Source organism: Amblyomma maculatum, chromosome 11 (genome assembly GCF_055883805.1).
Source record: "Amblyomma maculatum isolate TAMU_Amacu chromosome 11, ASM5588380v1, whole genome shotgun sequence".
NCBI lineage: Eukaryota > Metazoa > Arthropoda > Arachnida > Ixodida > Ixodidae > Amblyomma > Amblyomma maculatum.
Genome location: NC_139354.1, coordinates 104560353 through 105137068, shown reverse-complemented (window position 1 = coordinate 105137068; position 576716 = coordinate 104560353). Strand labels below are relative to the sequence as shown.

The following is a 576716-nucleotide window of genomic DNA, read 5'->3' as shown; positions in this document are numbered from 1 at the left end:
AACGAAATGCACACTTCTAGCTCAGCTACTTCTCCAGTGCATTGTGCACTTAGAGAATGCTGGTATATTTGTTGATGGGGTTGTGTGCGACGGTGCCTCAAACAACCGAGCAATGTGGAGACAACTTGGAGTCAATGGTGCACTGGGACATGTTGTGAATGCATTTGAGCATCCTATAGGGACCGGGCGCCCGTTGTATGGCGCCACCGTCGCCTCGGTGGAACAGCGCCACCCGCGGCGGAGTGCCGAAACAGCGGAATGCCGAGGCTGCTGAGCGGCGCAGTCGTTTCCGTTCTGCGAGGCATTTTTGAGCCTGTTCCCACCCGTCGTTTTGCGGTGTGGCTTTGAGAGCTTTGAGCTGCGTTGAGTAATCGCAAGGAGTATTTTTTGACCGGGAAATCTTGAAAAAGAAAAGGGCCGTTCTCGGCAGGTCGTGCGTTTTTTTTTTTTTTTAAACCGCCCGGTAATGGTTCTTCTGTTATATACTCGAAAATTCCGCGCGCGTGATTTCACCATGCGCTAGGAAGACCTTCGTTAGGCACTTGTTAAGGCGACTTCGATGACGGGAATTGCGCCTGCACTGCGCGTTCATCTTATATTAGGTCTATTCGAAACCTGCCTGAAGATCAAATACCGCCGAGCCGTGTAGCTGTGGCGCCGTAGTAGTGGTAGTTGTAATGGTCAGCGTTCATGTAAAATGAAAAAGATGCTGCACCTGTCCTTTTTTGGTAATAGCTAGGCTCAAACGATTCAGAGTAGAATAATAGCGAATGATATTCCAGTTTCGACCTTTCAACGAGAGCTGTAAAAGGAGAACACTAAACAAGCAAGACAAAAGTAGGATCCTATTTATGGTTGGAATAGCAAACACACATATACTTCCAGGACTTCCTGCACAATTACGCTACAATAGCTCACTGAACCCGGCCTTGAGACTATCAAGCCTAATGAGTAATACCACCTCAGCATCATTTTTACATATACGACAATGCTCTTGTTGAGCACGTCGGAGCTGCTACATATAATTGACTTAGAAAATATTATACTATACATGCCTTTCTCCCGACATGCTGCCGAGGTTGTGAAAAGAAAAAATATTAAATTTCCTGCTAGCGTTCTCTCAGCGCAGGAAGTTCAATGCGATTGAGCGCACCTGCCTTGAACATCTGAAGGCAATAGTCCAATACTGTCAAACTGTTAAATACAATCGAAAAAAAAAAACACAGTGTTATGTGTTGTAAGATAAGCCACCGACAACTAAGAAAGCGTTCTATTGTTAAATGAATCCCTCTGATGGCTCGTTCGCTAAGGTGGTCTACTTTCTCAGCGTACCACGAACTTGCGGGGCCGATACCTAGCAGACCTCGATACCTGATGAGTGTGAGGGGACACGACCATGTATGTAGTTTTCTATTTGCACGTCAAGAAATCCGAAAGCCATTGAAGGCCATTCCTTTTACAACTTTGTCACTGCAGCTTGCCGGACTGCTGCTAAATTTGTTTACATTGGCCATAGAAGCAATTTCTTAGAGACGTAAAACGGTCTTGTCATACTACGCCACAATCAGGAAATCTCACTTTCACTAAAACTTCGACGAGAAACGTGTATTTAGGCGGGCCAGGAAATGGACGCTGCTGAGAAAATACGTAAAGCCGTGTCAGGTGCAACGTGAATGCGAAAAAAAAAACAAAAGCTGCTACACGGCCTTCGAAATTAAAAAAAAAAATAATGCTACGTTTATGCTCGTTTCCACACATTAAATTGTATTTTTTTTTCTTGAAAGACTTTTATATGAAGCCGATAGCAATTTTGTGACCTTGCGGTATTGATTGAGCTGTGAAATGAGTGATATTATTAGGCAAAATGGACATGCCACAAACAAATGTTAACAAATTCTAAGAGTATAAACGCAGAGCTCTCAGCGCATTTTTATTGGTTGACAAACGAAAAGAGGAAAAATGACAAGATCATGGTAATAGGAATTGTTCATGTCTCCTATCAGCTATTTCTGTTAAGAGAAAAAAGTAAATTATCTTTGACTATGTCAGCGAAAGTATCTGCTCAAACATTGTCTCTGCCCATCACTGAAGATCGTAACGCAGCCCGAACGACGATGGTGCAGCTGCCTTTTCTTTTTCCGTGCTGGGGTTTTCTTGTACACAGGCGGGGAAATGCTAGTGTTATAACTTACGTTGTTGGGTTACTTCGATTTCCAATTGTCAATAAAGTGACTACAGATGAAGGAGTGCGGCTTCGACTCCGAGACTCTCGTGCCGTCACTCCTGGGGAACAGAAGGCACAGAGCATCCGCGGTAGCAAGCGGAATTTTAAAAATTCGGCTCTTTCCATGACCACACAGTAACCAAATACGTAGATTCGTGCCTTTGCCTTTCAAAGAACCATGCTTAGGTCACCCGCCTCTCATGCTTCTTTGGAAACCGGTAGAAATGAATCAACTTAAAAACGTCCGACGAGTTTGCGTACCTGCCAGTGGAGCCAACAACGCACCACGTTTCGCTAGCCTTGTTTGGCCAGGCTTCATTTCACTGGAGATATTCACACAACTAGCCCAACTTTCTGTTCTCTTGAGGATAGTATATTCACGAACAACGTCATCTAAATCTTAGGATTTCCAATTTTCACACAAACCAACGACAAATAGTACGCTCCAATGCGCTGGCAATGCGCCGGCCGCGGCCGGCGCATTCCGGCGTTTGAGCGATGCGCCGGGAGGCGGCGCCACCCGTACAGCTGTCCGGTCCCTATAGATACCTCTAGAAAAGTGTATGTCTTGTCAGATGCCCCTCACCTTTTTAAATGTATTCGCAATCAGCTGTATGAAAAGAAGGTTCTGAGAAGACAAGGCCGATTTATAAAATGGTCCCACTATGATGCCCTGTACGTGGCAGACACAAAACATGCTGCAGAACTGAGAGTTTGCCCTAAGCTAACTTATAACCACGTCAACCCCTCCAACATGCTGAAAATGAGGGTGAAACTCGCGACCCAGCTTTTCAGCAACTCTGTAGCTAAAGGGATACAGTTTTGCACGAAGAGAGGTGCGCCTCGGCTCTACAACACGGAGCCAACTGTTGAATTTACCTTTTTTCTTAACAACTTATTTGATGTCCTCAACCGCCGCATCCCTGCAGAAGGACTCACTCTTGGATGCAAGGACTTGCTGATTATTGACAGTGCATCCAGGTGGCTCGACGAGTGGGAACAAGAGGTTGTGGATGGAGTCATTCCTAAAGACCTTTTTTTGACTCAGTTTACTTCGGAGGGATTGCGAGCGACATTAAAGTCTGTTCGAGAGTTGTCAGCTTGCCTGTTGACGGAGTGCGGATTCAAGTACGTCTTTTCAGCTAAGATGAACCAAGAGACTTGGAATGCTTTTTTGGCATAATAAGGCAAGCAGGGGGACAAAATGAGTATCCTACTTTTCCAACGTTTTTGCAACTTTATCGTATGCTTTTCCTTTATTCGTTGCTCAAGCCACCACAGTTTGGGAACTGTATGGCCCCCGAAAACAGCCAGTCTGCTTTTGTGACATTGGCTGACCTCAGACACATATACAAGTGTTCAGCAGTGGAGCGCACGAAAAAAGTGGAAGATCTCAAACACAAGCTGGACGGCCTAATCAACGAGGGAAGCTGGGAGTGTGAAGACGTATTTGAACACGATTACTGCAGTGCAACCATTGTTGACTGCATTATCTATTATGTCACCGGATTTTTCACAAGAAAGCTGGTGAATCGGACGTCATGCACCATTTGCAAACAAGCCCTTGTGGGACGCAAAGGCTTATCAAGAGCCCCTGAAGCAGACCTTGTGAACTGCAAAACGAGAGGGAGACTAACGCATCCAAACGCTCATCTTTTCCAGCTCTTTAAGCAGACTGAACAAGAGTTCATGAAGTATGCAAGCCAGAGGGATGCATATGACAAGACAACTATCGCTGTATTGGGGGATTATCATTTTACCTTCCCTTGCGAGTTGCACAAAGATATATTGGCCAGGTTAATTCACTACTATGTTTGTATGCGCATGCGACAGTACTGCCGGCAATTAAAAAATAGGAATGAGAAGAAAAGCCAGGACTTGCGAAAAATGTCGAAGCTTGTGTGAGCAGATGCATCTGGGACGAGCGCACTATTTAAACCCTGAATGTTTTCAACTTTGCTTTGTATTTGTCAGATATTTGAAACCTGTGTGAACGTGTGCTTCTGATGTTTCAAAAAATAAATGAATTAGATTGCTTTCTAAACTTTTGTGTTATTGTCAGCACAGTCTATTTTAGCAAAAAAAAAAAAAAAAGTGGTTGCTTGCGGGTTTGGAATCAAGTAAATACAACCTTGCAGTACTTGTATGCAGAATCAGGAAAAAGGGCCGTCATCGAGATGGTTTGTCCAAGTTTGTTTATGCTTCATGTGTGCATGCAATCACTGGAGTCATACTAGGTGGCCTTGGCAGGGAAAAAAAGCTGCGTGAGCGTACTTAATTAAACACGGGCACGGACGATAAGGCATTAGAGGCTTTCGCCTCAAAACATACGGAGTCTCGGTTGGATGGGCTTTGTTGTGGGCAGTACCCACACTGAGTGGACCGACTCGCCTGGCGCGAGTCGCGCTCTGGTGTGTCACGCTGGCTGATAAAACCTGTCCTGTTCTCCAACTCGTCATCCGTGCATGCTTCTTATTGTTATTCTCTTAGCAATGAAAAATATACAATCTCTAAAGCTACTCATCGTCGTAGTAGCTATATAAAAGGGCGGCGAGAAATTATAACTAAACCACCCACGGAATTCAACAAATTGAATCGGTGAGAGCGGCAAGAGAAAAACATATTTCTCACAGGTTTGCATTCTTTGCTAAGTGCGATTCTAGCAGTCGCCCAGGATAACATTTTTGATGCGCGGAATGAGGGCCGGTAGAAGTTGATCGGTGAAATTCGGCAGGAAGGCGACGAGTTCAACAATATAATCGAGCGCTCAAGCAGGCGCAACAGCAGAACCTCAGCCGATCGGCGATCGCAGCGGGTGGAAGTTCGTTGCGCCGTCTGTCGCGCGCTATGGAAACAGAGCATTGGCGCTCGGCGGCTGGCGGCGGCCGTTCGCTCACCTAAAATATTCTTCCACCGTGGTCTAAGAATTCTATGTCGCTGCAGTCGACTGAAAATTCGCAGAATCGTGTCCATCGGTTGAGGGCATAAACTTTCCTGCAACATGCTCTCAATGCCGCCCAGGTTTTTCTGGCATTGGTCAGCCTGACGGTGTCGGTCGCTAAAACGGTAGCCATGGTGTTTCACCAGCGTCCTTTGGCAAGAAGCCTCAATGCTCCCCTGCAATTCAATAGAGAGGCCATCTCGTGGAGGCGGACTGCCAAATACCTTGGCCTAACCTTGGACTTTCAACTCACTTGGTAACCAGCTGTCAGTCGACTCAGAAAGGAGGCCAAACAAGTAGAGTCTGCAGCTAGCAAGCTCATGGCCTAGGGCGACGGCTGCTCCCGTCCTTGGCCTGCACTTCTATGAAGGCATTGCAGTCACTAGATTTCTCTATGCGCTCCCGTGCCTAAACACCCGAAGATCTGTAAACAAATTTTTCAGAGCTTTTTCAGCTATTTCAGTTACGAGGCATTCTTGTCAGCAGATAACAAAACATACCTACTTTAGCTTTTTATTTTCACATTTGGAAAAATACAGCTGTACTAGACACCAAAAAACGAATAAAGGTTATGTTTCCAGGGCTTGCCGAGAAGCTGCTGTTACAGTCGCGAGTCTAAATGATTAAATTAGCCAAAGTGAGTCATTAGTCGAGATGAGCGAGTGCGGTCAAACGAGTTGAGTCAAAGTGAGTCGACATGAGTATGCCCAGATGAGCCACGAGTCGAAGTATTCGTGAGCAGCAACGAATGGTTGGCTATGCATGAGTTCTTGGAGTGAGTGGAGAGTCTAAACGAACTTGAGTTCAAGTTCAGTGAGCCTGAACTTGTGTGAGTCTGAGTCCGAGCCCGTGGGTTGATCAAAATTTTGCGAGTGAGCACTCATGATTTTGCCAAGGTATAGTTCTGGGTGATGCCATTGTAATGATGATGATAGAGGTGTTCAGGAGAGACATTATTTCCAGTATGTATACATATGTAAGCGTGGTTTTTCTGTGCATGTGCGGCGGTTCACGGGTCCCAAAAGAGGGACTATTTATTGATGTTTGTGTGCATCAACTGAGAAACAAAAGCTTAAGTTATGCAATGAGTACAGTAAATTTGCATACAATTAAACCTCTATGTAACGAACCTCCATGTAGTAAATTCCAAAATATTACTAAATATTTTGATGTATTTCAATTCCCCGAACACAACCCCCCCCCCCCTTCTAAAGTGCATAATTTAAAAACTGAACATGTAGCGGTGGTGGACCTTGATATAACAAACTCGCGGCTATCTCTTCGCCAATACTGAATAATTGGCACAACTCCACAAGTTTCATGACGATAAAACACTAACTGACGTGAGAGGAACGTCTATGATAGCAATGAGCGACTGCAGTGCCATTACCTCTTTAGAACACTGAAAGCTTTAGATGGATTCCTCAAACTGTTTTTGTGTGGCATGAATGCGAGCTTTTTATGAAAAGTCAAGCCTAAAAATCTATTCTTGTTTTAATGGTAGTTGGATTTCACTTAGAAATAAAGTGAGGTCAATACCCTCTCTTAAGTGAGAAAAGAACAGCCACAGTTTTCTACATAAATAATTTAAATCCATTCTTGTTTGTGTAAGTTTATTTAATGTTATTTGTATTTACTTCTCAGACGCTGGTATGCAAGATGTATAGGCTACCTTGTAGATCATCAACGTGCAGTGAATACATAATGAACTTTGAGATTATTTTAACTACAGAATTCATTGTTACAAAAATATAGTGGTTAAAAAATCTCTCCAACACCCCATTCTCTTGATAAAGTTCTTGTCATAGTTGTAAATAAAGGGACATTGAGCAGTCAAAGAGGAAGTTTCTCATAGTGTTCAGCATCCTGCCACAGATGCCAAGGTCTGCCAGGTCATGCAAGATTCCAAACATCCAGATTGTGTTGAAAACCTCCTCGAGATTAAAGAGTCCAAAACAGTGTCGCCTGCGTAAGATTCCTTCACTGAGAGTACCTTCCAGAGGAACAAAATGCTCAGTTGCAACGCATGCTTTCTTGATGGATTCAAGGACATGCATTACAGGATGTTATCAAGATTTAGAAAATCTGCATTACAGGATGTTATCAAGATTCAGAAAATCTGCTCATCAAGGCCAAAAACTGCTTGACGAGGTTGCTGACTACCCAGGTTTCAGAGAAAGACACAGCTTTTTTTCACTCAAGTGTTTTACCTAATACCCATATGTTGAAAGGTTCTTAAAAGTGCTTCTGCAGATGGCTTAGAGAGGTGGGAGAGTGTTTCGCAGAGTATTTTGTCGGGGCCTAGTGGCAATAAGCATTAAAAATGTTGTGTAGCTGCGACCGGTTGACTGGCTAATTAGCTCAATGGGGCTTAAGTGTGTGCGGCTGATAGCAGGCTGGAGCAAACGGTGCGAAGTCTAAAGCACCCGTCAGAGGTGCGTTTCAACTCCCTAGCCTGCAGTTCAAGTTTGAGGAGTGCTTTTTGACGACTGCTTATCGTACCTGGACACAGTCACACTGGTGCAATCTTTAGTCCTCGCGTATCTGTTCCTCCGAACTGCAAGTCCAGTGACAGTCACAAGTCACCTGCTCAGTGCCCTACTGCGTGTGCTGCTGCCTGTGCCACACGGTTCTTCCTTTACCAACGTGGCCTAAAATATGCGATTTCCAGACTCCGTCGAAAACCATCAAAAGGGGTAACTGCGAAACAATCACTGCAGCATATGCGATTTGTTATTTCACCTCCTCTTAACGTCAGCACTGCTTTGGTTTGCTACAGTCAATTTAGTAACACCGAACAAAGCAAGAGGGTGCTTATCTTTTGCCATTTCCACAAAATTCCATATCTCCAAGCACAATCACCATTCATGCCACTCACTGCACATGTGCTATGTATTACGATACTATGCTGGCTGTGCATGCAAGGACATGCATAGCAGCAGCTCTGCCTCTAAGCTACTGGCTGCTGATACATAAAGTCACTACTATCTATTTAGTGACACTAATAAAGAAAGTTTGCAAGCTGTGATCAGCCAAGCCACAGCCAACTGAGCATTCGTAAATAAACAGAAACCGAACCTGACTGCTTCTTTTTTTTAGCCACAAAGTTTCTGGCGCAAATGAATTATTCAAGCCCAATTTGGCAGTGATTGCAATTCCAATTATTTATTTATGTATAATTTTTTATTTATTGTTTGTTCAAACTGAATCTCAGACAAATTAGAGATGATGGGATTCCTCACTAAGGCCAAACAGTACCAGAGAAAGTGACTGGGCAAATAAGATAAAATACAGAACAAAAGCAACAATACAGCAATTAAATAAAAAAACATCTCTGCTATGATGTACTTCCCTTTGTATCATTGGCTATCCAGGTTTCATGCACTGTGCTAAGTTAAGTAGACTGCCTGAATTAGCCCAGCAATCATCCTGATTAGATATGCTAGTCTCCTCAACAAAAAAGTAAAGGCCTCTGAATTAACACCAAATTCATGTAACTCTCTTTTCGGAAAGAAGCTACGAGCTTACTGCTCAATTGTGCACTGTGCTTTCAATTTAATTCCATAATGCATTAAAAAAATATTGAACTTGCAACCTTACGAAAATTGTGAACTGTAGCAACTAATTTGACTTTGCTCCTATAGGCACCGTGCAGAAACCCAGGGGGCAGCACTCGCGGCGAACAGGCAGCGCCACGAGTGAGAGCCGGAACAGTTTGACAGGGAGACGCGCGGCCGCCTGGGCAGGGCGCGCGCTTGAAAAAGGCGGCCTACACAGCGAAATGGTAGCAGTTTCAGCCAGCTCGAGCGACGTAGCGAAGCACAAACAATGCGAGAGCCACACGACACAAGACGCAGAGACAGGGACGAGCCCTGGCCGTCCGCTGAGCGTTTATTTCTAGGCTGGAAACACACGAAACGAAAGACGACAGGAGAAGCGCGCGCAGTTGGAAAAGGCCGAGCAAAAAACGAACAAAAACGGTGGGAGGGTGGGGGGTGTAAAAAACACGATAAAAATGCAGAAAACTACAAAAAACATTTGTGGCGAACGCCCTTCCTCCCAAGTATGGTACAGCTTCACAAAGGCCAGCTCGAACGCCCCAAGCTGGAGGGCTGAGAAAAAAAAAAAAGAAAGCTGCGGGGAATCGAGCGGCCGAGAAGGATGGAATGAGTGTGGGAGAAGAATAGGAACGAATGAAGCTGTAGTCGGAGAAGAGAAAAAAGGCCTAAAAAAAAAGCCACAAGCCTGAAAACTGTCACATGTCAGAATTGTAGCATGCTTAATTTTCTTTTTCGTTGAAAGAACGTCCTGCCTCATCCCGACTTGAATGCTAGTTTTCTTTCGTTTTTTTTTTTAACGATCCTTAATGCCTCTTTAACGGTACTTTCAAGTCCTCTGCCACAAAATTAGGTTTTGACAGGGGAAGGTAACAGGGCAGCCAGCCGCTCGACAACTTGTTTGGCGCAGGATGGCATGTAATGAATGCAAGTTCTGTTCAGAGCGCCCACGAATAAATATAAAAAAATAACATTGATTTCTTTTACTTATTTTTTACTATATTCTCGATTGAGCAGTATCGCATGAGAAACAGCTTATCATTCGAGGTTCAACAGCTCAGTAGACATCGAAATGTCATTAACACAACTAAATGAATAAAGCATATGGAATGGCAGACAGGGGCTTTATGAATCATATCTACAGAGGAGGGCGAAGCGGACAGCGAAGGATGGCGAGGAAAAAAAACCAAAAACGCCAGGCTGCAGGGAGGCAGCCGCCCAAGAGGAGAAGGAAAGTAGCAGCATAAGCGTGAAAGGAAAAAAGTTGCCAAGGTAAATTTGCGAAACTAATGCGCAAGACATAGTAAATGCGCCATTAAAACTCTTCATTCCTGTTGATTACTCTGCATTGTACTGGTGCTTATGCAAGCTATCGTAGACAGAGAAATATAAACGACAGGACAGCATAAATAAAAATTATGCAATGAACAACTGCATTCACGAGCGCGGCCCACTGGGCGCGCACGGCGGTCACAGTAGCGCTGATATGCCTATGAGTTGCCCAATTTCTTTAAATATTATTTTTTTTTTTGCAGGTTGAGAAAGGATGCTAATGCAGGTGAAGGTATAGTGTGTCCTCTTTCGGGAAAAATGCTTAGCGGTAAATCTGGACGCGGCAATACCCGGGCATGATTGCCAGCTTACTGCTCGTTGGAAGGCAGCGATTCGCACTTAGCGTCGCTTCACTTCGTAAAGCTTATTCGGGGACGCGAAAAATATTTTATCAGTCCAGTGAAAATGTGTGCAACAGCAGCAATTCAAGGACTGCAACCTAGCAATTCATTTGTGACCATAGAATGCCGCGAATTGAAAGAACGAACGGCGAATGCGCCCCACGCACAGCAGATGAGCCGCGTCTCTGCTGCACGGCCGGGCGCACATCTCCCTACCAAACCGTTCTTCCCGCCGCGAGGGGCGCGCGCGTCGCACCGCGAGTTACTCCTGCACGGTGCCTATAACCTCCCTTCTATGATACTTTACACTAATATCACAGGCATTACAAATCTGCACAAAAAATATCACCATATTAACGTTTCTTTTGTTCTAATTATCACTCCTTCAGGACGCCCAAGCACACTGCCACTGTATCCAAATGGTCTTCCATGCCGTATTTCCGCCACACAAGGCACATGCCAAAGATGTTGCCGTTCGCTGCTCAGGCAAAAGAGATCATTCAGATAACCATGAGGCCAATTTCTTCATCAGCTTCAAACAGAGTATATGCAGTCACATCAACTCTGGACATGGTATAGGGCAAATTATGGTAGTCTGCTCCTGATCTAAGCTTTCCATAGAGCTAAACTACCAGCTACTGAATAAAACACCATTAGAGTGGACCTTTCATTTATTTATGTATCCGCAGCGTCTGAAGGCACCATGAAAGGGGTGGGATATCTTGAAAACAAAAAAGATGGTATAAAACTTTGAAACAAAAAAAGCAACCTGGCAAGCCATTGCAGGTTTCACAACAGAATCCGAAACGACACTGCAGTTTGGCATTCAGTGGGTTTCTGCCGCGCGAGGCAGACTTATGGTTGTCCGATGGCGGAACGAATCACTAGCCCATCGGAGCAACTATTTGGGCCATGACCCTTTTCCCAAGTATTTCACCCTATAAGAGCCGAGCACCAGGCCGGGGGATAGCTTGTACACATTGAAAACCAGTGGGTACATGGCGGCACCAGGGATCGAACCTGGTACCTCCTGAAAACAAGGCAGATGCTCTACCACAAGGCCAACTTCCTCGTGAGATCTAAACCCAACCCAACAGCACAGCCATTGTTTGGCTGCTGAAACCAAACTGCGAACTAAAGAGGCGGAGAAATTCAACTACAAATTACTCACTTGGCAGATGTCGATGCCAGATGGTCGTCCATGACGCAGTGGGAGCCCACATCCTCATTTTCACTGAGCAAGGCATGCCGTCAAGGTCGTCCCCTACACAAGTATAAACAAGGCAAGAAGCCCACAGGTCTCGGATGTTCATGCAAGCAGCCCCAGTAAAGTCCACACTACACAGCCACAGGCGCACCACAGTTCTGAAATGGACAACCTCCTGTTATGGAGAAAATGCACTTAAAATACCATAGGTTGCGGCAACTTATTTGGTGATACAAGCTTTGAGCGCCAAGCACAGCAGCGAATACTTCAGAGCTGTTCTGCAACAAAGATTCCTATAGACATATAAAGTAGATTATGTTCGTGATATTATGATATGACAATGAAATGATGGATATTATATTTTCACAATTGTATGATGTACACCTTCGAAGTGTTGCCATACACAGAGTATGTGTAAAGCATAAGGCACAAAAAACAACTGTGTTTTAAAGTCATAATGACAACTGGTCAAATTGGGTGGACTTGCTGTAACTATAAACCATTCTTGCCGTCCTCACAAAAGTGTGCAGGAAACATTTCATTGCAGACCCAACACAAATCATCAATACAGTGCCGCCAAGCTAAGCCCACAAGTTTATGACGATTTAGGAAATATGCCTGCCTGGCAGTTAAGGAAAACCATCCCAATAGTGAGGTCTTTCACTGCTTAATCAAAAAGATCTAACTTGAACAACACTTTGTGGATGTCATTCTAGGGCCCATGCACAAAGTGGGAGGTATGACATTTACCTTTCCTTGACTGGTAAAAGAAGCTGCATTTCATTTGCTTCAGATATCCAACGTTATGCTGTCAGCAATTTGGTGATGGTTGCAGCTCTGCTATAGTGATAGCTTTATCAATAAAAGCCTAAACCACACATTAATTGCACATTATCCTGCCTAAAGAGTGGGTCAGAGAAATAACTCAGGTTACCGACATACTAGTGGAAATTAAGAAGAAGAATTGGGCATGGGCAGGACATGTAGTGCGAAGAGAGGATAACCGATGGTCGCTTAGGGTAACAAACTGGATTCCAAGGGAAGGAAAGCGTAGCAGGGGGCGGCAGAAAGTTAGGTGGGCAGATGAGGTTAAGAAGTTTGCAGGGATCAAGTGGATGCAGCTAGCAGAGAACCGGGTTAAGTGGAGAAATATGGGAGAGGCCTTCACCTTGCAGTGGATATAGTCAGGCTGATGATGATGATCCTACCTATAGCAATTTGTTTTCTAATTATTTAATGTCGGGCATTATACTAGATGACTTTAGCCCTTTCTGTACCAGCGGCCACACTAGTCTAGCTGTATGAGCAAATAACATGTCAAAGACAGTGTGCATGCTACATCTCTGCATTTTATTTCATAGTTTCATTTCTGTTGTGTCACCAGTTCTCTGGAGTTATTTGGTGGCCAACACTTGGGGCTGCTAACGATGCACAGCATTAAGGAGAACCTACAGATTAATTTTATTTGCAGGCAGGAAGGGAACTAAGCAGAGCAAACACACCAAATGCAGAAAAAGTAAACAAAGTAGAAACAGAAATCACAAGCAAAATGTATATGCAAAGCACCAATTCACAGTTTCCATCTCCCTGCGAGACACCTGTGCTGAACCTCAACGTGAATATACCCAGTGAGAGGAAGCATGGAGATGGGGACCCCTAAGGGGAGAAAAAACTCAATTTACAGACTGCTCAAGACTGCCAGCTCTCAGCCTCATGCTGGCATCCCAACTCCATACACACCCCATACTCAAAGCTACCCCGCAGCAAACTTTCGTAAATAGAGCGAGTTGAAGAAATGCGTTCCTACCGGAATGGCACACGAAGGAGATTGATAGCATGGACAAACCGCAAAAGAACACCGACACAAGGCCTCGGTCAATATGCAACGAGAGGCACAAAGAGACATGGTGGTCAAGCACTTGGGGCAGAAATGCTGTTCGTAGCGAAAACAAGCACCTACAAGACAAAAGTATATTAAAAACGGTCAATTTAGTCAACACTCCTATATCCATGCAAACCTTTCTAAGGTGAAATGATTTATGTTCACAAAGACCTAACAACGAGCTCCAGTAATTGAGAACAATCATTTTCTAGTTTCACAAACCTAGATAGAATGGCTTTTTTTATTTATTTTTGTTTGCATCGCTGGGAACCCACATGATCATTTTTCCAGTTCATGATCCTACAAATCGGCAGCATCGTTTTCAACAGTGCATTGTTCTCGGTTTAAACCTGTGAAAAAGCAAGTGAATATTAGGCAGCAGTTCCGCTTACACCGATGCACTGCCCGTTATTTGATAAAACGCACTCTTTAAAAGCTATCTGACAGGCTAAAGTGACCTGCAAACTATCATAATACAGACCAATGTCGAGGTGGCTACTCACGTTGAAACAAAGCGCAGGCGAAACCATAAAAGGGAGTGCTGACTCGACGTGGACAGGCAATAAATCGGGGCCAGGACGAGACATCTAAGCCACTGTCATTCGGGTTCTCTTCTTACGGTTAACTTTTTTCTCTTGTCGAAGTTCTCACCGCGCTGCTTCCCGAGAGCATGCAGGCCATTTTTGAAGACCGCTGTCAACCTCTCACGTTGTAGTTCTGCCGCTCATACAATACGACAAGTTTTCACTCTGCTTCATGCTTCAGGCCACTCTGTCAAAGTCTCTAGCTCATGACTCTAAGAGCCAAAATTTCTCCAAATGCAAAATGAAGAAACAACCATCTCGCTCTGATCGCGCCAAAATACTTTTCAACTGAGGCCCAAGGCCACCTTGAAGAACTTGCCTGCAACGTCTCCTCAATTTGCGCCAACTAGCCGCTACGTGGCGCTAAAAGACACCCAGTCAAAAGGTGGAATGTTGGTGGCTGAAAAGTATAGTGAACTAGAATAGTTTCTAGTGGCGCGAACGACGACGCTCGAGCACGGCCGGTCTCGAGGGAGAGAGCGCGCGCTCTTTCTTACGGCCTTCTCAATCGCCGCGTGAACAATGGGAACTTTTCTCCTTGAGTCACGCTCTCCGCCGCCGCAAGGGGCGCGACCTGCTCACTGTTCGCTCCGCATCTGCTTCAGTGGCGGCGGGTGGATTTTGCCTGGTTTCGCGCTGTCGCCGGCTGGTTTTGTGGTGAGTGCAGCCCCTAAATGAAAGATTACAGAAGGTAGATGCTGCAGCGGCATCCTGTAAGCGTGCTACGCACGTGAATGGAGTCTTTATATTAAAAAACACTGTCGCTCAACAAACGCTCGACAAGCATATGACATGTATTGCGGCCTGGTATCTACTTTTGTTCATTTTAACCTTAATTTTTTCCCAAGCTTGTACAAGAAGATGAATAAAAAAGTGAATGAGCAGTGATCACATCGAAGCTTCTTCAAGGCAAACATAACAGCAACAATGGCAAAACCGTCTTTCAGCGCTAGATGAGAAACCATCGTGGTAACACCGAAGATGAAAATAATTTTATAAAAATGTAATGTAAGTTGCACAATGCTTACATGACATAAAGTATTAGTATAACGTCAGAGTAAACGCTTTTAAGTTTTGTTTTCAATTTTGCTATAATTTATAGACCAGCAAATGTTATATGTTGTATTATAAACATTATTTTAATTTTGCAAATAAACGTTGGTTTAATGAAATGTTTACATGATATCATGATTATTTCATGAAAACAACAGGAAATCTATTTCAAGCACTAATTCCTAGCAATATTTTCATTCTTTTTCTAGTATGTTTTTGAACTAATCATCATCATCATCATCAGCCTGATTATACCCACTGCAGGGCGAAGGCCTCTCCCATATTTCTCCACTTAACCCGGTCCTGTGCTAGCTACATCCACTTGACCCCTGCGAACTTCTTAATCTCATCCTCCCACCTAACTTTCTGCCGCCCCCTGCTACGCTTTCCTTCCCTTGGAATCCAATTTGTTACTCTCAGTGACCATCGGTTATCCTCTCTTCGCACTACATGTCCTGCCCATGTCCATTTCTTCTTCTTAATTTCCACTAGAATGTCGGTAACTTGAGTTATTTCTCTGATCCACTCTGCACGCTTTCTATCTCTTAATGTTACCCCTACCATTTTTCGTTCCATAGCCCTCTGGGTTGTCCTCAACTTAAGTAGAATTAGATTAGATGGATTTATTGATAGGAAAAGGCAGAGAGGTCGGCCCGAATAATTCAAATCTGGCCTGCTACTCTGCACTGGGGAAGGGGAAGGAGAGATGAAAGAAGGTCATGATGAGTGACGATGTGGGAGAAGGCATATGAAATATATATACAGACACAGCAGCTTGCTTTACAAACGTGAATCAAGTCCGCTGGCGCTCAAATAACGGCAAAGAGCGCGCACTGCCTGGATGCCCTTCCCCTTGTCCTGCCATGCGCCCAGCAGCAGTTCCTCCGACAGAGGCCTCTTGTCTAAACGCTTCAAGGAAGCAGCTAGCACATTTCTTTCGTTCGCATACTCTGGGCACACCAATAATACATGGTCCACAGTCTCTGGGATGCCACAAGTTAAACATTCCGGTGGGTCCATCTGTCCAATTAAATGTAAGTACTTGCGCGTGAAAGCCACGTTTAAACGAAGTCGATGTATCAAGCATGTCTGATGACGCGGAATATCACGCGGAACATTAAATTTAAATATTCGATCAAGCCTTCTTAGACGGATGTGTCGGGCGTCTGGTCGAGCCCAGTAAGCTGCTGTAGCAATATTCATATAACTCTTTAGAAGACACGTCGTATCCGCTCTTGAAAAAGGCACAGCTGTTTGGAAGCCATTGATGAGAGCGCTTTTCGCTTCAACATCGGCCTGCTCATAATTCCCATGGAGGCCGCAGTGGGCAGGAATCCATTGAAACATTATCATGTGGCCTTGCAGCTGGGCAGATGTGATGAGCTCCGTAATGTTTAGTGCCAGGGACTGATAGGCAGTGTGGCGTAAGAAGTTTTCCAAAATTTGTAATGCAGTCTTCGAGTCCGTGAATATACACCATTTTTGAGGTGGTTCCCCACATATATAGCGAATAGATTCCCGAATGGCTACAAGTTCGGCAGCGGTTGATGTAGAGGTATGTCCCAAAAGGAAATGCAGAGTCGTTTTCTGAGCTGGTATGACCACAGCTGCAGCGGATGCCTGTGCTGACACAGATCCATCGGTGTATACGTGAATATAACTGGGATACTCTGACCAGATGTGTGCCAGAGTAAGTTGTTTGAGTCCACTAATTGGTACCATAGATTTCTTTAATATTCCGGGAACACGAAGGTGCACCAAAGGTTTATCCATCATCCATGGTGGTTGGGTGGGACGATATGGGAGGGCATATCCTGTCGGTACTTGCGACTGATGGCAGCGGAGTGCAGTTGTAAAACTGCAGTCCGGCCTCTCATCCAGAACCTTGCTGAGTGGGTGAAAACGGTGTCTTGTAAGTGCTCGTAAATATACACGAAGTGGTTCGTGTGACAAGTATATGGACATTGGGCGAGCGTGTGCCTCTTCAATTGTGCCTTTGTTAGAGGTGCATCTGGGCAGTCCAAGGCATATTTTCAGTGCCTGCGCTTGCACGCTCTCTAAAGTCCGCAAGCAGGAAATGCTCATACTAGAGAGTACTGGGAGACTGTACCGGATGTAGCCAACAAACAGAGCCTCGTAAAGCCGTATTAAGGAGCGCTCAGTTGGACCCCATTTGATGCCAGCTATGTAACGAAGTACATGGCAAAAATTAATTAGCCTCTTCTTCACCATAGCAATATGTTTCGACCAAGATAGTCGGTGGTCAATAATTACTCCCAGGAATCTGTGCCTGGAGACGTATGGTATTACGACTCCATGAAGGGTAATCGGGTAGCGGCTGACACATTTTCCCGTAAACGCGATTACTGCGCACTTTTCTGCCGCTAAAAATAAACCTTGACGCCGTAAGTACATCGATGTTGATAACACAGCTCTCGCACGTAGTTGTGGGCGCGTCGAACCAGAGGCCCAGATGCAGATATGTCGTCAGCATATGCACTTATGTGGATGTTAGTTGGCAGTTCACTCACCAGGTCAATTAGCGCAACGTTAAATAAAGTTGGGCTGAGAACTCCTCCCTGTGGAACTCCACGACCGACCTGAAAGTGGGTAGTATCTCCTTCAGGCGTAGTCATGTAAACAGAGCGGCCGCTGAGATAGCTTACAATCCACAAGTACAGTCGGCCACCAACTCCCACGTCGTCAAGTCCATCAAGAATAGCTTCATGGAGGACGTTGTCGTAAGCTCCCTTTATATCTAAAAATGCAGCAGCTACTAGTCGACGGTAACGCTTTTCGTGTTCTACTGTCGCCACAAGGTCGATGACGCTGTCAATGGAAGAGCGTCCGCGCCGAAATCCAGTCATCATATTCGGATAAAGATCATTACTCTCTAGATACCACTCAAGTCTTGCCAGCACCATGCGCTCCATAACTTTTCCAACACAGCTTGCTAGGGCAACTGGCCGGTATGAGGTAAGTTCGAGAGGAGGCTTTCCAGGCTTCAAAAGAGCAACCAGGTGGCTAATTTTCCAGTGTTCAGGAACAGTACTAGAAGCCCATAAGTAGAACTCTCTTGGTTAGCCTCCACGTTTCAGCCCCATAAGTGAGTACGGGCAAGATGCAACTGTTTTATACTTTCCTCTTGAGCGATACCGGTAAGCAAGGAACTAATAGTTCCTTGTAACTATCTGTGCAGTAATGCCTGCCTTAGAGAGCAATCGCTGCCCCATTATTTTGGTAGAATGCTTTGCTTATTACACATGCGCCACTGTTACTCAAGCGACACCCAGCCGAAAAAGTTCATTGGTTCCTATTGGAATTTTTCCAATTGGTACCAGTTAGGTTTTCGGACACCCATTGGTAAATTCCAGCTGGTTCCAATTGGGCGATTCCAGCTGGTTCTAATTGGACGATTCCAGCTGGTTCCAATTGGACGATTCCAGCTGGTTCTAACTGGACAACTCCAATAGGTTTTAACTGGGCGATTCCAACTAGTACCCATTATAACATAATGGAATCAATGCTGCCCCATTATAGCTGGGAAGTTCCTACTCCAATGAATATTAACCAGGGAACTAATACTAGACCCATACTCTCATCATTTGGTGCATGTTGATGCTTGCAGGACTAATTTCTGTGTTTGGAGTGGGCCAGAAGAAGATCTGCATGAATTACTTGAAATGAAGACAACAAAGCTCTATTCAATAACACACTTTCACATTTATTACTTTAATGTACTTGCAATGCAAAGCGCTTCTCTACTTGAAACAAATAAGATCCTTTTAAACTAGCTACCCATAAAACAGCGCAGCTGAATGGTGAAAGATCCAAATTCAAAAAATTTCTTGAAAGTGCCTTTGTGCATTCTTCAGCAATCGCCATCTGCCGTAGCTGCTTGTGTGGTTGCTCCCTGCAGTGCTCCATTGGCAGCTTGTTCCCTAAAGTAATAAAGGCAAGCATAAGTAATCACAGAGCTGACAAGCTTAGATGCTTTTTGAATGTCACACACAAAATGGTATAAAATTATTCAATTACCTCTTCGCTTGCCTTCTGAAATATGCAATCTTTTCGTTGATGAGGCCCGTCACGTCTTTCATGGCAGCCTCCTGAGCCATTTGCAGTGGCATGCCCATGTCCTGCAGCCGCTTCCTGTAGCCGTGTAGATAAAAAAAAGTGCATTTAGCAAAGCTTAGTTTAGTTAGAAAGTACAAGTCATCGAGTGCAAGTTTTTGCTCTGGAACGAGTAAAATGCAAAAACACATGTGGCGAGAATCCTCCCAGGGACAAGTGAAGTGTTGTACAAGCATGTGGTCTCTAAATATTTTCCTTGAATGGTGCTTCCAGATGGAACAAGTGAAAGGTGAGTGAGGTACATGCTGAGTGAGCATATGAACATTGCACCAAAGACCACATACACCCACTATGTTTCAACCATTCAAAAACGAAAAAGCCATTCCTAGGAGCAGTGTGAGTGCATGGTCTTAGATCAATGCCTCGTAAAGGTTGCACGTAAAATGTGCGAGCGAGGCTTGGCTTTGGCTGCTTTGTGACACACACTTTTGTCTTAGCTGGGATGCTACTTGAGACACACCCACCTGCAGTAGTTATAGTAAAAAGCCCCCCCCCCCCCCCCCCCTGCCCAAAATGAATGAGTCCTGAAAGCCAGCCTACTCATGGTAGTTTTGGCAGTGAAAAGGTAGTGCAGTCAGTAACCATGCAATAAAGTAGGCATCTTGATGATACTGCAGCACGGTCACAAGGATTACATTTGTTGGCTCCGAGAAAAGTCCCACATAGACTGAAGGGCATGGAATGAACTAACCAAATGCCAATGCTGCACAGTGCATGCCTTCAAAATTATGATGCGGATTATTGTAAGGACAGCATGAGAGCATGCAGTCGCCACAAGCAAGTTGATAATGGCCTCTTCCTTCAAGGGTTTTACGAGTGTTGTCACAGGAGCCATGATGGAGTCCAAGACATAGCTTACACAAATCGGTCCAAAGCTGGCAGCGCTAAGCAAATTAAAAGCACGTTCTTATACCTTGAACGGCTGTTACCATGATTTGTCCCCAAATCTGCCATATCACCCAGTTAGCAAAAAAAATATCTGATTAAGGGCTTTCACAAAGTTAGAGTGCGCGCAGTTTAATATGACGACAAAACAAAAACAGCAAAGCTCTCATCAACCCAAGTTGCCCTAACTGCAATTAACTGCAACACATGAAAAAAATGCGCAAGAATTTTTGGATTCTTTTCAAATGTGCTACAGTGTGCTAACACAGTAGTATTCACAGAAATGATTCTGCCATGCAGCCTCATGCCAAACCAAGTGATGAAAAAATGTTTTGCATTAATGATCAGGTATCATACTGCACAATCTACTTCCAGCTAAACTGCTGGCGAAAGTAACCTTCCTATTAGCAAGCAGATATTTTTTTTTCTCCAGCGACTACATTGCTAAGTAGTCTCTCGAACTATAGCTACCTTTTGTAAAGGCAAGCTTAACGGGAGTTCAAAAAAAAAAAAAAACTGCGCCCGACTTCGGCGGCGGGGGGGGGGGGGGGGGGGGGGGGGGCAGCATCTCACACAATCGCATCATGGATAAACCTAGTCGCAATAGGTATAGACTGAATCATTCAGCCACCGGTCTTTGGCTGTTCACACATTTTTGGCCTAGTTTTCTAGTTTTAAAGCTAACTACCAGCGCTTCACGTCATCACAGTGAAGTCACCGGGATATGCAGTGACGGTTCTGAGGCGGCAACAATCGGATAATGAAGTTGGTTTTTTGCTGGTCGCAGGTAAATCCAAACGTAGTTCGACAAGCTAATACAATAAATCTACGGAAATCAATCACGGAGAACAAAAGTTATCACCTCACTTGGACAGTTCGCTCGAATGAGATCAGCAGCGGTCATCGTAGCCATCGGGCCCGTTTCAGTCAATGTTGGTCTTTGTCAGTGCCTTAAATACGCTCAAAATTTAGCTGAACTCCAATGCAACCTTACAACACTTACACAGGGTGGGATTACCACAAGAGAAGAAACTTTTTACTTACCGAAGAGTAGCATGTCGTAGGCCTTGTAGAAGTCGCTTCACATTTTTAAGTCTTGCCAGAAGTTGTGATACCACTTAGTGCGTCAGATGAAATGCCGAAAAATCATTCATAATGACGGCTACGTTTAAATTATGGTAACAGATAATTAGCGCAGGATTCTAGCCGCACAGAACATTTGCAAACACGCGTTTGCACGAACATGCCGTCATGCTTGCCATTGTCACCGCCATGTTGTCCCTCGCTAGTCGTCTAGTCTAGACTTCGGAACGGCTATTTTTGGCTTCTGAAGGCTAAAGCCGTAGGCACGACAGCGATGTCGCTCACTGTGCGGAAAACACAAGGAAAACATGCATTAGTCAAATTATATAGCAAGTGATAAGTGACATATTTAAAATTACTTTTGTTAAAATTATTTTTAAGTTTTTGCAAATAATTGTTTTCGCTGCACTTTGCTTCGATTGATGTAGGCGATCATCGGAACTCGCGTCGTCTGCTACGCTAGCAGACAGCAGCTGAAAGAATGTCGTACATATAGAATATACATACCCGTGGGATATATCGTATATATGCCGGTAGATATGCACCTGTATATGTGCACATGTTCTGGTCTCATCCAAAGCATTGAGTTTGCTTATCTTTCACCAGTACTTTTGCCATAAAGTGTCTTAGGTTTTTCACTCGATTATTAGCAGGGTTTCAATTCTGTACTCAATTAAGAAATATCAGTTCACAATAGTTGCAAGAATTGTGTTCTATGGAAATCTTGAAAATATTTTGTTTCCCTTTAAACTAGAACTTAAAATTTGTTTAAAATATTTCATGTATTCAAAGGATTATTTAAAGAAGCAGATGTCTATAATTATATATAACATCAGTAATTTTGACTGTCTTGGCAATGCCATTCTTTTATGAGTCAAACAGATTAAACTATGCCAAAAATAGCATTCCCTTTATGTACACTGCAACATGGTCATGCACATAAATTAAATTTTCATTAACTGCTTAAATCCATGCTGGATGAACAAAGGAAAGAAAGTGTGACATTTTAAACTTATTTCCTTGTTTTTAATAAGAAACCACCTCATTTTCATTTGGAACCAGTGGAATATTGAAGGGGGACTGGTAAATTAAAACAGTTGGATGCCCAATTGGAATCGGCCTAGTTTCCTACTGGAACCCATTGGACCTATAATTGGAACCAATTAAGTTTCTAACTAGTGACAAGCATGACAACTACGTCCTTGCCATATTCTGTTACCATTAAGAATTCCAATGGGAGAACATTTTGCCAGCTAGCAAAACCAATTGGGCAAGCTGTGGCCAATTGTAACCCACAAATTCCATTTGACTCCAGTTAAAACCAGCTGGAATTCCAACTGGAACCAATGAACTTTTTCAGCTGGGCACTCCTCAGTAATGGATATAAAAGCTTTTCTCTGTGCCATTTGGAGCATGTATATCGCGCTGTATTGCGCGCCTAGGCACCTAGTGTCGACACCGACGAAATCGTTTCAGCTCTGCCGCAATCAGTAACCGAGGAACTGAAAGAAGTGATGGTATCTCCTGTCATCCCATTACCCACTGTCACGTATTCTGGTTTAGCTTACGTCGCTGGATACATTGTGAAGTTAATCAGTGACTTCAGGTGTGACGCTTGTGCTATCCTTGAAACCAGCGAAAGAAGCAGCCCATGTACACTATTCTGCGAGGACAAGATTCTAGCGGACCGCATTATCCAAAACCAGAGTTTGTAGCCCTCTTGAACAAGGCTGTGTCTCTTTGAAAAAGCTGTCGTGCACCTACCATACACAAATGTCCTTGAAGTCCTACAAATCTTAATCCAGCCAGCACTTGAGGACTCACCTCGGCTGAGTTGTCCGGAAGGCATTGACAATAGCCATGCTATAAGGTCCGCTTCTTTAATATGTGAGAAATTTCTCAGAATACTTCTTGTCAATTATGATAAGAAGGTGACGGACAGGAACGAAAGGCCAGCTCCTTATGCGCACAAACCGTCCAGAAAGATTTTGAGACTTTAAGTTTCTAGCCGCATGTACCGTTTTGATGAATGAGTGCAATGTGTTAACTTTGAAGGACATTTTTTTTTATTGCTTGCTGCTCTTTTCAATTATGCATATCTGCTTACGCCCATTTCCTTGATTAAATGTCGTTTTTTTTATCACTGTATAATTACTATGACTGTCTACGTGTGCGTCATTCGCGAGACTACGTATACATCTGTTGTCTTTCAACCTACTGATTTGTTTTAAACGAAGCTAGAACAGCCCACTTCACTGGACAACTGAAATTTTAACTGTATGCGTAAATGTTTGATCCTTACTCTGAATCTGAGACGTGCTATGAATTTTCGTCAGTGCCTCTTTTGCTCTAAACGAAAACGGCAGCGGTTGACAGAATATCCACCGAACAGTTTGCCATGCACTAGCGTCAGGTCGCGTTATACAGCTTACAGCTTTCAAAGGCACACTGCATAAAATGGTACATATAGTTTTGTGAAAAATTTAGGGGCAAAAAGTGTTGATGTAAGTGCACCCGAAACTTCATTCGACCGTGCGCGACAGCACTGACGAAGGCGCGCGCGCTCTCGCGCGCACGCGCATTATTGACTATTTTATTGCTCATACACGATAAATCAGACGCTGATTACGGCTTCTTCCTATAAGCCATAAGGGGTGAAATATCAGAACCTGCCGGTTGCAACCGATGCGGGTGGAGCGAAGAGCGAGCGCGCGTTTCCCTTGCGCGTGAACGGCTGTAGCGGGGCGGTGGCGACCCCACCTAGGCGCGGCGGGCGGTGGAAACAGACCCCATTGGAGAGGCCGTAAGAGAAGAGAGAAACGCGCTCTCCCTCGAGACCGGCCATGGCTCGAGCACGCCACTTTTTATTGACGCCGCCAGATGACGCTACTGCAACATCTTCTAGAAAAATGAGCATGATAGCTACTGCTACCACCCTGTTTCAAAGGGGACGCTCCTATATTCCATCCATCCATCTAGTCAACTTTTCAATGCTTTCTTGCAATCGTGCGACATAGTAACGATGCTTTTATGCGCCTATTCAGTAAATGTGCTGATTTTTTTCCCTATGTCGACGTATGTGGACCTCCACCCATGATAGCAGGCGTTTCATTCGACATTCGGGTTTTCGCCGTTGCACTAGGATGAAAGCGCTCTTATTTCGCTGGCGTCTGCTACAGCTCATGCGGGGCGAGTTATCGCGCACTGTAAATCATTACATCACATTCATTTGTACGGGACAGGTATTTTTCTGAGCCCTGCAGAGCCCGCTTTATTACAGAGCCAACTCAACTGTCAGCAGCAGACTGGTAGCAGAGTGGGCAGGCATCGTGCGCACGCGCGGGTTCTCGCATCCCTCCAACCCCGCCGCGGTAACTTTCCTTTAGCCAATAATGATGATTATATTACACTGCGCTATTCGGTGTCCACTGGTAACCAGGAATGCTCATTTTAGCTTGATATCTGCTTAGCGTTAGGAAATTTGCTAACTGGTAAGTGAGGAGCGAGCAGCTTCAGGCTGTTACATTTTTTTTTTTTTTTGACGAAGTGGTCATGAAAAAAAAAAAAATATTTCTACGCTTTGAAACGAATCATCCAGTGATATTCTGTGGCGTCGACATCACCTGCCCTTTATCGTTTGCTAGCAATCTAAACAACATTTTTTGTACATGATCACATATTGCATTGTCTTGTACCTTTTCTGCTCATCCCACCCCTTATGTAATACCCCGCGAGGGGTCTTTAAGGTGATAAAATGTAATGAAATATCTGTTATAAATCATCGCTGTAAGCCAGGTGCTAAAATCCTTTCATCATCTCATATACACAACATATATATGCCAAAAACACATACATGAGGAGGGCAGGGTAGTTTTGTTTAGGTACTTCACAAGGCTTCTCCTGCTGCTGTTTTATTTTATTTGAGTGCATGAGACAATTAAAAGTCATCAACAATGAGTTGTTTTGTGAAATTATTGGCTACACAAACAGTCCTAATTCCATCTGCTCATCTTCAGGTGCTTTGAAGCTGGACATTGCGCTGGTTAGTGCAATTGGGAAAAAGTGCATGCGGGTAGTTAAGCAGCGATTTCAGCTGCACCAATTTAACTGTGGTCAGAGCACCCAAGTTAGCAGGTTTTCTTGGCCAGTAGCATACTGAGTACAAGCTAGCTGTCTGCTTGAATTTAGGCTGAAGTAGGTTGTAAACACATTCTCAAGGTGAGCCACAAACTGGTATCACTCGAAGGGTACAGAAGGCCTCTGTTAGTAAAATTAGCCAAGTTTAATGCATGAGACTTATCTTTTTTTTTTTTTTTTTTTCAGAAAAGGATTAAAGCTTTTCTCACAGTTAGTTTCAGGTAGGATAGAGAGACCACAATTGTATACAGCTGCCAGCCAACTGGCTCACCCCAGGCAATTTTTTATTTGGAAGTTAAGCAATTAGTAATTATTTTTTCTAATTTAGTAACTATTGCCTTTAGACAATAACTGGGTTTGCAGAATTCTAGAGCTCCTTCTAAAACCTCCATTCCGTTTATTTCCGATAAAGAAAACGTAATCGTTTTTCCAAGCTCTAAAGAAAGCCCGCGAAATACAAAAATTATCATGCAGCCTGTATAGCGCTGAGACTGGGCTGTTGAGTTACGGCCGCAGCTAATTTCTGTCAATTAAACCATGCACGGTTGACAGCACCACAATATCGTAGCGCATGAATGCGTCAGTCACGTGATATTGTTTTGTTTTTTTTTTTTTTTTCGCGGGCTTTCTACAGAGGTGGGAAAAACTATGCACGTGGTTTTCTTTATCGGGAATAAATGAAATGGGGGGTTTCAGAAGGTCCTCCCCAACTTTGCAAATCACATTTATTTTAAAGAAATACTTACTAAATTAGAATTGCAAAATGAAAAATTACCTGCATCGTTTTTTTTATCGATATTTATTGTCCTAGGGTATGATATGAAGGATGAATAAATGATTAAATAAATGTGCCAGCTAGAGATCCAAGGACATATACCATGACTACGCGGAATTGAATTTAATTTAATCTCAGCTGTCTACTTTATTGAGCCAGTGGTAGTATTCGAGATCACGCAAACAGCCGAAGCTTTCTTCCCCGAAGTCTTCCTTTTGTTTAGACCTGGTGTGCCAGGTGGCCGTCAGCAAGTGGTTTCTCTGGCCTATCTCAAATGGTTTATTTTTAACCCTTGGCGGAAGTTAGCTTGGACACGCGGTATAAAATATGTCAGCTATCGTTTGGTGCCACAGCTTAATAGCAAGAATCTGCACTGAGCACAACTCTCTGCAACATCAATATTGCCCACATCCAGCCTTGGCTTCACGGGTTTGACGGTAATATATGCCGGACAACCCGGCAAGAGTGTATTATATAGGCACCGCATCAGGTGCCAGTGATGGCTTTTCACGCGGTATATCTTCACTTCTGCCGTTGATTATATATGTGCGTAGTCACGCAGCAGGATGAGATGCGGCACAAATGATACTCACACACTGCCGATGTTTATGTGAGAGGCTTTTCCTGCTTTCACAAGCTTTGTTTCAACTTTCTGCGATGTTTGTTGTCCCTCGGGGCAGCAAACAAAGGTGACTGGAGCACCGCGGATAGCCGCGCTTCGGCATCTCGGAGCAAAACAGTGCGAGTTGGCCTTTTTCCTGGCCATTTCGAACTGCGCATGGTGCATTTGAAGAGCTGAGATGTCTTAGTTGCTGTGATGAAAGGCAGAACTGAAAGTTCCAGTGCAAAATCGCAAGAATGTGCAGACTGCACGGTGCGCCAAGCATTGACTTCCCTTTGCGGACGCGCACGCGGTCCTAGCAAACGTAACTGCAGCGCCACCAGCGGTGGTCAGTGAGAGCGCGCGCTCTTTCTTACGGCCTTCTCAATCGCCGCGGGAACAATGGGAATGTTTCTCCTTGAGTTGCGCTCTCCGCCACCGCAAGGGGCGCGACCTGCTCACTGTTCGCTCCGCGTCTGCTTCAGCGGCGGCGGGTGGCTTTTGCCTGGTTTCGCGCTGTCGCTCGCGAGTTTCGTGGTTAGTGCAGCCCCGATATTAAAGAACACAGAACGTAGATGATGCAGCGGCATGTCGTCAACGTACTACACACGTGAACGGATATAAAAAACACTGTCGTTCAGCAAACGTTCGACAAGCATGGCATACATTGCGGCATGGTAGCTACTTTTGTCCATTTTAGTCCGAATTTTTCCCAAGCCTGTACAGGAATAGGAACAAAAAAAAAAAAAAGCTGAATGAGAAGTGATCACATCGAAGCTTCTTCAAGGCTAACATGACAGCAACTCGTCTGCTACAGGAAAACCGTCTTTAGCGCTAGATATGCGAATTAAACCATTCATGTAACACCGAAGATGAAAATAATTTCATAAAAATGTAAATTGCAAAATGCTTGCATGATATAAAAGGTTAGTATAACAGTCAAAGTAAACGTTGTAGGGTTGAGTTTTAAATGTTATTACAATTCATATATTAGCCAATGTGTGGTATTATACACATTATTTTAATTTTGCAAATAAACATTAATTGTTTTAATGAAATTTTTACATCATAATAAGCTTTTTATGAAAGCACTAAAAATGGTTTGATATTCATGACACCACTTGTGCTCGAAGTGGTAAAAAGAGGCCAATAAATGACGAAGGTGATACTCGATGTAATGACTTACAAATGAGGTCACCTGCTATATCGAAAGTATGCAAGAAAGTTTAAAGCGTTAAAGAAGGACACTCTCACTGAAGACTCATTTCAAGCCCTATATAGCAACCCATTGAGGCTCTCTTCGGGAAAGTAAGGTTAATGTGCAGAAGGGAATGAATATTCTAGATGCGAGGGCCGTAACAGCTAGCGGCACATGACTACATTGTCAAAGCAGACGTTTCATCTGAGAGCAAAATCAAGGCACTGAAGGAAGTGATGACATTTCCTACCATCCCATTTCCCACTGTCACATATTCCGGTTTACCTTACGCCGCTGGATATATTGTTTAGTTAATCAACTTCGGGTGTGACGCTTGCTCTATTCCTCTTGAAACTAGCAATAGAAGCAGCCCCATGTACGCTCTTCTACGAGGACAATATTCTAGTGGACTGCATATTATCCGAAACCTGAGCTTGTTGCCCTATTGGACAAACTTTTTTTTTTTTTTTTTTTTAGAAAAAGCTGCCGTGCACCTACTATACACACAAATGTTCTCGAAGTACTTAAGATCCTGATTCAGTCAGCATTTCAGAATTCAACACTGAGTTGCCCGAAAGGAATTGACAACAGCTATGTTATTAGGTCCGCTTCTTTGATATTTGAAACATTTCTCAGAATTCTTCTTCTCAATTAATTATACCAGGAAAGCGACAGAGAAGACCGAGAGGCCAACTCGATCCTTATGTGCACAAGCCGTGCAGGAAGATTTTGAGACTGAATTTTCTAGACGCAGGTCGCGTTTTGATGAATTGATGAACATATAGTTCAATGTGTAACTTTTAAGGACAATTTTTTTATTGTTTGCTGCTCTTTTCGATTCTGCTTAACTGCTTATGCCGATTTCCTTGATTAAAAGTAGTCGCGAGACTACATATACATCTTGGGTCTTTCAACTGACTGATGCGTTTTGAACGAAGCCAGAACAGCCCACTCCACTACACAAGTGGCATTTTTACTATATGAGTAAATTTTGTTCTTTACTCTGAATCTGAGACGCGCCATGAATTTTCGCCGGTGCCTCTTTTGATCTAAATTAACGAAAACGGTAGCGGCCGGTTGACAGAATCTCCCCTCAACAGTTAACCATGCACTCACGTCAGGTCGCGCACCTGCTTAAAACATTCAAAGGCACATTGCATAGCCTGGTAAATTTATTTTTGTACAAAATTTTGGGGCAAAAAATTTTGAAGTGTACTTGAAGCTTCATTCGACCGTGCACGGCCGAATTGACGAAGGCGCGCGCGCGTGAGCGGATTGTTGACTGTATTTTATTGATCGTACACGATAAATATTCGATGTTGATTACGGATTTTGTATAAACCATAAGGGGCGAAATGTCAGGACCTGCCGGTTGCGACTGACGGGGGCGAAGCTAAAAGCGAGCGCGCGTTTCCCTTGCGCGTGAACGGCTGTAGCGGAGGAGCAGCAGTGGGGCGGTGGCGACCCCACCGAGGCGCGGCGGGCGGTAGAAACAGACTCCATTGGAGAAGCCGTAAGATACGTAAGAGAAGAGAAGCGCTCTCTCCCCAGGGTTGCCAGGTTGGGCTATAAATAGCCAAATTGGGCTACTTTATGTTGTGGTTGGCGGGAAATATTGTTGGTTGGCTATTTGGCTATCTTTGGGCTATTGTGCATTTTCGCTTGAAAGGTCCAAACCATTTCAAAAGCCTTTTCTCCAGAAAGGTTTAGCAGTGGGCCGCGATGCTGTGTGTACAGTAATAGCAACCAGCGCACTTTTCTTTCCTAGAAGATACTGCCAGTGTACATTCTAGGCCCACACTTTGGTCTCACAAGCTGTTTGCAGCACTGCGAAAGGCAGCTAGGGTAACCTTGTCCAACCCGGATCATGTGCACAATAGGTAATTTGCTTCTGTGCATCTCTCGCCCTGCGAATTGGTGTTGGTCCCACAAGCTGTTTGCAGCACTGCGAAAGGCAGAGGTAACCTTGTCCAACCCAGATCATGTGCACAATAGGTAATTTGCTTCTGTGCATCTCTCGCCCTGCGAATTGGTGGGGGTAATAGTAGGAGCACAAATTATCTATTATAGTGCGCCGAGCACAATTGCCTATTCTAATGCACGAGATCCTAAATGGGCCAGGGCTTCCCTGCCTCACAGTGCTGCAAAATTCTTGTGAGACGAAGTATATATTTCGACTGTCAGAAAGACGGGCCTTCGCAGCCTGTGGTTCGATGAATGTTCGGCATAGGGGATTAGGGTACAGATGAGTGAATGGGGGACTTCGCACATGACGGGGTTGGTAGTGAGGTGTGCCTGGACAAAAGCTCGAAGCTCTTTTCCTTCCCTTTCCTGCTTCCCGGCGTTGCCGATGGTGTTAAAGTGGTCTATTGAATGGACAATTTGCAGAACTCAGCTTCTCTGTAAGGCTTGTTTTCCAACAGAAATTTCTCGTTCCAAGATGCGCCACTCATTATTCGAAGAAACGAGCAGACGGAAGTCTAGCTCCTTTCTAAGTAAACCCTTCAAGATCACTAGGGGAAAGGGGGTCGGATGGGAAAATTGTTTGAATACCCTTTCTATGTGAAATAAAGAATGAGGATTGTCCAGCAGCCAATTGGTTCTCGAGCATGACTGAATACCATTCGTCGCACTTCCGCCCTGCGAAACGTTCGCGACTTATTGTGAGTGCCCCCTTAAGAGGTGCCTGCTTCTTTTCATTTCACCAAAGACTGGGAGTGAACGAGACTTTTCGATTAGAAAAGAATTCCGCAAGTTGTGCATTCGGTTCGTTCGCTGAAACCGTCAACATACCCCCCATTCAAACACACGAAAAGCAAGTACTGGTGACAATTCAAGGCAGTCCTGTCCATCTTACATTCGGCCATCTATCACCCCCGCAGTTTTAATTTCCCCTGCACCACTGGCAACCACTGATTCCGCAGCAAGAACTTTGAGCACAGCGGTGGAGGTTTAACAGTCCGCATATAGTGAAACGTGCTTCTCGACGCCACTATGGGCAAATGGGCGAAGTACGCGCGGACGTACAGAAAAGAATGGGAAAAAGATCCTGCATTCAAAGGTACGTTGACCATCTTTAATGTTTTAGTGCTTGTTTGTACCAGTCCAAAAATTATGTTCCGCTTTTCGGAGTGCATTCCATGTGACCATGCCAGTCTCGATCATTAGCGCGTGACAAATTTTTCTTTTTGATTACAGATTGGCTTACGCGCTCACCCTCAGGGGATATGGCCTTTTGCACAGCCTGCAAAACAGAGCTACGTGCACACGTGCAAGATCTGAAGGCACATAGAAAAACCGAAAAGCATGCTAGAAGCATGCAGTCGTCGACTGCACCCGAACAAAGGCAAATGGATAGATTTGTCACCTCGCAGCCAAGGGCCGCCAGCAACAGACATGAAGCGAAGATTGCGGAGCTGCGTTTGGCGGCGTATGTCGCCGTACATGGTTCGCTTGCTACCGCTGACCACCTGACGCCGCTCATCAGCGACTGTTTCAGAGATTCGACCACTGCGTCGTCGCTATCCATGGGAAGAACCAAGTGTACGGCGTTAGTGAACAAGGTACTTGGACCAACCTTCAAACAGATGCTTTTGGATGAGCTGAAGGGAAGAAAATTTTCGTTGATCCTGGACGAAAGCACAGACGTGTCTTCGGCAAAAGAGCTTGCCATTGTGGCAAGGTTCTACTCGAGCGAGAGCAGCGCAATTGTAACTGCGTTCCTTGGACTAGTTCCAGTTCTGGACGCATCATCTGGAGGACTTTTCTGTGAGTTGAAAAACTTCCTCGACAAGTGTAATCTCTCTGTCAGTGACTGTGTGGGTATAGGAACTGATGGAGCCAGTGTGATGTGCGGGCAGCACAATAGTCTGTACACAAGAATGAGGGAAGTTAACGCAAACATCGTGTTGGTAAAATGCGTATGTCACTCCCTTCACCTTGCTTGTAACGAGGCAGTGGATGTACTACCCACACAGATTGACTACCTTGTTCGGGAAACCTTTAACTGGTTTTCCCACTCTCCAAAGCGTCAAGAGTTTTATAAAAGCATTTATGCTGCGATTAACTCTGGATCAACCCCCAAAAAGTTGGTTGGTGTGTGTGCGACGCGTTGGCTTAGCATTGCTGGTGCTCTCCGTGCAATTCTTGACCAGTGGCTGGAACTGAAGGCGCACTTCGATGTCGCAAAAACAGCTGAGCGTTGTTACTTAGCTAAAATGTTGAGTGAGATGTACAATGATGACCAGAACTTTTTGTATGTGCAGTTCTTGAGCCCCATTGTTAACGAATTTGACAAACTCAACAAAGTATTTCAGAGTGAGGACCCTGATCCATCAAAACTTTTCGAAGACTTAAGCTCGTTTGTGAAGTGTTTGCTTAGGCGGATCGTACTTCCCGATCATGCATCTCCCGATTCAGCTTGGGAAAGCCATTTGATGCATGTTCGAGCCTGTCAGCTGGGAAGCGTCTTTCGCGACTCCTTAGAGAAGTCTTCCCTCGGCGACGACAAGAAAATCGCCATTCTTGAGCGTTGCCGAAACTTTTTGGTCGCTTGCATCAAAAGCACATTAAAGCGCCTTCCAACAAATTTTAAGGTATTAAGTGAACTTCACCTCTTGCACTGCAACAATATTGCCAAGTTTTCTTTTGATGCATTCTACAAGGCCTTTGCAAAATTCATAGATCCATCAGTTGTTTCTGCAATGGAATCCGAATACTGCCTTTTGCAATGTAAGCTTAGTGAACTCCGAGACGACTCCGTGACAGTATTTTGGAAAAACGTTCTGCGTTCCAAAAACAGTGCTGGAGTCAGCCTATTTCCGTTGCTGTCGGAGCTAGCCATTTCTCTACTCACGCTGCCTGTATCCAATGCTGCTGTGGAACGAGTGTTTAGCCATGTCACTCTAACAAAAACCGACTTGCGGAACAGAATGTCTTTGGAAACCTTGGAAAATATTTTGCATGTGAAATTTGCACTGCTGAAAAATGGTAAATGCTGCAAAGACTTTGTGCCGTCAGATATTTTTTTGGAGCGCTTCAATACCGCCGCAATGTACAGTGAGTGATGTTTGGATACTCTTTTTTACATTCATTTGGAAATGAATTCAAAACTTCACAGCAGACATGTTAATAAATGTTTGAAATAAACTGTGTACTGTAACTATGAAGTTTTCTGTTTTGGCTATTTGGGCTATTTTTATGGTTCGACGTTTGGCTATTTTTGGGCTACATCGAGCAAAAAATTTGGCGGGTCACGCTGTGAGTACCTGGCAACCCTGTCTCTCCCTCGAGACCGGGGGCCCGATCCTCGATATTCGCCTTCCCCTGGCGGCGCCATATTGTCTTTCTGATTGGCTCTGAAAAGAGTCACGTGCTTCAAACTTGTGGCGCGAAACCATCAGTTGAGGCAAGCACTTTTAGCGGTTACGTCAAAATGACGTAGCCGTGAAAATTGATTTCAACCGGAGCTATCCTTGTTGCCTGGATGACAAATACGAATGATTTTGGAGTGGAAGCAAAGTTACTGATGGTGGTTTGGAGAACACTTACGCTCGATTAACCAATGTGATGAAAATAATGGCATACTGGGAAGGAGCGGATGCTCAAATTTGATTGGCTGGAGCTATGTCACGTGAAACACGTGATACGCAGGCATATTTAGATTACGTCAAATTGACGCGTCATGACGTAACTGATGTGCCGCCATTACCGAAAATGCTGACGTTTGGCCGCCATAATTTCGCCGAGTGGCGAGGTGCCCGAATTATGCTAATGAGACTATGGCGACAGGCAAGCTGATTTATGCAGCCGTTAGCCTACCGTAGTTTCTTAGCTTGTTATTAAAAGTAAAAGGATAACTTTATATACACCTTGCATGGCTTTTAAACGCAATAGAAAGGCAAATAATGAGCGCGTATGAAATAAAGGACGCTTGAGACAATCTGTAATGGGGGCAGAAGCTTGCGGCCGCGTGACGGCGCTAACTGCTTTCTTATTTCAAACCCTTTCTTCCCATGGTAAGAAATCATTGGTCTGTGCGGTTATGATAACCCAGCAATGGCGGCGGCCATGGAGGGAGGCATGAAGGGAGGTACGCTTTCATTATAGTGAACTAGAATATATATTCTAGTTCACTATAGCTTACATGGAGGAAAGAAAGAACTTGTACGCTTATGAGTGGTCTTCGTGCCGTTCGTCGTCTGCAAGTAGTGATCGAGGATTTGCTGCAGCACAGCAATGCTGTCAAATTGTCTTGAAAGATAGCTCGTCAGTACAGTCAGATCAATCATCTGACGAGGAGTGTAGTGTGGCGGCTTTGCAAGCTCCGAGGCGAGAATTGTCCTGCGCTCGGAATGTTGAACTGTTGAGCTACTGGTGCTTCGGGTGTGATCGCCAGTGGTGAACGCCTCTGATGTTGGATGGCACGAAATGTATTCGTTCGGCCGAGCGACAAGCTCCCGCAATGTGTCGGGCTTCTCGATGGGTGTCGACCAGCAGGGCAACGCAGTCAATCTGCTGGAAATGGTGCAGCACGTCGAGCATCACAGAGGTAAGTGCAATAAGAAAACCTGTAAAGGTGACTGTTCATACAGCGTCATTCGCATTCAAGTTGTACGCAGGCGGGAAATGACTGAAGATTAAAGGAATACTCACAGGACGCATGCGGCGAATCCGATATTTTTAATCAGCACTTTGCGTTGCTTTTAGCTGCATATTTCTACGACGCATTATAATTTTCTTCAACTTCTCTACACTGCACGAACTTAAAAAAAAAAAAAAAAAAAAAAAAAAAAACTGAGTGTGCTTGTAGTTGTCAAGATTTCTTGGTTAATGGTTTCGACGACCGAGGAAGGAAAAACAAGTGAAATCGCCTGATATAAGTCGTTCCCTTAATTGCAAAAAAAGAAAGAAAAAGTTAGCCACAATACAATTTCCGCCACCAAGCCGTCTTTACCTGTTACGGAAATGGTTCACTTAGGTTTAGGTTTTGCACTGACCATTTCTTGCATTCATAGATTACACTTTACCGCAGCCTAGCTTGTAGCTTTGATGATTTTGAATGTTCCTGTGCCATGCGTGTTTGATATTTTATTTGCATATAATTTAGGCACTAAACATTTGCAGGTGATCGTGTGGACCTTGTGCAGCCGTTGCAGCACTTCCAATCCGAGTCATCATGTGGTCGAGAAGTCCTGGGGCCATATTCAACATCATTAACCTCTCTGCTAGGCTTGTATAATCTGGGAGGCCACGCCTTGTCCCTGGACGGCCACATCAGATGTGAAGTGCTATGCAGATGGACAGCTCTTTTTGAAGATCGTTACAGCTTGTAGTGTGTGCAGATCACATGACATTGACGCCACCTGCAAATGGTAATCGCAGCAGGAACATCAACAAGTACAAGGAAGAGGACGTGCAACATTTATATTAACTCGGACAGGAACAACTTGATCACCTGCACTTGAGATTTTCACTCGCTGTCATGATTTTGATATATGCCACAAGTGATCAATGTGCACATTCTTACTGCTTCATGTTCGATAGCATACTGCTGAAAAGCCGTCCAAGTCTTAATTTTTTCTGTGGTTTTGAGATATAACCATCTCTTTGGTGTACATTTTGTTGATAGCATGTGCAAGAACCAAGTTCAGCTTTGGGGTGGCGCAGTGGTTACGGCGCTCGACTATTGTTCCCAAAGACGCGGGATCGAATCCCGGCCTCGGCGGCCGCTTTTCGATGGAGGTGAAAAGCAAGGCGCCCATGTGCTGTGCGATGTTAGTGCACATTAGTGCGATGTTAGAACCCCAGGTGGTCGAAATTTCCGGAGCCCTCCACTACGACGTCTCTCATAGTCTGAGTCGCTTTGGGACGTTAAACCCCACAAACCAAACCAAACCTTTCCTTGGTGCTATAATTTTTTGTCTACCATCTGTAGACATACTGAGTGTATTCTACAAGTGCTGTGGCCCTTGCTGAGAGCTGTCATTCTTTGTTGTATACTTTGCTTTTTTGTGTTCTGCTTAAACTCAGTGTGCATTTTATTAAGTGCTTCATGTCAATGAAACACAGGAAGGTACAAAAACGTTCTCCTTCTACCTCCAGAAGTGCCATTCTGAGTAGGACATGCGGGCAGCAACAGTTCACAATTCACTTTGGTGTTTGTGGCAAGCAGGCAGCCTGCGATGTACTACTTCAGTGAGAATATTTGACATACGTGCACCCTGGTGGATGTGTCTGCAGTCGTTTACCATAGCAGAGTCCATTTCGTTACACCTATCTTGTGTGCTACTAGGGTGAAATGTGAGGTGCCCACTGTGTTTTTCCACAAACTGCAGAGTGAAGCGAGCTGTGCTTCTTTGTATTTGGTTGCCTTTATGCTTGTTTTCTATTGCTTCCTTCATATGCTGAATGTAGATGAACAGCAATCAACTAGTTTTCCCAAGGATAATTTGTGCATCTATTTGGTGGTCATTGTCTTTCATTGTTGTATGCACGGAAAATGAGGCCCCCGCCAACTTGTCAACCCATTTTGGCAATTTTAGATTCCACTTTTGCAAAATTTGCCAGTTTCATTTTGCACTGCAATTACTGATGCTTTGTAGTGATGTTAATCAAGATCCCAGATAACCTGTTTAACCTCTGCATCATTTGTGTGGCTCGGCGATCAATGAACATTTTTGTATTCTTCAGTTTTTTCACAAAGGCAACTATTGACTTCTCTGTTTTGTAACTAGGTGATATTGATGTGCATGTGCACCCACTGGCAAAAGTTCTTGAAGGTGGCTTCGCAGGGGAAAGAATGCATTCATTTGTGTACGGGATAAATTGCTTGACATTTCATGTTTCACTATATAACTCATAGTCACAATAATGATGCACAAGCGCAGGAGTGAAATAAAAACTTTTTGATAAGATTGTCCTTCATAAATTTTTGACTGCAGCTCTACAAAATGCTTTGCTCCTTTTGTGCATTGCTACATATCTTGTTCCATAAAATACCTCCCTCCATGATAGCGCTGTGTGTAGTCCTTCCATACCTCTATTATGAGGCTGCTATCTGGGCCATTTGCTTCTTGACACATTCTTGCTGCTGCCACATGCCCTCCGGCACTCACATATGTTAAAAGAGGGTTGGTAAAGCTCACATATTCATGCTCTAAGCCACTGGAGACTGGCTTCATCACTCGAGATGTTTATCGAATGATTGCAGCTGTGTATAACTGCTTCATTACTTTTTTTCTGTTAGTTGCTTTTGTAGCCTTCATTGTTCTTTGTGAGCTTTAAATTGAGAATTTTAAGGAAGGGGCACAAATTTTATGCCAATCACTTTCATTTCATTTATGTAGAAGCACTTTCAAGGAAACTTGTGTTTCATCATCACTTTTCAACATTTTGTACCATTGTGCTAGTACTGAGTTGTATAACTTTTTGCTCTCATAAGTGACAGCTGCGCTAGTTTCACTTACACCTATCCTATTGTCGCATGTGTTTTCTATGTTATCTAGTATCCCTATGCTTTCCTATTATATCAGCTTCAGCAATCCTCTCTGCATTTAACCCTCAGAATGTGCTGCATATTTTGCACGTCTGCTATGTGTACAGCCTAAATTGAACACCACAATATATTCTTAAGATTGCATTCAAAAGATAACTTCCTGAAGGTACAATCCTATTGAACACAGTAGACATCATACTATCCATAAGTGAGCCATTCTTTTTCGTGATGTATTGAAGAATTTGTGAACAAAGCGATTTCATTTTATCTTGACCACATTCATCTGTTGTTTCTGTGGTACAGCCTCTGCCACAGCTGCATCTATAACTCGGCTGTTGACACTGTGGTCAAATGTCTTGCGAGCCAGCAGAGCCTAATGTAGCGTTGATGTTCAGCTATTGGCTTCTTGCTTTTTTTTTTTTTTGATGCAGCAACGTTAAAGCCTCTTTTCTGCACAAAACGCGACGTTGTGAGTGGAAAATCTTGGGCACATTTCAGACAGGTGACATGGCCGAGTACTCAGTGTGATGTCTCTGGCTTCACCTTTGAGATGAATGTGTGAGGTGATAAACCTTGCAGGATCTTTGGGTAATAAGACAGGCAACCCTTAGGCCATGGAAACGCATCCGTACAGCTTGGTTAGAGTGGGCTTTATAGGTATCTAGACAAGTGGTCTTCCACATAATTGGATAACTTACAGGTATATGCTACTGATATGTATCATAGAATAAATACTAGATGTTAGCAGTAGCAAAGTCGATTCACACGAATGAGAGTCTGCAGACAGGAGCCATAAAAGCTGTTGTGTCATAGGGGTAAATGCTGAGCTTGCGTGTCCCCACAATTGTTTTTAGAGCATGAAGTTTTCAAGTGCTGTGCTGGTTTGCCTGATAGCCGTCACACTGAGTGACTTGCTGAAATAATGCTTAAGGCTTGTCTTCCTGAGCCAAACATTTCTCCTTTTTGGTAGACTGCATAAAGGGAACATTCTAGGTGTGGCAGGCATTTATGCACAGATAAAATCATTCTTACACACACTATAACTACCTTTGCCCTGTCCATAACAGAATCAGGGAATACTTGCTCTGTCCCAGGTGCCGACTACCATTTAAATGACGTTGAGTTCCATAATCTTTGATACTGGTAATACTGCGGAACGCATAGCATCCCTTGACTGCAGTTGCAGCCTAGTGGTTTGAGCATTTGGGGACCAATCCTCAGTGGTGTTGGGTACTCATTGGTAAAACAGTGGGTGCTTGCTTTGCTGGTGCTATCTTGGGCCAAACACTTGGAGAATGGGTTTTTGACCCTATCTTGTGTTCCCTTGCTTTGTATAACTAATTTCTCTTCTTTGGTCTCCAAGGCCGTGCCACCTTTCAGATATGGCGATGAGCTGTACAAGTACAACAATACTGTAATTACTTGAATGTGTGACAGCCTTTCATTTTAGGCTGTGTATTGTAGAGTGTGCAGTGCTGTAAATAAATTTTGTATTGTTTTGTATATTGTAATTTTCAGTTTTCTTATAAGCAAGGCTTCATGTCAGGTGCATGTAAAAAAAAATGCCAAAAAGTACCGAAAGCAAATGATACACCAATTGTTAGTCAACGACGAGCTGTTTAAAGCTACAGGGAATGTGTTACGTGAGTAGCAGGTCTCTTAAAGTGTGCATGTTTTACCAAAATAAAGGACAGAAGCTATACTGCAACCTGTTGGAAGAACCATGCATACAAGACGCACTAGCTGCAAATCATACGCTCATTTAAATCACGTTTAGTTTTCCAATGATATGCAATCAGAATGTCGAAAAAGTAAATTTCATGCTTTATTCCCATATTTATGCCCGTATTCAGGTGAGGTTCATTTGAGCATGTTTTTGAGTCAGAGTGTAGAGAGTGGATGTTAGACAGTTGCACGTTGGACATTATGCATTGCTGGAAGAGCACACAGGGGATGGCACAGCCAATACAAATCATACAGTATTATCACCTGGCATTAATGAACCTTTGCCAAAAAATCCAGAACACCACCCTGATGTGCTGCAGGCCACATTGCTGCAGGCCTTGCAATTCATGCCTCTTTTTGTCGAATATTGTTCCTGTGCATGCTTCTGTTTTTCTTTTTTGTTGCTGTTACTTTTTTACTTACGGTGTCTTTAAAGTCACGCTTGCTTTCCCCTTTGGCTCCCTTGCTTCACTCAGAAACAGGTTCGGGCTTTGTGTATATAGCATGTGCACTGGTTAATGTGTGCATGAATGCTACATTCAATTGACAATTGCTTCAAGAAAATGGTTTCCGTACTGCATCTAGCTCATTGTAATTAGGCATCATATATCATATTCACTCTTCATGTCTGTTCCTTCACTTCCTGATCGTCAAATAGTATATGTGAAGGCATATCTCTAGCCGACCTCATCACCCTTCTCTCCTCTGAGGAATCATGCTGCACTGAAAGAAAGTGCCGGATGCTATTGCAAGTGCAAAACTGGTAAACAGTAGCAAAGGAACTAGGCTGTACCTGACAAATTTTGTTTCTCTTGTGACATTGTGGTGTGATGTGCACCTGCATCAGACGAGCAGTGTTGCTACTTTTATAAAATGTTTTTATGCAACATGCTCAGAAACCAAGCAGAATAATACCGACAGCTTTTTTTTATTATTATTATTATTTTAACGAGGCATCTGCCACAACAGAGTGACACACTCTGCATGCGGTGAAATGTGCATACAGCGTGCTATGTCTAATTCAGGGCACATTAAATGCCATCAGCGTGAAAGCTAACCTGTTGCTGCCAGTGGGCATCTGGATACACTTTTCATTGCATTTTCATTGCTGCCAGAAAATCTTATCTGCTTATTTTTGCGGCTGCGTGAAAACGTCCCCGCCTCGATGGCTCAGTAATGATTATAGACGCTCGGCTCTCTGACCCGCAATATGTGCGTAGCCCAGCTACGACGATCGCATTTCGATGGAATTAACACGCTAAAGGTGGTCCGATGTCAGCGCATGCTAAGATCGCCAGATATATGGCCTAATCGAGCTCTCCACTATGCGTGTTTTCACTACGCCGCTCCAGTCGGGCCGATATCCGCACGCTACGCCACAGAAGCCGACACGTATACCCGGCCGTAGCAGACTTGCTAACATGATGGAAACGGTGGGCTGCCGCAGGCAGTTTCCAACGACAGTGATACCCTGAGAAGGCCAGCGTTGTCGTCGGATAGGTGCGTCTCTTCTCTAGAGGCAACTGCAGCCCGAAAATCTGTTGGGCGCTTCCAATTCTCAGTCGTAAACAAATTCTTTAATCCTGATACTCGCCGATTTCTCTGCGCGACTAAGTCCATAAATGAAACACGGACAGCTAGCAACATGCAGGCATCTCAAGTGAGGCATCGCTCACACTTGACGACCGGCTGTTTGTGGGGTTTGCGTCGAGTACCGCCGTTCGCTCAGCCTAGCTGCTGGTGGACGTCCGACAGCGTGTGTACTATGATGCACTGTGGTCGCAACTACCGTTACTATAATAGTACAGTACAGCCGCAATGTATACGTAAGTATCTCACTATCTCCTCAGCCTTGCCCTGCCGCGCGACGCGTGTATGCAGCGTAAACACTGTTCGCACCGACCCTTCAGCTTCTTGGCATCGCAGCGTTGGCATTTTTGTAATCGGCGCCAAGTAGCAGACGACGGCGTTATTTTTTGTAACTTTTTTTCTTGTTTTTTAAATTTCGTCATCAATTTCTGTTTATACGCGTTTTAGCGCCGCCTCAATATTTACGTCACGGGTACGTCACAACATGGCCGAAAAGGCGAATATCGAGGATCGGGCCCCGGGGGCCCGATCCTCGATATTCGCCTTCCCCTGGCGGCGCCATATTGTCTTTCTGATTGGCTCTGAAAAGAGTCACGTGCTTCAAACTTGTGGCGCGAAACCATCAGTTGAGGCAAGCACTTTTAGCGGTTACGTCAAAATGACGTAGCCGTGAAAATTGATTTCAACCGGAGCTATCCTTGTTGCCTGGATGACAAATACGAATGATTTTGGAGTGGAAGCAAAGTTACTGATGGTGGTTTGGAGAACACTTACGCTCGATTAACCAATGTGATGAAAATAATGGCATACTGGGAAGGAGCGGATGCTCAAATTTGATTGGCTGGAGCTATGTCACGTGAAACACGTGATACGCAGGCATATTTAGATTACGTCAAATTGACGCGTCATGACGTAACTGATGTGCCGCCATTACCGAAAATGCTGACGTTTGGCCGCCATAATTTCGCCGAGTGGCGAGGTGCCCGAATTATGCTAATGAGACTATGGCGACAGGCAAGCTGATTTATGCAGCCGTTAGCCTACCGTAGTTTCTTAGCTTGTTATTAAAAGTAAAAGGATAACTTTATATACACCTTGCATGGCTTTTAAACGCAATAGAAAGGCAAATAATGAGCGCGTATGAAATAAAGGACGCTTGAGACAATCTGTAATGGGGGCAGAAGCTTGCGGCCGCGTGACGGCGCTAACTGCTTTCTTATTTCAAACCCTTTCTTCCCATGGTAAGAAATCATTGGTCTGTGCGGTTATGATAACCCAGCAATGGCGGCGGCCATGGAGGGAGGCATGAAGGGAGGTACGCTTTCATTATAGTGAACTAGAATATATATTCTAGTTCACTATAGCTTACATGGAGGAAAGAAAGAACTTGTACGCTTATGAGTGGTCTTCGTGCCGTTCGTCGTCTGCAAGTAGTGATCGAGGATTTGCTGCAGCACAGCAATGCTGTCAAATTGTCTTGAAAGATAGCTCGTCAGTACAGTCAGATCAATCATCTGACGAGGAGTGTAGTGTGGCGGCTTTGCAAGCTCCGAGGCGAGAATTGTCCTGCGCTCGGAATGTTGAACTGTTGAGCTACTGGTGCTTCGGGTGTGATCGCCAGTGGTGAACGCCTCTGATGTTGGATGGCACGAAATGTATTCGTTCGGCCGAGCGACAAGCTCCCGCAATGTGTCGGGCTTCTCGATGGGTGTCGACCAGCAGGGCAACGCAGTCAATCTGCTGGAAATGGTGCAGCACGTCGAGCATCACAGAGGTAAGTGCAATAAGAAAACCTGTAAAGGTGACTGTTCATACAGCGTCATTCGCATTCAAGTTGTACGCAGGCGGGAAATGACTGAAGATTAAAGGAATACTCACAGGACGCATGCGGCGAATCCGATATTTTTAATCAGCACTTTGCGTTGCTTTTAGCTGCATATTTCTACGACGCATTATAATTTTCTTCAACTTCTCTACACTGCACGAACTTAAAAAAAAAAAAAAAAAAAAAAAAAAAAAACTGAGTGTGCTTGTAGTTGTCAAGATTTCTTGGTTAATGGTTTCGACGACCGAGGAAGGAAAAACAAGTGAAATCGCCTGATATAAGTCGTTCCCTTAATTGCAAAAAAAGAAAGAAAAAGTTAGCCACAATACAATTTCCGCCACCAAGCCGTCTTTACCTGTTACGGAAATGGTTCACTTAGGTTTAGGTTTTGCACTGACCATTTCTTGCATTCATAGATTACACTTTACCGCAGCCTAGCTTGTAGCTTTGATGATTTTGAATGTTCCTGTGCCATGCGTGTTTGATATTTTATTTGCATATAATTTAGGCACTAAACATTTGCAGGTGATCGTGTGGACCTTGTGCAGCCGTTGCAGCACTTCCAATCCGAGTCATCATGTGGTCGAGAAGTCCTGGGGCCATATTCAACATCATTAACCTCTCTGCTAGGCTTGTATAATCTGGGAGGCCACGCCTTGTCCCTGGACGGCCACATCAGATGTGAAGTGCTATGCAGATGGACAGCTCTTTTTGAAGATCGTTACAGCTTGTAGTGTGTGCAGATCACATGACATTGACGCCACCTGCAAATGGTAATCGCAGCAGGAACATCAACAAGTACAAGGAAGAGGACGTGCAACATTTATATTAACTCGGACAGGAACAACTTGATCACCTGCACTTGAGATTTTCACTCGCTGTCATGATTTTGATATATGCCACAAGTGATCAATGTGCACATTCTTACTGCTTCATGTTCGATAGCATACTGCTGAAAAGCCGTCCAAGTCTTAATTTTTTCTGTGGTTTTGAGATATAACCATCTCTTTGGTGTACATTTTGTTGATAGCATGTGCAAGAACCAAGTTCAGCTTTGGGGTGGCGCAGTGGTTACGGCGCTCGACTATTGTTCCCAAAGACGCGGGATCGAATCCCGGCCTCGGCGGCCGCTTTTCGATGGAGGTGAAAAGCAAGGCGCCCATGTGCTGTGCGATGTTAGTGCACATTAGTGCGATGTTAGAACCCCAGGTGGTCGAAATTTCCGGAGCCCTCCACTACGACGTCTCTCATAGTCTGAGTCGCTTTGGGACGTTAAACCCCACAAACCAAACCAAACCTTTCCTTGGTGCTATAATTTTTTGTCTACCATCTGTAGACATACTGAGTGTATTCTACAAGTGCTGTGGCCCTTGCTGAGAGCTGTCATTCTTTGTTGTATACTTTGCTTTTTTGTGTTCTGCTTAAACTCAGTGTGCATTTTATTAAGTGCTTCATGTCAATGAAACACAGGAAGGTACAAAAACGTTCTCCTTCTACCTCCAGAAGTGCCATTCTGAGTAGGACATGCGGGCAGCAACAGTTCACAATTCACTTTGGTGTTTGTGGCAAGCAGGCAGCCTGCGATGTACTACTTCAGTGAGAATATTTGACATACGTGCACCCTGGTGGATGTGTCTGCAGTCGTTTACCATAGCAGAGTCCATTTCGTTACACCTATCTTGTGTGCTACTAGGGTGAAATGTGAGGTGCCCACTGTGTTTTTCCACAAACTGCAGAGTGAAGCGAGCTGTGCTTCTTTGTATTTGGTTGCCTTTATGCTTGTTTTCTATTGCTTCCTTCATATGCTGAATGTAGATGAACAGCAATCAACTAGTTTTCCCAAGGATAATTTGTGCATCTATTTGGTGGTCATTGTCTTTCATTGTTGTATGCACGGAAAATGAGGCCCCCGCCAACTTGTCAACCCATTTTGGCAATTTTAGATTCCACTTTTGCAAAATTTGCCAGTTTCATTTTGCACTGCAATTACTGATGCTTTGTAGTGATGTTAATCAAGATCCCAGATAACCTGTTTAACCTCTGCATCATTTGTGTGGCTCGGCGATCAATGAACATTTTTGTATTCTTCAGTTTTTTCACAAAGGCAACTATTGACTTCTCTGTTTTGTAACTAGGTGATATTGATGTGCATGTGCACCCACTGGCAAAAGTTCTTGAAGGTGGCTTCGCAGGGGAAAGAATGCATTCATTTGTGTACGGGATAAATTGCTTGACATTTCATGTTTCACTATATAACTCATAGTCACAATAATGATGCACAAGCGCAGGAGTGAAATAAAAACTTTTTGATAAGATTGTCCTTCATAAATTTTTGACTGCAGCTCTACAAAATGCTTTGCTCCTTTTGTGCATTGCTACATATCTTGTTCCATAAAATACCTCCCTCCATGATAGCGCTGTGTGTAGTCCTTCCATACCTCTATTATGAGGCTGCTATCTGGGCCATTTGCTTCTTGACACATTCTTGCTGCTGCCACATGCCCTCCGGCACTCACATATGTTAAAAGAGGGTTGGTAAAGCTCACATATTCATGCTCTAAGCCACTGGAGACTGGCTTCATCACTCGAGATGTTTATCGAATGATTGCAGCTGTGTATAACTGCTTCATTACTTTTTTTCTGTTAGTTGCTTTTGTAGCCTTCATTGTTCTTTGTGAGCTTTAAATTGAGAATTTTAAGGAAGGGGCACAAATTTTATGCCAATCACTTTCATTTCATTTATGTAGAAGCACTTTCAAGGAAACTTGTGTTTCATCATCACTTTTCAACATTTTGTACCATTGTGCTAGTACTGAGTTGTATAACTTTTTGCTCTCATAAGTGACAGCTGCGCTAGTTTCACTTACACCTATCCTATTGTCGCATGTGTTTTCTATGTTATCTAGTATCCCTATGCTTTCCTATTATATCAGCTTCAGCAATCCTCTCTGCATTTAACCCTCAGAATGTGCTGCATATTTTGCACGTCTGCTATGTGTACAGCCTAAATTGAACACCACAATATATTCTTAAGATTGCATTCAAAAGATAACTTCCTGAAGGTACAATCCTATTGAACACAGTAGACGTCATACTATCCATAAGTGAGCCATTCTTTTTCGTGATGTATTGAAGAATTTGTGAACAAAGCGATTTCATTTTATCTTGACCACATTCATCTGTTGTTTCTGTGGTACAGCCTCTGCCACAGCTGCATCTATAACTCGGCTGTTGACACTGTGGTCAAATGTCTTGCGAGCCAGCAGAGCCTAATGTAGCGTTGATGTTCAGCTATTGGCTTCTTGCTTTTTTTTTTTTTTTGATGCAGCAACGTTAAAGCCTCTTTTCTGCACAAAACGCGACGTTGTGAGTGGAAAATCTTGGGCACATTTCAGACAGGTGACATGGCCGAGTACTCAGTGTGATGTCTCTGGCTTCACCTTTGAGATGAATGTGTGAGGTGATAAACCTTGCAGGATCTTTGGGTAATAAGACAGGCAACCCTTAGGCCATGGAAACGCATCCGTACAGCTTGGTTAGAGTGGGCTTTATAGGTATCTAGACAAGTGGTCTTCCACATAATTGGATAACTTACAGGTATATGCTACTGATATGTATCATAGAATAAATACTAGATGTTAGCAGTAGCAAAGTCGATTCACACGAATGAGAGTCTGCAGACAGGAGCCATAAAAGCTGTTGTGTCATAGGGGTAAATGCTGAGCTTGCGTGTCCCCACAATTGTTTTTAGAGCATGAAGTTTTCAAGTGCTGTGCTGGTTTGCCTGATAGCCGTCACACTGAGTGACTTGCTGAAATAATGCTTAAGGCTTGTCTTCCTGAGCCAAACATTTCTCCTTTTTGGTAGACTGCATAAAGGGAACATTCTAGGTGTGGCAGGCATTTATGCACAGATAAAATCATTCTTACACACACTATAACTACCTTTGCCCTGTCCATAACAGAATCAGGGAATACTTGCTCTGTCCCAGGTGCCGACTACCATTTAAATGACGTTGAGTTCCATAATCTTTGATACTGGTAATACTGCGGAACGCATAGCATCCCTTGACTGCAGTTGCAGCCTAGTGGTTTGAGCATTTGGGGACCAATCCTCAGTGGTGTTGGGTACTCATTGGTAAAACAGTGGGTGCTTGCTTTGCTGGTGCTATCTTGGGCCAAACACTTGGAGAATGGGTTTTTGACCCTATCTTGTGTTCCCTTGCTTTGTATAACTAATTTCTCTTCTTTGGTCTCCAAGGCCGTGCCACCTTTCAGATATGGCGATGAGCTGTACAAGTACAACAATACTGTAATTACTTGAATGTGTGACAGCCTTTCATTTTAGGCTGTGTATTGTAGAGTGTGCAGTGCTGTAAATAAATTTTGTATTGTTTTGTATATTGTAATTTTCAGTTTTCTTATAAGCAAGGCTTCATGTCAGGTGCATGTAAAAAAAAATGCCAAAAAGTACCGAAAGCAAATGATACACCAATTGTTAGTCAACGACGAGCTGTTTAAAGCTACAGGGAATGTGTTACGTGAGTAGCAGGTCTCTTAAAGTGTGCATGTTTTACCAAAATAAAGGACAGAAGCTATACTGCAACCTGTTGGAAGAACCATGCATACAAGACGCACTAGCTGCAAATCATACGCTCATTTAAATCACGTTTAGTTTTCCAATGATATGCAATCAGAATGTCGAAAAAGTAAATTTCATGCTTTATTCCCATATTTATGCCCGTATTCAGGTGAGGTTCATTTGAGCATGTTTTTGAGTCAGAGTGTAGAGAGTGGATGTTAGACAGTTGCACGTTGGACATTATGCATTGCTGGAAGAGCACACAGGGGATGGCACAGCCAATACAAATCATACAGTATTATCACCTGGCATTAATGAACCTTTGCCAAAAAATCCAGAACACCACCCTGATGTGCTGCAGGCCACATTGCTGCAGGCCTTGCAATTCATGCCTCTTTTTGTCGAATATTGTTCCTGTGCATGCTTCTGTTTTTCTTTTTTGTTGCTGTTACTTTTTTACTTACGGTGTCTTTAAAGTCACGCTTGCTTTCCCCTTTGGCTCCCTTGCTTCACTCAGAAACAGGTTCGGGCTTTGTGTATATAGCATGTGCACTGGTTAATGTGTGCATGAATGCTACATTCAATTGACAATTGCTTCAAGAAAATGGTTTCCGTACTGCATCTAGCTCATTGTAATTAGGCATCATATATCATATTCACTCTTCATGTCTGTTCCTTCACTTCCTGATCGTCAAATAGTATATGTGAAGGCATATCTCTAGCCGACCTCATCACCCTTCTCTCCTCTGAGGAATCATGCTGCACTGAAAGAAAGTGCCGGATGCTATTGCAAGTGCAAAACTGGTAAACAGTAGCAAAGGAACTAGGCTGTACCTGACAAATTTTGTTTCTCTTGTGACATTGTGGTGTGATGTGCACCTGCATCAGACGAGCAGTGTTGCTACTTTTATAAAATGTTTTTATGCAACATGCTCAGAAACCAAGCAGAATAATACCGACAGCTTTTTTTTATTATTATTATTATTTTAACGAGGCATCTGCCACAACAGAGTGACACACTCTGCATGCGGTGAAATGTGCATACAGCGTGCTATGTCTAATTCAGGGCACATTAAATGCCATCAGCGTGAAAGCTAACCTGTTGCTGCCAGTGGGCATCTGGATACACTTTTCATTGCATTTTCATTGCTGCCAGAAAATCTTATCTGCTTATTTTTGCGGCTGCGTGAAAACGTCCCCGCCTCGATGGCTCAGTAATGATTATAGACGCTCGGCTCTCTGACCCGCAATATGTGCGTAGCCCAGCTACGACGATCGCATTTCGATGGAATTAACACGCTAAAGGTGGTCCGATGTCAGCGCATGCTAAGATCGCCAGATATATGGCCTAATCGAGCTCTCCACTATGCGTGTTTTCACTACGCCGCTCCAGTCGGGCCGATATCCGCACGCTACGCCACAGAAGCCGACACGTATACCCGGCCGTAGCAGACTTGCTAACATGATGGAAACGGTGGGCTGCCGCAGGCAGTTTCCAACGACAGTGATACCCTGAGAAGGCCAGCGTTGTCGTCGGATAGGTGCGTCTCTTCTCTAGAGGCAACTGCAGCCCGAAAATCTGTTGGGCGCTTCCAATTCTCAGTCGTAAACAAATTCTTTAATCCTGATACTCGCCGATTTCTCTGCGCGACTAAGTCCATAAATGAAACACGGACAGCTAGCAACATGCAGGCATCTCAAGTGAGGCATCGCTCACACTTGACGACCGGCTGTTTGTGGGGTTTGCGTCGAGTACCGCCGTTCGCTCAGCCTAGCTGCTGGTGGACGTCCGACAGCGTGTGTACTATGATGCACTGTGGTCGCAACTACCGTTACTATAATAGTACAGTACAGCCGCAATGTATACGTAAGTATCTCACTATCTCCTCAGCCTTGCCCTGCCGCGCGACGCGTGTATGCAGCGTAAACACTGTTCGCACCGACCCTTCAGCTTCTTGGCATCGCAGCGTTGGCATTTTTGTAATCGGCGCCAAGTAGCAGACGACGGCGTTATTTTTTGTAACTTTTTTTCTTGTTTTTTAAATTTCGTCATCAATTTCTGTTTATACGCGTTTTAGCGCCGCCCCAATATTTACGTCACGGGTACGTCACAACATGGCCGAAAAGGCGAATATCGAGGATCGGGCCCCGGCCGTGGCGCAACGCAGAGCTGTAGTGCCTAGAGTATATTCTAGGCACTATAGCAGAACCCATTGAAATCGAGGAGACGTAGCAGGCAAGTTTTTCAACTTTCAAGGGTTCTAAAAGTATTTTGGCGGGATCATGGCGGGGATGGCGAGATTGTTGCTGTTTCTTTATTTTGCATTTGGAGAAATTTTGGCTCTTTGCGCTATGAGCTAGAGACTGACAGAATGGCCTGAAGCAGATTGAAAACTTGTGGCAGAACTACAACACGAGAGGCTGACAGCGGTCTTCAAAAATGGTTGCTCCCGGGAAGCGGCGCGGAGAGAACTTCGACGAGAGAAAAAAGTTGACCGTAAGAGTGGCGCCCGAATGGCAGTGGCGTAGATGTCTCGTCCTGGCCCCGACGTATCCCCTGTGTCCACGTTGAGACAGCACTGCGACTGCATGTCTCGGCCGTCAAGCCAGCTGGTTATGCCTTTCATGGTTTTGCGTGCGCTTTGTTTCATCGTGAGTAGCCACCTCGACATTGGTCTGTATTATGATAGTTTTCAGGTCACTTAAGCCTGTCAGATAGCTCTTAACGAGTGCGTTTTGTCAAAGAGCGGGCAGCGCATGGGCGTAAGCGGCACTGCTGCCTAATATTCACTTGACTTTTCACAGATTTAAACCAAGAATAATGCACTGTTGAAAGCGATGCTGCCGATGTGTAGGTTCACGAACTGGAAAAAAAAAAAAAAAGGTTGCCATTCATTATTGTCAACATCTTTGCGTTCTGCGTGTCTAGGCCTGTGAAACTAGAAAATGATTGTTCTCAATGGCTGGAGGTCGTTGTCAGGTCTTTGTGGGTATAAATAATTCTACCCTGGAAAGGTTTACAGAGATAAGAGAGTGTTGACTAAATTCGCCATTTTTAAAATAATTCTGTCTTGCAAGTGCTTGCTTTCGCTAGCAGCATATGTTCCGCCCCAAGTGCTTGATCACTGTCTCCTCATAGAGAAACATACTTACCTCGTTGCATATTGACCGAGGCCTTGTGTTGGCGCATCTTTGCGAGGTTTCCATGTTATCAAGCTCCCGTGAGTGCCGTTCTGGTGAGAACACATCTTTTCAGCTAGCTCTGTGTATGTATCGAAGGTTGCTGCTCATGCATTGTGTTGCCTTATGTGAGCTACAGAAAACAAAAAAGAATGTGTGAGCTAGCTAGCTACCAGTGTGCCTGATGCCCTCCGCAATTGTTGTGAAGAGGAAAGCCTGTTATCCTTTGTCTAGCCGCACACTGTGTGAGTGGACTTGAGGTGCCCCTTTTGCATTTGCTTCATGGGGCAGCTTTGATGGTGAGCATGGGGCTAAGAGCTGCCACTGCCAACCAGTGACTAAATTTTATTTCTGCCATTAGTGGGATTCGTCACCACCCTCCCTCTGTTTAGGTTCAGCACATGTCTCCCATTGAAAGAGGGGAACACTGTATCGATGCTTTGCATGTGAATTTTGCTTGTGAGTTCTTCCATGTGTGTCTTTTCTATGTCTGGTCTATTTGCTCGGCGTAATTACTATTCTTCCCGCAAATAAATAAATCTTTAAGCTCTGTTTAATGTTGTGTTTAGAAAGGTCTTTTTTCTTTTGGCAGCGTGAGGCAGCAACCATCGGCAGTCCTCTGAAGCCTTCTCATTTGTTTGAGTAGTGATTCCGCCACAGAACCAATTATCGAAAGTGAAAAGTCGGCCCGCTCTAAGCGTTCAACCTGAGGTGAAAGCGGAATTTGACCTTGTGCGCGCACAACTTGCAAAGGGCTGATCCTAAGCAAGAAGACGCAATGCCACGTTTAACGAGCTTGGAATGAAAAGAGTCATATGGCAACAAAGTTTTCTTTGAACGTGGCATGTAAGCCCAACATAGGTGTTTTTCATTAGTAAAAAACAGTTTAAGGTCTAAAAATTGTAGACAGTTCTGTGGTGGTAGTTCAAAGGTAAAATTCAGAGCCTTGGAGCAAGCAAAACAATACAGATTTCCTGGAGTATACATTCTGTTTCTACTGATGCTTTTAACTACCAGACCGAAGCTTTTTCCCTAGATCACGTAGCATCTTATAAATACCTATTTGTTTACATAACTAGCAATCTGTCCCGGCTAATACATATAAACTTCATTTTCCAGCAATGCCTATCGCATGCTTGGGTGTTTTAAGGCGTAATTTCTCTATGGCACCTTCCTCCTTAAAACTGTTGCTCTTTAAATCACTTGTATGTCCAAAATTGGAATAATCATGGTGCGAGATCCCAGTCTTGAATGTCTCACCCAAACATTGCAGTCTGTGCAGAATTGCAGCGCACAATTGATACTTCATAACTACTCGCGTTTATCCAGTGCCTCAAATGCGAAAAGTACCTTGAACCTTCCACTTCTTTCCCTATGAAGAAAAGTCTATTGCTTTATCTCTCCTTCACAAAGTTTATCACGACAACCACCATCTTAAAGAAGCACTTCTCTCGGAACCTACATACATGTCATCCCGTAGAGGGCACCCTTATTAAGTAGACAGCTCACCCTTTCAGTTGCTGCACTTACCGACACTGTTTTGTTCAGATCTGCTATTGAAGAACATATATATTCTCAGAAATCTGTTCTCCTGCCTTTTTGTTGTTGTTTACACTTTTTCTGTATTGCTGCTCTTCTTGTGTTGATAATTTTTCTCATGCATTTCACTCCCTTCTGTAATGCCTCCACGGGTCCTGAAGGCGTTCAAATAATTAAATAAAGAAACTTGCTACACTTGTGTGGCCATTGGGATTGAAAGAGCCAAGGTTGTCTTAATCATTAAAGATTAATTAATAAGAAAATAAATTAGTGCAATTCTTGTGTGGGTTAGGCTTTTATTGATGAAGCTGTCATCAGTGCAGAGATGATACGATCACCAAATTGTTGACAGCTGTAACTTTTAGTATGTGAAGCATATGCAATGCAGTTTCTTTTACTAGTCAAGGACGGGTAAATTTCACACTTTTCATTTTGTGTTTGCGCCCTGGAATGACATCCACAGTCTTTTTCATGTCTGGTCTGTTTGATTAAGCAATGAGAGACCTCATTTTTGGGGCTGTTTATTTCCTAAATAATGAACTTGTGGGCTTGGCTTGTCTGCACCGTATTGATTTGCGTTGGGTCTGCAGTGAAATTTTTTATACATCCACACTTTTGTGAGCACCGGGCAAGAATGGTTCCTTGTTGAAGCAAGTCCACCCAATTTGCCCAGTTGTGTTTGACTTTGAAACATGGTTAATTGTTTTTTTGTTTCTTATGCTTTACACATACTTTGTGTATAACAACACTTTAAAAGTGTATATCATACGGTTGTGAAGATATCACAATATGCATCATATCATATCACGAACACAATTTACTTTATATGTCTAAGAATCTTTGTCGCAGAGTAGCTTTAAGTATTAATTGCTGTCCTTGTCACTCTAAGGTTGCTTCATCAGATCTAGTTGGTGCAGACTGTCGTATTCTGAATGCATTTGCATCGTAACAGGAGGTTGTCTATTTCAGAAATCTGTGGTACGCTTGTGTAGTGCAGATTTTACTGGGGCTGTTGGCATGCATATCAGAGACCTGTGGGCTTCTTGCATTGCAGGGGATGAGCTTGGCGGCATCTCTTGGTTAGTGCAGATGAGGAGGGGAGCTCCCGCTGCGTCATGGACGACCACCTGGCATCGGCCTCTGCCAAGTAATTTACTGTCGGATTTCTTCTCCACTGTTGCTCACGGTTTGGTTTCAACAGCCAAGCAATGACTCTGCTGTTGTGTTGGGTTCAGTTGCGGTAACTGCGGTAACATTGTGGTAACTGCAGAATGTGATTACAAGCCAAACGGAAACATTGTTCCAGTCTTTGTTGTGAAACTTGCAATGGTTTGACAGGTTGCCGTTTTTTAGTCATACCATCTTTTTTGTTATTCTTTTTAATGTCATCCAAATGGAAATAAGTGATTCCTCCCCTTCTCCCTATTTTCTAGGAAACCTTCAGACATTGTAGGTATTCTAAATCCTTAAATAAAGGATGCGCTCCAATGGAGTTTTGCTCAGTGGCTGGCAATCTAGCTCTATGGAAAACAAGCTTAGATAAGGAGCATACTGTCATAATTGGCCAGCATACTGTGTCCGGAGGTGATGTGACCACATATACCATAAATACCTGCTTATAATGGGAGGATTTTTTTTTTCTGATTTTATCAGGTCAGATTCCACCTCATATTATATGCAGATTCTAACATATTTAAGACTAAATTGGCAGTTCGGGCGTTGTTATTAATGAGTGCCATCAGCATCAGGCCTCCAGCAAAAGAAGGCGCTATCTAGTAATGGTGTTGGGCCTGACTGTTTCGACAGTTTTGGTTTTACTACGATCATCTCACGATCCCTGTGACAACGATGCCCGTGATGCACATGCGACCATAAGAAGGTCGTTTGCAACCCCACATTGCGGGGATGACTAAAAGATCACTCAGCATGCTTGGATCTCTCATGGGTCTCTCCAGTCATCCCAAGGATAGTGTTGGTCATTCTTTTGAGAAATGTGGGATGCCGAACGCGTCTAGCGGTACCGAAAAAGTTTCTGTAAAAAGATCTCTAGCAAGGGACTCGTGGTGCACAATACACATACCTGGACAACGAAGATTGCAAAAAACCCCAAATCTGCAAACATTTCCTGGGCTAAACATGCTAAACATTGCTAGACGTGCACAGCTGCGAGCATGGTGCACGATGGCTGTCAGCTCGCTTGCTGTCGTCCCGCGTCCGAACTGGAAGCGGCCTACTGGTTTTACAAATTACAATGTGGCTTCTGTGGTTGCAGGAGCGAGTGTGAGCTGCCCTTCTCTTCATGGTGCGAGAAATTCTCCGATCAAGCGGGTCTGCGCGAGAAGCCGAAGCCATGGTTCCAACATAATAGCTGGAGTGAACCAGCACCAGATTTCAGATGAAGGTTGGCGGTGCTATTCGATGCCTGGTGTGTAGTTGCTTTGGATGCAAAACCTCAAGTGCTTACAATTCACGGAGTGGCTCCGCGAAATGCAGTGCATATAAATACTTTTGCTGATCTTTCCTCGCTCTCGGTATATTTGGATGAAAACTTTTTTCGTTTTTGCTATCCTGAAATTACACCTTGTATTATGTGCGGGTTCATATTGTACGTGAGTTTTTACGGCACTCCGTGAGAGGTTGATGAAGGAATCGGTCTCACGATTATCCAAGTGATCCCTTTTGCCAGAGTAGTTAATGACAACATCTTTGGCATTTGCCTTGTGTGGGGGAAATGCGGCATAGAAGACCAATCGGGTACAGTGGCAGTGTGCTTGGGTGTCCTGATGTGGTGATATATTAGAGCATAGTTAGGAATGTTAACCTGGTAGTGATATTTTTTGTGCAGATTTGTAATGCTTGTGATATTAGTGGGAATGCTAATAAAATGCCATGAAAGAGAGGTTACAGTTGCCCGTAGCAAAGACAGATTAGTTGCTATCAATAACAATATTCATATGGTTGTAACTGTGTTGTTAAGAAGGAAAAACTTTAACCCATTATTTAGTTGGTGTTCGTTTCGTTTTACGCGCTTTACTGTTGGTTCTGTTCTGTCTTATATCTTATTCGCCCAGTCACCTTCTCTGGTACTGTTTGGTCAGAGTAGGGGATCTATCTTCTCTGATTGTCTGGCATCCTGTTTGAGTTGAAAATACATCATTTTTGCTCTTGGTTTTCAGTGGGATAAAATGCTGGACTCAAATCTAAGCCACTTTTTAAGAAAAATGGTAAACTTTGCATTGCTAACAAGTTGCGTGGAGACCTAAGAGTTAATAATAAGTGTGTTAGACAGGAAAGATTGCGGACTCAGAGTGGGCCTTATGGAATGCACTATTATTGTGATGAGAAGTGTCTTCATTTTTCCATTTAACGTCAGTGGGTCAATGCACTAGGCAAAATTAGTGAATTCTTTTGCTGCTTGCTTCCAATTTTCATGGTATGCCTTTGCAGCTGACAGTAACAGCAGTGCTGAATTAAGGGACACTACGACTGGTAGGCAGGCTTTGCTTGCCTACGGCGACAGCCTGAGAGATGAGGCAGTTTAATAGATGAGAACTGTCATCATATGGATTGTGGAAAATTGATAAATTAGAATGGCCAGTCAGGGATTTCAGCTACTCTTACTATTGTTGGGTAAATACCAGATTGCCAGGGAAGGAAGTGTGTCTCATGAAGGGAGTTAGAAGTCAAGAATGGAGTGCCCCCTCAGAGGAAGCTTTCCAGCCAAAGGCTTGAGTTCTGAACATTGGCTTCCTTCAAAAGGGAGGGAAACAAGATTTTGTCCATGTGTCTGTGGGCTGAGCAGTTTGTTCCTTTCCTTTCTTCTAGATGCCAATACAATGACCATTCCCACCCACTGGCATGAGGGGGAAATATTGTTTTTTGCATCATTGCTCTTTGTTGATGCCATTTGTCGAAGGGCTTGCTTTGAGGAATTTTGTCGCTGCAATCTTGACTTGTAACTTAGCATAGGAGTTTTCAAACATGATTAAGATATACTGCTGGGTGGGGTGAAGTTAGCAGTTGGTCATCTGCTTGACAGCTTGCAAAGAAGGCCATTACTTTCTTGAGGCTGAAGTTGGATGATTCAAGCGATAGTACTTGGGTTGGGGTCATTGATATTCTGGCCATCAAAGTTCACACAATGTAACTTTGGGAAAATAAATTTTGTTAGTTTTTTCTTATCCAGGGTGCTTTGCATTAAGTTTGTTTTTTGGTTCACTGCATAAACTGCAAGCCTGCAATTAGGCTGCAAACACTAAGTGAACCTTTTTGTTTGCTATATCGGCTTACGGTGACATTTACTGCAATGGTAGATTACACATTCAGATTGCCTGATGGTTAACAGTATGCACCATGCATAGAATTTTTGGCACTCTGTCTCATTTTATGAACTGAACCCATTCTGAATATATTGGTTTTGTATCCTTTTGTCAAATTACTCCTATTTGAGACATTTGCCTTGGTACGAATGGCAGAAGTTTCAGTCTAATCTCACATTTGCCCAAAGCACTTCTCGAAACGTGGCATCAGGGAGCAGCATCCTAAGATGGAAAGCAAAAACATTCCCGATTGCATGTGTGCCAAGTGGAAAGGAAACTGGCTTGTTTGCTTCGTTGCTGCTTCTGAACGTCCAGCTGGTAACTTGTATTGCTTGCCCAGTTACATTTTTCTAGTGCGGGGTCACGAACTGCAGGAAACGAGTGTGCATGGCAGTTGTGGTCACCACGAAAGGTGGCGGACTGTTTCAACTTATTTTCAGACGGCATTCTTAGCGCAGAAAAACACACACGCACACGAGAGAAAAGGAAGGACCGGGACAGGAGCTACTAGATCTGGTTTATTGCATTGAAAAGACCTGCAATATATAGCAATGACCACACATGCGTAGATCAACCAACCACGCCCCCTTTCAGCGAAACTGCTCAAGAAATCGCATTTCTGCCCCCAACAGAGCTACAGACGTGTCACTAACACACCCCTCCCCCCTCTTTCTTATATGAAATGCTTTGTACCAAGGAACTTCCATTCGTACCAAGGCAAATGTCTCAAATAGGAGTAATTTGACAAAAGGATACAAAACCAATATATTCAGAATGGGTTCAGTTCATAAAATGAGACAGAGTGCCAAAAATTCTATGCATGGTGCATACTGTTAACCATCAGGCAATCTGAATGTGTAATCTACCATTGCAGTAAATGTCACCGTAAGCCGATATAGCAAACAAAAAGGTTCACTTAGTGTTTGCAGCCTAATTGCAGGCTTGCAGTTTATGCAGTGAACCAAAAAACAAACTTAATGCAAAGCACCCTGGATAAGAAAAAACAAACAAAATTTATTTTCCCAAAGTTACATTGTGTGAACTTTGATGGCCAGAATATCAATGACTCCAACCCAAGTACTATCGCTTGAATCATCCAACTTCAGCCTCAAGAAAGTAATGGCCTTCTTTGCAAGCTGTCAAGCAGATGACCAACTGCTAACTTCACCCCACCCAGCAGTATATCTTAATCATGTTTGAAAACTCCTATGCTAAGTTACAAGTCAAGATTGCAGCGACAAAATTCCTCAAAGCAAGCCCTTCGACAAATGGCATCAACAAAGAGCAATGATGCAAAAAACAATCTTCCCCCCTCATGCCAGTGGGTGGGAATGGTCATTGTATTGGCATCTAGAAGAAAGGAAAGGAACAAACTGCTCAGCCCACAGACACATGGACAAAATCTTGTTTCCCTCCCTTTTGAAGGAAGCCAATGTTCAGAACTCAAGCCTTTGGCTGGAAAGCTTCCTCTGAGGGGGCACTCCATTCTTGACTTCTAACTCCCTTCATGAAACACACTTCCTTCCCTGGCAATCTGATATTTACCCAACAATAGTAAGAGTAGCTGAAATCCCTGACTGGCCATTCTAATTTATCAATTTTCCACAATCCATATGATGACAGTTCTCATCTATTAAACTGCCTCATCTCTCAAGCTGTCGCCGTAGGCAAGCAAAGCCTGCCTACCAGTCGTAGTGTCCCTTAATTCAGCACTGCTGTTACTGTCAGCTGCAAAGGCATACCATGAAAATTGGAAGCGAGCAGCAAAAGAATTCACTAATTTTGCCTAGTGCATTGACCCACTGAGGTTAAATGGAAAAATGAAGACACTTCTCATCACAATAATAGTGCATTCCATAAGGCCCACTCTGAGTCCGCAATCTTTCCTGTCTAACACACTTATTATTAACTCTTCAGACGGCTAAGAATGCCGTCTGAAGCTGAAAACCATCTAGCCCGCCTACAAGTTCTTTTAAACCATTTGTTTCAACCTATGATCAAGTGGTCTTCCAACAAAGCATATGCATCACAAGGGCTCAATCCTAATGGGGGTCATTGGAATGTGGTGGTACCAGGCATTTTGGAGACCTCCAGAGGGGAGAGACCTCGAATTCGAAGTTGGATGGCTCCTGACGTGTGTTCTGCTGTTGTGAATGTCTTCCATCCTGTGGTCTTCCCGAGCGGCAGTCAGTTCTGAGCCAGGCTTACTTCTTTGCAGGACTGCAAGTGGCTCATTCTGCACAGGAGTTGTGCGACATTCCTGGCCGGGATTGGACTGCGTCGGTCGGTACTTCACGACTTTGTGCATCTCAGGTGAGGGGACTTCCTTGAAACGACCCTGTCACCAGGTAAGTGTGCAGCCTCAGTACAAGTCTTGGCTACACTTGGATTGTGCCATGCCAGCCCATGCCTTGTTGCCAGACCGTGCACACTTGAGGTACTCTCGGGGTAATTCAGCAGCGAGGATCAAACATGGACACAGATGGAGGGAACAAAAAGCAGGCCAGTGCTGCCATTGTTCCTCTTTGGTGTGTGCACTGTTGCCTGGGTTATCCTGGGTTTCCTGATTTGTCACTCACAGAGCTCTGGGAGATGCTACCAGTCTTGTATCAGGAACCCTTCTAGATGTTTCAAATGCAGATAAGTTCGAGTTTTGCCTTTGTAACTCTTGCAGGGCTGATGCGGAACATAAAAAAAAGACTTTTAGGAGACGATGGAGTTCCACAACAGTGTACTGGTGTGGACATAACTGGAGTAAACCCTCGTTAACTCGAAGTTGTAAAATCCGGGAAAAATTTCAAAATAAGTGGAGTTACCAGTTAAGCAAAATGCCGAAAATGTCTGGCGACAATCCTTGGCGATCTGTCGTGCGCCGCCGCCGCCAATGCCTGTTGTTGGCGCTGGTACATACAGTACGGAGCAACGGGTCTCTGCGACAGAGAGGTGCGCTTTCAGTGTTGCTTTGTTACAGCCCCGTAGTCGTTCGGTCAAGGGGAGTACAGTTTCGCTATATCCCGTTTCTGACACTACACAGCTTGAAATACAATAACCGGTGAAATTTTTGTAACACATCGCGTTTAAGAAAAAAAAAAAGGTTGCAATGCAGCAGTGTGCTGCTACAGTTGAACCCGGTTACAGTTGAACCCCGCAATAACGAAAACCGCAAGTACGAATTTCTCGATGGAACGAAATAGTTTAGTGGCCCCGGCCAACGTTCATAAGATTCAATGCATTTCATCTCTCTCAACAACGAAACGCTTTCAGGCTTCAATCCCGCAACAACAAAGGTTTCTCAAGTAGCAGTCCACACATTTTTTTCGTGCGTAAGCCATTGCAGGAAATTAAATCACTGGAATGCGTTTTAGTACACCAGTTTTAACATTTTTGGCGCTTCCACGCTACCAACAAGCACATTTACGCACGCGGCCATGTTTGTTTACAAGTTGCTGATGATGATGACTGCGCGCTTGTCGTTTGAAAAACAAAAAAACTAATTTGGCGGGCTATGATTTGTTGGCAACCAGTTCAAATGGGCATGTCCGTGATGAGCTATTTTTTTGTTGCCAAAATTTTTCTGTACAGTGCGATGACGGGCAATGGTTTTTGTTTCTTTAAATTTTTTATTCTCTTATGTTTAACTTGTGGCTTTGCCGTGCCAGAGGGCAGCGCCACCATCACCATCATCGTATCGCCATCATGGATGTTTGTTGTTTTCTCCATGCCAGCAGGCTGCAGGCCACGCATTCACTGTTTCTTTGTCTGGCGAGCAGACGTTGCCGTACCGACATGCTGACAAGATGCCTCCTCTGACCAAAAAGCGGAAGTTCTTGACGCTTCAGGAGAAGGCTGAACTCATCGCACAAGCTGCCAAAGGAAGGAAGAAGATGGATATTGTGGAAGAGTTTGGAATTCCGTGCAGTTCGCTGTCTACCATACTGAAGTGCAAAGACAGCATCTTGGCTGCCCTGAAGAATGGAGCACGTGCGCAGCACAAGACGGTAACAACAGCGACTTTTGAAGATGTCGACAAGGCTGTGTATGCCTGGTTTTTAGAACAGAGAGCCAACAAGGTGCCGCTATCCGGGGCCTTAGTGCAGCAAAAAGCCCTCGGCTTCGCTTGCCTATTAGGGCACGACAATTTCAAGGCGAGTGCCGGTTGGCTGAGCCATTTCAAGGCGAGGCATAATATTGTTGCTAAAGTGCTTTCGGGTGAATCTGCAAGCGTCGATGCGGAATCGGCATCAACTTGGATGCGAAAGACTTACGAAGGCATCGAAGCCGAATACAAGCCCTGCGACATTTACAACGCCGATGAAACTGGCCTGTTCTATGAAATGCTGCCATCAAAAACATTGGAACTAAAAGGGCAGCGATGTCATGGTGGAAAGCAAAGCAAAAAACGCATCACGATTTTGTTGTGTTCCAACATGGACGGCTCCGATAAGCGTCCGCTCCTCGTCATCGGCCGCAGTAAAAAGCCGCGTTGCTTTAAAGGGGGTCGCAGGCTGTCCATGCAATACACAGCCAACCATAAATCCTGGATGACCCGCGCCATCTTTGGGAGTTGGCTGGCCGCCTTCGATGGAGATATGCGAAAGGGAGGAAGGTTTGTGTGCCTGTTCTTGGATAATTGCAGTGCACATCACGTTGATGACACAGCTTTGACCAACATCCGTCTGATATTTTTCCCCCGAACTGTACCTCCGTGATTCAGCCCTTGGACCAAGGTGTGATACGAAGTTCGCGTACCGAGGGAGGCTTCTTTAACGGCTGCTCTTGAACATTGAGATGAAGCGCCCGTTGGAAGTTGATTTGTTCATGGCCCTGGAAATGGTGGCCGCGGCGTGGACGGCAACAAGAGCAACTATTGTTCAAAACTCGTTCCAGCATGCGGGGTTCGCTACTGAGCAGCTTGCACCCGCCGCATCGCCAGGGTCGCAGCTGCCAGAAGAAAGGGCCGCACTGGTTAGCGCATGGCAGGAGCTGCACGGTGTCGACGAGACTGTGCCAGAGGCGTTGGACGACTTCCTCTTTGTGGATGAAAATGTAATTGTCCATGAGGAATTGACAGATGACACCATCATCAAGAATGTGTGCAGCATAACTGAGGAGAGTGACGACGAAGGCGACGACGATCAGCTCGAGAAAAAGGAGGCAAGTCCGCGGGATGTGCTCGATGCTCTCGACACCTTACGTTGCATTTGCGGTTATCGTTTCCCGCGCGCCAGCACATGACGTTTGCAAGCCATGTGCGTGAATGAACCAGAGAGAACCGGTGGGAACGAGAAGGGGAAAACGTGACAGAGTGAAGCGCAAGGGTGTGCCCATTCTTTTGCCGAGCTGTCTCTCTTCTTCCTCTTTCCCGGCCTTCGTTCGCAGTAGCACGCGCTACGCATGCGCCAGGTCAACTCAGCCCGTTTTAAGACAGAACGTCGGACGCTTTCTCCAGCATGGAAGTTAAGCAGCGGCAGATTTTTTTTTTTTACGAGAGTCGTCTATTTTTATCGCGCTGTACGCGCGGCGTAGCGTTAGATATGGCGTTGCAAAGCGGCATTTTTTTTTTTTTTTTTTTTTTTCGGGAGTCGTTTATTCTTGCACGTATGAATCAATCAAAGCACGCGGTCAGCTGCAATCATGACACCGGCTTTTAGCATTTTTCGCTTCAAACAGCATTTGCAACTACTGTATCACGCTTTCCAATGATGTTGTGGCAGTGGACTACGCCCGCCCCAAGCGCGGCGTGATAAATCGAACCAGGCTTGTGCAATCAAGCCATCACGGGCAGTCTGCCAAGTTCTCTCCTCGCCGCCGCAGGAGCTATCAAAAGATAAACAGGCGACGTTATCGCTGCGCAGCATCTTGGCACGCTGCCAAGAAATGAGCTGTGGATGAGATGACCGAAACGGAGTGCGACATGCAAGCGAAAACGCTGGCGATTTCTGCCGCGGCGACACAGAAACCTTGTTTTGAGCTGCCGCGGTGGCTCGAACGGCAGAGGGACGCAGTTCCAACAAGTTGGAAATGTTTCGCTCTGTCGCTGCCGCTCGTCGCTGAAATCGCTTAATCGCTTGCATGTGAGCGAGCTGGCTTTAACGCTTTTTTTTCCAAATTCTCGAGTGCAAAAGTGGAGGTTGGGTTCATTATGCGAGTGAGTTATTACGCGACCAATACGGTGTTGTTTTTTCGCATCGTAAATGCCGTCCCGAGCCGATTCCTGTATATCGAATTATCGATATATCGAACTATTTCGCGATCCCCTTCGAGATCGATATATCCGGGTTCGACTGTATACTGCGATGCATACTTGCATTCCAAGCAGCGACTTTTTCCTGCTCATTTTGAAAATTAACAATATCTAGCCAAACTAGACTTGTTATTTTCCTTTACTACCCTACCAAGCTTTTACCGAATTGTCTTGATGCACTCATATATACACGGATGAGACGAAGTGAACGTCTGCAAAAAAAAAAAAAAAAGCCAAGACGGAAATCGAGCAGCCCAAAGCCTTCTGCGATTGGCCGCCTCGCGAGCTTCTTGCAGGTGACTCGCAAAATTTTCTAAAAACCCAGAACCTGAGCGCAACGGCAACGAGCGAAAATGCTTTGGCGGCCCTCGGCCTGTCGCGCCTGTTGACGCTCCACTGCACAAGGGGAGCTTTTGTAATAAACAAAAAAAAAAAAAAAATTCTCAGGAAAAACTGACATTTATTATTTTGGAAGGAAGAAGTGGGGGGGGGGGATAATGCTTGCTTGCTTCGCGCTGGCATTCAGCCTGACAAAAGCGTCCTCGAGCTGCCGGACGCATTGCATAAGCCGTTGGTCGCTGCCGCTGCATTCAATTTTGTTGCGGAGCAAGCGTTGTGGACACCGCATGCACAACAAAAATCGAAGCCAACACTTCGTGCACATAGCGCGACGAAACAGAACCACACAATCACTAAATCACTTTTGCTGGTATGCACGTGCGAAGGGCAGCTGACCGAACCACACTGAACCGACGGCCCGATAAGACCCATCAGCCCTCGCGCGTGAGTGGCTCTCACGTGACTGCTCCCAAGGCGAAAAACTGCTGCGTCCGCGGGAATTTCGTATTTTCTCTTCAAACATGACCGCGTTCGGCACTCAGTACAGTAGAACCCCGCTGTTGTGTTCCCGGCTGCTATGTTCTTATGATCGAGTCCTGGCATGACTCACATAGTGTTCTATGCATTAGAAACCCCGCTGTTACGTCGTAACTTCGGGCACGTTCCCGCATCATACATCGCGAACTGGCAGGCCTGAATAACAAGCAGCGATGGCCATGCTTACTTTTAAGGCCAATGGACTTGGCCTGACTTGATCTGACTTGGCCTGGCTTGGTCTGTTGTTGCTGGCATGGCTACAGAAGGCGCTCAGGGAGGCGGCATCGTCATCAGCAGTCTCAGTACCAGTCCAATCCTATCCAGTTTTGCATCTTTTTTACTTATCGTGCGACGCGCCATTTTTCGTTCTATGCTGTTTCCTTTGTGTGGTTGGTGCTTGCGCGGCTGACTTCGTGCTTCGGACTCCTTCCACATATCATTGCACCGTTTCGCGCCTCTGGCTAGGAATCATTCGCGTGTATTTTCCTGCTGTGGGATACGCAAGAAGTGAATTCGTACCATGGTTGTGTGCACACGCGTCTAGCGCGCTCAATCGCCCACCTGACGCCGACCCTTTCACGCTGCAACGTAAATCGCTTTGGGTTAGCGGCTGCCTCGTTTCGCCGCAGCGCGGGAACTTGTTACAGTGATGGAATCAAGTAAGCGCAATGCGCTCTCCTTGGAGGAAAAGCTGCACATTCTTCGCACCATGGATGCAAACCCGACGCGGAAACGGCTGTGCATCGTAAAAGATCTTGGACTCGCGCCATCCACCTTGAACTCCATTGTTTCGAAAAGAAACGAGATCGAAAGAAACGACCGGTCATTCGGCATCAAAAGCAAGCAAGCCCGCAGTGCGGGGCACGTGCAGCTTGATGAGGCTGTTTACACATGGTTCAAGCAAGCCAGAGCTGCAGGTGTGAATTTTGATGGCACCATTTTGCGCGAAAAAGCGCTGGAGATAGCAGACAAGCTTGGGATCGACGATTTCAGTGCGTCAAACGGTTGGATCGACCGCTTTAAGAGCAGGCACGAAACTTGCTATCGAACCGTGAGCCGGGAGGCTGCAAGCATGGACACTGCTATCGTAGACAACTGGAAAGAGTCTATGGCGGGCATTATCGAGGGCTACGAACCCAGGGATATCTTCAGTGCCGATGAAGCGGGCCTCTTTTATAAGGTACAGCCATCAAAGACGCTGAGCTTTAAAGGCGAGGCTTGCCATGGCGGAAAAAGCAGCAAAGAACGCCTCACCGTGTTGTTGTGTTGCAACTCGGATGGCTCCGAGATGATGAAGCCGTGGGTCATTGGATAATTTCGAAGCCCACGGTGCCTGAAAAACATCCGGTACCTGCCCTGCCACTACAAGAACAACAGGAAAGCCTGGATGACGTGAGCAATTTTTGAGGAGTTGTTATCCTACATGGACTCAAGAATGGGCAGTCAGGGAAGAAAGGTTGTTCTTTTTTAGACAACTGCTCCGCGCACCCTAAGGACACTACGTCGCTGCGGAACGTCAAGGTGGTGTACCTTCCGGCCAGCACAACAAGCCACCTTCAACCCTTGGATGCTGGCATCATAAAAAATGTCAAGCATTTTTACAAAAAGTGCATAGTGAAGCGATCTTTGGCCTCAGTGGATTGCGGGCAGTAGCCGACCGGCATTACAGTTCTTGATGCCATGCACTATTTGGCTACGGCATGGAGCTCTGTCACTGCTGCAACGGTCAAAAACTTTTTTGCAAAGTGTTTCGGCAACGCAGACTGCGCAGCGGAGCCTGTAAGCACCGAGGACTGCGAACTCGACACGGCCATGGAAGCAGTTGGCGCCTACGGGATCGTGTACAGCGATTATGTTTCTGTAGACGACGTCGTTGTCACCTCCGAGATGATGACCATTGGCCAGATCGTGGCTGTGTGTGTCTACGCGCACAACAGTGGCGACAAAGAGGAGGAGGTTGAGCCGCTGCCTGAACCCACCTTCACTTCGGCTGTAGCGGCATTAGACCTTCTCAGAAGGTATGTTTGCGACGACCGCGAGAGCCACACGGCGCTGCAAGTATTGGAAAAATGAGTCGTGCTCGAACAACAATTTATTAATGCAGCATCCCGTCTTCCCAATATACCGGGCTCCGCAGGAGAGTTTAATTCTGTAAACAACCCCTTTGCGACAGGCGACGAACTTGTCCCTGTGCGCAATGCCACACCCGTTCCTTTTTTCCAACCGTTCCCTCTCCTTTTGGATTGTCGGACATATCTGTTTAAGTCTGATGGGTGCTGATATAGCTACATTCACTTCGTACCGGCCTGCCACATTTTTCAGCCCATGGGTGATGCGATGCAGGTATGGAAGAACAGCAACCTTCTTTCTTCTTTCCCCTCGATGGTCGAGTACAGTATAATCTCATTATAACAGACCTCGATAGTGTCCAGGGTTTTGGTCTGTTGTCAGAGAAGTCTGTAGAATCCAAATACTGTTACAACAGACTTTGGTCTATAACTACGCATGAGTCTGTTATAAACAAAAGAATCTACAAGCAATGCCTGCCGATAACATATGCTTTAATCATTACTCAGCACTTCTGAAAGAAGTTAGTCAACTTTGACTGAACTGAGTAGGTAATGGCTTTTGACACTATTTGTGCCTCCGATAGCACAAGGCGATTTACTTCTTCAGGGGCAGCATTTTGCTCGAAGTATGATTTCAGGCCTTGGATGTGCTCGAGTGCTTCAGAGGTGGTAACGTTTTTAGGGATAGTGTCACCTTCGTCCTCTTCATCATCCTGCTCTTGGTCAATGGCAGACATTTTTCTGACTTGGGTAACAATCTCATCATCTGTGAGCTGTTCTGTGCTGATCAATTCAGCATCCACGTCCGCATACTCTGTGAAGTCTTGTGTGCCAAATGCTTCTTGCACAGCTGCCCATAGTGCTGGGTCCGGCAGGTCTGGATCCTCTGTTAAAGGTGCTAGTGGCTCATTGTTGCTCAAAATAAATCCAGCTTTACGGAAGCAATTCTTTATAACATTTGCATCCATTTGGTCCCACAATGCTGAAATTACCTGTACGGCAAATTTCAAGTTTATCACAGACTCCCTCTTCCTCTGCATGTCACAGAGCAGGCGCTCTGCGAGCCGAGTGCGGTACCTTGCCTTCAGAGAATGAACAACACCCTGGTCTATTGGCTGTGCTTTGGAAGTTGTGCCAGGAGGAAAATATAACACTTTGGTGGCCTGCAGATCTGGTACTTGCATATGGCTCGAGCAGTTATCAAGGAACAGCAGCACATTCCTCTTCTCTTTCCTCATCTTGCTATCAAAATTGAGCAGCCACTTGTTGAAGATGCCCTTTGTCATCCAGGTGCTCTTATTTGACTCCCAGTCTACAGGAATGTGCACTTTGCGCAAGCACAATAGCCTTTTAGATTTTTCTATGACGAGGAGCTTTACTTTTTCGCTCCCATCCATGTTGCAGCAAAGAAGAATGCTCACACGTTCTTTGGATTGCTTCCCTCCGTGACACGAATCTGCAGAGAAAGCGAGCGTCTTTCCCGGTCTCAACTTGTAGAAAAGTCCGCTTTCATCAGTGTTGAAAATGTCCCGCGGAGCGTAGCCTTCAAGCAGACCCGGCAGCGAATGGTCTTTCCAGTCCGCCACCACACTGTCGTCAACGCTCTCCGACTCGCCAGAAATGCACTTAAAGGTGATTCCGTGCCGTGATTTGAACCGGTTTAGCCATCCTTCACTGCATTTGAACTCCTTGTAGTCTAGAACGACGGCTAGTTGTTCCGCCCGTTTCCGTAGCAGAAAACCATTCACTGGAATGTTTCAAGAACGGGCGTCCCGTAGCCATACCAGCAAGGACTCTTCGACGTCCGGATACGAAGCCTCGCGGAATTGAAACCGCTTTGGTTGCAGATCGCCGGTCACTTGCTTGGTCAGGATCGCATCCTTGTTCTTGACGATCGTGTGGACGGTCTGTTTCGATAGGCCAAAAGCCTCTGCGACGTCCGACTGCTTCTTCCCCTTTTCAACTTGTTCGATAATTTGAAGCTTTTCTTTTAGAGATATTTGCTTCCGTTTTGTTGACTTAGAAGGCCCTGCGCTCACCGAATCGTCCGTATACATTCTGTCCACGCGCGTTAGCCAAGGTAGATGTAGATCCTTGCGTTAGCCTTCACACACGTGGGCACTGGGCAGGTAAGGCTAAACAGAAAAAAACCGCTGCAAAAGTCTACGGCACGTTTGCGTGATACGAAACTAATACGAAACGACCCTGTTTATGGGCTCTCTGCTAAAATAAAATAACTGCGATTGTGATTCGAATTATTTGCTGTACTCTGTCCAGAAAGCAGAATTTAATCTCTAAAAGCTCGTCAAAAAGCTCTATGGAAAAATCTACTCCGTTTCTGGTTTTCCGAACTGCGCAACAACGCTGGACGGCTGGATGGTGGCATGGGCAGTGGCTAGCACGGGCTAGGGCGCAAAGCGTAGTTAGTAAAGCTCCTCAATAAAGTCTCTGTTCGGTTTACTGTTTACCGAGTAGTTATTTCGGAAGTTGGAGCATGTGGGTGTGCAGATACGCTGTTTTATCATCTTGAACCTCCTTCCAGCAGTTGGCCTCGCGAGGCCGTCTCCTATGTGCGCATGCCGCGATGTCAATCTGCCACGGACCAGTGATGGGCCCCAGTGATGCGATAAAAGTAATTGTGAACAGCGTAGCGCTTAAGAGCTCCGCTGCTCAAATTATTATCTTTCTTGTACGCCTAATTCGTCGTCCATCATTGCGTCATGGATGATTCTAGCATCGTTCCTTCTCATTACCACCCGGTCGCAAACGCGACGAACGAAATTTCAAGCAGCGGAGCGCAAGTATGCCGTGCAGCTTGAATTTCTTTTCATCGCCCTTGTACGTCGAAAAAGTGCTCTGAGAAAAGTTTGCTTGTGCTCCAGAGGTCCATAAAAAGGTGAGTGAGCACTGGATCGCGAAAAAGTACGTTCGCAGCAAGCTTGGCCAGTCTGGCTGAAAACAGAGGGCTGGTTGTCAATTATGTTTAAATTCGGTCTCTGATTTTTTTTTTTTTTTTCTTTTTCCCCCCGGTGAGCCGTGGCTGCGAGTTGAGCATCGGCAGATTTACGTTCGGAGTTTATTGGTACACAACAGCTGTAGACGGCGATGGCAAAATGGCACCTGCCATCATTGCTGTTGCCGTCAGTCGCCGCGATCCGAGGACCATTTGAAAATAAATCGCATTTGCTGCCAAAAAGTCCGCTGTAATGAATTGCGGATCCAAATTATCTTCAAAATTTCGTCCGTTCTAACCGAATGTCCGTTGTAGCCGAATCCGCAGTAAGCGAAGTTCAGTCAACGGAAGATATTGGAAAACCGACCAAACATTGCAAATCGGTATGTTATATCCAAATATCCGTAGTAAACGGATCTGTTGTAACGAGATTATACTGTATCGTGCTGTTTCACCCGCTTGAGCAAACGAGAGCAGGCCTCTGTGACTGTAAACATTGGGTACCCCGCAAGCCTTATCCTGGAGAGTTGTGAATGGGAACTATCGTGTTGGCAGGATTTTGTCAAAGAATTCCAAAGGCAAGAACCTACAATGCCGTTTTTAACAATTTTTGAATGACCTGAGTGGGGACTAAGGAGTGCTTTTGTTGATCTTGGGTTATATTTCCAGCAAATATGCCCGGGACCGAATCGTAACCGTAGGTCCAAGAATTGCAACTCGTCTTTGGATGGTGCCTCGAAGGTGAATTCAAGGCCTGAACCGCAAAGTCTAAAGACCTTCAACATGTCATCCATGCGCGCTGCCAAACCACAACGGTTGATAAAATCCTGCCAACACGGTTAAGGGGGGACACTGGTCTTAGAGCTATTTTCATTATTTTAAAGCCAATCCTGATAAAATCATACCCTCTTGTTCAGATTTTTATGCTGATTTCAAAAATGTAACTTGTTTTTCTCTATGTCAGTTAATTCCCGAGATAATATTAATTATTCATTTAATTAGTACTTCCGCGCAAAAAAAACGCCTCTATAAAACATCATTTTTAATGCATGGCGGTACAGTACAATGACCAAAGAGTGCAATGATCAAAGCAGTTTTTCCATTTTACCCTTATTAGCAATTTTGCTGCACTTTGAAAGTTGTCCTTCAAGACGTGCCTATCATGCTTCAATTAACTTGGCAAAATAAAAAATTTTTGAAGCTTGAATAAAGAATTCTGTTTCGATCATTGCATTCACTGCACCTTCAGCTTTATGTAGAAAAAGGAATTACATCTCTATCTGTCCTAGATGCAGAGATATCGACGAACTAAACCAGCCAAGTGTCCAAAATTTGAGTTTTGAGAAAATGGGAAAAAACAAACTAGGCACAATTTATTCAAAATTTCGAAAAGATATATGCATATTTACACTTGCAGACAGCTAATATGCACCAGGCATGTAATCTGACTGCTTGGGCTGACTAGAATGCCGCTTTTTCAGTGCCCGATGCATGTTTTCCGCAGAGGCACGCTTGCGTACTGATTCGGCTGTTCGGCGCCTGTCCTTCTCAGCCATCCTCCTGATATTCTGGACGCCAGGGTTCATATTTAGCTCACTCAGTATTTTTGAGCATGCTTGTAGGTTTCCTGCATTGAAGCGGACAACAGCCTCTGCAACAGCTGCTTGAACGGAGAACAGTGACGCATGGCGCTCCTTTGGTGCGAGTGACCATATTAGGGAGTGCAAGCTTTCATTACTGTTCTGGGTTTTTCCCTGCTGGCACCGCTCCAGCAGCTTTGGGTCTGCCAAACGCTCATAAATAGTGCTTTGCACACATGTGGTGGCAAACTGTATCTGTGCTTGGGAGCAGGCTCTCCCTTGGCTGCAGCAGCATTCTGGCGGCACCACGAGTTTGCGCCTGTCGGGCAGAGGGTGTGATTTGACATGGTATCATTGGAGGTTACGTGATGATAGGTAGCCATCACTGCCTTATGCATTGCCCCAACATCTCCAGCATGGGACTTCAGGGCCCAGCTGTAATACGATGTCAACTTGGTGACAAGGTCGCCTGTCAGCTTTCCTTTGCCACTCAAGCTCTCTTTTGCATCACCTTTATGCTTGGCAATTGCATTGCGTAGGGCCGTTCCCATCCGCTTCTGCACATGGTTTGTGCAATCTTCTTTGCTGATTTCGATGTAGCCGTACACAGCTGATTCTTGCAATGCAAGAAATGTGCGGCTATCGCCGTCTGAGAGCATGGTCGTGTACCTAAGGCCATGTTTCTCCAGTGACCTTTCGAACAAAACAAGTCCGGCCTGAACTTCCATTTCACCGGACTTTTTGTCCGTGTTCTTTTGGCACAAGTGGCTTTCTTTCCACGCCTCATAGGACGGGTCACCTTCTTTGGGCCCACGCTCACACCCAGCACAAAAGTTACTGAAAACTACATAGTCAAGTACCAGTCCAGTAAAAAGTTCTACTACGGCGCCGACACCGATGTGGGATGAATGACCCCGGGTCATCCATGAACCATCGAAAGAGACAGAAATGTTCCCGGGGTTGTCAAGGTTCAACTCGTTATAGAGTTGCCGAACAGAACGGGCGCTGTCTTTCAACACTCCTTCGGCTGCGCGTGTTGCTGCGGGCGTCAGCTTACTCTTTACGTAGTCCTGCCACGTTTTCGTGTGCAGGCCACGATGAGATATGTTCATCGCCGCAAACACATCATTCAGCGCCGTTTGCCTATGTCCGGTACTTTGCATCGCGCGTGCAGCAAGGATATTCACGGCAAACGGATTTATCTTCTGGCTGCCTTGCACGCGCGGCGAACTCCATGCCGATGAAATGTCCCCGCAAATCACGCACGCGAGAGAGAGTTTAACGGCTAGACCATATTCACGATTTCCTTTTGAAATATGGACATCCCCGCCACACACTTTACATTTCACAGCAGACAACAGTTCGTTCAGCGACTCCAAACTCACAACAGTGAACGTCGTATCGTCCGCACGGCAACCGCCGGTCGCGTCAAGAAGACGGGCGTCAGAAGTGGCGATGAAATCCGCTTTCCTCTTCGTCGCTGCGGTTGAACCCAGCTCCTGCAGCATTCCTTCGGCTTTTCTTTTCTTTTCAATCAAGTCCGAAGGCTGCAGCATCGTCGTGTCGTGGCGGACGCGTCCGCTGGGCGTAGGCGCCGCCGAGCTCGCTAGGCCTATTTCGGCCGCGGGGACTTCTTGACTTGCCGCTGGCTCCTGCACATCCTCGGAGCTTTCGGGTGCCGCAGGACGGTTCCGAAAGTTGTCGCCGCGCGCACTCTTCTTCTTTTTGCCGAATTTGTGGCGCGAGCGGAATTTACTGAGGGGCATCGTCTCGCCTCGGTCTCGACTCAGAACAAAATGGCGTCTCGGACGCTTTCAACGGCTGCTGGCCCGCCGCAAGCAGACGACGTGCGATAGAATCAGCCAATCGGATGGCTCAGTTGCAGTCACGTGCGCTCAGCAGCGAATCAGATGCCGCGTTTTCGTTTTTCTTTGTGGTTATTTTTCTCAGTGGCCATTGAGGGCAGACAAGCGCTAGCGGCGGGAAATTGAAACCCAGAAAGCGCTCTTTCAAACGAGCCTAACATGGCCGAGATCGGTCCGGCGGAACGGCAGTTGCGCGCAACGAAAAATGTGCCGTTTTATCGTCTGCTGCTGCGCAAATTCAGCCCGCGCGATGATTTCAATTCGTTATTATGCTGAAAATACTGACTTCTGGAAGAAGAAAATTGGTGAACTTGTAGATTAATAGCCACAGATTCCAAAAATGCCATTTTCAGAAAATCGGTTTTTTGGTCATTTTTTGGTCCCAAAGACCCGTGTCCCCCCTTAAGGCTTGCCAGGATAAGGCTTGCCGGGTGCCCAATATTTACGATCACAGAGGCCTGCTCTCGTTTGCTCAAGTGGGTGAAACAGCAGGATACTCAGCAAACTCTTGACCATCGAGGGGAAAGAAGAAAAAAGGCTGCTGTTCTGCCATACCTGCATCGCATCGCCCATGGGCTGAAAAATGGGGCAGGCAAATGTGGTACGAAGTGAATGTAGCTATATCAGCAGAAGAAGGCAAATACGGGCTGGTTGGTACAGCGCTGTTTTACTCGATTCTTAAGCTATATCAGCACCCATCAACCTAAAACAGATATGTCTGGCAATCCAAAAAAAGAGGGAACGGTCGGAAAAAAGGACGGTGTGGCATCGCGCACAGGGACAAGTTCGTCGCCTGTCGCAAAGGGGTTGTTTACAGAATTCCACTTTCCTGCGGAGCTCGGTACATTGGACATACGGGACGCTGCATAAATAAAAGGTTGCTCGAGCACAATAATAATCTAGAGAGTAACAAGGAACTTTCTTACCTGGTAAGCCGCTGCAAGAAGTGTGAAGCAATGAAAAAGAAGGGAATTTGCACCGCCTTATGGCAGAGCACAGATTAGAGGTGCGTACGGGCCGAAATATTGTGCCTGAGTCCGGCCCGGGCCCGACGCGACAGACCCGAGTCTGGTTCGGCCAGACTCTGATAGGGAGTGAGCTCGGCCCGGCCCGACCCAGCGCTTAAATTTAAGGCCCGGGCCCGGCCCGGCCTGTTGTGCTATAATCGCAGTCGAAGCGATGGGAAAGAAAATTTTAGGATGATAGGTTTACCCAAGATCTTAAAATCTTGAGTTCTCGCGTTTGAAATGACAAATTTGCTGAGTATATAGGTGCACAGTACGTACGTGTAATTAACTTATTGCTCAAAAACAAGTCATCCATTGAATTGAGACATTAGCGGCGCTCCTGGATAATGAACCCGCGGTAGTGCTGAAGTTCATTTTGGTGCTATAACTTGTGGCTGGAAAGACTAACACATTCTCCGATAGGAAAGCAAGTTTTCTGTAATCAGGCTGTTTGCTTCTCCCAAAGTACACTATCTTTAAACCTAAACAAGCGGTTTATTTTGTGGCCAAGTACTCAGTGAGCTCGCCTGCCTCAAAATTTTCACAACACTAGAAACAAGAGCAAATTTACTCCGCAGATGCTGATGTGATGTGATAGGCAACAGCGTGGCGTGAATTTTGATACGGATACCTAAACATTAGCGCCCATATTACCAAAGCGGAGATGCGAAACTCAAACTAAATAGCCCACAAGTGGCCCCTCTGCTCTGTCACTGACGGCTATTAAATATTCGTTTGCGCCGAGGAGGAAAGGCGGGTCGATGTGGTCGACGCAGGTGGTGGTGGTAAAACTTTAATCTCCAGCAGATACAGAATAGGCGTCAACCTATCCGCCTACACGACGGCCTGGAGCCCTTGGACCCGGCGGCGTGTTCAGCCAGCCGGATTACACCTAGCCGAGTCTCAGGGTGTGAGCTCAACGCCAGTCTCCCAAAATTATTTCGTTTTTGTCTGTTCATTTATATTTTTTCTTTCTGGACACATCCATATTACAGTGAAATCTCGTTGATACGATTCGGCTAAATACGCTTTTCGGCATAATAAGTTTTTTTTTTTTTCGTCCCCGGCCGATGCCCTATAGAGGTAATGCATTTTTGTACGGCTAATACGATCGTATTTCCACGTCGGTTTGGATAATACGATCGTGGAAACGTCTTCCGTAAATCTCGCGCAGTTTCGATTTTCGCGCCAGGAGGCAGCAAAAGTGTCCTAGCGGGATCTGACAGTAGCTGCAGTGGTCGTAACTCCCCTAGCGCTCGTGGCCGATTTTCGGTGTTGGACATGACCTTTGCTAGATACGTGTAGGAATCACATCTCTCCAACTATGATGATGACATCAGAGCCAGTCCTTTGCAGAGGGTGGGCAGAGCTACTGAAATTATCGCATCGAGCGAAACTACAGGCACGGCGGACTGAACACGCGACGACATGCGCTTCGTATGCTCGAGGCTTGGCCTGGCTCGGCTCGGCTCGAGTCCGGCCGTGCCTCAGCACAGCGTCTGCAGCAGTGTGGCGGCCTCTGGGAGCCATTTTCCCAAGCTCGCACAACAAAAGCGCCGAAGCGCACCGAAGGTTTTTAGCGCCATCTATCCTAAGACATAGTAATCACGGTAAAATCACGTGACCAAGAAGCAGTGATTGGCGCATGCATTGACGATGCTGTCAATGCATGCGCTGCCAATGCTGTTTGCCATTTCTCGTTGCCATTTTGGTTTTCCGAGCGTTCAGCTTGCACTTCGCACTTATCGTTTTTGTTTTGGTGCCGCGTTTCACCCGTGCGCTTCACCATGTCTAGGAAGCGTAAAGCGTTATCGCTGAAAGAAAAACTTGATATTCTCGTAAAAGTCGACGACAGTCCGCAGAAGAAACGTGTCGACCTGGCACGCGAACTTTGTTTGCCTGTCTCCACACTGAACACGATCGTCGGCAAGCGAGAAGAAATTCGGAAAAACATTCAAGTCTTCGGCGCCGGCGTGAAGCAAACAAGGGGCGCCCAGCATGGCAAGATGGAAGAGGTTCTACTGGCGTGGTTCAGGGAAGTAAGGGCGGCGGGCGTGAACGTGGACGGGACAGTTGTTCGCGAGAAAGCTGATGAGATTGCACTCTCGTTGGGCATTGAAGATTTTAAAGCTTTGGGCGGGTGGCTCCATCGTTTTAAAACACGACATGGCCTGTCGTATAAAACCGTTTCCGGCGAAGGGAAGTCTGCCGACCAAGATCAGGTCTCCAACTGGCTTTCGACTCTGCCGGCGGTGATTGCTCAATACCAGCCAAGGGACGTGTTCAACGCAGATGAAGCTGGGTTGTTCATCAACCTCCAGCCCGAGAAAAGCCTCAGTATGAAAGGTGAGACGTGTCAAGGTGGAAAAAAAAGCAAAGAAAGAGTCACCGTATTGTTGTGCTGCAATGCTGATGGAACCGAGAAGCTCAAGCCTACTGTCATTGGCAAGTTCTGGAAGCCACGCTGCTTCTCGCGTAACCCACGCCTTCCTGTCGTTTACAAAGCGAATAGGAAGGCATGGATGACCGGAGCCCTTTTCACAGAGCATCCTCACCCATCTGGATGCCCGGATGCGTGCCGAGAACCGTAGAATTCTTCTATTTCTCGACAATTGTGCCGCGCACCCTGTCGATACTTCGTGGCTGCAAAACGTCAGAGTAATTTTCCTGCCGCCCAACTGCACCAGCCACTTGCAGCCCCTAGATGCAGGAATCATTAGAAACGTGAAATTTCACTTTAGGAGCTTGTTGGTCAGACGCTTTTTGGCCAAGATTGACCGGAAAGATGCCAGCTTGAAGGTGGATCTTCTTGATGCCATTCATTTTCTAGTGATGTCATGGGATCGCGTCAAACCCGACACCATCGCCAACTGCTTCAAGAAGTGTGGCTTTTTTTGTGCATCTGGCGATACGGAGGAACATGGAGCTGACAGCGCAGAGATTGACATTCCGGACTGGGGTGACCTCGATGTCGGCATGTCTCCGGAAGAGTTTGTATCGGCGGACGACCAACTGGCGACATGCGAATTGCGCACCGTCCAAGACATCATTGCAGATGTTACCGCTGAAGAGGAGAGCGACGACGATGACAACCAAGACGCCGGAGATTGCAGCGGCGATCGTCGGCCATTAAATACTGACGGTGCACTCCAAGCTTTGGACGGGCTTCGTGGCTTTGTCGCGTCTGCGGAGCTGAGTGAGGAAACTGTTACTCGTTTCTACGAGTTCCAAAAAAGCTTTCTTCAGGACCTCGAAAAGCAAAAAGTGCGACGCAAAGTGACGGATTATTTTAACGTGCTTTAATAAAAGCAAGTTCTGTGGCAAGTATGTATTATTCGCGATCTTTTGGAGTTCGTTTTGGATAATACGATTTTCGGATAATACGCTTTTATTGTCGGAGCCCGTGGGAATCGTATCAACGAGATTCTACTGTATATGTACCAGATCCACCTTATCCTGGCATAGTTTGCACCTATCTGAGAATTGCTCCTGGTACCACTGACTTGGGGTAGCTGGGTGTGGAAAAGTCCTTGTTTGTAAGCGCCTCCAAATGCTTTCTTGGATCTTATTTAATGTCCTATCTGCCAGTGGGTATTCTATTCTGTTTAGCCGATAGTGCTCAGTAATCTGTTGTAGCTTACTAGCCTGTCCCTGCTAGGGGTGTACTGAGGATCAGAGCCAATCCGGAAGGTGAGACCGCGGGCAAGCTTATGAGCTTCCTCATTTCCCTGAAACTGGGAGTAGGCTGGTGCCCATATTAGCTGGATTATCCTATCATCCTGACATGTTCTCAGTATCCTTTTTGCCTGTGGAGATACCCTTCCCTTGTGAAAACTGTATATTGTTGTTTTCGAATTACTTATAACTGTAGTAGCTATTGTCCCTGCTATTGCAAGGGCAATCGCCATCTCTTCAGCCTTGTGAGCTAAGCTCATCGTAACCGAGCCGCTTATTCTTAGATTTTGTTCGTCTGACACTACCGCAACCATAACATGCCTGTCCTCATACTTGGCGGTGTTGACATACAACTCGTATTCAGATATGTGGCGCAAACAAACACAAACACAGGAGAAGATACACAACACACGCGCACACTACCAACTGTAAGAAGAACCGGAAAACACTTCCTCTTCTACACTCAGGCACGTCTCAACTTCCTCTTCTTCTCATCTTCCTCTTCTGTGCCAAAGGGGAAAATGGCACTCTCTTCCTCGCAGACCATAACCTTGTCCAAACATGGCGGTGACCAATCTCTTCTTCCTCTTCTTCTATTCTTCCTCTTCTTTACCAAGGGGATAGTGACACTTTCTTCCTCTCAGCCCAAAAACATCGACCAAACATGACAGTCACAAATTCTATACTGTCTTGTAAATCCACACCTCTGCATTGCCCAGTAACTCCTACCACGCTGGACAGGCAAATATCACCACATAGTCACAAGTCATACACTAAAAACACCACCACACAAATACAGTAGGACATGTCCATCTACACCCCATAACTTAAGTAGTCCCTATGTATTGAGAAACTTTATCTTGCCAACATCTAAGAAGCCACGAGGCCCATGTACTTGAGGGGAAAAAATTCTGTAAACTCCCATGCCCCCAAAAACGTAAGATGAGTCCAAGAATAACAACTTTAGGCCAAGAATAACAGCTTGAGGCCCGATAATAATCTCGTTCTTTGCATAACTCAAGAGGATTGTCAATAAAATTAAATTATTTTCTACGTAAACTCAATGAAGCTTCACTAATGCATCTCTCATCTTTCTTCTGTATCCAATACGCCTCTAAAATTTCGCGTGCCATCTTATCCCGACTCTTGCCTAATATGTTTAGCCTGCTAAACAATGGCTCACACTTGCACTTTTGGCAGTGCAAGGCTAAATTTGACCCTTTCCCATTTTCTATGGACTTCTCATGTTCCCTCATTTTATCATTAAAACATCTTCCTGTTTGCCCAATATATAGATTACCGCACGTCAGAGGAACCTCATAAATTACCCCCACCCGACATCCAATAAAACTCTTAACATGCTTCTTATCGCATTGCCCTTTGTTTTTTCTCCCTATTATTGCACATAACCCACCCAGTTTATTGGGGTGCGTTATTTTGACATACAGCTCGGCAGCTCTTGCTTGGAGACGACGAGGGAAAATGGTGTGCATTCTAGACTCTTATCGCAGTACGGCCGTATTCGAGCTTTTGCAAATGTTGCATGTGTTCGTGATGGGGGTGTCCGGCCCGGCCCGCCTGATACAAATATACCTTGGCCCGGACCCGGCCCGAGCCCGAGCGAAACGGCTTTCGATCGGCCCAAGCCCGTGCACAGCTAAACTTTATAAGCACTGCAATCAGACTATGCGGGGAAATAATGGAAGCCTTCCATATCAATCAAGACCCAAAATGTATAAGCAAACTTCTGTCACTCTAAATGACAAAGAGATAGCTTTTCTTGGTGGCGTCTGAGTGTCGCACGTGTGTCTGCCTTTTGTTTTTATCGACTTCAGTGCGACATAGAATGTTCATTGTGTCTTTCCTTTATAAGCGCCAAGTGATGGCATTAAAAACTTATTTGAGAGTCAGCGCTCGGCCCGTGTCTTTTTCGTTCTTGTCCACCATTGTTCGCCCTGTTTTACAATTATGAATGTTTACCAACTAGCTGAAATGAACATTCTACTGAACGTAGGAATAAATTTTTGTACACAAATCCATATACTGCAAACACTGTAAAATGACTGCAAATTTCGTAGTCTGGTCCTGACGGCACTCACTGACTCTGTGGACTTTCGTATCTAGACTACTGCCAGCTTTACCAACAAAAACAAATATCTAAACTGTGGCCGTCTAATTAGATCCCTCCGCGTCCGGCGTTCACATGCAGCCCAACAGTCGGTCTCTGCGTATCTTGACGCCGTGCGGAGAGGGAGACCCACTGCAGGGTTCAAGCACCGAGTTGAAAGGGGTTCGGTCTGCTCTCGCCGCGTCAGGGCACTCTCACCCGGAGGGAATCAGCGACATTCACGGCACAGACATTTAATCGTCGAGGGCTACGATACAAAAACACTGTGCGGTAACACACTCCTTGCAACTCTTCCCAGGCGTCCACCACAGCCCGAAAATGGACCACCGCGGCAGCGCGCCCCGACAACGGTTGGGGAATGCGGGCTGGTGCGGCGGGAAAACCCCGTCGCCGGGCAACACGGCAGATATGAGGGAAGGAACCAGCCCGATAAGGCACGCGAATGTTCGTCGGCACAGGCCTTTGGAACAGCGGAAATGGTCGCTCACGTACCTTGTCGTTGTGGCTGGCCCCTGTTACCTGTGACCCGCACTCATCGCCTCCGCATCCCAACTCTCCCCGCGCCCCGCAACTCGGTCTCCAGGATGCAACTCCGTGCCTATGTCACATTCATGGTGCTCAATGAGAGGGCTGGCACAGAGCGGCACCCCGGAGAGCGTACTGGGCAGTCGGGTAGACAAAGTACTCCTGCACCTCACAGAAGAGGGTTCGCGTGTGTCGCAGGGACAGCACAGGCTGCGCCTGCAGACGCCGCGTAACCCTGCATCCCTCTCTCCTTAGGGGGGGCAGGGGTCTTAAAACGTTTTTCTTTACCTTTGGGCGAAATGCAATGAAAATTTAGTGTTAATCAGTTTCTTATGATGATTTCAAATATGTAACCATTTTTCTAATATGTTGATTAGTTTTTAAGACATTGGACATTTTCACTCCATTGTTTGCAAAAACAATAGGAAAAGAACCCACTGATCAGAAAACTGTTTTTAATGTGTGGCTAAATAGTATACAGTACAAGTTATACAATATAGGAAGTACTTTTTTGATTAAGCCAAGATTAGTTATTTTAGAGCTTGCTGAAATTCAATGTAGGGAGTACTGGTTGACGAGCAGTATAAATTAGTGGATGCAATAAAATTAGCAAGCACAAATTGTGAAATCCTTCGAACATTGTATGCTTTAATCATTTAGCAGCATGCTGCAATAAAACGTACAGCTGTATCTGCTCTAGATGCCAAGATATCCTTCTTGTAAATTTGCAAACAGTAAAGAAATGGTATTTTGAGAAAACAAGGAAAAACAGGCTGAGATGAAATTTATTGAAAAACACTGAAAAATATTTAAATATTCACAACGAAAATTGACTAGTATGCTCCAGGCATGTAATCTGTCTGGCTGTTAGCCCCCAAGTGCCTCTTTTTGCATGCCTGCTGAACATTTTCTGCACATGCGCGCTTGTTTACAGATGCAGTTCTTTTCCCTCCATGCGCTTCGTATTGCATGCGCTAGAAGCTACTCTAAGCTCTTTCAAAATGCTGGCTGAGGCCCTCTCATTTCCTGCATTGAACTTGATTACAGCTTCAGCCACAGCTGCCTCAATACTGAACAAAGCGTGGCGCTCCTTGGGTGCCAGTGCCCATATCATTGCATGCAGGCTTTCGTTGTTGTTCTGAGTCTTTCTCCTCTGGCGCCTCTGAAGGAGCTTCCTGTCAGACAAACGCTGGTAAATGGGAAGGAGAGCCTTGCTGACGTGGGGAGGAAGATTGTAACGGTGTTTCGGGGAGGGCAGGCTTCTTGCCTCTGCTGCATTATGTCGACACCAGGAATCTGGGCCCGTTGGGCAAAGGTTATGGTTTGATGCCGAGTCGGATGTGACATGATGGTATTTCGCCATCACAGCCTTCTGCTTAGCCTCTATATTCCCTGAATGTGACCTCATTGCCCAGCCATAATATGAGGTCAACTTTTTTATGAGATCAGCAGTTAGCCACCGATTCTGTCAGCACTGTCTCTGTGCTTGGCAACCAGGTTGTGTAAAGCTGTGCCCATGCGCTTTTGCACGTGATTAATGCATTTTTCCTTAGTGATAGGAATGAAGCCATACACCCTAGCTTCTTGAAGAGCTAAGAATGTACAGCTGTCGCCATCTGAAAGAACAGTGGTATAGCACAGGTTGTTTTGCTGGAGTGACCTTTAGAACAATATGAGGGCAGCTTCTACCTTCATCTCTCCAGCTTTCTTTTCAGTATTTTTTTGACGCGTGATTTTCCTTCCATGTCGAGTAGACAGGGTCACTCTTTTTTGGCCCTCGCTCACATGCGGCACAAAAATTCGACAGTACAACAAAGTCTTATACAAAACCCGAAAAAAGTTCAATCACGATGCCCACACAGATAAGAGAAGAATGACCGCGCGTCATCCATGTTCCGTCATATGAGACCGCAATGTTGTCCAGATTTCCTATGTTTAAGTCCGTGTACATGTTCCGAACGGAGCTCGCACATTCCGCAGTCACTTTTTTTGCTGCACGCACCGCCGATGGCGTCAGCTTCGTTTTCACGTACTGCTGCCATGTCTTCGTGTGAAGGCATATTCATGACTGAAAATATATCATTAAGAGCTGTCTGGCGATTGCCGGTACTCAGCATAGCATGCGCAACAAGAATGTTCACTGTGAACGGATTCACGTTCTGATCGCCGTTCACGCGCGGCGAGCTCCACACCGACGCAATGTCGCCGCACATCTCGCACACAAGAACAAGATTTACAGCGAGTCCATATTCACGCGCTCACTGCGACATCACCGCCGCATGATTTGCACTTGAGATGGTGCAGAAGTGCGTTCACTGATTCCAAGTTCACAATCACGAACCTCGTATCGTCGGGCGGGGCAGCTGCGGCGTCACTCACATGTTTGAGAAAACTCGATTTCCGGTCCTTAGCATAAACAGATGCGATCTCGCATAGTCTAGCTTCGGCCTTGGTCTTAATCTTTTCGAGATCTGAGGGCGTCAGCATAGTTGTGTCGCGACGAACGCGGCCGCTGTTCGGAGCATTGGGTGGCGCATCTGAGACGGGTAGGCTTATCTCGTTCTCGGAGGCCCCGTCACAGGTCGTAGGAGCAGGCATGTCGTCGCTGCTTTCTGGCGCCGCAGAACACCTCTTGAATTTGCCCGCGAGCGATTTTTTTTTCTGCCGAACTTATGGCGCATACTAAATTTGGCCCGTGGTTGCGACATCGTTCAGAAACTTCGGTGCCGACGCTGATATGACAAAATGGTGCATCGCGTGCGGTGTGCCGAGGAGACGAGACGGGCCGAGATCCTCCAATCAGAGGAGTTGATTTTAGTCACGTGGGTTCAGCAACGAATTGAATGCTCGCTGTGGCCCTTTTTGGCGCCGAATTTCTTGTCAACCAATGCGCGAAAAGCAAGGAACGTGGCGGGTAATTGAAAACCAGAAATCACTCTTTCAAATGAGACCAAAATGGCCTTGCTCATGGCCGCGAAATGGACGCTGCGTTTATTTGAGAAACGTAGTTTTTGCCCGGTTTGATGCATGAATTTAGAGCGTTTACACTTTATAAAGCGCAATTACAGCAAGAATACTGACCCAGAAAATGAATAACCTCGCAGATATGTAGAAGATGGGTGTAGATTTCGAAAATGATCTCCACCCATTTGGTAAAATGGTCGACCACTACCAAGAGGTGCTGAAAGCCCTGCTTAGTTCTCGGGAAAGGTCCCATTAAATCGCAGGCAGCGTATTGCCACAGCCGCTCACTTTCAACCGGCGGGTGGCCATCGCGAGATTTCACTGTCTGACAAACGTGACATGTTCGGCAGTAGCAGAATATGTCTTGCTTCATGCCAGGCCAGGTGACAGTGCGGCCAAGGCGTGGAAAGACCTATGAGCCGCTCAAATGTCCGGCCAGTGGCTTGTCGTGAGCGTACCGCAAAAGTGCGCACCTCAGACCTTTTGGTACCACCACCTTAAATGAGTCGGTGGATTCATCCTCGACAGCTATATAGCTCAGCACGATCCCATCGGCGTTTAGCAGGAACGAATCTTCAGGACAACCAGCAAAGCAAGCTGGCTGGGGCCCTTTCGCGGCCGTTGCTCTATCAACAACGTTACGGCGCTCTACTTTCTGCATATGACTTAGATCACCCTACAGAATTGATCGGCCTGCTGGGCTCTCAGGAGCTCTTGCCAGCTGAATATGATAGCGGCATTCCCAATGGAGGAGCGGTTCTCATTGCGATTAGTTGAAGAGGAAGCAAAGGCATGGTTCTCCGTCGCGTTGCGGGGCTGGCCTACAATGGAACACCTTAGGCACTCGCGAGGCGGCTTTGTCCTTACAGAGGGGGACAGCCTGTCCACCTCTTCGTGGGCCGTTAATGCTTGACCCACTTACTTCCTCCGTACAGCGCGACTGGCACTCGCGTGCCACCTCCGGCGCACAGTCACCATCGGCCCTTCCCAGGGGGAAGGCAGCCCCCGTGCAGCTCTCTTCCCATACTACACTGCCTCCACCCTCTCTCGCCACTCGTTCGAGGTCACCCGTCGCCGAGGGGGAACCCATGTCATTACTTTCACGGCAAACGGCAGACGAGCAAAGCGACCGCGAAGGGGGCTCTCTCTCCCCGTCTATTCCCTCGACGCTCACGCTGGGAAGTGGCATTGCCTCCCCCTCCTGTCGCTCGTCCCCAGCAATAGCGGTGGCGAGCAGAGGGGCGCGCGAAAGCGCGTCTGCGACGATGTTGGCACTCCCTTTGCGGTATTGCACCGAAAAGTCATAGTGTTGCACGAGAAGCGGCCAGCGCGCCAGCCAACCCACAGGTTCGCGAAGGCGCATGAGCCAGCTGAATGCGCTGTGATCGGTCTGCGCCACGAACCTCGTGCCTTCCAGATAGATGTCGAACTTTCGAAGCGCAAACACGATCGCCAAGCACTCCTTTTCAGGAACAGAATAATTCTTCTCCGCGGGGAGTAAAGACCGGCTAGCAAAGGCCAGTGGGTGCGTGACGCCATCGAACTGGAGGAGGACAGCCCCCAATCCCAAATCGCTCGCGTCCGTCTAGACAACAAATTCTCTGGCCAGGTCGGGCAACCTAAGCTGCGCCATCTCGGCGATGGCGCGCGACAAGCCGCGGAATGCTTCTTGTTCAGGGTCTCATTGCCACTCGACTGACTTTCCCAACAGCTTGGTGAGTGGAGCCTGGAGTCTGGCACACGACGGAATGAATGATCGATAAAAATTGACCATTCCAAGGAAGCGGTGAAGGTCACGCACGTCTTTGGGCCTGGGAAAATTTAGGATCGCTTGCGGTTTCTCAGAGTTTGGTTCTATGGAACCTCCACTCAGTGTGAATCCCAGTAACTGAATTTGAGTTTGAGCCACCTGTGCTTTCACTGGGTTAAGGGTTATGCCCGCTGCCTTGATTCGGTGCAGAATGTCCTCTACGTGGTGGGCATGCTCCTTGAACGTGCGCGAGTATATCACAATGTCATCAAGGTAGCACATGGCATGAGAACATTTTGCTTCGCCAAGGACCTTGTCCATTAGCCTCTGAAAAGTGGCCGGCGCGTTGCGCAATTCGAAAGGCATTCTCGCAAACTGAAATAGGCCTCGATGGCAGGTAAAGACAGTCTTGGCTTGGTCCTCAGGCTCCATCTGCACCTGCAGGTAGCCCTTGGCGGTGTCAAGCGTGGTGAAATACCGTGACGAACCCAAGTTTACTCACAATCAACTCAATGGTGGGCAGCGGATAAGCGTCCTTCCTGGTTACGGCGTTCAATCGATGGTAGTCGACACACAGGTGAACGCTACCATCTTTTTTTGGGATCAGGACGACTGGGGATGCCCAGGGGCTATCGGAACGCCTGACTATACTGGTAGAGAGCATCTCGTCCAGCACGCTGTCAATAGCCCGCCTTTTGCATGGACTAACTGGTCTGGGATTGCTCTTCAGAGGAAGCACGTCTCCGGTCACAATCCTATGACGCACCTTATCAGTGCCACCTGGCCTTTCGGTGAACAGCACGGCATAATGACAAAGCACATCTGACATGCGAGCCTTTTGTTCCCGTTCCAGCCCGGAAGCACCGATCATCAAAGGGTGTAACGCCTCACCTCACGCAGTCGCACGCCCCTGCCTTGTCCCGAGCGCGACTGTCGGTTCCGTCATAGCGGCCGCCCCCTCGCCCACAGCCCCGCTTGAAAGAGGCGCCCCCTCCGAAGGGGCCAGAACACAAGTGGGAGGGGGGCTTGCAAAAGGCTTTAGGGGGGACAGCGGTCCGATACTGCAGTCACTGCTTGCAATGTCCACGATTATCCTTGCCCTACGCAGAAAGTCGCGCCCAAGAATGATGGGGATCGTTAGCCCAGGGAGGTGAATAAATCGAAAGCGCATCGCTCGACTCTCCCATCGGACTTTCAACCTTGCAGCGCCAGCCGCGTGTACGGTGCCGTTTTCAAGGTTAAAAACAGCCTGACATTCTCAGGCGAACGGAATGCCGTTGAAGTAGGGCGAAAACATCGTCTTCAAAAAGGGAGGCACTGGCCCCCATGTCCACAAGTGCTGGCACTTCATGACTCGCGATGGTGACAGTGATGTACGGGGCTGGCATGTCAGAGCGCAGGCCCGCATGGCACATGGAGGGGGCTACCATTATCTCGTTCGAACGTGTGCTCACGCCCGAGACCCCCGACCCCGTTTCCCTGCTGGATGGGCCGACTTGCGCACTGACGAGAAATATGGCCTAAGCCGCCGCACTCAAAACACCACACCCCACGCGTATTTCCACTTCTTGGAACGGCCTCGGGCCGGGTACTCCCCGCTGAGCGGGCTTCCGGTCGCTTGGGAAGTGTCTCTTCCTCCTCCCTGCTCTGTCTCGGGCGGCGCTTTTTATCAGAGTGGCAAACTGCAACTGGAGTGCTACTGTTTACACGTCGGTGGAAAGAAAATGGGTCCAGAGCGCGTTCGCTTAGCTGCCATTCTGGCGGCTCTCCATGCTGACTGCGCACACAGCTTGGGAGGGGAAATAATGACGCAACTGAGAGAAGGACCCTCCCCCACCTCCCGTCCACGTGCACCGTGGCTCCAACGCTTCCCTGGAAGGCGGTGGAGGGCGATAAGCGCGCATGGCTCGAAACCGACCGCCACGAAAGTAGGCCGCAAAGGTAGGATGTGCCTGTCTAACAACTCTTTCGAGCGCTCCTCGTTTGAGGCGGTCGGCTATGCAATTTGGAACAGCTCCTCCATCGTTTGCACATATTCCAACAAGGAACAAGGTGCCTACGTCTGCAACTCTAGCTCTCGCTGCATCCTACGATAATAATCTACAGGTAAGAACTCCCGACGGAGAGCCTCCCTGAACTCATCGAGCGTCGGTGCGTGATTACTGCAAAGCATGTACCACTGCGCTGCTCGCTCCGTAAGGGCGACACCTACAATATGTGCGAGCATATCGCGGTCATCGAGCCCTGTCGCTGCCTGGTAATGCCTCACTTTCAATGAAGTCAGTTGCATCGCCGCGGTACGTTGGGACAGCCACTTTTATTGCCGGGCGCGAGTTCTTGGATGCCTCCAGGGAAGCCTGGAGAGCATTCGACAGCGACTGGATGACCTTCGCAGCATCTGGCAGCAACGACGACGCGTCTGGCGCGGCCGCTTCGCCGAGAGTTCCCGCCTCTTGGATCCTTAGCTATTCGGGATCCGTAAGCAGCCGCATTGTTTCCACCAGCCCTGCGGTCCCAGGAGCATCCGACGCGACTATTTCATGGCTCCGCCTGAGTGGGCTCCCAGCTGCCTGCGCGTTGGCGTGCCCTTCACAGTGGTCACTGTTAACAAGCGGTGTGCTTAGCAGTCTGCCCTCCTCCATCAGGGACTGCAGTCCACCATTATCCGTTGCCAACTCGCGCGAGCCCGAACTGGAAAGAATGGGCGTCGGGGTGGTGCTTTCCGCCTGCTGCCCTACAGCCGCCAGTGCCGTTTGTTCCACCGCTGATTCCACTTTCCTAGACATTAAAACATCCCCAGTGACGACTGAGCTGTCCCATTCAGCGACGTTTGCGAGAAACATTAAAGGTGATGCCTCTCGAAAACTGGAATACATGACGTGGCAAGATAACGCCGGTCTTCAGCACGTAGTGCATGACAGCAATTGCACAAGCAGTCACTGCCAGAAATGTGGGCGTCTAATTAGATCCCTCCGCGTCCGGCGTTCGCATGCAGCCCAACAGTGGGTCTCTGCGTATCGCGACACCGTATGGAGAGGGAGACCCACCGCAGGGTTCAAGCACCGAGCTGAAAGAGGTTCGGTCTGCTCTCGCCGCGCCAGGGCACTCTCACCCTGAGGGAATCAGTGACACTCACGGCACAGGCATTTAATCGCCAAGGGCTACGGTACAAAAACACTGTGCTGTAACACACTCCTATGCAACTCTTCCCAGGCGTCCACCACAGACTGAAAACGGACCACCGCGGCAGTGCGCCCTGACAACGGTTGGGCTGATGTGGCAAGAAATCCCCGTCGCCGGGCCACACGGCAGATATATTAGAGAAGGAACCAGCCCGATAAGGCACGCGAATGTCCATCGGCACAGGCCTTTGGAACAGCGGAAATGGTCGCTCACATACCTTGTTGCTGCGGCTGGCTCCTGTTACCTGTGACCCGCACTCGTCGCCTCCGCATCCCAACTCTCACCGTGCCCCGCAACCCGGCCTCCAGGACGCAACTCTGTGCCTACACCACGTTCATGATGCCCAATGAGAGGGCTGGCACAGAGCGGCACCCCGGAGAGTGCACAGGGCAGCGGGGTAGAGACAAAGTACTCCCGCGCCTCACTGAAAAGGGTTCTGGTGTGTCGCAGGGACAGCACAGGCTGCGCCTGCAGATGCCGCGTAACTCCACAAAACTTACCATACAGTGAACTGGATCTTGGCCATGAAAACCAACACATGTGTAATGAAAAATCTCAGAGGATGAAAAATATGGCTCGAGAAACTTGACTCACTATGTTAGTTGCTTTTATATTTGCAACCTTGCAATGAATTACAGTGAAACCCGGATAATTCGAATTTTGGTTATGTCGTACTCGCAGAATATCCCTTCGAAAATCCCATGTAAATGTATAGGAAGGCTGCATCGTATATCGAACTGCAATTTCACCGGTCGTTCGATATATCGAACTTGGTACCACGTACTGGAAAAGTGCGCCTTCCCGTTTGCCGCGTAACATTTTTAAGCCATGCACGGAAGGAATGGGAGGGAACAGGCGGCTAGTCCATGGGCTGGTCTAGGGCAATGCTGCGTCCTTTTCCCAAAGGTGCGCGTGCACCTGCAGTAATCCGTTGCCACACGTCAGCATGTGACGCTTACAAGCCATGTGCATGAAGGAACAAGGGGGGGGACCGGAGCAGAAGGAGAGGCAGCCAATGCAGCGGGATGGGAAAAACATGATAGAGTGAAGCACAAGGGTGTGTACATTCTTCTGCGAGCTTTCTCTCTCCCCTTCCTCTTTCTTTCCTGGTCTTCGTTCGCAGCTGCACGCACTACGCATGCGCGGACAAGCCAGCTCAGCCTCTGGCAGACAGAACGTTGGACTTTCTTCAGTGCGTGTTGTGAACCCCCCTGCGCGCTGCGGCTGACATGCAATGCGTGTCTCATGTCGTGCTGAACGCGTGTAAGCTATGGTGGCTGCAGACATTAAGAAACGGCACATCTTTTTTTTTTCTTGCGAGAGTCTTCTATTCTTGTCGTTGTGCTGAACGTACAGCGTAGCATAAGCTACGGCGGCTGCGGACCTTAAGAATCGGCAATTATTATTTTTGCGAGAGCTGTCCATCCTTGTATTTATGAACCAACAAAAGCATTCAGTCAGCTACGATCATGGCACTAGCTTTTAGCATTGTTTACTTCAAACGGCATTTGCAGCTATCACGGTTTTCAATGTTGGTAGATCATGAAACGACGACCTTTGTTGATTTCTTGGTGATTTTCTGAAGGTTTTTATTGTTTTGAGACGTTGCAGGGCATTCAGAATGAGCAAGGTCCTAAGCGCTTACCTTGCCTTGTTTAAAGTGCCCTAACCACTCGAAAACTTGTGTGCAGCTCATAGCATCCTCTTTAAAAAGTCTGTTCCAACATTTAGTAAGCTTCCTTGGCCAATTTTTCATGCAGGAAACAAAATTTCAAGCGCATTCTTTGTTCTTTTCAACTTGCCATAACTTCTCAGGTGAAACAAAATAACCGTAAGCGAAACACAGCACTGCACTCAAATGGGCACTAACTGACACCGTCTGCTCAGCCGTTTTGTGAAGGTCTCCACTAACCCATCTAGTAGAACTCTCTGCTACGTCTAGCAGTGGCAAGGTGCTCTCTGTTTGGCTTTTTTTTCTTAGTGGGTCTCTGTTCATAGTTTATTCGTTGACAGCAAGCGAACTTCTGTCTTCAGCAGGCGTGTTCTTTGCTTTACAGTGGCAAGTCGCCAATCACCTACACTGCAAGTGTCTATGGAAATTATATTAGCTGTTGGCATCAGCGGTGGCCAAGATGGGCCAGTGACTTTCAAGCGAAAGAAATATTAAGATTGTTCATGGCTGGAAGCCACATTGCTAGCAGTTACTGCATGGTACAGCATCATAATTTCCAGTGCCCCAGGAGCAGAGACTACAGCAAGGTGGTTTTGCACTCGGCTGTCAGTAGTAGGCCAGAAGGAGGGAGGGAAGGAATGCAGCATGACAGGCAAACTGATGTCACAGCTATAAATGAGCATGCTTACAAAAAGAAGATAGCATGTCACCCTGGAGCCCATGAATGTGAAAATGGAGACATATAAAACCAGTATAGGTTGGGGCTTCCCCAGGGCCTCATTTTCTGTTCATGGACTTGCAGTAGTCCTTTCCTGAGTGCTGGCATGAGTGGCCAGCTCTGCCTCTCTGCTGATGTATGCAGATGGCCTGAGAGCACGCAGTTTTTCAAGCAATTCTTTTTATCTGCTCTATGGAATCAGTCCACCGCATATGCTTGGCATGAATAAGGACTGGCTTGGAGTTCTTGGCTCTCCTTGGCTCGGGACAGCATACCATATATCACACACAATGGCTGCAAGCTTTCTGCTACGTCTTGAAATGCAGGACGAGCCAGCTTCCTCAGGCAGGGCTGAAAGCCATGCTGTTGTTGGTGGGGCATTTTTTTAGCTGTTAATTGTTAGGGAGACTTTAAAAATATGTGCCCTTCGGTGAGAGCGTAGGTGACAGAAAGATTAGTGCACGTTGGCTGACCCGAGGAAGCGGTGCAATTTCTGCAGCAGCTTTCTCCTAAAGGTGATGGACCACACTGTCAGCTCATGGCCTGCGCAGGTTACAGGCCAGCTTTTGGGTGGCCCAGACCTTTCTGCTGGTGTAGCAGATTGGGTGCTTCTCATTGTCGTCTCTGATATGACTTGATACAATTTCTATTCCCATCACTTGCATCACACTGAGCAATGAATTCCTTGGTTTGGTACACGCAGCTGGGCCGTGAGGTCAACATGCTTTTTCTCTTTAGTCACATCCCAATTCCTTTGGTTCTTCTCAGCAAAATGCATTCATTTTAAAGGACCTGCTAACTGGGAAATGTTTGGTGTGTACCTTTTGTAGTATCCAACAGCACCCAAAAATGAACATAGTGGTGGTCGCTATGAGGTTTGAGGAGAGCAGGAGAGGATTCCTGGTCACAGCTTATATAAGGGGAGATGCTCCTCGAAGATACTTTTTTCTTAATATTCAACCTATGATTATGAAACTTATATCATTGATAAGGATTTTAATGCAGATTCCAAATATGGTCTTAGTTTTTATGTAGCATGCATAGTTTTTGTGTAATAGAGTCTTCAAAAGTAAAATATAGGGCTTTTTGTGCACACTTTTTTGAGGATTAAATTTATGTTTAGAGTAGCTTGCAATAGCTCATTTTGCATCTTAGGTTTAGTAGTATGAGCAAAACTACTTGAAATTTGATTACAATATCCTGTATTTGCAAAAAAATTCACTAACATCAAAAGTGTACATTCTGGGTGCTGCTAGTCAACATTTTGAATTTTTGCCAAAAAATGTAGAAGAGATATTGACAATCCAGATAGATATGCCCATTCTGCATACTTTGAAGAAGCTGTGTGCAAAATTTCATCCAAATCTGAGAATTCTATGCACTTGAAAGTGTGCACAAAATGTAAAAAATGCTGAAAATTAGAATTGGAGAAAAACGCATCTGAAAGTTTGAAACATCTGCATTCTTGAAAAACATGACAAAAGCACATGAAATTTATTCACAAAATACAAAAATAAGTCTCAGACACAGTCATGTTTATCAGAATTCTCCTGCCCCATACATTGGGCCCTCATGATCTTCGCGAACCGAGTCTGTCAGACGTGCCCTCTTTGCCATGTTACGGCGATGTGCTCGGGCTTCAGCTGTTTGGCGGACTGACATCATCTTCATTCTTCTCTGGTCACGAGAGGTTCCCAGCACAACAAGCTCTTCCGATGGTAGCACACCAAGCTTCTCGAGAACTTGCTGAAAGCTACTGTGTCCCCTGTTATACCATAATACAGCAATGGCAGTTGCTGTCTCCACAGCAGTTCTTGAAGCAAACCTAGTTTTTGGGCATAGCAGCCAGATCTTACTATTCAGGGACTCTGCTGCGTTTTGAGTCTTTCCCTGTAGGCACCGGGTAAGCAACTTTTCATCAGTCAGCCGTTTGTAGATGGGTAGCACTGCCAGCCCTTGCGCCTTGGTGAGAAGCGGAGTGTGGTCTGGTGCGGGCTCTCCTAGTCCTTTGGCTCGCTGGTGCTTGCACCAAGATTCCGTTCCTTCAGGGCAGTATTTATGGCTGTGAGCAGCATCTGTTGAGCAGGAGTGAAAGTATGATGACCAAATGGCACGGTACATTTTCTGGATGCTGCCCCAGTTGCTGGTAATAGCTATGCGGTAGTAGTTTTGTAACTTTTGGATTGCTCCATCCTTCAACTTCTCGCCACGTGGAAGAGGTGTTTTTAGTTTCCGGAGTGCAGTGCCGAGACGCTTGGCTACATGATTTGTGCAGTCTTCTTTCTCGACTGGGGTTCCACCATACACCTTTGCATCGGAAACAGCAGTAAAAGCTTTGCTGTCCTCATCACTGAGGAACTTGGTGAAGCGCAATGGTGTCTTCTGTGAGGATGTCCTCGTCCATATACGTATTGCTGCCTCTGTTTCCATTGCATGAGAGGAACAAACTGGGCCATGGTGCGCCTGCCATATTTCATCCTCGCTTCCGAGGTCCTGGTGTCGACTGCACGCAAGGCAGAAGTTCGAGAGAACCTCAAAATCTAGGCACAAACCAGTGTCTACCGACACAGCTGTGCCAACGCCGTTATGGCTTTTGTGGCCCCGCTTTTGCCAGGTGCCGTCAAACATAACGGCAACATCGGTGTCGCCCACCTTCTATTTTGTGAGGGCTCTAGCTGTCTCCAGATTTTCAGCCACAGCTTTCATGGCCGCAGCATGAACTTCCTTGCCGATAGCCACGAAGTTCTTGTGACTCAACGGCGTCGGCAAGCCGAGAATCGCACAAAAACGGGACAGCTGCTCGTGCCCGATGCCTATCGCGCGCGCAGCCACGGCGACCTTGACATTCACGGCGAAGCTGTCGCGGGAGCTCCCGCTCTGAAAGCTCCGGCTTCCACTGGCACCATTCGCGAGTCCACCAGGCACAGCACGGCTCGACGTGTATGTAGAAGAAAGTAGCGATGCAGGGCACTCGCTATTTTTGCAGTGAAGTTCAAGAAATGCCGAGAGGCCCTTGCGTTTTTCGGCCAGTTCACGCACCGCAAGGTTGTAAGTACGGCACGTTGGGCAAACAGCCCCGCTTACCAATAACGTAAGCGAGCTGATGTCGCATATCGCGGCACTCGTGGAATGACTGCTCACAGCTGTATCGCTTTCGAAGAGTCCAATCTTCATCTCCGAGGCACTCACAATTTCGCCGAAGTGGCCGTTGCCCTGATTAGGGCTAGCTGGCGTCGGGCGAATGTCTTCCGCTGTCGCTTTCTGTCGCGGCTTGCGACGGCGTCCTCGGTACGCTTTTTTCGTGTGAGATTTCCGGGCTCGGAAATCGCGCTTCGTCGTCTCGTCGTTCATTTCGAACCAATTGAAAAAACAAACGCCGGAGGGATCGATGTAGAAGCAGCACAGAGCAAAAGCAGGGATAGCAAAAGAGGGGGCTTCACCGCAGTTGCGCATCGGTCTCGGCCAATGGCGGCTACGCTACAGCACCACGTGATTTAAAGGTCCAGTAGAAACGCTTGAAATAGGCGCCGTAAACGTGTTTTTTTTATTATTTACAGCCCGAGTACGAAATTGCAGGAGATGCTGTCGGAGAGAAGAAGGCTTACTCTTACTCGTCACCTTGGCTCAATAAAATGGATTTTTTATTAACTTCGCGTTCGAATTTTGCCTTGATTTTTGGGGGGATTGTAGCTGAATGCCCAAAGATAATTTTGCAGTAAAAAACCGAAAATTGAAAAATGTCGCGAAAAACTCGCTTTTTCGACGTGCATCTCCCCTTATTCCGGCCTGTAACTTCGGCGGCACTTTTGGCAACCAGAGGGTGTGGGGATAAGGGAAGTGCTGGGAAAGGGAAGCTCAGTTTAATAATATTCATTGGTGATATTTTTAAATTAAAAAAAAACTGCCCCCCCCCCCCCCCCCCCCCTTTCCTTAAGCTTTCTGTTGTCCACACAGTGGTATATCTTTGTTATCTAAGGAGAAGTGTAATCGTTCTGCTGGCTCTATGACAGAGAGTTCAAGCATGTGTTTTATCTCTGCCTCGATTGTCTCCTTCTGCCGAGGCTTTTGACCTTACTGGCTGTGCCGATGTCAACCCGTGTCTTGTGTGATGAGGTTGGTTCTTACAGGTCGACCATTAAACCTCTCCTGAAATTCGTTTTGTAGTTGCTTTAGTTCATGCACATTTCTGTCTGCAGATTAAGCCATGATTTTGCCTATACTGCAAGTTGTGTTTTGCTGTTTTCTTTCTGCCCGGGAATTTCAGCTGATTGCTCTTTGGGGTTATTCACTGTCATGTTTGCGACCCCGCTCCTTTTGACGTGGGGCTTCACTAAACTACAATGGTAGATCTCCACCTGCTGGTCTCTTCCTGCCGTTTTAAAGGCATAATTGGTTTCCAAAAGCCGATCCAATGCTTCTACAGGCCAATCCCACTGGATTTCCAGTTTGTTTCTCTGCGAGGAACTGAGAATCAATACGCCATCGCCTGCCTTGAAGGCTTATTCCTCTGTCCATGCAATGATTGGGGCGTGGAAAGAGGGCAAGGGCTACGGCACAACACGGCACCAAAATTGCTTTCACGATGGCTGAGAGTACGGCTTCGTTTAAGAATGTGAGTTCAGCTAGTTTGCTGTGCTTCATCATTGTACAGCACTGCAGAGTTGCATTAAGGGTGGACCCTTGTCTTAAGACAATATTTTTTATTTACTGGTAGATTTTGATGAAAGTTCCTCCATTTATGCAGTTTTTTGTGCTAATTTCAAATATGCAGAAACATTTTCTGTAAGCCATTTAGTTTTGAATATATTGAGCACTTTTTGTTCTCTGTTTGGAGGTGAGCTGTTGGTAAAACTACAGGACTGGCAATGAAAATTGACCTATCAAATCAATTTAGAACACACAGAGAATGCAAAAATTAAGTTTGAACGTCCTGGTCCCATTTTAACCAAAGTTACAGCTTGTCAAAGTTCAGAGACCAAAAAGCCACCTGGACACTCCAGAAAACATGCAATTTTTGAAAACCTTCTTCATTAAATACCACAAATTCATTGATATTTTTGCACTGTACATGAGCTTACCTTTCTGGTGCAAAGGAATATAGCAATATCATAAGTAGAACCAGAGATATCGTACCTCCAAACTTTGTCGTCATCAATATTTTGATTTTGAGAAAACGAAGAAAAACGTTTTATAACATGTTTACTCACTGGAAAGTCAAAAAGACAGTCAAAACCACTCAATATGCCCTGGAGAATAATCTGGGTGCATTGAGCCCTGGTGTCCGTGCTTCACTCTCTTTTTCAGGAGGTGTGAAGCGAGTTTCTTGCTGGACATGCGGCTGCGGCGTACATCTCTCTCTCGACTCCTCTTGAGGCCAGTTTTTGGCACGTTTGTGCTTAGTTTGCCTAAGATTGCTGCCACTGCATGTTGGCTCCCTGTATTAAAGCGCTACACTGCCTCAGCAACAGCTGCTTCAACAGCAAAAAGCGAAGAGTGTCGTGCTTTGAGCACAAGACTCCAAATGACCGAGTGCAAACTCTCATTGGAGTTCTGAGTTTTACCTCGAGAACACCTTTCAAGCAGCTTTCTTTCAGAAAGCCGCTGATAAACTGGCAACAGGACCATGGAAACATCCTTTGGCAAATTGTATTTGTGCTTAGGGATGGGCTCTTCCTTTGCTTTCGCAGTATTATGCTGGCACCACGACTCTTGGCCAGCTGGGCACAGTGAATGATTAGGCTCCTCATCAGTAGAAGTAGCATGGGAATAAGTAGCCATTACTGCCCTCTTCATGGCTTCCACATCACCTTCATTGGATTTGAGCGCACGGTCATAATATGCACTCAGCTTTGTGATGAGGTCCACTGTCAAATGGCCTTTTCCTCCCAGGCTTCGTCCATGTTCAGTCCTGTGCTTTTGCAGCAGGTTTCTGAGTGCCGTCCCCATCCTTTTTTGACAGTCACTTTTTTAACTTGCACAAAACCATACACTTCAGCCTGGGTAATGGCATCATAAGTCCGGCTGTTCCCATCACAAAGGATAGTTGTGTACCGGAAGCTGTGCTTCTCAATCGACCTTTGAAATAAAACCAGGCCTGCCTCCACCTCCATTTGTCCTGACTTACTGTCAGTGTTTTTTTGGCCTTGGTGCTCAGTTTTTCATTCCTCATAGTATTCTGTGGCATGTTTCGGGCCAACTTCGAGTCCCAAACAAAAATTGCTCAGAACTACGTAGTCGAGCACATAGCCTGTAAATAACTCGATGACGGCACCGGCACCAATGTTTGAAGAGGGGCCACTGTCATCCAACTTCTGTCGTAACACGCGGTGATGTTGTTGTGGTGCCAAAGCACAGTTCCTCATAGAGCTTAGTTACTTCGCGTGCGCTCTGCTCCATAGCGGCCTTGGCCACTCACACTGCAGCAGGCCTAAGCATGTTTTTGATGTTGCCCTGAAACGTCGTCTTATGCATGCTGCGGCCGGACAATTTCATAGTGGAAAATGTACCGTTCATGGCTGTTTGGTCATTGCTAGTCGAGAGCATTGCTCGTCCTGCGAGTATATTAACTTCGAAGGTGTTGCACCGCTTCTCGGTCTCCACCCTTCGCAAGCTCCATTCTGAGGCAACTTCACCGCAGGTCTTGCAAACCAATGTCAACTTAGTAGCGAGGCCGTAGTCACGGTCGCCCTGCACTAACCTCAAGCCACTACGGCACACTTTGCACGCCGCGACACGAAAGAGCACGTTATGTAATCATATACTGTAATCATATACGTTATGTGACAGTATACTAAGCTGACACGACTGACGCTTCAGCGGTAGTAGCCTGATAGCACTGGAGCTTCCTTTCTGCAGCAGGGATGCCAGGATAGCTCAGGGATGCCAATTGCACGTGTGCGCATGAAGTTTGTTTCCCAGACAGTTGTGAGCAATGTGCATGTTTTCATGGCTCTGTGGCACTGGGGCCTCATTTTGCCTGAACTCCCCGGCAGCTCTTCCTCCGGCTACGCAATGATTGGGGCGTGGGAATCGGGTCAAGGGCCACGGCACAGCATAGCACCAAAACTGCGCAAGATGGCCGAGAGTGGGGGCTTCTTTTAAGGATGTGTGTTAAGCTAGTTTGCAGTGCTCACTTCAGCGTTGCATGGCACTGTTGAGTTGCATGAAAGGTGGTTTTGTAGGCCCTTTTTCATCGACAAAAATGGACAAGCATTCTTTTTACGGGCAATGGCAGGGAAGACCCACTGGATTGGCGCTGTTTCTGCAACAGCCGATAAGTGGCGCCACTTGGGCACATATTTTTGATAGCATCAAACCGCAGTTCATCGACAAAAATGGACAAGCATTCTTTTTACGGGCAATGGCAGGAAAGACCCACTGGATCGGTGCTGTTTCTGCAACAGCCGATAAGTGGCGCCACTTGGGTACATATTTTTGATAGCATCAAACCGCAGTTCATCGACAAAAATGGACAAGCATTCTTTTTACGGGCAATGGCAGGTAGTAGGCCGAGTTCTCTGTATTTGCTGTAATGCAGATGTGCACAGTCATTGCAGCTGTGCACACACAGAGTACGTGTTCGGCATTTTCCTTTTTGTTGCAGTCGCAGCATAGGCCATCTTAACGTATCCTGTGTAAATATGTAGCAGAAGGGCCAGGGCTTCACGGCCGAAGAGAAGGAATGGAATGACTGTGGTGGCCTTCCTGAGATGATGCGGGGTTTGGGGAGGCAAGCAGTCACTTTGTAGTATATGATGTGGCAAGCTGCACCACAGCGGAAAATGTTGTTACACAATAGGGCTGCTCAGTTCATGTGAGCAGTCTTGGCAAGGCAGTCAATGGCTTTATTGGCAGGCTCTTGCATGCTAGATGCAATTCACTCCAGAATTAGATCACAGCCACGTTCACTGAGTGCCACAGCTTCTGATGGAACCGCTTGACACAAATAGCGTTGCGCTAGGGATGCGGCAGTTGTATGAGCGCATATCACAAGTCGCATGGGATTGCGACATGCGTGAGTTGGGGCAGTTCACCAATGGCTGCAACCAGGCGTAGAGCGATGATCTCAGCAGTAGTTGAGGAATAGCGTACACCGTGCTACCTTTCTGTGGGCCTGGTGCACTGGTGTCAAGGCACCACTGATCCAGAACAAGGGGCGCCACTTTCGAGGTGGCACTCTTGCAAAGCGGATGCTTGCTTGTCAGAGAGAGAGGCAGTGGAGAACATTAAATGTACACTTCTCGGCAGCAAGCATATTAGAACGGAACTTTTTTCTCCCACTTCGTGTCTTGTGCCTTCCAAGCATTAACAGATGCACGCTACCTTTCTTCCGGTCTGGTAGAAAGCTAGCAACGCTTTAGGCGCAGCGCATTGTCCACGTGGAACCGCTTCTGCTGGGGGCCTCTTGTTTGTTTGCTTTATTTTAAGTTTGGTTCGACACCCAAGAAATATGACACTCTAATGTAAGGTGATATACAACATGAAGTAAACAAATGCACAATGCAGCACTGGCTTTTCCTCTCGGTGGCACTGCAGATGGCAGACACTCCAGAAGTTAGTGCAGAGGGCAGGTGGGCACTATGGGTCAATCTAACAAGAATGCCCAGTGGACATTACTACACTCCCGTCTTTGTTTTTGTCTTTGTCTGCTAACAGGGTTCATAAATGGTTTGCCAATACTTTGATCCAAAAAAAAATAACCTGCCATGTACTCATTTGAGTAGAATGGACTTTCCGTTAAACAGAAGTTAGAGCATAAGGCACTATTCAGTATAGTAGACAAAAGTAATTTCAGTGAATTTATGCTGTCTATTCAGTGCAGTCGTGTCCCATACAGATAGTAAATACGAGCAAGCTTACAAGCTATGTGAGCACATGAGCTTACCCAGTCTATTTGTGCACATAAGAGAGAATATTGCCTTTCCTCACCTCACCTGAGCATCCCTTTTGCTTCAGGTAGTGCCAGAAGAGATCTGCAGAAAGGGTAATGTGTGTAAAAGTTTCCTCCCCAGGCTAATAACTCTCGGAACAAAGCTTCACCTATTGGTGCATAACATTATACTTAAGATGCGCCCAGCAACGCAACAGAGAGACAAAGAAAAGCCCTTTATGGAATAACAGAACTTAGATGGTGCTTGAAGCCCATTGACTTGCTACTATGCATCTGGGAGCTGAGTAAATAGCGATGGAGAGGAGCTTAAAATTGCACATGTTAAAGACAACTTTCAAAAAATATGCAGCCCCTGAATTTCATTGAACTCTCATCAAAGTTGGGACAAATGGGATGAAAAGCTCATCACAGGCATAGTGTGCTTGGAGAATGAGCAAGTTTTAGTGTGTCTACAACACTGACATTGTATAAATAGGCAACTAAATTCACTGCGTGTCTTCTGTCCTTAAAGAGGTTAACTGCCAAATTCCTCCACAGTCATGTTCACAGAATAATAACTTGCCAGAAATTTCGAGTCAAACGGACTGAGGCCATGACTCAGCTGATGCTTTGGCACGTGGTTCCCTGTATCCGCAATGCATATGCATGTTTGTAAAAGCTTTCTTTATGATAATAGAGTTCAACGTTGAGCTAGTTGGTCACACATCGCTTAGAAGAAAGAAGCAGAGCAGGTAAAAACACAAAACATAACACACGAACACAAGGATAGCGCTGCACTGATAACTATATTGATCAGAACTGCACATCCTCACTTCACGTTTGCAGCCAACTTCTTCCTTATCTTTAATGTCCTGCCGGGTTCTGATCAATATAGTTGTCAATGCAGCGTTGTCCTTGTGTTTGTGTGTGCTTCTTATATTTTGTGTTGTTACCTGCACTGCTGCCTTCTTCCAAGAGCTTTGTTTATGAGTTGAACAAAATCCACACTGCTAGCAAGTTATCTATGTTCAGCATATCTACAGGCAAACCGTTGGTCAAGATAGTGTGGGGACTACCTCAAAGCTGTCGATGAAAGCGTGGCATTTTTCCATAACTTGCAGGGCTTCGAACGGAGGCTGGTTTCGGAAACTCAAAAGCCTGAAGAGCTGCTTGGAGTCGAAATTAGAGTAGTGATGTGTTTACAAAATCAGTGGCATGGGGCTTAATACACAAAGCAGTGAACCACATTGTAAACTAAACAAGAAGTATAGGACACTTGATGAGAACTGCTGATGAAATGCATGCAGCTGAAAGCAGATTTACTGCAATACACTTTACACTGCAGGATAGGCTAAATGTTTTGGCTTACCTGACACAGAAGCCACCTTCAAGGGTGTGAGTGCCGGGTATGTTTTTGTGACCCCCTTGGAAATGGCATTGTTGGACAGGGACACTTCTCTCTGCCAGCACCTCACTGCAGGAGGTCGAGTCGATCAGAGACCCTTGCAGCCACTCCCAAGTGCCACTACTGGCATAGTTCCCATGACTAGCATGGATCTGAAGGAGAGATATGAGCACAGTACAAATGGTTTGTACACATTTACACGCTTGTAAGTCAGCTCGAATGTAAGTTGACCCCTCCCACCCCTTAAATCGGATGTCTGTAAAAAGAAAAAAAAAACGCTGGGTACATTCCACAACAAATATTTATTGTGGGTAGCTGCGTTACTCATCAGCCCCACTGGTGTCGTCTTCACTTGTGGTGCTATCGTCGTCGCTGCTGCGGTCCCGCAACACATCATCTTCAACTGAAATTCCGCACTTCCAAAAGACCGCATCGCGATGTCGCGTGGTACAGCTGCCCATGCGAAAATACCCACCCGCACACAGTCGCCAGGGAGGTTCTTTTCACACGCTCTGTTTACATAAGTTCGCGGCCATCGGCTGCCAGTCACTTGTATTCATGGCATAGCAAGCCCTTGAACGGACTTTCTTTTTGCAGACTGGCTGAGGCTGCCTTTCATCTGAGCTGCTCTCAAAGGTTGTGCAACACATAAGCAGCACGGACCACATCATTCACACTGTGGACGTTACACCTAAGGCCCTTGAGCAACATTCTAAAGTGTGCCCTGATATGTCCAAATTCATTTTTCGCTACACATCTGGCTCTAGGCAACCGGTAGTTAAAGGTCTCTAGGCGGATCCAGAGGTGCCAGGTAGGGGGAACGGCTTGATTAAATGACCCTGCAAGGGGGAATGCTTGGTCAGCAAGGATAATTGGGCCAACTTCCACGCTTTCAATGACTTTGTTTTCCCATCTGAGCAGTGCACCAGCCAGAACACCTGGCAGTCGAGCCTTTTGAAACACAGCAGAGTCATTGTTTCTACCAGGGCTCCCAACACTGGTGTACAGGACGTAGGCATGGTTGGCGACAGCAAGTAGGATGACACTATACCACCCCTTGTAGTTATAGCAGTCTAGCTTCTTGCTTTGGAGGGCACACCTCTATATGGCAGCCATCCAGTGCATAGACACCTTGTGGGAAGCCGCAGACTGCTGCAAATTCACCCTTGTGCTCATGCAGCTCATTCAGTGTTGGAAACTGCACAAATCGTGCTTCCAATTTCACAATTGATATGACTGATGCCAGACGTGAACGACGAACAAAGAACGTTTATTGGAAAGCACGCATGAGTATATATATAGGCCTGAGCGGCGTGATAACGCAGCACGGAACCATGGTTGATAACGTACTACACAATCATGACTCTTCCAAGAGCACGATGGCGTCATAACGCGGTGTTGCGCTGTCACAACAATCGCACTGCAAAATTTGTAAAAAAATTAAGTTCACTGACACGGGGCTCACGCCAAAAAAGTTGGCAACAGTCCGCTCTTCGGCTAATATTGCGAGGCGGTACAGGCAAATCGCCACACGCTTCTCCACCGTAATTGCTTTCCTCATGTTTGTGTCCTGCCAGTGCATGCTTCTACAAATTGCCGCCACATAATGGATTGTACCGCTGTTGACCCGAATGTTTTCACGGAAGCCGCTGTTCGGAAGATGCGGCAGCATTGTTCTGTATCACGAGTCTGGGCGCGGGTACGCTCACAAACTTCGCTCACGGGCGGACAGGTGTGCCACCGCCAACAAAAGGAACTTCAACCGCCTCCGCTGACGATTGCTTTTTTCTTCAAGTACATCAACTTCAGTGCTGAGCACCAGCTTCTGTACACGCAGGCATTGTAGTGCTGCCTCATGCACCACGAACGCGGCCAAAAATTTAGCGTTGCCGTCATTCGCGACATACGCCACAGGTCTGCTGAGGGCCATCACAGGCTTGAAGACAAAAAATGTGCAGTACACGGTAAACGACGTTGTACACACAGTGAAAAAGACGCGGAAATAGCGATAGCAGTGATGCATCACAGTACGCAGTCACGGTAAGAGAGGCAAAAGTTGACAGTGCAGTCGGCTACCAAGTTGATTGTGATCATTGTTTAAGGCTACTTTTTAGCTTTCCGCTAACGTTAGCCACATATACTAGCAAAAAGTTTTCAAGCAGGTCTTAGCATAGAACACAGTTTTTTCTTTTATTCTTTTAAAAATAGCTTTATTTAATAATGCACCTGGATAGGTGAATTTATAACTTCACTCGGGCGAGTATTGCATGATCTTTTCCGTCGCACTAACCGAGATGCATAAACTGTGTGTTGACAAGATTTAGGAAAAATTTGGAAACGGTCTAACGCATGCACTCAAAATTTTCATCAGGGCAATATCTATGACATTAACAAAGAAATGAAAACTTCATAAACAAAGATGTCACGCAGTGTCGTACATAGTACTCCAATCGAATGAGTGATTCTTTTAGACTGCTATGTAAAAGTGCATCTGTACGTCAGTAGTAGTACAATACAATGTTTGCACAGCTGCAGTACAAACCGTTCATCAGACACCTTAATTTTGATTGCATGGCTTTGCAATTTTAGGAGACGCATTAGTCTAGTGTAGTGAACAGTCTGCTTCTAAAACATACACAAAATTTTCCTTACTGTCCCGTGAACTGAGTGAGTTTTCTGAACACTTGCCGCACCTGTGTGCTTTGCAGGTTCTGTGTTGCCTGCCTAAATGGAACAAGCGTATGTTGAGGTAGCTCTCAGCGACACTCCGCACATGATCAATATAATGGTTCTCGAAGGGTTAATTGTCAAATGCGCTCAGAGCTCTTCAAGGAGATTTGCTGGGTGAAAAGAATCCAGGACTTAGTCAGAAAATTGTGCAACAAAGTTTTTGAATCCAATCTTTTCAAGTGAATTGCCAGTCGAATAAGCGACTCACATTTTCGACATATCTTGAGCACACATTGCAAGGGGTACAGCAGCCCTCCTAGTGTTTTTGTCCAAATGAAAAACTTCTGCTGCTGACTCCACCTGCCAGACGAGCAGCAGAGCACTGCTCGCAGGTCAACTTGGAAGATAGCTTGTGTGCTACATAACTAGCCTAGTAGGCAACAATACTGCCACATCTTCATATTCATGGCCATTTATAGAGCTCTTATTTATGGCTTGCTCATCTAACAGCTTTCTTCTCTCCGTAGATGCATTAATGAAATCAGTGGGCAATAATCTTTCTGCACTGCATGTTAGAATCTGCATGCAGTTCCCTGTTGAAACACTGATAGCTCATTGTGCACAATTACTTTCTTAAAAGCGGCACATAATTGATGGGTTGTTGGATTGTCGTTGTGACCACCATGTGCCCCTATGAAACCAAAAAATAGTTCTGAATGGTCTTGGCAAACTTTATGCGCAGGTATATACTTAGAAGCTGCTTCTCAACGACAAGAAAGTTGAAAAGCGCAAGCAAGCTCTTCATGCAAGTAATAAAACCTAAAGAAACCTGTATTTTGAGGACTGTCAATTAGTTTTCTTCGTGTGTTAGGCTCTCTCAAGGACAGGTCGTGAATTGATCTTTAAAATTTGTTTTTGACATCATTGGTATTTCTTTAATTTAGCAGTTTTTTTCCAGCCTTTTTGATACACGTTTCTTGAGTTCAGTGTGTCAAATATGTTGTTAATTGTCTTCAAGAATTCGGTTGGGTGTCAGAAAACCCATCTAGTTTTAGTTCTCTGCACTCGGCTACAGCTGTGGCCACAGGAGTGCTCATCACTTACACACGTAATCTAACCTTCGTCGGCTGCCTCTGCCACTCTATATGAGCTCTGCGTAGCTTATTTGCAAAGTGCAAGCCCTCTTTCTGTTGCAAGGCTTGCAGCTCTCCAATGCGTTTCCAAGCCACCATCCTGCCATTGCGGTCAGTGAAAGGCCCTTTGTGTGCAGAGGTTCCTAATCAGCTTCATGTGAGACAGTTCTAAAATTGCTGCCTGTGGTTTTTGTGTGGGGGAAAAGGAGGGGAAAAATGCACACATGACCAAGGCAGAGCCGAAGACAAAGTCACTGCGCTCAAAAGCACTTACATCAAGTAGACAGGCGTGACAGATGCACTGTTTGGCGGCCACACATCTGTTGGTGGTGAATACGAGTGTAGCGAGTGATGATCAGTCTCGCTGAATTGTAGTATGAAGCTGATAGAGGGGCACGGAGAGTTGGTGCGCCTGCTTAGCTATCTGGTCGGCGGTCTCGTTGCCGTGGATGCCTACATGTTCCGGTACCGCTCGCAGGCGTCCAGGGAGCCTGATGTCACCCTAAGGAGCAGGGGTTAGTAGACGAAGCGGTTCGCCGCTTTGGTTGCCAGACGGACAATGTTGGCCTGTGTCGCCGGGTCTTTGCTATGAAGCGCGGTCAAGGTCAATGTACAACTGGTCGCGCAACTTGGAAGAAAACGCGTGCAGCTGCCTACTGCCAGCGGCATCAACTCGATGATGAGGGCTCCTGCGAACTGTGAGGCAAATTACTAGCGCACAGAAAATAAGATCTGCCAGAACTCCAAAGAACTAGAAAGTAAACATAATATTCGTGCTCAGGAATGAATGCAGTTTTTGTTTCTTGCGTAAGAAAAAACGTCACATTTTTAATAATTTTTTAACTTGTTTCTAACGGCCTCTCTCGGCCACTTATTATCCGCTGCGTAGTTGCCCAAAGCTCGGATATGGCTCAGACCAAAGCTTTTTTCATCCGCGGAATGGTTGCGTCATCGGCCCCGGTTCAACCGTTGCGTGCTGCGTACAGAGTGGGTTATCTGTAACAAACAGTCAGTATTTCATTCTGCTGGTTGTGGTAGAGCTCTACAGCAAGGAGAAGACTGTCTGTGCTCGATGAGAAACTGATTGCCGCTGCATGTGCGCATATCCGGACGATGGGACAGTGCTGCGTCACAGCTCGGCGGCTCGGCTCGGCCTCCCAGGCACGTCGCAAAAGTGGTGGCTTGTTTTACAGATACACATCTGCATGAGCGGCGTATCGCTGCATGTTTTAATTGAGCGGTGAAGGTGAGATTTTATTGCCCCCAAGACGCGTGTCGCATTGACCTAAGCCTTCCGTTCCGCTCCCTTTGCTGCGTGTTTTGCTTACTGCGTCGTATTACCGCACCAAAGTTCGCTGAACGTGCTTTAGCTGTTATTACAGTGATGTTCCTATTGTCAATGGGATATTTCTCATGAACATGTTAAATGCTTAAGTTGTAAATTTGTAACCTCACATTGACTCCTTTCAGTGGCAAGTGAAGTACGAGTAAAATATGGGAATCATGATCAGGGTGAGATTTATTGGAGCGAAGCTATATCGTAGATATTTTCACTTTTCAGACGCATTAACTTCTAAATACTAGCAATCCCAATTTGAATTGCTTACCTAAGCTCTTACAGGTTGGCGTTCTAGCGCTATCGTTAGTTATTCCGTTTGTTTTTGTTGTTCCTTTACGCTGATATGTCTTTTGCCCTTTTATAATCTCACCGCGTCTCATTTGGAGACCTACGCTCAGGTCATTTTGTTATCACGAGGATTTCATGAAGACCGTGACGAATGAGCGGTGGTCGCTTTCCTACACTTAAAGATTTCATTGTCGTTAAGCGTCTACGTAAGTAATCGTGAATTAATAAAGCCTGGCTTTCTATGCAACACAGTTTCACTCATTTATGCCCTTAGTAAAATGCCTCAAGCCATGTGATTCTATCCATGTGCTTGCCGAATTCACTTGAAGGCCCTTGTTCACAAACGTGCCCGAAAAAATAAGCCCCAGAATACGTTTACATGACGCGCGACGAAAGACTAGGCTAACGACGACGGAGGCAGAACGGTGCTATGATAAGGTGGTTAAAGATGCCGTAACATTTCAGTTAACGTAAAACTTGACAGAAATCCATGTCAAGTAAAGTTGGCTGAACAGTTACGGTGTCCATTTTTCTGCCTTATCCGAGCATCGTTCTGCCTCCGTCGTTGTTGGCCTTGTTTTTCGTTCATAAGTGAAAAAACAATCAAATTCCCCGCCAAAAGTACGTCACTGTGACGTCACAAGCAACGTCACATGTTTGTTGTGCCTCACAGTTCGCAGGGGGCGCCGAGAAACTAAAGCCTCGTTCAGAGTCGACACGCAGGCTTCTATGGGAGTTACGCTACCATTTGTTCTTCTACCATGGCGCGGTCTCCCATGCTTCTGCGTCCTTGAATAAATTGTAACCCGGGGAGTGGCTGCACTCCCAGAAAATATTTTTTAGAGTTCCTATATCTTTACAGAATTTGCAGAATTGGTCCTCCGGATTTCCAGTTTCTCCTGTTGGTCTTAATGGCATTTCCCTTAGGAGCTGGGTTTGTTCGTGCAGCAGCTCACGTCGTGAAGCATGTTGATCTCTGGACAGCTCCGCTGGGGACGTGTTGGTCTCGAACCTTTAGGTGCGGCGGCTTTCCGTATTTGGCCTGCACCAGAGACCACGAGTTTGCTGCATTTGCTTGTGAAAAATTTCACATGAGAGAGACGTAGTCGTTATCTCTTTCACACCATCTACTCTTGCAGTCAAGAAAGTGGCTGGTTCCCTTTCATGAGCACAAAAGCAAACGATGTTTTTCCTGCACCAGAGACCACGAGTTTGCTGCATTTGCTTGTGAAAAATTTCACATGAGAGAGACGTAGTCGTTATCTCTTTCACACCATCTACTCTTGCAGTCAAGAAAGTGGCTGGTTCCCTTTCATGAGCACAAAAACAAATGATGTTTTTCTGGCTCAGATTTTGTGCAACACCAGTCGACTTCAGAATTCATAAGCCTAGATATGTGTGAACAATTGCAACTAGTTCTCATATTGCACAAAAAAAAAGGTTTTTTACTCATACAACTTTCTTTATACGTACCTTCAGGCAATTGCTGCAACATGCTGCCATCCAGGGCTCTGCATATAAAACACAGACACACCATTAGAACCATACTAAGCCAGATAGTTCACATTCCTTGCGCCTATAACAAAAGGGCTTGAATTCTTGCAGGTTTTCAGGCTACGCATGGTTCTAAGATCTTGCAGAGACCATCTTCAATGCCGTATCTAAGCACTACACTTGTTTCTATAAATTGTCCAACCCATGGTCAGTAGCTCTTTAACTTAATATTGTTACAGCTCTCAAATGCAAATGTGTTTATGCATGAGATTCCTGACATTGATGCCTTTCTGTCACCTAATTGTTGAAGCACAACAATGAAGTAGCAAGGCAGAAATCTGCACATTACGAAAAGTTCAAAGATAAACAGCAAAGTTTGTGCACCTAGAACTGTACCAGTAAAACTCAGACATGAGGGCTTATGTAAGGTGCGATGCTTCCAAGAATTTAGTTTGTGTCCAGATTTCGTTTTCCTAAAACTGCACATTAACATAGCACTGCAATACAGCACATGTCCACATTGGATGAAGCCACTCACATCTATACAAGTGCTTGCATACTGCAATCGGCACACAGCCCCATCTTGATATTGCAAGTTTATCCCTCGCCGAATTTGTTCCAAAAGACATCTTCAACCCGATCATGGCGGGCTTGCAGCTCTGCTTTTTCCCTCCATACTTGCTTCAGCTTCTGTAGGAGGGTAGTGCTTTTCCTTTGGTCCTCCATCAGCAACTTTTTTAGGAACAACATCGTCTTCGGAGCTTGAGTCCTAGGACATCATCTCCTGTAATTTCAGCCTCTTGGCCTTTACAATTTTTTTCCTGTGTCTTTTGCTGATACAGCCTGCAATAGCATGTCCCACATCATGTGCTTATATGTTGCAGCATGAAAACAAGGCAAAACATAACAGAACAGAGACCAAGCTTGATTTCAAAATTCTCTGAAGAAACTACATATAGTACTAAGCATAGCTGTAAAGGTGCACTAAACATGGTTTATTCAGTATATATTTACTTCAAATAACTGTTATTAAAGCCATCATATAAAATTGGTCATAATATTGATGCTATTTCAAATCTAAAAGGTCATACAACACAAATATAGATTATGCATGCAGTACTTTATCACTGCTCACAGTGAAAACCATGAGTCATTAAGCTACAAAGTTCATGAATAATGGTTTTTCAAAATGACATTAAAAATTATATTCTGGTTGCAGTTAAAGGGGTCATGCAATGCCTAAAACGGGGTAAAGCAAATCGTTTGAGAGATAGGTACTCCCTCACAGGTCAATTCACCGCAAGAATTTTTTAGCTAGCTTCATTAACACCAGAGATATCGACGATTAAAAATGGCACTCCTCCTCGCTCCCCTCAACTCAACACTCCGAGACACCAGAAAAAAAAACGAAGAAAACAGCTCGGCGACTCCGCCCCGCTAGCCCCGCCCACGAAGCGTCATTGGATGACGCTCGGTTCTCAGACTTCCGGTCGTCGCGCCGTCCTCGCTTGCACACGCCTGAGGAGTTCGCCAGTTCGCGCAGCGACGGTTAGTGTAACCGCGAACCCGTGGTTATCCTATGTTACACGGCGGACCAAACCATGGTTGCACCACTAACCGCGGTTACCGCAAACCGAGCTTGACGACCTCGGTTTGCGTCGTTAACCGAGGTTATGACGGCGTCTGTTGACGGAAGCTACTCGTCGGCGCCCGAGTGCGCGAAACGTACGAGCGGGTCTGCTTCACAGTTATTCATTTGCCCACTGTATCACGTTTAAAGATCGATGTATATATTATGGTGCCGCCCGACGTCTTCGATTACGGCCGACAGCGCAGCGACTGCGTACTGAAGCCTTGTCGTGCCTACAGTATCGTTTGAACGGCTTGTTGCTGAGCAGAGCGCCAAAAAATACGCAGCCTTAGCTATGAAAGTACACGAGTTTGCAACGCTTGCAGCACGGGATGCCGCGAGCAGGCTGAGGTACGTTACACAATTACCGCGGGGGTGGAACGTGCGAGCGCGGCGAACGCCGGCGCCGTGCGTGACCGTCCCTAGTCGTCGCTAGGCCTATTGTTTCGCTTCGAAGCCGCGGCAGTCGATGCTTTGGAACATGATCAACGCTGTCATAAATCGTCTACTTATGAAACTGCCTTATAGTGATTCCTATCCTGCCATAGTAAAATAATTATAGGATTAACTCTGCCGACGCATTAATCGCAGAGCTAGTACGAGCAGATCGGATCAGCCGAAATGCACCAGCGGCAGCTGGCTTGAGCAGAAACTAGCTTGTATCACGGCTATCGCTCTTACCAGCAATTTGCTGCTGGTCAGCGATCCTCACGAGGGCTTCATACTTGATATCCGGCTCAATATTCTGGACGCCAACAAATTTTAGCACGCTTTATTTCGGACATCGGTGCTAACGATCCGCCGTGTGGTTCGCGAACGGTATGCAGGAGGAGTGGCCACAGCGGTGATGTTTACGGCGGTCAAGGAGGTGCTGCCATCGTGCGGTGCTTGACCGTGCTGTTGACGCCTCGTCGGACGACACTCCGATACTCCTGAAACCACGTTATATAAATAAGATATTTGTAAATGCAGCTTCGTTCTGCCGATCCCTGCGTCGCTTCGGTTGTTGCACTTAATGGGCAATGGCCACCTAACCGATAAGGGCGGCGAGCTGTAACAGCCCGCACAGAGTTCGAGCAGCGCAGGAGCAGACGACTTTCGCAGCTACCGGAAGTGTGTTCGTGACGTCTTGGTTGCAGTGACCGCAGCGAATGGCAGCTTCTAGCAAGCCTTGCCAGTCAACCGACCCGTGACGTCACGGGATTAGGAAATAGTTCCATGCGACACCACCAAGCGACATTCCCTCTGCCCGCGAATTTCAAAAAACGCTGTTTTTAAAAATTAATAATAAATCGCTGGCTTTGTTCCAAGGAGTTATACTTTGCGTTAATGCTCAAAAGGATGTGTTCTACACACTGAACACGTTTATCAGTGGTTTCTTGGGGGCCGTTTCCGTGGACCTTTAAGGTCCCCGCTGTGATAGCAGGCCGAACACAGGGAAACCTGACCTTCTTTGGACCTCGGATGTCCTGAAGGACAACTGTAACTTTAAAGGGCTTCATATTGACACTGTTATGGTACGCCCAGAAACCTCGCAAATAATCGGTGGTCTGCTCCACGTGTCTATGAACTCTTGCTCGCTGAGGTGACGCTGCTCACAGCTTAGGTGAAACCAGACCTCCCTGCGGACTTGTGCGAGCACCTCATGAAGGCCCGGAACACTGTGCGAAAATGCAGCGGCGCACCTGGCAGACCAGACTTGGTACATGCACTCAACGAGCAAGATCACAAACTGTTTCACAGCATGCCTGGGTAACGGGTTGAGGTACCTGACAGTTTGATATGGCACTCCTGGAACGCTAAACAAGGTAGCCACTCGTCGAAGGAGGGCTGCTGGGAGAAGACATTGTGTAAAGATGTGCACAATGTCTTCACGACCACCACAGAACAGGCAAACGATGCAAGCTCGCTCGTGTGAATGCCTTGCTGCGGATGGGGAGCCGTCCGTGTGCAAAGCAATACATGAACGTTGCTCTGCTTGCATCCAAAAAGTCTGCCAGTATCAGATTCCAGCTTGGACGCATATTGGACAGATCTGTTTGAATATACCTAGGGGGGAGCTTCGGCGTCAAAAGATTGGCTAGATCTTTTAACGGTACTGCCAGAATATCTATATCGGCCTTGGAGGCCTCTGAGTCGCTCCAAGCAGTTAGCTGCTTGGGCGTAAAAGGGCGAAGGAGAGCCAGAACGGGGAACACAGTGGGAAAACTTGCTTTGCGAAGAAAGACGAAGGCGGGTGCTCAGGTAGAACGAGGTCAAGCTTCGAGTCAGGGACATGTCTGAATTCAGGGCTGTCTGGGTCCATCTGACGTGTAGCACTGCGGTCACTATGCCCAGGTCGGGGAGGCCAAGGCCTCCCTTGTCCCGAGGCTGTTTCACCACAGGCCTCCCGATTTGATCTATCATTCCGTTCCACAGGAAACGGAAGAGGATTCTCTCAAGCTGCAGCTTGGTACGTGCCGGCAGAGGTGTTATGCAGGCAACATACATCAAGAACGAGAACAGAATTGACCGAACGACAGTAACCCGCGCCGTGAGAGGGCACGCCAACGTCCCATATTCTCTAACTCTCTTCTCAAGCTTCTCTTTAGCAAGAGGCCAGTTGGTCTCTGATAACCCGTCGGAGCGGAAGTGGAATCCTAGTATACGAACTTCATCCCTCACAGGAAGGCCATGAGAGGTGTTTGGACTGGACGGTGCTTGCCTGATATACAGGGTGGCACTCTTGGATTTATTCAGCCTAGCTCCACTAGTCCTGCAGTACCCTTCTATGACGTTAAGGACGGAGCACACAGATGACAATAGTCAGGTCGTCTGCATAGGCAAACATGGGGATAGGCGGAGAGCCTGGCGGTAACGGGAACCTGCCTATCTGGGATTCTTTTGCTAGTCTTTGGAGGAGAGGTTCGATTGCAAGCACATAGAGAGCAGGTGATAGGGGACATCCCTGTCGAACTCGACGGCCTACATCGGAAGCCTGCGAAACCATACCTTGAACTGTTACCGCAGAGGTAGGCTTTGAGTACAAGACTCTCACCATCCTCTGAAAATCAGAGTGGAGGCCAGCCTCCTCTAACACTCTGAACAAGTAGGCATGACTAATGATGTCGAATGCCTTTTCTTGGTCAAAAGAACAAAGAATGCCTGATACATTACGCGCCTGCGCCCAAAGAAAGAGTTCTCTAAGGGCCAAGCCATGAAGCTGGGTGGAGCAGCCTGGAACGCAACAAGCCTGTCGCTAATGAACAATGTTAACCGTTTGGACAGGCATCTCGCGATGAGCTTGTAGTCACAGTTCAGGAGCGTGATGGGACGCCAGGCTCTCAGGTCAGTGCGTCTCGACTCGTCTTTACACAAAAGAGTGATCAGCCCCTCCCTTTGAGTATCTGACAAAGCCCCCTCGCTAAGGAGCCTATTCACTAATGAGGTGAAAGGACCCGCCAGTTGCCCCCAAAATTTGACGTAAAACTCAACGAGGAGGCCGTCCGTCCCTGGACTACGATTCCGATTGGAAGCCTTAATGGCTGCTAAAATTTCCTCTGCCTCTAAAGGACCACCTGGGACATCTACCATTTTTGACGGCCTCTCAAAAGGAAAGGTCGTTGACGGAGGAGGAGCTGTGTACAAATTAACATAAAACTGTCTTGCCAATTGTAAAATGCCCTCAGGTGTTTTTTCAATGGAACCTGTATCGGGGTCATTTACAGCTGAAAGGGTGGACTCTGTGCGTGCTAAGTGGCGCCGGAGCAGATGCCTACTGCACCACGTCTCCCTTTCCCACTTTTCAGCGCGCAGTGTGGCCCTCAAACGATTTCATCTGCGCTGGAGGAGAGCGCGATATTCTTTTCGAAGTGACTGCAGTGCAGCGGTCACCCCCGGTCCCCCGGAGAGAGACGCGGAAACCAGGAAGGTCTCATCAGAGACTATTTTAATCTCCTCGCGCTCCTCACGTGCCCTCCGCATTCCCCAGGACCGGCAGCAATCGCGTACACTAGATTCCCAAACAAAAGTCTCTTGCAAAACCAGTATATCTATGTTCTTAGCTCATGCGAGTTCAATAACCTCTGCTTGTTTCGGACGGTGAGAAATGCCGCGGCAATTTAATGTGGCAATGGTGAGAGCGGCAGCCATGGCGGTTTATTTATTTTAAAAGGAACACTGCAACCAATTAATAGTAGAACAACACTCGGAAAGGAAAGAGCGCTAGCTGGAGAACACAGCAGAGGGGAGCAAGAGACTTTCTAAGGGGGGTTTCCGTACTCGAGGCGTCAGATGCCACCTCGGGCGAGGAGGGGTAAGTGGTTGACGATAGCTCAGAACAATCGCAGCGAAGACTTACAATGGACACAAGGGGTTGAAGAATCCTTCTCACCACTTTCGTCCATCTCCGTGTCCGAGCCGCTGTCGTCCGAGATAACCGCGAACCGACCACCGGTGATCTCAACCTCCGGCCTTTTGGCAAGGGGCTGTTCCAAGGGTGACGCGGTGGAATTCCCATCCGAGTCCTGCTCCGAGCCCTCCTTCTTGCGGTTGGCGACACCGCCGCGCAAGCGGCGTTTCCTGGCTGTCCGCACGGGCAGATAGTCAGTCTCAGCCGCCGCTGCATCGGCTGAGGCAACCGGTTCCTCCGGTGCCGGTCGCACTCCGTCCGGCATGACTGCGTGGTCACGTGGCTCCGCAGGAGGAGGGGGAGGAGCAGCTGTACCCTCTCCACTGCTGGCGCCCGCGCCAGCGGGGACCTCAGGCACGTCGGCGCGAGCGCCGCTTTCAGCCTTCGCGTGGTGTGAAGCATCTTCGGCGCCACCCGGCACGGTGGCTGCTACGAGGTCTCCCTCGTCCTGGCCTGCCTCCACGTGGGTGATGACGACCTCGGACGATAGACCTGGGGAAGACACATTCTCCGGAAGTGCCTCTGGCTCCTCCGGGATCGCTGCCACCGTCGAGTACGTCCGCTTAGTGCAGTCGGCGTACCGGTGGTCACCGCCGCACTTGGGACATGCTGCGTTGCACGTCTCGTGCCCAAACTTAGCGCACCGCGAGCACTGCGGCGTCGTGCATGCTGCGGACAGATGTCCCCCGCCGCCGCACTTTCGGCACACGCACCACACCGTCATACTCACACTTTACTGTTTTCTTGCCTATTCTCAAGAGGTTTGGAAGCTCCTTGGCATGGACCCTGACATTTCCTGATGGAACATCGGGGAACCCAAGCACATGTTCCATCACTCTCCCTACAACCTTCCCATAGGCCTCCAGTTCTCTGGTCAGGAGAACTTCGGGCTGATCAAGCTCGAAACAGTGCACGTGCACCGTTTTGGTATGCACCCCTCTATACTCAAACGGAATATCATGACCCTTTGCGCGGACAACAGGTTCGGCTAAAAAGCGATCAACTGCTGCCCGTGTATTGAAGTGAACTTCAAAACGACCCGCCCCAAAATCCTGCACACCGCCTAACTCATGTTTGGAAAACCTCTTCACGAGGTCTTTGCAAAGGTCGGTGTTCAAAAGACTTTTCGGCACGCGCGCGTAGAAGGTAAAAGGTCGCAGCCTGGAGTGGCCTACCATCGCGGCTTAAGCCACGTGGCAGCCGGCTGGCGCCTCTAAGCTCCCAAAAAAATGCTACGCTCCAATATTCCGCGCTACACACTGAAACCAAGCAATCCCGCACTTACCGGCGTAGAACAAACGACGCGGTAATCCACTCCCAGGAAACGGATGATTCCTCAGGTGTGCTGGCGGGAATCTGTTTCCCCCCGAGCCTGTTTTCCCCTGAGCGTCGCCCATGCATTCACGGTCTCTGCCTTTCCCATCCCGTCTGCGTTTGCATAGCTTTCAACCTTGTCTGCTGTCTTCCTCGGCCGCTGGTGTCTTCAGTTTCTTGACCTCTCGGAATTGTGTGCGACAGCAGCCCGAACGACTCGGGTCGTTCGCGAGCGCATATCTGCAGGTGGGAGTCCGTACATACCGGCGGCCGCTGCGGAGGGAGCACTTTCCTTCATATCCCTGTCCCATTCAGCGCAAATTAGCGTGCACTCCTGCCGAGCACGGCTTTCTACAAGACCGCTTTCTTCTCTTGCGCTGCCTGGGTCAGTCTCTTTGGTACCGTCGTCTGCGGTTTGACCAACGGCGGCCGGTGGCCCCTTGCGGAGTTGACGCGATAGCATCGACTCTGCATGGATGCTGGCACATAATCGAGCGTGCGAGTTGCCTGCGTGCAAACATGTTGTCGTCGCTTTTATTCCGGAGCTGCTTTCATTATGGTTGGCGAGAGGCATCTCTTGTGCATAACGAATGGAATGTATACGCGTACGTGTCACCGACGAGAGCATGGACTGATGATCGCTACAGAGTTTGGATATCGGATGACAGGTGAGCACGAATTATTTGTCCGCGAATCTTAAAATTGAGATTAACAAAAAGGATAGTGTAGTGTTTTTTTCTTTTTTGACGTCCTATAGCACATCGTTTAGGAAGTGCCAATGCACAACATGCACGCGTGTTTTATCTCATGTGTACACATCGGCTAATCCAGAAACAACGGCGCAAAACATGAGCAAAGCAGCTCGCCACATGCAGTTCGGCAGTGCAGGTTGTCACTGTTTTCCGAAGCTACATGCAAGAATCGTGCACAGGAGTACGCTAGCGACTACACTAGAGACGCAGCAAGGCGGACGATTCTAAAATGCCGTCCGCCGTGGCTGTGATGCAAAAGAAACAAGGCCTCATGGCCTTTTCAATTATATTTGCCGTTTTTTGCTGATACAGCCTGCAGTAGCATTTCTCGCATCATGTGCTTATATTTGCAGCATGAAAACAAGGCATAACAGAACAGAGACCAAGCTTGATTGCAAAAATGCTCTAATGAAACTATATATATAGTACTAAGCATAGCGGTAAAAATACACTAAACGTGGTTTATTCAGTATACATTTACTTTAAATAACTTCAGCATATATATACGCAGGAACCAAACAAGGGTTCAGGGGCAGCCTCAGTTCGCAAACCAAGGCAGCATTCTGACAATTCCTCTTGTCGAAACATTGGCTTCACTTGCGACTGAGGCTCCCGCTACCCTTGTTCAGTTCTTTCTTATTCCGTATCCATACTTTCCCCTTCACTCTATCCTGGATCTTGAGCACTTCTAGAAACTGTAAACAAGGCAAACAGTCACTGAAACTGAAAAAGCATAAATTTTTTTTTATTCGGAGTGTTTATTGGGAAATTAGTAGCGTAAACATTTACCTCAATATAAACAAAAAGCAGAAGAAATAACTGCTACATGGCATCTATGGGATCCAAACTCATGACCTCCACTCAAGTGCGGCGCTCTACAACTAAGCTACGGCGGAAGATATTGTCTAGATGTTTTGAGTATTTATCTCACATGTAACCTAACTTTCAGTTTTCATCCATGCCACCCTCAACCACAGCAATGTACGAAGGAACATTCTGACGTGCCTTTATGCTGACTTTAAAAATGTCCACACGTGGTAAACATGTATGCACACATCTTGTCCCCAGAGCACACGGCCCACTATTGTGACAACAGCCGATAAAGACATAAAGAAGTGTTGTATGTACAGTCAATGACAAATTAAGTTAACCTGCAGTGTTGGAGTAATAAGCCTGGGGTGATCACGCATGTTAAAGACATTTGCAAAACTAGTGACAACACGATCAAAACTGATTTTTGTGATAGCCAAAAGCATATAGGCACACACTGGAAGTACATGCTGCAGGACGAAACGAAGAGAACGTTCCTTGGCACACTTAACACCAATATTATCTCAAGGTGCACCTCTGCGCCCTTTTGTGCCTGCGTCCTTTTGTGTCTGTGTATTTCTGGTTATCGTCTAGAACCTTTAGCACCTGCATGATGCTAACTTTAGCTTGCATATGCCATCCTCAGTCTGAAAACAGCTTGTTCATGACAGTACAATAACAAGCATTTGCTGCAGCATGTCGTCAGAGAACACTAACACAATTTGGAGCCTAAATTATATAGGCGTGAAAAAGTTCCTAAGATTTGACAAAAAGAATTGCCCTATGCACTTCTCAAATTCAATACAAACTTCACTGTTGTGATAGGCAGCAGCAAGACAAGGCAAAATTTATCTCTGTACATTTGTTTTTTCAATTGTTTGCTGCTGATGTACCTCGTCGAAAATAATTCCGGAACGGGCATTTTTTTTTTGTCCATTCGCTGAATGAGATCTGTCTTTGCTACTGGAACACAATGAATGAGAGAAGAAATAATGAAATGTCATTTAAACGACAGCAAAGCCAAGACAAGCTATGAAAATGTAAGAAAATGTATGTTCCTAAGGAAGCGGTAATATCAGCATTCCGAACCTGTTCGGAGTAGTCCAGCAGTACTTCACAAAGGTAATTAACAAAGGTTAGGTTTTGCTTATGAGGCTTAACGTCCCAAAGCAACTCGGGCTATGGGAGATGCCGTAGTGGAGGGCTCTGTATCATTTTGATCTCCTGCGATCTCTTAATGCGCACTGACATGCACTTTTTTTTCTTCTTTATTGCCGACTCTATTTCACAGCTGAAAAGAAAAGCATATACAGACATTCTAAAAACAACCACACTTTGGCTGTTGTTACATTACAAAAAGTGCTTGAGAATATCCAACTCGTCTAACACAGAACACCATGATGGTTGCTCTTTTCGAGCCTTGAGAACTTCTCGAACATATATGACATCTAACAGACTGAATGTCAACATCAGCGTTGTGTGCAGCCACTCATTTTTCCACATGGTCCATGACATGACCTCAAGGCCATAAACATGGTGCAAGGCACGCGCGCCAATCGTTATCCAGAGCCAGGTTGTTAACGCACCACGGCGATGTAAACATTACAAATTTGGCACGCTGCTGAAATATGACAGACCGCATAGCGAAGTAATAAAAAAACTCGCCTCCAAGTTCCATTACTTGTGGGGGATAAAATCACTCTTCTTTTCCCCCGCCGCAGAAGTAAGCATATTTTTCTTTGAAATGTCCGTTACTGAGGACGGGCAATAGTCGCATATTAAAGACACAAATTTGACGTACACGTGTGAAGGAAGCGACATGCTCATGGCGCATTAAAGTAAGCAGAGCACATGACACTGCTGAAACTATGCGACGGAAGATGGAGCAGCGAAAGGGTTACAGCATAAACAGTCCGTGCAGTTGGGTTAGCAATCAATTACGATTGGCTTGGCAGCGCAGACTGCTAGCAAGCCAATGGGAACGGCTCAGCGATGAAGTGCCACAACAATAAAGATTAACTAGCAGAACACACTGCACCAGAGAAATATCTAAATAGGAAGCAAGGGGTCATCTTAAGGCAATTCCATATCAACTGCGTTTAACCACCCCACATTTCCCAACTACGTACAATCCGCACTGAGCCTTCTGTGCAGTAGTGGAAGCCAGCTGAAATAAAATCAGTTTCTGCCATGCAGCTAAGCATGAATTATGAGATGAATATGACATTATTTGCAGCCGCACAAGGCCTACATACAGTTGTGCTTGTTAACTTTAAGCATAAGTATTAAAAGAACCTGTTTCAAAATAATATTTTATTCCATCTTTATATAGCTATCATAGTGAGCACAGATAGCTACCATTATACTAGCACAGCAAGACATTGTTTCATGGGCTAGCTACGTCACGAAGCAGTGTCGCGACATGCTTGTTTAAAGCTTTCAGCCGTTTGACCTGCGTTGCTTTTGGGTGGGTGGTTCTTGACACATAGTCCCCATAAGCACTGCACAAAGAGGTCAAAGGCAAAAGAATCCAGGCAATATTACAGAAGCCTCACATGCAGCTGATAGCAGTTGAACATGTTAGTCCCAAAGGCAAACTGCATATCTAGCTTCACTTAAGGGAGCAATTACACATGCACACCCCATTAAAAGTTCTCGTGAAGAAGTAGGAGTAGCAATTGAGCATAAAGCCTCAAAAGGGAGACTGTAAAAGTCATTCAATTTAAAACCTGTAGATGCAGACTGTGCCATTGCCCATGGCCCAAACTTATCAATATTTGCATGGTTTCTAAAATTATAAAAGTGCTGTTATTTCAACCATCATATGAAATTGGTCATAATAATGACGATGCTATTTCAAGTCTATAAAGCTCATAAAACGCAAATATAGATTATGCATGCAGTACTATATCACTGCTCACAGTGAAAACCATGAGTCATTAAGCTACAAAGTTCATGAATAATGGTTTTTCAAAATGACTTGAAAAATTATATTCTGGTTTCAGTTAAGTAAGAATTCAGTCTAGTTCGAAAGATAGCATAAAACCTGGCTAATCTGCACTTCCTATTTGTAATTGGAGTCCATGACATGCAAGCACCATCCTTTATATCACAAAAGCATAAACTATTGTTATAAACAGCACTGGCTTGAATAGACGTGCACTGTTAAATTAAGCAGCTCTATAGGTGCACAGTTAAATTTTTTAACGCAGAAGCAATACTACCCACATTCGTGGATTTTATCAGGGCATGCTGTTCTCTGAGCAACTGTTAGAGAAGAAGCACCCCACCAGTGGGTTTCAAACCAGTGCCACCTAGAACTAGTTTCAGGCCTGTTCACTGCCGCCGTGACGTCACGCGTCTTGACCGAGCCGCGCGGAAGCGGGAGGCCGTGAAGCGCAAATCATCGCTTCTGCGGAAAGGAGTGGTCGCGGTTTAGTGCCACACGTATAATAGTTTTATTTTGCCTTTGCATTTTGATTGGCGCTAATGTTAGCAGTGCATATTGCTTTAAAATCCGTGCTCATTTATCTGGAAGGCAATTTATTATTCCACTAAATATAAGATTGTGCGCCATGGAACATGTGGCCCAGCAAAGTAATGAAATAAAAAAGGTACATTTAATGAGTCTTTATTAACTCGCACGCTTGCCACATACACACTATGTCCAGAGAACGCATATGGAAACATTTATTGCTCATTTTGCTAACTTTTGCAATTTCCTCTGTTGAGTCTGCGCTTTTATAGCCTTCACAACATCAGTCTTCATAGAAACGTAGTTCTTCAGAAGTGTGTTTGCTGCTGCCACAAGTATGTTTGTCAGCACAGTGTCAGGATGGTGACCATTGTTACAGACATCAAAATCCTCTGTTTCACAGAGATGTCTCGTGACAGCCACAAGCAGCTCCCTCTGTTTAGGTGTTGCATGAAAACGTGCAGCATTCACTTTGCTGGTAAGCTGTTCTAAGACAATGTGGGCGTGTAAAACCACATTAATGACAGCCGGTTGCAGAAACTTCACAGCGCCTCTCGAGAGGTTTTCGATTAGGAGATTCCTTTCAAGGTGAACTTCCTGTCCTCAGACGTAATATTCATGGCACAATACTGACAGGGCAGCTTCTTTAACGCGGCGTGGGCGCAAAAGCCTGCGATGTATGTTATAACGGACAGAATGGACTCTTTATTTCTTATATCACAATCCGACACCTTTATACCATACTCCTCTGTCAACTGAGCTCCGTCAAGTGTTTCAGCACATGGCTTCTGCAGTTCCTGCATATCTGGCAAAACCAAACTGTCTTGTAGCCTCAGTTTTTTCTCTGACTCAAAGACTTGCTTATTGAAATGTGATAATTTGTTCCAGACAGCCGACGGTACTGTCCGAACCTTTCCTCTAGACTGTCGGTCTGAAATTTGTCCAGCAACACAGTCGAAATTCAATTCTTCAAGGCAGTACCGGCACAGTTCGACAAGCGAGTAACAAGTCAGCCGCAGCGCTGCGTGGGTTTGAGTGGCTAGTGCACCTGTATCCATCCGGATGTCTCGCCATGTGTCCAACCGGTCCACAAATTTATTAAGAAATTCTATCTGCTTGTCAGTCAAACTCCTTACTGGATTCTGAAGCGGATCTCTTAGGCGCTGGCCCTTGGAGGGGCTTTTCACGTTGGCTATATGCCACCACTTCAGTATTAGGTCAATGAAATGCGCTGTCCCTGCGGCGTAGTTCAAATTAAGGTCGTTTCCGCGCATATTTAGAGCCTCCACCACAAATGAACTAAAAGCTTTTAAATCCAGCTTCACATTCTGGCGCTCAATGTTGGATGGATGCAGTGCTTTGTAGCTCAATCCATAACCAAACTTTGCGACGCTGTGTTGCTCCGAAGCGTGCAAGTCTCGAAGAGCTTTGAAAGAGGCTTCATTAACCCGAACTAACGGAGATCCACTAGGAAATTCAGGGTAGAAGATGCACGTTCCTGGATTTTTCTGGTTCAACCAGTTGTTTCGTATGCACTACAGAAGGTGGACTGGGTCTACTACATAAAAAAGGGGTCTTGAATCGTCCACTGGGTGAGGGTACACGATGTCAACTGTTCGTGTTTTAGAAAACAAGGACATCACTTTTCTGTTTATGGAATTGTTATCTGTTATTACTGCTATGACAGTAAGCCCTGCATTCTCGAGCTCCAATATTGTCTTTCTTAGGACTGTGTGCAATTGGACTGCTTCAATGTTCGATACTGGCAGAATGCGTGCGACATCCTTGTGTGATGATAGCAAGGACTGCGTCATAAAAACATGCGCAGTTTTGGCTGCTTCGGAAGAATTAGAAGCTGCCCCGGTCACCGATCCACCTTCGTACTCGAAGTACGGCTGAATATGGATCTCGTCCATCATTATAGTGACAATCGTTTCATGCGGTTTCAGGAGGCTTGATCGCTTCTTCACATAACGTAAAAACCCTTCGTCGTCCTGGTCATTCGCTGGGTTGAGGTATTGCGAACAGATACGCATGAGTGTAGATCAATGGGGCAGTGCTAACTTGCCAGCACTGCAAATGAATCGGTAGGCGTGTGGGGAAACAGTGTATAGAATACTGGAGAATATTAAAAGCTCAGCAGAGTACCGTGCTGAATCATCCTTCTTGTGCAATAGGTCAAGTTGCTCTTTTATAAAGCCGAGTGCTTCTGTTTTCTCTTGCGGCAAAAGATCATCACACCTGAGGCTGTCCAGCAAAGAGAAAAGCAAGCTGAAACTCGCTTTGACTTTTTCATCCTTGTCGCAAATGTCTGGAGCCTTGAAACTTCTCATACTGTCTAGTGCAGTCTGAAGGCAGCGCGGATCGTCCAGCTTACACGGGATGAGCAGGTCCTTTACAGGTACTTTCACTTTCCTCCAGAAGGCCGTTACCTCCATGTTCTTGCTAACAATCACAGATCGTTCGACCTCTGGTGGATCTTCACCCTCTATGTGAACAATGAGAACAGCATGCTCTGCTTTTACTGACATCCAGTAGGTGGAGAGATCGAGGCTTCGTAGGCACGATACAAAGTCTTCATATGACTGAAGCTTATTTTGGCGCTCTTGTTCTTCGTGCGATAAGATGGACTGCCGAATAGCTTCTTCTAGATGTGATGCCTCGCGGCGTTTCCTCTTTGCCTCTGGCTCCTGGCGCACTGGTGCGCATTCGCTCAAATAAGCAGGGGCACTGCGTCCTGAGTAAGCCGAGTAGCGCCCATGGGAGCTTCTATTGCCCTGCCGGTTCTTGGATCGGTGTACGTAGTAGTCGTCCTTAAGTACTCGGCCTTGAAATGGAGCTCACACACCTGCAAACCATTCACAAAAAATAAACGGTATATTACAGGCCTTTTTTGCTTCACATCCACCTCACTTACTAAGCTATAAAAAAGAGGCTATTTGAGGTGTCTACATGGATAAAAATGCGGCTGAAGTAAAGCCATACATATTTCTAAGAAATAATGAGGGGGACTGTGTAAACATGAAAAGACACTGATTTTATGGCACTTTTTATCCTTCGACAGTCATTTTTTTTTTTTAGCCCACGCTGGTTCTTTATCGACGAAGCGCGCTTACTAGCAAATAGATTCCAGAACAATCTACAAATTACTTCGAGCGTGTGCGTGAACTGATAATACATCCTGGCACCCCTGGAAAAAAACGACACCACTCAAGACTTGAGCGATTTTATAGCGATAGCGCGTCTCATCACAATAAAGCGCCGCAGTCAAAGCGAACGTTACAGAAGAGAAATAAACACCCGTGACAATGTCAAGTCTTACTGACTGGCAAGTAAAAAACACACAAGAGATCATTATATTCGCTTCAGGAAAAAACATCTCTCAAGGCATGCGCGCGGCATTATGAAGATATCGTGTCTCATTACAGCAAAGTGCCGCAGTTGAAGCGAACATTTCTGGAAAGAAATAAACAGGCGTTACAATGTGAAGGCTTATGCTGGCTGGCAAGTCAAAAGCGCACTCGTTATTATATCGTTATAGTAGAGCAAGAACCGGACATGTTGGAGGTGGTGCTCTTAATATGACTTAAAAGTAGTATAGACGTACACATACCTTCGGATCATGGAGAGAACGGATATCGACGTCATCTCGACGAACAGCACGCTCCCACTTTCCTCTTCGGTCGTCCTTTGGGAACGAGAACACTCGAACCTTCGGCCCATTGTCGTAATTGCCGCGACAGTTGGGCACGCAGCATCGCCCCATTACGACAGTTTGCAGGGGTACACTACGCGAATATTCAGCGAACGAAACTTTTCACATCACCACACACCACTTCACAAACGCAGACAAACACGTCTTCTCCAGTCGCAAACAGAACCAGTTCAAAAAGACACCGGCATGCCACGATAGGCCGCGTCAGGCTTAGCAAATCTTGCTCTCGAGAACGGCGTGGGCATGTTCGCGCGAGAGGAGGCGTTGGTCAAAACTGAGTGACGTCAGAGGCCACGACCAGAGAAGTGAGCAGGCCTGATAATATTCTAGAGGGCGCTGTTCAAACCCAGGTCTAGGCCAAGAGATCAGCTTCAGTGGTCACTACATTAGGCCACTGTGACACTTTATTAGCCAATTTTTATTTTATTAGGCCTCCATCCTAACAACAGTCTAAAGCAACCATTAGATATTTAGCTTAACATGGCAAGTCGGGGCAAAGCTAAATGAAGCAAAACTTAGCTAGACGAGTGCTAAATTTTACTCCTGCGCTTATAGTCATGCTTAGAAAAACTAAGCTGTCATTTAATTTTTCTGGTAAGTCTGATGGGAACACCACAGCAAACATGCACTCTTACTCTGAACAGGATCAAGCTTTTCAGGCGTGAGTGGCAGTTTGGCTTCAGCTCCAAGCTTGATTTTTCTCATACAGGCTTTGCCAGTCACACTCCTATTTTTGGTACTGTGACTGACCATAGGCAGCGGAGAAGTTCCCTGGCAAACATACTGTTGCTTCGTGAAGCATTTATCCAGGTCCACCTCTCCGCAGACAGCATGCATCCACTCCCGATGTGGACCTGTAAGAAAGAATTCACTCGATTATTGCAAAATAGTTTAGTTAAATGCATTTCACTCGTGAAAAGAATGACAAAATGATAGACTGCCCTCAGATTGAATAAAGTGGATTAATTACCTTGTCATCCACCACAGTGAGCAGTGGAACATCTAGGTGCTGCGCAGAAATTACCGCAGCAGGTTCCTGAAATTAGCAGTAACACATGTCAGTAAAGCATGTCACTGGCAACTTTCCTGCAAATGCCACTTCACAAATCGGCCACACCATCATCCCCTTCTGCTTGCAATTCCTCTTCTACTGGTCATTCATGGGATGAGCCACTACTTGTCACCCACCCAATATCACAACTTTGCTGTCATTTAGAACTTTCTCGAATTTTTTTTTTTTGAGAACTGGTCCCTAGCCATACAACAGTTGTCACCCATTGTATAAACACAAAGTGGCACAACTTTGATTCAGAGACAGTCATAAAGCACATTAAGTGCAGAAATGATGGCCATTACATGCAATGCTAACACAGCCAAACATTGTTGAACTCAAGTTCACTGGCACCACCAGCAGTCTTCAACAAAAAAAAAAAGTTGGTAGGCAGTGTTTCTTAATCTAAACTCTTTCCTAAATAGACAATACATTCTACTGCATAGTTACTCCATTTACTCCATGACTGCATAGCTACTCCGTTTACAGTCAGACTGCTGTGGATGACCTGGACCACAAAAATACCTCATTCATTACAACATAACATAATCCCTGTACAAGTTTACCATAGCTATAATCACTAGCATATGAATTGTTCAAGTCTGCACAATATATGTACTGTCACTGGCTTTTAAATTCACATTTGTTGCTGAATGTTATTTTTGAGCCTGTTGTCTAGTGATGCATTATTGACTATTGAAGCATAAAGAACTTCGACACATTTTAGTCGGGCTGCAGGTCTCATTTGTTTAAAAGAAAGAGCAATGGGACACCATGTGGCCTACCTTTCAATACTAACTAGTACAGTACCAAAATAGAGCAGCAGTGTAAAAGTTGAGAGTGTGACCTAACGCAGGGATTGGATGGGAGGGCATGCCGACAGACATGAAGTGATATGCCATCAATGTTGATTGAAAACAGCCAATTAAAAAAATTCCCCCCCTCCCCCCCACAGGAACCGTCCCCGCAGCTTTTGACCCGACGCTAACAAAATTTCAAAAAATGTGCACTCCACATGAACACATGAATGCTCAATTCAGTAGTCAACATGTCTTAAGAAAAAGATTTTTGTTTCGCCCCCTCCAATAGAAAGCATCTATTGTGAAGTAGAAATAAACGAAAAGAATCAATCAACAACTATCTTACTCCATTTGATGGGCCAGGCTGCATGCATCGGGCTGCAGTCTCTGTCAGGTTGGGAGCAGGCTGCTGTCTAAAGGCTCTGGTGTGTTAAGTCGAGTGCTCAGAAAAAATGAAGTCAGGCTTTGAATTAGAGGCATGTCCGAGTTCAGTGCCACTTGAGTCCATCTGACGTGCAAAGCTGAGGATACAATGCCCTGGTCAGATTCCAAGGCCTCCCCTGTCCCTATGCAGCTTCACAACAAGTATTTTGACCTTGTCCGAAGCTCCACTCCACAAGAAACGGAAAAGGATCTGCTCCAGGCAGAACTTCGTCTGTGCCGACAGAGGTGTTACGCCGGCAACATAGGTCAGCCCCGAGAACAGGAGGGACCGTGTTATAGTGACCCGAGCCGTGAGCGGACACAAAAGCTTCTCATACTCTCTTTACCTAGATTCAATTTTCTCTGGATTAGAGGACCAATTCCTTTCTGAAGCACCTTCCGAAATAAAGTAAAAACCAAGGAGGCAGACTTTAGCCTTCACGGGAAGACCATGAGCAAGCTGAGGACTGGATGGTGCACAACCAGAATAGAGGGTGGCACTCTTCAACCTGTTAACTCTAACCCCACTCGCTTTACAGTACACCTCCATGACATCCAGAACGGAGGAGACTGAAGCCTCATCTCGGACGACAATGCTTATGTCATCTGCATAGGCGGAGAACCTGGTGGTAAAGGAAAACGAGCTATTCGACTATCACGAGGGAGCCTTTGTAAGAGGGGTTCAAATGCGAGCACATAGAGAGCAGGAGATAGAGGAAATCCCTGCTGAACTCCATGGCCCACATCAAAAGCTTCCGAGGTGCAACCTTGCACAGTGACTGCTGAAACTGGCCTGAAATACAAAACAGTGGCGGTCGCGGCATCGGTACCTCTGGAGGCGGCAGCACTTGTGTTGATGCAAATTTTTCTGAAGTTGGTGGTTGCAGTCGTGAATGCAGTTCGTGTCGGCACACCATCGTATCGTAACTCCTGCCTGTGTGTGCTGCTTGCACTGCCTGCTTTCGCTTCTCCGAGCGTTCGAGCCACTGCGTCTGCGCTTCTTGAGCACCATGAAAATTGCTCGAATGAAAGTTATCTTTGAAATTCACAAGATCGTTCCTGACACTGGAGCCGGAGTGAGAACGCACGCTGGAGTGGCTGGTAGGCCGTCCGCACACATGCGACGATTTGTGCTTCTGCTGCATGTCGCCGTGCACAGAAGTGTGATGCTGGAAAGTTTCCATGCTTTGAGACGGCCGCCCTAAACTCAGCAGGCGCAGCTGCAGTGTCAGCGTCTCTGGAGGCTGCAAGTGTGGTATGTACAACTGTGACTGTGGTTCCGTCTTCAGCTGCACCTCTGCCTGGCGCTGTTGTGCTGAGCCACCGAGCACCGAAAGTGGCGCCATCTCTGCCACTGCCTCGTTGTACACCGGCTGGGGACGTGCTGGTCTCGAACCTCTAGGCGCAGCTGCTTTTACTTTCTGGCCTGCACCAGAGACCACGAGTTTGCCACGTTTGCTTGTAAAAATTTCACACGAGAGAGGCGCAGTCATCTCTTTCACACCATCTACTTTTGCCGTCAAGAAAATAGTTGGCTCCCTTTCATGAGCACAAAAGCAAACATTTTTCTGGTTGAGGTTTTGTGTGACACCAGTCGACTTCAGAATTCACAAGCCTAGATATGTGTGAGCAATTGCAACATCTAGTTCTCATCTTGCACAAAAATGTTTTGTTACTCATCAGTTCAGTTCAGTCGTGTCCGACTCTTCGTGACCCTATGGAGCATGTCACTCCACGCTTTCCGGTCTCTCACTATCTTCCTAACATCACATAACTTCATCTGCAGTGCCTCGAGGATGCCATCTAACCATCGCGTTCGCTGCCTACCCCTTTTCCGGCGACCCTCAACCTTTCCCAACATCAAATCTTTCTCCAGCGACTCCTCTCTTCTCATCAGATGACCAAAGTAGCTGAGCTTTAACTTTAGAATTTGACCTTCCAACAACTCATACTCATACAACTCATACAACTTTGTTACTCATACAACTTTCTTTATATGTACCTTGGGCAATTACTGCAACATGCTGCCATCCAGGGCCCTGCATATATAACACAGACACACCATTAGAACCATAATAAGCCAGGTATTTCACATTTCTTGCGCTTATAATAAAATTGGGCTTGAATTCTTACACATTTTCAGGCTACGCTTCTTTCTAATATCTTGCAGAGACCATCTTGAATGCTGGATCTAAGCACTACACTTGTTTCTATAAATTGTACAACGAATTGACAATTTATATTGTCCAATAAATTGTCCAATTGCCCCATCTTGATAATGCAAGCTTATCCCTCACCTAATTGGTTCCAAAAGACATCTTCGAGCCCATCATGGCGGGCTTGCAGCTGTGCCTTTTCCCTCCGTACTTGCTTGAACTTCTGCATGAGGGTAGCGCTTTTTTTCTGCTCCTCAGTCAACAACTATAAAGTCAACCTCGTCTTCAGAACTTGAGTCCTCTGACATCGCCTGTAAATTCATCCTCATGGCCTTTTGAATTATATTTGCCGTTTTTTTGCTGATACAGCCTGCAGTAGCATGTCTCACATCATGTGCTTATACAGTACAACCTCGTTAATTCGAAGTCATCGGGACCGCGAGAAATCTTCGAATTAAGCGGGTTTTCGAATTAACCGAACACACCAAGAAATAAGACTTAGGCAAAAAAATTCGTTGCAGGAACGTGTTACCTTTATTCGGCATATTTTGAATTACTACTGAAAGTAATCAGAGATGCTGGTTTGCCGCGTCCGGTAGTTTGCGGCTCCTAAGGTCATGTTCTCGAGTTGGTCAAATAGCCGAAACATCTCTGAACTTCCACCGCGGCACTCAACAAATTTGCGGATAACGTTCAGCGATCCGATAACTTCACCAAGAGCAGATGCTCGGGGAGGCTCGTCGGTGTCATCACTGTCATCGCGCATGTTCGTGATCTCACTCTCCAAGTCAGAGTAGCCAGTCTGCTCTTCGCTCTCAATGTTGATATACTCGGCAAAGCCGACTGCGTTGGACTCATCCTCTGCGCAGAGCGCATTGATGCGGTTGCAATACTCTGCTCCTTCTTCGTAAAGAGTAGTAGTACATGGGTGGTCTGCATCGGCATCAACAGTGCTTTCACTCGAAAAACCAGCGTGTTCAAAACACCGCCTGATCAATGTGGGCTCCACTTGTTTCCAAGCGTACACCATGAGGCATATGGCTCCGAGGAGGTCGCTGGAGTACTCCTTGCCATTGTCGTAGCAAAAGAGCATGCGCTTGAGCAGGTGGTACCGATAAATCTTCTTAGTGTGGTGAATGATGCCTTGGTCCATTGGCTGTGAGATCGAAGTGGTGTTCGGACTGCACTGCTACGGTCACTGCACTGCTACGGTCACAAAGCTAGCACTTCTGCACAGTCCCGCCCAAAAAAACTGCACAGTAGCCGACCCCTAACCACAGCGCACAACACAAAGAAATGGCACAGGCGAGAGCGGCGCGGCGGTGGTGGTGGCGTACTTGCAGCGTCGGAGGCACGGGGGAAGAGTGGGCGAAGCACACCAAGGGATGGAGTGGGGGCGAGGTCACGTGATAAAAACCGGTATGCCCGCCGTGTTGCAGTGAAGCACGTCTTCTCTGCAGGCGCGTGTTTCGGCGGTGCGCGAGGCGCACTGTGGACCGATTTTTGTGCAGAGAGTGCTCCGGCTGGGGCGCTTCGCCTATAAATCATCACCATTACTATGTGGCTTTGCCTCGCGGCTCCGTAGGGCCGTCGTTTCGCCGGGTTTGCGGCGAAACATGGATCAGGCATTGCCGCATAGCAGTCCAAATTTTCGAATTAACCGGGCTGGCGCAGGCCGCCTGTTCGAATTATCCGGCCAAATTTACATTGGAAAATACGAGACCGCAGAAAACCTTTGAATTATCCGAGATTTCGAATTAACCGAGTTCGAATTATCGAGGTTGTACTGTATTTGCAGCATGAAAACAAGGCATAACAGAACAGAGACCAAGCTTGATTGCAGAAATGCTCTAATGAAACAATATATATATAGTACTAAGCATAGCGGTAAAGGTACACTAAACATGGTTTATTCAGTATGCATTTACTTTAAATAACTTCAGCACGCAGGAACCAAACAAGGGTTCAGGGGCAGCCTCAGTTCGCAAACCAAGGCAACATTCTGACAATTCCCCTTGTCGTAATATTGGCTTCACTTGCGACTGAGGCTCCCGCTACCCTTTTCAGTTCTTTCTTATTCTGTATCCATACTTTCCCCTTCATTCTATTCTGGATCTTGAGCACATCTGGAAACTGTAAACAAGGCAGTCACTGAAACTGAAAAAAGCATATATTTTTTTTATTCGGTGTGTTTATTGGGAAATTAGTAGTGTAAACATTTACCTGAATGTAAACAAAAAGCAGAAGAAATAACTGCTACATGACATCTATGGGATCCAAACTCATGACCTCCACTCAAGTGCGGCGCTCAACAACTAAGCTACGGCGGCAGATATTGTCTAGATTTTTTGAGTATTTATCTCACAAGTAACCTAACTTTCAGTTTTCATCCATGCCACCCTCAACCACAGCAATGTACGAAGGAACATTCTGACGTGCCTTTATGCTCACTTTAAAAATGTCCAGGAATGCTATGAGGTTCCCTTTCAGGTAATAAAAGAATGCCATGACATTTCAGTTTTCTACACGTGGTAAACATGTATGCACATATTATCTTGTCCCCAAAGCACACGGCCCACTATTGTGACAACAGCCGATAAAGACATAAAGAAGTGTTGTATGTACAGTCATGGACAAATTAACCTGCAGTGTTGGAGCAACAAGCCTGGGGTGATCACGCATGTTAAAGACATTTTCAAAACTAGTGAAAACACGATCAAAACTAATTTTTGTGATAGCCAAAAGCATACTGGCACACACTAGAAGTACAGCTGCAGGACGAAACGAAGAGAACGTTCCTTGGCACACTTAACATCAATATTATCTCAACGTGCACCTCTGCGCCCTTTTGTGTCTATGTATTTCTGGTTATCGTCTAGAACCTTTAGCACCTGCATGATGCTAACTTTAGCTTGCATATGCCATCCTCAGTCTGAAAACAGCTTGTCCATGACAGTACAATAACAAGCATTTGCTGCAGCATGTCGTCAGAGAACACTAACACAATTTGGAGCTTAAATTATATAATCGTGAAAAAGTTCCTAAGATTTGACAAAAAGAATTGCCCTATGCACTTCTCAAATTCAATACAAAATTCACTGTTGCGATAGGCAGCAGCAATACAAGGCCAAATTTATCTCTGTACATACATTTGTTTTTTCAATTGTTTGCTACTGATGTACCTCGTCGAAAATAATTCCGGAACGGGCATTTTTTTTTGTCCATTCGCTGAATGAGATCTGTCTTTGCTACTGGAACACAATGAATGAGAGAAGAAATAATGAAATGTCATTTAAACGACAGCAAAGCCAAGACAAGCTATGAAAATGTAAGAAAATGTATGTTCCTAAGGAAGCGGTAATATCAGCATTCCGAACCTGTTCGGAGTAGTCCAGCAGTACTTCACAAAGGTAATTAACAAAGGTTAGGTTTTGCTTATGAGGCTTAACGTCCCAAAGCAACTCGGGCTATGGGAGATGCCGTAGTGGAGGGCTCTGTATTATTTTGATCTCCTGCGATCTCTTAATGCGCACTGACATGCACTTTTTTTTCTTCTTGCCGACTCAATTTCACAGCTGAAAAAAAAAGCATAAACAGACATTCTAAAAACAACCACACTTTGGCTGTTGTTACATTACAAAAAGTGCTTGACAATATCCAACTCGTCTAACACAGAACACCATGATGGTTGCTCTTTTTGCCCCGCAGGGGGCACCTGTTAAAGCAGGTGTTTGTGTGTTTTGTGCGACACCACGGACCCCGAGCACCCACGCTTAGCCGTGCGTGGCATCGTCGTGTCTGGGGAAAAGGGGATCCTGGTGGTTGAGCCAATGCCGAGTGTTTGGACCCTTAAGGCCCCTCGGTGGAGGCAACACACCACTTTGGCCCACGCTTCCCATAGACGGCACCTTCGGGCTGACCCACCCGGGGGAAATCGGCAGTCGCCTTTTCCTATCCTCCCCTCCATCTTTCACTTTCCTATCCTCTTTCTCAGAACTTTCCTGTCTTCTCCTCCCTTCTCGCTTTTTCCTTTTTCCTGGCGGCGAGGGTTAACCTTGTGTGGCTAACCACCCTGCGTTACGCCGTATTTGGTTATAGTCAGAGTGTACAGCTGACGTGGCCAGGACTCTTTGTACAAGCTCCTTTCCCGTCCCCTTGTTGGGCTCCATGGTGGGTGGCTGCCACTTTGGCCGAAAAATATCACATTTTATGGCTGCTTCTCTTTCTGGAACTGATCGCCCTCTCAAAAGAGGGCGGACCGATGTAACCCATGAATTTTTTCAAAAAAACAAAGAAGTTTTCCCAAAGTACTATGTGATACATAGTGAAGAAGAGCAAAAATCAGCGAGAATTATCTCCCCATTCATAGTTGAGAAATCACTGACAAGTGCACTAGGTGCAGGTTACAAGGTGAAAAAACTGGCAAGTGGAGACCTACTGCTTGAATTGAAAGACTACATGCAATACTTGAAACTGTCCAACATTGAGTGTATCGGGGACATACCTGTCTCGATCACTGCTCATCGATCACTGAACACTGTCCGAGGTGTGATTTCAGAAAATGATTTCATACACTTGACAGAAAAAGAACTGTTAGAAGGACTTGCTGATCAGAACGTTGTAAATGTCCAGAGGATTAAGATAAGAAAAGAAAACAAAGAAATCCCGACAAAGCACATTGTCCTTACATTTGCTTCCAGTGCTCTCCCTGACACCATTGAAGTAGGCTACCTGAAGATAAGTGTAAGACATTATATACCGAACCCTAGACGATGCTTTAACTGCCAGAAATTCGGACACGGCTCACAGAGTTGTCGCGGTCGCCGAACTTGTGCGAAATGCGCTTCAAAAGAACACTCAACTGATGAATGCACCGAAACCACATTGCAGTGTGCTAACTGTGAAGGAGAACACCCTGCTTATTCAAGGTCTTGCCCCACGTGGAAAACTGAAAAAGAAGTAATCACTATCAAAACAAAAGAAAACTTGTCATATAAAGAAGCGCGACAAAAACTGGCCACTACTCCTGCTTTTCAGTTCACTGCAAAACCAAGTTATTCTGGTATGGCACAACAGCGCGGGGTGCCACACCAACATATAGCACCTGCCCAGGCCACACAGAGTGAGCCTCGGGCAGGGCTACCCGCGCCCCAGGTGGAAGTGGCTCATGCTGCTCCCCCACCTCCATCTCAAAAGAAGGCTATGCAGCCCTCCGGGTTGACAAGCCTGAAGGTCTCTCCTCATGAGGCGAGGCCTAACACGAAAGAACACTTATCTGGGGCGCGCTCCTCCGCTGCCTCTGAAGAGGAGGCAATGGACACGAGCCCCGGTAGGGCTGTGCCTTCGACGTCAGACGGACGACGGCACAGCTTAGACCGTCAAAAAAAAGACAGGCCCCGAGTCGTTGGGCCAAAAAAAAACCTAAGCTAGTTTTTCACATTTTTCATAAAATAAGATAGCTTGTATAATACATTGGAATTGTAGAGGACTACTAAATAATTACAGCGACATAAAGGACATCCTGGCTACATTCTCCCCATTGGCTTTGTGTCTCCAGGAAACCAACTTAGGTCCTCAGAACAAAAATTTCCTTAAAAATTATAAAATCATCCGCCGGCACCGGGAGCTGTCCAGCAGACTCTCGGGTGGTGTAGCCATCGTCGTGAAAACTGGAATCGCTGCTCAGGAGCTGACTCTTAATACCAGACTTGAAGCGGTAGCAGCCACATTATTAACACATAAAACCATCACAGTATGTTCAGTATACCTCCAACCACACATCAAGATAACACTAGATGATTTAGAAGACCTTTTACAACAGCTTCCCGAGCCGTATCTTTTAGTTGGTGATTTTAATGCTCATTCGTGTCTTTGGGGCAGCGAGCAAACAGATACTCGTGGTCAGCTTATAGAAGATTTTATTTTATGCAGCAATGTGTGTCTCCTAAACTCTGGCAATCCAACATACTACTCCCCAGCCACAGGCAAAGCGAGTTGTTTAGATCTGTCTTTTAGTTCACCTTCTATTTTTACAGATTTTAAATGGGAAGTTTTAAATAATCCGTACGGAAGCGACCATCTTCCTGTCATGATCAGCTTATCATCCTCACCATCAGTCATCCCGACAAAACCCAGGCGGTGGAAACTGCATTTAGCTGACTGGTCTTTGTGCAGGCAAGAAGCCAGTCTAAATGAAATTTATTCAGAGAAAATTGATATAGACAAAATGAATGAAATATTTACAGCATGCATTCTTGCGGCAGCACGTCTATCCATTCCCCAATCCACAGGAGTAGTGCACCAAAACCACAAAGTCTGGTGGACACAGGACTGTAAAGAAGCCAAAAAAGAACAAAATAAAGCCTGGGGTATTTTTCGGAGATACCCAACATATGAAAATCTGACAGTTTTTAAAAAAGCAAGAGCCAAAGCTCGATATATTCGTCGTAATGCCGAAAAAAAAATCATGGCAGAAGTATGTTACATCTATAAACAGCTCCACAACATCAAAAAAAATGTGGGAACAAATTCATAAACTAAATGGCAGCTTCTCCCCATTCACAATTCCAATCCTCACAGCTCCTAATACACAGACAAGCATCGAAGAACAAGCTAATATATTAGGTGTGCATTTCCACAAAATTTCGAGTTCTGCACACTATACAAAAACATTCTTAAAGTACAAGGACAGGATTGAAAAATATAGACTTCCTACGAGGGGCAGCACGAACACACCTTACAATAGGCTGATTACGCTGCAAGAACTGAAAGATGTTCTCGCTTGCGGTAAAAAAACTGCACCTGGTCCTGATGAGATTCATTATGAGATGCTCGCCCATCTATCAGAAGCATCTGTAGAAGCGCTTCTAAAGTTTTTTAACAAAATCTGGGTACTAGCTAAAATACCGGAGACTTGGAAAAGAGCCATAATTGTGCCGTTCCTAAAACCCGGCAAGCCGCCGACCTGTCCTGGGAGTTACAGGCCTATAGCCCTAACTAGTTGTTTAGCAAAATCTTTTGAAAGTATTTTAAACACTAGATTAACCTATATTTTAGAATCAAGTAAACTTCTTAATATTCATCAGTGCGGTTTTAAGAAAGGATGCTCAACTACGGACCACCTAGTACGCCTCGAAAACACTGTCCGCGAGGCGTTTATACATAGACAGCACTGTCTCGCTGTTTTCTTCGATCTAGAAAAAGCATATGATACAACTTGGAGATTCGGCATCCTACGTGATCTAGCAGCTTTGGGCATCCGTGGTCGAATGCTCAGTGTTTTAAAAGACTTTCTTTCACATCGTTCATTCCAAGTGCGCCTCGGTACCACCTTGTCGAGAAGCTTCATTCAGGAGAATGGGGTACCTCAGGGGTGCATTCTAAGCACAACGCTTTTTGTTGTAAAAATCAATTCCATTACCAATGAAATCCCAAATTCCATTATGTGTTCGCTCTACGTAGATGACCCCCAGATAGCCTGCACCTCTTCCAATATATCAACGTGTGAGAGACAAATACAAATAACAATAAATAAACTAGTGGCATGGGCCGACAAAAATGGGTTTCAGTTTTCCCCCCAAAAGACGGTGGCAGTTATGTTTTCACTCAAACGGGGTATTCAGAACAACCCTGTCTTGCACTTAAATAGAACCGAATTACCAGTTAAAGAAGAGCACAAATTCCTAGGCATTACTTTCGATAAAAAACTCACATTTCTACCTCACATAAACACACTAAAAAAGAAAGCCTCAAAATCTCTTAACATACTGAAAGTTCTTTCGCGGAAACATTGGGGTTCCGACAGGGCATGTCTTTTACATGTATACCGTTCTGTTGTACGCTCCCGCGTGGACTATGGGAGTATAGTGTACGGTTCAGCTAGGCCTTCATATCTAAAAAAACTGGACCCTGTACATAACTTAGGTCTGCGCCTTGCATGCGGTGCATACAGAACATCCCCTATAAGCAGCCTGTATGTAGAAACAAATGAGCCTTCACTGGAAGACAGACGAATAGCCCTCACGTGTGCTTACATTCTAAGAATAAGGTCACAGAAAAAACACCTCTGTTATCCAGTTGTCACAACTTGCCCCTCTCGATTAATTTTCACAAATAAACCCAAAGCAACAAGGCCACTGATCATGCGATTCGAAAGCATGTGCAGTGAGTTGCAGGTCCTGGACACCTTGCCTGATGTCGCACAAAACAACAGCCCTCTACCTCCATGGTACAGTCTTCCTGAAATCTGTGACCTCACTCTCACACAGTTTCCAAAAACCAAAACCCCACAAGAGCACATTATTCAGGAATTCCTAAATTTGCAGGAAAAGTACAAAAACTTCACAGACTTTTATACCGATGGATCTAAAACTGCTGTGTACACTGGAAGTGCAGTTGTGCAAGGAGATTCTGTGGAAATCATAAGACTTCCACACTGTGCGTCTATTTTCACTGCTGAATCCTATGCCATTTCTGTTGCCGTAGAGAAAATATTAAAAGAGAATGTCATAAACAGCATTATATTTACAGACTCTCTAAGTGTTCTCACAGCTCTAAATTCCAGAAATGCAGCTGCTCCTTTACTTGGAAACATAATACACAATATAACAACAGCCATAGCTCGAGGATACAACGTAAAATTCTGCTGGGTCCCGAGTCACGTGGGCATTAAAGGCAATGACAGAGCAGACACATGTGCTGCTGAAGCCCGCGACAAGCAAATAAAGAGCATAAGCATACCTTACAAAGACTGTACGAAACTTGTACATCTCAAATTAAAAGAAAAATGGCAGTCTGCCTGGGACAGTGAAGTGGGAAATAAACTACACTTGGTAAAGCCCATTTTGGGAGAATGGATGTCGTGCCGGCATAAGGAGCGTTTTATAGAAGTGATCCTATGCCATCTCCGCATTGGACACACGCACCTGACACACAATTTTTTGTTGAAAAAAGAAGAGAAACCACGATGCGAAAAATGCGGAGAGGAACTAACTATTAACCACATTTTTTTCACATGCGCAAGTCTTGAAAGGATAAGAAAAAAATTTTTTGCAAAGTTTTACAAAGAATACATTCCTTTTCACCCTAAACTGATTTTAGATGATGATGGACTTGTTGATTTATCTTGTGTTTTTAGTTTCATAAGGGAAGCAAATGTTTTACACAAACTGTAGGAAAAAATGAAACATACGTCACTAAGAGAAACTGAAACCTTGTGCTAAGCACATCATGGTGTTGGCAGCTTAAGCGCCATTGGATCTAAAACAACCCAAGCTTTTAAAAGGAGATTTTTAAACAAATTAGTTTTTAACACACTCATTTTCCCATTTCTTGCAAAACAAAACTTTCACCTTGCTCGTGGCGCATGATAGCCTTAGTTGCTTATGCGCCAAAAAACCCAACACAACACAACACACGTTGCTCTTTTTGAGCCTTGAGAACTTCTCGAACATATATGACATCTAACAGATTGAATGTCAACATCAGCGTGGTGAGCAGCCATACTCATTTTTCCACATGGTCCATGACATGACCTCAAGGCCATAAACATGGTGCAGGGCACGCACGCCAATCGTCATCCACAGCCAGGTTGTTAACGCACCACAGCGGTGTAAACATTACAAATTTGGCACGCTGCTGAAATATGACAGACCGCATAGCGAAGTAATAAAAAAACTCGCCTCCAAGTTCCATTACTTGTGCAGGATAAAATCACTCTTCTTTTCCTTCGCCGCAGAAGTAAGCATGTTTTTCTTTGCAATGTCCATTACTGAGGACGGGCAATAGTCGCATATTAAAGACACAATTTTGACGTACACGTGTGAAGGAAGCGACATGCTCATGGCGCATTAAAGTAAGTAGAGCACATGACACTGCTGAAACTATGCGACGGAAGATGGAGCAGCGGAAGGGTTACAGCATAAACAGTCCGTGCAGTTGGGTTAGCAATTAATTACGATTGGCTTGGCAGCGCAGACTGCTAGCAAGCCAATGGGAACGGCTCAGCGATAAAGTGCCACAACAATAAAGATTAACTAGCAGAACACACTGCACCAGAGAAATATCTAAATAGGAAGCAAGGGGTCATCTTAAGGCAATTCCATATCAACTGCGTTTAACCACCCCACATTTCCCAACTGTGTACAATCCGCACTGAGCCTTCTGTGCAGTAGTGGAAGCCAGCTGAAAGAAAATCAGTTTCTGCCATGAATTATGAGATGAATATGACATTATTTCCAGCTGCACAAGGCCTACATACAGTTGTGCTTGTTAACTTAAGCATAAGTATTAAAAGAACCTGTTTCGAAATATTTTATTCCATCTTTATATAGCCATCATAGTGAGCACAGATAGCTACCATCATACTAGCACATCAAGACATTGTTTCATGGGCCAGCTACGTCACGAAGCAGTGCCGCGGCATGCTTGTTTAAAGTGCCAGCTACGTCACGAAGCAGTGTTGTGACATGCTTGTTTAAAGCTTTCAGCCGTTCGACCTGCGTTGCTTTTGGGTGGGTGGTTCTTGACACATAGTCCCCATAAGCACTGCACAAAGAGGGCAATGGCAAAAGAATCCAGTCAATTTTACAGAAGCCTCACATGCAGCTGATAGCAGTTGAACATGTTAGTCCCAAAGGCGAACTGTATATCTAGCTTCACTTAAGGGAGCAATTACACATGCACACCCCATTAAAAGTTCTCGTGAAGAAGCAGAAGTAGCAATTGAGGATATAAGCCTCAAAAGGGAGACTGTAAAAGTCATTAAATTTAAAACCTGTAGATGCAGACTGTGCCATTGCCCATAGCCCGAACTTATCAATATTTGCATGGTTTCTAAAATTATAAAAGTGCTGTTATTTCAGCCATCATATAAAATTGGTCATAATAATGACGATGCTATTTCAAGTCTATAAAGCTCATAAAACGCAAATATAGATTATGCATGGAGTACTTTATCACTGCTCACAGTGAAAACCATGAGTCATTAAGCTACAAAGTTCATGAATAATGGTTTTTTAAAATGACTTTAAAAATTATATTCTGGTTTCAGTTAAGCAAGAATTCAGTCTAGTTGGAAAGATAGCATAACACCTGGCTAATCTGCACTTCCTATTTATAATTAGACTCCATGACATGCAAGAACCATCCTTTATATCACAAAAGCATAAACTATTGTTATAAACAGCACTGGTTTGAATAGACGTGCACTGCTAAATGAAGCAGCTCTATAGGTGCATAGTTAAATTTTTTAACGCAGAAGCAATACTACCCACATTCGTGGGTTTTACCAGGGCGTGTTGTTCTTTGAGCAACTGCTAGAGAAAAAGCACCCCACCAGTGGGTTTCAAACCCAAGTCGAGGCCAAGAGATCAGCTTCAGTGGTCACTACATTAGGCCACTGTGACACTTTATTAGCCAATTTTTATTTTATTAGGCCTCCATCCTAACAACAGTCTAAAGCAACCATTAGATATTTAGCTTAACATGGCAAGTCGGGGCAAAGCTAAATGAAGCAAAACTTAGCTAGACGAGTGCTAAATTTTACTCCTGCGCTTATAGTAATGCTTAGAAAAACTAAGCTGTCATTTAATTTTTCTGGTAAGTCTGACGGGAACACCACAGCAAACATGCACTCTTACTCTGAACAGGATCAAGCTTTTCAGGCGTGAGTGGCAGTTTGGCTTCAGCTCCAAGCTTGATTTTTCTTATACAGGCTTTGCCAGTCACACTCCTATTTTTGGTACTGTGACTGACCATAGGCAGCGGAGAAGTTCCCTGGCAAACATACTGTTGCTTCGTGAAGCATTTATCCAGGTCCACCTCTCCGCAGACAGCATGCATCCACTCCCGATGTGGACCTGTAAGAAAGAATTCACTCGATTATTGCAAAATAGTTTAGTTAAATGCATTTCACTCGTGAAAAGAATGACAAAATGATAGACTGCCCTCAGATTGAATAAAGTGGATTAATTACCTTGTCATCCACCACAGTGAGCAGTGGAACATCTAGGTGCTGCGCAGAAATTACCGCAGCAGGTTCCTGAAATTAGCAGTAACACATGTCAGTAAAGCATGTCACTGGCAACTTTCCTGCAAATGCCACTTCACAAATCGGCCACACCATCATCCCCTTCTGCTTGCAATTCCTCTTCTACTGGTCATTCATGGGATGAGCCACTACTTGTCACCCACCCAATATCACAACTTTGCTGTCATTTAGAACTTTCTCGAATTTTTTTTTTTGAGAACTGGTCCCTAGCCATACAACAGTTGTCACCCATTGTATAAACACAAAGTGGCACAACTTTGATTCAGAGACAGTCATAAAGCACATTAAGTGCAGAAATGATGGCCATTACATGCAATGCTAACACAGCCAAACATTGTTGAACTCAAGTTCACTGGCACCACCAGCAGTCTTCAACAAAAAAAAAAAAGTTGGTAGGCAGTGTTTCTTAATCTAAACTCTTTCCTAAATAGACAATACATTCTACTGCATAGTTACTCCATTTACTCCATGACTGCATAGCTACTCCGTTTACAGTCAGACTGCTGTGGATGACCTGGACCACAAAAATACCTCATTCATTACAACATAACATAATCCCTGTACAAGTTTACCATAGCTATAATCACTAGCATATGAATTGTTCAAGTCTGCACAATATATGTACTGTCACTGGCTTTTAAATTCACATTTGTTGCTGAATGTTATTTTTGAGCCTGTTGTGTAGTGATGCATTATTGACTATTGAAGCATAAAGAACTTCGACACATTTTAGTCGGGCTGCAGGTCTCATTTGTTTAAAAGAAAGAGCAATGGGACACCATGTGGCCTACCTTTCAATACTAACTAGTACAGTACCAAAATAGAGCAGCAGTGTAAAAGTTGAGAGTGTGACCTAACGCAGGGATTGGACGGGAGGGCATGCCGACAGACATGAAGTGATATGCCATCAATGTTGATTGAAAACAGCCAATTAAAAAAATTCCCCCCCTCCCCCCCACAGGAACCGTCCCCGCAGCTTTTGACCCGACGCTAACAAAATTTCAAAAAATGTGCACTCCACATGAACACATGAATGCTCAATTCAGTAGTCAACATGTCTTAAGAAAAAGATTTTTGTTTCGCCCCCTCCAGTAGAAAGCATCTATTGTGAAGTAGAAATAAACGAAAAGAATCAATCAACAACTATCTTACTCCATTTGATGGGCCAGGCTGCATGCATCGGGCTGCAGTCTCTGTCAGGTTGGGAGCAGGCTGCTGTCTAAAGGCTCTGGTGTGTTAAGTCGAGTGCTCAGAAAAAATGAAGTCAGGCTTTGAATTAGAGGCATGTCCGAGTTCAGTGCCACTTGAGTCCACCTGACGTGCAAAGCTGAGGATACAATGCCCTGGTCAGATTCCAAGGCCTCCCCTGTCCCTATGCAGCTTCACAACAAGTATTTTGACCTTGTCCGAAGCTCCACTCCACAAGAAACGGAAAAGGATCTGCTCCAGGCAGAACTTCGTCTGTGCCGACAGAGGTGTTACGCCGGCAACATAGGTCAGCCCCGAGAACAGGAGGGACCGTGTTATAGTGACCCGAGCCGTGAGCGGACACAAAAGCTTCTCATACTCTCTTTACCTAGATTCAATTTTCTCTGGATTAGAGGACCAATTCCTTTCTGAAGCACCTTCCGAAATAAAGTAAAAACCAAGGAGGCAGACTTTAGCCTTCACGGGAAGACCATGAGCAAGCTGAGGACTGGATGGTGCACAACCAGAATAGAGGGTGGCACTCTTCAACCTATTAACTCTAACCCCACTCGCTTTACAGTACACCTCCATGACATCCAGAACGGAGGAGACTGAAGCCTCATCTCGGACGACAATGCTTATGTCATCTGCATAGGCGGAGAACCTGGTGGTAAAGGAAAACGAGCTATTCGACTATCACGAGGGAGCCTTTGTAAGAGGGGTTCAAATGCGAGCACATAGAGAGCAGGAGATAGAGGAAATCCCTGCTGAACTCCATGGCCCACATCAAAAGCTTCCGAGGTGCAACCTTGCACAGTGACTGCTGAAACTGGCCTGAAATACAAAACAGTGGCGGTCGCGGCATCGGTACCTCTGGAGGCGGCAGCACTTGTGTTGATGCAAATTTTTCTGAAGCTGGTGGTTGCAGTCGTGAATGCAGTTCGTGTCGGCACACCATCGTATCGTAACTCCTGCCTGTGTGTGCTGCTTGCACTGCCTGCTTTCGCTTCTCCGAGCGTTCGAGCCACTGCGTCTGCGCTTCTTGAGCACCATGAAAATTGCTCGAATGAAAGTTATCTTTGAAATTCACAAGATCGTTCCTGACACTGGAGCCGGAGTGAGAACGCACGCTGGAGTGGCTGGTAGGCCGTCCGCACACATGCGACGATTTGTGCTTCTGCTGCATGTCGCCGTGCACAGAAGTGTGATGCTGGAAAGTTTCCATGCTTTGAGACGGCCGCCCTAAACTCAGCAGGCGCAGCTGCAGTGTCAGCGTCTCTGGAGGCTGCAAGTGTGGTATGTACAACTGTGACTGTGGTTCCGTCTTCAGCTGCACCTCTGCCTGGCGCTGTTGTGCTGAGCCACCGAGCACCGAAAGTGGCGCCATCTCTGCCACTGCCTCGTTGTACACCGGCTGGGGACGTGCTGGTCTCGAACCTCTAGGCGCAGCTGCTTTTACTTTCTGGCCTGCACCAGAGACCACGAGTTTGCCACGTTTGCTTGTAAAAATTTCACACGAGAGAGACGCAGTCATCTCTTTCACACCATCTACTTTTGCCGTCAAGAAAATAGTTGGCTCCCTTTCATGAGCACAAAAGCAAACATTTTTCTGGTTGAGGTTTTGTGCGACACCAGTCGACTTCAGAATTCACAAGCCTAGATATGTGTGAGCAATTGCAACATCTAGTTCTCATCTTGCACAAAAATGTTTTGTTACTCATCAGTTCAGTTCAGTCGTGTCCGACTCTTCGTGACCCTATGGACCATGTCACTCCACGCTTTCCGGTCTCTCACTATCTTCCTAACATCACATAACTTCATCTGCAGTGCCTCGAGGATGCCATCTAACCATCGCGTTCGCTGCCTACCCCTTTTCCGGCGACCCTCAACCTTTCCCAACATCAAATCTTTCTCCAGCGACTCCTCTCTTCTCATCAGATGACCAAAGTAGCTGAGCTTTAACTTTAGAATTTGACCTTCCAACAACTCATACTCATACAACTCATACAACTTTGTTACTCATACAACTTTCTTTATATGTACCTTGGGCAATTACTGCAACATGCTGCCATCCAGGGCCCTGCATATATAACACAGACACACCATTAGAACCATAATAAGCCAGGTATTTCACATTTCTTGCGCTTATAATAAAATTGGGCTTGAATTCTTACACATTTTCAGGCTACGCTTCTTTCTAATATCTTGCAGAGACCATCTTGAATGCTGGATCTAAGCACTACACTTGTTTCTATAAATTGTACAACGAATTGACAATTTATATTGTCCAATAAATTGTCCAATTGCCCCATCTTGATAATGCAAGCTTATCCCTCACCTAATTGGTTCCAAAAGACATCTTCGAGCCCATCATGGCGGGCTTGCAGCTGTGCCTTTTCCCTCCGTACTTGCTTGAACTTCTGCATGAGGGTAGCGCTTTTTTTCTGCTCCTCAGTCAACAACTATAAAGTCAACCTCGTCTTCAGAACTTGAGTCCTCTGACATCGCCTGTAAATTCATCCTCATGGCCTTTTGAATTATATTTGCCGTTTTTTTGCTGATACAGCCTGCAGTAGCATGTCTCACATCATGTGCTTATACAGTACAACCTCGTTAATTCGAAGTCATCGGGACCGCGAGAAATCTTCGAATTAAGCGGGTTTTCGAATTAACCGAACACACCAAGAAATAAGACTTAGGCAAAAAAATTCGTTGCAGGAACGTGTTACCTTTATTCGGCATATTTTGAATTACTACTGAAAGTAATCAGAGATGCTGGTTTGCCGCGTCCGGTAGTTTGCGGCTCCTAAGGTCATGTTCTCGAGTTGGTCAAATAGCCGAAACATCTCTGAACTTCCACCGCGGCACTCAACAAATTTGCGGATAACGTTCAGCGATCCGATAACTTCACCAAGAGCAGATGCTCGGGGAGGCTCGTCGGTGTCATCACTGTCATCGCGCATGTTCGTGATCTCACTCTCCAAGTCAGAGTAGCCAGTCTGCTCTTCGCTCTCAATGTTGATATACTCGGCAAAGCCGACTGCGTTGGACTCATCCTCTGCGCAGAGCGCATTGATGCGGTTGCAATACTCTGCTCCTTCTTCGTAAAGAGTAGTAGTACATGGGTGGTCTGCATCGGCATCAACAGTGCTTTCACTCGAAAAACCAGCGTGTTCAAAACACCGCCTGATCAATTTGGGCTCCACTTGTTTCCAAGCGTACACCATGAGGCATATGGCTCCGAGGAGGTCGCTGGAGTACTCCTTGCCATTGTCGTAGCAAAAGAGCATGCGCTTGAGCAGGTGGTACCGATAAATCTTCTTAGTGTGGGGAATGATGCCTTGGTCCATTGGCTGTGAGATCGAAGTGGTGTTCGGACTGCACTGCTACGGTCACTGCACTGCTACGGTCACAAAGCTAGCACTTCTGCACAGTCCCGCCCAAAAAAACTGCACAGTAGCCGACCCCTAACCACAGCGCACAACACAAAGAAATGGCACAGGCGAGAGCGGCGCGGCGGTGGTGGTGGCGTACTTGCAGCGTCGGAGGCACGGGGGAAGAGTGGGCGAAGCACACCAAGGGATGGAGTGGGGGCGAGGTCACGTGATAAAAACCGGTATGCCCGCCGTGTTGCAGTGAAGCACGTCTTCTCTGCAGGCGCGTGTTTCGGCGGTGCGCGAGGCGCACTGTGGACCGATTTTTGTGCAGAGAGTGCTCCGGCTGGGGCGCTTCGCCTATAAATCATCACCATTACTATGTGGCTTTGCCTCGCGGCTCCGTAGGGCCGTCGTTTCGCCGGGTTTGCGGCGAAACATGGATCAGGCATTGCCGCATAGCAGTCCAAATTTTCGAATTAACCGGGCTGGCGCAGGCCGCCTGTTCGAATTATCCGGCCAAATTTACATTGGAAAATACGAGACCGCAGAAAACCTTTGAATTATCCGAGATTTCGAATTAACCGAGTTCGAATTATCGAGGTTGTACTGTATTTGCAGCATGAAAACAAGACATAACAGAACAGAGACCAAGCTTGATTGCAGAAATGCTCTAATGAAACAATATATATATAGTACTAAGCATAGCGGTAAAGGTACACTAAACATGGTTTATTCAGTATGCATTTACTTTAAATAACTTCAGCACGCAGGAACCAAACAAGGGTTCAGGGGCAGCCTCAGTTCGCAAACCAAGGCAACATTCTGACAATTCCCCTTGTCGTAATATTGGCTTCACTTGCGACTGAGGCTCCCGCTACCCTTTTCAGTTCTTTCTTATTCTGTATCCATACTTTCCCCTTCATTCTATCCTGGATCTTGAGCACATCTGGAAACTGTAAACAAGGCAGTCACTGAAACTGAAAAAAGCATATATTTTTTTTATTCGGTGTGTTTATTGGGAAATTAGTAGTGTAAACATTTACCTGAATGTAAACAAAAAGCAGAAGAAATAACTGCTACATGACATCTATGGGATCCAAACTCATGACCTCCACTCAAGTGCGGCGCTCAACAACTAAGCTACGGCGGCAGATATTGTCTAGATTTTTTGAGTATTTATCTCACAAGTAACCTAACTTTCAGTTTTCATCCATGCCACCCTCAACCACAGCAATGTACGAAGGAACATTCTGACGTGCCTTTATGCTCACTTTAAAAATGTCCAGGAATGCTATGAGGTTCCCTTTCAGGTAATAAAAGAATGCCATGACATTTCAGTTTTCTACACGTGGTAAACATGTATGCACATATTATCTTGTCCCCAAAGCACACGGCCCACTATTGTGACAACAGCCGATAAAGACATAAAGAAGTGTTGTATGTACAGTCATGGACAAATTAACCTGCAGTGTTGGAGCAACAAGCCTGGGGTGATCACGCATGTTAAAGACATTTTCAAAACTAGTGAAAACACGATCAAAACTAATTTTTGTGATAGCCAAAAGCATACTGGCACACACTAGAAGTACAGCTGCAGGACGAAACGAAGAGAACGTTCCTTGGCACACTTAACATCAATATTATCTCAACGTGCACCTCTGCGCCCTTTTGTGTCTATGTATTTCTGGTTATCGTCTAGAACCTTTAGCACCTGCATGATGCTAACTTTAGCTTGCATATGCCATCCTCAGTCTGAAAACAGCTTGTCCATGACAGTACAATAACAAGCATTTGCTGCAGCATGTCGTCAGAGAACACTAACACAATTTGGAGCTTAAATTATATAATCGTGAAAAAGTTCCTAAGATTTGACAAAAAGAATTGCCCTATGCACTTCTCAAATTCAATACAAAATTCACTGTTGCGATAGGCAGCAGCAATACAAGGCCAAATTTATCTCTGTACATACATTTGTTTTTTCAATTGTTTGCTACTGATGTACCTCGTCGAAAATAATTCCGGAACGGGCATTTTTTTTGTCCATTCGCTGAATGAGATCTGTCTTTGCTACTGGAACACAATGAATGAGAGAAGAAATAATGAAATGTCATTTAAACGACAGCAAAGCCAAGACAAGCTATGAAAATGTAAGAAAATGTATGTTCCTAAGGAAGCGGTAATATCAGCATTCCGAACCTGTTCGGAGTAGTCCAGCAGTACTTCACAAAGGTAATTAACAAAGGTTAGGTTTTGCTTATGAGGCTTAACGTCCCAAAGCAACTCGGGCTATGGGAGATGCCGTAGTGGAGGGCTCTGTATTATTTTGATCTCCTGCGATCTCTTAATGCGCACTGACATGCACTTTTTTTTCTTCTTGCCGACTCAATTTCACAGCTGAAAAGAAAAGCATAAACAGACATTCTAAAAACAACCACACTTTGGCTGTTGTTACATTACAAAAAGTGCTTGACAATATCCAACTCGTCTAACACAGAACACCATGATGGTTGCTCTTTTTGAGCCTTGAGAACTTCTCGAACATATATGACATCTAACAGATTGAATGTCAACATCAGCGTGGTGAGCAGCCATACTCATTTTTCCACATGGTCCATGACATGACCTCAAGGCCATAAACATGGTGCTGGGCACGCGCGCCAATCGTCATCCACAGCCAGGTTGTTAACGCACCACAGCGGTGTAAACATTACAAATTTGGCACGCTGCTGAAATATGACAGACCGCATAGCGAAGTAATAAAAAAACTCGCCTCCAAGTTCCATTACTTGTGCGGGATAAAATCACTCTTCTTTTCCTTCGCCGCAGAAGTAAGCATGTTTTTCTTTGCAATGTCCATTACTGAGGACGGGCAATAGTCGCATATTAAAGACACAATTTTGACGTACACGTGTGAAGGAAGCGACATGCTCATGGCGCATTAAAGTAAGTAGAGCACATGACACTGCTGAAACTATGCGACGGAAGATGGAGCAGCGGAAGGGTTACAGCATAAACAGTCCGTGCAGTTGGGTTAGCAATTAATTACGATTGGCTTGGCAGCGCAGACTGCTAGCAAGCCAATGGGAACGGCTCAGCGATAAAGTGCCACAACAATAAAGATTAACTAGCAGAACACACTGCACCAGAGAAATATCTAAATAGGAAGCAAGGGGTCATCTTAAGGCAATTCCATATCAACTGCGTTTAACCACCCCACATTTCCCAACTGTGTACAATCCGCACTGAGCCTTCTGTGCAGTAGTGGAAGCCAGCTGAAAGAAAATCAGTTTCTGCCATGAATTATGAGATGAATATGACATTATTTCCAGCTGCACAAGGCCTACATACAGTTGTGCTTGTTAACTTAAGCATAAGTATTAAAAGAACCTGTTTCGAAATATTTTATTCCATCTTTATATAGCCATCATAGTGAGCACAGATAGCTACCATCATACTAGCACATCAAGACATTGTTTCATGGGCCAGCTACGTCACGAAGCAGTGCCGCGGCATGCTTGTTTAAAGTGCCAGCTACGTCACGAAGCAGTGTTGTGACATGCTTGTTTAAAGCTTTCAGCCGTTCGACCTGCGTTGCTTTTGGGTGGGTGGTTCTTGACACATAGTCCCCATAAGCACTGCACAAAGAGGGCAATGGCAAAAGAATCCAGTCAATTTTACAGAAGCCTCACATGCAGCTGATAGCAGTTGAACATGTTAGTCCCAAAGGCGAACTGTATATCTAGCTTCACTTAAGGGAGCAATTACACATGCACACCCCATTAAAAGTTCTCGTGAAGAAGCAGAAGTAGCAATTGAGGATATAAGCCTCAAAAGGGAGACTGTAAAAGTCATTAAATTTAAAACCTGTAGATGCAGACTGTGCCATTGCCCATAGCCCGAACTTATCAATATTTGCATGGTTTCTAAAATTATAAAAGTGCTGTTATTTCAGCCATCATATAAAATTGGTCATAATAATGACGATGCTATTTCAAGTCTATAAAGCTCATAAAACGCAAATATAGATTATGCATGGAGTACTTTATCACTGCTCACAGTGAAAACCATGAGTCATTAAGCTACAAAGTTCATGAATAATGGTTTTTTAAAATGACTTTAAAAATTATATTCTGGTTTCAGTTAAGCAAGAATTCAGTCTAGTTGGAAAGATAGCATAACACCTGGCTAATCTGCACTTCCTATTTATAATTAGACTCCATGACATGCAAGAACCATCCTTTATATCACAAAAGCATAAACTATTGTTATAAACAGCACTGGTTTGAATAGACGTGCACTGCTAAATGAAGCAGCTCTATAGGTGCATAGTTAAATTTTTTAACGCAGAAGCAATACTACCCACATTCGTGGGTTTTACCAGGGCGTGTTGTTCTTTGAGCAACTGCTAGAGAAAAAGCACCCCACCAGTGGGTTTCAAACCCAAGTCGAGGCCAAGAGATCAGCTTCAGTGGTCACTACACTAGGCCACTGTGACACTTTATTAGCCAATTTTTATTTTATTAGGCCTCCATCCTAACAACAGTCTAAAGCAACCATTAGATATTTAGCTTAACATGGCAAGTCGGGGCAAAGCTAAATGAAGCAAAACTTAGCTAGACGAGTGCTAAATTTTACTCCTGCACTTATAGTCATGCTTAGAAAAACTAAGCTGTCATTTAATTTTTCTGGTAAGTCTGATGGGAACACCACAGCAAACATGCACTCTTACTCTGAACGGCATCAAGCTTTTCAGGCGTGAGTGGCAGTTTGGCTTCAGCTCCAAGCTTGATTTTTCTTATACAGGCTTTGCCAGTCACACTCCTATTTTTGGTACTGTGACTGACCATAGGCAGCGGAGAAGTTCCCTGGCAAACATACTGTCGCTTCGTGAAGCATTTATCCAGGTCCACCTCTCCGCAGACAGCATGCATCCACTCCCGATGTGGACCTGTAAGATAGAATTCACTCGATTATTGCAAAATAGTTTAGTTAATTGCATTTCACTCTTGAAAAGAATGACAAAATGATAGACTGCCCTCAGATTGAAAAGTGGAATTATTACCTTGTCATCCACCACAGTGAACAGTGGAACATCTAGGTGCTGTGCAGAGATTACCGCAGCAGGTTCCTGAAATTAGCAGTAACACATGTCAGTAAAGCATGTCACTGGCAACAAACATTTATAACATATCATATCAGGACCTCACCCCGCAGGGGGCACCTGTAATGCAGGTGTTTGTGTGTTTTGTGCGACACCACGGGCCCCGAGCACCCACGTTTAGCCGTACGTGGCATCGCCGTGTCTGGGGAAAAGGGGATCCTGGTGGTTGAGCCGATGCCGAGTGTTCGGACCTTAAAGGCCCCTCGGCGGAGGCAACACACCACTTTGTCCCACGCTTCCCATAGACGGCACCTCCGTCCTGACCCGACCGGGAGAAATCGGCAGCCGCCTTTCCTATCCTTCCCTCCATCTTTCAGTCTCCTATCTTCTATCCTACAGCTGTCCTGTCTTCTCTCTTCTTGGATTCTTCCAGGTGGCTAGGGTTAACCGTGTGTGGTGTAACTACCCAAAGTTACCCATATTAAGTTATAGTTACTGTGTACAGCTGTCGAGAGTAGGACTTATTTAACTCCTGCCCCGTACCCTTCTTGGGCTCGATTGTGGGTGGCTGGCACTGTGACCGAACAGCATACTTACTTTATGGCTTCTGCAAGACAAAATGATCCCCAAACAAAGAAAAGGCGGACCGAAGTAACTTCTCCATTCTTTATTGAAAAACTAGAAGTATTCCCCAAGTTCCACGTTATCCACTGTGAAAAACCAGAAAAGCCAGCCCGCATGGTGTCTCCCTTCCTCGTGTCCAAGTCTCACACAAGCACTGGGTCCAGGATACAAAGTATCCAAGCTGGGCAGCGGGGACCTCCTGCTTGAAGTCAGACAAAACTCAATATGACAACATTCCAAAGCTTGAGTTGTTTGGGGACATCACAATTGTAGTATCTATGCACACATCAATAAATAGTCCGTGGCGTAATACCTGAGAGCGACTTCTTGAACCTCACAGAAGAAGAAATGCTTGAGGGTTTTAAAGAACAGCATGTAACCAATGTCCACAGAATAAAAATAAGAAAAGATGACAAAGAAATACCTACTAAGCACCTTGTCCTAACTTTTGCCACCTCCACACTCCCCGAATCTATCGAAGTAGGATAGATCAAAGTGACTGTGCGACATTATTTCCCCAACCCCAGACGCTGTTTCAACTGTCAACGCTTCGGTCATGGCTCACAGAACTGCCGTGGCCATCCAAAATGTGCAAGATGTGCTGGAAATGACCACACCTCTGAAAACTGTGCAGCTGTGCCACATTGCGACAACTGCGATGGGGAGCACCTCCAGATCATGTCCAACTTGGAAAAATGAAAAGGAAATCATAGCCATAAAAACAACAGAAAACATCAGCTTCAAAGAAGCGCGCGTAAAAGTGAAAAAGAAAAACCCATTTGTTTTTACAGCGAAGGCAGACTACTCCAGGGTGGCGCATGGGGGCGACATGCCACGCTTAAATCTGGCTCCTGTCCAGGAAGTGCCCCAGACAGGACCACCCCCGCCCCAGGCAGGGACAGCTAAAGCTTCCTTGCCATCTGCAAAACAGGGCCTACCGGCCTCTCAACCGCCAACCCAAAAGGCTTCCTTCCAGAAGAAGCCGGAAACGCAAGCACCCGCAGCTGACCTGCGGACGTCCAGCGCCTCCGAGGAAGCGATGGACACTAGTCTTAGTTCGCCGCCGCTTCTGCGCCGGCGCAACTGCCTTGAAAAGAAAAAAAGGGAGAAACCCCGAATAACGGGCCCTGAGAGACCTGAAACCTAAACTTTTAATTCTCAACAAAACCCACCCAATATGGCGTTCCTCATTCACTGGAACTGTCGAGGTCTAATTAACTATAGTGATGTAAAAGATCTCTTAAACACATTCTCTCCATTCGTCATCTGTTTACAAGAAACAAACCTAGGACCTGAACATAAAAACATTCTAAAAAATTATAAAGTCTTTCGGTGTGACCGGGAGCAGTCTGGTAGATTATCAAGAGGTGTCGCTATTGTTATCCAGAGTAGAGCTCAAAACTAAATACGAAGCCGTAGCTGTTACCACTTGCTTTTTAAAACAATAACGATATGCTGCATATATCTTCAACCACATTTACCTGTAAACCTCCATGACTATGTCAAAAACATTTATCCAAGAGAATGGCGTACCACAGGGATGTATTTTAAGCACTACATTGTTGTAAAAATGAATAGTATAAGTAAAGCAATCCCAGAGTCCTTTATGTATTCACTTTACGTTGATTACTTGCAAATTGCCTGTACATCATCCAACATACCATCCTGGGAGAGGCAAATACAGATAATATTGAATAAGTTAGCTACATGGGCATATAGGAATGGGTTTAAATTCTCCCCTCAAAAAACAGTAGCTGTTCTTTTTTCACTTAAGAGAGGCCTACAGGCAGATCAGACTTTATACCTAAATGAAGCTGAACTGCCAGTAAAAAATGAACATAAATTTTTAGGTATAACTTTTGATAAAAAATTAACATTCCTGCCTCACATAACTAACCTTAAAAAGAAAGCTTCTAAGTCCCTCAACATACTCAAAGTTCTCTCAAAGAAGCACTGGGGATGGTTTGTAAATGTGTAAAAGCACATGCCTTTTACACATTTACCGCTCTGTTGTACGCTGCAGTTTAGATTACGGTTGTATTGTGTATGGCTCTGTGAGGTCATCATATCTAAAGCGATTAGACCCAATACATAACCTCGGCTTACGTCCTTCTAGTGGTGCATACAGAACATTCCCCATTAAAAGCATCTATGTAGAAACAAATGAACCACCCCTTGCCGACAGGAGGAGCATGCTTACATGTGAATACATACTCAGGATAAGATCTTTACCAAAACATTTGTTTCCCCTTAGTTACAAAGTGCTCTTCCAGAACACTGTTCATAAACAAACCCCATTCTATCAGGCCTTTACTACTCCGCTTCGAAGAAATATGCCAAGATTTAGGAATACTGGATGCACTTCCAACTGTAGCCCAGAGACTATCCATTTCCGCCCTGGTACAGCCTTCCCTCTACATGTGACCTCACACTGACAGCCTTCCGAAAAAATCAAACGGCAGACGAACACGTATTACAAGAATACCTAGCACTACGAGAGAAGTATATGAACTTCACCGAATTTTTTACAGATGGATCAAAAACAGCAAATTATGTTGGATGTGCTGTTGTGCAAGGCAACAGAGAAAAAGTAGTAAGGCTACCTAACAGTGCCTCAATATTTACTGCAGAATGTTACGCTGTCTATGTAGCTGCAGATAAAATTATGCGACAGAACTGTGAAAAGAGCATAATCTATACCGATTCTCTAAGTGTGCTTATGGCATTACATTCTAAAAATGTAGTTGAGCCTATAGTAGGGAACATCATTCACAGCATAGAAAAAATCACAACGCATGGCCAAACCATAATCTTTTGCTGGGTTCCTAGCCATGTCGGGATAGATGGTAACGAAGTAGCCGAATCATGTGCTGCAGAAGCTCGAACTAAGGAAATAACGAAAATACCAATTCCCTACAAGGATTGTATTAAGTTAGTAAAAAGAAGCCTGATAGATAAATGGCAGAAAAAATGTAATAACGAAGAGCAAAATAAACTACACACAGTAAAACCCATAGTAGGAGAATGGAAATCATGTAGACAGAACAAACGCTTCAATGAGGTGATTTTGTGCCGTCTTCGAATCGGACATACACACTTGACACACAATTTCTTACTGAGAAAAGAGCAAAAACCATTATGCGAAGAATGTGGAGGTGAGTTCACCGTGACCCACATTTTGATCTCGTGCACAGAACTTGAACAGTTAAGGAAAAAATATTTTGCTCCATTCTGTAATGAATGCATCTCATTCCACCCGTTTACTATTAGGAGACAACCCGCTTGTTGAAATTTCATCTGTTTTTAGTTTTCTCAAAGAGTTAGGGATTCTAAATCAGCTGTAATTTTCTAAACTTTTCATTCTCACTCATAAAGAAGCTCAGCAACCTAGTGTTTGGCGCATGATGGCCATAGTTGCCTATGTACCAAAAAACCCAACCTATATCAGGACCTCAAGCCACACATCAAAAACATGATTCGACAAGAATGGCAAGAGCAATGGGACGCAGCAACAGAAAATAAACTACACACAGTAAACCCAAGGATAGGCAGGTACACCACAGAAAAACAAGACAGATTTAAAGAAGTAGCCCTGTGCAGGCTGAGAATTGGTCACATACACAACACATACATATCTTTTAACCAACTCTCCTGCACCACTCTGCTCAAGATGTGGTGATCGGCTTACTGTCATTCATGTTTTAATCATATGTGCACAACTGGAAGAAGAGAGGAGACATCATTTTCCCTCCTTGTTCACTCATCAAATACCTGCACACCCATCCATTTTTATTGGCGACAACCCAATGTTTCCTTCAAAACAGGTGCTTAAATTTTTATCACAAGTAGGCTTTTTACGTGGAATTTCTTATCGAAGTGGGTCTCAGCCCGCTCCTCCTTGAGGGGACGGATGAGATCTTTTAAAGCATCTACATATACATCGTGCATCCATTATATATTGAAAATTAATTTTAGGCCCTATACACTATTGTTTTTAGCGATATTACAGAGCAAATACATTTTAGGCCCTATACACCGCTGTTTTTTATCCCTTCATGAAACATCACAACTATCCCATTACATAAACTTGAGTACACTGTTAACCTTGAGTTTGGTGCTCTTTGGCCTGAGTCGCCTTGCGCCATTAAAATCCATCATCATCAACAGAAAAGCTCCTGAGGCGCTGTTGAAATAAATCGAAAAATAGAGTGTGGTTGAACTGGGATTACTGTTCCCGTTTCCAGAAATATTCTTTGAGCGCATTCCTCACATCTTGGCTTTCACCTGTTGAAGCATCAGTGTTGTGTGAGGGCTGCTCATACAGTGCATTGTATGTGTGCACTTCCTGCACCCACTGGTCGTCCACATTATCTCTAAGCATTTCACATACGCTATGCAAAACACAGGACGTCTTGATGGCTTGCTTTGCATTTGGCAGTTTGCATTCCATTCTCTTCATGATAAATCTAAAACGTGCCTTCACTGTAACGAACGCATTCTCCACAATTCGTCTTGACTTCGACAGGTTGTAATTGAAGAGTGCTTGCTTAGAACCACTTGGAGCATTCGGGTATGGCTTCAGTAGATGTGATGTCAGCGGGAAAGCCTGATCACAGATTATGATTCGTGCTACAGGCATTCCTTCGATCACTGACACTGGAGAGTTGAAGTAGTCACTTTCCACTTATTTCTTCAATTGCGACCGGCCGTAGACGTGGCCGTTTTTGGAACCTGCCCAGGCTGCCCACGTTCACGTACAGGAAACGGTACCGATGGTCCACGATTGCCAGCAGTATGGCACTGTACCTACGTGCATGAAGTGTGAGGTGAATTAAAACAAATGTTCTGTCGACATTAATCTTAAATATACTAAGAGATGTATGCACAGCCTTTATCAAAAGTTTACAGCCCAAAGGGTCTGCTTCTGAGCTGTGGCTTGTAATGCATTCCCAGATTTCCATACTTGCTGAAGGCAAGAGTTTTTGTCCTAGCCTTTCCAATGGCTGGGACCTCCACAACTATTACACAAGTCATATTATATGGGTTAAAAGCAAACCTTCTGGGCTGTAAACTTTCGATAAACGCTGTACACAAATATCTACTTACAGGGATTTGTAGGCCACGAATTTTGCGACCTAATATTAAGTTCATGACACTTTGGGGTAATCTGCTTTTTTATGAGCATAATTTATAATTCAAGCAGCCAACATTCACAGCCGGCCACTCAAGTTTTCTTCACATGCTTGCTGCAATAGTGTGAAGAAAGAAATATGAGACACAGATGCTAGCTTTTGCATGTTATTCCCTGTTCAAGAAAAAAATAAAAAGGTGCCGTGTTCCACCTTTCATCTACAAAGGAAACAATGCCTACAACTGCGAATAAATATATCAATACAACACCGTGCACTGGGGTGGACAAGCTGCATATGACTCAATACCCCAAATCGATGTTTTTTTAATGGCAATTGTATGCCACTTGCTAGCTACTATTGATAAGTGCAATAAAGAATAGCTATTTCGTATAGTTCAAAGCACAGCTTTTTTTTGTTCACGCAGTTTTTGAGCGTCGCGTTTACTTTTGCCGTGCACTCCTATTCACAAATTAAAAGGCAACATAAAAGAAAGCCTACGGCTCTTTGTAATTATTGTAGTCTGCAGCATCTTTCTTTGGGGGGGGGGGGGGGGTATTGCAAAATGGCAGCTGTCCAGTGCGCCGATGGCCTGCGGGAAACCAGTGAAGGCGTAGTACTCCCGCATGTGCTCGGCCATCTCCTCTTCTCGTGGCATGTGCAGCCAAGCGGCTTCAAGAACTTCTACAACTGCTTGGCAAAACTCTGTGCACAATGTTCACTGTAGAACGGCCGATGCCGAACAGGTGGGCGATCGTTCGGTCCTCGGCGCTCGAACACAAGCGGTATAACCAACGGCCATGCACTTCTCCGCAGAAATTGGCTTGCGCATGTTGGTGACTTGACGCTCCAAAACACACTGAAGAGACTCCACCTGAATGTGGCAGGACAAGCACGGAACGCCTGCTTGAAATGGCATTCACCTAGGTTAGGCAAAATGTCCTCGAACCAATTTTCGCTTCTTGGGAAGATCCATCGCTCACGGATTATCCCCGGTGCAGTGGAAGCCCAAACAGCGGCTGACGTGAAAGCGTTGGCCAAGAGACGCAGCTCCAAATCTCTTGTCCACGCGTCACATTCCTCAATAGCAATTTTCAGTTGCCTCAGCCGGTGTCGGCACTTTATTTTCAACAATTGCAAAACAAGCAATGTTCTTTTAAACTTCCTCACTAGCGATTTCAAAACCTTCCATACTGTTGACAATAGGAGGCATGCACGCATGCACCAGGTAATGGAGGAATCGTGAACGGCTTTGAACTTGCCTTCTTTTGGATATGTGAATGGATCTGCTGTCCTCGGTATTGTACAGCAAGAATTTTTTTCAGTGGCGTACTAAAGTTTAACGTTGTATTACTAACAAAGAGAACAAAATGTGTATGTAAAAACATGAATCGCAATTTTTTTAGTATAGCATTTCGCCGATGGGCATCGCACCAATTGTAAATGCCATTTTGCGTGCCCATCTAGACTGGGAACGCCAGATATCAATAACATTCACTGTAAATGTCATTTCCTGCGAATGACATTAAACGTGCTGTGTGACAGCGGTATAAGTTTTGTTAGCAGTTTAAGGGCTCTTGCACCCAACTTTGCTTGTTTTATTCTAAGCAGGTGCTCAATCAGACAAAACATGCGCTTCAATGCTGGCGCATACTCAATGCTATATGCCCAATACATACAGAAAACTGCACAAAATCCCTCGAGTTGGTCTGACATATCTAGTGAAGCAGCGCAACGGCACAAAGCCAGAGGAAGGAAGGGACAAACACTGCGCTGATTCAGCGCAGTGTTTGTCCCTTTCTTCCTCTGGCCTTGTGCCGTTGCGCTGCTTTACTAGATACCCTCTGTCAGGTCAAGAACGTTAATGTAAATGTCTTCAAATGCCTTCAAATGCCACGTGCATTGCTTCTGGTGTAAGCGGGCTACTCCCATCGTATATCACTGTTGGGTACGAACACTGCTTGCCAGGTACCTGCCAAATGAAAGTGTATTACACTGTGAGTGAAATAAATTGCTTTGGGTCAGGTAAAATGAGAAGGGGTAAACATTGTGTTCCATGCACATTGACATCAACTTGTTAAGCTGGTGCCTTTTGAGCCGTTCATTCTTGCAAAAAAATTAAGTGAGAAGAATAAACAGAACTTGTAGTACAAGCACACCAGTTAAGCTCTTTACACACCCAAAATTGCTACAATATAAGAACTGCTGTGGATGTTAGCAGCCTGCAGAGGCCTTCACTAAGTGTTGAAAAATAGCTAGCCAGCATTACCACTTGAGATGAGTAATCTGATCAGGAGCATTTAATGACAGTGTGAGATGAATTTCAGTAGTCATCATGCTCATGTTATATTTTCTGCTGCAGCTACAATGTGACCTTTTTCTGCTGGTCACATCATGTAAATAGACTTGACACTTCAAGCTTCCAACCCTTAACTCTGTCGCATTAGTCTCCAAAACAGGTGCAAATGCTTTGGGGTACATTTTGGCCATGGTACCTATGGCAGCTAGATATATTTCTCAAACGACTATTTACTGTACAGCTATGTAAGAGTATTCACTCTGAAAAAGAAGAAATGAAAGACAATGATGAAAAACGAATTGTCAAAATACCTAGACAATATTTCACCAAATAGTTCCCTATTTCTTTTTGACTATTGTGGCATTAGTGCAAGGACAAATATAGGTACTTTTCTTGTCATAAAAGTAATACACAAAACATTTTAAAGATTTTTTTTTACATAACTGTACTTACAAATAATATTTCCCCCAAAGAAGTTATAGAGGTCATGTGAACTTATAGCACTATGCGTAGCTCGAAGTTATGTAAAAACACTTTCCGACTCTAAATTGTCTGCAGGTAACCAATACAGTACACTGTACATTCTCTTACCAGTGGCGAGAATAGATTTTCTCATTCGTTCAACAAAAGTGGCAGCAAATGAGGGCACCAATTTCTGGCATCTAAAATGAAAAAAATAATATGCTTGCTGTAGCTAACCTTGTCTATGACTGCATTATAATGACCATAAAAGTCATCAGTCGTTAAACGATTAAGCATCCATGTTACCAGAGAGGATTAGAACTGGGAAGATCAAAGCTAGAACGAGAATGAAGTCCGTAAAAATGCAGAGCTCATTGCCCGATTATTATACATAAGGCAGCACATGAGACAGGCAATCAAGGAACAACAAGCAGATGATTGTTATTGGCCTGAAAACACCTGTGCACTATGGGAGAAAAAAAAAGAGGTCAAGGCAGAAAGATGGAGAAAAAAGAAGGCTGGCTGTAAAGCCGACAGCGCCACAAAGGCTACCAATATAATCCAATGTGACAAACAAAAAATTGCAGGATTGTTCTTAGCTAGTCTTAACAGCTGAACAGTGGAAGCCTATTCAGTGCATTGATTCGACATCTCATTTGAATCTGCTCATTAAAGGCACTGCCAACCTCTCTCATTCACTATCACTGGCAACCTTCATATATATCACTATCAGTTACCATCAAAATCAACTTTAGCAGTCACTGCCTATTACTATAAACTTTTATCAGTCACTATCATCAACCTTTATCAGTCACTATCACTATAAACATTATTATTCACTATCAGTCTTAATTATTAATTGTCAATCATTAATCCCTATCATCCTCTATCAATCACTATTAACCTTCATTCATCATTATAATCAATATAAATCACTATGAACCTTTATCAATCACTTAACCTCTATCAATCTCTATCAATAATTTTAACCTCTACCAATCACTATCACCATTTCCTTTCTTTAATCTGTCACCATGCGGCGAACGCATCCGGCAGACGGACACTCCCGCAAACACAAACTTCACCATGAGTCTTGAAAGACTCGCCTTAAAAGTTACACTTTACTCTAGAAAAGGAAGATACAGAACGTTTAGTAAAAATTTTTTTAATATGCAAAATGGCAGAGGAGAGCTTTGTAGTCCTTGCAAACATGTCATTGAACACATTTTGCAGAATGCAGGTTCGCGTAAAATTTTTTTCTGTGCAGCCGGGTGAAACAGGCCAGTAAATTAAACTGAATCATAAAAAGACACGCTTGCTCCAGTTAGAGAAAAAAATCAGCAGGTTGACTAGCAAGGCAATGCAGAAATAATTTTGTTTTTGCAAATCCACATCCCGCAGTTTTGTCCATGGCTGTACAGGCAGTTAAGAATCAAATTTGAAACTTTATATGCTGTGCACATTAAAAGAACAGACATCAACAGTGCATGCATTCTCCTCCCTAAAGCAATGTATAAAGCATAAAAAATAATGGAGCAATGCATGAATTACAAAGCCAGGGCATTTGCTGAATTTTTCAACAATAATATTTCACTGTTTTGAGCTAGTGTTAGTTGTGTGTCACTTTTTTGTCCAAATGCTGCACTTACTAGCAGTTTGCTGTTTTACATACAAGCTCCATCATGAACAAACTACCGTATTTTCCGGTGTATAAGTCGCACCCCCCTCCAAACGGCAGTTTTTCCGAAAAAAAAAACATATATAAGTCGCACCGGTGTATAAGACGCACCTGTTCACTCAGTAGAAAACTCGTTGAGGATCGTGCTGTTAGAAAGTGCGACGAAAATAAACGATTGCGGCGGCCGCCGCATATGCACATACCGTATCTCGTGATGGGCAGTGCTGACACACGTGCATATACCGTCCAAAGTCCAGACAATACTTTTTCAAAAATGTTTTATTTTCATACATATATATGGTATGTATGGTACGCGTATGGTACTCACAGACGGCGTTTAGGCAAACCCATCAAAGCCTTCTTCCTCCGAATCGCTGACAAATAATTCAGCAACTGCAGGTGGGAGTTCCTCCGCAGGCGCATCGCTGTCTTCAAACTCGCTGGTGTCCACTTCGCCGTCAGCATCGTCACCACTCGCGAACGGGATCAGCCCAGCCTTTGTGAACCCGAATACTACTGTTTTTTTGGGAAACGGAGTCCCAAGCATCGGCGACCCATTTGGCTACCTCTCCAAACGTCGCGCGTCTCATACGTCCTGTTTTAGTAAAGCTGTGGTCCCCCTCGGACATCCACGACTCCCACAAGCGTCGCAGAACCGCTTTAAAGCTGCGGTTCACAGAAATGTCAAGTGGCTGCAGCATCTTCGTCATGCCGCCGGGTATGCCTACTGGGACGCAGTTCTTCGCACTGATTTTTTTTAAAATGATATCTGTGATGTGCGCCCGCATGCTGTCCATCACAAGCATTCCTTTGCTCATGTGAAAAAATCCGTCAGGTCGGCGCGAAAAACACTGATCAAGCCACACACTCATCATGTCTTCGTCCATCCAACCTTTAGCATTGGCCTGTATCACCACAGCAGGAGGAAAGCAGTCTTTTGGTGGCGTCTTGCGCTTAAAAATGAGCATGGGAGGCAGCTTCATACCGTCCGCGCAACAGGCGAGAACAACGGTGAAGTGCGATTTTTCATGGCCAGTTGTTCTCACCGTTATTGTTTTTTCCCCTTTCTCGGCGACGCTTCTCCCAAGGGGAATATCGAACGTAAGCGGGACTTCGTCCATGTTGACAATGTGGCTCGCGCTGATGTTCTCGTTCACAATTTCTTCCTTTACAAACGCACTGAAGTTATCCAGTTGTTCTTGAAAGTCGTCGGGGAGCTTCTGGCACACTGTCGTCCGCGCTCGCATCACCAACTTGTTCCGCCGCATAAAGCGGAAGCACCACGACGGATTTCCCTTAAATCCAACAGTATTCATCTCTGTTGCAAGGGTCTTTGCATTGAGACGCAGCTGCACTGTCGATAGCCCCCTGCCTTCGGCTCGTTGCTCTAGGACCCATGCACGCAGACAATGCTCAAGCTCCGGCCAGCGCACCTTCTTGCCACGGTTGGCCTTCTTGGTCGACTTCATTGTCCGGAGCACGCTGGTGGCTTTGCGCCAGTCCCGGATCATTTTCTCACTTAACGTCAAACTGCCTTCCTGCAGCCCGGTTCCCATGCCGCTGTGCGAATTCAACTGCACGCAGCTTGAATTTCGCGTCGTAACTTTTTCGCCTCGTAGGCGGCGTCATGGTTAGCGAGAAATCAGACACGACAGATGCACAGCACGCCGTACACGCCGGAACGATCAGTGCAATGAAAATGCCGAGGAAGATGCCATGGCGGACGGAAGTGACGCAGCGGAAGCAGCTCAAAAATTGAAATTTGTATTTTTGTATTGGCGAGCTACCATTTTAAAATAAACAACACATTTTCCTCCTTCAGACAAAAACTGCCTATTAGAATGTGCCACATTTTGTTTTGCAAGTCAATTTTGAGTTTCTTCCGAAATGTAGTTACTGTGCGCGGCAGAAGGTGGCGTGCGATCATCATCATCATCATCATCATTTTTCTGGCTAGGGCGCATGCCTGCGCCCACCATGTAATTTTTTTTAATTGTTGTGTTTAACGTCCCGCAGTGACATCGGCTATGAAGGACGCCGTAGTGGTGGGCTCCAAATTAAATTATGCTACCTGGGTCTCTTAGCGTGTGCTGATGTCACGAAGTACACAGGCACCTTTCGCCCGCCGCGGCCCGGATTTATTCCATACATAAGTCGCACCGGTGGATAAGACGCACCGACGAATATTTTAGAAAAAAACCGCGACTTATACACCGGAAAATACGGTAGTGTTCACATCTGTCGCTGAAGCCACCATCCTAAATTTCAACCCTATTGTAAAGAAGTGCATTTACATTCCTTGCAACTGCTTGTATCCTCTGGAGCAGAACAGCAGTTGCTGCAAAGCTAGATATTGCTTAGTATCGCTTTGTCATTGCATGTTGATGCAAAATAAAAAAAAAAGCACTTTTAAGCTAGACATTCCGGTTTTTGCGCACACCCCTGGTACCTTAATTTCTTTGATGACAAAACATTACTTGCATTTTTCATTGAAATATGAGGCTGTTACAGTTCTTGGCAATCCCCTCTGCGTTTCTGACTTCTGACATCACGTCGCAGTATACAGACAATGGTCTTGCTGCATGAAAAGTGTCATCACTGTGTTCTCTCAGTGTTTCCAGCAATTTCACATCCACAGAAATGCCCGTGAGATGATAGCATTCATTGCAGATCTAGCAGAAAGGCAAAAAAAATATATTGTTAACATCTATGGTGCACAAAAGGGGTTTATCCATATTAAACAGTGTCTTGAATAAGACCTGGCTAAACTGGTTACATGAGAATTGCACTTAAGGAGCAACACAAATTTTATTATTCGTAACTTAGTTTGCACCGTGATATTATGCAGTTGTACATATCCTGCTTCTTGTTAGAGTTAAATGTACGCTCAGCAGCTGCATATTGATATATTCTGTCAACATATCCAAAAAATACATGCCCAGTTTCTTTGACGAATGACATTCAGGTGTAAATAAACAAACATATTTTATGCAAAATACATTCAGAGCAAAGTACCTAAATCTGGATGCAAAGCTTGTAGTCAGAACGTGAATCTGCAAGATGTTCCTTACCACAGCCCCCTCGTTAACTAAATTGACAGGCATACATTTATTTCCAACTAAAACATTGTGCAGCCTCACTATATTGCACTGTGCAGCAACAGACACCTCAGCACAGCTGACTTCCATTTTTTGTCTTCAATACGAACGTGGTAATTCAAGTTCACATTGATGCCATTAACACATTGCAATTTTTTGCATTGTCCCCTCATCCTAAGCCCGTTATACTTAGTGGTATGGGCAGAGGCATTTTATTTTTTTTTACTTCTGGGCGGCCTCACCTTAATATATGCCCCCTCTTCCTACGCAGTGTTCCTAACAATGCTCACAAAGTCCTTAAAAGGAGGGTTATACGCATAGGATGGTAGCATTTATCCACAAATATACACAGAAGCCTGTGCTCTAAAATATAAAACGAACCAAGGAGCCATAAAATTGCCCATTTTGCTTAAACAAAATATTCGTGCACTGCTGCTTTAGAAACGTCACCTCTTTGTCAACCTTCAACGCTGGATACACTTCTAAGAACTCATTCAGGTTCATCTTAATTTCGAGGGCTCGGCGTCTTGCCGGTGCAGTCCTATCCATGGCGTCCTTTATCAATCCCATAGTTTTTTTTTTCATGAAGTTTACGGTTTCATTCACAAAAATGGGATCCATTTCAACTGTGGGTTCCACCGCAGTCTGAAAGTAAAAGCATCATGATGCAACGCGTTGCCTAATGTTCTGTCGAAAAGCAGAAAGGCACTCCATGAAAATGCGCATACTGAGACAAGCACTAGTTCAGCATGCAAATAATTTTCCTGCATTTCAGAATAAAGTTTTCAATGGTGCAACAAGAGCTGTAGGATGCCAGAGTGTGGAAGCCTATGCTTCATGCAACAGAAATCAGGCCTGGAATACATAGCTGTGTAAGCCAGATTGAAAATCAGACAAAAAGTTTTGAGTACAGAGTAATGAACGAAAAGAAGCCATTCATTCACCCAAAAGATTGAACATGCTGTTGTGCACTTATTACCTCTTGGCGGAATAAGTTCTCACACTGATGGCGATTTCCACTGGTCGATCGGAGCTGGGCGCCCGGATCGACCTGAAGCGCTACAGAGCGAATGAGCCTTGGTCGACCAGCGGAACATGTTGCGAGCGCGTAGCGGAAGTCATGCCAAACCGGTTCCGGAAGTTGAGGTCGCTTCCTGGCGCCAAATTTTGCTCGTCTTGAATAGGGACAGGCACGATCGCGCGGCACCGGCGGCGCTCTTTATCTTACGTTCGCACCGTTCGCATGCTGTCAAGTCTTCTGCAACGTCACAACGCAATGGAATCAGCCAATCGCCTCTTGCATGTATCACCAGAAGTGCATCGCATCTTGGTGAATCTAGTAAGCGACGAAAGCTGCAGTTCTACTTTCGGTAAGCTCACGTAGTATATGCATATCGCATGTATTGCTGCACTCAGTGCTTGCTACCGTGCTGAGTACGATGTCAGCCGAGCGGTCGTTTTCTGTGTTTATCGATAAGTATGCGACAACGTATAAGATAAGCCCGTTTCGTTAAAAGTCCGCCGCCGTCGTATCTATAGGGAAAAAAGGTACCGAAATTCGCATAGTGTTTTATCATTTTGTAATGATGCGACATTACTATCCAAAGATCACCACACTATATTTGCATACGACCGCTTAATAATTTATAATTTAATCTTTTTTCTCAGCAGTTTCGGCAGCCGAGAGATGGCTGTGACGTTAGTCATATATATGTATTGCCGTGCTGTATTAAACAGCGATACAATCGCTAATTCTTTACTTGCAGTGATTCCTGTCCTTGAGGTAGGTTGGCTTTACTTTTGTAGTGAATTCAAACGAAACAGGAATTATTATGTCGCTATTCCTTCATTTCTCACGTGACCTAGATTTGACTCAGTCATCACTCAGCTGTTGAAACCAAAACAGGTGAGAAAAAATGGTCTTCTGTATTACTTAATGGTTGTAGGCAAAAAACAAAACAATGGGGTGGTCCATATATAGTGATGTCTTATGCATCATTAACAAGAAAAATGTAACTCAAATTTGGTGCCTATATGCATTTAGAGGAGTATAGACACCAAATTTTGGTGGCATTCTTCTTGTTAATGATGCATACGACATTCCTGTGTATCGATCTGTATGCACTTTTCGCCTACGTCCGCTAAATAATTTATAATTGCTTTTTTTTTTCTCTCAGCAGTTTCGGTTTCAGCAGCCAAGAGATGGCTGTGACGTTACAGTCATGTATGTATTGCCGCGCGGCATTAAATAACAGCGATGCAATCGCTAATTCTTCACTTGAAGTGATTCCTGTCCTTGAGGTAGGTTGGCTTTACTTTTGTAGTGAATTCAAACGAAACAGGAATGATTATGTCGCTATTTCTTCATTCCTCACGCGACCTAGACTTGCAGTCACAGCCATCGCTCGGCTGTTGAAACCGAAACCTAAACAAGTGTGGAAAGACGGTTATAAATTATTCAGCAGTCGTAGGAAAATATGACGTAGTGATCAGAGCACAGTCATGTCTTGTCTTAGCCTGAGTACAAATGATAAACACAAACCTAAAATTTAGATGTCTATACTGGCAAAACTTAAGCACCCTCCTAATTTCCTTTTCTAAAAATTTTCTTGGGGTATTAGCTCACAGGCAAATTTGCAGTTGCTAATTTTCATATGCACCAGAAAAAAAGAAAAATAACAGATTGACGAGACAAATAGCACTACATGCTGTTTTGGGTGTGCAGGGCTGCGGAATAATTTCGACCACCTGGGGATCTTTAACGTGCACTGACATCGCACAGCACACGGACGCCACGACGCCACTTCGTTTCGCCTCCATCGAAGCGCAGCCGCCGTGGTCGGGTTCGAACCCAGGAACTGCGGACTGTAGTCGGGCGTCTTACCACTGCACCACCCCGGCGGGGCATGTGCACCAATCTTATTACAAAAACTAGAGCAGCGACTGGGAGAAGCAGTAACTGTAGGGGAGACCTGTGCGGCAACTGGACGGGCCAGCCGCCAGTCACTCGTTGCGCCTCTGTCGCTTGATTTGTGAACACCGTTCGGGACTGACCGACACACAGCATTATTTGAATCACTGCAATATGTGATGGTTAATTTGATTGCAGCAGATTCAAAATACTATATAGCTTAAGCATTTAACCTCTTCATCACATGCAAAATAAACTTTATTTGGAGTGTACTGCATAGCTGCTTCACCTTTGTGCGCATATATTGCAGATGCAGGAGCTGATCTCGGAAACCAGGGGATTCGTTCCTCACCAGTTCGTAAGTGTATTCTAACCTTCTGTTGAAAGATGCAAAATGGATGCCCTGACTACTTGGCATAAGAGCTGCAACGACAATGATGGTTCATAATGAAATAAATTCACAACAAGTACAAACAGGTCGTTTTATTTCACGGTTCTTTACAGGCGTCCAAACATTGGGGATCCGCTATAGTGTAGCACACCAAGAAACATATTAGTCTCTAAGCAAACAGAAAGAAAATATCTTTAAAGGAGTATGAAAACTGCATAAGCATGCTCAGGTTCCAACACTGTACACTCACATGGTTAAAAAGCAATAACACACGTATATGCTCTGCCGAGTAACCACTAAGGAACCTTTGCATTGTTATTTCGAAGTGCAAACTCTAAATACATATGGCTGCAAGCATGCATGTCAATGGGATTAAAACAACAGGTTGAAATAAATATATATTTAAGAGCCTAGCCTCAAATAACATTTGCTGTGCTGCTTTGTAGGATCCATGCCATATTGCACAGCAGTGGAGAAAGCTTTTTTGCACTGTTGCAGTTCCCTGTCCAGAGGTGCAGCCTGGCCCCTCACATGGCCACATCTATAGCCCAGGTACCAGCAAAGGAACACGTGGTATGTAAGCATCGTGCATTTTTTCTCTTTCCTCCATTCTTTTCTTATTTTATTTCTGAATAGTTTCTGTCTTTCCAGCTCCAGTCTGCGAGTGGACAGGAGGGGAGACAAAGCTGCTGCTAGACCTGTACTCAACGTATTTTGCACAGGTCGGGCCTTTGAAGAAATTCAGAAACAAAAAGGCTATGTTTGAAAAAATCGCTGCCGAGCTTGAGAAAAGGCTCGGTGTTTTAAGAACTGGTGAGCAGTGCTGCACAAGATACAAAACAGTGTGCAAAAGAAAACGCACAGCTGTTGCAGACAACAACAGATCAGGGAACTCACCGCAAGAGGTTCCCTACGAGGATGAGTTAGAAAAGATTAGGTGGCTGGATGACAGCATTGAGCCAGAGGCAGTACGAGACTCCAATGGCATTGTTTCAAGGAAGGTTCGTCCTGAATTGACATCAAGCTCTGCAGAGCCAGACAAGCATGAGGACCTAAATTCAGCTCAAGAAGACAGTGGGAGTGAGCAGCGCAGAAACCGGCCAAGTACAGCCAGGATGAGATATGGCCCTATTTTTTCAAAAGATAGAAGAACTAGAAGAACAGAAGGCAACAAGACGTGCAGAGAGGGAAGCAGCAAGAAAAGCAGAAAGGGAGCAGGAGAGGGTGTTTAAGGAAGAAAGAAGAGAGCGAATGCACAAAGAAAAACTGCAGCTCCTTCGCCAGGCATTTGGTCTTGATGAGGAGCAGTAAATTTAACATGTTTCATACTGAACTTGCCTGTACTTTCTGGAATTGGCAAAAAGCTGCAGTCAACTGCAGCGGAACTTTTTGTCGAGGCAAATGGAGCAGGTGTTTCAAGAGGCTGCGCCATCTGGTGAATTACAAGGCCTGCCCCTGCCTTAATCGAGATGCTGGTAGCCTCACAGTATAACAAATGGCACAGCCTGTTGTATCGGCTGCTCCACTCACCCTGACGAACCGTTCTGCCGCAAGTTTTTTGCACATTACAAAAAAATGCAGGCAAGTTCAGATTACTTATCAAAAACGTACACCATCACAAGCTATCTTATAACTGGGGGTTGAGTCCAAAAAAAATAGTCTTGTAGTTTTCAGAGGAGAACTGCTTACAAGAAAAATTTGGAACATGCTGCACGAGCTTTGGCAAAGGACGCATGAGGAGTGTTTTTTTCCCCACTCTTCACAGGTTCATGGCTCGCATCACTGCCTCTCGCTTGAGCTCTCCTTGACGGCGAAGTTCAGTTTCTGTGGCTGTTAGTGGGTTGCAGCCCTCACTTTCATCAAGTGGAAGGCTCTCCCATTCATGATGAGCCATCATCTGGCACAGGTGGCACAGTGGTATCACCTGACTTAATGCACAGGTTATGCAAGACAGCATGCAATAATGAACCGGTTCATCTTATCCACAACAAAGAAGTCGACATGATGCAATTGGCGAAACCTACCCTTTAAATCAGCAAAAGCATTCTCAATTCGGACTCGTGTTGCAGAAAACTTCATGTTAAAGAGGTTCTGCCTCTGGCTCAAGTTTCCGTAGTTACGGAAAGGTGTAAGGAGAAAATCTCTGAGTGGATAGGCAGCATCTCCTAGTACATGAAAGTTCCCTTGTGCACACATCTCGGGAAGCTTTCCTGAAAGTCCTGATTTCCTGAAGATTCGGGAGTCATGAATCTTACTTGGGTTTCCTGTTAGCACATCTAGAAATTTTTTGTTATTATCACACACTGCTTGCAAGGTAAGTGAGATGGAATTGTGCCTGTTGACGTAGGTGGAACGAATTTTTTTGGCTGGACAGCGAATGTTGATGTATGATCCATCAATGCATCCGATGGTGCCGGGCACACCAGAAACCTGTGTTAAAGAACAAAAGTATTAAACGGAGCTTACTTCATCTGCTTACTAACCAATAAGCTTAATTGCGTAAATTCTATTTGATTCAATACATATAAATATGGACGTGCACCTCTTCAAGGTTTCAAATGTTAATCACTTATGAAAACTATTGTTTGATTTGCTTGGTCTACTTGTGGGGTTAATGTTTCCAAGCACCTAAAGCTATGAAGTACTAATCTGTGAAGATATATTTACCTCATATTTTTAAAGCTAGTACATATTTAACAACTTGAATAAGTGATATTTGTGATTCAAAGTACAAGTTTTTGCATTCATTGATGGTTGGCTCAGTGCAATATTTCTTTTGTTGTCCTCACTTCATTAACCTGCATATGTTACATTTTTTACTCACAGTACATATTTTTGTGCTTACGATCATTTGTTTTGTGCAATATTTTTATACTATTGGAAGAACTGCATGACATATCTGTGATTCAGAGTACAAGTTTTTGCATTCATTGCTGGTTGGTTCAGTGCAATATTTCTGTTGTTGTCCTCACTTCATTAACCAGCATATATTAACATTTTTTTTACTCACAGTACATATGTCTGTGCTTACTCACGAGCATTTGTTTTGTGCAATATTTTTATACCATTTGAAGAACTGCATGACAATTTGGAGAAACTGCCTATTTATTTAAGCAGATTACTGCTTGTGGCTCACCGTGTTGTGCACTTAGAAAACAAAGCCAACCAAGAATAAGCTTTGAAAGACACAACATTTTGAGAACATACTCAATTCCTTCATCGCATATGACAGTGAGTGAGCTGCAGCGTGCCTTTTGAAGCCCTCATTCAGACATCCACAAAGTCACCGAGGGGAGTATCGAAAAAGTTGTTAGCATTCCCCAGTGTCTGCTATATATATATATATACTGCTATATATATATATATATATATATATATATATATATATATTCAGCACACATGCAGGAATGTTAACTGCTTTCTAGGAGCCTTTCTGCCCCTCTCACATCCACAGTCTATGGTCAGTGACTGCAGTGACACCTGATGAAGGAACTGAGTAGCTGTAAAATTTTCAACACTGAAGATTTAGTCAGGAAAGTGCTATTCCACTATGTATTTTTTAACCTAGTCTTTCTATCTGCAGCTGATTCCAGCTAGCAGACGTGTAACCTGTTGTTCTCTTTGTGTTATTAACGGGTATTTTTGATTCCACTAGCATTCAGTGTGTGTTTTTTTTTCCTTTCACGATGAGCATCTGCTGGTACAAGTTGTATGTGCAATAAAGTATTCAAACGAGATGAAGGAGAGTGGTCTTACTTTCTCAAAGTCCGCTGCTAACTGTTCCAGGTCAGGTGGAAATGCAATGGCTGTTTTAGCTACCTCCTCGAGGTAGTCTAGCATACGGTCTATGACCCTGAAGACTGTGGTCTCGCCGAGCCCAAAACGGCCTGCAACATCTCTTATGCAGGCCTTATTAGCTGCATACCTGAAAATAATATTGTACCATGTAGTACCATGTACCTGCTTGAACGTTGTTTGAACTGCGTGGAGAAACTTTCCTTTCTTTTTTTTTTTTCTTCAAATATTGTACCATGTATAGTCGGCCAAATCTGTACCCACTTCCAAGGTTACATATAATTTTCGCAATTTCAAAAGAAGTGTCTAGCTCGAATAGCCCAATTTAGAGAGTTGGAACAGTGCTGTGCAGTATTTATGGCATATATGCACCAAGCTTCGATTAACTATGCCTGTGACCGCGCATAAATGCCCAGACGGGATTGCAACGCTAGTCTCCTGCTTCGAACGTTGTTTGAACTGCGTGAAAAAGCTTTCCTTTCTTTTTTCATATATTATACTAGAGAAAATTTAATACTCCTGGCTTAGGCTTTTCGAGACGGCGGACAGATCGTTGGCTCAGCTAGGTCACCGCCAAGCTACTTGAATTACCTAGTAACTGAGGCACTCACCACAGGAAAGCCAGAACATGCTCTTCAGCTGTTTTTGAAGCCGAACCCCCGTTGTCAGAACGAGGGTACATGGGGGACGCCTCGAACCCGGCAATAAGTTGGGTCGCCACACTCCTTGACACACGAAAGTTCCTGCGGAACTGTGCAGAAGTACATATGAATTGCTGCACGAGCAAGAAGCGCATACAAACTTAAGCTTCGTTTTTGTTTTTCTCCACGTACGCGAATACGCATATAATACGCACCTCTTCATCGGAGTACTTGTGTACCACATCCTCTACGTAGCCGATAACTTTCGGGCGTTTCGTAGGTGACTGCAAAATATTGCTGAAAGAAGGCTTTGTACAAATGAAAATCGTCGTCGCTACTGCTGTCTGAATACTCGGATTCAGACTCCGAACTTTCATCAGACACTGCGAGCGCCAAACCAATTGCAGACGACGCCATATTGTGCGCGCGAAAAAAAACGGCGATGCCCAGTGTGTCCTGCCAATATTTCTGAAACCACTTAAAACCACCGAAAAAAAATCCTGCAACCTCCGGAAGTGACGACATTATAAATGAACTTCCGGTGAGATCCGCCTTTCGTCGGCAGATCGAGCTGGAGCTCTCCGCGGCGAGCGGGGTTGCTCCAAACGACCAGCGGAATACGCGCAACCTATCCGGGTTGACCAGCGGAATTCGGAATCGCTATCTCGGAGCAAGAAAGCCTGCCCAGGAGCGACCAGTGGAAATCGCCATGAGTGCGTTCAGCGAGCACTAGCACTCAGTTTTTCAATGGAAGATACCTTATTCTGAAATATATTAATGAGTAATTAACAGATGATAGCACCGATAGATCGAAAACAGCTGTGTACACGGGAAGTGCAGTCGTGCGAGGAGATCCCGAGGAAATAATAAAACCCTTCGTCACACACATCCACAAACAAATGATGTGAAAAAAAAAAAACTCTGAAAGTCCACAGGATCACTGAGTTCAGCTTGGTGTGCACGTTTCAAGTCCAATGACTCAAATTTGTTTGCACACCGTTACCTGGCTGGCCCACTGTCCCCAGCAATCACTGCAAGATGTCAGTTCTAATGTTCACCATGGCACTGATAACGGCTTCCCAACAGCAGAGTTTGTCTCTGAGCACAGGATGCGTGGTTTGCTCGTCGTGGGTGGACACGCGTGCCATTAGCTTATCCTCGCGTGGTGGATTATCTCGCTTGTCAGCTGGGTTTTGATCACTGTATGGGCAGCCTCCAGCTCTCTTGTCAGAAACAGCCACTTGACCGCGATGCCTTTTTCTTTTCTCCTGTCCTGACAGCAGTTCTCTCCCCTCGCTCCGACTAAATTTTGCAAAGGTGCGGAAACGGTTCTCGCCCTTGGGAACGTTTCGGGGGCCTTAAAGCTGTCGGCTTTCCTCTGAGCCTTTCCGACGGCGTCCTGATATGTTTGTAGCAGCGTGGCAATCATTCGCATTCAGCCATTTCTGTCCTTTGCGCAACTTAAAATATTTTTGGCTTCCTCTGACAGCCCCGTCTTGAGCTGATCGGCTACCAATAGCCTTAGAAGTTTATCGAAAGATGACATGCATCTAGACTAAATAAAAATTTTGATAACTAAGGAGACGGGTGACAAATGTCTTTCAGGTTTCTTTGCGGCGCTTGGTGGCCCCAAAAAACCGCGTTTTGGGCTCTGCGGCTGACAGGTTCAATTCTAGCACCACTGCTTTCAGCTTGTCAGAGTCCCGATGCTGCTCGGCTGGGAACTGAGTTGACAAGTAGGTCACCCATGAAGCCACCATCGGAAACACGAGCTGCGCCCAGTGTTCCTTCAGAATGCTGTAAGCTTCGAGCAAGGATTCCACTGACTTAAACCAGACCGCCACTTTGCAATGTCGGAGCTGTGTGGAAGCATGTAGCATGGGCTCCGCAGTTCTTTCAATTTTGTGGGTGATCCCTTTTGCGCCACAGTTCTGAAACCGGTACCGAAAGATTTGTGAAGTGGCACCTGCGGATACCACTTTCGGATTTTGCGAGCGAATGTGGGCAATTTCAGCTTTCTCTCGACCGCGCCGACATGACCATGGCGCAGCCGGCGCCGCCACCGGCCTCTCCGCCCATGGCTAGGGCTAACGCCGACGCATTGCCGACCCACATGGATCTCTCCGGCTCTGGAGCAGGCCTTGTAGTCGAAGAAACCTGCGCCCTCTGGAGCACAATCAGTTTTGAACACGTCAGCCTGCAAAGGTGGTTCATGATTCATTTGAGATTGATGATGAGATGTTGATGATCAAGTGTTGTCGATACGACGTTGACCCCGATAATGTAAAGAAAAGAGAAGGGCCATATAATGGGCTTTTGCCCCGCGAGGCGGACGTATTGTTGTCCGATGGCGAAACGAATCACTTTCACATCGGCGCAACTATTTGGGCTGTGACCCCTTCTCCCAAGCATTTCAGCCCAGAAGAGCCGAGCACCAGGTCGGGGGAAAGCTTGTACCCACTGAACACCAGTGGGTACCCGGCAGCACAGGGGATCAAACCCAATACCTCCCGAATGCAAGGCGGATGCTCTACCACAAGGCCACCAAGGAAATATGTCTCCAGCACAGCCCTGCCACTTGCTCTTGTTGGTGTTGCAGCTGCTGTCTCCTGTTGCAATGAGAATGCTGGACGTGAATTGTGTCTTTCTCGTCCTAATGGCATTTCCCTTAGGAGCTTGGTTTGTTCTTCTTGCACCAGCTCACATCGTGAAGCGTGTTGATCTCTGGACGACAGCCGCATTTCCCTTAGGAGCTTGGTTTGTTCTTGCACCAGCTCACATCGTGAAGCGTGTTGATGATCTCTGGACGACAGCCGTTCTTTAGGCGGCGCCAGGCCTCCCCGGGTTGCAGGGGCGATCGCGGCTTCGGTACCTCTGGAGGCGGCAGCACTTGTGTTGACGCGAATTTTTCTGAAGCCGGTGGTTGCAGTCGTGAATGCAGTTCGTGTTGGCACAGCAGTGGTTCCTGTCTGGGGAGCGTCGTATCGTAACTCCCGCCTGTGTGTGCTGTTTGCACTGCCTGCTTTCGCTTCTCCGAGCGTTCGAGCCACTGCGTCTGCGCTTCTTGAGCACCATGAAAATTGCTCCAATGAAAGTTATCTTTGAAATTCACAAGATCGTTCCTGACACTGGAGCCGGAGTGAGAACGCACGCTGGAGTGGCTGGTAGGCCGTCCGCACACATGCGACAATTTGTGCTTCTGCTGCATGTCGCCGTGCACAGAAGTGTGATGCTGGAAAGTTTCCACGCTCTGAGATGGCCGCCCTAAACTCGGCAGGCCCAGCTGCAGCGTCAGCGTCTCTGGAAGCTGCATGTGTGGCATGTACAGCTGTGGCTGTGGCTCCGTCTTCAGCTGCACCTCTGCCTGGCGCTGTTCGGCCGAGCCACCGAGCACCGAAAGTGGCGCCATCTCTGCCACTGCCTCGTACACCGGCTGGGGACGTGTTGGTCTCGAACCTCTAGGCGCGGCTGCTTTTACTTTCTGGCCTGCACCAGAGACCACGAGTTTGCCACGTTTGGTTGTAAAAATTTCACACAAGAGAGACGCAGTCGTTATCTGTTTCACATCATCTACTCTTGCAGTCAAGAAAATAGTTGGTTCCCTTTCATGAGCACAAAAGCAAACGTTTTTCTGGTGAAATTTTGTGCGACACCAGTTGACTTCAGAATTCACAAGCCTAGATATGTGTGAGCAATTGCAACATCTAGTTCTCATCCTGCACAAAAAGCTTTTTACTGATACAACTTTCTTTATACGTACCTTGGGCAATTACTGCAACATGCTGCCATCCAGGGCCCTGCATATAAAACACAGACACCATTAGAACCATAATAAGCCAGGTATTTCACATTTCTTGTGCTTATAATAAAAGGGCTTGAATTCTTACACATTTTCAGGCTACGCATGGTTCTAATATCTTGCAGAGACCATCTTCAATGTTGGATCTAAGCACTACACTTGTTTCTATAAATTGGGGAAAAGGGGATCCTGGTGGTTGAGCCGATGCCGAGCGTTGGACCTTTAAGGCCCCTCGGCGGAGGCAACACACCACTTTGGCCCACGCTTCCCACAGACGGCACCTTCGGGCTGACCCACCCGGGGGAAATCGGCAGTCGCCTTTTCCTATCCTCCCCTTCATCTTTCACGTTCCTATCTTCTATCCTACAACTCTCCTGTCCTCTACTTGCTTCCGGTTTTTCCTTACTTCCAGGTGGCGAGGGTTAACCTTGTGTGGCTGACTACCCTGAGTTACGCCATATTAGGTTATAGTTACGGTGTACAGCTGACGTGGACAGGACTTGCCTGCCAATTCCTGCCCCGTCCCCTCGTTGGGCTCCATGGTGGGTGGCTGGCGCCGCGGCCGAACATCATACATTATTTATGGCTTCTTCCTCCAAACAAACTGATCGCCTTTCCAAGAAAAGGCGGACCGATGTATCAGCCCAGTTCTTTTCAGCAAAGCATGACACTTTCCCTAAATATCATGTGATCCACAGTGAAAGCCCTGCCAAACAAGCTCGGCTAATATCCCCCTTTGCAGTATCTAGGTCTCTCACAACCATACTAGGCCCAGGATACAAAGTTAGTAAACTGGCTAGCGGGGATCTCCTGCTTGAGCTGCAAAGCAAACTCCAGTACAGCAACCTTCAGCAACTTACAACATTTGGGGATATCCCAATAACGGTCAGTGCTCACAGATCCTTGAACACAGTCCAAGGCGTGATATCAGAGAATGACTTCCTGTCACTCACCGAAGAAGAACTTCTAGAAGGTCTTTCTGAGCAAAATGTAATCGGTGTACACAGGATCAAAATCCGGAAGAACAACCAAGAAATACCAACAAAGCACATAGTTCTGACTTTCAACTCCAGCAAACTCCCTGAATCCATTGAAGTCGGTTACATCAAAGTAGACATCCGGCCCTACATTCCAAACCCTAGACGTTGTTTCAACTGCCAAAGATTCGGTCATGGCTCCCAGAGCTGCCGTGGCCGACAAACATGTGCAAAATGTGCCTCAAATGAACACAAATCTGACGAGTGTGAAGCTGCGCCACACTGCGCAAACTGTGCAGGTGAACACGCCGCGTACTCACGGTCATGTCCTTCTTGGAAGAAGGAGAAGGACATCATTACCATAAAAGTCAAGGAAAACATAACGTTTAAAGAGGCACGACAGCGATATCTTGTTAAACAGGGCACTTTTTTGTTCACAGCCAAACCGAACTATTCCAATGTGGTGGAGCATGGGGGCAGCACACCACAACAGGATTTGGTCTCCGCCGAGGGTAAGCCTCAGGCAGGGCCATCCTTGCCCCAGGCAGAAGCAGCGAAAGCTGCCCTGCCATCGCAGAAACAGGGCACACTGGCCCCAGAGCCAACAGCCCAAAAGGCTTCTCCCCCAGAAGGGAAGCCTGCAACCAACACTCCTAACTCTCCCCAAACGTCCAAAGCCCCTGAGGCAATGGACACAACCCCTTCCTCGTCCACGCTGCAGCGGCGGCATAACTCTCTAGAAAGAAAACGGAGAGAAAAACCTCGTATAACAGGACCAGAAAAACCTGAAACCTAACTTCAGGTACATTCCAAAAAAAAAAAAAAAAAAATGGCGTTCCTCATACACTGGAACTGCCGAGGTCTCATAAACAACTACAACGATATAAAAGACATTTTACATTCATTCTCTCCTGTAGCCCTTTGCCTACAGGAAACTAACTTAGGACCACACCAAAACATTTTAAAAGGACACAACGTTTTTCGCTGCGACCGAAAAGAAGCAAATAGGTTATCTGGAGGTGTCGCTATTGTAGTGCGGAATGGAGTAGCAACACGTGAAATTAGCCTCAAAACCAAGTTCGAAGCTGTTGCTGTCTCTATCATTCATTATAAAACAATAACTATATGCTCACTGTATCTCCAACCGCACCTAACTGTAACCCTTCATGATCTGGAAGAGCTTTTAGAACAACTGCCAGAACCATATCTGGTTGTTGGAGATTTTAATGCGCACTCCACTTTTTGGAGAAGCGATCAGACAGACACTAGAGGTCGTATATTAGAGGATTTTATATTATACAATGATGTCTGCCTGCTAAATACAGGAAAGCATACATACTGCTCCCCAAGCACGGGGAAAATGAGCATTTTAGATTTATCATTTAGCTCCCCATCAATTTTTACTGATTTTAAATGGGACGTCTTTGACAATCCTCTAGGAAGTGATCATTTGCCTGTCATTATCAGCCTAACACCCTCACCCTCCATCACTCTAAACAAACCCAAGCGGTGGAAGCTGCACCTTGCGAACTGGGCTCTATTCCAGTCTGAAGCCAGCCTGGAAAAGGTCTTTTCCGAAAAACTCAGTGTTGACGAGATAAATGAAAAATTTACGGCCTGCATCATTGACGCAGCACTTGTAGCTATACCACAGTCTTCAGGAGTGGTACTGAAAAATCGCAAAGTCTGGTATTCTCAGGAGTGCAGAGATGCAAAGAAGAAACAAAACAAAGCTTGGGGAACCTTTCGCAGGTACCCTACAAACGAAAACCTCGTAAAATTCAAACAGGCGAAAGCTAGGGCACGGTACATCCGCCGAAACGCTGAGAAGGCTTCTTGGCAAAAATACATATCATCAATAAATAGCTCAATCACATCAAAAAAAATGTGGGAGCTTGTTCACAAACTGGATGGCAACTTCTCCCCGTACACAGTCCCCTTTCTAACATCTCCTGGCACCCAAACAAACTTACAGGAACAGGCAGATATTCTAGGCGATCATTTTTCTGCAATTTCAAGCTCACTACACTACCCAAAATCTTTTATAACATACAAAAACAAGGCCGAAAAACAAAAACTGCCAACAAGCGGAAGTACTAATGAAACATATAACAAGTTAATAACACTACAAGAAATAAACACTGTTCTATCTGCCGGCAAGAAGACTGCACCTGGCCCAGATCAAATTCACTATCAGATGCTAGCACATCTTTCTACACCTGCATTAGAAGCACTTCTGAAATTTTTCAACAAAGTATGGGTATCCGGGAGTATTCCTGAGGCCTGGAAAAAAGCTATTATTGTGCCTTTCCTGAAACCAGGAAAGCCACCAACGGCCCCCAGCAGTTATAGACCCATAGCTCTCACAAGTTGCCTAGCAAAGTCTTTTGAAAGTGTTCTTAATACCAGATTAGCCTTTGTCCTTCATTCCCAAGAACTTCTAGACATACACCAATGTGGGTTCAAAACAGCATGTTCTACCACGGACCATCTAGTCCGCCTTGAAAACACTGTTCGTGAAGCATTTATTCACAAACAGCACTGCCTTGCCGTCTTCTTTGATATGGAAAAGGCGTATGATACTACATGGAGGTTTGGCATCCTCCGTGACCTAGCATATTTAGGCATACGTGGTAGGATGTTAAACTGTCTAAAGGACTTCTTGTCAAATCGCTCATTCCGTGTGCGTTTGGGCTCAACTTTTTCAAAGAACTTTGTACAGGAGAATGGCGTACCACAGGGATGCGTCTTAAGCACAACTCTCTTTATAGTAAAAATGAATTCCATAAGCACAGTTATCCCGAAATCCGTAATGTATTCAGCTTATGTTGACGATCTACAGATTGCATACACATCCTCTAACGTATCTACATGTGAGAGACAGGTGCAGTTGACCATAAATAAACTAGCAGCATGGGCAGACACAAACGGATTTCAGTTTTCTCCTCAAAAAACAGTGGCTCTCCTATTCTCTCTCAAACGAGGCTTACAAACAGATCCTACACTACACCTGAACAAAACGAAATTACCGGTGAAAAACGAACACAAATTTCTAGGCGTAACTTTTGACAAAAAACTCACCTTTCTTCCTCATATAAATGTCCTGAAGAAAAAGGCTTCCAAATCTCTAAACATACTAAAAGTTCTTTCCCGTAAACACTGGGGCGCTGACAGGACATGCCTTAAACACATTTACAGATCTGTCGTACGCTCCACCTTAGACTATGGCTGCATAGTGTATGGGTCAGCTAGACCATCATATTTAAAAAAACTAGACCCGGTACATAACACAGGACTTCGACTCTCATGTGGAGCATACCGAACTTCTCCTATATCCAGTCTGCTTGTGGAAACAAATGAACCTCCTCTTGAAATCAGAAGAACTTCACTTACATGTGCCTATATATTTAAAATCAGATCTCTGCCAAAGCATATTTGCTATTCTCTAGTAACTAAATGCCCTTCTAGAACACTATTCACCAACAAACCCAATGAAGTGAGACCACTGCTCCTAAGATTTGAGCAAATGTGTCAAGAGGTTGAGCTACCGGATTGTTTACCTAGCATTGCCAAAAGACCTAACCCTCTGCCTCCTTGGTACCTGGTCCCTGAAGTTTGCGACCTCTCTCTTACACAGTTCCAAAAAACAATAACCCCACAAGAGCACTTCATACAAGAATTCCTTCAGCTGAAAGAAAAATACAGTAACTTCACAGACTTTTACACGGATGGCTCGAAAACAGATCATTATGTCGGAAGCGCAGTTGTTCAAGGCGAATGGGAGGAAATAATGAGACTTCCACAGTGCGCGTCCATCTTTACTGCTGAATGCTATGCTGTCTCTGTTGCCATAGAGAAAATAATGAAAGAAAACCTCAGGAGAAGTATTATTTACACAGATTCCCTAAGTGTAGTCACAGCCCTTCACACAAGAAATGCAGTTATACCAATACTTGGAAACATCATACACAGCATAGCAACACTTACAGATGAAGGACGAAGCATAAAAATTTGCTGGGTACCCAGTCATGTAGGAATCCGAGGTAATGAAAAAGCAGATATGTGCGCTGCCAAAGCTCGAGACAAGAAAATAAAACAAGTGCAGATACCATCTCAAGACTGCATGAAATTGGTACAGAGTAGACTGATACAAAAATGGCAGTCCACTTGGAACACTGAAACAAATAACAAGCTACACCTCATAAAGCCTGTAATAGAAGAGTGGAAATCGAGCACCCATCTTGAACGTTCCAAAGAAGTGGCTCTATGCCGTCTTCGCATAGGACACACACATTTAACACATAGTTTCATTTTAACTAAACAGGATAAGCCCCTGTGTGATTCATGCGGACACGAGCTAACAGTCATCCACATTTTAATCTCATGCAGACAACTTGAACAACTGAGGAAAAAACATTTTACACAGTTTTACAAACAACACATTCCTCTTCATCCAGCTTTGCTTTTAGGTGAAAATGCGCTTGTTGATTTGCCCTGTGTTTTCAGGTTTTTAATAGAAGCAAACGTCCTAAACAGAATGTAAGATTAAATTACATAAATACAACACTCTTAACCATGAAATTGGCGCATGATAGCCTAAGTTGCTTATGCGCCACTAAACCCAACACAACACAACACACAACACAACCGATGGTCAGCAGCTCTTTAAACTTAATATTGTTACAGCTCTCAAATTGAAAAGTGCTTATGCATGAGATTCCTGACATTGATGCCTTTCTGTCACCAAGCATTTGCTGCAGCATGTCATGAGAGAACACTAACACAAGTTAGAGCTTAAATTATATAGCCATGAAAAAGTTCCCAAGATATAACAAAAAGAATTGCCCTATGCCCTTTTGAAATTCACTATTGCAATAGGAAGCAGCAAGACAAGGCAAAATTTTTCTCAGTACATAAATTGTGGAAGTACCTTGTCGAAAATAAGTTCCAGTACAGCAATTTTTTTTTACCCATTCTATGAATGAGATCTGTCTTTGTTACTGGAGCACAATGAATGGGAAGGAAATAATGAAATGTCATTATTTAAACGACAGGAAAGCCAAGGCAAGCTACGAAAATGTAATTGGATTGGTAAAATGCTTATTCGGGGCCTGCAGTAGAACGCGCGCACGCGCTCCTGACGGGGCCTACGTCGTCCTCTGTGCACCGGCCACGCGGCCTGGATCCCCGCTCGCCGTGGCTGGCTCGCTGGTCCCCTGCCGGGCCAGCGCCTTGATGACCGTCTGGATGGCCCAGAGTTGCTCCTCTTGATTGTCGCTCCCTGCGGCTGCTTCCAGTCGCGGCGGGGTCCTCCCAGACTTAGCTTCTTCCTGGTACTTGGTACAATTCCACAGCATGTGTGCGAAGCCGGCCGTCTCCATTCGGCAGACTCTGCATTTGTCTGTCGGGTGCGTCTCGGGATACATTCTATGCATCAGCGACGGACTGGGGAGTGAGCCTGTCTGTAGCTGTCTGAATAAAACGGCTTGCCCTCGACTGAGCCCCGAGCAAGGGGGTAAAAGAGTTCTGCGAGCTAGGCGGAACACCTTGGCTATTTCCTTGTAGTCGGTCATTCGGTCTTTGGTGCTGAACCACAGCGGCCAGTCGACCGAGGCACGGTCGGTTAGCGCGCGCGCCTCGGCGTGTACCGTCTCGTTGTGGTTGGCGTTGCGATCTGACTCCTCGCCCGCGTGCGCCGGGAACCACTTGATTCTCACTTGTCTGCTGGCATCGTCGTTTTTGGTTGCCTGCAGTATGCGCACAGCTTCTTTCGCTATCCTGCCTTTGGCGTAATTTCTCACCGCCTGCATCGAGTCGCATAGAACTGTGTGGCAGTAGCGGTCAGCGATGGCCAGGGTGATGGCCACCTCCTCCGCTTGCTATGCCTTGGTGCATCTCGTGCTGGTGGTCCTGCGAACGGTGCCGGTCGCGTCGACGACGACCGTCGTGAAGCCGTGTATCTTGGCATACTCGGCCGCGTCAACGTAGCGTGCGTGTGTGTCGGCCGCGTGCTGGCCTATCAGCGCCTCTCTCTGCTCTCCTCCCTTTGTTATACTCTGGGTGCATGTTCTTTGGTACCGAGTCCACTCTGATGTTGCGCCTGATCTCATCGGGGAGGGAGAGCTGCGTCTGCTCCCTGCCTTGATATCCAATTCCCAGGTTGTCGAGGATTTTCCGGCCGGCCTTGGTCGTAGACAGTCTTTCGAGCTGTGCGGCATGTTGGGCCTCCGCTATCTTCTCCAGCGTGTTGTGCACCCCTAGCTGCAGGAGGCGTTTGGGGCTCATTGTTTCCAACAGTCCCAGTGCCGTCTTGTAGGCTCTGCGGATGAGTATATCTATCTTGTTTTTCTCGCTCTTGTTCCACTTGTGGTAGGCCACCACGTACGCTACGTGACATGACGAACGAATGGATCAGTCTGATCAGGCTCTCTTCCTTCATTCCACTTTTCTTGTTTGTGACTCGTTTGAGTAGTCTCGTGGCGTTCGCCACTTTCGCAATGAGCCGGGTGACGGTCTCGCCGTTTTTGCCGTGCGTCTTAGAGGAAGCAGTAATATCAGTATTCTGCAACTGCTCGCAGCAGTCCAGCAGTACTTCACAAATGTTATTAACAAAGGTTAGGTTTTGTTTATGAGGTTTAACGTCTCAAAGCGACTCAGGCTATGGGAGGTGCCGTAATGGAAGGCTCTGTATTTGGATCTGCTGCGCTCTCTTAATGTGCACTGACATGCACTTTTTTCTTCTTTATTGCCGACTCAGTTTCACAGCTGAAAAGAAAAGCATAAACAAACATTCTAAAAACAACCACGCTTCGGTTACATTACTAAAAGCGCTTGAGAATAGCCAACTCGTCGAACACAGAACACCATGATGGGGGATCTTTTTGAGCCTTGAGAACTTCTTGAACATACGTGACACTTTCAATGAAGTTAAATCTCACAGACTGACTGTCGAGCATGGTACGCAGCCATACACATTTTTCCACATGGCTTGTGACCTCAAGGCCATAAACATGGTGCAGGGCACGCATGCCAATCGTCATCCACAGCCAGGAAACATACTATGTGGCATTATGGGCAGTTAAAATACACTTAAGGATGTCCCAGTGAAAAGGGGCATCCCAGCAGTTGAGAAAAATAAGATCGGCTGTTCCTGGACTCCGACAAAGAGTTTACAATTGAAGCAACAAAATCCTTTTATCCTGGAGCCAAGGTTTGACTGGGAGCATGTCAATATGTTATTAGTGGTGTATGCACAGTATCTTAGCGATAGATAGGGATTGGCAGCAGGAATTTGAAACCTCTCTGTTGCCTCCCCAATTGGACGGTTCCATGAGCTTATGAGGGTGCACCGAGATGACCTAGCGGAACTGGCAAGTGATGACACTCGAAAATTTGAAGTGTGTCAGGTCAGTGAAGGATTAGTGAGAAGAAACATTGTTCTGAAGGAGCGGGCAAGAATAATCTTCAGGCAATAAAAAGATGCCAAACGCGTGCACTACGACCAGCTAGTGGTGTCACAAAAATATAGGACAAGTATCCTAAAGCTGTGTCACGGAAGCGGCTGGTCCGGTCATCTCGCCATCAAGAAAACAAAGGCTCTGCTGTTGAGAGAATTTTATTGGCAGGGTGTTTTAAGGATGTTGAGGGGTTTGTACTGATGTCTGACAATTTTCAAAGGGTGGGAAAATCGCAGGGTAAACAGAAGGCACCTCTGAAACTTGTGCCACTGATCAGCGAGCCATTCCAGCGCCTTGTGGTGGATGTTGTCAGTCCACTACCTGGGACCGCTTCGGGGAGAGAGGGCAACCCAAAGTAAACTTGATATGCAGTGGGAGGGACCAGCAGAGGTTGTGGAGAAAATTTCGGAAACCCACTGTGCAGTAAAGATGCCCGGTTGACAAAAAGAGGAAAAAATGTAGCACTGCAACCTCATGAAGCCCTATCGCCAAAGGGAGGCAGTCGTCCAGCTAGCCCTGAATGCACCCGAAGAGGTAAAGACCGATTTTGTTTCCCTGTAGGGGTACACCATCTTTCACTGGTGTTATTGAGAGGATATGTGGCGATTCAGATTTTGCCCAGCAGGGGCATAATTTTGAAGTGCGCTACCGTAGGGTAAAGGAAAATTGGTATGCTGACTGTCTCAGCCAAGGCTTTTTCCGCTAGGCAAAGTGACAGCTTCCAAGCGCTCCTCTGAGTGTACCCTTGTATGCTCAACAGAATTTAATTTTCTCGCCCATTTCACTTTCAGAATTTTTATTTCTATCACAGCACCTGATCGTTTGAGGTTAGTATATGCCTAGTGTAGTTTCATGATATAGGTTTATCTCTCGACATTCATGTTTTCAACCGTTGTCCAGAGGTCGCGATAGCAGCTGTGCTATTACTTAATACCAAAATTTGATTCAAAATTGCAAAGAGTGGCGTGAATAAATCACCCGCATAGGTTTGGTCAGCAGCTCTCCACCGGAGGCCCGTAGAGTGAGCAGAAAAAGGGGAGCTCTTGCGGACTATAGTTTAAGGCTTTGCCTGGTACAGCTCAGGAGATGGTGGTGCTCTTGCGTTGCCGGGGTGGGGGTACTGTGCAGACACTAATGCCCTCCTTGAGACTTTTGGCCTGCAGGCATCTCACTTCTGGACAAAAGAGGGAACCGGAGACCAGCCCAGCCGATGCAGCCTCTTCGAAGGTCACCGATGAGGTGTACGAGGCCTCTACCTGGCAGGGGACGAGATATTGTAATTGTACGAGTGGAGGAGACCACCGCGTCTGGTGTTAAGACTGGCAACAAGATCAAGACGGAAAGCAGGTTCTAATGACCCCTCCCAAGCGAGAGCAGGGGGGTGATAGTCTATTATGAGCTCCCAACATCAGCGCCGGTGAGATGCCACTGCACTGGCACCAGCCGGCCGAAGGGTATTGTTCGTGACGCGGCGACAATTACCAGGGTCCAGCCAGCACGTCCACGACAGGAAGAAAGGAGGGGAACGAACGAATTCCGCTCGCTTCAAGTGTCGAGCCTCGCTACTGAGAGCGGGCATGCATTCTTACCTTTCGTCCCGTGGCGAGCCACAGGGACAGCTTTTGGCTAAGTGGCCTCTGAATTCAGCCCGGTGAGAACGGGACCGATGTGTCAGCCCAGGTGCAATCCTGCACAGAGACAAGCGGCTGACGCTATCTACGCTGTCTAGACGGCCACCTCCTCACCATCAAGCCATAACCTTAAAGGGGCGTGTCAAAGAGTGCAAGCAGTGTTGGTTCGTGTGTGTGAGAGTGCGGGAAAGTGAGGTGGCAGCGACACTCCCTCATAAACTGGCCTGCTTTTCATCTAGAGAACATAGTGATTTCAACCCTATAAAAACGGACAAGTGTGTCGGAGGTCGTAAAACGGGGACTGTTCCTCTAGTCAGTCTCCGCACGAAAAACGCTACCATGTAAATTTTGTACATAAAAGTTTTCCCATCTCACTTCAAAGTCCGGTTACCAGCGCCTCCTCCTTGTTCCTGCTCCGACAAACAACCGGGCCTAGAACACGCAACCTGGGTCACGGCATTACTAATCTGTTTTGTTTCCTTTTCAGATTTAGACTAATTCGAGACCTTACCATCTTGTGGTCACTGCATCGCACCTTCCCGATTACCTCTACGTCCTGCACAATGGAGGGGTTAGAACACATTATGAAGTCAATTTCATTTTTAGTCTCCCCGTGAGGGCTTTTCCATGTTCACTTCCAGTTCTTCCGTTTGCTGAAGAAGGGGAAGTGCCTAATGCATCATTGCACAAAAGAAAAAAAAAGCATTCAACCAAACTTAGGTGCCCATACTCTTTAATAGAATGCCTGGCTATTGTACTTCGTGTTTTTGAAGAAATATTACAATGAAAGGCACAGGGTGCTAATGTAATAGCAAACTCGTGGGTCTCACCCTATGCTGGAGCTTCGGACGCAGTGGCGATCAGCGGCGGCAGCCATGACTGATGCCTCATAGTCTCGTGAACAGCAGTGTAGGACTCCTGAGAGACCCCTTAATGTTACCGTTACATTCCCTACACGCTGTTCACGAGACTATGAGGCATCAGTCATGGCTGCTGCCGCTGATCGCCACTGCGTCTGAAGCTCCAGCATAGGGTGAGACCCACGAGTTTGCCCCCCGGCCTCAAGAAGAGTGCTAACGAGCTCCTCGAGAGACCAACCGCAGCGCCGCATCCTGTCCGCCATATAATCTCTATATTTTTCTTGCGCTAGATGATTAGGTGCAAACCAAGACTATGAATGTATATAATCATTTCAGGTAGCATGGTTGCTATAGTTGCTACCCTCTACTTGCACTCTGGTACACTCTTACAGGCATGCCCTATCAGACCCACAGCATTTCCGCTACAAAAGTTGAGTGCATTAAGGGCTTAGGAAGCTTTCTGCTTAGAGTGTTTATATGTGATAAAAAGTGCTTTTATTCAAAAGTGACATTTAAATATTTATATTCTTGTTGATAATGTAGTGGAGACTAGTTCAGGCAAAGCATTGGGTCTGTTTGCAAGACTCGTTTGAGCGAAAATAGAACAGTTACTGCTTTCAGTGAAGAGAACTTAACTGTGTTTTTTGTCTGCCCAAGCGGACATTTTCTTTCTAGACATCTGTATTTGCCTCTCATAACTTGACAAAAATGAGGTTGTGCAAGCTATTTGGAGAACATCTATATAAAGTGCCCAGGTAGCACAGGAACATTATAACATTAAATATTTGTTTGAACCTAACGTTATAAAAATGTAGTTGTCATTTTTTTTGTAGTGTTTCTATAATGTTACTAATAAACGTTCTTATAATATTTGTCTAGCAACTCAAATAGTTTTACTGCGTTATATGTAAACATGAGGAAAACATGCTAAAACAATGAATAAATGCTTAAAAAACAGTAACAACATTCGCACTACTTGCCCGAAACCTCTGAAGTTTTGTCTAAACACTTGAAATGTTAGTAAAATGCTTAAAAACAGTCAGTCACACTACTTATCTGAAACTTCTATGAAATTTTCTCTAACAGTTAAGAAAATATTAGTGAAACGCTTAACTGGGAAAAGTTAAAAATCGTTCAAGATTGTTGTAAGCATATACTATACCTTAGTACCTTACCAACAATTGGAGGACTTCCATACTGATACCTATTTGCAGCATATATCAAGGCACTAGCAGACCCTGTTCACAATACCAGAACATTAATAAGCACACCAAACTGCATGCAATTATTTCAAGTATATTCAGTCGATTCTGTAGGGAATACTGTGAAAACTTTTATTGATGAATCATTTGCAAATGAAAAACTAGGTGTAGTATGCTGTTTTACTGAACTAAAGAGTGCAAAAATGCTTACGAGTAAGTAGACATGTGAACTGATACACTGCAGGCTATGATAATATTGTAAGGCAGCGCGAAGGTCGGACTTGGGGAATCAGGCTTTATTGCAGACCTGAAGCCTTGGTCGCGCACTGCAGCCAAACACACTCCGCGATGGCGATGGGTATCTACAAGAGGGAGCAGGATGAAGATGAAGCAGCACGTTCAGCCGTGTGGAAGATGAGGCGCCACACAGTGCTCACAATATAATAGATTTTCTGTAAGTTATACAAACAACAGCATATAGCCCTTGAAGCCGCTGGCTGGCACGTATCTCGGCCTCCTCATCGAAGGGGCGGCGGCTCAGACTTGGGGGCGGGCTCAGAGTAGCGGGTGTGGATGGGCTGTGCTGCATTCACCCCACACCTCCACCAGAATGTCACGGGTTTTATCGCTACCTGGACGGCAGTCCAGAAGGACAGGGTCAAAGGATGGGGCTGGGGCGCTGAGGCACAGGAGTCAGAGAGCAGGCGCTTGACCAGGTAAAAGCAGCGGCGGCTCAGAACCACGCGCACTCCGCACGATCTTCGTCTTCTTCCCCCTCCAGAACTGATACGGTTAGCACGGGTTACAATATATAGACGGACAATATGTGTAAACCAATTATGAACTACATAGGACAAATGTTTCTTTTTGTCACTGCTATCATGCTCCCATTTAAGCAATCTACTGTACTTCAATTTTTGGCAAGTATTAATTTATGTAAGCAATTAACATTCCCTAATTTTACTCTTCTGTCTGCATGATAATCTAATTTTGGTGACCTGAATAAAAACAAAAATTATATGGTTTCCTGTGCTTATCATGAAGGCACTAAGTAGAGAAAAATAAATAAATCATTTAGTATTAGTACAATGCACTGACCTTGGAATACTTCAAGAAGTGACCTTTAGGAATACTTGCAGTATTGCAAGAAATCATGCACATGCTGTTATATAGAAACATAGCTGTACAGCTGCCGTTTTAGTAAAGTGGAAACATGTATGGTTTTGTTCACTGCTAACTAGACTGCCAGTTGTTCTGAGTGAAAACAAATTAAGTAAGAATAACAGAAAAGTGCAATGCATATGAAAACAAAATCCCTGCTTGCGTTTCAAACTGTATCTTGTTACTTAAATAGAAAAGAAGAGTCTACTTACCTGTCTCGCATGGATGACAGCCTTCAACTTTATTAATTGCAACCGTGTTCTAAATGTACAGGATACTAGCTGCATTTGTAAAATTATTAACGAACTTCATTTATGTCTCAGTAATGCATTTCTGTCTAAGTATTTACTCGAATGTAACGCGACCGCGAATATAATGCGAGGGGTGACTGCATACTGCTTAATGAGGAAAAACAATGTGAGATAAGCGCTTAAAAAGGTACCCTCAATACAAATTATGGCCCAATTGTCGTTCTCTGAATAGATGGTCCTTCTCTCATCAAAAACGTTCATTCGTCGACGGAGGCCGAGTTCTCGAAAACTTTTTCTCGTGTACTGGAGGCACTTTTTCGACCAAACGAATCACAGTATTCGAATATAATGCGAGGGTAGACTGAAAGCAAAAAAATCATGAGAAAAACTCAATAATTACATTCGAGTAAAAATGGTACTTTGTCATTCAGGCATTGCTGTGAACAGTTTGTTTCATGTGCAGACCTGCAACTGAAAATATGTTCGTTCTCTGCTTTCAATCTGATCAAATTATAATTGACTGTCACCTGAAATCAAATCAAAATTCCCGCGATAACTAGTCATCATCATCATCAGCAGCCTGACTATACCCACTGCAGGGCGAAGGCCTCCCCCATATTTCTCCACTTAACCCGGTTCTGTGCTAGCTGCATCCACTTGACCCCTGCGAACTTCTTAACCTCATCCGCCCACCTAACTTTCTGCCGCCCCCTGCTACGCTTTCCTTCCCTTGGAATCCAGTTTGTTACCCTCAGCGACCATCGGTTATCCTCTCTTCGCACTACATGTCCTGCCCATGTTCATTTCTTCTTAATTTCCACGAGAATGTCGGTAACTTGAGTTATTTCTCTGACCCACTCTGCACGCTTTCTATCTCTTAATGTTACCCCTACCATTTTTTGTTCCATAGCCCTCAGAGTTGTCCTCAACTTAAGTAGAACTCTCTTGGTTAGCCTCCACGTTTCAGCCCCAGAGGTGAGTACAGGTAAGATGCAACTGTTATATCCTTTCCTCTTAGCGATACCGGTAAGCTGCTAGTCATAATTGGCGAGTGCTTGCCAAATGCGCTCCATCCCAATCATATTCTTCTTGTCATTTCCTTTTCATGGTCCGGATCTGCGGTTACTACCTGTCCTAAATAGACATATTTGCCTACTACTTGCAGTACTTCGCTACCTAATGTAAACTGCTGTTCCTTTCCGAGGCTGTTGGACATTACCTTAGTTTTCTGCATATTGATTTTCAAGCCTACATTTCTACTTTTCCTGTCTAGGTCACCAATCATTATTTGCAGTTCATCCCCCGAGTTGCTTAGCAAGGCAATGTCATCAGCAAATCACAGATTACTGAGGTATTCTCCATCCAGCGATAACTAGTACTGAAACTGAAACCAGTTTTGTTGACGTAGCTCAGGAAAACGAAAAGACAGGCTGTACTTTACTCCATAAATGACTGTGCAAATATTATAAATGTTTCAGTGGCTGAACCATGCAGCAGTTGTTGCAGTCTAGCTGTGCTCCAAATGATCCAATCTAATGCAATACGAGCCACGACATGGTGGGGCTGGCCAAAAGAGCTGATTTAAGAGCTGTGGTAAAACTTAGGCGTGGACTAGGGTTGTGGACAATAATGATAACCGCGTTTATGCTGCCCCGCATGCAAGGTGAGAAAGCGCTGAGAAAAGGAGGCAAGCACTACACTGCCAAAAAATTGCCATAAATGTGAGGAATGCATCTAGCAGCATATGTCCTGGAACGTGTGACGCCTAACTTTCATGGCATATGCTAGCACTTTGGCGACAAATTAAATGGGAACTGTTGTATGTTCTTTTTATATGGACAAGAACCTGGCAGTACAGTACTCACGGATTGAAATAATAGACTCGGAGCGCGTGGCCGTCGCTGCATGCAGCGCCGCCCGTGGATGCTCATGGAACCAAGGTGCTGCATTGTGGTATAGCGTGAGGGGGAGGACATGTAAAAAGCAGAACTGCTCCTTCCGGTCGCCAATAAGCCGACCTGTTGTTTACCACACTGCCTGCGTGGCGCTGCAAGGCTTGCGCGCCCTCGTGTGCCGGTGCGCACTGCCCGTTTTGCGGCGTCGTCTGCTTGCGCATCAGCGCGAGCAGACGACGCTCTCGTTACACGCCTTTTGGCGATGTGGCACGCATGCTGTGCAATTAAGACACGCGATTCAGCCGCGAGATAGCGCCTTACGTGCCTTCGTAGACATGCACAAAAGAAAAACTATTTCGTCCGTTTTGTAACGAAAAAAAAAGAAAAGCAGTCACAGGCCTGTACTCGTGCAACATTTAAAAGAAGTCTCAGTATTTTGTTGCTTCGCCCCTAGCAGCGAGTACGGCGCCCATTCTGCGTGGCAAGGTTTTGTAGAGGCTATCGGCCAAGGAAGAACGCGCTAGCTTCTCCCATTCTTCTTGAACAGCCGCCCACAGGCTGTCCGAAGAACACCTGTGGAGCGGCCAACGAGACAAGGCCCTCTTTATTTCAGCCCATACATTCTCAATAATATTCATGTCCGCACCTTGCGGAGGCCAGTTCAACCCCATCACACACCTGTCTTCCAGCAGGCGAGTCACGGGTGCTGCGGTGTGAACTGGGCTCCGGTCGTGCTGGAAGTAAAACAAGCCGTCCTTGAATGGGCCATCCAGGGCGTACGGCATGAGGACGGTGTCGAGGAGGTCTAAATATGCTGCGGCATTAAAGTGGCCGTCCAGGCGTACAAGCGGAGCCAAGCCGTCTTTTGAAATACACCCCCACACGTTGACGCTACATTGACCGCTGCTTGCAACACGATGCAGATTGGGCGCGTCGAACCTGGGTGAAGAAAGCGGAAAGAATACAACATTTTACTTCGCTGCGATTGATAATCGCGACGATAGGGGGTTCTGCTCTTGAATGTTGGCAGAATGCACTGCCTTTAGTGACCATTTGTACGAACTGCTTGCGTTCAATGCACGAAACAAGGCGCTGGTGAAACGTTTTGGGCTATGCGCTCTCTCCTCGCTGTAGCGGAGTGCACGGAATATAAAACGTAGTTTTTGATGAAAACGCATACCTAGCCCCCACATACCATCTATCCCATCTGTCATGCGCTACGGGAATGTAGAGAAATGCAAACGGCAGATTTTTTTGCACAAGCTGTGTAACCCCCGAATTTGTGAAGGAGCCCACCTACCTCGTGTTTCGTGTCCTCCACGCTCGCTGCCGCTGGTCCCATTTTGATGTAAACGTGCTCTCGTCTGTAAAAATGACATTCTGCCACACTCCCACTGTCCAGGACCGATGCTCCTGTGCAAACAGCAGCCTTTTGATCCTGTTTTCTGAAGACAGGAAGGGCTTAATCGCCGCCACACAACAACGAAGGCCACCCATGTGAAGGCGCTCACTGCGAGCTCGAGGTAGTTTCGTATTTCTTTCGCCGTCACCTTCGGGTTCCGTCTCGCTGCTCCAACTATACGCTAGTCATCAGAGTCGGTCGTCACCTTCGGTCGGTGTCCTCTGGGCAGATTTTCCAAGCGAGCATCCGTCCGGAAAGCCCGCACAATCCTGCTCACCGATGAGCGGGGGCGTCCAGTCAAATCGGCGATTTTTTGCTGCGGTAAACCTGCTGCAGACAGAGTCACAATCTGCATCTGTTCCGAGATGGGTATGCCTGGCATTGCTGCTCGTGTCTGAAACGGAGGTGCGACTTGTGTTCGCCATATATAGCTACCTGTGGCTTGGTTTCTGCTGATGTCAGTACGACCAACAATGCCGGGAGTTATTTCGAGGCTGAAACAAAGAAGGCGGTTTCTCGTCGGCTACTCCACAGGTGTTCGCACGAAATATGCTAGTCTTTTGTGCAGATGTTTATCATATCTACGAACGCACATAAGGCGCTATCTCGTGGCTGAATCGTGTCTTAATTGCACAGCATGCGTTCCGCATCGCCAAAAGGCGTGTAACGAGAGCGTCGTCTGCTCGCGCTAATGCGCAAGCAGACGACGCCGCAAAACGGGCAGAGCGCACCGCCGAAGCATTTCGCTCGGCACACGAAAGCGCGCAAGCAATGCAGTGAGACCAGTGCTCCTAAGATTTGAGCAAATGTGTCAAGAGGTTGAGCTACCCGATTGTTTACCTAGTATTGCCAAAAGACCTAACCCTCTGCCTCCTTGGTACCTGGTCCCTGTTGCGACCTCTCACACAGTTCCAAAAAACAATAACCTCACAAGAGCACATATATACAAGAATTCCTCCAGCTGAAAGAAAAATACAGTAGCTTCACGGACTTTTACACTGATGGCTCGAAAACAGATCATTACGTCGGAAGCGCAGTTGTTCAAGGCGAATGGGAGGAAATGATAAGACTTCCACAGTGCGCGTCCATCTTTACTGCTGAATGCTATGCTGTCTCTGTTGCCATAGAGAAAATAATAAAAGAAAACCTCAGGATATGTATTATTTACACAGATTCCTTTAGTATAGTCACAGCCCTTCACACAAGAAACGCAGTTATACCAATACTGGGAAACATCATACACAGCATAGCAACACTTACAGATGAAGGACGAAACAAAAATTTGCTGGGTCCCCAGTCATGTAGGAATCCAAGGTAATGAAAAAGCAGATATGTGCGCTGCCAAAGCTCGAGACAAGAAAATAAAAGAAGTGCAGATACCATCTCAAGACTGCGCGAGATTGATACAAAGTAAACGGATGCAAAAATGGCAGTCCACTTGGAACACTGAAACAAATAACAAACTACACCTCATAAAGCCTGTAATAGGAGTGGAAATCGAGCACCTACCTTGAACGTTCCAAAGAAGTGGCTCTATGCAGTCTTCGCATAGGACACACACATTTAACACATATCTTCATTTTAACTAAATAGGATAAGCCCCTGTGTGATTCATGCGGACAGGAGCTAACAGTCACCCACATTTTAATCTCATGCAGACAACTTGAACAACTAAGAAAAAAAAATATTTTACGCAGTTTTACAAACAACACATTCCTCTTCATCCAGCGTTGCTTTGAGGTGAAAATGCGCTTGTTGATTTGCCCTGTGTTTTCAGGTTTTTAATAGAAGCAAACGTTCTAAACAGAATGTAAGCTTAAATTACATAAATACAACACTCTTAACCTTGAAGTTGGCGCATGATAGCCTAAGTTGCTTATGCGCCACTAAACCCAACACAACACAACGACGCAGAATAACGATCCGTTAGCATTTCTAAAAACAAGTTTTGCTTATCTTATACAAGAACGTAGGATGGGTGGAGTTTATTAGCGAATCAACTGAGAAAGGATTCAGCGGGAATGGACATAAGCAGAGCAAAATCAAATAACTGAACAGACACGAGTCCCTCTCTCTAAAAAGAAAAAAAAAACATTTATAGCAAGTCATCACAGGTAATTGCGATTTTATTTGCACAATGGCCTTGAGATGTCCCCCCTCCCCCCCCCCCCCACGCACAGAGAAAACAAAAGAAGTAACGACACTATTTTATTGCTTGTAGATGTAATTGTAATGAAATTCAACTGGTAACGCAACTAAAGAAAAATGAGCAAAATGCAGTAATTAACAACAGTAATGTGCAGATGAAGTGTAGCAAATAACAAGAACTTGATTTCCGCTACGTTGATAAAAATTGCAAGAATCGACAGCAATTCAAAGAACAACACTGCTTCTTCTTTGGCATTTGACTATACAGCACAACCTATCATTTTTTGAGGGAGAATGAGCATTTAGACATAGATTAATTCGGCAGTGATACAGCGAATACGATTGCACACATTCTTATTTATATATAAACATCACAATTCACGTATATTGACAGTAAGCACAACTGCAGAGAGCGAGAATTCTATCAGAGCAGCTCGGCCTTTTTCCTTGCTACTCTGACTTTTTCTGCCAACTCCACGCCGCTCTAAATCTTCTTCTGAGTTCTTTTCGAGGTTTTCTTTTAACTGCACTATTTCTTCTTTCTTTTTCTTGTTTGTTGCTGAAGCTCGCAGAAGTGCTTTTCTTAGCAGTCATGTCTTCAGTTGTTGAAGTCGTTTTCTTTTTTTGACCCTCTTGCTTGCCGAATTTTTCTGCGCAGCCTTTGCGCGAATTGTTAGCACAGATCAGTTTTTATGGTGCATTCGCTCTTCGCATAAGCTCTGAACTGCGGCCCCCTCATACAATTTCATTTCACTCGCTTGCTTAAGATCTACCTATCCAACCCTTTGCACATTATATAAGAACTTTTTGTGCACTTTACCGGTGTACGCGTTCATTACACATGACAACCGCTCGTCGATCACAAAAGTCTTTTCAACTAGGAAGTTTCCTCGAACTAGACGACGAGTGTAAAACAGCCCGCAGGTTGAAGTTGAAGTTCGAGGTTGAAGTTCGAGTCCGTTTGTTCAGTGCTGCTGTCCTGTTCGTGCTGCTCCGATACGGAGTCTTGTAGGTTCACTTCCGACACCACTGTCGAAACACATGTGGAAGCGCGATCCTTTGGTGACTTTCTTTTCGGTATAGAATGCTTCGGTTTGGAAATGTGTGCTGGCAATGAAAGAAAAACCCTTGGTAGAGCGCCTGGTGCCAACATCCATTTCCCTCTGTCCAAAATTACTTCCTTACCTCGAATTATATGCCGATAGGTCTTTCGGACGTCTTCCTCTTCGAAGTGCAGATCACAAACCTTGCATTTCCAAGTTTTTGATCTTTTCTGTGAAGGGCTTGCCCCCATTTTTTAAATTCGGTAGGGTCTTTCGGTGGCGCGAAGAAATGACGGCCTTTCGAGTTTTCATTTTGATACCCACTTTTGCACCCTGGGGCAAAGCAGGTCGGCATGGAAAGTACTGATGTCGCAAAATAAAAATAAAGAATTAAGCCAAAAGCAGCCGACGCGCACTGACTGGCGCGGGCACGTGTTTCAGACGACCGCTGCAGCCGCCGACGCTGGCAGCCGCGGGGCTGAGAGTGGCGGCGAGGGAGCAAGAGTAGTTATAATTTTACTACAGCCATGTAAGTGCAACGGCAACACGTCGACGGGTTATGTGATAGCTTGAGGCGCGGAGCCTTATGCAACCAAACTGACCAAACTTCCCCCCATCTGACAACGCCATGGCAACACGTAACAGCTACGTGTGTGCCGGCCGCTCTATGCTTCCGCGCCGCGTGTAGCAGACGACGCGCCCGGCAAGGAGCAAGAGTAAGGCTCCTCAATTTGAGCTTTAAGCAAGAGTAGCAAGAGTCGACTGCAGCGCCGCTAGTTCTCGCGACCGCTACTTGGGACACCTCTCCGGGCGGAGCTGTGAAACTGAGTTTGTTCTAGTAACGTTGACTGTGGCATTAACGTTTGCCGAGGATTCGGGACTAATGAGGCGGAGCCACGCTAAAAGTCGCTGGTAATCGGACGATTTCGTATTTCGTCACGATTGACGTCTCAAGGCTGCGTCACGGCTTCTTAATTTTGACGTCACGCTCACAAACTTGTGAGCGGAGTCCGTAATTCGGCCCCTGGCCCTGTGTGTTTCAGTAATGAGTCAGGAACAGCTTTCCATGACGGCGAACTAGGCGAACAAACGGCGTTAATGCGGTAGGTTAAAGGCCCCTTCTTTTCGAAAATCCGGTGTCGGCGTCGTCCGCCGGCGTTGTGAGCGAAAAATCATGAGCATCGCGCTGGCAGGCGGTAGCTGGTAAGGGAGCTTGCACGAAACGCTGAGAGCGCCCTTTTCCTGTACAGTGCAGCAGTCGACCGTGGAGCGGGCCGCGCATAGCGTCAAAGCGAGGGTCTATTGTGCGCTCGTGGGCTGTAATAGCCGAACGCACACTAAAGCGCAAAAGGTGAAGTCCGGACGAGACGACTGCGGGTTTTTCAAAATACCAAAGGTACGCTTGCACGAATGCGCAAGACCGGGATCGTTCAAAACGTCGCAGACGAGAGTGGCTTGCGAGCATCAACAGACGTTGCATTCATGTCAATTAGTGCCTGGGTTTTGTTATTGCTTATTACTGGGTGTTTGCAAGCAGCAAGCGGAAGGTGGGAGGAAGTGCATCCACTCATCTAACAGCCTTAGCCACGCGCATTTCGCACGCGAATTCACTGCCAGCACACGCTAGACTGCACTGATTGTACAGTGCGACATGCTCTGCCGTGTTCAGGCTTATAAATTTTATGAGTACCTAGGACACGCAGGCACGTTCATACAGTCTGGTTTATAGGGGGCTTTATATGTGGGCTGGTAGCCTACACTATCGCTTCATACCCTTAAATGCAGAGCTTAAGTGCCCCCCCCCCCAATTTTTTTTTCAAACTACACGCAGTACCTGCTACTAGCTTTGACTTGTGTGCTGCTGAATAGAAAGCGGTCTGCAAGGTAGCATTTTTACAAAATGTAGCTCGTTCTCAAAGTAAGCAGTTAGAATCTTGTGTGCAACATATCACCCTATCACAGCAACATCCGCCTAGTGCTGGCCATTTAGCTGCATTTCAAAGCTTGAAATGCTGGCCAAAAGGAAAGTAAATCCTGTGTAACGAAGAAATAATTTTTTATCCATATGCTGTGTAAAACAAACACAGCTTTGTTAGCAAGGGAGCGAAAAATTTGTTTACAAAGACAATTGGTGGTGGGATTTGTGCTGGCATAGCAAACAAGGCACTGCGAACATGAGAGGTTTGTAGTCTTTGCAGATATTTCAAACAGGTGCAAAGGATTTGCCTGGATCTTTACTCGGGCTGCATACTTTTGGGAAGGCCAGAGCCGCTTGAGATTTCAAGGTAACTGCAACAGGGATTCCTGATGTTCCCTCATCTATCAAAGTGGTGGTTGAGTTCCTATGATGCTTGGCTGCCGGGAGATCAAACCCTAACCATAGCAGCCGTTTTTCTCTAGAAGTGATAATACCTTAGTGCTTTGCGATGTCACCATAAAAACAACTCTAAATGGTTGAAATCCTCACCCTGGGGCACTGTTATCAGGCAATCCTCTTCATGCTTATTATATGTGGAACAGTGCCCCAACTCTCATAAAGATGATTAGCTGTATAGACCGTGGCATTACCTGAGAAAACAATTCAAAGGGCTAACACACACCCGGAAATGACAGCACAGCACGTGTGCACTTCCCCACTCCATCTATACTTTGCACTGTTTCCAAGGCGTTGAATCAATGTATTGTGTATGTGACAAAAAATATCGCCAATATGTGAAAGTAGCCAATGCTCAGTTATACTGATGCTATCCTACAGACAAAAATGGGAAAGCTGCAATGCATTCCAAGTATGTGCACCTCTTTGGGCAAAGCATTTAGCTTGCAGTTTAATCCTGTATGCTCCACTTCTAAGCTTTGCTACAGCAAGAACTGTGGGCAGATCTGCAAACTGTGCATTATATAGGGGCTAGCTTTATGCTATGCAAGCACACACTATGAAGTATTTCTGGGTGCAGATCATACAGGCCTGCTAAATGCTTGATAAGGTGCTCCTGTCCAGTGACTTCAGGCTGGCCACTGTTGGTGTTGTAATTCTTGTACACTTACAACTGCTTAGAGGTCACTTGGACTTTTTGAAGTTAGTGGTGCTACTGAGCCTGTCCTTCAACTACTCATTTATCTGACAGCCCCTTCATATATTAAGAGTGGTTGGACTTGCAGTGCTCAAAGTACATAATAGTCTCCAGAGCAAGGCAATGCTAATGCAGCTTCGTTAGTCTTAAAATCACTCGACAACCATAAGCAGACTCAAGTGCAAAAGATAGCTATGTAACTTATGGTTTAATCATTCGGCACGTGAGTTATTACTGTAAGTCAACTTAAAGTGTATGAATGTTGATTAGGTGTTATCAGTTAACTACCTTGGAATGATGCCAAATGTGAGGATTAGCAATAAGGCAGATGCCTTATGGCTAATCCTGCATACACCATTTTGAATGTTCCGAAACATGCCACATTCGGAAGCCGACAAATTCGACTTCCTTATATCTCTGTGAATATGTCAAAATGCTTAACTGCTTACTGCCATGCAAATGGAGTAGAATTTCTGTTCGTTTTGTCAACATGATTATCTAATGCATCTATTATGCTTGAGGAAGCTAACCGTCCCAACTGAAAGCTCAAGGTTGTCTATTATTGGAAGTAATTGTTTAACAACATATCTTTATCTCTTGTTCCCAAAATTATGTGGATTGGTTGTTGATAACTGCAGAACACTTCACCAAAGTGCATGGCCTGCTTCATATTTGAAATGCAGTAGGAGTATTCTGTATAACTGATACTGGAGTATTCTGTATAACTGATAGGTTACAAAATTAAAATTTTAACTCCTCAAATCTGGTCGGTGACAAAATTTGTAGCAAAAGATGATATGTGGACTTTATAACAAAAATAAACCAGGCCATAAAGTTGAGGCCTGAAAGACTGTAGGCATCTATTTTATTTGAGTGCTTTCTTCTTTCAAATGATGCATTTGAAATTAGAATATATGGTTCACTGCATTGTGTTCGTCTTCAACTGCTAAATAAGTTAGAATACATTTTGTTAGACTTAGAGATTCTTTTAAGTTTGGTTTTGTCAACAGAACTATGGCTGAGATATGCAGTTGGTGTTAAGCTGCAATACTTAAGCTGGCCTGCTTCAAGTGGTAGAGTGAAAGCAAACATGTTTAATCATACTGCCATTTTTTCATGCCTCACAGAACCTAAGCATCAATTGCATGCCATGCCATCATTCGATTGGTGAAGGAAGGCATATTTTTGCATCACCAGGAAGAAAATTGATTATAAATTTAGGGCTGTTAGTAAATATAGCAGAGTGATTCCTGTATGCTAGTGTTTGATGCACCAATTTAAACAAGGAAACATGCATTCAAAACTGACATGTCCATAGACCGTTAAAGGAACATTTTATAGAAGCAAAGTGCTCTGTATCAATTGCAGTTTATTTAAAGTAAGTTTACATCCCCATTCCAAAGAAAGGCAGTGCCAAAGATTGTTCCAAATACCGCACGATCGCGCTTATTTCGCATGCTAGCAAGGTGATGTTGAAAATCCTCCAAGGTAGGCTGCAGCAGTATGTGGATCGGGAGCTTCCGGACGTGCAAGCTGGTTTCGCAAGGGCAAAGGAACCAGAGACCAAATTGCCAACCTTCGCTGGATCATGGAAAAGGCAAGAGAGTTCCAGAAACCCATCTACTTCTGCTTTATTGATTATGCGAAAGCGTTTGACTGCGTAGATCACAGCAGATTGTGGCAAGATCTCCAAGAGATGGGAGTTCCAATTCACCTCATCTGTCTCCTCAGGAACCAGTATGAAGGGCAAGAGGCCACAGTCAGAACTGGGCATGGTCTTACTGATTGGTTTCCGATTGAGAAAGGAGTGAGGCAAGGCTGCATACTGTCGCTCTGCCTATTTAACCTATATGCAGAGTGCATCATGAGGAAGGCCGGCCTGGACGAGTCTTCAGCTGGAGTGAAGATTGCTGGAAAACGTATCAAAAACCTTAGATATGCGGTTGATACCACTTTAATGGCAGAAAGTGAAGTGGAACTCAAGAGACTTCTGACGCGCGTACAAGAAGAGAGTGAGAAGTTTGGGCTTAAACTGAACGTTAAAAAGACAAAGATCATGGCGTCTTGCCCTATCAAGTCCTGGAGCATCAATAGACAAGAAGTGGAAGCTGTGACAGATTTTCTCTTCTTGGGCTCCAAGATTACCTCGGAAGGAGACTGCAGCCATGAAATTAGAAGACGCCTGCTTCTTGGAAAGAGAGCAATTAGCCTTGACCGCCTAGTAAAGAGCAGAGACATTAGTCTGCCAACCAAGATCCGTATAACTCGTGCTATGGTCTTTCCAGTTGTGATGTATGGATGCGAGAGTTGGACTGTGAAAAAGGCTGACCGCCGAAGAATTGACGCGTTTGAATTGTGGTGCTGGCGAAGACTATTGAGAGTTCCTTGGACTGCCAGAAGATCAATTCAGTCAATATTGTCGACTATAAATCCTGACTGCTCATTGGAGGGTCAAATTCTAAAGTTAAAGCTCAGCTACTTTGGTCATCTGATGAGAAAAGAGGAGTCGCTGGAGAAAGATTTGATGTTGGGAAAGGTTAAGGGTCGCCGGAGAAGGGGTAGGCAGCGAACGCGATGGTTAGATGGCATCCTCGAGGCACTGCAGATGAAGTTATGTGATGTTAGGAAGATAGTGAGAGACCGGAAATCGTGGCGTGACATGGTCCATAGGGTCACGAAGAGTCGGACACGACTGAACTGAACTGTCAGCATTTGACTCAGTAGAAACCTCGGCGGGGATGCAGGCATTGCGAAATCAGGGAGTAGACGAGCCGTACGTGAAAGTGCTGGAAGATATATATAGTGGCTGCACAACAACCATAGTTCTGCATAAAGAAAGTAACAAAATTCTCATAAAGAAAGGTGTTAGGCAAGGAGACACGATCTCTCCAACAATATTCACAGATTGCTTAGAAGTATTCAGACCTGGAATGGGAGCAGTTCGGGATAAGTGTAGATGGAGAATACCTCAGTAATCTGCGATTTGCTGATGACATTGCCTTACTAAGTAACTCGGGGTATGAACTGCAAATAATGATTGATGACCTAGACAGCAAAAGTAGAAAGGCAGTCTTAAAAATCAATATGCAGAAGATAGGTAATGTTCAATAGCCTCGGGAAGGTACAGCAGTTTACATTAGGTAGAGAAGCACTGGAAGTAGTAGGCGAATATGTCTACTTAGGACAGGTAGTAACTGCAGATCTGGACCATGAAAGGGAAATAAGAATAAGATTGGGATGGAGCGCATTTGGCAGGCACTCGCAGATTATGACTAGCAGCTTACCAGTATCGCTCAAGAGGAAAGTATACAACAGTTGCATGTTACCTGTACTCACCTATGGGTTGAAACCTGGAGGCTAACCAAGAGGGTTCTACTTTAGTTGAGGACAACCCAGAGGGCTATGGAGCAAAAAATGGTAGAGGTAACATTAAGAGATAGGAAGCATGCAGATTGGGCCAGAGAAATAACTCAAGTTACTGACTTTCTAGTGGAAATCAAGAAGAAATGGGCATGGGCAGGACATGTAGTGCGCAGAGAGGATAACCGATGGTCACTTAGGGTAACAAACTGGACTCTAAGGGAAGGAAAGTGTAGCAGGGGGCGGCAGAAAGTTAGGTGGGCGGATGAAGTTAAGAAGTTTGCAGGGGTCAAGTGGATGCAGCTAGCACAGAACCGGGTTAATTGAGAAATATGGGAGAGGCCTTCGCCCTGCAGTGGGTATAGTCAGGCTGATGATGATGATGAATGTGTAAAAGCTTGACTGCAACTCGAGAGAATCGGGAGTCTAATCATTCTGTTTCTTTTTCAAAGTGTTGACAGCCAGGGGGAAGACAGACCTTGTGCTCACTACATGCCACAAGCCAAGGGTGTGGATTCCGATCTCACTGACTACATGGCTAGCTTGCATCGCATGATGGTGCAGGCAGGGCATTTCGTTTTACAGAGCCCAAACATTGTTAACACAACTATTACGTTATATGTTAAATTTTAATGATTTAACTATGTTCATAAATAACATTAACATTAGTGTAACATGTGCAACGTATATGGAATGTTATAATGTGTCCTACTTGGGTGAATATGTTATGAGGCTTGTGATTCCTTTTGAATGTCATACTTTGGAAAAATTCCTGCTCTCTGTAAAGAAGTCAGTCATTCATTAGGTCTGGCCATGGAGTAAGAATAATTTAGGTGAGAGGACGGCGCGGAAGCGACGCTTCCCGGGGAGAGGAGAGTTGAGCTCTGGTTAGAAGAGCCCTCGAGAGGTGGCGCGCGAAACTAGCGGCCGCGCATTCATGTGGGTTCTCCACTCTGCGCCTGCTCTTTGTTCGCAACGCACGTGTGTGCGCTTCGATCTGTTTGGTTGTTTTACGTATTGGTATGCTACGCGATGGGGAAGTGCTTTGTACCGTACTGCAGCACGGGTTATAAGTCCTGTAAAGAGAAGTTATCGCTTTTTAGGCCGCCGCAAGACCAAGCAAGGCTCGACGCATGGAGACGGGCGATCCCTCGCAAAGACCGAGTACTGCAGCGCACAGACCGTGTTTGTGAAAAACATTTCGCTCCTCACTTCATATTGAAAACGTGGTCCGCTGCTATTGATGGCAGCGTTTTGATGTCGGGCAGCAGGAGAGCGGGACTTGCCAAGGATGTTCTGCCAACTATTTTCGAGGGAGCGCCGAGCTACCTGTCAAAGAAGGTAAGAAGTCCTCGCAAGAATTCAAGGCGGCAGGCTTATCGTGCACCTTCCTTCGCGTGTACGCGCGGGCCCAACAGTGCAGGTACCGGACTTCAAACCTTGCCAGCAACACCATCAGCTCAAAGCATAGACGGCGAAGTCAGCGAGAGCAGCAATGTTGTCGGTGCAAGTGACCTCTGCACTTCATCGCCGTTCGAAGAAATGTTCAACACAGCATCAACTTTCTGCCTACCGACACCGTCCTGGGCGGTGCATCGCATCGACGCAGAATGGTTCCGTGACCTCGTGTTCCACGACGCCTCCTTGCTACGCACAAGTGACGGCGCATGTGTGCTTTTTAACCGAAAGTCTGTGCATGTGAAAAGTGACATGGCTTTGCAAGTGTACATATTCGACAAGCCGGTTGAATGCAGTGCTGTAGGCATAAGTAATTTTGCTGTGTCGACATGTGAAGTTGAGGATGTTCTAAAAGCCATTCACAACTTACACATTTGCAGTGGAGGACCTAATATGAAGGACTTTCCTTCTGTGGCTCCTGAATGTGCTTTTGTTGACTGCCAGCGTAAATAGAGGCATAAACGATGCCCACTGCTGTTACCGGGGGGAGATATATGTCGTGCATGCAGTAGCCTATCGGATACTCTCAGAATCCATGCCGACCGGCAAGCTGCTCGAGCAAAACAGCGGCAACCCCTGAAGCGCATCAGGCTGTGTCACCTGCCAAAAAAAAAAAAACAGAAAATTGATGCCTTGCGTCGTGCTAGGGCTGTCTTGAAAAAGTCACGGGCATGGCTACTGAAGCGCAACCGACTCATAACTAAACAACTCGAAGAGAGCAAAGGTGAAGTAATGAAATCGCAAGAGGAAGACGTCGAAAAGAAACTGCAAGCTCTTAACATTTCACCGATGCAGCTCCTTCTTGTGCAGGAATGTATGTCCGCAGCTAAGTGCACAACAAATAATAATAGGCGCTACACCGACGACTGGCTACTCCTATGCCTATTGCTGAACATCAGGATCCCCACCACTTACTCATTCCTTCGGAGTAATAACATACTGCCCATGCCATTCATATCGACCATAAGAAAGTATATAAACATTGTTGGGCTCAAATGTGGTTTTGATGAGAATTTTTTAAAGCTCTCAAAATCAAACTGGCAAGAAAGACACCCTTTCAGCGCAGAGGGATGGTGATTTTAGACGAGATACAGGTCAGGAAAGAATGGCTGTAAACTCAAAGACTATGACGTGTTCTGGACTTGTTGACTATGGAGACCAAGGAAGGCAAAGCAATGAGCTGGCAGACCATGGTCTAGTGTTTGCCTTTGCACCTTTTGCTGAGTTATTTACAACCTGTAGCAGTATTTGCTTCGAAAGGAGCAAAAAAGGGGACAGTGCTTGCCCAGCTGTTGCTGCAGTGCATTGTGCACTTAGAGCAGGCAGGAATATTTGTTGACGGTGTAGTCTACGATGGTGCATCTACTAATTGGGCCATGTTAATGGTTTTGAACATCCACTATATGCCTCAAGAAAAGTCTATGTCGTGGCAGACACACCGCATTTATTCAAATGCATCAGGAATCGTCTCTATGACAAAAAGACTTTGAAAGTAAATGGGCGGGTAGTGAAATGGTCGTGCTACGATGCACTTTTTGGGGCACATACCAAACAATGCCGCTGAACTGAGGCTGTGTCCAAATCTGACGTATTGTCATGTCAATCCTTCACATATGCTCAAAGTGAGGGTGAAGCTAGCCACGCAAGTTTTCAACCATTCATTTGCTAAGGGAATATATTTCTATGCACGAAGAGGCGCACCTCGGCTTGAAAATGTCGAGCCAACTGTGGAGTTTACTCTCTTGATGAATGACCTTTTTGGCGCCCTCACTCGTCGCTTTCCCGCAGAAGGCCTCACACTTGGATGCAAAGATTTTCATGTTCTCGAGACTGCGTGTAAGTGGCTAGATAGCTGGGAAGTTGTGGGAGCAGGAAGTTGTGAAGGGTGATATTCACAAAGATCTTTTCCTAACACAATCTACAGCCGAAGGTTTACGTGTTACCCTTAAGTGTGTTCAGGAACTGTCAGTGTTTCTTCTGAAGGAGTGCGACTTCAAGTATGTCCCGAGAGCGAAAATGAATCAGGACTCTTGGAGTGTTTTTTCGGTATTATAAGAGAAGCGGGTGCACGGCCAAAATGAGCATCCCACATTCCCGACATTCCTACAGCTTTACCGCATGCTATCTCTTTATTCATTATTGAGGCCACCACAGTTCGGCAACTCTCATGCTCAGTGACTTTAGAGAGGTATTTAAATCCGGAGCTATTCAGCACATCGATAAAATGCATGACCTCAAGCAGAAGCTGGATGGCCTTATCAGTGAGGAAACCTGGGACTGCGATGATGTGTTTGAACATGACTATTCAAATGCTGCAGTTATTGACTGCATTGTGTACTATGTCACAGGATGTGTGTCACGAAAGCTTGGTACTCATACATCCTGTACAGTTTGTAAGGAGGCCCTGGTCGGACAGAAGAGTATTTCAGTTACCTGAAGCTGACTTGGTAAATTGTAAAACGAAAGGAGGGCTCATGCATCCGAATGTGCACCTGTTTCTTCTTTTTAAAGAGGCCGAGGAGCACTTCGCAAAACATGCCGGCGAAAGGGATGTATATGATCGCACGACTGACGCTGTGCTAGAAAACTTCAACTTCAGATTTCCATGTGTTGCTCATAAAGAAGAAATGCTTGCTAAGCTCTTACACTATTATGTGTGCCTGCGAATGCGACAGTATTGCCGACAGTTGAAGAACAAGCATGTAAAGAAAAGCCACTACTTGCGTAAATTGTCTAAACTTGTATGATTTCGTAGTTTAGAAGAACTTCTTGTTGGGCGAGTTGGTGCATACTATTGTAGAAACAAGTTGCGCACAGAAGGACACACACAGGAAAAATAAACACAGGTAGGCAGAAAGAGCGCTCCCTTTGCGCTCTTTCTGCCTACCTGTGTTTATTTTTCCTGTGTGTGTCCTTCTGTGCGCAACTTGTTTCTACAATTGTATGATTTCCTTTGTCCAGGACGAGCACAATGTGTAATATAGTGCTTGTGTGTACTGCATATATATATAAACTTTGTTTTGTGTGTGGGTGTGGTGTGATGTACGCTGTCACACTTACTAATGTAGTTTTTCTCTTTTGTAAATAAATGAAATTTATGAGGTCAATACACACAAATGTATGCATTCTTCTCATGAACAAGACTATAAACTGTATGTATCTTAAGGTAGAAATACAAACTTATACAGAGAGTATCGAATCTGCAGTTGCCAATGACACGCCGACACATTATTAGACACGGAAGAATAAGGCTGCAAGGGTTATCACAGTTTATTAGCCATTTTCTGAGCTAGGATGTTGGGACTGCTTCCTGAGAATTCCGTTTCCTTTCACGCTTATCGCCAACTTACGACTTTATTGCTATAACGGGCCACACGTGAGTGGTCCAATATAAACTCGATGTATAACTGTAGGTACGCTTGACCGCTTACGACGGGTGACTGGGGTAAGCGTAAACATTGCAGATGTTTATTCGTGCGATAGCCGGTATCAGAGCAACTTCCTAACGCATTCTCTGGCATCGACCGGACGCACGGGACTTAGCCCCCAACTAGCTTTTTCGCCTTCGCTGCAGATAAAACCGAACGTTAGGGGCTAACATGAAGGCGGTAAGGTCATGCTATTTATTTTACTGGACGATTTACTTGGGCCTCGCAACGATGACGTTGCGAGACCAAATTGGCTTCTTGTTAACTTGGCCCACCTATTCTTGCACCTTGACTTCGCCCACACAGCGACCGGGCCCTACCGGGCCTTAAAACCCCTCAATAATTTGAAAGTAGCAACACTCTCCTCCACTCCGGCGTTTTCCTCCTCGAATATCCTCGCCCGCCGGCTGCGCGCGCTGCACACGGCACGCGTTTTTGGGCATTGCTCGCTCGCCGTCCGAGCAGTTGGCTGGCACATGCGCGCGCTCTTAAGTTCAGGTCCACGGAAACGGCCCCCAAGAAACCACTGATAAACGTGATCAGTGTGTAGAACGCATCCTTTTGAGCATTAACGCAAAGTATAACTCCTTGGAACAAAGCCAGCAATTTATTATTAATTTTTAAAAACAGCGTTTTTTGAAATTCGCGGGCAGAGGAAATGTCGGTTGGCGGTGTCGCATGGAACTATTTCCTAATCCCATGACGTCACGGGTCGGTTGACTGGCAAGGCTTGCTAGAGGCTGCCATTCGCTGCGGTCACTGCAACCATGACGTCACGAACACACTTCCGGTAGCTGCGAAAGTCGTCTGCTCGTGCGCTGCTCGAACTCTGTGCGGGCTGTTACAGCTCGCCGCCCTTATCGGTTAGGTGGCCATTGCCCATTAAGTGCAACAACCGAAGCGACGCAGGGATCGGCAGAACGAAGCTGCATTTACAAATATCTTATTTATATAACGTGGTTTCAGGAGTATCGGAGTGTCGTCCGACGAGGCGTCAACAGCACGGTCTAGCACCGCACGATGGCAGCACCTCCTTGACCGCCGTAAACATCGCCGCTGTGGCCCCTCCTCCCGCATACCGTTCGCGAACCACACGGCGGATCGTTAGCACCGATGTCCGAAATAAAGCGTGCTAAAATTTGTTGGCGTCTGGAATACTGAGCCGAATATCAAGTATGAAGCCCTCGTGAGGATCGCTGACCAGCAGCAAATTGCTGGTAAGAGCGATAGCCGTGATACAAGCTAGTTTCTGCTCAAGCCAGCTGCCGCTGGTGCATTTCGGCTGATCCGATCTGCTCGTACTAGCTCTGCGATTAATGCGTCGGCAGAGTTAATCCTATAATTATTTTACTATGGCAGGATAGGAATCACTATAAGGCAGTTTCATAAGTAGACGATTTACGACAGCGTTGATCATGTTCCAAAGCGTCGACCGCCGCGGCTTCGAAGCGAAACAATAGGCCTAGCGACGACTAGGGACGGTCAAGCACGGCGTTCGCCGCGCTCGCACGTTCCACCCCCGCGGTAATTGTGTAACGTACCTCAGCCTGCTCGCGGCATCCCGTGCTGCAAGCGTTGCAAACTCGTGTACTTTCATAGCTAAGGCCGCGTATTTTTTGGCGTTCTGCTCAGCAACAAGCCGTTCAAACGATACTGTAGGCACGACAAGGTTTCAGTACGCAGTCGCTGCGCTGTCGGCCGTAATCGAAGACGTCGGGCGGCACCATAATCTATACATCGATCTTTAAACGTGATACAGTGGGCAAATGAATAACTTTGTGAAGCAGACCCGCTCGTACGTTTCGCGCACTCGGGCGCCGACGAGTAGCTTCCGTCAACAGACGCCGTCATAACCTCGGTTAACGACGCAAACCGAGGTCGTCAAGCTCGGTTTGCGGTAACCGCGGTTAGTGGTGCAACCATGGTTTGGTCCGCCGTGTAACATAGGATAACCACGGGTTCGCGGTTACACTAACCGTCGCTGCGCGAACTGGCGAACTCCTCAGGCGTGTGCGAGCGAGGACGGGTTGGCGCGAGTACGCCAGCGAGCGAGCGCGCGGCAACCGGAAGTTCGTCGAAGTGACGTATGTCTGGGCAGAGCTTTGAACTTGCTTGCATTCTTTGTTTTTTTATGGCTCCCTTCGGCGTACGAGTTGAGGGGGAAAATTGGAAGGGTCATTTTTAATCGCCGATATCTCTGGTGTTGCGGAAGCTAGATCGAAAATTTTTGCGGGAGAATGATGGGTGGTTCAATAACTATCAGTGTTATGGCGTTGTTTACCCTTCTTGGTGACCCCTTTCTGGGGACCTTTAAGTTCGCGCTTTTTCCACACTCTGTTATTGAATAAAATCACGAGACATGCGACACGCTTGACTACCACGCGCCACATAAATTAGCGTCAGGTACGCGCAATGAAAGTGGCAATTAAGAGCGCTTGCGGCACGAACAAAACCACTTGCTGCATACATCTCACATTCCTTTTGACTTTTCAGTACCGTCTGTCTCAACACGGCATAGTATATGAAGTTTAATATTTACAATATATTTGAACATTCTAGAATATTTCCAGCATACCAATTGTTAGTTAAATTTAGGTTCACCTCGAACTAATTTTCTCGGAAGTACAGTTTATGAAGTTGCTCACGAGTGGAGTTTTAGTAGTGGGATGTTTGCTGAGAACAAGCTGGGAGATTTGCTTTGGTGGCCGTCCTAAAATGTTTCATTTAAGCCGCGTTCAGACTACGTGCGCAACGCACGTATCGTTCGTAAGGATCGTAAGCGTAAGCGCAAAAAAACGTGTCTGTTCAGACTGCTGTCGTATTGAGCGTAAAATGCGCAACGTACGCAACCAGCGTGGGCGTAAATGTCGGAGGACCCGCGACTTTTACGACTAGCACAGATACGTCTGTTACGCGCGACCAATGCGCATAGCCGTTTCGGTTTTCCCTTTCCGGTCACGGGGCTTCCGGTCCTCCCAGATTTCGCGCGCAAACCACTAGTAGGCGACATCATCCAACGCTCCTACTCTGCTGCAGTGTCTCGGCTCGCCGGTGTTATTGGTGTTGTGTCGGTGATTGTGTCTGTCCGCAGCTTGATCATGTGCAGTGCGGAATCTTCGCTGTGGAATTATCAGCCTCTCATAAAAAAAGTTCGGCAGAGGCCGGCTCTCTACCACGAGTAGCTGAAATCGCACAGAGAGAATTGCCAGTGCGCTGAGTCAAAGTAGTAAGTGGTTTATCAATCCGTTTTTTTCATGCGCGAACAAGCTCTCAACAAGCAAATGTTTCCTCTAGTTTAGAAAAGCGAGGTTATGGAGGCGGGGGATGCCCGCTTCATCCCCGTGCATTCTCGCAGCCCATCGGCTCCGTTGACAAGTGTGGAAACAGTTGGCCTTCAGCGAAAGGCCGATGCGGGGCGACGTTGCGGTCGGGCCGCAGAACGGAGCTGGTGCGGATTCGTCGAAGTTCGAAAGAAGCTCACCGTAAAGGAGAAAAATAAAACAGCATTTTCTGAGGGGGGACGAGGTTCCGCGGACGTTTCCGTGTCTGCCGCGCGCCCCGGCTCATTGTTTGGAGTCAGTAGTACGGCCTTTGAGTCACCGCCCCGGCCCGTCTCCAAGATCGCTCCGGGGCACTGGTAAAATCGCAAGCAGGGATGCAGGCGGACCGTACGCCTGGTTTGGTGCGAGAGAGTGTGATCACGGGACACCGAGCAGGAGTGCGCGATACGTCGACAATGAGAACGGGCGCGTGAAGAAATGTGCGAAGGAGTGAGCGGTGCGTCAGCACGGTGAGCGGACGTTTGAAAACTGTGTGCGAACGTGCCTGTGTGAAACGAAGTGTATTTATAATCGAGTTGTTAATTGTTAATATACCCATTGTTCTTTTTCGTATTATATTTGTGTGTCCAGTCTTTTCTTTCACATCTCATTTTGAGCTTGAAGAGCCCAGACCTCCGCTACACTAGAGCACTGTACCTCCGCTATCAGCCGCTTCCTAACCGGCGCCATGTTGAGAGCGCTGATTGGCCGGTGGTAAAGAACGCATCTTACCGAACGGCCCAGTGTGAACATGCGCGGTCGCAAGCAACGTAAACGGGAGTTCCAGCCACTATGCGCACTGCGATAAATACGATACTTACGACGGATGCGCACGTAGTCTGAACGCGGCTTAAGGTTCAGTCTGAGTTTGGCACCGCGCAGTGCACATGCAACGGCTTAATCGTTTTTGTAGTTGAGAATTTTCGCGGCGGTTTGACAACGAATATGAACTTTTTTTCTATTAAGCATGAATCGTCTTTAGCTCTTGCTGTCAGCGACCTTGAGGTGATGTCGAGCCGAAACCGAGAGCCAAAGATCCGTGCACCGATTTCCCGTCATCCACGGAAAGTGCCCGCACCCCAAAATTTGGCCCTCTTGACCACCGAAACAATAACACGCATAACGACGCAAAATGATCAGTGAATTAAGTGAGATTGCCAGATAAGTGATGCGCTTGCATGCAGTTTCAGTATACACAGTCGCTTGGAAGAAATACACAGTACCTTGCAGAGATGGGCAGTCTTCATCGCCGTAAAGTTCTTGCGGCCGATGTGCAGCCACTTTTTTCTTCTAACGGTGTCTTTCTTGCCGCTCGGAATCGCGAAAAAAGAAAGCCTTTCTCACACCGGTTTGTGCACTGAAATGCGCAGAAACTGGTTATAGTGCTGCATTAAAGGAGCGCAAACAACGCGAAGTGCAAGCGCGCAATGTCAGGGAGCTCGGTCGTAGCAGAGGCGGCTGCCCAAAAAATGTCGTCGGCGAAAAATGAAAACAAAAAGAGCGAACTTATCGCGCGCTTTTCCCGAAGACCGCTCGCGGAGCTAATCACCGTCCGATGGTAAAGTCCCTTAGGAACCTTCAACGAGGGCGGACCTCCGTCGCTCGCTCCCTTCGATTTCGTGCGCTCCTCTCGTCGCCGCATTTCGCCTCCAGCTCTCGGCGCGTTCGGACGCGTGCGCGGCTCGCTCCGACGAGTACGCGCGCGCTCGCCGGGCCGCTCGCTCCCCGGCCGTGCTCCTCAACTCCGCGCTGCCTCGGAAGCATCCCCCGTGCTTGTGGCGCTTGCGCGTGTGTTGTGTGAGTGCCGCGGGGCCCCTGTGTGCCCCCTCTGTGGATTTCCACCTGGAATAATCACCGAGAATTCCACCACTCGGATTTTCACCGTGGTCCACTGAGGAAGCGCATCGCCGCCGCCGGCCCCTTCGGGGTCGTGCCGGGCTTTCGGCTGCATGGTCCCGCCTTGCCGCTGGGACCAACTCATCGTCCCACCTGGTTCTCATCGGACCACACTCCTGTCCTACCGTCGCTATCAAGGTGAGCCTATAGCGAACTAACTTGCGGTTTCGGCCGCTTTTCTCGCTTGAAGTTTTTCAGGTTTTGGCTGATATGGAGCAACGTACAGTCGAGCGCGATTTGAAGGTTATCACGCGAGCATCGACCGGGAACATGAACAGCGCCATGGCCCAGAATTCTCTGCCGAGGCGAGGGAGGTATAAAGCCAGCTTCCCTCACTCTTTTTGCTGTTCCTTCAGCAGCCATCACTCCCTGTTTGGACTTCACTTCCTTTTCTTTTTTTTTTAGTTCTGCAAACAAGCAGTGATCGTTGTGCACATGACGTATTCTTCGGTATTATCTAAAATCGGACAATTTATCGCAACAAATGGAAAGCTTAAAATAGAGAGAAAGGGTGGTGAGTTTGTCGCGGGGTTGATGGCTGTTGTATGGAACAGCGAAGAGGGAGAGAAGATTACGAAATCATGATTTTTTCTGTTCCAAACCTGGCCGCCAGTTGCCTGGAGTGCTAGGCTGGTCGACGCTCGCGCGATAACCTTCAAATGGCGCTCGACTGTACCGCTCCCCGCGGCGGTCCCCAACCGGAACGCCGCCGTACTCGCAGCCTCGGCCGAGATCCGGCATCCTTTCGTGCCGATATCGAATGCCATGTCCGGGGACAACTTGAGGACTTCTATGACAGCCTTCGGTTGCTGACAACCCCCTCCACTGAGGAGTCCCGTCGCCACCCTGTCCCCCCTCCTGCCTCAGGGCCTCCACCGCCCCTCGTCTCTTCATGTCCGACTGGTAGCCGCAGCCCATCTCCCCCTGTGACCCGGTTCAGAGCAGCGCAATTCCTCAAGGATCCTGCCGAGAACAACCCACCTCTCAAGCCTCAGCGCAAGGGAAAGGCCAAGCGCCAACAGCGCAAGGTCACTGACGATGCCGCTGCGACCAACGTTTTTAGGGATCTGAAAACGTTGGCTGCGACATGTTGGCGACAGCTGAGTTGTCCGACTCGTGTCGATCACCTTCCGTTTCGCTCCCTAGCGGACAGCCAGAGGCGTCTCTCCAGGCTCTCGAAGCCGTCATATCTGGTGAGAGCAACACTTCATCTACTACCTTCTTCCCAGCTGGAAAAGAAGACCTTGCTACCCACATCAAGGCTCTGGACGATGTGCTCGCAACTGCGAACCGTCTTCGCAAGCCTCGTTCCTCTTGACCCTCGCAGGAGCTCACTTCCCAAGGTGAAGTAACTGTGCATAACTTTTGCAGCCTTAGCTGAGGATCTTGAACATCAAGATCATGACAAGACCGCTGCCCTACCACCCTCCGATTCGCCTCCTGAGGTTCCCTGGTTCATCTCCTCTGATTTATCTCAGGATCAGGCTAACATCTCCACCTCGGCACAATAGCCTTCTCACTCTAACCATCCGGCTCCTGATCACGATCGGGATACCGGTGGTTGGACTAAGGTCACTCCTCGAATCAACCGCCTCAAGTTGACTCGTGTGTCCACGGTGCTGTTCACTCCTCGAGAGAACACTTATTTCAGGGCAACCATCAAGGAACACATGAGTGCCTACCTGTATGACCAGCCAGGGGTCATCGAGGTCCGGCTCAACCGGAAACGAAGCATCGTGGCTGCTGATGTTTCATCGCATGAAGCCCGCGATCACCTCCTGACCCTCAAGTCCCTTCTCGATATTCCCGTTCGAGGTTTCCCGCATGGACTTCCATGTGGTTACCATCTTCGGCGTCGATCGTGAGGTCCGAGAACAGGACATTGCCGAGGGCATTGAGGCTGATGTAGAGATACTCCGCGTCCGTCTTCGAGGCCACCCTGTCTCCGTCCGCTTCGCTGCCCTCCCACCTATGTCTACATCAATGGGATGAAGTTTGCTGTTCGTCCACTCAAATCCCGTCCCCTCCAGTGCACCCGCTGCGGAGCCTTTAATCATGCTTCCGCCGCTTGCACCAGGCCTGATCGCTGCTCCATCTGCGGCGGATCACACCACACTCGGAAGTGCACTTCTAGCACTCCCAAGTGCTTCTGTTGCGGAGATCGGCACCGGGATGCTGATCCCTCGTGTCCCAAGTGGCGACACCAACAGCAGCTGACCACGGCACTCCGCAAGACAACAACACCAGAAGATCGGCGGCAAGTTCTCAACAAGCTCTGCCCTCTTCAGCCCACTGGGTCTGCCCAGTTTGAATCCTAATCAAAGACCCTCCAGTCACGGGGTCCCAAGCACCCCAGCGAACCAGCTCGGGAGCCCCCTCAGGAACCCGTGGCAGTGGATATCCAAGCCACACTTCTGTAACCGAAGCGCTGCGACTTGCGATCCAAGCACTCATGACCCAGCTCCCACCCAACTCTGGCGCTCGCCGATTGGGAGAAGCTCTCATTACTGGGAGCCCTACTACTCGCCATCATGGCCAGATGTAGGTACAGACGCAACCCTGTTCCCAGGAGACCGCGTGTCTTGCAGTGGAATACAATTCTCTGCGAGTACGACACGCGGACCTCGAAGATCTAATCCTCCAGAAATCTCTGGAATTTGATGTCTGCTTTACAGGAGACCCGAGTCCCAGCGGAGAACCTCCGTCTACCAGGATTCACCGGGTACTCTGGCCACTCATGCTGCTCCAACCAGGACTGCAATGATGCCCCCTGCCTGGATCCCTCGCTTCCACAACACAGGCCCCGCACAGCCATCTATGTGAGGAGTGACATACCCCACACACTGATGAATGTTGCCCAACCTGACCTAGGACAACTGGAGATCTGTGCCGTGCGCGTCCGTATGGGTGACACGGACACTACCGTCGCTTCAGTATATGTCCCTCCAGGAGTTCCTTGGGACCCCTCCTGCCTCATTGCCTTCCATTCCCGTCTAGGTAAGGATGTTCTTATCTGCGGTGATTTCAACTCCCACCACAGGGCTTGGGGCAACCAGTCCAGCACCACCCGAGGCAAAAAGCTCTTGGACGCCATCAATGCGAGCGAAAAATATTAAATGCCTTGCCTGCAGACTTGTTGTATGATACATTGGTTATGAACATGAATAATGCGTTTATTGGGTGACGCACTGTCACTTTCATGAGATCTTTGGCAACTCTACCACAAAATTAGCGCGGAGTAGCACGCCTTTTTTTTTTCTTTCATGGCGTCCGCGGCGTTCGTCTCGTTCCCTTCCCTGCCTCCGCTGCGCAGCCACTGCAACACAATAACATAATGCACGTGTTGCCCCTGCGAGCGAGAAGACGCGGCCAATTTAAGTGCAACGCGGATGTTTGTCCACAGATGACTCATGCCGTAGTACATGCCTATTGCAATACACTCAGCAGTCGCGAGTGGCGTCGTCGTATTTTGGGAACGTCTGCTTCCGAGTATTGCAGCTCGCGCTTGGTGTAATAGTTATGCACCCTACCAGTACATTCCTGTACAACCGGAAGCGATCCCCGGAAGCCGGAAGTGTCATTGTGCCTGGCATGCATATGTTGCATGGCTGACACAAGCTCACATCGCCTCAACCGCTCTCCGAGTTGCTGGCAGCCGCATATTGTCGCACGCGCGTCACATGGCCACATCTTCGCTGACGAAGTTGACAGCAGCAGTCATTTCAAGTTGTTAATCGCCCTGTGCATTGCCTTGTTGGTGAAGTACACCTCTTCAAAGGTACGTACGTTTCAGCATCACCTAAGAGCACGACTTTTTCTGCTATGCCTAAAGCAAGAGCGAAGACATGGGCAGCACGCGCAGCTGCGAGGAATACTCGTGCCACGTTTTCTGCTGTTGGTGAACCCGACGAGTGTGCAGAAGTGCATAAACCAGAAATGGTAGTTGCAGAGCTAGCCCGCAATGACAGCCCGGAGCCCACCTCTGCCATGTTTGACCCAGAGTTTATTCCCGCCGCGCAAGGATCACCTGCGTCATCGGAACCTCTAGCTTTTTCTTTAAGCGGCGAGCCATTTTGCGCGCGTCCAACGCCTAGCAAATGTGCGAGTGACATTGCTGATATTGACATAAAGTGCATTTTGCGGGAGTGGATACTAGAAGAGAACATTACGCAGAAAGCCGCGACCTCCCTGCTTAAAAAGCTGTCAAAGCATAGCTGCTTTGCAGATTTGCCGCGCGACTGCAGAAGCCTCCTAAACACGCCCAGGTCAACAGCACTTGCTGCGAACATCACTTTTTGCATGCCTTCATCGCAAAATGGGTTGCTGCTTTGCCATTGTTTGTTCGTTTTTTTTAGAAAAGCTAGACTGGCTTTTATTAGCTCACTTACGAGAATAAGATTGTTGTCTTGCCATTCGTGCGGTGCTAGCTTGTTCACACTGTATATTTTTCTGGATATTATGAAGAGTGTATGAAACTCTCTTTTCCTTTCTTGCTGTCATTACGCTCTACTTGTCCTTGTTTTCCTATCCCTGTTCCTTTATTTCCACGGGCTGCAGCTCAGTACTCAGGTGCTTAAGTTATTAAATAGCAATTGCAGCGGCTGGCAACAATTTTCCCTTCTGTTTGGTATTTTAATAATGAACCACAGCTGCTATACTGCTGTATTTGTTTCAGTGGCTGCAAGGTCAAACATGCGGTATGTTGCAACAATGGATGATGTGCAAGCAGTTATAAAGAAATGGCTCCAACATGCTCCATGCCGTCTTAAACAGCAAAAGGAAAGGCTTACAAAACAAGGTATGAAAATTTAGCCACTATTTTGTACAAAACTGTGTGTGTACATACCAGTTAGATGCCTGTTTAAGCATGGTTTGAACAAATTTAAATGAGCGGAAGCTCAAGCATGATTTTGCATGGTTTACCAAGGCTGTACACGGTTTGAATCAGGGGGGTGCTCAAGCTTCTCATTAACAGTAGATGCGAGAGTGCCTTAACACCACCTTTTCATTCCGCTATTTTTCAAATTTTTGTTAGTTGGTTTTTGGGGAAAGGAAGGCACAGTATGGTCTCAGTTTTTAGTGGACACCTATGCTTAATTAGGTTGAAGTCATTCAGTCCCAGCGAGGTGAAATCTGAAGTTGCAGCCTAAATAGTGCAGCTTACACTCTAAAACAACTTCCAACCTTAATTGAAAAAGAAGTGAACACAAATTGTTAACTATCCTTGTTACAGAGACAACAGGTTGTGAATTTTTTACATTCATTTAACTACGGGCATGTTAATAGGCTTATTTTCTTCGCATGTAAAGGTTTTACATCCATTTTTTTTTCGCTGTTATATAGCTGTAAGTTCTGTTGCCAGCCTTCAGACAAGTTTGTTTTGTGCATGCGGCCTTTTTTTTGTGACTATTTATTTTCTGTTACCTGTAAATTTCTTAATGCCCCACTTTATTGTTCACTTCATCTTTCATATTTTCCAGGAGGCACAAGCACGGACGCAAACTGAAACCCATGAAGAGGAGAAGTTGTTTGAAAGCTTGCAGTCCTTTTGTGAATAAAACTATAATTCACGCTATGTGTTTTGCTCAACAGCTATCCCTAGCTCCGTTGAAAGTGCATGCTTGTACATCTTGGCAATGTCCATGCAATGTCCAGAGACTGATTTGGCAATGTCCTCTAGACATCATAATGAATGTCTATGTGGACGTCCACTGTGAGGCAATAGGGACATCTCTGGAATATCCACTGGACCAATTGTGGGTATTTGTGGAGATCCTCTGAATATTAAATATTTTGAGGGGTGCATTTTATGGACATCTCCTGGATCTGATATGGTTGTCTGGGTAAAGCCTAATGTCGAAGGGATGTCCTGTGTGTTTAAAATCATCACGCTCAAATAACTTCAACACTGACAATCATGATTCAATATTAATAATATAGATAATGATACAATACTCACTTTTAGCCATACCAAAGAAATGAGAATGCAAAGGGATGTTGCTGTTTTTTCCCCGTGGATGACAGTCTTCCATGCTCAAAGTGCTGCTTCCTGTTGGCCTACGAAATCGGCTACAGCAAATGGCATCTGAAAAATTTTGGGAAGCCTCATGCTAGTCTTCAACGAGAAAAGCATTGCCATACAGAAGCAGAACACAAATACTTTTACAACACACTAAAAGCACCAACTGCGGTGCTGTTTTTAGGATGACTAGGTACAGGTTTCGCTGTAATTCAAGCCAAATGTTAGCCTTCAATAAGGAAAGCATTCCCATACAGAAACAGAACACAAAAACTCTTACAACACATTAAAAGCATCAATTGCACAAATGCTTGTAAGATGACCAGGTACAGGTTTCTGCTATAGCCCACATCATGTGACCAGCGGTTATCAGAAGCCTTGTATGTGAGCATGATGCCCTAGATTCAATTTATGGCTATCACTGTATTAACAAGCATGGGTTTAAAGCTACTTTAATATGATGATCTAAGAACATGGTAAGAGCTATCAGTGCAAGACATAACCTCAGTATCATGCACTATAAGGTGCTGCATGGCTCTAGTGTAGCTTTGGCATTATCTCGCTGTCAGTAATGCAGTGAAGTTCTGAGGAGCCTTTGAATATCTTTAAGGACAAAGCAACAACAATTTTGTTTTCATCTCACTTTTGCTCAGCTCGTGTTTTTTTTTTTTTTTGAGCCCGCGGCTTGCATGGCCTCCCAGTATGCCTGTTTTGCATAAAAGAAGGCGTTGCAGGCACCAGAGCTCACAGCCCAACTGTATCGCGGCGGCGGTATGTCAAATTCGTGCCAGAACAGCGCAGAACAACGGGTCAAGAAAAAGACAAGTGCTGACTTTTTTTTTCTCTCATCTCCTTATCCGGTTGTTCTGCACGGTTCGGTTCCACATGCATACCAACATGCGCAAGGTGCTGTCCTGGTTTGTCAAAGCTGAAGGAGAGTACTAAACCTTTAGTTATTTAGTAGCTACAGCCGTTCCTTCTAGAAACTGTAGTTGCCGTAAAGCTCGAGAGATAAGGATCAGCGGCTGTCCATAAAAAAAAAAAAAAAAAACGCGCGACGTTTTCACAAGTCTAGGCATGCCGCACGATAGGCTCGAGGAGTGCAAAGGTTTTCTCGTATAGTTTTACAACTCAGCACGTTGCGCATGGTTAACAAATTAACTCCTTTAAAGCTCGGGCAGGCACTCCTTTATCAGAGACAGAGAAGTTGCGCAGCTTACTGGCGCAGCGTCCAGTAATGCCGAGAAAGATGGCCCTCAGACTTGAGGCTGCACTTTAGTTAGTCGGCGCGGAGCCATCCTGTCAGTCTCGCCTAAAACACTCGACCGTTCGGCTGCTGTACAGAGCTGTTTCCTTACCCAAAAGCTCAGCACCATCGGTGCATCGAAAAGTTCCACTAAAGAAACAAAAGTTCGGTGAAATACTTACTTTGGAATCGGCGGGTGAACAAAGTGTGCCAGCCGCACCAAGCCACAGCAAAAACAATGCTAGCAGTGCATTACAACCGTATGTATTTGTAACTGCGCCAAAATGCAGAACACGGAAACGTGAAGCCATCTTCCATGACTAAACTTCAACTTGTCAGGTGGATTGGATTGGCTCATTTCAGATTTTTTTGAGGATAGGTTCGGTTTCGTTCTTTTTGAGCTTGCTGCGTTTATTCAGCCACTGATTAAAATTTCACCAAAGCATCATGATAGAAAAATGTTTAATGGTCATTTAACTTTTAATCAAAAATTTTTGATGGAAGAATTCAACGATGAAACATGCGGAAAATAAAAAGAACTGTTTAATGGAAACGCTTTCTATCGCATCGATTCGCTCTGGCATCATATAATGCAGACTTGACGGCATTACTAATTTATACGCAGTTCAGACGAGCATGACGACTACAAACTATATCATAGCTGTGTAAAAGCAAATCTAGTGGCGGACGTACGGCGGCTGTCCGCTGGGCGAACGGGTTCGACCATCCGCTTTCGTACGTACGACGAAATTCCGGCGGACGTCCGAAATCGGCCGCCGAGTTGCGGCCGAGTTCGGTTGGCCGTCGGACGTCAGTGGCTGTCTGGGCGGTGTTGTCGGAGCTTAGAGACCTGAGACGATTGATTTGCTCATCCACTACAGCCATATCGTCGTCTGGTAGATCAGTAGACTGCTTGCTGCATTGGCTGCTGTCGACGTCGTATCTTGAGCAATGTATCGTTTGACTTTGTCTTAGCTGGAGGTGCATTCGAAGCGGGCTCAGGAAGCTCTGGCCACTCTTCATCATCCCACTGGAGAGCTGAAAAGCGATTGGATGTCTGCACCGGTGGCATGTCTTCTATGGGCCAACGCTTAGTGTTCCGAAGACGAGCCTTCTGCGTTGCCTTTTGCTTTGTCGGACAACTTGGAGATGTTATCTCGTGGTCGTCCGATTTGCAGAGGCCGCATCGGTACGTAACGTTTCCTTCAGACGCACCTTCATCGGCAGGAGCAAAGGGGCAAGATTTGCGCATGTGCCCTGCCCGAAAACAGTTGTAACAGTAAGCGACACTCGGTTTATACGGCCGCGGCCTTAATATGCAGCCGTAGTAGTACAGACAGGCTGGGAGTGTCGGAGGGCCTTGCAAGGTGATCATGCAGGAACGCCCCTTTCCTATGTGTCGGGCCTGTATGACTCGGTGCGTTGGGCAGTACAGCTCACGTTGAAGGGTGGTTTGATCTTCGTTTATGTCGACTTTGTAAACGACGCAACGCTGCAAGTCGGAGCCTTCAACTAGATACACTTACTTGCACAGGCACTGAGATCTCACTTGTGACTGAAATATAACTAAGCGTTTGGATACGTTCCACCGCAGTAAGTGTCGGGAGCCACAGCTATAGTGTTTGACTTCTTCCTTGCCGTGAAGCCCCGAAAACCTCTGGTTCCCAGACACGCGTCCAAGTTGGCCTGGATGATCCTGTTTGGTATATCGGTGAGGCTTTTGTTGGCTAGAGATTTAATCGCCACTTTGTAAGATGACGATCCAGGTGTAGGTGCAACCTGGTTTTCGGTATTTAAACAGGAGCGCTTTCTTTAATAGCCACCACTTGCCGAGGACGAATTCGGTTGATTATCTTCCGAAGGACGCTTGTGAGGGGCACGGGTGCTCGTTGACACGGATGGTGGAGCCGATAAGTCAATTGGAGAGCATGTCTGCTCAGGTCGCACTGTTAGATGTGCATCTCGTCGTGTTAGCTGGGTGGCCATAGCCGTGCTCCGCCCAGAGAACAGTTCACTTACGGGCTGTTGTGGAATTTGGGAAGGCTGAATGGGCACTGGTGCTGAAGAACCGGGAGCACCAAGCTTGACCTGAGGCCGATGGTCAGGTTGAAGTGTCGACGGCAGGGCAGGAGTTGCGGCGAGCAACTCCGGCGAAGTATACCTCTGCCAGCATGGCAACGGCAGCACTAGGCCTAGCCTCCTTGCCGACCTGAGCTGCATGGGTAGCATGCGCCGGAGTTTTCGCAACCTGACGCCGAGAGGACGTCTGGAGCTTCCTCGGAAGTAGAGGATCCACTTCTCTGGTGACGGGACAGGTGCTTACAAGGACGGCACGAATTTTCAGAGGAGCGATGAAGCCCCCTTAGCAGGAAGGCACTTCTTCTGTCTTTATAGCGTGACTGGAGACGCTCACCCTGGCACTCGGAACGCGTCGACAAATTCATGTACGATGACGGACGGCGCGGCTCCAACTCCTTCACCGCCCGCAACAAAAGCAGCGGCCGTCGCAGCCCAACGCAGCAAACAACTCCTATCACTTCCTCCAGAAGCGCTTCGTGCGATTTTCCGCCCACGCGGTGAGCTTCAATTAGATCGGATGCCGGGCATCAAAGTATGAAACGCTATCCAGGAACAGCTGAAGACTCTGCTTCCATCAGATGCCTTCCTCTGGGTCCACCCTACAACACTTTCAGGGTGGCCACCTCGCAGACAGAACTTGCTCTGCGTCTCTCTCAGATCACCTCCCTCAATATAGACGGCAAAGAACATTCCTGTGTGGCGTACGCAGCCCCGCCTTCTGGAGCCACCCGTGGTGTCGTCTCACAAGCTTACTGTCAAGAAACGCCTGCGGAAGTTACCATCACATCGTGCAAGGCAACCCCAACTGCAAGATCTTGGCCGCTAGGGGAAGACTAGCTCTATATGACGAAGGTTACGTCCTTTATTCCAACTACATGAGCACAATATACCGCTGCATGCCCTACAGAGGCAGCCCGGACGCCTGTACCAACTACAGGCAACCTGGATACAGATATGATGTCTGCCATCTGCCTAAGGCGAACCTCTGCCCGCGATGCGGAAAAATCTCCGTCCAAGACCCCCCCCCCCCCTGCATTCCCAAATGCATCTTGTGTGAAGGCCCACATCTCACTGGCACCGGCTCATGCAAGGCACGTAAACTTTCTACATCCCACTGACCGGCTCATGAAAACAAAGTGCAACCCAAAGTGTGCACAGGACTGGCCCGCACTACCTCCCCCGCAAGGCGCTAACTTACAATTACAAACCTGGGCCAATGCAGCTGATCAATCCAACGCATGCCCTTTGTCACCATCCGCCCACTTTGTTCCAGTTCCGCCACGCCAAGACAACCTCAGCACAGAAAACGCCTTACTACGCCAGCGCACTGCGCAGTTGGAAGCCCAGATAAGTGCCACCTCTGGTGTAACCTCTCCTTCCCAACCCACCATCTCCACACTACCCAGCACAGCTAACACACCAAATGACCCCCCCTTCACTTAGCCCATCTGTTTCTTCTGATTCTGCTTGCATGGAAACCGAAATAGATTCACCACAATCTCACTGTTCGGTTAAAACAGCTCGCCCAAACTCACCTTTAACTGAAGCTGACCTGCAAATCCTTGCTGAACCCCGCCGGGGTGCGCAGTGGTTACGGCGCTCGACTACTGTTCCCAGGGACTCGGGATCGAATCCCGGCCTCGGCGGCCGCTTTTCGGTGGAGGCGAAAAGCAAGGCACCCGTGTGCTGTGCGATGTCAGTGCAGGTTAAAGAACCCCAGGTGGTCCAACTTTCTGGAGTCCTCCACTACAGCGTCTCTCATAGCCCGAGTTGCTTTGGGACGTTAAGCCCCACAAAAAACAAACAAAATCCTTGTTGAAAAGTTAGAAGTTACAATTACAGAGAGGTTAGAAAGATAATCGAACGGTTTGAGACTAAGCTGGTAGAGCGCTTAGAAGCTGTCTTATTCCAACGCATGGAGGGCATGCTAACACATGTAGTCAATGAATTCAGCAGGCGCCTCGACGCCACAGTAGAACAAAAAACGCGACGCTTTTAGAATCTAGAGGAGCGTATTACTACCCTCGACAGTCATCAGTACAGACGTCGAAAGAGAAAACCTCCGGAGCATCACAACACACCTCCCACTCCTGCTGCACAAGAACACCCCATTCCCACTCAAGACATACTCCATATTCCCACTGTACATGACCATCCTCCTCCTGTTGCAGGTTCCATTATGCCTATAATCCATGATGGCGAAACCTAGTTCAATGATAACTGGGAGTGGAACTGCCGGGGTTCTGGCCAAAGACACAAAGTACTTCAACTTCATTGCGCAACCGGCCCTGACGTCCTGGCTCTGCAGGAACCCACCAATTCTATAACACTCCCAGGTTATCTCCCATTACTTCCTCAATCAGCCACGCTATCGAAAGTTGCCTTTCTAATTAGACGCTCACTCCCTACTATAACTCGTACATTAACCCGACCAGACCTCGACCATCTCCTCCTGGAATTGGTCCCTCAGCATACACAGGCCAACAGCCTTTTCATTCGCAATGTGTATAGTCGCCCAAAACATCTACATGCCAACTTCGAGCATCTCTTCACGCTGGCCAAAAGAACTGCCAACAAGTGTCTTCTCCTGATTGTGGGTGATCTTGGCAGGGCTGTCTCTTATCACTGATCCGACTTACCCCACACGTATCGGCTATAGTGTGTGTAAAGACACCACACCAGATCTTACCTTCACTTACTGGCTCCCAGCAGCTACTTGGTGCAACACCAAAGAGTGCTTAGGCAGTGATTACTGCATCCTTGAAATCCTTCTTAACATTCACCTTCCTCACCATCCACCTAGGGGATCCATATTTAAGGAACAGCGAAAAGGATGGGACACAGAGACACAAGAAAGCACAAACACAAGACACTGTGTTTGTGCTTTCTTGTGTCTCTGTGTTCCGTCCTCTGCGCTGTTCCTTAAATATGCAAAACCAACTAGCCCGCCAACTCGCTCTTATTAATAGGGGATCCACTATCACAAAGTGGGATTCATTTCGGAAATGCAGAACTACCAGGACAGCTGCTCCAATCACCGACATCACCATTTGGACTACACAATTAAAGAAGGATGTCCAGGCAGTCACACGAAAACTTCCAATTGACTGCCCCAATCCAAAGTCCCATTCCTTACACTGTTGGAGAATAAAGTCAAAAATAAAGCGGAATGAGAAAATGCCTGCACCTGCGGAGCATTAACAGGCTTAAGGCAATGAAAACAAAATGAATAGGGCCCTGTCGGCCAAAAAATTTTAATTTAGTGGAAAAAGCCAATTGAAAAAATAAAAATGGGCACGGTAACGCATCTGTATCCTAAGGGCTCAACGAGCACAGAGGGTGGGCAACCCTCGCAGAGCTGGTTTATTTGAAATCTATATATATGAGATTCAATAGAAGTGCCCTATAGGCAAGGAATCACACACACACAAGGGGGGAAGGAAAATTAATCAATAAATGATATAATAAAATGGGGGAGATAGTAGAAAGTTTATTTAAGAGAGAGAGAAAAAAATGACAAAGTAAGTGAGGTTCGTGCAGGAAGAAATGGTAGAAAATAGCAATAGAACAAAAACAAATAATATTAAAAGTGAAAATAAAGAATGAGAAATCAACAAATAATAAAATTTGAAAATAATAAATGAAGGTTCATCTTGAGGCCAGGCCGGAATCTGTGAACCTGCGAAAAGAAAAAACACAGAAAGGAAAGACAAAGACAATGAAGCAGGGCAAAGGCAGGGCAAAGGGAGAAATTGGTAGAAATAACTATTGTTTAAGTAAAGTAATGAAGCAAATATTTACAAAAGGGCTTAAGAAGAATTATAGAACTGTACATATGTACAAGATTTGAAATGCACAGATATGGGCAAAGGGAGAAATTGGTAGAAATAACTATTGTTTAAGTAAAGTAATGAAGCAAATATTTACAAAAGGGCTTAAGAAGAATTATAGAACTGTACATATGTACAAGATTTGAAATGCACAGATATGTACAAAGAAACAAACAAACAAAAAATGCGCTGCATATTTCAATACTTGAGAGGGCTGACATAGTGAATGCCCACCTCAGTTGGTCAGAATGGCCCTCCCAAGGAAAGAAAAGTATGCAGGATGGTGCTTTTTAAATGCTGTGTGTTCGTCTGTAGTCTGGCAGGTGAGAGCTGATTGATGATACCACAGGCAAGAGCAATGCGCAATGACGTTTATTATCGAGCCAACTGCGCCAATGTACAGTTGGCTGGTCAGTATTTCGGGTAGACGGTAATTGTGAGATAATTGAGGATGTGATGGGACAATTTGTTAGGTAATGGGAGACGTCTCCATCTGGATGTCCGCAAGGACACCGTGATGAAGGCGCCAGCCCAAATCGGTGAAAGTAGGCCGGAAAACGGCCATGACCTGTGAGTAAAGTTGTCAATGGTTTCGCGGAGGAAATTTTTGAGGAGTGTTGTAAATATTCGGTATCCAGTTATATATTGTGGTTCCCTCATACTGCTCCCATTGTCCGAGCGAAGCAAGAACTAGGGGATGCCAAACGCTGTCGAACGCTCCACGGAAGTCGATAGATATTAGTAGTGCGTGTAGTCCTTCTGCCCTTATTTCTCTCATTTTAGTAACTAATGCGTGGAAAGCGTGAACTGCTGCGCGCTGTTTGGTAAATCCGAATTGGGTTGTATGCAAGAAACCCTTACTCGCCATGAAATGGTACAACCGGCCATACAAGAGACGCTCCAACACTTTGCCCAGTGTCGAATTCATAACAATGGGTCGATACGAAGATGTCGCCTCTGGTGGTCTACCTGGCTTAGGGAGAAAAATTATTCTACCTTTCTTCCAATAAAGGGGGAAATATCCCAAGCGCAAGGCGGAAGAAAATATAAATAAGAGGAAGTCTGGTATTAGCTTCCACAACTCCCGGACAATTCTCGGAGTAATTCCGTCGAGTCCCGATGCTGTTCCCTCCTTCACCCGAGAAACGGCCAAATCAACCTCGCCATAGGTGAAAGGAACATCATCGGGACCTCCCAAATTCGGATCCGTTGCAAGAGCTCGTTGCTCTTTATGCAATTGCGTGTCAATGCTATAGTCGTCCGATGCAACTTGTGTGTCCAATAGTAATTGAGCTGTTTCTAGTGTAGACATAGTCATTGATCCGTCTTCCGTCCTAATGGGAGGGAGGACTACAGGAGCCTGTAATTTAGAAAATGCAACTTTAAACGCATGTCCGAAAATGTTGGACTTTAGAGAATCTTTAGCGATAATTTTCATTTCGGGGTTTCGAGCTCATGCAGCGTTATTTCGGTAAACTCGTAATGAATCGTAATATTCTTTACCGAATGGTTGACGTAAGAAGTAATCCTTCGTCCTTTGATATCTCCTTCTCATTGTTCTGATTTTTGATTTCTCTGTTGTCAATTCTTCTGTCCACCAATTGCACGGGCACTTAGGTTTTGAATTTTGAATAATTGTCCGGGAGGATAAGTTCTTCCGCCTTAATCGGTCGAATATGTCGTAAAATTTCATTATTATCAATTCCAGTGACTCCGACGAACCCAAATGTGCGGCAACCACTGCTTTGAAAAAGTTTAATTTTGATATTGCTGTGAGAATTCTTTTGATGCCTAGGTTCGTTAGTCGTTTTTGTTTACTGATACGCTCACTTCCAATTTTAAGAACAATGTATTTGTGTTCTGAGAATGTGTGTGTGTATGTGACGTGCCATGTTGTGTCCATTGATATGAGGCGAAACGGAGTGGCGTCCGTGTGCTGTGCGATGTCAGTGCACGTTAAAGAACCCCGGGTGGTCGAAATTTCCGGAGTCCTCCACTACGGCGTCTCTCATAGCCTTAGTCGCTTTGGGACGTTAAACCCCACAAACCAACCAACCAACATTGAAGGTGATGCTAGTGTAACGTCAATCCAGCTGTCTGTGTATGGTGTTGTGTATGTAGGAGGGGATGCAGGATCGTTCAGTACGATGAGCCGGGAAGCCATGGCGAATTTGAGGAGTTCGCCGCGCGCATGGCTTTGTTCCGGGCCCCATACTACATGTTTAGCGTTAAAATCGCCGGCGAGTATGACCTGCATTCCCTCCGTGAGTGTAAGTGCATGTTTAATGTCATGTGTAGGTGACATGGGGAAGTGAGGTGGGGCATAAGCTGATATTAACAAGAATTTAGCAGTGGTTGATGAACATATGACAGCTACTGCTCTTGGTGTGGTTAAAATTGTAAACATGTCATAGGTGGAATGTGTTGCTACTATGGCACAGTGAGGATTAGAGGTAGCAGAAAAAATTATCCAGTCGGGGGGAAATCCAGTAATATTTTCAGTTTTAACGTAAGGGTCAGATACTAGTGCAAAATCGTGTCTGTGAATAATTAATGTATCTACTAATACGGGGGTCGCGTTCCTACAGTGGTCGAAGTTTACCTGAATTAATGATAATTGTAACTGATTAGCCATTTTTAATTGTTAGAATCCCCATGAATGTAAAGAAAAACGCGAAGGAACTTCTTGACGATCCCCGCATTCGGAATGAAAATCCGTAAAATAAGTCGTTTCTTGGTGAAACGATATGGAAAGCATAAAGTAACCTATAAAGCGTCGCAGGGGGCGGCAGAAAGTTAGGTGGGCGGATGAGATTAAGAAGTTCGCAGGGGTCAGGTGGATGCAGCTAGCACAGAACCGGGTTAAGTGGAGAAATATGGGAGAGGCCTTCGCCCTGCAGTGGGTAAAGTCATGCTGATGATGATGATGGAAGTAACCTATGACAGAACCTCGCTGTGCCATGTAGCTTGCATGCTATGACAAAATACCATTGTGCGTGGTTAATACGCATGATTTCAGACGCACCGCGGGGCGCGCACCTCGAGCGGGGGAACCGCGCAAAACAAGAACCTAGTGAGCAGCGAGCGAAAAGTAAAATAGACGAAAGCAGGAAGGACAGAGATTGAGCGCTCAAGACCTGATCATTAAGGAAAGTTAAGGCTGAGGAGAAATAAATTAAATAGGGTAGTGTGTACTGGAATATAGGAAAGCATTGAAAGAGAAAAAATAATGGGAGCGCCTTCTTGCGGTGCCAGCGGTAGAGGTAAAAGAAGAAAAGAAATAAAAATAAGGCACGCTCTAGAACATGCGATGTAAAGAAGAAGAGGGTTTGAAAAAATGTGGAGCTGGCGTGCGCACCGCTTTGCGCCGCGCCAGGTGTTACTAAGTAGAAAAAAAAATTGCACGGTCCCCCGCCCCCTCTTTCTGTGTGCACTGCTCCTAAGAAGGGCCATAATCAGTTCTTTGGCGTATTCGAGCTATTCTTGCCGCAAGTATCGGGCACTCACGAGATCCAGCCCTATGCTGCGGACCCTCCCATCCCGCGCGGCGACATACTGCACACGCGACGGAGGCGTCGCCGTCCGAGACCGCGCATTCTGCCACAGTGTGAGCTCCCGCGCAACGAGTGCAGGTCGCTCTGCCTCCGTCAGCAGTAGCTCGGCAATTACGTCGTGAGTGCCCGTATGTTGCGCAAAAACGTGTAAGTCCTCACATAGCTGTGATGACGACCACCCGATGTTTATGCGGCCTTTTTGTATTGTGCTTTTAAACGCATCTGGTGCTACGGCTAAAACGTGAGTTTTATAGCCGTCGCGCGATCTAAATGTATATCGCCGCTCGGTGGTTTGAGGGTCGATATTGAGGTCGGGGTTTTTAGTTACGATGTTATTTACGACGGCGTCGTCCGCTACATCGGGATCAGCGCCCCAGATCCGGATGTGCGGCCGACGGCGTTCGGCTACCCTTATGGTCATGACGTTTTTCGTTATTGGGTTTCTTTCTACCGCCGTACGCAAGTTTTCTACCGTAACGCGATCGGGCGCTAATACGGTTACTCCATTTGATGTTTTTTCTGATAGTGACGGGGCCTATGCCCTCATCCTCGGGTACAATGTTTGCCTTGAGGGTTTGGATAACTTGTGCGGCAGTAGTCGTGGATGGCGACGTCGCGGTTAGAAACGCGACGTGGTGATTGACTTGCCGTGATACCGATGGAGTCCGGATGTCGGTGTGTTGAGATGTTGACTCTTGGCCGTTTGCTGAGCCGCACAGGACCTCGGCGAACGTAGGTGGCGCAGGATCCGAAGTGAGCGCCCGCAGTCTCTCCGCCGCCGCCGCCCGTGCGCGAGCCTCCGAGGACTCCTTTCTCTCGGATGCCCACATCTCGCGGAGTACGGCGGGACGACCTCGCGCATCCCATGCCAGGGATTTGTACTCGGCACAACGTGCCACGAGTACACCGAAGAGGCCCGCAACAGAGGTGCGGAGCTGGAAGCTCATTTTGCTCTCCGGAGCATTAATGAGCCTGACGAGGTCGTCCTAGACTGTCGCCACCTCCGCGAAGTCGGGCATCGCGGTAAAACCCATGTTTAGGTGCTCCGTGAGCGGCGCCCCGTCCGCGAATGGATGATGGAACGCCGTGAGTTCCGGCTGAGCCGGATCCTCAGCGCGTGACTCGCTTTGCGATCCGCCCTGCGGAGACGGTGCGCGCCGAGGTCGCTCACCGGACCGCGGGTCGTCGGTGTCAGCGTCGGCCCGCGGCGGCGTTGCAGAAGTTGAAGGCTGTGCTCTAACCGCGGCGATAGCATTATCCCCCGTGTCCGAGAACGGGGACTCGCCCGCAGCCTGCGGCGCAATCCGGAACTGTGTCTCCGACGAAGTTGACGGAGCGGGAGACACAGGATGAGTAGTCCGAGCTCGAACCCACAGGTGAACCGGACGGCGGCGGTCGCTTTGCAGGCATGGGTGTGGCCGCAGGGGACCGCGCGCCTTGCCACCAGCAGGATAAGGCCAGGCCGTGCTAAGCCCCGGTAGGCTTACCGAGGCCCAGCGGGGCGAAGTCCCGAAAGCAGGAGAAGCGACCGAAAATTCTCCGGCGCACCACTATGAGCGCCTATGAGGACTGGTTTCGCAGGCGAGATGGAGGGTCCCCGTCAAGCCAAAGGCGCGACAGAGGGACGAGGAGTCCCCGCAGAGCCGCCGACTGTCCTGGAACCGCCACCGAAACCGGGAATCAGCAGCTGCAGCAGAAATATGCCCAGGTAAAGGCGAAATAAAAAATCTTAGTCGCTGGAAGCCAGCGACACTTTTGATACTCGCCTCCTGCATCTCTGAGAAGCTACAGCCAGTCTTGAAAGACGCTGGCAATGTCAAAGATGGAACAGGACCCTCCGCTGCAGGCTGGGCCGACTAAACAAGGATATAGAAACACGCCGCTACGCTTTCGAGGCAAAACTGGGAATCCCTATGCAATCGTCTTGAGGGTAACATGAGCCCGCTTCAACGGTAACATGAGCCTACACCACAGACATAACCTCACAAAACTGATTCACAGTTCCCCCATACCGCCATCACAGTTACTTAAGGACCTCAAGGATACATACTTACCAACCAATGTCCCATCCGGAATATAAAGGGCTCCCTTTAACCTTTTAAGTCTGCCTATCACTAAAGCAGAAGCAATGGCAGAACTTCATAACCTAAATACCTCCTCAGCTCCCGGGTTAGATGGTATAACTAATAAAACTCTGTGCAACTTAGACACCCCCTCCGTAACCGCCTTAACCAATTACTTTAATGGATGCTGGCAGCAAGGCACTTTGCCGGCCGAGTGGAAGGAGGCAAAAGTGGTATTTATACCAATACCAGGCAAACCGTTTCTCCCCACCAATCTTTGACATATTTCCCTCACTTCTCATGTCAGAAAGTTATTGGAGCATGTCATTCATACACGACTAAGCAGCTTTCTGGAGGAAATAGAGCTCCTGCCCAACTACATGTTTGGTTTCCGTCCGGGTCTGTTCTTACAGCTAAAGCACCATATCCTTGATTCAAAAACTCCCGATAAAAGCGCCATTCTCGGAGTGGACCTCACCAGCATTTGATAATGTAACACACTCTGCCATTTCTAATAATCTACAAACGTTACAAGTAGGCAGCCACATGTATAACTACATAAGGGCCTTCCTCAGCAACCGAACAGCGACTCTAACACTGGGCCCTCATACGATTCTAAACATCAAGCTTGGTGTTCGGGGAACACCTCAAGGAGCAGTATTTTCACCGATACTCTTTAATATTGCCCTTACGTATCTCCCAAAACCACTTTGAGATTCCAGACATACATTTTGCATTGAAGTAGGATGGACAGTTGGGCGAGTTGGTACAATTGCATAGTGGCCGTGGAACATCGCGAAAACACGAAACACAGGAAGAGACGCACAACAGACGAGCACAGCACAACAGCGCTCGTCTGTTGTGCGTCTATTCATGTGTGTTTCGTCTTTTCGCGCTGTTCCACCTACTATACATTTCGCCTTTTATGCTGATGACATTACTGTCTGGGCATGTCGAGGCAGTGACGCCACCATAGAGACTCACCTCCAAACAGCCCTCAAGATTATTGACAACTACGTAAAGGAGAGAGGCCTATCATGCTCACCTTCTAAATCTCAACTCTTCCACTCAACTTCTATTATCGACCACCCTGCCGGGGTGGTGCAGTGGTAAGACGCCCGATTACTGTCCCGAGTTCCCGGGTTCTAACCCGACCACGGCGGCTGCGTTTCGATGGAGGCGAAACGAAGTGGCGTCCGTGTGCTGTGCGATGTCAGCGCACGTTAAAGATCCCCAGGTGATCGAAATTACTCCGTAGCTATCCACTACGGCTCCCCTTTCTCTCCTTCCACTTTCACTCTCACCTTCATCCCTTCCCTTACGGCGCGGTTCAGGTGTCCACATAGCAAGAGTGACAGATACTGCACCTTTCCCTTCCTATGAATCAATTATTTATTATTATTATCATTATTTACCGACCCAAATCCACATATTGATAGCCCACCTATCACTCCGACAGTCGGAACACAACCGATTCCCTTAGTAACTCAAATCACAGTACTAGGAATGACTCTCTACTCCCATGGAGCACACGGAGATGTAACCAAAGCAGTCCAGACTCATGCTCACCAAACTACTCGACTCATCCGTAGTGTAGCACCTCGGAAAACAGGCCTTCATGAAAGAAATACCCTTCGCTCATACAAGCATACGTTACCAGCAGAGTCGCATACGCTCTTCCATACTTACCCCTCACTGGCAAGGAACGCGATCGAGTGAATGCTTTACTCCGCAGTTGTACAAAACCAGCTCTGCACCTTCCTCCCAGCACCTCAACACTCAGTTTACTCAAACTTGGGGCCCATAATACATATGAAGAACTCTGTGAAACCACGCTGACAGCCTAGACGGCCCACCTTTCGCGTACATCAGCAGGTCGCGCACTGCTCTCTTTTCTACACATATCTGTAGTAGGACTCCCATCTAAAGGCACCCCATTACCTCCTGCAATTCGATCCAAAATTTTGGTGCCCCCCTTCCCAAAAACATGAACCCAGAACGGGATGGGAAACGTAGAACAACCAGGGCCCAAGCCTTACAAAGACAATATGGAGAAGACCCCAATGTAGCATATGTAGATGCAGCCACCTATGCAAATACCCATCGTAAGGTACTAGCAGTAACCAACAATCATAAAAAACTTCTCTCCTTGCTGAATTCTCACCGATTCTCCAACAGAGGCTGAGGAGGCAGTCAACAGAGGCTGAGGAGGCAGGCTGAGGATGATTGAAATTATTGAAACAACAGATATGAAATCTCCAGGCTGTTTAAAAGGCCGCGCAAATGTTTATTAACAAAATTTCGCAGCATAAAAGATTACTTGAAAAATAAATATGAGCAATAAACCTGTTTTTATGCATCAATGTATCAAACATCAATCAACAATACAACAGGTCAGAAATGCCACTTATAAAAGACTGTCAAGTTGAAAATGTTACTGGCCCATGTAGTGTTAAATCAAATTATTTATTTCCAACATTGTATGCATTGATAGACCCCTTGACACAAAGCCATCAGCACAGCTTAAGGTCACCACTTCAGCAGCAGCAGTGTAAGGAAAATGGTAACATACAGTGCCCTACGAACAAAAGAATTACTATATTAAACTATTATTATCAACCTGCGTGCCTTACAGGTTCTGTGTTCCTGCCTAGACGGAAAAGGGGCATGTAGAGGTAGCTCTCAGCGACACTCCGCATATTATGAATATAATGGTTCTCGGTGGATGCTTTGTCAAATGTACTCAGAGCTCTTCAAAAAGATTTGCTTGGTGAAGAGAATCCAGGACTTAGAGCAGAAAATTGTGCAACAAAGTGTTTGAGGCCAATCTTTTCAAGTGAGTTGCCAGTCGAATAAGTGACTCACATTTTCGGCATATCTTGAGCACCCTTTACGAAGGGTACTGCAGCCCTCGGGGTTTTCTCTGAATGAAAGAGCAAACTTCTGCTGCTGGCTCCACTGCCAAAAGAGCAGCAGAGCACTGCTCGGAGGTCAACTTCGAAGATAGCTTGTGTGCTACATAACCAGCCAAGTAGGCAACAATTCTTCCGCCACATTCACCGATGTATTCTGGGGCAGGGATGTAATCATGGCCATCTATAGGTTCATTTCACGTGACGTCATCGCACGAGCGCCGTCCGCCATGTTTTGGTCACGTGCGTGACGCTACCCGGTCGTTGCATGCCAAAGTTGACGTGTGGTGGAGTTACACGACGGACCAAATCGTAAAGCGCTATCGCGATCTGACATTGCGTGACTATATTAAGCTAGAATATTCTAGCATACTGTAGACGTGACCCTTAAGTCAGCGATTTCCGCCGCTTTCCTTCCGTCTGCGAGCAGCGTTTTCGCAGTGCAGATTCATGCACGAACGACACTTTCCTTTTGCTTTTATTTTTTGTAACGGAAAGCATTCCAGCCACACCATGGTGCCAAAGCATGTACAGTGTAACATGTATTCTAATAAAACGCCGGAGGAAAGCGGGCTTTGAGGGACCGACTAGTACGGCCGCAAAGCAGGCACGAACGGGCGTCGCACTGTTCTGTATCCCGATCATCTTAGCCTGACGCTTGTAGGGCGCGCAGCGGTATGTCTGGTCAGCACCTGGTCTGGTACCCACAGTTACAGGGAAAAGCTAGCAAGAGCTAATTAATAACGTGCAACGGCTTGAAGGTATTCCTCGCTTTCCTCTGCGCTTTAGTGCGCTTGCAGTTACGCTGCATACACGTACCGGGAGGCGTATTTACAAACCATATCCCGTAGGAGCACTCGAGCAGACGACGCTCTGACGCGCAAGCACGTGACACGGCGTCAGTTCCTTTAGTTGTTTTTTGCTTGTTTTTATTTATTTTTTTGCCAAAGAAAGATGGTGGCGCTCATGCGCGCGCGTTAAGCGCTTCGCCGACGCTGGCGTTGGGACGTTGGCAAGCGCGTATCCTTCTACCATGGCTTAGACGTAGTGCCTCTGGCTTAAGGGGTGCTGCGGCCAGTTTTGAGGCTTTATAAAAGCAGTGGCCCAAGCCGTGCCATTTGGATGCTGAATACTGTGATTCTTGCAGTTTGAAACAAGTGTTTTGGCCATCATCTCGAAGTCTGGTGTTTGCCTCTGACAGCAAGCGATTTTGTGAAGCCACTACTGCTGAACTTTTGCTCTCTAAGCATGCTGGATACCGACTGTGCTGGTGCTGGATGTGCAAGTGCGTCGATTCCAAGAAAGCTGCGCAGCGCCGTTGGATGCTCGCCTTGGAGCCACTAGTTGCTGAAAGTGCTGCCTTGGTTAGTAGCACTGCAATGTTTGGATAAGCACCGCTGTAATATGGGGATAAAAAGGGGGGAGGGAGAAGAGTAAAAAAAAACGTGGTTACGTGGTGCAATTGTGAAACATTTGCTGTGATGCTGCATCGCAGCTCGAGGGGGTCCTCGCTAAGGATGCTAAAGCTACTGGCCTACCCAAGGGCATATCTAGACTACTATCGATGCTAAATTACATCTCAAAGGCCGTCGCTCATTTTATGCTACCTTGTGAGCAGCTGTTCGCACTCAGGATTTTTTTTTTCAGTTTCCGGCATTTAAATACGGAAATGTTTTTATATGGCAACATGCTGGGACAGCGAAGCGTTTTCTGAAATTAGCGGTAATAATTCTTGAAATGAAAACATGTTCTTGCTTTGTGAACGCACGCATGATTATGGCGCCCTGTTCATAGCGGCAACCGGCCTTTTCTGAAGCCTATAATCTGGCGACGTCAAACTATTTATTCTGAAAGTAGCGAGATATTAAGAGAACTCGATAACCAAGTACTCACGCTTGTGTGGCTAAAAACAGCACTGACTCGAGACGAAGCAGAGGGGACACGATGCTGTTTCGTCTGCTTCGTCTCGTGTTAGCGCTGTTTTTAGCCACAGATCATGCACCAACCAGCCAGAATTTCCACCCTCTTAAAGTACTCACGCTTGTTTGAGAGCACTGCGTTGAATAGGCATTCATTGAGCGCAGTAGCTAACTTAACTGCACTTGTTAAGCAGATGCAGTGGCATAGCATGCTGTGTAATTTGTTTTTTGTAACTCTTCATGTATGTGATTGGTATTCTGCTCAAGTGTCATGGCAAGAAGAAAGAAGAGTGTTTATTTTTGAAGTCGTGGGCACCTCATAACATTCTTACACAGGATGGTGCAGTTGAATATTGAGTCAAATAAATACGTGCTGGCTTTCACAACAACTTTTATTCCTTGTATACATCTCAAAGTGACCTTGGCTAACTTAATTCGAAACTATCTTACAACCGCTTCGAAAGCTTCTGAATTAGGTGACATGTTGTACTTGCACCATTATGCCTACCAATCTTTTTGAAGAAGGAAGCATTGCTACAAAATTAAAGGATTAAGCTCACAAATTATAGCAACACTTGAAGAGGGGAGAACCAGAGTATTTTGACATCACTCCGTTATGGTTTGCACACTGGTCAGCTAGCAATCCAACATTTCAAGAAACGCTTGTTAATGTCATCATCATGTGCCACAAGTGTGTTTATAGTAAATTAGGTACAAGGACTTGTGGCTACAGTAAATCAGGTACTACAAGGCTACCCCGATGAAAGTCGTATAGGAAATAGTATTAAACAACCAGTTTTAGGCATTTAAATTTGAGGAACCAGAGTTCAATCCCAGCCATAGCGACCATGCTTTGATAGAGAAAATGTAAGGCACCCATTTACAGTGTGATGTCAGTGCATGTTAAAAAAAATCATTGGTCAAAAATAAGCCGGAGATCTACACTACAGAATCCAGCAGAGCCTAGGTCAATTTGGGACACTATACAAAACAAAACTGAAATGCACTGCTTCAAAATTTGGGTGAAACAATGCCTTTTCTGTTTAGTAAATGCATGGCAAGCAATGCATTGTAAACCATTTATGCAGAAGCAGTTTGTTTTACTGCAAATGCCTTCAACTTTTTGGCAGGAAAATGTGGCAGATGTGACTTCAGTTCTACAAATGACACTGGGCAGTCATCACAATGACCATACAGTCATCAAAGAACCTACTTTGAATTGCAAATAGCCACAGCCTCGCGCGGCGCACCAGAAACAGAAAAGGCACAACCAGACACTGTAGTTCCCACTTCAGTGCGCAACATGGCGTCCCAAGACGAAGACGCAGGTTCCGCAATGGATACTTCCGTGTTGCGCAAGAGGCGGCGTTCGCCCAGCCCCAGACGAAGCGACACGAGTCTAGAGGCAGCAGGTGGCAAGAAGGAGGCCCACCGGCCCCCTGATTCTGGCTCCTTCTCCCGCTTTACCCCACCGGAGGGAATTGCAGGCCCAGTAGAAGCCGCTCCAGTCATGGGCATATCCAGCACCCTGCCTGCTGAAGCGATGCCTTTGGTGCAGCAGGAGCGACCGGCAACCTCCAGCACCTGCTCCACGGCGGAGACCAGCACAGAACGGCAGCTGCCTAGCGCGTGTGTCCAGGCAGCAGTGGACCCCACCAACCTGGTGCCTTGGACAATCAAGACAACCAAGGCCCAGCGGCGCCGTCAGGCGGCCCTCCGTAGGGCTGCGTCGGCTGTGGTGGCCCCCACCGCGCTGCCACACAAGACGGTGCTTTTCCGCCCTGCAGTCCGGGGTACTGGGTTCACCAGAGAACAAGGCTGGGACCTGGCGGAGGAGCTTCATCCACGTCCTGGCGTGCTAGCAGTGCGCGTGAACACGCGTCGCAACGTAGTGGCCGTGGACGTGGCCGACGAGGGCAATTTCAATGCCCTCTTGGCCACAACGGTCATCCGTGGCCTGCCCGTGCGGGCCAAGGAACCAGCCCCGCTCAACGAGTGCAGCGGGCTGGTATTTGGTGTCGACACCCGCCGCACGGTCGAACAGCTCCTTGCAGCGGTGGACTCTGCTGTGACAGTGAAAGCGGCCTCATTGGACGGCAGCACCCTGAGGCTCAGGTTCGCCGCTACTGCCGCGCCGCCACATATATCCATCCACGGCCGGGTCTTGCCGGTCCGACCATGTCGTCCTCGCCCACTACAGTGTGCTCGGTGTTTTAGCCTGGCCCACGCAACCGAAGCCTGTCTCGCCATGGAGCGTTGTGCCCGTTGCGGCGGGCCACATCCAAGTGCGGAATGTGCCAGAGCCAAGCCACGGTGCTCAAACTGTGGAGGCCGCCATGCTGCCACGAATCCAGTCTGCCCTGCGTGGCAGAGAGAGAGGCACGTGGCCACTATCCTCGCGACGTCAGAAGTGCCCCTCTCCCGGCGGGCCGTTCGCGCGGTTGTCTGTGAGGGAACTACTCCTTCGGGTGGCCAGCAGCACCAGCGTGCTCCCAGCTATGCGCAAATGGCCTCCCGTGGCGTGCACCAGCGCCCGCCCCAGCAGCCCCGACAGGACCAGGGACCGCGCCAGCAGCAGGGGCGTCAGCAGCGGCCATGTCAGCAGCAACGCCAGCAGCACCCCGGGGGCTCCCAGACCACAGCTCGCACCGCACAACCCATTTTCGGTGCGGGCAACATCCACACCACCTCTCCGGACGAGCGAGATAAAAAGATCGAGCAGCTGATGGCTGCAATTCGCGTCCTCGCCCGGTATATCCCGGAGGACTCTCCCGACAGGCGCGTCTGCTTAGAAGCAGCAGGCGCCTCCTTACAGGATGTCCAACATCATGGCTAGTCGCCGGACACCTCCCCGAATTCCTTCCATTCTGCAGTGGAACGTACGTTCTCTTGCCGCGCGCTATTCAGAGCTGCGCTTACGAGTGTCTAACGAGTCTCCTGAGGTTGTAGCGCTGCAGGAGACGTACGTTCGTGCACAAGATGGGGACCCTCAAATGCGGCTGCCCGGCTACGTCGGATACCACTCCCCGACAACCTGTGAGGAGGTTACATGTGCTGCAGTGCCGTGCAGTGATCCCCAGCACAAACCAGGGAAATCTCGGTGCGCGGTTTATGTGCGGCGCGATGTCCAACATGTCCTCGTTGACTCGGCGGCGGCGACGAGTGATGTGCAGGAGTGTGTTGTTGTTACAGTCCGCATACGTGGTGTGGACACGTCTGTGGCTAGTGTTTACGTGCGTCCAGCTGTGCAGTGGAATGCCCAGTGCTTCAGTGCAGTCTCTTCGTGTTGTGCCACCCGACAAATCATCCTCGGAGATTTCAATGCCCATCATTGTGCGTGGGGAAGTGCCCGAAACACCGCGCGAGGAGACGACCTACACGCCATGGTAACACAGCTGGGACTCACACCGCTGAACACCGGCGAGCCCACCTTCCGGCGACGCGGCACACCCGGCTCCTGCATAGACGTCGCGTTCGCGTCCAGCGGCATCGAGGCGACCTGGAATCGCGCACCATCACTTTGGGGCTCTGATCACTTCTCTATCCTCATTGAGCCCACTGCCAAGGAAGCTCGCGCCACGCGCACTTACTCCATTGTCAACTGGAACCGCTTCCGCAGCGAAGTAGAAGCCGCAGCTACGTCCGGCGCGGATTTCTTCTCCAGTCTCGTCCGTAGCGCGTTCGCAGCCACTCGCCGCGTAGAGGTTCGGGCAGGGCAACCAACGCCCGACAACAAGCTGCTCGACCTGAGACAAAAACGCGACAAAGCTGAGCGACGAGCACGGCGGACGGACCGACCAACCGACTGGACAGCATACAATCGGCTGGACGCAGCAGCGAGGCGGCATTCCAACAAACTTTACCGCCGGCAGTGGGCATCGCTCTGCAGGAAGATGGAGGAGGACTGTAGCTCGCGGCGGCTCTTTACCACCCTGCGACGCATCACAACGCCACAAGCGAACCCGCAGCCGCTGGCCGCTCTCGCCATCTCTAGCGGCCTTAGCTACGAGGAGCTAGCTGAGCGGTTTGCGGACCGCTTTGCGCCGCAAAGCCCCGTGAACGCAGGCAGCCAAACTTCACCTCTGAGTTCCGGAGACAGAGCCAGCGCTCCTACCCCTGGTGACCCATGTGATGCCCTCTTCACAGTGACAGAGCTCAACAATGCGCTACAGCGCTGCCACCGTCGCTCGGCGCCAGGGCCGGATGGGGTGACCTACCAGATGCTGCGCAACCTGGACGCAGATCAACGGCTGGTTCTCCTGCAGCAGATCAACCTAGTGTGGGAACGCGGGACCCTCCCGGAGGACTGGCGCACGGCAGTCGTCTGCCCCATCCTCAAGCCAGGACGCCCACCAACCCAGCTCGAGGGATACCGTCCAGTGGCGCTAACATCTGCGGCTGGTAAGCTCATGGAACACATGGCTTTACATCGCCTTAACGAGCAGGCTGCGGCGGCGGATTTGTTTGATGAGCGGCAGACGGGCTTTCGCGGAATGCGGTGCACTGCGGATTCCATCTCCGATGTTGTCAGCGCGCTCGAGCACGCGAAGGCAGTGAGGCAGGTTGCGTTGCTTCTACTGCTGGACGTGTCGGGCGCGTTTGATAACGTCTGCCGCGCTCCCATTCTCGCGACGCTTGAGAGGGCTGGCGTGGGCGGACGCTTGCTACAATACATTCGGAGCTTTTTCCAGGCGCGCTCCATGCGCGTTCGCGTGGGGGGTGCTCTCTCGGCGCCTCGCCCGGTCGGGCTAGGCGTGCCGCAGGGCTCTGTCCTGTCACCTTTTCTGTTCAATGTGGCGATGTCGGTGGTGCCGGGCTGCCTGCCTGCAGGCTGCCGGCATCATGTGCACATCTCCATATACGCAGATGACATTGCTCTGTGGTGCCTGGGACCGCCGGGCGAGGCAGCACGGGTGCGCGCGTGCCTGCAGGCAGCTCTGACGGCGGTGAGCGACTGTTTGCGCGGCCTAGGTCTCTCGCTCAGCGCGGACAAATCCGTCGCAATGGCCTGTGTTCCGAGCTCGCGCAAACGACCACCGCCGCTCACACTGGACGGGACCCTCTTGCCGTGGCGACGTTCGGTGCGGTACCTGGGGTTGGACATAGACCAGCGCCTTTCCTTCCGACCCGCGGCGATCAAGGCCTGCCTGCAGATGAAGAGAACCACCGCCGCCGTACACAGGCTCACTGCTCGAGGCCAGGGCATCTCCCAGCAAGCAGCGTTACGGCTGTACAACTCCGCGGCTCTGGGGGCAATACTCTACGCGCTACCGCTCGTCACACTGCGCAAACCATGCTGGAAGAAGCTAGAGGTCGAGCATCGCAAGGCGCTCCGCATTTGCCTCGGCCTTCCTCAGAACTCTCAATGCGCAGCTACTTTGGCCGAGGCAGGTGCGTGGCCTTTACAACTTCAGGCCACGCGGCGGGCGCTCCGACACATCGATCGCCTACAGCGCGCAAAGGACGGCGGCCCGCTATTACATCGGTTGCGACATCATCGCCACTCACGCATGGGAGCGGCGCTGCTCGAGTACGAGCAGCTCACCAATGCAACGCCCCCCTACGACCTCTTCTCGCCCTGGCCCGCTGCTACGGAGGTTCAGCGAGAGATTGTCGGAATCGCGGGGAAACGCACCACACCGCCCTGTGCAGTGCAGCAGCTGACCAGAGCCGTCATCTACGAGGAACTCCAACACCACCTCCTCGTTTACACCGACGGCTCCGTGGCCAGAGACAGTTGCTCGCTAGCAGCGGCGGCTACCATCCCCGCCCTGCAACTGCACAGACAGCTGCACCTGTCATACCTGGGTTCTTCCACCACGGCGGAGCTGCTGGGCCTACGCCTAGGCCTGGATCTACTGCTTGAACTGACTCCGCCGCCACCCAGGTGTGCCGTGCTATGTGACTCCCGCGCTGCCCTCAGCCGCCTTCGAACCACCGGCCGGGGAACTCCGCTGCTGTGCCAGATTCGCGCACGTCTCAAGCACTTGGCGGAGCGTGGCTGCGCTATACGGGCACAGTGGATTCCCGGGCACTGCGGCATAGAGGGCAACGAACGTGCCGACGAGCTCGCGACCGCAGCACATGAACTCCCTCCTAGCGACGAGCAACTCGCTTTGGAGGATGTGCGTGCGGTAATCGACGATCACCTCCGGACGCAGCACCCCGACCCACGCATCGCAAGAGGTGAGCGCATTCACAGTGTCAGCGGCCGCTCGCTGACTCGGCTGCAACGCGCAATGATCCTCCGTGCACGCATTGGATGTGTGTGGCCTGGGGAACGACGGATGCGCCACGGACTTGCCAATAGTGACGTGTGTGACGACTGTGGCGAGGTAGAAACTCTCGAACATCTTCTACTGCGCTGCACCGCGCTAGCCGAACCACGACGTGAGTTGCTGGCGGCTTACAGAGCGCAGGGGGTAATCCCGGACAGCGTAGCTGTGCTCCTGTGGCCGCCGGGCTGTGCGCGCGCCCGCGAGCGAGCTCACGTGAGCTTATGTGAGTACATCGAACAGGCGGGCTTGATGACCCGCCTATTTCACCTCGCCAGATAGTGCGCGCTGGGACTGAACGCTCCACGTGTGCTATTTCCCACAATAACGGCTGATCGCCCACGACAGCCGTCAGTGTTTTGTACAGTGTGCAAGTGCGTGCGTAGTGAACAGTTGCCTGGACGTGGAGCTATTGCGGAGGCCCGCCCGTCGTGCCGAGTACTCAGTGACCTAATACGTTTGCGGGTGGGCCTCATGCAAACTACTGTATACTGTACCATAGTGTATATATTTCTTTTATTTTTACCTACTCTTTTCTTTCTCCCTATCACTCACCTCTTTGATTTCCTCTACCTTCTCCTCGCTATCCCTTTATTTCCGCCGCCCCAGTTCAGGTGCTTCAGATATAAGATAGCAGATACCGGGGCTGGCAAACATCTTTTCTTTCCTTTTGCACATACAATAAATAACCACTACAACAACAACACTTGTTTGCAAGGAGGCCCAAACACAGTGAATAAGCAAGATAGCGATGAAAATAATTCAATGAAGAGAAAGATAGAGAGTACGGCCAGCAGCAATATGACCCTAGCGTGCTGCTCCACACTAGATAAGGAGGAAAGGGGAAATAAAAGGAGAATGAGGATACAAATGGTTGATGACAATGTTGTAGTGCAGTGAATTGGTTCGAGTTATAGAGGAGACCACGCGCACAGTGGATTGCACTCGTCTCGCATAGTCGACGTATAGCACATCAAGTGCATGTTCTCCGCATGCACCAGTTGTGATTGTACACATACACCGCGCAGCTACACACTTTCACTCTCATATTCTGGTCCAAATGCATACACAAGCTCACCGCGCACTGATTCTGAAAAAGCTCAAACTAGACAGAAACATGATTGATCGCACTGTAAGCAGCTGTATAGGCATGCGAAGCACAGCACTAACAATTTGTGATGTGTCACATATGGAATGATTTGACTGTTAAATTGACAGGGTACAATGCCATCAACTAATGTGTAAAAGCTGAGATGATGGTTTTGGCTGGAAATAATCCAAGCCCTTCGCGATGCAACTACACAAACGTAATGGACACTAAATGCAGCAATTAGTTAGGCCTTGACTTGAATTGGCTTTCAATTTTCTTCTTCGTCTTCTTCCCAATGTCTTGTCATTCCACCGGTTGGGTTGTGCGCGAGCTTTTCGTAAGGAGTCTTCGTTGTTTTCTTCTGATCAATAAACATTCAGTTGATAGTCCAGCCTTGTCCTGTCCTCCTCTTTGCTGTGACTCGTCTTTTGGCTGGTTAAGTATGAATCTTAGCTTGCACTTGGGCACGTGTAACGCTTGATGTCCATATGCAGATACTTTGAATAGGCCGATGAGCACTAGATGAAAATAACAACTAACTAGGCACTCCTCCCGAGACACCACAAGTGGCAGCTTGATCTGTCGTGTCACCTTCATCAGTCACCATGTAGACTTGCTAGTTCTTCAAATAGCTTGCAGTCTATTGATGCAGGTGCCCTCCAGTTCTACGGTCACTGAGTGTCTGACTGCATCGCGCTGAGCATTGTCGAAGCAACCTTTGACGTCGAGGAAGGTGGCAGTGATCAGCCTGTGGCAGCTTTTGTCATGTCTTATTATCGATACCAGATCGATAATGCTGTGGAACGCAGAGCACCCTTTGTAAAATCCTCTCATTGTGTTGTAGTATAGGCTGCATTTTTAAGGCTTATTAATATCATTTGCTCCATTGCTTTCCCATTTTAGGTTGAGATGAGAGCTGGAGATCTGTAGGATGTCATGTCACAGGGAAATTGTCCTTGTCTTGAGCAAAGCCACAATGCGGCTCCTTCTTCATTGATAAAAAACATATGCAGTGAGTGACTCAAGCATGATTAAACCAGGCTAAGAGCTCTTATTCTGCTTTTGGCCTCTAGTGGTGAAGTGCGCTGTAGGCAATTCTATTGGTTCCTGGGGAAGAAGAGTGTTTACATGCAGCAACTGTAGCTTTAAGTTCTTGTAGCATTAGTGGGATGATAAGAGGAACACATTGATGCTGCAGGACTACAGGTGTGCACCCAGCTATTGTCAGGTAGAAATCCTGCACAACTTCAAGATCTTTTCGGCGCTGAAAAAGTGCCAATGCACATAAAGTGGTATTCACACTGGGGATTCTGGCGAGCGTGGATGTGGAAAGGAGGTGCACGACGTCACGGACCAGGAAAACTCTAGCATGCTCCCGCATTCACACGGACGATGGAGACTGTTTCAAGCCGCACGCACAACGACAGGAACTGAGAAGTACACAAGACAGCCATTTCTGACCTACTAACGTTTCTTTGCCAGTCACAGAAACTATGAAGGCAGCAAGCTCAGGAGGAAAAAAAGCATCCAAAATAAAATAAAAAAAACTCATCCGAAAGGAAAGGGGCCCACAGAAGAAGGGTCGAAAGCAGAAGGCCCGGTGGGGTAGATCTTATCTGCTCGCACCCTGCCGCACATGTTTTTTTTCTTCTTGGGGTCTCTTGGGCAGTCGGGCGGTGCCGGCCGGCTGAGATCTTTCACTGCCCGGAGACGGCGGCCGGCGGCAAAAAAATGGGAGCTGCAACGCCCAGCAGCCTCTGAGAAGGCATGACGTGAGTACTGTCACCCTCACTTAAAGAGGGATTCCAGCACCGGTGTGAGTATCGTTTAAAGAAGGCTGCTGCTGTGGAAGGGACAGCGGTGCTCAAATGACATGCCAGATTCTGGATGCTAGTTTCCAAGGGATCCAGCTAGCTGCAGAATGACCACCACTGCTGTTTATCGAGTTTCTCTAAAGCACCTGCTTTTGTGCACGTTGAGAAGCCCGGAGATCCAAGACATCTTTCCTTCTGTGGTATTTTCTTGCTGCACATAGCTCTGCATAGAGAACACCCACTGGTGCTGTGGAATTTGGAGCCAAGATACTACACGTTTCTTGTAGTGCCATAATCATGTGCTGCTCCATGTCTGCTGGGGTAGTGAGGCCCTCACAGCTTGCTTTTAAAACGCTGGTATATGCTTGTGATACCTCGAAGACAACCATCTTCTACCACACACAATGTCCAGCTTCCGCCCTCATTTAGCGGCCTCGGACCAAATGCTTCTTCTTCATCATCAGGTAGTCATAAAACGCACACTAGACACGAAAGTCATTGTCGGCCTCGATGTTGTCGCATTCGACAACGTTCTCCATGCAGCGATTCTTCAACAACTTCAGGCTCTCAGGGTCGGACATCACACGTACGTATGCGTACATCCGAGACTTCCTCACCTACTGCACAGTGCAACTTAAAGCCGGCCCGGGAGATCCTTCTATCATCTCTCCAGGAAACCATTGCACGACGCAAAACTCCACACTTTTGCCGATGCTTTTTAACATTGCACTGATAGGCCTGCCCAAGCTACTTGCCGACACCCCCCACCTGCATCACAGCATTTATGCTGACGACCTCACGCATTGGATCACGCGTGGCAGTGACGGCCAGATTGAAGGCTCTCCAGACCGCCACCGAACGGATTGGAGATTATCTCAGTACAGTTGGCCTCACCTGCTCGGCGACAAAGTCAGAGTATATCATCATCCCGTCTCTGGGACGATGTCCTCCAAAGATACTTCCTGACATCAGCCTCCAGATGCAAGGCGACCCAATCCCTCGCACAGATTACATCAGGATCTTGGGCTTACACCTACAGGCCAACGGCAGCAACACCGCGCTCCAACGCATCGACCAGTCGGTGGTACAGATCGGACACCTCCTTAAGCGAGTCTCGAACAAGCATCATGACATGCGGGAGTCCAACCTCCTGTGCCTCGTTCAAGCTTTCATCTGCTCCCACATCACCCACTCTTCACCCTACCTACGTCTCACTCATGCCGAAAGCGAACGGCTAGCGGCGTCACTTAGAAAAGCGTACAAGACGGCCCTGGGTCTTCCCAAATCCACAGCTACTCATAAGCTCATGGCTCTCGGAATCTCCAACACCAAGAGCGAATTGATCGAAGCAACCCTCACCGCCCAATACGAGTGGCTCTCACTCACGAGCGCTGGCTGAGCGGTACTGCAGAAAGTTAAAATCTCTTCTCCCCCCCCCCCCCCCCCCGAGAGCGGCCCCAAGTTATGCTGTATCCAAGAGTGCACTGCTTTTGATCGCAACAAAATAACAGCAGCTTGGAAGCATAGTTGAGACCAGTAAAACCTTGCTGTAACCTGCAAAATATAGTTGTTCAGGTGACTATCTGATGCTGACATCCTCAGTGCAGTTTTGCTCCTGGAACGTTGTCTCGCACACTGCTCTGAAGAGAGAGGTGTCTTTTCCTTGGCCTTTTGGAAGCCGGTTGGCTTGGCGGGCATCCAGCTGGCACTCTCTTTGACCTTTTTGTCCGACCCGGTCGGCGTCTTGCAATGCTTGTGGGTTGAACACGGATTTGACACCCTCGGCGCCTTCGTGCTGCTGCCGTTGTTTTGAAGGCCATCATGAGCCCTGTGGCATCACTTCCATTGTGCACATGGCTCAGCTCATGCCCAAGGTTCCTTATGATTTCCAGATACGCTGGATTGTGCACATTTATAGCATGCAGACGCCGCAGCTGAGACTCCAAGCTCTGGTACACCTCTTCTTCAGCCTGCGTAAAAGATGTTTTTAAAACTGGTTGGCTAGATTCGGCCACATCTAAACCTGAATGCCCACAGCTCTATAGCCATCATGTGATGAAGGTTCATATTTGCAGGGTAGGCTATGGGATTTGCTTATTGCTTTTTTCGTATTAGCGTGCACACTTCTCTGCAATTGCTACGAGTGCTCACCTATGACTGTGGCATGCATTACTGTCATGATGTTGTGATCACGGATAAATTAGCAGCATAGAGATACTGATATTCATTTGTTGGAAATTAAACTTCACTCTGGCAACAAATATCTCTTACTCAATGTGTAGTGTCTGGCTTAATATATCTCTTAATATATCTGTTATGCTGATGCAACAGAAGGTCTGGTCATAGAACAGACTGTCGAAACTAAACTCGCTTGAGATAGATATTTTGTCAGCAAACACTTAGAGGCAAAACTAGGTAATACATTGTTCCTTGCTTGGTACTTTCTTTCATATGATTGGAATGCTGCCGACTTGAAGGTGCAACTCAGATCATTGAGGCTTTAATTGTATAGCAGAAAATCCTCAGCATTGTGCTTGTGCATATGTTCTCTTCCTATGGGTATGCTAAGAGCAACCAGCTAAAAGATTTGTTTGGTGAGGAAGGAAGGAACTATGAGGAGGAAGAGCTATGGGAAATATGTACCTGGGCAAGTTCGGGCTCATCTGCATCTTTCACATCAGGTGGCGACAGTCTTGATGTAGAAGCCTGAGGGTCTTCATGCAACCCACTTGCTTCAGAAGCCAGTGGGCCTTCATAGTTGCAGATTTCCTCAACGGGTTCTTCTGGGTGCTCCTGTCCTTCAAGGAAAGGCATGAAGAACTCTCGAGGTGGGCACTTGTCACCCAGGGCCAGCTTTCCCAAATGGTACCTGTCATCTGTGTCCAGCGCGGGAGCATTTGGAAATAGTCCTCCAAAAGTCTCATGCACTAGCGCCTGGTGCTTGCAAAAGGCGCCTTGTTTCCCAGCTGCACACTCCAAAGTCTGCGGACACCTCATACACTATACCTTGGTGTGTGGCACTGGGCAGAGCATAAAGGTTGTGGCCAATCGATTTTATGGCTTCGGCAGCGCCTGACGGCATCCTGGAAAGCAGTTGTTTATACACAAGCTGATGATTGGCAACACGGCTGTTGGCATGGCGGAGGATGCGGCTCTCAAAGTACTTCTCCCACACCACAGCCACTGCATCCACTAGTGCTACAGCATTAAAAGCCTCTGCCCTGTTCAGCACAATGTCTTTGCGAACACGGATAGTGGTCTCGGAGAAATTGTTTGTATTGTGTCCACGTGTGATAATACTGGCCCGGAACAGGAGCACTCACTCCTCTTCTCGTTTGAGGAAGGCCTCCACCCGCTCAACGAAGCCCTGGTATGGTTGTGACCGAAGCCTGTTTTTTGCAGCTTCCAGCTTCTCCTCCGTATCAGCATACATGACCTGAAATCGGAGTTCGAAATCGTTCAGACAAATGCAGCAGCGCCTACATATTTGCCTGTTTATGCTCTGTTTAGAATTTCATGCAAATTGCCACTTTGAAAAAGACACTGCATTTGGATAAAACTTGCCTCCTGGATTGCTGACATAAGTTGACGTCCATTGGTCTTGTCAACATTGTTGTGAGAAGCCATCAGCCAGCGTCACTCGGCCTGTGCCACATGAAAATGGCACAGGAGCTGCTTAGCCGAAGGCCATGCTTCCCGCAATGCAGCCTTCTCTGCACTGGAGTTGTCAGTCATGAACACACTGGGTGCCTGCACGAAAAACAGTAGCATAAGCCTGTCATGCCAAGAAGAATAGATAGACTTTATTGGTGTCCCTTGGAGTTCATGCTCGAACTTGTTTTTTGTGTACTGCTGATATTATAGCAGACATTCATCTTTAAATCGGACTTTACATAAATGGTTATGCCTTTTATTTAGAAGGAAAGAATGCCTGAGATGAGCTGTTGCTAAACATCTTCACATAGCATGAATCCTAGCAGATATCTGCCAACTTTCAGACAACTGTGTTTACCAACAAACTTTTCTCACATAGCAAAGGCAGTTTTGTGCTGTCAGCATTAAATAACCGATAGACGAATACTCTGGACTGAACTTAATAGTAACTTTGGGTGGAATAGGCATGTTCATTCTGATTTATCAAGCAGCTTGTGCAGGATGCTCTTGTTTAGATAAGCACATTGACTGTCTTCCTTAGAATATATATCATTGTATCTATGTATGAACAATACATATGGACGGCCGCTCGATGGAAGCGCACTAGGAGCGGCCTGCTACATCGCCCGAAACCGGCGGGAGGCGCCTACTTCCAGTCGCCACCGCCGCGGCACCACCGTTCGGGGATAGCCGCGCGCGGAGTGCTGCGCCTGGCTGCGCTTTGAGGGAGGCGTAGGCGTGGTAGAAGCGCTTTATTTTAAGGATATAAGAGCTCCGCTTCACACAATTTGGCAACAAGAATTAGTATATACTGTCATGTCTAGTGTGACCATGTCAGCACTTAGCGCTTGCTCAGCAAGGATGTACACTGGAGTGTACCCCGAAAAACTTAGTCACGGTGGTTGAAGGCCACTGGAAAGGAGAGCTCGCATTACCGTGATGTTGCATCGGATCCAGTTGTTCGTCACATTAAAATGTGATTCGGCTGTAAACAATTCGAAGGTGTTCATCTGCCATGGTAGCCTAATGCATAACCACTTGACTGTGTCGCGAATTCCGTGTGTCATTTTAATACCATTTACTTATTCCTGCATACAGCTTTTATACACAAATTGATGTCAACCTGTTCTAAGCTGCCAGCGCTATCCAATAAAAAATGTCCTACTATGAGCAACCTCTGTGAAAATGCGACATGTAACCAACCTTTCTATCTCATTGTGACAAATTTTAAGGTGCAAATATAAAGATGTTTATTAGGTTAAATCTAGATGATAACCTGGGATCTTCGACTCAGTTGGAGACCTTAAACTTTGTACGCCAGAACGCTATACGTCATGGCTTCCCGCATTTTGCATGACCGGACAAAGTAAGCGCGCTTGATAGAGCCGGTCTGCCTCAAGGTGCTACATATATGCGCCGAAAGTTTTTAATAATATTTTTATTGGCTGCTCGCAAACCCATACAATTTTGCTGGTTCGTAATTTTCAATGGAAGAACGTTCATCGAGTGTTGCTGTTGTGAAACTATTAGCTGTGATCACAAGAATGTTGACGCGTCAGAGCGCAACTGCAGCCGAGATTCCACAAGCAGCCAAGTACGCTTATTTAATGGCCACACAAAAAAAGGAAGAAAATTACCGATCGCAGACGGAAAACCTTTCTTGAGAGAGGTTTATGCCATAGCCATACACATCGCTCCACTGTTGAGTTGACATTTCCAGCCCAGCTCGCTATCAGTGGGGGATATCTTGCATAGCGCCTTAGCATGGGTACGATCATTGTTTTTATAGATTAGCTGCAGGTACTGTATACAGTGAGAAAACAATGATGAAACCAAAAGTTTACACAGCTTGCTACTTCACCGGACCTCTTCAGACTTCGTCATCCTGTTAATGAAGGTGCGCGTAAGCTGACAAAGCTTGATTACTTCCTTTGCGGGGTATATCAAGCCTCCATTGTCCTTGGTTTTCATTAACCTGTAACTGGTCAAGTTGACTCATATTTCCTGCAACAGGCTCTTGCACGACTGACATATCGCCTCAAAATCGTTACCAAATATCGCATAAATTAAGCAACAATCTGGTAGTGATAAACAAATCTTGGGGTTCTTAAGTCTCCTTGAGGAGCCTCGTTAGAGTGCCCGCACTTTGCTACCTGCTTATTCACCGTATCCCGTAACTGCTGCCTCTGTCTCATATCATTAGAATGCAGCCTTAAGCCACCCCAATATGTGAAATAGCACCCTACAGATAGCTATATAAAGCCCCTCTTTACCGCAGCCGTACGAACGTGCCCTATAGGAGTATAGTGTGCCTGACTTGGGATCTAAGGGTCCTCCCGCTTTTAATAATTCCCATTTCACCCTTACATCTTATTGACTCTCTCTGGTTTGGCAGCTCCTGCCACATTGAACATGTCATGTGTTCTCATTGCGCCAAAGGTATCTGGCCATATCACCAACTAAAGTGGTGGTGGTGGTGGTGAAAACATTTATTATTATAATACATATAGGTATGTACACTAGGTGGGATGCCTCTTACCACAGAGGTTATTTTTTCAACTGTCCGCCGACAGAGCGGGCGCCGGATTTTCTGTGGAACGTGGCTTTTCGTTTTATCGCATCGGCTCAAACAGTCTCAACAGTATAAACAAATGTTGTATGCACAGGCTCCCTTACTTGCAAGGCCACTCAGACTAGCGCGGCAAGATTTAGAACAAATTGCATGCTTATATATAAAAAAACCTTCGGAGCTTTTTCTGATATGTCCTCGCAATATAACCTGCAAGAAAAGCTTCTGGTGCTAACTCATCGTGTTCATCTGCTTCCCAACGCATAGTTAAAGATCCTAGTTCACTGGCCAGCTCCCTGGTAACTAAATAGGTTAAACAACGTGACGGGAACACAGGAAAAGAGGACGACACAACTAGCGCGGTTATGCCGTCTTCTTCTCCTGTGTTCCCGTCGCGTTGTTCGCACGGTTAACCTATAATTAATCACCAACAAGTCCAATCTGCTGTCCCTTGTAGCAAATTCAATGGCAGCTGATAGGGCATTACGCTTCAGCATCTGGACTTTTTAACCGCAACGCCGCTTTCATTTCAAAGGAAGCGAGTGCATTTCCACTCCTCGCTGCTGTCTGCCTGAAGCGAGCTCAGCAGATAAAATTAGAGGGTCTCATAGAAGTCTCTTAAGCGCAGGAAAAGCCTACCCTTCTCCTATCATTTGCCTCTCATCGTTTGCCGCAGTTTGTCATTTCAAGTCGTCGTTTGATATATTGGTCGTTTCTCAGTCATGATGAGTCTGCCTGTGTAGTCATTGTAGCCCTTGGTGGTGGTAAAAACTTTTATTGTCCGGAAGATTGTAGCCCTTATCACTCATAACTAAGCAGGTTACTCATTTAGAATCAGCAATGGTCATTACATGTCATTTCACATATTGATCATTTCGTTGTCATTAACCGTAATGATGAGTAATGCCTAGCTATTATAGTCATTACCACACATTGCTAAGCACTTTTACTCATTTCGAATCAGTTGCGGTCATTACATGTCATAGTTGATATACTGGTCATTACAAATCATTTTAATCATTATTAACCATTATTAGTTATTAGCATTAGTCATTATCTCTATCAATGTCTATAACTTTTATTACCTATCACTATCAATCATTTTCATTCCTAATCTCCCTACTTGGACGTCCGCTTTTGCGACTGACACACCAGTGCACAGATGCGATCCACAGATTAAAGGCACAGCTTTTGCGCACAGATTTTCGCTCCATGAGCCTAGAATAACCTTCGCCTTAAAAAACAAGCGCATCCCGTCTCAACTTTAACGTGGTTGCACACGCGCACACAAAAAAAGTTTGCGTTTATCACGCAGACGCGAGGCGAACGCGCCCAGAAAGGAAGCAAACCGCGCGCTCAGAGCCGGCGACCCCGGCGGCGACGTGTCCCCGAACAGTGGCGCCCTCAGCAGAAATAGCGGGCGCAACTGTAAACTCCCCAAGGACGCGCTTGCCCATTGACGGCGGCGCGACGCAGCAGGCCGCACCCAGTGCGCTTCCATCGAGCGGCCGTGACATATGTATCAGATGTAAAATTCTAATATGTATCATTCTGTCGTTCCATGTGTCAGGCTCGGGACACTTGGCAGCACACTGTAAACATTGTGAGGATAATTGTGCTCCGATATACAATCAGGAATGGGTCATTTTTTCAAGTTCAGACCGGAAGGAGCGTGAAATACTGGAAGCCTTTGTCATTTACAAGGAAGGGCAGTCGTGCGTAAGCAAGTCATTCTTATCTTTATCATCCAAAGAATTACATTTTTCGAACCAGAAGGTGCCATTACACATGCGCTTTAGGGTGTGATTTTTTGTACATGGTTTCCCTATATATTGAATACATCTGTCTGGATTAAAACCAAGTTGATGTCTAGTGTTCATGATGTCCGTCTCTCTTCTGTCCTTGTCTTTAGCGCTAGTTACCATATGCCTTGGATCTAGAAAGGTCTGCTGAATTCATATCAAATAACTTCCGATATGTATTACTTTATATCTTTTTTTAGCTGGCCTAATTATAAATCGTACTTCCTGACTAGACTTCACAGAGTAGTAACAGGGCACTGCGGAATAGAACTTTCCAATTTATGTTCCTTGTTAATTGCGTATGCAACTAGACAACAACACCAAGTTGATCGTCAGGTTGATCATCTTTCTGTTAACAGCTCTTGTGTGCACATTTTTCTCAGAATTCTTGTGTTCAGTTTTCTTTTGTGAAAGCTTATTTCTTTTTTCTACTCATCTGTAACTTCAATTGTAGGGTTGGATTATCATTTAAAAAAAGATATCTTACAGTCAGTGTGCCTAGTGAAGTGAACTATTTAGCACTTCTGCTTTTTATATTATGGGCTGAAAAAGCTGCTTCTGTCTTCTTTATAGTTCGTCGCAAGATTTTACGCCTGCTTTAGACAAGTGTCACATAGTATGTTAAACTAGGACGGCTAATTGGGTTAATTGGTAAGGATTCATTTATAGGAACAGCACAAAAAGACGATGAACAAGGAAAGGATTCACAAGGTGCTGACTATTATGTTTATTTTTAGTATGACTAGTATGTTTATTTGTTCATGGCAGTTTTATGGGGAACTAACATTGTTCCATTTCATGACACAACATGTTACTAAACTTGAACAGTTTGTTCCATTCTTTTGTTCACTCAAGCTTGACGATATGCAGTACTGGCAATTGCATTTTTGCAAAGTGCATCTTGCTGTGCTACTTTTTGTTTAACAGTGGGGAAACATCACTATTACATTTCGTTTATGGAATGCTTTCAGGGATGAGGTCGTAGCCTAAAATTGAATCTCAAAAAATGCCTCGAAACTCTTGCAATTCTTGTTGGCCAATGATATTTTATGTTGAGTAAATAATGAGGTAGAATGCATGCATGAACGTTACTTTTCTTTTTCAAAATTCAATTACGCATGCACAGAAATGCTGTAGTTTCAAGTTCTTTCCTTACACCCTGACCTCCAAAGCAGAAAGGATGAGTGTCGCTCAGAAGCTTGAATGCAGTCAGGTATCCTGTGCTCTGCTCGTTATGAATGAGCACTGCTAATGGAACAGCACCAGCCATTGTTGCCACCAGCACCACTGTGACACTGCACTTTGTAGAGTCACAAGAAGCTGTTGAGTCTGTGAAGACAATGTCTCTTGCAGTCTAATGCCTGGGCCCTCTTCATGATGGGGGTTACTACGAGAGCAGCCCAGCAGGTACCAGTGTCACTCCGGCACACTGTCACAGCTGTGCCTGGAAACTGGTGAGAGGACACTGTTACTTTCTGAGAGAAGACTAAGGGTGCATTCTATTCCCTAAGAATCTCTGAACTTGGCTTCATACACTGAAGGACACCTGCACTGACCATGCTGAGTTATTGTCAAAATGCAAGCTTCTATATTTATCACCAAATTTGCCCCAAGCATTGGCTACATTGGCAAGTTACAGTTATGCAGACACTTTTCACAAAGTGAACAGACACTATTTGGATGCACATGCATCTCAAACTGAGCCATGGTGTTGTGACAAGTTTTCTCATACCTTCAGCTGCATAGAGGGCTGCTTTCTCCTCCAGTTTCAATAGGGGGTCGATGGTTCCACCGCCAAAGAATGCAGACCTCCAGACACTGTGCCAGTGTTGTACTGTTCTTGCAAGAGGGTTAATGCAATGCACCATTGGCCAGCAACACCGGTCCATTTTATTCCATACACAGCTTGCTTTCACGAAGCCTGCGTGCTTCACCAACACATCCCGTCACTAAAATACTGGATGAATGTTTCTCGCGTAGTGCGGGTGCCACGAAGAAGGCGCAGAGCATCTGCTGACTGCGTACTGTGTGTGTGTCTGCAATCAATTTTAATGACTGCAACCAAGGGCACGTCTCTCCGCAGGTATCCATCATATCTCTTAGTGGGTTTTGTCACTTTTTTAATCTTGATGTCCAGCCTCGCCATGCAGTCATTGTTGCGCCGTCCGGATAATTTGTTCCTTTTGCTGTGTTGGCAGCGCCAAACCCTGTGCAAGACCATTCTGAAAATCGTACAGATGAAGTAATTAAGAATGACAATATATGTTACTGCATGGTGCTCAACCTAAATTATGCTATAAGATAATGGTTTTATGAGCGACAGTGAAGGCGAAGCTGCAAAAATGGAAAATTTTCCCACCAGTCGAGGCAGGAAAATTTTCCAAGACGGTTCCGATAAAGTTGCAGAACATTGTATAAGTGACACATATGTAAAAATGTAAACACACACACCTGCACATACATAGACATTATATATATATATATATATATATATATATATATATATATATATATATATATATATATATATATATATATATATATATATATATACATACATAAATATATAAACCAGTAGCCCTGCTGGTCCCATTGGATAGCCTACTATATTGTGCAGGAAACCTCTAACAAACGAAACGCAAGGTTTAGATTGGCCAGTGCATTGCTGCTTATAGGTGGCAGCCGGTTTGCATTTATGGTATCAATCTTTACACCAATTTCGTACACCAAAAAATTTGGTTTTTTTTTCAAGTGCTAGCCACAGTGAGCTAGCTGCTGCTATGAGGCATTGGAAGCATCATGGAAGAGAGAAATTATCATTTTGCCACAGCATAGTAGGGTGCGAGACTTTTCTATCTGCTGTCTGCTAGTGTGTAGCAGACGACATCAATGACCAATGACGTGTCTCCTGACGATCGGCTACAACGCTCTAAGTAAGAAGTGTATAAAATGATATGTTATCTGGATTACGTAGCGTACTTTTTGCTGTACAATTTAAAAAATGCAGGTTTTCAGTGCCTACGAGCGCATTGACGTTTCTCGGCGCGAGCCGTTAAGAGCCAAAAGTAGCCGTTCCGAAGTCTAGACAAGAGCAAGGAGGCGCTGAGCAGAGCAACGCAACCACAGAACGCAACGCCTACTAGAGTGACCGCGGTTGGTGGCGACGGTATTTCGTGAACGTGGTAGATCTACGGCTAGTATTTTGCGTTTTTGACATGATTTAAACGTCATTGTCAGTATGAGTGATTTGAGGGCGTTACTTCCGAAGCGTCTGTGTAAATTTGAACAGACTAAGCGGTCTTCTCTACAAGGTCGAGTCTGGTGATTATTGGGTAAGTAAAAAGTATCTCTCGCTCCTTTTGTGGTAATCTAGTTGTGTATGGTGTGGTAAGGTTGGTCTGAAGTCCAGCAGGTTTGTGAGAACTAATTTAAATCACAAAGACGAACCGTGACGCAAGCTGGCACAACGGCTACCAGTGCAGATGGGCAGTGATGACCGCCGCTGTATTATTCTGCTCAGGTGTGTTTGGCTTTATGTGTTACTGCCTCGAATTTTTCACCGCATTCCGGTGATCACGGTTTATTCTACCATACTGCGATCCCATGAGGTGCTGGTAGTTGCGGTTAAAGCTAGAAAGCTAGCCCGTAATATGTAAACAGGCAAAAGTCCGATGGCTTATAAAAAATGTGATCCGTCCGAACTACTGCGGTCCGTAGCAGTCGAGAACGATGTTCGCTTTTAAAACTTTACGAAGAGAGCTTATAGTTCGAAAAGCTACATCGCAGTGGCGCCTTTCGAGGGAAAAGCTCTTCATGCTCAGAGAAAGGTTACTTTCGCCTACAGTTTTGCGGGAGGCAGATTGCGCATTCCCCGCAGGGGGCACCTGTTAAAGCAGGTGTTTGTGTGTTTTGTGCGACACCACGGACCCCGAGCACCCACGCTTAGCCGTGCGTGGCATCGTCGTGTCTGGGGAAAAGGGGATCCTGGTGGTTGAGCCGATGCCGAGTGTTTGGACCTTTAAGGCCCCTCGGCGGAGGCAACACACCACTTTGGCCCACGCTTCCCATAGACGGCACCTCCGGGCTGACCCACCCGGGGGAAATCGGCAGTCGCCTTTTCCTGTCCTCCTCTCCATCTTTCACTTTCCTGTCATCTATCCTACAACTCTCCTGTCCTCTACTCTCTTCTTGGTTTTTTCCTTACTTCCCGGCGGCGAGGGTTAACCTTGTGTGGCTGACTACCCTGAGTTGAGCCATATTAGGTTATAGTTAAGGTATACAGCTGGCGTGGGCAGGGCTTTTTTTTAGGCACCTGTCCCGTCCCCTTGTTGGACTCCATGGTGGGTGGCTGGTACCATAACCGAACAACAAAATAAATTTTATGGCTTCTTCCCTTTCCGCAACTGATCGCCCTCCCGCCAAGAGAGGGCGCACCGATGTGACGAACAAGTTTTTCACTAAAAATGTAAACAGCTTCCCCCGCTTTCATGTCATTCACTCCGAACAAGCAGAAAAAACTGCCCGTCAAGTCTCACCGTTCCTTGTGACAAAGACTCTCACAGACACAATAGGTCCAGGCTACAAAGTCAAAAAGCTACCAAATGGTGACCTCCTCTTAGAAGTGCTGTACAACCACCAGTGCGAAAAGCTAGCAGCTGTTACATCATTCGGTGATGTCCCTGTCACAATCTCACCACACCGCTCACTCAATACAGTTCGTGGGGTCATTTCAGATAATGACCTCAAGTTTCTGACCGAAGAAGAATTGCTCGAAGGACTCAAGGACCAAAATGTCATCAACGTTTACCGAATCAAGATCAGGCGAGACAACAAAGAGATCCAAACTAAGCACATCGTCTTGACATTTGCGCTGAGCACCCTTCCAGACTCCGTTGAAGTAGGATACACAAAGCTGCAACTCAGACTGTACATACCTAACCCACGTCGCTGTTATAACTGCCAGAGATATGGCCACAGCTCCCAGAGCTGCCGAGGCCGACTCACCTGCGCAAAATGTGCTTCAAATGAACATGCCACTGACAACTGCCAAACTGAACCAAACCTTTGCGTAAACTGTGAGGGCAACCACCCAGCATACTCAAGATCCTGCCCAACATGGAAGAAAGAAAAAGAAATTGTAACCTTAAAAGTCACTGAGAACATTACATTCGGAGAGGCGAGAAAGCGGCTTTCATTGGTCCAAAGCCCAACTTACTCCGTTGTGACGCAACAGGGCGCAGCGTCACAGCGTGCTTCGGCACCCGCCCAGGTCACGGGTAGTGACCCTGGTGTGGAGCCATCCGCGCCCACGGTGGCTGCAGCTGGCGCTGCTCCACCACCCCCAAAGCAGGCTTCGCGACCTTCCAGGTCTGCGGGGCCCAAGGCCTCTTCTCACACGGGGAGGCCTACTTCAAGCGTTCCGGTGTGTTGTCCGCGGTCATCCAGCGTGTCTGAAGACGCGATGGACACGACAACACAGGGTAGTCCTGTGCCGTCAAGACGGCGGGACTCCTTAGAGCGTGCAAAAAAGGACAAGCCCCGAATCACGGGGCCAAAAACAACGTAGTCTCTATTTTACTCATATAGCTTAAGATGGCTTTTGTAATAAACTGGAATTGCAGGGGACTGCTTAATAACTTAAGCGACATAAAAGACATTTTAGCAACATATTCACCTGTGGCCTTATGTCTGCAGGAAACAAACCTGAGTCCTCTACATGTGAATATTCTTAAAAAATACAAAGTCTTCCGCCGTGATCGAGAGCAGGCATGCAGGCTCTCGGGCGGTGTTGCCATCATAGTTAAAAACAATATTGCATCTCGTGAACATAGGCTCAAAACTCGGCTAGAAGCAGTAGCTGCCACACTTATCACGTATAAAACAATCACAATTTGCAGTATTTATATAGAGCCACACTTAAAAATAGCACTCCATGATATCGAAGACCTTTTCAGCCAACTGCCAGATCCATGCGTAGTAGTTGGCGATTTTAACGCCCACTCTTCTTTCTGGGGCAGTGAAAAAACTGACACGAGGGGCCAAATTTTAGAAGACTTTATTCTGTGCAATAATATCTGCTTACTTAACACCAAAAAACCCACTTACTGCTCCCCGAGCTCCGGTAAACTGAGTTTTATTGATTTATCTTTCTGCTCATCATCGGTTCTTAGCGATTTTAAATGGGATGTCTTAGATAATCCGCATGGAAGTGATCACCTACCTACAACAATCAGTCTAACATCATCACCATCTATAATTCAAACCAAACCAAGATGTTGGAAGCTGCATTTAGCAGACTGGAAGCTTTTTAAAGAGAAAGCCGACTTGAGAAAACTATTTGCCGAAGATTTTAATGTCGACGAGTTAAATGAAAGATTTACCTCTTGTATTTTAGCCGCCGCACGCCAAGCCATCCCTCAATCATCTGGAGTTGTGAGACAGAACTGTAAAGTGTGGTGGACAAAAGACTGCAGGGAGGCAAAGAAAAAACAAAATAAGGCGTGGAGTATATTTCGCAGGTACCCCACACAAGAAAATCTCCTAATTTTCAAAAAGGCTAGAGCTAAAGCCCGCTATGTGCATCGTACTGCTGAAAAAGCTTCATGGCAGCATTACATCTCTTCTATAAACAGTCATATAACATCCAAGGATATGTGGGCACAAGTAAATAAATTAAATGGCAAGTACTCCCCGTTTACAGTTCCTCTCCTTACAGACCCAAATACCCAGACAAGCATTCAAGAGCAAGCGGACATTTTAGGTGAACATTTTTTCATGGTATCTAGCTCATCACATTATTCAGAATCATTTTTAAAGTATAAAAGCCAAGCAGAAAGACAGAAATTACCTACTACTGGCAGCGTTCACGAATCATACAACAGTCCCCTTACACTACAAGAAATAAACACAGTTCTCTCTTCCGGCAAACGTACAGCACCAGGCCCAGATGAAATACACTATCAAATGCTAGCCCATCTTTCTGAATCCTCAGTTGAAGCACTCTTAAAATTTTTTAACAAGGTATGGATGTCAGGAGAAATACCGCAGGCCTGGAAGAAAGCCATTATTGTTCCGTTACTGAAACATGGAAAGCCACCAACATCCCCAAGCAGTTATAGGCCCATAGCACTAACGAGTTGTATCGCTAAATCGTTTGAAAGTGTTCTAAATATCAGGCTCATGTTTACACTTGAATCTCGCAAACTTCTCGACACACGCCAATGTGGATTTAGAAAAGGATGTTCGACAACTGATCATCTTGTGCGCTTGGAAAATACGGTACGAGAAGCATTTATACGCAGACAACACTGCCTTGCCGTATTTTTTGATTTAGAAAAAGCTTATGACACGACGTGGAGGTATGGAATCCTACGTGACCTGGGAGACCTTGGCATCCGCGGCAGAATGTTAAAATGCTTGAAAGAGTTTTTGTCCGACCGTTCTTTCCAAGTTCGTCTCGGTGCTACTCTGTCAAAACGTTTCACTCAGGAGAATGGTGTCCCTCAGGGGTGCATCTTGAGTACCACGCTGTTTATAGTAAAAATGAACTCCATAGTAAAAATAATCCCAACGACCATCATGCATTCAGTCTATGTCGATGACCTACAAATAGCATGTACATCCTCTAATGTATCAACGTGTGAGAGACAAATTCAATTAACAGTGAATAAACTAGCGACATGGGCAGATAGAAATGGTTTCAGGTTCTCTGCACAGAAATCAATAGCCGTTTTATTCTCACTTAGACGAGGTTTGCAAGTGGACCCTACAGTTTACCTCAATGACATTGCTCTCCCAGTAAAACACGAACATAATTTTCTAGGCATTACTTTCGACAGAAAGCTTACTTTCCTCCCCCACATAAACACCCTTAAAAAGAAAGCCTCCCAAATCTTTAAATATACTCAAAGTGCTGTCACGTAAACGCTGGGGAGCCGACAGGACATGCCTTCTGCAGATTTATCGTTCAGTTGTACGTTCGAGCTTGGACTACGGTTGCATAGTCTACGGTTCCGCAAGACCCTCATACCTAAAACGACTAGACCCAGTCCACAACCTAGGTCTGCGTCTTTCGACCGGGGCATACAGGACGTCGCCTGTGCGAAGTCTGTATGTAGAAACCAACGAACCATCTCTTGAGGACAGAAGAACCATGCTAACTTGTTCATACATTCTTAAGATCCGTTCGCTACCAACACACCTCTGCTACCCCATAGTAACAAAGTGCCCGTCCAGAACCCTGTTCAACAACAAACCGCAAGCAGTCAGACCCCTCCTCCTCCGCTTCGAACAGATGTGCGAAGAAATAAAAATACTCGATACACTCCCCGACATTGCACAATGCCCTGATCCATTACCCCCTTGGTATAAATTTCCCTGTGTATGCGACCTTCCTTTAACACAGTTTGACAAACAACAAACTCCACACGAACACATATTACAAGAATTCCTGACATTAGAGGAAAAATACAAAGACCACAATACATTTTATACCGACGGTTCTAAAACTACCTCATATATTGGTAGTGGTGTCGTAGAAAACAATCGCCAGAAAACAGTTAGGTTGCCCAATTGTGCATCAGTGTTCACTGCAGAAAGTTATGCCATATCCATAGCTGTGGAAAAAATAATAAAATGCAATATTGAAAAGAGTATAATCTACACTGACTCCCTCAGCTTAATCACAGCATTACACTCTAAAAATGCAACAGAACCTGTAGTGGGAAAAATAATACATTGCATAACATCAGCCGAAACACGAGGTTACAAAATTAAATTCTGCTGGGTACCTAGCCATGTCGGAATCGTAGGTAACGAGACAGCTGACGAATGTGCAGCAGCTGCCCGAAAAGCAAAAATAGAAAAAGTAAATGTACCACGCAAAGATGTTTTGAAATTCATACAAAAAAAGCTCAGGGAAAAATGGCAAGCCTCATGGAAAAATGAAATAAACAACAAACTACACGTCGTGAAACCAGTTGTCGAAGAATGGAAGTCATGCAGTCACCAGAAACGCTTCATGGAGGTAATATTATGTCGCCTTCGAATAGGACACACGCATCTTACTCATAGTTACATTCTCAAAAAAGAAGATGAACCCATATGTGAAGACTGTGGACATGGACTGACGATAAACCACATTTTAATTTCATGTAAAAAACTCGAAAAGCTACGGAAAAAGCATTTCACTCTATTTTACACCAAACAGATACCATTCCATCCATCACTTCTCCTAGGAGAGAATGAAATTGTAGACATTTCATGTGTTTTTAGTTTCTTAGAAGAAACATCCTTCCTGAACAAACTATGATATCTTAACACTTCATTCCTTTTAAAAAAAACCATAATATACCTTGTGCTTGGCGCATGATAGCCTGAGTTGCTTATGCGCCATAAAACACAACACAACAACAACAACAAGATTGCACATTACTGATATCCGACTGTTAATGCTACAAGTGTTACGTTTATCCTAATGACTTTTTCTCACTTAATAGCCTAGCCTGATGCTGTATGGCAAAAACGATTTTTTGAATATCTTTGTAGCACATTTGAAAAGAATTCAGAAATGCTTGCACATTTTGTTCACAGTTGCTGTGCAGCATCAGAGCACCCTGTGATGATGGGGATATTGGTGTCTTTTGTTGTGTTGTCACTAGGGGTGAAAGTGCTGTTCCATTTGCTCTATTCTGCTCCAAACTTCTTTCCCTGCTCCAAACGGGCTGCTGTGGTGTTCTTTAATCAAATTTTGTGGAGCATGGTTTTGCCTTCTCAGTGAGTCAGTAATGGTATTGCTTACGAAAAATGTGCTCCGATGATGTTTTATTAAGAGACTGTGAGAAGCACAGCAGGGCAATGGCATGTTGTGAGTTGCGCATACACAGTATAGGGGCCGCCCTCGTAAAAAAGATGGCAGAATACCAGTGGCAGCAGTATCTCTCGCTGAGCCTACGTTTTTCACAATGTAGAAGAGCATGAAGCATAAATGTTTCTTCTCGAGTAAATTTTAAATGAAGTGATTGGAGGGAATTGATTGCTAAATAATACCCTGCGCATGTGACATAGCACTTTTCCTTGGCCACCACCAGCCGTTAAGAAACTTGCGTGGCTGCAAAGAACTACACAAGTGTTCTCTCTTTCACTCACTTGGGGTGGAGTTAAGCCACTGCCACAATGACATGATGAGGTAATTAAAGAAAAGGTTTATTATGGTTGCAGTTACAGAACAAACATGAACACTATCACCACCACGTCCACCACCTGCTGTGCGAATGCCGAGTGCTGAAGCAGACGCGGATCCGGGACCTGGTGGCAGCTGACCTCTCCCCCCATAATCAGTCGTCATATGCCGCTTGGACGCAGGAACCGCATCATCGTTCGCTCCTAGACTTCACCACAACAGCCAACCTTTTTTGATGTATTACATGAACACATCATGTTCTGCATTCAGTTTGCACAACATGCGCACAGACGCATTCGTGTTCAAGCAGTTGCTCTGTAGTTCGCACACACCACAAATTATCAATGATGGTGATAGTTATTTTGATGCTTCACCGCACAAAATCTGTGCCCTCTAACATTGGAGAAGAACAGGAAGTCACTCATAGGAAAGTAAATATAGATAGCTAGCACTCTGTAGCTAACACTTGGTTATCCTGACATTTCTTAACATCCTTGTTAAGCAGAGAAAAAACAGCACACACACACAAACAAAAACGTACGATGACTGTTTCATAAAACACTGTCACTGTCCCGTAAGCAGGCACTACTTGCTGCCAACGTGGGCAAAAGGATAGTCATTTTCATGCCAAAACCAGATACAACCTGCCACTCTTGCATGCATGATGTAAGGAATTCAACAAGTGTATCCGCAGACTGGGCTCTGTCTGGTGCAACAAGGATTGGGACATCCTTTGCCAAAATACTGTTAATACGCAAGTCCTCGTTGCATCTTCCAATACTCTTGGCTGAAGGCACAGTGCTATTTCCAAAAACATATAGGTCCGTTACCTCAGGTACAATTTATATGCTACACCTTGCTGCTGCCGAGGCACACAAAAGACAACCAGTTACCTGTGTCAATGAGAGTGAAGTTGCCATTCAGACATTCTTTGGTAAAGCAGCTGCGCTCTTGATTTGACATACTGGCTAACTCACTGTGTTTGCTTCATTTTGTTACCAAATTTGCTTGCAGTAATGCTGCATGTGGTGTTCCGTTGCAGCGAAGACATTGCATCGGTCATTTCGGTTGCTCTCGGGCTATATTGTAACTGTTGTTACGCAGATGTACAGTACAGAACAGAACTACTGCAGCCGCTGAATGAGGGCATCCAGAACGGGCCTACACTTCTCCGTCCTCCATCTCTACTTGTCTTTCTTCTACACTTATAATATAATATATATTAAAGGCACAGCTTTTGCGCACAGATTTTCGCTTCATGAGCCTAGAATAACCTTCGCCTTAAAAAACAAGCGCATCCCGTCTCAACGTTAACGTGGTTGCACACGCGCACACAAAAAAAGTTTGCGTTTACCACGCAGACGCGAGGCGAACGCGCCCAGAAAGGAAGCAAACCGCGCGCTCAGAGCCGGCGGCGACGTGTCCCCGAACAGTGGCGCCCTCAGCAGAAATAGCGGGCGCAACTGTAAACTCCCCAAGGACGCGCTTGCCCATTGACGGCGGCGCGACGCAGCAGGCCGCACCCAGTGCGCTTCCATCGAGCGGCCGTGACATATGTATCAGATGTATCATTCTAATATGTATCATTCTGTCGTTCCATGTGTCAGGCTTGGGACACTTGGCAGCACACTGTAAATATTGTGAGGGTAATTGTGTTCCGATATACAATCAGGCATGGGTCATTTTTTCACGTTCAGACCGGAAGGAGCGTGAAATACTGGAAGCCTTTGTCATTTACAAGGAAGGGCAGTCGTGCGTAAGCAAGTCATTCTTATCTTTATCATCCAAAGAATTACAATTTTCTAACCGGAAGGTGCCGTTGCACATGCGCTTTAGGGTGTGACTTTTGTATATGGTTTCCCTATATATTGAATACATCTGTCTGGATTAAAACCAAGTTGATGTCTAGTGTTCATGATGTCCGTCTCTCTTCTGTCCTTGTCTTTAGCGCTAGTTACCATATGCCTTGGATCTAGAAAGGTCTGCTGAATTCATATCAAATAACTTCCGATATGTATTACTTTATATCTTTTTTTAGCTGGCCTAATTATAAATCGTATTCCTGACTAGACTTCACACAGTAGTAACAGGGCACTGCGGAATAGAACTTTCCAATTTATGTTCCTTGTTAATTGTGCATGCAACTAGACAACACCAAGTTGATCGTCAGGTCGATCATCTTTCTGTTAACAGCTCTTGTGTGCACATTTTTCTCAGAATTCTTGTGTTCAGTTTCCTTTTGTGAAAGCTTATTTCTTTTTTCTACCCATCTGTAACTTCAATTGTAGGGTTGGATTATCATTTAAAAAAAGATTCTTTACAGTCAGTGTGCTTAGTGAAGTGAACTATTTAGCACTTCTGCTTTTTATATTATGGGCTGAAAAAGCTGCTTCTGTCTTCTTTATAGTTCGTCGCAAGATTTTACGCCTGCTTTAAACAAGTGTCACATAGTATGTTAAACTAGGATGGCTAATTGGGTTAGTTGGTAAGGATTCATTTATAGGAACGGCACAAAAAGACGAAGGACAAGGAAAGGACGCACAAGGTGCTGACTATTATGTTTATTTTTAGTATGACTAGTATGTTTATTTGTCCATGGCAGTTTTATGGGGAACTAACATTGTTCCATTTCATGACACAAACATGTTGCTAAACTTGAACAGTTTGTTCCATTCTTTTGTTCGCTCAAGCTTGACGATATGCAGTACTGGCAATTGCATTTTTGCAAAGTGCATCTTGCTGTCCTATCTTTTTGTTTAACAGTGGGGAAACATCACTATTACATTTCGTTTATGGAATGCTTTCAGGGATGAGGTCATAGCCTAAAACTGAATCTCAAAAAATGCCTCGAAACTCTTGCAATTCTTGTTGGCCAAGGATATTTTATGTTGAGTAAATAATGAGGTAGAATGCATGCATGAACGTTACTTTTCTTTTTCAAAATTCAATTACGCATGCACAGAAATGCTGTAGTTTCAAGTTCTTTCCTTACACCCTGACCTCCAAAGCAGAAAGGATGAGTGTCGCTCAGAAGCTTGAATGCAGTCAGGTATCCTGTGCTCTGCTCGTTATGAATGAGCACTGCTAATGGAACAGCACCAGCCATTGTTGCCACCAGCACCACTGTGACACTGCACTTTGTAGAGTCACAAGAAGCTGTTGAGTCTATGAAGACAATGTCTCTTGCAAAGTCTAATGCCTGGGCCCTCTTCATGATGGGGGTTACTACGAGAGCAGCCCAGCAGGTACCAGTGTCACTCCGGCACACTGTCACAGCTGTGCCTGGAAACTGGTGAGAGGACACTGTTACTTTCTGAGAGAAGACTAAGGGTGCATTCTATTCCCTAAGAATCTCTGAACTTGGCTTCATACACTGAAGGACACCTGCACTGACCATGCTGAGTTATTGTCAAAATGCAAGCTTCTATATTTATCACCAAATTTGTCCCAAGCATTGGCTACAGTGGCAAGTTAGTTATGCAGACATTTCTCGCAAAGTGAACAGACACTATTTGGATGGACATGCATCTCAAACTGAGCCATGGTGTTGTGAAGTTTTCTCATACCTTCAGCTGCATAGAGGGCTGCTTTTTCCTCCAGTTTCAATAGGGGGTCGATGGTTCCACCGCCAAAGCATGCAGACCTCCAGACACTGTGCCAGTGTTGTACTGTTCTTGCAAGAGGGTTAATGCAATGCACCATTGGCCAGCAACACCGGTCCATTTCCTTCCATACACAGCTTGCTTTCATGAAGCCTGCGTGCTTCACCAACACAACCCGTCACTAAAATACTGGATGAATATTTCTCGCGTAGTGCGGGTGCCACGAAGAAGGCGCAGGCATCTGCTGACTGCGTACTGTGTGTGTGTCGGCAATCAATTTTAATGACTGCAACCAAGGGCACGTCTCTCCGCAGGTATTCATCATTTCTCTTAGTGGGTTTTGTCACTTTTTTAATCTTGATGTCCAGCCTCGCCATGCAGTCATTGTTGCGCCGTCCGGATACTTTGTTCCTTTTGCTGTGTTTCCAGCGCTAAACCTTGTGGAAGACCATTCTGAAAATCGTACAGATGAAGTAATTAAGAATGACAATATATGTTACTGCATGGTGCTCAACCTAAATTATGCTATAACAATGGTTTTATGAGCGACAGTTAAGGCGAAGCTGCAAAAATGGAAAATTCTCCCATCAGTCGAGGCAGGAAAATTTTCCAAGACGGTTCCGATAAAGTTGCAGAACATTGTATAAGTGACACATATGTAAAAATGTAAACACACACACCTGCACATACATAGACATTATATATATATATATATATATATATATATATATATATATATATATATATATATATATATATATATATATATATATATATATATATATATATATATATAAACCAGTAGCCCTGCTGGTCCCATTGGATAGCCTACTATATTGTGCAGGAAACCTCTAACAAACGAAACGCAAGGTTTAGATTGGCCAGTGCATTGCTGCTTATAGGTGGCAGCCGGTTTGCATTTATGGTATCAATCTTTACACCAATTTCGTACACCAAAAAATTTGGTTTTTTTTTCAAGTGCTAGCCACAGTGAGCTAGCTGCTGCTATGAGGTATTGGAAGCATCATGGAAGAGAGAAATTATCATTTTGCCACAGCATAGTAGGGTGCGAGACTTTTCTATCTGCTGTCTGCTAGTGTGTAGCAGACGACATCAATGACCAATGACGTGTCTCCTGACGATCGGCTACAACGCTCTAAGTAAGAAGTGTATAAAATGATATGTTATCTGGATTACGTAGCGTACTTTTTGCTGTACAATTTAAAAAATGCAGGTTTTCAGTGCCTACGAGCGCATTGACGTTTCTCGGCGCGAGCCGTTAAGAGCCAAAAGTAGCCGTTCCGAAGTGTAGACAAGAGCAAGGAGGCGCTGAGCAGAGCAACGCAACTACAGAACGCAACGCCTACTAGAGTGACCGCGGTTGGTGGCGACGGTATTTCGTGAATGTGGTAGATCTACGGCTAGTATTTTACGTTTTTGACATGATTTAAACGTCATTGTCAGTATGAGTGATTTGAGGGCGTTACTTCCGAAGCGTCTGTGTAAATTTGAACAGACTAAGCGGTCTTCTCTACAAGGTCGAGTCCGGTGATTATTGGGTAAGTAAAAAGTGTCTCTCGCTCCTTTTGTGGTAATCTAGTTGTGTATGGTGTGGTAAGGTTGGTCTGAAGTCCAGCAGGTTTGTGAGAACTAATTTAAATCACAAAGACGAACCGTGACGCAAGCTGGCACAATGGCTACCAGTGCAGATCGGCAGTGATGACCGCCGCTGTATTATTCTGCTCAGGTGTGTTTGGCTTTATGTGTTACTGCCTCGAATTTTTCACCGCATTCCGGTGATCACGGTTTATTCTACCATACTGCGATCCCATGAGGTGCTGGTAGTTGCGGTTAAAGCTAGAAAGCTAGCCCGTAATATGTAAACAGGCAAAAGTCCGATGGCTTATAAAAAATGTGATCCGTCTGAACTACTGCGGTCCGTAGCAGTCGAGAACGATGTTCGCTTTTAAAACTTTACGAAGAGAGCTTATAGTTCGAAAAGCTACATCGCAGTGGCGCCTTTCGAGGGAAAAGCTCTTCATGCTCAGAGAAAGGTTACTTTCGCCTACAGTTTTGCGGGAGGCAGATTGCGCATTACTGATATCCGACTGTTAATGCTACAAGTGTTACGTTTATCCTAATGACTTTTTCTCACTTAATAGCCTAGCCTGATGCTGTATGGCAAAAACGATTTTTTGAATATCTTTGTAGCACATTTGAAAAGAATTCAGAAATGCTTGCACATTTTGTTCACAGTTGCTGTGCAGCATCAGAGCACCCTGTGATGATGGGGATATTGGTGTCTTTTGTTGTGTTGTCACTAGGGGTGAAAGTGCTGTTACATTTGCTCTATTCTGCTCCAAACTTCTTTCCCTGCTCCAAACGGGCTGCTGTGGTGTTCTTTAATCAAATTTTGTGGAGCATGGTTTTGCCTCTCAGTGAGTCAGTAATGGTATTGCTTACGAAAAATGTGCTCCGATGATGTTTTATTAAGAGACTGTGAGAAGCACAGCAGGGCAATGGCATGTTGTGAGTTGCGCATACACAGTATAGGGGCCGCCCTCGTAAAAAAGATGGCAGCATACCAGTGGCAGCAGTATCTCTCGCTGAGCCTACGTTTTTCACAATGTAGAAGAGCATGAAGCATAAATGTTTCTTCTCGAGTAAATTTTAAATGAAGTGATTGGAGGGAATTGATTGCTAAATAATAATCTGCGCATGTGACATAGCACTTTTCCTTGGCCACCACCAGCCGTTAAGAAACTTGCGTGGCTGCAAAGAACTACACAAGTGTTCTCTCTTTCACTCACTTGGGGTGGAGTTAAGCCACTGCCACAATGACATGATGAGGTAATTAAAGAAAAGGTTTATTATGGTTGCAGTTACAGAACAAACTTGAACACTATCACCACCACGTCCACCACCTGCTGTGCGAATGCCGAGTGCTGAAGCAGACGCGGATCCGGGACCTGGTGGCAGCTGACCTCTCCCCCCATAATCAGTCGTCATATGCCGCTTGGACGCAGGAACCGCATCATCGTTCGCTCCTAGACTTCATCACAACAGCCAACCTTTTTTGATGTATTACATGAACACATCATGTTCTGCATTCAGTTTGCACAACATGCGCACAGACGCATTCGTGTTCAAGCAGTTGCTCTGTAGTTCGCACACACCACAAATTATCAATGATGGTGATAGTTATTTTGATGCGTCACCGCACAAAATCTGTGCCCTCTAACATTGGAGAAGGACAGGAAGTCACTCATAGGAAAGTAAATATAGATAGCTAGCACTCTGTAGCTAACACTTGGTTATCCTGACATTTCTTAACATCCTTGTTAAGCAGAGAAAAAACAGCACACACACACAAACAAAAACGTACGATGACTGTTTCATAAAACACTGTCACTGTCCCGTAAGCAGGCACTACTTGCTGCCTACGTGGGCAAAAGGATAGTCATTTTCATGCCAAAACCAGATACAACCTGCCACTCTTGCATGCATGATGTAAGGAATTCAACAAGTGTATCCGCAGACTGGGCTCTGTCTGGTGCAACAAGGATTGGGACATCCTTTGCCAAAATACTGTTAATACGCAAGTCCTCGTTGCATCTTCCAATACTCTTGGCTGAAGGCACAGTGCTATTTCCAAAAACATATAGGTCCGTTACCTCAGGTACAATTTATATGCTACACCTTGCTGCTGCCGAGGCACACAAAAGACAACCAGTTACCTGTGTCAATGAGAGTGAAGTTGCCATTCAGACATTCTTTGGTAAAGCAGCTGCGCTCTTGATTTGACATACTGGCTAACTCACTGTGTTTGCTTCATTTTGTTACCAAATTTGCTTGCAGTAATGCTGCATGTGGTGTTCCGTTGCAGCGAAGACATTGCATCGGTCATTTCGGTTGCTCTCGGGCTATATTGTAACTGTTGTTACGCAGATGTACAGTACAGAACAGAACTACTGCAGCCGCTGAATGAGGGCATCCAGAACGGGCCTACACTTCTCCGTCCTCCATCTCTACTTGTCTTTCTTCTACACTTATAATATAATATATATTAAAGGCACAGCTTTTGCGCACAGATTTTCGCTTCATGAGCCTAGAATAACCTTCGCCTTAAAAAACAAGCGCATCCCGTCTCAACGTTAACGTGGTTGCACACGCGCACACAAAAAAAAGTTTGCGTTTACCACGCAGACGCGAGGCGAACGCGCCCAGAAAGGAAGCAAACCGCGCGCTCAGAGCCGGCGATCCCGGCGGCGACGTGTCCCCGAACAGTGGCGCCCTCAGCAGAAATAGCGAGCGCAACTGTAAACTCCCCAAGGACGCGCTTGCCCATTGACGGCGGCGCGATGCAGCAGGCCGCACCCAGTGCGCTTCCATCGAGCGGCCGTGACATATGTATCAGATGTATCATTCTAATATGTATCATTCTGTCGTTCCATGTGTCAGGCTTGGGACACTTGGCAGCACACTGTAAATATTGTGAGGGTAATTGTGTTCCGATATACAATCAGGCATGGGTCATTTTTTCACGTTCAGACCGGAAGGAGCGTGAAATACTGGAAGCCTTTGTCATTTACAAGGAAGGGCAGTCGTGCGTAAGCAAGTCATTCTTATCTTTATCATCCAAAGAATTACAATTTTCTAACCGGAAGGTGCCGTTGCACATGCGCTTTAGGGTGTGACTTTTGTATATGGTTTCCCTATATATTGAATACATCTGTCTGGATTAAAACCAAGTTGATGTCTAGTGTTCATGATGTCCGTCTCTCTTCTGTCCTTGTCTTTAGCGCTAGTTACCATATGCCTTGGATCTAGAAAGGTCTGCTGAATTCATATCAAATAACTTCCGATATGTATTACTTTATATCTTTTTTTAGCTGGCCTAATTTTAAATCGTACTTCCTAACTAGACTTCACACAGTAGTAACAGGGCACTGCGGAATAGAACTTTCCAATTTATGTTCCTTGTTAATTGCGTATGCAACTAGACAACAACACCAAGTTGATCGTCAGGTTGATCATCTTTCTGTTAACAGCTCTTGTGTGCACATTTTTCTCAGAATTCTTGTGTTCAGTTTTCTTTTGTGAAAGCTTATTTCTTTTTTCTACTCATCTGTAACTTCAATTGTAGGGTTGGATTATCATTTAAAAAAAGATATCTTACAGTCAGTGTGCCTAGTGAAGTGAACTATTTAGCACTTCTGCTTTTTATATTATGGGCTGAAAAAGCTGCTTCTGTCTTCTTTATAGTTCGTCGCAAGATTTTACGCCTGCTTTAGACAAGTGTCACATAGTATGTTAAACTAGGACGGCTAATTGGGTTAATTGGTAAGGATTCATTTATAGGAACAGCACAAAAAGACGATGAACAAGGAAAGGATTCACAAGGTGCTGACTATTATGTTTATTTTTAGTATGACTAGTATGTTTATTTGTTCATGGCAGTTTTATGGGGAACTAACATTGTTCCATTTCATGACACAACATGTTACTAAACTTGAACAGTTTGTTCCATTCTTTTGTTCACTCAAGCTTGACGATATGCAGTACTGGCAATTGCATTTTTGCAAAGTGCATCTTGCTGTGCTACTTTTTGTTTAACAGTGGGGAAACATCACTATTACATTTCGTTTATGGAATGCTTTCAGGGATGAGGTCGTAGCCTAAAATTGAATCTCAAAAAATGCCTCGAAACTCTTGCAATTCTTGTTGGCCAATGATATTTTATGTTGAGTAAATAATGAGGTAGAATGCATGCATGAACGTTACTTTTCTTTTTCAAAATTCAATTACGCATGCACAGAAATGCTGTAGTTTCAAGTTCTTTCCTTACACCCTGACCTCCAAAGCAGAAAGGATGAGTGTCGCTCAGAAGCTTGAATGCAGTCAGGTATCCTGTGCTCTGCTCGTTATGAATGAGCACTGCTAATGGAACAGCACCAGCCATTGTTGCCACCAGCACCACTGTGACACTGCACTTTGTAGAGTCACAAGAAGCTGTTGAGTCTGTGAAGACAATGTCTCTTGCAGTCTAATGCCTGGGCCCTCTTCATGATGGGGGTTACTACGAGAGCAGCCCAGCAGGTACCAGTGTCACTCCGGCACACTGTCACAGCTGTGCCTGGAAACTGGTGAGAGGACACTGTTACTTTCTGAGAGAAGACTAAGGGTGCATTCTATTCCCTAAGAATCTCTGAACTTGGCTTCATACACTGAAGGACACCTGCACTGACCATGCTGAGTTATTGTCAAAATGCAAGCTTCTATATTTATCACCAAATCTGCCCCAAGCATTGGCTACATTGGCAAGTTACAGTTATGCAGACACTTCTCACAAAGTGAACAGACACTATTTGGATGCACATGCATCTCAAACTGAGCCATGGTGTTGTGACAAGTTTTCTCATACCTTCAGCTGCATAGAGGGCTGCTTTCTCCTCCAGTTTCAATAGGGGGTCGATGGTTCCACCGCCAAAGAATGCAGACCTCCAGACACTGTGGCAGTGTTGTACTGTTCTTGCAAGAGGGTTAATGCAATGCACCATTGGCCAGCAACACCGGTCCATTTTATTCCATACACAGCTTGCTTTCACGAAGCCTGCGTGCTTCACCAACACATCCCGTCACTAAAATACTGGATGAATGTTTCTCGCGTAGTGCGGGTGCCACGAAGAAGGCGCAGAGCATCTGCTGACTGCGTACTGTGTGTGTGTCTGCAATCAATTTTAATGACTGCAACCAAGGGCACGTCTCTCCGCAGGTATCCATCATATCTCTTAGTGGGTTTTGTCACTTTTTTAATCTTGATGTCCAGCCTCGCCATGCAGTCATTGTTGCGCCGTCCGGATAATTTGTTCCTTTTGCTGTGTTGGCAGCGCCAAACCCTGTGCAAGACCATTCTGAAAATCGTACAGATGAAGTAATTAAGAATGACAATATATGTTACTGCATGGTGCTCAACCTAAATTATGCTATAAGATAATGGTTTTATGAGCGACAGTGAAGGCGAAGCTGCAAAAATGGAAAATTTTCCCACCAGTCGAGGCAGGAAAATTTTCCAAGACGGTTCCGATAAAGTTGCAGAACATTGTATAAGTGACACATATGTAAAAATGTAAACACACACACCTGCACATACATAGACATTATATATATATATATATATATATATATATATATATATATATACATACATAAATATATAAACCAGTAGCCCTGCTGGTCCCATTGGATAGCCTACTATATTGTGCAGGAAACCTCTAACAAACGAAACGCAAGGTTTAGATTGGCCAGTGCATTGCTGCTTATAGGTGGCAGCCGGTTTGCATTTATGGTATCAATCTTTACACCAATTTCGTACACCAAAAAATTTGGTTTTTTTTTCAAGTGCTAGCCACAGTGAGCTAGCTGCTGCTATGAGGCATTGGAAGCATCATGGAAGAGAGAAATTATCATTTTGCCACAGCATAGTAGGGTGCGAGACTTTTCTATCTGCTGTCTGCTAGTGTGTAGCAGACGACATCAATGACCAATGACGTCTCTCCTGACGATCGGCTACAACGCTCTAAGTAAGAAGTGTATAAAATGATATGTTATCTGGATTACGTAGCGTACTTTTTGCTGTACAATTTAAAAAATGCAGGTTTTCAGTGCCTACGAGCGCATTGACGTTTCTCGGCGCGAGCCGTTAAGAGCCAAAAGTAGCCGTTCCGAAGTCTAGACAAGAGCAAGGAGGCGCTGAGCAGAGCAACGCAACCACAGAACGCAACGCCTACTAGAGTGACCGCGGTTGGTGGCGACGGTATTTCGTGAACGTGGTAGATCTACGGCTAGTATTTTGCGTTTTTGACATGATTTAAACGTCATTGTCAGTATGAGTGATTTGAGGGCGTTACTTCCGAAGCGTCTGTGTAAATTTGAACAGACTAAGCGGTCTTCTCTACAAGGTCGAGTCTGGTGATTATTGGGTAAGTAAAAAGTGTCTCTCGCTCCTTTTGTGGTAATCTAGTTGTGTATGGTGTGGTAAGGTTGGTCTGAAGTCCAGCAGGTTTGTGAGAACTAATTTAAATCACAAAGACGAACCGTGACGCAAGCTGGCACAACGGCTACCAGTGCAGATGGGCAGTGATGACCGCCGCTGTATTATTCTGCTCAGGTGTGTTTGGCTTTATGTGTTACTGCCTCGAATTTTTCACCGCATTCCGGTGATCACGGTTTATTCTACCATACTGCGATCCCATGAGGTGCTGGTAGTTGCGGTTAAAGCTAGAAAGCTAGCCCGTAATATGTAAACAGGCAAAAGTCCGATGGCTTATAAAAAATGTGATCCGTCCGAACTACTGCGGTCCGTAGCAGTCGAGAACGATGTTCGCTTTTAAAACTTTACGAAGAGAGCTTATAGTTCGAAAAGCTACATCGCAGTGGCGCCTTTCGAGGGAAAAGCTCTTCATGCTCAGAGAAAGGTTACTTTCGCCTACAGTTTTGCGGGAGGCAGATTGCGCATTCCCCGCAGGGGGCACCTGTTAAAGCAGGTGTTTGTGTGTTTTGTGCGACACCACGGACCCCGAGCACCCACGCTTAGCCGTGCGTGGCATCGTCGTGTCTGGGGAAAAGGGGATCCTGGTGGTTGAGCCGATGCCGAGTGTTTGGACCTTTAAGGCCCCTCGGCGGAGGCAACACACCACTTTGGCCCACGCTTCCCATAGACGGCACCTCCGGGCTGACCCACCCGGGGGAAATCGGCAGTCGCCTTTTCCTGTCCTCCTCTCCATCTTTCACTTTCCTGTCATCTATCCTACAACTCTCCTGTCCTCTACTCTCTTCTTGGTTTTTTCCTTACTTCCCGGCGGCGAGGGTTAACCTTGTGTGGCTGACTACCCTGAGTTGAGCCATATTAGGTTATAGTTAAGGTATACAGCTGGCGTGGGCAGGGCTTTTTTTTAGGCACCTGTCCCGTCCCCTTGTTGGACTCCATGGTGGGTGGCTGGTACCATAACCGAACAACAAAATAAATTTTATGGCTTCTTCCCTTTCCGCAACTGATCGCCCTCCCGCCAAGAGAGGGCGCACCGATGTGACGAACAAGTTTTTCACTAAAAATGTAAACAGCTTCCCCCGCTTTCATGTCATTCACTCCGAACAAGCAGAAAAAACTGCCCGTCAAGTCTCACCGTTCCTTGTGACAAAGACTCTCACAGACACAATAGGTCCAGGCTACAAAGTCAAAAAGCTACCAAATGGTGACCTCCTCTTAGAAGTGCTGTACAACCACCAGTGCGAAAAGCTAGCAGCTGTTACATCATTCGGTGATGTCCCTGTCACAATCTCACCACACCGCTCACTCAATACAGTTCGTGGGGTCATTTCAGATAATGACCTCAAGTTTCTGACCGAAGAAGAATTGCTCGAAGGACTCAAGGACCAAAATGTCATCAACGTTTACCGAATCAAGATCAGGCGAGACAACAAAGAGATCCAAACTAAGCACATCGTCTTGACATTTGCGCTGAGCACCCTTCCAGACTCCGTTGAAGTAGGATACACAAAGCTGCAACTCAGACTGTACATACCTAACCCACGTCGCTGTTATAACTGCCAGAGATATGGCCACAGCTCCCAGAGCTGCCGAGGCCGACTCACCTGCGCAAAATGTGCTTCAAATGAACATGCCACTGACAACTGCCAAACTGAACCAAACCTTTGCGTAAACTGTGAGGGCAACCACCCAGCATACTCAAGATCCTGCCCAACATGGAAGAAAGAAAAAGAAATTGTAACCTTAAAAGTCACTGAGAACATTACATTCGGAGAGGCGAGAAAGCGGCTTTCATTGGTCCAAAGCCCAACTTACTCCGTTGTGACGCAACAGGGCGCAGCGTCACAGCGTGCTTCGGCACCCGCCCAGGTCACGGGTAGTGACCCTGGTGTGGAGCCATCCGCGCCCACGGTGGCTGCAGCTGGCGCTGCTCCACCACCCCCAAAGCAGGCTTCGCGACCTTCCAGGTCTGCGGGGCCCAAGGCCTCTTCTCACACGGGGAGGCCTACTTCAAGCGTTCCGGTGTGTTGTCCGCGGTCATCCAGCGTGTCTGAAGACGCGATGGACACGACAACACAGGGTAGTCCTGTGCCGTCAAGACGGCGGGACTCCTTAGAGCGTGCAAAAAAGGACAAGCCCCGAATCACGGGGCCAAAAACAACGTAGTCTCTATTTTACTCATATAGCTTAAGATGGCTTTTGTAATAAACTGGAATTGCAGGGGACTGCTTAATAACTTAAGCGACATAAAAGACATTTTAGCAACATATTCACCTGTGGCCTTATGTCTGCAGGAAACAAACCTGAGTCCTCTACATGTGAATATTCTTAAAAAATACAAAGTCTTCCGCCGTGATCGAGAGCAGGCATGCAGGCTCTCGGGCGGTGTTGCCATCATAGTTAAAAACAATATTGCATCTCGTGAACATAGGCTCAAAACTCGGCTAGAAGCAGTAGCTGCCACACTTATCACGTATAAAACAATCACAATTTGCAGTATTTATATAGAGCCACACTTAAAAATAGCACTCCATGATATCGAAGACCTTTTCAGCCAACTGCCAGATCCATGCGTAGTAGTTGGCGATTTTAACGCCCACTCTTCTTTCTGGGGCAGTGAAAAAACTGACACGAGGGGCCAAATTTTAGAAGACTTTATTCTGTGCAATAATATCTGCTTACTTAACACCAAAAAACCCACTTACTGCTCCCCGAGCTCCGGTAAACTGAGTTTTATTGATTTATCTTTCTGCTCATCATCGGTTCTTAGCGATTTTAAATGGGATGTCTTAGATAATCCGCATGGAAGTGATCACCTACCTACAACAATCAGTCTAACATCATCACCATCTATAATTCAAACCAAACCAAGATGTTGGAAGCTGCATTTAGCAGACTGGAAGCTTTTTAAAGAGAAAGCCGACTTGAGAAAACTATTTGCCGAAGATTTTAATGTCGACGAGTTAAATGAAAGATTTACCTCTTGTATTTTAGCCGCCGCACGCCAAGCCATCCCTCAATCATCTGGAGTTGTGAGACAGAACTGTAAAGTGTGGTGGACAAAAGACTGCAGGGAGGCAAAGAAAAAACAAAATAAGGCGTGGAGTATATTTCGCAGGTACCCCACACAAGAAAATCTCCTAATTTTCAAAAAGGCTAGAGCTAAAGCCCGCTATGTGCATCGTACTGCTGAAAAAGCTTCATGGCAGCATTACATCTCTTCTATAAACAGTCATATAACATCCAAGGATATGTGGGCACAAGTAAATAAATTAAATGGCAAGTACTCCCCGTTTACAGTTCCTCTCCTTACAGACCCAAATACCCAGACAAGCATTCAAGAGCAAGCGGACATTTTAGGTGAACATTTTTTCATGGTATCTAGCTCATCACATTATTCAGAATCATTTTTAAAGTATAAAAGCCAAGCAGAAAGACAGAAATTACCTACTACTGGCAGCGTTCACGAATCATACAACAGTCCCCTTACACTACAAGAAATAAACACAGTTCTCTCTTCCGGCAAACGTACAGCACCAGGCCCAGATGAAATACACTATCAAATGCTAGCCCATCTTTCTGAATCCTCAGTTGAAGCACTCTTAAAATTTTTTAACAAGGTATGGATGTCAGGAGAAATACCGCAGGCCTGGAAGAAAGCCATTATTGTTCCGTTACTGAAACATGGAAAGCCACCAACATCCCCAAGCAGTTATAGGCCCATAGCACTAACGAGTTGTATCGCTAAATCGTTTGAAAGTGTTCTAAATATCAGGCTCATGTTTACACTTGAATCTCGCAAACTTCTCGACACACGCCAATGTGGATTTAGAAAAGGATGTTCGACAACTGATCATCTTGTGCGCTTGGAAAATACGGTACGAGAAGCATTTATACGCAGACAACACTGCCTTGCCGTATTTTTTGATTTAGAAAAAGCTTATGACACGACGTGGAGGTATGGAATCCTACGTGACCTGGGAGACCTTGGCATCCGCGGCAGAATGTTAAAATGCTTGAAAGAGTTTTTGTCCGACCGTTCTTTCCAAGTTCGTCTCGGTGCTACTCTGTCAAAACGTTTCACTCAGGAGAATGGTGTCCCTCAGGGGTGCATCTTGAGTACCACGCTGTTTATAGTAAAAATGAACTCCATAGTAAAAATAATCCCAACGACCATCATGCATTCAGTCTATGTCGATGACCTACAAATAGCATGTACATCCTCTAATGTATCAACGTGTGAGAGACAAATTCAATTAACAGTGAATAAACTAGCGACATGGGCAGATAGAAATGGTTTCAGGTTCTCTGCACAGAAATCAATAGCCGTTTTATTCTCACTTAGACGAGGTTTGCAAGTGGACCCTACAGTTTACCTCAATGACATTGCTCTCCCAGTAAAACACGAACATAATTTTCTAGGCATTACTTTCGACAGAAAGCTTACTTTCCTCCCCCACATAAACACCCTTAAAAAGAAAGCCTCCCAAATCTTTAAATATACTCAAAGTGCTGTCACGTAAACGCTGGGGAGCCGACAGGACATGCCTTCTGCAGATTTATCGTTCAGTTGTACGTTCGAGCTTGGACTACGGTTGCATAGTCTACGGTTCCGCAAGACCCTCATACCTAAAACGACTAGACCCAGTCCACAACCTAGGTCTGCGTCTTTCGACCGGGGCATACAGGACGTCGCCTGTGCGAAGTCTGTATGTAGAAACCAACGAACCATCTCTTGAGGACAGAAGAACCATGCTAACTTGTTCATACATTCTTAAGATCCGTTCGCTACCAACACACCTCTGCTACCCCATAGTAACAAAGTGCCCGTCCAGAACCCTGTTCAACAACAAACCGCAAGCAGTCAGACCCCTCCTCCTCCGCTTCGAACAGATGTGCGAAGAAATAAAAATACTCGATACACTCCCCGACATTGCACAATGCCCTGATCCATTACCCCCTTGGTATAAATTTCCCTGTGTATGCGACCTTCCTTTAACACAGTTTGACAAACAACAAACTCCACACGAACACATATTACAAGAATTCCTGACATTAGAGGAAAAATACAAAGACCACAATACATTTTATACCGACGGTTCTAAAACTACCTCATATATTGGTAGTGGTGTCGTAGAAAACAATCGCCAGAAAACAGTTAGGTTGCCCAATTGTGCATCAGTGTTCACTGCAGAAAGTTATGCCATATCCATAGCTGTGGAAAAAATAATAAAATGCAATATTGAAAAGAGTATAATCTACACTGACTCCCTCAGCTTAATCACAGCATTACACTCTAAAAATGCAACAGAACCTGTAGTGGGAAAAATAATACATTGCATAACATCAGCCGAAACACGAGGTTACAAAATTAAATTCTGCTGGGTACCTAGCCATGTCGGAATCGTAGGTAACGAGACAGCTGACGAATGTGCAGCAGCTGCCCGAAAAGCAAAAATAGAAAAAGTAAATGTACCACGCAAAGATGTTTTGAAATTCATACAAAAAAAGCTCAGGGAAAAATGGCAAGCCTCATGGAAAAATGAAATAAACAACAAACTACACGTCGTGAAACCAGTTGTCGAAGAATGGAAGTCATGCAGTCACCAGAAACGCTTCATGGAGGTAATATTATGTCGCCTTCGAATAGGACACACGCATCTTACTCATAGTTACATTCTCAAAAAAGAAGATGAACCCATATGTGAAGACTGTGGACATGGACTGACGATAAACCACATTTTAATTTCATGTAAAAAACTCGAAAAGCTACGGAAAAAGCATTTCACTCTATTTTACACCAAACAGATACCATTCCATCCATCACTTCTCCTAGGAGAGAATGAAATTGTAGACATTTCATGTGTTTTTAGTTTCTTAGAAGAAACATCCTTCCTGAACAAACTATGATATCTTAACACTTCATTCCTTTTAAAAAAAACCATAATATACCTTGTGCTTGGCGCATGATAGCCTGAGTTGCTTATGCGCCATAAAACACAACACAACAACAACAACAAGATTGCACATTACTGATATCCGACTGTTAATGCTACAAGTGTTACGTTTATCCTAATGACTTTTTCTCACTTAATAGCCTAGCCTGATGCTGTATGGCAAAAACGATTTTTTGAATATCTTTGTAGCACATTTGAAAAGAATTCAGAAATGCTTGCACATTTTGTTCACAGTTGCTGTGCAGCATCAGAGCACCCTGTGATGATGGGGATATTGGTGTCTTTTGTTGTGTTGTCACTAGGGGTGAAAGTGCTGTTACATTTGCTCTATTCTGCTCCAAACTTCTTTCCCTGCTCCAAACGGGCTGCTGTGGTGTTCTTTAATCAAATTTTGTGGAGCATGGTTTTGCCTCTCAGTGAGTCAGTAATGGTATTGCTTACGAAAAATGTGCTCCGATGATGTTTTATTAAGAGACTGTGAGAAGCACAGCAGGGCAATGGCATGTTGTGAGTTGCGCATACACAGTATAGGGGCCGCCCTCGTAAAAAAGATGGCAGCATACCAGTGGCAGCAGTATCTCTCGCTGAGCCTACGTTTTTCACAATGTAGAAGAGCATGAAGCATAAATGTTTCTTCTCGAGTAAATTTTAAATGAAGTGATTGGAGGGAATTGATTGCTAAATAATACTCTGCGCATGTGACATAGCACTTTTCCTTGGCCACCACCAGCCGTTAAGAAACTTGCGTGGCTGCAAAGAACTACACAAGTGTTCTCTCTTTCACTCACTTGGGGTGGAGTTAAGCCACTGCCACAATGACATGATGAGGTAATTAAAGAAAAGGTTTATTATGGTTGCAGTTACAGAACAAACTTGAACACTATCACCACCACGTCCACCACCTGCTGTGCGAATGCCGAGTGCTGAAGCAGACGCGGATCCGGGACCTGGTGGCAGCTGACCTCTCCCCCCATAATCAGTCGTCATATGCCGCTTGGACGCAGGAACCGCATCATCGTTCGCTCCTAGACTTCATCACAACAGCCAACCTTTTTTGATGTATTACATGAACACATCATGTTCTGCATTCAGTTTGCACAACATGCGCACAGACGCATTCGTGTTCAAGCAGTTGCTCTGTAGTTCGCACACACCACAAATTATCAATGATGGTGATAGTTATTTTGATGCGTCACCGCACAAAATCTGTGCCCTCTAACATTGGAGAAGGACAGGAAGTCACTCATAGGAAAGTAAATATAGATAGCTAGCACTCTGTAGCTAACACTTGGTTATCCTGACATTTCTTAACATCCTTGTTAAGCAGAGAAAAAACAGCACACACACACAAACAAAAACGTACGATGACTGTTTCATAAAACACTGTCACTGTCCCGTAAGCAGGCACTACTTGCTGCCTACGTGGGCAAAAGGATAGTCATTTTCATGCCAAAACCAGATACAACCTGCCACTCTTGCATGCATGATGTAAGGAATTCAACAAGTGTATCCGCAGACTGGGCTCTGTCTGGTGCAACAAGGATTGGGACATCCTTTGCCAAAATACTGTTAATACGCAAGTCCTCGTTGCATCTTCCAATACTCTTGGCTGAAGGCACAGTGCTATTTCCAAAAACATATAGGTCCGTTACCTCAGGTACAATTTATATGCTACACCTTGCTGCTGCCGAGGCACACAAAAGACAACCAGTTACCTGTGTCAATGAGAGTGAAGTTGCCATTCAGACATTCTTTGGTAAAGCAGCTGCGCTCTTGATTTGACATACTGGCTAACTCACTGTGTTTGCTTCATTTTGTTACCAAATTTGCTTGCAGTAATGCTGCATGTGGTGTTCCGTTGCAGCGAAGACATTGCATCGGTCATTTCGGTTGCTCTCGGGCTATATTGTAACTGTTGTTACGCAGATGTACAGTACAGAACAGAACTACTGCAGCCGCTGAATGAGGGCATCCAGAACGGGCCTACACTTCTCCGTCCTCCATCTCTACTTGTCTTTCTTCTACACTTATAATATAATATATATTAAAGGCACAGCTTTTGCGCACAGATTTTCGCTTCATGAGCCTAGAATAACCTTCGCCTTAAAAAACAAGCGCATCCCGTCTCAACGTTAACGTGGTTGCACACGCGCACACAAAAAAAAGTTTGCGTTTACCACGCAGACGCGAGGCGAACGCGCCCAGAAAGGAAGCAAACCGCGCGCTCAGAGCCGGCGATCCCGGCGGCGACGTGTCCCCGAACAGTGGCGCCCTCAGCAGAAATAGCGAGCGCAACTGTAAACTCCCCAAGGACGCGCTTGCCCATTGACGGCGGCGCGATGCAGCAGGCCGCACCCAGTGCGCTTCCATCGAGCGGCCGTGACATATGTATCAGATGTATCATTCTAATATGTATCATTCTGTCGTTCCATGTGTCAGGCTTGGGACACTTGGCAGCACACTGTAAATATTGTGAGGGTAATTGTGTTCCGATATACAATCAGGCATGGGTCATTTTTTCACGTTCAGACCGGAAGGAGCGTGAAATACTGGAAGCCTTTGTCATTTACAAGGAAGGGCAGTCGTGCGTAAGCAAGTCATTCTTATCTTTATCATCCAAAGAATTACAATTTTCTAACCGGAAGGTGCCGTTGCACATGCGCTTTAGGGTGTGACTTTTGTATATGGTTTCCCTATATATTGAATACATCTGTCTGGATTAAAACCAAGTTGATGTCTAGTGTTCATGATGTCCGTCTCTCTTCTGTCCTTGTCTTTAGCGCTAGTTACCATATGCCTTGGATCTAGAAAGGTCTGCTGAATTCATATCAAATAACTTCCGATATGTATTACTTTATATCTTTTTTTAGCTGGCCTAATTTTAAATCGTACTTCCTAACTAGACTTCACACAGTAGTAACAGGGCACTGCGGAATAGAACTTTCCAATTTATGTTCCTTGTTAATTGCGTATGCAACTAGACAACAACACCAAGTTGATCGTCAGGTTGATCATCTTTCTGTTAACAGCTCTTGTGTGCACATTTTTCTCAGAATTCTTGTGTTCAGTTTTCTTTTGTGAAAGCTTATTTCTTTTTTCTACTCATCTGTAACTTCAATTGTAGGGTTGGATTATCATTTAAAAAAAGATATCTTACAGTCAGTGTGCCTAGTGAAGTGAACTATTTAGCACTTCTGCTTTTTATATTATGGGCTGAAAAAGCTGCTTCTGTCTTCTTTATAGTTCGTCGCAAGATTTTACGCCTGCTTTAGACAAGTGTCACATAGTATGTTAAACTAGGATGGCTAATTGGGTTAATTGGTAAGGATTCATTTATAGGAACAGCACAAAAAGACGATGAACAAGGAAAGGATTCACAAGGTGCTGACTATTATGTTTATTTTTAGTATGACTAGTATGTTTATTTGTTCATGGCAGTTTTATGGGGAACTAACATTGTTCCATTTCATGACACAACATGTTACTAAACTTGAACAGTTTGTTCCATTCTTTTGTTCACTCAAGCTTGACGATATGCAGTACTGGCAATTGCATTTTTGCAAAGTGCATCTTGCTGTGCTACTTTTTGTTTAACAGTGGGGAAACATCACTATTACATTTCGTTTATGGAATGCTTTCAGGGATGAGGTCGTAGCCTAAAATTGAATCTCAAAAAATGCCTCGAAACTCTTGCAATTCTTGTTGGCCAATGATATTTTATGTTGAGTAAATAATGAGGTAGAATGCATGCATGAACGTTACTTTTCTTTTTCAAAATTCAATTACGCATGCACAGAAATGCTGTAGTTTCAAGTTCTTTCCTTACACCCTGACCTCCAAAGCAGAAAGGATGAGTGTCGCTCAGAAGCTTGAATGCAGTCAGGTATCCTGTGCTCTGCTCGTTATGAATGAGCACTGCTAATGGAACAGCACCAGCCATTGTTGCCACCAGCACCACTGTGACACTGCACTTTGTAGAGTCACAAGAAGCTGTTGAGTCTGTGAAGACAATGTCTCTTGCAGTCTAATGCCTGGGCCCTCTTCATGATGGGGGTTACTACGAGAGCAGCCCAGCAGGTACCAGTGTCACTCCGGCACACTGTCACAGCTGTGCCTGGAAACTGGTGAGAGGACACTGTTACTTTCTGAGAGAAGACTAAGGGTGCATTCTATTCCCTAAGAATCTCTGAACTTGGCTTCATACACTGAAGGACACCTGCACTGACCATGCTGAGTTATTGTCAAAATGCAAGCTTCTATATTTATCACCAAATCTGCCCCAAGCATTGGCTACATTGGCAAGTTACAGTTATGCAGACACTTCTCACAAAGTGAACAGACACTATTTGGATGCACATGCATCTCAAACTGAGCCATGGTGTTGTGACAAGTTTTCTCATACCTTCAGCTGCATAGAGGGCTGCTTTCTCCTCCAGTTTCAATAGGGGGTCGATGGTTCCACCGCCAAAGAATGCAGACCTCCAGACACTGTGGCAGTGTTGTACTGTTCTTGCAAGAGGGTTAATGCAATGCACCATTGGCCAGCAACACCGGTCCATTTTATTCCATACACAGCTTGCTTTCACGAAGCCTGCGTGCTTCACCAACACATCCCGTCACTAAAATACTGGATGAATGTTTCTCGCGTAGTGCGGGTGCCACGAAGAAGGCGCAGAGCATCTGCTGACTGCGTACTGTGTGTGTGTCTGCAATCAATTTTAATGACTGCAACCAAGGGCACGTCTCTCCGCAGGTATCCATCATATCTCTTAGTGGGTTTTGTCACTTTTTTAATCTTGATGTCCAGCCTCGCCATGCAGTCATTGTTGCGCCGTCCGGATAATTTGTTCCTTTTGCTGTGTTGGCAGCGCCAAACCCTGTGCAAGACCATTCTGAAAATCGTACAGATGAAGTAATTAAGAATGACAATATATGTTACTGCATGGTGCTCAACCTAAATTATGCTATAAGATAATGGTTTTATGAGCGACAGTGAAGGCGAAGCTGCAAAAATGGAAAATTTTCCCACCAGTCGAGGCAGGAAAATTTTCCAAGACGGTTCCGATAAAGTTGCAGAACATTGTATAAGTGACACATATGTAAAAATGTAAACACACACACCTGCACATACATAGACATTATATATATATATATATATATATATATATATATATATATATATATATATATACATACATACATAAATATATAAACCAGTAGCCCTGCTGGTCCCATTGGATAGCCTACTATATTGTGCAGGAAACCTCTAACAAACGAAACGCAAGGTTTAGATTGGCCAGTGCATTGCTGCTTATAGGTGGCAGCCGGTTCGCATTTATGGTATCAATCTTTACACCAATTTCGTACACCAAAAAATTTGGTTTTTTTTTCAAGTGCTAGCCACAGTGAGCTAGCTGCTGCTATGAGGCATTGGAAGCATCATGGAAGAGAGAAATTATCATTTTGCCACAGCATAGTAGGGTGCGAGACTTTTCTATCTGCTGTCTGCTAGTGTGTAGCAGACGACATCAATGACCAATGACGTGTCTCCTGACGATCGGCTACAACGCTCTAAGTAAGAAGTGTATAAAATGATATGTTATCTGGATTACGTAGCGTACTTTTTGCTGTACAATTTAAAAAATGCAGGTTTTCAGTGCCTACGAGCGCATTGACGTTTCTCGGCGCGAGCCGTTAAGAGCCAAAAGTAGCCGTTCCGAAGTCTAGACAAGAGCAAGGAGGCGCTGAGCAGAGCAACGCAACCACAGAACGCAACGCCTACTAGAGTGACCGCGGTTGGTGGCGACGGTATTTCGTGAACGTGGTAGATCTACGGCTAGTATTTTGCGTTTTTGACATGATTTAAACGTCATTGTCAGTATGAGTGATTTGAGGGCGTTACTTCCGAAGCGTCTGTGTAAATTTGAACAGACTAAGCGGTCTTCTCTACAAGGTCGAGTCTGGTGATTATTGGGTAAGTAAAAAGTGTCTCTCGCTCCTTTTGTGGTAATCTAGTTGTGTATGGTGTGGTAAGGTTGGTCTGAAGTCCAGCAGGTTTGTGAGAACTAATTTAAATCACAAAGACGAACCGTGACGCAAGCTGGCACAACGGCTACCAGTGCAGATGGGCAGTGATGACCGCCGCTGTATTATTCTGCTCAGGTGTGTTTGGCTTTATGTGTTACTGCCTCGAATTTTTCACCGCATTCCGTTGATCACGGTTTATTCTACCATACTGCGATCCCATGAGGTGCTGGTAGTTGCGGTTAAAGCTAGAAAGCTAGCCCGTAATATGTAAACAGGCAAAAGTCCGATGGCTTATAAAAAATGTGATCCGTCCGAACTACTGCGGTCCGTAGCAGTCGAGAACGATGTTCGCTTTTAAAACTTTACGAAGAGAGCTTATAGTTCGAAAAGCTACATCGCAGTGGCGCCTTTCGAGGGAAAAGCTCTTCATGCTCAGAGAAAGGTTACTTTCGCCTACAGTTTTGCGGGAGGCAGATTGCGCATTCCCCGCAGGGGGCACCTGTTAAAGCAGGTGTTTGTGTGTTTTGTGCGACACCACGGACCCCGAGCACCCACGCTTAGCCGTGCGTGGCATCGTCGTGTCTGGGGAAAAGGGGATCCTGGTGGTTGAGCCGATGCCGAGTGTTTGGACCTTTAAGGCCCCTCGGCGGAGGCAACACACCACTTTGGCCCACGCTTCCCATAGACGGCACCTCCGGGCTGACCCACCCGGGGGAAATCGGCAGTCGCCTTTTCCTGTCCTCCTCTCCATCTTTCACTTTCCTGTCATCTATCCTACAACTCTCCTGTCCTCTACTCTCTTCTTGGTTTTTTCCTTACTTCCCGGCGGCGAGGGTTAACCTTGTGTGGCTGACTACCCTGAGTTGAGCCATATTAGGTTATAGTTAAGGTATACAGCTGGCGTGGGCAGGGCTTTTTTTTAGGCACCTGTCCCGTCCCCTTGTTGGACTCCATGGTGGGTGGCTGGTACCATAACCGAACAATAAAATAAATTTTATGGCTTCTTCCCTTTCCGCAACTGATCGCCCTCCCGCCAAGAGAGGGCGCACCGATGTGACGAACAAGTTTTTCACTAAAAATGTAAACAGCTTCCCCCGCTTTCATGTCATTCACTCCGAACAAGCAGAAAAAACTGCCCGTCAAGTCTCACCGTTCCTTGTGACAAAGACTCTCACAGACACAATAGGTCCAGGCTACAAAGTCAAAAAGCTACCAAATGGTGACCTCCTCTTAGAAGTGCTGTACAACCACCAGTGCGAAAAGCTAGCAGCTGTTACATCATTCGGTGATGTCCCTGTCACAATCTCACCACACCGCTCACTCAATACAGTTCGTGGGGTCATTTCAGATAATGACCTCAAGTTTCTGACCGAAGAAGAATTGCTCGAAGGACTCAAGGACCAAAATGTCATCAACGTTTACCGAATCAAGATCAGGCGAGACAACAAAGAGATCCAAACTAAGCACATCGTCTTGACATTTGCGCTGAGCACCCTTCCAGACTCCGTTGAAGTAGGATACACAAAGCTGCAACTCAGACTGTACATACCTAACCCACGTCGCTGTTATAACTGCCAGAGATATGGCCACAGCTCCCAGAGCTGCCGAGGCCGACTCACCTGCGCAAAATGTGCTTCAAATGAACATGCCACTGACAACTGCCAAACTGAACCAAACCTTTGCGTAAACTGTGAGGGCAACCACCCAGCATACTCAAGATCCTGCCCAACATGGAAGAAAGAAAAAGAAATTGTAACCTTAAAAGTCACTGAGAACATTACATTCGGAGAGGCGAGAAAGCGGCTTTCAGTGGTCCAAAGCCCAACTTACTCCGTTGTGACGCAACAGGGCGCAGCGTCACAGCGTGCTTCGGCACCCGCCCAGGTCACGGGTAGTGACCCTGGTGTGGAGCCATCCGCGCCCACGGTGGCTGCAGCTGGCGCTGCTCCACCACCCCCAAAGCAGGCTTCGCGACCTTCCAGGTCTGCGGGGCCCAAGGCCTCTTCTCACACGGGGAGGCCTACTTCAAGCGTTCCGGTGTGTTGTCCGCGGTCATCCAGCGTGTCTGAAGACGCGATGGACACGACAACACAGGGTAGTCCTGTGCCGTCAAGACGGCGGGACTCCTTAGAGCGTGCAAAAAAGGACAAGCCCCGAATCACGGGGCCAAAAACAACGTAGTCTCTATTTTACTCATATAGCTTAAGATGGCTTTTGTAATAAACTGGAATTGCAGGGGACTGCTTAATAACTTAAGCGACATAAAAGACATTTTAGCAACATATTCACCTGTGGCCTTATGTCTGCAGGAAACAAACCTGAGTCCTCTACATGTGAATATTCTTAAAAAATACAAAGTCTTCCGCCGTGATCGAGAGCAGGCATGCAGGCTCTCGGGCGGTGTTGCCATCATAGTTAAAAACAATATTGCATCTCGTGAACATAGGCTCAAAACTCGGCTAGAAGCAGTAGCTGCCACACTTATCACGTATAAAACAATCACAATTTGCAGTATTTATATAGAGCCACACTTAAAAATAACACTCCATGATATCGAAGACCTTTTCAGCCAACTGCCAGATCCATGCGTAGTAGTTGGCGATTTTAACGCCCACTCTTCTTTCTGGGGCAGTGAAAAAACTGACACGAGGGGCCAAATTTTAGAAGACTTTATTCTGTGCAATAATATCTGCTTACTTAACACCGCAAAACCCACTTACTGCTCCCCGAGCTCCGGTAAACTGAGTTTTATTGATTTATCTTTCTGCTCATCATCGGTTCTTAGCGATTTTAAATGGGATGTCTTAGATAATCCGCATGGAAGTGATCACCTACCTACAACAATCAGTCTAACATCATCACCATCTATAATTCAAACCAAACCAAGATGTTGGAAGCTGCATTTAGCAGACTGGAAGCTTTTTAAAGAGAAAGCCGACTTGAGAAAACTATTTGCCGAAGATTTTAATGTCGACGAGTTAAATGAAAGATTTACCTCTTGTATTTTAGCCGCCGCACGCCAAGCCATCCCTCAATCATCTGGAGTTGTGAGACAGAACTGTAAAGTGTGGTGGACAAAAGACTGCAGGGAGGCAAAGAAAAAACAAAATAAGGCGTGGAGTATATTTCGCAGGTACCCCACACAAGAAAATCTCCTAATTTTCAAAAAGGCTAGAGCTAAAGCCCGCTATGTGCGTCGTACTGCTGAAAAAGCTTCATGGCAGCATTACATCTCTTCTATAAACAGTCATATAACATCCAAGGATATGTGGGCACAAGTAAATAAATTAAATGGCAAGTACTCCCCGTTTACAGTTCCTCTCCTTACAGACCCAAATACCCAGACAAGCATTCAAGAGCAAGCGGACATTTTAGGTGAACATTTTTTCATGGTATCTAGCTCATCACATCATTCAGAATCATTTTTAAAGTATAAAAGCCAAGCAGAAAGACAGAAATTACCTACTACTGGCAGCGTTCACGAATCATACAACAGTCCCCTTACACTACAAGAAATAAACACAGTTCTCTCTTCCGGCAAACGTACAGCACCAGGCCCAGATGAAATACACTATCAAATGCTAGCCCATCTTTCTGAATCCTCAGTTGAAGCACTCTTAAAATTTTTTAACAAGGTATGGATGTCAGGAGAAATACCGCAGGCCTGGAAGAAAGCCATTATTGTTCCGTTACTGAAACATGGAAAGCCACCAACATCCCCAAGCAGTTATAGGCCCATAGCACTAACGAGTTGTATCGCTAAATCGTTTGAAAGTGTTCTAAATATGAGGCTCATGTTTACACTTGAATCTCGCAAACTTCTCGACACACGCCAATGTGGATTTAGAAAAGGATGTTCGACAACTGATCATCTTGTGCGCTTGGAAAATACGGTACGAGAAGCATTTATACGCAGACAACACTGCTATGCCGTATTTTTTTATTTAGAAAAAGCTTATGACACGACGTGGAGGTATGGAATCCTACGTGACCTGGGAGACCTTGGCATCCGCGGCAGAATGTTAAAATGCTTGAAAGAGTTTTTGTCCGACCGTTCTTTCCAAGTTCGTCTCGGTGCTACTCTGTCAAAACGTTTCACTCAGGAGAATGGTGTCCCTCAGGGGTGCATCTTGAGTACCACGCTGTTTATAGTAAAAATGAACTCCATAGTAAAAATAATCCCAACGACCATCATGCATTCAGTCTATGTCGATGACCTACAAATAGCATGTACATCCTCTAATGTATCAACGTGTGAGAGACAAATTCAATTAACAGTGAATAAACTAGTGACATGGGCAGATAGAAATGGTTTCAGGTTCTCTGCACAGAAATCAATAGCCGTTTTATTCTCACTTAGACGAGGTTTGCAAGTGGACCCTACAGTTTACCTCAATGACATTGCTCTCCCAGTAAAACACGAACATAATTTTCTAGGCATTACTTTCGACAGAAAGCTTACTTTCCTCCCCCACATAAACACCCTTAAAAAGAAAGCCTCCCAAATCTTTAAATATACTCAAAGTGCTGTCACGTAAACGCTGGGGAGCCGACAGGACATGCCTTCTGCAGATTTATCGTTCAGTTGTACGTTCGAGCTTGGACTACGGTTGCATAGTCTACGGTTCCGCAAGACCCTCATACCTAAAACGACTAGACCCAGTCCACAACCTAGGTCTGCGTCTTTCGACCGGGGCATACAGGACGTCGCCTGTGCGAAGTCTGTATGTAGAAACCAACGAACCATCTCTTGAGGACAGAAGAACCATGCTAACTTGTTCATACATTCTTAAGATCCGTTCGCTACCAACACACCTCTGCTACCCCATAGTAACAAAGTGCCCGTCCAGAACCCTGTTCAACAACAAACCGCAAGCAGTCAGACCCCTCCTCCTCCGCTTCGAACAGATGTGCGAAGAAATAAAAATACTCGATACACTCCCCGACATTGCACAATGCCCTGATCCATTACCCCCTTGGTATAAATTTCCCTGTGTATGCGACCTTACTTTAACACAGTTTGACAAACAACAAACTCCACACGAACACATATTACAAGAATTCCTGACATTAGAGGAAAAATACAAAGACCACAATACATTTTATACCGACGGTTCTAAAACTACCTCATATATTGGTAGTGGTGTCGTAGAAAACAATCGCCAGAAAACAGTTAGGTTGCCCAATTGTGCATCAGTGTTCACTGCAGAAAGTTATGCCATATCCATAGCTGTGGAAAAAATAATAAAATGCAATATTGAAAAGAGTATAATCTACACTGACTCCCTCAGCTTAATCACAGCATTACACTCTAAAAATGCAACAGAACCTGTAGTGGGAAAAATAATACATTGTATAACATCAGCCGAAACACGAGGTTACAAAATTAAATTCTGCTGGGTACCTAGCCATGTCGGAATCGTAGGTAACGAGACAGCTGACGAATGTGCAGCAGCTGCCCGAAAAGCAAAAATAGAAAAAGTAAATGTACCACGTAAAGATGTTTTGAAATTCATACAAAAAAGCTCAGGGAAAAATGGCAAGCCTCATGGAAAAATGAAATAAACAACAAACTACACGTCGTGAAACCAGTTGTCGAAGAATGGAAGTCATGCAGTCACCAGAAACGCTTCATGGAGGTAATATTATGTCGCCTTCGAATAGGACACACGCATCTTACTCATAGTTACATTCTCAAAAAAGAAGATGAACCCATATGTGAAGACTGTGGACATGGACTGACGATAAACCACATTTTAATTTCATGTAAAAAACTCGAAAAGCTATGGAAAAAGCATTTCACTCTATTTTACACCAAACAGATACCATTCCATCCATCACTTCTCCTAGGAGAGAATGAAATTGTAGACATTTCATGTGTTTTTAGTTTCTTAGAAGAAACATCCTTCCTGAACAAACTATGATATCTTAACACTTCATTCCTTTTAAAAAAAACCATAATATACCTTGTGCTTGGCGCATGATAGCCTGAGTTGCTTATGCGCCATAAAACACAACACAACAACAACAACAAGATTGCGCATTACTGATATCCGACTGTTAATGCTACAAGTGTTACGTTTATCCTAATGACTTTTTCTCACTTAATAGCCTAGCCTGATGCTGTATGGCAAAAACGATTTTTTGAATATCTTTGTAGCACATTTGAAAAGAATTCAGAAATGCTTGCACATTTTGTTCACAGTTGCTGTGCAGCATCAGAGCACCCTGTGATGATGGGGATATTGGTGTCTTTTGTTGTGTTGTCACTAGGGGTGAAAGTGCTGTTCCATTTGCTCTATTCTGCTCCAAACTTCTTTCCCTGCTCCAAACGGGCTGCTGTGGTGTTCTTTAATCAAATTTTGTGGAGCATGGTTTTGCCTCTCAGTGAGTCAGTAATGGTATTGCTTACGAAAAATGTGCTCCGATGATGTTTTATTAAGAGACTGTGAGAAGCACAGCAGGGCAATGGCATGTTGTGAGTTGCGCATACACAGTATAGGGGCCGCCCTCGTAAAAAAGATGGCAGAATACCAGTGGCAGCAGTATCTCTCGCTGAGCCTACGTTTTTCACAATGTAGAAGAGCATGAAGCATAAATGTTTCTTCTCGAGTAAATTTTAAATGCAGTGATTGGAGGGAATTGATTGCTAAATAATACTCTGCGCATGTGACATAGCACTTTTCCTTGGCCACCACCAGCCGTTAAGAAACTTGCGTGGCTGCAAAGAACTACACAAGTGTTCTCTCTTTCACTCACTTGGGGTGGAGTTAAGCCACTGCCACAATGACATGATGAGGTAATTAAAGAAAAGGTTTATTATGGTTGCAGTTACAGAACAAACATGAACACTATCACCACCACGTCCACCACCTGCTGTGCGAATGCCGAGTGCTGAAGCAGACGCGGATCCGGGACCTGGTGGCAGCTGACCTCTCCCCCCATAATCAGTCGTCATATGCCGCTTGGACGCAGGAACCGCATCATCGTTCGCTCCTAGACTTCACCACAACAGCCAACCTTTTTTGATGTATTACATGAACACATCATGTTCTGCATTCAGTTTGCACAACATGCGCACAGACGCATTCGTGTTCAAGCAGTTGCTCTGTAGTTCGCACACACCACAAATTATCAATGATGGTGATAGTTATTTTGATGCGTCACCGCACAAAATCTGTGCCCTCTAACATTGGAGAAGAACAGGAAGTCACTCATAGGAAAGTAAATATAGATAGCTAGCACTCTGTAGCTAACACTTGGTTATCCTGACATTTCTTAACATCCTTGTTAAGCAGAGAAAAAACAGCACACACACACAAACAAAAACGTACGATGACTGTTTCATAAAACACTGTCACTGTCCCGTAAGCAGGCACTACTTGCTGCCAACGTGGGCAAAAGGATAGTCATTTTCATGCCAAAACCAGATACAACCTGCCACTCTTGCATGCATGATGTAAGGAATTCAACAAGTGTATCCGCAGACTGGGCTCTGTCTGGTGCAACAAGGATTGGGACATCCTTTGCCAAAATACTGTTAATACGCAAGTCCTCGTTGCATCTTCCAATACTCTTGGCTGAAGGCACAGTGCTATTTCCAAAAACATATAGGTCCGTTACCTCAGGTACAATTTATATGCTACACCTTGCTGCTGCCGAGGCACACAAAAGACAACCAGTTACCTGTGTCAATGAGAGTGAAGTTGCCATTCAGACATTCTTTGGTAAAGCAGCTGCGCTCTTGATTTGACATACTGGCTAACTCACTGTGTTTGCTTCATTTTGTTACCAAATTTGCTTGCAGTAATGCTGCATGTGGTGTTCCGTTGCAGCGAAGACATTGCATCGGTCATTTCGGTTGCTCTCGGGCTATATTGTAACTGTTGTTACGCAGATGTACAGTACAGAACAGAACTACTGCAGCCGCTGAATGAGGGCATCCAGAACGGGCCTACACTTCTCCGTCCTCCATCTCTACTTGTCTTTCTTCTACACTTATAATATAATATATATTAAAGGCACAGCTTTTGCGCACAGATTTTCGCTTCATGAGCCTAGAATAACCTTCGCCTTAAAAAACAAGCGCATCCCGTCTCAACGTTAACGTGGTTGCACACGCGCACACAAAAAAAGTTTGCGTTTACCACGCAGACGCGAGGCGAACGCGCCCAGAAAGGAAGCAAACCGCGCGCTCAGAGCCGGCGATCCCGGCGGCGACGTGTCCCCGAACAGTGGCGCCCTCAGCAGAAATAGCGGGCGCAACTGTAAACTCCCCAAGGACGCGCTTGCCCATTGACGGCGGCGCGACGCAGCAGGCCGCACCCAGTGCGCTTCCATCGAGCGGCCGTGACATATGTATCAGATGTATCATTCTAATATGTATCATTCTGTCGTTCCATGTGTCAGGCTTGGGACACTTGGCAGCACACTGTAAATATTGTGAGGGTAATTGTGTTCCGATATACAATCAGGCATGGGTCATTTTTTCACGTTCAGACCGGAAGGAGCGTGAAATACTGGAAGCCTTTGTCATTTACAAGGAAGGGCAGTCGTGCGTAAGCAAGTCATTCTTATCTTTATCATCCAAAGAATTACAATTTTCTAACCGGAAGGTGCCGTTGCACATGCGCTTTAGGGTGTGACTTTTGTATATGGTTTCCCTATATATTGAATACATCTGTCTGGATTAAAACCAAGTTGATGTCTAGTGTTCATGATGTCCGTCTCTCTTCTGTCCTTGTCTTTAGCGCTAGTTACCATATGCCTTGGATCTAGAAAGGTCTGCTGAATTCATATCAAATAACTTCCGATATGTATTACTTTATATCTTTTTTTAGCTGGCCTAATTATAAATCGTATTCCTGACTAGACTTCACACAGTAGTAACAGGGCACTGCGGAATAGAACTTTCCAATTTATGTTCCTTGTTAATTGTGCATGCAACTAGACAACACCAAATTGATCGTCAGGTCGATCATCTTTCTGTTAACAGCTCTTGTGTGCACATTTTTCTCAGAATTCTTGTGTTCAGTTTCCTTTTGTGAAAGCTTGTTTCTTTTTTCTACCCATCTGTAACTTCAATTGTAGGGTTGGATTATCATTTAAAAAAAGATTCTTTACAGTCAGTGTGCTTAGTGAAGTGAACTATTTAGCACTTCTGCTTTTTATATTATGGGCTGAAAAAGCTGCTTCTGTCTTCTTTATAGTTCGTCGCAAGATTTTACGCCTGCTTTAAACAAGTGTCACATAGTATGTTAAACTAGGACGGCTAATTGGGTTAGTTGGTAAGGATTCATTTATAGGAACGGCACAAAAAGACGAAGGACAAGGAAAGGACGCACAAGGTGCTGACTATTATGTTTATTTTTAGTATGACTAGTATGTTTATTTGTCCATGGCAGTTTTATGGGGAACTAACATTGTTCCATTTCATGACACAAACATGTTGCTAAACTTGAACAGTTTGTTCCATTCTTTTGTTCGCTCAAGCTTGACGATATGCAGTACTGGCAATTGCATTTTTGCAAAGTGCATCTTGCTGTCCTATCTTTTTGTTTAACAGTGGGGAAACATCACTATTACATTTCGTTTATGGAATGCTTTCAGGGATGAGGTCATAGCCTAAAATTGAATCTCAAAAAATGCCTCGAAACTCTTGCAATTCTTGTTGGCCAAGGATATTTTATGTTGAGTAAATAATGAGGTAGAATGCATGCATGAACGTTACTTTTCTTTTTCAAAATTCAATTACGCATGCACAGAAATGCTGTAGTTTCAAGTTCTTTCCTTACACCCTGACCTCCAAAGCAGAAAGGATGAGTGTCGCTCAGAAGCTTGAATGCAGTCAGGTATCCTGTGCTCTGCTCGTTATGAATGAGCACTGCTAATGGAACAGCACCAGCCATTGTTGCCACCAGCACCACTGTGACACTGCACTTTGTAGAGTCACAAGAAGCTGTTGAGTCTATGAAGACAATGTCTCTTGCAAAGTCTAATGCCTGGGCCCTCTTCATGATGGGGGTTACTACGAGAGCAGCCCAGCAGGTACCAGTGTCACTCCGGCACACTGTCACAGCTGTGCCTGGAAACTGGTGAGAGGACACTGTTACTTTCTGAGAGAAGACTAAGGGTGCATTCTATTCCCTAAGAATCTCTGAACTTGGCTTCATACACTGAAGGACACCTGCACTGACCATGCTGAGTTATTGTCAAAATGCAAGCTTCTATATTTATCACCAAATTTGTCCCAAGCATTGGCTACAGTGGCAAGTTAGTTATGCAGACATTTCTCACAAAGTGAACAGACACTATTTGGATGCACATGCATCTCAAACTGAGCCATGGTGTTGTGAAGTTTTCTCATACCTTCAGCTGCATAGAGGGCTGCTTTCTCCTCCAGTTTCAATAGGGGGTCGATGGTTCCACCGCCAAAGCATGCAGACCTCCAGACACTGTGCCTGTGTTGTACTGTTCTTGCAAGAGGGTTAATGCAATGCACCATTGGCCAGCAACACCGGTCCATTTCCTTCCATACACAGCTTGCTTTCATGAAGCCTGCGTGCTTCACCAACACAACCCGTCACTAAAATACTGGATGAATATTTCTCGCGTAGTGCGGGTGCCACGAAGAAGGCGCAGGGCATCTGCTAACTGCGTACTGTGTGTGTGTCGGCAATCAATTTTAATGACTGCAACCAAGGGCACGTCTCTCCGCAGGTATTCATCATTTCTCTTAGTGGGTTTTGTCACTTTTTTAATCTTGATGTCCAGCCTCGCCATGCAGTCATTGTTGCGCCGTCCGGATACTTTGTTCCTTTTGCTGTGTTTCCAGCGCTAAACCTTGTGGAAGACCATTCTGAAAATCGTACAGATGAAGTAATTAAGAATGACAATATATGTTACTGCATGGTGCTCAACCTAAATTATGCTATAACAATGGTTTTATGAGCGACAGTGAAGGCGAAGCTGCAAAAATGGAAAATTCTCCCATCAGTCGAGGCAGGAAAATTTTCGAAGACGGTTCCGATAAAGTTGCAGAACATTGTATAAGTGACACATATGTAAAAATGTAAACACACACACCTGCACATACATAGACATTATATATATATATATATATATATATATATATATAATATATATATATATATACATACATACATAAATATATAAACCAGTAGCCCTGCTGGTCCCATTGGATAGCCTACTATATTGTGCAGGAAACCTCTAACAAACGAAACGCAAGGTTTAGATTGGCCAGTGCATTGCTGCTTATAGGTGGCAGCCGGTTTGCATTTATGGTATCAATCTTTACACCAATTTCGTACACCAAAAAATTTGGTTTTTTTTTCAAGTGCTAGCCACAGTGAGCTAGCTGCTGCTATGAGGTATTGGAAGCATCATGGAAGAGAGAAATTATCATTTTGCCACAGCATAGTAGGGTGCGAGACTTTTCTATCTGCTGTCTGCTAGTGTGTAGCAGACGACATCAATGACCAATGACGTGTCTCCTGACGATCGGCTACAACGCTCTAAGTAAGAAGTGTATAAAATGATATGTTATCTGGATTACGTAGCGTACTTTTTGCTGTACAATTTAAAAAATGCAGGTTTTCAGTGCCTACGAGCGCATTGACGTTTCTCGGCGCGAGCCTCTAAGAGCCAAAAGTAGCCGTTCCGAAGTCTAGACAAGAGCAAGGAGGCGCTGAGCAGAGCAACGCAACCACAGAACGCAACGCCGGTTGGTGGCGACGGTATTTCGTGAACGTGGTAGATCTACGGCTAGTATTTTGCGTTTTTGACATGATTTAAACGTCATTGTCAGTATGAGTGATTTGAGGGCATTACTTCCGAAGCGTCTGTGTAAATTTGAACAGACTAAGCGGTCTTCTCTACGAGGTCGAGTCCGGTGATTATTGGGTAAGTAAAAAGTGTCTCTCGCTCCTTTTGTGGTAATCTAGTTGTGTATGGTGTGGTAAGGTTGGTCTGAAGTCCAGCAGGTTTGTGAGAACTAATTTATATCACAAAGACGAACCATGACGCAAGCTGGCACAACGGCTACCAGTGCAGATCGGCAGTGATGACCGCCGCTGTATTATTCTGCTCAGGTGTGTTTGGCTTTATGTGTTACTACCTCGAATATTTCACCGCATTCCGGTGATCACGGTTTATTCTACCATACTGCGATCCCATGAGGTGCTGGTAGTTGCGGTTAAAGCTAGAAAGCTAGCCCGTAATATGTAAACAGGCAAAAGTCCGATGGCTTATAAAAAATGTGATCCGTCCGAACTACTGCGGTCCGTAGCAGTCGAGAACGATGTTCGCTTTTAAAACTTTACGAAGAGAGCTTATAGTTCGAAAAGCTACATCGCAGTGGCGCCTTTCGAGGAAAAAGCTCTTCATGCTCAGAGAAAGGTTACTTTCGCCTACAGTTTTGCAGAGGCAGATTGCACATTACTGATATCCGACTGTTAATGCTACAAGTGTTACGTTTATCCTAATGACTTTTTCTCACTTAATAGCCTAGCCTGATGCTGTATGGCAAAAACGATTTTTTGAATATCTTTGTAGCACATTTGAAAAGAATTCAGAAATGCTTGCACATTTTGTTCACAGTTGCTGTGCAGCATCAGAGCACCCTGTGATGATGGGGATATTGGTGTCTTGTTGTGTTGTCACTAGGGGTGAAAGTGCTGTTCCATTTGCTCTATTCTGCTCCAAACTTCTTTCCCTGCTCCAAACGGGCTGCTGTGGTGTTCTTTAATCAAATTTTGTGGAGCATGGTTTTGCCTCTCAGTGAGTCAGTAATGGTATTGCTTACGAAAAATGTGCTCCGATGATGTTTTATTAAGAGACTGTGAGAAGCACAGCAGGGCAATGGCATGTTGTGAGTTGCGCATACACAGTATAGGGGCCGCCCTCGTAAAAAAGATGGCAGCATACCAGTGGCAGCAGTATCTCTCGCTGAGCCTACGTTTTTCACAATGTAGAAGAGCATGAAGCATAAATGTTCGTTCACGAGTAAATTTTAAATGAAGTGATTGGAGGGAATTGATTGCGAAATATATACTCTGCGCATGTGACATAGCACTTTTCCTTGGCCACCACCAGCCGTTAAGAAGCTTGCGTGGCTGCAAAGAACTACACAAGTGTTCTCTCTTTCACTCACTTGGGGTGGAGTTAAGCCACTGCCACAATGACATGATGAGGTAATTAAAGAAAAGGTTTATTATGGTTGCAGTTACAGAACAAACATGAACACTATCACCACCATGTCCACCACCTGCTGTGCGAATGCCGAGTGCTGAAGCAGACGCGGATCCAGGACCTGGTGGCAGCTGACCTCTCCCCCCATAATCAGTCGTCATATGCCGCTTGGACGCAGGAACCGCATCATCAAATGGAGGAAGGTCGACGCCTGCTGCCGCCGACAAGCCAACCGACGGGGTCGAGAAGGCTGGGCCAGCCTCTGCCACAAGTTTGAAACCGCCCGACAGTCAGCGAGAGCATGGCGTCTCTTCCGATCTCTCCTGCAGGTGACCGTCAACCGCCATCCAGTCCTGGGCGCCGCCATTGCCAGAGGGGTGTCATACCAAGTGTTAGCCGAGGAGCTGGCCGCCCACCTGTCCAAGGCCGCCCGTCCTGCAGTCGGCCCTCTTCCAAGCCCCCTACTACGTGAGCCTCAGACTCGCCACCCCATTCCTCCCTCAGCAGCCTCCATGGTCGCTGCTCACTGCTCGGATCCCATCACCACCCACGAGCTTCTTCGGGCCCTCAACCGGTCCAAGAAAAAGACGGCTCCAGGTGCAGATGGGATCACCCTCCAAATGCTGCGCAACCTAGACTCCCCAGAAAAGGCCCGCCTCCTGCAGGTGTTCAACGGGATCTGGGAAAGCGGCATCCTTCCCGAGAGTTGGACTACGGCCATCGTGGTCCACATCCTCAAGGGGAAGAAGCCCCCCCCCCAGCAGCTCTCGTCCTACCGCACCGTGTCCCTGACATCTGCAGCCTGCGAGGCCATGGAGTCCGTGGTCCTGCAGCGCCTCTCTTGGATCGCACGGGTGAAGAACTTTCTCCCTGAAAGCCAGTCCGGGTTCCGGAGACACAGGTGCACAGCGGACTCCATCGCGGATGTGGTGTCCACCCTGGAAGAGGCACAGTACATGGGCGACGTCGCCTTTCTCGCCCTTCTGGACGTCGAGTCTGCCTTCGACCATTTACCACACCAGGCCATCCAACAGGCTCTGGATGACCTGGGAGTCACAGGTAACCTGCGGCGTTTCATAACAGCCTTCCTTTCCAATCGTACCCTGCAGCTCCGGGTTGGACAGACCCTGAGCTCGCCTCGCGCCTTCAACACCGGAGTGCCCCAGGGGCCTGTTCTCAGCCCCTTCCTGTTCAACCTGGTGCTGGCCAGTCTCCTGAGCGCCATCAAACAGGGTCGGGACCACAGAGTGCTGACCTCGATCTATGCTGATGACGTGGCGCTCTGGGTCCGGGCCCCAAGGAGGAGGATCATCTCTGCCAGGAAAGCCCTTCAACGAGCCCTCGACTCCGTGCAGCAGTTCCTTCGCGACAGGGGGCTCAAGCTCTCTGCCGCAAAGTCGGAGGCCCTCATGGCGCATCCTTTGGGAGCACGAGCGTCAGCGCATGCAACCACCCTGATGATCGACGGCACCAGCCTGCCCTGGAGACGCCAGGTCAAGTACCTGGGGCTAGTGATCGATCACCGCCTCACATGGATCCCTGCAGACAAGGCATAGCTGGGTCATTTGAACCGGATTGGCCGAGCAGCCCAACGTCTTCTTGCAGGGGGCAACGGCTGCTCCACATCCTGGGTAATCCGGCTGTTTGAGGCGGCCGCCACCTCTTCCATACTTTATGCCCTCCCTTTTGTTTCCTTCAGGCCCACCTGAGTGAACATCCTGGACGGAGCACGCAGGAAATGAATCCGACGCCTGCTGGGAGCAACGCAGTGCTCTAGGATTGCGGCAACACTGGCGGAAGCCGGTGTCTACCCCCTGACCCTGCAGCTCCTCCAGAGAGGCCTCACTCACGTTGACCGCCTTCACCGTGCCCCTGACGGAGCTTCCCTCCTGGCACGGCTGTGCAGCGCCCCCCATTCACAGATGGGACAACTGACGGCTGTATACAGGGACTTCATCGGAGATGCCCCAGGGTATTCCATCCTCCCTCCTCCACCAACACGTCCTCCTTTACAGGTCACCCTTGACCTGGAGGGGGTAAGCAAGCGCCACGCCCCAGTTGCTGCCCTGGGCCAGGCTGCCGCAGCCGATTGAAGAGTGCAAAGGGAGCACCCTCCTCTTCACTGATGGCTCGGTCCTGCCTTCCTCGGGCCAGGCTGCAGCAGCTGACGGCCCCACAGGTGGGGGTGTCCAGCTCTTGCAGGCTCTCCTTTCCAGGTAGCTCTACTGCAGCCGAGCTGGCGGGCCTCCACCTAGCAGCGGACTTCCTGGACACTGGTCAGCCCCCAGGCTTCTACACCATCCTGTGCGACTCGAGGCCGGCACTGCAGCTCCTGCGCAAGCCGTCCTGCTTCCAGCTATCGGCTTGCCATCTACGAGCGCGCCTCCAGGCCCTGGAGGATGCCGGCTTCGTCATCTCGCTGCACTGGATCCCGGGCCATGCGGGCATCCAGGCCAACGATGAGGCCGACGCACTTGCCAAGGCGGCCCACTCCGACCAGGCAAGTATGACTAATCATGTATCTGCCTTTGACTTTTCCAGGCTCCCCCTCAAGAAGGCCGTGAGGACCCTGCACCCCGATCGGCGGATCGCCGAGGGAAGGACATTCCACCGCCTGTCCGACAAGCTCGCCCGCAGGGAGCGAGCTCTCCTCCTACGCCTCCGCACCGGAGGTTCCTGGACGCCCACGGAGCTGTATGTCCGTGGCCGGGCCCCCTCCCCAGCATGCCCCTCCTGCGGTGATGCAGGTACGCTGGGGCACCTCTGTGTGTGCCCGGCACACGCCCACCACCGTCGGAAGATGGAGGCAGGCTACCGGGCCCTCGGACTTCCTGCTGCCACCGAGGACCACCTGCTCTTCCCAGCCAGGAGCCCCCTGGCAGCCCACCGGCTCCTGCTGGCCTTCCTGGAGGAGTCCGGCCTGGCTGCACGACTGTAGTCCACCACCGGGCCTGCTGACCTGCTGGCCACAGCACTGGCGACGGAGCCGATGACAAGGACGACGACGAGAGCGACTCCACGATAATGACCCCCCCTCCCCCCCAAACATCCCATCTCCCCTTCCCCCGGACACCAAGAGTGCCGCCGCAAATTAAGGCCGGCATAACCCGTGTCTGGTATCCCCCCTCCCGAGAATAACCCAAAGACCCCAACCAACCGCATCATCGTTCGCTCCTAGACTTCATCACATCAGCCAACCTTTTTTGATGTATTACATGAACACATCATGTTCTGCATTCAGTTTGCACAACATGCGCACAGACGCATTCGTGTTCAAGCAGATGCTCTGTATTTCGCACACACCACAAATTATCAATGATGGTGATAGTTATTTTGATGCATCACCGCACATAATCTGTGCCCTTTAACATTGGAGAAGCACAGGAAGTCACTCATAGGAAACTAAATATAGATAGCTAGCACTCTGTAGCTAACACTTGGTTATCCTGACATTTCTTAACATCCTTGTTAAGCAGAGAAAAAACAGCACACACACACAAACAAAAACGTACGATGACTGTTTCATAAAACACTGTCACTGTCCTGTAGTCTAGCAGGCACTAGTTGCTGCCTACGTGGGCAAAAGGATAGTCATTTTGATGCCAAAACCAGAGACAACCTGCCACTCTTGCATGCATGATGTAAGGAATTCAACAAGTGTATCCGCAGACTGGGCTCTGTCTGGTGCAACAAGGATTGGGACATCCTTTGCCAAAATACTGTTAATACGCAAGTCCTCGTTGCATCTTCCAATACTCTTGGTTGAAGGCACAGTGCTATTTCCAAAAACATATAGGTCCGTTACCTCAGGTACAATTTATATGCTACACCTTGCTGCTGCCGAGGCACACAAAAGACAACCAGAGTTACCTGTGTCAATGAGAGTGAAGTTGCCATTCAGACTTTCTTTGGTAAAACAGCTGCGCTCTTGATTTGACATACTGGCTAACTCACTGTGTTTGCTTCATTTTGTTGCCAAACTTGCTTGCAGTGATGCTGCATGTGGTCTGTTCCGTTGCAGCGAAGACATTGCATCGGTCATTTCGGTTGCTCTCGGGCAATATTGTAACTGTTGTTACGCAGATGTACAGTACAGAACAGTACAGAACTACTGCAGCCGCTGAATGAGGGCACCCAGAACGGGCCTACACTTCTCCGTCCTCCATCTCTACTTGTCTTTCTTCTACACTTATAATATACGTGTCACTGCCCCCCTCCTCCTGCAGCATCGCCCCGACGCGGTGTTACCGCCGGACAAAACAGAGAGAAAGAGCCTACACGGAGCTAAAACACTGGTCACACATCACACAAAAGCCGCAGTCAGCCGAAGTCAGCTGGGAGGTCACTGGTAGTAAGGTTTCATTCGCACAACATGCACAATGTCGCTGTGATGGTTGGTATGCGATGAGCCGGCTGATGAGGTTGGGGAAATTTGGTATGTTTCGTCGCTTAGGCGGCAGACAACAAGGGCAAAAGTAGTGGTGCAGTAATTTTTCAGACACCCACGACGAATGGGTGTCCAGACCCACACATAGTCGGTGTGTAGGTAACGAAACAGTGTCCAACGTTGCAATGTTGTAGTATCTGCATCGATCTGCTACTGACGGTGTATTTGTTGTCTGGCTAGATGCCGCGCTGAACATAAGTGGCGACGTCGAGGTCAAGTTCAGTCTCACTGTCAGTGTCAACGGACAGCATAGCATCCAGCGGAGTGGTAATCTGGCAGCGGGCCGTAAATGCGGTTCCACGGTTGGTAATAGCTGCAGGAGCGCCGTGGCGTGGGACGATGTTGTGCACAAAGAATGTGGCGATTTCAGCAGCAGTACCGCTTGAAAGTGTCTTCCTGCTAAGGTGGCTTCATCGCTCCTCTGAAAATTCTTGCCGTCCTTGTAAGCACCTGTCCTGTCCCCAGAAAAGTGGATCTTCTATTTCCGAGGAAGCTCCAGACGTCCTCTCCGCGTCAGGTTGCGAGACCTCCGACGCATGCTACTGATGCATGATTGCAGCTCAGGTCGGCACGGAGTCTAGGCCTAGTGCTGCGGCTGCCACGCTGGCAGAGGTCGCTTCGCCGGAGTAGCTCGCTGCCACTCCTGCCCTGCCGTCGACACCTCAACTTGACCATCGGCCTCAGGTCCAGCTTGGAGCTCCCGGTTCTTCAGCACCAGCGCCCATTCAGCCTTCCCAAAATGGACAACAGCCCGTAAGTGAACTGTTCTCTGGGCGGAGCACGGCTATGGCCACTCAGCTAACATGACGAGATGCACATCCAACAGTGCGACCTGAGGAGACAAGCTCTCGAATGGACCTACCCACGAAACACAAAAAGAGCTAATTGACATCTAGAATATGTATAGGCCAAGAAATGACCACTTCTAAAAGAAGACTCATTTGAGACGTTCTGTAGACCCAAGAGCTACAAGCCTTCCTGTAGCTCCGATTTAGCTCTGCTAATGCTACGCCAGTAGAAGTCTTGAAAACTTCTCGCCTAGAAAATTTTTATACTTGTTCTAGACATTGCTTCTAGCAGTAGCTCTGCTATAGCTGTGCTAGTAGACATCTTTAAACCCTCTTGGTTAGAACGTTTCTATTCTTGTTTTAGATGTGTAACGATTTGCATTTTGTGCTCATTGTCCTCAATTCTGCATGTGAGGTCACAGTGCTCTGCTTTGAGAGCATTTTTTCTAAATTTAATAAAATGTCACAGTTAACTGGGGAGAAGGCGAATTGATGAAGGCTTGCACTTTGTGCAACACAATAAGACACAGCTAGAGATGGCGCAAAATCAGTTGGGCTAAGGAGAATTGAAATTTTAATTTTTTAATAGAATTTTCAATTTTACTCCTTTACCACCCCACCGATTATGTGCCATCTCTAGCTGTTTCTTATAGTGCTGTAGAAAATGCAAGCCTTCGACAATTCACCTTCTCCCCAGTTAACTGTAATTTAAAATTTAGAAAAAAATGCTCTCAAAGCAGACTATTGTGCGATCTCACATGCAGAATTGAGGACAATGAGCACAAACTACAAGTCGCTACACTCAATAGTGAATGCACATGCTGAATATATGAAGAACACATGCTTCTCCAGTCTGAATTTTTATTGCACTCTATCTACAAAAGTAAAAGCAATCAGCAAATAAACTTGTTGACAATATGGATTTGAGAAGCCTTTTTTGAAGGTTCTTCTGCAAAAGTAAATTCCAAACAACCTAAACTGGCAAGAACAGTTAACTTACAGGCATGCATGCAAATGCACTGGCGTAAACTCACTGGAACCATCCGCCCAGAAAGTTCTGTATAAAAATATTTTTTTTTATAGCTTGCATAGATATACAAAATCAAAATGCACACTGAAGGCATTGGCTGATGAGCTAAATTCAATGGCTTATCGTAAGCTCCAGGTTCTGCCTTTTCCAGGGGTCTTTAAGGCAGACAAGATTCCAGCAACCTGCAAAGACACAAAAAAGCTCCAAATAATCAAACGAGCCAAAGCCAGTGGCAGTTGAGCTACGTGCCTGCGTTTTGGGGGTTTTTAAGAAAAACATGCACGGAGAAAGGAAACACCAAAATACAGTGATACCACTAGCATCTATTTAAAATGCCCGGACCTACCATGAACGCCATTGAAATTATTCACCTAGTAGGCCATGCATAAAAAAAAATCCCTTATAGCTCGCACCACAAAACGAGGTCGAAGCAGAAAGTTTTATTCACCCTGTACATACACAGGAATCCTTAAAGTGAGCTGAGGTTACTAATTTGAAAACGCTACGGTGCAAAGATGACAACAAAAACGAATAGGACACCATATGCGCACAACTACCAACTCTTTGTTGGAAGAAAACACGAATATTCTACACCTGACGCCAGTGAAGTGCCGGAATTTTTCAAACAGACTCGTATAATTCCACATCTTCAACACGACCATTAGCAACAAAATAACTCTTCCCAAGATATATTACTTCAGTTCTACATTTGCTACCGCACGTACTAGCACGCATCACTGAAGTTAACAAAGCCAATACAATACAGCTAAGTTGCTTGTTGGGCAGTACGTTGAAACAGTGCTAGAAACATGGACAGATAGAAAGACAAACACGCATTGCTGTCTACCCGTGTTTCTAGCGCGCTAGTCAGACGCATATCTGCGGTTTAACTTCGGCGCGCAGCATTCACCATACAAGAGAAGTGAAAAGTTACTGTTGAGAAATATAAGCTCCATATCACAGCACAGCAGTGGTTGTAAAATACAGCGCGGGAAAGCTGCAAAATCAGCGTAAATGTCCAAGCGCGGGAAACAAAGACAGCACACCGAACACACACCATCGAGCGCACGTTGAGCAACCGTTGAGCATGTCGAAAGACGAGAAACGATGAGTTGAACGATCGGTGCGCGCGGGTAGCAAGCAGTCGCTAGCGACTGCAATGCCAAAATGCTAATAAAGCAATGACTGCCTACAAAACCCAACTATTACAAAAACAATTATAGGTTATTTTATTTTGTTTTTCAATTTAACCTTGTCCTTAGCAAAGACACAAGAAAAAAAAAACTAAAATAATAAAGAAATGTTGACAAATCGTAAATTGCATCGGCATCGAGCAGAGCGCCATCACGCAGCAGGCTTCAGCGTGCGGAACGATGTTTGAGCGTACAATCGGCTCTCCTGCTGACTGTTCTCTTGCCCAAGCAACAAACAACATTATTTGCTATGCATGTTTCGGCAGTGTGGTCGTTTTCACGTGCTCCCAAGCAAGCCGGAGTAGAAGCATGTCATTCGCGTGCCTCCCGTCTTCTTTCAGGACCCGTATGCTACCCCAGTGCGGCCTTACGAGCGGCAATACGGTGGTTTTCTGGTGTTGGGCAGGCAAGCTGGAATGAAGAGGCATTCGTAGCATAAAAAAGTGTTGTCATTCGCGTGCCTCCCCTCGTCTTTCAGGACCGGTGTGCAATCCAGGTGCAGCCTTACGAGCGGTAGGTTAGCTGGACCGTAAATGACGGGGCTTTGGTTCCCGCTAGAACGAACCGCAGTTTCAAAGTTCGAGGTCATTTTAAAGCGGTCTCTTACCTTCTGTTCTGATTATCAAATAATCATGTTGAGACATTGGAGTAATGCAAAGCTGTCTAACAATTTATGTGCCGTAATTATTGCTTAATTCCGTGGCTGCAAAAAACCATGCAATAAATCATGTGTTTCATAAACATTCTTTGAAAGAGATTCAACATTCTGAACAGGGGAAACATGAAGTATTCTTTTGCGGACTTTTTGAAGTTAGTAAACCCTTTCTACAATAGTATTTGTGAAACGTTTTTGAATAAACATCGCTGAGAGGTCTTTGGAAAATATATCTAATTGATGTCTCCAAAAAACATATCTGAGACGTCTTTGAAAAGGCGTCTTAGTATAGACGTGCTAACGAAGTTTACCATGAAACTTCTTTCCGTCGACGTCTGTGAAATGTTTTGTTCTAGAACAAGATGTTTGTAGCCTTTCAGAGCTGTTTACAGAAGTTTATTAGACGTTATGTGTTTCGTGGGTATCGGCTCCACCATCCGTATCAACAAGCACCCGTGCCCCTCACAAGCGTCCTTCGGAAGATAATCAACCGAATTCGTCCTCGGCAAGTGGTGGCTATCAAGGAGAGCGCTCCTGTTTAACTATCGAAAACCAGGTTGCACCTACACCGGGATCGTGCTCTTATAAAGTGGCGAAATCTCTAGCCAACAAAAACCTCACCGATATACCAATCAGGATCATCCAGGCCAACTTGGACGCGTGTCTCGGAACCAGAGGTTTTCGGGGCTTCACGGCAAGGAAGAAGTCGAACACTATAGCTGTGTGGCTCCCGACACTTACTGCGGTGGAACGTGTCCAAACGCTTAGTTATATTTCAGTGACAAGTGAGATCTCAGTGCCTGTACAAGTGTATCTAGTTGAAGGCTCCGACTTGCAGCGTTGCGTCGTTTACAACGTTGACATAAACGAAGATCAAACCACCCTTCAACGTGAGCTGTACTGCCCAACGCACCGAGTCATACAGGCCCGAAACATAGGAAAGGGGCGTTCCTGCATGATCACCTTGCAAGGCCCTCCAACACTCCCAGCCTGTCTGTACTACTACGGCTGCATATTAAGGCCACGGCCGTATAAACCGAGTGTGGTTTACTGTTATAACTGCTTTCGGGCAGGGCACATGCGCAAATCTTGCCCCTTTGCTACTGCCGATGAAGGTACGTCTGAAGGAAAAGTTACGTACCGATGCGGCCTCTGCAAATCGGACGACCACGAGATAACATCTCCAAGTTGTCCGACAAAGCAGAAGGCAACGCAGAAGGCTCGTCTTCGGAACACCAAGCGTTGGCCAATAGAAGACATGACACCGGTGCAGACATCCAATCGCTTTGCAGCTCTTCAGTGGGATGATGAGTGGCCAGAGCTTCCTGAGCCCGCTTCGAATGCATCTCCAGCTAAGACAAAGTCTAATGATACGGTGCTCAAGAAACGCCGTCGACAACAGCCAATACAGCAGCGTACTGATCTACCAGACGACGATATGGCTGTAGTGGATGAGCAAATCAATCGTCTCTTAGCAGAGGTTTCTAAGCTCCGACAACACCGCGAAATGCTTGCTCGACGTCGGCGAGCTGCAGAAGTAACCGCCAAATCTAGTAATTGCCCAACACAACCGCCTTCATCCCACGCAACAGGGCTATTTGCTGCCTCGTCCCAGTGTACCACAACGCCGAATGATAACTCCAACATCGCTGCTCCACTATATGGTCAACCAGTTGTCCAACCTGACATCTGTGATGCTACAGCGCTTGGACTAGCACACAAAAATGGCGAAATCCGGTCGTCCTGGTGTACTACAGTGGAACTGTAGAGGCATTTCCACGAAGGTGGCCGAGCTCAAGACCCGACTGCAATTTAACAAGCTTCGGGTGTGGGCTATGTTACTTCAGCAAACGAACGCCTTGCCATCTATTCCGGGCTTCAGCGGCTACGTGTCTCCTTCAATGACCGACCGTCGCGTGCAGACTGCTTCTCCCCCGGGAAAGGCGGCGGTATACGTTGAAACGCATATTCCTCATGTACGCCTTTCTCTCGAAAAATGGTGCACATCATACCAAGGAGTAGTAGCAGTTGCGAAATTTCTGAAAGGAACCGTTGTTCTTGTTTCTTATTACGTTCGACGAGCTGGAGGCGCCTCTTCCTATATTAATCTTGGCTGGTTATTAAGTGTTCGTCGACAATACCCCGGGTGTCCAATTTTAGTCGGAGGCGACTTTAACGCCCCTCACCCAGATTGGGGGTATCCGACTGCAAGCCCTCGTGGTAGGCGTGTGCGGGACGCCTTCACTGATGCCCTGTTTGTTCTGCTTAATCACCCTGGGACAGCAACACGGCCTGTGCGTCACATACGTAGTGCTGCTTATGCTCCAGACTTGACGTGGTGGTTGGGCGCAGGAACTCCCTCATGGCACATGGAGCCGGACTGCTGGGGAAGTGATCACCACCCTATCCTCATCGGTCTCCATCCCTCCCGTCTCCGCCCTTTACGCTGCAAATATTCTGTGATAAACTTGGACAGCTTTCGCTCATGTCTCGACAGTATGTCTTCAGATTCGCCGTAACTCCTTGTTGACTGGATACAGAGAGCACTAAACAGCGCTACGACTACTACGTGGATTGATGTAGATCGACCGGCACCAGATCTCGGCCTGCTTAACTTGTGGGCAGCCCGCCGTCAAGCTGAGCTGGCTGCTACGCGAGACCCTACTTCGGGGCAGGCACGTACACGACTGAATTATCTTACCGCGAAGGCTCGGAGATATGAACGCGATCTCTCGCGACGCCAGTGGCATGCATGGTGTGAACAATTTTCTGATAAATCATCGAATGCCTCACTATGGCGAACGTTTCGTGCAATGAAACACGGTCGTCGTTCTACTGATGCAGCAGCAACAGCATGCTTTGCGGCTAATCTGTCGCCGGGCGATTTCGCCAAAGAAGCTGCTCGAAAATTTTTTCCCAAAATACGATATACCGCCTCCTTCAGCTGTAAACTTTAATTTGGCAGGTATCCCTGCAGACGCATGGAAACTACCATCTGCTGCCGACGCAGATGGAATTGCGACCCCGTTTTCGATGTGCGAGCTGCTGGCTGCAATTGACGATCCGAAACGGAAAACAGCGCCCGGCCTGGACAAAATTCAGTATGAGGTTTACAAGATTCACAGTACTGCTGCACTTCCTCAACTACTAGACACCATAAACAAAGTGCGGCTTGATGGTGTCGTACCCGAGAGCTGGAAAACCGCTGTCGTGATCCCTATTCCCAAACCTAGGAAGCCTCCAACGGACCTCGCCAACTTACGACCAATCTCCTTAACATCAACGCTTTGCAAGCTCGCAGAGAAAATGCTAGCCACACGACTTTCTTGGTGGCTTGAACAGCACAGTTTTTATCACCCAGCTCAAATTGGATTTCGTCCATACATAGGTACAGAGGACGGGTTGGCTGTCTTGGCATCAGAAGTTCTACCATCTACCCGCAGCCGCAATGTACGTACCATATTAGCAATGGATGTTGAAAAGGCATATGACAACATCAGTCATGCTGCAATCCTGAATGCTATTGACATGCTTCATCTCCCTCCGAGTACGCACTTTTGTCACATCATTTTTGGACGGAAGAAAATTTGCAATACGCCTCAGCGGTGACACTGTTGGTTCATTCACCCCGCCGGGGTGGCGCAGTGGTTACGGCACTCGACCACTGTTCCCAAGGACGCGGGATCGAATCCCGGCCTCGGCGGCCGCTTTTCGATGGAGGCGAAAAGCAAGGTGCCCGTGTTCTGTGCGATGACAGTGCACGTTAAAGAACCCCAGGTGGTCGAAATTTCCGGAGTCCTCCACTACGGCGTCTCTCATAGCCTGAGTTGCTTTGGGACGTTAAACCCCACAAACCAAACCAAACCTGTTGGTTCATTCGTTTCACTACGTGGCGTGCCCCAGGGATCAGTATTGTCTCCGACGTTGTTCAATATTACTTTCATCCCATTGGCGTGGCGCTTACATGATATCCCTGAAACCAAGTTTTTGCAATACGCAGATGATATCACGGTATGGAGCACTCACCATGATTGTCTCACTCAAGAGGCCGCCCTTCAGTCAGCATTAGACGTAACCTCTGATTACGCATCCTCCATTGGCCTTCAACTTTCTGTGTGTAAAACTTCATACACGTCAGTCGCCAACCGCCGGGGACGCCGTAAACTTGCCTCAAATCCAATTCGTCTCTCTCTATCAGGCACCCCAATACAAGAAAGTTCGAGCCTGAAAATTCTGGGCTTAACAATTCACCAATCAGGATCAGCGACTGCTTGGCTCTCTCAGGCAAAAAAGCAAGCACTTCAAACTATAAGTTTAATAAGAAGAATTGCACCTAAAACGGGTGGCGCCGGCTCGTCTGTTGCACGCCAGTTAGTGAGGGCGGTTCTGCAGCCCCGTATTGTTTACCAGGCCCAGTTCCAGCATCTTACAAGGGCACAATGGGATCGCCTTGAAGCCATAAATCGAGAAGCTATGAGGACCATAACATGCCTTCCACGAATCACACCGGTCGTAGCGTTACAGGAGAATGCGCAGCTCAACACCATCGATGAACTGGTGCAGCAGCGCCGTGATGCTCGCAGACTCAAGGCCACTTTGTCACATTCCACGCAAGCACTGAGGGCGTATGCAATGTCACACATTATTCTGCGCCAGTTCTCCCTCCCTGGAAATTTATACAGTTAGGAGACAACAAGCCAACTGACATCCGCAGACCGACGTCTGCCAACTCTGCATCGTTGCTACGCCAGAGATTTGAAGAGCAAGATACTAACCTGCCTCAAGATTCCATAGTAGTGTACGTAGATGGAAGCCTGCAAGGCTGTGAAGCCAAAACGGCAATCTACTGTCCACGGAGACCTGGCCTGAATCAGACAACTACGTTTCAGCTTTCGGAACCACTTACATCTTTCTGCGCTGAGCTTGTGGCAGTTCAGGAGGCACTCTGCTCCGTGACTTCTATAACCATGCTCCCTACAGCCCACGTTGTCCTCCACACTGACGCACTTCAGGCAGTACGTCTGCTCCGACGTGTCAGCCGCTGCCCTAAAATTTGCCAGGACATCCACCAGCTTGCGGCGCGCATCCCACAATCAATACGCATTGAGTGGGTCCCACGGGATCTGCTGCCTTCCCAAAGTCAAGCTGATTTTGCAACCCGCCTCGTGAACCAAGACGCATCAATCCCACGGCTTCTCGAAGTCGACGACGCTACCCTCCTTTTGTCAAGAAAGGAGCACCTCCGGCGCCGCACACGTGCACTTATCCCTCCGTGTGCGATATCCCTTCCCCACGGTCTCACCCGTGCAGAGGAGGTTGCGCTTAGGAGGATCCGGGTCGGTGTTGCCCTTACACAAGCTGTAACTAGGACGTGGTCATGCTTCCAACACATATCCTCGCCCAGGATGCCCGATCTGTAACAACGAAGATGTCGAGGCCGACGTCCACCACTTGCTGTGGGACTGCCCAGCACTTAAGCCAACACGAATCCGGCACCTGAGCATCGCTGGCCTTTCAGCAACCAATCCTGCCTCATGCGTCACTTGGACGCAGGGATCTCATCATCGCTCACTTCTGGACTTCATAAAATCAGCCAACCTTTTTCCATTCATTTAATCATTTATTCATCCTTCATCTCACCATGTACTGATGCCCTGAGGCAATAAATATCGACTAAAAGAAAGTGGCATCACGACCACAATCCATCGTTTTCTAGTGAACGACTTCGGAAAGGGGCCGAGGTCTATGCCAACTTGCTGGAAAGGGGTCTTTGGTGGCGCTATGGGTTGCAGAAAGCCAGCTCGTTTCAGAGGAGGAGACTTGTGTCCTTGGCAATCATGGCATGTTTTAATGTAATTACGCTGTGATGGTAGTAATCTGGGCCAATAATACTTCAGCCGAACCTTTGCCAGTGTATGACTGACCCGAAAGTAGATGGTGGATGGTTCATTATGATAAACACTCAAGATTTGAGAGCATAACTACGATGGTACAACAAGCAGAGACGTCTTTTTGCTGTGAAAGTTGCGTTTGTAGAGGACTCTATGCCGCAGAATGAAGGACTGCAGCCGACGGCGAAACGCGCGTGGTACACAAATGTTAAAGCCCTCCAGGTACTTAATGAGTGACACCAACTCGGAGTCTGTCCGTTGAAGTTGCGCCATATGGGACACACTAATGGCACAAAGAAAAGGGCAGTCTTCGGTGATCTCTTGCGAAGCCGGTTCAAGGGGCGCACGTGATAAACAGTCCGCATCATGGTGCTGCTGTCTGGACTTGTAGACGACTGTCATTTCGTAAATCTGCAACCGGAGGCTCCATCTAGCCAACCGACCAAAAAGGTTTAATATGCTGGCTAGCCAGCATTGCGAGTGGTGATCGCTGACCATGCGAAACGGTGATCCGTAGATGTATGGTCAGAAGTAAGATGTGTTGTCGGCCTAGTTGGTGCAGAACTTCAGACATCTTATAGTAGCGCGAAAAAACGCACACAAGACAGGGTACAGGACGAGCGCAAACTGCCAACTGTTTATTGGAAGGAAAGAGGAACGTATATTTAAACCCTCGGCCACTCAGGTGTTCATAGCCCCAATTGCACTCACCCCAACCGGTATCAAAATTCATCAATGACAAGCCTAGGCATGTGTAAATAAACACAAGGAAGCGATGAATAAACGATACAGATCTTAACAACAGTCAAACGTAGCAACTCTCTTGCCCGCTTGCTTGTGCTTTCTTCAGCGCTCATCCTCAGAGCATACTTCACTCAAGACTGCCTCACACATCTCAAAAGGTCAGAGCTGAGAGGCACCTTACTTGCATCATCGTAGCGCTGAAGGTAACCTTGAATATCGCTAGTGTTAACGGAATGTGCCACATTAAGAAAGCTCCGTCCATCTAAAAGGTACGTATTTTCACTGAAGCCTCGTTCTAGGTCAGCATTTCCGTGCGGCAGAGAAAGCAGTGCTTTTACAAGTTTCGAAAGCATGGGATACCTTGTTTCACCTGTTATTGTCTTCATGCAAAATATCTTTGCCCAGCAGTCATCTAGCCTTCCTTCCAGGGTGCCTTTGCTCTGATCGCACTTCAGCATGAGCCATTCATCGAGAGATGACACCTGACCATCACCCAAAACCTGAGGAAGTTCCACACAATGTAGTGTAAGGATCGCACTTCCTGCTCAGCATTCTCATACTGTAAACCCAGAAACCTTGCATGCATGACCACCTTATTTGTGAGGGGGAGCTTCTGAAGCAATGCTTTCGAGCAAGCAAGGTAAAATGCCCGAGCTCCGAGGCGGAACATTTTTTTCTCCGAAGGGTCCCAGTCTTCCATAGCTTTTTCTGTGTCCAGGCCAACTTCCGGTAGTGCCTTCCAAAAGGCAGCATCATCCAGGTTAAGCTTGGTTAACTCCTCTGCACTCTTGCTGCAAAATATTTTGCTTCTTAAGAACCGACTCAGAACTCGTCGCACTAATCCTAGAATTTCTTCATGAAGGACATGCAGAAGTGGCTCCCGCCTTTGGAAGAATTTCTGGAACCCAGTGAAAAGCTCTGCAGCATTCCTCAGAATAAGTACCTTTGCATAAAGGTCCTTGCTGCCAAAAGCTGCAGCAAGTCTGCTGTGTTCGGTCTGGGCACCTGGTCGCAGTCTACCACAATTCTAAAAAAAAGGACTCCAAGGCAGTGAATTGCTCCTTCCACGCGGACTAGAGAATCTTGCAATGCCAGCCAGCGATTAGAGACGTGTCGCAGGAAGACATGAGGCTCTATCCCCAAAATTTCTTGTTCTTTCAGACCCTCGGCACGCACCAGGGTGCCTAAAATAATAATAAACATCCCTGACAAGTTCTTCAACATCAGAACAAAATGCATCCACTCCAAGGCAGTGAATTGCTCCTTCCACGCGGACTAGAGAATCTTGCAATGCCAGCCAGCGATTAGAGACGTGTCGCAGGAAGACATGAGGCTCTATCCCCAAAATTTCTTGTTCTTTCAGACCCTCGGCACGCACCAGGGTGCCTAAAATAATAATAAACATCCCTGACAAGTTCTTCAACATCAGAACAAAATGCATCCAAGCCCTTCGAAAATGCACTGTGCACTTTGTGCAAAGTGCACTCCCTAACATCAACAAGATTCGGGTTTAACTTTTGTTTCAGCTTAGATTTCACACTCTTCATGACATTAGGGCCATCACTGAAAAAGCAAAGAAACCCTTGTTTTGGCAACTCAGTTAGGGCATCCTCTATGCCCCCTACAATTATATCCCCAGTGGCACGACCGAGGTTAAAAGAGTTCAAGTGCTCGACAACAACAGGCTTTGCACTTTCGGAGGAATATCTCACCAGCAAATCCAACTGCTGCACACGCTGTTCAGGCTTTGGAGTTTTGTCTATCATTAATGAAAAGAAAACATTTGGCCGACACAACTCTGTCAAAAGCTTTGATTTGAAGTAAGGCCCCAGACCATCTGAGATGACATAAGAAAGTTTTGCCCTTCCACAGGTAAAACTTTGCCACGTCACTGTCGGGAAACATCCTTTTATAGATGTGTGTTGCTGTGTCACCCCATGAGTAGGGAATGCCTTTTGAAACAACAGACATTGCAAATATGGTTTCAGCCTCACACACTTGGTCTTGCAACGAGGAACGAGGCCTCCCCCGTGAAAAATCTATCGTAGCTTGCAGTCTTCGGCACCAGTAGCACACCACTAGAATCTCTATGCTTTGCCGCAACCTCCACATGCTTCTTCATGTTTGCATGGCGCTTGACAGCAGGAGTACCATGCTGAGCACTGCAAATTGTCACATTGCGCAAGATACAAAAAGCATCCGTGTCCTTGATGCCTGCCCTGCACCGACCACTGATCCCATCATTCAGTACCGAGGCGTTGAATTTCGTGCACCGCCCTGTGAAGAAAGGAAAAAAGTTCATTTTATAACAGGCAAAATGTTCACTACTATTACAAGCAAACTACAGCCGGAAACTGATATTTTTTAGCCTCCGAAGGGACCAAGAACGTACAAATAATCGGGCATTTAGAAATAAAATTTATCGAACGAATCGTTTGAATGTACTCACCTTTACTCATGATGAACGCCTATCAACACTGTAGCGGTGCGACCAGCTGGGGAAACCAATCCGAGGTAAGCGTCCAAGACCGTCTCTCGGCGTCGACAAGCGGCGCACACGAGCTACGGTACCATACACATGCTCACCAACTTGTGTTCACCACGCACGTGTTTTCTTTTCATTGCTAGCGTTCCATGCATAGTTTCAAGCCACCAAGCCTCCGACTGGATTGGCCGCCGGCACAACTGCATGTTGCCAACGCAGCTCCAATTTTTCGCCAAATCTAGGAAGACTACAAACGTTCGCGGCTAATCTGGATATTTGGCGCAGTATGGCGCAATTTTAACAAATGTCACACTTTTGGCGCAGCTTGGTGCAGAAATATGCAGCTGTATCAAATTGGCGCAACTGTTGCACCCCTGCCGACGGCAATTTGCGTGACTTTTACGTGAACTTCAGCTGACAGCCGTGCGGAAATACGAGCCCTGCCCGAAAACGACACCCAAACATGCGTACCTTGGACAAACACCAGTGGGGGAAAAACGTAAATGCGAGCCCTGCGCGAAACGAAACTCAAACCATGAGGAGTCTCGTCATAAGGCGCACCTGAAGTTTTAGCCGACGGCAATTCGCGTTATTTTTACGTCAACTTCAGCGGACAGCCGTGCGAAAGTATGGGCGCTGCGCGAAAACAACACCGAAACATGAGTACCTTTGACAAACACCAGCGGGAAAAAAACGTAAATAGCCCTGCGTGAAACGAAACTGAAACCATGAGAAGTCTCCTCGCAAGGCGATAGGGGGAAACAGCGTCGCTGCTACTCGCGGAAGTGACGTGTCACGTGCTTGCGCGTCAGAGCGTCATCTGCTCGAGTGCTCCTACGGGATATGGTTTGCCAATACACTACCGGGAGCACAAGGGCAGCAGGCCGAAAGGTTCTCTCCAAGGGTTGAAAGTAGCATGCTTATGAAGTTGTCACTGAGTAAGCGCGATCACTTGCACATACACAACCACGTTTCTATCACATCGAGCGGAACAGTCAGCACGGCAATGCTTTAGCAAAACGACGCAGCAAAAGCACTGCAAACCCCGCAACAGCAGGCGTTGCTCAACAGACAGCTACTCTTTACAACAGCGCGCCCGCGCTGCCGCGCGAGCTCGCGCAGTGCTGTGGGAGCGAGAGTAACTCCGCGCTGTCGTCTGCTATTTTCTCCTGGCTGGCCGCGGACGTGCGGGCCGTGCTCCAAAGGCGACAGGTTTTCTAATGCAGTATGAGCCACGAGCACCCATTTCGTCTCTGCGCTTACGCGGAAGGCCTGGATATTACAGCGAAAAATCGCTACAAAGAAAAAATCAACTTGTGCGGTGGCATCGATCTCTTTGTACTTAAAAGCAAAGAAATGTGCTTCGATGAAGAGCTTGTTCCGAACGTTGAAATATCGGACATCAAGGATTATCTGGTCCACGCTACCAGCTATGTCACTCACGTGCAACTAAAGGCGAGGAAGTCGCTCGAAGCCCACAATTATTTGACGAGCGGCTTCGTTCAGGAGAAGTAAGGATCGCTCTTCATTGAAACTGCAACTTTTGAAAATTTCGATCATCGCGCCGTTTTCCCTAAGATGCGGTGGAATGCAAACGGAGAAATATGTTTTTCTGAGGCTGCGTATGAATGAAATAATCGAACGGTGGTATGCCTAATTCGCGATACCCGCGAAAAAGTCGGTGTAACTCAAGTGTGGCTTTTTCAAAATCTTATGAATTTCATCTGCGAAGCATATTGCGAACATAAGTGTGTGGCATTTCGATACTTCGATCGAAGGTCACTAGTTTCATGTTTCTATGCATGATACGATAAGATGGTTGTGCAATTCTGAGAGATGCCTCCGGCGCTGTTGTACACTTCTCTTTTTTTAGTCCTTGAGATATAGAGATAGCAGCCCGTTCGGTGCCAGTCGTTGTCCACACAGATTCGTGCATTTTCTTTCTGAAATTCCTTTGTACAGCCACTGACGAAAACCTACATAAGGGTCACCACTCAGCGACCTCGTGTTTTTACATTATGATTGTGCACGTTTCCAAGTTCAATAATTTGATATCTGTGCATTATATATTAGAAAATCACTTTTCCCTATTCACAGGTTAACCCCTCACAAGCCTTGTCGACACAGCCTCTTGAGGCATAGATCCTCCTAAAGGAAGATGGAATGATGCAAACTGCCCACTGCACATGCATGGCAGGTCTTGGAGAGGCATGCTCTCATATTGGTGCCATACTTTTTTATTTAGAAGCCGTAGCCTCCCATCGTGACAGCCAGGCTTGCACAGAAAAAGAAAACAAATGGTTGTCACCCTATTTGAAGAATGTAAACTGTCGCCCCATCTCAGATAGACTTTTCATCCGCTGATGCCAAACAGTGCCAGATGGCTGAAGGCAAGAAAGTGACTTCAAAGAAGGGCAAAGAAGTACCTAAGCCAACACAGCAAGAATGGGCTACTTTTCACAGCAGTGTGAAAAGCACAGGAATACAATCTGCAGTTCTCTCCATTGTAAAAGGCTATTCTGACGACTTTGTACCAGTGCCAGTACGTCACTCAACAGCTGTTCTGGGACAGCTGACCCGGAATAACAGACCATCAACTTTGGAGGAGGTTCAAGAAGAGTGCCTGATGTTTGCACAAGCCTTTATTGTGGAATCTAAGGTAAATAATTTTCCTCTCAGATGACCAGACTGGAGAGTAAAATAACAGTAAAGGCTAGCAGTGCTTGACAAGTTGAAACTAAGCAATGTATTGTCCTGGCATATGCCAGATATTAGGCACAGTTTAAAGCAAGTAAAGTTCATTGGGAACTATTAGGAAGCTCTTACCAAGCAAACTACAATGAATGAATAAATATGCATTTTGTTGGTGCTCTTAAATAGAGGAAGTTTACTGACAAAGCCTCACACTTGTTGCCAAATTACAAACTATGAGTGGACACCTGAACGGTTGTTTAGAATTTTTTTACAGCACATTCATTTAACTGTTTCCTTAAGAGGGCTATATTCAAAATGCAGGTCTGTCAAGATGTGCAGTCGGCAACTAAAGGACAGTCAGCATCATCTGCGTGGTTTACATTCCGAGCAGGAAGGATTTCGTCATTAACCATTTATGAAGTGTGCCGAACTTCCTTAAATAAGCCATCAGTAAGTCTCATCAAGAAGATATTCTACCCTGAAGAACAAAGGTTCTCCTCAGCTGCTACAGATTGGGGGCGGCGGAAGGAAGAAGTAGCCAGGAAGAGCTACATTGTAGCAGTCTCAGAGAAACACAAGAAGTTCACATGCCATGCATCTGGCCTGCACATATCCTCCAAGGACCCCTACCTTGCAGCAAGCCCAGATGGCCTGACTTCATGCAAATGCTGCCAAGATGGTGTGCTCGAAATAAAATGCCCATATTCAGCAGGCTGTGTGAGTGATGTGCTGAAGGGTAAGAATGGTTGCTTGGAGCAGTCTGCCGATGGGCCGATACTGAAGAGAAGCCATGCATACTTCTACCAGGTGCAGCTGCAGCTTTTTGTCTGTGAGCGAAAATACTGCGATTTCGTCTTGTGGACGTCAAGTGACCAACATATTGAACACATTGAGATTGACATGCCTTTTTGCACAGAGATAGTGCAAAAGGGCAGAGCATTTTTTCAGCATGTTTTGCTTCCAGAGCTTTTGTTTAAACACTGGACATTGCCTCAGGAAGCGATCCAAGTTGATGAAGGTGCATCCTTGCTTCTGAAAGCGATCCAAGTTGTTGAAGATGCATCCTTGCCTCAGGAAGCGATCCAAGTTGATGAAGGTTCACCCAACGTCGAATGTTACTGTTACTGTGGTGGTGCAGTTTGGAGAAATGGTCGAGTGCACCGGGCAAAACTGTGAGGGTAAATGGTTTCACTTGAATGTGCGAATCTGAAAAGGCCACCAAGCCAAGAAATGGTTTTGTAGAAATTGTAAATTTTGCAAGGAAAGCAAACAACAAAGTGTTTTTCTAACGTTCTGCTAACATGTTGCATCTGTTTCTGCTATTAAATGTGTTTAACAAGCTTCAGACTGTGCACTCTGCATACAAGCCTGTATTTAGAAGATCTCTTATTTTGAAGACTGCGAAAACTTCGTGCCCCCTGGAAGTGGAAAATGCATATGCTTACGAACTTCATTTTTTTAACATGTTGCAGTGGCTCTAGCATATGAAACGAAAGTGGAGATGAAAGGCCTTATTTTTTAAATTTTAATACCAAACCACTATGTAAAATTTGGTGCGGTCTGCAAAGTATGCTCTTGAGAAGTTTTCAAAAGGACTGCTTTTGTGAGCAGACCCTGGTACAAGCACAAAATACTCTTTCACGGCAGTGATGTTTTATTTGTACAATAGTTTTAAAAAACCACCTCTGCAATGTTTTTCAAAGCCTTTTCCAATTTTGACCCTGGTATTCAGCCACTTATCCCTCTAAGTTTCACATCTGCGACAATCAACAGTTGAGGAGTTTTTCAAAATTTCAAGAGTTTATTTCATTTAACAATACTACCAATCTCGCAGGAGATTATATAGCAGAAAGGACACACAAGTAATACATACAAACTCGAACGAAAAGCTTAAAGAGAAAAAAAGATACCGGATACAAGCTCGTGTTATTTAAAACGGCTTATTTTAGTTTAACAGTAATATTACAAACATGACGAAGGGCCAGAATTGCACAGCTTGTAAGGACTGAGCAGTTTGCAAATCATTACATATGCTTTCTTATTAGGGACTAAGCTTTCTCGAGTGAAATGCTTAGGAAAGGTACCATCAGGTATCTGGCCTTAGTTGGAGACTGCATTTTTTCTCATTGCCTTTTGTCACTCCTATCCACAACCAATCCTGTATTTCATGTCCTAATGTCTTACTGAAATCAATTTCCTTCCCACAAAATTGATTTCATAATACATGGTGTTCCCTTTATGTTGCACTCATCACTCACCCAGTTTAATTTTTTCAGCTGTTTTGCTATCATCCACATTTCTGCCTCAAGGGTACTATGAAGCATGGCAAAGGATGACTTGAAAAGGCAGGAAGTTGCATTGCACATTAAATCCATACCAGGGCAAAACACTGCATCATCAATCAAATGGCACAACAGACCTACTCAGGTTTGTAAGGGCTGAGCATACGGTCACAATTTTGTCAAGCTGTGCAACTGTGTCCCTTGGTTTAGTCATCACAAGTTCGATGGGAACGACTGATGACAAAATTGCATAATTTCGCCGTAACAGACCAATCACACGCTCAACATGTATTCGAACGTTTGCTATTTTCCGGGCCTTCTCTACCTCCCAGGCTGACAGCTGTGGTTTGCCTCTAGTAAATGCTGGCAATTCCAGCCGTGCACAATGAACCCCTACAGCATCAGCAATAGTGAAGCCTCCGTCAGCTAGCACACTGGCTCCAGGTACAAGATTGTTCAAAATTCTGCGACTGTCAGTTGTTTATCACTAGTTCAACCTCCCCAACCTTCAGAGATAAAGACAAAAAAAGAAGGAAACACACACTTCCTTGTCTTTGCGCTACGTTTCCTAAAATGCGAATGCACCAACTTGCCCAATTTAGCATTCTTTTTCAGAGATAAAGGTGATGGCACCCTGTGGAGCAACTCCTATCAAATATTTTACAGAATTGTGGTGCTTATACCGTGACCATGTCAGAGCACGAGGAAGAACAGAGAAAGGCCGCTCAAGAAATACTCTAAAACAATCAATTACTACAGCAACATCTGTACCAAATGCTTTCCGAAAAGACATGGGCATGGTTTGTTGCAACTCCCGTTCTGGCCATTGCACTAGCTGACATAACCGCATTTGCATGACATTCAGCCAGCGATCCACAATCTGTGTGCATTAACGAGATTTAAGATGTCTAATTACCTCAACATTTTCTGCTACTCGAATGATCAGCTTCAAACATAGCTTCTAGCACCTAGGATAAAACTATCCTTTTTAGGCTGTCAGGTTTTCAACAACATGCAGCCTTACACACAATCAATTTCTTGCTGACCACTGTTACATAACAGAACAGCATTTAGTGAATGACATGTTCTGATATTTTTCCCTCCACCATACCTTTCTTCCGCGAGGGCTGTCGAGTTTGTGTCGTAACCCAACCGAAGGATCGGTGCCCAGTCAGGGTTCTTCTCATTCATCAAATAAGATGGCCTCCCTGTAGTGTAAAGAGCAATAAATAATGTTAGCTAAATTGCAAACATGCATAACGCCGCAGTTCGAAACAAAACAGCTCGCAATACAAGCGGAGTTCGAAAAAAACTGCGTCGAAGAAAAATCTGTACGGAGGTGCGGCACAGTTAACAGAAACAACCCCATTGCATTGACGAAAACGATAATGCGCATAATACCGCTGACATTTTACGAACTGTACTACAAACATCCGGCGTCAGACCTAAACCACCCGGTTATGCCGCTATCATGCCTTTAGGTACATACACGACGATCAAAAATCTGAAAACGCTGCACCTGAGCTCCGCTGCTCGAATTTATTCTCCTCACGCTTGTGAACACCTTCGAGGTAACAAAAATGCGTTAGTTGCTTCATACGTGACTCTAGCGTTTTTTGGTTACCACCCAGTTACAAGCGCGAGGAAAACATTTTCGAACAGCAGTGAGCACAGGCACCACGTTCGCAATCTTTTTGTCTGAGTCTTCTTGCTATCGCTATATAACAACACAAGTTTTAATGCAAAACAAGCACGAATCTACAATTAATAGGGAAAATGACCTCACCCGAAATGAAATGCTCGCTGCACACTTTGTAATGCGTGGCATTCACGTCCATGTCTGGCCAACGAAGAAACCGTTCGGTACATTTCGTTAGCAGCTCCTGCGTCCGGCTGCATTGGTTTCGGATAGCTTTTGGTATCCCAAAAAACTTGACAGCTGTCCTGTTCTTGGCGTTTTTAGACCAAGATCTATTGCTAAATCCATAGACAGCGCAATTGCCCATTATTGTTACAAATTACAGAGTTCACAACACCTTGGATCTTCTGCACTACCCACACACCAACACAAAACTACTTCAGCAGACGACGACTACGACCAAGGTTATGGTGGACGGGAAGCGGAAAGGCTTCACTTTTCCCGTCGTCCCCCACGCAGCAGCAAATAGTGAATACAACCTATAGAGCTCTTGTTTATCGCTTTCTCATCTAACTGCTTTCTTCTCTACGTAGTTGCATTATTTACATAAATGGGCGATAATCTTTGAGTACTGCATGTTAAAATGTTATCTGCATGCAGTTCCCCGTTGAAACACTGGATAGCTCATTGTGCATTGTTATAGCATCATGTTGTATTGCGAGGGTGCTCGCTATGTATTGTCATGGCTTATCGCGTTCGTCATGTCTGTCTACGCATGCGCCGGCAGCTCACGCAGGTATAAGACAACACGCATTCTCCATGTACGATGGTTGGATTGAGGCTGCGAGCATGCACCTCGTAATAAAGTGTCCTGTTCGTTGGCCTGGCGTCAGGATGAGAAGTGGCGACAAGGATGGCATAATTGGCCAGGCTGCTAGGATGACCAACACCGTCGGGAGGCTACCGGAGTTCTAGCCAGACAGCGGCAACTTCGAAGTGCACCTGGAACGCTCCGAGTTATTCGCTGCTGCCAACGACATCACAGATGACATGAAATTGCAAGTTTTCTTAACGGCTATAGGCAAAAAGACCGTTTTCACGCTCCGGAGCCTACTGCTGCCACAGACGCCGGCGAAGTCTTCATTCAAGAAAGTAGTAAGTGCGCTTAAGAAGCACTACGCACCCAGATGCGCCCCCTCATGGCCCGACCCTTGCAGTGTCCCCTTTGCGGCGGATACCATACCAGGTATGCCTGCACCCTCTACCATATTGCACCTCTTGCAGTGGGTCCCACCTCCGGAAGGACTGTACGACCTAAGTACTTCCACTGCAGTGCACGCCACAAGGCCTCGGACCAGTCTATTCCCAGGTGGAAGCAGCAGAGCAAGCTGACCACCGCTCTATGGAGGAACCCCAACCCAGAGACAAGGCGGTCAATCCTCACCAAGCTGTGCTCACAGCAACCGAGCCAACGCCGCCTTGGACCCACAGCTCACCTGGCAGGAAATATGCAGTCCTAAAGGCGCGAAGCACCAGACTACCTCGTCCTGCAGCCCAAGCCCCTGCCACAGTGGAAGCAGTGCAAGCAGGCGTGACCGCTGCCATCCGACAGGCGGTCCAGACTCACCTCTCCCTGCTTCCCTTCAACTCGGAGGCACGTAAGCTGTTCGAGGCAGCTCTCGCTGCAGAGCCATTCTTTTTTTCTTCCTTTATTTGTTTCTTAGACATTTGTCTAAAAGGAGGTTGAGGCTAAAGCCGCGGTCACCTGACGTGGCCTCAGCTCCCTGCCACATGATCAGCAAGCATTGAAAATACAATATGCGCAGACTGGCACACAACACTATCCTTGATCAGTACATAAAATGAAGGAAACAATAATGACATTTGTATGCAGTGTGTGCAAAATAAATATGTTGTGGAAGAAGGCCAGGTTGAGACGGCAAGGCAAGGGATGCCATGTCTGGCGTTTATTCCGATGGACAAAACCCAAGCGCGTGCCGGAGCCGCGGGATGATGATGATGGTATGTACAAGAGGAAGATCATGGTATGTACAAATGAAAGATCCGTGGAGGGCTCACACAATCTGCCCGGGGGGTCGGAAGCGGCCAGCCTGGCCGCTCCTAATCAACCGATGTACCGCGGCACACAAACGGCTTCAAGCGAGATACATGAACAATTTCAGTTCCATGGTGGCGTCGGTCGGCTGGGGTATCAACAGGTGTGACTTGGTAGTTTACTGGGGACGTTTGGTTGATGACCTTGTAGGGACCAACATAGCGGCGCTGAAATTTATCACTAAGGCCAGGGGTGCGCACTGTTGTATAGAGCAGTACTTCGTCACCAGGACGAAAAGAGACCGCGCGATGCTTCAAATCGTAGCGACTCTTGCGATCTTGCTGGCACGCTTTTGTGTTGAGGCGGGCAAGATGACGGGATCAGGCCACACGGGATAAGAACTGGGCTGATAACGATGAGAAGTAAGCGGGTGTAGAGAAGAAGGAAGTGTCGAGGATTGTAGTGGCAGGATGGCCGAAAACGAGGAAAAATGGGGAGTAACTGGTAGTCCGCTATACTGCAGTATTATAGGCGAATGTGACGAATGGTAGAACAGTATCCCAATTTCGATGATCCGGTGTGATGTATATGGATATCATATCCGATAGGGTGCGATGAAATCGCTCAGTCAGTCTGTCAGTCTGGGGATGGTAGCTTGAGGTTGTCTTATGGAGGGTGGATGACGCACGAAGAACTTCGGATACGACTGTCGATAAGAAGGCCGTCCCGCAGTCACTTATAAGCACCCGTGGAGCGCCATGACGCAATACAATTGACCGCAAAAAGAAATTTGCTACTTCAGCGGAACCAGTCGGTACAGGGGCCGTCTCAGCATAGCGTGTAAGATGGTCGACAGCTGTTGTAATCCAATGGTTACTGCCATCGGAGAGAGGTAGGGGACCATATAAGCCGATGCCGACTACGTCGAATGGCGTGGCGGGACATGGAAGAGGCTGTAGGAGGCCAGCGGGCGAAGAAGTCGGCCGCTTGCGACGTTGGCACAGATGGCAGGAAGCGGAGTATTTAGCTACGGTAGAAGATAGACCAGGCCAAAAGAATCGTCTTTTCACGCGGTCATGTTTCGTCAAAACCAAGGTGACCGGCAGTAGTGTCATCGTGGAAAGCCGCCAGTAAACGTGGGCGAAGCGCACGCGGCACGACTGGGAGCCAACAGGTTCCATCAGGGCAATACACGTAGTGGTGTAGTATGCCATCTTCGAGCTTGAAATTGCGAAGCTGTCGGCAAAGCCTAGCGTTGGGCGGGTTCGAAGCGCCAATAAGGCGGTCGGTGATGGCCCGGCAGTAGGCATCAGCTAATTGCTGGGAGCGGAGTGTGTGTTTGTGCTCAAAATCGTCAAAAGAAACTTGTGATATGCGTCGGGGGAAGAGATGGTCGGCTGTGGTCAGACGTAGAAATGTGTTGCGAAGAAAAACAGCAGGCTGATTCCGTAAGTGGGCAGCGAGAAAGAGCGTCGGCTTCTTGGTGTTGGCGACCCGATTTACAAAGACGTCGAAATTGTATTCTTGCAGGAGTAGAATCCAGCGGCCAAGTCGGCCTGTCAAATTTTTCAGTGAAGACAACCAGCAAAGAGCATGGTGATCGGTCACAACTGTGAAGTGCCGACCATAGAGGTAGGGGCGAAACTTTTGAACAGCCCAGACGACAGCAAGACATTCCCGCTCGGTAATGGTGTAGTTTTCCTCAGCTGGAGTCAAGGTCCGACTGGCGAAGGCAATGACTTTCTCACGCAAAGTTGCATCACGCTGAAGGACAGCGCCAAGACCGTGACCACTGGCATCAGTGTGCAGGATGGTAGGAGCGCTGTCGCTGAAGTGGCCAAGAACGGGATCTGATGTGAGAGCGTGCTTTAGGTCGGTAAAAGCAGTGTTGCACTGTTCAGTCCACACGAAAGAGCTGCGTGCTTTAAGTAGTTCATGAAGTGGCGCCACAATAGTTGCGAAATGCCTTATGAAACTTCGGAAATATGACGCCAGGCCGAGGAAAGTTCAAGACCGCGTTGATTTTAGCAGGGTCTGGACGAATGCCGTCATGGCTAACCAGATGTCCCAATATTTTAATTTCTTTCTGTACAAAGTGGCACTTCTTGGTGTTGAGCTGAAGGCCCGCTGAAGAAAGACATCATTCAGGAGCGTGAGATGGTCGTTAAAAGTTGTCGAAAAGATAACAATGTCGTCCAAGTAACATAAACAGGTTCTCCATTTTAGGCCACGAAGTACCGTATCAATCATTCTTTCAAATGTCGCTGGTGCGTTACACAGGCCGAAGGGCATAACATTAAACTCGTAAAGTCCATCCGGAGTTGCGAAAGCAGTTTTTTCTTTCTCGCCCTCATGCATAGGTATTTGCCAATAACCTGAGCGGCGATTCAAGGTCGAGAAATATTCGGCGCCTTGGAGAGTCAAGGGCGTCATCTATTCGCAGCATCGGGTAGACATGTTTACGGGGAATTTTGCTGAGTGCGCGATAATCAGCACAAGATCGTACCGATCTGTTCTTTTTTTAACTAATACTACTGGGGAGAACCATGGGCTTGTTGATGGACGAATAATATCGCGACGGAGCATGTCATTCACATTTTCTTCGATTACTTTTCGTTCCGAGAAACTTCATAAGGTTGTCGGCGTACGATCGAGTTACCTTCAGTAATGATGCGGTGGTGTGCAACAGTAGTCCGTCCCAGTGGTGGGGAAGTGGCTTCAAAAATGGCTTGATGGGCTTGAAGCAATTCCAGCAATTCTCTGCGTTGGTGCGGCATGAGGTCCGGACTGATTGTCTTCGACAGCATGAGAAGAGAGACATGCGATGAATCACGTTGCTGAGGTAGCGGGGCGGTGAGCACCATCATGGACATAGGGTGAGCATCCACTATGCATGGCAGGGAAGTTCCTTTAGTCAGCACGAGGGATTCACGGGATGTGTTCGTGGCAGCTCTTATCGCTGAGCCGCTGCGGAACTGTACAAGACTTGATGGGAAGGCAATTCCACGTGCAAGATGATGATGAGATGGTGCGATCAGTACATCCCCCTCAGTGATGTGCTCCGAAACAACGGTAACAAGCTTTTCGCACTGTGGAGGCAATACAGTATCAACTGCGGCAATGAGGGAATGACGTCCTTCAGAAATGTCAGATGAAAAATCACTGTCTGTCATATGAATGACACGGTCGCCACAAGAAATTAACGCTGAAGCGGTCGACAAACAATCCCATCCAAAAATCATTGGATGCGCACACGGTGAAAGCACAGCAAACTGAACATGGTGGCGGACGGCGTCTATAACAATTCGAACTGCACACTTTGCTGAAGGATGTAGAAGGACGTCATTTGCTCCACGAAGTTCAGGTCCATCATACGGTGTCGTTACTTTCCGCAAACGGTGCACAAATCAGTGCGAATAACAGAAATTGCAGCCCCTGTGTCAATCAAAGCTTCGACCGGTAATCCTTCAGCTAAAACGGAAATCATATTGTACGGGCGATGAGGAGGACTTTTGGCAAGTTCGCAGAGTGCAGTTTCACCTCCGGAAACTGCATCGCTTAGTTTTCCGAATGACGGACAGGAACAGTTTTTGCTGGTCGAAGTGGAGAAACAGAGCGGTGGTATGGGAAAAGGGACCGGCCTCGGGATACATGGGCACCACTTCGTTCAGACGAGGATACCGGCGGTGGTGAGGATCGACGAGGTGAGCTGGGAATAGGTCGTCGCTGATAATATAAGGGTATGTCACTTTCGAAGCCGTCGTAACCACGCCGCTCGTTCTGAATGCGTCGACGACAGAAGCGGGATATATGTCCTCGTATTCCACAGTAGTAGCATACTGGGCGAGAGGGGCGCCAAGGTGCGTAATAGGGTGGCGTAGGCTGAGCCGTCGTCACGGCATTGATGTGTTTGTAGGGCGATGCCAGTTGGGGCGGCGGAACAAAAGGAGGGGGTGATGCTGCGACGTGCGCGTAAGTCGATGCTGGGCAGGGTGCAGGAGGGTCGGACGCCATAGGTCGGGTGATGGTTGCCAGCTCATCTTTATGATGTTGCGGAGACCGGCGTCATTAGAAGGTACGGAAGAATGATCGTACCCCTGTCGACAGACAGGCTTGAGGGCTTGGAGCTCCTCCCGGATGATGGCTCGAATCAGTGCCCGCAGATCCAGGTCAGCAGAGGTCGGGCCAGTAGCAATGCCGGGCTGCAATCAGGAGGACTGCAGCTGGTCGATGCGCTGGCAGGTCGCAATAATGGAGTCAACAGTACAAGGATTCTGGGCAATCAGGGTATTATAAGCCACAGAATTCCTTTCAAGATGCGGTGTACGTATTCAGGTTCCGACACGGTGGGACTAATACGCCGGCAAAGTGCAAGTATAGCCTCTATGTAAGACGCGTACGACTCATCGGGACCTTGGAGGCGAGAGGCGAGCTTGTGAACTGCTGGGTCCGTGAAATATTGGCAGAACTGCTGCTTGAATGTGGTCCAGTTAGTGGTGTGGGGTTCGCGGTTAATAAACCAGGTTCTGGCGACCTCAATGAGGTAGAAAGAAACATTCAGAAATTTTAGAGCATCGTCCCACCGGTTGTAGTTACTGCAGCGTTCATAGGTGTCCAGCCAGTCATCGACATCTTCATCGCGACGACCAGTGAACAGCGGCGGGTCGCGTTGTCGTGTGGGCACAGTCAGAGGGGGTGGTGCAGCCGAGGTAGTGTCCTGCCGATTCGTGGGTACTCTCGGTAGACATAACGATGGTGGCAGGCGGTAAACAGCGACCGGAACGTAGCTCCAGCGAGAGGCAGGGCACAAATCGGCAAGGGGATAAAGTCTCACCTCCACCACTTGTGGAAGAAGGCCAGGTCGAGACGGCAAGGCAAAGGATGCCGTGTCTGGCATTTATTCCGATGGACAAAACCCAAGCGTGTGCCGGAGCCGCGGGACGATGATGATGGTATGTACAAGAGGAAGAAGACCACAGTATGTACAAATGAAAGATCCGTGAAGGGCTCACAATATGTAGGTACAATATGGTTATAGGCATCTTTATTTTAGAATCCCTGATTGTGTACAAGCTTAATCTGTCTGTAGGAGTGTCGTGTAAACAATTTATATGTATCTTGTGCAGCAGCTTAAAGTAGTAAACCTTGTCTGCCTTCAGTTTATTGTATTTCAGAAAGAGTGGGTGAGTTCTTAGTTTGTTTCTCATCATGATAATTTTCACATATACGTAATCGTTTGTAATGTAATTTTATTTTTGTAATTATGATCAGTAGTGTCCCAGACTAATGTACAACAGGTTATTCTTGAGTAGAAAAGAGAGTAATACAGAGCTTGTTTCAACCAAGATGGGATTAAGTGTTGACTTCTGTAAAGACCTGTAACTCGTGACAAATCAGACTTGAGGCTATGTGGGTGTTCCATGAAAGATCACTGCTAAACCAAACCCACAGAAATTTCTTCTCAGGGACCTCCTCCAGCAGGGTACCTGCATATTTGATGCTAATGAGGTGAGGTCTCGCTTACTGACGGGCTTAAAAATTACATATTTAGATTTTGTTACATTTAGGCCTATACAATTGGCTTGCAACCACGTGGAGTTTTAATAAGTAATCATTAGCCATTTTTTCTAGACACCCTTTTGTTGCTCCAATAAAAAATATGTATCATCTGCATACATGACTAGCTGAGGGAATCCTCTTATCACAGTTATGTCTCAACGTATACTAGAAATAGTAAAGGGCCCAGAATTGATCCTCGAGGGACTCCGCCTTGGATCTCCAATTTTCTCGATATATGATTGTTAATAATTACATATTGGGCTCTGCCCTTTAGGTATGTCTCAGTTACCGTAAGCACAACGCCCCGGATTTCACACATCTATAGCTTTTCTATCTCTCCTTAGTCATGGTGAGCCAGAGAAACCACAGAGGCCATGCGTCATCCAGTGGAATGTGAATTTCCTACTTGCTCGACTAGCTGAGGGAATCCTCTTATCACAGTTATGTCTCAACGTATACTAGAAATAGTAAAGGGCCCAGAATTGATCCTCGAGGGACTCCGCCTTGGATCTCCAATTTTCTCGATATATGATTGTTAATAATTACATATTGGGCTCTGCCCTTTAGGTATGTCTCAGTTACCGTAAGCACAACGCCCCGGATTTCACACATCTATAGCTTTTCTATCTCTCCTTAGTCATGGTGAGCCAGAGAAACCACAGAGGCCATGCGTCATCCAGTGGAATGTGAATTTCCTACTTGCTCGCCTGGCTGATTTACGAGATCTGATTTTACAGGGAACACTGGACTTCGACATCCTGGCACTTCAGGAGACCAAGATACCTGCTCACCTGCCAGGCTACACTGGTTATTGTGGCCTGTTCTGCTGTGCCCTCGAGACATGCGCAGACGCCCAATGTCTGGACCCAACCCTTCCTCAGCACCGACCCCGCACAGCCATCTATGTGCGCAACTCCATCCTGCACACGGCTGCCGCTGCCAAGGACCTGGGAAACCTCGACATCTGTGCCATTCGAGTCCGTCTTCAACATACGGACACCTCGATGGCCTCGATCTACGTCCCCCCGACATGCCATGAGACTCTTCCTGCCTCACAGCCCTGCATGAAGTAATGATGCTGTAATCTGTGGCGATTTCAACTCACACCACAGGGCCTGAGGCAGCCGGACATCCTCAGCCAGGGGCAAGAAGCTGCTGGATGCCATCTCAGCTGCTGGCCAGCGGTTCCTAAAGCCCACGGCCCCAGCCTTCATCAGACCTCGACGCTCGTCCATCCTTGACCTGGCCCTGCAGACGGAGGCCTGCTTCTTCAACTGGGAGCGAGCAGCTGACTTCCTGGGCACCGACCACTTCCCCATCTACCTGACACCTACCAAGCAGGGTCGACAGAGAGAGAGGGTGTATCACGTAACGAGGTTCAGGGAGCTGACCAAAGGCATTCCACATGCAGGCGACTTCCTGGCCCTCCTGGGAGAATGTGCCGAGTGCCACCGTGCCCGGTCATGCCCCAGACTGACCCCGGTGCATGACCTCAGGCTTCTGGGCCTTCAGCAGCAAGGCAAAGGGCGGAACGCGCGGTCAAGCGGACAGGGCTTCTACAGGACTGGACCAAATGGCAGAAGGTCGATGCCTGCTGCCGCCGACAGGCCTACCGACGTGCACGGGAAGGCTGGGCCAGCATCTGCCACAAGCTGCAGATCGCCCGGCAGTCAGCGACAGCATGGCGACTCCTTCAATCTCTCCTCCAGGTGACTGTTAACCGTCACCCTGTCCTAGGAGCAGCCATTTCCAGAGGGGTGTCTGACCAGGTGTTAGCCGAAGAGCTGGCAGACCACCTGTCCAAGGCCGCCCACCCAGTCCTCGACCCTCAACCCAGACCTCAGATACTAGAGCATTAGAGCCGTCACTCCCACCCTGCTGCAGTAATCTCCAAGATCGCTTTCCAGTGCTCAGATCTCATTACCACCGAGCTGCTTCTGGCCTTCAACCGCCCAAGGAAGACAGCCCCAGGAGTAGATGGGGTCACCCTCCAGATGCTATGCAACCTGGACACCAGGCCCGCCTCCTGCAAGTGTTCAATGAGATCTGGGAAAGCAATACTCCTCCCAAGAGCTGAACCACGGCAATCGTGGTCCCCATCCACAAAGCAAAAAAGCCCAGTGTCCCTGACGTCCGCTGCCTGCAAGGCCATAGAGTCCGTGGCCTTGGAGTGTCTCTTCGATTGCCTGGGTGAAAAACTCCCTGAAAGCCAGTCCGGGTTCCGGAGACACAGGTGCACCGCAGACTCCATTGCAGATGTGTCCACCCGGGAGGAGCAAAGCACGTGGGAGATGTCGCCCTGCTCGCCCTCCTGGACGTTCAGTCCGCCTTTGACCACCTAACACATCAGGTGATCCAAACGGGCACTCGACGAGCTGGTGGTCACAGGTAACCTGCGGCATTTCATAACGGCCTTTCTTCCCAATCATTCTTTGCAGGTCCGGGTTGGACAGACCCTCAGCTTGCCTCGCCCCATGAACACCGGAGTACTCTGTTCTCAGCCCCTTCCTGTTCAACCTGCTCCTGGCTGGCCTCCCGAGTGCCATCAAACACGGTCGTCATCAGGGTGCTGACCTTTGTCCATGCCGATGACGGGGCGCTCTGGGTCCGGGTCCCAAGGAGACAGCTAGGGCCGTATCCAGCGGAGGTTCCTTTCGGGAACCGTTCTCTTTCAAGATGACGTCAATTTGACGTCAGCAAGACACCGGCGCCACCTCACGGCGAAGACGGGAAAGACAGCGGCCAATCAGCGATGGCCCCAGATCGTAGGCGTGTCCATCACGAGCATGTGGCTTTTTCTGGTACCAAAGTGGTGTTAAGCACGAAATAAATCTAATAATTCCATGGTAATGCAAACTAGTGAATAATAGACTGAAATATTCTCAGAAGCATCCTGTTAACAACTGCCAAGCAATTATCTTGGCTCATGAGTACCTTTCTTCGCCGCTAGATGGTGCTGCGCGCGTGGCGGCGTCGTCTGCTTTCTCGCTCGCTGTGAAGTTTTTGTAAGTTCTGCCTTCCGCACAGAGTGGCAAATATCCTAATAACGATGTCTACAACGCCCGTAGTATGCAGTCCGAATCACGATAGCTCTTTGACGGAGGAGTTGCTGCCGCCGTTGCGAGTACGAACGAGCTGCTTGATACCGGCACCGCGCCGGCGCGTCCGCGCCTGCCTATGTAGCGGGGCAGCGTCCATAGCCTTATCGGCCGCTCAAGCGTCGTGAGTATGCGCAACCTTTCCGTGAATAGCTGTCAATGTAGGACGCAGCCGATGACACATGGAATCCGACTGCACTCGACCCAGTCAGCCACCGTCTGCTCCTCTTCCGCTGATGTAGAAGGAGGGAAAACTCAGTCCGCACTTAGGGACGCGAATTATTTGTCTCTACGACTGTCGGATTCAAATGGTCGCACTGCTGTTGGCCGAGCTCCCGATCGCTAAGTAGCGATCGAAGCGCGTAGAGCACCTTTGCTTCTGACGGCAGCCCGGCATACCCCTTCGTCCCCACTTCGCTTCGCGATCGGCACGCAGCCTTAGCCAGTGTTGCCGCAAAACCTCCTGCGACATGTAGAAGGCGTTGTCTCGTTTTTCTTTTTTTTTACTGCGTCAGTTTACTAAACCTGCAAAGCGCTGCCCAAAAAAGACACACAAAAAAAAAATGATACCACGGCCGTACTCAAGCAGCTGCGCGGCGCGCACCGTCGCTTGACTACGGCCATGAGGCGCCACAGCGAGCGCAGAGCGGTTCCATCTCGAAGCAGACCAACTCGTCGCGGTTCCTGCGCCGGCCGGCAAAACGGTTCCTTTCGGAGCGGTGGCCCCGCCCCGTGCCGCTCCGTGACGTAGGCGAAAAACGTGGAGCCGCCTCCAGAAGTTTTGGGGGTCACGCCGGATGTAACGCAGCAGCCAATTAGGAGCGGCGAAAGGAACCAGTTCCCGAACGGAACCGTCGCGAGATCTGGCCCCTGGTCTCAGGCAGGCTAGCCCTGCAATGAGCCCTCGACTCAGTGCAGCAGTTCCTCCTCGACAAGGGGCTCGAGCTCTCCGCCTCAGTCAGAGGCCCTAATGGTCGACCCATTGGGAGCGCGAGCCTCAGCAGGGGGGACAGGAAGTAGCAGGGGGGACAGCGACCGATGTAGCTCAGTTGGAAGAGCACCGGACGCGATATTCGGAGGTAGTGGGTTCGGTCCCCACCATCGGCACGTTGTTTTTTCTTCTACTTTGTGTTTAAATATCTTTCCCCTAAACAGATTATATTACTAATTTCTGTGATTATCCAAGTAAACATTAAAAAAAAATACATAAAGTACCATCCCCACCGCTTTCCTTGGCCCCGCCGACTGTTGGCTTCTTTCCCTCATGTATTATAACGAGTACCCCCATTTCCCCTTAATTTATCTGCTTGTAGCCTACGGGAGTCTCGGTTCTGGCAGTCTTGAAGCCATAGGTAGCGTAAGAGGGTTTTAGCAGCTTCGCCCTCGCTCATGATCACGTTCTACGTGACGCTGGCGGTAACAAAGGACATTCCACGTCCGCCGTTATGGTTGAGGGTGGCGCTGGTGAACTCTCAAGGTTCGTATACAGACAACATAAATACCCAAGCAAGTAGCAGGGGGGACAGCGACCGATGTAGCTCAGTTGGAAGAGCACTGGACGCGATATTCGGAGGTAGTGGGTTTGGTCCCCACCATCGGCACGTTTTTTTTTCTACTTTGTGTTTAATTATCTTTCCCCTAAACAGATTATATTACCAATTTCTGTGATTATCCAAGTAAACATTTTAAAAAAATACATAAAGTACCATCCCCACCACTTTTCTTGGCCTCGCCGACTGTTGGCTTCTTTCCTTCATAACTCAGGGTGGTTATACCACATAAGGTTAACCCTTGCCGCCTGGAAGTGAAGGTAGAAGACATGACAGTTGTAAGAAAAGAAATAGGAAAGTGAAAGATGGAGGGGAGAACAGGAAAAGGCAACTGCCAATTTCATCCGGATGGGTCAACCCGGAGATACTGTCTATGGGAAGCGTGGGCCAAAGTGTTGTGGTGCATTCACAGAGGGGTGTCAATGGTCCAAACGGTCGGCATCGGCTCAGCCACATGCATCCCCTTTTCCCCATACACAACGATGCCACGCACAGCTAAAGGCCACTGTATGTTTGCTTTTCGACCGATTCCGCAAGCCTGCAGTCTGCACGATTTCTGTCCGCTTGAGGACGTGGTACAGAAGAGGTGTACAATCGTTTTGCAGACACCCGGACGGTTCTAGCGTCCCGATTGGCATGCCCAGGCATCGCATTGTCCAGCAGCATGCTCCCTCAAATGACATTCAAAGCTGGCGCGCAACCCGTGCTGCGGCCGGGCTGCTAGATTTCGCTTTAGTTTTTGAGTGCTTACATGGCCACCATCGTAAATATGAACTGGCTCGCACGGTTCGTAGCTGCCGCCGCAACGTCTGTTCAATTTTTTTCTACTTTTCCAGTATGCCTTCGCTGAGATATGCAGATGTTTCTGCGCCAAAGTTAAATTGAGCACTGTCGAATGAACGTACATTCATAGTTCGACGATCGATAAGCATGATTTGCAGGTCTATATCTGTTTTCCGACCTACCTTCGCTGCTGCAATGCCTTAAAGTCCTGTGGTTTTATGTTTGAGTTGGCAACAGATGAAATCTTGGTATTGTAAACCTGACAAGTATCTATATATGACATATTTATTTATTCACGCTTCGTGCAATGATTGAAATTATTTTATTGAAACAACAGATATGAAATCTTCAGGCTGTTTAAAAGGCCGCGCAAATGTTGATTACCAAAATTTTGCAGCACAAAAGATGGCACGAAAAATAAATATGTGCAATAAACCAGTTTGCACGCACAATGTATCAGTTTTGCATTCGACAGTTGAGACATCAATCAACAATACAAGTCAGAAATGCCACTTATAGAACACTCAAGTTGAAAATGTTACTGGCTCATGTAGTGTCAAATCAAATTATTTCCAACATTGTTTACTATGATAGCCTCCCTGACAAAAAGCTATCAGCTCAGCTCGAGGTTATCACTTCAGGAGCAGTAATGTGAGAAAACTAACAACAGTGCCCTACAAACAAAACAATTACTGTATCAAATTATTACTGACAAGATTTAGGAAAAATTTGGAAATGGTCTAACACATGCACTCAAAATTTTCATCAGTGTGGGTACCCCGGTGGCACCAGGGATCAAACCCAGTACCTCCCGAATGCGAGGCGAATGTTCTGCCACAAGGCCACCAAAGAAATGTCTCCAGCGCAGCCCTGGCGAATGCTCTTGGTGCTGCAGCTGCTCCTGCTGTGATAGCATTGCCTGCCATGATGGGGGCAATGTCTCTTGCTGCGATAAGAATGCTGGGTGTGAACTGTGTCTTTCTGATCTTAACGGCATTTCACTTAGGAGCTGGGTTTGGTCTTGCAGCAGCTCACGTCGTGAAGCGTGTTGATCTCTGGACAGCCATTCTTTAGGCGGTGCCAGGCCTCCCCGCGGTTGCAGTGGCGGTCGCGGCATCGGTACCTCTGGAGGCGGCAGCACTTGTGTTGACGCAAATTTTTCTAAAGCTGGTGGTTGCAGTCTTGTATGCAGTTCGTGTGGGCACAGCAGTGGTTGCTGTCTGGGGGGCATCGTTTCGAAACTTCCGCCTGTGTGTGCTGCTTGCACTGCCTGCTTTCCCCTCCCCGAGCGCTCGATGAGCCGCTGCATCTGCGCTTCTTGAGCAGCGTGAAAATTGCTCGAATGAGTTATGGTAGGCAGCGATTTGTGCTTCTGCTGCATGTCGCTTGCACAGAAGTGTGATGCCGGAAATTTTCCACCCTCGAGAGACGGCCGCCCTAAACTCAGCAGGCCCAGCTGCGGCGTCTCTGGAGGCTGCATGTGTTGAATGTACAGCTGTGGCTGTGGTTCAGTCTCCAGCTGCACCTCTGCCCAGCACTGTTCTGCCGAGCATCGAAAGCGGCGCCATCTCTGCCACTGCCTCGTTGTACACGCCCGGCTGGGGGGTGTTGCTCCCGAACCTTTAGGCGCGGCGGCTTTCCCTTTTTGTCCTGCACCAGAGACCACGAGTTTGCCTCGTTTGCTTGTGAAAAATTTCACACGAGACGCAGTCGTTATCTCTTTCATACCACCTACTCTTGTAATCAAGAAAATGGTTGGCTCCCTTTTATGAGCACAAAAGCAAACGTTCTGGTTCATACTTTGTGCGACATGAGTAGACTTCAGAATTCAGAAGACTAGATATGTGTGTGCAATTGCAACATCTAGTTCTCATCTTCCACAAAAAAGTTTTTTTATACTCATACAACTTCCTTTATACGTACCTTGGGCAATTACTGCAACATGCTGCCATCCAGGGCCCTGCATATAAAACACAGACACACCATTAGAACCATACTATGCCAAATATTTCACATTTCTTGCGCTTATAACAAAAGGGCTTGAATTCTTATACATTTTCAGGCTACGCATGGTTCTAAGATCTTGCAGAGACCATCTTGAATGCGGGATCTAAGCACTACACTTGTTTCTATAAATTGTTCAACCGATAGTCAGTAGCTCTTTAAACTTAAAATTATTACAGCTCTCAAATTCAAGTGTTTATGCATGAGATACCTGACACTGATGCCTTTCTGTCACCCAATTGTTGAAGTACAACAATGAAGTAGCAGGGCAGAACATTTACAAGTACAAAGACAAACAGCAAAGTTTGTGCACCTAGAACTGTACCAGTAAAACTTAGAGTGCGATGCTAACAAGAATTAAGTTTGTGTCCAAGTTTCGTTTTCTTAAAACTGCATCCTAACATAGCACTGCAATACAGCATATGTCCACATTGGATGAAGCCACTCATGCCTATACAAGTGCTTGCATACTGCAATCAGCCCAGACAGCCCCATCTTGATAATGCAAGCTTATCCCTCACCTAATTTGTTCCAAAAGACATTTTCGAGCCGATCATGGCGGCCTTGCAGCTTTACGTTTTCCCCCTGTACTTGCTTGAGGTTCTGCATGAGGGTAACGCTTTTCTTCTGCTCTTCAATCAACAACTATTTAGATCAACATCATCTCCTGTAAATTCATCCTCATGGCCTTTTGAATTATATTTCGTGTTTTTGCTGATGCAGCCTGCAGTAACATGTCTCACATCATATGCTTATATGTTGCAGCATGAAAACAAGGCAAAACATAACAGAGACCAAGCTTGATTGCAAAAATTCTCTAATGAAACAGTATATATAGTACTAAGCATAGCGGTAAAGGTACACTAAACATGGTTTATTCACTATGCATTTACTTCAAATAACTTCAGCATATATATACGCAGGAACCACACAAGGTTTGAGGGGCAGCCACAGTTCGCAAGCCAAGGCAACATTCTGACAATTCCCCTTGTCGAAACATTGGCTTCAGTTGCAACTGAGGCTCCCGCTACCCTTGTTCAGTTCTCCTTACTCTGCATCCATACTTTCCCCTTTATTCTATCCTGGACCTTCAGCCCATCTAGAAACTATAAACAAGGCAGTCACTGAAAGTGAAAACAAAAACATATTTCATTTATTTGGAGTGTTTATTATTGAAAAATTAGCGTAAACATTTATTTGAAATATAAACAATTGAAAAGCAGAAGAAATCACTGCTACATGGCATGTATGGGATCCGAACCCAAGACCTCCACTCAAATGCACTGCTCTACAACTAAGCTACGGTGGCAGATATTCAATCACAAAGTTTTTTAGGTATTTATATCACAAGTAGCCTAACCTTTAGTTTTCATCCATGCCACCCTCAACCATAGAAATATACAAAGGAACATTCTGTCATGCACTTGTGTTCACTTAAATGATGCCCAGGAATGCTACGGATTCACTGTAAGGTATTAAAAGAATGCCATGAAATTTCAGTTTTCTACACGTGATAAACATGTATGCACACATTTTATTATCCCCAGAGCACAAAGCCCACTACTGTTGCGACCAGTCATGTTGTGTAAAGTCATGGACAAACTAAGTTAACCTGAAATGTTGCAGCAAAGCCTGAGGGGATGCATTAAGAAACATTTGCAAAGCTAGTGACAACACGATGAAAATTTATTTTTGTGCCAGCCAAAAGTATACAAGCACATTGCTACAGGACGAAACGAGGAGAACGTCCCTTGGCGCACTTAACACCAATATCACTCCAGGTGCACCTCTGCGCCCTTTTGTGTTTGTATTCTGGTTATCGTCTAGAACCTTTAGCCCCCGTATGATGCTAAATGTAGTTTGCATATGCCATCCTGTCTGAAAATAGCTTGTACATGACTGTACAACTATACGCATTTGCTGCAGCATGTCATGAGAGAACACTAACACAATTTGGAGTTTAAATTATATAGCATGAAAACGTTCCCAAGATAGAACAAAAAGAATTGCTCTATGCACTTCTGAAATCCACTACAAAACTCAATGTTGCAACAGGAAGCAGCGAGACAAGGCAAAATTTCTCTCAGTACATAAATTTGTCTTTTTAACTGCTTCTTGTGGAAGTACCTCATGTAAAATAAATTCAGGAAAAGGAATTTTCTTTTTGCCCATTCTCTGAATAAGATCTGTCTTTGTTACTGGAGCACAATGAATAAGAAAACAATGAAATGTCATTATTTAAGCGACAGCAAAGCCAAGACAAGCAACGAAAATGTAAGAAAATGTATGTTCCTTAGAAGAAGCGGTAATATTGTGGAAGAAGGCTAGGTCAAGATGGCGAGGTCGTGGCGGCAAGGACAGCGAAGCCTTGTCTAGCGTTTTTAATCCGATCACCAGCCCAGGCACGCGCCGGAGCCGGCACTGCGGGACGATGATGATGGTATGTACAAATGGAAAAAGATGATGGCATGTACAAATAAAAGAAGGTCCACAGAAGGCTCACACAATCTGCTCCGGGGGTCGGAAGCGGCCAGCTTGGCCGCTCCTAACTAACCGATGTACCGCAGCGCGCAAACGGTTGCAAGCGAGAAACATGGACAATTTCAGTTCCACGGTGGCGTCAATCGGCCGGGGGATCAACAGGCGTGACTTTGTAGTTAACTGGAGAAGTTTGGCTGATGATCTTGTAGGGACCAAGGTAGCGGTGGTGGAATTTGTCACTAAGGCCAGGGGTGCGCAGTGGAGTATAAAGCAGTACTTCGTCACCGGGACGATAAGAGATCACGCGATGCGTAGAATCGTAGCGACTCTTGCGGTCTTCCTGGCACGCTGCTGTGTTGAGGCGGGCAAGATGACGGCATCTGGCCACACGAGATAAGAACTAGGTAGGTACCGATGTGGAGTAGTCGGGCGTAGAGAAGAAGGAGGCGTCGAGAATTGTAGTGGGAGGACGGCCATAAACGACAAAAATGGAGAATAACCGGTAGTCCGCTGTACTGCTGTGTTGTAGGCGAAAGTGACGAATGGTAGAATAGTGTCCCAATTTCGATGATCCAGTGTGATGTACATGGAGATCATATCCGATAAGGTGCGGTGAAATCGCTCAGTCAGCCGTTAGTCTGGGGATGGTAGCTCGAGGTTGTCTTATGAAGGGTGGATGACGCGTAAAGAACTTTGGCAACGACTGTCGATAAGAAGGCCGTCCTGCGGTCACTTAGGAGCACCCGAGGAGCGCCATGACGCAATACAATTGACCGCAAAAAGAAATTTGCTACTTCTTGAGTGGAACCGGTCGGTACAGGTGCTGTCTCAGCGTAGCGTGTAAGGTGGTCGACAGCTGTTATAATCCAATGGTTACCCCCATCGGAGAGAGGTAGGGGACCATATAAATCGATGCCGACTACGTCGAATGGCGTGGCGGGACAGGGAACAGGTTGTAGAAGGCCAGCGGGTGAAGAAGTCGGCCGTTTGTGACGGCATAAAGGGCAGGATGCGACGTATTTGGCAACGCTGGAAGATAGGCCAGGCCAAAAGAATCGTTTTTTCACGCGGTCGTAGGTTTTGTCAACACCAAGGTGACCTGCAGTAGCGTCATCGTGGAGAGCCGCCAGTTATACGTGGGTGAAGCACACGCGGCACGACTGGGATCCAGCGAGTTCCATCAGGGCAATACACGAAGCGGAGTAGGATGCCATCTTCGAGCTTGAAATTGCGAAGTTGTCCGTGAAGCCGAGCATTGGGTGGGTCCGAAGCGCCAATAAGGCGGTCGATGATGGGACGGCAGTAGGCATCGGCTAATTGCTGTGAGCGGAGAGCGTTTGTTCTCAGAGTCGTCAAATGAAACTGTTGTGATATACGTCGGGGAAAGAGATGGTCGGCTGTGGTCATAGGTGGAAATGCATTGGGGAAGAAAAACAGCAAGCCGATTCCGAAAGTGGACAGCGAGAAAGAGCGTCGGCGTCTGGGTGTTGGCGACCCGATTTATAAGGGACGTCGAAATTGTATTCTTGCAGGCGTAGAATCCAACGGCCAAGTCGGCCTGTCAAATTTTTGAGCGAAGACAACCAGCAAAGAGCATGGTGACGGTCACAACTGTGAAGTGCCGACCGTATAGGTAAGGGCGAAACTTTTGGACAGCCCAGACGACGGCAAGGCACTCCTGCTCGGTAATAGTGTAGTTCTTCTCAGCTGGAGTCATAGTCCGACTGGCAAAGGCAATCACTTTCTCACGCGAAGTTGCATCGCGCTGCAGAAGTACAGCGCCAAGACCGAGACCACTGGCATCAGTGTGCAGGATGGTTGGAGCGCTGTCACTGAAGTGGCCAAGAACAAGGTCTGATGTGAGGGCGTGCTTCAGGTTATTAAAAGCAGCTTCGCACTGTTCAGTCCACACGAAAGGGCTGCGTGCTTTAAGTAGTTGATGAAGTGGAGCAGCAATACTTGCAAAATGCTTTATAAAATGCCGGAAATAAGACGCCAGGCCGAGAAAACTGCGCAATTCTGTAGTCAGTTGTGGACGAGCAAATTTCAAGACCGCAATGATTTTTTCAGGGTCTGCACGAATGCCGTCATGACTGACTAGATGGCCCAATATTTTAATTTCCTTCTGTGCAAAGTGATACTTCTTGGTGTTGAGCTGAAGGCCCGCTGAAGCGAGACACGTGAGGACCTCATTCAGGCGCGTGAGATGGTTGTTAAAAGTTGACGAAAAGATGACAATATCATTAAAGTAACATAAACAGGTTCTCCATTTTAGGCCATGAAGCACAGTATCGATCATCCTTTCAAATGTCGCTGGTGCGTTACAAAGTCCGAAAGGCATAACATTAAATTCGTAAAGGCCATCGGGAGTTGCGAGAGCGGTTTTTTCTTTATCGTCCTCGTGCATAGGTATTTGCCAATAACCTGAGCGGAGGTCCAAAGTCGAGAAATATTCGGTGCCTTGGAGAGAGTCAAGGGCGTCATCAATTCTTGGCATTGGGTATACATCTTTGCGGGTAATTTTGTTGAGTGCGCGGTAATCAACACAAAAGCGTACCGAGCCGTCCTTTTTTTAACTAACACTACTGGGGAGGACCATGGACTTGTCGAGGGACGAATAATATTGCGATGGAGCATGTCATTTACTTTTCGTTCTGAGAGGGAAACCCGATAAGGCCGTCGGCGAACGATAGAGTTACCTTCAGTAATGATGCGATGGTGCGCAACACTAGTCCGTCCCAGTGGTGGGGAAGTGGCATCAAAAATGGCTTGGTGTTGTCGAAGCAATGTCAGCAGTTGTTGGAGTTGGTTCGGCGTGAGGTTAGGATTAATAGTCTGTGAGAACAGGAAGAGAGACGTCTGTCGAAGCACGGTGCTGAGGCTGAGGGGCGGTGAGCTCCATCAAGGACAAAGGTTGAACATCCACCATGCAGGGGAGAGAAGTTCCTTTTCGGAGCACAAGGGATTCACGTGAAGTGTTAGTGGCCGCTACTGTCGCTGAGCCGTTGCAGAACCTCACAAGACTAGACGGGAAGGCGATACCGCGTGCAAGATGACGATAAGATGGTGTGATGAGTACGTCCCCGTCAGCAATGTGGTCAGAAACAACGGTAAGCAGTTTTTCGCACTGAGGAGGCAGAACAGTATCAGCGGCGGCAATGAGGGGATGATGGCGTTCGGAAACTTCAGATGAAAAATCGCTGTCTGTCATATGGATAACACGGTCGCCACAAGAAATTAACGCCGAAGCGGTTGACAAAAAATCCCATCCAAAAATCATCAGATGCGCACATGGTGAGAGCACAGCAAACTGCACATGATGGCGGACGCCGTCAATAACAACTCGTACGGTGCACTTTGCTAAAGGGCGCAAAGGGACGTCATTGGCTCCACGGACTTCAGGCCCATCATATGGTGTCGTAACTTTTCGCAAACGGTAGCACAGATCAGCGTGAATGACAGAAATTGCAGCCCCTGTATCAATCAATGCTTCGACCGGTAATCCTTCAGCGAAAACAGAAATCACATTATACGGGCGATCTGGAGGACTTTAGGTAAGTTCGCAGACTGCAGTTTGACCTCCGGAAACTGCAACACTTTTCCGGATGGCGGACAGGGAGAGTTGTTGCGGGTCGGAGAGGGGAAACTGAGCGGCGGTATGGGAATAGGGACCGACGTCGGGATGCATGGGTTCCACAAGGCTCAGACGAGGATTCTGGAGGTGGGGATGATCTTCGAGGTTGGCTGGAAATAGGTCGTCGCTGATAATATGAGAGTACGTCACTTTCTAAGGCGTCATAACCACGCCGCTCGTTCTGAATACGTCGACGGCAGAAGCGGGATATATGTCCTCGTATTCCACAGTAGTAGCACACTGGGCGAGAGGGACTCCAGGGTGCGTAATAGGGTGGCGTAGGCTGAGCCGTCGTCACGGCATTGATGTGATTGTAGGGCGATGCCAGTTGGGGCGGCGGAACAAAAGGAGGGGGTGATGCTGCGACGTGCGCATAAGTCGATGCTGGGCGGGGTGCAGGAGGGTCGGACGCCATAGGTCGCGTGATTGTTGCCAGCTCATCTTTAATGATGTTGCGGAGACCGGCGTCATTAGAAGGTACGGAAGAATGATCGCACCCGTGTCGACAGACAGGCTTGAGGGCTTGGAGCTCCTCCCGGATGATGGCTCGAATCAGTGCCCGTAGATCCAGGTCAGCATAGGTCGGGCCAGTAGCAATGCCGGGCTGCAATCAGGAGGACTGCAGCTGGTCGATGCGTTGGCAGGTCGCAATAATGGCGTCAACAGTAGAAGGATTCTGGGCAATCAGGGTATTATAAGCCACAGAATTAATTCCTTTTAAGATGTGGTGTACGCGTTCAGGTTCCGGCATGGTGGGACTAACACGCCGGCAGAGTGCAAGTATGGCCTCTATGTAAGACGCGTACGACTCATCGGGACCTTGGAGGCGAGAGGCGAGCTTGTTCTTCGCAACCTCAGTCTGAACTGCTGGGTCGGCGAAATATTGGCGGAACTGCTGCTTGAATGTTGTCCAGTTAGTGGTGTGAGGTTCGCGGTTAATAAACCAGGTTCTGGCGACCTCAATGAGACAGAAAGAAACATTCAGAAATTTTAGAGCATTGTCCCACCGATTGTAGTTACTGCAGCGTTCATAGGTGTCCAGCCAGTCATCGACGTCTTCGTCGCGACGACCAGCGAACAGCGGCGGGTCGCGTTGTCGTGTGGGCACAGTCGGAGGGGGTGGTGCAGCCGAGGTAGAGGGTCCTGCCGATTCGTGGGTGCTCTCGGTAGACATAACGATGGTGGCAGGCGGTAAACAGCGACCGGAACGTAGCTCCAGCGAGAGGCAGGGCACAAAACAGCAAGGGGATCAATTCTCACCTCCACCACTTGTGGAAGAAGGCTAGGTCAAGACGGCGAGGTCGTGGCAGCAAGGACAGCGAAGCCTTGTCTAGCGTTTTTAATCCGATCACCAGCCCAGGCACGCGCCGGAGCCGCGGGACGATGATGATGGTATGTACAAATGAGAGAAGATGATGGCATGTGCAAATGAAAGAAGGTCCACAGAAGGCTCACAATATCAGCATTCTGCACCTGCTCGCAGCAGTCCAACAGTACTTCACAAACATTATTAACAAAGGTTAGGTTTTGTTTATGAGGTTTAACGTCCCAAAGCAACTCGGGCTATGGGAGATGCCGTAGTGGAGGGCTCTGTATTATTTTGATCTCCTGCGATCTCTTAATGTGCACTGACATGCACGTTTTTTTCTTCTTTATTGCCGACTCAATTTCACAGCCGAAAAGAAAAGCATAAACAGACATTCTAAAAACAACCACACTTTGGTTGTTGCATTACTAAAAGCGCTTGAGAATAGCCAACTCGTTGAACACAGAACACATGATGGTGGCTCTTTTTGAGCCTTGAGAACATCTCGAACATATATGACACTTTCAATAAAGTTAAATCTAACATAGTGAATGCCAACATCAGCGTGGTGCGCAGCCATACGCATTTTTCCACATGGAATATGACCTCAAGGCCATAAACATGGTGCAGGGCACGCACTCCAATAGTCATCCACAGCCAGGAAACATATACTATATGGCATTATGGGCAGTTAAAGTACACTTAAGAATGTCCCAGTGAAAAACGGCATCCCAGCAGTTGAGAAAAATATGATCGGCTGTTTCTGGATTCCGACAAAGAAGAGAGTTCACCATTGAAGCAACGAAATCCTTTTATCCTGGAGCCAAGGTTTCACTGGGAGCGTGTCAGTACGTCATTAGTGGTGTACGCACAGTATCTTGAGCGATAGATAGGGACTGGCAACAGGAATTTGAAACCTCTCTGTTGTCTCCCCAATTGGACGGCTCCATGAGCTTATGAGAGTGCACCGAGATGACATAGCGACTGAACAGGCAAGCGATGACACTCGAAGTGTCAGGTCAGTGAAGGATTCCAAGAAACATTGTTCTGAAGGAGCGGGCGGGAATAATCTACAGGCAATAAAAACATGCCAAAGGCTTGCACTACTACCAGCTAGCGGTGTCACAAAAATATAGGACAAGTATCCTCAAGTTGTGTCACGGAAGCGGCTGGTCTGGTCATCTCGCCATCAAGAAAACAAAGGTTCTGCTGTTGAGAGAATTTTATTGGCCAGGGTGTTTTAAAGATATTGAGAGGATTGTAGATGTGTGACAATTGTCAAAGGATGGGAAAATCGCAGGGTAAACAGAAGGTACCTCTGAGACTTGTACCACTCATCAGCAAGCCGTTCCGGCGCCTTGTGGTGGATGTTGTCGGTCCACTACCTGTGACCGCTTCGGGGAGAGGGTAATCCAAAGCAAACAAACGATGTGCAGTGGGAGGAACCAGCAGAGATTGTGGATAAAATTTCGAAAACACACTATGTGGTACAGATGCCCGGCAGACAAAAAGAGGAAAAAATTTAGCACTACAACCTCGTGAAGCCCTATCGACAAAGGGAGGCGGTCGTCCAGCTAGCCCTGAATGCACCCGAACAGGTAAAGACCGATTTTGTTTCCCGGTGGGGGTATACCATCTTTCACTGGAGTTATCGAGAGGATACGTGGAGATTCAGATTTCGTCCTGCAGAGGCATAATTTTGAAGTGCGCTACAGTAGGGTAAAGAAAAATTGGTATGCTGATGGTCTCAGCCGAGGCTTTTTCTGCTAGGCAAAGTGCCAGCTTCCAAGCGCTCTCCTCTGAGTGTACCCTTTTATGCTCAAAGGGATCTAATTTTCTTGCCCATTTTACTTTCAGAATTTTTATTTCTTTTACAGCACCTGATCGTTTGAGGTTAGCATATGCCTAGTGTAGTTTCATGATGTAGGTTTACCTCTCGACGTTCGTTTTCAGCCGTTGTCCGGAGGTCGCGATGATAGCTGCGGTCCTTATTTATTACCAAAATTTGATTCAAAATTGCAGAGTGGCATGAATAATTCAGCCGCGTAAGTTTCTTCAGCAGCTCTCCACCGGACGCCCACAGTGACCAGAAAGAGGGGGGGAACTCTTGCGGCATATAGTTTAAGGCTTTGCCTGGTACAGCTCAGGAGATGGCAGTGCTCTTGCGTTTCAGGGGTGGGGGTACTGTGCAGACATCACTAATGCCCTACTTGAAACCTTCGGCCTGCAGGCATCTCACTTCTGGATAAAAGAGGGAACCGGAGACCAGCCCAGCTGATACGGCCTCTTCGGAGGACATGATGAGGTGTACGAGGCCTCTACCTGCCAGGGGACAAGATATTGTAATCGGACGAGCGGAGAACACCGCGTCTGATGTTAAGACCGGCGACAAGATCGAGACGGGAAGCAGGTTCCAATGACCCCTCCCATGCCAAAGCAAGGGGGGGGGGGGGGGGGGGGCTGATCGTCTAGTATGAGCTCCCAGCATTGGCGCCAGTGAGACGCCACTGCACCTGGCACCAGCAGGCCGAAGGGTATTGTTCGTCACGCGGCGGCAATTATCAGGGTCCAGCCAACACGTCGACGACAGGAACAAAGGAGGGGAAATGGGAAACGACCAAATTCCGGTCCCTTCAAGTGCCGAGCCTCGCTACTGAGAGCGGGTGTGCATTTTTTCCTTTCTTCCCGCGGCGAGCCACGGGGACAGCTTTTGGCTAAGTGGCCTCTGAATTCAGCCCGATGAGAACGGGACCGATGTGTCAGCCCAGATGCAATCCTGCATGGAGACAAGCAGTTGACACCATCTACGCTGTCTAAACGGCCACCTCACCATCAAGCCAGCAAGCCAGAACCTTACAGAGGGGAGTGTCAACGAGTGCAAGCAGTGTTGTTGCATGTGTGTGAGAGTGCGGGAAAGTGAAGTGACAGAGACTCCCTCATAAACTGGCCTGCCTTTCATCTAGGGAACATAGGGATTTCAACCCTATAAAAACGGACGAGTGTCGGGGGTCGTACAACGGGGACTGCTGCTCTAGTCAGTCTCCCCACGGAAAACGCTACCATGTAAATTTTGTACAGAAGAGTTTTCCCATCTCACTTCAAAGTCCGGTTACCAACGCCTCGTTCTTGTTCTTGCTCTGACAACCAACCGGGCCCAGAACACGCAACTTGGCTAACCATTACATTCCCTTTAAGGGAAGGTAACGGTAATATTAAGGGGTCTCTCAGGAGTCCTACACTGCTGTTCACTAGACTGCGCAGTTGGGGCAACTTCAGGTCCTCAATAGACATGCAAAATTGCTGCCATCTATCGGACCTTCAGCGAACTGTGCTACGCGACGCCATGTTCAATTTAGTGCGTCGGCAGCACTTACAACTGCTGCCGTCGCGTTAGCTGCGTCTGCTTTGTGCTGTGATTTTTGTGCATTTGTTCGCATTCAAAGCAAAAAATGTTAGATTAATAGACTATTGACTTGTCCACGCTGCCTACATTCGAATTTTACATCGTGAAGCGATACTGCACTGCCAAAACTTCTTGCGAACGGTGGTAACAGCGTAGCTACAAATGGCAAAACCTTCGTTGTTGCTCCAGGGCATTCCTTGATATGCTACTCAAATATGCGTCCATGAAAGTGCAAAACAGATATTACTTCTGGGTGTGAAACACTTCTGTGATGTCATTACGCGTACATGAAGAAGCTTAATGTTGTTTCTTTGATGCAGCAAAAATTAAGCAATCTTAGTCAATTAAAAAGCCTCTTCCAACACTGCATTCTTAATCTGATGGGCTACCTAGCCATGTGTCAAGATGAAACTATCTAATTTTTCACAATTAAGACTGAATGTAATGCTAATTAATTCCCAAATATCTCAAGCTGATTTATGCAAGAACTAGATGTATATTTATACCAGAGTGAAAGCAGCGTGTGTAATGTTTGGAGAAACACATAAGAAAGCAAAAAAGAAAAGATCTCAGAACTAGGCACCCCCACTAAAACATTGATTACCACGACTATTCAAATAAATAACTCGTGATCGATGCTTTAAATCGCCGATTTCAACATGTTGGAATCATTCTCGTGCACCTAGCCCACATAGTGATTAGTCCAGGCATTGCATTTGTAGAACAAGTTTAAATTTTCTCCTTCTGGTGAGATTCTCACTTTTGATGGACCTTTCTGAGAACTAATCTCCGTGTGTTGTTGCGGCATAGCGGCTACGCTTGAAAAAGAAAAAGACCGCCACTCATGGCAATGCATCATTAACATCAAACTTTTTGCAGCGTAAAGATACAGTACACGGGTCAGAGTAGTTTCGCATGAATCTGTGCCACCCGTTATGTGCATGCGCAAGAGCCGCCAAATTCGAAGCGACCAACCAGAAGTCTCATGCCCAATCACCATTGAATCGATGCTTAAAAAAAAAATAAACCTTGTCTTCTACTGGGGAATTGAACCTCCATCCCTTGGATCCCCATCCCAGTGCTTTACCACTGCGCCATGCCCTGGATCATGAAATGCTCTTCATAATTCCCCTTGTCTACAGTGAGAATGATAGCGGGATTCTGCGAGTGACAGACACTGCACTTTTCGTTTCCTGCAGATGAATTATAGAATGCCGGTACGTTCAATGAAATGCTGGTTGTGTTCGACAAGGGGCGCGCGATGTACTGTCCCGACAAGACACTTTTCCAGAGCAGCCGCGAGAGGCCCGGAAGACGGAATCTTCCGAGAGCGCACTGCAGCGGGCGCTTTACGCTACATATATCCAGGCATAGCAGAGCTAAGCCTCTGCCAATATTTCTATCAAAAGACTTCTAGCAAGCCAAATATGGATTTGCATTGTCGGCTTTATATGACGGTGATGAGTGGTGATAACTACCCAAAAATGGCACAAGCTGTTCACTAGTGAGCTTTGACTGAGCCGGGGTGGTTTTATTCCATGAAAACGCATACTTAATGGTCCGTCGCATGTCCAACATGTAGTCAGCGACCGAATTTTCGGACATACCCGATATTCCGGACATCTTCGCGGCACCGCCCCGAGCCCCATAGAATGAATGTATACGAGCATCTGAAATTTTGGACGCTCAAACCCCCCTGCTACCTAATATTTCGGACGTTTTGACGTGAAAGAAGGTCTGAAACCGCAACTAAGTCATACAAAGTCGCCATTTTGGCTATCTCCCAGTCTGCGTACCATATCACAGCTTTGAACAACTAGCCGTACCTGGCCATCACACACCGATTTGGTCTGGCCACTCTGGCTATGTTCACCAGCGCCTCTTCCAGAGTTTCCGGAAGCGCCGTCGACGCCGCGTACGTTTTGCCTTTTCATTGCTCAGACTAATCGCAGACCACATGGTGTTTCGCTAAGCTGGTGCATAGCTTTGCTACGTGCTACATATTGTGTCAAGTGTGCTCTGTGACGCTAGGCCTAGGTACTTCGACACTTCGCAACAAGAGGATTTTGCTTGACCGCGATAGCCCCCACACCGTCCTCGTCGATGGCATCGAAGCCCGGAAAACAATACTGTCGGTTAACGATGGAGAAGAAAGCCACCATTACTAAACAAGTAATGAGCGATGATCGCAGGCTGACGTGGGTAAGGAGTTCGGCATTTCCAAGCAGTCTCGGATTTTCTGAAGAACAAGGGCAAGGTCCTCGAAGCGGCCGAAAAACCATCTGGTGCCAAAAAAAAAAAAGAATGTAAGCCAAGGTGTTCACCCAAAGCTTGAGGAAGCCCTCATCGTTTAGCTTAATTCAATGACTGCAAAGCGGTTGCCGGTCTCGGGCGGCGTCTTGAAAGAAAAAGAGGAAACTCTCACGCTTCAAATGGGCATTGACGATTTCAAGTTTAGAGATGGGTGGCTGAGAAACTTCAAACATCGGAATGACCTCAAGTTCAAGAAGGTGTGCCGTGAGAGCGGCACCGTCGACAATGCAGTTATTAGCAGTACCGCAACGGAAAACTGCAGTCTTTGTTGCAGCAGTTCTCTGCTGACAATGTTTTCAACTGCGACGAAACTGGCTTATAAGATGTTGCCAGAAAGAACACTTGCTTTTGCTGGCGACCCATGCCACGGTGGCAAGCACAGTTAAGAGCAGCTGACCGTTCTCGTCGGCAGCAACATGTCTGGCAGCGAGAAGCTTCCCTTGCTTGCAATCGGGAAGTCGAAGAACCCGAGGTGCTTTAAGGGGAAACGCGGGTCTTAGAACGGCCGAAAATGGTCAAAAAATCGATTTTGAGAAACACTCATTTTCTGAAAGTTTAACCTTTCGAGCACCTGCACTCAAATGATTAACGCTGAAGTCAGTCAGAAAATGCGATAAAATCGGTTTTCAAAACATCACGGCAGCTGGTAAATCCCCCCCGAGAAGAGAAAATTTGTTTGAAATTCCCACGCGCGCTGCGGGCGTTCCAGCCGGCCAATCACCGCCATCTTAGACTTGGTTTGAAGCCGTTTTCTTTGTGCGCAATTTGCACTATCTCAAAATGGCGTCACTCAAGCGGTATAGCTGCGAGCGCCAGTTTTCCGAAGGCCATTTATGGTCTCTGAATGGCTGTCAAGCGGAAAAGCGCGCCGTTCCGCATCTGCTATTGGCTGGCATGACCAGCGCGTCATTTTTTTCTTTCTGTTTTGCATTCGCTGCCGTGGCTGCCTCTTTGCGTGCGTCTGCGTTTGCGCTTGCGTTTCTCAAAGCACCATTTTGTGCCGATCGTTTTTTCTTTTTTTCCCCTTGCGGTCGAAACAAGCGTGGAACAAAAGCCAAAAGGCACTGGTCGCAAGCGTGCTGTCGGTACTTGCGTTAGGACAACACCGCGGGTTCAAATTACAGTACGAACTGCATCCCGGATCACGATACACTGATGCCGCCGCTGCGTACTACTCTACGGCGGAGCCGACATACTGTGTTGAGCGGTCGGTGCAAAGTTCGTTTTGTCAGGAAAGTCTGCGACCGAACGAGAGTTTCACCACGGCCTCAGCACGGAATGCGATGCCAGTACAAAGTTTGGGATTGTGGACATGAAAGCGTTAACAACTTTATTGTGCACACGAAGCGTGAAGCCTGCGGCGAGATCGCGAAGATGCGAGCGGTGAATCGTATGAGCGTCACAACAGGGCTTTTCAGGGCCACCCATCTGTTTACCACAGGCCCCCTTGGCACGGGACCGCTAGTTCCCTCAAGAAACCGTTTGCAGGGCTCAAAATATTATCCTTGGAGCTGGACATCCTAGCCCCGCGCTCTCGTCGGCTCTAAAAAAAAAGTAAACCCATAACTTTTTTTTTTTACAATTTCGTCATATACGCATCTTCAAAATTTTTAGGAAATGTTTCGTTGGATGGAATAAGACACTTTTTGTTTTGTTTTGCAGGGGGACAAATAGGGAACACTGAAATAAAATCTGCACTTGAAGATTCCTTCCAAAATTTTCTGCAGTCAGAGTTAAAAACTTCAAATGTGATTTTCTCAACTTCATATTTTTTGCCAACATGACTAGCCTTTCGGTACTTTTCATTACGTTCTTGTGGTACAATTTTAATAAGTCTTACCCCATTGCATTCAGGAAGAACTGAACTGTGGAGCTATGCTACTTTTATGTTGCTAGGTTGAACATATCAAATTTGGGGGAGAGCAATGTCAGCTAACTATATTTAAAAATTATGGGGCGTCGGCATAATTGGACATTTTTATATGGTAATGCACCTATATTAAATAGCATAGCTCCACATGGCAGGTCTTTGGCTACAGCTACATTTTAATCGGAACCAAATAATACTGAGGGAAAGTGTCTTAATCACCTGTAAGAAATGACCTAATTAGGCATCAGTTATGTTTCCATAGTATGAGAACTAATTGAGACATAGTGCAACAAATACTTTTGAAAACAGCAGGAAGAAATATATATACACACCGAATTTCCATTGTGATATCTCTAATAATAAAAAAATTTGATTTGAGACAAGTGTCTCCCTTTAAAGGGGCATCGCTGCCAGTGTTGTACGAAGCCAACAAAAGGGCATGGGTCACTCAGCAGTTGTTTGAGAATTACGTCCGTCCGCAGCTTGGACAGGAAGTTTAAACTTCAGAACAGACGTGTCGTGCTCTTCGTTGACAACTGCGTCGCTCATGGTCACATCAAGAATTTGAAGGCTGTACAGCTGGAGTTCATGCTGCCCAACACAACTGCAATTCTCCAACCGATGCACCAAGGCGTCATCCGCAACCTGAAACATTTGTACCATTCACGGGTACTAAACCGCATGGTGTTGTGTGCGGAAAGCGGCAAAGGCGACAATATTGACCTTCGGTCTGCTGTCAGAATGCTTGCGGACGCATGGAAGACAGTGAAGGAAGGCACGATTCGCAACTGTTTTCACCACGCTTCGCACTCCCCACAGAGGCAGCAGACTTGCCTGAATGTGACGTGATTGACATGTGCCCGCCCATGGACGACGCGACCAACGACCTCTGCTCTGCTGGGATTTCCATACCGACGGAAGTAACTTTTGAACAGTTTGTCGACGCTGACAACGAGCTCCACTTCTGTGCAGAAATGACCGATGAGGCGCTGGAGGATTCGAAAGACTCCAATGTTGAGAATGAGGAGCCAACGTTTGTGCTGCCTACGAGTGCCGAGTTGACGCGAGCATTACTCACGCTTTAATCGGTGTACAGCGCTGACATGACTCTTGCTCAGATTGAGGCGAATATGATCGCATGCAAGCGGAATGCCGTCCAAACAAGGATCGACAAGTTCTTTAAACACCGCAGCAATAACACCGGCTGCCGTGACAACGCATGCATAATAAACAGGCTGTCGGCTGCATGGGGTTTTCGAATGGCTGTTTTTCTTTTTTTGCGAAGTTTATTGCCTCGGGGCGTAAAAGGAATGTTATGATGGATGAAGGGTGTGGTCAAATAAATGAAAAAAGGTTGGCTGATGTGATGAAATCGAGGAGTGAACGATGATGCGGTCCCAGTGTCCAAACAGCATAGGACTGCGGATTTTGTAAAATTTGTAAAACGATGTCTTTTTCATGCATTCATTTTTTCGGACTGCCTGAATTTTCGGACATTTTTGCGTTCCCTAGAGGGTCCGAAAAATCGGTCATTGACTGTATACCGGGCCTCTACAGCCAGTTTGCAGCAGCTTTGGTTTTGTTTCTAAAAAAAGAAACAGCAAATGCTTCACTGCATGGCACAAGAAATCAGAATGTTTCCACCTGTAGCTTTTTTTATGTACCTAAAGAGTGGCGCTGTACAGATAGTTTATTTTTTTACTCAGTGTTCCTGGGTCACTGATCTTCAAAACGTACATTCTAAATTTTCCTTGTTAGTAATGTGTCTGTAGCTATTATCTTTATTAACGCACCACAAATTTCAGATTTTTTATGTGTTCCCCAATAATTGTTTTTGCCTTGTAACTTGTCCATTCCATTATGTGCAATTTTGTACGCTGCAATGTATGCTGCAGTATTATTTGTACTGGCAAAAAATATCTTTCAAGACCTATGAAAAAGGGTCATTTTCTCAAGGTAACGAAAAAGTGGGGAGGCTACCCTTAAACACCAAGTTTTTTTATTTCTTGAGATGTCTGAATCAATGCAAAGTCCTTTTTCTAAGGTTCCCTGTTTCCTAAGTGGCAAAAGGGGAAGGGAACGCAGGAAGCACAGAGAGCCAACAATGAGACCAAAGAGCTGAAACAAACGACATGTGGGGGCAGCCAAAGGAGACCATCGTGCCAGCGTGCACAGCAGCCAATAGCAGTCACACGATCTCCCGCGTTCACCGCACTGCCGTTGCCTCCGAGGGCGGCAAAAAAAAGTGCTAGAATTCACAAACAAAACAAGACCAAGGTGGCGGCACTCAGTGGGGTGGAAGAAGAATGGCAGGCATGCGAAGTTTAGGCATTTTCGGCACTTGCAGCTTCACAGCTGCCACCACTTGTTACATAATTTTCAGTAGTTCTACAAGTTCTGCATTGATATTTACAGAAAGGGCAGTTTATAAGACATACTATTCAGAATGTATAATCTTTTCAGAAGTAGACTGTTTTGCTGTTCTTAATTTTCAAAGCTCATGTCCCCCCCCGTTAACGCTGAACATCCTGTGCCACACCATAAGTGTCACGAATGTGAGCGACAAAACTGCTGCACGGTTTCATACATTCTAGACACGTTTATTCGATGACATCAATAGGAGAAAAGTGGAGATGAGCATTACGGTCTTTTCGGCCTGAACCAGTAAACAATTTTAAAATTTGCATACACTTGCGCATTCAAGTCAGCTGTTTTTGGACCGCAAGAATTCAGGATGATAAAAATATTTGTCGTGCTCACTACAGTTGAATCCCGCCACAACGAATACCGCCACAACGAAATTTCCGCGACAACGAATATTTTTTTAGTCCCCGCGAGTATCCTATAAGAACTAATGGCCTAAATTTCTCTGCACAACGAACCATTTTTGCAGACCGTTTCCGCTTCAACGAAATTTTCGCGTTCAAAATCGAAACCGAAACTAGTTTTATTGGCGAGAAGTCCAAGTCAAATCCAAAGCCACATTAAGCATGAAATCACGTGATTGCAGTTCCGCCATTTTGGCTTTGTGTCGTGGTCGCGTTGTTCACTCGCTGCCTTTCTCTTCGACAACGACGAGTTTTCATCCGCAGGACACGATGGCAACGCAAGTGAAAAAACGCAAAACTCTTTCCCTTGAGCAAAAAGCTCAAATAATCGCCCAAGCAGAAAGCGGAAGGAAGAAAGCGGCAATTGCTGAAGACTTCGGAATTCCTGCAAGTTCGCTGTCAACGATTCTAGGCAATAAGGACAGCGTGAGAATGGCACTTGCTTCAGGCACATCCTCGAAGCACAAAAAGGTGACGCGGCCCCTCCATGAAGAGTTGGACAAAGCAGTGCATGCGTGGTTTGTGGAAGCACGAGCCAGCAACGTCCCCCTGTCCGGAAGCATCGTCCAGCAGAAAGCCTTGAACTATGCATGCCTACTTGGCATTGATGATTTTAAAGCCAGCATTGGCTGGCTAAACCGTTTCAAGGCCCGCCATAACATCGTTGGAAAAGTGTTGTGCGGCGAGTCAATGTCAGCAGACGTGGACGGAGCAGCTGCTTGGAAGGCGAGTAACATGGCCGGAATTTTAAGCAACTTCGCGCCTGCAGACATTTACAACGCCGACGAGACCGGGCTATTCTACGAGATGTTGCCGGCTAGGACGCTCACGGCAAAAAACGCATCACAGTGCTGCTTTGCACAAACATGGATGGCTCGGACAAGCGTCCGCCGTTAGTCATAGGCAAAAGTGCCAAGCCGCGCTGTTTTAAGGGAACTCGTAGCCTACCTGTGCAGTACAAGGCGAACAACAAGTCATGGATGACCCGCGCTATTTTCACCGAGTGGATGATGGCATTCGACCGCGACATGAAGCGGCAGGGCCGTAAAGTTTGCTTGCTTTTGGACAATTGTTCAGCGCATCACTCCGACGAAGTCAAGCTCACTAACACGGAGCTGAGGTTTGTCCCTCCCAATTGCACGTCTGTCTTACAGCCTCTCGATCAGGGCGTGATTCTTAGCCTGAAGCACGCTTACCGCGGGAGGTTAATTCAGCGGCTGCTTTTTAACACTGAAACCGGCCGAGACACGAAGGTGGACTTGTACGTGGCACTGCAGATTATGTCTGCTGCCTGGAGCACACTGGGGCGCTCAGTAATTGTGAACTGTTTCAGGCACGCCGGATTTGCCGAAGGTCGACCCGTACACTCTGCTGGCCTACCACCAGGCGTTACAGACGACGACGAAGAGGCGTCACCGGCTCCGGGGATCGCGGCCGCCTGGAAAACGCTGGGAGAAATAGAAACCGTGCCGCCTAATCTCGAGCTCGACGAATACATCGGCGCTGACGCTTGTGTTGTTGTTCACGAAGATGTGAGTGATGAGCAGATCATAAAAGCTGCCCGGAATGATAAGGACTCTTCCGATGACGAAGACGACGACGTACAGGAAGCGCCGGCTGCGGCAACCGCCGTACAGGTGATGGACGCTTTTGATGTCATCAGGAATTTCGTTGCTGTCCGAGACGACGATGTTGCAATGGGTTTGCTGACCGAGTGCGAAAATCGCCCGACGGCGTTGCTCGCCATGAAGCGTAAGCAAACCAAGCTTACAGATTTTTGGCATTAAACGCCTTTGCTGCTGCTTGGGACATTCTTTCTGCGTTTCACGTCAAACTTTTGCGATAACGAAGTTCCGCGAGAACGAATTTTTTTTCGTGCACCGTGAATTTCGTTATAGCGGGATTCAACTGTAAAAGAAAGGCTGAATAAAGGAAGGGGGGTCACAACAGCTGCCGCAGATCTTGTAAATGAAACACAGGGACCTCAGGAGAGACTGTCGCTCATCTGGGCACCCGCGCATCAGGGCCTCAAAGAAAATGAGGAAGCCCATAAGGTCCTCTCAGATCCTACTTCTCGGACGACCCCCAGGGCAGCTCACTCAACTCTAGAGGCGGCAGTAAACAGTAGTAAGAACGAGTCTCAGAAGCTACTGAGAAATTGCAGAGAATAACAGGCTTCATAGAATGAAATTCCCGGCGGTATCCTGCATTTTCAGTAAAAGAAAGAAAAGAGGAAGTTTCTCGGATGAAATTGCACACAGGAGTTTTTCCTAATGCGGCTTTCTTTAATAAGTTACACCGGGACGCTTTCAATCTGCAATGTTATTCTCACAATAAATAAGACAGCACATACAGTCCACATGACGCGAACTTGTAAAGCACTGTACAATACGACAGAAGCAAGGGAGGCCTCAATACACAGCCACAATAGCAAAGTGAAATCATTGGTCAAGCTCTGTCTGCTGCCATGACCTTCGAGATCCTCTAGTTGCTGAAAAGCTTGTGTATCCTTCACTTTGACGCCCCTTGCTAGCAGTTTTGGCAACACAGTTTACGTATGCTGACCTCCAACTTATCACTGTTTCAACCATCGAACAACACCTGTGAAAGGTTTCAGATGAGTCTTTCCCAGAGCACTTTGAGCGACGAATCAATTAACCCCTGTAAACAAGACGACAACGCACATCAGACACAAAACAATGCCAGCAGTGGCCAGCTTTTGGTTCTCTCCATTAGTGGCCATGTTTGACGCTCACTGCCAAATCTGGCACGCAAAATTCCGAAGCGCACTTAGCGCGACAAGACTTTGATGGCCCCAGCACAAGCCAGTTAATAAGTCTCGTCAAGTCTACCCGCAGCTTCACACTCACCTAACAGGATCCGTGGGTGAATTTAATTCGGCTCACCTGAAACTGAGTACGCACCTGAGGTGGAGTACTGACCAACGCGGTCAAATCCCAGCCAGGAATGTTGCACAACTCCGGTGCAGAATGAGCCACTTCCAGTCCTGCACAGAAGTAAGCCTGGCTCAGCACTGACTGTCAACTCGAGAAGACGTTCACAACAGCACAACACACACGGCAGAAGCCATCAAGCTTGGAGTACAAGGCCTCCCCCTCCAGAGGCCTCCACAATGCCCGGTCAGAGACCACTGCATTCCAATTACCCCTATTAGGATTGAGCCCTTGTCATGCATGTGCTCTGTTGGAAGGCCACCTGATCACAGCTGGGAACAGTCTGACAGTGATGCCACCTTTCATAGTGACCACAACTGCCGTGCACACTCGTTTCCTGCAGTGTGTGACCCCGCACTAGAAAAACATAACTGGGGCAAGCAGTGCTAGTTAATAGTAGGATGTAAGCCAAGGAGCAAATGCTCCATGGAGCCTACATCGAAGGTACAGGTACGTTCCCTTTCCATTCTGCATGCACGCTATCAAGATGTGTGTCTATGGCGTTTTAGTGCGAAGGTATCACTTCATGGAGTAAACCAGAAAAACAGGAGTTATGTCTGAAGCCTCGACCTTTCGCCTTTGTGGATGCCTCTGGCAGGTTATGCGGGGCCAGGTGCAGACTGATGGGGCTGCTTCCTGTGGCGTCACCTCTCTTAAATAAGTTACTTGCATCTGCTTACGCCCCACATGGTCACTTAGGGTAACTTAGGGTAACCGATGGTCGCTTAGGGTAACAAACTGCATTCCAAGGGAAGGAAAGCGTAGCAAGGGGCGGCAGAAAGTTAGGTGGGCGGATGAGGTTAAGAACTTTGCAGGGGTCAAGTGGAAGCGGCTAGCACAGAACTGGATTAATTGGAGAAATGGTAAAAGCCTTCGCCCTGCAGTGGGTATAGTCAGGCTAATGATGACGCCCCACATGGATGTGACATCACATGGTGTAACCGAATAACTTGCGTAACTATGGGAAATTCAGCCTACTTTGAAATGGACAGTGCGCCTGGTCTTTCACGGCTGTTCGCGAAGGCTGAAATAATCTGTGCCAGGTCGCGTGAACATTAGAGGGCAGAGAGAACGTCACCTCATCTGCCAAGATAAACAATGCCCCACAACAGTGCTTCAAGACGTTATACTAGGTTTAGCCACATTAACGCCGTGCAATTTTTTTTTTATCTTAAGAAGACATTCACTGATGCTGTATTTCAAACAGTGTTTAAGACCTTAGTCAGAAAGTTAATTTCCACTTTTGCCATTTAAATCAAGGAAAATGTCTGAAATATTATTTATATTGTCGCATACTTCCCGCGGTCCTTATTAAAAGAAAATGAGGTTTGGCGGGATAAGCAGAAGAAGAGGAAGCTGGTTCTGCCCCGCTCTTGTGTGCTATTCTCTAGCGCAGCCTAAGATCTGTCTAAATAAACGTCGTAACAAGTGTGGTGGAGTTTGCGGGCTAAAGATCACCACGGAACCTCTCCTACTTCGCCGGAGTAGAAGAATTGCTGGGCTACCCCCCCTACGGACGGAGATGGCGCAAGCAGATGTTTCAGCGCCGCCCATGTCAGCAGCACAACCGACCACCCCACAGTCTTATCGGGAACCCCGACACTTTCATGGCAAGCCTGGGGAAGACGTGGATGACTGGCTCACCCACTACAATCGGGTGAGCAAATACAACCGCTGGGATGCGAATACCAAGCTGGCGAATGCAGTATTCTTTCTTGAAGAAACTGCACTAACATGGTTTGACAATCATGAAGCATCCCTTACCACCTGGGATCGCTTCATGGAAGAAATGAGAGCGAGATTCGGCGATGCCGATGCTCGAAAAAAGAGCGCAGAACAGACTCTGGCTCAGCGAGCACAAGTACCGGGGGAGACCTGCACAACTTTTATAGAAGAAGTCCTCAAGCTATGCAGAATATTTGGTGACCGAATGACAGAAGAAGACAAAGTGGGCCACCTCCTCAAAGGAATAGCGCAAGATGTGTACAACTTTCTCATCTGCAAGGAGGATTTGAATACCACCGCTGATGTAACACGACACTGCCGCACGTTTGAATCTTTGAAGCGACGCCGTATCATTCCGAAGTTTGGTCGGCTGCCTAATGTGACAACTGTCGCTAGTGTGGATGTGTCTGAAACGACAAGCCTGGCAGATACAATTCGCCAGATCGTCCGCGAAGAGCTTCGGAGGCGTCAAGATATTGGGGGCCATGTCAGACCCGTCTACAGGAGTACCTCTTCGTCAGACAGCCCATCTTCTACCTGTTATGATCCTTCTGTTACGTCTCCTTCGGACACCCGATCCTCTGCTGCTCATCGCCCGAACATCCGGCCTCTCAACATCAACGCCTACAACAGCGAGCACTCTCGTCCTCCTCGTCGACCACATCAAGAGCATGAAACGTTTAATACAAGCGACGATGAGCCTTATTCATCGCACGAACGTGAGCAGCCAGTGTGTTATACCTGTGGAATGATCGGCCACATTTCCCGCTTTCGCCGCAACCGTCGTCCGTACCAGCAGTATCGCCGACAATGGGTGAACTCCCGTACAAGGCTTCCTGCTGACAATGATGATTCATATAGAAGAACACCTGGCCGGAATGAGTACAGAACAACAGCTAACCGACAAGAAAGCAGAATGGTACTGAACCGAAACAAATCACCGGCCTCTGACCGTAGCCTGACACCACCATCTCGGCGCCTACGACAATCCCCTTCTCCCCGACGACGGTCGCCACCTCCGGGAAACTAGTGAGTGCGGCCGATGGAGGTGAGGTCGCAAAAGATTCTAGCTTACCCATGCCTCTGCCCATTTCGATGTTAAAAAACCGAATTGAAGTGTTTGTGGACGGTGTACGTGCTATGGCATTGTTGGACACAGGTGCAACTATTTCTATTATAAGTCTCGCTTTTAAAAACTGCCTTGGTCGTAAAATTATGTTTGCTTGGGATAGTGCAACAACATTATGTGGTGTTGGTGGCGAACCGCTTAACCCACTTGGAGTCTGTTCCGTGAATCTTGTTATCGCCGGCCACACATTTCGAACTGAATTCGCAGTACTTACTCGATCAACGCATGACGTAATTCTTGGACTCGATTTTCTGGAGCAATGTGGGGCCACTCTCGACTTTCGCAATGGAGACATTTCTGTGAGCACTCAAATTGAATCTGCTTTGCGTGAAAATTCGCGAACCCATCCTAGCACGCTTTCGGTTTCGGAAGACATAGTCATTCCTGCAATGTCAGCAGAGTTTATACGAGTTGTTAGTTCCAGCTGTGCCAGTGATGCGTTCGACGCTGTGGTTGAACCACTCACCCACAACTGCGCGAAGAAAAGTATTCTGATTCCCCGCTGCATCATCGCAGTCATGAATGGCCATTCTTCTTTGTGGACGACTAACTGCTGTAATGAACCTGTTGTATTACCACGTGGTCTAAAACTTGCCAACTTTGACGAAGGCACTTTTAAATCAGTGGCCGTGCTCAGCACAGAGAATTCCCAGCCTACCGTATGCTCAGAAGAAGATGAGACAAAATTGCTTGCCATGATTAATAAATCCCTGCCAACAAGTGACCGTCACAGTTTAGTGGAAGTTCTGGCGAAACATACTACGGCTTTCGATTTCTCTCGGGACTCGCCACCACAGATTCCCATTTCCCGTACTCAGCACCGAATCAATACAGGAACTGCTGATCCAATCCGCCAGAAGCCTTATCGTGTATCCCCATCAGAGCGCCAAACAATCGAAGAACAAGTTCGTGACATGCTGCATAAGGGCATCATTCAGGAATCGTCTAGTCCGTGGGCTGCCCCTGTGATTCTAGTCAGAAAGAAAGATGGCACATGGCGATTTTGTGTTGATTATCGATGTCTGAATACTGTTACCAAGAAGGACGTGTATCCCCTGCCACGTATTGATGACGCCATTTGAGGACAGGAGAGAGGGGGGAGCAGCGGAATAAACTGAATAATGATAACGCACAGCAGACATCTCGAGAGAAAAGAAACCACAGCACAGATGGCTGTGCAGCTTTTCTTTCCAGACCCACCCCCAGGTCTCCAAATCACTTGTCAGCTTTGTGTGAATTCCTCGCTAGTGTTAACAAAACTTGAAGTTGGGCTAGATGGTGCATTGTAATTTGCGGTGCGGCTCTGGAAGGCAGAGATCAGTTTTCTTGATCGGGTTTTGTGATATTCCTTGATAATGTTTTGTAATATTCCTTATATTTTTTTCCTCTGTCTTTATGGGATTTTTATGTACTGCGCATGAACCCTTTTCAGCATATATTTGCTGTTATTGCTGCAATAAACCAGATGTGAGCTAGCGCGTGTCCTGTGTCTTCTTCTCTTGTGTGCGTCTTCCCGTGCGCTTTATCTTCAGTCATCGCTAGTGCTAGAGTGCACGAGGTTTACGGTGGCCTTGCCTGAATGAGGGACGTTCAGTGGCACCACACCATGGTGAGAAATTTAACAATAATAAAAACTAGTAGAAGAAAGCTGCTGCCACATTGGAAATACAGTGAAATCGCCTTAATTCACCCTTAAAAGAAATATTCGAATTATCCAAAAGTGCAAATTTCAAAGAGGCCCCCAAAAAATTACCTGTGGCTTAGCTAAGGTTAAGCCTGGATATCTCGAAGTGAAAAGGCTCGGCGACACCGTTTAGCAAGGTGTTCCTCTCGTACTTCTGCTATTTCAGTCACTCATTTGGCCTAGCGCTTTTGATATCTTCACTGCTTTTTAGCCAACTCCCAAGCTACCACTTCTGGATCTGCGTTGCTGCGCCGTCAGATTGTTGCTCCTCCTTCCACGGCGAGTGTCTGCGCCTGTTATATGAGCAAGTGCACCTTATATGCACCTCCCCCTTTTCAAATGCGCACTGCGCACGGCTGCGGCGAAAGGTCAAACGATGGCGAGGAGTAGAGGTGGCGCACATGCGCAGTAGCACGTGGCGGCGGCCACCTGCGTCATGCATAACGTCATTGTTTCGCACGTGCACAGAAGTGGCAAATATGGGGTTCAGCTCACACGAAGCACAGTGTTGACGAGCCTAGTGAAGCTTCTCACTTTAAAAGCAGCCGAAAACTGTTTGCATCACAGCATTTTTTGTAATGAACGCCTGGAATGTGGTTGTCTATACATTTGAGGTGAAAGCTGACTGACAACAAAGGTTTCTTGCGAATTCATCAAGTGATTTGTTTTGCGCACACTGTCAGGAGCGTTGAAGAACTGTCTCGAAATTGCACGTGCCACTGCATCCCATCTCACGGTGCAACGCAGTAACAGTGGTGCCTCGTTACAAAAGGCCTCACTGCGGTTTGAGGATGCTTCACTGCATGCCACCCATGTGAGGAACCATCCTGAAACCGCAACGGTTCAGTGCACCCTTAGAGTGAAGGAAGCTCATGGATGCAAGAAAGAAAAATATGAGTAGGCATTACAATGGCGCCATGCCATCCCGATAAAATACCAGTGGAATGGGCTCTGAAACGGCACGACTGGCCACATCACAGAAAACTTCCGAGTTTGGACCCTCAAGTCAGCTTTGTCGAACAGCGAAATCCCCTTTATAATGGCAACGCAGGCCACCGTTGGGGCAGTAGTTAGATGCAGTGCAGAATACTTCTACATCAAGCCCAATGCCATGACGAAACCTGACAAGTAGCATTCCTTTGCTATTGAGAAGCGTGAAGGGTGGGGGCCAGGGAGAAGAAGGTAAGAGTGGCAACTGCGAGGCATTGACTGTCACAGAGGTGCTCGTAATCCAATAATCACGACAGCAACACATGGGAGAGACATGGAGAAAATGGACGTGGCCATTATTATCACCATAGACGTCTTGTGCACAGCATCCAATTTCTGCCTACAAAACAGGTTTGGCCGCCATGGTGTGAAGGAGGCTTCGCTGTGCACAGAAGCCGACTTCCAGAGTTTTGCAAAGGGTCCATAGCAAACTTGATGCCCGGAATGTGGCCGAGTGGCTGGAGATGTGGACACTCGGCCCGATAGGCAAAACCACTGCCACCCTCGTGAGAACTACTGTTATTCTGATATTTAGGAACAGTGGTACGAGTACCTGAAATCCCTGACGGGACATTACAACTTGCCCATTCTCCACAATTTCAATGATGGCTGCCTTATCTCTCATGCTGCCCTATGCGCTCAAAGCTAGTCTATCAGCTGCAGTGTCCCTTTATTCACCACTGCAATTAATGTCAGCTGCAAGGCTTACCATTACACTGGAAAGCACAAAATAAATACATTTCCTAATTTTGCACAGTACACTGGTCCAATGCAATTAAATAAAAAATGACAAGACTTCTCACCACTCTCCTGCTTTTGCCTAACTTAAGGGGGGAGATGGCTTCTGTAAAAAAAAAATTGAAAAAAATCGATTTTTCAGACCTAGAATTTTTTGAAACCTCCATCTCTTTTTCTGGTTTATGAATTTTCAATATTTTGGCTGTAATTTTGTGAAAAAAAAAATAGATTTTGCAGACCTAGAAGTTTTTGAAACCTCCACCTCTTTTTCTACTGGTTTATAAATTTTCAAAACGCTAGAGTCAATATTTTGGCTGTAATAAGATTAAAAAATAGATATCTGCACACACTCGGGGCAGATTTTGATGCGAAAACCACACTCTTTCCGCGATATGCAGTTGACATTCCCCAGTAGTGATTGCCGTCATTTTGGTCTCGTTTGAAAGCAGCTTTTCATGTACAAATTCGCACCACTGCTGCATGTTTACGGGTATTGGTTGTGGAGAAAAGCCCCAAATAAGAGTCGACATGCGCTGTTCGCTAGTCAGCGCGCGTGACTAAAACCTGTCACCCGATTGGCTGACACACTTCCAGTCGTCTGCTTGTCGCGTCTGTGGCGGGCTGCAAGCGTCAGTAGGTGCCATCTTGTCGGAGAATCGTGGCTAGTGCATCTTGCAACGATGTCGGCGCCAAAGTTCCGAACGACGCACAAGTTCGGAAAAAAGAGGAAAGATTCACTCACTGACAACTTGAAGAACAAGAACTCCGAAGAAACTGCAAGCATCACAGATATGTCACCGCCTGCATCTAATCGTGATGAGCTCACTGGGTTAGGCCTGACTTCAACGCCGGCTGCTGACGCAAAAACTTGGACAGCGCACGCATTTGCCGAGACACCCCGATGCTGCAACCTTCCGATATCGAAGCAATTGGAAGGAAAGCGCATGCAAAATTTCAGCAGATGGCATCGACCCCTGCAACGAAGCGCAAGGCAGCTTTTGTCGGCGGAACCGAAGACGCCGCCGAAGCTACCGCTGCCGGGCCACTTGACGACGCGACCTTCACAGTTATCAGTTTGAGTTCGGTGAATGCGCTGCTAGAGTGTGTAAAGCGCAAAGTGTGCGGCAATGATGTCAACACCGGAAAATGTGGGAACACATGTGACCTTGCGGTGAAACTAACGATTTCATGAGTGAACTGCAGCGACATTAATTGTGGGTGGAGTTCACCGCGTGTGATCAGCGAACAAAATAAAAGAACCCCCTCATTGTGAGCATTCTCACCGCGCGCGCGATACAAGCAACTGGCAATCAGCGTGGTGCACTAAATGATATATTCTCGGTAATGAATATATCTCATTGAAGCTTTCACACAAAAATGTGGCAAAAATATGTCAAGGAGAAGTTGACGCCTGCGGTAGACCGTGCAGCCAAGAAGATGACAGCCGACTCCGCGCGATCCGTTCAGGAAATGTACTTGGAGATGAATCTCGCACACCCCGGAAATATTGCAGTTTCATTCGACGGCTTGTGGATGACATGCGGGCATTCCTCGTACTTCGGAATTAGAACAGTTATTGAACTTTTCACCGGACTTGTGCTGATTATGTTGTGTCGAGCAATTTTTGCACCGTGTGTGAACGGGGCCCAAAAGATGATGACCCAGCGTGAAAACAAGGCCGCAAATGCCAGAACACCACTAAGAAGGCTGGTGAAGTGGAAGTAGAGGCTGCACTTATCTTATTCAAGTGATCCCTACAACAGCACAACCTCCAGTACACCACCATGCGGTATGATGGGGACAGCTATACTTTCCTTGCTTTGCAAGAAGCAGTTGAAGTCTATGGCTACATAGAAGTTATGAAGGAAGACTGCATAAACCATGTAAAGAAGTGCATGGGAACTGCTCTAAACAGAGGTTCTGGTGGAGAATCCCTTGGTGGCAAAGGAAAGCTTACAGGAGATCTCATTTCCAAGTTGAGCTCCTACAATGCATGGGCTTTGAAGTCGCACGCTGGTGACATGGAGGCCACACACAACGCTATGATGGCCACCTACCATCATGTCACATCTACTGATGTCACCTACAACTACAGCTTCTGACCAACTAGCCTCGAGTCTTGGTGCGAGCAGAATGCTGCACCAAGACCATGCCGCATCACCGACATAGCCTGCCTCTTCAAGTTTGTGAAGCTTTGCTGCCAGTCTACGAAAGGCTTCCTGACAAGAGGCTTCTTGAGCGCTTCAGAGGCAAAACCCAGAACTATAACAAATGTTTACATTCAATGATTTGGGCACTTGCACATAAGGAATGCCATGCATCACTCTTCACATTCTTCACGGTCCAGGCTGCTGTGGCTAAGACTGATGAAATTTGTTGCAGGGAGGAAAAGAACTGTGACATGCATTCTGAAAGAGCTGCAACTGACTGCCCCCCAAATAAAATGCATGCAGGAGAAAGATAAGGAAGATTGCATGTGCACAGAAGCACAAGTCTACATAAAATGTGCAGCATGCGCTAAAAAAAGGCCATTTATATGCTAGTAAGCAATCTGATTGACAAAAAGATGGCGGCAGAAAGTTAGATGGGCGGATGAGATTAAGAACGCAGGGGTCAAGCAGATGCAGCTAGCAAAGAACCGGGTTAAGTGGAGAAATATGGGAGAGGCCTTCGCCCTGCAGTGGGTATAATCAGGCTGATGATGATGAATCCGATTACATTCCAGTAGGCTATTAGCAACTTTCCAAGGCGACTTGATGGAGAATTTAGAAGTTTTCTTAAATAAACATCACTGCCTTTTTCATATTTTTCTCAGAAAGCAAATTTTGGACTCAGTGAATTTCAAAGTGGTATATCTCAGCATCTACAGCCGAGAGAACCACAAATCTTTTTTTAGCAGGTAGCTAGGCTATTCAAGCATGCAATGTTGGGAGCAAATTGTTTATATAAGGCTCAGAAAATTTTTTAATTATCTAGTTTTCAATTGCATGTTAGTCACAAAGGTTAGCACAAATTTCATTCTGCTATAAAATCAGTAATGATGGGAAAATTAGAAAAATTGTTTCCAACATTGTGTTCCATCTTTTTTCTAATACCGGTTTCATTGGGCGAACAGGAGCACTTTTAGCTGCACTAAAAGTGCTCTCGAGAGTTTCAGCGCCTACCAGTGGTCGAACAGGAGCAGTAGCGTTGTGTTCTATTGGCAGAGGAGGCGCACTTTTTGGGTCCCGGGAGCAGCCGCGAGCAGTCCTCAGTGCTCCGTCGCCAGCGGCGGTGTACAGGAAGAACGGAGGAAGTCACGTGAACATTTTGACGTCACTTCTGGTTATTTGCTCGGAGTCTGGGCCCCGGGCAGGAAAGTCACGCCTGACGTCACGCACTCCCCTCATTATGCTGAGCAGCGTGAACGCGAGAGCACGAAAAGTTTGATCACATGACGCCTGACGTCACGCACTCCCCTCGCTAAGCTGAGCGAGAATGTTCCGTTGGGGAGACGAGAAGGCGCATCCCCAGTGCTCTCGTGCGCTGCTCTGGCTGCTCGTTGCTCTTGCTCGCCCAATAGAAACCGGTATAAGTGTAACCATGCACCATTTATGAGCTTTTATTTTTCTACTTTTCTCTCTATTGTTCTTGCAGCTAGACATTGTTCTAGTGAACAATAGGGGGCTAATTATTTGTACCCTGAGAACTAATAAAAGTAATCACATTTTTGAAATCAGCGTGAGAATTTAGTTAAGGATATATATTTTCACAGAGTTTGGTGCAGAAATAAAAGTTTCTCCAGAAGCGTCTTCCCCATTAATAGCGAATTCCATAAGGCCTACTCTGAATCTATTATAACATATAAGTTCAACAAATGGATACATTCAAAATCCTCAAAAAAGAAAGCCCTTAAAAATAAGACGCTCGCAGCAACGAAGAAATCTGGTGTCCCTGGTGAATGTCCATAAAGTTCAATGCATTTATTTGGCCCTGCGAACAGCGAACATCTTTTAAAAGCAGGGCTGCATCGACAAAGTGTTGAAATAGTTATCTGCGTCATTTTTTGAGGCACAACAGCCAGCTGGGAACCCACAGGTAGCAAAATTACAGTCTCACACTCATCCACAGCTTGGGCACATGGTTTTGCCAACAGCATCACCAGGGCCGCTACTTCTATTCACATTTGGCCAGTTGGATGATGACTGTGATGGCGACAATATTTTCTTTACCGCTGAGAATGGTGTTTTGCTAGCTGATCAGATGCCAACTACACAGGCACGCGACGCGTTGCGTGATGACGCTATAAGCTGCCTGTCCAGGCCAGCCACCAACGCTTGAAGAGGAGAACCAGACAAAAAAGGACAACAAAAGAAACATACTTTCCATCCTTGACCTAACTTTGACTGGTTCTCCGCTCCATCATGCACCAACGGTACTGCCCAAATGACCACTGCCGCACAATCTCGTCTACTGCATGCATGCAGAGAATAGCCGCGCCTTTACTTATTTACTTATGCACAGTCTTTGTCAAAAATATACAGCCCAAGGGTTTTGCCTTTAAGCGCTGTAATGGGGCTCGTTTCGTATCTTTAGTGTTTAAAATCTTGCAGATGACAAATCTTGTCCGCACTCTTCTCTAGCTTACCTATATATCTAGGTATTCCTTCCAGGAGGCCTGTTACCGGGCTTAGAAGCAAACCTCTTGGGCCGTACATTTTTGACGAAGACTACATATCTACGTCGACCATGGAGCATTATTGTAGGGGGATTACGAACATCGTATCTCATAAACAAGAAAAGGAGAGAAAAAAAATAAATAATGCATCCAATGTACAATGAAGTTCATAATAAACAGTGAAAAAATGTAAAGAAAGAGAAAACACCTCAACCAGGGCTAATTAAAAGATGGTGGATGGGACATTCATTACACGTTCGGACAGTCGATTCCATTCATTTACCATAAAAAGGAAAACGAATGCGCAAAAACATTCGTGTGGCAAGCAATCTCTCTCACTTTTTTTGGATGATCATTTCAAGCGGAAGCATAGTGTGGTAAATACTTTTGTCTATTTCAGTGTCGCCATTAAATGCACTGCGGAAAAATTTCAATCTCAGGAATTTTCTCCTCTTTTACAGGGGCTGTCACCCAAGCTTAGTTCTAATGTTTGTTATGCTGGAGCCAAAGTTATAACTGATGGTAACGAAACGTGCTTTGAATACGTTCTACTTTGTTAATCAGGTTGTGCATATGTGGGTCCCGATTGGCCATGCATATTCTAGAAATGAGCATATATTAGCGATATAGAATGCTTCTCTGAGGGTAAGAGGTGCAGTTTGAAGTTTCACCTAAAGAAATTCAATGCTGTACTTGCTTTGTTAGCCAAGTAGTCTACATGTTTGTTCCATGAACAGTCGGACGAGAAGATTGGCTAAATAAATCGAATATTCTGTTTGGTCTGTTGGAAAGATGCCGCCTCCATTTAAAAAGCGCAAGTTTCTGATGCTTTAGGAGGAGTCTGCGATCATAGCTAAAATCACAAGACAGGAAGGAGATGAATATTGCGGAGTAGGGAAACTCCTGCATGACAAGAAGGAGCAAAGCAAAATACAAGATTTTTTTTTATTAAATTCTGGTTCTGGATGTAATGGAAGTGCTTGTTTATGTTTTCACAACAGTGAAATACCAGTGCGACCAAGAAAAATTTCCCTTTACAGCGGTTCCGCTACTACGGGGTTCAAGTAACTCTTTTGCCGACATGCGGCTTGTAATAAAAGCGCCAACGTTGATCATTTTCAAAAATGTGGCTTACACGTATCCAACAGTTATCCCAATAAGTATCAAAGACAAGGATGACCCATTTTAACTCAAATCAGGTGCCAGACAAATTCACAGAAGACGGGATCACTCATTTCAACCAAACAGCACGAAAGGCCAGTGGGCAAATAACAATCTGATGGCCTGAAAGGATGGGTACAGCAGGTGAGACAAAGCAAAAACAGTCTCTGATGTGCCGTATTTCCTTTTGCATTGTTGGCTCCCCTTGTCTCACAGCATGCAGGGTCACGTATGTCCCATCAATTAAAGTATGAAATTCAGGGTAAGCAGATACACTGGACCCCTTGATGAAATAAACTAAAAAGGGAGGCTTTTCACTACACTAAGTCAATTTAAAGGGAAACTGCAGTGGTTTTCAAACTTGCCTACTTTCCACTGTACTGAAGTAGACTCATTGTTGGTCAGGTCTGTGAAGTTATTTTTATGATTATTGCAAAAACACCAAAGCAATCGCCGATTGAAAGCGTATAGTTCAAACATCCCGTGGCCCGCGAACGCGCAAGAGAGGAGCACAGTGAAGAGAGAAACCTCTCCAGGCGCCGGCGTGCGTAACGTTACCGTGAGGATAGGCCAGGTGCTCTCAGATGCCCGAGTGCGTTTTTAGCCTGTGTTGTTGCTCGTGGTTCGAGGTTGCGGAAGTTCAACGTGTCGCTCGAGTTGAACACCCATCCAAACATGCTTTACTGCTGTGCCTTCTGGTGCACGAGAACCTTTGGCTGCGACGATGTCAGTTTCCACAAGTTCCCCGCAAGACAAAAAGCTTTGAGCGCAGTGGGTCGCTTCTGTGAAAAATGACAAGTTTACGCCGACCATAATACTGGGCAATGGAAACTGCAATGATTGCTGAATTCAGTATGTTGTATTCTGAGAGCAGCTGCAATACACCTGGCAGAGCTATTTTCTAGCAATATATAAACGCCTACTGTGAAAGAATGTAATGTCCTACGCGAAAATACGATTATTCGCAGATAAAATCGCAGACGAGCAGCGGGCATGTATCCGAATTTTTTTCTTTCTTTATTGACCATGAGCGAATTTGGGCAGTTCCCTTTCGGAAGGAGGGTTTCCACCAGCTGCTGCGAGCCTCGACTATCTGTTGCGTCAAGCTTCCCGTATAGTTACCACTCGAGGATAGCCATACAAAGCAATATTGCGATTATACTGCTGTGGATTAACGCAGATATGAAAGCTAAAATAGCATATTCCACTGCCGCACCCCTAGTGCAAAAACCAGTGCCGCTGGGTCCCAGCGCCCCAGTGCCACACTTGATTATGGGCCCTGTATGACGCTGAAGACTGTGCGTACTGGGGCGTGGCATACTGGCATGCGCCACACTGGTGGCACTGGTCACCCGGAGAGAAAAAAACGCCTCGGATAAAAAGTAAAAGCTGCAAAGTAACGAGGCACTTCAACTACATAATATAAAGCTAAAAAAAAAAAAGCTTGCAAGAAAATAAACTGCAGCACTAGTACTCTGAACTCTGTACCTTTTACTCCGTAGAGCTCTACGCTAACCACTCGGCCACGCTAAAGACAAGGAAGCTTTTAAATATTTTTGCCTGTTATGTCATGATCGCATTCATAAGGGGGCTTGATGTTTCGAAGTGTACAGGCCATTGCTGCCGTTCTAAAAATTACAAATTCTTGACCATTGGAGCTTGCTGCCTGCTCTCACGACTTGCACCTAATGTTCTGGATGCCTATGCGCACTATTTCACGTCGAGTTTGGCATCGCTGGCAAATTTACCAGTGCCGGCTCTTCGGTGGTGCTCTGCTACCTTAGGAGTAATTTTCGCTGAATACGGAGCTGCAGCACAAACCTTCAAGGAAAAAAGTGCGACCAAGCTTCGATACCGGCAAGCGCAGCAGCGACGACACTATTTTGCTGGTAATTGAATCTTATTTGTATGTAAACATTTTGGGAAGCGATGCGATGTTCAAATTATGTGGCTGGAACATGCAATTCCGCATCATCGGTCTCACCATGTCTCGAGAGAATTGAAAACACTCTACACCACAATCAAGAATACACCGAGTACTCGGTTTGCACGCAGCTAGCCAGGCAACAAGCAAACATCTCAATGGGTTTCGTCACTTCTCTACTAGGCAGAGCATTAGGGACGTCTGAGTCTGCCTCCGAGGCGGAAAGGTAATGTTAGAAATGCTTCGTCGTTGAAACGCTCCCACACATACATTTAATTTCGGCTAACAAAAACATATGCAGTTTTGCAAAATGCCGTTCTACATGCCAGAGCCACATTTCGATGCCAGTAGACGCTGATGGTTGGCCTTCGCTTCGTCAATGCTGCGTCGTTTGCGGCCATATCTGGTGCGTATACATATGACGAGACCCCGATAGTCACTTTAGCGTGCCGCAACAGCAACGTCACAGAGAGCTGTGACAGCTGTGATCTACATGCCGCGCAGCGCAGGATGCATATCGGCAGTGTCTCGGGTCCTCACGACGTCACGACAGCTGCACCAATCGTAGGCGGCGGTGCAGTCCGCGGCGTGTCTCGAGGTGCCGGTAGTGCCGGTCGCATATTTGAACTTAAAAAAGACAATTGGACCTTGTTTCTGCCTAAATTAGATAGTCGAGTTTGTGGCGCGAGAAGCTGTTATAAGCCATTCAAATCTTGATTTCTGCAAAACGCGCTGCAGTGTCCCTTTAAAGATCTATGGAACCGTTCAGTTGTGCCTTAGGCTGACTCTATAATGCCTTAAATTTTTGCTCCCAAAAATAATAGTTACAACCTTAAAAGATTGTCAACAGCACAAATTGCTTTGTCTTCACAGAAGGCAACTGCGTCCTTACCATGACTTGTATAACTTTTTGTTTTTCAGTAGAGTTACCCCCAATGTCACGCGCATTACAAATCTGCACAAGAAAGATTGTTATCAGGTTAACATTCCTAACTATGCTCTAATATATCACCACATCAGGACACCCAAGCACACTGCCACTCTATCCAATCGGTCTTCCATGCCGTATTTCCCCCACAAAGGGCATATTCCAAAGATGTGCACTACTCTGGCAAAAAAGGATCACTCGGATAATTGCAAGGCCAATTGCTTAACCAGCTTCAAAAGGAGTATATGCGGTCACATCACATTTGGACACAGTATGCGGCAAATTATCACAGTATGCTCCTAACCCAAGCTTGTTTTCCACAGGGCTAGACTGCCAGCCACTCAACAAAGCTCCATTAAAGTAGACCTTTTGTTCAATGATTTAGAATATCTGCAGTGTCTGAAGGTTTCACAAGAAGTAAAAAGCGGAGGGGGGGGGGGGGGGGGGGGGGGCATTGATCCCTTATTTTCATTTGGTGACATAAAAAAGAATGTAACAAAAAAGATGGCATCTAAACCTACAAAATGGCAACCTGGCAAGCCATTACAGGTTTTACAACAAAGTCTTAAACAATGTTTCAGTTTTAGTGCCCCCCATTATATAACCCAACCCAAGAGCACTGTCATTGCTTGGCTGTTGAAACCAGACCGTGAGGTACAGTGGAGAAGAAATCCGACTGTAAATTACTTACTTGGCAGAAGTCGATGACAAGTGGTCGTCCATGATGCAGTGGGAGCTCCTGTTCGCTTCATCATTTGCACCAAGCAAGAAATACCGCCAAAGTCGTCCCCTCCACACAGGTATTATACTGCAAGGCAAGAAGACCACAGGTCTCGGATGTGCATGCCAACAGCCACAGTGAAATCTGCACTACGCAGCCACAACAAGCATACCACAAGCTCTGAAATAGGCAACCTCCTGTTATGGCACGTATACATTTAGAATACCACAGTTTGCAGCATCTTGATTTGGTCAAACAACCTTAGAGTGTCAAACACAGCAAATAATACTTCAGAGCTGCTCTGCAACAGAGGACTGGTTTATGGGGTTTAACATCCCAAAGCGGGTTACGAAAGACGCTGTAGTGGACTGTGCCAGAAATTTTGGCCACCTGGGATTCTTTAAAGTGCACTGACATCACAATGTGATAGGGCCCCTTGCTTTTTGTTTTCATCAAAAAGCGGCCACTGCAACTGCAATTTGATCACACATCCTTGGGCACAGCAGTAGAGTGCCCTATCCACTCACAAAAAGGCAGGGTTTTCTGCAACATACTCTTGTAGAAATGTACAGTAGATTATGTTCATGACATTATCAGGGTGTCTGGCAAACTACTACTTTCAAAATCCCTGAATTTTCCAGGTTTTGCCTGATTATTTCAAATTTCCCTGTTTAGTGAAGAGCTCAAATATGTAGCTGCTAACGATAATCAGCCTACTTGAGTAATTCACAACAGAAAGCTATTTATTAATCATATTATGCAGATTACAATAGTGAAAATACTGTCATTAGTGTTAAGGGCCGTTAGGAATGTCAAAAGTTTACTGAAAAATAAAAAGCTCTCTGATGCCAGCCTCGGAACATGCGAGCCGCCTGCTCTGCAAAAAGCAGAGCCAATCCAATATGGCTGCGCATGCGCATGCACTTGGCAGCATAGCTCGCCGATCACTTTCGCGCTACCCACTGCCGGCACGATTATTCCTGCTTTTTGTCGCATACTACTCTCAGGCAGCACTTCCGCATATTTTATTGAGTACCCATTCCCCGTGCCTATTGGTTCTTGTATTGTGGCCGCTCAGTCATGCGTGTCAAAGTAATATATCGGGCCCCGCCTTGCTTGCGGGCGATGGCAAGACAGCACACATACAAAAAAAAAAGAAACATGAACAACACGCTTGCTGTGCACCACGTTAAAATGAAAACGCACTACAGAATATATTGTGCCATTTTCTCTAACTTGGCAAAATTTTTGGTGGTTTCCCTGACATTTCATTGATTTTTCCTGGTGCATAAAATTTCCTTGATCATTCCTGGTTGCTAGACACACTGATTATGATCCTTATGATATTGTACATATATTATGATTGTCCATGAACGTAAGATATATGCTTTTGATGTGTGGCCAAAACCATGAAGCACAAAAACACCATATTTTAAAAGTCGTAAACACATTTAGATGAAGTGGGTAGATTTCTTGTAAACTCTAAATTTTTTCTGCCCTGTCCTCACAAAGTGTGGATGCTGGAAAAAATGCACTGCCGACCTTAAGCGGGAAATCAAAATGGCCCAGCCATACCAAACCACAGGGCCATGACGCTGAACAAAAACAACTGCCTGCTAGTCCAGGAAAACAAGCCCAATAAAGAGGCTGTGCAATGCTTAACCAGAAAAGATCAGACTTCAAGACTGCACGGATACCATTCCAGATCCCATACACAAAGCAAGACGTATGCGTGTGCTTAATGTTTAGGCCCCTGAAATCCTAATTGCATTAAAATTCTAATAAAGAAATTCAGAGAGGTGGTCTTTGTGAGCAGTCGAGCCAAATTTGAAAGCTTTGTACGGAGCCGATAATTCAGACTTAATTTTTAAAACGTGCTCCTCGCAACCGCTCCCAACCGATTTCGGCGACATCCCTGTGTGCAAACCTCCCCACTGACGTCAGTGGGGCGGATGACAGCACCGGCTCACTGGATGCTCCCAAGCTGCGTGGCCAGGATAGGGCATGGTGGAGCGCTGTCTGGACTTTTTTTTCTTGCACACTGGTGTGGGTTGAGTTGAGGGGGAAGAGGAGGAGCATCACTTTAATCGCCCATGACTGATGCTATTGAAGCTAAACTTCATCTCACAAAATGTTAGCAGCACTGTGAATGGCAGAGGCACTCTGGTCCTATCAGGATCACGTCCACTACAATATGCAATTGTGCTCCTATGCACCTCTCGCCTCCCAAATTGGTGAGGTTGACAGTAGGAGCACAATTCTCTATTGTAGTACACAGGGGGAGATGCACTTAGGAGCACAATTACAAGGCATCCTGTGCCTTTCGCAGTGCTGTAGATATCTTGTGAGACGAAGTATAGCCAAAAATGCTTGCAATGTGGAAAGAATAGAGGGGATACCTATGGCTCGTGCACATTTTACAATTTCAATAAAAAGCTTTCCATGTGCCCTTTAAGTGTCCTTGATAGTGAAAGAAACTGCTTCACATCTGCCCCATGTATCAAAGCACAGATTTGATGAATGTGGTGCACATTTAATTACTGCTCTGGTGATGGCATCATCTATAAATGCCTAGCATACATAAACTGCACTTTATTATGACGAACAGCATCCTAAATAATTTATTATTTAATGTTAGCCCTTATACGAGGTGACCTTGGCCTTTCCTATCCCTTGCACGAGTCTAGCAAGTGCAAGCAGATTACTCAGAGGAAAAAAGCTGAAATGCTGTGGCTAAATCACAGCAACAAATGGCATCTAACGTCTTTGCTTCTTTTATATGGTATCACCAGCAGTCTGGTGATATTTGGTGGCCAACACATAGGGCTGCTAAAGATATGAAGCATTAAACGGAACACCCAGGTTAACTATTTTGCAGGCAGAAAAATCATTATGCAGAAGAGAGGCTAGATGCAGCAAATGTAGAAGAGAACTCACAAGAAAAATTTATAAGTAAAACAATAATTGAGTGCTTTCTTTTTGCCGTGAAAATCTTATGTGCTGAACCTCAGTGTGAAAATACTCATTGAGAGAGAACGGTAACAGGGGTGAAAGCAGGCTCGAGCATTTTGGAGCAACAAAACGAGTTTTGGAGCCCGTTTTTAAGGTCAAGCACCTTTGATAATTGCTGTTTTCTCTTTCTGAAATACAAAATCTCTAACCTGCTTCATTTTTATGCAGGTTCAATGCCTTTCCAACTTCGCACTCATCTCTGGCAAAACAAACAGCCAAAGAATGTGAAGATATATCTTATAACACAGGCTGACCTTAGCAACAGCTTGGAACAGATTAGCAGCAAATGTAACGCTTGCTGGTGGACTTCATAACTGAACACCTAGTCTGACCTAATGCGTTTACATATTTTGGCTTGATAGATGTAAATGTTGAGCGTACTACTTCGATGCAGCGATACTAATTTGGAGTTCAGATTAATGGGCACATTTCCGCTCCCTATCGTGTGGATATCTATTTATTTATTTAGAATACACCTCAAAGCCCCTTTATATGAGGTATTACATGACCCGTTTTGATCCTATGCCTGGGCTGATAAATTCCTGAGCACTGGTTATGTTGTCTGCCAAAAAGGCGCCTTCAGGCCACAATACCGCGCCTTGACAAGCTTGGCGCTAGTGCCGCTCTCGTGCTTTTTGCCTACTCTGGGATCGTAAATAACTACAGAACCACCTCGATCGCCTTGTTTGTTTGTAAACATGGAGGAGGTCTACAGGGTGGAAGCAGGCTCAAGCATTTTGGAGCAGATTTGGGATACAGACAGATGACATTGAAGGGTATAAGCATCCTTCAGATTTACTTACTGCCTCCTGCCTATAGTTTATCATCCTTTGCTTGAGCAATACTCAGGCTCCTTTTTAATATATTTGCCATGGGCCGTACGCCTTTATTAAATAAAACAATATTAAATTAAAAATAAACTGTAATAACTGTAATAAAATAAAGCTTCCTAGTCATTGACAGCTTTGGTGTAGCACCCATAATGCTTCAAGTATTATTTTGTCTGACATAGGCCTGACGTGCTTGTGAGGGACAAAAGGGCTCCACGTTGAAGTACTGGCTTGTTTTCATTGTAAAAGCATTACTAAGACGTGTATTTTTTTGAAGCCGGTCAAGTTTCCTAACAGCTAGTGGTAGTTTATGCAATCTGCTTCGTTTGCTGCTCTCATTACTTTCTCCACTGGCGATTCAAAAGGCTGGGAAGAGGCGCTACGTCACATTCACATTGGATTGTTTTGCAATTAACTATCTCCAATTACCTGTGGCTGACACTAAATTTACTTGCAAACGAATATATATTTTGCTCCACGCTTCCTTCCCTTACAAAAATTTCATTCGTATTAAGCCCAATGCAAGATGCGTTATATCTTTGCACCTGGTGCTGTGACGTTCCCGTGTTCTGCTAAATTTAATGGTACAACATCAAGACAGCCAGTATGGAGCAGAATGAAGAAATTGGAGCAGTGTTTCCACCCCTGCGGTAACAAGGCTCCCTAATGGGGCAAATAACAAAATTTAGGCACTGCTCAGGCTAGCAGCTCCAAGTCACACTCGAGCACCATGCTAGCATCCATACATACCATACTCAAAGCTACCTCATGAAGCAAATGCAAAAAGCCACTGCAAGGCCTATTTTCCCAGTGTCTGAACTGATGGCAGTTTTTAAGTCACACAGTGTGCAGCTAGTCAAGTTAAGCATAGCAGGCTTTGCACTGGTAACTGCGTCTCACTATTAACTTTTCTAAGAGGCTCTTTATTTTTCTTTCCTTTTCATGCCTCAACATAATATATGTAACTCACATAAGGCATGAGTAGCAAACTTTGATATGTAGGCAGAGTTAGCTGAAGAGATGTGTTCTTCCCATCAGAATGGCATTCGCACGAGCTTGATAACGTAAAAAACCCGCAAAGAATCACCAACACAAGGACACGATCAATATGCAAAAGAGGCAATAAAGACAGGAGACCATGACCACCCAATCACTGCTAATGACTTTAAGTCAAAATACAAAAACAATGAAGTCGGTTAACATTCCCTTATCTCGCATTAGCTCCAATAACAGAGGAAAAATCATTTTCTTGTTTCACAGGCCTAGACACGTGGAACATCAAGGGCTTCATACAGACGAATAGCATTTTTCTTTTTTCTGCATCGCCCCAAAAACAATTTTTCAATTCGTGAACCTACAAAGCTAAAGCACTGCATGTTGTGAACAGTCCCGATGAAAAGCATTGCTCTAGGTTATGAACCAGTGAAAACTCAAGTGAATAATAGGCAGCAATATGCCGCTTACGCACACGTGCTGCCGTTATTTGGTAGCACACATTACAGCTAGGATGATCAGACAAAAACAGACAAACAGCGGTGGCTACTCACATTCACAAACAAAGCGCGGGGAAGCCCTGACGTGAAAAGCCAGCTGGTTAAACGAATGAGACGTGCCATGACGAACAGTGGACGCATGCGATACGCCAAGGCATCTGCGCCACATTACTGCCCACGCACTTTCCACCGCGCCTAACATGCCATGCTTTCCAGCCGATTATTCAGCTGTCATGCGGATGTCGCTCATACTCTCTTGTCGAACTTCCCTCCGTTCTGCTTCACACGAGGAGGCAGGCCATTTTCGGTGAAAGCTGCCAGCCTTTCTCGCATTCTGCATGACATACAGAGGTACAGATACGCGCTGCGGCGATAAAGCAGCGCGGCCTGCACGCATGATGGAAAACGCATCGCACGATGCGTGCCTTGCGGACAACCGCCATGCTGCTTACGCGAAATGACAAGCTTCCGAATAGCTTCGGGCCACTCAGGCGAAGTCTCTAGCTCATTGTTTTAAAAGGCCGAACTTTTCCAAATACAAAAACAAGAACGTGCAACTTACCTAACAAAACAATCCGGCCAAACGGCCATGCCGCTACCGAAACGCACTACACCGCGGGCCCGCCATGATGCATCATGAATGCAACACCGCGGCCTGCAAGCTGCAAGCAGCAGGCTCTGCTGCACTAACTGACCACTACGCGACGCTAGGAAACAATTGCTGGTTTTTAGCGCTTTGACAACCCTTTTTGTGTAGCTAAAAACAATTTCAGCTGTCTATAATAGAAGCCATATTAAAAACAATACTTAAAATGACTGCCACAAGATGTTGAAAGATGTCCGTCAGTTTCGGTTTCAGTTTCGAGGCGCACTTGGATGCGGCCTGTCGTGTCGCCCGGAAGCGTATTTACTTCTCAGCGTACATAGCCGCACTGGCCGCTAGTCGCGCTGGTTGTCTTGAACGTCACATCCGGCGTTGTCATGACAACATTGGAACTGATTGGGACGCCAGTTCGCTCGTTCCTTGCATATGGACGCCCGCATTGGCCGCATGCATGGCGCCCGTGTAATATTCTGCGGTTAAGTACGCGAAGTGACTAATTTCAAAGCTGTTTTTCGGCAAGTGAGTGACAGTGGTTTGTTGCGAAAGGTTTGTTGTCTCTTCATATTTTGTGCCATGCTGTGCATCGGGAAAGTCGATCCGATGCCAGGAGGAGAGCAGTGATGTGTGTGTGAAAGATATTCCACCGTGATCGCGATGAGACTAATTTCAAAGCTGTTATTCGGCAAGTGAGTGGCTGTGATTTGTTGCGAAAGGTTTGTTGCCTCTTCATATTTTGTACCACGCTGTGCATCGTGAAAGTCTTGATCCGATGCCAGGAGGAGAGCAGTGATGTGTGTGAAAGATCTTCCACCGTGATCGCGATGAGACTAATTTCAAAGCTGTTATTCGGCAAGTGAGTGGCTGTGATTTGTTGCGAAAGGTTTGTTGCCTCTTCATATTTTGTACCATGCTGTGCATCGAGAAAGTCTTGATCCGATCCCAGGAGGAGAGCAGTGATGTGTGTAAAAGATCGCTTGCCAAAAATATCTGGGTAACGACGCTGGAGTATCGTTTTTCCTAGAAGCAAGATGTTTGTTTGGTGAGTTATGCTTATGTGGAGAGATGCTTATCATAGGAGGTTGCAGGATCGTAGCTATCTTTTTCAGTTGGCTCGGGAACTGAAATATTGATTTTGTACATTACTTACGAGTAAGTACACGCCAATGGAGATTTGTTGCATGACATGCTAATTGCAACTATTTATTTTGACATTGTGCATATTTAAATAATGTCTTTAAGTTCAATCAAGCTATACAGTGAAGCCCGAGGCCATCCAAATGCACATCAGCGCTGCCGTCACATGTTTGCTTTCAAATACTTCATCTCGCAATCTGCAAGTGCAACAGAAGGATCACTTTTGTTCACTGTGTATATATATATATATATATATATATATATATATATATATATATATATATATATATATATATATATATATATATATATATATGTCACCTTTCAGCCATTAAAATTAAGTTTTGAGTCTGCGCACGCCCTGTCCACCACTTCATTTGTCCGTGTGTCTTTTAGCGCAGTACCCCCCTTCATGGAAAAGATGAAACTTGGTAAATATGTTTGGCATCATCTGGATGATCAGGAGTCTTAGGTGTAGTCTTGCTGAAGCATCCTTTTGGTTGTTGTTACATAGTTCTTACTAACCTCATTGAAAGGCGACATTATTTCTGTGATTTCAAGCTATTATTCAGCAAATGAGTGACAATGGTTTGCTGTGAAAGGTTTGTTGCCTCTTGATATTTTGTACTGTGCTGAGCTATGCCTTATGTGGAGAGATGCTTATTATAGGAGGGTGCAGGATAATAGCTATCTTTTCCAGCTGGCTCAATTACGGAGGAAAGAATGTAAGCACCCTGGCATTGACATGTTTGCAAGCTAAAGTATTGATTTTGTACATTAGTTGCGAATAAGTACATGCCAATGGTACATAGTTTGTGCTGTGGTAATGGTACTGTGCTCAAGGATGCGCGATCGAATCTCGGCCATGACAGCTGCTTTTTGATGGAGGCAAAAAGCAAGGCGCCTGTGTGCTGTGCGATGTCAGTGCATGTTAAAGAACCCCAGGTGGTCGAAATTTCCATAACCCTCTACTATGGCATCCCTCATAGCCTGAGTTGCTTTGGGATGTTAAATCTTATTAACCAAACCAAACTTTCCTTAACCTTGCTAATACCTTGGAGTTCACGTAAGGCACTCACTGAGTGCTCTTGTTAGATGAACATTGTGCACAGAACTTTACATTTGTTATGGCATTGTCAAATTTTACATTCCTTTGGTTCAACTGCTTTTCTGCTTGAACGAAATACTTCTAAATCAGCTTTTTCTGTCCTCTCGCATGAGTGATTCGTCAGCAGCATTTGCCTTTGCTCACGTATGCTGCTTTAAGCATACTTCATGCCTGTAGGGGTGGCCAAAATAATTAGAAAAGCTAGGAATGTTTGGAAGAGGCACTATTTTGAGGTTTATAAATATATAATTGCCTTGGTCCACAGCACTTGCTGTGGGGTGGGACATCAGAAAGACTGCTAATTTTTCCATATGCACAGTAAGCCAGTTACTGCTGGTATGTGCATTCATTCTTTCAAGGATTCTCAGTATATTCTATTCTTGTTCTACAGAACCACCAAGTTCTTACTAGGATCCCATAAGTGGTTATACCCAAGAATGCATGAACCTGGAGCTTTCCTTTACTCACCTTACTTTCGGACTACTCGCAATAATTGTGATAGAGGTGTTCACCATATGGCTAATCATAAATGACAATTTTCTTTTCAGAGGCTGTCGTGCCTCTCTATTTTCTGCCTACACATGTGTCCTGCATGAAGGGATAGAAACTAAGGTGCGTGGCAACTTCAAGAAAGCTTTTGTGGTTCTCCAAGGGACAAGGACTGAGCATTGTAAGACACGCACTGACAGCATGAGTTATGCAAAAACAAAACAATAAAAGATCATCCAGCAGCACTGTATCTTTGAAAAGGTATTTATTCTGGACAGATTTACTACTGCAGACACATCTAGTGGTGATGAAATTGTCCCTGAAAGGCAGCTGTCTGCTGCCTGAAATGCAACTTTGGCTAGAAAAGAAAATAAACAGCACTGTGAGCCACAGTCAACAAGCCTTCACCATGTAAGCATTAATCATGTTTGTCTAAGGACAATATTTCGGTGATAACGCACATCCACTGTGGAGCAAAAACACATGCTTACACAAAGTGATTATCTGCACTATCTAGGCATCAATACATTTGCATCCTTAAAAGGTGCCATTCGGCCCCTTTTATTACAACAACAATGGCAATGCCCCTTACCGGTACAACACAATCACTTCTTTTGTGCCAAGTACAGTACCATATCAACCAACAAGGAAGTGTTTGAGCTGTAGTTCTATTAAAACATTTCTCAAGTCTTAGCACTCTTTCATGCAAGATATATAGTACTCGGCAGGCTTGCAACTGCCTACAGAAATCCTGTCAGTGCAAACTGTTAACATTTATTTACATGCAGTCTGAACCAACTGCTTTTCTTTAAGCTTGAAGCAGACTAGCAGCAAGATGGAATATTTAAATGAGTAGGGACAGAAAATTTTGTCCCATCTGTTCATATGTTTGAATACAAGAATTATGGTTAAATTGGTAATCTCATCCTGCTTCTGTTTCAACAGCTGCAGGAGTCAAGATAATGTTGGAAACTTGTAATCAAGTGCTACTTTTTGGCGTCTTTTGCTCCAACTTTTGGCAACTTGCTCCAACTGCCTATCCCAAAAGTTGGTAGGGCAACAAATAAATAGGCAGCAAATTTTTCTATGCTTCATGTGACGAAGATTAAACTGGGCTCAGCTGGTCGCAGCTACCACAGCTAACTGGTGGCTCTTGAGGCAAATTCCTTGCACAATCTGATAACTTGTACATTATCATAAGAGCTAGCAGCCAAATGAGGCTTTGAATGCAGTTAAGCTCACTTATAATAAACCCGACGGTCACGTGGATTTTGCTTGTATCCGAAGTTTGTAGTAAGTGGACTTGCTTTTTTACAGTCAAAAAGCAAAGATCAGAAAAAAGTGGCATTAATTCTTTGAAAAGTGTATTGCACACGTTTATCCTTTCAAATTTCATACTATCAAGCTGCTTTCTAAGCTCTCAAGCTGTACGGATTATCCGCTTCAGGGATGTGAGAAGCAATTAGAGCATCAGTGGCAGATGGTGTAGAAGGTTGGCTTCAAACCTCAACTAAGTTATATGGATCCAGTGACAAAGCTATTACAAGCCATGTCTATGCAGAATGCTCAGTGCGAGTTACTTTTGTTTTAACTGCTCCAGTGACAAATTTGCCTCCAAATTAGGATACACCTTCCTGTAAATACATGGACTTTGATGTAACATCTGCGTGGAAGTAGAGCCACTTAGGCCTAAAAACAAGGTGGAAACTTGCACTTTATCTGAAAACCGTCAGATCATGTCAGATTTCAGTCTTCGTTAATTCGTGTGCACTGCCCGCTAGACACCGGAGTGATGCATCTATCTGTGGTCTGCATACTGTCTACATATGGCAGCAGTGCAGCAGGCAGAGATATGATTGCAGACAATGCAACTCTAACATGACTGGGTAGGCCATCAAGTCGTACCATGCAACCAGTATTCAAACTTATCAGATTGCTCTCATTAGTGGATGACTGGCAGTGTGCAGTAATTTAGGGCACTTACATTTCTCGTTCCACCATGGACACTTTTCCCAACTAGCATATGTGCATGCTCTAGCAGCCCTTCTAGCTTGTCGGGGCACACTTTGACCAGTAGCAAACAGCCAGTGGTAAACTGCCAATTCAAAACACATTTTTACTGTTTTTATTATTGCAGGGGGGGGGGGGGTGGCATCATTGGTGCTTGGAGACTATTTATGATCTCCGCACTGTCTAGAATAGAAGTGTGCTCTTTGATTTTGGGGGCGAATTTATGGGGCCTCCTCATTCGTTAGCATAGTGGTGCAGCCAGTTTCCTTTTTTTCTTCAAAATGCAATGCCATAGCCCTAATACAGACAAATTATTTTGGTAGTCCTGCCCTTTTTGTGATAAGCAGGTGTTTTGTTATAGCTGCAGCTGTTCTAAGCAGGTTAACTGCTGAGCTAATTGATTGTCAGACATAATTGCAGGGAATTCAGCACAACACTCACACAAGAAATAGGCACCCACGGTGTCCTCATTCTTGTGTGACTGTTGCGCTGAATTCCCTGTAATTAGTTCTAAGCGGACTCGACTGTATTTTGCTTTAAAATATTTTCATTACCCTAACTACCAGTTAAAGGGCCCCTGAAACGGTACTTTCCCCTAATTTCTAGTGGATGAACTTCATAGACGTGGGTTTTTATTATATTAAAGCCAAATTCGGAAGCTTTGTATGAAGCCAATAATGTACAAATAATTTTCAAAAAGTGCTCCTGGTGACCGCTCACAACCGATTATTGCAACACGTTCCCTCTGCGCAAACCTTCTATGTGAAATCATCGAGGCTAGCTGGGTGCGCCCATTCATTGGTGGCTCCGAAGTGACACGGGCAGAATGGAGAGTGGTGGGGTGAATTCGCGGCTTGTTTTCTTCATTTTTTTCTTCCGCGCTGGCCTGTGTCGAGTCAAGGGGAGAAAGGAGGAGCGTCGTTTTTTATTGACAATATTTTCGGTGTTAGTGACGCTAGGTTAAAAATTTTTGCATTGAGGAGAGAATTGATAGCATACTGTTATTCGCGTGCGTTTTCTAGATTTTGTATTTAATAGGGCTGGGCAAGATACTTCAAAAAAGTATCTTCGATACTGATACTCAATACCTTGAAAAATTGCATTTCCGATACCGATACAAGATAACGAACCAAAATCGATTTCCGATACAGATACTCGATACTGTGACTTTGATACTTCGATACATCTCTGAAATTCCAATGTGATAAAGGTGGTGTAGGGGTGTGTTTATTCAGATGGATATAGCCGCTCAGGAGGAACTCGCAGCGGAGCGTCAGGCGTGGCGAACCAGCAAGGCAGCGACCAACTTCTTCGTCCTCGAGCGCGCCAGCACGCGATGCATGGCAGTGGCTAAGAAGACGAAAATTACCACACTACATTTTCCCCCCGGGTAGAGAAGGAGCCATCCTGGCGACTTATGGAGCCGACAGAACAGGCGGATCGTAGTATGGCTTGATTCGGTTGACATGAACTGTTTCGCGTCCACGGCGACGCAGGTCCGCAGAGGGCGTAACAGGCTCAACTACGTAGTTGACAGGAGATGTTTGTTGGAGGACTCGGTATGGACCATGATATCGAGCAAGAAGCTTCTTTGAAAGGCCGGTGGTTGTGGCAGGGACCCAGAGCCATACCAGGCAGTTAGGTGCATATGTAGAAGGCTCGCCGGTGTCGCGGTGGTGTTTTTGTTGCCACTGGTTTTCTGTTGTAAGCGAACGGGCGAGCTGACGGCATTCTTCTGCGTACTGGGCGGCGTCCGAGAGTGGCGTCGATTCAGAGACATCAGGGCGGTAGGGAAAGAGCGCGTCCATTGTACAGGTTGGCTCGCGTCCGTAAAGAAGAAAGAAGGGAGAGAATCCAGTGGTGGTCTGTATCGCAGTATTGTACGCGTAGGTTACGAAGGGAAGAACTTGGCCAGCATGTCACTCAGAGTACGATTGAAGCGCTCGGTTAGGCCATTCGTCTGAGGGTGGTAAGAAGTTGGATGAATGACCGGGAGTAGGACTTGAAAGAAAATGCAAAAGTGCACTGATCCACGGGTCATTTCGCGCTCGGTAACCATGTCGACAGTGGAAAGAGTCGACCAATCGTAAGCACAGACGTGCGCAGACGAGGTATCACTAGGCAATGGCGAGCGGGAAAGAGCATCCGCGTCCGTATGCTTCAGACCTGATCGATAAATGACATGGATGTCATACTCCTGGAGACGGAGAGCCCAGCGAGCAAGGCGACCGGATGGGTCTTTCAGAGAGGCCAGCCAGCACAAAGCGTGGTGATCGGTCACAACATAAAACGGTCGGCCATACACATAGGGACGAAATTTTCCGATGGCCCAAATAATGGCCAAACATTCCCTTTCTGTGACTGAATAATTGGACTCTGCTTTCGTCAATGTTCGGCTGGCGTATGCCACAACATACTCGCTGTAACCAGGCTTACGTTGGGTAAGGACGGCTCCAAGCCTAATACCGCTGGCGTCAGTGTGAATCTCCGTAGGCGCAGTCGGATCAAAGTGGCGTAGAATGGGAGGCGAAACCAAAAGGCAGCGTAAAGTGTCGAAGGCTTTATCGCAGGCCGGAGTCCAGGCTGAGAGGTCGGAGCTGCCGGCAAGGAGCTGGGTCAGAGGAGCGATGATAGAGGCGAAGTTCAAGATGAAACGTCGAAAGTAGGAGCAGAGGCCGATAAAGCTCCGAAGCTGCTTCAGGGACGTTGGCTTCGGGAACTCTGCAACTGCGCGAAGTTTGGTGGGGTCGGGAAGAATGCCGTCCTTAGAAACTACGTGGCCTAAAATTGTGAGTTTTCGAGCGGCAAAGTGGCACTTCTTCAAATTCAACTGAAGCCCAGCGCCGGCGAGACACGTGAGGACATCCTTTAGGCGGAGAAGGTGAGAAGAAAAGTCGGTAGAAAAAACTACGATGTCGTCCAGATAACAAAGACAGGTCTGCCACTTGAGTCCACGAAGAACAGTGTCCATCAGGTGCTCGAAAGTAGCCGGGGCATTGCAAAGGCCAAAGGGCATAACGTTGAACTCGTATAAGCCATCAGGTGTTATAAAGGCAGTTTTCGAGCGGTCATCGTCAGCCATCGGCACCTGCCAGTAGCCAGAGCGCAAATCCAAAGAGGAGAAATACTCGGCTCCCTGTAAACAGTCCAAGGCGTTGTCGATTCGTGGCAGAGGATAGACGTCTTTGCGCGTGATCTTGTTTAGCCAACGGTAATCGACGCAAAACCGGATGGAACCATCTTTCTTGGTGACCAAAACAACCGGAGAAGCCCATGGACTGTTTGATGGCTGTATGACGCCCCGGCGAAGCATATCGTCCACATTATCAGCAATGACTTGGCGCTCAGAGGCCGACACGCGGTAAGGATGCTGTCGTAAAGGTGCGTTTGTACCAGTGTCGATTGTGTGCGTAACGACAGACGTGCGACCCAGAGCAGTGTGAGGAAGGTCGAAGGCAGAAGTGAAGCTCTGTAGAAGGGCAGAAAGTTGATCGCGTTACGCGGGTGGAAGATCTGCGTCAATAGCCTGTTGAAGAACATCGGGTAGTGTCGAAGCGGTCGCTATATCGCAAGAGCTGAGAACAATAACGTCTAATGAAGTAGGCGTGGCAGGAAAAGTATTTACATGCGCAGGATCAAATTCTTCAATACGAGCGGGACACTCGCCGCGTAGCAGGACGGATGGGCACGAAAATGGATTCGATACATACATTGCACTAAGACCTTCTTCGAACTTGAGAACAGCAAATGGAAGCAGGAGGCACGGATGGCGTGAAGCGGCCTCGGACGGTGTGAAGAAGACAGTCGAAGTAGTAACGCTTTCACAGGAGAGTGGAACGAGGGCAGCAGAAAATGGAGGAATGTCTGTGTCATTGGCGACAAGGAGTTTTACAGACCGGGTAGGAACGTCACACAAGGCAGTATCACACACAGGAAAAAAGGCAACTTCCGCGCGGGCGCAGTCAATAATGGCACGATGAGTGGAAAGGAAATCGTAGCCCAGGATGATGTCGTGTGAGCAGTGAGCCAGTACAATAAACTCGATGGTGTATAAGACGTCTTCGATGAGAACACGGGCCGTGCACGCTGCTGAGGGATGAATGCGCTGGGATGAAGCGGTGTGAAGCGAAAAGTCGGGTAGTGCGGTGGTCACCTTGCGAAGACGACGGCAAAGAGATTCACTGATGACGGATACGGCAGCGCCCGTGTCAACAACAGCGAGTATTGCGACACCGTCGACGAACACTTGTATTACGTTTGCAGGAGAAGACGGAGGACTTGAAGAGTTCGAACCAAGCGCAGTTCTTGCCCCGGGAACTGCGACTGTTAGTTTCCCTCAACAGTGCCGGCAGAACGTCGGGGAAGCGGTGATGGTGAACGGCGACGAGGGGAAGATGATCGGCGAGAGGTATACATTTGATTGTCCCGAGGAACGAAGTCGGAACCGGGTTGAGTTCTCGGCGAGGGCTGGTCGGCGTCGTACGAGTAGTTCCAGGGGTCAGGGCGAGAAGGTGGAAGGCGTTGGCGGCAAAGACGGGCTACATGGCCCGGCAGCCCACAAGAGTAGCAGATTGGCCGGTTGTCTGCGGTGCGCCAAGGGTTCGTAGGGCGTTGGCGTACCCTTGGAATAGGCACATGGAACGCCGACCCAGGCAAAGGCGAAGGATGGTTGGAAGGGGCGGCCTGGTAGGAAACAGGTGCGGTTGGCATTAGCGGCCTGGCCGCAACTTGGGCGTACGTTAGTGGAGCCGTTACTTGCGCTGGCACGGGGCTGGTCGGCAGCACGTGCTGGGCGGGAGCACGGAACTGGGCGGAAGGACATCAGCGATATGGTCTTGCACGGCACGCCGTGTGGTAGGGGCCAAAGACGGAGCCATGTCAGGAACAAGGCGACCAGTGTCTTGTAATTGAGGGACCAGGGATAGCTGGCGGGCGACCTCTTCGCGAACGAAGGCTTTTATCTGTTGAATCAAAGGGCTGTCCTCTGATGAAGTAGAACCACCCAGTGCTAGTGTATAAATGGTGTCGTCTCTAAAACCGGACCGCCGGGTAAAAGCGCGCTGCTTTCGAAGCTCGTCGTAGCTCTGGCAAAGTTTAATCACGTCACTGACGGAGGCAGGATTTTTTACCCAGAGCATCTGACACGCGTCCTCGGAGATACCTTTCAAGATGTGGCCGTTTGCACAGGTCAACGATGTCCTCTATATAACTTGTGAATGACTCTTCGGCATGCTGAGTGCGCTCACGCAAGCGTTGTTCTGCTCGGAGCTTGCGAACTGCAGGACGGCCAAACACTTCCAAAAAATTCTTCTTAAATGCAGACCAAGATGGCAGGTCTGCCTCATGGTTTCGAAACCAGAGGTTCGCAACGTCGGTCAGGTAAAAGATTACGTTACTTAGCTTAATAGTGTCGTCCCATCTGTTATAACTGCTGACACGTTCATACGCCGACAACCAGTCGTCGACGTCTTGGTCAGCCGTGCCACTGAAGAGGCATGGATCACGCTGCCGTAGAACGCCAGAACACAGTACCGTGGTTGGTAGAGGCGCCGATGTCGAGGTGGCCTCGTCTGGCATGGCGGAAGCAGTGGTCAACGTGCGGCTTCTAAGTTCCAGGGTGGATGGGAACGTACCCAGCACCTCCACCAATTGTAGGGGTGTGTTTATTCAGATGGATATAGCCGCTCAGGAGGAACTCGCAGCGGAGCGTCAGGCGTGGCGAACCAGCAAGGCAGCGACCAACTTCTTCGTCCTCGAGCGCGCCAGCACGCGATGCATGGCAGTGGCTAAGAAGACGAAAATTACCACACTACAGTGGTAATATTATTAGCGAAGCTGGAAAATTTTACCATGCTTTCAAGAACTTTCAGTGGTACATATATCGCAGTTTTTGTTTCTCTGAAAGGGCTTAAACAAATTTGATAGCTCAAATTCATGAAGCTCCGCTGTCCGGGCAGTTGGCCTTTTCAGAACGTCACATATTGAATTGAAGCCATGGCTATTAAACTTCCACAAGCAGCCTAGCGAACAATTTCTTTAAGGTAGTGCACTTCATACAAACCACCCTGTGAGCACTAGTCACTAACTAGTTCTAATTAGCAATTAGTCATAACTAAATAGTTATGAGTAATGATCTGGAACTTCTTTTGTGGCTTTTCATTTCATATAGTACACGTTAATTACCCGATGGCCCCCTCCGTTTCCTCTTTACTATAACACTCAATGCTGCGTGCGTTTGGGGAACTGAGCAGGCATTTTGATATTAGTGCAATAGCAGACTTTTGAAGCTCGCATTCTGTGCTAAAAGCTAGAGGATAACAAAAATAAAATGGCTGAACGTTTTCCGAAATAGCTGCGCCATGTGGGCGTTCTGTAAACGAGGTGAACGAAATAAGCATCTCTATATAATTAATCGAGCACGCCGCACTGTTACATTTGATGAAGGAGCCCTTTACCAGAAGATAAGAGTGAAGTATAGCCGCGTCGACTCAAGTATCTTGAAGGTAGTTAACAAAGTCAAGATTCACTAAGTGAGCGTCTGGGTTATATAAAAGAAAAAGTTGTTGTTTTTAAGAGAGAGTGGATAATATGACGTCAATCAATTCGCATATTTCAAAAACATTTTAACAGTTTATTGCTTTATGAAACAAGGGTATCTTCACAAGATTTATTCCCATTTCGCTGAAATATTTTTGGCAAAAAAAATTCTTTCACCATGTATTTGTTATTCAAATTTATGTGCTAGAAAAGTGCAGTTACATAGCTTTTACGTTGTGTATTTTTTAATATTTTAGACGTAATAGTTTTTTACAGAAAAAGCCTAGTGGAAGAAAGATGTTTGTTTCAAATCAAACGCTGTAAACGACAAGATTGGCAACTGCATCGTGCCCAACTGAGGCCTTAGACGCTCATGTTCTTGCCGCCAAACAAAGCCGACATGGGAACCTCAAGGGTCTGAAGAGCTATGGTAGTGCATAAGTTACTGCGTTCATCAGCGCACTGAGCATGCTGCTTGACAAGAATCACATGCCTCAGAGACGGACAAGGAGGCAGATTTTAAAGGGTGGGAGAGCAGCTAGGGGTGAAGTGCGCATGGTCCCTACTCCCTGTTTGTCTTCTGAGCTGTTTATTTTGTTCTTTGTTTCTGCGTGTCTGTTAACGGCTTAGGGGCTTCGTGGTACGCACTCGGTGCTCACAAGTAAACAACCTCATGAGCGCCTACTTGCAATTGGCTCCTTCAGTTTTAAAGAAAGGAAATATGGATAGATGGAGGCTAAGGAGACTGGGCGTTTGAAAGACACTTCTAGCAGGAAGGAATTCAGTATGCACTGCAAGCAAAGATGCCTCCCGGCTTGACTGGGCGTTTGAAAGACACTTCTAGCAGGAAGGAATTCAGTATGCACTGCAAGCAAAGATGCCTCCCGGCTTGTACTAGCATCTGAGTGAGCGCCGTCAACCAAATGTCTGGCACACAGTGGTTTCACTATTTTGTGGAGTATCGAGTATCATTAATATACACGATACACCAAAAATGTATTTTCAATACCAATACTCCGATACTTTCATTTTCAGCACTCGATACCTGATACCGATACACAATATGTATCTAAAGATAGTATCAAAGATACATGTGTCTTCAATACTGCCCATGACTGGTATTTAACCTATTGAGAGCATTTACGGTGTTTCTAGTGGAGCATTAATATCCGTTTTTTTTTTGTTTTTTTTTTATCATGCTGAGGGCGAGACAATAATATGTTTTTAATACAAAAGGTAAGAATGTTTTTGCAGCAGTTTATGCAGGAGTTTTGAAAAAATAATATGAAATTGATATAGACTGGCAGCTAGCGCATTGATTTTTTTATCGCTTTTAAAACCTGCTAATGCTCCAGCAGTTTGCATAGTCTTTCAGAAAAGTACATCCATTCAGAAAGAAAAAAATGTGTTCCAAAATGGGGCAAATGAGATGTACAAAAATGTGATAGGCTGAATTTTGAAAACAATGTCCCATGTGGTGCTCTTTTCAAGTGCAACTGTGGTATTTTTTAGACTTCCTGTAACTGTATGTTCTCAGCTTGCTGCTCATTTGTACCAAATTTCATGGTCCGATGTCTTGTTGCAGGAGGACAAATTTATTTTTATTCCCACTCCATGCCCTAAATTGGTGACGTTTCTACGGATAACTGCTTGACATTACAGAATATTAGGCCATATTATTCATTCTGTGTTTGCTGCAGGACAAAATTTTAATTTTAGACATAGAGTGACTTCAGCTGTAACTTCCAGTTGCCAACTTAATCAGGATGCACACACACAACTGGTCTTGTGGCCGTATCCAGAATGTCACAGGTTGGTTGAAACCTACTTTCGGTTTGTTTCCTGGTTTCAGCTATCTTAAAGTACTTCTACTTTGAATTTTACTTTTTGCCAGAAATTAGGGACACTAAGTAATGTGATGCAATTATAGACTCAAAATGCTAAAAGAAACACTTTTAATTTCAGTATGGCTCAGTAGAGACAAGAAAGCTTTGCACCAATTTTGTAATGCGAGACTACAAAGAAAATCAGAAAAATAAATACTCTTAACTGGGATACAAAGCAACTACTGAAAGCATCGGCTAGTTCATTTCAACTTCTAACCATGTGCTAAAATGTTTAGCTCAACAGATTCCAGCACTGCGTGGCCTTTGGAAAGAAGAAAATTCTCCCACATGCTGCTTGCCAAATGCATATACAAGACAGTGTATCAGCACAACAATGTGATACCTATTGCAAGCGAGCACCTTTTCTGTTTGCACCTTTCTTTCTATGTCAACCGACTCCTTCCAGCTGTTGTGTGCCTTTTCTTTTGTGTCGGGTTCTGTCAGAGAGACGCTTTGGCAACTGGTCTTCTGGTGAGTATCTCATATCCCCTAACATGCTGATCGTTTTCTCATGCTGGGCGCACACACCTGCACACAGTCTACGACACATATGTGCAACTCTGTGTGCGTGGTTGCGATTTTCTTGCGTACGTTTCATTCATTTCTGGTGCCTTCATTTGATGCGCAGCCATGCAGAGTGCTGGGAGAGACTGAGGACAGAGTGTGTGGACAAGCAGTCGACGAGCAATGGAAGTGTGCGTGCGGTGCACGAATGCTCAGATGTCCGAGCAATGTGTGTGATCTTGTTAAGTGTATATTTCTAGATTTGTAAATAAGCTTTTTGGCATCCCTACAGCAATTATGCATTGTATAAGCAAGCATAATGTGTCAAAACAGGCTTTGTGGCATGTCTTTTGAACTGTTAACATAATAGTAGAGCTACTATTTCCCTAAGTCGCTCAGCAAGTCTGAAAGTGTCAATACTCACTTTTGATTGCACGTGAGGACTTATTTAAGGTAACATGTTCTAGCTAGGCCAGATTAACCTCCAGTTTGCTCGAAGGTGATAATGTGACAGCTTCAAAACTGCACCGAGTTCGACAAGAATTTTCTCAATGGTGACTAACACAACTCATTAACTGCTTCTCCTCTATTCATATATATTGCCCTCTTGTTTAAAAGGCTGCATGTGAAACTTAGGTAAGAGGTATGCCTTTTTGCAAATACTGGTAAGGCCTCTGAAATATCTCACTTACTCATTACACACACTGAAATACATAGTGACATTCAGTAGTGCCCCAGGTGTCAGTATTGTCACCGACTTTATTTAATACTGCTTTCAACCCCCCAGCATAGTATGTACACAGCATCTCTGCAATTGTTTTGCTATATGCTATTGACATCACGGTGTGGAGCCCTCACCAAGATCTGCTCACTCAAGAGGGTGCCCTCCCATCAATCTTGGATACTTTCTCTCATTAGGCTTCGGCCTTCAGCTTTGTGTGTGCAAAACTACATGCACGTCAATTGCCAACAGCTGGGTTGGTTGGTTGGTAAACATTTATTAAAACTGTCAAGGGGCCAAAGGCCAAGATCTAGGGGTCGGCCAAGACTCCTTGGAATCTGGCAGCCACTAGAGCAAGACCGATGAGTGCTTGTTGGTCGTCCAGGGTAGAGCCGAGTAGACGAGCCTCCCAGGTATGCTGTGTGGGTGTTGGCGTGTGTTGTCGTGGACAAGTCCAGACCATATGAAGGTCTGCTGGGATACTGCAGTGTTTACACATCGGCATATACCGTTCAGGAAATATATTGTTACGTGGTGGCATGACAAGCGATGGAACACGGCGACACAGAACGACTTGATGACGTGACGATGAAATATGCTTTTATGGCCAGCGGGCCTGGCGCGAGCGCTCCGCCCCGCACCACTGCCCGCTTCGTCATCTTTGTAGCAATATTATGAACCTTTTAGGATTGGGGAAAGTGTCCGTCTGGAGTTGGCGCTATATGACGGCCTTTGTCTTTGTAAGTTCTTGGTGTGGACCTGGATAGAGTTGCCAAGAAAGACAATAGTGTTGGAGCAGGTCGCGTGAAGTGATTATGGTGTCCTTCCTGACCAAGGCGGGCATGTTGGGGGCAGGATGATAAGCTGCTCGGAAAGTGAGCCCTCGAGCTAGCTCATGTGCTTACGCTTGAGACCCATGTGGGCTGGAGCCCATATCAGGAGGGTCAGGTGTTTAGGAGGATTTGATATGAGTACTCAAAATGGTACGGCTGAAATACAGCCATGAGTAAAAATAAGAATGGCACACTGTGAGTCACTTATGACTACTTTAGCTTTAGGAGTGGAAAGCAATAGCTACTTCCTGCGCTGTAGAGATATGTGAAGTGCGTACGGAACAGGAGGCATGAAGAGCCATGTTTTCATCTGTGGCAACCACTGTTGCAGCAGTCCGAGTAGGATGGTCTGCCGCGTCTGTGTAAAGTATGCCAAGTCGGCCAGCATATCACTGTTGGAGTGACGCGGCCCGAGCTTCTCTGCGATCTAGATGATGATTTGGTTAGTGGGGTTTAACGTCCCAGAGCAACTCAGGCTATGAGGGACGCCGTAGTGGAGGACTCCGGAAATTTTGACCACCTGGGGTTCTTTAATGCGCACCGACATAGCACAGCATACGGGTGCCTTGCCTTTTGCCTTCGTTGAAAAGCAGCCTCCTCAGCCAGATTCAATCCTTGGGTACAGCAGTCGAGCGCCATAACCACTGAGCTATCAAGGCAATATATTTGTTCATGACTCTTTTCAAACACCTTGCTGTGGACACCTGCAAAGATCAGTATGATACCTATCAGTATGGCCAATGAGCTCCTTTGCTTCTGCAGGGCCAAAATATACTGCATTTACTAAAGTGCTGTACACAAGAAAATTATTGGAATTGCAATGCAACTATCAAATTTAGTCAGAGCTGTCCACTTGATAATGGAGACTACTAAAATCAAACCTTTGGGCTTGTTTATGCCACAACTAATAGCACTCTTGAGATATGCCGACAATTGCCTCTGCATTCTACACAAAAGCATCGCAAGGTTTTCAAACATCTGATTTCTCCTGAAGAACAACTGCAAGTAGGGCATTTCTGCATCCTGTGCAGACAAGGAATAGAGAAGGTGGATTGCAATAATCTATTTTAGGTGTTCTCTTAGAATGTAATTCTCACTGCTTATTTTTTTGTCTTCTGAAACAAATGCACACTGGAAGAGAATCTTTATCTGTTCTCTCAGTAGTTCACAGTGAACCAGTGGCACATGCAATTTAGCCACTTTGCAAGAAATAGATACTGCAATCTGGGAAGCTTTGGTAATTAATTGAAAGTGGTGAAGAGAGATCTTGAATGAAGTGGCTACCAAGAACTGTTTTCAGCATGATGACACAACAAAGTGAATGACGCAAGCACGAAGGAAACCAAAGACAAAACACAGAAGTATGCTCCATTTTTCTAATTGACAAATGTTGGCAATATTGTTCTGACTTTCTGCACAGCATGACACACTTATATGAACATCTCATACGACACTAATAAATATGAAAAGGAAGGCTTGACTAAATTGGTCAAAGTGAAAGATTTGACACATCAAATTTCCCAGTCTTGTTTACACAATTCTGTGCAACAGCTGGCCTTCAGCAATACCAGAAATAATGTGGCCTTTCAATGAGGTTAGCAAGAACCATGTAACAACAACCAAAAAGGACGTTTCAGAAAGACTACACCTAAGACTCCTGATCATCCAGATGATGACAAACATATTTACCAAGTTTTATCTTTTCCACGAAGGGGGGTACTGCGCTAAAAAGCACACGGACAAATGAAGTGGTGGGCAGGACGTGCGCAGACTCAAAACTTAATTTTAATGGCTGAAAGGTGACATATACAAGGTGTTGCACAATTAGACGCGCGCTGTAGAATGCTTCTCCCAGCTAAACCGCGGAATCCTTGCAGTTCAGATTTCGCACAGAAATCACATTTTGTCGCTAGTATTTTTTAATACTAAATTTGTTTGGTGTACTTGCCTGATTCGATCAGAAGAAGTCAGATGTTCCCATCGCCTGCGGCGGCGGCGACGCCAGACGAACCGCTGCCCCAGCGATGGGACTGGTGGCGCCACCTCATGCTGCTTACAACTCTGTAGCAGGAAAAGAGGGGGCGAGCGTTTCTGGCAGGTTTGAGTTGTTGTAAGCAGCATGAGGTGGCGCCACCAGTCCCATCGCTGGGGCAGCGGTTCGTCTGGCGTCGCCGCCGCCGCAGGCGATGGGAACATCTGACTTCTTCTGATCGAATCAGGCAAGTACCCCAAACAAATTTAGTATTAAAAAATACTAGCGACAAAATGTGATTTCTGTGCGAAATCTGAACTGCAAGGATTCCGTGGTTCAGCTGGGAGAAGCACTGTACAGCGCGCGTCTAATTGTGCAACACCCTTTATACTGTGAACAAAACCGAAGGATCGGTTTTGTCCAGATTGTGAGGTGAAGTATTTGGAAGCAAACATGTGACGGCAGCGCTGATATGTATTTGGATGGCCTCTGGCTTCACTCTACAGCTTGATTGAACTTATAGACATTATTTAAATATGCGCAATGTCAAAATAAATTGTTGCAATTAGCATGTCATGCAACAAATCTCCATTGGCGTGTACTTACTCGTAAGTAATGTACAAAATCAACATTTCAGTTCCCGAGCCAGCTGAAAAAGATAGCTGATCTTGCAACCTCCTGTGATAAGCATCTCTCACCATAAGCATAGCTTACTAAACTGAAACATCTTGCTTCTAGGAAAAACGATACTCTAGCGTCGTTACCCAGAGGCAGTTTTATTTTTGGCAAGCGATCTTTTACACACATCACTGCTCTCCTCCTGGCATCGGATAAAGACTTTCTCGATGCACAGCATGGTACAAAATATGAAGAGGCAACACACCTTTCGCAACAAATCACAGTCACTCACTTGCTGAATAACAGCTTTGAAATTAGTCTCATCGCGATCACGGTGGAAGATCTTTCACACACATCACTGCTCTCCTCCTGGCATCGGATCAAGACTTTCCCGATGCACAGCATGGCACAAAATATGAAGAGACAACAAACCTTTTGCAACAAACCACTGTCACTCACTTGCCGAACAACAGCTTTGAAATTAGTCGCTTCGCGTACTTAACCGCAGAATATTGCACGGGCGTATACCCCATGGAGGCGGCCAATGAGGGCGGCCATATGCAAGCAACGAGCGAACTGGCATCGGTTCCAATGTTGTCATGACAACGCCGGATGTGACGATGGATGGATGGATGGATGGATAAGGCTGAACCCTTTGAATCGGGCGGCGGCGCCACAGGCCGCCTAGCCGTGAATAGTAATATATAGTGTGGACCTATTCTTGCCTTCCTTTCAGCCACCAATCAGCTAACCTTCGTTTGGTTATTTCTACCCTTTTAAAGTCTATTTTCCCTTCATTATCCTTAAACCCCAATGCTTTGGCTAAATCTGGCCCATTGCCTTGAACTATAGGGCGGAGCCCTTTACAGGAAATTATTAAGTGTTCAGGCGTTTCCTCACCCTCCCCACACGCCGTGCACAGCGTGTCTGTCTCTTGGTACTTGACTCGGTACGTCTTAGTCCGCAATACTCCTGTCCTAGCCTCGAACAACAATGGGCTGCCCCTAGAATTATCGTAAATGTTTTCTTTCGCTATTTCCTGCTTGAACGTTCGGTACATTTCTAATGCTGATTTAGTCTCCATCCCTGTTTTCCACAGACCCCTCTCTGTTTCCTTAACCTTTTTCTTAATTGATAATTCCTGGCTGGTCCCCCTACTGCTGTCCAAATATTTGCTTGCTAATTTTCTTGTCCGCCTTCTCCATCTTGTGTCAACATTCCTCATGTAGAGGTAGCTGAAGACTTTCCTAGCCCACCGCTTTTCTCCCATTTTTCTCAATCGTTGCTCAAACGCTATCTTGCTGCCAGCTTCCCTGCTCTCAAAAGAAGACCATCCCAGGTCACCCTGCACACCTTGGTTTGGCGTATTCCCATGAGCTCCCAAAGCAAGCCTACCCACCCCGCGCTGTTTAATTTCCAACCGTGCTCGGACCTCTGATCTCATACACAGGACTGCGTTGGCAAAAGTCAGACTAGGAACCATCACTCCTTTCCGTTCAGGACAACCAGCGCGACTAGCGGCCAGTGCGGCTATGTACGCTGAGAAGTAAATACGCCGCCCGGAAGAGTCGTTTTGACCTGAACTTGCAGAGAGCCGGCTCCGTGAACTGCGCATGCGCGCCCAGAACCAAAGTGGAAAGGAGGATGCGTTGATTCTCTCGACGGATGTGACGTCGAATAACTTTTAGTATTTGCTTTTTTCTGGAAATAAGCCTCAAACTCAGATGCCAGATACCCCGTTTCACAGCGCCCGAGCCACCCGAACAAAAGCTGGCGCGCTTTTCGGGCAACGGATGCTCGCGCCTTGCGAGCCCTAGGTCGCTTTTCATGCGTCGGCTTGTTGTAGTTTGCGGGGCATCATCCCGATAGATGCAAACTCGGTGAAAATCTGATTCAGTTCGTGGATTGTTGCCCTAAATTCAACAGCGCAGCCTTCGGTCCTGTCCCTGGCCTGTCTGCAGCCTCCGACTACGGTGAGTCGTACGCGAATGATGGTGTTTCGTACATGCCCGCGAGCTCTAGGTAAAGCACTTGTCGGCGTTCTGCTACCTTCTTGCAGCTTTTTTAACGAGTTTTTACACGGCAGTGCAGCTATGCGGTAGTCACAATTACTGACGCGGCGTAATCACCCGACAGTCTCCGGGCGAAGGCATGTGGAGACTGCATAATGGCGTCGATCCCGTTTCTTCGCACTTGAAACAACCGTTGCATACCTGCTGCTGTGCACCGATCGGTCGCCGGTTGCTGTTGTCTTCGGGGTGCACTGGGGTATTGGGACGTACGCGGCGACTTACAGATGATGTGAAACTATTTGTGAGTCGAAAGTCACGGAAGTTTGTAATTTGCTTTTTTTTTTTTTTTTTTTTAAGATTCTTCGTTTGTGGCCTAGTTTGTTTGGGCAGTAGCAGGCATTTTGGTGTGCGCCAGCGTGAACGCGCTGGTTTATGATCAGGAGGTTTTATTGCCTTCCTCGGAGCTTCAGCATAGTGGCTGGGCCCATAAAAACGTTCGTGCTTCTGTCAAAAAAACTCGAAAGGTATTCATCCATGCGGCCCATACGTGGTGCTGCAGTGCAAGAGGTCAGCTTCTTTGCAGTGTCGACGAAGTGCTAACGAAGGGTAGTTACAGGCCAGCTGAGAGACAGTATAAATGTAAACTGGCCCAGTGCGAAATGAGCCCCGGAGTGAAATGAGCCCACTGCTCAGCACGAAATGGTTACAAGATACGGGCGTATACCCGCACGAATTTATTGTGCTTATATGCTCACACGTTCCACTGTCGAGTACTCACATCGGTGCATGCAGCAATGAGGGTGACTTAGGCTATCATAGGTTCTTGCCCATGAGAGTATCTGCCCTTTTACTACCAAAATAACTGCATTGGTAGAACTCGCTGAGCTTATTTATATAGATTTAACACTTCGAATGCATGTCGCTACCGCCGAGTTCCCTAATATATATCTTTTGCCTGCTCCAGCAGCGTCATCACTTTGAGAAAACTGGGAATGATAGCAGAAATAATGCCCCCATAAATAGTGGGCAGTGCTTCGCTTCAAGCTGCTGTCAAGGCCATTGACAGCTTATTTGAAAACAAAGCAATAATTAACCTGAGGTATGTTTTGTTGAGGAGAGTGAGGCACCGTTGCATCTACTAACTCGTAATCCTGTCAAAGAGCTTGTAAGTTGCTGCTATAAGCACTCTTCATTACAATTCCATACAAGCCGCAGCATATTCCGCACTTACTGCACACATGATTTAACTTAGTCTCCTTGTTGCTATTTCAGTGTTTTGTAAGTGTGCTAAATATTTGTATTTGTGCTAGCATTGACAGCCAGTCTCGTTGCTGCCTTTTTCCTTCTGCGGCAGGCACTCTCACTTGCTTTACTCGAATCAAATTCTACTGTGAGTGAGTTTGGTGAATTTATGCAAACTAAATGTAATTGCAGTATTGCTCTCATTTATTTACATTTGCAGAGGCAAGGAATACTCGGGGCCGACGTACGAGTTTCTTCCACCAGTTGGATTCCTCTGCTACCTCGGTAGTGCAGTGCGCTGTAACTGGTGTGACCAAATGGATACTCTCACTCCTTCTACTGGTTTAGAGCGTGCTCCTAGTTAAGTTTAAAATACCTTGCTTGCAATGTGTTTAATCTTGTTGTGGAATATTGTCAGCCTTGCATTTGCTGATGTGTTATTTGGAAAGCATTCAGAGTGATTTTGGACGCATGATTTGCCGTGGCGGGAGGTGGAGAAGCACAAATGTGTGACTGCAATTTTTTGCCTCTCTAGTTTTCAGCCTTTAGAATTAAAGCAACAGATTGATATGTGAACAGGCCTGGCATGGATTAAAGAGTTTGTCATATACAACAACACTTGACCCTTGCGGGGATAACACAGCTGTGGTTATCTCAGCAAAAGTTCTCTGTATGTGATGGTGTCCGAAACATGGCATTGTCTTAAGTAACTTGGCATGGAATCGGCCACTTCTTGCACTCTCTTGACAGCATCTATTGTAATGTGTGCTAGGCGACATGCCTTCGGATCTGTTGTATGTCTGCAGCAGTTGCTTTGATGTATCAAGATGGGGTGGTTGTTGAGAGTTGGAAATTCCTATTCTCCCGACTACACCAATAAAATGCAGTGAAGCCAAATACCAGGAACCAATGTGTTATGTGGTTCATTGTGAAGGCTTGCCATTCTCGTAACTTTGCCAAATTGCTAGAAACATTATTTTTAAGCCCGGTCTTTTGCTCATAGCACAACTCATTTCGTGCATTTGTAAACTTTTTGTGGTTTATAGTTGGCACATTTTGCAGAGGGTGACAAAATTTGAGCTGGTGTGCCACGAAGGTTAAATATCTGCTTATTGAACTCTTCTCGGGAAGCTACATGCAAATCCTGCCTAATGTAGCTGTGAGTGCTTCGCACTTGATTGATGTACCAGCGCTTTACTTGTGGCACCTGGTCTACATTGTACAGGACTGCCACTTTGAGGAGCACCAGCACTGCTATGAAAGCAGATTCACAGCATTGTTCCTGGTGGAAGCAAACCACTGCAGATGTTGCCCTCATTCCAATGCAGCTTCAGCCAGTGAAGTTTCATAATGCCCGTGTTGGACGAACAAGAGGCCTATGAACTTGAGCACTTCACTTAGTCATTCCTTCCAAACATCCATCAAAACAAGCAACCTGTTGGGTTTCCCCAAAATCCCTGTACAATCATATTTATTTTTATTTTTACAAATAGTTTGTATCATAAGCTGGAGAGCCTTCACTCAAGTATACACTAGGTTCCTATCTACGTGAAAACTACACGCTTGTGTGCCAGTATCCGCAGATTGTTGCTAACGATTGTGGACAGCCTCCTAAACAGAGATAAAACTGAGAACATGCAGCGATCATGTGTACATACTCAAAAGCAAGTGGGTACGGAAACTGTGTGCACCTTTGGCCACTGTAATTGTAGTACCTGAATCGCTAAAAGCTGAAATCAGAGCTTCTTCTGACTTTTCTGGCTTCTTTGCTGCTAGAGCGATAAAAAAATTCTGTAGCTGAAGTTGCTGAATCACACAATTTCAGTGTTTTTTTGTTGTGTGGCTTGACATGAACATTTCTCCATCTGAGCTGCCACCATTCTTCAGATAAAGATCGCTTGTGTGTCACTACTTGGTGTGATATATGTCAGGGATACACATAAGCTCTGCGTTTAAGCGTATGACTCAACATTGTTAACAGCTATAGTCGACAGCTGCACTTGGGAGTCTTCTGCATATTGATTTTCAAGCTTACCTTTCTACTTTTCCTGTCTAGGTCATCATTATTTGCAGTTCATCCCAGAGTTGCTTAGCAAGGCAATGTCATCAGCAAATCGCAGATTACTGAGGTATTCTCCATCTACTCTTATCCATAACTGCTCCCATTCCAAGTCTCTGAATACTTCCTCTAAACAAGCTGTGAATAGTACTGGGGAGATTGTGTCTCCTTGCCTAACACCTTTCTTTATCGGAATTTTGTTACTTTATGCAGAACTATGGTTGCTGTGCAGCCACTATATCTTCCAGCACTTTCACGTACGGCTCGTCTACCCCGATTTCGCAATGCCTGCATCACCGCCGAGGTTTCAACTGAGTCAAATGCTTTTTCGTAATCAATGAATGCTATGTACAAGGGCTGGTTATATTCCGAGCATTTTTCTATCACCTGATTGATGGTATGGATATGATCGATAGTAGAGTACCGTTTCCGAAACCCTGCTTGATCCTCTGCTTGATTGCAGTCTAAGGTTTCCCTGATTCTATTAGCGATTACCTTAGTAAACGTAACAGACAGAAAGCTGATTGGTCTGTAATTTTTAAGGTCCTTCCCCTTTCTTATGAATGAGGATAATGTTTGCATTCTTCCATGGTTCCGGTACCGTCGATGACACCAGGCACTGCGTGTAGGCACCGTGCAGAAACCCAGGGGGCAGCACTAGCGGCGAACAGGCAGCGCCACGAGTGAGCGCCGGAACAGTTTGATAGGGAGACGCGCAGCCGGCGCGACCGCCTGGGCAGGGCGCGCACTTGGAAAAGGCGGCCTGCGCAGCGAAATGGTAGCAGTTTCAGCCAGCTCAAGTTGCGTAGCGAAGCACAAACAATGCGAGAGCCACAAGACGCAGAGACAGGGACGAGCCCTGGCCGCCCGCTGGGCGTTTATTTCTAGGCTGAAAACACGCGAAACGGAAGACGACAGGAGAAGCGCGCGCAGTTGGAAAAGGCCGAGCAAAAAACTAATGGGGTGGGAGGGTGGAGGGCGTAAAAAACAGGGTAAAAATGTAGAAAAATACAAAAAACATTTGTGGCGAACGCCCCTCCTCCCAAGTGTGGTACAACTTCACAAAGGCCAGCTCGAACGCCTCAAGCTGAGAAAAAAAAAAAAGAAAAAAGCTGTGGGGAATCGAGCGGCCGAGAAGGATGAACAAGTGTGGGAGAAGAATGGGAATGAATGAAGCTGTAGTCGAAGAAGAGAAAAAAGCCTAAAAAAAAAGCGACAAGCCTGAAAACTCGAGAACGCGATTACCGGGGTCTGAAAATGCCGCAGGCACTTATATTATGCAGACGGATTTTGAAGAGCTTTAGCTGTTTTCTGGTGAGGCGATTGCCACTTTTCTCGACGATAAAGGAAAGGATGGCAGATGGCACGCGGTCGCTGATACAGCGACACAACTATGAGAATGGAAACTCCCTTACAGCACTGCACAAGTGATCTACAGTTTCTAATACACATGCATGTCCTCCTCTCTGTCACATGTCAGACTTGTAGCATGCTTAATTTTCTTTTTCGTTGAAAGAACGCCCTGCCTCATCCAGACTTGAATGCTAGTTTTCTTTCGTTTTTTTTTTTTTTTTTTTAACGATCCTTAATGCTTCTTTAACGGTACTTTCAAGTTCTCTGCCACAAAATTAAGTTTTGACAGGGGAAGGTAACAGGTGGCAGCCAGCCGCTCGACAGGCAGCCAGCCGTTTGGAGCAGGATGGCATGTAATGAATGCGAGATCTGTTCAGAGCGTCCACGAATAAGTAAAAAAAAAAAAAAATAATTTCTTTTACTTATATTTTACTATAGTCTCGATTGAGCAGTATCGCATGAGAAACAGCTTATCATTCGAGGTTCAACAGCTCAGTAGACATCGAAATGTCATTAACACAACTAAATGAATAAAGCGTATGGAATGGCAGACAGCTAGGGGCTTTATGAATCGCATCTACGGAGGAGGGCGAAGCAGACAGCTAAGGATGGCGAGGAAACAAAATAACGTGAGGCTCGGGGACGGATAAAGGAAGCCGCCCAAGAGGAGAAGGAAAGTAGCGGCATAAACGCGGAAGGAAAGGGTGTGAAAAAAAAAAAAGAAACTAGCTGAGAGGGAGAGAAAAAATAACGAAAGCAAGCAAGCAAAAAAAAAAAAAGTTGCCAAGGTAAATTCGCGAAACTAATGCGCAAGACACAGTAAATGCGCTATTAAAACGATCCATTCCTGTTGATTACTCTCTGCATTGTACTGGTGATTATGCAAGCTATCGTAGACAGGGAAATATAGACCACAGGACAGCTTAAATAAAAATTATGCAATGAACAACTGCATCCATGAGCGCGGCCCACTGGGCGCGCACGGCGGTCCCAGTAGCGCTGATGCCTATGAGTTGCCCGATTTCTTTGAATATATATTCTTTTGCGGCTTGAGAAAGGATGCTAATGCAGGTGAAGGTATAGTGTGTCCTCTTTCAGAAAAAATGCTTCGCGGTAAATCTGGACGCGGCAATACCCGGGCATGATTGCCAGCTCACTGCTCGTTGGAAGGCAGCGATTCACATTTAGTGTCGCTTCGCTTCGTAAAGCTTATTCGGTGACGCGAAAAATATTTTATAAGGCCAATGAAAATGTGTGCAACAGCAGCAATCCAAGGACTGCAGCCTAGCAATTCATTTGTGACCATAGAATGCCGCGAATCGAAAGAACGAACGGCGAATGCGCCCCACGCACAGCAGATCCGCCGCGTCTCCGCTGCACGACCGGGCGCACGTCTCCCTACCAAACTGTTCTTCCTGCCGAGAGGGGCGCGCGCGTTGCACCGCGAGTTACTCCTGCACGGTGCCTATACAGGGTGGCCAGTTTTTCTAGCACGATATCCCCCCCGTCTTTCAGCAAATCTGTAGTTACCTGATCCTCTCTAGCCGATTTCCCCCTTTTCATAGTTTTTAGTGCTTTCTTGACCTCGACCTTCGTCACTGATGGAACGTCCGACTGTTTTTCCCTACCACCAATCTCATTACGGTCCTCACTACTTTGGCTACTGTAGAGATCTGTATAGAACTCCTCGGCTACTTTGAATATCTTGTCCATATTCGTGATGACGTTGCCTGCCTTGTCCCTTATCGCATACATTTGGTTTTTGCCTATGCCCAATTTCTTCTTTACCGTTTTAAGGCTTCCCCCGTTCTTTACAGCATGCTCAATTTTCTCCATGTTATACTTCCTTATATCGGCCACCTTGCGCTTATTGATTAGCTTTGATATCTCAGCCAATTCGATCTGGTCTGTTGGATTGGAAGCTTTCATACTCTGGCGTTTCTTAATCAAAGCTTTCGTCTCCTTAGACAGCTTACCGGTATCCTCTCTTATCCTACCGCCTACTTCTAACGCGCACTCAGTAATGATATCTCTGAAATTATTGTTCCTTGCTTCTAGGGTAATGTCGCCATCCTCCGTTAGAGCTAAATACCCATTCTGTAACGAAATCCTGAACTTTTCTGCCCTCCCCCTCACCGCTAAATTCGTGGGATTAGGGGTGCACAAAACGCAGGATGAACTATGGGGGGTGGGGGGAACTACCACCATTCCTGATCAGGGTTAGCTTTTTCTGCAGAAGACTTGTGGCTGCTGTGCGGTTTCCATATACTATTAACAGCGTTTCTACATATGCCTTTCCTATGCCATGGTTATGTAATGCATGGATGATTGATGCATAGACTGAATCAAATGCTTGTAATATAAGCAGGTTGTATGTAGGGGTTGCTTACCGTATTTATACGATTATAGCACGAGTTACGTTTTTAGAAATTGCATCACTGAAACAGCACTTCATGCTATGTTTAGAAGCAATATCTGAATTTAACACTTTTCTTTTTTTGCTGGTCATCAAGATAGCTTTACCACCAGGTAAGCCAGTTGCGAGGAGAAGACAAATTTCTGGCAACTTCGAGGCTGTAAAATGAGGCAAGGTTAAAAAAAAAAGGTAACCATGGAGAAAGACCAGAAGGTGGAAGTGAAAAAGAAAATAATAAAAAGGTGTAGTTATTGAGAGTTCGAATTCTCCTGTTTAATATCATTAGATCATGGCCAATGGGCAAAACATGCAGGGAGCGATGCGGGATTCTAAGCGAGAGAAGAAAGCATGTAGTGCTTAGCAAATCGTGTCTAATCAAGAAGGGGGAAACGAGTGGGGGCATGTTCATGAACAGCGATAAGTAACTGAGTAGTGACAGTGAATAAACCACTCGGATACTTTTCTTTGGATTTTTAAATGCAGTCTCCTTTATTGTCACATCCCCAGCTATGGTTGCCTTTAATGTTACGATCTCATGTTATAATCGTGAGCTTGTGTTGGAATCGTGACAGAATTTTTTTCTTTTTATTCTCGACACAAACTCTTCCCTCGCATCATATATTCATTACGGAATTGTTTACCTGTAAATACGGTATATTCTGTGGTTCCTCTTTCATCTGATTGCTGCCGTGAACATCGGCTGTGGACAAGTGGTGTGCCTGAAATCCAGCCTGGCCTTTTTGTTCACTAAAGTCTAGGTTTCCTTTTAATCTATCGGTGATTACCTCATTGAATACATTTAAACCCAGTTATAACCTAACTAAGACAGGTCTGCAGTTTTACTTCTTGGTTCTGTGAAATTTTTGCTTGAAGAAGAGTGGAAACCAAAGTAAGGAGTACATATAAATGAAATCACCGTGGGAATGTTTACAGCAAACCCCTATTTCTCGTAGTCATAAACTTGGGAAAAAACATTTTGCAATTGCACTGATAGGGCAACTGTGGCAGCAGCCTCCACCATCTCTGCTGCAGTTTGCGCAACATGGTTATGAGAGGTGTGAGGAGGGTGGCCAGAGACACCTTGCCTGGGAAATTGTGCAGTCATGCCACCACTGCTTGAGCTTGACTGGCCGTGAAGGCACCTGTGTCTTAACGTATGTTCCCGCTCTGCCTGCCCAGCACAGCCGCCCCAGGAAATATATACTTGCCACTCACATTGCCACTGCTTTCCTTCGTCCCCATTCGAACATGCGAAAGCTGTCATTGGAATCTTGCGAGCAGTTGCATGGTTGTGCTGTTTACCTTTAAATCTGTCAGTGAAGAACTTAGTGATAGATACTGATTGATGATGATAGTTAGTGACAGTGATGATAATGACAGAGATTACTATGATGTCATGGCCGAAACTTACACCATGATGACATCACATTCAGTCATGACGTTACCAGGCGACTCGAGCACATGTGAAGGTTAACCCGATCCAGTCGTCAGTACAGCGCCTTTCATTTAGCGTTTGCTCAAACGCCACATGACACAGCATACAAAGGCAGACGCAAAAGCAAGCATCAGCAGCATTTCAAATTGGTTTACAGGAAAGAAAAGGCGTATCTCACACTTCTCCGCGAACACCTGAATCGAGCCATAAGGAAAACGAGGAAGGAGGTGCCATAGTGGAGGGCATCAGACCACCGTCCAATAAAGGCTTTCACCTCATTGCTCTTTAGTGGTCCAAAGTGCCCCCAGAGTTTTTCTTTTTGCTCGTATGAGCATTCAGTTCAGTGCTGCATAGTGTAATGTTAAAAAAGCACGAGTACCAGGGACCGATGCATTTGTCACCTGCAGTCGCTCATTACGACCTTGGCTGTTCCTTTTATGTTATTTTGTGTTTGTCATGACACATTAATGTGTTGCCCCGCCGGGGTGGCGCAGTGGTTAGGGCGCTTCCTAAGGATGTGGGATCGAATCCTAGCCTCGGCGACCGCTTTTCGAAGGAGGCGAAAAGCAAGGCGACCGTGTGCTGTGGAATACCAGTGCACGTTAAAGAACCCCAGGTGGTCTAAATTTCCGGAGTCCTCCACTACAGCGTCTCTCATAGCCTGAGTCGCTTTGGGACGTTAAACCCCACAAACCATTCATGTAGTTCTGCCAGATATACAGTAACTTGGCACTAGCTAACAGAAAGTCACTGTAGAGAGTAGTGATGTGGTACTAGCTGGTATATGGTAAATGGTATTATATTGCGCAGGGCCACTGTAGCATTTTCTTTTTTTTTTCCCCGGAAGCTTAAATTGAATTCTTTTTGGCTCGGGCAGAAAAGTTTCGCAATTTAAACGCCTATGCTCTTCTCCAGCGTTGCTCTGTGCCTGCACTTCACTGCAGTGCAGGCTTGAGCCAGCGGCAAACGTATACATAACCAGCGCTGCCAGCTTTGGCGAATTAGTCTGCTCGAGGTTGTGGTTACAAAAAATAAAAATAAGCATCAAGATACCCCGCGTGCTCACTTGAGATGCAGACTAAAGGTCGTTCCTGCAGGAAGCATAATCAAATTCAAATGTGGGTTTCAGTTTCAGCACAAATAGAGTGGTGAGTGCTTTTCCACATTAACAGTGTTGAGCTGCCCTTCTGCCAGGAAGTGCTCTTTGCGAACTGATAAGTACAGTAGAACCCCATTATAGTGCCGCGAAACCTGCAAAACAGTATTTGTTGTTTTTTAACAGCCGCCGGCATACAGGCTTATCACTCTGATTCTGGACCGCGTATCAGTTCTGTAATCTTTGTTTGTTACTGCTCGATGTCGCGAGTCACACCTTTATCAGTTTTGTCGTAGCGCAAGACGCACCGAGATCTGTCTGGAAGGTTCCGGCCACTCGGGTGTCTTTCCACAATGTTCCAGCCCGTGCTGGTAGCTGTTTGCGACGTTATCTAGATTGTTCTGTGCAGCCTTTAAATTGAGCGTTGCCGAGTGTGACGAGCATTCTTTGTTCGACGATCGACGAGCACGTTTGTTTCTATCGCCGCCGCCGAGTTGCTTAGTTCTTTTGCGGGCGCAAGTCAGCCCAAATAAAGAGTTTCTTTAGTGCAATTATCGACCCCTTCATTTGTGTCGTCGACCTCGTCACCACACGTGACATCTGGTGGAGGTGCTGCCTTTGATCCTTCAAGCGAAGACCCAAGCCGTGTTCCTGTCGCCCTGGAAAACCATCCTACAGGTCAACGAGCCAGCCGCCGACTTCAAGGCCTACAACCCGAACACGGTCTGCTGCCTGACCCCACTCGATCTCGGAAGACATCGACGCTCACAATGGCCCAGCCTACAGCACCGGTTGTTTTCGTTCAACCCCGTGAGCCCGTGATAGAAAAACAGCGCAAAAGACGTGCACGGAGGAGAAGAACGGACAGGTTTTTCTATCATGTAACCTTTGGAGGTAAGGTTGCTCAACGGCGAAAAGAAGAAGATCCTCCGCCGCCGACGACCACTAACGACGACGCAACCATTTCATCGCCGCTCCACACGACGACATCGCCGACAACACGACCAGAGTGCAAGCAGACACCGCCGCCCAGCGAAGTAACAACGGTATGCCCCGGCCATGACCTGAAAAAACGACGAAGCCGAGATCGGACACTAAGGCCCACGTGCAATGCGAGGACGCGAACAAGTGACCTTGAAGTTGATATCGACGGTCGCAGAGTCACTGCCCTAGTAGACACCGGAGCTGACTATTCAGTCATTAGTGGACCGTTAGCCTCTCAGCTCAGAAAAGTTACCACCGCTTGGAATGGCCCGCTGATTCGCACCGCAGGTGGCAACCTGATTACTCCATCGGGACGATGCACTGCAAGAATAACCGTAAATGGGCGTACTTACCCCACCAGCTTTGTGGTCTTGCAGCAGTGCTCCCGCGACGTGATTTTAGGTATAGACTTCCTAAATGAACATAGGGCTATCATCGACCTGCGATCCAAGCTCATCAAGCTCTCTGCAGACAAAGCCATTCCTGCTACGACGACGTCGATGCAACACATCGCTCTAAACGTCCTCGATGAAGAATTGACCGTCCCGCCCCGATCAAGCATCGCAGTCTGCGTAGGTAGCGCAAACATTGAAACCGCTGAAGGCATCGTCGAAGGAAATATCCAATTGCTCTTAGAACGAGGTGTCGGCATCGCAAGAGGCATCGCGAAATTCCGGAGAGGTCAAGCTCAGGTGCTGGTAACAAACTTCACCGAAGAATACCAGCATCTCAACAAGGGCACGACGATCGCTTTTCTCGACGAATTAGCCGACCTCAAAGATGTATTCTCCCTCCACGACCAAACGCTGGAAGACGCACCGGACCTATTCCGTCAGCCCACATTTGACATCAACCCGGCATTTATCCACAACAGGAAAGACCAGATTCTCAGTCTGCTTCGAAGCTACGGGGAGTGCTTCTCATCGTCATCGAAGGTACGACAAACACCACTGGCCAAGCATCGCATAATAACGGACGAACACGCCCGACCTCTGCGCCAAAGCCCTTCGTGTATCGCCGCGAGAACGCCAGGCCATTCGCGATCAAGTTGAGGAAATGCTGCGTTATGACGTAATCCAGCCATCGAACAGCCCCTGGGCGGCACCAGTCGTTTTGGTCAAGAAGAAAGACAGCACACTTCGCTTCTGCGTTGATTATCGCCGCTTGAATAGCATAACGAAGAAGGATGTCTACCCGCTTCCCCGCATCGACGACACTCTCGACCGACTCTGCAATGCAAGGTACTTCTCATCGATGGACCTAAAGAGCGGATATTGGCAAATTGAGGTCGACGAAAGAGATCGCGAGAAGACCGCATTCATCACACCGGACGGCCTTTATGAGTTCAAGGTGATGCCATTTGGCCTCTGCTCCGCACCAGCCACGTTTCAACGAGTAATGGACACAGTCCTGGCAGGCTTGAAGTGGCAAATTTGTTTGGTATATTTGGACGACGTTGTTGTCTTCTCGTCAAACTTTGAAGACCACCTAAAACGACTACAGACAGTGCTGGAAGCCATCAAGTCATCGGGACTAACACTAAAAGCAGAGAAGTGTCACTTCGCCTACGAAAAACTCCGGTTCCTAGGTCACATCGTTAGCAAGGACGGTATTCGCCCAGACCCGGAGAAAACAGCTGCAATCGCACAATTCCCACCGCCTGCCGACAAGAAAGCTGTGCGCCGATTCCTTGGGCTGTGCGCATATTAATTATCGACGATTTGTCAGAAACTTTTCGCGGATCGCCGAACCGTTGACGCAGCTTACAAAGGCTGACGTACCTTTTAAATGGGAAGCGCCGCAAGGAGAAGCCTTCGACGAACTCAAGCGCCGCCTGCAATGCCCTCCCGTACTTGGCCACTTTAATGAAAACGCCGAGACCGAAATTCACACCGACGCGAGCAGTGTAGGCCTAGGAGCCATTCTCGTCCAGAAGACTGCCGGACAGGAAAAAGTAATCGCCTACGCTAGCAGGTCTCTCACAAAAGCCGAAGTCAATTACTCGACGACCGAGAAGGAGTGCCTTGCGATCATCTAGGCTACTTCTAAGTTTCGTCCATACCTATACGGCCGACCATTCAAGGTGGTAAGCGACCATCACGCGCTCTGCTGGCTGGCTAATTTGAAAGATCCTTCCGGCCGCCTTGCCAGATGGAGCCTACGACTTCAAGAATTTGACATGACTGTAGTCTATAAGTCGGGCAGGAAGCATTCCGACGCAGACTGCTTATCCCGCGCTCCCGTCGATTCTCCCCCGAAGGACGATGACGATGACGCCTTTTTGGGACCGGTAAGCGCCAACAGTTTCGCAGAACAACAGCGATCAGACCCTGAGCTGAAAGCGCTAGCCGATTACTTGGAAGGAAAGACCGCTTCCCCTCCTGGTGTGTTCAGACGACATTTATCATCCTTCACGTTAAGCAATGGCCTCCTCGTGAAGAAGAACTTCGCACCTAACAAGACCGCGCAGCTTCTCGTAGTGCCTAAAACCCTTCGGCAAGAAATTCTGCAGGCGTTGCACGATGAGCCAACAGCAGGCCACCTCGGATTTGCGCGCACGTTGCGTCGAATCCAGGAGAAGTATTACTGGCCGCGACTGCCTGCCGAAGTTGCCCACTACGTGAAGACTTGTCGTGAGTGCCAACGACGCAAGACGCCGCCGAACAGACCAGCAGGACTACTAAACCCGATTCCGCCCCCAATCCTGCCCTTTCAACAAATTGGGATGGATCTCCTCGGCCCCTTTCCATCTTCGTCTATGGGTAACAAGTGGATCATCGTGGCCACTGACTACCTTACCCGTTACGCCGAAGCAAGAGCACTACCAAATGGTACCGCGGCAGAAGTCGCCAAATTTTTTGTCGAACAAATTCTCTTGCGACACGGCGCCCCAGAAGTGCTCATCACGGACAGGGGAACGGCGTTTACGGCAGAGTTGACGCAAGCCATCCTGGAATACAGTCACACAAGCCATCGACGAACAACTGCGTACCATCCCCAGACCAATGGCCTTACGGAGCGCCTGAACAAAACGATCGCGGACATGATCGCTATGTACGTCGACGCTGAACACAAGACCTGGGACGCCATCTTGCCGTACGTGATCTTCGAGTATAACACGGCAGTCCAGGAGACGACCAGAGCGACCCCGTTTAAGCTTGTGTACGGCAGGGAGCCCACGACGACGCTCGGCGCAATGCTGCCGCACGTAACCAGCGAGGACAACCTTGACGTCGCCGCCTACCTGCAGCGTGCAGAGGAAGCCCGACGACTCGCACGGCTGCGTATTAAAGACCAACAGCGCACCGACAGCCGACGATACAATTTACGACGACGCCACGCAGAGTACAATCCAGGAGACCAAGTGTGGGTTTGGACACCAATTCGCCGTCGCGGATTAAGTGAAAAGTTGTTGCGTCGATACTTTGGGCCATATAAAATCCTTCGCCGCGTCGGACCCCTGGACTATGAAGTCATTCCCGACGGAACATCAGCATCACAACGGCGACGCGCCCAAAAATTGTACATGTTGTACGACTGAAGCCATATTACGCGCGTTAAAGAATCTGTGGTGTTTATACTTTGCAGTGTTTATGTTTAAGTTTCTTTGTTTTGAAACATCGAGGCGATGTTTTTTTAAGGGGGGAGTAATGCCGCGAAACCTGCAAAACAGTATTTGTTGTTTTTTAACAGCCGCCGGCATACAGGCTTATCACTCTGATTCTGGACCGCGTATCAGTTCTGTAATCTTTGTTTGTTACTGCTCGATGTCGCGAGTCACACCTTTATCAGTTTTGTCGTAGCGCAAGACGCACCGAGATCTGTCTGGAAGGTTCCGGCCACTCGGGTGTCTTTCCACAATGTTCCAGCCCGTGCTGGTAGCTGTTTGCGACGTTATCTAGATTGTTCTGTGCAGCCTTTAAATTGAGCGTTGCCGAGTGTGACGAGCATTCTTTGTTCGACGATCGACGAGCACGTTTGTTTCTATCGCCGCCGCCGAGTTGCTTAGTTCTTTTGCGGGCGCAAGTCAGCCCAAATAAAGAGTTTCTTTAGTGCAATTATCGACCCCTTCATTTGTGTCGTCGACCTCGTCACCACACGTGACAATAGTAAAGTCACCGGGACCGGCCAAAATCTTACTATATCAGTTGTTAGTGATGACATGGACCTGAAGATACTATCTTGTAATTAAAGTCTGCTTACTAAGCACATCTTGTTGCTTTATGAAAAGAAAACTCTAAAATGCCTTCCATGTCTTTCTTATCGTCTCTGTGCCATTTCCTTTTTAATTTTTTTTTTACCGCTTGTAGAAGTACCTGTTTAGCATGAATGCAACATAGATACGAATATAGCCGAGCTTGATTTCAGCTGAGAACCAAAGCATTGCGTGAGCGTGGCATCTTCTTCCGCTGTTTCTATCTTTTAAGAGGCAATAGATGAAAAATTCGTGACAGTCCAGCACTGCAAAACCGCAAAGCCACGCCTCCAATTCTTGCCACTACTCCTTCGTGCTGAACAGTGTTGTGTGAATGTTCAGCCGTTTCTTCGCTTCCCTTTTACTCTATTTTTAAGTGACCGGCCGTCTTCTTTTTGTGTTTGTGTTGTGTTTACATTTTTCCCCCTACGCACTGCATGCTTTCCCTCACGGCTCCAAGGCCTTAAAGTTGGCTTCTTCTCAGTGCTGATGAGCCTAGCGGTAAAACCATAAAAAAAAAATGCACTACTTATTTTTTTTTTCAGAAAAAAATTTCCTCGCGATTCTAAGTAATGCGTGTGCAGCAATGTCATTTCGTGGGACGTCGACGCCGCGGCCAGACGTTGTTTAGATAGCCTAGTTTTACCAAAAGCACCTTTACTATGATGGAACTTCAGTTTCACTTTACTATAGCAGGGTTCTACTGTACAATGATAACCGGTCATAGAGACTCCTCCATATTTCACGAGTGGAATGGAGTCCAGTTTTGTGCCCATTGCAGAAACAAGCTGAACAAGCTGGTCATTCTATGTTTCCGTTTTCTGGACAAGGTGCTTTGCAGCAATACCTAGCCTTCAGGGGCCGTGCAAAAATCTTAACAGTGACATCCTACGAGATATTCAGAAGAACTTGTCCAAGAAAAAGTATAGACAATCAATACGATCTGTGCAGGGGAGTATGTGCTAGGAGTTAGCATTGCTGTTCTCAATGCCGCTGATGGGTTACGACCATGCAAGCAGGTTGTGCCACCTAATCTACAATCACAGTGCGACACATTGTACCCGTTCTCCACCCTCTGCCTCCTACCTTCTCTTCATCATCCCTCTTGTCTCTACTTTGCCACCTGCCAATCAAGGTCTCAAAGGGACGAACAACACAAGCTGTCTAAAGCCACCACTTGAAGGACACCAAATTTTGGTTACATGTTAATATGACAGCGTTAAAGGCTGCCATTCACCAGAAAATTTGGTATCAGGGTTGTGAATGAAAAATTGTGGGTGACAGCCGGGAATTGATTGGTGGCAGGGTTGTGCAAAGTCACTTGGATCATATGATATGGCAGATTTGGCAGGAGCTGCCAACTCAAGCTTCTCGAATCAGATGGGTAGGTGAAAGGAATCGAACCCTCCAGGACTCTTGCATTTCAAGTCAGACATGCTACCCGTAGGCCACAAAGGCACTTCATACGGCTAGGTTAAGGGAGGCTTTATATTTGTGTCAGGCAGTCTTTCATATAATGTGGTAGTTCATGACTCTATGCTAAAGAGTATGTATAAGATAATGAAAGTACTACCTTTGCCGAAAATAACCAGGCTGCATGCTCCACTTTTCAGTCAAGTAGCAGATAATTCGTACCACTTCTGAAACTAAATCTGTGCAAAGTAGTAAAGGCAAGCTGCAGTCCTCACTTCTCAAGTTGTGATCCTCTAGGAATTCATGTTGACCTTAGGATACAAGCTAAAAGCTAAACATGCAGCCTGGTTACTTTTGGCAAAGATTGTACAAAGTAAGGGATTAGTGATTAGGAGAGTGCATGTACAGCTGCCGAACTCTTTACTAATGTGCACGATGGCCGCCTTTTCTCTTCTGCTCATTGCAGAAGAGCTAACTTGCGTAAAGATTAAGTCTAACCAGAGGCTCACCGAGGCCTTGCCTTATTTTTACCTCTCTGCAAGTTCGATCCCTGCCAAGGCACAGTGGTACAGAAAAAAATTAAGGCAGATTGCAGTCGTGTATAAGACTGATGACACAATGATGCTGTTTCTGTTTGCCTCAAGTTATCCGTGATTATACTTTGAGACTCATCGTGGCTATCTGTTGTCGGCGGACAAGTGTGACAGATATTATGCCTTTTCTTTCCTGTAAACCAATTTAAAACACTGCTGATTCCTGTGTGGTAGGGCGTTTGAGGAAGCGACAAATGAAAGGCGCAGCACGGATGCCTGGATTGGATGCCTGGCAAGGTTAGCTTCATATATGCGTGAATCGCACGGTGAAGTCATCGGTCATGACTGGACATGATGTCATGTGGTGACCTCAGTTCTGGTTATTAGACATGACTGGATGTGACGTCATGATGATGTCACATCCGGTAATGGTGACATTACTGCGAACACATTAAGCTGCGCACAATGGATGAAACAACCTCCAGCTTAAACAGCATCACTGTTGAAAGTGGACGTTGTGCAGTCTAGTTGAAGATTTGGGCGGCTGTACACGAGCAAGGAACTGAGTGCTCTGATTTAACTTCCCAAAATAAATGCCACCGAGTGGTACTTTTTTCTTAATACAGGTCATACATTTACTAGAACCACCTTACTCTGTATTTGACAGCTGTAAATGCTGCAAAAAGCAAATTTTCTAAACTTAAGAATTTTATTCTGGCATGGCTTATATCCTCTAATCTCCAAAACAATTTTCTTGGGTTCCTTTACTTCTGGAAAACTTGGGATATTGTTGGAACAACTACGATGAGAACAGCAAATTTTACAAATTTGAAATTAAAGTGTATGAGAACATGCAAGATGGCGACCATGGCACAAACTTTTTTTTCCGCCTAAAACAAGCTGGGGTAATGTTTGTCGTAGTAACCCAATACAGTCCTTTTCTGAACTGAAGACGGTCGAACGTAAAGTTTGCGTCAAATGGCATGATATGAGTCTGTGTGCAGACTTCACACAACTCGTACCCTCAAGCAAGTCCAGTAAAAGAATCTGACTGCTGAGCTGCTACCCGGCACAACAGAACCCAGAATGCAACCTAATCCTACGATAGCCTGCATACTTAATATTTTTGAGACAAAGCATTCATAGAAGGTTGAAAAAACTCGTACACGCAGAATGCGATAAAAAAATCTGGAACAAGTTTTATGACACGCATGCCATTTTTCACAGCATATCACGCAACTTGGAAGAAAGTCGACAACTGCACTTTGAAAGCAAATTTTTGTGAAAATGTACAACACCACTGAGAAGGAAAACAATTGAAGCAGTTGAAACAAAAAAACTTGGTAGCATATGTATCAGTGAACCCTCAGTGTCTATTAAAGAAAGTGAAATCAATGATCTTCGACACTAGTAGAACCTGAACAGCGCTGTATGATAAGGCTGTCCACAAGTGGCAATAAACAAAGTTGTTAAAATCAAAACAAAACCAAACTTGACAGAACTTGCACCAATATCACGGCTATGCTAAAATAAAGTACACAGACACCATATAACCACTGTTCACAATACAAGTTCTACAAACCTGATGCGAATTTTTATATCATAGCTGTAACGATAATAGCACAGCCTGATAATTACAGTACACCTAAACAATCACTCTACCTGCCGCCTCTATGCATATATTGTATGCATATAGGCACTATGCAGATATTTTACTTGACTACAAAGTTCAGCATGGTAGTTAACAACCATGCACATGAAACAGCTCAGGTATTGAAAAGCCTCTTCCAATCATGTTCAAAACCAATATATTCTGATCAAATCAACATGCAAAATGTAAATATTTCGTAAAAATTTTCATTTTGCACACAAAGACAAAGGTAGCTTTACTGCACATACTGTAACACGAGTTGAATGCTCTGGGTAAATTTTCATAGTGCTGCAGGGTTTTTATGTGTTTATTATATGAACAATGCAAAAAAAAAATCGGTGAACTCCATAAAAGGTGCCACATTAGAACAAAAATTAGCAGTGCTATGCCTAGATAATTCCACTGCAAGAATGCATATGTGCTGACTCATGTTCTGTTGCCATAAACAAAGTGCAGTATGTGACGAATACAAGTTTGATTCCCAGAGGAAACAGGAATTATTTATTTTATTTACCCCACTAATCACACATGTGCTCTGTGCTGTCGTACAGTACAGCAAGTAACAACATATGGTACCTGTAATAAGACATAGTTTATGCTGGTTACATTGGCTGTCATGCAAAGATGTAATCAATGCAATTCACACTTTTTGTAGTGGCTTGAAATTGTTGACGACTGCGACCCCGACCAGTTCGCACGTGAACACCGGCAACCACTGTGATTTTGTAGTATCGATGACAGTCGCCGCAGATGATGAGGGGAATGTCTGGTGCCCTCACAATGCATCAGCCATCTCGCAGATAAGTGCTGCCATTTAGCGCCACCATTGCAATTCTTGTTTAAATGGCTATGGGTTGTACAAACTGGAAACTCTAGCAGACTAACAATCTTGTGCATTCGCAATGCCGTAACAACATTGCATGGATAGTAATTTAGAAAAAAATAAATACATTCACAGTTATAACTGGTTCACTGGACAATATTTTGTAAGTAATAATTCAACAGTACTGCACAAGAATTTTCAAAACTCCTCTGAGCCTCACTAGGGCACCTATGAATGTCGTGCAGCCTTGGTGGATGGAACTGAAGTAAATGTGATGTTGGGCTAGTCGGTTCATGTCGTAAGGAAATACAAAACTGCGCAAAAAAGACGGGACAAGAAGAACAGAGAGGCACACACGAAGCGCAGCTGCGCTTCGTGTGTGCCTCTCTGTTCTTCTTGTCCCGTCTTTTTTGCGCAGTTTTGTATTTCCTTACGTGGATGGAACTGTGACAGATTATTGTAGTTGAAAATGTAGCCATTAAATACTGTCCTTTTTAAAATGCGTGATAGAGCATTACACTGCAGTGCACAGGTGTAAAACATAAAAACAACATGGCTGCAGCTGCGAGCTATCAGGTGGCTGTTGCACATACTCCATGATAGTAAATCAGGCATAGGTATCTTCCATGGGGCAGGTAGCTAGTAGCAGGCTAGGCAGGCAAACAGGGTTCGTTCATGGCTCTGGTCCACCAACAATGTGACAGTGCTGCAAGTCATCTATACTTGGGCAGATTACCTAACATGCAGACAACTACTGTAAAGTCAAACACTGAACTTACCAAAAAATTAAGTTGATAAATGAAATGTACTGCCTTTGGATCTGAGCAAGAATGAGAACAGAGGCAAGCCTGTTTCAATGCATTCCCTAAAGCCACACCTCTATGCTGTTCTGACCAGTTTATTTGTTTTACGAGAATACACTAGGAAAGAACCAAGCGATCCCACATTACATCTACGTTGTGCACTACAGTTATAAAAATAAAAATCATAGCTAACGAGTACGTGACCCCGTTCGGTAATGAAGTACATTTACTTTGCTGTACAGCGTACCACTCGTCTCGGGACTGACGAACAGCATGTCAGGCCCTTATCATTTGCCAAAAAAAAGCGAAGCTAGTAAATCAACATTACACACTATTAAGAAGCGGTCAACACACTTGAAACACAGCTAGTCTGCAAACTATTACCACAGTCATCATACATAAAAGCAACAACAGGCGCATACATGCAGCATGTGCTGAAAAGGCGCGTCCGATGCAAGTGCAAAACTGACGTTGGCCTCGGTGATCTTACGACTGCTAGGGGAAAGCTACATACCTCACATTCACACTAAAAATTAATTCAAAGCACTTCTGACACAAACATAAGCCTTCGATGTCTCTGCAGTCACAATGCCTAAACACTTTCAACGGAGCGCTTTATTTAGTTCTACGCAGGCAAGCTCAGAACTTCACTCAGACAACCTCAAGTGCAGCAAGAAAGTAACCTTGCTGCAATGTTGGGCAAGTTATACACAGTTAAACGTCCCGAAACAAATCGTTCCCAGCTAATTTCACACAGCGATTCGCGGAAGAATCGCGGCTCTAGCGCAGGCACCATGCTTACCAACATGGCACTCGAGTACGTTAATGTTCCACAAATCAATATATTAACTCATTTCCTTCCAAAAAGCAATCAGCTGGCTTTCTATTCGACTTACCAAAGTGATGCTCACCGTGCGAAGTGCGTCGCCTGATAGCCATTTTATCGTTCGTTAGCATTAGCAACAAATAGATAAAGCGCAACACAGGCTCCGTAAAGCACTGGACGGAGAATAACCAGAGTCAATAACGCGTCAAACATTTTTTTAAAACGTTTCGTGTAACGCGCCGCAACTCAAATAATTTAGCGGAGGGGGCGATGATGATGATAATGACGCACGCACCATCGTATCTGAAATTGTTGCAAATGAAACTATACAGTTTCAGTTAAACAAAGGAGGTGGTGACGCATAAACTACAAGTGCGAATTTTAATTATCTAAAGGTTTCCTTTTACTGAATTAAGTTTTGTTGGTATTGGACGTTTTCGCCACCTGCAGCGCTGTCACTCAACCGTTGCAACGGCGCGCCATTTGAACCGGCTCGTTGTACGGTGCTCGCACAAGTCTCTGCAGTTCTCTCTTCTCAGTTCAGCTCTCTCTGCAAGCCACCCAGAGGCTATATGACTCATTTATCACGCCACAAGTAACTTTTAAACCACAGTTCAGCAATGCGACACTAGAGCCATTCAATGAAGGACTACACTTATTCCTAGTCTGGCATTTATTTCCTTTGCGCATTTTCACTCTGTCCATTCATAACAAAAACTTGGAAGAAAAATCAAGTGGCTAAGTGGGCTTCCCACAGTGCAGTTACATATCTATAGTTATTTCATAAATTGGCAACAGAGTTTTGACTCATCATCACTGCCTGCATTAGGTATGCTGAAGGGAATTAACGGTCTGCAATCATCGCTGCTTCATGCGTTAGCTGCAGCCGCCAACCTTGGCTCATTTGCCGACATTATCTCTTCATCCCAGTGTCTGGTATCCCTTGCTTGTTTCACTCCCTCGAAATCTAATCGATTAGATGAAAAGCCCTATTTCCTGGATTACATGTCCCACTCTAATGCTTCTTTTCAGTTTTCTGCATCATCTGCATTCAGTTTTCTGCACCATGTGCTGCAATCTCAACTGCAGGTACTCTACTGCAAGATACCCAGCACTGTGTGTCATATGGTATAGTGTTGCGGCAGCGTAGAAGTACCACCCACACAAATCATCAGATGAGGACCTGCTTATGCCCTCACCTTTTTGGACCAAGGACGCCACCTGCCCAGGGCAAATAGGGCCTGCTCATTTCAATAATAGCTCATTACTACTTCCTTGTTATGATTACCTTGAAATTGTACTTTAATCCACATCTGTGTTTGTGAAGGTTTTCCAAATTATTTTACTTTCTATAACCTGCTGCACTGTCCTTTGCTTAGGTATTTTAAACTAATGCTTTAATATCCACTTTTCAGCCTTTCAAATGATCACATGATAGCAAGCGGCCTTTTATTACATTATATGTACAGCACCTTCCAAATTTACATTCACCTCTTTTTGCTCTTGGGGAAATGTTTCTCATGGTTCAGATTCAGAGTGACTACATGGCTTAAAAACATTACTCCCTTCCTACGTCCGAAACCTTCCTACCTATGTGCAGCAGTGACTTTGTGGCTATGCATTCGACTGCTAATCCTAAGGTTTTAAGATTAAATACATGGCTACATTTCGGCAGAGGCATGATGTAAAGACACCTGTGGGCTATACAATGTCAGTGCATATTAAAGGACACCAAGCAGTCAAAATTAATTAGCTCTTTCCCATGCTTGCAGTCTTTCATAGACCGCATTAGGTTTTGGCATTCCCGATCCCTGTGTGCCATGTCAATACCTCTACCTGTTGTAAAGTTGCTCTCATCACAAAGGGTTGAAAAATAAACTTTCATCTTGTAGTTTCTTTAGGTCCTTGAGCATGTGCTGTTATTGAGGCAGTGGGCAATACTTGGCTGGGGCCTTAGACATGCAATAGCCCAAACCAGATTCGAAATCGAGGAAACAGTTTAGCTGAAACAAATGTCGATTTCAGTCTCATCGACATCAACTGCAATGCCCGTTCTCTTTTTCTACAGGAATATAATGTAGACATGATGCAATGCTGTTCTCCCAAATGTTTTCCGATTGTCATGGCTACTACAGTTCAAAATAATGAGACCAAAGAGCACGACACACAAGGAATGCTTATTCGCAATGGAAGCATTTTATTGCAAGCTATGAAGTAAATACATCTGTCGTGAAGAACAAGCAAAAGATTGCAAGAAACCATCAAAACAAAATTTAAAACCCCATCTAGAAAAGCAAAAATCTAATGCCATGTTTTCATGGAAAGCAGCCATTTTTCAAAAAAGGCTGCTCTTTGAAGCTGCTCACAAAATTATTTCAGCATAAATGCTCATTTGCTACAATCCTCTTTTTTTCCAACTAGACACAAAGTCTGCAAGACCTTGTGTATAAAATGTCACCAACCAGCACGCAGCTGCCATGCCATCAGCAAAACCATGCACCCAACTGCTCATTGCACACCGGCCAAAACTCTGCACTGCCTTTGGGCAAGTGGAAAACAGCTGCAAAGCATCTTAAAACCCATCCACCTTTTGTTTCTATTTTAAAGTGCTATCATTTCTCCTGCTTCAATCATTCCTTTCGTTTTAAGGTGCGATTCTATAAACTGAACTTGTTTATGAACCACCCTAAATTCGAAAATGTGTTAAAACCTGCTGTCTATGAAGCAGCGCCTTCAGAATGTGCGATGGCCAAAAATACTTTTGCAGCAGACTCGTTAATAACAGAGCTACAACCATCAAAACCGGTATGTTTCTCTCCTTCCCTTCCATCACCAGAGTCTCTCCCTCCTCCCTGGTTGACTAGCCTCCACAAAAGACAATACACGTAGGGCTGGTACATGTAGGCTACCTAAATACGCGAAATGCGGAGCGCCATCTCTTAGTGCTTTGAGAAACTATGCCCGCCATGTTGGTTCGGTCAACAAAATGAAAACGCTGCCCTGTGCTGGGTAAAAACAGCTACGAGAACGCATCAACTGCAGTCATTATGGCCCCGACTTTTACAGGCATTCTTTTTTTTCTTGCTGGTTGGTTTGTGGGGTTTAACGTCCAAAAACGACTCAGGTATGAGAGACGCCATAGTGAAGGTCCCCGACAATTCCGACCACCTGGAGTTCTTTCTTTAAGGTGCACTGACATTGCACAAACACTGGTGCCTTGCTTTTTGCCTTTCATCAAAAAGCTACCGCCGCAGCTTTATTTTTTTTTCTTGCTTTCTGCTACCCAAGCACCACCAGTGACCTTTGTTTGAAGGTTGAGAAGTGAGCTTTGGCTCATCCGGCTACAATGCCAATAAGGAGGGGGAGAGGCTGAGCTCAATGGGTGGCCGAAGCATAGGTGCGAGGCCTCTGGCCTTTCTTAGGAAACCAAGCCCGTGCATGTATGGATGTTCTGTGTTTTCTGTATTCATGGTTATGCATGGTGTACCATGGCTGGATTCGAGTGGCGACGGTGCGCTCTTTACGACCTACGCATGGAGGGTGCTTCCCGTCTGCTACAGCTGCGAAATCATGGCACTGTGTGGCATTGACGCGTCTACTCAGTGATGCCGTCATTTGGTGTGCAACAAGCTGGAAAAAAAAAAAACGGAGGCTGGCCAAGCCTGCGGCTGCAAGCCTGCACTTTCACCCGGTTATGATTCTTGCCAACGAGATGTCATAAACTTGAGCGTTCAGAGCGACCTGCAGTGATTTTTGCCGCTGTACTGAGAGTTATAGATGATAGGTGTGCCGGCCGTGAGCCATCCTTACAGGCTCTGGCTGTGTATCAGCATCTTGCCGAAGAGCCAAAACCAGGGAAAAATTCGCATAAAATATAGCTAAATTATTGGAACAGAGTTCTCGATCACTCGGAAATTGATGAAAGGAAACACCGCAAGTTTTTCGAACTTGCAGGCGTGGGCACGTCGTTCAGAGGAAATAAAGTTCAAATGTGTGGCAGAAAACATACGTATGGGTCCGGACCGAAGGAAATACCAAAAGCACACTGCGGCCGAGAAGCTCAACTATTGTCATGAAGTTAGCTTCGTTACAAACTAGCCGCAGAGTTTAGCAACATAGGTGGCAGGCAAAGACAAGGGTCGGAAGGCTTTCCTACTATCCTTATATGAGGATGGTGATGAATGTCTCCTGTTATTTCGAGGTGATGTTGCGCACGCCTCAGAACAGGAAAAGCAGTTACAGTGAATGCGCTGTTCAAAGTGCACAAAAAGTGCAATAAGAGCAGGTTACCCTTTTTTTTTATTTGCACTAACAACTTAAAACAGGTCAACGACCAGCCTGACTTGCAGACACGTGAAGGCGCCCAAAATTTTGGTACATGTGCAGAAGCAGACAGAAATGTGCCCAAAAGCGAAAAGATGCCGTCACACTGGCATATCATTTGAAATAATGCATGTGGGCAAAACAGGTACTCCTCCTTGCTCGACCACTAATTGTAACAGGCCTGGCAGAACAGGCCCGAGAAGCCAAAAATGTTCATGTGATAAATTCCGTGCTTCTGTAGCCATGTCAATGCATTTTTGACAGTTCCCCTCATATCATGAAGGAAACAAAGTTACAGCAGGAAGAAAAAAAATCAGCTTTTGTGCAGCATAATGGGACTGACTTTACAATAGTATGCTGCTACTTGCCTTACTGCAGACTGATAACCCAAATCACTGTTGTATTCAGATGGTAATTAGCACATGTTGCGCACTGTAAGAAATAAGACAAAGTAAGTATTACTACGATCAAAATGTGCTAAATAATACTGTTGCCTGAGCCTACACTGCACCGCTTTTGCGCACACAAAATTGAGACTACATAATTTCTCTAAGTATTTCCTCACTCCGTAAACTGAACACTTGAACGCTTGAAGGCGCGAACGCAGGTGCGCACCGGGCGCCGCCACAGAAGAGAGTGACCAGGGTTGGGTAAATCCTGCACACACTTCACGGGGAAGAGAGCACTGCTTGCCTAGAAGAGCTGCCATTATATCTGCGGTGAATGCGCAGGCTGTATGAAAGTGCGCGCCGCTGCCACTTGAGTCCAGCCGTTGGTGTATGAATAGCACAGTGCACAGAACACTCTGAAGCATGCATAGACAAGGGCAAGAAACTAAAAGCCTTCTTTATTGTGTGAGAGTATGCATGAGTGAAAACGAAATGCAAGACAAAAAAGTGCGTGACATCAGCAGACCAAGTGACACCCATCGCCCATCAGTCGGAGAGAAACCAATGGATGCAGTATCTGCTGGTACCTCATCGACAAAGTTCGATGGCCAGCGCAAAGGATGAGGAGGTTTGGCTGTCTGAAAAGGACCATGAGAGCTTTGGTTTGCATTTTGTTGCTTTCCAGTGTGTGCATCGCTGCAGTATTTCGCAGAGACCATGTCCAACGCCTTATTGGGCTTGGTTAAAATGTCAGCCTGGTCAGTAGCCCTTGAATATGTTAGCTCTCTTAAATGAACAATCTGAAATAAGCAAGGACATAAGTTGTGCTGGCCATATTGTGGACTGCTTTCAAGACAATGTGTGTAATGCCAAATAATCTGAGAAGTTGAATAAACCGTTTGGGGGGCCCTGTTTTGTTTTCTAAATATGCATTGTAATACCATTTAACACAGCTTGGCCACCCAACTTGTGCACACCAGCTAACACAAAGTTTTAGCTGCACTACACTAATCCCTCTGTCACACAAACACTTCCGATCCTCATTGAACTCAATCTGCATTCAGGCTTTCAAGAAGGATTGAAGCATCCGGTGCTACACGGGCGTTTTCAGTGAGCATTGAGAAATTTCCTACGTGGTTCGTCGTCTGCTGTCAGTCGCAATGAGTCTCAAAAAGAAATTTAAGATTGGGGTAATGATAGCACGATTTCAGTGTGCACAGCAGCATTCCGCTTTTGGCGCCTCAGGTCACCTAACCTATCCTCCCAGCGGTCAAGTGCTACAGTGCAGTTTCTCTTCCGCTCCACAGTTTCCACGCTGACGCAGTCGAAGAGAACGCCACCTTAGCTTCCACTGGCAGTGGACTACGGTGTCAATATTATAAAATTAGCTGTTCTACGAATGTTCTATCATGCCTTTTATTACATTTATGTGTTATTATGTGCTGTTCTATTGCATTTATTCGTTTTCAAGTTTTAGAGCTCGTTGATGACGAAGGTGTCAATGACCGCTTTTGAGTGTGCTTGAAATCTCGAGAGCGATTGAGGAAGCAACCTTGAGTCAAGCAGGCTCGAGCTCAACTGCACTTGACAGTTGCCGTGTGACAACCTCGATCTACAATGAGTTGAATGTAGATCCAGTTCAATGAGGATCGAAACTGTTCGTATGAGAGCAGTTTAACTCGCATCTTGCAGGAACAAGCAGTCTATATACACCTTTTCAATAAGTGTTACTCGGTGCCACCATATTGTTCGCTCCTCCTCTCTGGATTGCTGCAAACCGGCTCTGCTTCCACTGTGCTAGCACCAAATGCACAAAGCAGTCCAGCAGGTAATATGGTGACACCCCGTGACCACTTATTGGAAAAGTGCACACTACTATGACTATGCTACAGTATGCTAAGGAAGTGAACACACAAAAAAGCCAGGCAATCATGTTACTCTGGTAACGAATGTTTAATTGTGGCTGGCCTTGCATATGGCGGGCAGTAATGCATGTACCTCTGTCTTCGGACAGGACAGCTGGGTTGTAAGCATCTCCAGCAAACACTGTGCGGATGTTCGTTTTGTTATAAAAATTTAGGAGACACTTGAGATCTGTCTTTAAGAGTATAGCATGGTAGCGTCAACAGCTCCCGTCTGCAGCTTCCCTCAAAGATTCTTGATCGCATACATGCACCTTGCTACTTTATAAATGAAGTCTTTAAAGAACTTTGCTGCAACCTACAAAAAAAAAGTAGGAAGTGTGTAAGAGCTCTGAGATCGCTAAGGCGAACACAACCCGGCACCAGAATTAGAATATGTGACTAATAGGTATGGTGCAGGGAATGCAGCCTTATAGTTACGCGCGTCAAATGACAGATCGAATACCACACGCCCATCCTCCGAGGTCCTGTGTATAAGTGCATAAGTGGCCCGAGTATGCATGGGGTTGCCATTACCCTCTTTGTCACCTCTCTGCGGCGGTTTGCACAGCCAGGATGCCTCCTTTCCTCCTCTCTGCAACGCGGCAACAGAGCACGCACCTGCCAGAGCTCTTCACACGCAAGTTCCAGTATGAAGGACGTTTTTTGATGACAATTTCTGATCACACTTTCTGTACATGACGCACATGAGCCAATCAAAATACAGCTATTTAACTGCCCTATAAACATGGGAATATTGTGAATATAAGCATAATACACAAGATAAATTCTCAGCACTGGGTAAAATATTCACAAAGTATTGTCAAACATGAATATAAAAACAAGAAATTGTAATAAAATCTTGAGGATATAGAAAAGGCAGAAAAATGCTCATTTCTTAAACTACAGCTTGAAAATGAAGAAGTTTTTTTTTTGCCTCAACTCCTTCAGCACCATGTAATTTGTTTATTAAATAAAATATTTACACAATCTTGCTATTAGATAATACTAAAATGCAGGCATTTAGATCCTCAATTAAATAAATGCCCATGTTTTTGTTTTGGCTTTATCATAATCATCAGCCTGATTATACCCACTGCAGGGCGAAGGCGTCTCCCATATTTCTCCACTTAACCCGGTTCTGTGCTAGCTGCATCCACTTGACCCCTGCGAACTTCTTAATCTCATCCGCCCACCTAACTTTCTGCCGCCCCCTGCTACGCTTTCCTTCCCTTGGAATCCAGTTTGTTACCCTCAGCGACCATCAGTTATCCTCTCTTCGCACTACATGTCCTGCCCATGTCCATTTCTTCTTCTTAATTTCCACTAGAATGTCGGTAACTTGAGTTATTTCTCTGACCCACTCTGCACGCTTTCTATCTCTTAATGTTACCCCTACCATTTTTCGTTCCATAGCCCTCTGGGTTGTCCTCAACTTAAGTAGAAGTCTCTTGGTTAGCCTCCAGGTTTCAGCCCCATAGGTGAGTACAGGCAAGATGCAACTGTTGTATACTTTCCTCTTGAGCGATACCGGTAAGCTGCTAGTCATAATCTGCGAGTGCTTGCCAAATGCGCTCCATCCCAATCTTATTCTTCTTGTTATTTCCTTTTCATGGTCCGGATCTGCGATTACTACCTGTCCTAAGTTATGTCCTAAGTTTTATGTTATGTGTTTGGCTTTATACATAACATAAAAACCTTTTTCTCCGAAATTTGCAGAAAAAATCCAAAAAGTGAAAGAAAAGGGGGCATGAATATCAAAATAAGACAGCAAGAAAAATAATTCAAAGCGTACCTCCCTCCATGGCCGCCGCCATTGCTGGGTTATTATGACCGCGCAGACCAATAATTTCTTACCATGGGAAGAAAAGGTTTGAAATAAGAAAGCAGTTAGCGCCGTCACGCGGCCGCACGCTTCTGCCCCATTAGAGATTGTCTCAAACGTCCTTTATTTCATACGCGCTCATAATTTGCCTTTCTATTCCGTTTAAAAAGCCATACAAGGTGTATATAAAGTTATCCTTTTACTTTTAATAACAAGCTAAGAAACTACGGTAGGCTAACGGCTGCATAAATCAGCTTGCCTGTCGCCATAGTCTCATTAGCATAATTCGGGTACCTCGCCATTCGGCGAAATTATGGCGGCCAAACGTCAGCATTTTCGGTAATGGCGGCACGCGAGTTACGTCATGACGCGTCAATTTGACGTAATCTAAATATGCTTGCGTATCACGTGTTTCACGTGACATAGCTCCAGCCAATCAAATTTGAGCATCCGCTCCTTCCCAGTATGCCATTATTTTCATCACATTGGTTAATCGAGCGTAAGTGTTCTCCAAACCACCATCAGTAACTTTGCTTCCACTCCAAAATCATTCGTATTTGTCATCCAGGCAACAAGGATAGCTCCGGTTGAAATCAATTTTCACGGCTACGTCATTTTGACGTAACCGCTAAAAGTGCTTGCCTCAACTGATGGTTTCGCGCCACAAGTTTGAAGCACGTGACTCTTTTCTGAGCCAATCAGAAAGAAAATATGGCGCCGCCATGGGAAGGCGAATATCGAGGATCGGGCCCCTGGATGGATGGATGGATGGAGTATAGGAGCGTTCCCTTTGAAACGGGGTGGTAGCAGTAGCTATCATGCTTTCTCCCTATATCTTAATTGTTGATTTAGATTGGTTAACTAAACCATCATTCTATTTATTAAATTTTTGTTTCTACATTACTAACATTATGTCACTTCTCTGCTTTTAAGCCACCGATCTTCCAGTCGTTTTTTGCTAGTTTCCACTGCCGGCTTATTCACCCGGTCCGACGTAATGCACGCGCGCGCGCACGTCTGCCTCCGCGACGTTACGTCGGCTAAAAACCGAGGTCTATAGTCCAACGTCACGGCGTTGTACATAGACCTTGGTCACGGCGTGATGGACGTAGCGAGCACGAGCCAACGCGGCCCAACGTCGCCGACGCGCAAATAGAATCTCGCCTATTTCTCGCCTACCGCGCCAGCCGTGTCGGACACGCATCCCAGCATTCCTCACGCGCAGTGAAGATGTTGGCTTGCATGTAGACAGTGACCGCACGCGCATTTCAGACACTGTTGCGGAAAAGCTGCTAGAAGGCATTCGAGAGCAGCCCTGCGTCTATGATACCAATTCGGATTGACTATAGAGACGTTCAGAGGAAAGAAAAATGCCTGGAATGCAAACTGTCAGTAGTGCGGCCGGGCACAGCTGTGAGTTCTTCGCGGCGGTGCGTGTGCCATACACGTTTTAATGCATTGCTCTAGGAGGTGTAACGATCCATGGTGTTGTTTCACTTATCTGCAGTACATTCAGTGGAAAAATACCAAAATCTGCGGAAGCGGCCTCGCATAGAGTTGTGACCTGTACACGCCGGAATCGAAGGCCTTACTCGATTTGGCCACACGGAACGTCAGCGGCTCAACAACCAGGGAATTCGCGAAATATTTTAAAATTCTACAGGAACTGCGGCCGGCCGAGAAAGTGATCCTCATTACTGTGCAATCTATAACTCTTCTGTAATTGTACAGATACCTAAATTATAATTACTTTTCAGTAAAACACGCCCGACCACAATCATATTCTGTCTGTAGCCGTCGTCGACGCGGGCTCAGACCGTTGCTGGGCTAGACGTCTCCTGGGCTGGCTGTACATGCTTTGTGCCATTTAAACATTCGCAGTAAACACATCGCATCATTGCCTTGATCACAACAGTAATTAATGCCTCGATAGGCAGCCATTTCGTCCCTGTAGCTGACCTTTCGTCTGCTCGAAAATGCACACCGAAAACGTACCAGCCCTCCAGGGCGTCTTGTGCGCATGCGCGACGCGGCACCGGGCACGCCAGCCGCGCCAGTCTGTAGAAGCGGCAGATTTTTGACGCGGCCGTCGTAGCCGACGTGCCGTGGCCGACGTCGCCGACTCAGCCAGTCGCGCGAAAACGTCGGACTATATTGGGTCAGACGTTCCACCAGTGACGAAGGACGAGGTCAAGAAAGCACTAGAAACTATGAAAATGGGGAAATCAGCTGGAGAGGATCAGATAACTATAGATTTGCTGAAGGACGGGGGGGATATCGTGCTAGAAAAACTGGCCACCCTGTATACGCAGTGCCTGGTGTCATCGACGGTACCGGAAACATGGAAGAATGCAAACATTATCCTCATTCACAAGAAAGGGGACTCTAATGACCTTAAACATTACAGACCAATCAGCTTACTGTCTGTTACGTAAAAGGTATTTACTAAGGTAATAGCTAATAGAATCAGGACAACCTGGACTGCAATCAAGCAAAGGATCAAGCAGGGTTTCGGAAACGGTACTCTACTATCGATCATATCCATACCATCAATCAGGTGATAGAAAAATGCTCGGAATGTAACCAGCCCTTATACATAGCATTCATTGATTACGAAAAAGCATTTGACTCAGTTGAAACCTCGGCCACGGCCGCTCGATGGAAGCGTTCATCGAGCGGCCGTGCCTCGGCGGTGATGCAGGCATTGCGAAATCAGGGGGTAGACGAACCGTACGTGAAAGTGCTGGAAGATATATATAGTGGCTGCACAGCAACCATAGTTCTGCATAAAGGAAGTAACAAAATTCCCATAAAGAGAGGCGTTAGGCAAGGAGACACAATCTCCCCAGTACTATTCACAGCTTGTTTAGAGGAAGTATTCAGAGACTTGGAATGGGAGCAGTTAGGGATAAGGGTAGATGGAGAATACCTCAGTAATCTGCGATGATGACATTGCCTTGCTAAGCAACTCGGGGAATGAACTGCAAATAATGATTGATGACCTAGACAGAAAAAGTAGAAAGATAGGCTTTAAAATCAATATGCAGAAGACTAAGGTAATGTTAAACAGCCTCGGGTAGGAACAGCAGTTTACATTAGGAAGCGAAATACTGGAAATAGTAGGCGGATATGTCTACTTAGGACAGGTAGTAACCGCAGATCCGGACCATGAAAAGGAAATAACAAGAAGAATAAGATTGAGATGGAGCGCATTTGGCAAGCACTCGCAGATTATGACTAGCAGCTTACCGGTATCGCTCAAAAGGAAAGTATACAACAGTTGCATCTTGCCTGTACTCACCTATGGGGCTCAAACGTGGAGACTAACCAAGAGAGTTCTACTTAAGTTGAGGACAACCCAGAGGGCTATGGAACGAAAAATGGTTGGTTTGTGGTTTGTGGGGTTTAACGTCTGGAACGAAAAATGGTAGGGGTAACATTCAGAGATAGAAAGCGTGCAGAGTGGGTCAGAGAAATAACTCAAGTTACCGACATTCTAGTAGAAATTAAGAAATGGACATGGGCGGGACATGTAGTGAGAAGAGAGGATAACCGATGGTCGCTGAGGGTAACAAACTGGATTCCAAGGGAAGGAAAGCGTAGCAGGGGGCGGCAGAAAGTTAGGTGGGCGGATGAGATTAAGAAGTTCGCAGGGGTCAAGTGGATGCAGCTAGCACAGAACCCGGTTAAGTGGAGAAATATGGGAGAGGCCTTCGCCCTGCAGTGGGTATAATCAGGCTGATGACGATGATGATGATATTGGGCCTTATAACTTCAGGAACAGTGATTGCGCCTGCATCAACTTCCGGATGTATACCATTACATTCGAGTATAATATGATCATTGTTTCACTGGAGTTACCACATGCAGCACATGCGTGTAGCTGCGTGTTCTAAGGCACCCTGAACTAGCTTCAAAAAGTAGCGCACTTCCTTTTTGAATTATCAAAGAAATCTTCCTTCTTGATCTGCATTTTTCACTTTCGGTATAATTCCACACTCTGTTTCTTTTCCATCAAATTTATCCAATTTTTAGCTTCACGTGTTTTTCACCTACACACACACTACCACCGAGGGGAAAAGCCTTAGCATGGCTTAGTTTTTGTTTTATTTATCTCCTTACTTTCAAAATACCATATTGTTCGGGTCCCGAATCCCTACTTCAAAGAAAAAAAAAACCGAGGAGCCGCCAGCAGAAGCGCTTGCGTGCCGACGATGTGCTGCGCCCAAAGCGCCAGCGGCCTTCTACCCAACTCTAATAGAACTAAAATCAGTTGACAACCTCTCCGGGTTCTCCATGCTGCTGAAGCGACGCGTCACTTTTAACGCGAGGTGGCGCTGCCATCGAAACAGGCTCTATCTAGCCGCTGCTTGGCCGCTGTCGAAGCACAATCAAACGCTGCGGGCCCGGCCGTTCGGCGTAGCATGTAGCATTCTGGAATGTTAAATTACTTGGTGTCCTAAATGCCGTACTTATCGTTAATTATTCACAGTCACCAATCAAGTCTGAACCGTGTGGCGAGCATGCTGCAAAACTTTACTGCAGCAACTCGAGCGATACAGGTGAGCGCTGCTCAGGCAACGCTACCGTTGTTTTGTTTTTTAGGAAAGTTGTTTTGCTAGTTTCTTCCCCGAAGTGGCATATGAGAAACGAGCAATAATGTTAGAGATATGATCATTGCAAGGTTCATCGTCAGTTCGAAGTATGTTTCTGCAGTTTCTGCTCAACTGCATGCATGTGCATATGTTTAACAAAAAAAAAAAATACCAGCGCTTTTGCAGCAAAGAGCCGCATTGTCTGTGGTGCAGTTTAACGGAATAAGCAAATTTTGCGCACTGCATTCATTTCGTCAATAAGCATGCATGCGACTTTTAGCCGAGCGCCGCGCGCAATCTGTGCCGCGAAAAGAGCGAACTTCTGCTTCTTGGGTTGTCGGTTTCTTTCTTCCAGCAAGAGAAGAGAGCTTATACAGGAGGTTAGACGCTAACAACTCGAGACAATAAAATTTAGTCATTTTGGGATTCCCAACTCTGGGTTTATCGTTACTGGCCTGCGCCCGCGCCGCAAGTACTTTTTTTTGCGACCTTTCACGCAGTGGGCTACAGATAGACACAGAAGTAAATGTAATTTTACATTTTATTCACAGCACTTTTTCACGTTTTACTGAATGCACAAATTACAGCAGGCGAGACTTCTTCCTTGCATTTTTAACCTGACTACTCACATTGCTCCTCTCGGATAGGAATCTTGTGTAAAAATGCATCCGCATTACCAAATAAAACTTCACCACTTGCACAGTGGACTGTGCAGGCTACAACCTATTCGGGGTAGCTTCCTGCTCAAAAGCAGGTCAACAATCAGCCAGAACAGATTTCCAAAAACTTTTTCTGTCTTTGTTTGTCGCTCGACCACTCACTTGATGCCAGTCACCAGTTCAGTCAGGGAGCTTGAAGGGTGCTTGAGCACTCCAGGGACAAATGAGCGCTTTTCAGTTAGGGAAAACCTTCGGTACACATCCTTCAGCGAGGTTCCATTTGCCCCTATCGATTTTTACTTCCTTGCCATAATGATATGAATGTACGTCTTCAGTGTAGAAATGAAGATCGCACACACGTGATTTGTCAGAAAGTTTCCTGTCAACACGCGGAATCGCGCGGTCCCATGCCGCACGGAGATCCGCGTCACGCGGAGCCGAGAAAAAACGCCTCGCTGTGTTGTCGCTATTTGTAACCGCTCGCACAGCCCGGCACGCAGCACGTCGGCATGGTTACTGTAGCCCATTCAACTTTGCATGCTAGCACAGGTAGCACAAAAAACGATCACTGCAGCAGCCGAGTCGGATCGCACTGTACTCATGCTGCCCGCACTGCACGTGTTCAACCCACGTTCGGGCCGACGAGAGCCTGGTAGAACTGCAGCGCCACGCAAAGCAGCCAGCGGTGGCGGCGCCACGAAACAGCTCCCAGTTTGGCGACTGATCTTAGTTCTATTAACGTTGCTTTTACCAGACGGCATGAATGGGTAGCGGCTTTCTTCGCTTTGCTATATTTTGCAACAAGCACACATGGTACATGTGTATCTTACGTGCGCGTGTGGCACGAGGCAGGAAATGACCGAAAATTGTTTTTTTTTAAACACATTTTCTGCCGAGAAAAGTAGACCGCGTTCACGCCGCCGCCTCTCACCGACGAGCAGACATACCACCACGGCCGGTCTTGAGGGAGAACGCGCGCTCTTTCTTACGGCCTTCTCAATCGCCTCGTGAACAATGGGAACTTTTCTCTTTGTGTTACGCTCTCCGCCGCCGCAAGGGGCGTGACCTGCTCACTGTTCGCTCCGCATCTGCTTCAGCGGCGGCGTGTGGCTTTTGCATGGTTTCGCGCTGTCCCTCGCTTGCTTCGTGGTGAGTGCAGCCCCGAAATGAACACAGAAGGTAGATACTGCAGCGGCACGTCGTCAGCGTATTACAGACGTGAACCGAATCTTTATATAAAAACACTGTCGCTCAGGGAACGTTCGACAAGCATATGATATGCATTGCTGCATGGTAGCTACTTTTGTCCATTTTAATCCGAATTTTTCCCAAGCCTGCACAAGAATACTTATGCATCTTATGCATCTATCGCACACAAATGCTCTGGAAGTACTTCAAATCCTGATTCAAGCAGCGCAATTGAGAATTCTCCATTGCTGAGTTGTCCTGAAGGAATTAACAACAGCCGGTAAGGTCCGCTTCTTTAACATCTGAAGAATTTATCAGAATCCTTCTTGTCAATTATGCTAAGAAAGTGACAGACAGGAATTACAGGCCAGCTCCCTATATGAACAAACCGGCCAGGAAGATTGAGGCTGAATTTGCTAGCCGCAGGTCACGTTTTGATGAATATGTAAGTACAATGTATAACTTTGAAGGAAAATTTATTTATTGTTTGCCGCTCTTTTCAATTAGGCATAACTGTTCATGCCCATTTCCTTGAATAAAAGTTGTTTATGTATGTTTTAAACTGACGACGTCTGTTATGCACGTACGTGTGTCAGTCACGAGACTACACATACATATTCTGTCTTTCAACCGACTTATTTGTTTTGACCGAAGCTAGAACAGCTCACTCCATTAAACAACTACAATTTTAACTATACGCGTAAATTTTGTTCCTTGCTCTGAATCTGAGACACGCCATGAATTTTCGTCGGTGTCTATTTTGCTCTAAACGAAAACAGAAGCGGTTGACAGAATCTCCAGTCAACAGTTTGCCATGCAACAGTTTGCCATGCACTCACGTCAAGTCGCGCTGCACCGGCTTACAGCTTTCGAAGGAACACTGCATAGCCTGATAAATTTATTTCTGTACAAAAGTTAGGAGCAAAAATGTTGAAGTGTACCAGCTTCAGTCGACCGTGCTCGGCCGCACTGACGAAGGCGCGCGCGCGCATGAGCGGTGTTCACTATTTTTATCCCTCGTACACGATACATTTTAGACGCTGATTACGGCGTCATTGTATAAACCATAAGGGGTGAAATGTCGCACCTGCCGGTTGCAACTGAGGCGGGCGAATCGAAAAGCGAGCACGCGATTTCCCTTGAGCGTGAACGGCGGTAGCAGAGGCGCAGCAGTGGTGCGGTGGCGACCCCACCGACGAGCGGCGGGGGTGGAAACAGACCCTATTGTTCAGGCCGTAAAAGAAGCACGCTCTCCCTCGAGACCGGCCGTGATACCACATACGGGTGCGCCGGCGGAAGGTGACGCCACTTGTTTCGGCGCAGTGGCGCCTCCATACCAGCGCACTAGGCCCATAATGGAGAGTTTGGCACTAGCGTCTGCAATTCGTGGCCGCTGGGAGGTATAGGGAGTTTCACACCCCTGGTTCAATGGCTTCCCTTATTCCCACAGCTCCGTTGCTTCCTCTTTCCATTCCGGCGATTTGCTACTTTAACCTCCTTAATTTTCCTCCTTATGAGTAGTTCTACCTGTTCATAATCTGTCTTACATGAGGCTTTTCTCTATTGCTTTCTCTATGTCTGCTGCTATCTGCACTATTTGATCGTCGTTTAATTTTGCGTTTACGTTTTGTCCAAGTTCCATTTCTCTTTCCGCCCCGCAGGGGTGGCGCAGTGGTTAGGGCGCTCGACTACTGTTCCCAAGGACGCGGAATCGAATCCCGGCCTCTGCGGCCGCTTTTCCGTGGAGGCGAAAAGCAAGGCCCCCGTGTGCTGCACGCTGTCAGTGCACGTTAAAGAACCCCAGGTGGTCGAAATTTCCGGAGTCCTCCACTACGGCGTCTCTTATAGCCTGAGTCGCTTTGGGACGTTAAACCCCACAAATCAACCAAACCATTTCTCCTTCCATCAAGGGCCCCATCTGGAGACTAATACATTTATGATCACTTCCCAGACTACACTCCCTTCTTCGTCTATTTCTATTCTTGTGACCTTGCTATAAATTCCTTGCGACATTAGACAGTAGTCAATAGTCGTCTGCCTGTTGCGGAATTCCCACATGATTTGCCTTTCGCATTTTGTTTCCCTATTTACTATAACTAGGTCGTGTCGCTGACAGAACTCTAGCATTAGCTTCCCGTTAGAATCCGTGTAACTATCCAGATCGTCGATCTGGCCATTTATGTCTCCCAGCAGAATAATATCGGCCCCGTCTCCAAACTGGCTTATATCCTCACTAAGACAACAACATCCTTGTTTTCTTGCCTGCATTGGTGTCCTGTTCCTAAATAAACTACTCTTAGCCATGTCCTTATGCCGGCAATTGTTCCTGATACCCAGATATGTTCTTTACAAGATGATTTTATTCTTTGCCAATTTGTCCCCTGGTGTATCAACGTACCTACCCCTCCACCCTTTTTTCCCGCTCTCGTTCTGTTGCACCCTTCCCAGACTTAGCCTTCTATAAACGGCGGATCTTCTATATCCCTGTGATGAGTCTCGCATAGAGCGTACACACCTATTTTGTCATCCTTCAACAGCTGTTCAATTTCTAGCCATTTCGATTTTTTTCTACCGCCTTGCATGTTTATGTAGCTCATCCTTATGTTAAATATTTTTGTACTTTTCTTTCTCGACTTCTTCCTTGTCATTTTTTGGGGGCTCAGCCTCCGTTACTACGTTTTCTTCTGCTTCACTTCTAACTACCTCGGTGCACGGAGCCCTCGCGGACCCACTCAAAAACGCTACAGCTCTGCCTGCTAGGCGCCAGCCATCTCTGCTTCCACCCTTCTGTTAAAATGAATGCCATCTCACTGAAAAGCCCTGCCAAAACCTGCTTTATGCACCTCCCTGTTTACCTCAACCACTTCGAAACACTTCCCCAGGCTTAACTTCTTATGTCCTGATTAACTGTCACCATGTCCTTTTCCAGCTTTCCGTTCAGTCCTAACACCTCCGGTACTGTGCATACAACTATCTGCGCTTGCTGTGTTATCCCCCTAATATCGTCAACTCCCTTAGCTAAACTTTCCGCCACTCCTGCAGCTTCACCATTTAGGACATCGTTTAGCCCCGCGGCTACTATCACCATATTGCGTTCTGCGGTATTTTTCAACAGCCTATTTCCTTTTTTTTTTGCATGGATGGATGGATGGAATATAGGAGCATCCCCTTTGAAACGGGGTGGTAGCAGTAGCTATCTCATGCTCATTTTTCTCCCTATATCTTAATTAGATTTAGATGGTTACTAAACCGTCATTCTATTTAATAAATTTTTGTTTCTACATTACTAACATTATGTCACTTCTCTGCTTTTAAGCCACCAATCTTCCAGTCGTTTTTTGCTAGTTTCCACCGCCGGTTTATTCACCCGGCCACTGGTATCTCTAAACCTCAGAGCTTCAGGAACAGTGATTGCGCCTGCATCAACTTCCGGATGGATACATGAACATTCGAGTACAATATGGTCAATTGTTTCACTGGAGTTACCACATACAGCACATGCGTCATCTCCATTGTTAAATTTCTTTTTGTAGCTGCGTGTTCTAAGGCACCCTTATCTAGCTTCAAAAAGTAGGGCACTGCCTCTTGAGTTATCAAAGAAATCTTCCTTCCTGATCTGCATTTTCCACTTTTGGTATAATTCCACACTCTGTTCCTTTTCCATCGAATTTGTCCAATTTTTACCTTCTGTGCTTTTCACCTGTTGCTTAATGCTTTTTATTTCTCCGTCCTTGTGACTAGCATACTTACTAGTTAGTTTCCTAGTTCTTTTCCTCCATTGTGAGTCAACGCTTTTTAAGTACAGATATGTAAATGCTTTAGCTGCCCACAGGTATGTAAATACTTTAGCAGCCGTGCTGGCGGGACTCCACCTGGCGGCGGACGACCTTGAGACCGGCCAGGCCTCTATGCCATCCTCCGCCCAGTCTCGCATTTTCCGTGAGCGAAATATTTCACCTCGATAGATAGTGCGCGCTGTGACAGAACGCTCCAAGTGTGCTACTCCGGACGATAATGGCCGATCGCCGCACGTCGGCCGTCTGTGTTTTGTATAGTGTGCAAGTCCGTGCGTCGTAAACACTTGCATGAACACAGAGCTATCGCGGAGGCCCGCCCGATGTGCCGAGTGCTCAGTGGCCAAGTTTTTCATCAAGACGAACATTATCTTATTAGCATATGACGGTGCTCTAGCCTCACTGCACAAGACTTGAGCAAAGTTATCAGGTAGTAGTTTATTTTTTATCCTTTCAAAAAAGGTAAACAGAAAACCACTATAAAGCTCTTAGCCTCTTGTTTGCTTCTTTGTTTTCATTTTTTTGCATGTCACTTTTCCTACACTCAAGCGTAATGATGATTCGATATTACTAGAACTACCATTTATATGCTTTAATGACAACTTTTTTTAATTGTACATGCTGAAAAATATGAGAAAAAGCTTTGGCATGTTTTTTTTTTTTGCGGCAGGCATGAATGAAATGTCAGATGCCTGCAGTCACCCTTCGAGTAGAAACTTTCATGGTCAGCGAAGAAAGTAAAATTTAAGTCCCCCTTTTTGTCATTTCAGAAGTGCAATAATTGAATTTTTGTTTCGCAGATGAAAATAACTTCACAAGCAATGAACGCACACCTGAAAATGATCAAGATATGCTCAACTATCATCATAGGTACCTTGGGAATTACTTGCACAGGCCAGGAAGGTTATATTTTGCTTCTTTGACGGGGTATATTGCAGAGCCACACCACTCAAATGCATAGGCAGTTGTCACCTCATAGTGGGCCAGGTAAGGAATCATAAGGAATAAAACCAGCATAGCATCTCTTATCTTTTTGTTCTGAGAGCCAATTTCCTGTTTTAGGTGGTGAGTCACTAGCCATGATTACTGCAAGGCCTGAAGGTGGGCATGTTTTTAAGTAAACAGTGGATTGCTATTGTGGTTTCATTACTTTGCATCCCAGCTTTCAGCACTTGAATCATGGCCTGACAGAGGATCATGTATGTTATCCTCAGTTGTGAAGGCGTTTAAACCTACGGGTAAGCAGCATTAGACACTATCATAGTGAATACTTGAGCCGTAGATATAATTATTTGTTTTTGTAATTGGTTACTGCCTTATTTGCTTTGCCAGATTTAATGCTTCAAGAGTTAGTAATGTCCTGAACGGATGTTCTTTATATAATGCAGTACTTATGAATATTTTCGTCTTTACATTTTCGGTTTGAGTAAATCATGAAAGTACCCTCCATAGAGATGCGATTTGAGCAACAGGGCAGACAGCTGGACTTGGTTATGAAACTGCGCAGCGGGTTCACACATGCCGTGAGGTCAGAATAAAAACCCATTCAGTAAAATCAATAATTATAATAAAATGAATGACTTCGAAAACTGATGCACAGTTAGAGGTGAACGAAGGCATGTTGACAAGACTTGTAAGGAAGCTTTTCAGCTTTGGCTACATTTAGACATTCTGCAATGTTTAAATGAGGTACTTTTTTTTTTCTAGGTGCAGTAGCTATATGGCGTTGGCGAAACGGCTGTGCCACATGCCACCAGAAATGTGTTGGAGGCCCTCATGACTCCGAAAGTGGCCGTAAATTATAGCTGGCTGGACCAAAAGGGCAAAAAAAAAAAGTTCTGCAGCCTTAAAGGGCAACTTCGGGGGTTTTTTGACATTCGAATATTGTAGTGAAACTTTTACCACAGGTTCTCCTCTCCGTCCTGATGCATTCTACAAAATTTAGGTGCCGTACGATAATCCGTTCACGCGCAATACGGCTTTAAAATCTGCCGTTTTCATGGTTTAAGTTGAGAGTATTTCTGCGGGCAACACTGAGTTTCTGACATCACACACAGTATACAGGCCAAGGTCTGTACAACTGGTCGCGCAACTCGGAAGAAAACGCGTGCAGCTGCCTACTGCCAGCGGCATCAACTCGATGATGAGGGCTCCTGCGAACTGTGAGGCAAATTACTAGCGCACAGAAAATAAGATCTGCCAGAATTCCAAAGAACTAGAAAGCAAACATAATATTCGCGCTCAGGAAGGAATGCAGTTTTTGTTTCTTGCGTAAGAAAAAACGTTTCACATTTCTAATAATATTTTAACTTGTTTCTAACGGCCTCACTCGGCCACTTATTATCCGCTGCGTAGTTGCCCAAAGCTCAAGTTGTTCGTTTATAATCCAAAGTACCTCCGCTGCAAGAATAGCGGGGAGTTTCATATTCAGGTGGAGGGCAAACCGGTGCCAAAAGTAGATCAGATCAGGATTTTGGGGATGGTCATTCAATCCCACGGCCATGACGGAGAGGTCCTGAAAAAATTAGAAAGTTACTCGATACAAACCCTCGGGCTCTTGAGGAGGGTCGCCACTAAAGGAAGAGGCCTCAAGGAGATAAATTTACTAAAACTAATCCAGGCATACGTAATAAGCAGAATCAGTTACGCCACGCCCTACCTGGACATCAAGGCCGGCGAAAAAGAGAAGTTAGACTGCCTGATTTGAAGATGCGTTAAGAAGGCGCTAGGACTGCCCATGGGTATCTCGAGCGAACGACTGCTCGAACTCGGGGTGCATAACACGTGGGCAGAATTGGCGGAGGAAGTGCGAGTCTCCCAATTAGAGAGACTAAGCAAGACCGAGACGGGCAGGGTAATCCTTGCAAAAGTAGGCCTCAACCCAGACAGGGGAGTTCAAAAAACAGTCACAATTAATAGTGAAATCAGGAATGCCTTGGTAGTTCCCCCCTTCCCTAGGAATATGCATCCAGAATTTATTGTCGAAAGAAGGGCCAAACGAGCCGAAGCTCTAGAGCGACGGTTCAAGAACATGGGAGCAAAGGAAGTAGTCTATGTTGATGCGGCAAGTTGCAGAACAGGTGCGGCGGTAGCTTCGGTAGTCGATGGCCGAGGGGCACCGGTATCCGCGGCAGCCATCAGAGGCCGCAACATAGAGACTGCGGAGGAAGTTGCGATAGCACTAGTGTGCGTAGGAACAGAACCCAAGTTCATAATTAGCGACAGCAAAACTGCCTTTCAAAATTTTGGGAAGGGGAGGATATCGCCGGAGGCGACCAAAATCCGCAGCCAAAGAACGATAAATAAGAAAATTCAGTTAATTTGGACACCCGCGCTCACGCTGCCGTCCCTGGTAACGAGGCGGCTCACGAGCTAGCCCGAGCTCTCTACTTCCGGTTAGCTGTCGAGCCCCCCGAACACTGGGCATACGACGAGCGTCTGCAAAATTACGGGGAAATCATAGACTATTATAAATTGGGACGTAGACTGGTACCCCCGCCAGATATGTTAGACTAAATAATAGAGAAGCTGTCGCGTGGAGGCGGCTACAAACTAATACGTTCATGAACCCGGTCTGGGCGTTTCACGCGCTACCAGACTTTAGGAACAATGATCTCTGCAAACACTGTGATGCGAGACGGACCCTCGACCACATAATTTGGGAGCGCCCACAATCTCCAGGGATAGGGCAAAATGTTACAAGTAGAGAAGCCTGGGTACCCTGCTGCGAAGCGCGGACCTTGCGATCCAGCACCGCACCGTCCATCTGGCGGAAGAGGCCGCAACAAGCCAAGGGCTACCTGCCAGCCTCTAATCCGCGGGCGCACGACTCCCCGTTTCCGATGGAATTAAAAGTTGTACAACCAACCATCAGATATTGCTCAGACCAAAGCTTTTTTCATCCGCGGAATGGGTGCGTCATAGGCCCCGATTCAATGTTCATCGTTGCGTGCTGCGTACAGAGTGGGTTATCCGTACCAAACAGTCAGTATTTCATTCTGCTGGTTGTGGTAGAGCTTTACAGCAAGGCGCAGGCTGTGTGCTCGATGAGAAACTGATTGCCGCTGCATGTGCGCATTTCCGGACGATGGGACAATGCTGCGTCACAGCTCGGCGGCTCGGCTCGGCCTCCCGGGCACGTCGCAAAAGTGGTGGCTTGTTTTACGGATACACGTCTGTATGAGCGGCGTATCGTTGCATGTTTTAATTGAACGGTGAGGGTGAGATTTTATTGCCCCCAAGACGCGTGTCGCATTGCTCAAAGCCTTCCGTTCCGCTCCCTTTGCTGCGTGTTTTGCTTATTGCATCGCATTACCGCACCAACGTTCGCTGAACGTGCTTTAGCTGTTATTACAGTGATGTTCCTATTGCCAATGGGATCTTTCTCATGAACATGTTAAATGCTTAAGTTGCAAGTTTGTAACCTCACATTGACTCCTCTCAGTGGCAAATGAAGCGCGAGTAAAACAATGGAATCGTGAACAGGGCGGGACTTATTGGAGCGAAGCTATATTGTAAATATTTTCACTTCTCAGACATGTTCACTTCTAAATACTAGCAATCCCAGTTTGAATTGCTTACCTAAGCTCTTACAGGTTGGCGTTCTAGCGCTAGCGTTAGTTATTCCGTTTGCTTGTTTTTTGTTCTTTGACACTGATATGCACTTTGTTTGTTAGCAAGATCTTTTACCCTTTTATAATCTCACCGCGTCTCGTTTGGAGACCTACGCTCAGGTCATTTTGTTATCACGAGGTTTTTATGAAGACCGTGACGAATGAGCGGTGGTCGCTTTCCTACACTTAAAGATTTCATTGTCGTGAAGCGTCTCTGTAAGTAATCGTGAATTAATAAAGCCTGGTTTTCTATGCAGCCCAGCTTTACTCATTTATGTCCTTAGTGAAATGTCTCAAGCCATGTGATTCTATCCATGTGCTTGCCGAATTCACTTGAAGGCCCTTGTTCACAAACGTACCCGAAGAAATAAGCCCCAGAATGCGTTTACATGACGCGCGACGAAAGACTAGGCTAACGACGACGGAGGCAGAACGATTCTATGATAAGGTGGTTAAAGATGCCGTAACAATTCAGTTAACATAAAACTTGACAGTAGAAATCCATGTCAAGTAAAGTTGGCTGAACAGTTATGGTGTTCATGTTTCTACCTTATCCGAGCATCGTTCTGCCTCCGCCGTTGTTGGCCTTGTTTTAGAGCGCAGCTGTTAAGTTGCTGGGCCGTTGTGGAGGAGGGGAGCACTCCAAAACAGCCGGCTCGCTTCTGTTTGTCTTTTCATTCTGGTTGTTAACTTTGTTGTCAGGGGTTTTTTATGAGTCCGCGTCCGGGCGCCCGTTGAACTTGAAATACGCGAGGAAAGGTTATTTGACCGGGAGTTCGGGGCTGAGACCTTGGAACGTTTTGGTCGGACTGTGAGACAGAATGGGCATCTCGGCGCCAGACGCGAGAATTATGACTGTCGAGAAAAACAACCTGCGCCGCATCTGCCGCTCGTACCACTTAAGGGGCCTGCAAATGTGCACGCTACAGTGACCTTTGGCCTGTGCGACCGGAAGAGTGTGCTGGTTGCTGTTGCAGCCGCGTGGGAAACCCAGGGTCGTCTTACGGGTAGCACACGTTGTTTCAGTTTCAAAAACAGATCCGTACAAGTCAGGCGTGCCGGCGACGCGGAGAACGCGGAGAGCGAACCGCGTCGTCGTTTAACCTGTCAGCTCAGACCAATAACGGGCGAAGGTTTATGACTTCCCTGCTCAGCGCATTACCGATGGGACGGCACCGACGCAACCGTAAGCGGTCAAAATACAACACGAAAACGGACGGTCGCTCGGGAAGCGCGCCGTTTACACACAAGCGGTCTCGTGTTTCTGGCTGCGCGGCGCGAGCCGGGGGTGCCGTTTCTAATGCGATACCTTCGTAGAATTCGAGCGGAAAGGCGCGCACCGCGCCGTCGAACTGTCAACTCTCGCGTGAACATAAATATCCCCGCGGCGCTCTCGCCCAGCCGGCCAAGACGCGGGAGAACAGGAGGGCACGTCCGGTGCTGTCGGTTGACGGAACATCGCCGCAGCAAACGGCGCCCGTGTTGATGAGGTGGCAGCAATAAATTCTCTTCTTTTTCCCGCTCTTCTTACGGCCAGCTGCTGCCCTGTGTGTCCTTGCACGTGTAGCATGGCTGGTGAAAGTGAAAGTGGCGTTCACGTGTCTTTGCTAATTTGTTTTGCCTCGCCCGATTTTGAGAATCAGTGTATCGTCTCCACAGGGGGAAAGGGAAGCCCTGTGTGCCCTCTCACGTGTATGCATTGCTGGTGAAAGTGGACGCGTCTTTGCTAATTTGTTTGGTCCCGCCCCTGATTTTGAGAGTATCTGTGCGCCGTCTCCACAGGGAGAAAGGGCGAAGCCCTGTGTGCCCTCTCACGTGAATGCATAGTTGGTGAAAGTGAAAGGGTGTTCATGTGTCTTTGCTAATATGCTTGGTCTCGCCCCTGATTTTGAGAGAGTATCTGTGCGTTGTCTCCACAGGGGGAAAAGGGCGAACGATTGGTGGGAGGCACGCGGGGCTCGCGAAGGACCAATCTCGGAGGTGCCGATGTTGCATTGGCTATTTGAAATGTGGCGTTGTCATTCTGATTGGCTCGAAGAAGCTCGTTTCCTCCGATTGGCCACGAAGTCGGTAACCAGGATGTTGAAAATGTATATCCCTCTATGCCGCAGTGCCCGGGGATCCACTGTGCCCGTATGGCGGAGCGTGGCTGCGCTATACGGGCACAGTGGATCCCCGGGCACTGCGGCATAGAGGGCAACGAACGTGCCGACGAGCTCGCGACCGCAGCACATGAACTCCCTCCTAGCGACGAGCAACTCGCTTTGGAGGATGTGCGTGCGGTAATCGACGATCACCTCCGGACGCAGCACCCCGACCCACGCATCGCAAGAGGTGAGCGCATTCACAGTGTCAGCGGCCGCTCGCTGACTCGGCTGCAACGCGCAATGATCCTCCGTGCACGCATTGGATGTGTGTGGCCTGGGGAACGACGGATGCGCCACGGACTTGCCAATAGTGACGTGTGTGACGGCTGTGGCGAGGTAGAAACTCTCGCACATCTTCTACTGCGCTGCACCGCGCTAGCCGAACCACGACGTGAGTTGCTGGCGGCTTACAGAGCGCAGGGGGTAATCCCGGACAGCGTAGCTGTGCTCCTGTGGCCGCCGGGCTGTGCGCGCGCCCGCGAGCGAGCTCACGTGAGCTTATGTGAGTACATCGAACAGGCGGGCTTGATGACCCGCCTATTTCACCTCGCCAGATAGTGCGCGCTGGGACTGAACGCTCCACGTGTGCTACTTCCCACAATAACGGCTGATCGCCCACGACAGCCGTCAGTGTTTTGTACAGTGTGCAAGTGCGTGCGTAGTGAACAGTTGCCTGGACGTGGAGCTATTGCGGAGGCCCGCCCGACGTGCCGAGTACTCAGTGACCTAAGACGTTTGCGGGTGGGCCTCATGCAAACTACTGTATACTGTACCATAGTGTATATATTTCTTTTATTTTTACCTACTCTTTTCTTTCTCCCTATCACTCACCTCTTTGATTTCCTCTACCTTCTCCTCGCTATCCCTTTATTTCCGCCGCACCAGTTCAGGTGCTTCAGATATAAGATAGCAGATACCGGGGCTGGCAAACATCTTTTCTTTCCTTTTGTACATACAATAAATAACCACTACAACACATTTAATACGGGTGTTTGGGGGAGAAAGGGAGAAGACGGAGACAGACGGACAGAGACGGGTAGACAGACTGACTGCCGACTTACGACTGGTGGCAGGAGGTCGCGAACTGTGTTCGCATAAGCAAAAATGTGTTTTTGACCCGTTCAATAAAGTGCCCGTAGCGTCCGCAAAAGTTGTCCCTTCCGTTTCCTGCAACGTGTCCCCGGATCAACGGACCATCTGGAACACCACATCATCTATACATATATAAGAGAAAGTTAACTGCAGCTCTTTGGCGTCCGTTCCTGGGTTTCGCGTCGGCGTCGTCGTCGGCCTCGTAACCAGCTCCGCCCCCCTTTCATCCCCCCAGCGCTAGCAGCGACCGACTGATACCGCTGGATGCCGCTGACGCCGCTATAGAGTCAAGATAACGTGACTGCATAGAACACCGTCGCCGCCATGCAGAAAGAGGAGGGGAGGGACCCCCCCCCCCCCTGTTCCTGTGTGGCGGATAGGGTGCTCTTCAGTTGCCGACGCGCCGGTTATTTCACGTAGGCCCCGGCACGTCGACGAATACGTGACCACCTTCCCACGGCTAGACCTGGTTCTTGGCGCTGCGGAAGCGAGGGTATCATATTGTTTGCGTCGGCATCGGCGGCGTTGTCCCTGAAACCAACTCCGCAGCTGGGGTTGGCTCACTATCCGCGTCAGCAGCATCAGTCAGTCGCTGCTATCTCTTCCCTCCTCCCTTTATCGCGTTGTTCGCTTGCTGCACGCGCTTCTGCCCCCATCGTTTGCCGCTGGGTGTACACGCCGCCCCCCTCCCCCTCTTCCTGCGAGTCTCCGGTTGTCAAAGCGCCGGCTCGAACTTAATTCCTTTCTTCGCTCCTCCTCTAATGCAACCCCTGTGCGGTGGCAGAGAGCCAGATCGGTGGCGGCGGATCTGTATATGTGCACCGCCCGAGCCGAAATTGCCGCTGCCGTTCGCCACTGCGAAATTATCTGCCAGTTCTTTCTGAGCCATGAGCGAGACGAATGTTGACATAAAGACAAACAGGAATTTCTTCACACTTATGCGGGGGGACATCCCGTTCCTCTCGCTCGTAACGCGTCCCACGGCTGTGACAACCTCGCGAGGCACTTGTATAGATCTCGTCTTTGAGAATCAAGCATTGGTGTACCAAGTCGAACATATATCAGTCTATTTCTCCGACCACAAAGCTTCCTTCATGACTGTCAAGAACTGTTAGTGGAGTCTTTGTTAAAGGAATACGTGTGAAAAATAAAAAAATTGTGTGATAGCGCATACATGTGTTGCTCGATTTCTTTGCCTCAATCTATCGAAAAGGTGAAACAGCTTATTTGCTGCGCTAAAATTTCGCATTAGGAAATAACGTAATCGTCGGTAATTTTTTTCGTTCATAAGTAAAAAGACAATCAAATTCCCTGCCAAAAGTACGTCACTGTGACGTCACAAGCAACGTCACCTGTTTGTTTTGCCTCACAGTTCCCAGGGGGCGACGGGAAAATAAAGTCTCACTCAAAGTCGACACGCAGGCTTCTATGGGAGTTACGCTACCATTTGTTCTTCTACCAAGTACAGGCGTTAGTGTCCACTTCCCGCGTGGTCATGAAATTGTGAGGCTTATATTGAACTACCTCAGACATTTTATGCAGTGCGTCACGATTTCCATACTTCATTTTCGCCATCCAAAGCACGTACAAGTGTTTTTCTAATACTGAGTGTGACGTCACCATTTCGTCAAATGTGACATCGTTTCTGGCCGTAAAAGCAGTTTCGGTTTCGATTTGCTGTTTTTCTTTCTTAAAAGTACTTCTAATTGGAATTTTGGAAAGCAGTTTTTTGTGTTGGAATCAGGACGTGCCGAGGAATGTAATTCAATTACAAACACAAAATTATGAAAAAACTACCGGAGTTGGCCTTTAATGTAGCAGACGTGATTCTGAGTCTGCTTCCGGTATTTTGCCAGTTGTCCAAATTTTGTTAAAAAATTTTAGCCATGTCTCTACGGCAGCCTGTGAGAGATGGGCGAGCATTGCATAGAGCTCATTATCAGGGACTGGTGCTGTTTTCTTTCCTGAGGTTGACTCTGTTTAGTTCGCGTATTGTGAAAAGCCGGTTGTATTCCTCATATAAACCTGCTGCAGAAGGAAGCTTGTCTTTTTCTGCAATTGTTTTGTGTGTTTTAAATGTTGGAGTGTAGTTGGACGAGCTTGAAACATTGGCAAAGTGCTCGCCTAAAATGTTAGCTTGTTATAAAAGGTAATTTACATGCGTCCCCGAAAATGTAGTCTATCTGCTTCAATCTTCTGCAACCTAGAAAAGGATTGGCTTTCACACCGATATATTGAATTCCTGATAAACCAACCTATAGAAAGAACCCTTAACCACAACACGGGCAATCTCCCGCCTACGTACGCAAGATGCCTAGGGCGATTACTGCGTGTTTTGGACTTTCTGCTCAGTGATCAAGGCTTCTGTATGGAAGCAGAAATGTCGTCTTCGTAGTATTAACAACAACCTTTGGTCGGCGTTCTCTTTTCATAATTCTTGAATCTACTACCCGACCAGACGAGTTTTCATCAAACGCTAGATTTTATTGGCTGGGAGTAACGGGATGCCTTTTCCACTACGCTAAACCCTTCATAAGTGCAACTGCCTAAATCACTCCCAGCGTCCAAGCATGATGATGATGATGAGGTCTTAGGGGTATTCTTGGGGCGGGGATACTGGACGCGGGTAATGCCGTCCTTTGTCGTGGCGGCACTCTTGGCGTCCAGGGGAAGGGAAGATGGGATGTTGCGAGGGGGAGGGGCGCATCGTCTTGAAGCCACTCTCGACTTCGTCCGCTTCATCGCCAGCGCCATGGTCAGCAGGCCCGGTGGGAGGCTACAGATGTGCAGCCAGGCCGGTCTCCTCCAGTAAGGCCAGCAGGAGCCGGTGGTCTGCAAAGGGGTTCCTGGCCGGGAAGAGCACCTGGTCCTCCGTGGCAGCAGGGATTCCGAGGGCCCGGTAGCCTGCCTCCATCTTTCGATGGTGGTGGGCGTGTGCTGGGCACACACAAAGGAGAGGCCCCAGCGTTCCTGCGTCGCCACAGGAGGGGCATGCAGGGGAGCGAGCTCGGTCACAGACGTACAGCTCCGTGGGCATCCAGGAGCATCCGGTGCGGAGGCGTAGGAGAAGAGCTCGCTCCCTGCGGGCGAGCTTGTCAGACAGGCGGTAGAATGTCCTCCCCTCGGCGATGCGCCGATCAGGGTGCAGAGCCCTCGCTGCCTTCTTGAGGGGAGCCTGGAAAAATCAGACAGATATATGGTTAGTCATACCTGATTGGAGTAGGTCGCTTTGGCAAGTGCGTCGGCCTCGTCATTGCCCTGGATGCCTACATGGCCTGGATCCAGTGCAGCAAGAACAAAGCCAGCATCCTCCAGGGCCTGAAGGCGCGCTCGTAGGTGGCAAGCCGATAGCTGGGAGCAGGGCGAGTTGAGCAGGAGCTGCAGTGCCGGTCTCGAGTCACCCAGGATGGCATAGAGGCCTGGAGTCTGACCAGACTCTAGGTAGTCCGCAGCCAGGTGGAGTCCCGCCAGCTGGGCTGCAGTAGAGCTGCCTCGAAAGGAGAGCCTGCAAGAGCTGGACACCTCCATCTGTGGGGCCGTAATAGTCGCTGCAGCCTGGCCCGTGGAAGGCAGGACCAAGCCGTTGGTGAAGAGGAGGGTGCTCCCTGTGCACTCTTCAATAAGGGCTGTGGCGGTCTGGCCCAGGGCAGCAACAGAGGAGCGGCGCTTGCTGACCCAGTCCAGGTCGAGGGTGACCTGCGAAGGAGGACGTGTTGGCGGAAGGAGGATGGAATACCCTGGTGTTGTTCCGATGAGGTCCATGTATACAACTGTCAGTAGTCCCATCCATGAATGGGGGGCACTGCGCAGCTGTGCCAGGTGGGAAGCTCCGTCAGAGGCGTGGTGAAGGCAGTCAACGTGCGTGAGGCCTCTCTCGAGGAGCTGCAGGGTCAGGGGTAGACACCGGCTTCCGCCAGTGTTGCCGCAATCACAGAGCGCTGCATTCCTCCCAACAGGCGCCGGATCCATTTCCTGCGTGCTCCATCCAGGACGTTCACTCTGGTGGGCCTGAGGGAAACAAAAGGGAGAGCATAGAGAATGGAAGAGGTGGCAGCCGGCTCAAACAGCCGGATCGCCCAGGATGTTGAGCAGCCGTTTCCCCCTGCGAGGAGACATTGGGCTGCTCGGCCAACCCGGTTCAGATGACCCAGGTAGGCCTAGTCCGCAGGGATCCACGTGAGGAGGTGGTCGATCACGAGCCCCAGGTACTTGACCTGGCATCTCCAGGGCAGGCTGGTGTCGTCAATCATCAGGGTGGCTGCATGGGCTGAGGCTCGTGCTCCCAAAGGGTGAACCATGAGCGCCTCCGACTTTGCTACAGAAGGCTTGAGCCCCCTGTCGAGGAGGAACTGCTGCACAGAGCCGAGGGCTCATTGCAGGGTTTTCCTGGCCGAGATTATCTGTCTCCTTGGGGCCCGGACCCAAAGCGCCACTTGGTCGGCGTAGACAAAGGTCAGCACTCTGTGATGCCGAACTTGTTTGATGGCGCTCGGGAGACCAGCCAGGACCAGGTTGAACAGGAAGGGGCTGAGAACAGACCCCTGGGCCACTCCGGTGTTGATGGGGCGAGGCGAGCTGAGGGTCTGTCCAACCCGGACCTGCAGAGAATGATTCGAAATGGAGGCTGTTATAAAACGCCGCAGGTTACCTGTGACTCCCAGGTCGTCCAGAGCCTGTTGGATGGACTGATGTGGTAGATGGTCAAAGGCGGACTGGACATCCAGGAGGGCGAGAAGGGCGACGTCTCCCACGTGCTATGCCTCCTCCAGGGTGGACAGCAGGTCCGCGATGGAGTCCACAGTGCACTTTTGTCTCCGGAACCCGGACTGGCTTTCAGGGAGAAAGTTTTTCACCCGGGCAATCCAAGAGAGGCGCTCCAGGGCCACGCACTTTATGGCTTTGCGGGCTGCGGACGTCAGGGACACGGGGCGGTAGGAGTAGAGCCACTGGGGGGCTTTGCCTTGAGGATGGGGACCACGATGGCCGTAGTCCAACTCTCGGGAAGGGTGCCGCTCTCCCAGATTTCGTTGAACACCTGCAGGAGGCGGGCCTTTTCTGGGTGTCAAAGTTGCGGAGCATTTGGAGGGTGATCCCATTTGCACCTGGAGCCATCTTTTTCTTGGACCGGTTGAGGGCCCGAAGAAGCTCGTGGGTGGTGATGGGATCCAAGCACTGGGCAGCGACCTTGTAGATTGCTGTGGCAGGGAGGGAGTGGCGGGTCTGATGCTCATGTAGCGGAGGGCTTGGTTGAGGGCCTAGGGCAGGGCTGGTGGCCTTGGACAGGCGGTCTGCCAGCTCCTCGGCTAACACCTGGTAGGACACCCCACTGGCGATGGCGGCGCCCAGGACAGGATAACGGTTGAGGGTCACCTGCAGGAGGGATCGAGAGTCATCATGCTGTCGCTGACTGCCGGGCGGTTTGCAGCTTGTGGCAGATGCTGGCCCAGCCTTCTCGTGCCCGTCGGTTGGCTTGTCGGCGGCAGCAGGCGTCGACCTTCCGCCATTTGGACCAGTCCTGGGGGAGCTCCGTCCGCTTTTCTGTGCGTTCCGCCCTTCGCCTAGCTGCTCGAAGACCCAGTAGCCGGAGGTCAGGCACCGGGGTCAGTCTGGGGACATGGCCAGTCATGGTGGCACTCTGGGCACATTCTCCCAAGAGGGTCAGGAAGTCACCTGCATGCAGGATACCTTTGGTCAGCTCCCTGAACTGTGACCACCTCGTTACCCGATGCACCCTGTCTCGTTGCTGACGCTGCTTGGTAGGTGTTAGGTAGATGGGGAAGTGGTCGGAGCCCAGGGAGTCTGCTGCTCACTCCCAGTTGAAGGAGCAGGCCTCCGTCTGCAGGGCCAGGTCAAGGATGGACGAGCGTCGAGGTCTGATGAAGGTTGCGGCCGTGGGCTTTAGGAACCGTAGGCCAGCAGCTGAGATGGCATCCAGCAGCTTCTTGCCCCTGGCTGAGGATGTCCGGCTGCCCCAGGCCCCGTGGTGTGAGTTGAAATCGCCACATATTACAGCATCATTACCTAGGCGGCAGTGCACGGCTGTGAGGCAGGAAGGATCCCATGGGACGCCCGGGGGACGTAGACCGAGACCACCGAGGTGTCCGTGTTGCCAAGACGGACACGGATGGCACAAATCTCGAGGTGGCCCAGGTCCTTGGCAGCGACAACTAGCACAGTGTGCGGGTTGGAATTGCGCACGTAGATGGCAGTCCGGGGTCGGTCCTGATGGGAAGGGTCCAGACAGGGGGGAGTCTGCACATGTACCGAGAGTGCAGCAGGACAAGCCAGAGTAACTAGTCTAGCCCGGTAGGCGAGCAGATTCCGCAGGTGTCCTGGTCTCCTGAAGCACCAGGACGTCACCATTTAGGGTTCCCTGCAAAATCAGATCCCGTAAGTCAGCCAGGCGAGCGCGTAGGGCAGTCATATTTCAATGGAGGACGTGTAGCCTTCTGGTTCCTCTACGGCTCGCCATGATTAAGGAGAGAAGGGCTCTGTGCAGCGAGAGCTGCCTCATACAGCTTACATGCCCCTGAGATGGGGGAAGCTGGGAGAGGAGGGCCACACTGGCCGAGGCCGGGTGCTGGCCGATGGAGCCTTTGGCCGGGAGGACAGCCCTCCACCATGTGGAGCACCTCCAAATTGCCCCTGATGGCTGTCCCCTCATGGAACACCTCGTCGGTTGCCCTCGCTCCCACATGGGCCACCTGGCACGCGAGTTCGAACAGCTGGTGGGCAGTGCCAACGAGAACCATCCTCTTCCAATGAATGTGTACGTTTATAGTAGTTTTGAGTGTTCTAAAAGCACCACGTCCAACATGTCTGGTTCTTGCTCTTGACTTGCCAGGCAGCATAAACATTCACATTGTAACATCTGCTAATGTCTGTTCTAAAATCTCGCTTCGACTGCGGCACTTTGTGCTAATGAGATGCTATCTAAATAATACTACGCGCATGCCTTGAGGGATGCTCTTTCTTGAAGGAAATAATGAACTCGTGCACTTTTTACTTGCCAGTCAGTAAGACTTGAGATTGTCATGTTTATTTCTCTTCTATAACATTTGATTTGACTGCGGTGCTTTTTTGCGATGAGACGCGCTATAATTATAAGATCGCTCAAGTTTTGAGTGATGCCGTTTTGCCAGGAGCTCCAGCACGTAGTATCAGTTCACGCACAGGCTCTAAGTAATGTGTAGATTGTTGTGGCACGGCCGCTCGATGGAAGCGCTCTGGGTGCGGCCTGCTGTGTCGCGCCGCTGTCAATGGGCAAGCACGTCCTTGGGGAGGTTACAGTTACGCCCGCTATTTCTGCTGTGGGCGCCACTGTTCGGGGACACGTCGCCGCCGGGGTCGCCGGCTCTGAGCGCTGTTATGACCGTGCATCATCCACACTTGCGCGCTCTATTGTTCGCCTGTGGGCATGGATAAGTGCTGTGGATATGTGCTGTTGGTACAAAGGGCGCTATGTGAGCCTGTTTCCATGAATCCTTTTGTGTAAGCCTGTTTTGCTTTGTAGAGACCCTGCAAATGCCAAATTGGCCCTGTCGAGGGAACGTCTAGAAAAATACAAAGAAATGTCCCCCTGCGGGAAATAGCCGGAAGTGCTTTCGTTCAATTGTTCACCCTTCCCGTCGAGAAGCGCTATCGTCCAGTGAGGAATGCCTACTGTCCAAAAGAGACGACAGAGTGACACGTCCGCTGACGTACAGGACAAGAAAGGAGCAAGGTGATTACAGCCATTAGAGGATTTCCCGGGAATGCAGGAAAGATTTGCAATTGTTGGAAAGGGACAATGCTGGGAGCAGTATGCGGCGAGCACGTGCACTTGGGTTTCTGAGAAGGAAATCCACTTACCGGAACCAGCATATCGAATCTTTGCTGAAGAATAGAAATGTACCTCCTCGCCGTTCCCAAGCTCTTCCCGCCAACAAGTGATCACGCCCAACGAAACAATGCCGGACCAGTCAGTGCATCAGACCATCAGTGCAGTGATGTGTTCGATTGGATGCCGATATCTGAGGGGCGTGCCCTGGAACTGGTTGGTCAGCATCTTCAGAGAGGGGCTGGACATAGGGGGTTTTAAGGACACTGCAGAGCACGAAATGAGGCTCTGAGCCCTGGGTAAACGGCTCATCCAGACGCTTCTCGCTATGAACTCTTAACGCTTGCCATTTTGTTAATATACCCTTCTTTTTCATGTAAATGATTATGTAAATAAGTTTTCTCAAAGTGCCATTAAACCTGGTTGTATATATTTTACCAACTTCGAAGATTCAATCCTTCATCAACCCCGAGTCTCTGCACGCTACCAAGTGAAGGCCGGGTCAACTTAGTCCCAGCGTCACGACAAGTGGTGACCAGCGTTGGGATGTGAATCTACAAGCCACAACATCTGGCGATTGGAGGTGGATCAGAATCTACAAGCCACAACATCTGGTGATCGGAGGTGGCATCTGAAGCTACAAGCCACAACATCTGGTGATCTCGGAGGTGGCATCTCAAGCAACAAGCAGGCGCAACAATCAGCCAACAAGAGAGCAGCTCGGAACATCGATCGCATGTGTGGGTGAGTGCTTGGCTTTTCTTCTGATGTGGACCAGGTTCTAGAACAGGGTTAGATTTTAGAACTGGTAAAGAGGGTTGAAACGCTTTTAGGTTTGGTAGTTTGCACAGTTGTTTTGGAAGTAGCCGACACTCGGAGCGATCATGGACCTACAAAAGCTGCACAAACCGGAGCTGTTGCTATTGTGTGAGGAATTGGGAATTGATACAAGTGGTTTGGCACGAAAACCCTTCATTTTAAAGGCAATCACTGATTTGGGAGCCGATGATGAGGAGGTCAGTGAAGCATGGAATATCATCGCCCAAAAAAAGGAGGAGCAGCTCAGACAGCAGAAAGAGCGGGAAAAAGAAGAAAAGAGGTGTGAGCGTGAACTTGAGAGGGAAAGAGAGGAAAAGGAACATGAACTTGAGAGGGAAAAAGAGGAAAAGAAGCGTGAAATTGAAAGAGAAGCAAAAAGGCTGGAGCTAGAAATTGAGCTCCGGAAATTAGAACTAGAGTTGAGCAAGAGGTCGGGCAATTGTCCCCAGATAGCGGTACCTCTTCTCAACAAGGAGGCAGATTTCAAGATGTCAAAGTACATGCAGCCATATGTGATATCAGGGGATATCGGTCTGTATCTGGTTAACTTTGAGCGAACCTGCGAAAAACTGTCCTTCCAGCGAGGCACTTGGTCTCAGAGATTATTGACGGTTCTGCCCTGCGAGGCAGCGGAGGTTGTCGCGCGGCTAAGCAAGGAGGACGCGGACAACTACGAGAAGGTCAAAGCTTGCCTTCTGAGAAAGTATAGGCTTAGCGCCGAGGCGTTCAGACAACGTTTTCGGAACGCTATTAAGTCCAGGGACGAGAGTTACCCTGAATTTCTGTACAATTTAAGAGTCAATTTGGGCGAGTGGCTAAAGAGCACAGATTCCTACAGTGATAGGGACGCTGTAGTCGAGCGAATTCTTTTGGAGGAGTTTTATAACTGCCTCCCAGAAAAAGAACGAAATTGGTTACAGGACCGAGGCGACATTAAGTCGGCAACTGAAGCGGCCGAACTCATTGAGGGGTACGATCCGCGCCGACAATTCAGCAACCCAGCAGTGGATAGGCCCCGCAATCCCAAGTTCAGTGTGAATAACCGTCAGAAAAGGCACTTTGCTAGATTTGCAAACGAAGAAAGGAAGGCTTCTTCAGGCAAACGCCCTAGAAAGGGCGGCAGTGAGAAAAGTGGGGAAGTGACCAACGCGCAGAACACAAAGAACAAGCTTGGGGCTAGGAAGCCGCTCACATGCTTTAGGTGTAATGAGCAGGGTCACATTGCCGTCAACTGCCGGAAAGAAAAGATTGCTTTCTCGTATGTCAGTGACTGCGGTGAAAATATGCAGCTTTTAGAACCCTACCTGCATGACCTAGTAGTCAACGGGAAGCCTTGCAAGGTACTGCGCGATTCGGCCGCAATGATGGATGTTGTCCATCCGGCGTATGTGTCGCCTTCCGACTATACAGGACAGCGTGCATGGATCCGCCAGGTTGTGGGGGAACAGAGTGTGTGCTTGCCAATCGCGAACGTGGTCATCGAGGGCCCTTTCGGCGAGTTAACAACCCAGGCTGCCGTTTCAGGAAAGCTTCCTAAGTGCTATCCGTATTTGTTTTCCAACAAATCGGACATGCTACTGCGAAAGAAGGGCATTCTTTTCGGAGACAGAGTTGTGCAAGCCTTAACACGCTCAAAGGCGCGAGAACTAGCTACACTGCTCATTACAGAAAAAGCCACAGCGGAGGAAACGGCAGTTAAAACAGTGGTCGATGCGGAAGATAGCAGGTCAGAAAACTTTGAGAACGAGGCATCTCAGATAAGTCAACTTGAAAGTGAGCTTGGTGAGACGCGGAATGAGGAAGTTCTTGAGAGTAACCTCTTGCCGCCAGTGCCTAGTAATCTCACGAGACTTTTAAGTGGAACCCGAAAGGACTTAGTTATGGAGCAAGCAAATGATCCTAAGATACAGGAGCTTCTCAAAAGGACGGAGCAGATAGGAGAACTAAAGAAATCTCAGCTGTCCGACCTGGGGGAGCTAATAACAAAGTTTGAGGCCTGCTTCGTGGACAGGCCAGGCAGGCCAGGCAGGACTGATTTGGCTGAGCACGATATTGAGCTGACTTCAGACGTGCCAGTGCGATCAAGGTGCTACCGATTTTCTCCAAGGCAAAGAGAAATTTTGGATAGGGAAGTAACTCGCATGCTGGAATTGGAAGTAATAAAACCCTCAGAAAGCGATTATGCTTCGCCTATGATCTTAGCAGAAGCTCCAGGTAAAGACCCTAGGCCTGTGGTAGACTACCGAAAGCTAAATGCTCTCACCAGGGATCAAGTGTATCCTATTCCGAATATTGAGGAGAGAGTAGAACAGGTCAGTAGAGCGGCATATGTGACTACGCTGGACCTTACTCGAGGATACTGGCAAGTACCGCTCACTGAACGCGCCAGCAGATGCGCGGCTTTCGTCACTCCGACGGGCAGCTACCAGCCAACAATGATGAGTTTCGGGCTCAAAAATGCTCCATTTTGTTTTTCCCGACTCATGGATAGGGTTTTAAAGGGGTGTGAAACATTCGCGGTGCCTTATTTAGATGACATTGCGGCTTTCTCCGACTCATGGGCGGACCATATGGTACATCTAAGAGCAGTACTGAGCCTTTTGCGTCAAGCTGGACTAACCGTAAAGGCCGAGAAATGTTGCCTGGCAAGGGCGACCGTGGACTACTTGGGTCACAATGTAGGTCAAGGTTTCAGGAAACCCAGCGAGATTAAGATTTCTGCGGTAGCAGACTACCCGCGGCCGAGCACGAAGACGGAAATTCGAGCATTCCTGGGTCTGACTGGATACTACAATCACTACATCCCTAACTATTCAGCTTTGGCCAGCCCTCTGACCGACGCTCTCCGCAAGACAAAACCGACAAATGTAGTCTGGGACGAACAAAAGGAAGCCTCCTTCGTAAACCTGAAGGCTGTGCTGATTAGCCGTCCGGTATTGCGAGCTCCAGACTATGACCGAGAATTCACGGTCCAGTGTGATGCCAGTGATCGAGGGCTAGGTGCTGTTCTCTGCCAGAAAGATGACGACGGTAATGAGCACCCCGTGCTCTACCTGAGCAGAAAACTGAGTTCTAGAGAGAGGGCTTATTGCGCGTCAGAGAAAGAGTGCGCTTGCATTTTGTGGGCCATTCAAAAATTGCAGTGCTATCTTGGAGGGGCCAAATTCACCGTAGAGACGGACCATTGTCCCCTGGCTTGGCTGCAAACTGCGACATCGAAGAACAGTCGCCTTCATAGGTGGTGCTCGATTTTACAGCAGTACAATTTTGAAATAAGATACAAAAAGGGGAAGTTAAATGGGAATGCGGACGCGCTTAGCCGCTGTTTCTAAGCGGTCCGAGGTGTTCCTCACCATGTATCCAAATTGATAATCAGGTTTACTTTTTCCTGCACTCGTATATGTGTGACTATGTAAAGCAGCACGTTTGGTTTTCTAGGAATACGTTGGTCCTGAGCGTCTTGAGTGTGGGCTTTTCTCGAACAACGATGGCAGTTTTCTTTTAACCTGGTCTCTTCAGACGGGAGCCGAGTGCTTGCTTGGACATGTGGTTGAGTTTCACAGCTCAAGCAATTTGGCTTACGACAATCAAGACAACGCGACAAGCAACAGCGAGCTTCAAGCGTTCATGTGCAGGCCATTAAGTCGTCTCCATGCAGCAGCTGCGACTGCTGCCCTCCGTGACTCTTCTGGCGGGGGAGGAGGCTGTTATGACCGTGGATCATCCGCACTTGCGCGCTCTATTGTTCGCCTGTGGGCATGGATAAGTGCTGTGGATATGTGCTGTTGGTACAAAGGGCGCTAAGTGAGCCTGTTTCCATGAATCCTTTTGTATAAGCCTGTTTTGCTTTGTAGAGACCCTGCAAATGCCAAATTGGCCCTGTCGAGGGAACGTCTAGAAAAATACAAAGAAATGTCCCCTTCGGGAAATAGCCGGAAGTGCTTTCATTCAATTGTTCACCCTTCCCGTCGAGAAGCGCTATCGTCCAGTGAGGAATGCCTACTGTCCAAAGGAGACGACAGAGTGACACGTCCGCTGACGTACAGGACAAGAAAGGAGCAAGGTGATTACGGCCATTAGATGATTTCCCGGGAATGCAGGAAAGATTTGCAATTGTTGGAAAGGGACAATGCTGGGAGCAGTATGCGGCGAGCACGTGCACTTGGGTTTCTGAGAAGGAAATCCACTTACCGGAACCAGCATATCGAATCTTTGCTGAAGAATAGAAATGTACCTCCTCGCCGTTCCCAAGCTCTTCCCGCCAACAAGTGACCACGCCCAACGAAACAATGCCGGACCAGTCAGTGCATCAGACCATCAATGCAGTGATGTGTTCGATTGGATGCCGATATCTGAGGGGCGTGCCCTGGAACTGGTTGGTCAGCATCTTCAGAGAGGGGCTGGACATAGGGGGTTTTAAGGACGCTGCAGAGCACGAAATGAGGCTCTGAGCCCTGGGTAAACGGCTCATCCAGACGCTTCTCGCTATGAACTCTTAACGCTTGCCATTTTGTTAATATACCCTTCTTTTTCATGTAAATAATCATGTAAATAAGTTTTCTCAAAGTGCCATTAAACCTGCTTGTATATATTTTACCAACTTCGAAGATTCAATCCTTCATCAACCCCGAGTCTCTGCGCGCTACCTAGTGAAGGCCTGGTCAACTTAGTCCCAGCGTCACGACAGCGCGCGGTTTGCTTCCTTTCTGAGCGCGTTCGCCTCGCGTCTGCGTGGTAAACGCAAACGTTTTTGTCCGCGCGTGTGCAAGCACGTTAACGTTGAGACTGGATGCGTTTGTTTTTAATTCGAAAGCCGTTCTATGCCCATGGAATGAAATTCTATGCGCAGAAGCTGTGCCTGTTATCTGTGCGTCGCATATGTGCACTGGTGTGCCATTCGCAAAAGCGGACGTGCAAGAAGGGAGATTAAGAATAAAAATGATTGATGGTGATAGGTAATCAATAAAAGTTATAGATATTGATAGAGATAATGACTAATGCTAATAACTAATAATGGGTAATAATTACTAAAATGATTTGTAATAGCCAGTATATCAAACTATGACATGTAATGACCGCAATTGATTAGAAATGAGTAAAAGTGCTTAGCAATGTGTGGTAATGACTATAATAGCTAGGCATGACTCATCATTACGGTTAATGACAACGAAATGATCAATATGTGAAACGACATGTAATGACTACTGCTGATTCTAAATGAGTACTTATTTATTTATGGCGGTGAGTTTGCCACACGGCATAAAAGGTGGTATAGCGTCACAGGAATGTGTGGAGTGCAGCCATGGGCAAGAAGTCACACAAACTGCGTGCATAAATGTTGTTTGTTGTCCATAAGTGGAAATGAGAGTCATTACTTGGTGAAAGTCCAGCTTTTTGTAGAATGGTGTCGCATATGCGAAGTTCCTGGGCATGTCCATATTAGATGCCGTACAGTGGTGTCGCAAGCCGGTTCTTCGCAGTGTGGGCATTTGTCGGGAACTGGAATAGTAGTACTTTGCCACTGGTGTCGAACGGCGGGCGTAAGAGCCACTCCGACCCTCAGCCGTCTCAGAGATACCTCCTCCACCCTTGTTAGATTGGGGGGAAGGGGGTACGTACACGGGGGAATTAGAGCACGTGTACGCTGCCTGAGGGATGCTGATGATGTCAAATGGGTCAGGAGTGGATCCGGTGGAAGGGAATCATGAATAGGTTGTGACACATCTTCTGCATGAGGAAGCACGTCTGCTGTTATGGTATTCAAATTTTTGTTGTCTTGAACCCAGTGAATGGTTATAGTCACTGGTAACGGTGACAAGCGGCATGTATAGTCTGTGCGACCCTAAGAGTGCCATGGACTTTCTTTAAATGTTTTAAGGCTTCTTTAGACTGAGTCATTATGAGTACTTGTTGAAACGTAGGGTCGGCAGGTAACGCTTCTATGGCGTTTAAGATAGCTTGCAGTTCGAATGCAAGAGTTGATTTGGCGTCGGTAAGGTAACTTCGATTGGTGTTCAGGTGAGGGTGGGTTGGGCTTATAAAAGCAACTGAACCACCTGTTGGGGTTACGGCTGCACTCTGTGTAAATAATACAGTCATCATGTGTTGCGCAAGACGTTATTGGGAATGATGATGAGAGCTGCGACTTCTTGGTGAGTAGAGGCTTATTAGAAGTAAGGTGGTAGTAGTCCCATGGAGGTGGATGGTTCTCTAATTCAAGACGAAGGGAAGCTTTTCTTGCTCTGTTTGTCTGTCTTTGGGCAGTTAATTCTGCCAGCGAGTTAAGGTGGGCGTACTCCTGGAGCAGACGGATAGGAGTTGATCGAGGCAGTCCCGTAATAACTCGCATGGCCTCGTGGTTGAGTGCCTCGAGTGTAGACCATTGCCGTTTTGTCAGTTTCTGAAACTGTGCCTGGTATAGAAGCCGCGGTTGAAAGACAGCACGAACAAGTCGGCGAGCGGTATCTGATCGGGCACCACCAGAACGATTTGCTATTCTTCGAATTAGTCCCAGTGTGTTCATGGCACTTTTGCGTACATCGGATAGCCAAACTGTGCCTTTTCCTGAAGAATGTACATGGAGACCCAACACCTTGGTATGTTCCACTTCAAGGAGGGGTGTGTTGTCAATTGTCAACGCGAATGGATTAGCTTTGAAACTTCTGCGGCCGGCCTTATTGCCCACATGAACATAGCATGTTTTAGTGAGGTTGAGGGATAGGCCTGTGTTGTTGAGAAAGTTTTGAAGGATATTTATGGCATTTTGCAGGGAGTCTTGTTGCACCTGCACTGAGCGGTTTGTAGACCACATAGTAATGTCATCTGCGTAGGCTAGCACTTTAATATTAGGAATTGAGGCAAGTTCATGTATGAGAGGAATAAATGCAATATTAAACAAAGTTGGGGCTAAAACTGAGCCCTGCGGTACTCCACGATTAGAAATGAAATGTCCTGTTGGTTTTCCATTTACACGGATAGCAAACGTTCGGTGGGAGAGGAACGCGTGAATTGCACGACAAAGCTGTAAGGGCATTCCAAGTGATGACATAGTATTGAGGATCGCTGTGTGGAGGATGTTGTCGTAGGCTTTCGTGATATCTGTTGCCACAACTGTGCGGACGAGACGACTGTGAGATGAACAATATATTACTTCATTGGCAAAAAGTTGAAGACCATCTTCAGATCCGTAACCAGGCCGAAAGCCAATCTGTGAAGACGAATATTTGTGATGATGGTCAAGCCACCAGGATATTCGAATGGCAAGTAGCTTTTCGTACAATTTACAGATAGTTGGGGTAAGAGAAATCGGGCGTAGAGTACCAAGGGTTGTAGGTGGTTTTCCGGGCTTTGGTATGGGAACTACTACAGAATGTTTCCAATCTGGTCGCATTTCACTTGAAATCCAGATTTCATTGAAAATTCTCAGAAGTGAGGTCAATGATTCACCTTCTAGATTGCGGAATAGTGTATAAGGCACACCATCATGACCGGGTGTGGTGTTTGGGCGGATGTCTTCAATCGCAGCGATCAGCTCAGCCATGGTGAAAGGGTTCGTGATCTGGGAGATGGTTGTCGAGACTGAGTGGAACCGGTGCAGGTTGGCAGTCATAATTGGGGAAGAACTCAAGTGCTGCTTGCTTGGCAAATTCTTGCGGTGAAAGACGCAGGGCTATTCGAATACTCTAGGCGTAGTCTTTAACTGAGGGTTTTCGTTCCATTGAATGAAACACACGCCATAGGTGGCGGTTTCTGATCGGAGTACTTATGTGAGAACACCAGTCTGTCCAACGTTTGTGTAGAAGGTGCTTAGAATACCGACGGGCTTTAGCGGTTAGTTTATGAAGTTCTGCTATGGCAATATTATTGGACGGATGCTGACTGACTAAATGAGTAGCCTGCTTAGTTATGAGTGAAAAGGGCTACAATGACTACGCAGGCAGACTCATCATGACTGAGAAACGACCAATATATCAAACGACGACTTGAAATGATGAACTGTGGCAAACGATGAGAGGTAAATGATAGGAGAAGGGTAGGCTTTCGCCGTCCTGCGCTTAAGAGACTTCTTAGAGACCCTCTAATTTTATCTGCTGAGCTCGCTTCAGGCAGACAGCAGCGAGGAGTGGAAATGCACTCGCTTCCTCTGAAATGAAAGCGGCGTTGCGGTTAAAAAGTCCAGATGCTGAAGCATAATGCCCTATCAGCTGCCATTGAATTTGCTAAGGGATAGCAGATTGGACTTGTTGGTGATTAATTATAAGTTAACCGTGCAAACAACGCGACGGGAACACAGGAGAAGAAGACGCCATAACCGCGCTAGTTGTGTCGTCCTCTTTTCCTGCGTTCCCGTCACGTTGTTTAACCTATTTAGTTACCAGGGGGCTGGCCAGTGAACTAAGATTTTTAACCAAGCGTTGCGAAGCAGATGAGCACGATGAGGTAGCACCAGAAGCTTTTCTCGCAGGTTATATTGCGAGGTCATATCAGAAAAAGCTCCGAATGTTTTTTTTATATATATATAAGCATGCAATTTGTTCTAAATTTTGCCGCGCTAGTCTGAGTGGCCTTGCAAGTAAGGGAGCCTGTGCATACAACATTTGTTTATACTGTTGAGACTGTTTGAGCCGATGCGATGAAATGAAAAGCCACGTTCCACAGAAAATCCGGCGCCCGCTCTGTCGGCGGACAGTCGGAAAAAGCCTCTCTGGTAAGAGGCACTTCACTTGGTGATATGGCCAGATACCTTTGGCGCAATGAGAACACATGACATTTTCAATGTGGCAGGAGCTGCCAAACCAGAGAGAGTCAATAAGATGTAAGGGTGAAATGGAAATTATTGAAAGCGGGAGGACCCTTAGATCCCAAGTCAGGCACACTATACTCCTATAGGGCACGTTCGTACGGCTGCGGTAAAGAGGGGCTTTATATAGCTATGTGTAGGGTGCTATTTCACATAATGCGGTGGCTTAAGGCTGCATTCTAATGATATGAGACAGAGGCAACAATTACGGGATACGGTGAATAAGCAGGTAGCAAAGTGCGGGCACTCTAACGAGGCTCCTCAAGGAGACTTAAGAACCCCAAGATTTGTTTATCACTACAAGGTTGTTGCTTAATTTATGCGATATTTGGTAAGGATTTTGAGGCGACATGTCAGTCGAGCAAGAGTCTGTTGCAGAAAATATAGCCAACTGGACCAGTTACAGGTTAATGAAAACCAAGGACAATGGAGGCTTGATATACCCCGCAAAGGAAGTAATCAAACTTTGTCAGCTTACGCGCACCTTCATTAACAGGATGATGAAGTCTGGAAATGTCTGGTGAAGTAGCAAGCTGTGTAAACTTTTGGTTTCATCATTGTTTTCTCACTGTATACAGTACCTGCAGCTAATCTATAAAAGCAATGACCGTGCCCATGCTAAGGCGCTATGCAAGATATCTTTAGGTTGCTGTCCCCACTGATAGCGAGCTGGGCTGGAAATGTCAACTCAACAGTGGAGCGATGTGTATGGCTATTGCATAAACCTCTCTCAAGAAAGGTTTTCCGTCTGCAATTGGTAATTTTCTTCCTTTTTTTGCGTGGCCATTAAATAAGCGTACTTGGCTGCTTGCTGAATCTCGGCTGCAGTTGCGCTCTGACGCGTGAACATTCTTGTGATCACAGCTAATAATTTCACAACAGCAACACTTGATGCGTGTTCTTCCATTGAAAATCATGAACCAGCAAAATTGTATGGGTTTGCGAGCAGCCAATAAAAATATAATAAAAGCTTTCGCGCATATATGTAGCACCTTGAGGCAGACCGGCTCTATCAAGCGCGCTTACTTTGTCCGGTCATGTAAAATGCGGGAAGCCATGACGGATAGCGTTCTGGCGTACAAAGTGTAAGGTCTCCAACTGAGTCGAAGATCCCAGGTTATCATCTAGATTTAACCTAACAAACATCTTCATATTTGCACCGTAAAATTTGTCACAATGAGATAGAAAGGTTGGTTACATGTCGCATTTTCACAGAGGTTGCTCATAGTAGGACATTTTTTTTATTGGATAGCGCTGGCAGCTTAGAACAGGTTGACATCATTTTGTATATAAAAGCTGTATGCAGGAATGAGTAAATGGTATGAAAATGACACACGGAATTCGCGACATAATTAAGGGGTTATGCATTAGGCTACCATGGCAGCTGAACAGCTTCGAATTGTTCACAGCCGGGTCACATTTTATTGTGACGAACAACTGGATCCGATGCAACATCACGGTAATGCGAGCTCTCCTTTCGAGTGGTCTTCAACCACCGTGACTAAGTTTTTCGGGGTACACTCCAGTGTACATCCTTGCTGAGCAAGCGCTAAGTGCTGACATGGTCACACAAGACATGACAGTATATACTAATTCTTGTTGCCAAATTGTGCGAAGCGGAGCTCTTATATCCTTAAAATAAAGCGCTTCTACCACGCCTACGCCTCCCTCAAAGCGCAGCCAGGCGCAGCTCTCCACGCGCGGCTGTCCCCGAACGGTGGCGCCACGGCGGTGGCGACTGGAAGTAGGCGCCTCCCGCCGGTTTCGGGCGATGTAGCAGGCCGCACCTAGTGCGCTTCCATCGAGCGGCCGTGGTGGTGGAATCTATTTACATTGTCGAAGGATAAAAAGCATGATAAAATAGTATCTCTTCATGTTTACACTTTGCCCTCCATTATTTCCTTGAAATAAGTACGGCTTTACTTCAGCCGCATTGGTATCCATGTAGACACTCAAAAAGCCTCTTTTTTATAGTTTAGTAAATGAGGTGGATGTGGAGAACAAATACACCGTTTAATTTTTGTGAATGGCTTGCAGGTGTGGGAGTTTCATTTCAAGGCAGTGTACTTACGGACAACTACTATGGTGGGTGCTACTCGGTTTACTGATCAGGACGCAGTGCAGCCATTTTTTCAAATGCCCCTGTTTATTTCAGCGAATGCGCTGGCTTTCAACCGCGGGATGAGTTTTGGCGTGAAAAATTTGCGCCTGTCTTACGGCGGCGGTGATGATTGTACAAAGAACTACTACTGCTGGCGTACGCACCGGGGAAGGACGAAATGTAGTAAGCGGCCGAGAGTGTTGCCGTTCAATGGGAGAAGCGCTGCCTACCAGAGTCTGCGAGTACTGCAAATTACAGAGTATTGGGCTCGTAATCCCTGGTTTGCGAAGAGGGTCAGCGACGCTCTTTGCTTTGAGAGCCTGCGCAATGCTCGCCGGGCTATTCAATGGTGTCTGTGCATCCACAGCAGCGAGGTTCTGCAAGCGGTCAGTCACAACTTGCTCGAAGACCTGGGCAGGAGCCTAGTCCCGGACATACTGTAGGCCATTCCTCTGTACTTGGAGCCCTCGGCCGTACGCAAGATTTTCATGGCAATCACTCAGGCTATCCGCCAGCTGCATGTCTGTGGCAAAAACCAAGTGCAAACAAGTCTGGAGTCTGAACAAAGAAAATGAGATGCACATAAAGATGTGTAATATATATATATATATATATATATATATATATATATATATATATATATATATATATATATATATATATATATATATATATATATATATTGTCACGCGCCTTCGTAGAACGTCGACGGAAGATGAAAAAGAGCGGTCGGGTAGATCGGTGAAGAAGAAGAAAGAGCAAGGGCAGAGGAACGTTTGTACGCTTCGCCGCAGTCCTCTTTGTACCGATCCCTGTAAATAAACCCCCCATGCGTACAAAATACGTAACATCTTGGTGAGAGGTGCTTGGGTAGCGACCACGGAGCGTTTCATCTACCGAAGAAGCCGTAGACTTGCTGGCCTACCACCAATGCCATCAGACATGGCTGAAGACGGCAGTACCGAGCAGCCAGGACCATCCACGGCGAACAACTGGCCCCATTATCGAGAGCCGCGTACTTTTTCCGGAAAACCTGAGGAGGACGTTGATGAGTGGCTGAAGCACTACGAAAGAGTGAGTAAATACAATCACTGGAACGTCGCTACTAAGCTGGCTAATGTGGTGTTCTTCCTTGCCGCCACTGCTTTCGACTGGTTCGATAATCACGAGGATTCATTAAGTACATGGGCTATCTTTACCAGCGAAATCAAGAAAAATTTTGGAGATGAACCTGCAAAGAAGAAGCGCGCTGAACAAACTTTGTTTCACCGGGCACAAGTACCCGGAGAAACTTGTACTGCATATATCGAAGCTATCTTAAAGCTATGCAGACTCGTCAAACCCACTATGCTTGAAGAAGACAAAGTCGGTCACCTCCTGAAAGGAACAGCGGAAGACGTTTATAATTTTCTTATTAGCAAAGAAAACCTGACTACCACCGCTGATGTTACAAAGCGTTGTAGAACATTTGACGCTCTCAAGCTGCGACGAATTACACCTAAATTCGGAAGACTGGCCAATGTCACCTCTGTAGCCAGTGCTGAAGCCTGTCCTTCAGTTTCCATGGCTGATATGATACGAGAGATTGTACGCGAGGAATTGTCAAGATCTAGGGACGCCATCTGTAGTGAAGAATATGTGCGGCAGAGTTGTGCACCGCAGGCAAATGTTGCCGCCCTGTCCACTCCGTGGGTTCAACCTAGCGACGCTTCGCATATGGACGATCAGCGCAGCTATACTCAACGTTATGACCACCAGCCGATGGAAAAGAGGCCCGCCTACTCTGAAAATGTGGTTCGTCAGCAGCGAGAGCCTCGCTACAACCAACGTCGCGACTTTGTTAGTGAGGACTCTTATGCTGATCGCTGGCGCCCTCAACCTGTGTGCTACAGGTGTGGCATTGCGGGGCATATCGCTAGATACTGCCGCCGTCGTTTTCCAACTGTACAAGATTACCCACACGCGAACATTCGCGGACGGCTGAACACCGAACAACAACGACCCCCGACTATGCTTACTGGGGACTCACACCATTCGACACATTTGCGGAATTCATCTCCTGCATCTGATCGTAGTGTGACGTCGCCACCCCAGCGCCCGCGCAGGTCACCTTTCCCTCGACGTCGTTCTACCCCTCCGCCTCCGGGAAACTAGGGGGCGCGGCCGATGAAGGTGAGGCCGCCGGCGAGTCGATGACATCCATACCTCTGCCCGTGTTTATGTTAAAGAACAAATTGGAAATGTTTGTTGATGGTGTGAAAACAATGGCTCTTGTGGACACTGGTGCTACAGTATCTGTTATGAGTTTGAGTTTTAAGAACCGTTTCGGTAGAAAAGTAATGTTCAGTGGTGACCGTGCAGTGTTATTCTGTGGTGTCGGTGGTGAACCTTTAGTTCCTCTTGGTGTGTGTGCTTCGGATGTTGTTATTGGCGGCCTCAAGTTTAGAGTAGAATTTGCAGTACTGCCTCGGTCTACGCATGATGTGATTCTTGGGATTGATTTCCTGCAAGAGTGTGGTGCAACTTTAGACTGTGGTACGGGAGAGATTGCTTTGAATCCTTCACTACTTTCGGTTCTTGTGGATGACTCGACACCTGAATTTGGAGCATTTGCTGTGGAAGAAGACACAATTGTGCCAGCGTTATCTGCAGCATTCGTGCGGGTTTTTTCTATTCGGAACCAGTGCGAATCTTTTGAGGCTATAGTAGAACCTACGAGATTCACCTGCTCTAAGAAGAGTATCCTTGTGCCTCGTTGCGTCATTCCCGTGACTAAAGGCCGCACTGAGCTATGGACAGTGAACCACTCCGAAGAGCCAACTGTGTTGCCTCGGGGCCTAAAACTCGCCCGTTTCGAGGAAGGCATATCCGGTTCCGTCGCGGCGTTAAACAGCTGTCACTGAGCAGCAGGTGCGACCAGGCATGGAGACCCAAGTTACGGCTATGATTAGTAAGTCTCTTTCTACAACTGAGCGTCGTATTCTAGTGGAACTACTACTGAACACGTGACAGTGTTCGACTTTGCCAAGGATGACTCAATGCCACTGCCTACCAGTCGTATTCATCACACGATCAACACAGGGTCCGCCCCTCCAATACGTCAGAAGCCCTATCGAGTCTCAGCAACTGAACGTAAGGTAATAGATGAGCAAGTTCAAGACATGCTAAAGCGCGGCATTATTCGAGAGTCCTGTAGTCCTTGGGCAGCTCCATTTATCCTTGTTAAAAAGAAAGATGGCACATGGAGGTTTTGTGTTGACTACCGCCGTTTAAATTCAGTCACGAAGAAAGATGTCTACCCGCTTCCACGTATAGATGACGCAATTGACTGTCTGCACTCAGCTTCGTACTTTTCCTCTATTGACTTGAGATCCGGTTACTGGCAAATCCCCATGCACATTGCAGATAAAGAAAAAACGGCATTCGTAACACCAGACGGACTTTACGAATTTAACGTTATGCCTTTTGGATTATGTAATGCACCGGCCACATTCGAGCGGTTCATGGATACAATTCTACGTGAACTAAAGTGGCAAATTTGTTTGTTATTTGGACGACGTAGTAATTTTTGGCAAAACATTTAGTGAGCACAACAGCCGTCTGGATATCGTACTTAATTGCATGGAACGAGCTGGTCTTGTACTGAATGCAAAGAAATGTCATTTTGGCGATCGCGAAACAATTGTCCTCGGTCACTTAGTTGACAAAGAAGGTGCTCGACCAGATCCCAAGAAAATTGAAGCCGTCAAAAGTTTTACCGTGCCCAAATCAGTAAAAGAGCTGCAGAGTTTTTTGGGGCTATGCTCGTACTTTCGACACTTTATACCAAGGTTTGCAGACATCGCTTACCCACTTACGAGTCACTGCATAAAGGTACAACATTCAATTGGACCAGCGAATGTGACTCAGCTTTCCGTCATCTGAAGTTTCTTTTGACCTCGGGCCCTATCCTCCGCCACTTCTGCCCATCAGCTCCAATTGAAGGACACACTGACGCAAGTGGTATCGGTATCGGCGCTGTACTTATACAACGCCATGGACGCGATCAGCACGTGATAGCGTATGCCAGCCGCTCTTTGAGTAAATGTGAAAGAAATTACACGGTTACGGAGCAAGAATGTCTAGCCGTTGTTTTCGCTGTACAGCGCTTTCGTTCCTATCTGTACGGGAATGCTTTCACGATTGTGAAACCATTTCCTTTGCTGGCTCGTGAGTCTTCGTGACCCCTGTGGGCGGCTCGCTCGATGGGCTTTACGCCTACAAGAGTTTAATTTTACTGTGGTGCATAAAAGCGGCCATAAACACTCAGATGCTGACTGTCTTTCGCGTTTGCCGCTTCAAACGACTCATAATGACTCAGACAACTTCGATGAATATTTGGCTCCAATTGCACAAACCTTCCCCGATCTCCGAGTTTTCCGACCCGAGCAACGCAAAGACAAAACATTAACTTCACTGTTTGATTCTGCCAACGATCCTATGAAGAACACATTTAGCATTCGCGAAGGAGTGCTTTACAAGAAAAATTTCGCCTCTGGGGGAGCACGTATGCTTCTTGTCGTTCCGGAAAGCCTACGTATCACAGTTCTAGAAATGACGCATGATGACGCCACGTCTGGTCACCTGGGAGTGGCCCGAACACTCCACCGCACACAGCAGCGATTTTACTGGCCGAAGATGCGTTCAACGATCAAGCGATATGTAGCCAGCTGTGTGCAATGTCAGCGCTTTAAGCTGTCGACTTCAAGCCCACATGGAAAACTGCCGCCAGTCACACCTCCAACAGCCCCGTTTGAGCAAGTTGGCATTGACCTTCTTGGACCTTTTTCACGGTCCTCTAAAGGAAACCGATGGATTCTTGTGTGCGTTGATTATTTAACCCGCTACTGTGAGGCAGCCGCGATATAATCCGCTACTGCGTCTGAAGTATCAAATTTCTTACTTCGACTCGTCATTCTTCGGCACGGCCCTCCTGCAGTCATCATTAGTGACCGTGGACGCCAATTCACAGCGGACATTGTCGAAGAACTTCTTCGCCTCAGCGCATGCAGTTTTCGCCACTCCATGCCATATCATCCCCAAACGAACGGTGTGGTAGAACGAACTAATAGGACGCTTACCAGCATGTTGGCTATGTACGTCGCTGCAGACCATAAGGACTCGGATGGCGTTCTACCGTTCATTACGCATGCATATAACACAGCGCAACATGAGACAACAGGCTACAGTCCCTTCTACCTTCTCTATGCTCGCACGCCTCGCTGTGCCCTCGACACCATACTGCCATTTTTCATTCATGACGAACCTTCTCTTCCTACCACACTCTGCAGAGCTGAAGAAGCCCGCCAGCTGGCCAGAGTTCGAATTTTATCTTCACAAGAACGTTCTAAGAAACGCTACGACGCCCGACACCAACAAGTTTCCTATGCTCTTGGTGACTATGTGTGGTTGTGGACACCTCTCCGTAAGCGTGGTCTTTGTCAAAAACTGCTTTCACACTACACCGGACCGTTTGTTGTGTTAGAACGCATCAATGACCTGAATTACGTCATAGCACGCATAACGGCGAATGGTCGACGGTCACGGCAGTCGCAGGTGGTGCATGTAGCCCGCCTCAAGCGATTTCATTCCAGAGGATCTCTAACTCGCTCGACGGGCTTCGTCTGCGAGGAGGGAAATGTCACGCGCCTTCGTAGAACGTCGACGGAAGATGAAAAAGAGCGGTCGGGTAGATCGGTGAAGAAGAAGAAAGAGCAAGGGCAGAGGAACGTTTGTACGCTTCGCCGCAGTCCTCTTTGTACCGATCCCTGTAAATAAACCCCCCTTGCGTACAAAGTACGTAACAATATATATATATATATATATATGTGTGTATATATATATATATATATATATATATATATATATATATATATATATATATATATATATATATATATATATATATATATATATTATATATATCATATATATATATAAATGTACATATATATATATATATATATATATATATATATATATATATATATATATATATATATATATGTACATTTATATATATATATGTACATTTACATATATATATATGTCTTGCGTCGTACATTTCGCGCGTTGGCGTGGAAGCGGCCTGACACCAGAGGCAGCCTATAATAGAGTGTAGAGAACAGCAGCATAGATGGTTAGTCTACGCAGGAGACATGTAAAGTAACTGAACCGAGCCCGTACCCTCGTGCGCTGAAGGAAACGCCACACAGTGCATGTAGTAACGAAACAACACATTCTTATTCATTCACGTGGCAATAGTTCGCAGACTACCGAGAGCTCGTAATAGATCCGTCTGCCATAGCAGTTCAGACAGGGCCTGAATAGCGAGTGTGTACCCTACCAAAAAACCTATAGAAAAATAATAGCCTATCAGATTATTGATATTGGTTTTATCGGTCTACCAGAGTATTGGTCGTATGGGTATCCTAGCCTATTGGTTTTACAGGTCTGCTGGAGTATTGGTTTTATAGGTCAATTGTTTACTGATCGTATAGGTTATGGTTTTATTGGTCCTATGGCATCTGGTAAAACAGATAGGTCTGTAATGCTAGTATACCCATAGCTGTCAATAATCTGATAAACCTACAAAACCAGTAGGCTTCCTATTGGTTTTGTAGGCCCTATGGAATATTGGTCTCATCGAGTACCTGCGTGTGTTTACCTCTCCGGACACCTGAAGGGAGAGGGCAGCTATGGTCCGTTTTCTAGGGATGAGTTACGCAGCAGGTGCATGTATACACATTTTATTCCACAATGACAGCGGCAACGCATACTGGCACATAATCCAAACATTGACTGCATCTAGGTAGCAGGTAGCCCTCGATTGCAAATTTGCGGACTTCGGCCAGATGATGTAGTCTCTCCAATACTAAGGCACCTGAAAGAAATAAAAAAATGCGGTACAGCTTGAAAAATAAGCGATTTCAAGAGCGCGACACCACCACGACTTCAAAAAATCGGCGCACATATATACCGGCAACCGCGATTGCGCGCGCATTCATGCGGAGGCAGATAGGGGACGCGCCGCCATTATTGAACGCCGAGGTATCTGCTGAACCAACATTCCGTCTTGCGCCTCACCACAGGTTCTACCACTTCAACACAGCGTGCACAACATTCAAAAACAGATTAACGCTAAAAAGTTCCATCAATACTTTCAAGAAATCGTGCCGACAACTTTCAAACTCGGCGCTGCGTTATATCTCACCGCGCGATTCAAATTCCTTTGTTGGCGTGCAGGCAACGCAAAGCCACATCATACACTGACAAAGTATAAACGTCAGCCCGAAGTTGCAAGTGATGCACACGCACCTGATCACCTTTCGCACCTTTCGCTAGTTTCAAGAAGAATAGCGCAAGCGTAACGCCCGAAGTTGATTAACTTAACGATATATTCACCGACGTAAGCTAAACCGAAATATGTGACAGTGGGAAATGGGATGGCAGGAGATGCCATCCCTTCCTTCGATTCCTCGGTTACTGATTGCGGCATAGCAGAAATGATTTTTTTTTTGGCATCGACAAAAAGTGTTTTGATTTTGCTCTCAGATGTGTAGTAAATGACGACATGCCGCTGCAGCATCTACCTTCTGTGTCCTTTCATTTCGAGGCTGTACTCACTACGAAACCCGCGAGCGACAGGTAGCGCGAAACCAGGCAAAAGCTCCCCGCCGCCGCTGAAGCAAACGCGGAGCGATGGATGGATGGATGGAATATAGGAGCGTCCCCTTTGAAATGAGGTGGTAGCAGTAGCTATCATGCTTATTTTTCTCCCTATATCTTAATTATTGATTTTAATTATTGAACAGTGAGTAGGTCGCGCCCCTAGCGGCGGCGGAGAACGTAACTCAAGGAGAAACGTTCCCATTGCTCCTGCGGCTATTGAGAAGGCCGTAAGAAAGAGCGCGCGCTCTCCCTCGAAACCGGCCATGACACAGCAATGTATTAATCTTATACTAACGGTGATACGCCGGCCTAGTCAGGCAACGAGACCAACCATCGGCAGCTGATTGCACTGGTCGTGGTTGTAGATACTTGCATTTAGCAGAAATGGCCGGGGATAAAATTGCTCAGTACTTATAATATTGTCATGCATGCGAACAGAAGAGAACAAGGAAGTGCAAAAAGAGGCTTTCCGGAATAGAAGTGGAAGAAGAGGAAGCTCACTATATATTGGTTAGCACATCAGGCTAAGGGGCAAAACCACTTTGTAAATAAACCTTAACAGTGTGGTGGAAGGTGCTGCAAAGATCACCACGGATTGCTCTCTACCCCGCTCGAGCCGACGACTCGCTGGGCTCCCCCCTTTGACACCCACAATGATCCAAGACGGCGATGCATGGCAGGCAGGTCCAGCAGCACCAGCATGGCAGCATTACCGTGAGCCGCGGACCTTTTCTGGCAAGGCTGGCGAAGACGTGGACGACTGGCGCACCAATTACCAGCGGGTGAGCAAGTACAATCGCTGGGATGCCACTATAAAGCTGGCAAATGTTTTTTTCTTGGCCTCCACAGCCCTGACATGGTTTGAGAACCATGAAGCCTCCTTAACGAGCTGGGATCGTTTTGAAGAGGAGATTCGAAATTGTTTTGGGGATACCACGGCAAAACGGAAATGCGCTGAGCAGACTTTATTCCAGCGAGTCCAAGGGCCTGGTGAAACATGCACAATGTACATAGAAGAGGTCCTAAAACTCTGCAAAGCGGTGAATCCGAGCATGTCTGATGAAGACAGAGTTGGCCACCTCTTAAAGGGTATCGCGGTGGACGTATATAACTTTTTATTTACAAAAGAAAACTTAGATTCTCTCACGGCCGTGATCAAGCACTGTCGTACGTTCGAAACTTTAAGGCTGCGTCGCATAACCCCGAAATTCGGCCATCTGCCTAACGTGACCACTGTTGCAAGCGTGGATGCTCAGGAGCATTCACATGAGCCTCCGCATTTGGCCGACATGATTCGCCAAATTGTCCGTGATGAGCTCTCCCGCCATCAAGATGGGAACCGCAGTGCAATGTGATAGCTGCTCCCTGCAAGCAGCTCCCATCCAGCGCTCTTCTTGGCGTTCTACCATCCTCCCGTTTGTGACCACCGAAACGACTTATATGGCCCTGCTCCCCCAGCTCGTACCCACTGGAGGGCGCCACCTCGTCCGCAACAACCCCAGCGGCTGGACTTTGCTGATCGCTTCGATCCTGTTACTGAGGACTATTATTTGGACCGTGCTCGTGAACCACCCGTCTGTTACCGCTGTGGTATGCTTGGCCACATATCCAGATTCTGCCGCCGCCGGAACCCGGCACCACGCTACCAGCGCCAATGGTGGAATCACCGTTCTACCGTGAGTCCAGAAGTCCGTGACCCGACCTATCCCCCTCCTTCGGGCTCCTACCACCACGTACCACCACGCAACGACTCACCAGTTTCTGATCGCAGCCTGACTCCTCCTGCCCGCCGCTCCCGACAATCGCCTCCTCTCCGCCACCGGGAAACTAGCGTGTGCGGCCGATGGAGGTGCGGTCGCCAGGTCATCGATATTGCCAATTCCTCTGCCGGTCGTTATGCTGAAAAACCCCTTGGAAGTGTTAGTGGATAGTGTTTGTGTTATAGTGGATACGGGTGCTACAGTTTCCGTGATGAGCTTAGATTTTAAGAACCGTCTCGGAGCAAAATTATGTTTGGCTGGGATAGAACTGTCATATTTCGAGGTGTAGGGGGAGAATCGTTGCTTCCGCTTGGTATTTGTTATGTAAATGTAGCGGTGGCTGGACACGAGTTTAGAACTGAATTTACGGTGCTCCCTCGCTCTATGCACGACGTTATTCTAGGAGTTGACTTTACAGCAGTGTGGCGCAACTCTCGACTTCAACAGTGGCGAGATATCAATAAGCCCAAGCCTTCGATCGGCCCTCACAGAAGAATCGCCGCGGACGGTCCAAGTGTTTGCTGTCTTCGAGGATACCGTCGTTCCGGCGATGTCCGCCATCTTCGCCCCAGTTGTGTCTTCGGGTGCGGTTCCCAATGCCTTCGACGCTCTGGTGGAACCTGCTTCCCTTTCCGGTGCCAAAAAGAGTGTGTTGGTGCCCCGCAGCGTTGTTCGAGTGAACGAGGGCCGTGCCACGCTTTGGACTGTCAACCATACCAATAAACCTGTCGTATTGCCGCGTGGTTTAAAACTCGCCGACTTTGAAGAACGCCTTTCTATGCACATCGCCGCGTTCAGTGACGGCGTTGCTCGTTCAACTAGACGTCCCGATCATGCTGATTCCCAGTTTCAGTCTATGATAAATGAATCGCTACCCACCAACGACCGCCGAATATTGATGGAGGCTCTTATGAAACATGCGGACGTGTTCAACTTTGCTCGAGATCAGCCACCACCGATTCCGCCTTCCCGCACCCATCACATGATCCACACTGGATCCGCACACCCGATTAGACAGACACGATACCGTGTTTCACCTTCAGAACGTAAGATAATTGACGAACAGGTCCGTGATATGATGCAAAGAGGAATCATTCATGAATCATCTAGCCCATGGGCCGCCCCTGTGATTCTCGTGAAAAAGAAAGATGGCACCTGGCGATTTTGTGTCGACTATCGCCGCCTCAATACTGTCACCAAGAAGAATGTTTACCCGCTCCCGCGTGTTGATGATGCCATTGATTGCCTCCATTCAGCTTCCTACTTTTCATCTGTTGATTTACGGTCCGGATACTGGCAGATACCGATGCCTCCGAAAGACAACGAGAAGACGGCATTCGTGACTCCCGATGGGTTATATGAATTTAACGTGATGCCTTTCGGCCTATACAACGCTCCGGCTACCTTTGAAAGATTTATCGACACTCTTTTGCGTGGACTGAAGCGCCAAATTTGCATGTGTTACCTAGATGACGTAGTGATTTTCGGGAGGACCTTCGCCGAGCATAACAGCCGTTTAGCTGTGGTCCTTAACTGCATGGAGAAAGCGGGTCTCGTGCTGAACGCTAAGAAGTGCCGCTTCGGTGAACGCCAGATCGTTGTGCTTGGACATTTGGTTGACAAAGACGGTGTTAGGCCTGACCCACAGAAGATTGAAGCTGTCAGCTGCGTCAAAGAGCCCAAGTCTGTGAAAGAACTCAGGAGCTTCCTGGGACTTTGCTCTTACTTTTGACGCTTCATCCCTAAGTTTGCTGACGTAGCCTACCCCCTCACATGCCTCTTGCAGAAAGATATTCCTTTCAAATGGACTCCTGAATGTGATTCTGCGTTTCGCCAGCTCAAATGTCTTCTTACATCACGGCCCATACTGCGTCATTTCAGCCCGACAGCTCCCACTGAACTCACACTGACGGAAGTGGCATCGGCGTGGGTGCTGTGCTCACACAACGGCATGGCGGAAACCAACACGTTGTCACTTACGCAAGTCGCACCCTTAGCAAGTCTGAACGCAACTATACCGTGACGGAGCAAGAGTGCCTTGCCGTAGTTTTTGGCGTACAGCGGTTTCGCTCATACCTTTATGGACGTTCCTTTACAGTCATCACCGATCATCATTCGCTTTGCTGGCTGGTGAATCTACGCGACCCCTGTGGTCGGTTGGCCCGCTGGGCACTACGCCTTCAGGAGTGCAACTTTACAGTGTCGTACAAAAGTGGCCGCCAACACGCTGACGCTGACTGCCTCTGGCGGCTGCCTCTCGCAACTACCCTCTGCGATGACAACTTTGACGACTATCTTGCCGCCGTTTCCGTACAATTTCCGGATCTTGCCACTTTCCAGCGAGAACAACGAAAAGATCAAGACTTGGTATCACTTTTTGAAAAAGCTCGTGATCCGGCATCTGCGAACCCTTTCTGCATTCGCGATGGTTTGCTGTATCGAAAAAATTACTCGTCTGGCAGTGCACGCTTTCTGCTAGTCGTTCCGGTTAGCCTCTACTCGTCTGTTCTACAATCTATGCACGATGACGTTACAGCTGGGCACTTGGGGTTTGCCAGGACTCTTACGCTCATTGAGGAACGTTTCTACTGGCCAAATATGCGTCGAACGACTCAGCGTTACGTGAACTCCTGCGTGCAGTGCCAGCGGTTCAAGCTCCCCAGGACTTCTCCGCCGGGCCACTTACATCCGGTGACACCACCGACCACACCATATAGCAAGTGGGTGTTGACTTCATAGGCCCGTTTCCCCGCTCGTCCAAAGGCAATCGCTGGGTCATCGTGTGCGTTGATCATCTCACGCGTTACTGTGAAACTGCCGCCATCCCTTCCGCCACCGCCGCTGACGTCTCGTTCTTTCTTCTTCACGCTGTCGTCCTCCGTCATGGGCCTCCTCGTGTAATTATCAGTGACCGAGGCCGCCAGTTTACGGCAGATGTTGCGGAGCAGCTTCTGCGCTATTGTACTTGCCAGTTGCGTCACTCTACGCCGTACCATCCCCAGACAAATGGCCTCGTCGAACGTACAAACCGGACACTGACAAATGTTGACTCGAAGCACAAGAACTGGGATGACGTGCTTCCTTTCATTACTTACGCCTATAACACCTTGAAGCATGAGGCAACTTCTTATAGTCCATTTTTCCTCCTCTACGCCCGTCCGCCTCGACGTTCTCTTGACACCATTTTGCCGTTCTTTCTCGACACCGAGCCGTCTGTGTCGAGCACCCTCTGCCGCGCTGAAGAGGCTCTTCGGGTCGCCCGATTAGGCACTCTGGCCTCGCAGGACCGCTCTAAGCAGCGCTACGATCGTCGGCATCAGGATGTCTCCTACCTTCTCGGCGACTTAGTGTGGCTCTGGACACCTCTCCGCAAGCGTGGTTTATCCCAGAAGCTGTTGCACTACACAGGCCCATTTATTGCGCTCAAACGCATCAATGAGTTGAACTACGTCGTGTCTCGCCAATGTTCTCAAGGTCACCCCTCTCGGAAAACACAGGTAGTTCATGTCGCAAGAATGAAGCGCTGCCACTCTCGCTCGGGACTATGACTGATAGCCCAGGGGCTTCGTCTGCGAAGGGGGAAATGTCAAGCATGCGAACAGAAGAGAACAAGGAGGTGCAAAAAGAGGCTCTCCGGAATAGAAGTGAAGGAAGAGGAAGCTCACTATATGTTGGTTAGCACATCAGGCTAAGGTGCAGAACCACTTTGTAAATAAACCTTAACAATATCTCACGCTGTAGTGACGGAGGCCAAACAACACAATTTGCGAACCTTTTGAAGATGTCGAACGACCGATCGATGCTACCGTCATCATGCGAAAACAGCTGTGGCGCATAGCCGAAGTCGCCCGAGCGATAACTTGGTGCTCTTGAACGAGAGAAAACAACCTACTTTACAAATTTTCTAGCGTTCACAGCGCTATTCAACACTTGCCATTGACAAAATACTCGAAATAAAGCCTCGTGTTCCACGTACAACTCGCTGTCGAAAGTCAGCCAGCGGATCGCAACGGCCAACTGCTTTTGCCGTTCACAACTCCACTGCACTCGGAACATCTTGTATCGCGTTCTATTTGAGTTACCGTAGGTGGAAGCCGAGCACAACACCACATTCCCAGCAAATTGGAACTCGGGCAACCAGTCAGGTCTGCGGCATGATTCGAAGAATAACAAACAGGAACGGAGGGTTAAAGGAGAAGGACGTGATCAGAGTAGTAACGGCGATGATAGTCCCCCGCTGGACATATAGCCTCCTGTACCATAACGTCATCAGAACGGAACCACAGAAAATTGATGCGCAGTTTCGGAACGCTTATGAACTAGCACTCGGATTACCAAGTCATGCATCCAATGAGGCTGTTATGGCAATGGGCATCTCGGCCACCTACGAACAACACAAAGAAGCAATCCTGGTCTGCCAAGAACGCAGACTAGAACAAAGTCGGACTGGTAGACACCTACTGGACATTATGGTACGACCCATCGACGAGAAAATTAGCCTCCTAAGAGAAACACTCACTCCCGAAAGCAGAGCTGAATACCAGGTCCGTCCAATTCCCAAAAACATGGACCCCCTACACAACAGCGAAAGACGAAAAGCGAAAAGTCGCCACATACAAAACAACGTCGTTAGAAACAATAGCGACATACTCTATGTAGACGCCAGTCCATATCTGGGGAGAAAAGCGGCGGTAGCCACCACAGTTGACCACACCGGAAGAGAGGTGACCAGCTCATCGATCAAGACCAATAACTACATAGAAGATGCAGAGGAAGTTACAATCGCCCTTGCAGTTAAACACGCCAGCAGCCAAAGTAGAAAACACATAATACTGAGTGATTCCCAAGAAGCTGTCTTGCCTTCCTCCTGGGGCACGTATGCAAACAAGCACACCGAATAATGGAACAGGAAAAAAAATACTGGCAACATGAAGCACACAATCATGTCGATACCGGCACACGAGGGAACCGACGGCAACGAGGCTGCCGACAGGATAGCCCGAGGGCATACTTTCCGGGCACCTGCGCGAGCTGCCCCAGATTCTTCAACCCCTCTCACATACGGGTAACTAATCCAATACTTCGAATTAGAAAGGAAACTATACGCAGAACCGCACAAAGACCTCAGTAGACAGGAGGCAGTAGCCTGGAGGAACATACAGGCTAGGACATTCCCTAACCTAGTAAAGTACCACAAAATCTGGCCCGAGCCAAGCGGAGTGGGAGGCAGAGCCGGCCCACACGGGTCTCTGTGAGCAGCGCAGGCTGCTCACCAGGGCCCGGGAGACAGCCCTGAGGAAACCGCCCACGCTATTCTGTTAAACAATTAAAGTTTACTCTCTCTCTCTGGGCGCAAATATCAAGAGAATAAAGGTCAAATCCGCCCACCTGCATGCAATGCCAGCAGAAACCAAACCAAACCACAAAAACGATCAGGAAGTCAAAAAAATTTGGAGGACGCTTAAGCTTCGCCTTCAAGAGTGGAACGCGATAGCGTTATTGCACCTCGTCGAGAAAACTTATTAAACGCAAGGGTATTGGGGCATCCTCGCACCGGTACCCGCGCGGCCCGAAGGGGAGAAGCGGGTGAGCGAAGATAGTGATTTAAAGAAAGGAAAGACGCTTGATTCTGCAACCCGTGAGGGTGCACGGCGGAACGTCAGGAGCGAGTGGCGCGCCACGTGTCGGGGCAGCGCCGCACATTGGGAGGAGGGGTTCTTCTGTGTTTGCCGCAAGATGGCTCTGCATGTGCGCAGAGCGCAGAAGAAATGTAGCGGAAACGTACTTCGCTACTCGTGTAACTGCGACTTCTGTAAGTAACATGCCCATAATTACCGATATACACCGCAGTATAACGTTCTACGGCACGTTTCTAAGGCAACATCGCATTCACTAGAAGCGCTTTTGCACCGCTTTCAAGCATCAAACTCGTGGCTGAGTACATGATAAGCACGTCCGCTCGCTAGCGCGGCCGGAAGTGGAATCAGGTTTGGGCAGTCACGTTCAAGTGTGCTGAAGGTGCAAAGAGGTTGCTCGAGAATGCCGAAGTACAAGTGAAGAGTCATCGCTGCGTACTCATCGACCCGTCGAATCAAGACATCCGGTTGAAGTTGCACTGGTTGCTTCCCACCGTACCTGATGACGACGTACGGGCAGCTTCGCTCGCATACGGAAGAAGGACTGAAGTGGTGAAGGAACGCTGGAAGGTAAACGGTGTTTCGGACAAGGGTTCGACGACACGAACCGTGATGCTGAAACTCAAGGCGGGGGTGACGCCAGAGGACATAACACATCAGCTGATAATTGCCGGTGAGCTGACCCTTGTGGTAGTGCCGGGTAGGGCACCACTCTGCCTGCGCTGCCAGATCACCGGTCATATTCGTCGAGACTGCAATGTACCGCGCTGCGTGCTGTGTCGTCGTTTTGGCCACGATGAGACGCAGTGCGTGCACACCTACGCCAGCATCGCAGGGCCCATGGAGAGTGACGATAACTCGGACTTCTTAATGGAAGAGGCTGATGCTGAAGCAACAGCAAGGGTAGAGGCTAGTATTGCTATAAGGACGAAAAGGCGTCTGCCGAGCATACATCAGGGAACCCAGTCGCGGAAGAAACGCGCAACCTTGAAGAAGACGCACTTGCGTCAACAGGGGAGCCGAGTACGCCAGCCGTGGTGCAAGAAAAAGACAACACCGTGCTGTCGGTGGAAAGCGTGAGCGAGGTGCAGGAGGCCATGGACACTTCCAAGGAAGGCGCCGCCGTCTCGGCAACTAAGCGCGCGCACGAAGTCGTCGAGCCAGAGGGAGCGTCTCCTGGACTGAACGCCACCGGAGAACCACCTTCAAAGGCAGGTCCCATGTGTCGGCCGTCGTTACGCCTACGGCCGAACAACGCTTCCAAGCGGAGGTTGACGGCAACAACGTCGCCGGCTCCACCTCCGCCGCCACCTACTTCGTAGTTGTAAGCGCAGGCACATGCCGTGCGCTGGATCCTGCGCCTCGGGACCTGACGTCCAAGGTAAGCACCGTACTTTCGGTCTATTTTCATGCTATAATGGCGCTACCAGATAGGTCCTTGCAACTCCCCACAATCAATGTTCGAGGGCTTAAAGCAAGGAGGAGACAATGGCAGTTATATAGGTTGGCAGTGGAACAAGATATAGACATCCTTGCTGTACAGGAAACTAAAATTGAAGGCGACGATGAGACCGAGAGTATGGTGCTCCCTTTCACGTCAATGTACTACGCGTGTGTTAGTCATGCTGTCGGGAAATCTGCGGGGTGTGCACTTTGTTCGGCAACATTTGGGGCTGGATGTCCAGGCAGTGAGGACGGACATGTCGGGGCGCACGCTTGTATGCGATTTTGCTTTTGGCTCAGTAGAGTGGCGGGTGATATGTCTATGCTCCTAATGTGCTCGAGGAAAGACGACAGTTTTTTGAGTGTCTCAAAAATTTTTATGAGTGTTGACCGAATACTTGTACTGATGGGCGACTTTAATTGCGTGCTATCGGCGCGTGATAAAGCGAGTGTTACACCGCACAGAGACGCCAGCACGGCAGTATTGAGCAAAATAACTGACGAATTTGGGCTCGAAGACGTGGCGGAATCCCTAGGAAACGAGCTGTGCGTTCGCTTCACGCAGTTTCAAGCAGCAAGTCATGCCAGACTAGATAGGGTGTACGTGTCGGCCGAACTGATTGCGCTTTGTCGTGAGTACCACGTGAATTCTGTTTCATTCAGTGACCATTGCCTGGTAAGGGTTGACATTAGACGTAAGGCAAAAAAGGAAATCTTCACATGGGATCTGTGGGAATTGAATGCGAAAATTTTGGATGACGATGCTTTCAAGGAACAGGGCCCGCTTGCACAAAACAATCTTAAGATTGTCTTAGCTAAGTCCAGACTTAACTGGAGTCTAAAGAATAGGCCACTAGCATGGCCGCTTAAGACTGGAGTCAAGACTGGGCTTCAGTCCTGACTTGAATAAGTCGCTTGTATGATTACGTCTCTAGTGCTGTCTTGGTTAAGACACAAGGTCGCCAGGTGTCTAAGTAGAGAAATTAGGGAAATACAGGGATGCGCTGGCACTGTCCCTGCTGTAAGATGTACACATTCCGTCAATTTTGCGTTGTGTAAAATCCGTGCCATTGCTTTTTTCGGCTTAAGACTGTGTTACGAGGAAAAATACCCCAAGTGGTTGCTGAGGCCGTTCTGGGAAGCCACTCTGGTGAACATGAACCCGAAGCGTTCGACGTTCGGAACACGAGCCGTCTTAAATAAGCTTGGTCTTTCTAAAGACACCATTTAAGTCTGGACTTGGCTCGGCCTTTATCGCGCAAGCCGGCCCAGGTGTCAGTTATGCTTAAAAAAATTGAGAACGACACAGCCACAGCGATAAGCGAGCAATGAGAAACATTCAAACAAATAACAAAAATGAAGGCATTGGAACGAGCCAGTGCCATAAAGCATGCGAAGAATAAGTATGAGGCAGATTTGCGGAAAACCTTGCAAATGCTAATAAATGAAGAAAATATAGCCCCGGCACATTCAAGGCCGACATCTGTGAACTCAAGCAAAAGCTGGAGCAGATAGATATCGAACGTTATCACGGGGCGCTTGTTCGAGCGAGAGCAGATAAAGTGATAACCGGTGAGGCCCCAACTAAAAGGACCCTGGCAATGGAACCCAAATGGGCCAGCAAGAACATGATTTCTGAAATTGAGCAGGACGGAGTTATCGTATAAGGAAAAAACGACATCGAGCACGCTTTCACACTTTTCTATACAGCCTTATTCATGCGTAGAGGGGTCGACTCAAACAGCTCAAAAGAGAGGTTAGAGCGTCCGATTACAGTCGATGAAATAGAGTTGGCAATTGACGACTTAGCACGAGGGAAATCCCCGGGGCCAGATCGATTAAGCGCCGATTTTTACAAAGTTTTTAAGCAGGAACTAGCGCCTATATTGGTTCGAGTTTTAGATGATGCTTACGAACGAAAGCGTCTACCGCCTTCATTCCTGTCCGCTCATACAGTTCTGATCCCCAAAACAGATGATCGAGCCGCATTACGGCAAGTAACTGCCTATCGTCCTATTAGCTTAACCAATGTTGATTATAAGATATACATGAAAGTACTCGCTAAAAGACTTCAAACGGTTATGAAGGATATAGTTGGACCACATCAGACGTGCGGTATCAGAGACCGATTAATATTCACAAACATCCACACGGCGAGATGCGTGCTGGATTGCTGCGATGCTCTACACATGCGCGTCGCAATGCTCCAGCTCGATTTGGAGAAAGCGTTCGACCGAGTGCCACATGAATTTTTGTTTACCATTTTGCAACATGTAAACGTCGGAACAGTCATCACAGAGGGTGTCAAAATGGCGAACAGTGGTTGCACGACGCGGCTAATAATCAACAAGTCGGTGGGAGCGCGCATCGAGGTGCAACAATCTGTGCGCCAAGGCCTGCCCCCTCTCGCCTCTACTCTTTGATATGTACATAGAACCCCTTTGCCTCAGTATCATCGGGACTTGCTATATCAAAGGCTTCAAACTACAGCAAGCCGAGGTCAAACTCCTTGCATATGCCGACGACGTTGCGGTTTTCTGCGTTGACTATGAGAGCATTTTGAAAACTGTGGATATTGTGAAGCGTTTCTGTGCTGCCAGCGGAAGTGCTGTCAATTGGGCTAAGTGCCTTGGATTTTGGCATGGTACTTGGCCAGGGACCCCTGGTACCTTCGCCAACATGCAATGGCTTAGTACACCCGCGAAGTACCTAGGCGCTCCGTTAGAGTTTTACCGCAACAGTGAGCCCTACTGGCGGAATCAAGTTGGGGAAATGTGTGATAGGACGGAGAGAGTGAAAGGTTGGGACTTGTCCATGTTCGCACGCAGCACTGTGTGCAATGTGTTTTTTGTTAGTAAATTGTGGTATGTGCTAATTGTTCTGCACTGCTCGCGCGCTAATGTGCAAAAGTTTCACCGCATATTCGCTGTCTTTGTGTGGGGGCCGGTATGGGAGAGGACAAGCCGTACAAACCTCTTCCGTAGTGCTGGTAATGGAGGCCTTGGCTTGTCGCATTTATATCTGCGGCAGGTAGTTAATCGTTTCTGCTTCCTTCGAGACGTGAAGGACCCTTTTTACGCACTGTGTTACAGATCAGATTAAGCAAACTCCTACCCGATTTTGTTGTTTCTACCGAATACGTAACAGCACGTGTTGTTGGGTTTCTCAAGGAGGTCGTGGCGGCCTGTAATTTCTTAAGTGCGCGATTCTCACGCGGTTATTTAGCTGTAGTAAGGCGCAAAACGTTGTACAAGGAGCTTGCAGACGTAGTTTTTCCTGTACCACTGTATCGCACCACGTACAGTGCCAATCCCGGTAGCGACGTTTTAAAGCGCGTGAAGAGAATGCATGTGGCTCCAGGCGCAAAGTCCTTTTTCTTTAGGCTGCACACCGGAACCTTAGAGGTAAAAACCTGGATGGAGGAAAAGAGACTGTACGTTCCCTGGGGTGTGCATTGTTTTTTATGCAGAAAGCCCGAAACCGTCGAGCACGTCTTCTTGGAGTGTTTGGGTGGCGTGTTCTTTTGGGACATACTGCAAAGAACACTGAAAAAAGACCTGCCACTAGACCCCCGAGGAATTCATTTCCTAGCTGTGGAAAATGATGAAGGCGTCCCTTTCGACGCAGTAATGCTGATGCACTGTATATGGAAAGCCTGCATGGCAGCGCGACACGCCGACATTGATGCAAGGCCAGTACTTCTGCGAATCCGTTGCGGCGTTCGTGGCAACCCGCAATAATGTGTACCCGGTGCCCGAATGGGTATCCAGAATTGAGCCCCTTATGCACATGAAGAGTTTTTAGCCCCTTCACATCAGTCAAGGTTTGGCTGGAAGTTTTAGCCCATACCGACGCTATGTACATTCTTTTAAAGTGCTCTTTCACTTTTGTTGTGTAGCGATGTATGTCTAAGCAGGCAATAAAAAAAAATGCTCGTGGCTGAGTGGTAGCGTCTCCGTCTCACACTCCGGAGACCCTGGTTCGATTCCCACCCAGCCCATCTTGGAAGTTGCTTTTTATTTATGAAGTGCATGTTTATTTATGAAGTGCATGCCGGGATTTATCGCTCACGGCCAACGCCGCCGCCGACACCAGCTTTTCTGCGACACGAGCTCCTTAAGGCTACCGCGTTAAAATTCACGCGACAAAGCCTTGCCGTAACGCAATGTCGGCCAAAACTAGGACACTGCCAATCTGAACGAGTCGCAAAACTCTCTGGGTAATTTTGACTTCCGGGTCGATCGGCGAGACGCGCGTCTGCTGCGTTGTGCTTGAAGCTCTGCATATACAAGCTTAAATTCGACTCTTCACGTGTTTTATAAGCGCGTATTAAGTCGTAGCAAAGATTATAATGATCTGCACACATGTTATGACCCTATTTAACGTTTCGTATTTGAAGAAAACAGGTGAAAAATCAGTGCGAGTTCAACCATTACAACGTGTGTCGTCTGTTCGCGCTGAAGTTTAGCACGCATCATCATTTGGCGAAAGTTAGTTTTTCGTGGTGTTATCATGCAGTCGCTACATATATCTCTAAAATATACTAGAGTAAGCATTTTTTAGAGGTATTTCGCTAGCAGGAGCCGGTTAATTGGACTGCCGGCAGCCGCAGTTTAGCGATATATCCTATGAGCTGACTGTCGCGCAAGTTGCAGCTGCGACGGCAGAGAGCTGAAAGCATGCAAATACCACGCGGGCATTGTGCACTTTTTTTGCATCATTTGCAAAGCATTAGCGGTTTATGCTGCACGGCCCGAGAGAGTCAGAGCAGCTAGGGTTTCTTGTGTTGCGGTGTACTGAAGCTGTGTGCAAGCACGGCCGGTACACCGCGTTTCAGTTTCTCAGATAAAATTGTGACATGCGTATCTAACAGCTGTTGTGCTGTTCTTTCAGAAAATCTAGATTTACTTACCAGTGCTTTGAAACCTTAGAACAACGTTCTTATATAGATACAGACAGACAGAAAACTGCGTGGTGCGAAGTGGGCCAAAACGATCGCCGTTCTGGCGTGAGTTGATCGCAAAGAGACCGCAGCACCCCTCTCCCCCGCAGCAGTTGATGGGTGAGGCCATAGAGGTAATACACAAATAACCCTCCTCTTTTCAGCAACGCAACGGGGAAAAAAATTAGAGGGTCTCTTAGATGTCTCTTAAGAGGAGAATGGCGAAAGCCCACCCTTCCTATCCTATAATTTGCCTCCATCGTTAACCTCTTGTCAGCATTCGTTGAAGTGCTACATATAATTGTAATTGGTTTACAGTAAAGGTAAGGCGCAGTATCTGTCACACTTTCTCCGGCAAGTGTTAATTTAGATGATACCATCGCTCCTGTCGCGTGACGTTCTTCGGGGCGCGTTCAAGTGTGGGATTGCAGATGGCAGGAACGCTAGAGAAGATGAGACTTCTTTTATTGGCGTTCGTCGCAGTGCTACATGTAATTGTAATTGGTTTACAGGAAGGGAAAGGCGCAGTATCTATCACACGTTCTCCGGCAAGTGTGAATATGGATAGTACAGCATCGCTCCTTTCGCAGGGACGCAACCCGCCTCGACCAATCAGAACACCGCAAAAGCGGTACACACTTTGTCCACGACAGCATGAGCCAATAAAGGCTGTCGCCTTAAAAAATTACGAATGACTTTAGCGACTAAAGTAGTGAAAAACGAAAGCCTGAAGTTTCATCTTGTCTAGCGTTTCTGCCATCTGCAATTTCACACTTGAACGCGCGCCAAAGAACGCCACGCGACAGGAGCGATAGCGCACAATCCAAATGCACGCTTGTCGCAGAAAGTGTGACAGGTGCTGCGCCTTTCTTCCAGAAGTCTCATCTTGTCTAGCGTTACTGCCGTCTGCAATCACACACTTGAACGCGCGCCTAGGAACGCCACGCGACAGCCGCCGCAAAAGCGGGACACACTTTGTCCACGACAGTATGAGCCATTAAAAGCTTTCGCCTTAATAAATCTGTGCCTACGTTTTTAAACATAGCTTTGTACGCATGAAACGCCGCCGTGTTTGTAGACGTTGCTTCCCCTGATGGGGCTGGTACAGGTGGGCCACCGCCGCTTGCGGCAGGAGGCTAGCCTTGCACCGAATTTTTATCTGTTGTAGGCCGTCATTGCACACGCCACCGCTGGTGGTGGACGAGGGCTGTTGTTGCGGCGCGCGTCTTTCTTTCCCTCTTCCTTTTCTTTCTTTATATTCTCTTCTATCTGCACTAGCTCAGCTACAGAGCCAGTAGCAGGCCCGTGCAGTTTCTTTTCCTTCTTCCTACAGCCATAACAACAACAACAACAGACGTATCTCAAGCAGGCAGGTAGCAACGACCCCCTTGAACCGCGTCTGCAACCTCCTTGCTTCAGACGCGTCAGTAGACGCGGTGGCTTTCATATGCTTACAAAAGTGTACGCAAACGCAATTTTATTATCCATTGCATTGCTAAAAGAAGAGTGCTAGTAGTATTTTAAACTTTATGCCTGTGTATTATTGCGCTCTCCATCTTGGCGTCTCCGCTTGGCACGGTGTTCTTCTCTTTCGGGCGTCTAGGCTGCCCTGCATCTTGTCGTTTGGAACGACGGCGAGACGTGCGCCAGCTGCGCGCTGTGACGTCGCTCGGCTGCGGCGGTTACCAGGCAATGACTCAAAGTCACGGTGTGGCCTCATCTTCCCTGATGGGGCTGGGGCAGGTAGGCAGCTGCGCGCTGTGACGTCACTCGGCTGCGGCGGTTACCAGGCAATGACTCAAAGTCACGGTGCGGCCTCATCTTCCCTGATGGGGCTGGGACAGGCAGGTCACCGCCGCTTGCGGCGGAGGCTAGCCTGCCACCGAAGGTTTATCTGTTGTAGGCCGTCATTGCACCAGCCACCGCTTCGGTGGTGGACGAAGGCTGTTGTTGCGGCGCGCGTCCTTCTCTCCTTCTTCGTTTTCTTTCTTTTCTATTTTCTCTTCTGACTGCACGTGGCAGCGGAGGTGGCTCAGCTAGAGCCAGTAGCAGGCCCATGCATTTTCTTTTCCTTCTTCCTAGAGCCACAACAACAACAACCACGGCGAAAGTGTTGCCACGACAAAACGACGAGACTTACGCATAATGTATACCTCTCGCTACAAAAAACGAAACGAGCTGTGATTTCCTACTTGCCTAGGATCAGCAAAACCCCTTATTCGCATCATCAGAAACACATAGTGCACACTGGGCACATGCCAGAAAATGAGCTGCGAGTCGAAGTTATCAATGTGAAGGACCCGCAACCACATGCCATGTTACCTGGCATTGTTTATGGTACACCGTGCAGTGACTGCCCCTCCGTGCATAATAGGGTAAACGGGAGACGACCCGCAGCGCATCTATATAGGAGCGGCAGGCCGATGTGAGAAATAAGGGCGCTTCAAAAATGTAATGGCAAAGCACATGCTGTCTCCCGGCCGCAAGATATATGCTGCGATGAAATGGCAATATTGGCAACTGAAGGAAACATTTTGGCAGCTATACATTTACAGTTCCTAATAATCGAGACGATGGCCAACACGCTGGACAAGAATCAGAGCGCGATTCACGATATCTAAGGGAAAATATTACGGATGATATCCTGAATCGTCTATAAACGTTCCGTTCTAATTTCGTGAATGTCTTATTCTGAGCTTCTTGATGCATGATGATAGCAAAACTGTAGCGTAACGCAGGATGAGTACACAAGGCAGAAATGAACAGAGCTTTAACTTCTAATTTTATTTCTCACATGCGTTAAAATCTAGACGCCAGAGACGTAGCATCACTTGGGCTTTGAGTATTGTAGCTTTAGAAACAAGGGTTTTTTTATCACATAGAAATACAGGAAATACAGGAGTGCTAACACACGTGTCACATTATCCTTTCTGGTTTCAAATATCAACTGCGTCTTAACTGTTTCCCCATCACCACAGTTTTTTCTGCTGCCGCATTACGCAGGAATCGCACCTGTTTTTCTATAGACTCAATACGAAACTTTAGACCACGCCTTACCACAGCTTCAACCTTTTTAACGTAACGAACACTAACTAATAAAGGTCACTTCATTAGGTGCAGCTTGCTGCCACATTTTCGCTTCTTTAAAAGCTCACGAACACACACATTCCTCCTCCCCCACCTGTTTGCAGAAAATGATCGTGATCATTCTATAATGTCGGGCAGGTGGAAAGAAGGGCGAACAAGGACATATATCCGGGGTAGAATAAGTCGATGGCCGGGAGCACACCAGAGATTCCTCGCACAACATATCGGCACAGCTGAAAGGTGGACGAAGGTAGAAGAAGGATTCGCTCTCCAAATAGATGGGATGACAGGGTCTAACGTGCTAGAAATTATATCAAAAATTGTAGACAGCAGGGATAGTTTGTTTTGGATAGCATTATGGAACATCATTCTATAGAGCCCAAAAACACTCGTACGAAGGGGGGATGGGCACCGCAGACGCCAGATATCAACTGAATTTTATTTCACAAAAACAGGCTTCTAGAATACAAAAGGGGTGCTATGAGTTGTAACAGGGTTCAGTCACAATGACGCCACGCTGCCAAAAGCTCAGCGGCTGAGCCTCGTTAGCTGTTACGTAACGCTCCTTTTTTGCATAGTACCTGGCTATCGGCATTGAAGACTGTTTTCCACAAACAGCAGGCCTGCTCAGATTTCCCAAATATTTTAAAAAGCAGTAAAAACACAGACTAGTCACCCCCGGGGCCTAAGAAATATGTAATGAACCAGACCGCAATAATCTGTGCCCACGCCAATAAAAATGTTTGACAGGTCAACTCCACCTCTCTCGCCATGCAAGAACGGCCTGCCCGACCTTGGAACTAGACGCGATGCCGATTGGTAGTGGCATTTCGTCGGCCGAATTTCGGCAATCAACTGCGGCCAGAACTTTTGGCCTGATGCAACCGACCATATGCCGCTCGCTCTATAGTTGCATAGATTTTGTGGATTAGGGGAAAATGGTGAACAGCATGTACATAGTCCATAGGCGCATTTATGTAGAGGGGCAATTTTGGGGCAACACGGATTAGTGCTCCAGTTTTTCATAGTTATGAAACAGATTACGCTCTTGGAATATCCCAAAATGATGACAGGTTTGTATGTACTGTGCAATTATCCTATTAACTTGATAGTGAGAAGAATACTTTTGTTATCACCCGTGACCTTCCACTCTCATCAAGCAATTAAGCAGAACTTGCATCTTAGGTTCTTATTTATTACGGAGAGAGTCAGATGCCCACGTGACAACGCTTATGCTCGCAGAAGTCGGGCGTCGATACAAGCAGTCACTGGCATGTTAGCTCTGCAAAACAGCAGCCGCTCCGAACGCGGGCAAGCGACCAAGAAAAAAAAATAAGAGAAAAGAGTATTCCTGGACTGTGCCTCAGCATACAGGCAATTGCAAGCACAGTAAACTTGACAAATGACGGACTGTTGGTACACTAATACAATGAAATTTTAATCACGGCAGGGGCTGAATAAAAGTATTAGGACAGGAAATGCAGCATAGTGATTCTTGCGTACGGGTTGAATTTAGACTTTACCTAGCAAAGAACTTCCATCGCGATAAAAATAATTCATCCCGAATTCCAATTATGATATATCAATTGTTGTATATATATATTGTTCGTTTCGGCACGAGAGAGAGTGCGGCTAGCATAGGCTATTACTCGCTCAAACCCGTCTTGATGCTGAACAAGGACCGCGCCAAGACCGATACTACTGGCGTCAGTGTGCACCTCAGTGTCAGCTGCTTCATCGCAGTGCGCCAGAACGGGGGATGTTTCAAGGCGCTCACGAAGCAAAGAGAAGGCCATCTGCTGCTCAGAGTTCCACACAAAGGAGGTGTCCTTCCTTGTAAGGCGCGTCAGAGGTTCCGCGATCCGAGAAAAGTCCGCAATGAACCGCCGATAATATGCGCACAGGCCGAGGAAGCGCTGAACAGCCCTCTTATTAGCTGGAACGAGAAACCGCGCGACGGCAGCAGTCTTATCGGGATCCGGGCGCACCCCATCAGCGCTTACAACATGGCCGAGGAACTTGAGTTCTGTATACCCGAAGTGGCATTTCTGGGGCTTCAGCGTAAGATCAGCAGAACGGAGGGCTTCCAGGACAGCTCGAAGGCGTTCGAGGTGTTGGTCAAATGTTTCGGAAAAAACAACTACGTCGTCTACGTACAAAAGACAGATCTGCCACTTGAGGCTAGTGAGGACGGTGTACATCATCCTTTGGAATGTAGCTGGGGCAGAGCACAATCCAAATGGGAGTACTTTGAATTCATATAGGCCATCTGGAGCGACAAATGCGGTTTTTTCTCGGTCTCTTTCGTCTACTTCGATTTGCCAATAGCCGCATTTCAAATCAATAGATAAAAAATACTTAGCACGTCGCAATCTGTCCAGTGAGTCATCGATGCGCGGCAACGGGTATACATCTTTCTTTGTCACATTATTCAATTTTCGATAGTCGACGCGAAATCGGAGAGTGCCGTCCTTCTTGACCAGGACTGCTGGTGAAGACCATGGACTTTGCGAAGGCTGCACAACACCGTCATCCAGCATCTCCTGAACTTGCACCTGGATCATTTCCCGTTCTTTGGCAGCCACACGATAAGGCTGCTGACGTATAGGGCGAGCGTCGTCATAAGTAATGATGCGATGTTGTGTGATGGGCGTTTGACGAACCTTCGAGGAAGAAGCAAAACAGTGCTTGAAGTCCAGCAGCAGTTGCTCTAAGGCCCGCCGTTTCTCCTTCGACAAGTGGCAGTTAATCTCGATGTTGTCAAGAGATGGCTCGTTAGTTTCTACTGCCGTGGATGCAAAACAGACCGGATCGTGCGTAACAGGGTCAGCGAAAGCGATAGCAGTTCCCGGAAACAAGTTCCGGTGCTCATTAGAACAATTTGTGACAAGGAGTCCAGCCCGGCCATTGTGAAGCGACAATAAACTTCGAGCAGCGCAAATGCCTTGAGCAAGCAGGAGTGAATGGTTCGCCTCCGCTACAGTATCACCGGTACGGAAATCGTCACAGGTAACTTCCACAAGAGCACTGCTTCGCGGCGGCAGCGAGACGCTCTCGACGTAAACACGAAGTGCGGCATTGCAAGGACTGCTACTTGTTCGGCAGATTGTCCCATCGAAAATGTGACGAGTCTATTTCGCAGGTCGATAACTGCTCCGTACTCCCGCAGAAAGTCAATGCTGAGGATAAGGTCACGGGAGCAGTCACTTAAAACAACGCAACTAACGACGAACGTACGTCCATTAATCTGAATGCGAGCCATGCACATCCCCTTTGGAGTAACTATATATGACCGCCGGTGGTTCGAAGGTACACACCTGGCCAAACAGTGAGCACCTTCCTCAAAACAGTCGCCATGCGACCACTCAAAATTGAATAATCGGCACCGGTGTCCACTAATGCATTGACCGTAGTGCGACCGTCTAAAATAACAGGAATGTCCAGAGAAACGCTTCTTGCTTCCCTAGGGGACGGTACCAGAAGCAACGAAAAGTATCTAGTAACGTTGACCAGCAGCTCGCGGTCGGATCGAAGCGGCGACGACGGGAGGTCTTCAACGCAGCGACTTCCAGCGGCCTCGCCCCCGAAGGTCGCTGTTTTCAGTTTTCCCGATGAGGGCTAGATGAGCGGCCTTGGTCCTCTCGCGAGGAACCGTGGGTAAACGTCGAGGAGCGCCTTGGTGAAGTGGAGCGGGACTGACGCTGCGAACGAGATAAAGAACGCTGCTCGCCAGGTACGCCTCAATAACTCGGGGTCGTTGACCAAACCGGGGAGGAGGCGAGTCGATGCGGCAGCCGTGAAGACCGAGGCGTCGATACGGACAATCCCGGTAGAGATATTCTAGTTCACCGCAGTGGAATCAAAGCGGACGGCGGTCAGGCGTGCGCCAAATGTTGGCTTTGCGTCGGGGCAGCGGACGATTGTCGAAGTTCTGCACTGGCTGCACCGAGGGCAGCGGAACTGTAGGTGACGCGAGAATGGGCGGTGGTGAAGGGGGAGCCTGACTCTGCAGAACGTCCGCATAAGTGGGACGGTTGTCGGTCCCCGACAGCAATGGCGGGCTCGTAACTACAGGCGAAAGAGGGCTCTTGAGCGCCTGTCGCACCTCCTCCCGCACTATAGCAGAAACGGAAGGTGGCGATTGCTGCAGAGGGCTCCAGAACTTGCTTAGGGCTTCGCACACGACGCTGCGAATCAGTTCGCGCAATGCATCGGGATGCCGCTCGGAAGATGCAAATGATTCCGCGATTGTTCCTGTATGAAAAGGTCGATCATAAGCCACGGCACGTTGTTGTAGCACCCCTTCCATTGTGGTGGCCTCCGCAAGGAATCCGTTTACAGTCGACGGTGGGTTGCGCACAAGGCCTGCGAACCTCTGCTTGTTGTGTATAGAGGGCGCTATTTCATCACGAGCACAACCTACTGTCATCTGTATATAAACATCGTCATCAGAATAAACGGGGGTCATTTGGTGGCACGCGCCGCCCCGGAATCTTATCTCTCCTGGGCACCGACGCGCGGTACCACCACATACTGGCGCAGTCGACAGACCTGCGGCTTGACACTTGGCCCTCTAGACTACAAGATTGCGGCTAGTCACGCGCGGGAGGCGTGTCAGGCGATGGATTCGTTTGCACTACCGCCAGTGGGCCTTTTCCTGGAAGTACCTGGACAACCGCCTGTACCATGGCACCAATGGAAGGAGGACTTCGAAACTTTTCTACAAGCAACCGGACTCAACGAGAAATCGCAGGTACGGAAGAGGGCCATTCTATTGCAATGCCTAGGCGTTGAAGGCCGTCGGGTTTTCCGCACGCTTACTCCGGGACCGGTTACGAGCAAAGCTTCTGCGGACGTTTACCAAGAAGCGCTCGCCTTGCTGGAACGCCATTTCACAAGCGCTGTGAATGTTCTTGTTGAGCGTCGCCGGTTCACGCTGCGGCGACAACTTCCGGACGAACTGATACGGGACCACGTCACTGCTCTCCAGCAACTGGCGAAGAATTGCGACTTTCGTGATTTTCTTGAGACAGCTTTGCGTGATAAGGTTGTGGATGGCATTCGAAGCTGTTACTGAAAGGGTCGACGCTTACGTTGGATCAGGCCGTTGACATCCTGCGGGCGTATGAAGAGGCGGTAAACGGTGCTCGACTGTATGAAGACGGTTACGACGCTTACCCGGTCCAGCGAGTGACGGAGGCAAGAGGTGAGCCGCTGAGGGGTGGTTCTTCGTCGGCCTCGGTGCGCAAGTGCTACCGATGCGGCTCAGCAGGACACTTAGCCAACTCGCGGGAATGCAAGGCGCGAGGGAAGCGTTGTGCAAGGTGCCACAAGATTGGGCATTTCCAAGTAGTGTGTGAAAGTCGCGGAGAAGCAGAAGTGCGCGCTATTCGAGATGAAGACTGCACGGAGGTGTTGGGCGTGCTGACAGTGACGCAGGTGAAACGGGGGATTTTGGCCGTTGATGTGTGCATCGAGGATGAATTAGTCCAGCTGCTGGTAGACACGGGCTCAGCTGTGTCCATTTTACCTCACCATCTATACCAAGAAAAGTTCGCCTGCCGGTTTGACTTGGGCCTTGCCGTGGCGACGCTGCGGGACTTCTCTGGCCAAACAATTTCGGTCATGGGGTGTTTTGTGGCCAAGACGGTGTACGGGAGTGTATCTACCAACGTTCGTTTTCACGTGGTTCCGCAGGGCATGGTATTGTTGGGTTTAGATGCAGCCAAGCAGCAGCGGTTGCGCATTGATGGAGCATCTTTGGCATGTTTGCAGACGACTGTGAGCACCGAGTCGCTGCCCCCAGAATTATGTGAGTTTTCTTCCCTTTTCTCTGATAAATTGGGTTTGGCAAAAGACTTTGTGCATGAAGTAAAGCTGCGCGCCGATGTGAAGCCCGTGGCAGCGAAGGTTCGGCGCCTGCTCTTGGCACTCAGAGAACAAGTTTCTAATGAGTTAGCAAGACTGGAACAGGAAGGCATCATAGAGCGTGTAAACGCGTCACAGTGGGTGTCGCCGATAGTTGTAGTGAAGAAAAAGGATGGAAGGATCCGCCTCTGCGTAGATTTGCGGGAAGCAAACAAAGCAGTGGTGGCTGATGGATTTCCACTGCCTCATACTGAGAAACTTTTGAACGAGCTGAATGGGGCAGCATGGTTTTCAAAATTAGACTTGGCATCCACATACTATCAAGTGGAGCTGGCTGAAGGCAGTCGAGGAATAACAACGTTCGTGACGCATGAAGGGCTGTTCCGTTTCCGCAGAGTATGTTTTGGCCTCGCTTCGGCCCCTGCTGCATTTCAGCGGATGATGCAGGAGATATTGAAGGGTTGTAATTGCGTTCTGTTCTATATTGATGACATCATTGTCTTCGGCAGGACAAAAGGGGAACACACCAACCACTTGCGTGAGATATTGCGACGTATTGCTAAAGCCGGCTTGCAACTGAACAAGAAATGTGTGTTTGAAGTGCAAGAACTATCATTTTTGGGCCACCATGTCAGTGCTGAAGGGCTCAGGCACCTCAAGTCGAAAGTTGAGGCGATTCTTCACGCGCAGCCACCGACTGATGTGATTGGTCTGCGTTCTTTTTTGGGACTTCTTGGCTATTATTCTCGCTTCATTGCACATTATGCAGAGGAAGTGGAGCCATTGCGGCGGCTTCTTCGCAAGGACCAGGAGTTCTGCTGGGACCAGAGCGTGGAAGACAGTTTCTGCAAGGCCAAGTCGCTGCTGGCATCGTGCGGCGCTGTGGCCATGTTCGACAGCGCGCTACTGGTACAGGTGACTGCTGATGCTTCAGCCTACAGGTTAGAGGCTGTGTTGCAACAAGTTGTTGATGGGGAGTCACGCACGGTGGTATTCGCGTCCAGGACCTTGCCACCAGAAGAGCGCAAGTATTCTACCGAAGAACGGGAAGCATTAGCGTGCCTATGGGCTTGCGAGCATTAGCATGTGTATTTGTGCGGCCGAAAATTTATTTTAAGGACTGACCATCAGGCGCTAGTGACCTTGCTATCCAGCAATGGCACAGGTCGGCGTCCCCTTCGAATTGAAAGGTGGTGTGCAAGACTCATGCAGTATAACTTTTCCGTACAGTACACAAAGGGAGAAACCAACGTGGTGGCTGATGCGCTATCCCGGTTGCCCGTGCCATCAATGGAAAGTGAGCCTTTGGAGGAGGTAGTTGCTGCAATATCAAGTGTCGTTATGGAAAATCAGCTACAGGAAGCAACACAGAATGACCCGCTGCTGCAACAAGTGATGCAGCATGTCGTATCTGGGCAGCCAGAAAAAAAAGGAGCTCACAGGAAAACTGTTGTTGTTCGCACGCATTCGGGATGAACTGTCTCTTGTGGAGGGGTTGTTTCGTGCAGAGCGTATAGTGCCTCCAGCAGATCTCACATCCAAGTTTGTTGGACTTGCTCATGAATCTCATCCGGGCATTGTCAGAACAAAGCAACGGCTACGAGAGTTGTACTGGTGGCCCAGGATAGATGACGATGTGGAAAATGCCATCAGGAACTTTGCAGTTTGTAAAGCCGCAGATAAGTCTGCAAAAACTACGACAGCACCATTGCAGCCAGTAGAATGGCCTGAGAAGCCATGGCATAAGTTAGGAATAGATATTGTGGGGCCAATGGAACGTGCACCGCCTGACTGCAGGTTTGCAGTAACAATCATGGATTATCACAGCAAATGGCCTGAAGTGGTTTTTGTTTCATCTATAACCGCACAGTCAGTAGTCAAGGTCTTGCTAGAGCTTTTTGCACGGGAAGGGTACCCAGGTAGTGTGGTCACAGACAAATACCGTCAATTCATGTCCACATATTTTCAGGAATTTTTAAAAGCCAGCGGCATTGACCATTGTGTGACATTATTGTATTACCCTCAGTGCAATAGCCAGGTCGAAAGGTTTAATCGCGTTCTGAAGGAGTACCTGCAGACTGCGTCACTGGAGCGCAGGCCATTGAAGGAAGCCATCTTGAAGTACCTGAGTGTCTACAGGGCTACACCACACGCCACAACAGGGGTGTCTCCAGCATTCTTGCTACACGGAAGGAGACCTCGTACTCGCTTAGATGTGGTTGGCCTTCCAGGAGAAGGATTCTTCGATGAGCCAGTGGCGCACATGGCAGACTTACGACAGTGGGTCAAAAACCGGCAACAGCAAGTGAAAAGCTACACGGATGAGAAACGGAGTGCCAGAGATTCCACCATCCATCGACGTGGGGGATTTTGTGAAGGTACGACGAGGTTTGGGCATAAAAAGCGAGCAAAAGTTTTTCTTGCCCCTGGAGGTGAAGAAGCGTATAGGCAGGAATTCATTTTTGCTGGCAGATGGGAAGAAATGGGATGCGTCGAAGTTGTCAGTAGTTGCCCGGGGAGGTCAACAAGATGCACCGCTGTTGGTTGAGAAAGTGAAGGGGCATCGTGCTGTAGCAGTCGGGTTGGAGATGGATGTGCCTTACTTCGAGTCTCCTGCAGGCCTTGATACTCGGGACACGGCTTTGGCAACAGCAGACACTGCAACATCGGGAGATGATCGTCAGGAGTCTGTGCAGGATGCGGCAGAGGCAGACACACTGCATGAAGAACTGTCTCAGACTTCTGGCGCAGAGTGTGTTGTGCTTGACGGGCATCAAATGGAACATTCTCAACAGCAAGGAACCACTGGGCGGACGGAAAATGTGGCTGCAGGGGTGCCGCGTAGATCTCAGCGACAACGGACAGGGTCCACGTGGTATCGGGATTACGTAACCTAAATATACTAGTTAGTGTTCTGGTTTGTTTCGTTTTTGCCTGCCAGCAGCAATCTTGAGTTTTAGCATGCATTTTTGTTGTTCATCTAAGGGGGGAAAGATGTGTATAGAGGGCGCTATTTCATCACGAGCACAACCTACTGTCATCTGTATATAAACATCGTCATCAGAATAAACGGAGGTCATTTGGTGGCACGCGCCGCCCCGGAATCTTATCTCTCCTGGGCACCGACGCGCGGCGTCACCACACTGCTCTTTCAAACCCCCGAACATGGCGGGATCGGCTCGCCTGAAGAGGCGCGTCATGTCCTCGACGTAAGCTTGGACACTCTCATTCGGCATTTGGATGCGAGAGTGAATGGCACGTCCTGAATGCTCGCGACGATCCGCGCTAGTGTAAGCCTCAAGCAGTTGACGACGGAATTCCCGCCACGATGTTAACACTTGCTCTCGGTTCTCGAACCAGATACGGGCGCCATCCTCAAGGCTGAAGTAGACGTTCCTTAGTTTGGCAGAATCGTACCACTGGTTAAAAGCAGCGACACGTTCAAACTGAAGGAACCAGTCCTCCACATCCTCAAAGAGATCCCCATGGAAAGACTTCGGTACCCGAGGGGCCTGCAAGGTGTAGTTACAGGCCGGTGCGACGCCCGTTACTTGCTGAGCAGAAGCACTGGATGTCATGGCGGCTGCTAATGGCTGAAGCTCCGGAGACAGTCCCTGGAGCCGCCGACTGGCGCGATGCACTGGGGTGTCCAATGGCACAGGGCTTGCGCGACGTCTTGCAGATGGAGTTTTTTGCATAGGCGATCGTTTTACCCAGCAGCTCCACCAGAATGTCACGTACACGGTGAGTAAGGATACCAATGATAGCAGGGGGTAGCCCAGACACAACGGCAACAAGCAGCACAGACGCAAACGCACAAGCGACACTTCTTCGTCCTTTCAACTCCGTCCTCTTTTTAGCAGCTCAGTCATGCGCCACCTGGCAACGCTAGGTGGCAATATACAGTATGTTATCACACGAAAGAACGTTAAACGAAGCATTCAGTGGTACGAACTTAATTAAATCGCCCCACCGAAGCTTCACTGAACGTTATGGAAACACCCTTCATTTTAACGACATTCAGTGATTGATCGTTCCAATTCAACGAACATTTATCGCGTCGTCATCTTGTGCCTCTAACGTCATACTGAGCACTTTAGCAAGCGCAACCAATACTTTGTATTGCGTATGTTTAATACACGTTCCCTTACTTCTCGACGAAAAGTAGTTGTGATCAAGCTTTAAACGAAATTTGCTATTAGCAAGTTTGCATCCCGCCGAAATTATAGCAGGCTTTGCACGCTCAATTGGCTCCACAGTTACAGTCAGCCATAAGCAGAGCCTCAGCCTTACTAGTTCTTTTACAGTTCTTTTACAGCCTTACAGAAGGCGTAAGTATGCATGCTGGTTAGCCGTGATTTACTGAAGTAACTATCTGCGTGGAAAAAATTGAGGCCTTTGCAGCCCAGTAGCCTACTGTGCCGGACAAGGTTGATAGGAGCTTGTACACAGAGGCTGAGTTGAAGACCACTGCAGCCGTAAGTTCTAAAGTGATACAAAAGGTTATAACGCTTCCAAACCGGCGCAGGCACAGATAAATGGGTTGAGATATGATTGGGTTGAGATTTTAGTGACGCGAACTTTCACTTTTACAAACGTTTTCTAAGATCCGTGGAAGTTCGTGGAAGAAAACTTGCTTGGGCTCGGTTAGAAATATACGCAAAAAATATGAAGACATTTGTGGCTTAGAACATTTAATGAGGTTGCAGCCGCGGGACCGGCCTTCGTCAGAAAGAAGGCTAATGCTTAGCAGTGTCATATTACTATGGGTCGACTCATAGAAGATGAGGCAGACAAAGTGTGTTTGCACTTAGCGCGTGCTCGTGGCCCAAATCCTGGGCAGCGGTCTGTGTTTGGACATCCGGTGCGCAATGTGCATGTGTCGCGCTGTACCAATGTTTTACATGGTGTGTACACCTCCTGCCACGTCTCAATAACAGCTTGACTATACCCGTTGCAGGGCGAAGGTCTCTCCCATACTTCTCCAATTAACCCGGTTCTGTGCTAGCTGCATCCACTTAACGCCTACGAACTTCTTTACCTCATCCGCCCACTTAACTTTTTTGCCACCCCCTGCTAGGAGGCAGATCTCGATAATCAGCAGTCGATTATTAAGAAAAAGGCGAATTCTGAATGGGAAAAGCATGTCTGTTGTTTTGCTCTCTTCGTCTGCATTTTGCCTTTTCCCTCTTAAAGGGGACCCGGCTCGACTTTTTTGGTTTATGCAAACCCCCGAGTACATGGTTATTTTATTCTGCCAAAAAGGCACCTGCACATCACAATAACAACGCTCTTGACAAGCTTAACCGCAGTTCCGGTCCCGTGCTTTTGCCTACCGTGGAATCGCGGACGACTGCAGCGCCACCTTGGTTGCCCCGTTTGTAAACATGGAGGAGGTCTATAAGCAAGATCCGTTTTTGCTAAATAGAGAAGCTGTTACCACAATGGAACAGAACATCAAGCTCCTGCATTCTTGTGAATCGGGGCCTTACATTTGCCCCGTATCAAAGGTGGGTCGCAAGCGTGTGACAAGATGACATCACAGTAACTGTCCGTCACATTGAAGAATGTCATCCACGACGTCGATCAGTCAGTCTTCACAATCTGACTGGTCTGCACAAGAATGACCGTGTATACAATTATTGTTCCGGCTATCTGAAAAAAAGAACAAAACATGAACAGAGGCATTCTTTGAGAGGAAGCAGCGTTCAACAAGTATGCAAAAAGCGTGTGCCTCTATTGTAACTTTTTTCTCCCATTTTCTTTTGTGTTTGCCTCTCCATCTTTCCTTCTGTATATAGCTTAATCACTCTTCGTGTCCTGTTTTCTGTTCTTGTCCCTCTGTCTTTATGTGTATGTCCTGTGTATCATTTTGTCGACCATGTGTTGAACCTGTCATTTAGAAAGCAGTTATCAACCACCTAGAATTCAACAACCTTCTCCGCAATACGCAACATGGCTTTAGATCGCGATTATCAACCACCACACAGCTGACAGAGATAACACACTTTACTGGAAACTCCCGTTAGGTTTGGGATCAGTTAGACCACATCTTTTTACCTCTCTAAGGCATTTGACTCTATTATTTGCCAGGACTTACTTACGAAACTTCAGGCTATAGGATCGAAACTATCATGACATGGCGGATTGCTGTTTAACAACCGTAAGCAGTGCGTCAAACGGAAAAACTCCGAATCTGATAACCTTCTTCACAAAGCAGATCTTTACAGCTGAGCACATCGTAGAACAAAATCAAGACCTAAATATTTGCACTTATTCTATTACGGTCATCAGAAGATATCTAGAGAGATGTAGTATATCCAGGAACCACTGCGTCATTCTTCGAGAACTAAACATGAAAAAGCACTTCGTCAACTAATTAGCCACATTAATGCTCATAAATATTCTTTGTTACCCTACGCTATTTCTTGCTGGAATAAACTAATCTCGGCTGCTCTCACTGTACATCAGTACAATCATGCATAGAACATGTTAATCGCTTTGAATTACCAACAATACCGCCGCGATGAACGAAATATGCTGAATTTTCACTATTTCTTTGTGGCTATAATTGTTTGCCTGTTCAAACTTAATTTTATTTCATGGAAGTTGTCACTACAGCCATGACGCCGTTATGTTGATGAATTCTTAATGTGCACTGCTTATCTACTGTAGAAACTCTGAGCGGGTTTAAACGTGCCTGCTGGCAATCATAGACATACCGAAATCTCGTGCAATCGCACAGAAAGAAACATCAGCCTTTTCACGTTCAACCTATATGTACGTAGTGATTTTTTCGTCTCCGTGAGTTTTCCTCAATTTGGTGCTGAAACCAGTTTCAACTCAGATGATATTCTAAAGCAAGAAGCAATGTGTGACAAATGTCAACGAGTGAGCCATCGTACCACTATAAACATGCGAGAAAACTGCCACACCTAGAGACACAAGGTCTACAATTACGGACGCAACTGCGCATCGTGACCCAGTTGAGCTTCGCCGCCACTTCACCGCAGACGCTACGATGATGAATTGTAAAGCAAGGACGCAAGTCAAAGAACCAGAAAAGAGAATGAAAGTTCAGAACTTCGAAATGGTTGAACACTCCAAAGGGATTGGCAGCTTTGCTGCTGGCTTGTCAACCCAAGTGCTTTGAAGAGTTCGCATTTTTTGTATCGAAAGGCCATGGTGAATTTCTGAATGCCCGCATCGGACTCATTGTAGATATCGAAAAGGCGTTTCTACAGATTGCACTGAGAAATGAAAATCATGATGCAATGCGCTCTTCCGGTATGAGCGAGTGCCGGCAAAGAAACGACCGAATCCTCCGCTAGAAGTTTGGAGAACGATAAGGGACTAGGAGTCCATTCCTACTCGCCTCGGCTATACGCCATCATCTTCATGCGATTAACGACTGTCTTGCCTGAGCAAGGACTCTTGCCGAATGCTTCTTTGTTGACGACCTCATCACGGGCGCAGAAAGAGAAGCTGGAGAATTCTGTGTAGAAGCCCTGAGCCGAATGAAAGAAGCGAGCATGACACTTCGGAAATGAAATTCAACTTCGAAAAGGCTACAGTAGCTTTTTGAGAAGGAAGGAACTGGAACTGGGTTTCCTTCGAGCCAAGCGGAATGCCCCACAGATAGCATAACACGCATACCTAGTATTGTGTGCAACAAAGAAGATTGACTGGCCGTTGTGAAGGAACCCTTTTTGGAATTTCTAGATCGCAACTGCAACACAAAATTATTTATCCTCCAAATGTCAGCAGTCACTTACTACCTCCTGGGGTCGCTTTTTTCTAGTGACCGTGACCACTTAATTGATGTTCGAGACGCTGTGGGAACTGCGCGTTGACTGGGATGCACCGTTTTCTGATGAGGTGATAAAAGCGTGGACGCTGTGGCACACAGCGCTGCACAACTTAACAGAAATAACTGTTCAACAATGGTGTCTCAGCTGTGCGATGACAAATTAGAGATGCATATATTTCACAGATGCAAATCCAAAGACCTGCAGAGCGGTCATATAATTGCGTGCATGATAACAAGGCAGGCCGACAGTGACTTTGACCATGTCCAAATCGAGGGTCACCGCATTAAGAAGTTTTCACTCCGTAGACCTGAATTGATGAGAATGCTAATGGGCGTAGGACTAAACGAATACCTGTGACGATCGCTGTCTCCCAATGAGCATAAGCTTATCAGGGCTGGGGGGTAGAAACTCTGCGCACAGCGGATTTAAATGCACCTGCTGGCAACCATAGACATACCGAAATCTTGTCGTGCATTCGCATCGCAATAAACATGTCTTTTGCTCACGTTCAACCTAAGTGTAAGTAGTTACGTTCGTCATCTGCGTGAGTTTTCTCAACCCACATTTGTTTCTCTATTTCATATTTTATCTTTGTAATCACTCCTGCATGGGCCGAAGGGCCTGCAGTATTTATAGAAAAATTAATTTGTCTCTGTCGCTATTCACGCGCCTATGTGTATTTTTATGCGGTGGTGGCGTAGATGTGGAGCATTTGCTTCGCGTGGAAGAGGAGCATTGTTCGATTCCCAGGGATGTACAACTCTGCTCTGGAAGCGGACAAACACCGAAACAAAAACCAAGGGTTGATGCAATTGCATAAATAGGTTTGAGCGACTTGATCTCATTGAACTCGCCCAGAAACATACTGCCTCACAAGAAGAGCATTTGAGCGCACTGGCGTAGTATCTGGCAGTGAAATATTATGAATACTGCAATGCCTATCCAGCCTTCAGCCCACAGCAGTTGCGGAGCAACTGATCAAAGCGGCGTTGAGACCTATGACGCAGCGGAGAGGTCTAAAAATCTCTTGCTCCGGACAGGCCGCCATTGGAGACTGACCACGTTTAACGCTAGACCTCTGGCTAGTGAGGCGAGTGTAGCAGTGCTCTTCGAGAAACCTGGCAAGAAATGGTATATTCAAGAAGAGGGCTTTGTCGGGCTGGTTGGTTTATTTTGAACGGAAGGAAGAAACAGCTCAAACGGACGGGACGTGTAGGAAGGCGAGAGAGACACATGAGCTGCCTGTCTGTCTGTCTAGCCTTTCTACACGAACCGTCCGTTTGAGCTGTTTCTTCCATCCGTTCAAATGGTATATCATTGGGATTAGTGAGCTTAGAAGGCCAAATGAGGGATATACTGTACTGAAGGGCGGCTATGTATTGGGTTATGAAGGTTTACCGGAGCGACGAGAACTAGGAGTTCCTTATCAGTAAGCATAATGCTGGTAATATAGATAATTTATATAGCATTACCGAGCAGGCGGAACGCATCGTAATAAAGCCTAATAAGCAACTGAAGCAAGTACAGGCCTTTGCGCGTCCATGTATCCACAATGACAAGGCACTGGAAAGCTATGAAGATGTAGAATCGGCAATGGGGAAAGTAAAAACTAAGTATACTGTTCTGACAGATTTCTTCAATGGCAAGGTAGGCAACAGACAAGCTTCAGATAAGACAGTGGGTAAATGTGGCATTAAATGAAGGAATAGCAGGGGAGATTTATTGGTTGAATTCGCCGAACACAGCAATATAAGAATCATGAATACCTTCTTCAGGAAATGGACATGAAAAAGCCACAACGAGAAGACTAAAGCAAAATCGACTTCATACTTTGTTCTACCCCTGGCATTGTGCAGGATGTAGATGTGACCGGAAAGGTGCGTTGCATTTACCGCAGGATGATACGGTCTCCAATAAGTCTATATGTGAAGAGAGATCGAAATAGATTAGTAGGGAAGATGTCCATCAACCAAATAGCGGTGAGAGGGCAGGTAGAAAATTTTAGGATCTCGCTACCGAAGACATTCAGCTTTAACCAAGGAAGACGATCTTAGTATAGGGGCGATGAACGATACTATTAGAGATATCATTACAATGTGCACAGTAGAAGTAGATGGGAGGAGTTAGAGAGGCAACTAGTAAACTATGTAAGCAGACGAAAGATTACACTGAGATGTCAAAATATGAAAGCTTCTGACCCAATAGTCAATATAGAGCTGGAAGAACTATCAAAGTAACAAATAGGCGCAAATTGTCCTACATAAGGAAGTATAACAGCAAGAAAATTGGCCGCGCTGTAAAGATTGGCAGTAGTCTTAAAGCAGTGAAGAGGTATTTAGACACAGCAAACATCAGACGTGTGCTAAGGGACAAAGCGGGCAATGTAATCACTAACAGGGACTAGATAGCCAAAGAGTTCTATGCTGACCTATTCAGTAGTCGTGGTAGCCAGGACAATAATAAAATTGGCAGTAGTGAAGAGCAGTCAGTAGCAAAGGATGAGGTTAAAAAAAACTTTGGAAGCTACGAAAAGGGGAAAAGCAGCAGGGGATCTGAGGTCAGGTTGCTACAGTTTACAATAGGTAGCGAAGCACTGGATGTGTTACGTGAATATATCTACTTAGGACAGGTAGTAACCGCACATGCGGACCATGAGAGGGAACTAATTAGAATAAATTTAGGATGGAGCGCTGTTGGAAAGTATTAGAAGATTACGACTAGCAGCTCACCGGTATCTCTTAAGAGGAGTGTATATAACAGTTGCATTTTACCTGCACTCACCTCTTGAGCTGTAACGTGGAGGCTAACGAAACGGGTTCTACCTAAGCTGAGGACAAAGCAGAGAGCTAGAGAGAGGAAAATGGTAGGAGTAACGTCAAGAGGTAGGAAGCGTCTATAGAGCGGGTCAGAGAAATAACTAGAGTTAGTTAGTGAAATCCTAGTGGGACTCGAGAATAAATGCGCATAAGCAGCACATGTAGTTTAAAGGGAGTATAACCGATGGTCGGTAATGGTAACGAATTGGATTCCGAGAGAAGGAAAGCCTAGCAGGGAAAGGCAGAATATTAGGTGGGCAGAATAGGGTAAAAAGGTCGCAGGAGTCAAGTAGATTCAGCTTGTACAAGACCGGAATAATTTGCGTAATACGGAACAGCTCTTCGCTATGCAGGAAATATAGTCCAGCTGATTATGATGAGATTATTTCTTTTTGTCCGTCTGTCTTTGAGCCTGCGTGGGTTTGGTTTTCTTATTGTTGTGTTCCTTTTGCCTGCCTGGGTGTTGTCTGACTCTCGCGCGTGTGCACTTAGCTTGTTGTCAATCAGCGCCGTGTTTGTCGTTATATGTTTTCTCTCTTGTCTCGTGTATAGCGGTGTAGATATGGAACATCGTCACCAACTTGCCCAACAGCGGACCTTAATAAATGCAATCTGCTCATCTACCTCTGATTGTGTGGCCTGTTTACGAACGTTGCCAGAAGGTTTTGCTGTCTGCTTGTGCTTCGTTCTGTATGCCTCTCTGTATGTTTGTCTGCTCTCTTGTTTTTTCCCATTAATGTGAGCCCTTGTGTGCCTATCCGTCTGTATTTATTCTGCTTCCTTGTATGTTTGCATCGGCCTGTCCCTTATATTCATACGTGCCAGTCTCTTCGCCTGTGGTTCTACCTGGATTGCGACCTCTATGCCTGGCTGTACATCTAATTTTGCATTGTTGCTGGTGTTTCTTTCTGCTTCCGCGTCTGTATTTCTCTCCCTTTTCGTTCTTCCTTCTTGCCTGACTCTGTAGATTATTGTGTTTCTCTGTGGCTACCTTCCCGTTTACCTTCCTCTCCTCTGCATTCTTGTCGGGTGCCTGCCTACCTCCCTGGCAATTTTTCCGCATTAAAGGACTTAGCGTCGTCGGAAAGTGCCAGTGCGTGCTTCGCAAAGCTTTTTTCGTTAACTGCTTTCAGCGGTGTTGTCAACAGTGAATTACGCCGAACGCATATACCGGCCACGCACTATTGGCAGCGCTCGCGTGAAGATTCACAACACGTTTGTCCTTACTACTGTACATCATCTGACAAGTGGTTTGCAGCGCTGGGTACTAAACTAGGGCGGCTTGAGCCAATCAGAGTGACCCGTGCTACATAACAGTGTTTCTCCGCCCCCGTGATAGGTGTGCGCATCACTTAGACGGTACAAGAATGGACGTGTCACGTGAACGTATGAAACATCAGACTACCGGGAGGATGCTACGGTTACAAATTGTGATGCACCAGTTCGCCAGCATGCCTTCTCTATGTTGTATAAGGACAAATTGCGTATTTACCCAGGGAAGAAAGCGGTCGTGGTTCTTTCTAAAGAAAATGAGAATTATACAAATTTATTTGACTTGTTTCAACAGTGGCTTCAAAATATCATGGCATAGCTAATAAATTTAGAGGCCATTTGCTCTTATGCTGCTGTATTGATCGGACATAAAATTATAGAATTGAGAGTGCTATGAACAACTTGTGAGACGCATTGCAGCATAGAAACCACGCAAGAAAAAGAAGCGTAAGCGGCTTATCTTTGCCACAAATTGTCTCATTATTTCCACTCTACCAGAGCACTGATGTTGTCCAGGATTTTGCATTGTGAATCTACGTGTGAATGCGGATCGTTTTGTTTGGTCGTATGTGACGCGACGAACCCTGTTCCGTTTTAATGGCGATGCCAATGATAGCTTCTTGTGCACTCAGCAGGTTGACGATAGCGTATGCAGATATGAACAGCCACTAGTAGGACTAGAACATTATAGAAAGCTTACCGAGACGAGTAATGGTCGATCGAGTCTGAAAAGCCCTGCTCCGGAAAAGGCCATCTCCGTCGGCCTTGTGCAGTAATACAAAGAGATGACCTGCGATGTTAAAATGAAGGCGTCAGAATACATTTGCTACATCTTTAATTCAAAGTTGAACCAAAATTAGCCACCTGAAAGTATGAAAGTAAGCATACTTCGTTAAAATGAGCAGGACTTTCACCGGAAGCTGGAACTCTGCCTAGAGTTTGCTTCAGTTTCGTCATCTGTAAAGAAAAAGTGAGACATATGAAAATGTGTAGTCAGTACTTTTATTCTAGACGTTGACCCACCCTATGAGAGTGAATCAATTTTTGTTGCATAGACGTCCGCTTAAAGTAACGAAAAAAAATGTATGGACAGAAATTACGATAACAGTGTTCGCGTATAACCCTATCCAACCTAGTTCGTATTATTTGCAGTGTAAATGCTCTTATCGTCATCTATTATCCATAGATAATGTTGAGTATGCTTCCAGGTGCCACCAAACGAAACAAAATGTTCTCTAAATGTTTTTCTTGTGATGGCATTGTAGCAGAATCCCACGTTACTTGCTGTACTATTCACAATAGGTTGATTGTTTTAATCAGTTTATGCAATGTCACTAGTAGAGCTGACCATTTTCCCCGGCGTATGGAAGGTTACTCACTTCTGTAACCATCGTGTGGCTCAAGTCGGTGACGTCAATGAAGTCCAGGGACACAGAAGCAGCGTACACCATTAAAAGCAGATGTCTTGAAAAGAAAAACCTTTCTACGAATGCATTATAGACAGCAGAGCACGCGCAGCCTATGAAGGTACAGCCAGACACCACGACGGACCACCCCAGAACTTCCTGCAGCCTACACTTTAGCGTCATGATCTCGCAAAGGTTATTCCTTATCATTTGGAGCATCCTGGCACGATCCGCGTTATTAATCTGAGGACAGCTCGAATCTACAACGCACCGAAGGATGTCATGCTGTTCGCAAATGTACAGTCGAAGCACTTCTAGACACGGTCTCATAATGAGAGAGTGAGCCATGTCGTGCACATAGAAGAGGGATCCTCCTACACAGCAGACTAACTTTACTACTATTCCTAGTGCTCTACTTCATACGACGTGGTCGACAAAACCCATGGAAAGGTATCCTCGTGCACAGACCCAGGTAACGCAAAACGTTGCCTAAACGTTGCCTATATGTATGAACTTCCACACAACGTAATGTGACAAAATCTCACATTGCTGCGACGTTGCAAGACATACGTTGCCCTGACGTTTAGAGATTACGTCATCATAACGTTTATAGGCATACACAGCACTGACGTTGGGTGTACACATCTCACCAACGTTTTGATAACATTGCTATTGCAACATTTATAAACAGGCTGAGTTAGATATTACTGGCAAAGCTAATAAAGCTGCAAAAGTGAAATGCGAAATTCCTGGCTGGACAAGAATATATGCTCAAGTGATAAATGGCAGCTTTATAACATGGAAACAATTTTAGATAGTAATTATTTTCCAACAAATCATCAGATCACAATGGTAAAAAATATCACAAACTATACTTTCATTAATTTACTGTTGAGAGCCCAACAGACAGTGAAAATTATATCATGGACAAGAGTGCAAACAAACACCGTGTTGTGGGAATGGTTTTGTCATTGTCAGAGAGTACCAAGCAAAGTTATGGTTTTTACAATGGGAGCGCACAAAAAATAGCATCTGCATTTTTCTTGACTGGTAAGCACGCACATTTTGTACCAATTTCATTGATGCTCCACGTACTCAGACCCCGTGAAAGTCCTCGGGCTCTGTAAACACCTATGTCAACAGACCACAGCGTTGAATCATGAAAGTTACTAACATCGGCATAGTGCTGCCCGCAAATAAGGACGTCACCTTCAGCTGCTATAAAATTTCTTATTAGGACAAAATTTCCACCCGTTATCCTCACACAGCTGTCTTTTGGTTTTGTAGAAAACACTTTTTTCCCAATCGTAGTCTTACTGAATCGCTGCCCCCGGAATATTTCAGGGACTGGTCCATTTATGTGAATATTGGACAGCTTGATGCCATCACTTCTAGTAGTCACTGGTGGCTTGAACTGCTTTAGTTCAGCTGCTCGCATAAAAATTTGTTCCGTAGGAAGGGCATGGCCTCTGGCCAGTTTCTTCAGCTTTCCTAGAAAAGCGTCAAAAGGAAAGGCTGAAAATAGGGCAATGTGGCGAAACCGTCGCACATCATCTTCCAGATGCGAGAGGCTATGTATGCTAACATTTTAGATGCCACTGCCATAAAGCTTAGCTGCCTCTGTAACGAAGCTAAGCAGCAGCTGCTCAGCATATTCACACAAAGTCATAGAAAGATCGGGTGAGGCCAGTATTGTGATGGTACAACTTAGCTTCAAAAAGTGCGTGTAAAATGGATGAGCAAGGTGTTGGTTCAGAACAATGGGGCCAAAGTAAACAAGGAAGTTTCTATACTCGGATGCCTTCCAAAATTCTAGAACACGCAGGGTCCTTGGAATGCGCTGAAGCTCCTGTGGAGTGTTGACAGCCAAAGTAACTAAGTTCTCAGAAATGGCCCTACGTGCACTCAAAGGCAGCATTGACGCTGATGGTGCAGTTGATGTCCAATACTGCACTAGAAATCTTTTCATAACTCTTAAGAAAACCAAACGCATATAGTCTAGTGGGAACCAGTCCGATGCCCAGCTTGAGCAATGGTGATGTGCAATTGTGATGATCAGGCTGTGTCATGTTGGTGAAGTTTTCACCTGTACGCGGAGGGGCCAACACATCAGGAAATATAACTTTCCTAAGCTCTACAGAGTACATGCCTTTTTGCATGTACTTTTCACATGCATAGTATGCTGCATGTCTCTTGGTACATTTAAGGAATGCCCGCGCAGGCATGTCGCAAACAAATGCATGAACAATCACTAGGGAACACAGCTTCACCATGGTGCAGTCCAAGCTCTAAAAGTGAACACTCTCGGGTTTTGAGTCCCTCATGTAGAGAGCTGCAAGGAAAGGTTCATTTCGCGAGCTTTCTTCGGCCCGCACAACCGCAGGCCAGAACTGTTTCGACGAACTCCTAGATAAGGGCACACCATCGACGTTCATCGTCAGGGAAGTCACTGAAGCGCTCACTGATATGGCTCCACTTTCTAGTTGCTGAATGAGGTTTCCAGTGACGCCAAAAAAGCAGTAAGTGCCACTTCCCATGCTGGTGACTACTGGCATGAGGCGTCCGCAGCAGTGTTCTGGCATCAGAAGGGAGGTCTGGGTGGTGCGGCTGCAGAATTTTCAGAAGCTTAGTGATGTGGGCGGCAAAAATGTTGTTATCTACAGCCCATGAACGAAGTGGGTCGTGTAAAGCCGGAGCTAAATCCACCTCACTCTCGCTTGACGAAAAATCGCGGAGCTCACTGCTGCATGAATACTGCTGTAGAATTTGTTCTTGAGACTCGGCAACTTCGCCAGTTGGCGGTGGATCAACGGAGCACAATGGAGAAACCAATTCTTCATCGTCATTGCTATGATGACCAGCACTGGACTCACTGCTGTGAAACACCACCCTCTCAAAATGTTCCTCGGCAGTAGCTAAGTTTCAGCTTGTAAGGGACTGCTGTACAGTAGGGCTATCAGATTGGCAAAGTGCTGCTATTTTGGTTGCCCTGCGTCAGAATTTCTGTCTTCTTCCAACATCAGTGATACACCACTATGTCCTCTCTATCGCTGGTAGACAGCTTTACTTGCAAACACGAGCGGTACGCATCATGGTGCACTGAAGGTCATCGACGAATGAGCAGTATGATCACTTGCTTCAGCTACGCACAAGTATCGGGGTTATAACAGCGCAAAGCTGATACAACGTGCTAAGGTGTATTCAGGAGAAAAAGCCACTTTTTCCGCACTGCTACACAAGCATTACCCGTGAGATGTGAACACACACTGGCTGGGCTTGAGCTTGGCTCGACTACACCTCGTTTGTGTGCCATACATTGCTTGTCCTGGCCAACGAAAGTGTTCATGTAATAAATAACCATAAATAAACAATTTTTTGCAAATAAAAGAACTTTCACGCAGTAAATTACTAAGCTTGAACATTAGCATAAATTAATAAATATTTATTTCATATTATTTTGCTGCGTTCAGGCGGCACCACATTCAATATGGCGGGACAAAAGAAACACGACGACATGGCTCTTGTGGGGCTTTATGGAGCTTTTTCGCACGTTATGCCTTGTCTTGCCACTTGCCTGTGCTCGTGTGCATTTTGACTTTGAGTGCCTTTGTGCCGACTTCGCAGCCACATTTCACGTGCGAACTCAATCTTCCGACTGCATGCACTGTTCATCGCTCACAGGTGAGTTGCTATTGCTTTGGTGACCTCCCTTTTAGCTTGTAGGCATATCTCAGACTGTCGCATCTGGAACCACATTGGATGCACCACGCGTTTTCTGTTTATTCCTTGCTGCTTTGTTAATCATGAATTTCTTTGTTATTAACGACTGGCCATGCATTTTCGCAGCAGAACAGTGCTGCGCTGCCCCGCATCACAGATGTTCAGCAGAGCTGCTTGTGTTCTAATCAGGAGACAAATGCTGAAATTATTTTGCCTCTTTGGCGGTATGGTCACCGTGACAGTGTCACGCTAACGCCTAAGTTGTCACGCCCGTGGCAAGAGCCGTATCATTAGGTCGGTGTGACCGATTAGTGTCATTAATCGTTTGCTCGAAGTGTGACTGAAAATTCGTCTAGTTTGATAGCCCACAGGCCGCCGGTTGGGGCCACCAGCCAGCCATCTCGCTAACTAACTTGCTCAGTGTATGTGTGCGCCCTTTGCCATTCCGGTTTAGCATTTTGGCGCTTTGTTGTGCGCGCGCGCGCGCGCGCGTGTGTGTGTGTGTGTGTGTGTGTGTGTGTGTGTGCGTGTGTGTGTGTGTGTGTGTCATCTGCGTGGACTGAAAATAGTTGGAAGTTAAGTATGCTGAAATTCTTCGCCACGACTGTGTTGCGCTGTTTTTACTTTAGAAATCAGTAAACTTTTTGTTGATGAAAATTTCTAGCGCATGCTAAGTAGGAGATAGTGCTTGCAGCGATTTAATTTCCTGAAACGCCAGCAATAAGTGTGCAAAGAAAACTAGTTTCAGTGACATGCATCTCGCTCAGCTGCTGGCAAAATACACACTCACCATAAATTGACCCTCATTGATTGGAAACTTGAGCAGTGAAGTGCAACTCAGTAGTGTCTCTTCAACAGAGGCACAGAAAATAATGCCTTTGACTTGGCACTAGTGCTTGTTATGCTAACTGCGCTATATTCTTGCAGGATGTTCTACATCGGCGAATTCAGCAGTGCGAACGGAGTTGCTGCCGTCCCCAAAATTCTGGGTGCAGAGTGGGGAAACATTATGGCCACCATACCGAACCCCGTCTCGTTGCCCAAGCGCTATAAAAGACTGCGAGGAGCCTGGAGAAGAATGGATTGCACACAAATGCCGAATCTTAGGCGAGACTAGTACGTCATTTATTTTTTTTTGTCACAAGATAGTATTGTGATTATAGGGTACTGTTGGAGCTTTAGGTTCTTGGTTGTTGCAGTGTGCAAAGGCAACGATGCACATAAGTTAAGCGCTGCCAGAGGGGAGAACTTTTGAGCCAAAATGGTGAAATAATCACCCATCATCTTAATTTAATGACTCTTATCAGTAATCATGTTTGTTGCTCATTGGCTCAAGGTTCCTGTTATAGTGATATTGTTATGCTCTTATTTCAATAATATTGTTGCTAAGCAGTTGTGAACGTTGCCTTTTCATGGGTCTGCTTACTATTTTCATTCAGTTTCCCTTTAGCCGTGTCATTCAATCTTTCTACACTGAACTCTTTGCTTGCAGCAACATATGCTGACGCAAAAAGAAGAGAGAAGAAAGCTGAAGAGGTGTCAGATTTGACAACTGATGAGGAACGGCTGACAAAAAGGCCAAGAAAGCCCATCAAGAAGGCGTTGTATGGAAGTACGAGTCCAGTTCTGCTGCTAAAATGTTTTTGCTTGATATGTTTACACTTTCTATATTAATCATGCATATTCCATTTGCTTTGCTGCTATATCTGTGAATGTTACTTTAGCAAGCCACTATTGAAACAACTGAATTGAAACATTTTTAACTGCAGTGTTGGATGAAGACGGCAGCAACGTCCCAACAAAAAAAAAGGAAACAGAAGGCTCTTTTTGTTTGTGAGGAAAGTGAAAGCGATGAAAGCTGCGATAATCATCGCCTACCATCTACAGTTCCTACACAACAAGCCAAGCAACTACCATTCGTTGGCCGTCCTCCACCAAGACCAGCACAAGTACCAGTGAGCCCAGCAGCACAAGCAGAAAGCGGCATCCAAGGTAAAAACTTGCCTTGTGCCTGTAGTGGGTGTTGTAAGCAACATTTTACTGTGCAGTGCACATTATAGCTCTATATTTGTGGTTTTATTCTGGCACAAATATATATTTGGCTAGTTTTTAAATTCTGGCCAGCAGTCCATTTTTGCTGCTGCATTCTAATGTATTTTCTAATTTTTTTTCTTTTGCTCATTTCAGGGCTTCTGAAGAACCTTGTGCAAATGGTGTGGATTTATTGAGTCGTATAATAGATTGAGATGCACAATTCAATGTATGCATAAGTGTGTTCACAGTTCATAACAGATGTAATGGGTTTTGTTAATTTGTAGTAAATATCAGTGTCTAGGTTTACCGCCCCAAGTCTGTGATATTGTTTTGTTTGCGCAGTGGACCTCCGGCAGTCTTGCCTGTTAGGCAAGCAAGTGGACATGAGACATGACATTGGCGACCATTTTCGCCAAGCACCAGCACGCTGCAAAAACGGGTCTGTTATGCTGTGTACGGAAGCTGGACTATCATTTAGTCTACTTGTGCATCAAGCTGTGCAAAAACTGGACTTGTCACAGTCACTTAGCTTACCAGCATATCATATGGAACAGCATAGGCAAAACCTATGGGACATAAAAGTAAACTTCTAGGATATAGTGTAAGGCCATCAATGTTGCATCAGCTGTAATTTTGATGGTTTTAAAAGCGGAAATTCAGTGGGTGTCCTGGTGTTCTTTATTTTTGTACTATCTGTCCAAGAAATATTCGCACGCTCCACACACAAGTAATTCTGGTCCTGCAAATTTAGCTTTAGATGTCTGATTACTTTGTAAGTGCTGTCTTGAATTTTGGCTGAATAATAATCTTTTTTTGTGTTTTTGTTCTTTTAATTTAGTGGCCTAATTCATGGAATGGATGACCTGGCAGCTATGTGATTGCTCGTCTCTTCATGGAATTGCTGACTCAACAGATGTACAATCATGCCAAATAAATTGTGTAAATGATCTCACATGTGCACCTGATGTAATTTTTGCACTGGCTGTGTCATTCAAATGACCGGTCAGCAGTCAGTAGACCACGATTACTGCGTAACTGCCTTTTGGTCGGTGCCTTGTCGACATATAAGCATACATTAGTCACTTCAGAAAGGCAGAACGCACTCATGCACGATTGATCAGCTATGGCTGCACCTTGTCTAGTAGGAACAGATGGTGCGGGTTATGTAGCTTTTGCCTAGAAGCTCCTTGAGGAAGGTACCGCATGCATTGTTTAGAATACATTAAAGTAATGTACAGGCAACGTTTCTTTCGTCATCTTTTGTTGGTATAACGTTGAAATAACATAACGTCAACGTTTTCAGAACGTTCTAGAAACATTAGTGCATAACGTTATCTGGTGATCAAAAATAGTGACATTAGCAACAATCAGGCAACGTTGCTCTCCGACATTTGTGGCCATTCAGATAACGTTCCAGTGACATTTTGCGTTACCTGGGGACGTAAACGACAAAACCAACGCAGATCAGAAACCGAAAAACATAGCTGGCACCAGACCAATCACACTTCTTCGATTTGATGAAACGCGGTTGCTTCTCGTATTTGGCCGAGTCTATGAACAATCTTAGAAGATGTCTAGACTTGGTGACAGAGCAAATCATACAAACCAGGAGTTTAACTGTAAGTACCGTGAACATCACAAACCGCAGAGAACTGGCAAATATTGTAACTTTGCCTATGGTATCCAAATATATCTTGTAAAAGAATAAAGTGTGGACAACGAGGACCAGCATGCAACAAATAAAAGAGTAGATGGGGTAGTATCTTTTCCAGGCTAATCAGCGGTTGACGCCGTCGGTGCGCTCGAGGGTGGCAGCAAACGAAACTCCGGAAATTGTGCAGATCCACCCATACCACTTGAATTGCTTCGTCATGAAAGATGTCATTATGGCGTTTCTGGTTTGTATTTTTTGAACAGATGGAATGGTATTCTCCTATGGCTAGAGAAAGTGGAATACTCCTAGAAGAAAGTCTTATTCTTCTAGGACTGCACCACCTTCCTGGAATGAGAAATAAAAAACAACATATCAGGTGGAGCTTCTCGAGCGAAACAATAGCAAATCAAATCAAGTTTTATTTGATATAACGGGTGAAACAGGAGGATTGAGAAAAAGCTGCCCTATAGTACAGCTTGACGATGCTCAAGTCCCTCTCACCCTTCCATATGACAACGGCAACATGTCACGTGTTCGTGACCTCAATGCATTAAAAATGTTTTTCCACAAAAAGTGAAACGATCCTCGCTTCTAATTATTAATACACTGAGAGAAAAGGTACGCCTCTTTCACAAAGAGCCCCGCCATGGTGATGCAGTAGTTAGGGCCCTCGGCTGCTTTGTCTAAGGATACGGAATCGAATCCCGGCCGTGGCAGCCGCTTTTCGATGCAGGCGAAACGCAAAGCGCCCGTACGCTCTGCGATGTCAGGGCACTATAAAGACCTACAGGAGGTTGAAATTTTCGGCGCCCTGCACTATTCTGTCTCATTTAGTCTGAGCCTCTTTGGAGCGTTGAACCAAACAAACAAATCAACCAATCTTTCACTCAGAAATTCGCAGCTACAAGAATAAAATTAATCAATCCTATGAAGAATCTGTAGTAGAGCAACTATGATGCAAGCACGGGCGCTAATTCGTTCATATATATATATATATATATATATATATATATATATATATATATATATATATATATATATATATACATAGAGAGAAAGATTAATTGTCCTGGGTAGTGTTAGGTGATATCTTTACCTGAAATGCTTCTTTTCAACCGTGCCTAATTGGCCAAAAGATGAAAGTATGTTGCGTTTGAGAAAATGGCCCATAGCCCTATGCTATTCGCGGTAGGTATGTTAACTGTTTCTGGCCTATCACTCTCATCATGTCAGTCACTCAGCCAATGCTCTTACCTTATTCCCACACTGAGCGTACTGCACAAATCTCTTTCCAAAAAAAGCCTGATGTCCTGCATACGCCTTAGAAGTGAGTTATGTATTAACTCGAATCTCGCAAGACCACCGCAGGGTGCCACTCTCAGCTAACTGCCCCAGCAACTTGTACTCGCATTTAAGTCTATGCTGGTAGAGTTAGCGTGCCTAGGCCGTGCCCCGGGTTTCTAAGCATTTCCTCGCACGAAGGAACAATCTTGATCCGATCGGGGTAACTGATCGATATAAAATTTAGTCTAAGGTCTGGGGGTGTTCCGGCGGAACAGATCACTTCGCTTACACTATGTGGCCTCTGATTTCGATCGCTATGTCAGATGCGTGCGTGCATATAGTATTACTCGTTTTCCTGTTTCCTTAACGCAATTTACTTGGTTCTCGAAGTCGCCCACAAACAGTTAAGCGTCAGCCTATCACAGAAGTGACCTAGCTAATACTGTAAACGCCTACACTACGAGATGTACTGGTTAGGCTGTGCAAATCTGATGTACGTTCGCCCCCTGCAACTAGAACTGGAGTCTATTATTAGCGCCCAATACGTAAGGCAGAGCCAGATCGAAGCATTTGCGTGCGTGGCACATTTCCTGACTGCGCCGAGAAGTTGCTTTATGCCGGAAGCTATGTATATGATATACCCCTGCGATGTATGTACGTTCTCGCTAGCCGACCCTAATGTTCGTGACGAGTTAATAAAGCAACGAGCTTGTCGCACTTATTTCCATTGCGTGAGTAGTTATCCGTATTGCGAAGTGATGTATTATCTGAAAATTTATTTGATGCAGCTGTTCCTTTTCGCAACGCAAAAGTTCTGGGTGTACAAAACGTCATACTACAACTGCCGTGCTAATGGAAACTGGAGAGAGCGGCCAGTGGGAAACTTCACAGTCCAGATGGAAGAGTAGTGCTACTAGTAAAAGTAAAATTATTGACCGCACAATTCCGCAGAAGGACTCCTGCTCTTATTGTCCGGCTGTCGCCATGCGATGTTTAAGAGCTTTGTCTATAATTAAGCTATTTAGGTCAAAGGAACGATAAGCGTTTTTCTGCTAGTGTCAAGTGGGTGCCTTGACAGACTATGAATTGCTTTTAATTCCGCGCCTTGGCATTAGAGAGCTCACAATACGCTTGCTATACTGTTACACACTAGATCACCGAAATATTACTGATAGCAGTTCCCAGTCGGTGAAGTAGTGCTCGACCGTACACCCCACTCAGTGACGGAGTAAAATGGTTTCCGGCCTCCATTACATCAAGACGAACATGTCGTTACAATAAAATTACAAGGGTTCAACGCTGCTGAACCAAATATCGAGCGAGAGCATTAGCTGCCGGTAGCCGAGCGTTCTTATTCTCTTTTTCTTCTTCCTCAGTGCACATTTAAAGAGCCGCTTTAAGCAAGCCGTATGAACGTGCCTTAATGGCCTATTGGGGTAACGTGAATTCCAGGGTCCTAGCAGGCTGATTCTGACATAACCATCCCGTGTTAAACGAGAGGCCCAAGTTTGCAGTTCCTGCCGACCGCTTGAATGAATGAATGTAAACTTTATTTCCACCGAAAAGGAGCCCTTCATCTCCCGCCCCCGGCACGCAGGCCGGGGAGCAGGTCAGGAGGGCTCCGCAGGCTGAGGTCAGGTGAGGTTACAAGCACTCTTCACGGCTTCAGCCACCAGGCGGGTCGCGTGCCGCTGAACGGTGGGATCTCCGCTCCGCCGCCAAACCTCCCAGGCTTCTCTACTATCAATGTTAATGCTGGTGCCTGGGGAATCGGCGCATTGCCATATTATATGATCTAGCGTGCCTTTTTAGCCGCAATTTTTACATTAAGAATCTTCTTCCTCCCCGGTATGTGTTAAGAAAACCCTTACAGGGCAGATGTAGTTATCGGCTTGTAATCGCCTCCAGATGCGTGCTTCATTGTTAGTGAGAGACCGATCTGGGGTAGGGTATACTTTTCGATCTAGTTTGTAAGCGTCTGTGATCTCATTGTATGTGATAGCGCAATCTTTAATTCCCTTGCATTCGGGCTGTTCTACCGCTGCCCGGTGGTAGAGATCTCGGGCCAGCAGGTGCGCAGCTTCGTTGCCAGGGACAGACTCGTATGCTGGTATCCATATGATGGATATGGTTCTAGTAATGGGATTTGTGAGACGAATCTTTTTGCCCTCCTCTGAGATCCATCCTTTTGCAAAATTTCAGACAGCCGTTTTGCTGTCGCTGATTATAGTTTTGGCCTGTGTACCAGTGCATGCGAGTGCTATTGCGACCTCTTCAGCTGTACTAATGTCACGGGTGCGTGTTGAGGCCGCAATTTTAGGTGCGCCTTCTCCATTTACTACTGCTCCGTGTCGTCCGCACGATGCGTCTACATAAGCAACTTCATCGGCTGCTTTGCGTTTCATTCTTTTAGCGATGGCTTTGGCTCTGTGTTCTCTGCATTCGTTGTTGTAGTCTGGGTGCATGTTTCGAGGTAAGGGTGGTACCAGTATGTGTTCCTTTATGTTGGGTGAGATAGATGTTCTCGTCTGTGGGCCTCTGTCTGATTGGAGTCCGATCCAGTCTAGGATGGCTCTGCCTGCCTCCGTCTGACTTAGTCTTTCCAGTTGAGAGATTCTGACAGTTTCAGTGAGCTCGTGCCATGTATTATGAATCCCCATTTTCTCCAGCTTCTCTGTTGATGTGGAGACAGGGAGGCCTAGTGCGTGTTTGACGCATTTTCGAATTATGACGTCGATTTTTCTCACGTTCTGTCTTTTTGGTATTGAGAAGAGGTGTGGCATAACATATGCGACTGATGATGTAGGCCTGTGTCATTTTGAGCAGACTGCGTTCCTTGAGACCGTGTCCTCTAAGCGCTACTCTTCTGAATACGCCCGTAACTTGGGCTGCGTAGTTGTCCAATTTTTTTATGGTGTTCGTGTTCTGCCCTCTTGCTTGGAGGACCATTCCTAAGATTCCAATTTCCTCTACTTGTGGAACCGGGTAGTTTCCAACATTTATCTTTATGTCTGCTTTATTTTTCTTATATTTGGTGTTGTAGATGAATAGTTCTGACTTTTGCGGTGAGCAGGATAGACCGCGTTCCGCAGCGTACTCAATCACCTCATTTGCGGCAGCCTGGAGTTTGTTCTCTGTCTCTGCGTCGCTACCTTTATTTATCCAGAGATTTATGTCATCTGCGTGCATGCTAAATTTGAAGTCCGGTATTTGCTTTAGTTGTGCTGGTAGCCCCCTCATAGCAATATTAAATAGAAAGGGAGACAAGACAGATCCTTGTGGCGTTCCCTTGCTACCCAAGGTGACTGTGGGTGATTTGGCGCTTCGAAAGCTCAGGGTGACTTCTCTGTTAGTGAGAAAACCTTTGATATAGTTATAGGTTCTGATTCCAATCCCAACTTCTTGGAGACCCTCGAGCACTATGCTTGACATTGTCGAAGGCTTTGGTTAGGTCAAGTCCGAGAATAGTCTTTGTATCTGAAGATTCATGTGTTATGATATTGTATCTAAGTCTGAGCATCACGTCCTGTGTGCTTAGCCCCGGCCTGAAGCCTACCATTGCGTGTGGCCAGAGGTTCTCTTGCTCCATGTATTTGGTAAGTCTCGTCTGAATAACGCGTTCCATTAGCTTTCCCACGCACGAGGTCAGTGATATGGGTCTTAGGTTTTCTAGTTTTGGCGGCTTCCCCGTTTTGGGTATGAGGACTATACTGGCATTTTTCCATGCCTGCGGTAGTTGTCCAGTCTCCCATACCTTATTCATGTATTCTGTCAGGGCTGTGATTGACTCGTCATCTAGGTTTCTGATAATAGTGGTTGTGATACCGTCAGGTCCTGGGGCTGATCTTGTCTTTAATCCAATAATCTCAGCTTGGACTTCAGCCCTAGTGATGGGGACGTCTGAGTCTAGGTTAGGTTTCCCCTCATACGATGGTAACGTTTCGATTTCCAGTTGTCCGATGTAGATTTCGATTAATTTGCTCATCAATTGTTCGTCCGAGCCATCGAAGGCATGCTTAACTTTAGTTTGATTTACGTTGGCTTGTGCTTTAGATTTTTCCGGATCGAGCATGTGTCGTAGAACGTTCCATGTTTTGGAGAGGCTCATGCCTTGTTTCATTTCATCACATCTGCTACACCAGTTTTGTTCATTTAGTTTGATGGCGTATGTCTCCATCTCTTTATTATGTCGAGCTAGTGCTCTTCTAATATTACGGTTCCATCTTTGTGTTTTTAGGCTTTTCTCTAGGTCCTGTTTCTTATTCCACATGTTTAGGAGTTCGCTATCGATACTCGGCGGTGCATCTGCGTCTTCTAGAGTGACTGTTTCTTCCTCCACGTGTTTGTTTAGCGTTTCTGACCACTTGTCGATATCGTCGATTTTCTCAATTCCCTCGGTCTCTCGTATTTGCCTAAATCTTTCCCATTCCGTGATTTTGGGTTGTTTGGGTTTTCTAATTTTTATTCCTTTTCCTAATGTGAGTGCAATAATGAAGTGGTCACTACTTAGCTTTTGCTCGGTGTTTTTCCAGTCCGCTGTACTTACATTCTTGCTTAAGGTCAGGTCGGGAGTGGTGTCCCTGCTAACGCTATTACCCGTGCGTGTGGGTGCATTTGGATCAGTGTGTAGGGTGAGTCCTAGTGTTTGCATGTCTTCCCATAATTGTCTGCCCTTAGGATCCTGCCGATCGTACCCCCATTCCTGATGGGCTGCATTAAAGTCACCCGCTATGATAAGCGGGTTATTTTCTGCGATCTTTAGGGCTTTTCGGAATAGGACTTCAAACCTAACTTTCCTTTGCTTCGGAGTGCTGTATATATTCAAGAGAAAGATAATCTTTCGGTCTTTTCTTCCAGTGATGATTTCAGTTAGAACTGCTTCTATATCCCGAGATGTGGTCTCGTGATTAGTAGCGGCTATGTTTCTCTGGATAAAAGTCGTGACTTTGTATTTTTTGCCCCTATCGCTGCAGTGGCTTTGATATCCAAACAATTTGGTTGGGTTTTTCCCAGTCTCCTGTATCATGATAGCTATGGGCTTGTCGGCAGTTTGTTCTATGTATTGTTGCAAAAGGGCTCGCATTCTCTGGTACCCTCGGCAGTTCCACTGCCAGATCGTGGAGTTGTCTTTCTGATTATGGCTTTTGTCCATGATTGTTACCCATTGGTTCTCCTAGTTTTGCAATTCTGTTACTGGGTTCAGAGAACGCCAGTGATGCTTCCTGCATTTGTTTAGTGAGATTTTGAATCTGCACTTGCATCTGTCCCTCAGCCCATAGAAGTTGCTGGATTAGTGTGTTAATATATTCTCGAGTTGCTTATAAAATTTGTAATTACGTTGTTCAAATTTTCTATCAAGGGTTATAACGGATCGGTCTCTCCCCCTTTACGCTTCTGGGGTGGCGGCCGGGAGAATTCCAAGTTCATGCCGTTTGATTCCTCTGAAGTGGAATTAGTAGTAATTGAATTTATGGTTTTTGGTACCTCATTTGATTGATTTTCCGGCGGGCTCTTAGCCGTGGGCTTTTCGGTGAATTTAGATTTAGGTTCCTGAATTTCGCGACTCATTTGTTTGATCATCTCTCTAAGTTCTGCGTTTTCCCCTCTGAGTTTTTCCATCTCTCTATTTTCAGCCTGGGAGGTTTTGCTAACGAAGCTTACCGTCTCGTTGTCTGCTGACTTTGGTTTGGGATCTCTGGGAGGCAGGCCAGGTCCTCGTCCCTGGCTTGTGTCCCGGGATTTCGAGGTCGCTGTGGTTGTCGAGCTTGATCTTGATCTCGATTGGGTCCCCGACCATGCGTCCGTGTTTGCCCGGTTCCTTCCTCGGGGTTCTCGTCCCTGGTGCTCTTTTTCGAGTAGAGGATGGGTCCCTTGCTTCCTGAAGTTGATTGCAGTTGTTGTTTTTCTAGCTTTTTCTCCCACATTTTCTTCTTTGAGAGGTAGGGCATCCTGTATATTTCGCGGCATTTGTTGTCTCCTAGGACATGGTATTTACCGCATAGTTGAAACTTAGGTTCACATGTGTGTCCAGCACCTGGATGTTTCAAGCCACAGCCGCGACGATTCACGTTGGTCGGGTCTGGGCATACATCGGCACTGTGTGCCAGCCTGCCGCATGTTGTGCAGACTTCGTACTTCTCCTTATACAAGTAGCGCCTCATGTGGATTCCCTGGAAATTGAGCCATTTCGGCACAAACCAGTCTTCGAAAATTATCAGAATGATTTTGGATGCCGCTCCCAATCTTCCAATACCGGAGATTTGCGGATTAGTCCCACTCCATTCTATCATTTCCTTAATTTCCTCCGCTGAATATTCGAGTGGTACGCCGTGAACGACGCCTTTGCCTCCGTCTTCCGGCATGGCGATGTATGACTTGGCTTCAATTATGTTGGGTCCAATCTTCAGAGCTTGAATTGCTGCTTACTTGTAAGTTCTCTCGGTATCCGTGGTAGCGACCAGTATTGCTTGCTGAGTAGAGTTCGGGGAGATGATGTCACCCTTCGTGGTCGTCAGGTCCAGGCCGGCGGCTTGAATGATAACTCGAGACAAGTTCAATCTTCCTACGATGTTGATAATACTGTTAATTCCGCCTCTGGGGCGAATGATGATCTTGTTAGCGGTGCTGGGAATTCGCTCCTGCTGTCGCTCAATCGATTTTTCGGCCAGCTTCCTTCCTTCAGGGGGCTTGGGCTTGGGTGGGTTCAGCGTTTCAACGTGGTCGGCTTGGGCGTTGTTGGCCACGTTTCAGTTTCTCTTTCTGATAAATCATTGTCCGTTCAAAATATCGCTGGCGGAAGATTCTGTTCCCTCCACGGTTTTCATCATCTTGCTCTTCTCAAGTCGCGACGCTTTGGGGTCGCTCCCAGCCTCTACGGGTAACGCCTAGCGCCCAGCGAGGCTTCGGAGTCGAGCTAGGCCTAGGCCTCGGTCAGAAACTTTTAAAGACTCATAAAATCCAGAAAATTGGGTCTACCGTCGAAGTCCGGTCACACGCTGCGTTGGTTATCCCGCCGCTGCCACCATGTGGTAGACGTAGCCGGTATAACAAGCAGAACTGTTTATTTATACATCAGGTAACGGCGCCCGTTTTCGCTCTGCCCGGCGCGGTCGCCCATGCCGGGATCTCCCGGCGGTCCGCCTGGTTAGCTTGCCGCTTAGGGCGCTGTCGTCAGTGGCGCCCACAACATATATAAAGATCGGTATTGGTTCTGTAGGTATCCTATGTGTTGTATCTTCATTTCTATGCGATTTCTGTAGAAACTCATAAATCTTAAATAATTACAGACTGATACGTATTTGTCCTATAGGCAATAGTATTGGTAGTACGTATTTGTCCTTTAGGCAATAGTATCTATCTATTGATACATATGCTTGTCTTGTAGACCAGTACATATTGGTTCCTGTGTCTGATACATCAGTATGCGTTTGTATATGGGTCTTACATGCAGCATCAGTCAATTGGAAATTTTAGGTCTTTTTCATTGCGATCCTTTTCCATCTCGGACACATCCCCAAAACTCATGCATTCATCCCGCTTATTGAATCTTACCGTAACATTAACCGCAATAACAATTGAGAATGCCGCGACACAGAAAATATTCTCACTTAATTGTGCGCGCGGTCTCAACAAGCTACATACGGATGGAGCCGCAAACAAGGTATATCGCAAGACGCACGACGCTGTTGCTACTGGATCCCTGAATGGAGAGGGAAAAGCACGGATATAGCACGGTTCTGTCGGGGTCCAGCTGGTTCACAATCGCCTACATGTGCAGAGCAGGGCGATGAACTGGATTGAGAGGCGCGCGTCCAGGCAACTGCACCCACCGCCGAAGCGAGAGGAGTCGACGTCGAGCACGCGACGAGTACGGCGAGTACGGCTCGAGATGCCGCTGCGGTAGAGCGATGCCGACGGTGCTTCTTCTTGTTCTTCTAGGTTCTGTGGGATATTCTTGGGGAGGGGATACCGGCCTAATGTCGTGGCGGCACTCTTGGCGGCCGGGGGATGGGGAGATGGGACGTGGTGGGGGGGGAGGGGGGAGAGATTTCGTCATAGCCCGCACCAAGCAAACAGCCTGGTGAACATCGGCAGGTCGGCAGTCCGGCGTGGAGGCTCCGGTGCAGCAGCGCTCCTGGGTATGTCCAGGCGAAGCCTAGTACTGCGCCTCTGCGAGGCACAGTGAGGACTGCTGATGTCAGCAGGACGCCACGGCGATTGAGACAACCGCAGCAGCAGGTTAGGACCGCAATTGACTGCTGCCAAGGCAGCAGCGCGGCTGGTAGCGCTGAGGGGACCGTCCGTAGACGGCGTGCCGAGGCCCGCGAGCAGGGAGCCCACGGGTAGCTGTGTCGTTGGAGAATCCGGGCGGCAGCAGGAAGGACCGCTGATATACCTCTGCCGTGGCAGAGGGGCTGCGGGTGACGCTGAAAAAGCCGCCGGAAAGGCGGCGCGTCGAGGACCGCGAACACAAGGCCCACGGGAGTGCTGGCGAAGCAGCGGGGGGATCGCAGGAGCGGCAGGGGACGCGGGTGCGTGAGGGCCCGCGGACGACGAAGTGCGCGGGAGACTTCAGTGTCCAGTAGGACTGCGCCCACGGAGGAGCTGCAGTGGTACGCCGCAGTTGCCACGAGCCCGGTCCAACACAGGGGCGCACCGCAAACGTGGAGGCGACGAGGGGTGTGCCGCCGGGAAATCCAGGTCCCCGGCACAGCACTGGGTCGACGCCTCGAAGGCGGAAGGGGCATGCTGTGAGGTCCGGCGAACCTGGAATCAGTTGCAGCACTGGGGCGCACTTCGCACGCTGCAGCTACGAGGTGCGTGAAGGAAGACAGGGGTCCGGGGCACCGCAGCGGCAGGAGTGCTGGCAGAAGCCAGCGAGATGGGGCCGGTGGCCCAGGGACTGCGCACCAGAACACTGGAGCAGGGAGGACTGAACCCCCTAAGGGGCGAGCAGAACGCGCGAACACGGGAGGGATGATTAAGGCCGACGAGTGCGCGGCGAGAGCGGGAGCGCACGAGCTCGCCGGAGCGAGCGCCGCACACACCTGCTCCCGCAGAGCTCTGAGAAGCGACCAGGCGACTGACGCGCGCGAAACGCGCCTAGTCGAAGGGGAACGAAAACGTATGTCCGTTCCCCTCGAGGTCCGAGGGGGAACTCCGTCTAGTCTAGTCTAGTTTCTGCGGGATATTCTTGAGGTGGGGGGGGGGGACGTCGGACACGGGTTATGCCGGCCTAATGTCTCGGCGGCACTCTTGGTGTCCGGGGGAAGGGGAGATGGGATGTTGGGAGGAGGTAGAACTCCGTGCTTCGCAGCGGACAGGTAGGAAGGTAGGTCTTCTTTCTCCCTCTCTCCTACTCCCGCGCAAGCGTTCCTGTGCTAGCCTCTCTCATCCTCCTTTCCACCTCTCCTCTGGGCGCGCATGCGCAGCTCCGCAGAGGCATTGGCGCTGGATGGATGGATAAAACTTTATTTAAGCAAAGGAGTTTGGGACTCGCAAATCCCTGGGACCCCGCACGGCCCCACTGCACTCAAGCGTTCATGCCCGGAAGGTCCATATAATGCTGGTAGCCCGGCTTGTGACAGTTTTCTGGTCAGCCGGGTCCGTAGAGCGCAGCAGGGCCTCCCAGTCCTCCCAGGTGATAAGGTGCTCCAGGCCCCGCGGGGGAGGATCCGCCGGGCAGAGAGTTAAGATTTGAAGGGCGTTAGCATGTGATTCGGGACAGAGGGTGTATGCGGGTGTAGGATAGAGGGGATGATAGTAAGAAAGAGATTGAGGGGATGGGAAGGTGTGCGTTTGGAGACATCTCTAAAGAGTGGCACGAGGCGGAGGGTATATAGCTGCCGAGTAGCTCTATAGGTCTCGGCCAGCTCGCTGAAAGTGTGTATGCGCTCCCTCGTGAATCCCAGGTCAGAGGTTTCCTGTGCCCGGTGTATGGTACCTCGGGCTAAAAAGTTGGCAGCCTCGTTGCCGGGGTTCTCGGAGTGCACCGGTGCCACATCCAACCAGCGTTTGTTGGACCTTGGGATGGTCAACATTTATCGGGAAATCCGAGAGGCTCATCTTTTCAGCCAATACACGCGCCTATCACAAACGCCATCCGGTCGCCGCATTCTTGACCAACTACACATCCAATGCAGCACCACCTTTGAGGAACGGGTACGAGCGCCAGAACCCTGGAGACGCGCCCTCAGGGTCAGACCCATTCCCCGCAACATGTCACACTGTGATCATAATGGCCGTCGCCAGGCGCGTGTGGAAGCACTGGAGCGGCATTATCGTAGACAACATGTATACTACGTGGACATTGCCGGTCCCTACCGTGAGAGCTGGTTCACCGCGGCAGTGGTCCACAACGCCAACACAGTGGCAGGACTCACGTTCCAGGCCCACAAAACAACATACGCGGAGGAAATCGCGATTGCGCTCGCCCTCTCCCTCCCACAAGTAAAACACATCATTAACGACTCCAAGGGGGCCTGTCGGAATTATGGGCTGGGTTGGATACTTCCTCTAGCCAAGCGCATCCTACAAAATTGCTGTCGGTCCAGCAATCCTCAAAATTGCAATCTCATCTGCGCTCCCGGCCATCAGGGACTCCTGGGCAATGAGTTAGCCAATCAGGCGGCCCGCGCGCTCTCTCCCCGGGCACTGAAACTTGCTCGGGAAGTCTACTCCGAGCTCACTCAATCTCTTATTACATTCAAAGAAATTACCACATATTATAAGGACAGCCATCGCCGCTTTCCGGAACCTTGTAAAGGTATCCGGAGAGCGGACGAAAGGCTCCTCAAAATTTTTACAAACACAATGCTATGCCCGGCAGTCTTAATACACTTCAATACAGACTTTGATGGGGGCTGCAGCCTGTGTGGAGCGACCTTCTCGGACGTTTTCCACATGGTCTGGGCCTGTCCACCCAATCCCCACCGTTCCCAATCCTTCATTACCCGCCATTCTAGGGAGGACTGGGAGGCGGCGCTGCTCAGCTGCCATGACCTACAGTCCCAGCGGACCTTGGTCGCCAGGGCGCGAGCGGCGTTAGACGCCATTTGGGCTCCGGAATAGGAGCTCCACCTAGATTTGTGAGGGCCTGGGCCAATAGGGCCTCGGTCCAAACACCTCCTTGTACAAATAAATGTTTGCCAACCACCACCACCACCACCACCCAAATCAGCTCGACTTGGCGGGACGGGTTTTGCGCAGCAGATGAGCTTAGAATGTCAAAGGCTGGACTATGGACTCCGCCTCGCGCAAAGTTTTGAATGGCAGTTTTGAAGTCGCTGAGAATGTAATTTGCTTTCGTATACGTTTTGGCGGCAGCTATTGCAGCTTCCTCGGCTTCTTCAGAGGTGAGGCTTGGTAGAAGTAGCAGCTTAAAAAGTGGGAAGAGAGAGGATTTTACTGCGGCAGCCGCGGCGCTTATGCCCGTGCATGCTGCATCCACCCATGCGACTTCGGAATCGGAGCCGTACTGTCAGTTGAGTGCCTTAGCACGGGCTATACGGCGATGTTCGTGGAGATGGGGATGCATATTTCGGTGAAGGGGCTTAATAATAAGCTCCTTGTGGATGTACTTAGGGATTGGAAAGAGGTCTGGGTCACTGGCGGGTATTGTGAGTCCGACATGAGAGAGTATGTGGCGAACCGTTAATGTGCTTGTGAGTCGTATGTATTGGGCATGTTTGTGGGCTTAAATGAGCTCCTCAATGCTATTGTGTATGCCTAGGGCTGCAAAGAGTTCGTTAGGCGTGTTGCACGGTAGTTTGAATGCTGTCTTATAGGCTTTGTCAATGAGTATATTTAGAGCATTGACGTGTTTTGCAAGTGGCAGGTAGGGAGTTGTGTAGAGCACCCGACTAAGGACAAAGGCTTGAACGAGGCGACATAAGTGGCGTTCTTTCATTCTCCTGTGCCTTACTGTTACTCTGCTAATGAAGTGCGATATAGTACCAGCAATCTGCTGGAGTTTCTTGAGTGTGATGGTGTTTTTCCCATTGGATTGGATGTGGAGTCTTAGTATCCGGAGGTTGGGAACCTTAGGGACGGGCCGGTCTCCAATTGCTACTGAAATCGGGACACACAGAGAGTTCCGTGGACAGATGATGAGGAGCTCTGACTTCTCCGCGGAGCATGATAGACCTATGCTGCTTGCGTGAGTTTGGGTGGTGGTAGCTGCTGTTTGCAGGGCTTCCTCTATTCCTCCGTCGTTGCCATGTGTGGTTCATATGGTTATGTCGTCAGTATAGAGTGTGTGGCGTAGGTATGGAATGGTGTTCAATTTGCTAGCAAGCGTTATGAGGGTGATATCGGAGGAGAGGCGATAGTACAGACCCCTGCGGGGTGCCTACACTTTGGAGGGTGAATTTCTCTGAGGTTAGGGGGCCAAAATGGATTTCAGCTGTTCGATCTGATAAGAAGGCCTTAATGTATGGGTACGCGCGTTCGCCAACATTAGGGGAGGTGAGTGCACTAACGATAGCTAAGTGGTGGATGCGATCGAAGACTTTGGAGAGATCCAAAGCGAGTACTGCTTTGGTGTGTCCTGGTGTGAGGGGGTTGTAAATGTCGTTCGTTAACTGCAGCATGGAGCCCTGAGCTGACAAGTGCGGACGAAAGCCGACCGTGCTGTGCCGATACAAGTCGTTGTCAGCCATATGGCGGGCAAGTCTGTTTTAAACAACATGCTCGAAGAGCTTTCCGAGGCATGATGTGAGGGAAATGGTGCGAAGGTTCTGTAGTGTGAGCGGTTTTGTTTGGCTTGGGAATGATGATTTTGGCATGCCGCCATGATTGGGGCAGAGCACGTGCCTTCATTCCAGCATTTGTTGAAGTAATCCGTAATCTGCACGATAGAATTATCGTCCATGTTACGGAGTAGGGAATTTGTGATTTGATCTGCGCCTGGAGCAGACTTTGTTCGTAGCGCGAGAAGTGCCGCTCGGACTTCTGCCCTCATGATTTCTTCGTCTAATTTTGGGTTCGGGCATCCGTTGTAACATGGCAGAGCGGTAGAAGCGCCCGGAGACGTGTATGTGATTTTGAGGGTGTCGATTAGGGTATCTGTATCATCTATGTTTTTGCGAATGAGGCGAGTGACATGGTGCTGCGTGGCAGATTTGTTCGTGTTGGATCTATGAGGTGGCGAAGGAGTTGCCAGGCTCTTTTAGAGGATGTTTTGCCATATATGCTGTCACAAATCTGCTTCTAATTGGAGCGGCAGAGGTCTTCCGAGTGCTGTTGGATTTGGGCTTGAAGTGTTGAGAGATGCTTCTTTAGCGTTCTGTTGTTTTTGGCTTTTCCATAGCTCTAAGAGCCTACAGTGAGCTTCCTAGAGGTTAGCGAGGCGGCTGTCGAGGGTAGGAATCTCCTCTTTTGTCTCAATGTATCGGATGTGGGTTTGGAGATTCTGTGTGAGCGAGTCCTTCCAAGCCTCTATGTCAGTGACGGGCTCTGACTCACGTGATTGCCGGGTAGCCTTGAAATGGTCCCAGTTGATGAGTTTGTGTGTGGTGTAGGCTTTGCGTTTTTGTTGAAATGGGATGGAGGCAAGAATGATGTAGTGGTGATAGATCTGCCAGTGATATCAACATCAGATCTGACAGATCTGATGTTGATAGATCTGCCAGTTTCGCCAATGTATGCCTTGCCAAAAGATAGTGGAATGGAGTATATAACGATTTCTGTGCATGCTATGACAGGATTCTTGTATTATATAGCACGAGTGCTTCTCTTTGTCGTATCTATCAATAAAGGACTAATGAAGGGCAGCAATGACATTAAATGTTGACTATCCAGAAATATGCAGTGAACAGTTGCAAATGTGACAGCAATGCAAAATTTTCACCTGTTTTTGAACAAGCGACCGACTGAAAAAGTGCCAAAAAAAGCTCACATATGAAATAATGGAAGCCGCCATGATCGCAAACTTCAAGGGTGAATGTGTGAGCCCAGCCTCCGTTTTCCGATCACGCAAGGAGGTTCCTTTCATCCCTGGCTTTACCTGATTTTATCCTTGGTTTTCTTTGCCCCCTTTACATGCCCTCACTTTATTTTTCTTTTAATAGTCTGGCTCAGAGCTCGTTTTTCCTGTATATTCCTCAGTGCTCCTTCCTCGTTTTGCTACGCTCTGCTGAAAGTGATTATACACAAGAACAGCAGCGCAAAGGCGATATCACAAAGAGAGAAATAACACAAGTGCATGCTACCAATTGTTACGAAAACAAGGAGCCAAACATGTTCCTTCCCACCCATGCACATGACACACCGAAATGTAGTAAAATCCTTCTATCACCCGTGCGTACAGCTAATAAACAATGAAATTTTTACTTTTCTGAAAATAAAAAGATACCAGATATCTTAGCCAAAGCAGTGTCCACCCAAAGAAACAAAGCCAAACACAGCGAAAGCACAGTCACACATTGAGACCAGAAGCAGTCTCGAGACACACACACCTAAACACAAAGCAAAACAAAGCTGCCACACGACCCTCACAACATGTGACTAAAATGCTTCAAGATATTTTATTTCTGCGCATAGCTAGTGAAGTGTCGCTGACACATCTGCTGCCTTTCTTTTTTGTTTGATATAAAAGACACTTAAAATTTAATGCGTCACTTCATGAGTGCTGGCTGGACACTGCTCTGGCTTATTCGGTATATGTTTAGTTCTTGGCAAAGAAAAAAATTCATTATCACTCTTATGCATGGGTGATACAAGAGTTTCGTGAGATAGCGATGTGTCATCTGCTTAGGTGTGAAGGAAGTAGTTTGCCTCCTTGTTTTCATAATAATAGCCGATAGTATGTGCTTGCAGGTTCTCTCTCTTTGTGCTACAGTTGTTACGTCATTGTTCATGTGTTCATTGACAAATCATGCAGCAGGGCACAGACAGCATTCTGAAAAACCAGTGCTCCAAAGAAGTAAGGAAGGGTGGTCTGCTCACAATCCAGAGAGCTGTAACTGTAATGGTGCCGTAAAGCCCTCCTATCGGGCTCAGCAGTGAGCCCTTTGGGCTGTAGCATGTTTGTTAAGTCTGCACCAATGCATGGCGTCATCTCAATATAGTCTACGCACGGAGATAAGGATCTAAGTGGAGAATATGAGTGAAGCCAGCAAAATTAACAGAACCTTTAAACTTTCCGGTACAATTCTACTTCGCAGTGCAATATACTGTGCAGTACATGTTTAGTCACTCTGCAAGTCAAAGAAAACGAGTCAATATCAGGCGAAGATAATATTTTCGTATCATTTTTCAGCCTACCTGTTCTCTCCATGACGTACCTATAGCATTATTTCGGCACCAATCCGCTACGCGAGCAGGACACATCAACAACAACAACAACAAAAAAAAGATAAAATGAAAAAGATAAAGTCGCGCACCACTGCAAAGCCCTGGTCGTTTTGACATGCTTTAGGCACGTACCGCAAGGTCGATGTAAATGGTCACGTTACTTGGAAGAAAACGCGTGCTGCGGCCTATTGCCAGCGACAACAGCTCGATGATGAGGGCCCCTGCGAACTGTGAGGCCAATTACTAGGGTCCCTAGAATACTTCTAGGGAATCTACAATTACTAAAGCACAGAAAAGATCTGCCAGAACTCTAAAGAACTAGAAACTAAACATAATATTCGCGCTCAGGAATGAATGCAGTTTTTGTTTCTTGCGTAAGAAAAAAATGTGTCACATTTATAATAATATTTTAACTTGTTTCTTACGGCCTCTCTCGGCCACTTAGTATCCGCTGCGTAGTTGTCCAAAGCTGAGATATGGCTCAGACCAAAGCTTTTTTATCCGCAGAATGGGCATGGTAGAATTAGTATGGTAGCGTAACCATGGTAGAAGAACAAATGGTAGCGTAACTCCCATAGAAGCCTGCGTGTCGACTCTGAGCGAGGCTTTAGTTTCCTGGCGCCCCCTGCGAACTGTGAGGCAAAACAAACACGTGACGTTGCTTGTGACGTCACAGTGACATACTTTTGGCGGGGAATTTGTCTTTTTACTTATGAACGAAAAACAAGGCCAACAACGACGGAGGCAGAACGATGCTTGGATAAGGCAGAAAAATGGACACCGTAACTGTTCAGCCAACTTTACTTGACATGGATTTCTACTGTCAAGTTTTACGTTAACTGAAATGTTACGGCATCTTTAACCACCTTATCATAGCATCGTTCTGCCTCCGTCGGCGTTAGCCTAGTCTTTCGTCGCGCGTCATGTAAACGCATTCTGGGGCTTATTTCTTCGGGCACGTTTATGAACAAGGGCCTTCAAGTGAATTCGGCAAGCACATGGATAGAATCACATGGCTTGAGGCATTTCACTAAGGGCATAAATGAGTGAAGCTGTGCTGCATAAAAATCCAGACTTTATTAATTCACGATTACTTAAATTGACGCTTCACGAGAATGAAATCTTTAAGTGTAGGAAAGCGACCACCGCTCATCCGTCATGGTCTTCATGATATCCTCGTGATAACAAAATGACCTGAACGTAGGTCTCCAAACGAGACGCGGTGAGATTATAAAAGGGTAAAAGATCTTGCTAACAAACAATGTACATATCAGCGTCAAAGAACAAAAAAAACAACAACAAACGAACGGAATAACTAACGCTAGCGCTAGAACACCAACCTGCAAGAGCTTAAGTTAGCAATTCAAATTGGGATTGCCAGTGTTTAGAAGTTAATGCGTCTGAGAAGTGAAAATATCTACGATATAGCTTCGCTACAATAAATCTCGCCCAGTTCACGATTCTATTATTTTACTCTCGCTTCATTTGTCACTGAGAGGAGTCAATGTGAGGTTACAAATTTACAACTTAAGCATTTAACATGTTCATGAGAAAGATCCCATTGACAATAGGAAGATCCCTGTGATAACAGCTAAAGCACATTCAGCGAACGTTGGTGCGGTAATACGACGCAGTAAGCAAAACACGCAGCAAAGGGAGCGAAACGGAAGGCTTTGCGCAATGCGACACGCATCTTGGGGGCAATAAAATCTCACCTTCACCGTTCAATTAAAACATGCAGCGATAAGCCGCTCATGCAGACGTGTATCCGTAAAACAAGCCACCACTTTTGCGACGTGCCTGGGAGGCCGAACCGAGCCGCCGAGCTGTGACGCAGCATAATGCGCACATGCAACGGCAATCAGTTTCTCATCGAGCACAGACAGTCTTCGCCTTGCTGTAAAGCTCTACCACAACCAGCAGAATGAAATGCTGACTGTTTGGTGCAGATAACCCACTCTGTAGGCAGCATGCAACGATGAACGTTGAACCGGGGCCGATGACGCACCCACCCCGCGGATGAAAAAGCTTTGGTCTGAGCCAGGGTGGTCTGAGAGATATCTGAGCTTTGGGCTCCTTTGGGCAACTAGGCAGCGGATACAAAATGGCCGAGAGAAGCCGTTAGAAACAGGTTAAATTAATATTATAAATGTGACACGTTTTTTTCTTACGCAAGAAAAAAAACTGTTCATTCCTGAGCGCGAATATTATGTTTACTTTCCAGTTCTTTGGAGTGGCATATGTTATTTTCTGGGCGCTAGTAATTTGCCTCACAGCTCGCAGGAGCCCTCATCATCGAGTTGATGCCGCTGGCAATAGGCAGCTGCACGCGTTTTCTTCCAAGTTGCGCGACCAGTAGAATTGACCTTAGAATGGGTGCGTCATCGGCCCCGGTTCAACGTTCAGCATTACAAGTTAAAGGCGCCAAAACAACACGCACACACACAAGAAAAGAAGAACGGGACAGAGCGCCACTCACAACTGATTTAGTGTGCAGGAAAAAGTACATATATATCCCTGCCAGTATGTATGTATATATACCGGGTGTCCCAGCTAACTTGAACCAAGGGTTACAAAATATTATTTTGAGGTAGGTCAGTGAAACCAGTTGCATACAACTACCAGCCTGCTTGCGTACTACAGGCGATTTTTTGTTTTGCAATTAGTTAATTGGCTAAATATGTTAATTTTTCTAATTTAATAAATATTCACCTTAGACCAAAAATGTGAATTAGAAAGTTGTAGAGCACCTTCAGAAACCCCCCTTCCACTAATTGCGATAAAGAAAGTCTCACGTGTATCTTTTTTTCCGGACTCAAAAGAAAGCCCGCGAAATACAAATAATACCACGTGACTAGCGCATTTGAGTGCAGCGATCGTGGTGCTCTCAGTCGTGGTTTGAGCGAACGAAATCAGCTGCGGCCGTGACCCGATGGTCCCGTTGCAGCGGCAGGCAGAAATGTTGGCGATGGCCGTCGTCACCGCGATCTTGGCCAGGCCTGTGCACCGCAGCAGCCTACATCACGACAGACGGATGACGATAAAGAACCGGCAAATGAAGGTGCAGCGCTAATTTTAGTCGAGTCACATGTCATCTCGCCCCTTTACCCAAGCCTGTATGCGCAGATTCAGTGGCTGATACCTTATCGCTCATCCGTTTCCCGTAAAGTTCGCTGATGGGAGAGAAGGAGGGTTTGTTAGAATCTGGTGTCGGCTCGCCGCTCTCGGTGCTACTTGCACCATCACGTGGGCCGGCTGTCGGACGCGGGTGAAGAAGCCATCGCAGGCATATTGGCCTGCCGCTTTAACGGGGCAAAAGAGACACGGCCGCAGCTAATTTCGTTCGCTCAAACCACGACTGAGAGCACCATAATCGCGGCGCACAAATGCACTAGTCACGTGGTATTATTTGTATTTCGCGGGCTTTCTTTTGAGCGCAGAAAAAAGGATACACGTGAGACTTTCTTTATCGCAATTAATGGAATGGGGGTTTCTGAAAGTGTTCTACAAGTTTCCAATTCACATGTTTGGTCTAAAGCCGATATTTAATAAATTAGAAAAATTAACATAATTAGCTAATTAATTAATTGCAAAACAAAAAATCACCTGTAGTGCGCAAGGAGGCTGGCAGTTGAATGCAACTGGTTTCACTGACCTACCTCAAATGTATTATTTTGTATCCCTTGGTTCAAGTTAGTTGGGACACCCGGTATATATATATATATTGCCACCTGGTGTCCCCATGTTCTTGCTGCGCCTGGAAGAAGAGGACACTGAAGTTGACTCTCGCGTGCTGTGTGCCGAACTTCGCCTGCTGGTACAGCTTCGTCCCGGCGTTTTAGTCAAGTCTAGCCCTGTTGTCCATGACATATTTTGGTGTCGGCGCAGGGTATCGATCCCAGTATATGTCCCGCACTCCTCCGCATACCCAGGATTCAGGTCCTGTGCCAATCGACACTCCTGTTCACCGCGCTAGCCGGAGGAACCTAGGCCTACCACCTGAGCACGGGCCGTTGGAATTCACCACCGCAGCCGCCCCTCGACCTGTCATGCAAACTCCAACGTACTACACTCTACAGAGCCCACGACTGCCTAAGACTTTCCACGGCTGTCAGACGGAAGACGTCGAAGACTGGCTCACCCAGTTTGAACGGGTCGCCGCATTTAATCAGTGGGACGACGCCGCAAAGCTCAGGAACGTCTTCTTTAGCCTGGAAGATGGCGCTCGTACTTGGTACGAGAATCGTGAAGGCGTGCTAACATCGTGGCGCGAGTTCTGCCGCTGCATCCTGGACACCTACACCAGCCCGGATCGCCGAGAACGAGCGGAAAGGGCCTTACGCTCTCGAATACAGATGCCGAATGGGACCATAACCATGTACGTGGAGGACATGACTAGGTTGTTCCGACGATCTGACCCGGCCATGCCCGAAGAGAAAAAGGTGCGCCATCTCATGCACGGCGTTAAGGAACAACTGTTCGCTGGGCTCGTGCGCAACCCGCCGAGCACAGTTGCCGAGTTTGTTTCGGAAGCAATCACGATGGAAAGGATGCTCCAGCAGCGGTCTGCGACCTACGACAGGCCGGTACTCGCCGCTTCGCTCACCGAGCCGCATTCGGCCTTCGGGGCTAGTCCGGATCTTCTTCGCGACATCATCCGCTCCATTTTGCGTGAAGAGCTCCAGAAGCTTTTCGGTGCTCCCCAGCCGACGGTCAGTTCTGTCGCTAGTATTGTCCGAGAAGAACTCCAGCAAGCACTTCGGCCTTCGGTACCAGCTGCTAACCCGCCATCCTTTTCCACCGAGTCCTGTCGGCCAACGTATGCGGACATCTTGTGACGTCCCCCGACTGATTCCACGCCATTACTGCCACCCGACCAAGGCTCACTTTATTCAGCCCACCCCGAGCCGTACATCGACAACCGCCGACCACCCCAGCGAAAGGCAGACCTGTGGCGTGCCCCAAATCGGCAGCGCCTGTGCTTCCACTGCGGGGAAGCTGGTCACCTGTATCGACAGTGCCCATATCGACAACTGGGACTGAAGGGTTTCCCCATCGACATGCGTAACCCTCCTTTAGGCCAACGACCCCGGGATATTGAGGACTACGTAGCCCAGCAGCGCATGGCGCCAACTTTTAGACGACAGTCACGATCTCCGTCTCCACGCCGACTATCCTCGCAGCCCAGCTCATTCGGAATGGCGCAGCGACGGTCGCCTAGTCCGAGCCGGGAAAACTAAAGACAGCGACCTCAGGGGGCGAGGCCGCTTCAAATCGACGCGACGAAGACCCCCCGACAACGCGACCTGTGAGTGACCGCGACTTGACGGCCCCGACGACCGTTCGTACACGTGAAGACAGACTCTCGCTGGATATACCCGTGCTGCTCGACGGCTATAAGGTTAGCGCATTGGTAGACACTGGTGCTGATTTTTCGATTTTAAGCGGGAAGCTAGCGGCGCTTCTAAAGAAAGTGATGACGCCATGGTCTGGCACGCAGATTCGAACCGCTGGCGGACATGTCGTAACTCCGAGCGGTCAGTGCACGGCGAGAGTCCAAATTCGCAACTCCACGTTTGTTGTCAGCTGCCTTGTGATACCTGACTGCTCCCGCGACTGTATCCTTGGTGTCGATTTTCTCCGGGAGTATGGGGCCATTATCGATCTCCGGAAGCGCACCGTGACCTTTTCGACCGAGAAAGCTGATGATACTGACACCGCAGACCGCCAAAGCCGTGCCCCTCTTCGAATTTCTGCCGAGAGCGTTTCTATTCCGCCACGTTCTAGTGTTTTTGTGACTGTTAACTGCGATGAACTACGTGACGGAACGGCGGTCGCTGAGGGCAACCAGTCCCTTTTGCTCACCCACGGCGTCACCTCGGCGCGGAGTCTCATCCATATGCGTAACGGCCGATCTAAACTCCTGGTGACTAACTTTACGAACGAACCCCGCCATCTTTTCCGCGCTACTGCAATCGCATTCGCCGACGCCTTAGCGGACGTTTCTGAATGTTTTACGTTTGGAGAAGTTGAAAATGTGCGCCCATCCCTTGATCGTCTGGATATTAGTACAGATCTCTCGGAAACACAGCAGCACGATCTGCGTTCTCTCCTTCTAAAATACAGTGCTTGTTTCGCGACGTCATCGAAAATTCGGCAAACGCCTCTTGTGAAGCACCGCATAATTACTCCCGACGATGCCCGCCCTATACGCCAGCAGCCGTACCGCATCTCAACGACGGAACGTGAAGCGATTCAGACACAGGTTCAGGAGATGCTTCGTGATGGTGTCATCCAACCCTCCAACAGTCCGTGGTCGTCCCCTGTCGTGCTGGTGAAAAAAAAAGAATGGTACCCTTCGCTTCTGTGTTGATTACCGAAAATTGAACGACATCACTAAAAAAGACGTCTACCCGCTGCCTCGTATCGACGATTCGCTCGACAAGCTTCGCCGTGCCCAGTACTTCTCCTCCATTGACTTGAAGAGCGGGTACTGGCAGATTGAGGTCGATGAGCGGGACCGCGAAAAAACAGCTTTTGTCACTCCAGATGGACTGTATGAGTTTAAAGTGCTGCCATTCGGCCTATGTTCAGCGCCGGCTACTTTTCAGCGCATGATGGACACCGTTCTCGCCGGCCTCAAAAGGCAAATTTGTTTAGTTTATCTCGACGACGTTGTCGTGTTCTCTGAAACCTTTGGAGAACACCTCGAACGCCTTCGCGCAGTATTAGACGCCCTCCGGTCAGCTGACTTGACGCTCAAGCCCGAGAAGTGCCACTTTGGCTACAAAGAGTTGAAGTTTCTCGGTCATCTTGTGAGTGCCGCAGGCGTTAGGCCAGACCCCGACAAAACTGCCGCTGTCGCCAAATTTCCCGTTACTGCCACGAAGAGGAGTTTAAAACGTTTCCTGGGTTTGTGTGCATACTACCGCCGCTTCATTGCCGACTTTTCCAAGATAGCTGCACCCCTGACCCGCCTCACGCGGGATGATACACAGTTCGTGTGGGCTGCCGAGCAACAGGAGGCTTTTGCGGAGCTGCGCAGACGACTGCAAACTACCCCTGTTCTTGCGCACTTTGATGAAGACGCTGCCACCGAAGTCCACACCGACGCCAGCAACATCGGCCTTGGCGCTGTACTCGTACAACACCAAGCTGGCGTGGAAAGGGTCATTGCGTATGCCAGCCGCATGCTCTCCCGCGCTGAAACAAATTATTCCACTACGGAAAAGGAATGCCTCGCGGTTGTGTGGGCAACTATGAAATTTAGGCCTTACCTCTATGGCCGTGCGTTTAAAGTCGTTACTGACCACCATTCTTTGTGTTGGCATGCCAATCTCCGTGACCCATCGGGGCGCCTAGCACGATGGAGCCTTCGCCTCCAAGAATTTGATTACTCCATTGTGTACAAATCTGGTCAGAAGCACGAAGATGCTGACGCGCTCTCCCGGGCACCCATCGGATTTGTCGATAACGTCACGGATGACAGAGGGTTTCTTGGACTAGTGAATGCCTCAGACATAATGACCCGACAGCGAGCTGACCCAGAACTTCGACCTGTCATTGACCACCTGGAGGGTCGCGCTGCTGACGTCCCCCGTCAGTTTGGAAGGCACCTGTCTGCATTCTGTCTTCGGAATGGCGTTTTATTCAAGAAAAACTCCAGCACTGTTGATCGAGCGCACCTCCTTGTCGTGCCGGCCGACCTTCGCGACGATATCCTTTTTGCTTGCCACGATGAGCCCACATCCGGCCACTTGGGCTTTGCACGCACACTCGCTCGAGTTCGTCAAGCCTATTATTGGCCTAAACTTTCTGACGCTGTCCATCGCTACGTCAGAGGCTGCCGCGAGTGTCAGCGTCGAAAGGTGCCTCCTCTCAAGCCCGCGGGTTTGCTCCAACCTATTATTCCACCTCGGTCGCCGTTTGACCAAGTCGGCATCGACCTATTGGGCCCATTTCCGCTGTCATCGATGGGCAACAAATGGATTATAGTCGCGACTGACTATCTCACACGTTATGCGGAAACCAAGGCAGTGCAGCGGGGCACATCAATTGAGATCGCCCAATTCTTTATGCAGCAAATCGTGTTGCGTCATGGTGCACCGTCCCTAGTCGTAACCGATCGAGGCACCGCGTGTACGGCACAGCTCATGCATGACGTGCTCGAGCTTAGTCATACCAGCCACCGAAAAACTACTGCATATCACCCGCAGACGAATGGCCCCACGGAGAGACTCAACAAAACCATCGCCGACATGATTGCAATGTACATAGACTCGCAGCACAAAAACTGGGATGAAATTCTCCCCTACATCACATATGCCTACAACACGGCCACCCAAGAGACGACGCGTTTTACACCATTTCGCCTAGTCTACGGACGTGACGTTCAGACGATGTTGGATGCTATGCTTCCGAGCTGCACAGATGATCATCCACTCACGCCAGACGCCGAGCAGTTTGCTCAGCGCGCTGAGGAAGCACGTCAACTTGCCCGCATTCACATTCAACAGCAGGGCACGGATGCACGCCGCTACAACCTCCGTCACCGACACGTCGCATACCATCCTGGAGAGAAAGTTTGGGTGTGGGCCCCGGTGCGTCGGCCCGGCTTGTGTGATAAACTGATTTCTCGTTACTTCGGACCTTACGAAGTTCTGCGCCGAGTCACGGAAGTGACTTACGAAGTTCGTCCAGTGGGCACTGTGCAGCCCTCGCGTCGGCAACCACGCTCCGAGGTCGTGCACGTTGTCCGCATGAAGCCCTATTTCACGCGGTAGTGCGCTATGCGCTTGTTTCGTTGTCGCGTAGGGCACCTTACCCCGCCTCCGTTATCTATGCTGTCCATGTGCTGGTCTTTCGTTTCGCTTACATTGGCCATCACTCGCGCTCCGTCCCTTATTTCGTTTTTTAAGAGGGGGAGTAATGCCACCTGGTGTCCCCATGTTCTTGCTGCGCCTGGAAGAAGAGGACACTGAAGTTGACTCTCGCGTGCTGTGTGCCGAACGTCGCCTGCTGGTACAGCTTCGTCCCGGCGTTTTAGTCAAATCGAGCCCTGTTGTCCGTGACTATATATATATATATATTGAAAGAAGGCTAGGTTGAGACGGCAAGGTCGTGACGGCAAGGCCAGCGATGCCTTGTCTAGCGTTTTAATCCGATGACAAAACCCAGTAGCGTGCCGGACCCGGTGCCGCGGGACGATGATGATGGTATGTATAAATGAAAGAGGAAGATCATGGCATGCACAAATTAAAGACCATCCACAGAAGGCTCACACAATCTGCCCGGGAGGTCGGAAGCGGCCAGCCTGGCCGCTCCTAACTAACCGATGCATCGCGGCGCACAAACGGTTTCAAGCGAGACACATGAACAATTTCAATTCCACGGTGGCGTCGATCAGCTGGGGGATTGACAGGCGTCACTTTGTAGTTCACTGGGGAAGTTTGGCTTATGACCTCATAGGGACCTACGTAGCGGTGGTGAAATTTGTCACTAAGGCCAGGGGTGCGCAACGGTGTGTAAAGCAGTACTTCGTCACCAGGACGAAAAGAGACCACTGGATGTGTAGAATCATAGCGAGTCTTGTGGTCTTCCTGGCACGCTGCCGTGTTGAGGCGGGCAAGATGACGGCATCTGGCCACACGAGATAAAAAATGGGTAGGTACTGATGTGGAGTACTCGGGCGTAGAGAAGAAGGAAGCGTCGAGAATTGTAGTGGGAGGACGGCCATAAACAAGGAAAAATGGAGAGTAACCGGTAGTTCGCTGTACTGCTGTATTATAGGCGAATGTGACGAAAGGTAGAATAGTGTAACAATTTCGATGGTCTGGTGTGATGTACATGGACATCATGTCCGACAAGGTGCGATGAAATCACTCAGACCGTTTGTCTGAGGATGGTAGCTTGAGGTTGTCTTATGAAGGGTGGATGACGCGTGAAGAACTTCGGCAACGACTTTCGATAAGAAGGCTGTACCGCGGTCACTTAGGAGCACCCGAGGAGCGCCATGGCGCAATATAATTGATCGCAAAAAGAAATTTGCTACTTCTTCAGCGGAACCAGTCGGTACAGGTGCTGTCTCAGCGTAGCGTGTGAGGTGGTCCACAGCTGTTATAATCCAATGGTTACCCCCATAGGAGAGAGGTAGGGGACCATATAAGTCGATGCCGACTACGTCAAATGGCGTGGCGGGACAAGGAAGATGTTGTAGAAGGCCAGCGGGCGAAGAAGTCAGCCGTTTGCGACGTTGGCACAGAGGGCATCATGCGACGTATTTGGCAACGGTGGAAGATAAGCTAGGCCAAAAGAATCGTTTTCTCATGCGGTGGTAGGTTTTGTCAAAACCAAGGTGACCTGCAGTAGCGTCATCGTGGAGAGCCGCCAGCCCAGCTAACCAGATTCCTCCCCTGGATATCCCTGCAAAGTCCAAAATGTCCTGGACAAAACTAACATCTATTGCATATCTACCATAGGTGCTTTTGGTGCGTTTTATCGCCGAGGATGTGCTACGCACGTCTATAGTTTATTGATTCGGTACGGCTATAGTACGTCTAAAAGTTAGTGCGATATATGTGCATTGGACGGTTACATGGTGTTTGTGACAACTCTGCAGTATTTCGGCGCATCGGAGTCAATATGCATTGGCTGTGGTGTTTTTTGTTCTTAAACAGTTCCGCATGAAGCTAATTTATGCGATTGCAATGACATGGGTGTCTTCCTGCAAATTATATATTGCCATCAGATAGCTGTAATAAATTATTGGCAAATAAATTAAAATGTCAAAATTAAGCACCCGGACTTTGACCATATATATACTGTGACAGGTATGGTGACCTAACTTTTGTGATTGACCGTGATATGTATTACTTTTAATCTGCGTTGCCCCACAAATAAGCGAGCGGTCATACGTGGCACAATATTCGGCTGAGCGTTACTTTTGAAGTTCGCGCTTTATGTGAGCTAATCTTGGACTAGGCTAAGCAGCGCAAATTATCAACATCTCGCGCACTCCCACGGCCATTCCGTTCCTGCAGGAGCTGCAAAACTTCGGAAACCTTCATCCAGGAGTATAAGTTTAAGGGCTTCATAACTTTTTAAATATTAACAGATTTTCTGTGTAAAACCTACTGACAATTCTTAGATAACGGCGGGACTTTGTTTTTTTTACTTTCTGACAATTTTTCGTGCTTTTTTTTTCGTTTTCATCTCTCGAACGCCGGTAGTCTAGTAAAGATGCCGGCACCGCGTGCCGCACAAAATGCGCAGAAATAGTTGGCGCAATTTTGTTTCGGTTTCATTCTTTGGAAAAGTTTTAGAATGTTATTTTTTAAATGTAAAAGTAAAATAAAGTATCATACAATAAATTTCCTATAAGATAGGCTGCTTAAAAGTGGTGACATAAACATTTACAATTTTTATGCACGCAAATTATCCCCACTAGGTGGCTAACAGGACTAACGGCCTTTCCCGCGCATTCAAGGCTCATCTACCTTAGCACATTTCGCATGCCTTGTCCTCTGTTCTGGCCTCTGGCGTGGCTTCGTCCATTCCTGCAAGATCCAACGACTTTTCGCACTCAAAGGAGAGTACGTATTTTCTGAGAATCTGCATTGGAGTGCCATTTTGCGTGTCAATTGGCGCATTCGCATGTTTGGTGCGTGCGCTGTTGCAGTTATGGTGGCTAAGTGCAATCGTTCTGGTTCCAGCGCTCATCGCGTTTTTCACTAGTGGTCGAATGTCATTCGCCGGCCAATAAATATATATACATTGAGCATACTGTCTTTGTAGATGTGAGTTCGGAGCAGTAGAACCATTTCTTTTTTGTATACAGGCATAGTTCGTTTGTCGTTGTTTTCATTTCTTTTTCCCGCCATGCCGAAATGCAAGCCGATGTTCGGAAAAGGGCTCGGATGGAAGTAAACGCGTGTTTTGAAGTTTCAGCTCACTCAAAAAATATGTGTTCACTTTCGGGATCAACTAACCCAATTGAACAAGACTGTGGAAGTTGCGGCGGAAGTTTCTCCTAGTCAAATGTCGCACTCATTAGGTGTTGCCAGTGAAACCATCTACTCATCTGAAGCAGGTACTTCTGGTGAAAGCTTGAGCGGCACGAGCTGTGGTAGCGGTGTATTTTCCTCTCAGTCTGTCGGACTTCAGATTTCAGGAGTGTCATACGAGAGCGATGACAGTTCCAGTAGTGACAGCAACATATCTGGACCTGAGTTACTTGCTAGTGAAAACGACGGCGGATTGATGTCCAGCGGGTTGAGTAGAGCGGCCGGGAAAGTTTGTCAGCAAATTGTAGAATGCATCAACAGTGGCTCTGACCTCTTGGCAGGTTTAGCAAGGTGGGCGGTGGAGGAAAACATATCGCGTCAATCTTTGAACTCACTTCTGGCTTTGTTAAAAATGCACGGTTGCTTTTCAGACCTACCGAAGGATGCTCGCACGCTGCTTAAGACACAGAGGACTCAGCATGTAGCTAATGTTAAAGAGGTGCCCCCTGGACATTACTGTCACTTTAGCCTAGAGAGAGGATTGATGAATGTGCTTCTCAGTGCTCCACACTTGCATGAAGCAGCCAGCCTATCATTTAATATTGATGGCTTGCCCCTGTCAAAACGTTCGCGACAGCAGCTATGGCCAATCCAATGCTTAGTGCATTTCAGTAACTGTGACAAGCTTGGTCCATTTGCAGTTGGTGCATACGCTGGTGGCTCAAAACCAAATGATGCTAATTTGTTCCTGTCCCCTTTTGCTGCGAGTTGGGAACATTGATTGAGAGAGGGATTACTGTCTGCTGCCTGAGAGTTGGAGTTGAAATCAAACATTTCATCTGTGATGCTGCAGCATGCGCATTCATCTTCAAAACTAAGGGACACAGTGGCTACTCTGGTTGTCCAAAATGTGTCGTTGAGGGTGACTTAGGTGAAAAAATGTTTTACCCCACTGAACCTGCAGCACTTAGGATAGATGATTCTTTCCGCAGTCAAGCTGATGCAGAACATTATCTAGGTACATCAATCTTGACTGAGCTTCCAGTTGATTGCATTAACATGGTGCCTTTGGACCCGATGCACTTGGTGTACCTTGGTGCAATGAGAAAACTAGTTAACCTTTGGTTTTCAGGGCCATTACCTGTTCGACTCGGTTCCACAGACCGCGAAGACCTGGCGGCAAAGAGTGCAGCATTAGAAAAATGTGTTCCTAAAGTTTGTCAGAAAGCCAAGAACACTAGATGAAAAAGATCGCTGGAAAGCCACAGAATTTAGGATGTTGCTTCATTACACTGGACCAGTAATTCTTAAGGAAGTGCTGTCCACACCTGCTTTTTCAAATTTCTTGACATTGCATGTGGCTACCACCATTCTAAGCACACACTCTCTTTTCCGTGACTTTACGGACTATGCTGACAGCCTTCTCAGGCATTTTGTAGAAGGATTTGCAAAGCTGTATGGTGCCGAAGAGGTGTCATATAACATTCATTGCTTGTTGCACCTTGCAGCAGATGCTCGTCTACATGGCACTCTAGATTCATTTTCTGCCTTTACGTTTGAGAACAACCTTCAGTTTATCAAAAAGCTTCTGTGCAAGCCTGGCTGTACGCTTAGCCAGCTCTACAACAGGCTGGAGGAAAGAAATGCACTTGTGAGATCATCAGTTCAGGGCGGAAAGAAAGATGAGTTTGTTCTTTTGGGAGGTCATGATCGGAGAGACCTTCCCCCTCAGTGCCAGCTCCCCATGTACACCAGTGTCAAGTTTGAGTCATTCACTCTAAGCTGTGCCTTGCTATTCACCTGTATTGAAAAGCAGATGTAGAGGCAGGGATAAAACCCATGTCCTTTGGACCAGCAGCCGAGTGCCTTAACTACAGCGCTACCACAGCTGGGTGCAAAAATTCTGTTTCTTCTTGGTCATTAAAAAATTCTCACACAAGGTGGGACTAATGCGCCGACAAAGTGCAAGAACAGCCTCTATGTAAGACGCATATGATTCATCGGGACCTTGAAGGCGGGAAGCGAGCTTGTTTCTCGCGATCTCAGTCCGAACTGCCGGGTCGGCGAAGTATTGTCGGAACTGCTGTTTGAAAGTGGTCCAGTTAGTAGTGTGGGGTTCGCGATTAATGAACAAGTTTCTGGCTACCTCAATTAGATAGAACGAAACGTTGAGCAATTTTAAAGCATCGTCCCACCGGTTATAGGCACTGCAGCGTTCATATGTGTCGAGCCAGTCATCCACGTCTTTATCGCGACGGCCAGCGAACAGCGGCGGGTCGCGTTGACGTGTGAGCAGAGTCGGAGGCGTCGGCGCAGCCGAGGTAGAGGGTCCGGCCGGGTCGGGATTGCTCTCGGTGGACATGATTATGGTGGCAGTTGCTAAACTGCGACCGGAACGTAGCTCCAGCGAGAGGCAGGGCTCAAGGCAGCAAGGGGATCGAATTTGACCTCACCACTTGTGAAAGAAGGCTAGGTTAAGACGCCAAGGTGGTGACGGCAAGGCCAGCGATGCCTTGTCTAGCGTTTTAATCCGATGACAAAACCCAGGCGCGTGCCGGACCCGGCGCCGCGGGACGATGATGATGGTATGTACAAATGAAAGAGGAAGATCACGGCATGCACAAATTAAAGACCATCCACAGAAGGCTCACAATATATATATATATATATATATATATATATGTATATCAGCTTCTTGGGGGCAGTAAATATATATATATATATATATCAAGGCATGAGCGGCGTATCGCTGCATGTTTTAATTGAGTGCTGAAGGTGAGATTTTACTGTCCCCAAGAAGCGTGTCGCATTGCGCAAAGCCTTCCCTTCCGCTCTCTTTGCTGCGTGTTTTGCTTACTGCGTCGTGTTACCGCACCAACGTTCACTGAATGTACTTTACCTGTTATCACAGGGATGCTCCTGTTGTCAATGGGATCTTTCTGATGAGCATGTTAAATGCTTAAGTTGTAAATTTGTAGCCTCACATTGACTCCTCTCAGTGACAAATGAAGCGAGAGTAAAATAATAGAATCGTGAACAGGGCGAGATTAGAGTGAAGCTGTATAGCAGATATTTTCACTTCTCAGACGCATTAACTTCTAAATACTAGCAATCCCAATTTGAATTGCTTACCTAAGGTCTTACAGGTTGGTGTTCTAGCGCTGGTGTTAGTTATTCCGTTCGTTTTTCTTTGTTCTTTGACATTGATATGTACTTTGCTTGTTAGCAAAATCTTTTGCCCTTTTATAATCTCACGGCGTCTGGTTTGGAGACCTACGCTCAGGTCATTTTGTTATCACGAGGATTTCATGAAGACCGTTACGAATGACCAGTGGTCGCTTTCCTACACTTCAAGATTTGCATTGTCGTGAAGCGTCTATGTAAGTAATCGTGAATTAATAAAGCCTGGCGTTCTATGCAGCACAACTTCACTCATTTATGCCCTTAGTAAAATCCCTCAAGCCATGTGATTCTATCCATGTGCTTGCCGAATTCACTTGACGGCCCTTGTTCAGAAACGTGCCCGAAGAAATAAACCCCAGAATGCGTTTACATGACGCGCGACGAAAGACTAGGCTAACGACGAGAACGATGCTATGATAAGGTGGTTAAAGATGCCGTAACATTTCAGTTGACGTAAAACTTGACAGTAGAAATTCATGTCGAGTAATGCTGGCTGAACAGTTACGGTGTCAATTTTTCTGCCTTATCCGAGCATCGTTCTGCCTCCGTCGTTGTTGGCCTGGTTTTCCATTCATAAGTAAAACGACAATCAAATTCCCCGCCAAATGACGTCACTGTGACGTCACAAGCAACGTCACGTGGTAATGTGGGAGTGACCAGCCGCTCCTTAAAGGTCAACTCCGGTGGTTTTTCCATCATTCTGTGTTTTTGGTTGAATTACATTCCTCGGCACGTCCTGACTCGAACACAAAAAACCGTTTTTCGAAATTACAATTAGAAGTATTTTTAAAAAGAAAAAACAGCAAATCGAAACCGAAACTGCTTTTACGGCCAGAAACGACGTCCCAGGTGACGAAATGGTGACGTCACACTCAGTATTAGAGAAACACTCGTACGTGCGTTGGATGGTGAAAATAAAGTATGAAAATCATGAAGCGTTGCATAAAATGTCTGAGGTAGTTCAATATAAGCCTCACAATTTCATAATCATGCGGGAAGTGGACAGTAATGCCGGTATACTGTTTGTGACGTCAGAAACTCAGTGTTGCGGGCAGAAATAGTCTCAACTTAAGCCATGAAAACAGCCTATTTTAAAGTCATGTTGCGCGCGAACGGATTATCGTACGGCGCCCAAATTTTGTAGAATGCGTCAGGACGGAGAGGAGAATCTACAGTAAAATTTTTATTAGAATATTCGAATGTCAAAAAACCCCCGGAGTTGCCCTTTAACATCCAAAGCAACAAAGCGCCGGTGTCTCGGCGAAGTCAGTTGCTGAAGGACACTTTGGCTCTTTACGATAGCTTTAGTGCCAAAAGAAGGTCTCGACTAGCACATAAGTAGCAGATCACTTTAGTAGCACCGCTAAATAACCGCGCAATAAACAAACAACACAAAATGAGCTCGAAAAACGAAATTCCAAAGCACCACGGAATGACAAAATTCACCACTCCCGAGACAAATGGCGCCAAAACTTGTCTGCTGGATTGGATTGGACCGATTGTGAGGTGGATTGCTACGCAGTGCCAGTTGTGCTGCCCGGGAGGAGTTTCGTTTTCACTGAACGAAGAGTGCATGCCTCGGCACGTAAGAGTGTCGGAGAAGAAAAAAAGGCGTTATCAGATCAAATGCTATAAAATCACATAATTTAAATGAGGTTATTTTATATCAGCGGCATATTCAAGTGGTAGTATTCAGTTAGTTCGAGCAATCAATTCAACAGTAATAGGAAGGGGATCAGATGAAATTTCTTCATCTGCGCAACAAAATCTCGTTCAAATGTTTTGTGTGAGGACAATTAAAAGGTGTATGTCAGTCACAAATTTATGGCCATAGACGGACATTCACGGATACCTCTCGGACGTCCACGTGCGGGCATCCGCTCGCCATCCAATAATGGATGCCCCTAGAACATACACCGAATCTCCAATGCGGATATCCAAATTTGGACGTCCGTAAAGATGCCTTACGAATGTCCCCGAATGGCAATAGAGATTCGGATCATAATCGAACGTACCACGGCCATCCGTGGTTTACTGGGAGCTCTTTTATACTGTGTAGCCGTCTTCTTTCACTCGTAAGCTGAAGACAGGTTTTAACACTTGAATGGCGAATGCCACAGTAGAACAGTTTATATGATGGGGACCCAGAGAAAATTCCGGCTAATTTCACCTGTGGCCTTTTCTAGTTACTGAGATGAGACAGGAAAAGGACGTGAGGCTATTGATGTGAGAACACAGGGCACATCTGTTTTCTGGCCTCGTACGCAACCACCCCAAAACTGTCGCCTTGTTCAGTGATGAAATATCTACTGTGTAGGCGCATTTTGATGAAAATCTATGCCAAAAAGCCACCCAGCTTAAGGCATGTAAGGAAGCAGAGGAGGACTCGTTGCACTATGGTTGTAAATTGACCTATAGTGAACACGGAAAGTTTTGTCTAGCTCACAGAAGTCCACGTAGCATCACTCAAGAAATTCATCCATGAAACCGTCATATGGACAATCAACATTTAATAGAGCTGCCAAGCAAAGAGTTCCTACTTATCGAACTATCGGGGCCTTCGTGAGGCGACGGGTGTGACATTGGAACCTAACGCCATACTCTAAGCGCCAAGCGAAGGCGAAAACTCGCCACCTTCCCCCGCTTATGGTTGACGAGATAGCGTTAAATGCTTTGTTAGCCAAAATATCCGGCTTCCGTGTTGTGAGAAAAAAGCGAGCATGACGCTAGCAGCTGGAAGCTGCCACCTAAAATACTGTTTTGATTCTTGCAAGGTTTGTCCGGCTTAATTACTGAAACCACTTGATATAAAAATATGACACAAGCTGCCAGTACACAAGCTACAAGTTACATTCTTATTCCAACTTCCTTTCCCAAGCTGCCACTTGGGAAAGGAAGTTGGAATAAGAATGTAACTTGTAGTGCTTTTGGATGCCGTGTTAGGCATGTACGCTACTCCTAGGCTACACAGGTTTCTACGTTCGTAAGGCTTGGTTTAAACAGGGCTTTATATATCTCGTGTGTTCGCCTACTACCGGTGTCCGAATAACTTGGTAACGCACAACTGTACGAAAATGGGAATACCTGATATATTAAAGGTGCGAAGTAATGAAAAGGGCGAACTACCGAAAACAACGCTTATCGCTATCTAGTCCCACCTCTAAATGCGGAGCTTCAGTGTACTCCATAATATTTTGTGTCACTGAAACGACCCCCATTTTTTTCACCACGAATAAGCGAACTTGTGGAGGACACCAGAAAGCTCCTCCAGCTGCGATATCATTCCGGAGTGGCCAATGGCATCCTTCAACACTGCGCCTAACACATAACCGTGTGTTCCTTACCAGCTGAAGAGCCACGACTGCACTTTGTGCTTCGACCAGACAAGTTCGACGGCAACTGCTCGTGCCGATAGGAGTGCCTGTTTTGCAGCTTTTTTTATGCTCTTACCTGTATACTTTCCTCGTCTACCTGAAGTTCCCTTTTGTTAGAAAAACCACTAAACAACTCAGTGTAGCACGGTGCAAGGCTGCTGGAGCAGAGAAGTATCCAAGTCATGTTCGTGAAGGGTAAAGGACAGCCTATACGGCAGTGGCGTTTACAGTATGATTTTCTTTTTTTTTCTCAATACTAAAACAACACGGTTTTAACCTTATTTCTCAACACAATTGACAGCTCGGTTAACTGTAGGGTGCACAGCACACTTTGCTTTTTTCGCTGCTTAACAAAAAAAATTTAAAACTGCCCTCGCCTTTCTTGAAGCTAAGATGTTTTAAGGTCAATATTGTCATTCCTATTATTCAATGTTATTGCTGATCCCTTCACTTTCGAACATACCTCCGGTGATGACGAGAATCGTCCAGCCCCTGTTTCACGGCTTTTCTCACATGACCTCAAACACATAAATGATATGTTGCTTGGAATAAAGTTGTATTGTATTAAAATGATTTCGTGTTCCGTTACAAGGCAAAGCTGTGCGAGTTGGAGGTTGTTTAGGATGCAACGATGGCGGAACGATGTAATGCAGCAGCCAGCTAATCAGCATTGTGCGGACTGGCCGAGGTTCGAAGCCTACTCACCCCGTGAAATTTGTTTCCATGTCCTTTTACACCACACCAATGCAGACTGTGAAAACTGCCTGACAGACAAGGGTTTGTTTGCTGTAGAAAGGCCTTAGTACTATGGACCGGAGATTGATTTTTTCATTCCTCGAAGGTGCCGCAGGGCAACACAAGGAAGGATTAGCAATTTTATACTTTAGGTTACATTTTTAAGTATCAATTTATCGTCTATATAAATGCTCCTTTGCGTGAAAAGTTCTTTGCTCTATATCCACATATTTTGTTTGTCTTTAATTTTACGCTCCTTGCATAATTGTGCGCACGCGACAAGAGAGAGAGAGAGAGAGAGAGAGAGAGAGAAATAACATTTATTGCACCCGTCAAAAGGTTGGTGAGGATCCGAGGCGAAGCTCTGTCCCAACCATGTCCTCCCCCTCAGCCGTCGACCTGGATCCCTTGGATCTTAGCAGCGGCCAGGGCAAGACGGATGACTTCTCGTTGCCCTTTTTTGTCCTGCTTGAAAAGTAGTGCCTCCCAGGACTCATCTGTTCGGTCAGGTTCTCCAAATCTAGGACACGTCCATATCATATGGATCATGTCCGCTATGCCATCGCAACGTTTACACCTGGGGCTAAAAATTTCCGGGTGCCACTTGCTGTAAAGCTGGGGGTTCGGGAATACTCCAGTCTGTAGCTTACGCCACATAACCTCCTCGCTTTTGGTGAGTTGCTTACACGCTTTTGGTAGTACTGATCTGCCTAATTGCGACAAGAGCTTTTGTTTCCAACAGATATTAACTTCAAAGCTAACTGCCATGTTGCCTTAGTTAAGCTTATAGAAACATATCGTTACCGGGATTCTGCTTGCACATTACAGATAAAACTGCACCACCAAAGACATGCAAACAAGGAATGTAAAAATACTATTGCCATGCGCCCACATTTCGTAACGCTGCGCCCGAGGGAGCACAGCTGCTCGCTCGCCTTGCTATTTTTCCCGGTGCTATTCTATCGAGGACCTGTTTTTTTTTTTCATGTGCTCTTTCGTCGCTTTGTTCCTCTACACGGCGCGCTGTTTCTAGTCGTTATGTATTTTTGCGTGCTACTTTGTCGCCGGGATGGTTTTCCTTGCGCTGGCTTGTGTGATGTTTTGACGCATGCTGTTTTATCGCGTGTTGGTTCTTCATTGTACCGTCAAAATGACCGAACAGTAGGCCCCCAACCGCGACAGTCGCTTTTTGACGGAAGCTAAATTTATTGTTTTCTTGCATGCGCTGTCACTCCAGATTATTGAACCACTGATGAACAATGTGCCGAACCGGAACCGGAATCGAACCGAACCTGAATTTTTTTTTTGACAACTTGGAACTGAAGCCTAACCGGAAAAAATCGGAGGGGCCGTTCTGAAACGATTCGCGGTACTGTGCCGACCCACTTCTGCAGGCAACTAACCTTAATTATTTTTCTTTTATCGCGACATGCAAAGCGACCGTCTCGTTTATTTCCAAAGCGCCAATGCACACCGTAAACATCACAACTATATTGAAAAATCGTCTCTTGTAACAAGGTGATCAGAACAAAGGACACTGTATTGCCACCAATGCCTGGTTTCGGGCTACCGTTTCATCCCGAACACGGGTGGCTGCTGCGCTGCGCAATGGCTCAGCTCATGTAGAAAGCTGCCCCATTCCAGTGCATTACTAGGCAGTAAAATAATAGAAGATATTTCGTAAGTTGAGGTATATAGTTAGGTAAATATATAACTGTGTACAACTCAAAAACAAAAATACGCAACATTTAAAAAAATGTCATGCAAGTGATTTGATTTTCCCCTCTTTCGACGACGTCACAATGAGTCACATGGGTATTGCATAGCAGCCGCATGCGATGCCACGGCAGTAGATGCAATTTGGGTGACCTACAGAACGACCGAATGCTAGCCTAGTTGATACAAGATATGGCTAGATACACGGCGCAAAATGAAGAGGACGCCTTGTCCGTGTGTTTCTGTGTTTCTTCCTGTAAATATTTCGCCATGTATAGACTTTTGGTTGACCTAGACTTCAGAATTATAAGCCGACGCTGATAGTTGGAAGGCCTCATTGGGCAAAAATTTACCGGTCTATACTTGAGTTGTATCTGAACTTAGCACAAGGATGAATCTATAAGTCTATATCCCATTTTGTCTTCTCTGCCTTTTATCCCTAGCAATGAATGCTTAATTTATTTCCCTTGGCGAGTTCGACTATGCCGGGAATGGAGCTCCGATGCTCAGATGTGAAGACTGGGTGTCGAAAAGAACTGGGTTGAATTACTGGTTGGAGTAATAATTCACAACCTCTATTTGTTCTTCTATCGTTTCAGCCCGTACAACTACTGAGTCAAAAAAAGAATTCGTTCCATCGATTTATCCACCGTCACCGATGTGAATACCCAAGACAGTCTTAAAAGTGGAACTGAAAGCTAGAAACATCGTCTACAGGCTGCGCGTGGATGAGGTAGAAGAAAAAAAAACCTTCAAAAGCAGGGTGAAAGACAATGTTAAGCTGATGGAAGGAGCCTGCTACTAGGACCTAAGGAGAAAAACAAAAACAGAAGAGGGAATGGCAGTAATTGTGTAACCGGTGAACTGCAGCGTGTGGCCCTCGATATTACATCACGTTGACCAGCGAGGAGAATGATGAGAAAAACGGCATTTGGTAACCACATGGAAGCGGGTTCGTAGTATCACCAGCGGCGATCAAGTGGGAAAATATAGAAAATATAGATTATTGGGAAAATAATAGATTCATTAAAAATTTCTTCATCATGTGGTGTCGACGGCATTAATTCAAAGTTCTTGAAACAAACTAAGATATACTCATCCCTTTATTTAGCAAAAATTTTTCAGCAGTCATTGCAGAATGAAACGCTACCCTCGGACTGGAAAATAGGGAAGGTGGTTCCCTTACACAAATCAGGTAGCAAATATTCACCTTTGAACTACAGACCCATTTCACTAACAAGCATTCCCTGCAAACAAATGGAACATATTCTCTATTCTAACATATTCAACTTCCTGGAATCAAACTCATTTTTTACTTCGGCCCAGCATGGTTTCCGGCGAACTTATTCTTGTGAAACGCAACTCCTTCTCTTCTCACATTCCCTGCATGTAATTATCGATAAAAATTCACAGGCCGACTGCATATTTCTAGATTTTTCAAAGCATTTGATAAGGTGAACCACAAACTACTCATGCTTAAGCTTTCTGCTCTAAACCTAGATCATAATGTTTTAGCCTGGCTTGAATGTTTTCTTGCTAATCATTCACAATATGTAACGCTTAATGACTACGATTCCCCTTTAACTGAAGTAACATCAGGTGTCCCCCAAGGTTCTGTACTAGGCCCACTTCTTTTTTTAATATACATCAATGACTTGCCTAATTGCGTTTCTTCTAACATACACTTATACGCGGATGACTGTGTTTTATATCGTGAAATTTGCACCGAAGACGACAAACACTACCTTCAGACTGATCTGGATAACATTTCTCTTTGGTGTAAAAAATGGCAAATGCAACTAAACCCTCGCAATTGTGCTTTAATGAGAGTTTCCAGACAAAATACTACTACCCCCGCTTACGCTTTGGATAATATTCAGATTGCACCTGTAACATCATACCGGTACTTGGGTGTCATCATCAGTTCGTCATTATCCTGGAAACCGCATATCGAACTAATTATTAGAAGCGCTAACCGCATGCTAGGGTATTTACGTCGTAACTTCATCAAAGCACCTGTCTCCTTAAAATTACTTGTTTATAAAACACTTGTTCTTCCTAAATTAAAATATGCCGCCCCCCTTTGGGACCCTCATCATGTCTCGCTTTGTACTTCACTGGAACTTGTTCAGAATAATGCAGTTTGTTTTATACTTTCTAATTTTAACCGGACCGCGAGTGTCACAGCTATGAAATCTAACCTTTCCTTACCGTCTCTCGCACAACGTAGAAAATTTTTACGCCTATGCTCTTTTCATAAAATTTATCATCACCAGTTACTGCACTCTCGTTTTATCACTACACCCGCCTATCGCTCTTCTCGTGTCGACCATCAACATAAGACTGGATCTATTTTTTGCCGTACTGACACTTTTTTGCATTCTTTCATTCCTCGCACATCGAAAGAGTGGAACCACCTTCCCGCTGCCGTGGCTTGTATACAGGATTATGCTGCTTATCGTCAGTCTCTGATGACGATGATTTTATCTGATGCGAATAGTTAGTTTCTTTGTTGCTTTGTTATTTTCTTCGTATTTTATTACTTTTTTTCTGCTATGTTTGTTCAGTTTCTTGCGTTGCATTTGTTACAGTTGTTGTTTCTGTACTTTTTCGAATACTGTGTGTTGCTACATTTTAACTACGTTGTTGTGCCGCCTTTAACAAAAATAATTTTTTTCTTGCGTTGTTTGCTTGCCCACTCCCCTCTGTAATGCCTCGGCGCTTGAGGGTATCGAAAATAAATAAATAAATAAATAAAAAGTGCAGCTACATGCGGCAGCTCAATCTCCCGCTAAGAGCTTCAAAGCTAAGAATGAGCTTAAAGCGTTTCTTATGCAAAGAGAAAACCGAACTTTAAATTGGATGCAATTTGGGCTACTTGGTACGAATCTAACATATTGAACAAGCGAAAGACACAGAAACACAAGAACAAAACACACAGGACAGCGATGGTGAAGACCGAGCACAAAGAAAGATGCCCATTAAAGAAATGAGCTTCAACATACTGATATTTTGGGCTAGTCGACGCGAATCTGACTTGTTGAACGAGCAAAAGATACATAAACACAAAAATAGAAGTACACGGGAGAGCGCTGGTGAAGACCGCAAACAAAGAAAGTTGCCCACTGAAGAAGAAATGAGCTTTAGTATGGTGATCATTTAGGCTAATTGCTGTGAATTCAGCATACTGAACCAGCAAAAGACACAGGAATACAAGGCGTATACGGCACAGCCCAGATTCGCTGTCCGGGTTGGGTCCGGTCAGGGTTCGGGCATGGTCGGGCAGGGTCGAACTGGTTCGAACAGGAAGGGATTGTACTTAATTCATTCCTATTCACTGTGGAGCGGTAATTAGCGCTACCTGCCTACGGTAATCTGAGTATGAACGGATGACCGCCAGCCGACATCACTCCACTACTGCCTCGACACTTAGTGATGATGTGCAGTTCTCCACTTTTATTTGGCTTCTTCAGTTGCTGCTTAAATATTTTGAAGCCGAACTTGCAATTTTCTGAGTTCATGAGGTCAAAAGTTGGAGTTGTTGCCCTGGACAAGGACATTTTGTTAGCCCCGCGACACTCGCAGATGTCTGAGATTCTTCCTTCTCCTTAAACGAGCGGGATCGCTTTGGGGTCAATGGGCTAAGACATGGCATCGAGTTTCGTTACACGCCGGCCCTTGCAGAGGCCTGCAGATGGTCGAAAAATCTTGTTCTTTCGAAGCCCTTGTCGATTAGACGACTGACAAGTAGCAAGTATGAAGCCTGGTAAGGTACTCTGAATACAGTACAAACTTTTTGTGTCACCTTAACTAAACATATATCTATAACATGGACTTGCATCCCCGTTCCGAGCCTGAAAAGGTTACAAAAATTATTAGTTCTTGTGTGTACGGCGAGATATTTATAATATGTTTAAACATAATTATTAATGATGAGTGTGCTTCAGATATGTAAAAAGGTTCATAAATCTTCTCTTTGTGTCGTATATAGACGTTAAAATTTCTCTAAACTACCACATCTCAAAGCGTGGTACAATCATGATTTGAATATCTCATCGATAAATATGGCCTCTCTCACAGCCATACCTTTGAGATATTAAACCCCACAAACCATACCATACCACAAACCATACCACAAGTCTCCTGATGGCACGGTGGGTCTCTGAGTACGGTACACTGGCGGACTGCGAACGAGGCCGGCGAAGAGCTGTTCTTTCACACCTCTCATCAGTAATCGCACTTTCCGTTCGTCCGACATGTTTGGATCTGCACGACGAAACAAGAGCTTCATCTCTTCCGCGTACACCATCACGCTTTCGTTCGGATGCTGGATGCGATTGTGAAGTGGAATATCAGCCTTCTCTTCACGGAATGTGCTAATAAATGCCAGCAGAAATTATCCTTTGAACGTATCCCATATTTGCAGGCGAGATTCATCATTGACGTACCAGGTCCTCGCAGAGTCCTCCATGGCAAAGTAGACACGGCGCATCTTCGCGTTCGCGTCCCAGGCATTAAAGGTGGCCACCCGGTCGAACTTGTCCAGCCAGTCCTCGGCGTCTTCATGGGGAAGACTATTAAAGCGAGGGGGGTCTCGGTGAAGCAGGACATTGGCAGCTATCTCTTGAGTGTTCATAGTAATAGTCTGTGTGCTTTTAGACCGTAGATCAGGAAGCGGAACGAATTCGAGAGATAGGCCACGTAGTCGCCGGCTGCCCTGGTGAACAGGCGTTTCTACCCTGGGAATGCGTCCTTGGCTGCAGTCGCGGTTTGAAAGGGGTGGTGGTACAAACGTTATTCAATGAAGGTCAAAAAAATAAATAAAATTATGTTGCCGCCGTTCCGTGGGTGGCCTTCCGGCTGCTGGTCGTGGCTTCCTGGTCACGCCTGGCGGCGACTTCGTCTGCCAGGTCGTAAGCCGCTGTTGAATATGCGGCTCTGAGCTGGCCAAAGCAGCCTCCCACAGCTGCGGGCTGTTTATTTAGGGGCATCCGGTACATGAAAGATCTACCCAGCACCTCCACCAGGTGTCACGTTGGCAAAAAGGAGTGTGAAGGCCGCAGAGCCGGTAACACAAAGAGCCCGGTGTTGGCGAAGTCCTGGGACGTACGGTCCGAGAGCGAGAGAGGGAACTTCGTCGTCTTCTGATTGTCTTCCTTGTCTTCATCAGGATGGCATCATTATTGTCTTCACACTGGCGTCAATATTTCAATGAACGACTGGCGATAACACAAGCAAACTAGATTGGCTAGGAATTAATATGAAATTTGAAAACAGCTCAAACTTTTGCTTAAATTTGAAATTTGCGGCCATAAGTTCCCATAAGTACGAATCAGCATCCCGACGGGGAAAGTCGACTTACAAAGTTTGCGAATGTATTTTGTCGAGGAGGATAAGATATGCACCGGCGACACTCATTAGAATGATTGTTGTGAACAAAGCCGAGGTGTGACCGCTGGTGCATTGGAGCCGGAGGTGCAGGCTCATTGAGGGTATATTGTAGTCTACAGTCTCAATAATACATGCAATTATGCAAATCAGAGGAGGTCTGAGTGGCATGGTTATGTGGAATCAACGTTTTTAACTGAATGTTACTAATATTCTCGGCTAAGTTCAATGGATCTGGTCAAAAGGGAAGATACAGAGGAGTCGCAGGCAGCAACAGCAGATTTTTCTTAATCGCATTTTAGCCTCACACAGAAAAGGAAATATTACCAGCTTTCAACAGCAAAGGCAAAAACAAAATCACTTACTGACGGCAACTCTGTCAAACCAGCTCCACCCGACTCCATGCAGTAATAATTTATTTCTTAGCATTAACTCCATTCTGGAGCGTCGTGTATAAATCCAAACTTTATATCACCTTGCTTGCCTGATTCCTTTTAAATCAACTGCTGCCGCACGGGGGTGAGCTTCCCAACGTAGATGCAGACTTTTGCAATTGAAAACTTAAAGTGGTACGCTCATCGAGGCATCCATGTCTCAAGGTGCAGGAAAATATTTCAGAATAGGTGTGAGCCACATTATTGTAAGAATTGACCCTGGAACACTCCGAAATATTCTATAGCTTCGAACCGATTACAGACGCCTTCAAAATGACATATTTTCATGTCCTAGTCTTGGCACCAAAGCCTCTAAGTCTTTTCAAAATTAAGATCCGATTTTGACAAGTCTGAGAATATTCCAGCCAAACTTTATTTATACAATACTGCGGACAATGGGTCTAAAAACGGTGGCGGACAATTTACTGAAAACACTAAAACTACTTTAAAATGAAAAAGAGGTCTACACAGTATAGGATTACTTGTTTCTGCATCATAGAACACAGGCTTTGGTAACTGATTTTAATGTTTTATTGCACCTGGAAAGAAGATAACTTGTGTTTGTTTTGCCGAATATAGGCATTGGAGATCTAGGGTGCTGTTACCGAGATTGCCTAATTTATAAAATATATTCCCGCCTCTTCAAGCGCATTTTTTTACAGAAATAAATTCTAGCCTGAACACACGCCTGCAATATTCGAGCGGCTCGGTTCTATTATGTGGTTGGGGAATCAGTCCTTGAATATTTACTAAAGACAAGCCTAACAGCGCATTGTATTTCCTCCATATATTTTGTGAGCCTTAGTATAAGGTTTGCACTTTGCTCACGCATATTGAAGATTAGTTCTTTTTGTAAAGAAACAACAAAGTAGCTTAATGTTAGGAGAGGCGTCTAATACTTAATGTCACAAGCAGCACAGTTTTCGAAATGCGGAAGAAAATGCATACTGTTTAAATGCAAGATCCACGACAGATTGCTAGTAGCGTTACTTGCAGATATTTGTATTTAGAATCTTTGGAAAAGCCAAGAAGACTATTTGATATATGTAGCTTTGATGCATGTTTTCGTATCGGGTTATTTCCATAAGCACACTTTTGTCAGCATTCGGAACATCGCTCATCTGGCGCGCCTTTTCTGAGCATTGATTAAAGTATTATTACAGTCCCTTTGATGATACGTATTAGTAACTTCTTTTGTATAAATATAATCGTCGGCGAATTATCAAAAATACATGAGTAAGTTATTAACTTGAACAACATCAGTGATATTTAATTATTTAAAGGGAAAAGCAGAAAGCGCAAATCACGTAATTCGGGAACACTCACTGAAACTACATGAAACCAGAACGTTTTCCATTCACTTCAAGAAATTGCGTGTGTCTGTTTAAGTACGCAGTTTTCTATGGTAATAAAATACCAGGAATGCCAATTTCTTTCATTTTTAGAATTAGTTAATCAAAATCTGCTTTTTAACTAGCAGTGACAGTTTACAAATATTTGATAAATAGAGCAGGGGATTCCAAAGCAAATGGCTGAACAGGGCACCTCCTGTTGCAAAGAAATGATGACATACAAACAACAGCGAGTTAAACTGAAACATGGACACAACTTTCTCGAAAGCCTTCCTAAAATCCAAAGATATTCCTGATTATAGCCTCTATTATGCATACAGGAACAGTAAAAAGCGTCAAGCACAATGTACCTATAGGAACGACAACATCGACGAAATAAGCCATATCCAAAATTTTAGGTCCAAATTTGGCTACTGATAAGGAAAAAATAGCATTTTTTGCTTCATCAAACACCACCCCAAAATACAAGGCTAATGCAGAAGGCAATATTGGAAAACAATTTTGAACAAATTATTCAAGCGAAGCTTCTTTAGAAAACAATTCACTTTAAAGAAACTCTCTAGGGACCCTCTGACAAGAACCTAATTATAAGGCATGTGTTCTAGGATGTCTCGATCTTACGTCTTTAAAATACCTCATTCAGGTTTTCGCACCCTAAGGTTTCAAAAGAAGGTTGCACTTTAAAACGGTTTTCGTGACGTCAATAATAATAAAAAAAATAATAAAAAAAGAATAAAAAGAAAGGAAAAAAAGTAAAAAAAAAAAAGAAGGCCAGCGCAAGTCCCCTTTTCCCCTCGTCCTACGTCACGACAGTGAGATCTGGGGATAGATCGGCGGCGCCGAGCGCTAGCGTATGCAAGCAAGGTGATCTGGAACGACTCGGCCTGAGTGTGCATGTTCTTAGCCTGGGTTTGCGGTGTTCCTATTCCATGCTGGTCAACACCTGTCGTTACCTCCACATCCCACCTGTATTATATATATATATATATATATATATATATATATATATATATATATATATATATATATATATATATATATATATATATATATATATATATGTATATATATATATATATATATATATATATATATATATATATATATATATAAATATATATATATATATATATATATATATATATATATATATATATATATATATATATATATATATATATATATATATATATATATGTATATATATATATATTGTCACGACTGAAGTCACAGGGAGCCGTGAAGGTACACGTTGCCGAGGACCAGAGAATAAGGTCGGCTTGTCGTTCCGATCACAGAGTCACAGAGTCCAGCACCAGCGCGCCGCTCGTGCCAACAACAACCGCTTCGTCGTCGTCGGCACCAAACAAGGCTGTCGCGCGGCGCTAGGCACGTGGCAATATATATATATATATATATATATATATATATATATATATATATATATATATATATATATATATATATTGCCACGTATAACGTCATAAAATATGCTTGAATTCTGCAGTTTTGAATGCAAATGCTTCGACCAGAGATTACCAGTCTAATGTCATAAAATAGTGGCTAAATATTTAGTTATGCTTAGCACAAAATTATGAGAATGGTTCAACGCTGCTGAACCGAATGTGGAGTGAAAGCATTAGCTGCGGCTGGCCGAGTGTTCTTCTCCCTCTCCTTCTTGGTCGTCTTCTTTTTAGTGTTGTTCCTCTTCTGCTTAATCGTCTTCGTCTTCTTCGCGGTTGTTCAAGTTCATTCGTGACTGCGGCCAAGCGAAGGGCCGAAAACTGTCGTAATGTTGCTTTCGTAACAAAACGCCATTCGGATACTTCACACTTGTAACGGTGTCAAACATAGCAGACAGCAGAGAACTTCGCCGAAACTCAATTGTGTTTTTATTTTTTCATACAAAATTTCGTCAAAAATGACACACAAAGAAACTTCGACAATCGTTTACCGCAGGCAGCATTTAAACGGGACAGCGAAGCGGATATACAAATATAATGAAAATGATTAGATGTATCAGTGACTGAAAGGGGATGTGTTCAAAGTTTTTGCGTAAAAATTGATTGAAAAATTTTACGATTGAATGGATGTAATTTCACGCTTTGTTCCTAAATCAAGTAACAGGATGAATATATGTAGGTAGTAACAAATAAAACTGGAACATGACAGATGAAAAGAAGGAGAGAAAAAGAGACTGAGGCTTTCCTCCGAGCGGGTCATCCTGTAGGTTCTGTCTACAGGAATGTGGGTCATTGAGATGTGTTGCTAAAGGTGCTAAAACTGGGCATCGGATCAACCACGAGGATGCCCTTTTTCCCCAGATACTGCGAATCCAAGCTTGTGTAAGTGTCGTTTCTCGAGACCACTGGGTAGTAGAGTAACCCAAACACCTGTTTAACAGGTGCCCCTACAGACAGAACCAAGAACAGATGGGCGCAGTGCTATCTTATTCATCCCTCCTTACAATTTTCAGAATTTTTCTGCGTTGCTGCCGCTTATATAAGCACAGTCTCAGCATTTGTAGAGTGGAAAAATATTTTCGAAGTGAAATGCAAAAAGCCAGGAAGTGAAGAAATTTAAACATTGCGTCTTCCATTATTTGCATTGATTTGAAAATATGCCGATGTATGCTCTATTGTGAAACTTCGCCGGCTCGAGTTGTTAAAACTGAATTAATATATATTTACCGTTTTTTTTAAGCCTCTCTGGGGTGAATGCCCTGTTTCTAGGTGGTGTTGGCCGTAGCACTAGTGGAAAGGGGGACGGCCAACACTCCCTAGACTAATAGAAGGCCAGCGCAAGTCCCCTTTTCCCCTCGTCCTACGTCACGACAGTGAGATCTGGGGATAGATCGGCGGCGCCGAGCGCAAGCGTATGCAAGCAAGGTGATCTGGAACGACTCGGCCTGAATGTGCGTTTTTTCAGCCTGGGTTTGCGGTGTTCATAATCCATGGTGCATAGGCGTATGCGAACAAGGTATCTACAATATCTGGGTTGTGTTGTGCGCAAAACTGTCGCTCTAACTATGCCAATGAATCCAAAGCGCAAGTGTATGTACAAGTTTCCGTCGGACTCGGCTCAATATGCAGCGTGGACAAAGGCTGTGCCGTGAAAAAACTTATTACCGATGAAGTGCACTGTGGTAAAAAAGCGTTCTTGTTTGCTTCCTAATACTCGTGCTGTTATTCACCACTATTTGATGTAGCACAGTGTATTAAAGCGTAGGCGTGCCCATATCGAGCGCACAATTTGGACAGTACAGCTACTAATAATCGAGTAGCATTCGCCCTGTTTTGAGTGCGGAACAAAATTGCTTTTCAACCTAAATTGTTTTCTTATGGAAACAACTTTATTTCGCTAGTGGTCACGTGATCGTAGTTGCCGTAGTAAATGACTGCTTTAAATCCGAGGTAGCTGCTCGCTGCGTTAATAAACTTATGGCAATCGGTGCTCCCAGCTTAAGCAGCTTTTTTATATTTACGCTACAGCTTTGTAGCCAGCACTTTCGTGAAAGCTACCGCGTATTCACGACAAGCTACATCGAGTGTAGTCAAGGTCACCGTTCTGAGTAATATCTCTGCCTACCATTCTTAGATTTATCTATCCTTCTAACAATAAATGTGCTCTTAGATGAATTTTGAGCCTGTCTTAATGTTTATTCAAGTAACTCTGAATGAAGGTGAAACTTTTCTCGTTACTTCATTTCTGCCGTTGAAATAAATGCCAGGTGGATTGTGTCAAACTTCTCATTTATTTCAAAAGACTGGCAATATTAGATAACACAGGTAACTCATGCATAACCCTCTTCATCGCTAGCACTAAAAATTTCAAGAGGTAGCTCCAGAGCAGCGTCGAATAAAAAAAAAAAAAGCGCCACCACCTAGGGTGAAGCCGGCTTTCAGTATGATCTCACTACGATGACGTCACATAAGCTTGCACAGGCCTTTTAGTAGTCTAGGTGGTGTTGGCCGTGCCTACCGACCGCCGCCACCCGACGACTCCGCTTGAAAGCCCATCTCTTGCATCTGGTATGATGGCACCACCATCTAGGCTCCGTAAAGGTCAAACGTGCTTACCGACCGTATCTACGCGAAGGGATGAAAATAGAAGTAGCATTGCTTTCGCAATAAAAGTAAACAGCAAGAATTTCAATTAAACGCAGGTAAAGAACTCGAATGTGACCAACACGTACATGTGGAAACAAGCCTGAGCGGAGAGAGGCCAACAAATGTGCCTGTGTGGGCGGAAATTACGACCATGTATCCTGAACTGAAATTAAAGTTCGGACACCTAAAAAACTTATGCGGTAAACTGTGCAAAAAAAATAACATTTAAACGACACCTTTCCAAAAGGCAATTTTTTCAGCAAAAGCGATATAGAAGATATGCTGACGCACTTTACCAGTCGGGAATGCTTTCGTGACCTACAATTCGGGACGTCCTTTCAAATTGAAAATAAGGCCATCTGTTTGCGGAACGCATTCAAAACAACTTCTTTAGTCTAACCTAAACATTTAAATCGGCTGAAATGCTTGCTTCTTGTTTTCGCATTCCCGTGTCCACTTCATCGTGAAACCGGGGTGAAGGCACGGTTATCCGGGTCACCACAAATGTAGAGATCGCCAGGCAGGGGCGACCGCGGCCACATTTATTCGAAGAAAAGCTGAAGAGGTGACGACGGCAGCGTCCGGCCGAGGCGAAGGTCGCGAGCATTCCTCAGGTCTCGTGCCGGCGCTGTTTCCTTAACTTCGGCACGTGCCGGACGCATGCCACGCGAGTCGCTACAGTGCTATCAGAACTTTGTTTTCTCCTTCATTAAACATTACTTCCTTTGTGCCATCCACCACGTTAATGGCGAAACGAAGTGGAGTCCGTGTGCTGTGGATGTCAGCGCACGTTAAAGATCCCCAGGTGGTCGAAATTACTCCGTAGCCATCCACTACGGCTCCCCTTTCTCTCTTTCCACTTTCACTCCCACCTTCCTCCCTTCCCTTACGGCGCGGTTCAGGTGTCCACAGAACAAGTGTAACAGATACTGCGCCTTTCCCTTCCTGTGAACCAACCAACCACCACGTTAATGCTTGTTTTGCAATGTTTTTCTGCTTCCAGTGTGTTCAGGTTATAATATTACTCGCTGCTGAAACATCAATACAGAATGTTGACAGGGATTTCCCGTAAATATAGTTTCCGCTGTCAGTGTCTTACACCACACGTACCTCCGTGCGTCCGTAGTTGGTCACCCGTTTGCCAAATCGAGCGGCGTGCTTTAAAGAAATTGTAAGTAGGCGGCAGACGGGAACGATTTAGCAACAGTCTGTGTATGGTTTCTTGGCAGCTTTGACTGCATGGTTTGAGAGCTGCCTGTAAACTTGAGAAGCGTGGCAGGATTTGTCTTTCATGTGTTTTCAACTTCACCTGCAGATCTAGCAACGCTTGCATGCGTGGCGTGCGAAATCGAGAACTAGCACAACAAGGAAAGAACGAAATATGTGCCTTTTTACTGTCGCCTAAGAGATGTCATTGCTTCGTCAAACGCGGCGACATACTCAAAACATGTAGTTAGTTTACATTCACGACTGACAATGCCTCAGAAAGAATGGCTGAGTAGCTAAAAAATCAAGGATCTCATTCTACCGCGAAGGTGTATTATAATGCGAAGGTATAAAAAAAAAATGTTCTGACGTACGGACATGTGGCACTTGGCAAGGCGAAAAAAAAATTGAGCACATCCGTACTGAGTGTGTGGCGGCATATTAGTTTAGAGATGACCAATTGCTCACTTAACTCACAAAGCCGCGACCGTAGCGTTGAGTTAGAATCCGCCCGGCCGATCGGGTTCCGAGAAGCCTTCCTCCGCGCCGCATCTCGATTCGCGGACGGCATTATAAACAACCGTGTGTCATCATGCCCAAGTGTGCTGCACTAGAAAGCGCAACAACAAGGCATTTCGAACGAAGGAACTTAAAAAAAAAAAAAACACAGCGTGAAAGAGGCGCGAGCTTTAGCAAAACACACGACCATATGCTGCACGCGCGCGTCGTTTTGCACCGCTGGTAAGGAGGCAGCCAACACAACAGCCAAGAAAAAAGCGCACGAAAACACGTGACGGCGCTCGGCCAATCGGAGCGTCGAACGCCGAAGGAGAGCGCCGGAGAGGAGGCGGGCGGCAATCTTCATACGTTGAAGTTACCTTTAGTTCATTGAGATGTTTTATTCGTCACATGAGGAACCATTGCATGGGCAGAGATACCAGCGCCGCGGTGCGACCCGGAAGCCGCTGCGCGTACCGATGCCATGGGCCATGTATTTCTGAAAAACGACTGTACTTACCTGCAGGCAGAAATTCAAACGCTATGGCAACATTCAGCGGGGCGGTCTCACATCAGCTTTCGGAAGTTCCTTAAACGGTGTCAACGGCACACTTGCGGTCACGTTCGAGTCGTGTGTGTAGTCCTCGCTTTTGATATGAGCCAAAGAAACTGTGCTGTGCATCTCTGATTTCTATTTATCGCATTTCATTGCCAACATCCACTAATTTCGCAGCTTACTGTTCTTGAGAGATTGATGAAGGCTTACTCCGGATACGGCGCATTTGTCTAATCACCCGAAAGTTGCAAAGCATTTCGGCATGGTCCTCGCCCTCAAGGTGCTCTATATCGGTGCAAACACAGCAATGCGCGACAACAGCAGGGCATAAATCCTCCTTTTACTCACCTCCCTGACTGAGATTGACGCATGATCATCGTCTCCTGCAGTAAACTCTCCGCTAGTCGCCTAATGCTGCGACACACAGCCAGGGGCAGACATTGTCTCCTACAGAACTCTTAGAACTGCAGTATATCTACTGCATCATTTCATACAAACCTTTGCAAGCTTTTATGACATACTGAAACAAATAAGCCTGTTTCATATGCAAGAAAAAACGCTAGCGATTTCTGCTGCGGCGACGCAAAAACCTGTTTTGAGCTGTCGCGGCGGCGAGAGCGACGCAGCTCCAACTGGTTGGATATTTTTCGCTCTTGTCGCTGCCGTTTGGCGATCACTTCGCCAATCGCTTGCATGTGAATCAGCCTTTACAGCCATTCTGAGTGAGGTAAGGTAGATGTAGTTTCAGTTGGCCTGGAGGATTAATTTCTGCAAACAATTAGCGATGTGGTGCATGGATGCGTGATGGCCTTCCTTCGTTGAATATTTTCTGCCTATGTACTTTCACTGCGATGGTACTTGTATGGTAGCTAGATTCAATGTGAAATGTAAAACGAAAAGCTTAAAATTATATTTTGAAGAACCAGTATAATATATCTTGAGTTAGACACTCCTAATTAGTCCGGTTGGGAAATATGAGCACAATTGCGGCATCTAGCAGACACTCAATCAGTAAACATATTTCGTGAACCAGCGTTTAATTAAAGTTACTTTAAGCAAACTAATTAGGTGGTTGTTAAAACCTTCCATGCGGCTGGTCGGCAAAGCCTTCCCGTTACAAACATAAAAAAAAAAACGTTAATGCCCGATAGCACCCAGTCGAAAAAAGCTACAGAACTGTGTCAAAAATACGACAAAATATCCTGTAGTTCTGTCGTAACCACCAGACTTTTCTGTAGTTTTTCTGTAGTATAATTCTGTTTGTAGTTCTGTAGCACATTTCTGTTGTAACTGCAGAAATTTGTGATGTTACTACAGAATGATCTGTTGCCACAACAGGTTTCTCGTCAAAAACCGCACAGAAATTCTGTCGTAACATCAGAAACTTTTCTGTAGTTTTTTCCGACTGGGCAAACAGTTCTGTAGTTAAATGGACCAATTAATTATGCGCGAGGATCACTTAATCACCTTGTGCTGCTGTTAGAGTTTCTTCTGGCGCAGCTTCCGAACAAGCAGCAGTATTGCTTGCAGCTGAGTTATACAAGGAATCAGTGCTTTTCCTAGCTTCCGTTGCTACGGCGACAAACTACCCTAAGCACTGCATTTAATTCCAGCTTTTCTTTCCTCTACTTTTGTGTTCTCGTAGTTCGCGGGAATAAAGTTGTCCCGGCAATTTTCTCATCGAACACTGTTAGCAACTAAAATGTTACAATTTCCTTGGATACAAGGTTACCTAGCCGAAGTCTTGCGTTATTCAAAAATATGAAATGTGCTTCATACAGTATCCTGACGACCAGCTACTACACGGACATTAAAAACCATATTAGTATTAGAGTTGTACTAAGAGGCACACCAAACCAAGCTAACAGCTAGTTTCAGTCGACCAGTGGACGCAAATAAAAGTGAGCACTGTTGATTGCTAGAAAATCCAGCTGCATAAGTAAATAGATATACAGATAATTTTGAAAAGAGTGCTGGATTCTGAATGGCAAACAAAATTTGCACGTGTAAATTTATAATCGTCGTTCTTTCCTGCTTAAATAGCTTGAGAAATTAAAGCCTCTGGATAGTCATTCTGTTGCATGACGAACACAGAAACTTATATATTTCAAGCACAGCCGTATATTCTCAGCAGAAAGTAACATGATTTAAAGTAACCTAAACACTTTAACAAAATTAAGGCCACATTTTAGCTTTTGACTACAGCGCCAATTAACACTACCACTCAGAGTGACGCGGTTCGCACATTGAAGACGAGAAAAGCACAAACATACATGACGCTGTGTCATTCGAGCACGCAAGGTTTCTCAATATGACCTTTTTCCATATGCATCATTTTTGAGCGCTCTTAATAACCTAAACTTAACCATCTAGATTAGCTCCCACAACACTATGGAAACGTCAGCATACGTGCACAAGCGCGTGTGACACTCTGATCGCTTGCTGCCGGTTCAAATACCAGCCAGAATGTCAAATTCTTGTGTAAATGAAGGGCTTTTCTCGCGTAAACTTCTTTTATATCGCCACACATTAATCTCAGTTGATTGCACAGATCGAGGAGAGGCGTTTTTCTGCGTTGATTTTGCCCTTTAATAAAGAGAAAAGTCTTTACACACTCTGTCCGATTGCAGCAAGCGAAGGTGAAATAGCATGGTATTCTATCGCAAAGTGCACCTTGCAAAAAAAAAAAAAACAAACAAACAACAACAACCCCGAGGAACAAAAACTAGAAGCGAAATACAGCAATCTCGGCACACGAACTGCCGCGAAAGGCTTCCACTCTGACTGCTTGGAAGCTTGATGAACGCGGGCAAAAGTGCACCACGTGACCTATGTTGACAAATCAGTGCTGGAGCGCCCGGGGAAAAGAATCTCGGTATTCTGAAAATTATCGAGTGACGCTAGGGCTGTCATTTTCATTTATTTTCATTTATTAATACTGTCAGCCACCATAAGGGGCTGTAACAGGAGTGGAAAATACAAAACGAAAAAATGAGCAATATAGAACACGATGAAGATCAATAGTCAATCAAAAATTGTCTCTGAATGCACACAAAAACAAAACAAAAATGAATTACACAGACATCGGAACAACAGCCATCCTACACAACAGCAATAAAACCTCATCACCCTGTGGTAGTGCCATGGATGAAATTTTCGAAATGGCATAGAAATTCAGATAATGATGATGATCGAACAGCAGAATCTGGAAGAGAGTTCCAGTCCTTACAAGTTTGCGGAAAATAACTAAACTTGAAGCAGTTATTTTTTATAGCCGGCAATGGAATGAACCTACTATGACGATGCCTTGATGTCTCATTAGTTGTGATCTCAAAGTAGTCTGATTTATTAATTATTAAGCTCCGAATAAGTGAGGGAAGCGCAAATATCATCTCCCCATTTGAACCTTAACTTATTAGCAATTATCTCCCGATATATATATATATATATATATATATATTGATCCCTCCATGGATCTTCTTTCATTTGTACATACCATGGTCATCGTCCCGCCGTGTCGGCTCCGGCTCGCGCCTGGGTTTGTGATCGAATTAAAACGCTAGACAAGACATCGCTGGCCTTGCCGTCTCGACTTAGTCTTCTTTCACAAGTGGTGGAGGTGAAATTTGATTCCCTTGCTGCCTTAGGACCTGCCTTTCGCTGGAGCTACGTTCCGGTCGCAGTTTGGCAACTGCCAGCATGCTATGTCTACCGAGAGTTACACGCGTGTAATGGCTGCACGCATGTAATGGCCGCACCCCGAACTTTAGAAAGAAAATTGGGAAAAAAACTTAAAAAAATTTCCTGAGTAAAAGCCGCACCATGAGTTTCAGGAAGTTGGACAGTGCCGTCTACTGTGCGGTGCAAGAAATACGGAACGTTTCGTGGTTACTGAGCCAGGTGGGGCTCAAACATCAAGTGAAAGCCAAAATGAAGCGTAAGGTTAGAAGTAGAATTGGCAATAAGAATTAAGAATAAAATATTTGAGGAAAAAAATGTCGAGCATGGGGGCAGCGGCCACCACCTCCGTTACAAAGGGGGCGCTCCTAGCCGCAGCGATGCCCGCCCGTTACAAAGGGTGAGGCCCGCAAATCCAATCCAATCCAATCCAAGTCTGTTCGCTCCTCCGTTTTACAGCCATTTCCTCGATCGTCCGTAGCATATCACGTGCGATCTCGCAATCGGAACGCATCGCTTCTTCTTCTTCTTCTTCTTTTTCCTGCCCTGATTTGTTCTGCGCTCGTGAGCTGAAGGTTTTCTTTTTCCTCGATGGGAAAATACGTTAGTTATACCGCTCACTTTAAGCTGAAAGTGATTCACTACGCGAAAGAAGGAAAAAGAGCGGCTGGATGAAAGTTGGTTGGTTGGTTTGGTTTGTGGGGTTTAACGTCCCAAAGCGACTCAGGCTATGAGAGACGCCGTAGTGGAGGACTCCGGAAATTTCGACCACCTGGGGTTCTTTAACGTGCACTGACATCGCACAGCACACGGGCGCCTTGCTTTTCGCCTGCACCGAAAAGCGGCCGCTGAGGCCGGGATTCGATCCCGCGTCCTTGGGCACAGTAGTCGAGCGCCGTAACCACTGCGCCACCCCGTGGCGTTAACGAAAAATGTGTACGGCGATGGTGCTCCCAAGAAGATGCCCTCAGGAAAGCGAATGTTCAGAGGCGCGCTTTCCGAGGGAAGCAGAGCATGTTTCCGGAAGTTGAAGACTCACTTCTCGAGTACGGGACGGAGACGCGGCGCAAGGGCTTTGCTGTTTCGACTGAGATGTTGCGCATGAAAGCGCTAGACATTGCACGCAGCAAGGGGATTGCGGCTACCGTGTTTAAGGGGCCACTGTCCAGGGAAGGCCCTTTTAAGAAAAGGAGCCAAGTGTTTCGATCAGGTACCGGAGATAGTCTGTGCAAAATTCTACAGCGACACGCGCGCCGCAAAGCATCGAAAATACAATTCAAAGCTCCCTCATGCTCTCCTTTGAGAAGCCAGCTTCACCGTTTCATGCGCTGGCCCGACGGGCCCCGATAATGACGTACGTACCGCGAACGACGTCCATTGGTCCGCCTCGCTGACTGACGGGAGAAGGATGGGTGTCTACCGCTCGCAGCGCGCTTTTCCCTCGCCACGGCCAGACTGAATCCAGCGGCGCGCGCTCCCTCGGCCGTTTTTTTTTCGCGCTCGCGGAGAGCCACGCCCCACCTCCCGCCAAACGCGGAGGAGGAAGGGGAATTTGTATTGCGGAGGCTAGACGACCTCGGGCAGGAGAGTGAAAAACCCTTGCGAGGGAACGGAAGGAGAGAGGCAGGATAGAATCGGGTGATTGCGGTGGCTGTAACTGCGTTATTAGTTACTCTTCAAAAAGATTTTGCGGTCTTGCGTTCCAGGGGCGAAGTCTCACAGTCACCGGGGAAGAAAATATTTTCGACCGGAGGGTGGACAGTGGGCCTTTAAAGCCAGCAATGGGTGGATTTCGCGCTTCATGTAGCGAAAACACCTGTCCATTCGCCGTCGCACGACGATGTGTCAACGTCTACCCGAGGAGTATGGTGAAAGGCTTCTGCAGTTCCACAAGTTTGTTATTAACCAGCGCAGAGAACATGAGCACTCTCTGTTTCAGATTGGTAACGCCGATCAAACCCCGGTTTGGTTTGACGCACCCCAGAATGCGACAGTCGAGGCGAAGGGGAAGAAGAGCGTGCGTGTGCTTACATCGGGGAGCGAATGGCAGCGATGCACGGTCATGCTTTGCATCACAGCGGATGGACGAAAACTACCGCCTTACGTAGTTTTTAAGCGGAAACGTCTACCTGCGGAGAAATTCCCTGATGGCATCTTTGTTCGTGCGCAGGACAAAGGATTGATGACGGATGTGCTGGTGATAGACTGGTTGAAGTGTGTTTGAGAGAAGCGACCAGGGGTGAATCTTGCGACGCGTTTTCTACTCGTCCTAGACAGCTTCAGGGGGCACCCGACAGAGAGCGTGCGGCAACAGCTCATCGCATCTAACACGGACTTGGCCGTCATACCTGGAGGCATGACCGACATGCTTCAACCGCTGGACGTCTCCGTAAACCGCCATTTTAAGTGTGGATTTCGCCGTGCGTGCAGTGAGTGGATGGCAACGGCCCTCCACCAGAAGACTCCAACCGGCCGACTGAAACGGGCATCGCTTGTGGCCGTTTGCCACTGGATACTCGAAGCGTGGGTCACGGTTTCGTTCGAGACTGTGGAAAAAAGTTTTAAGATGACAGGGATATCAAACAGGCTGGACAATACGGAGGATGACCTCATCTGGGACAAGGACGAGCGTGAAGTCCCGATGAGTTCGGAGGAGGAGGAGGACGACGACGAGGAGTGATGTTTTGGACACGGGACGAGCCTGAAATCCCGACGAGTTTAGCGGAGGAGGACGAGGAGTTTTTGACAATAATAAAGGCAGGTACTGCCGCAAATAACTTTTTTCGCTGTCTTTTTTCTCATGTAATCGCCGCACCCCCTGATTTTCACCCCAATCTAGGAAAAAAAAGTGCGGCCATTACACGCGTGTATACGGTATATATGGACCAGCCGGACCCTCAACTTCGGCTGCACCACCCCTTCCGACTGTGTCCACACGACAACGCGACCCGCCGTTGTTCGCTGGTCGTTGCGATGAAGACGTCGATGATTGGCTCGACATCTATGCACGCTGCAGTGCCTAGTCTTGAACTTTGCTCGTCCACAGCGGACTGCAGATTTGCGCAGTTTTCTCGACCTTGCGTCTTATTTCCGGCATTTTATAAGGCATTTTGCAACTATTGTTGCTCCACTTCATGAACTACCTAACGCACACAGCCCTTTCGTGTGGACTGACCAGTGCGAAACTGCTTTTAACGACCTAAAGCAAGCCCTCACATCAGATCCTGTTCTTGGCCACTTCAGTGACATCGCTCCAACCATCCTGCACACTGATGCCAGTGGTCACGGCCTTGCCTCTGTACTTCTGCAGCGCAATGCAACTTCGCGTGAGAAAGTGATTGCCTTCGTCAGTCGGACTATGACTCCAACTGAGAAAAACTACAGCATTGCCGAGCAGGAGTGTCTTGCCGTCATCTGGGCTGTTCGAAAATTTCGCTCTTACCTACACGGTCGGCTCTTCAGAGTTGTGACCGATCACCATGCTCTTTGCTGGTTGTCTGCGCTCAAAAGTTTGACAGGCCGACTTGGCTTTTGGATTCTGCGCCTGCAAGAATAAAATTTCGACGTCACTTATAAATCGGGTCGCCAACACCAAGACACCGACGCTCTTCCTCGCTGTCCAATATTGGAATCAGCTTGCTGTTTTTCTTCCCAGTGCATTTCCAACTCTGACCACAGCCGACCGTCTCTTTCCCCGACGTATATAACAACAGTTTCTCTTGACGACTCTGAGAACAAACACGCTCTCTGCTCACAGCAATTAGCCGATGCCTACTGACGTCCCATCTTCGGCTGCCTTATCGGCGCTTCGGACCCACCCAATGCTCGGCTTCGTCGACAGCTTCGCAATTTCAAGCTCGATGATGGCATCATATACGCCGCTACGTATATGATCCGGCGAGCCCTCATGGAGCTCGCTGGATGGCAGTCATGCCGCGTGTGCTTCGCCCACGTATACTGGCGGCTCTCCACGATGACGCTACTGCAGGCCACCTTGTTTATGACAAAACCTACGACCGCGTGAAAGAATGATTTTTTTGGCCTAGCCTATCTTCCAGCGTTGCCAAATACGTCGCATCCTGCCCTCTGTGCCAACGTCGCAAACGGCCGACTTCTTCGCCCGCTGGCCTTCACGGCCTCTTTCCTGTCCCGCTAGACGCAGTCGGCATCGACCTATATGGTCCCCTTCTCTCTACGATGGGGGTAACCATTGGATTATAACAGCTGTCGACCACCTTACACGCTACGCTGAGGCAGCACCTGTACCGACTGGCGCCGCTCAAGAAGTAGCAAATTTCTTTTTGCGATCAATTGCATTGCGTCATGGCGCTCCTCGGGTGCTCCTAAGTGACCGCGGTACAGCCTTCTTATCGAAAATCGTTGCCGAAGTTCTTCACGCGTCATCCACCCTTCATAAGACAACCTCTAGCTACCATCCCCAGACTAACGGTCTGACAGAGCGATTTCGTCGCACCTTCTCGGATATGATATCCATGTATATCACACCAGATTATCGAAATTGGGAGACAATTCTACCATTCGTCACATTCGCCTATAACACAGCAGTACAACGAACTACCGGTTATTCTCCATTTTTCCTCGTTTATGGCCATCCTCCCACTGCAATTCTCGACGCTTCCTTCTTCTCTACGCCCGACTACTCCACATCAGTACCTACCCAG

At 46.6% G+C, this 576716-nt stretch overlaps 1 protein-coding gene, 5 long non-coding RNA genes and 10 pseudogenes across 7 annotated transcripts; 4 read left to right on the top strand and 12 right to left on the bottom strand.

Annotated features, from left to right (window-relative positions):
* Positions 1-18615: 18615 nt before the first annotated feature.
* Positions 18616-21419, bottom strand: LOC146174564 (uncharacterized). Its single transcript, XR_014702277.1, has 3 exons — positions 21185-21419; positions 19160-19273; positions 18616-19062 (listed from the first exon to the last, which is right to left on the bottom strand). It is a non-coding gene; the product is annotated as an uncharacterized LOC146174564 (long non-coding RNA).
* An 11820-nt stretch (positions 21420-33239) lies between these two features.
* Positions 33240-39138, top strand: LOC146174563 (uncharacterized). The gene is made up of 2 exons (XR_014701891.1): positions 33240-34484; positions 35060-39138. It is a non-coding gene; the product is annotated as an uncharacterized LOC146174563 (long non-coding RNA).
* Positions 39139-41274: 2136 nt separating this feature from the next.
* LOC146174562 (uncharacterized) lies at positions 41275-47175 on the top strand. The gene is made up of 2 exons (XR_014701890.1): positions 41275-42519; positions 43096-47175. It is a non-coding gene; the product is annotated as an uncharacterized LOC146174562 (long non-coding RNA).
* Positions 47176-91166: 43991 nt separating this feature from the next.
* On the bottom strand, positions 91167-92749 carry LOC146174561 (uncharacterized; annotated as a pseudogene).
* A 27179-nt stretch (positions 92750-119928) lies between these two features.
* Positions 119929-122796, bottom strand: LOC146174560 (uncharacterized; annotated as a pseudogene).
* A 56982-nt stretch (positions 122797-179778) lies between these two features.
* Positions 179779-522029, bottom strand: LOC146174549 (uncharacterized; annotated as a pseudogene).
* Positions 244593-264518, bottom strand: LOC146174558 (uncharacterized; annotated as a pseudogene).
* On the bottom strand, positions 252149-253201 carry LOC146174559 (uncharacterized; annotated as a pseudogene).
* Positions 264692-265274, bottom strand: LOC146174557 (uncharacterized; annotated as a pseudogene).
* LOC146174556 (uncharacterized) lies at positions 270623-271735 on the bottom strand (annotated as a pseudogene).
* Positions 282608-283720, bottom strand: LOC146174555 (uncharacterized; annotated as a pseudogene).
* LOC146174554 (uncharacterized) lies at positions 294603-295713 on the bottom strand (annotated as a pseudogene).
* On the bottom strand, positions 300075-315272 carry LOC146174553 (uncharacterized; annotated as a pseudogene).
* On the bottom strand, positions 335237-379385 carry LOC146174552 (uncharacterized). Its single transcript, XR_014701888.1, has 5 exons — positions 379307-379385; positions 373380-373496; positions 357723-357805; positions 336883-336919; positions 335237-336609 (listed from the first exon to the last, which is right to left on the bottom strand). It is a non-coding gene; the product is annotated as an uncharacterized LOC146174552 (long non-coding RNA).
* Positions 398761-401320, top strand: LOC146174551 (uncharacterized). The gene is made up of 2 exons (XR_014701889.1): positions 398761-399133; positions 400635-401320. It is a non-coding gene; the product is annotated as an uncharacterized LOC146174551 (long non-coding RNA).
* LOC146174550 (uncharacterized) lies at positions 514221-516525 on the top strand. Of its 2 annotated transcripts, XM_084583716.1 has the most exons (5): positions 514221-514653; positions 515030-515149; positions 515307-515529; positions 515914-516010; positions 516410-516525. In XM_084583716.1, the coding sequence occupies exons 2-5, from the start codon at positions 515144-515146 to the stop codon at positions 516447-516449; spliced, it is 366 nt and encodes a 121-aa protein (XP_084439842.1). In that variant the 5' UTR covers positions 514221-514653; positions 515030-515143; the 3' UTR covers positions 516450-516525. The 2 variants fall into 2 exon arrangements, 1 of the variants encoding a protein (XP_084439842.1); XR_014701887.1 differs by lacking the exons at positions 515914-516010; positions 516410-516525 and adding an exon at positions 515725-515905.
* Positions 522030-576716: the final 54687 nt, after the last annotated feature.

Coding starts and splice junctions, on each gene's coding strand:
- LOC146174550 (XM_084583716.1), top strand. Junction 515,530..515,913: donor AGCAGAAAGCGGCATCCAAG/GTAAAAACTTGC, acceptor TTGTTTGCGCAG/TGGACCTCCGGCAGTCTTGC. Junction 516,011..516,409: donor CCAGCACGCTGCAAAAACGG/GTCTGTTATGCT, acceptor CTTTTAATTTAG/TGGCCTAATTCATGGAATGG.